The 510,310-nt window shown below is 38.2% G+C and overlaps 1 protein-coding gene across 5 annotated transcripts; it reads left to right on the forward strand.

Annotated features, from left to right (window-relative positions):
- The first annotated feature begins 110,374 nt into the window (after positions 1–110,374).
- KCNIP1 (potassium voltage-gated channel interacting protein 1) lies at positions 110,375–475,774 on the forward strand. Of its 5 annotated transcripts, none has more exons than XM_081950445.1 (9): positions 110,375–110,608; positions 429,876–429,908; positions 444,153–444,277; positions 452,436–452,505; positions 452,811–452,881; positions 453,600–453,707; positions 457,464–457,568; positions 457,743–457,805; positions 469,357–475,774. In XM_081950445.1, the coding sequence occupies exons 1-9, from the start codon at positions 110,548–110,550 to the stop codon at positions 469,402–469,404; spliced, it is 684 nt and encodes a 227-aa protein (XP_081806571.1). In that variant the 5' UTR covers positions 110,375–110,547; the 3' UTR covers positions 469,405–475,774. The 5 variants fall into 5 exon arrangements, with proteins under 5 accessions (XP_081806571.1, XP_081806572.1, XP_081806573.1 ...); XM_081950447.1 differs by lacking the exon at positions 429,876–429,908 and adding an exon at positions 407,520–407,637 and having other exon boundaries at positions 110,513–110,608; XM_081950448.1 differs by lacking the exon at positions 110,375–110,608 and adding an exon at positions 383,262–383,543.
- Positions 475,775–510,310: the final 34,536 nt, after the last annotated feature.

Below are 510,310 nucleotides of genomic sequence, written 5' to 3' on the forward strand. Positions count from 1 at the left end.
TTGTATACCATTCCACCTACCCTTTTCCTTATAAATGTTTTAAAAAACCAATAAAATTTTCTGGAAAAAAAAAACTTGTAGTATGATATATATTTATAATGCTGTTAGTGGCTTTTTCATTCTTTTTCTGTGATGCCGAAATGGTTTTCATTTTCTTCATTTTCATTTTACATGTGTACTTTGGCTGCAAGATGGAGATCTCAGTGGGTAAAAGATTGCAAAGAATGCAATGCTAGTGCAAGTGATGGGCACTTGTTGACCAGCTCTTAAAAGATACACAATAGTAGACAAAGCATTTTTGTTTACATGATTGCATTTTTAGCTATGTGGTCTTTGTAATAACACCTTTAGCTGGAAATATAACACTTTATAGAAATTCACCTTTGAGAATGGAGGATTCCAGGAGCCTGAAAAATAAAGTAAAATAATTTAGTTTGCCTTGCCAGGGTAGCAGAGCCCATATAGTTTGATATGGTGTGATGGGCAAATGGATCACTTTAGATTTCTCCAGATTGAGATGAGAAATTAAAAGAGATTTGTTTGATTTTAGTAGGGCTTTCTGGATGGCTTGTAGTTGTTCATCCACTGCCCGTGCTTTTAAATGTATTAGGGAAAGGAGATAGACAGGACTTACCCTTTATTTTACATCAGGAGAGTGCAACATTTTCAGGAAGGGCTGATGCTGAGGAATGCATTTGCTCTTTTGAATGGCAGCTGCTCTTTCAAAAACAGATAAACATTGAATCCGATTTAAAAATCATTTTTTTCCAATAAATTATTTTGGACATTTTAGTTGCTAAGTTGTGTCTGACTCCTTGCAACCCCTTGAACATATTAGCAATTACAAATAAGCATATAAGGACATGCAGAACCAACAGAATCCTCCATACACCTTCAGTGAAAATGGAGCAACGGCAAATCTGGACATTATTTGCCAAGTCCTTTGCTTTCAGTGTGTTAGGAAAGGACCCCTATTGAGTAGGTGGGGAGGCAACCATCGAAATCAGATTGTCTCTAATGTCAAATTTCCTTGCATTGGATAATGCTATGTTGCCAATTTCATTTTTTGTCAGTTTTTAGCAGGTGGTATGGAGAGCAAGTGCATACCATGCAGTCTTCCTGAGAACTTTAAACCCAGCCTGCCATCTTTCATTGTGGTGGAAAATGCTTTTCCATCACCAAAGTTCAAATAAGAGTCATGGCAAGATAAGCATTCACTTGGTTTTGTTTTCAAGCAGCATGGCAATATCTCCCATTTTGTATATGATGCAGCAATTTTTCCTAGTATGATATTGTCAAGATCGCCCTGACAGCATGGCCAAGCTCCTGTGTGATAAAATGTAATAGGCTGGGATTCCCAGAAGGAGGGGGGTACATACCAGAGCAATAAGATACAATTCAATCCAGTTATTTTGTATGAAAGAAAGAGCATGAAGGCAGCCCATTCCTAATAGTTATCAGACTATATGGTAGATACAGATAGTAGAGTACTTAATCTGGTAAGATTCTGTCTATAGGTCTAGAAACAATAAATACTCAGCTTGGAAGAATCACCATGTATCATTCATGATTTTGGGTATGATATCCTTGGAGGTGAAATATAGAGTCCACAATACCCAGATAATCAGTCAACACATTATAAAGTTACCATAGGTATGATCTTTTCATGTATAGCTAGGTAGACCTTATCATAAATCTCCTTTTACCTTCCCAGTAGAGATATTTCCTCCTCTTATTTTGAATATTTAGCATTTTAACCTTCCACTTCACATTCTTTGAAGAGCCAGTTGCTGTTATAATTTTACCAGTGAGTAAAAGGCAAATTTATGTGCAATAAGCCACAGGAGGCAGATTAGAAAGGAATCATTGTGCATTTCAACTTTTTTTTTTTGAATGATATACAGTTATGAGAATGAAATCTTTTCCTCCTATGGTGAAACATCTTCAAGTACAACAAGTGATTAAATACATTGCTTGCTGGGCTAAAAAGAACTCTATCCAGAAAATAAATAGTCTGGTGTGTGTGTATAATTTCCAACTGTGATTGGAATATATTGATAACATAATATTTATACAATACATATACATATGGTATCAAAATGTATGGCCTGTGCAAAACATTACTAGCATTAGCTGCAATGGAATAAACATAATCACTAATATAATGCTCTTTCTGGAGAAAATTATGCACATTTAAATTTTTAAGTCATGGATAGTAATTGGCAGTTCACTTCCCCAAAAATTGCTAGAACAGTAATTAAGCTACAATAATTAATCTACAAGTGCATTTTGTTTTTTTCTTTCAAATGTAGAACCTTGCCTCTTTCACCATTGAATTTCATTTTGTTAGATAAGGCCCAATGTACAAGTCTATCACATATCAACATATTTGACCTATATCAATACACGGGAAACCAATGCAGTTCTTAAATACATGGATTGAATTAAGCTTAATGAAAATTGAGACGGGGAACTGATAAAATAATTGGACTATGACTGTGCTCATAGCAACATTAATAAAAAGTTAAGGTTCCTGAGTTTGTATCACTGACAGAAGAAAAAGGTCCCAGCATTTCAAGTGAAACCAGCTCTGAATGTAGTTTTCTCTCTTAATTTCAGGCATCAATACATTTCTTTAGTAGTTATCTAGAGTTTTCCATGCATTTTTTTTTCAATAGAATCTTCTGCTTCCATTATCCTACATCAAGCTGTGGAAAAACAAGAGCATTATTATTACTTTGGAGAATACTATAGAATGGATGTTTCCACTGAGCCACCAGGATATGATAGGACCATATTATTATTTGCACTTTCCAAACATGGTCTGGAAAGACATTTTCTGAAGCTAATCAACAAGAATAAAAAATACTATATATAGGTAGATGTTCCAAGAGCTATTGGCTTTCAAGCAGTGGGGTACACTGTCAGAGTTGCTTTGCATAGACAATTTGACTTTCCCATTCCCCAAGTCATGCAATATAAATACAAATGCAGTAGTTGGGCTAATTCAGAGTAGTGCAAATGCCTGATATTCAAATGTAGCAGGTCTTAACTTTATCTTAGAGCAAGCTGTTGCATTAGAGGTTTGGAAGGGAAGAACAGCAATAAAGAGGAAAAATACTTCATTGAGAGATGATGGAACTATAGAGGCTTCAGATCAGATCAGATCAGATCAGATCAGATCAAATCAAATCAAAACTTAATGCTTAAATCCAGGCTTCAGTTGCCCCAAGCCAGAATGGAATTCAATTGCATTTAGGAAGTTGTGTTTATTGCCAGGGAACAAAAGAGGACATTTTCCCTAAAATGCTAAGAATTATTTTATTTGTTTATAGTGCTTAGTGCACAAGACCATCTGCCATAATGTCCTCCTGTTAATGACAACTTCAATAGATACAAACTAAATGTAATCCACTCTTACCTTTTCCCGCAAAAACGATTTCAGCAATAGAGCAGTAAATGTCTGGAACATTACCTCATCCTGTTGTTAGTTCCTCTAACCCCCCATATGTTTTACCTTAAACTGTATACCATGGACCTTACGTGTTTCTTAAGAGGTCCCTAAGGGGGCATGCATAAGCGCACCAGCGTGCCTACCGTCCACGTCCTACTGTCTTCATTTATATACTGTACACATTATATGTGTGGATGCCTATATTTTGCTTATTTATGTCAATTTATTTGTGCCATTTTTCATGTGTCCATGCCTGTCTATACTGATACTTGTTTCCTTGTACTTGTTGACAAAAATAAATAAAACAAATAATTGTTTAATTAAGTAGTCTGATCTTCATTTTTGGTTGTGGGGTTCTATAGTTTATTTGTCCATTGAGTAAACACTTGAATTTCTATTAATATGGGAGGAAAACATTTCTTCTTTTAAGTGCTTCAAATAATAAATTCCAGACAGAATTTAAACCTGAGCAGATCTTTTAAAATATGTCCTTTTAGAGATGATACTGGCTTTGATTGGCTTTTTAATTTATTTTCGCTCTGCTAAAAGTTTATTTGCTTATTCATATGTAAATGCGGTTGATTCCATTCGATTCATCACAGCATTTTTGTGTTTCTTTTAAGTCCAAAAAGATTCATATTAGGTACATAAGAACTAGTTACTGGAACTCAGCAGAACTCTATAAATATTTATCAGTGTAAGATGGGAGTCATCAGAAATGATCACATTTTGGATTCCTCCCTCCCCCACTTGGCCCAGCTAATATTTATGATTTATGATGGTGTAATCTGGTTCTGAAAATTCCACAATAATGTTTGGAAAAAAGGGAGCATAGGCATTCACAACGGAGCAATATGGAACAAATGATGAAATGTGCATTGCATGGAGTCTCCCTAATGACATTATGAGGCCTGTTGGTCATTTTGACAAAATGTCGAAATGATTTGTCCAATAAATTGCTTTAGGTCATGGAATATTTAAAGTAGGTGACAAGATAGTTGGACACGTTGATGGTCAAAGTGAAGTAGGAACTTATTAATGGGTGACTTTTTGATAATAAGGACCACTATTATTATTCTTATGCTTCTTCTAGGTTGAAAGCTCCACTGTCCAGAGTGATAACGTGGAATTTGCAGTGTTGCATCATGTCTGTGGATTTATCTGTGTTTTCCTTGTGCTTTTTCCCCAACTTGTCCCCAGTTTAGCGGTTCTTTTTTAAAACTTAAATTTTGTTGTAACATACATTGCCGATTAGTAAGAAAATTCAAAGGATGTTCATAAGCCAATTTTTCCAATTTGCTCTTTACAACAAAATTGTACATTTATTGGACAATGAGGGGGATTTTTAAACAAGAGAAGTGAATATATAATAGAGAAAAAGAAGCTTTTTGCACCAATCAATCAACCAATCAACTAGCTAATAACATTTTTTTAAAAAAAATAGTGTTATGAAATTACCCAGGACAAGAAATTGGTAATGAAACAGTCATCTGAAATACTCCCTTTTTCTCCCTTTAACATAACATGGTGGTGTATTTAATGAATCAAATAGCCTACATACAAAGATTATACTTGTTTGAGAATTAACCTGTTCTTAAAATACTACATTCTTTTCCTTTCCTTATATGTAATGATATTTTATATATGTAAGTATCAAAAAACTGAGAGCTTCCTTGTGCACTGATTAAAGGAATCGAATTAGAGGTTGTAAGGCTGTGGATTCTAATCCTGATTTAGTTATGAAATTTGGGTGACTTTGGTCCAGTTACTCTATCAGACCTAGGAAGAAAAGTATAGTAACATCCTGAAAAATGTTCCCTTGGAAACTCTAAAGTCCTATGAGTCAAAGTTAAAGGACCATAGCAACGATAATTAAATTGGATTGAGCAGGTTTAAACCTATCTATTCTGCTCTAGGGAAGTGCAAATCCAGTCCAAATTATGTCACCCTACTTTGTCACCCAACATCAAGATAGCTTGCATTTAATACTAGTTCATTAACATGCTCTTGATTAAAAATTTTAAAACTCCATTAGAATTCTATTGTTCCTGATTTTGCATTAATAGGATTTTATAATAAAATAATACAAATGGCAATATAGACTCTAGAAAGAGTGCAGAGAAGAGCAACAAAGATGATTAGGGGACTGGAGACTAAAACATATGAAGAACGGTCGCAGGAACTGGTTATGTCTAGTTTAATAGAAAGAAGGACTAGGGGAGACATGACAGCAGTGTTCCAATATCTCAGGGGTTGCCACAAAGAAGAGGAATCAAACTATTTTCCAAGGCACCTGAGGCAAGAACAAGAAGCAATGGGTGGAAACTAATCAAGGAGAGAAGCAACTTAGAACGTCTCGCCTGGACTACTGTAATGCTCTCTACATGGGGCTTCCCTTGGGACGCGCACGAAGACTGCAGCTAGTCCAGAACGCAGCCGCGCGGGCAGTCATGGGGAGTACTAGGTACTCCCACGTAACACCGCTCCTGCGCGAGCTGCACTGGCTACCTGTGGTCTTTCGGGTGCGTTTCAAGGTTTTGACCACCATCTTTAAAGCGCTCCATGGCATAGGGCCTAGTTACCTGCGGGATCGCATCCTCCCACATACATCCCTGCGGCCAATTCGCTCTCACAGGGAGGGGCTTCTCCTGGTGCCGTCCACTAGGCAATGCCAACGGGCGACACCAAGGAGTAGGGCCTTCTCTGTGATGGGCCCAACCCTCTGGAATGACCTCCCCCCCGACATTAGAACCACCACTGACTTCCGCTCCTTCCGGCAGAAACTGAAGACACACCTGTTCCGACTGGCTGGTCTGGCATAATTCTTAACGTCTACCTCCTGGCATATATATTTCCTACTGGTTTTTTAGGGGACTTAATTTTATAGGACACTGGGGTTTTAAATTTTGTATATTTTAAATTATTTATTTAGCAATTACAGTTCTGTCTATTTTATCCTCCTCTTATTTATGTATTTATCCATTTAATAATTTTTAATTGTTATTATGTATGATGTTTTTGATATGGACTGTACACCGCCCCGAGTCCCTTTTGGGAGAGGGGGCGGTCTAGAAGTGCTAAATAAAACAAAAAAAACAACAAAAAAAAAACCGAGGAGAAACTTCCTGACAGTTAGAACAATTAATCAGTGGAACAGCTTGCCTCCAGAAGTTGTGAATGCCCCAACACTGGAAGTCTTTAAGAAGAGGTTGGATAGCCATTTGTCTGAAACAGTATAGGGTTTCCTGCCTAGGCAGAGGACTAAAAGACCTCCAAGGTCCCTTCCAACTCTGCTATTGTATTGTATTGTATTGTATTGTAATATGAGGAAAATTGATGCATCTAGATTCTGCTTTTCTTTCATCACTTCACAATGAGCAAACCCTTACCTGAAGGTTTCTAATGCTTGATGACCTTTAGCATTACTAGGCTTCATTGCTTCTTACACAGATCAGAATTTACGAACATGATCAGAAGTAACAATGAAAAGTGGGAGGCAAGGAGATGTTTCATCAGAAAGACAGTTAGGATGAACACATTGCTTTCAAACATAACACATTACTTGATGCCCTCTGTTTTGTTTTGTTTTTATTGTACCAATTAATAGAGGATCTTCATTCCTGTGTTTTATTGTGTAACACCTAGATTGCAAACAAGGACATAAAAATCAGAAGACAGTCTCATTATGTGAGCAGGAACTCCATTGCCAGCTATTAGATTCCTTGCTTTGAACTTGGAAACAAATTGCAAACTCCCAGAAGGACAGAGTTCTCTGCTTGCATTCTGTGCAACCTATGTGAAAGACCAGCAGGGAAAAAATAATCCTATAATTTTGGGCAGTTGTTAAATCTCTGAGAAAAAGTATACAGAGAACTGCGAAATGCTTACTACAACTATAACTTCTATCCATTAACATCTCAAATGCCAGCATCACCTACACCTTTCCGGTTGGATCTGCAATTCCTTTAGTCTTAGTTTTTCAGCTATAAAATGGAACAGATAATGACCAATGTAGCAAGAGTGCTTTGAGCATGAATTGCAATAGACTTCTTATTAATAAACTTTAATAAACATTTCTACTTTTTATTTTGATCCCATATACCAGTCTCTTTTCTATTTTATTACGTGTGTGCATTTAAAGCGTTATTATTTAGACCAGGGGTAGTCAAGCTTTTTATACCTACCACCCACTTTTGTATCTCTGTTAGTAGTAAAATTGACTAACCGCCCACCGGTTCCACAGTAAAGGTGATTTATAAAGTAGGGAAGCAACTTTACTTTATAAGATTTATAAAGCAGAGTTACAGCAAACCCCTACCGCCCACCATGAAAGCTGGAACGCCCACTAGTGGGCGGTAGGGACCAGGTTGACTACCACTGATTTAAACATAGGTAATCCTTGAAATTGGATGCCATATTTAGCTGGAAACAAACAGTGGTGTTTGGATTCAGAACTATTTTGTTACAGAAAAGCAATAAATGAGTACATAATTTTTTTAATCAGGTCTTCTGCCTTAATTATGTTTAGTCAATAGCATGAATAAACCCTATTCTTTTAAAAAAAATTGTTTAGAATTATCTGTGAATTGAATCACTTTTAACATTCTTCTTCCATGTGTACAAGGATGCACTGCTTATGCCCGTGATTGTCCATCCCTCATTATGTCTAACAAGGACTCGCTGTTTGCACTAGGGCTCTGCATCTCATTGGAGTGAACCTTCAGAGTAGGGTGCTCCTAAACAATTCTGAAGTGCTTTTTATCAACTGGGCAGTTATAAATTTTCAATTTCAGGAAGTTTCATGTTATGATTTGGCGTCCTATAGAAAAGTAGACAGCATATTTGCAAAGGAAAACAAATCAAGATAAAAAGAGGAACAGAGTCACTGATAACATCAGAATAAAGCAATGTATACTGTACAGTTTATAAATCAGACCCAAAACAACTGTACATTGTACAGTTGCTGGAATACAATAACCCCCTCTATGTTGTCTGCCTGCCTGCCTGCCTGCCTGCCTGCCTGCCTGCCTGCCTGCCTGCCTGCCTGCCTGCCTGCCTGCCTGCCTGCCTGCCTGCCTGCCTGCCTGCCTGCCTGCCTATCTATCTATCTATCTATCTATCTATCTATCTATCTATCTATCTATCTATCTATCTATCATCTATCATCTATTAAAGCTCTCCACATTTTCAACTCTAAAGCAATATTTTCAGTATTACTATATTCACTATATGTGCCTTCTAAGTCCATTCCAGATTGTTAAAAGAACTGTCAAAGGCATGAATCAGATTTCTGGAATCTTGTTTGGAGTCAAACCTGTTAGCCCCAAACTCAATCTTACTTGATTTGCATTTTTTCCCATTTTTTCCAGATCTGTTCTTCCTGTTGATGTATATTTAAGTATGAATCCAACTTGAAGCTTACCAGATAATGTTCTGATATTTTCCTAACATACAATTAGCCAATACACTATAAAACTAGAATGGCAACAAACCTGTTCAAAAGTCAACACAACAACCTTATTATACAGTTTTTAAAAATGTTTGATTACTCAGCATTTCTTCCAGAATCAGACTGCAAAGAAGACCTGAGCTGGGTTTTTTCCCCTCCCTGCTTGCCAGATGAAACCTCCAGGTAGTTTTTTTGCTTAACTAAAGCAGAAGGTTGGTGTTGGAGCCCTAAAAAACTTTTTGTCCTATAGACCTCTAGTTTTTGCTGACAACCTCAAAAATGTTTGCATTATCAGCTACCTGAAAGTTTGGTTTGGTCCTCTGAGCTAGATCACCAATTGATCTAGATTAGCATAACCTCCATGAGCTGAGATGTAGTCAAATTGAGAGTTGTGCCTATCGTTTTCTGAAGTCAGCAATAAACAGTTCAGTTTTCTCTTTGTTCTCTGCAAAGAAAATATGAGGTGGGAGGTAGACAGAAACAAAATAAAAAAATAAAAAACCCACCCAAGAATTGCTGTTCTCTCTTTGCTGATCACAGTTCTCATTAAATAATGTCAGAACAGGAACAATGCTGAATCAGCAAGAAAAAGTGAATGGTTTTGTTCTTGTATCCTAAAATGAAAAGGCCAGATTTGGATTGTAGGATTTAATAAAAGGAAAAGGAAGTATGCCTATTGTCATGATGATGAAATTTCAAGGAATGAGGGGGAAGGGTACAAGGAAACAGACTCAAACCTGACCATTATTGTTGTTAGTTGTGAAGTCATGTCCAACCCATCGTGGCCACATGGACAGGCCTTCTTGTCCTCTACCATCCTCTGGAGTCCATTTAAGCTCACAACGACTGCTTCAATGACTCCATCCAGCCACCTCATTTTCTATCGCCCCCTTCTTCTTTTGCCCTCAATCTTTTCCAGCAATAGGCTCTTCTCCAGTGAGCCCTTTCTTCTCATTAGGTGGCCAAAGTATTTGAGTTTCATCTTCAGGATCTGGCCTTCTAAAGAGTAGTCTGGATATTATGTGCCCATTATAGAATGCAAGAATTCCTGTCAAGGTAGGCAGTTTGAGGAATGCCCAAAGAAAGAAGACAGTCATTACAGGAATCAAATGTCAAACTCAGTTCTTCTCCCTCTATGTGAGGCCACATGCCAAACAGGTTTAGCAGTGAAGCATCTCCTGGTTTTTGAGGCCAGGATATGTGCTCAGATGTGGGTCTCCTTATCCTAGGGTTACATGTTGTTCCTGTGCCATGCTTTCAGTCAGTCACCCACACAATACAAATACAGAACCAAGACAAGTTATGGTCAATTTGCAATAATGTATGTAAATCCCGCTACTTAATTGTGATGATCTAAATAACTTATATGGAGAAGGGATAAAATCCTCCTTAATCTCTTGTCTTAAAAAAGAATCAAAAGGCAGCATGGGACTGGTTGAAAAGTAACTTCTCGGAATGACTGATCAGCTAGCCGGACAGAATGCAACAGAACAGGATGAGACAACAAAAGACAACAGAACAGGATGAGACAAGATGAGATGAGATAAATCCCCTCTTGGCAATATGATTAGCATTTATCCATATGCGAGTGGGGGGATGCCTTGCCATCTGGAGAAAGGACCCAAGAAACTTACAAGATGTCTGCTCCTTTTTCTCCAGAGGCTGACGTGTGTGCCAGTTGTTAAAGTGGCTTTTATAGGGCAAATGAAATTTCCAATAAATTTCTTGTTTCTGGGTTTCCATTCCAAAGTAAGATGCAGGCAAAAATTCTGTTCTCTGAGGAATGGGTGTTCTTTTATTTTAGTCTTGGATTGACTGCTGCAAACATTTCTGGATTTGTTGCTAAAACTGGTATTCTCAGTAGGGGGCAGGATTGTCTCAACAGAGAAATAATTTCTTTTTCTGGTAAATATTTTTAGCTGTGTTTTGAGTTTAGGCTTTCAGTGGAATTCCCTTGATATCTGAATTGATACTGATGGAAGTATATGCTCATCTAAATATCTCCTTTTTTTAAAAAAAGTTTCTGGGTAGGAAAGTGAGCAATGTGGTGGCCTAGTAGTGAAGAAGCTCACCTCCCACTTGGAAGATTGAGAGTTTAATCCTAAATTGTGGAAGATGCTTCTCTCTAGAGCACAAATAAAAAAAGCGTGAGGAAGGATATCTGGTCAGAAAACTCTCAGCTTCATCCCAACTCTACCTGAATTAAGGAATTACAGGGTCATTAAAAAAAATAATGGATAGGAGGATATTGTACATACTAGATAGGTAAAGATTTCTCCACTGTCCAGTTGTGTCTAACTCTAGGGCTTGGTGCTCATCTGTTTCTTAGCCAAGGGAGTCAGCATTGTCTGAAGACATTTCCATGATCATGTCGCCAGCATGACTATACGCTGAGGTGCACAAAATGCTGTTACTTCCCACTGAAGTACTGTTTATGTACACACATTTGCATGCTTTCAAACTGCTAGGTAAACAGGAGCTGGGGCAAGGATGGGAGCTCACCTGGTCATGAAGAGCTTGGGTCTTAAGCCTGGCTTTCCAGTTGACAAGCTCAACATATTTAACTGCTGACCATCGGGGCCCTTTTATATGCATTAGATAGCTATTCCTTAATAAAAAATAATCTGGTGTTCCATTTATCTACATTCACAGAGTGATGAAAATATAATCCGAGTGATAGACCTGACCTGTTCATTTAATATCTAATAAATAAAAATGGAACAAAGCTAGTGTTGCTGTATTTGCTGTTTTCTATCAGAGCCCTTTTTATGAACATAGCACAGTCTTCCAGAGTTGGAAATTTGGGTTTCCCTCAATTGCAGAGGACTCATTCATGGAAATTAGTCAAGCAACAAAGGTAAGGCAAGGACTTAGACAATATGTAGGAGTATTTTTGCATTGACTCATTGGCCTCAGTTGTATCCTATATAAGCCATCTAGAGCTGCAGTTGACAAGTTAGGCAGCCTTACAAATAGTTTAAATAAATCTAACCAGCACTTGGCACACGGCTTGTGCAAACAGATACATTCCCATGTTAGTCATACATGACTCCTGAAGGATATTTGTTATTTAAACGGCTCTCTCTTGCTATTAAAATCATCAGCCCATCCTGATAATGAGCTAGAGATACCATGGTATTTCTGGTGATATTTCATGGTTTTAAAAAGCTCAGGAGAGTGCATATTTTCCTCCTGATGTCTTCTGTAGGGAAATCAGGCAGTCTGCAAAAGAAATGATTGTACAATGAAAAACTAGCCTTGACTTCTGCGCCACTTATTCATCTTCTTCCACATTCCACCTGTGAGGATTTCAGCCAGATACTTAGCCTTTCCTTCCCATTAAAATTCTTCACATTTGTCCCACTTTTTTCCTATTTGAGTTACTGGCATTGGGTACACATGTGTTAAAACATATGTCAAGGTGGCTTTCAGGCCTGACAACATGCATTTAACCTTGCCTTATATGTTTGAGAAAATTAAGATATTTTTGGAGGTATGGAACCCCTAGGAACTGATAAAAAACAGACCAAATGTATCTTGAGATATGAAAATAGGCATTGCTGCATCATTGTTTCAGTTGGATGGCTGGTCCTATACCAAAGTGTGAGCAGATGTGAACCAGAAACAAATCCTAATATTCAACAAAAGCAATCGGACGTTAAAATCAGTGGCGAAAAATATTAAAATCACCATGTAACTTCTCATTACCTCCTTCTCCCTGACAAAGCGAGAAAATTGTAATTCATCCAGAAATAGTTAATTTGCATTTCTGTGTTATAATATCATTCCATGCAGGTCCAATACTCCGGGGTTCCCCAACCCTTGGTCCACGGCCTAGTAACCAGGCCACAGTCCGTTTGGAACTGGGTCACAGAAGTGGTGGCTAACTGCGTGCACAAAACTACATATGTAAAACCATCCCCTAACCCTGTCCCTCCTGCCACTGTTGCCAGTCCACTGAGCCAGAAAAGTTAGAGAATGCTGCAATACGAGAGGTGGGTTTTTATCGGTTCGCACCGGTTCGAGTGAACCGGTAGTGGAAATTGTGACTGGATCGCCAAACTGGTAGGGACGGCATCTCACCACATCCCTGAACCGGTTCTCCAGTCTCCCATGCCATTGCTGACATGTTTTTTAGTCATTTTATAATGTTCTGTGCATGCACAGAACAATTTATAGGCAACTGCACATGTTCAAGCAACGCATGGCGGAACTGGCAGTAATGCCGGCAGCAACCCATCCCTGTTCAATACCCGTAACTCACTCATCTCCAGTTTTCAATTTTTTTTTTTTTTTGCTAAAGGAGACTTCTATTTTTCTATTTTACTATTGCTTTTCTAAAAATAAAATCAGTAGTATTTAGTGCCAGTATTATTTTGTAAGGCATTTTAGAGGATGATACATATTATTGAGACTTGGTTTAGGTTGTGACAACCTTGTTTTATTCTTCTGTTATGTATCATTCTGAACATTCCAGGGCTGCTGCTATTTCATGCTTCGAAAAAACCCAGGAGGGTGCAAATTTTCCTCCTGGAGTCTCCTGTAGGGAAATCAGGCAGTCTGCAAAAGAAATGATTATACAATGTAGAACTGGTCTCGGCTTCTACACTACTTAATCATCTTCATCTATGTTCCACCTGTGAGGATTTCAGCCAGATTTTCATCATCTTTTTTCTAAAATAAGAGCAAAGCTTTTTCTTCCAGATTGTATAAGAAATGGTTGAACACAATGGAGAAAGTCTTTTCAGCATAACATTAATTGCAACGCACAGCATTTTGTGCACCTGCTTTCTTTGAGAGAACAAATACTACAGTATCCTATGACAAACATGGTTTTGAAAGAGAAGCAAGGACGTTGACCACAGATAGTTGACTACTAGAACAGTGCTTGTCAATCTCAGCAAGTTTATAATGTATGAACTATAACTTCCAGAATTCTGGGAGTCATAGATTATGCATTATAAACTTGTTGAGATTGATAAACACTGTAGGTAGGATAGAAGGTACATGAGAAAAACATGTTTGCTTAAGAGAAAGTATGTTGATCAGTGTTTTTAAGGCAACTATATTTATTGGTGATATAAATGTCAATTTATATTTTACTATTACAGTTTGTCAGCAAATATTTAGGCTGAATTTGAGTCCTTTAAAGTCCTTCCAAAGATTTTGAATAGGCAATTGTTGTTTGATTGTGTTAAAGGTATCTCACAGGATGTCAGCTATTCAAAGTAAAGCTGGCAGCTGAAAGTAGTAAGTGCAAAAACTGTATTGTTCATTCTTTAAGCTTTTATGCAATTGTTATGTCACATGTTTCTAGATTTTGTGGCTTTAAGAATTTTCCCCTTTCTCTGCTTAAATTGGTTGTATCAGGTATTTCACCATGGTGCATGCATAAGTGTGCCTTTGAGGACAAAAATCCGAGTTCCATTTCTTGTAATTAATTTAAGTTGGAACAATCAGTCAGTGGAACGACTTGCCTCCAGAAGTTGTGAGTGCTCCAACACTAGAAGTTTTAAAGAAGAGATTGAACAACCATTTGTCTGAAATGGTATAGGGTTTCCTGCCTAAGCAGGGGGGTAGGCTAGAAGGCCTCTAAAGTCCCTTCCAATCCTTCCAATAATATTCTATTATCATGTTGATGAGCTTTACTCTCTGAAAAAAAAATCTACATCTTCAGCTATCAACACTTTTCCAAAGCAAGAGAAAACTATTAAGAATTATGAACTTGTAGTTGGAATTGTAGGCCGCCATTTGAGTAAATTGTTCATGCTGCCAACATGATGCTTTTGAAGTAGAACATGGATAATAAAAGAATTTATGGCATCTTAGGTTATCAAGACAAAATGTTTCCTTCCAAACATAACTGCTATTCTTTTCAATAAACTGGTGAAGAGAATTCATTCAGAGTGGATTGAAAATGTGGGGTTTTTTTACATTATGTTTTTGTACATTTAAAAGAAGTCAGCTTGATTATTTTTTTTTACAATAAATGTTGCATATTTTATGCCTGCTGTACTTTGGTTTGCCGTGGCCCTGGACAAATTATGGGTAATGAGCATTACATCAGTAGCCTGATACCCAATCCCCGATATTTTAGTGGGACATTATTTTGATCAATGCTGGTTGATCCAGAAATCATTTGTTTCAATTTCAAGATAATATTGCTGAGCAAAATTAAATTTGTGGTGATAACTGGGACATGTGCTTATAAAGCCAAGCTGAAATTAGGTTTCATTTAATTATGAATTAGGCATAATGTGTGTTCAATACCACCTATGATCAACATACTGCTCAAAGGTTTTTTAAGGCAATATGTAAAAGGATAGGATTGCATATCGTTACTTTCCATGAGAAATAGATCTAAAACTTAATGAATACTTAAATTAAGTAAAAATTTCGCTTTACCTGTACTGATGGGGGGAAAAAATACACAAAAGGACCACAGAAGCTAAGGCAAGACTGCAAGGGGATGTGAACAGGCAAAAACAACCACCTGACTAATGTGTCACTCTTTGTTTTGGCTGGAAAGTGTAGCAGCACAGGAGCAACCAACACAAACAAGTTCCAGCTTTTGCATTGAATGCCAAACAAATGACAACAACTGAGACAAAATTTTCTAGTCAAAATGCATTGAGTATCAAGGTTCATGAATACAAAGCAGTTGAATACTGAGGTATCACTTTATTTCTGTAGGGCTCATGAAAAACATTCTTCAAAATTTATCGATTTCTTTAGAAGCTGCTTGCTGGTTAAAACTAAAACACTCCTGAAAGATTAATGGCAGTTTACAACTGTTACAATCATTCCATCCTTATGATTTATGATTCATTATGATTTCCACAGGTCAGTGCAAGATTCAAATTAGTTGGGATTTCTTGTCATTTTTGCTACTTTTTCAGAGAATGGGCACAACATCTAGATATATTTTGATGCTATCTTTATTTATTTGATTTTTATTCTGCCTTTATTACTTTATGAGTAACTCAACATACCTAATAGTCCTCATATTTTCCCCACAGCAACAACTCTGTGAGGTGAATTGGGCTGAGAGACAATGACTGGCCTAAAGTCACCCAGCTGGCTTTGATGTTTAAGGCAAGACTAGAAGTCACAATCTGCTGGTTTGTAGCCTTAACCATTACATGAAATGTAGCAGTGACTTGAGTTAATCAAGATACCAAATACATTCTAATGGAGACATTGTTCTTAACATACTGTTGCTTATTTTCTCCAGCTATGGACTATTCAGTATATGCTGTTATTTTTGTCTCAAATATTGCAGGCTGTATTGTAGTTATGAATTTCAAAAAGAGAAAGTGATTGTAAGATAACAAGATTCAGTAACATAATTTATGATTCTTGTTATAAAATCCTTTGTAACAAGAATATAGGATATTTATCTTGTATATGTAAAGAAAAATAAGTATGCCACACCTATATTTCTTCCATACTTGTACAATAGATTTCTGAATGTAAACCTAAATTATTTTGATGTTATTACACCTCCTCATGTCAACTGATTGGTTAAAATCAAATGTGCCTAATTAATCTAATTCATGATATTTCTCTGAATTTAAATTATTTGCATAATTACATCTTATAAACTTTGGCACGCTTTTGAAACAACATTTGGAATTAAAGTCCAGACTACAATTTTGTCTATTCTTCTGAAGCCGACTCAATGGAAATCACTAACATTAAGGTTATACTTTACATCATAGTTATACAAAGTAAATAAGGTAGTAAATAAATAATTACATCTCCCACAGAACAACAGTAGAACAGCATGTGTGCCTTATGCTTTTTCCTACTTCACATAAGCATTCCCTTTAAACTGTTAGAAGTGTTACCCTATTTTTATCCCGAAAGCTTGTAGGATGTTAAGTCAAGAGAAGGAAGAAAAAATTCTTCGGCAAAATAAATTGATGATTTTATGCAGATAAAAGGCTAGTGAAAATTCTTTCTTGTGAAGCTCCCAACTGAGAAGGAAGGGGCTGACTATATCAAGTTTTCATTTTCTAAAATCAGCTTTAGTCCTTTTGACATTAAGAGTTATCAGAATTTGGCTAAATAATTTGTATTATCTTAGATCATCACTTTTATTTGCTTCCCTCAAAATGAAACCCACCTCTTCTGCAAAGACCAACATAGCCAGGGACCCAGCAGTGAAAATTAGCTTTAGCCGTTAATTGAAGCAGCAGATTCACACATAGGCTTTGTAGGGATTTGAAACACCAAGGACCATGGAATATAGCAGTTAAGCAGTTTTGTTCCCAGTCTTGTATATTTTTTTAAACACAGACTTGGAATCCATTTACCTGGTATAATTTTATCTTCATATAAACAAACAAATAAAAAACAAAAGCAATGCACTCAATCCATGTCATCTGAGAGGAATCATTTTTGTTTTTTGGGGAAAAACCTCAAGGTATTTGAAAAACCTGATCTCATTTAAACTATTATATATATATGTAATTGTGTTACAACCCCTGGTATGCCTAAATATGGGAGGAAGGTCACTACTCCCTCATTTCTGTCCTTCGGCTTATCACAAAGACCATGCAGGCAGAAAACCATATTTTTATTTTTAATGTTGCATTTTTTATATTTTTGTTGTATTTGTACTGATAAATAAATAAAGGGAGATTAGTATAGATCTATTTCGAGCTAATTAGCTCTCATCAGCTAGCCATACCCTTACTGGGATTCGAACCTGGGCTGTATTATATCTTAGGCAGAAGTCTTAGCCACTAAACCACAGGCTCGCCTCCATATCAGTTGAGCCAGGGAAATAGGTATGTAATTGTGTTACAACCCCTGGTATGCCTAAATATGGGAGGAAGGTCACTACTCCCTCATTTCTGTCCTTCGGCTTATCACAAAGACCATGCAGGCAGAAAACCGTATTTTTGTTTTTAATGTTGCCTTTTTTATATTTGTGTTGTATTTGTACTGATAAATAAATAAAGGGAGACTAGTATAGATCTATTTTGAGCTAATTAGCTCTCATCAGCTAGCCATACCCTTACTGGGATTCGAACCTGGGCTGTATTATATCTTAGACAGAAGTCTTAGCCACTAAGCCACAGGCTCGCCTCCTTATACAGCTTTATGTACTAAGATATAATACAGCCCAGGTTCGAATCCCAGTAAGGGTATGGCTAGCTGATGAGAGCTAATTAGCTCAAAATAGATCTATACTAGTCTCCCTTTATTTATTTATCAGTACAAATACAACACACACAAACACACACACACACACACACACACACACACACACACACACACATATATATATATATATGTGTGTGTGTGTGTGTGTGTGTGTGTGTGTGTGTGTGTGTGTGTGTGTGTGTTACAACCCCTGGTATGCCCAAATATGGGAGGGAGCTCACTACTCCCCTTTTCTGTCCTTCAGCTCATTACAGAAGACCATCCAGGCCAGTAATCCCAGTAAGGGTATGGCTAGCTGATGAGAGCTAAATAGCTTGAAATAGATCTATACTAGTCTCCCTTTATTTATTTATCAGCACAAATACAACACACACACACACACACACACATACATACATACATACATGTGCATACACACAAACTACACTATAGTCAATGTTGGAATCATGGAGTCAACAAGAGAAGGACAGCAAGAGCTCTTCCTTTTATATCTTTCTGGATACATATGTTGGCTGATAAAGTACATTGGCTGCCACAACCAAGCTACCTTGGGATGTTGCTATGTGGCATTTTAATTAATAATAGCTTTTTGACTGATGGGAGGTTGTTCCAATTTCCTTCACAGTCTATCTCTGATGACTGGATAAAATGCTGATTTTTAAGTGCATGTACAAATGTAACACGATTCACAGGGAGTACAATACTTTTCTTTCTTAAATTGTGAAGAATAATACAAACATACGTTTTAACTGTGGTGACTTCACTAATGTGTTTATGCTATTTTATTGGCACCAGTAAAGAAGTGGTTTGACACTGCTTTATTCCAAGATGGCTTTTGGGGGATCAAGATGGGACGGTGTGGGGAACTTTCTAATGTAAAGGTTCAGCCATGGGATTCTCTGAAAAACTCTAAGCCTAAATACTGACCGCTCCTGACCTTGTAGAGTTTTCAAATCCAGAAAATGTTGCCATCCATTGAGATTAGGCAGAATATTCTAATTACAGGAGTGTCAAACTGGCAGACCATGGACCGGATGCGTCATGCGCAGGCCACATCCACTCCAACTAGGTGAAGGGGGGAAATGTCATGAAATGTCATGTGATGGCAATGTGATGTGGTGAGTTTGAAACCTTTGTTCTAATGTAATGCAGACCTTTCTTCTCTAAACTCAGTTTACTTCCCCTATTTTTTCCAATTCAGTGGTTTATAATAAAGATGTTGAACAGAGAGGTTTTTTTTTAATCACTTGGCAAATTGACCGAATAAGAACTAGCCAACTCAGTCCTGACCCTTTTCTTATGAATAGGAAATAATTTTCATTCCGTGAAATCTGCCGCACATAATTTAATGAAGAAAGAAGGTCAACAATCAATTGAGAAACTGAGAAGGACAGATTCATGTCAGATAAAAAATTTTTTTTTGAAAGAATATATTTTGAAAGAAAATTAGTATAATTAGGAAATTCTACTATAGCTTAGCCAAGACAACCATGGTTATTATCAGCTTTCAGATAATAGCAAGAAACATTTTTCTTGCTTTTTGTGCACAATGCATCTTAGAATTTATGTTTAGATTCCTTCATGATGAGGAAGGAGTTGTTTTCAACTGAATGAGCTGGTAGAATATATTTGTGCTGATCTTCCAGCAGTCGGCTAATCATTTTAGTCAGTGATTTATGTGCCTAGATTCAGCACTAATCTATAATTACTCTGCCTTTATTTGCTTAGGGAGATGCAATGGCTCAGTGGTTAAAGATACTAAGCTTTACCTGGGTTTGTGACCTGAGCACCCCTCAATGGTGCCCCAGCTCCTCCTAGCAGTTCAAAACCATGCAAATGTGAGTAGATTAATAGGTTCCACTTCAGAGGGAAGGCTATATGCACCTTTGGCATTTAGCCATGCTGACCACATGGCCACAGTAAATATCTTTGGACAACACTGGCTCCTTCTGACAAGACATGAAAATGAACCCTGCTCCCTAGATTCGGACAGGGCAGTACATGGAAACCTTTACTTTTTCTATCTACTTAACTATAATATGTTCTTTTCAACTAGGTTAGTAAATCTAATGCTTGGTGGTTTTTACATATTACTTGTTGTTCTTCAGGCTTTGAAGATATGACAGTTAGTTGGGTTGATTTAATGTTACGACAAAATTGTATTCTATGACTGATATAGAGCAACTTAAATTTAAAGAGCTGTGTTGAATAATCTAGATAACACTGCTCTCTGCTGTTCATGTATTGCACTGAAATATGCTATAAACATCCATAGCACAACTAAGAAGGAATCACCACAGGGCAAATAGAACATTACCAATTCCTCAGTTGTTGTATAAGCTAATTAATATTTAATTCTGAAAACTTCCTACACGTTCTTAAAATATCACTAGGATTAACTTCAGGGTTTGTAATGAGTGGTTGATTTGCCATCACTGCTACTACAATTAAAAACAAATTCATTTGCTGTCTTTAAAAATTTAATACTTTTGGAAAAAGTGAGCTAGTCTTTTGATTTTAGACTTTATGAGTTTCTCGTTTTACTGCCTGCAAATTCTGCTTGACTCTTGTCCACGTGAATTTGATAGGAGAACTTTTTTTCAATGTTTTCTTAATTTTAATATTACTTGTTCTAGTTAGACCTAGCCCAAAATAATCTTAAATGCTTTTTAGTATAATTTTCCTAATGTGCACACTTTGCATACAATTTGTATAACATTATGCATAATACAATATGTATTGTTTCATGCTGTATTATCAATCTTTTGATGTACATTATGTTATATTATAGTTATATTAACAAATTATTGAAAGCCTGACAAAGTTTCTCTTTGTCTTTTACACCAGAGAGAGTGAACAATGGGGCAGTCTTGGGAATCTTTCTCACATTTTCCTATTTTCCTGGTTAGGACCATGTTTTATTATTAATGTGTTCATAGAAACTGGTACTCTGACAATGCTTAAATAAATTTCAGCAAATTTAAACAGATCAAATTATGTTATGGAACTTTTCCAGAAACTTTGATTAAATGTAGTAATATTAAATACCTTGCCTATTTTTTCCCCTTTCTTTCTGCTTTTAGTTCAGTTTTAGACTTTTGACGACTTCCTGTATTATATGTCCTGCAGTTTTCATGGCAAGGTTTTTCATAACGGGTCACTGTCTCCTTAGGGGTGAGTGTGAAGGACTGTCGCAAGGGCACCCAGCTGGCTAAGGCAGGACTAGAACTCACAGTCTCCAGGTTTTTAGCATGGTACCTTAATCATTACACCAAACAAATGTACAGCTTGAGATAGTAATTCTTTCATGACAGTTACTCCAGTCTCCAAAGTAATATTGTTTGCTCTTTCTCTTACCCCTTATTCATTTTTACAATCTTGTTTCAAATTCCCTTTGCTAATCAGGGCTGAATATGGCATGCTAGGTAGAACAGTACCAGATAATAAAATATATTATTTATGTGAATTATTTCCAATATGGATACATGCCCAACTATAGGATGTCCTGGCCTTGTTACTGCCAAGCTTGTTTGATAACTTTTATTTTTTTCCCCAAGTTACTGCAGAATAATAAAGGGGAATTATGAATTTTAAAAGACAATATTAATCAGATCTGAAGACAAATGAGATGAGAGTAGCTTCTTAGAAGTTTTAATGTTAGCACTGAGAGTTCATTGAAAGAAATTCTGAAAAATTAATAGAGTATTTTGTAACAAGAAAACTCCCTGTCGTTTATTGTTGAATTTGAATTTTATGTTTATCAAGTTATATCTACTTTTAAATAAATAGTTTCATTTTGGAATTCAAAGTAACTAGAAGACTCCATAAAAGAAGCACATTTTTTCCCCCAGAAAAGCTCAGCTTTCATTTTTGTTATCAAAATAATATTCCTTAATGAATTTGTTTAATGTACTGTATCTGTGCTGACCAGTTCCAGAAGCATGCAGTAGAGTGCAGCATGGTCCCTTGTTTATATCATGATGGAGGATCAATTGTTCCTCTTATTTATTTATTTATTTTATTTATTTAATTTGACTTCTTAGTCGCCCCCTCTCCCCCCAGGGACTCGGGGCGACGTACAATAGCAACAATTGATTTGCAACATGCGATTGAATCATTTATAGTCCTTAGAGCCTGAAAAGGCTGCATGAAAATTGCTGCAGTGTGTCTGGGTAAATATTCATTTGACCAGAATGATAGATGTTTCTCTCTTTTGCTTAACCATGTACATTATTACAGCAGAATCCAGAATTGGTTTGCATTTATACAGTATTGAAACTGAAGCCTCCTCCACTGCAGAAAAATCATGAATTCATGTACTGGTGAAAGAAGGTGCTATTCAGTCCAGATCCTGCTTAAATTCTAAAATGAAAAAAATAAAGGCTGTTGAAAGCAGTATCCTTTGTCTAGCAACACTTCCTCTCTCTTCAGTTGGTCAGGCATGACTTGGGAGGGGGCTTTATACAGTAATATTTTGCATATGTAAGATCCTCCATCCAGCTCCTAATCTTCAAGTAGATTAGGGCCACCCCCCCACAAACCTTTACCTGAACACTTAGGAAATGTCTGACAAACAATCCTGAGGTATTAGTTCAGTTTCTCTAGTTGGAAGAAATGTCCATCTGGGTTCAGTTCCAAGTGGCGAAAAAGACACTGGAAACTTGGAGGCTGTTTGGAAAGATGGTTTCATGGTGGACAGGATCAAATGGCTTGAGTTCCTGAACAGAAAAGGGGTATCGCATGCTTCAAGATGTTGGGTGAAGAAGAAAAAGGGCTGAGATGCTGAAAGTCCCTAGTTTTATGCCCTCTCTGAGCTTTGAACTTGAGCTTGTATTCTGATTGGTTATCAGACTCCCATGGGGACATGCAGTGGCAACTCTGTAGGCAGTGTTTTGAGTCCAAGTTTGGTTGAGCATTGCTTCTTCCCAGGTGCCATGTGGAGAGATCGGTAGAAGGTTAATCCTTTGTTATGTAGAAAAGATTGGCTCAGGCCTTAATGGCTCATTCATAAAGGTGGGGGCAGCTGAGTTTCTGCCTCTCTTGAGTTTCTACTTCTCTCTTTAGGGGAAATCTTCTGCCTTTTTAATATTTCCTAAAATATTTCATTTCTCTAGGAGAGGGGTGGGTTTTAACTTCCAACACTCTAATTTGATGATTTATAGATATGGGGGGGGGGATTACAAGTCCAAGGTCCATTTAATTGAGAATTATGGGAATTACAACCCCATATATCCGGAGGCCACCTATTCTTGCCTGAATTTGGTACCCGTTACCCTATCTACTTATAAAGTAAAGATAAGGAACCTGTGGCCCACCAGAGGATGCAGAAATACAGTGGTGGAAGCTGTGATGCAGCAATAGCTTGAGCCCTCCCTCCACCTTCTATAAAGAATGCGCATACTGTACACTTATTTGAACATTGCAGTATTTGTCCTAATTAAAGTTATGATTCTAAACATATGTTTTTTCCTTAATCTCTGACATCTGCTTCATTTTTCTCCTTCCATCGTGAAGGCTATTAGCTATTAGAAGCTATTAGAATCCTGGCTCTGCGATGAGACTTTATCTGTGACGTTTCATGCACCAGTTGCCTACCTGGCCTTATCTCTTTTGACATTTGGAAGATGAATCATCAGCATTTCTCTAGTTTAGAATGCTAGCTGAGCATTCAACTCTCTCCTATAATTAACATGGGGCTGATCATGTCAAAGTTTATGGGAGGTAAATCACATCCAACCCTTTCTGTATGGTTCTAAAATGTATATTAGATAGGGCAGAAGAACCAACCAGCCTCATGACCCCAAATGATAAGGAATAGGTGACAAAACCAGATTATTGCCCTTTCCGGAGAGAGTGGGGGTGAAAGAAGAGACAATAAGAGTATAATAAAAGACATATTAGAACATGCTACTATTAGTAGAAGGGCCAGGGCTTGGAGCCCTTGTAGAAATGTACAATTTAGAGGCACTGAGTTTAATTCATCCTATATTGTTGGCAGTTGCTATATTTCAGCTTCAAAGATCACAATATGATTTTATGTAACACATTTAGCAGTACATACCATATATACTGTATGTTGGAAACACTGCTGAATTTGGAGTTCTTTTGCATTCTTGTGGCACACAGCCCAGGGATTACTATCATACTCTGCATGCCAATAAAGGGTACATATTGCATCTAACTCCTATTAATTTGGTCTTTAATTTAAGTGAGCATTTTTTTCTAAAATTGAAGGTGAAGGGTAGAGCAACACACTGGGAAAAAGATTATAGTGATCTAGGGGATCTCCCCGTGATTTAGAAGCCTAGTTATGAAGGAAAATGGGATCAGTATACGTGTGTAGGTATGAGGAGGAGTGGAGAGAATGCAGCTGACCCAGAAGTCCTATTTCCATTCATGCATATATAATCACACATGGGGGTTCTAGATAAAGGAGTAGGACTTTGGGCGTAGCTCTTTAAATGACTGCCTCTTTTAAAAGATCTTGTTGGATAGTATTTTGACATTACACTATTAGTTTTTAATACTGCGCTCAATTTTTTTAATATAGGTTTGAGAGATCAGTTGAACTGAGAATACAAGATGCAAGTATAAACATTACATACTGTGGAAATAAGAGCTTTCTTAAAAGCATTAAATGACTATTAGTCTATGTAGAAACATGTGCCTCTTAAAGAAAGGTATAGAAGATTTCATAATAAGCATACGTATATAGCAGTCTCTGTTGCTATTTAGAATCCAGTAAGATCTGATTTAGGATTTTCCTATATCTTTCATTCATTTTTTTTAAAAGAGAACTTTTCTGGACAAAAAAAGGTATCTAACAATTAGAGGTGGGGCTTTATGAGATGCAGAGGTTCTAGCTCATAACACTTATGCGTTCAAAGTCTCATCAGTATATCTACAAATGTTTATTTGCTTTTTTGATCCTTTTCCTGTGGAACTTTCAATTTCCTCTTGGGAAGACTTTTTTTTTTGAAATGGAAAGACTGTGCTAGAGACAACTACAGGAGGAAGAACATCACATTTCAGATTGATTTCCCAAAAGACCAGAAACTGGAGATCCAAAAAGCCTTTCACATGATGGGAATAAATAGCACAACCTCCCTAAATTGAACACTCTTCTCCTACCGTGCATTGAAAGCAGGTTGGAGCCTGTCAACAATGTCCAGAGCTTGCCTTTGGTTACTTTATTTCAAAAAGAGTTTTCAAAAGTATAGTGGAAGCAGTAGAAATCAGGAAACAATGGCATCTAGCTTGCATTATAAGCCTGACTTCCAAGAGATGCAATCCAGCGCCTTCTCCAAGAAAAGTGCAGATGTATATGGTGTTGAGTCTTTGTATACTTAAATGTCATTCAGAAATCACTGGGTCATTATTTCAGGGCACATGTCTCTTTGCATATCACACAGAACAGAACATTAAAATCTTTAGTGCATCTGCAAAAGACTTAAGGGTTGCACTTATTCTTCCATTAATAATGCTTTTTATTTTCTCCATTACTTGGGTTCCTTATTAACACTCTCCTGAACTACTCTCTCATGTTAGATTAAACAGCACCAGGATCAGTGGTGGTATTTAGCTGGTTCAGACTGGCTCGGGCGAACCGGTAGTGGCGACCTGGGGATGAAGGCGGGCCTTCTCGCCCACTTACTTACCCTGGCTCCATGGCGTCCTATTTAGTTACATTTTCTAAGCCGCATGCATGCATGCAAGCAAGCTGTGCAGGCAAGCAAAGCACATGCATGGAAGGTGTGCCTGCTCACAAAGCAAGCATGCGCACATGCATGCACACAGTTTTGGTGTACGGTGAACTGGTGGTAAATTTATGTGAAACCCACCTCTGACCCCCATGATTTGTACATGTGTTCAAAAGAAAATGGTCAAATCTAAGAATGGTGACTAAGAACAAAAAGGAAACCCCTTTGGAAGAATAAACAAAATTATTTTAGCATATTTAGAATTAAGCTGCATAAATTAAAACAATGGATTGTTGGCAGATTTGACTTATGTTGTATCTTTGTCATTGGGAAGACATGCTGGTTGGTGTAGCTTTCTTTCCTTTTTGTGGGCATGCTTTGACTATCCTTCTACTTTTCCATGCTCAGAGCCATATTGCTTCTTTAAAAAGTTTCATTCCAATGAAACTGGTTGCACTGCATATGTACTGGGATTGCCATTTTCAGAATTCTCATCCAGCTGGCTAATTTGGTGAGTTGATTTGCCCAGTCACAGTATTAAAGTGTTGGACTAGAAGCATGTCAAAATCTCTGAGCTCAAAAAAGTAGAATCACTTTTTGGAAACTTATTTATTGCTAGTAGGGTTTTACAGCAAAATCTTGAAAGTCTACTATAGTACATAAATTCTCCTCTACTACTGATAATATAATTAATGATACAATTATATGAGTCTCTTTTTCTCACTTCCCTTCTCCCCAGGCCTCAAGCATCTCTTATGTACTGAATCTGCCCCCACCCCCCACACCTAACTGCCTTGCTGCTTCCTCTGTGTTCTCCAGATCCATCCCAGAATGCTCGGTATGCTACTCAAAACTCATGAATGAGTTAACAAAGAAATAAATGGCAATATTTTATTACCAATATTAGTATTGTTGTCAACCGGATTATTATTTGCTCCTATTATCATGAAATCAAGGGATTTGTAATCTTACCCTTACCAGCAGCTACAGTAGGTGTAATTTTCCTCCTAATAAGTAATGAAATTATTTAGCTCTATCTTTGATAATGTTTTCTCACTGTTTTGTGAAATTCTAGCCAGTGAGGTTAGTCTATTGTTCAGCATGCCATGCCAATAGAACAAAACAATTAGGTAAATCTAAATTAAATTATCTGTTGCAGCCAAGTATGCCCTTCCAGAAAAGAAAACCCTGAAATAAATATTCTGAATCTATTTGTACCAACTTAATCCTTTAATCTTTTATATATGAGCCAGTGTGCTGTATCTGCCAAAAAATAAAATAAAAATCAGCCTTGGGCTGCATTAATTCAGGGATAGAATCTACATCACATGAAGTGTTAGTAACCCTTCATAATGCCTTGCTAAGGCCATACTTGAAAGAAAAGAAACACAAGCATGCTTTTCATGTCATTTAACTGGAAGTTACAAAATGACACCAATTGTCATAACATTGGAAATATTAAAGGAATTCTTTGAAAAATGGAATCAAAATGCTCAGTCCTACACATTGGCAATAAAAATCAGAACATCAAATACAAGCTGGGCGGAAACGATCTAAAAGATCAGCCACACTCTGTCAAAGACCTAGGAGTACTCATTTTGAAAGACCTAAGCCCCAGAGCTCACTGTAACAACATTGCCAAAAAGGCATTCAGTGTTGTCAATCTTTTTTCACGTAGTTTTCTCTCTGATAACACTATGCTGCTTACTAGGGCATACAAAACCTTTGCCAGTTCTATACTTGAATACTGCTGGAACCCACACTGCATTTCAGGCATTGAAACATTAGAAAGGGTTCAGAGGTATTTTACAAGACGAGTACTCAACTCTTCTGCTTGTAATAAAATTCCTCATACCACCAGGCTTCAAATTTTAGGTCTGAATAATCTTGAACTATGCCATCTACGTTCCGACCTGACCTTAGTGCACAAGATAATCTGCCATAACACCCTACCTGTTAATGACTACTTTTACTTCAGCTACAATATCACAAGGGCTATCAATAGATACAAACTAAATGTAATCCGTTCTAATCTTGATTGCAGGAAAAACGATTTCAGCAATTTAGAAGTAAACGTCTGGAATACTCTATCTGATCCTGTTGTTAGTTCCTCTAACCCCCATACCTTTTACCTTAAACTGTCTACCATGAACCTAACACATTTCTTAAGAAGTACCTAAGGGGCATGCATAAGTGCACCAGCGTGCCTACCGTCCCTGTTCTATTGTCCCCATTTATATGTACTCTTTTTATGTGTTCATTCTATGTTTTGCTTATTTATATCTATTTAATGGTGCCATTTTTTCATGTGTTTCATACTTGTTTCCTTGTTCTTGTTGACAAATAAATAAAATAAATAAAAAATAAATAAAATAAAATAAAAATTAGCTACAATATTAACAGTGTCAATAAATCATTTCTGATTCTATGACCAGATCATATTCAAAAGATGTTAATGGGAGAATGGCAGATGTGGAGCAAGACAGAACATATAAAAATGGAATTACAAATTGTAAGTCAAATATATACAAATTATACATACAAATTGTATACAATGATTGTATGTATGTATGTATGTATGTATGTATGTATGTATGTATGTATGTACGTACGTATGTATCCCTGACTTAAAACGTAAAGGGTGAAAAATGGCAAACCAAAAGAATGTCTTAGAAAAAAAAAAAATTTTATTGGATCTACAAGAGAGGCTTGTTAAATACTTGAAGAAGCCTATGTGATGGAATAATGAAGAGTGATTAAATCCTACAACAATATTTGAATGAACTAAAGAATAAGACTATTCGAAGGAAAAGGAAAAATACCAGGATTGAAAAGTTGATGGCTTATGGATTTGCTGATAGATAAGGAGTAGAATATGGGATAAAGATATTTCTATTTGTAACTTTCTAGTGAGTGAAGTTACCTCATGTTGTAATGAAGGTTGGAAGTCACTTCTTTATATATGTTCTTTCTTTAGCATAATCTTTGTTTTCTCTTTTTTTCTTGCAGTTTTTATTCTTCCTTACTATTTTAAAGTTTAAATTAGTTTTTTAACTATTGCAATTCTTTCTATCTATCTATCATCTATCTATCTATCTATCTATCTATCTATCTATCTATCTATCTATCTATCTGTGACGTGCGGTGAGGTTTATGACTGGTGAGGCACTGACACAGTGCTGGGTTTCAAATATTTTTAGACTTGTGGACTTCAACTCCCAGAATTCCACAGCCAGGCATGCTCAGTTCCAATTTAAAGCGACATAATTTGTTTTTCTCCTTTGCTCCTTCTTTCTTTTTCACACACACACACACACACACAGAAGTTGGATTGGACTATCTCTCCTACCCCTTCCCTCTCTCACTCACTCTCAAACAAACCCCCCCACACACAAAAGTTGGATTGGATATCTTTTCCAGTGGCTTGAAAGCAGCTCCTCTGCCACACACACCCCCATTCCCCTGCTGCCTTTCCCAAACACCTCCACCATTGCAAATGCAGCCTGCTGTCTGAGTGGGAAATGCCTGGAACACAATAAAGCCCACCCACCACCTCCTGCTGGCAGGCTGGGGTGAGAGGAGAGGCAGAGAAGCCGGAGGGGAGCCGATCTGAGCCTTCCAAAAGAAAGAGGCTGGGGGGAAGTGTGTGTACTACAGCATGGCTCTTTGCCTGGCTTTCTGCCTCCTCCTGTGGTCTCCTCAGTGCTCGCTTGTGCTCTCCCTCCCCAAGTGTAGTTTGATTGCAGGCGGAGCCACATTGCCTTTTCAAACTTGTAATCAGTGAAGCTGGGCTAGATTTTTATATAGTTTTATCCAGCTGTGTGTGTGTGAGAGAGAAATGAACGGGGGCCTGGGGAGGAAGTCACTACACTTGGGGAGGGAGAGCACCAGTGAGGAGACCACAGGAGGAGGCAGGAAGCCAGGCAAAGAGCCATGCTGTAGCACACACACTGGCCCCACAACGTGGCTCTGCCTGCAATCAAACTACTCTTGGGGAGGGAAAGCACAAGCGAGCCAGGGTCCTTCCCTCCAGCCTTTGCCCAAAGCCCTGCACAGCACCAGGAGGATGAAGTTTGAATTCCTCCCCCTCCCTCCAACCCACACGTACCTTTTCCAGCTTTTTTTAATAGTTAAGCAGAGTCATCCACGGTGAGGCAGTAACTAGCTCAGCTTTTTCCTTTTACTTTTTTTTTCATGATGAGAGTGATGAGGCTGTGCCTCACTTACCTCACCTGACTGCACGTCACTGCTATCTATCTATCTATCTATCTATCTATCTATCTATCTATCTATCTATCTATCTATCTATCTATCTATCATCTATCTATCTATCTATCTATCTATCTATCTATCTATCTATCTATCATCTATCTATCATCTGTCTGTCTGTCTGTCTGTCTGTCTGCCTGCCTGCCTGCCTGCCTGCCTGCCTGCCTGCCTGCCTGCCTGCCTGCCTGCCTGCCTACCTACCTACCTACCTACCTACCTGATAACACCCCCTACCAGTGTACAAGAGGACACATGGTTAGATAAATAGATTTCTACAGTCAAATGTCCTGCTATCCTTAAGCTACCCTTAAGTTTCTTGCTCTATTCCAAACACCACTTTCCATTTAGAACATAAATGTTTCTCTGTAGGAGGTCATGGAACTGGTCCCTGGTGCCCAAAAGGTTGGGAGCCACTGCTGCAAGAAAAATAGTAGCTTGTCTGGCTTGAGGTTCACTCTCAGGACCCTACAAAAACAAAGGTGACATTGGCAGGTATCTTGGCTTCTGCTTTCTATTTAGTTGCCAGGCAACTGGGTTGAAATCCCCCTTTCCTTATTTTTCTTTTGTGTGAGGTGAGGGATGGGTAATCTTTAGTTAGTGTTGCTGCTACTATAGGATCCACTTTCTTTTCAGCATTTCCTTTATGATCACCTTTTGTCCTGGCAGGAATAGCCAACACTCCAGAAGATAGGCTTAAGATACAGAAGGATCTTGACAAACTTGAACATTGGGCACTATCTAATAAAATGAAATTCAATGGTGAAAAGAGTAAGGTTCTACATTTAGGCAACAAAAACGGAATGCACAGGTACAGTATAGGTGGTACCGTGCTCAATAGTAGTAACTGTGAGAGGGATCTTGGAGTTCTAGTGGACAACCATTTAAATATGAGCCAGCAGTGTGCAGCAGCTGCCAAAAAAGCCAACACAGTTCTAGGCTGCATCAACAGAGGGATAGAATCAAGATCACGTGAAGTGTTAATACCACTTTATAATGCTTTGGTAAGGCCACACTTGGAATACTGCATTCAGTTCTGGTCGCCATGATGTAAAAAAGATGTGGAGACTCTAGAAAGAGTGCAGAGAAGAGCAACAAAGATGATTAGGGGACTGGAGACTAAAACATATGAAGAACGGTTGCAGGAACTAGGTATGTCTAGCTTAAGTGAAAGAAGGACTAGGGGAGACATGATAGCAGTGTTCCAATATCTTAGGGGTTGCCACAAAGAAGAGGGAGTCAAGCTATTCTCCAAGGCACCTGTGGACAGAACAAGAAGCAATGGGTGGAAACTAATCAAGGAGAGAAGCAACTTAGAACTGAGGAGAAACTTCCTGACAGTGAGAACAATTAATCAGTGGAACAGCTTGCCTCCAGAAGTTGTGAATGCCCCAACACTGGAAGTCTTTAAGAAGATGTTGGATAGGAACGGTATAGGGTTTCCTGCCTAGGCAGGGGGTTGGACTAGAAGACCTCCAAGGTCCCTTCCAACTCTACTATTGTATTGTATTATTATTGTCCCAGGTGGGTATCCTTGACAATATCTTATTATGATTCCTTCCTACCAGCAAGTAATTGGGGCAGGAGCTTGTAGTCAAATGTTGCACTCTTTCTTTTGAAAGGACCTTCCCCTTGAAAACAGACTACCATCCATCATGATGGCCTCCAGAGATTCATGAAAATTGACTTATGCTGAAGGGCTTTTAGGAATTGATGCCATCCACTTTTGGTCCATTTATTATTGTTTTTTAATTTTAATTTTCTTTCTGTTACTTTTGTTGTAATCTGTGGGAGGATGGGGAACTTTTAAAGGGGGACTTTCCACTCACTCTTGGAAAGTTTTCATTATTTAAATTGCAGTCCTTTAGCTCTTTTTTTTTCCTCTGAAGAAAAAAAAAGATTTGGGTAATATTTGGTGTAGATGTAGTTATAGCACCTGTTTATATTACTAGTGCAACCAATATCTAATGAATTTGCAATAGCTTGATTCTTTATTTATGTAGGGTCAATATCAGACTGCTAAAATTCTTCAATAGCATATTTGGAATTAAGGAATATATCTCCAAAGTCTTCAAAGGGCATTTTTTTTACTCTTGTCACCTGAGTCAATCTATCTTGCATTTTTTTCAGTTTCCTGGTAGTCTAGTTTCCTGTTAAAATAGAAATAAAATTAAAGAATCATGGAATGAATATCAATAGTTTTTCTGAGTGAAAAAGCTTGTCTTTTTTTTCTTAAAAAAGTAAGACATTAAAATTTTACAAAAGAAAAGGTCAGGAAAGCTTTTGTGCTCAAATGATTTCTTCCTGGTTTTATCATGCTATACCATATAATTATGCAAGACAAATTTAGCATGGAATTATTTAACAACTTTATTGTCCAGTACATGTGGGCAAGAACTGGTATCATTGTATACCAGGACTAGTCCTCATATCTTGGCAGCCCTAACCATTGGCCATAACCAGTGATGAAAAATGTGGGAAACTGAATTCTACAAGAATTGGGAACTATACATTCTCTATCCTTGTCTTAAAGGTAAGGCCTCTTCCAAGTTGACTGTAATATCATCACACATTCCTTATATCCAGGTAGTTTTATACATACACAAACACACAGTCTGGCAGTCAATCTTGTTGGCACCTTTCTGAATCTAGATATAACATACCATGAAAGATAAATATGCTAAGAGAAGAAAAATAATACTAAAAAAAAATCTAAATAAACAGCTTTTCAGTATAAAATATATATTAAATATTTGAATCTATCTGTAGGATTAGAAATTATTTTGAATGCCTAAGATGACTGAATAAGGCTAATTGAAACTGGAAGACGGAGCTTCTACTGTTGATAGAAGTTGTGAGGGTTTGCGCAAAGTATGGTTAAGACACACTGACCTTAAAATTCTACAGGTTGTTCAATGTATTGTGGGCTTAAAAGACATGTAGCTACATAGATTCTACCAGGATCTAAATATCAGCTCACATGACAAATATGGTGAGAAAGGTCTAAATAGGCTTACTTGAAGACAGTTCTTCCCCCCAGGGAAATAATTTCTAAAAAATTATGCTCAGAAATTTAAAAAGTATATATATTTTTTACTTGAAGATAATGTAACTTTCGTATTTTCCATTTTAGAATAAACATTTTCAAAGTTAGACCTCTATTTTCAGACAGGTTTTGTCTCCTGTTTAGATTTCTTCCCTTTCTAGTTCCTATTTATGAAAGTGTTGGTCTGCTGCTAGATATTAAAATCCAGTGGATATTTGAAGAATGTGAGCTCTTAATTGTTACAGTAGCCCACACTTGTGAAGTTGTAAGCTTAGAGAGCTCTGAAACTCTGCAAAAGCAAGCATCCTGGTGGGTTAAACAAAAATTATCCAATATATTTTCCATGCATAATACAATACAATACAATACAATGCAATACAATACAATAATACAGTACAATAGTAGAGTTGGAAGGGACCTTGGAGGTCTTCTAGTCCAACCCCCTGCCTAGGCAGGAAACCCTATACCAGTGATGGTAAAACTTTTTTGGCTCATGTGCCACAGGTGGGGGGAGCGCAGGGGGGTCGAGTGTGGGTGTGCCGCACCCATAATGCAACGCGCGACCCCCCAGTGCGCATGCATGCAAAACGCGCGACCCCCCCATTTTTGCATGGTTTTTTTGCCCTTCCCATGCTCCAGGGGCTTTATAGGAGACTGGGGAGGGCGAAAAGAGCCTCCCCCGACCCCCCGGAGGCCCTCCGGAGGCTTCAGGGACTGTCCAGAGGCTTCCCTGAAGCCTTCGGAGTGCTTAAAACCACACTCCGAGCAAACCGGAAGTGACTTCCGGGTTGCTCGGAGGGTGGTTTTAAGCGCTCCGAAGGCATCAGGGAAGCCTCGGACGGTCCCTGAAGCCTTCGGAGCGCTTAAAACCACCCTCCGAGCAAACCGGAAGTGACTTCCGGGTTGCTCGGAGGGTGGTTTTAAGCACTCCGAAGGCATCAGGGAAGCCTCGGACGGTCCCTGAAGCCTTCAGAATGCTTAAAACGACCCTCCGAGCAAACCGGAAGTGACTTCCGGGTTGCTCGGAGGGTGGTTTTAAGCGCTCCGAAGGCATCAGGGAAGCCTCGGACGGTCCCTGAAGCCTTCGGAGTGCTTAAAACCACACTCCGAGCAAACCGGAAGTGACTTCCGGGTTGCTCGGCGGGTGGTTTTAAGCGCTCCGAAGGCATCAGGGAAGCCTCGGACGGTCCCTGAAGCCTTCGGAACGCTTAAAACGACCCTCCGAGCAAACTGGAAGTGACTTCCGGGTTGCTCGCAGGGTGGTTTTAAGCGCTCCGAAGGCATCAGGGAAGCCTCGGACGGTCCCTGAAGCCTTCGGAACGCTTTAAACGACCCTCCGAGCAAACCGGAAGTGACTTCCGGTTTGCTCGGAGGGTGGTTTTAAGCATTCCGAAGGCTTCAGGGACGGTCCCTGAAGCCTCCGGTGGGGCGGGGGAGGCTCTTTTCGCCCTCCCCAGGCTCCTATAAAGCCTCTGGAGCCTGGGGAAGGCGAAAAATAGCTTTTAAAAAGGTGAACTCAGCTGGCCAGTGCGCGCATGCGCGCTGGCCAGCTGACAGGGCAGCGCCTTGTGTGCCCTGACAAATGGCTCTGCGTGCCACTTGTGGCACGCGTGCCATAGGTTCGCCATCACGGCCCTATACTGTTTCAGACAATAAGGCTTAGATCTTTTGAAAAGAGTACTCCTAGGTCCTTGACAGGTGAGGTCATATCCACCCAGCTTGTATTTGGTGTTCTGATTTTTGTTGCCAAGGTCTGATCCAACTATGCTTTTTGACAATGCATATTAGACTTCCTTTATTTATTTACAACCCATTTTTATTATTTTTATCCATAGCTCAAGATGATGAACATACCTAACACTCCTTCTTCATCCTGCTTTTACCACAACAACTCTCTGAGGTGGATTGGGCTGAGAAAGTGTGACTGGCCCACCTGGCTTTCATGTCTAAAACTAGTCAGGACTAGAACTCATGGTCTCCTGATTTCTAGCCTGGTGCTTTAACCTATTAGACCAGTGGTTCCCAACCTTTTTTGGCCTAAGCATCCTATAATCCTGACGTTCCTCCTGTGACATATAATTCTTACTTTACTCGGAAAGTGAACTCTACTCACATGGAGGAAGCTTAAAAGGCCATTAATTTGGTTTAAACAAAGATCAAATTGTTCCCATTAAAAAATCAAATTGCCCCCCTATGGGGCGTGGGCTCCACGTAGGGAACCCCTGCTTTAGACCAAATTAACTCTTCAAAAACCAACTAGAGACTGATGTGAAGATGAGAGTATGCAAATTCTTGTTTGCAGAAACATCACAGTGCATGACTGGTATCATATAATAACATCAGATACACTTTTCATTTTTTCATGACCATCCCATCAATTGAAATAACTTATATTTATGTCAATATTATTTTTTACAGATCTTACACTATTTTTTAAAAAGATTGTTGATTTTTGTTCTAAATTTATTTATTATTTATTTATTTATTTTACCGTGCTTCTAGACCGCCCCCTCTCCCGAAAGGGACTCGGGTTGGTGTACAGTCCATGTAAAGAATATATCAAAATACAATAAATAGAAGAATTAAATATGTACAGTTAAATATGGAGGAGGTTAAAAATAGAATTAAAAAGAACTGTACAGAGCCAGTATATATAAATATAATTTTAAAACCCTTAAGACACACACAAATTAAATTAAAAACAATACCCCTAAAATAACCAGTTAATAGTACGTTTACCAGGAGGAACAGTTGTAATTATGCCAGGCCTGCTAATCGGAACAGGTGAGTCTTCAATTTTTGCCGGAAGGAGCGGAGGTCAGTGGTAGTCCTGATGTCGGGGGGGGGAGTCATTCCAGAGGGGGGGGGAAGTCATTCCAGAGGGTTGGGCCCATCACAGAGAAGGCCCTACTCCTTGGTGTCGTCCGTTGGCATTGCCTAGTGGACGGCACCAGGAGAAGCCCCTCCCTGTGTGAGCGAATTGGCCGCAGGGATGTATGTGGGAGGATGCGATCCCGCAAGTAACTAGGTCCTGTGCCATGGAGCGCTTTAAAGATGGTAATCAGGACCTTGAAACGCACCCGAAAAACCACAGGTAGCCAGTGCAGCTCGCGCAGGAGAGGTGTTACGTGGGAGTACCTGGTGGAACGCCCCCCTTGCCACGGCTGCCACATGGTCATCCATTGACAGCCAGGCATCAAGGAGGACGCCCAAATTGCGCGCCCGTTCCACAGGGGGCAATTGTTCGCCCCCTATGGCCAGCGATGGAATCAGCTGGCTGAACCGAGGTGCCGGTAGCCACAGCCACTCAGTCTTGGAGGGGTTGAGTTTGAGTCTGTTGTCCCCTATCCAGACCCCGACGGCTTCCAAACACCGGGACATCACTTCGACAGCCTCATTGGGGTGGTTTGGGGTTGAAATGTACAGCTGAGTATCATCAGCGTACAGGTGGTACTCAACCCCAAAACCACGGATGATCTCACCCAGCGGCTTCACATATGTGTTGAACAGGAGAGGCGAGAGGACCGACCCCTGTGGCACCCCACAAGTGAGTGGCCTCAGGGTCAACCTCTGCCCCCCTGTCAACACACATTGCTTCCGGTCGGAGAGGTAGGAGCCGAACCACCACAAAACGGTGCCTCCAACTCCTATCCCCTCCAACCGGCGCAATAGGATACCATGGTCGATGGTATCAAAAGCCGCCGAGAGGTCTAATAGGACTAGGATAGAGGAACAGCCTCTATCTCTGGCCCTCCAGAGATCATCGACCAATGCGACCAAGGCTGTCTCCGTGCTGTGCCCGGGTCGGAAGCATTGTCGCACCAATGCTTTGTATATATGTTTATCAAACCAATTTATTGTTCTTTCCTTTCTTAATTTTTATATTTAGGCTCACTGAATAACAAACTAATGGATTCAGTTTATTTAGTTAACATATATCTTTAACATGGGACTGGAGAAGGAAAAATAGAACAGTTCCAGACATCAGACAAATATGAAATTGCCTTTTAAATTTTCATAGAATTTGAACTTAAAGGACCACTTTAACAGGCAGAGAAAGCTAATTAATTGCAACCATAATGTCTTTTGAAATTTGCATATCTTCTGAAGTGTTTGAAAGCAAGAATTATTTACATATCTTCAGCCTCTATTATCTTCCCTTCCTCTGTGTAGATATTTTACCCAATAATTGCACAGTACAAAGATGAGGTTGTACATTTTACTATATGATTCTTATTCCTCCAAAGCAGTTCTATTGACCTTAGGATATGGTTTTGATCTTAAGTGCTAAGCAGTATTTTTCCCTTTCTCTGTTTTTGATTTGCAATTTACATAAAGCCTTACTTCGGGTTCCTTGAAACATGAAACAGTCACCATAACCATGTCCTTGGAGATTACAGCAAAGTGAATGAATGTGACTAAGCTTTAAATATAAAAAAGAAAATTCAAAACAGCCTGCAGGTAGAGGCAGTGTAGAAACCTACAGAAATGAATAACCTTGCTATGTCAACTCTTGGTATATGTTAATAAGGGTATGCTGTTCTCAGTAGCTGTTTGCATAAAACAACCCTATTTTTCTCTGAGAAAGGATTTTGGTTTGATGCATTGGTAAATATTTCAAGTTAACTACTTCTAATAGTTCAAAATTCTGCAGTATTTATATTCTGGGGGCTGTAAAGAACTTTCCTTAAAGTTGGCTTGTGCTTTATAGCTTGGCATATTTATGAGAGCTAGAACAGTTTGTTAGGTATATATATGAAAAATTGCAGATCTTATAATCAGATGCTGAGAACACATAAAATTAGAGGTAATGACTGATGCCTGACTGAATAGATAATAGGCCACTTGGAATGGATGAACAAATATATTTCTATTTGTAAGTGAAATGTTTTAGGGAATATACAGTATATTTGTTTGAGATAAGAGACTAGAGTCTGCTTGATTGCAAATTAAAATAAACAGGGTTTAGACAAACAAGCACATCATCTAATGTTAAGGAGATATGAGGAAAGAGTATAATATTGGGGAAATATTTTGTTTAGGACAAGGACAGTGGTCGGCAAGCCGCGGCTCGCGAGCCAAATGCGGCTCTTTACACATTTTAATGCGGCTCTTCAGTGTGCCGGGCGCCCGCTCCGCTCCCTCCTCTCGGGCTTTGGAGGGAAGCTTCTGCAAAAGCCGAGTGACAAGTCTCCCAGGCTGTAATTTGCCGAGCTGTACGCGCGCGCCTGTTTTCCGCGGCGTGGAGCAGCGGTGAGATTCTGCGCGGCGAGCGATGATTCCGGGGGGCATCAGTGGGGGGGCAGGGTCTTCCCTCGCGTTCCTCATCTTCCCAGATGGCCCCTGGAATCATCGCTCGCCACGCAGAATCTCGCCGCTGCTCCACGCCGTGGAAAACAGGCGCGTGCGCACAGCTCGGAAAATTACAGCCTGGGAGACTTGTCACTCGGCTTTTGCAGAAGCTTCCCTCCGAAGCCCGAGAGGAGGGAGCGGAGCCGCGCTTCGGAGGGAAGCTTCTGCAAAAGCCAAGTGAGAAATCTCCCAGGCTGTAATTTTCTGAGCTGTGCGCACGCGCTTGTTTTCCACGGCGTGGAGCAGCGGCGAGATTCTGCGTGGCGAGCGATGATTCCAGGGGCCATCCGGGAAAATGAGGAACGCGAGGGGAGACCCTGCCCCCCCACTGATGGCCCCCGGAATCATCGCTCGCCGCGCAGAATCTCGCCGCTGCTCCACGCTGTGGAAAACAGGCGCGCGCGTACAGCTCTGTCAGTCTCTCTCTGATTCCCTCTCTCACTCCCTCTCTCTGTTCCTCTCTCTGTCTGTCTGTCTCACTCACACACACACACACACACACACTGTGGTCACCTCGTTGAGTGTTCCAATCACATTTGAAACACTCAACAATTGGCCTGCATTTATGGTATTTTGCAGCATAAATGCAGGCCAGTTGTTGAGTGTTTCAAATGTGATTGGAACACTCAACAAGGTGACCACAGTGTGTGTGTGTGTGAATGAGACAGACAGACAGAGAGAGGAACAGAGAGAGGGAGTGAGGGAGGGAATCAGAGAGAGACTGACACACACACACACACACACACACAAACACAGAGACAGAGAGGGGGAGGGAGGGAGAGAAAGATAGACAGACAGAGAGACACACACAGAGTGAGTGATTAAGTGAATGAGTGAGAGACAGACACATCCACATACACAGAGTGACAGAGAGAGAGGAAGGGAGGGGAGAGAGACAGAGGGAGAGACAGACACACACACACACACACACACAGAGTGAGTGAGAGACAGACAGACCCACACACACACAGACACACAGAGTGACAGAGATGGGGGAAGGAGGAGAGAGAGACAGAGATACAGAGACAGACAGACAAATAGACACCCAGAGAAAATGACAGAGGGAGACAGACAGGGAGGGAGGGAGGGAGGGAGAGAGAGTCAAAGAGCCAGAGAGAGAGAGAGAAAGAAAAAGAAAAAAAGAAAGAAAGTGGGAGAGAGAGATGAAATGAAAAACAACAACATACAAACCTGACTTACTCAAACTATCCAAGGAAATGCAAGGTCAATGTTCACATTAGTGGTTGTGACTTTGTCAGTCATTGTCAGGATGTAATTTTCTCTACATTGTAAGGCAAATTTTACGGAATTTAACGTTATCGATAAATAATATCATTCTAAAGTTTTTGTTTTATTAGTTGTGTTATTTGTATCCTCCCGACCTATGTGGATACTTGCATGCAGAATATTCTCAATAAAAACTTATTTAAACTAAAAACAGTGTACCATCCTATGTATTTTCGGTTTTAAAAATGCGGCTCTCAAAATAAATTTCAATCGTGGTTTTGGCGAGATTTGGCTCAGTCGAAAAAAAAGGTTGCCCATCACTGGACAAGGACATTAGGAAGCTATCATAGCACTTTAGAAAACTATACATAAAGTAGGTAGAAGAGGATGGAAACAGCTCTTTCCTCTATCATAATAATGAAACTGGAAGTCATCCAATAAAATCATTATTCTGGACAGGTAAAAGAAAATATTTCTTCTGATGAAGGATAGCAGTGCTATAAAGTCATATTAAAAGAAGGAACTGGTAATGAAATATGATACGTAAATTAATGGAGAATAAGGTTATCGATGTCCCAAGAGCTAAGTGTCAGGCCTGTAATTATATTCTTTTTAGGATCTTTGGCCTGCCACACTTTTTAATAATTTTCTATGCTGTTTCAATAGTGTAGTAGTTGGGAGGGGGGAATAGAAAGGAGTAGGATTGTAGAATGGATTGTTGACATTCTTTTGTAGAAGCCAAGGTCATCTTTTGTCTCCGCACATCGACACCTGGCCGGAAGAAGATGAGTGTACATGCCAGCGTGGAAGATGATGATTGGAACATGTGATGGATTTGTGGGTGTGGGGAGAGATCATGAACTTTAAACTGGGTGAACGTACAGGATGTAATTCAGAGTTGAAATTTCCATAGCTGTACTAACATGCCTGTGGAATAAATTGCACCATTAAGGATGTTTTGCCTTGGACAATGATTTATTTCTGCATGGTATTTAGAACCCTAACATTATTTCAACTCTCTACTTTAAAAATATTTCACTAGCTCCCTCCCCCTATCAAGGGGGGAAGGGCTGGTGATGGAAGATCTGGTGATGTGGGTCTCGGCATTCCCAATGCTGACCGGGACAGCGTAAATATCAGCGAAGAATAAATGAGAAGCTTTTGGTGATAAGAAGAGGAGTACGGAACTTCAAAGGCAATGGAATGCTGTTTCCAGTTTAATTGCATCTGGAGGAATGCAGGAGGAGACGTGACAAGACGAAGGAAATCTCAGAAAACTTCTTCAGCAAACTGTGAGTGCATGCTCCCCCTCCTTCCCCCCCCCCCCAGCTTAGAAGCAAGATTGGAAAAAAAAAACACCCTTAGAACGGAGGTTTGGGCTTCTTCCAGACAGCAATAAATAAAATGGCTTATCACCATGCAACTAGCTGGAAGAAAGATTCCCTTTCAAAATGGGAATTTCAAAGGAGGCAGGAAGAAGGAATTTTTCCAGCATCTGTCACTTGCAAGCCACCACAAATGGGGCTGCAACCAGTAAATGAAGCAAATTGGGCAGTAAATTGGGCTTTCCTCCCAGGACTTGGATGGAAGAGATGCTACTTACAAACTCCTTTGCCATCAGCATGGGGAAATGCTCCAAGCCAGCAGAGGGCACCTACTTGGCCCATAACTCGTCCAAGCCAGCAGGAGGGTACTTGTCACGTAAAACCCCTTAGCCAGCCATCATTGGTTGAGCTGCAACCTGTGAAGCAGGCAACCCCGGGATGGGTCTTAACCCCAGGTCATGGATGGGAGGGATGCCAGTGGGCACATGCCCTCCCTCAGCAGATGGCACCATGGCAGAAAGCTGGGCAGTGGTCAACCGAGGGATTGACCTCCCCACCGGTTCCAGTCTCCCCTGCAAGGCCCAAAAAGGTTCTTACCAGACCTTCCTACAGAGAAGAAATCTCCATGGAAGATGGGATTACCAAACAGAGGCCTGCATTGTGGATGGCGGGAAAATGTGCGCCTGCAAGGCCCCAAGTGGTTCTTACCCCACCTTCCTACAGAGTAGCAATCACCAACATGGAAGAAGGGATTACCAAAGCCAGGCCTGCAAGATGGGAAGTGGGACAAGGTGCATCTGCAATGCCCCAAAAGGTTCTTACTCCACCTTCCTACAGAGAAGCAATCTCCACCATGGAAGAAGGGTTTACCAAGGGGGCAGCTGCAAGTTGGAGAGCAAGGCAGTGTGATGAAACGGTTCCTGAGTTTAGAGATGTAACTAGGTTCCATTCCTCGTGGGGCCCAATTAAATGCCACCATTGTTGTCAACTTGGCCACAGAGCGTCAGAGTGCTTGGCTCCAGCCCCAATGCCACAAACGTGCGCACCAACCACCACGGCGGTAAAGAGAGGGTCCCAGATGCCACCACAGAAGAGTCATCTGGGCCAACAACCTCTGGAAGAGGATCCCCAACTTAAGGTGAGGAAGTGTCCTACCAAGGGGGAGGCCTCGGAAGAGGAAAAGGGCAGACATTCTCCGGAGGAGGATCCCCAACTTAAGGTGACAAAGAGTCCAACTAAGGGGGAGGCCTCGGAGGGGGAAAAGCCTAAACGACCTCTGGAAGAGGATCCCCAGCTTAAGGTGACAAAGAGTCCTACCAAGGGGGAGGCCTCGGAGGAGGGAATTGCCGAAGAACAAACGTGTGTACCAATTGCCACGGTGGTTAAGAGAGGGCCCCAGATGCCTGCACAGAAAAGTCATCTGGGCCAACAGCCTCTGGAAGAGGATCCCCAATTTAAAGTGACGAAGTGTCCTACCAAGGGGGAGGCCTCGGAAGAGGAAAAGGGCAAACAATCTCCGGAGGAGGATCCCCAACTTAAGGTGACAAAGAGTCCAACTAAGGGGGAGGCCTCGGAGGGGGAAATGCCCAATCGACCTCGGGAAGAGGATCCTCAACTTCAGGTGACGAAGAGTCCTACCAAGGGGGAGGCCTCGGAGGAGGAACAAGGCCAACCGTGGATGATTGGATCCAAGAGCCCAGAACCTACAGCACCTGCAGCAGAGAGCCCGAAACGGCCATGGGAAGAGGTCGCAATGGACTTCATCATGGAACTCCCAGACAGCAGTGGACATAAAGTAATTTGGACTGTTATTGATTTGTTTTCTAAGCAGGCACACTTCATTGCTTGCTCAGGATTGCCATCCGCAAACGAAATAGCGAAAATGTTTGTGAAACACATTTATCGCCTGCATGGAGTACCCAAGAAGATCATTTCAGACCGTGGAGTCCAGTTCACAGCCAAGTTCTGGAGAGAGGTCCTGAGATCCATTGGGTCCACACAAGAACTGAGCTCAGAGGTTCAGCCCAGCATGAACGGCGCAGCAGAGGGAGCCAATGCGGTGGTGGAACAATACATCCGGTGTTTTGTGGACTATCAGCGAGACAACTGGTCGGACTTGCTACCCTTCGCCGAAGTGGCGTACAACGATGCGGTCCACAGCAGCAGAGGATTAGCGGGTTTCCAGATTACCAGTGGCATGGAAGTTGTTGCCATGCCTGAGTTGCCTAGAGAACCTCCTTCTTTCATGTCTTTGAGTGAATGGATGGACATGCTAAAGAAAGGATGGGAGAATACGAAGAAGGCTCTAGCAGTTGCGGCAGAAGCCTACCAGAAGCAAAATGATCAACGTCGCTCACTCCTAAACCCCTACCGTGTGGGGGACAATGTTTTTGTATCTACCAAATACATAAGATTAGAAATGCTTAGCAAGGAATTGGGTCCAAAATTTCTAGGTCCATTCCCAATAGTGAAGATAGTTAACTCAGTTACAGTTCAACTCAGCCTACCCAGAAGTCTAGGGGAAATTGACCCAGAATTTCATTGTAGCTTGTTGAAACCAGTAATTGGGTCTAACAGAAGAGCATCCACCCAAGCTCAATCTCCTCCTTTAGTGATGGAAGGGGAAACACAATCTGAGGTGGAAAAAATTGTAGATTTCAGGCTGAATAGGGGTTGCTTACAGTACTTAGTGCATTGGAAGGGTTACCCTTGGTCTGAAGCTAATTGGGTAAACAGTGGGAACCTAAAAGTGGAGAAGTTAGTAAAGCAATTCAATGGGAAGTTTCCCGAGAAGTCAAGGGGTTCCCCTGGGTGGAGAAGAGGTGGTTAATTTTGTTATGTTAACTTTTATGTTATTCTCTTTGCAGGAAACGTTTTTCTTTTGAGGAGAGGCCGCCTGTCAGGCCTGTAATTATATTCTTTTTAGGATCTTTGGCCTGCCACACTATTTAATAATTTTCTATGCTGTTTCAATAGTGTAGTAGTTGGGAGGGGGGAATAGAAAGGAGTAGGATTGTAGAATGGATTGTTGACATTCTTTTGTAGAAGCCAAGGTCATCTTTTGTCTCCGCACATCGACACCTGGCCGGAAGAAGATGGATGTACATGCCAGCATGGAAGATGATGATTGGAACATGTGATGGATTTGTGGGTGTGGGGAGAGATCATGAACTTTAAACTGGGTGAACTTACAGGATGTAATTCAGAGTTGAAATTTCCATAGCTGTACTAACATGCCTGTGGAATAAATTGCACCATTAAGGATGTTTTGCCTTGGACAATGATTTATTTCTGCATGGTATTTAGAACCCTAACACTAAGTGCTGTCTCCAGTATATTTGGAGATATTGAAGCTGTTGGAGAATATCAGTGAGAAGGAACTTTTCTTTTTTTTTTCAAAAAAATTTATTGGTTTTTTAAAAACATTTATAAGGAAAAGGGTAGGTGGAATGGCGTACAAATTTTGGCAGTTGCAAGTGTGGCAGACGCCCCCTCCCTCCAATCTCATAAGATACATCTAAGTATAAAACATTAATACATGATCATATAAAATCAGCATATTAATTCTAAAAAAAAAAATCAATCAGTTTATATATTATGATATATAGTCTAGATATAATTTCATTGTTACTTTCGGTCTGTTTATAACAATGTGGTTTTCTTATTCATTTTTGTGATCTGAGCTTTCTTGGTGTTGCCCCTTCTCCCCCCGCTGGCACAGCTCCGGCCCCTCCCGTGTCCTGTGTGACCGTTGTAGAGTCTTCTGTTTTTTCTAGGTTCGCTTAATTTTTTTCCATAAAGGCCTGTGCCTCTATGGGTGTATTGATTCTGATTCTTGTCTCCTCCCAGAATATCAGCATACCTTCAGGCATCAACCATCTAAACCACACCCCTTTCTGGTATAATTTATTCGCCAATTGCGAATAATTTTTCCTTTTCTCCCTAATTTTTTTTGGTATCTGCTTCAAGATGGTTATCTCCCTGTCATGATATGTCAATGCTTGCCCCCTTTGTACACCCAGAATTACGTCTCTTGTGCTTTTCCTAAGGAATTTAATATGGACCTCCCTGGGTACATTGTGTGTTCTGGCATATGCTGAATTCACTCTATAGACCAGATCTATCTCCCATTCCATCTGTTGTTTATCTTTGTGTATGTATTCAGCTAAAATATTAGTCATAATGTCCCTTATATTTTCCCCATCTGCTTCTATAACATTTTGAAATCTAAGATAAAAGGACATTCTCTCAAACTCTGTTTTCATTTGTTGGATATCAAGTTCTTTGTTTCCCTTCTGCAGAGCCTCTACCCCCCCTCGCCTTCGCCCCCCCACCCTCCACAAGGTCCAGTCTCTGTGAGTTCTTATAAATTTGGACTTGATTCTCTTTAATTTCTTCCTTCATTTCCTTTAATTGTTTCTTAATTTCTTCCTGGCCCTGTATGAGTTGCTGAAGCATTTGTTGCAAATCCATTTCTGTACTCTTAGGTTGCATCAGTTCTGTAATCTTTGACTGTGTGGCAGGGCTGGATGTTGCAGATGTCGGTGCAGAAGTAGCAAAGCCAGGTTTTCCAGGTGGTGGTCTTTTTGGAGACATAGTTTATAAAACAGAGAGATCAGTCAGTGTGGAGACTGGACAGCTGGAGAAGTAGAGCAGGCAGACGAGTCCAGGAGGCAGAAGATTCAAGCAGGTGGGAGTTTCTTTAGTCAGTCTAGCAATAGAGAAGGATTTTCTCTCCAGAGGGTTCAGGAAATAACAATCCACAAGAGATTCTTCTGGGTGACACGGAGACAAAGACCGGAAGCCTGAGTTTTAAAGGTGGAGTCAGGTTTCACAGTTCATGAAGATGGAAGTGTGCCATCTTGCCCTGCCAGCTTTGGGCTCAGAGGCATAGCAAAGTTTTAAAAGTTCACAAAGTTCTCAGGTCATCCATAAATTCTGGAGCTAAATCCCATGAAAATCACTTTTACAGGGGTGAGGCATCATTAGTTGGCTCTCCCCCCTCCTCCTTCCCCTGGGGGCGAAAGCAAAATTTTCTCAAGCCACTTGTCCAAGGGGGGGGGAAATCCCCCTCCCTCCAGCCGCACCTCCAAAAAAAAAATCCAAAAGTTTAACTTTTAAAATTGCTGAAAAGTCCATCAATTCAAAAGAAGGGGATTGAAGAGAGGAAGCACCTCACCATACCGCCGCTGCTTCCTTCAGTTTTGCATTGTCCGATCGGCATGGAGCGAGACGCAGGCGCGCCCTCTGAGACTGCTCCCCGGTGCCTGGAGCAAAGCGGAGAAGCCCCCACCAGCCGCCGCCGATGCCAGGGTCCTCCGCGAGCCGCTCCCTCGGCAGGACGCCTCTCCGGGGCGTCCTGTGCCCCCCCAGAAGCGGGGAAGCCCACCGGGAGAGCGGGAGCGGGCAAAGAACTTGCCCGTCGCCGTAGCCGCCGGAACCGGAAGTCCAGGAACTTTTCTTTTGAAAACACACACACACACACACACACACACACACACACAGAGTTTTTCCCTGGACATTTGTTTGAGCACTATGCAAAATATGTTGTAGTTTTTCATTGCAAATAAAAGAATTTAGTCTGAGATGTGGTTTTGATACAACAGTTACAATTAGAGCCTGATTACAGTAGGACCAAAAAGTGGGATATACCAGTAAATCTTCTTAGCTACATGTTTTTCTGCATGAAATATGCATGTTAAAAGCTAAATATTCTTTCAGTAGTTTTTTACATTCTGCAACATTTCCCTCGGATCTAAATAAATTTTCATTTAGCCTCCAAGACCTCCTAGATCCCTCTCCATATTCCAGTTCCTTCCACACCGGGTTATGATCTGTTAGAGTTCTCGGACATATCTTCGTCTTCTTCACCCTGGAAGAAAGATCATTCGTTGTTTGTATAAAGTCAATTCTAGAACAGGATTGGTGCCTAACAGAAAAAAATGTAAAGTCTTGTTCTTTAACATTCTGTTCTCGCCAAATATCCCTCAGTTCCATATCCTCCATCATGTCGAAGAAGGCTTTAGGCACTCTTGCTCGTGTTTGAATATTTTGCAAAAGTCCTGTCTTATCTTTTATAGTATCCAATACTCCATTCCAGTCACCCAGTAATATACATGATCTATAGTTCCATTGTATTAATTTAGTATGGAGCAACTTGTAAAAAATTTCTTGTTGTTGATTGGGGGTATATATTCCCGTTAAAAGTATTTTCTTTCCTTCTATTAATAATACAATTGCAATATATCTTCCTTGAGGATCTGCTTCAATTAATTCAGCCTTTAAATCTTGCCTTAAGTATATAACTATACCATTTTTCTTCTCCGGTGCAGATGCCACAAAGTGCATTCCCAATCTTGCATTCATCAGGTATTTCTGGTCATTTGTTCAAATATGTGTTTCCTGCAAACAAATTACATCATTTTTAAATTGTTTCAAATGGTGAAATATTTTTTCCCTTTTTTGTGGTGAGTTTAAGCCATTAACATTCCAGGTTAGAAATTTAATTGTCATCTTCAGCCCCCTGAAGCTTTTTAAGAGCCATCTGGAAATCCTGCTGGAATTTCTTGGGTCTGGGCTCCCGCCCAGCTTCTGTATTTATATTTGTAGCTTCTTGGATTGTTATCTGAGCTTGTTGTATCTATAATTATTGTTCTTTACGTTTGGTTGCCCTCGGGTTTGTCTTTGTTCCATAACTCCTTCTATCTCCTCGAGTAATTCCAAGGCTTGAGCAGCACCTGCTTGTACCTGGATATCTTTCTGTCTAACTTCCCTGCTTCTTTTCTTCTTCTGAGTCCTGGAGATGGTTGGTATCCAGCCTTTAGTATATTACTGTAAAAATCTCTTGCCTTGCAAACTGAATTAAGACGATATCTTTCACCTAAATAATTCACCACCAGTCCAGCCGGAACCTCCTATCTATACTGTATCTGACAATTTCTAAGTTCATCCACTAGAAATGCATAGTCCTTTCTGGATCTCAACATTTTGGGGGGAATTTCCTTCAATATTGCCACATCCTGACCTGCCACTTGTAGCTTGTTTTTATGATAGGTAAATTAATAGAGAATAAGGTTATCGATGTCCCAAGAGCTAAGTGCTGTCTCCAGTATATTTGGAGATATTGAAGCTGTTGGAGAATATCAGTGAGAAGGAACTTTTCTTTTGAAAACACACACACACACACACACACACATGGTTTTTCCCTGGACATTTGTTTGAGCACTATGCAAAATATGTTGTAGTTTTTCATTGCAAATAAAAGAATTTAGTCTGAGATGTGGTTTTGATACAACAGTTACAATTAGAGCCTGATTACAGTAGGACCAAAAAGTGGGATATACCAGTAAATCTTCTTAGCTACATGTTTTTCTGCAATGAAATATAGTTTATCTATTTCAATCTAGTTTTAGCTCCAGTTTGAAAATTGAAGTAGACGCAGTCAACTTAGAAACTAACAAGCTGGAACTGCACCAGGAACTTGAAGTGAATTGTGGGGCATATTCTGCTTTTTCTGCTGGGCTTTAGAACATTTTTAAAATGTTGAGTTGTTTGTAACAAAATTTTAGAAACAGAATTCTTAGACACACTGCTAAGAATTCTCAACCAACATAATTGGGAACTCTGGGATTGCATCTAAGCACACAAGGAAGATTCTAGTCTGAGTAAGGCAGCCTTAGGATGTACAGTTCCATCTTACACAAGTGCATTTATGAAAAATAGGCACTATGAGGAAAGGTACCTGATTTATATCAAAAGACATAAAGGCATTCATGAAAAAGATGACGTTTTCAACTAAAAACATAATACAATTACTGATTAAAGCTGAACATCGTTAAAAGCAATGCACCATCATTATTGAAGATGGTTTCCATAGTGAACATCGTTACTCATATATGTTCTGTTTTTCTCAGCTTTTATCTAGAGCTGAATATTTTATCTCAGCCCTCCTTGAAAGTTGAAACAAAAGTGAAAGGTTTGATCAGTGTTCTTCAACCCGTGTCTGCTTTCCCTTCCTTAAAGCATCATCATAGTTGACTTAAGGAGGTATGGTAAATAGCTCCGTTGAGTCACAGAGGTCCATGAAAATAGGCTATGAGTGTGCAATCTGAGGATGTAAGGTGAAGACATACAGATTCTTGCTTCTGTCGCTTTGTCAAAGAAGGCAAGAATTTTTCCTGGGCAAGAGCATCCATGACATAATTTAGCTGTATATAGTCCAGTAGATATGTCAGATCAATCAAGGTTTGGAACAGGGTAGTCACTCATTGGCTGACACAGTTCTTCAGGTAGTCCTCAACTCACTGCTACAATTGGGGTTGGAATTTAGTTGTTAAAGGATGTGCTTGTTAAGTGACTCATCCTGTGACCAGACCCCATGTTATGGCCATTTTTTTGCAGTTGTTAAGCAGATTACATGGTCATTAAGTGAAACCAGCTTTCCCAATGATTTTGTTGGGACTTGTTGGAAGCCAGTTGGGGAGGTCACAAATCATGATACATAATCACAAGACGCTGCAGCTATAGTAATGTAAACTAGTTGCCAAGTGCTTTGATTGTGATCACATAATCATGTAGGTGGTGTTACGGTCATAACTTCAAGGACAGGTCATAAATCATTTTTCCGAGTCCATCATAGTTCATTAAATGAATGGTTATAAGTCAAGAACTACCTGTATATTAACTAGAGGGTACGTGGAACAGCTTTAGGATACAGTTTCTATTTATTTTATTGATTTTTATTGATTATTTTATTGATTAAAATTATATGCCAAACATGTCAATATCTAAAGTGACTCTGGGGTTATATAAATATTTATAGACTATATTGAAAAAAAATAATGGAATAATATTTCATCCTACAGATACTATAACATCTATTGAGTTAGTACAGGAGCAAATTAGATATTTCTAACACCGTAATACAAACCTGGTGCAGTTAGAATAATGCTGTTTCTTAGTTAAAGTTTTTTTAATGAAATGAACAAATACCCAGGATATTCTTGCTATAAGGCATCAGGCTAGAAACCAGGAGACTGTGAGTTCTAGACCTTAGACAGAAAACCACCTAAGTAACTTTGTGCCAGTTATTCTCTCTCAGTTCTAGAAAGCAAGCAATGCCAAACCACTTCTGTAACCTTACCACAAAATCTGCATGGTTTTCTTCAGACAGGTGACATGAGTCAACCCTGATTGAAGGCGTCCAAAAAGAAAGAAAGAAAGAAAGAAAGAAAGAAAGAGAGAGAGGTGAGAGAGAGAGAGAGAGAGAGAGAGAGAGAGAGAAGGGGGAAGGAAGGAAGCAAGAAAGGAAGGAAAGGAAAGGAAAGGAAAGGAAAGGAAGGAAGGAAAGAAAGAAAGAAAGAAAGAAAGAAAGAAAGAAAGAAAGAAAGAAAGAAAGAAAGAAAGAAAGAAAGAAGGGGAAAGGTAGAAAACTCAAATTTGGTTTTCCTTTGTTTTTCCCATAAATTCCTTCCCTTTTCCTTCAGTTTAAGGCAAATAGACCCTCCATTTTTAACATTCTAGAAACAAAGGTGAAAAGATAATGTAAGTTAGATATGTAGAGTGGTGCATGTAAGTACCATAAAAAGAATGAATGTCATTCTTAAAATGTCAGTTCCCAAAGCCAAAGGTAGCCAAATGCATTGATATTACTTGATCATGAAAAATGTTGATGTATCTGGATGTCAATATGTTGCAAACAAGACTGAATGCATCTGGCTTAGGTATTAGATACAGAATAACAAATAGTTTGTGTACTTCTTTGTATGCAAAGTGTTTAATTCATTTCATTGTGTTTATTATGTGCTGTACTCAGATACAACAACAACAAAACCCTCTGCTCCTCGTCCTCTGTCTGATCTCGTGAACATGATTATGTTACTAAAATCTTCATGAAGAAAATTAATTGAAATAGCTTTCTGTGTTGAATTTACTACAAATAATTTTACCTCAGCACCTGACCTACAATGCTCTCTCTCTCTCTTTTATCGCTAACTAATGGGAGTTATTTTTCTCAGCTTTGCCCTTGAGACATTGTTATATTTCACAGGGGGGAAAAATCACACTTCTGGAATCAATAGTATTGCCATGGGGACTTCTGGAAAAAAACAACAACTTAACAACTGTGAGAGAGGCTGTCTCAGTATTTTCTATGCTAGCGTCCTTGGATATCTGGTTTAATGAAGTGGAGATTGGGGTATTGAATGAGTGGAAGGAAGTCACTTGGAAACTATTCTGTAGGTAACCAGCTAGCAGCTTTAAGGAAGTGCCTGAAAGCAATCAGTTAAATTATGAGATGACTCTTCAGGTCACAGATACTGCAAATGATAAAAGAGAAGAGAGGGGGGAGGGGGTTAAACTGCAGTAATTCAGGGAAGTCTTCCAATGAGTCAGGCTGTACCTTTGGATCAATAAAATATTTGCCTTTTTATAGTATTAGGGTTATTTCTAATTACAAAAAACAATAACAACCCACACAAACATTTCTTCCAGCTTATCATTAGGTAAAGGTTCCCCTCGCACATATGTGCTACTCGTTCCCGACTCTATGGGATGGTGCTTGTCTCCGTCACAAAGCCGAAGAGCCAGTGCTTTCCGAAGATGTCTCTGTGGTCATGTGGCCAGTATGAACGCTGTTACCTTCCCACCAAAGGTGGTTCCTATTTTTCTACTTGCATTTTTAATGTGCTTTCGAACTGCTAGGTTGGCAGAAGTTGGGACAAGTAATGGGAGCTCACTCCATTATGCGGCACTAGGGATTTGAACCACCGAACTGCTGATCTTTCTGATAGACAAGCTCAGCATCTTAGCCACTGAGCCCCCACATGCCTAGCTCATCAGTACATTGGGCGATTATCAGTTTATTTATGAGACCAGAAAATGATTTAAGTATGGAGAAAAGTTTTCATTGCAAAAGGAAATGAATAAACCAAGAAACCCAAGATGCCGGAACAGGTGAGGGGCAAAAGTGTGTGTAAGGCTTTAGAAACAATAACAAAATGTTTGTAACCATAGAATAAGAGATTGTTTAATATTTATATTTATAACTGCTATAAGAATAGCAGAAATCACATATTTATAATACTTTTTTTCTTTTGATTTGGGTACCTTTGCCTTTGTTTTTTTCTTCTTTCTTCTTTTTTATTCTAAATATTAATGCTTGTTACTTTTTATTCTCTGCTAAAAAGTGTAATTAAGATATGTGTATATATATAAAAGAAATAGGAACAAAATGCCTACTGCTAATTCCAGCTGCTGTAGAATTAAATCTATTTTCAACATGCTTTCATTTTATAACTCATGTCTCTCTTTCAAAAAATGTATTATATCAAAATGCGGGTATCTTCTCTGAGAGCTTTGGGGGTGAATGGGAAAGGGAAAACTCTTTTACAAAGAACATTCAATCTCCTTCTACCTTTTAGAAATAATTACTAGAGAAGGATTTGAACTAAAAGCAATAATACAAAGACTGTGTTTATACTGAAAATAATTGATGCTGTTCCTTTTACCTAGGGAAGAATAGACTTTGGACCATCTCCAAGCTCCCAAGATTATTCTGTGGAATAGGATTTGAACTCAGAATAATCCATCCAGAGTGGCAATATATGTGGCATCATTACTGTTGGTTCAGTTCACATCAAATCTATCTCATCTTTTCAAGTCAATTCAGACATCTGTTTTCTGTAGCAAGAATTTGTCATCCGAAAGGTAGAGGAGGGAACCAGACAGTCAGCTATACTAGATATAATAGTTACTAATAATGATGAAATGATAGTGGGGGTTGAAGTTGCGGGAACTTTGGGGAAAACTGACTAGGCCATATTGGAATTCAACATAATGCAGGAACAAATACTACAACCAAGTCAAATGAGACTCTTAGAAAAAACTTAGAGCTTAAGAAGAACTTCATGAATGGAAATCTTAAGAGGAAATAAAATTAAAGAAGCTTGGGAAACTCAGAAAAATGAGATTATAAAAGCCCAGTCTAGAACAATACCATTGAGAAAGAAAAATAAGAGACTCCAGATAAAATCAGCATGGCTGCCTAAATAATTCATTGATCTATTGAGAGACAAAAAGCACAAGTACAGTATGAAAAATGAAAAGAGGAACAAATGACTTAGGCTGAATACCAGCAAATAGCCTGAATATGGTAAAATGAAGCCAGGAAAGGTAAGACTCATAATGAACTAAGACTTGCAGCAAATGTTAAAAAAAAGTTTCTTTCAAAATGTAAAAATAAGAGGGGGTGGTAAGTAGAAGAAAACAACAGAATTTCAAGGAGGTAGGACCTGATTTATTTGTTTGTGAATGTTCTTCTGTAAAGATTATTAAATTGGTTAATCAGATACAACATGAATTACTATTTTGAAAGGAGGTTGATTTGGATCTGCTTAGTTGTCAGCCTGTTTTCTAAATTGCTCGAACAGTTGATAATTCAGTGAAGATACTGACCCAGCATTCTAACTTTTTGAATGTGTGCATCAAAGGCTTGATATACATATTTAATATTTCATCTATTGGGACTTAATTATCCATTGGAGTTCACCTTTGCATAGATCTTTATTTGCATAGATCTTTCTCTCCTATCTATATGAGAGCTGAGCACACTTTGGAAATGATTGGGAAGAAGTGTTTTAGATATGAATGCAGGGTCTGTCTACTGTTTATTAAAGCATACATGTCTTCACAGGGAAGGGCTTTCTATGAGCCATAAAAAACAATACTTCTTATTTAATGAGCTTAATAATTAAATAGCAGATCTATATATTACTAAAACTCTTGTCATGACCTTTAATTGGGGGAAAATGCATTAAAGGGCAACATTTTTTGAATCAAGTTACTTCAGTTGAGCTGATTTATAAAATTTATCCAAAACCCAGGACTCATGACTACTCATGCAGGAGTGAAATTTGGAGATGTTGTGGCTCCTTAGTGCTACTGGTTGCTGTTGTTGCTGCTATGGTCCTATGATCTTCATTTACAACATTATGTGACAGTTTCCCAACTAGTCTTGCAATTCCTTGCTCCCTCCACTGCTCAGGATCAGCCACTTACTTGCTTGCTGCAGTACCTCTTGGGTTTCCTTCCCCAACTCCCACAATATCTTTCATACATACCATATACCATTTCTGACCCATAACCCCATGTTCTCTCTTGCTACCTGCTGTCCTTGGACTTGAAACTTCCTGCTGGCTCTACACTGACGTTCTCCTTGCCCCCTTCCTACAAGCAAAGTAAATGTGGAAGCCAGCAGGAATTCAAAGGAAGGAAGACAAAAAGGTAAGAAGGCAATCAAGTAGGAAGATAGTGACAGAATGAAAGGAGAAGATAAGGAAAGAAAGGGGATGGGGAGAGAAGGAAGGAAAGAAGGAAGGAAGGAAGGAAGGAAGGAAGGAAGGAAGGAAGGAAGGAAGGAAGGAAGGGTTTTTTATGCTTCCTGCCAGTTTCCCATAAGGAAACTCAGTGGGGAATCTGGCAGAAAGTTTAAGTTGCTTCTGCTCTCACTACTTCTTTGCCCACCTGTGATCATTCTCTTTCTCTGGTTAGGTAAGAAAATATATCTGAAATGAGGCCCCAATAGATCAAACATTGTCTAGTCTGAAATTTTAACATCTATTTTTCAGACTTCGGATGAATGCATCTCTGATCTCAAACACTAAGGAGGTCTAGTGCTTGGCTTAAGGCTATTTGGGTTTCTAGGAGTAGAAGGTCAATTGGGAGCAACGGGAAACCCCTTCTAAAAATCAGAGATAAAGTTTTCCACACTAGTGAGAAATGTATGCGATAATGATGCATGTTGGAATTCATAGAAATCGGTATGAAGATTTTTTTAAAGCTTTATTTCTTTTCATTCTGGTTTTTTTTTAAATGATCCTGTAACTTTGTTATCTAGGGACAGACTGTGATGAATAGCCATGCCAAATTTTAGGCATAGAGATGAAACTTATTTGTGCATAGAGAATGGTTGTTCACAAGGAATGATAAATGTGACAGACCTGATTTCCATGGGGGCTTTGGCAGAAGTATATGGAATGAATGTGCTAGTCTTACTTTTTCATTATTAGTTTCTCCTGCTGTGTAGTGCTGTAAAAAAACAATGCCGGTGTCCCCTTCAATTGTAAATTGTAGATCTCCCTCAAAAAAATACATAATTTCTTAGGCCTTTTTTATTCGGCTTAGGAATCACCAGAAAGATTGAAAGTTTACTAGGTGACAACACAAAGGAGGAACACTTTAAGTCCAGATTGAAGGAAAATATTTTCAAATGGGAGATAATTTAAAAAAAAACTGTTCTTCTCCATCATGTGCCATATAAAACCAAGAGTTTTGTATAGCATTGCAATTGCCAGCTTGTCTTGCATCATGAGTTCCCGGTTTAAATAATCAGAGCAAATTCCAAGTTCCATACAATTCAAGCTATTCTTGTTATATACAGAGTTCTTGAAACTCAGATAGTATGGCAAGCTATACTCCAGGGCAGGGACTGCACACCATAGGCTTCATGAACCATATGTGACCCACAAAGCTGTCTTATGTAGCCCATTGCCATATTTTTCTTTAAAAAGCAATTACTTTAATGACAGACTACACCTCCATCTGAAAAACACAACTCCAAGTCTCTCCACTGCTACCAACTTCAGTGCTGTTATCACTCCTATAGTCACCTAATAACTGGTTGGCATACTGGATATTTCTTGTGGCCTGCAGTGATTTTCATTTATCAACATGGCCCTCTCTGCTCTCTATAAGTTATGCAAGCCTGATATGGGGGATAAAACTGTAGATGCTAAAAGTGGGGTTGCTAATATTTAGGGTGATTAATTTTTTGGGATATTTTGTGTTGAATATTGGTTTCAAAAGAATGTTGATACAGAGACATACAAATGCTTATGGCATTTTGCTTGCACCGACAGCAGTGGTGAGTTGTAGGTGGTATGCTCCAGTAGAGGTGTACCTGTGCCTGCCCGGAACACCAGCTACTGTTCCAGTATGATGCTCCAGTGGGCCCACCCATCCAAGCTCCTTACCTGTATTTGAGCGCTTCGGCACTTCCGTGGACACGCATGGAACGCACGGCGCCTGTGCGATGCTCTGCTGAGCAGGTGGAGCATCGTCGAGGCTCATGGAGGCGTTGCAAGAAGTAAGGACACATGTGTGTGTGTCCGCGTGCTGCACATGTTCATGTGGTGGATGCCGGGCCCCATTGCAACCATACCGGTTGCAATGGGATCCAGAACCCACCACTGACCTACAGAGGTATGAGAAGATTGTTGTGGCTTTGGATACTTCCTGGATTATATAAATCCAAATCATTATCAGTCTTTTGTGTGAAGAACATTCTGTTTCAAGAATATTGTGTAAAGAAAATGTACTAATTCATGTCAAATGTAACCAAAGCCTTGATGGGTACTGAGTACTATATTAAATGGGCATCATCCCTCTGGAGATTTCAACTGTTCTTCATTGTTATTGTTTTGTTGCAGTCAGACAAATGTTTAGACTGGATTTCACATTTTGTCCACCCATTGAGTCCTTCCCAAGGACCTAGGATAGGCATATGCTGTTGTTTGATGGTGTTAAAGGTATTGCCGCAGGGTATAAGCTCTTCCAAATGATTCACTGATGGTGATTTTGTCAATCTGATGGTATTAAAGTGGGGTCCAGATGTTTGAGGATTGCACCCAAGGCTTCTATCACTGTTGGTACTACCTTTGCTTTCTTTTGCCATGGTTGCTCCACTTCTATTTGCAGGTCTTGATATTTTGTGGTTTTTCTCCTGTTCTTTCGCTTATATTGTCTCCAGGTACTACGACATCCACTTCTTTGTCAAATGTTAATGAGACAGATATCTTTAATTATTATATGAGCTTTGGTGGTGTAGTGGTTAAAGTGAAGTATTGCAGGCCACTTCTGCTGATTACCGGCTGCCTGCAATTTGGCAGTTCAAATCCCACCAAAGGTTGATTCAGCCTTCCACCCTTCTGAGGTGAATAAAATGAGGACCCAGATTGTTGGTGGCAATATGCTGACTCTGTAAAACTGCCTAGAGAGGGCTGTAAAACACTATAAAACAGTATATAAGTCTAAGTACTATTGCTGTATCTCATTTAATAATTAGCTAAATGTTTTCTGTTTCGATCCCCATTTCCCAATTTTAGTGATGGAGATAAGTAGGTGTTCATTTTTTTCCAGAAAAAAAGAAAAAAGAAAGTTATACAAAGGCCTCCTCTGTTCTCCTAAACTGCTTTGTAGTATTGGAAACAGATACATAATTTATAAGAAAGACTGCATTGTCTCCCATGCCTTCTGAGCTTTCCATTTATCTTACTCAAGGAGTTGAGGAACTTGAGATACTGTCCTCCACAATTTTTCTATGGAACAAATAAGTTCATCATCTGCAAGTGGACATCTATAAATCTATTCACATGTAGTCAAGAAGGTAGGCTATTTTTGAAGAGTGTAACAAGGAGATACATAAGGTAAAACAAGATTGAAATTTACCTCTACCAGTTATTTACATTTGAAAAGCTCTCTCAACATTCTATTCTTGATATATTCTTGAAAATTATTATACTTTTTATATGTTTACATGCCTAAATCTGTGTTTTGTCTTTTTATTCATTTGCAAGAACAATGAAGGATCAGTGAGAGTTTTGCAAATGAAGAAAAGAAATAAAAATCATGTGGTAGACAACCACTGGGTGGTTGTTTAAAAAGATTATAGTCACAAGCAGTAGGACTGAAATCTCATCCTTTTTGTACGTTCATTGATATCACACACATTTATAAATAGGCAAGGCTTGGATAACTTCCCTGTTGTGAGATGTTGTTGGTTGTGGAGTATGGCATATGTATCCAATGTAGATTATATAAAGAAACATAAAGGGAAATGAAAAAAAAGAAATAATGAAACAAGCAAAAAGAGAGAGAGAGAGAGAGAGAGAGAGAGAGAGAGAGAGAGAGAGAGAGAGAGAGGAGCAAATGATATAGATAGCATAGATATAAGAAAATATATCCTATACCTATGAACAAAGTAAAACAAAAATATTAAAATATGCTTGCATACCAGTGGGGTATGCAGGTGGTACGCCCCGGTATGGGTGTACCGGAACCTGCCCGGAACACTGGCAGGGCGTACCGGAACCTGCCCGGAGCGTTCCGGTACAGTGCTCCGAAGGGCCCACCCACCTGCCCGTGCTCCTTACCTGTCTTTAAACTTTTTGGCGCTTCCGTGCACAAGCACGGTGCGTACAGCGCCTGCATGATGCTCTGCCAAGCAGCTGGAGCATCACGGACGCTCACAGAGGCATCGCTGGATGGTAAGAAGCATGTACGCGCTGTGCACGTTCATGTGGAGGATGCCTGGGCCCGTTGCAACCGTACCGGTTGCAATGGGATCCAGAACCCATCACTGTTGCATACAGGAAGAGATTATTCACATTTTTAGTCTAATTTTCAAACAGAACTACACCCTAATTGTCCTGTCGTTCATGTCTAAATGATCTATTTCCAAAATTTGAGGGATTTTACTTAAATTTTAATTACTAAATGGTTTCCATATGCTTTTCATTATGTAGAGAATGTTTTCATGGTTCACTTTCTATCTTACTGTTTGAGTAAATTGATTGTTGTACAGAACATCAATATTTTTAGAGCATCATTCAGTGATTTTTTTTCAAGGTTAGGTGTGCTTCTGGGCAATTATGAGTTAATGCATATTGATCTGAGAACTTTATTAATATCAGCTAAACTTAATCTATAGTGATTTCATTTTTTCCTGTTGGGAAAAAGTTAATGCAATATATTTGTGTGGTATCAGAGGCAATTGAACAGCTAAGGACTTTAGTTGACTATTGGGAATTGACACTCTAATCAAAAGGAATGTAAGCTGGATGAGCACTATGAGTACATATTTCATAGTCATTTACAGAGAAAAATCTGTGTATTGTTTATTTGACTATGTTGGCTCTAAGAAGTAAACAGAGACATCAGAATTGTTTGCAGAGTCACTTGCCTATTTGTAATGAAGTGAGAAAGATCCTACAAGACAAATCTCTTGCTTAGCAACAGAAATTTTGGGCTCAATTGTGGTCGTAAGTCGAGGACTACCTGTAATCATATATTGTCAGATGTCACCTTTGACTTTTGAGACAAAAGCCTACCAAGATAATTTTAAGATGTAATACTCGTTGGATTGATACAGTTGAAGCTCCATTTTTAACAGCATTCACTCCTTTACTATTTTAATGCTTTCTATTTTCATTTGTTTGTTTGTTTATTTTGTGCCTTTGTTACTCTTACAAAGAACTCGAGGCAGCTAAAAAATTCAACATCCCTTCCTCCTCCTATTTTCCCCACAACAATAACCCCATGAGGTGGCTTGGGCTGAGACAGCAGGATTAACCTAAAGTCACCCAATTGGCTTTCATAGCTAAGGCAAGAGTTGAATTGATAGTGTTCCACTTTTTAGTCTGATGTCTTAACCACTAGACCAAACTGGCTCTCCTTACCACAAGAAGGCATCTACAATATAGCACAGTGATGGCGAACCTATGGCACGCATGCCACAAGTGGCATGCGGAGCCATTTGTCAGGGCACACGAAGTGCTGCCCTGTCAGCTGGCCAGCGTGCATGCGCGCGCTGGCAAGCTGAGTTCACCTTTTTAAAATCTATTTTCGCCTTCCCCAGGCTCCAGAGGCTTTATAGGAGCCTGGGGAGGGCGAAAAGAGCCTCCCCCCCCGGAGGCTTCAGGGACCGTCCAGAGACTTCCCTGAAGCCTTCGGAATGCTTAAAACCGCCCTCCGAGCAAACCGGAAGTCACTTCCGGGTTACTCGGAGGGTCGTTTTAAGCATTCCGAAGGCTTCAGGGATCGTCCGGAGGCTTACCTGACGCCTTCGGAGCACTTAAAACCACCCTCCGAGCAAACCGGAAGTGACCGAGCAAACCGGAAGTGACCCTCCGGACGGTCCCTGAAGCCTCCGGAGGGCCTCAGGGGGGTGGGGAAGGCTCTTTTCGCCCTCCCCAGGCTCCTATAAAAGCCTCTGGAGCCTGGGGAGGGCGAAAAAAGCATGTAAAAATGGGGGCGTCGCGCGTTGCATTATGGGTGTGGCACGCCCACACATGACCCCCCTGCGCTCCCCCCACTTGTGGCACGCGAGCCAAAAAAGGTTCGCCATCGCTGATATAGCATGTATAACTTCACTCAAGGGCATGAGGTTTCCTCAAACTCATTTATTGTATTTTCATAGTACAAGAGAAATGATTGATAGGAAAAAGCTGGCCACAAAATAAGCAACCGTAGAAGTGTTTTGAATGAGAGGAATGCAATAGCACGAATACTTTAAGTGGCCCATGCTTAAGTGGCCCAATTTTCATTGGAGATACTGGCTGCCCATCTCACTTGTGTCAAATTAGTTAACAGTGCTGCAAGCCCTGGGATGGAAAGTCACTATGAGAGTCCTTCAATATCCTGGCAAAGATAGAAACATTGCTCATCTTTGCACAGTTTGAGTGTTTTATCTCTGGGGAAATGCTTACAAATGATACCACTGCTTGTCCTTCACACTTTTGACTGCCTGAGGTTAATGCTAAATTACACCTAAAGCCATATAGGAACACTTCAATTTAGATTATAAGAAATCATTAATTCATCAACCTGTGTGTGTGTGTGTGTGTGTGTGTGTGTAATGCGGCATGCCCTAGATTATAGTTCTAGGTCAGAATGCATAACTATCTTTTGAACAATGTTATCTTCTTCTTTTAATGTTGGAAGTGTTGGAATATTAATTTGCTTCAAATCAAAATGCAATGAACTAAAAATGGAACATTACAGATCGTGTATGTGTTTGTGTGATCAAAGAAACTCATCAAATGCTGGATATGAAGATCTGAGATTAGGAGCCAAGAAATCCAAGCAGTCACACATCTTCCCAAGATCCTTCAGGATCGCATAGAATGACATCACTAACCAACCTATGAATACCATGGTGATATCCTGTCCCAACGGTGCTTTTTTTCAAAAGGCAACTGGACTTTCTGTTTTTTCTTTGAAGACATTTTACTTTTCATCAAAGAAGCTTCTTCAGCTCTGACTGGATGGTGGAAATGGAAGGATTTATACTCCTTGTAGACAGCTAGTCATTTGCATTCTTTTAGTGGGTCATTAAGTGACAAGAAGGTTTATTTGTGTCATCAGAGTGTGGTACAAATTGGTGTGGAGCCTTCTTGGAACTGTTGAAAGGATTGTGTTGTAGATTGGAGAGAGATGGTGTTGTATCCCTCCCCCTCTGTTGAGAGGGCTGTTCAGTTTTGACATACATATGGCCTCTTTAATCTCTCTTTCATACCAGCAGTCAGTCCTCTCTGTCCAAAATGTGGATTTTGCTGTCTTCAAAAGAGTGGCCTGTGTCTTTTAAATGCAGATGGACTGCTGAATCTAGTCCTGATGTGTTTGTTCTCCTGTGTTGTCCCCTCTCTTCTGACTAGCAACAAAGAACAAAAAAAGGATCATTTCTTACCTATAACTTTAAGACTTAGACTATACAGTCACAAAGTCAAAAGTGCTAAGGAAGGCAACATTTAATTATGTAGTTGACTTTATTCAGTACAGTCTGTACTGGAGATGTGTCAGGCTCTTCCGTGGCCTGCTATTATAGCAAAGTTGTGAATGCTTCATAAAGCAGTGAAGCTGTTAATGGCTAGGTATTGCATATTGCAAAAGAACACTGAGCAAAGAAAAAAAAAGATTGCCAGCCTTTCAGCGTCACTTTATCTTTTTCTATAACCTATGGAGCAAAAGGGCATCCTAGAATTTATGAGTTTTCACAAGTGGAGAGATACTTAATTTTCCGAGAAAAAAAATCTGAATTTGGAATGAATTCAGTGAATCATTGAACTTGATAAAGCACTCTGTACAATGTTTATATACTTTGCATAATTTATATTAATTTTATGGGATTTGTGTAAATGATGACTTTATATAAATCAGATTACACAGTTTGGTGGACTTTTATATCATTCTTGACTCCTGGACACTAGGACACTCCTGCAGTTTTGTAGGCAAAACCATTGGTAACATCCTAGGGCTTAGAAAGAATGACTGAGCCAAAGTCACCTGACGTAGGACCTAGAACTTACATTTTCCTGGTTGCTAGCCTGGTGCTTTTAATTACTACACCAAACTTTTTCTCCTAAGAAGTATGTACATTACATAAATTTAGATTTGATAGCTATTCATCATTAATATATCTTCCTCCTAGTTGGTCCATGTAATGTATGTTTTATTTATCTAAGTTATATTGAATGATCATTGTGATCTATGGTAGCTCCTAATTTAGGAGAGGCAGGTACATATTATGTTTATAGTTTTACTCCTCATATTGGTTTAGTACTGTTTTATTAATAATAATAATAATATCCTTGAAATTCTTTAGACATTTTAACAGAATAGCAGAGTTGGAAGGACCTTTCTAATCTAACCTGTTGCTCAAAGATGAGATTCTATACCATTCAGACAAGTGGTTGTCCAATCTCTTCTTAAAAACTTCCAAAGTTGGAGCGCACACACAACTTCTGAAGGCAAGCCATTTCATTCATTGATTGTTAGAAAATGTCGCCTTAGTTCGCGGTTTGATCGCCTCTTTGATTACTGTAATTTCCAGCCATTATTTCTTGTTCTTCCTTCAGGTGCTTTGGAGAATAGGTTGACCCCTGTCTCTTTTCTTCTCTTTTTTTCTTTTCCTTTCCTTTTTTAATGTTTACAATTTTGATTCTTATATGCTTATTTTTTCCTCAGTATTTAGTGTGCCTGTGCAGGCATCATGACAAAAACTACTTAAAGCTTCCATTGTACATATAAGTACTCTGTCATCTTGTTATGTAACCTGCCAAACATGAAAACTGTACTTACGGTGATAATCTGTAGCTACAAAATAGAAAATATTTTTTTGTCCTTTTTTCTGAAGATTGCACTCTTTCTTTACTTTAGTTGTTGACAACCTCTCACACTTTGTTTTTAATTCATACATCTTTTATATCTTCTAGCTTTTCATAGTGTTTTTAGATTTTTATTTTTGCTCTGATGTATCTATGATTTTAAAGTCTGTACCCTACCTTCTTTATGCTGCTCTGTGACTGTAATAAAAGTTGTATTTGGTTTTATAGTCCCTCGTGGGGGAAAGACAGTTGAATGGGGTTAAGGAGCACATATGGATTTAGGCAGTCTCAGACTGCTGAAGTTACAAGGAATGATTCAAGGTCACTGAAATGAAGGAGATTGTAGTAAGGAATCTGTCTTTCCAGTTCAGATGCCCAGAGGGAGAAGAGAATCTGAAAAGGAAAGAAGATCAAGGTTGATTGAAGGGTTAGAGGTTGCTGGTAAGTTGAACTGAAGTCCTTGAGATGAGTAACTCTCTGAGGAGTTAGTAGGAACTACATACTGAATTACAGCTTAGACACACTGTCATTTCAGCAGTGCAGTTGCTGGCAGAAAGATGATTTCCAAACTTCAGAGCAGTTAGGTCAGAAAGGGGGTTATTCTATGCTACTTTCTTTGTAAGAGTGATTTCCTTCTTTGATATTAGGTTATTGGAAAGAAAAAATGTTTTTAAAGACTTATTTTCATTTCTACACTGAAAGCGGTAACAAATGTATATGGTGTTGATATATTGGAAGCACTCTCCTGTTTTGCTATTTAACAGTTGCCGTATTTCCAGTTATATGTGACAAATTGTGATATATTTTATTCTTATGGTCAACCTCATTCCTGCAGAAAATAAGGGCCCTTTTGTTTCCTAAAATGAAGTGGGTGGCTGCAAGCAATGTTCTCTCCTGACTGATATACTTGCGATTTCAGAGCTGGGCTCTTTGCTGATGTAACATTTGTTGAAAGGCAGAACAGAAATGTTTAAAATAAAACAAATAAACAATGGGAGGAGGGAAGAGCAAGACAGATGGGGGGAAATTCAGATTCTCTGAAATAGATTTCTATAGCTAAACTCCTGGTGGATGTTAAAAGATGAAGCTTTGGCATGTCACAGTGAGTAGCAGGAATGTACCTAAATGGAGGAGGACCAACATTTCATATCTGAACTTTCCATCCACATACTCATTTCCCATTTTCTATCCCTAGCTGCAAGGAAGGATGTGTCAGAAAAATGGCCTGCTGTTAATTTTAATTATGTTCATGATTATTAAATCAGTTTGACCCAGTCAAAAATGATTTAATATCTCATTAAATAATCTTGTTTTTCCTTGAGTCCAGAAAAGGACTTAGCCATATAGCAAGCATATGTCAGGTAGTATATGGAAGGTGGAACCAAAATCTCACAATGTGAAATTGTTAGTGTAAAGTACATGCAAACTGCTCGTGAACAGCTTAGAAAAATAATGTATTGGCAAAAAAATAAATAAAAAAAAATGGAAGGTTAAAAGTGTTTTTATTTTGCTTTAGTTTTGCTTAAGTCTTGACTTAGACATTTTAGGTATTCTAATGCTACTGTTGGGATCCCCCCATGCTTTATAGCAGTGGTGCAATTCAGGCGGTTTTATCTGGTTTGGGCGAACCGGTAGCAGTGGCAGTGGGAGGCTCCACCCAGCTGCCCAAATGTCATCATGTCCTGTTTTGATACCCTGCACGGAAGGTCCTGTGCATTCACAAAGTTGGTGCATGTGCTCACATTTGTGAACCAGTAGTGAAGGTAAGTTGCTTTCACCCCTGCTTTATAGCATGTTTTTATCATTGCGAGCAAGAATCGTAAGATTGTGAAAATTTTGTTTTAAGCATTTCATAACCCCAGCATTTTCAGTTCAATTGCATTGGCATGTTTAAACTTTGGGGAGAGCTTAGAACAAAACCAAGGGCTTTTCAATCACAATCCTGGGAATTAACCTACCGAAATGCTTTTGCTAAGCAATTGCTCAAATTGGAGAAAAGTGTGCCAGAACAGGAAAATGCTTAAAAGTTATTTGTCTAATTAAAAAATGTCTTAGGTATTGTGCTACTATATTTACTACTGCTGCATTTCAAGACACTTTCTTTTATCATAATTTCCACTGGTGCTACCTCATCTCAACCAACTAAGAAACATGAAACCTGATCAGAATAGATACTTCAACTGTGAACTAGGCGTGAAGGCATCTATCTGTGGAAACATCTGGGAAAGTAAAGAAAAGACTGAGGATGGAACATTCCCTAAGAGAAAAAGACAAGCAATCGTAGACCTCTCCATCCAGGAACCAGTCAGTGAGACATCTCTTCCTTCCATGGGTGGAAAGAAACAGAGGAATGAATATGTCTTGCAGTGACTAAACAGCAGGCAGCTCTATTCTCAATCCATTGCAAGTAGGCTGTAATTTCTGACCTTGGATTAGGGAACACCATGGGAGACCAGAAGCTTAGGCTGTGGTGTGGAATTCCCCTAAGAATTCCTCTAAGATAACAGTACATCGTACCTTTCTGGGTGACTGAGCTGTATTTAACTGCTTTCCATGAACACAATTTAGATTGTGTCCACTGCCAGGAAAAGTCCTCTTATTCAAATCTCCATTTCCCTCTTTAACAACAAAAATGAAACAAAATATTGGCTTCTGAGATAACACAGAGGAGTAAGTATTGCACCTCAAATATTTAGCATTCCTTTCCCATCCCCTGCCCAGCAGTTTTAAAATCAACATTAATGTTTAAATGTCTGTTTGTTTCTCTATTGGTTTTAGTATATTTTGTACATTGAACATATAAAATGGGTTGCATATATTTTAAGAAGAGATGAATAAAACTACACCACAAAAATTTGATGAGCCAAAACCCCACTATATTAATGTATTAAGTTAATTCAGATATATAGATCTGTGGATGTGTGTGTGCGTGGTGTGTGTGTGTGCGTGTATGCGTGCGTGCGTGTATTGTATGTATTGTGTATATAATATGTGTATTTCTGTTGACAGTTCCAATGTTTGGTTGTGTCATGTCTTAGTTACAGAATCGACACCAGATTGATTACATAAATGTTTTTGTTCAGAATACTGCTGAATGGGAAATGTATTTGATTAAACTGGTAGGTGTCCATTTTGCAGCTTAGCTAAATGAATCCTTGTTTAACTGTTAGTACTGTTGGGCAGTACTGTTTCATAAATAATTATAATGAACAGCAAGCAGGCAAAGGGGTGTACAAGGCTGTATCCACAATTAACAATGTTATGGATGAAAAGCTCTTACATGAATTAGATTGTTGTTCTAAAAAGATAAAGTGGTTATGAATGGAAATATTTAATAGGATTCTACATTTTGTTTGTTAATCGGCCATTCTTTTCTCTTTCTCTTTCTCTCTCTCTTGATAGATGATAAATAGATAGACAGGCAGGCAGGCAGGCAGGCAGGCAGGCAGGCAGGCAGGCAGGCAGGCAGGCAGGCAGGCAGGCAGACAGACATAGCAGAGGTGGGTTGCTCCTGGTTCGGTCCAGATTGGGCAAATCAGTAGTAGTGGTGGCGGGAGGCTCTGCCCACCCGCCCGGATGCTTCTGTGCATGCCCAGAAGCGGTGTGCGAGTGTGCCTGAACCGATAGTAAAAAATTGGCAACCCATCACTGCTAGATAGGTAGGTAGGTAGGTAGGTAGGTAGGTAGGTAGATCCACTTCTTTTACACAGCACACTAATTCCTTTTTATTTGCTAGGATCATTCTAGTTTTACTCTCTGTTCTCTTCCCCTAAAATGGCCTAAGGATATTTAAGCAGTATATCACGATGTTATGACATCTAATTAAACTGAGGAAGTCTATTTTATTGCCTTGAGTCTTGTTGGAAGAGTATGGGCTCCATCATCCTTTCTAACAGGGAAAAACAATGTGTATGTAGCTGGGAACAATACAATTTCTAACTTGGAATTGTTCCCTTCCTTTCCCTCCCCTCTCCGCGAAAGCATTAGAAGGCACCCTACTCTCCTTATTCCTAAATCAGCTAGGATCCAGATACCTATGTAAAGTCTCCTCTGAGCCAAACATAATTCTTTGCAACTTCATGGACATACCTGAGTTCTTGGCAACAAACCAGAAATGATTTGCCATTTTTTAAAAAATTCCAGTTTAGCCACGAGTGTTGGTACTACTCAATGATTACTCATCCAGCTTTTAAGCAGGTCCAACTCTGCTAACCTCTGAGCACAGACAGGTCAGCCAGATGTTGCTCCCACTGAGAGAGATGCTCAAGTACATCTCATTTATTACTCTGCCATTCAAGACAAATGTTGAAAAGCAGTTCTGGCTTAAATCAAGCTAGGCAATATGCCAGTTGGTCATTAAAAATAAATTAAGGGAGGAAGTCATTGTTTAAATCAAACACCTTTCACTGTCAAGTAAAAGAGGGGGAAATTGCCTTTGTATCCTGAGTATTGGCAACATGTCCTTGTTGCACACAAGGCTGCAGAATCTTGCTCTTTGCAAAGCTTTACTCTGCACTGTTTTATTCCTTTAGTGGATCTCCCCTCCAATAATTCAGCTCTTGAATATTAATGTCTCTTCATTTACTTTGCTTGGCGATAAAAGTGAAATTTTCTTACCACTTAACAAAGAAGTGAAGGATATTTTGCTTCATCTCTTTTATCTTCAGTAATAGAATTAGCCTACTTAATCTTGGCTGGTAATTCTAGTTCATCTCTTTCCCTAAGAAAGAGGGGTGGGGGAAAACACAAGGATACTGTATAATTCAATCCAATGCAGCTTGCTGATGATTGTGCTTATGTACATCAGTAAATGAATGTATGTAAGAATTTTTTTAAAAAAGATTGATTCTGAGAGCTGACTATTCATTTATGTCAGATAGTGAGATAGAAGAATCCACATTGATATTTTTGCTCATTGCCAAAGACAGTTATTTTGTTAATATCACATTACAAGCAAATGGAAATGCCAGGAGTATTTGCAGGGGTATTGCAAGTAACTGTAAACCAGTGTTTTTCCTAACTTGGCAACTTTAAGATATATGGACATTAACTCCAGAATTTCCCGGCTAGCCTGAATTCTGAGAGTTGAAATATACATATCTTACATTTGCAAGTTTGAAAAGCAGTTCTGTAAACTATGGAACTGTGAGTGGTTGCTAATTGTAGGTCAGATTGATTATTTGGGAGTTGGGTTTGAATGTATTTGATTGAAAAAAAAAACCTATGAAATGGTGCACATCTTGATCTAGCATACTTAGAACTAACTAGCATAGAAAAAGAAAAACAGTAATTTAAAATATATATATTTATACTATGTTTTGACCCAGTAATCATCTCTATAATACACAATAAAACTCTATAATACACAAAGGACATATCCACTGTCCTAGTTCATCAGTGGATTAAGAAGAAGTTTCCAAAGTCATTAAAGATCGACTATTGACACAATTGAAGAAGCAGGTCTTCTGCAGAATAGCTAGTGATCTGTTGGAATTAGCTTATTAGAATGCTCCAAACTAAAAAAGGACCATATTAGAAAATATAAAGGAAAACAATACTTTTAAACCATAATAGGAAAAGACACCTTTAAGGTTGCTTTCACAGTGAATAGAAGGTGAAAACAGGCACTGTCCATGTCTGCACTGAGCAATGCCTCTGCTTGTGCAACCATTCAGTCATACTTGAGCAGCTGGTCCTCATGGACTTGAACTTGGCTCTCTATCTCTGCCTCAATAACCTCATTATTGCAGTGGACAGAATTATAACTTTCACAATCCAGACAGAGCAAAATACAAGAGCAATTATGTATTACAAAGCACAGTAACACTGCATGTGCTTGTTACCATTGTTTATCTGTTGCTGGAAAGGTAAGAATAGCACATACTGTTAATACGTCATAAATTCTGGGTCTATGAATACTTGAACTGAAAAGGACGGTTCTGTATCTCTTTGTCCTATTCCTTTGTTTCAGAGTTCTTTGAAAGTGGCAGCTCTTCACAACCATGTGTGAAATGAGTTTGAGTGGGAAGTTCTAGGCCTGATGAACATTCATTTTGTTTAAAATTTTCACAAACTGTTTTCCCCAGGTTCCCAATCTCATTAAGATTTACATAACCTATTTGGAATGCTTGAGGGAATAAGATAAATATTCAGAGGAATTTCCCAATGATGGGAAATGTTTTAATGTGGAAGAAATTATGGCAGTCATGGGGAGTACCAGGTACTCCCACGTAACACCGCTCCTGCGCGAGCTGCACTGGCTACCTGTGGTCTTTCGGGTGCGTTTCAAGGTTCTGACCACCATCTTTAAAGCGCTCCATGGCATAGGGCCTAGCTACCTGCGGGATCGCATCCTCCCACACACATCCCTGCGGCCAATTCACTCTCACAGGGAGGGGTTTCTCCTGGTGCCGTCCACTAGGCAATGCCAACGTGCGACACCAAGGAGTAGGGCCTTCTCTGTGATGGGCCCAACCCTCTGGAATGACCTCCCCCCCGACATTAGAACCACTACTGACTTCCGCTCCTTCCGACAGAAATTGAAGACACACCTGTTCCGACTGGCTGGCCTGGCATAATTTTAACGTCTACCTCCTGGCATACATATTTCTTACTGGTTTTTTAAGGGGAATGCTCTTTTAAAGTTAATTTTATAGGATTTTGGGGTTTTAAATGCTGTACATTTTAAATTATTTACTTAGCAGTACAGTTCTGTATATCTTTTTATCCTCCTCTTATTTATGTATTTATCCACTTAATATTTTAATTGTTTATTATGATGTATTTTGATATGGACTGTACACCGCCCTGAGTCCCTTTCGGGAGACGGGGCGGTCTATAAGCGCTAATAAATAAATAAATAAATAAATATTGCTGGAATTGATAAGCTATAGGAGTGAGGTGTGTGTGTGTGTGGGGGGGTGTAATTTAAAGTGCCACAAATAAGTGTCTTGTTCTTATCAACGCTTTTCTTTAAAATAAATGTATATCCACAACAATGAATAACTGTAATAGATCACTGCCTCAATTTACTGTTACATGCATATCTTTAAATATCCATTTTGTGTACTTTTATGTTTTTGTTATATATTTTATTTTTGTTGGGGTTTTTGGGATTCAGTTAATAAAATTAATTAAAAATTAAATACACATGCACACTTCTAAGGGTAAAATCACTTGCATATGGCTTGAGCAATTAAAAAGATCAAAATTGGATTTGTCTTAGTTTTGCTTGCAATCAGCAGTTGTATCATTATCAAGCAAAACACAATTAGATTTGGAAAAGTCAGAGAAGTCAGAAGAAGTGCTGATTAGCAGGCTTATAAAATATCTGCACTATTCATAAGAAAAACTCATAGTGCTTCTCAGTTCAAATTTGGAACGGGATAATAGGAATGGCAGAAAGATTTTGTCCACAAATTAACACAGAATATTTTTCAGACCAAAGAGAAATAAAATAGACTGATGGAGAATACTTAGTTTATTGCCATCCTAATACTAGAAAGCTCTTAAGTAACAGACTGCCAAGAATTTCTTAAAACCACATTTACCTAATTGTTTAGGAAAGATATGATGGATTCTACAGTATGAAGATTACTGTCTCTTAAAATGGTGAGAAATAGATATCTTTGCATAACTATTCTTGCATATATAATACTGAGAATTACTTTAAATCTTGTTTTTTCACTCTGCATATTCCAAGTACAGAGTACTTGGTTTACTTGCAATGGTGAAAAGGATAATGTCTAGAAGCTGATTGATTTGGCAAGGAAAAAAATCCAAAACAATGTAGCTTACGAGGAACATATTCAGAGATCTACATATTCTTAAGACTGATTTCAGCTATGCACCTTAAAAAAAAAGAAACAAACCTTTCTACTGTATGTATGGCTAAACAGCTCATTTTACAAGTAAAAGAATTGCAGAAGTATCTTATTGAAATGTTGGGACAAATAGCCTTTAGGAAAGGGAAATAATGGCTTGTTTGATCTAGTTTTGTTACTTAAGAGAAAAATAGGAAAAAATACAGAGTGAGGAATACCTGTGTTTGGTTCCCATATCCAATGAATTGGTTTCATTATGTGCTTGTGTATATACATGTAAAATTATGTGTTGTGTGTACATATGTTTATATCTAACTTCATCTAGTGCTTCTGATGCAGTTTTATTGTAGTGTGCTGTGCTAACAAAGAGTCATTGCAGATTCTCAGTGTTGAAATGTTTTATTTTTGTTCTTGTCGTTAATATATTTCAAGTAGCAATAATTGCATCCAGGATTAACCTTATTAACTATAATGCTACACTGCACCAAGCTTTTGTTGATTCACATATGTAAATGTGCAATACTTATGGCATGTAAATAGAAGAGAGACAGAAAGAATGTACGCGATGTATATTAAAGTATGTGTATATAAATAATATAAGAGCTATATATACACGTTATATAGATATACAAGTTTTATAATGTGCTTTTTTTCTTCTTTCTATCTCAAGAAAATGTTTTATAGTCACTCCCCAGTTTATATAACCATGCAATTAAAACAATTTAAAAAAAAAATCAAACAGAGCAGCTGCCCCCAAACCAAATTTACAACCATCTTGAGAAATAATTAGGTAAAAGATGGTATAGTGGGCAGAAGGAATGACCTTAAAGACAGGGGATTGCAATATTTTGTTGTTATAACTTTGTAATAAAAATAATGTTGTGTCTGCCTGACTTTCATTTTCTAGTCTGATCGACCTTGAAGGTATGAGATCAGCAGAGGAAAGTCTCTAAATAACTTTGGGTTTGTTTTTGGATACTCTATCTAATTTCCATTTTAACTTTTGTAATGTGTTTTTTTTAAAAAATGTTGTACACCACCCTGAGTCCTTTGGGAGAAGGGCGGCATATAAATCCAATAAATAAACAAACAAACAAACAACAAACACACGTAAAGATGTTGCCCAACCTAATATTTCATTCTGTAATATTCATTCATACATCTTATGCCCCTTCCACATTCTAGATCAGGCAAGTGGGACACATTTGTTTGATTTATGGTTTCTTGGGAAATAAACAATTTTGTTTTGTCAGGTTTATGCAAATCAGGTCTTATGGAATCCAGGAAGCATCTGTACATCTGATTTTTATTAATTAAGCTCAACTCTTGCTGCTTTTATGAACATTCCCATATTATGTTTGGTAACAATATAGAACTACTTTTGCTACCTCCAGAAAGCTTTAAAACAAAATCCCAGTCTAGCATAAAGCCCTGACGCTCCTGATCTTGCTTAGCTTTTCTGATAAGTCCAAAGATGCTGCATCCAATCATCAAAAGTGATAGAGGATGCAGGTGCAGTTGAGGAGATTACTGCAGGTTACAATTCGTTGCAGAGATGAACTTTAAGACTTGTAGATTGATTCTGAAAAATAGGTGGTCTGGTTCAATCTAAGCTTAAGACTTTGTGAATAATCACTGGAAATTTCCACAGCATAGGGAAATAAATTTCAAAATTGAAATGCCAAATTTCTTCCTAGGATTCTTACCCCTGAAGCATTTCATGGACTTCCCCTGCCTAGGCAGGGGGTTGGACTATAGGGTTTCCTGCCTAGGCAGGGGGTTGGACTAGAAGACCTCCAAGGTCCTCTTCCAACTCTACTATTGGATAGAATTGTATGTATAGAATTGTATAAATTCGGTCTTAATTTTTTTTTCTTTCAAAATATAGAATGGAGTATCTATGCATATGACAGAACCCCCCCCCCCAATTTCTCTTTCTCGTGAAACTACATATTTTATGCCTGCATCTGTCTGGCAGTCAGTTGGCAAGCGATAAAGCTTGACATTTTCAGCAGAAACTCATTGTCAGATAATTTTGGCCTGGTATTTTGCTGCTCAATTAAAATTGAATTTCTGCCCGCTCAAGTCCCCATAGCAATATTGACTTGGAGACCAATCCAAATTGTGGGTGCAGGGATTGTGACTTGCAAATTAATAACAACCTTTTAATTGCTGTGGTATATGAAATGAAGTATTATTTTTCCATGATCTGGTTTTTTTACATATGTTGTATTTGTGCTGATAAATAAATAAAGGGAGACTAGTATAGATCTATTTCAAGCTATTTAGCTCTCATCAGCTAGCCATACCCTTACTGGTATTCTGGGCTGTATTTGGGCATACCAGGGGTTGTAACACGATATATACATACATACATACATACATACATACATACATACTTACATACATATGCATATGCATATGCATATGCATATGCATATGCATATGCATATACATATACATATACATATACATATACATATACATATACATATACATATATATATATATATATATATATATATAAACTGTGTATAAAGATGTGTAAACATAGAAGCGAAATGATATATACATGTATAGGTATGATGTCATAATAATGTTGATATAATGACTGTAAGGTGTTGTAGAAGGGAAAAAATAATTTAAAAATCTGCTAAAAAATAATTAATCCAAAGGACCTGTAGCTTTGGACAACCATTGGTCTGAAATCATTTAGGGTGTCCTGCTTGAGCAGGGGATTAGGCCAGAAGACTTTCAAAGCCCTTTCCAATTCTGTTATTCTCTTAATTAAATGTGGTTAGACTCCTATGGTTCTTCACTGATTCTTCTTCCAAGAAACAGGAGAAGGACAAAGTAAAATCTAGATGAAGTACTATTGAGTTAACCAGGCAGTAGCACAGGAGGAAAGCAAGAGTCATTAAAATTAAATTAAAATTAAAATTCCAGACTTTGTAGTCATGGATTTTGACTCCACTTCATCTATAGTACCAAAGCATTAAAATGCTAGGTTGCTTGCAGAACCCTTTGCACTTACTGATTATTGAAAGGAATGGTCTATTTGGTCATATTTTCTGAATAGCTCACTTTTTCCAACTAATTGTGATCAGTACTAGCTATACTTGAATAATAATAATAATAATAATAATATATTTATTTCTTAGCCGCGCCCTCTCCCGAAGGACTCGGGGCGGCGTACAACAAAACATTCGAAATAAATATGCAAACAAAACAAACATATAACAAGGTACACTAAAACATACATACATATATATAAGGAGGAGATCGATTAATAAAAACAATTAAAATACTGTATTTAAAACCCCTAGAAATTAAATGTAATTAAAAAACCCAGTTAAAAACCCGTCAGGAGCGATATGGTTAAATCAAAGTTGAGCCAGGCCAGCTGCTTGGAATAGGTGGGTCTTAAGCTTAATACGGAAGGAGCGGAGGTCAGAGGTATTCCTAATATCCGGAGGGAGGTCATTCCACAGGGCTGGGCCCGCCACAGAGAAGGCTCTACTCCTAGGCGCCGCCCCACGACATTGTCTAGCGGACGGCACCTGGAGGAGCCCCTCTCTGTGCGAGCGAATTGGTCGCAGGGATGTATGGGGCAGAATACGATCCCGCAAGTAACTAGGTCCTAAGCCATGGAGCGCTTTAAACATAGTTATCAAAACCTTGAAACGCACCCGATAGGCCACAGGAAGCCAGTGCAGCTCACGCAGGAGCGGTGTCACGTGGGAGTACCTAGTACTCCCCATAATTACCCGCGCGGCTGCGTTCTGGACCAACTGCAGCCTCCGGGTGCATTTCAAGGGAAGCCCCATGTAGAGAGCGTTACAGTAGTCCAAGCGAGACGTCACCAGCGCATGAGTGACTGTGCGCAAGGCATCCCGGTCCAGTAGGGGGCGCAATTGGCGCACCAGGCGAACCTGGTGGAACGCCCCCCTTGCCACGGCTGTCACATGGTCATCCATGGACAGCCGGGCATCTAGGAGGACGCCCAAATTGCGCGCCCGCTCCACGGGGGCAAGATGGATGCCCCCAATGGCCAATGATGGAATTAATTGGCTGAACCGGGGGGCTGGTACCCACAGCCACTCCGTCTTGGAAGGGTTGAGCTTGAGTCGGTTGTCATCCATCCAGATCCGTACGGCTTCCACACACCGGGACATCACTTCGATGGCCTCGTTGGGGTGGTTCGGGGTGGAAAAGTACAGCTGAGTATCATCAGCGTACAGATGGTATCCCACCCCGAAACCACGGATGATCTCACCCAGCGGCTTCATATATGTGTTGAACAGGAGTGGCGAGAGGACCGACCCCTGTGGCACCCCACAGGTAAGGGGGCGTAGGGTCGACCTCTCTTCTCCTGTCAACACACGCTGCGTCCGGTCAGAAAGGTAGGAGCCGAACCACCGCAAAACGGTGCCCCGGACCCCCAGCCCCTCCAGCCGGCGCAGCAGGATACCATGGTCGATGGTATCAAAAGCCGCCGAGAGGTCTAATAGGACCAGGATAGAGGAACAACCTCTATCTCTGGCCCTCCAGAGATCATCCACCAACGCGACCAAGGCCGTCTCCGTGCTGTGACCGGGGCGGAAGCCGGACTGGCGCGGGTCTAGATAATCATTTTCCTCCAGATGTCGTGGGAACTGGTAGGCCACCACACTCTCTACAACCTTCGCCAAAAAGGGAAGGTTGGAGACAGGACGATAATTAGCCAGCTCCAAAGGGTCCAGGGAAGGCTTCTTGAGCAAGGGTCTCACCACCGCCTCTTTCAAGGCGGCCGGGAGAGACCCCTCTCCCAACGAAGCATTCACTAGGCCCAGGAGCCAGTCTCGTGTAACCTCCCAGGATGCCAGTACAAGCCAGGAGGGACACGGGTCCAATAAACATGTGGTGGGTCGCAGTCGTCCACGCAATCTGTCCAAATCCTCGATGGCAACCGAGTCAAACTCCTCCCAGATGGAAACCTCAAGACTCGCCATGGGCGTCTCCACTGGATCACTGACAGGAACCCAGTCTCTCCGGATTTGAGCGATTTTATCCTGCAGATATTTACCAAATTCCTCTGCCCTGCCCTGTAGAGGGGCCTCCCGCGGCCTCTGAAACAAGAGGGAGCGGGACACCCGAAACAGGGCGGCAGGGCGGTTCTCCGCGGATGCAATGAGAGTGGCACAGTATTGACGTTTGGCCATTCTCAATGCCACAAGGTACGTCCTTAAATGGGCTCGTACCTGTGTTCGATCAAATTCGGAGCGAGAGGATCTCCAACGACTCTCTAGACGTCTCTTGCGGCATTTCATCACCCTCAGCTCCTCGGTAAACCAAGGGGCCAGGGTGGATCGTTGCCGCCGGAGAGGCCGCAAAGGCGCCATCCGGTTCAAGGCCCCGGTAGTTGCATTATTCCACGCAACCACCAGGTCCCCTACCCGGGGGCGGGTCAAGGTTACAGGAGGTGGCCCAAGCTCCCTCTGGAACCTATCAGGTTCCATCAGGCGCCTGGGGCGGAACCATCTGGAACTTTCTTGTTCCGCCTCCCCGCGGCGGGAGGTAGCACCAGGGAAGTCAAGACGAAGGAGTGAGTGGTCTGACCATGACAGGGGAGTGATGGTTAAGTCACCTCCTCCCAGATCACTCAGCCACTGGCCAGAGACAAAAACAAGGTCCAGAGTGTGACCTCCCTCGTGTGTTGGGCCCTGAATCATTTGAGTCAGGTCCATGGCTGTCATGGAAGCCATGAACTCCCGAGCCCCCTCTGATGCTTCTCCCACCGACGGCAGGTTAAAATCCCCCATCACTAAAAGTTTGGGGGTCTCAACCGCCACCGATGCGATCAGCTCAAGGAGTTCAGGCAGGGCCGCTGATGTATAGCGAGGAGCCAGGTATACTATCAGCAGGCCCAACTGTCTCCCAGGCCCCCATTTCACAACAAGGGCTTCACATCCGGACGTCTGTGGCACAGTAGACTCCCTCGGCTCTAGATCCTCCCGAATAATTGCTGCCACCCCACCGCCCCTTCCCTGGGCCCGGGAATGTGGTACTGATCATAATTTCCAATATTTCAAATCCTTTCTGAATGTCTGAGAGCAGGCATATGTTTAAATAACTTGTGGATGTCTCCTTGTGTAGTAGGCTTTTAAACACTTTGAATTCAAGGCTTCAGAAGGGGGTGCACATATAGCACATGTCTACAACCTCTTAGTGCCTCTTTTTCCAGGAATTATTATGCTGTTGTGGAAGGCAGACTTATGATCTCCACAATGCAGCTTATATAAAGAGGTGCAGACAGGTGCTATATGTCTGCTCCTCTGTATCCCAAAATAACTTTTTGTCTTTGCATCCGAAGTTTTGCTGAATTCTTGTAGGTATTAACTACCTATGAAATAATGTCTTACTGCTCTTCACTTAGGATCTTGCCTGATAATACAGAGATTATTATGAGAGAAGAAGCATTATCAGTGCTGTTGAAAGTTGAATGAATTTAATGAATTCCATAATTTTCATCATGAATCAAATGCAGAAATCTACCAAGAAGAAGCATGAAGCGGGAGAGTGAAATGTGAAGGAATGTGGATAGAAAAATCTGACAGCTTTTATAACAGTTTTATAACTCTGACCAAGTTAACCGGTGATCTGTATTAGCAAAAGTAGCATGGCCAGGAAGAGTCGTAAAATATATGGTGTCAGAGTTGCTCATCTTATACAATTAGATAACATATCTAAAAAGAAAAAGAAAAGTTGTTAAAGGAGGCATCACACAAATATTCCAAATATTGAGAGACTGATTTTATTTATGAATATCTACAAGAGAAATACATTGATAAAGATGCTTGATGCAAGACAATTTGATGATGTGAGAGAAAATACATTCTCTCAGGGTGTCTGTTCATAAATATCTGTCAAATGGGGGGCAGGAACTATTAAGTCTGTATTATATTAGGAAGAACGTACTGTAAAACACCAGCTCAGTTCCTTCATGCTTATGTCTAGTTTGGCCAGATCTATCAATAATTTACAAGCTGAGGTGTAGAAATGCATTAATGATTTGATTAAGTGAATGCTCTGCCATGCCTGAAGTAACTTTGAAATGTTTTGATATTGTTTTGCATTTAAGAACCCGTAGAGGCATAGATCTCCAGGGAAGTTTGACAGTGTACTTTGGAAACATTAAGCATGCCTGCTAACTGCTAAGCTAGAAAATGTATAGGGGAAAGGGGGAAAGAAAAAGAAAAGTTTTTCTTTTTTTTCTTTTCCACTTTACCTTACACAATATTTTATTACCTTGCACAATATATTTGAATATATTTGACCCTTTGCCTACAGTTGTATTTTGTGCACCTCCTGTAAACGTTTTGTTAACTCCTTGAGTCAGTATATGAAGTCTCTCTCTTTCTTTCTCTCTTCTCTCTCTGCTCTCATCCAGATTTCTATATATTTAAAAATTTATCCTGTAAATGCACATATTGAACAAGCTGCTCCAAGCTTCAGATTATTCTTGTCTAATTTAAATACATTGCCTAATTTAGATTTTGCTTCTTCCTATCCATTATATCGACCGATGTTAGACTTGTTATCTTTCTTCTTGACTCTCAGCATTTTGTCCACAGGTTTTAATCAGCCTCATTTACACTTTACCATTCACCTCCTCTTATCCTGCCACCTTTATCTGCAAATGGCTGACATCTGTTTCATAACATACACCTAGAATGTTGTTATTTTGACAGCTATTTTTCCCTCAATAGTAAAATAGACAATATCATTGCCCTTTCAATGAGCAGAAGAGTGGTAATTAGTCCATCACCAGGACAAAAACTATTCAGCCTCTGCTCAGTTTCTTTTTAGTGAAAGTTCTGCATGGACAATGTAGTTGGAGTTTGATTCTGTATCGGTACTCTGATCTTCTAAAAATACTGAATTCTTGATTCTGAAGAAAAATATAGACCTATTCTTTATTTATTTATTTTCATCAAGAACGAATTAGATGACAGATACAAGTATAGACATGGTTATGAATACATGAAATGAATATGAATACAAGGGAATATTAGGTCAGGGATGGTAGGCAAGCTGGTTCACTTATGCATGCCCCTTAAAGACTTCTTAGGAATGGGGTGAGGTCGACAGTAGACAGTCTAAGGTTAAAGTTTTGGGGGTTTGGGGAAGAAACCACAGGTAGTGCATCCCAGGCATTGACAACTCTGTTACTGAAGTTGTATTTTCTGCAATCAAGTTTGGAGCGGTTTACCATAAGTTTGTATCTATTGTGAGCTCATGTGTTGTTGTGGTTGAAGCTGAAGTATTCATTGAGAGGTAGGACATTGTAGCAGATAATTTCATGTACTATGCTTAGGTTGGATTAAAGACAGTGAAGTTCTAAGTTGTCTAAACCCAACATTTCAAGTCTGGTGGCATAAGGTATTCTCTTGCAAGCAGAGGAGTGGAGGACTCTTCTCGTGAAATATCTCTGAAGTTTTAGAAGTAGTTTGTCGTGTACTACTGAATCAAAGGCTTTACAGAAGTCTATGTAAATTGTGTCTATTGCATCATCCGGGTCTCTTAGCTTATTTTTAATAAATATTTTTTATCTATCTTTACCTTATTCTTGTAGCTTCTCTAATCGAACTAAGTCAACTATAGTAAGATCATAATACAAACTGCTGCTGTGCAACAGACAAAAAGCCTATTTAACTCAGCAACCCATTTTTATTAGATTATAATCCCCGACTCTTTAACATCTACTTCTGACAAAGAAGGTGATCCAGACGGACATTGATTCTCCTATTTGAGAATCTACTGCAATTATTTTCCTAGTTTTCAATCACAGAAACAAAAGATGAAAACTCTAAATTTCATTTACAACCCATCAACCACACTGCAACCAACATTTAAATCTAAAGATATGGTCCTATGGTCATTTTTACTGTATATCCCTGAAAATAAGACAGAGTCTTATTTTCTTTTGACCCCCAAAATAAGCACTTGACCTTATTTTCAGGGAGGTCTTATTATTTTTGAGGTGCAGGAGGCGGCAAGTGTGGTCACCTCATGGCTGGTGCTGTGTTGCAATATTTTCGTGGAGAACTTATTTTCAGGAGAGGGCTTATTATAACGCATGCACTCAAAAGTCCAACTGGGCTTATTATTTGGGGAGGTCTTATTTTGGGGGAAACAGGGTAATTGAGTATGGATGTATTGCCATTTGTACTATTAAGAACTCAGTTGATTGTGAATCATTGCTGAAGCAACTTCATAGAAGAGGTTTATACATTTTGTTTAATTTCCAATCTGTACCTCCTCCATTTTGTTTTGTTCCAAACTCTGCTTCCAATTTTGCATACTATAGGCCTTACTTAATGACTATCCTGTTGGTGATTATTCAAAGTGATGAAAAAGTATCTTTATGACCAGTCCTCATATTTATGGCCATCACAGTATCCCCTGGTCACATGATTGCCATTGTGCACTTCACTACTGGCTTCCCACAAGTAGAGTCAACGGAGCTATAAAGCTGCAAGTCATAGTTGTGGGATGTCTTACTGTATCAGGGGATAGCTAGGTACCTATGAGAAGACCACATTAGAGAGGGAGAAAGCATTCATTTGATCTGAATTCTTTTATAAGAATTAGTTTCACACTTCCAAACTGTTACTCAGACTGAAAATGTGTGTATGCTATGCTAATAGTAGAATCAAAATGTGGATGCTTGGCAACAGGCAAGTATTTACAATTTCAGTGTCTCAAGGTCAGGTGATCACCATTTACACTCTTCCCACGTATTTCCAACAAACAAAGTTAATGGGGAATCTGGATTTGCCTAATAACCATGTGACTTACTTAACAACCATAGCAAAAAAGGCAAAGTTGGGCATGGCTCACTTAATGACCATTAATGAGTACCAGAAGTTCTTGTCCCAATTGTGGTTGAAGACTATAATGTAGGTCCATTTTTATGTAGCTATTGCACCCTAATGCAGGTAGAACTTATGACAGAGAAAACACAAATTTTGGTAAAAGAACATTTGATATATCCACTCTTTTCTGCCCACAAGCTAGGCATGAAGAAAATGGTCCATTCTTAAATGGCAGCTTTTGTTACATAGGGCCAATGTTAAAGTTTGCCAAGATCCTTCCCTAACTTAAGCCTATCTTCTGGAGTGTTAGCTATTCCTGCCAGCTTGGTGTTGTCTGTAAATTTGATGAACTCTCCATCTATCCCCTCACACAAATCATTTATGAAGATATTGAAGAGTACTGGGCCTAAGACAGAACCTTGGGGTACCCCACTGCATATTTCTCTCCATATAGATACGGTTCCATTTAGGACTACATGTTGAGTGTGGTTGGTCAGCCTGTTGTGAATCCATCTGGTGGTGATTCTGTCTAACTCATATTTTTCTATCTAATCAAGACCCCAAGTTGGGGTCTACTTTATGAAATGCTTTACTGAAATCCCGGTAAAGTATATCCCCAGCATTTCTCTGGTCCACTAATTTAGTCACTTTATCAAAGAATGCAATAAGATTTGTCTGGCAATATGTCTTGAAATGACATTAGTGGTTTATGGATAATGGAGTGAGGTGACACAGATGAACTGCACCAATGAATTATAGTACTCAATATGCTATTTTACTATTACCTATTAAAAGGTAACGGTAAAGGTTCCCCTCGCACATATGTGCTAGTCGTTCCCGGCTCTAGGGCGCAGTCTCATCTCTGTTTCAAAGCCAAAGAGCCTACGCTGTCCGAAGACATCTCTATGGTCATGTGGCCGGCATGATTAAATGCCGAAGGTGCACAGAACGCTGTTACCTTCCCACCAAAAGTAGTCCCTATTTTTTCTACCTGCATTTTTACATGCTAGGTTGGCAGAAGCTGGGACAAGTAATGGAAGCTCACTCCGTTATGTAACACTAGGGATTCAAGCCGTCGATCTGCTGACCTTTTTGATCGACAAGCTCAGCGTCTTAGCCACTGAGCCATTATGTCCCTGCTACCTATTACTCTATTACAATTAGCTATAGACTATGAGCTTTTTATTACCAATATACAACAAAGTTTCTCTTCATATATTTATTCTGTCTTAATCTTCCACTCTCTGAACTTTCTCTCTGAGATTTGTTTTTCTGTTAATGGTCAGCATGTATCTTTTTTATGTTGTGCTTTGTCTTCTGGCCTTCTTTTCCTCCCTTTTGTGACCCACCCACTCTTTCTGAAGGAAAAATGGCTTCTTTCATTTGGCTGCTGTACTCAGTTTGCTGGTGGCTAATAGCCCCCAAATACATATCTCCTGGCACATTTGCCTCCAGGTAATTGCTTTATTGGCAGCTCCGTGATGCTGAGGTTGGAACAGCCTCTAGTGGAAGGGAAAGAAGAAAATATGGGGGCCTGCATTTTTTTCCCAAGCAATTTGCTCTACCAATATTATCCTCCTGCACAACTGAGACCTAACATAATTAATAATATTACATTATAAGCTGAGTCTCTTTCTCTATCTTTCCCTCTCCAGTCATCATTATTTTCCTTCCAAATGTATAGACTAAAAGGCATGAAGCAAATGAGAAGGATATACATAAGAGAAGGACTTTCCTATTGGACATCTTCATCTTTTTTTGTTTTCTTATAGCCGGTAATAAAAGATTAAATCAATTCTGAACTCATTTCTTCATAACTATTCTACAGTTTTTAATTGCAAAAGAGGGCTTTAAAAGCCTATCGACCGATACAAAACTATTCTATTCAAATTATCTTTTGAAGGACTCCTTCAGAAGAAAAATGAGATAAAAATAAAATAGAAAAAAAATGACATGTATTGCTTTCAAAATTGTCTAGAATGAACGACTGGCCTCTAATACTTTAAAAACAGCAGTACAAAACAGAGCAATTTAGGCTACAATTGAATATGACTCATAAACTATGAGGTAAGTCCTCCAGAATAGGGAGTACATTTTATAAATGTATATTAGAAGCAGCAGGCTTAAAAGAACAAATAATGTTGTATAATTTTAATAGTACTTTTAATAATTAAATATTAAGATGCATGCTATTTTACAGTATGTGAATGAGAGCTTGATAATTATTAGGAAAAGACACTAGCTACCTAGAGTCTAGTGGGAAGGCGGCATGTAAATTGCTGTAATCAATCAATCAAACAAAGAAACAAACAATTAATGCCAGGTTGTCATTTTTATTGATAAAAAGAGAGGTAGTGTAAAGAATAAAGAAGATGACTTTGACAAATATAGGTGACATCTATTGCCAAATAATAAGAAAACTACAGTATGTCCTAAGCCCCCAAAATGCAGAAAGAATTTGAAAGCAGCTTCCTCAACCACCATTCTCATCAGAATAGAGGAGTAGAAGGTACAGGTAGTTCTTGACTTACAACCACAATTGAGCCCAACATTTATGTTGCTAAGTGAAACATTTGCTAAATGAGTTTTGCCTAATTTTATTATCTTTCTTGCCACAGTTGTTAAGTGAATCACTGCAGTTGTTAAGTTAGCAACACGGTTGTTAAGTGAATCTGGCTTCCCCATTGAACTTGCTTGTCAGAAAGTCACAAAGTCACTTGACCCCGGAAAAAAGTCACTTGACCCCGGAACACTGCAACCGTCATAAATATGAATCATTGCCAAGCATCAGAATTTTGATCATATGATCATGGGGATGCTGCGGCAGTCATAAGTGTGAAAAAGGGGCGTAAGTCACTTTTTTTCAATGCCGTTGTAACTTTGAACAGTCACTAAATGAACTATAGTAAGTCAAGGACTACCTGTATGAAATTTGCAAGATTCTGTTATTTTAGCCAATCTTTATAAAAGTAGTTTTAGTTTTCCTGTGGAGTTGATTTCCTGGTCTGATTTATAGTGGAACTGATGAGGGATATTTTCTATCCAAATTAGACACATTTAGTGATTGTGCTTTGTGTATGTTAGAGACTGCTTCCTTGATTTCTCAGTAACTTATAAATTTTAGCAAATAGCCAATCTACCTCTGACGAAGGCTACAATGATTTAAATGAGAACCAATTTGTCAATGAAATGTTCAGTTCTTTGGTCATACTAAGGATATGTTCTGTCACTTTTCCCCTTCCAGCAAACTCTTCTAAATAAAACTTTAATTAGTAAGCCTGATGCCCATCAGTATGATGCATGGTGTTTGTCAATGTCAAAAGAATTACACTTTTCTCCAAGGTGTACTTACTCTTCTTGGAATGACAAACCATTTGTCCAGAAACAATTCCAAGCCTATCCAGGTTCACAATCTACCATTTAGATATTCAGAAGTTTAGATAAAGTTTAGATTAATTAGATAATTAGATAAATTCTAAGTAGATAAATTAGAAGTGCAGATAAACAGAAGTTTCTCACTTCTGTGCTAGAGAAACCTCTGTAAATATAATGATATAACATACAACATTTGCAAGTAGTTCTTATATCAATCATAAGCCATTATAACATGGTACCATTCTTTTGAATATTCTGTTTGGTTATTCTTTGTAATGCTCATTACTTCGTAATCAAGCAAATTAAGTGAATGAATGGAGTTCAATTCCTGGTCACCAAATGGGCTAATGTTCACCCTCAATTGCGTCAAAGCAATAATCTGTATTATTGACTCTTGTTTAGATAATCACTCCTGTTACAGTAATTTCTATTCTCTAAATAGAACCTTTTCTATCCTGGCAAATGGGGATTGAAAACTGATACAATGTGAAGATAATAGTTATACTTGTCATATATGCCTGTACTTAGCATGGGGTCTAGGCCTTTGGAAATTTAAGTACTGGGTATCATGTTTGTAATAACATAATGGTAATCTTTTAAAAAGCTGTTCAAGTCTACTAATACAAATGTGAAATGATGACATCTGTTTAACAACTGATAGCTTTTCTGTTAAGTAAAATTGTTAAAAGAATTTTAGAAGAATGCAAATTTTGAGTGGACTGGTGATTTGTAATCGACATGTGAGTGAATATTGAGTAGATGACTTTTTTTGATGAGATAATAATGCAGATATGAAGTATATGAGACTCCATATTTTACAAAATATCTGACAGGTGATAACCATCATAGATGAGTAAATGAAGTCTTGATGTTGTTATAGATGACACACTCTCAGAAAGTCTAAACGTCCTGGATTATTGATTGATTGATTACATTTCTACATTGGCCATCTCACCTAAATGACTCTGGATGGTTGAAAAACGGCATAGTAATAATATAAACACATGACTAAAAGCACAGTTAAAATACTGAATTAAAAACAAGTTAAAAACAAAAAACAAAGATAAAAAAATTCAGAAGCATTGATGCGCACATATACACAAACATGCATATATACATATATGTATGGATTCTAGCCTCTGCACTCATCCACTGTGAATCTTGCATGGTAAAAAGAACTTTTGCTTTGACTGTATGTAAGAAAGTCTACATAATGATCATGAATCAGTCAGTGGTTTGTGCCACCGTGATTTGTAAATTAGCACTCTTCAGGCTAAAGCATTCAGTATGCTGGGCAAAAGGAATGTTAAATATCATATTGTCACAATGACATGAAGAACCTTATTTTGTATGGTAGTTTTGGTGAGTACAAGTCTTCTTACTACATACATGTACCACATGGAAGGAACAATAGAATCATATCTATCAATTCAATTCAGTTGCCTTTTTGAAGTACCTCTTAGTCCCTTCAATGATATGCTTGTGTTTCACATAATATCTTTAAAAAGTTCATTTGCAGATACTTTAAGCTATCGAGAATCTGGCAAGGCAATGCTCTGTTGGATAAAAAATGGATATGGATGAAATGAGTATCTATGGCTGTAGATATTCCATTCAAATAGTATCATATAAATCATAACCCTTGGAAGGGGAACAATAGAAGAATGACATAAAGCCATGCCAATTAGATATTAAAAAAATATTTTTGAAAGTGCCTTCTAGTTCTTGTGCCTTGTCAAGTCCATAAAGGTAAAGGAGCCTGAAATAATTTAGTCCTGAATATGTCACTCAGAGATATTTTGCAAGATATCAGGATCATGCTATTCTGATGTTGAAAGACCTGCACTGGTTTTACTGATTCAAGAATTAGTAAATTCAACATGATAGCAGTATTTGAGGGGCTGCCACAAAGAAGAGGGGGTTAAATTATTCTACAAGCACCAGAGGGAAGGACAAGAAACAATGATTGGAAACTAACCAAAGAGAGTACTTGGAATTAAGAAGAAACTTCTTAACAGTGAGGACAATTAACCAGTGGAATAGCTTGCCTTCAGAAATTATGGATGCTCCATCACTGAAGGTTTTTAAGAAGAAACTAGGGAGTCACTTATCTGAAATAGTATATGTTCTCTTGCTTGAACATGGGTCTGGGCTAGAACACCTCCAAGGTCCCTTCAATCTCTATTCTATTCTATTTACAATTTAAGGACTGCATCTATTATAAAAAGTCAGTTTGATTTAGGCACCCATATATGATGGATTATACAATGTTGGTAAGAATGTGTGCAGAAATTAAATAAATGTGTAATTGTAATGGCATCCTTTTTCTTCTAGAACTCCCACCGGCATGACAATTTAAAAAAATGCAGAAGAATTTGCTCCTTCATATATATATTAACTGTCACTTGTGCATCACATACATAGAGTTACTCTTCGTGTCTAGATTTACTGGTAAAATACAGTATCTGAATCCATAACTTTATGTAATAAATTCCTTATCCTCAATCTTCAAAAACAAACATAGACAAATGGGGTTAAACACTTGAGAGAAGCAAGCATGGAAAGAAACAAATCATTGAAGGATTTATCAGAATCTTTTCCACTATGTTAAATGTAATCTGGGAATTATTTCTGACAGATTCGGTGGTTTGCATCAAGATGGATTCATTCTCACTCTCAAAGGAAAATCCTCTGGTTTCTTGGTCAGGATATCTTGGATCATTGACAATGATCTCATTATAGATTACCCCGAGTCAGATTATTTTTCTTGCATACCTTTCCATAATCAAACAGCATCAAAAATCACATTTTACTATGGACTATCCAAGCAATGTAAAACATTCATAAAATACTGGTATTTAGATTCATATTTGTTCCATTGATACATTGGAGTTAAGTGATTCTTTAATCATTGGTACAATTTGCCTTTATATTTTTTCTTTTTTTGATATTACTGTCTTCTTTTGTCCAAAGGTTTATATGTTCAAAGGTTTGCTAGTTTTCTTCTAAATATTGCTGTTCCTTGTGGAGACCTTTCTTCTACACACTGTATATAGGAGATCTGGAAAAGGCACAGTATTTCCCACTTTGGATCCTCAGCTCCTCATGGCTCTCAGCCGCATATGTACAGCTGACTGTATTCGATTCTCCATTGAAGCTTCTGTCTAATGTATAGCAATGAGAAATGTATAGTTATGAGCTGGGGATAGTCTCTGAGTTCCTTGAAGAAATTTTTTCAAAACATATTTTATGTCTTTAGCTGTACATATTTATTTCATTCACAAATATTTCATTTGAGAAATAAGTTTTTTGTGAAAGGCTTTGAAACTATTTCAGGCAGCAAATGATCATTCTTCTCTCAAACAACATTCTTGTCTATAGAAAAACCATCCGGACATTATGTTAGGATTTTCTGAGCAAGATCAATATATTTTAACAAAAGATACAGGCGAAGTCTTCTTTGAGTTGACTTTGAATATGTCAATCTCATGGAAGGTCCTTGATGTTGTTTTGTTATAAGATGTCTTTCAGCTTCCCTATTGCCCAGTGATCTCCCATTCCAGTACTAAACTGGGCACATCCATAATTAGCTTCTGAACCTAGACAGAGGGGGTTGATTAAAGGACCTCAAAGGTCTTTTCCAACCCTATTATTCTCTGTTCTCTGTTCTAAATAGCTAAATATCAGAGGCAGCCTCCCAAAATTAAGAATAACTTTCTGCTGTGAGTTGAGAGAATCATGAGCAATGTGTTTGCATTAATCAAACTAAGCATATATTATACATAACAATAGCACAGCATCTTCCTTTTATTTTCTCCTTTGAGTTATTAAGTCTCCATGGTTATGAGAAAAGGAAGCAATATATCCTGTGTTGATATCTCTACAAAAATAAGGGAGATTAGCTTTGCAAGTCTTTAAGCTTCTCTTCAATATGGGCTCATCAGTTTATGCAAATTGGGTTTTTATTGTTCTTCCCCCCACCCTTTTTGGTAACTCAGCCAATACTGCAGCCATTGCTCACTTTTTTCCTACAGTGCTGCTAAGATAACTTAAGAATGTAAAATGTCCATTGTTAAGAGCTTCAGTGAAATTAAAATAATTCATTTTAATTACCGCTAAAAATATTCTCTCTAGCCAGCTGACAAATATGAAAACTAGAACAGAAGAAGATTGTGGGGGGAGGACAGTTCTTTGCTGCAGTCTTTACAATCTGCACATTGTGAGCTAAGATAAGCAAGCGATAGAATGGTAGCATGAGAAAAAAAGAAGCAAGGTAAGTATTAAAAATAATATTGAAAAGTATCAATTTAGTTTTAAGTGAGAAGGAGTTATAGTCAGGTGGAATATGTCCTCAGGTGTATGCCTTGAGAAGTGTTAGCTAATCTGATTTTAACATCTTAAAATCATGTTTGTTATACAATCCTGATTCTCAGTGAAAAGTATAATATTTAGATAGACAAGGGTCTGTTTTTTAAAAATGAAAATTAGTTTTAGCTTTCAAAAAAAATCACATCCCCTTTCACAATGTTGTCTTTGAACAGCAATATGTCCTTAAGAAAACTGAATTGGTTATTTATTCTTACCATATGCATTTTTGTCCATATATCCATTATGCAAGGGAAAAAATGGCTATAAAATTGGATTGTCCACAATTAAATCAATGCAAAAGGATTTCCTCTTCCATGCAAAACTTTTTAGGCCACTTATTGTGTGCTGTTTGGCCTTTATTCCCAGGCCCTAAATCAATCATATTGTATATTATGAAAATAATATAGAAGTGTGCCACCCACATTCACAGTGGTGCACAAGTCACTCCCTGTTCCTACAAATTTTTGTTCTCAGTGTCTAGCTTTTGCAAAACATCATTCCAAAAGGTGAAGATCAACATCGTGTCACTTTGCTAATGATTTTGCTGCATGGATAAACTACAAGTAATCACATGTCACTTTCAAATTTGTTGAATATGAGAATAATGCTCATATCAAGTTCCAGTTCCATTAATTCTTATGAATCACCTTGTTTCTAATAAACTTTAAATGATTTTTCTTTACGTTCCTCTTGCCATTTTTAGGTAAATAAAAACATATACTAGTAATATGGAAGTAAAGATTGCAAACATGCACACAAAACCTCATTTGCCTCAGTATAACACACATGCAGCAGCAGATATTCCACACAAATTCAGGTTGTGGATTGCATAATTTTATCTCTCTATGAAATGTTAATCTTCTCTTTGTTAGAGTTGCGGCAACTCTACTCAGTCCAATATTTTATCTTTTGAAGTACAATATTAATACAGTATTAAATTTCCCCCCCAGAAACTATCCTGATATTTGCATTCTTCCAAATAATCAAGTTCAGTTTCAAATTCATTACCACACTTACTGCTGATCAATAGTTGGCACACGAATCAGTACAATTGATTTACTAACTAGAACTTTTTCCATTTCCTGAATGTCCATTAATTTTTTCTTCATATTTCTTGTCATAGAAAAGTAGCAATATCAAAATTTTGAGATGGACTGATACTAGCAAAAGCTGATCTCAGATTAACACAGTTTTCTTTCCAGGATGCAGGATCAATGGGACATTAGGCCAACTAGAAAAGTAGCCATCTCATTTTAGCATGAGAGTTACTGTAAATAGAATTTGTTTTCAGAATAACTGGCCTATTTTTATTTGATCCCTCTATGGCAGAATATGTTTCTGCCTCTTCACAAAAATTGCTATCCTCACCCCAACTGCATCATTAATGGTGATGTCCATTGGGGTTTTATGTACCTTGTCCATGAACTTCAAAGGAGATGCCTTAGATCACTTTCAGTGCTCTCTTCTTCTTTTCTCATTTCTTCATCTTACGTTATACGTTGTAACTTTTGTCTGTCTTTCTTCAGTGCTTTTTTTTGCATTAAATAATGTTAATTTAAATTATTAATAAGAATATTAAATTGTTATGCCCAGTTTAAGTATTTCTGTTTTAAGCAGAAAAGAAAAGAAAATTATAATCAGCCTCAAATAAGCTGTTAATACCCAAATATTGCCAAATATTTGGCAATATTTGGGTATCAGAATGATAAACTGTGAGGAATAAATTCTCTGTTACTTACTTTAGTATCCTTACTAAACATTATCCAATTTCATTTATCTGATGTAACATCAATTATCCATTCTAAAGATGATGACACATACTAGTGACCAACGAAGCATAATATTCTTTGATACATTACATTATTATAATATCATATATAATTTTGCTTTGTGATTGAGGTCATTTTGCTCATTCATACAGTGCAACAATGCAAAAAAAGGCATGGAGCAGAAGTGCCATTGTTACAAACATCTTAATAAACCATTTCCCAAAAGATTCCTATCCAACCATTCTTTATTGTGTTTAGCTTCAAAACCCAGACACAAATAACAATATTTTTAAAGGTAGAAATCTCCTGTTTATTTAACAGCAACTTATTTGAATGGTCATTTGCAATATATTGAAGTTCTTTTGAATGATTAAAGAACTGCCCTGAAATATTTTTCAAGAATCTATTTCCATCAGACTTCTGGTGAGTGTCAGGGCGAACAGATGTCCTATTGATTTGCAAGATTGTGTATGTGAGGAAAATCATGGTTGGATGCTAGGCAAGTGAAGGATCCAGACCAGTGAAATCTCTCTATAGGAAGGAAAGATCATTGATATTATCCACATGATTTTGGACTAAGAGTCGAAATTAAATTAAGTTGACCCGTACAATACAGTCCTCTACAGACATTAAGCTTATTTGTTAATCATTTTTTGTATTTTTTTAAATGTTATGCTGGGGAGCTTAATACCCTTTGGATTGGCAAGCCTTTTCTGTATTTATTGGGTAAATCGTCACTATACATTACAATATACATTAGAGGAAAACAAATTTGATTTTTTTAAAAAAATGAAATACATGATTTTTTGGATTACACCACAAAAGGATGGTTAGAATATGAATTTCAGAAAACTAATAATAGTTTAAGGATTCATGTTTATTTAAAATTGTAGCTTTGATTTATGGTAATTAGAAAAAAAATTCCTGAGAAAATGCCTATTTTAAGGATTATATGACAAGGGGACCTTGAAGGTTAAACACTAGAGGGAGCAAGAGAATGAAGAAAAGAATGAAGCAAAACAATAACAGAAGCAATTGAACTGTGGTTAATCATTTTTGAAAATGTAAACTTCTTGATAAAATGAACAGAGTATATTGCAGTTAAATTACAGAACAAGAACAAGCTAAAATCGATAAATATATTTGAAATTATTTTGAGGGGAGACTTAACTCTGATAAACAATGATAATGGAGAAAAATATGGATATACAAATGAATTGATTGATTTTTCTTTTTTTATAAAGGAGATGTATAATTATTGAGCCAGGAAATGGATTTGGATTTTTTTCCCCTCATCGAATATACTAAAGAGTTAAAGTCTTGAACGGTTTAACTGGAGAAGGACAAAAGAAAAAGACAAGTGGTACAAAAAGACAAATGGCATGACATATTTGCCTTGAATTATGGGACAGGGGGAAAAATGCTATTTAGTTCCATTCCTCGTGTTTTTGTAAGCCAAAATGTGACCTATGTAGGTTTGGCCTTTCATATTGTCTTAAGTCAACCTTTGTGGTGTTGCTTTATCATTATTTCCAGTGTCACTGAATTGATGGAATCTAGCAAAAAATTAAATTTGGTCTCTTCAGTGAGTGATAACTATGTTCTATGTTCTATCGCTCAGTGCAACATGAGAATCTAATCAATATCCTGTTGTGTATCAAAATTACAGCGAGGATCCATTGAGTTGGATTATTGATCCGAAAAGACTCCTTTTGGTTTTTAATTATACTTTCTTCTCTGTAGCAACATCAATACACTTGAATTCTGACGAAGAGAGACTGTATAATCTTTGTGATGAGTCTAGCATTGGCGGCTCTTTAAAATTATACAACAGTCTTCTGAAGCATATTCACAGTTATGGTTATTTTTGGTTTCCCTTTTCTGATACTACAGTTATAGCTTCTGTCTCAATTTGCTTTGGCAGGAAGGATTTGCTGTGATCAGTCCAGATATTTCTATAATCTTCTCTTCTCAGCGACATTTTCTTGCCTTTTGAAATAGATGCCTAGTTAAAGCTGGGCACACTCCTCTCCCTAACATTGCACGCAGATTACATCAGTGGGAATGGATAGAAGAAATGCCTGACCTTTTTTCAGATTATGTAATCACTGCGATGCATCCCGGTGTAATACTTGCTACCCAGGGGAAGATAAAATCTGTCATTTGCAGAACCAAATTGCTCTTGGAGCTTAATGCCAGTCAGGTAGCCATCCCTTCAAAATTCAGGCTGCATTTTAGGGGCCCTCCTTCTGTGCAGGATATAGCAACACTTGTGCCAAGGAATCTCAAATATTTGCTTCATAAAGCAATTAGGTTAGTGGTGGCAGCAGCAGCAGCATGGGCTTTCCTGTTTTATCTAAATACCCACTGCTAGGATGCCCTCTAGTATGAAGATAACAGGAACAAAGACAAATGCTCTTTTTCCTGTTTTGTTTGTGGATTGTGTATCAGAAAGGCTTACAAAGGAGGAACCCCTGGTGACCGGTTATCTGCACCAGTCGGAATATTCTTTCCAGTTTCATCTAGCTTGTACTACAGTTTGGCTAATAGTGTATTTTTAGCCAGAAAGCCAAGTTGTAAAGGTTTTCCTACGTAGAGATAGTCTTCAACATATGACCACACTTGGGACCAGTATTTCCATTGCTGAGCAATAGCAATAGCACTTAGACTTATACACCATTCCACAGTGCTGTACTGCCCTCTCTAAGCAGTTCACAGAGTCAGCATGTTTTCCCCAACAACAATCCTCATTTTACCTACCTCAGAAGGATGGAAAGCTGAGCCAACCTTGAGCCTGGTGAGATTCAGTCTGCCAAACTGCTGGCAGCCGGTGATCAGGAGAAGTAGCCTGCAGTACTGCACTCTATCCATTGGGCCACCGCGGCTCTTAAGGCGTTAAACGATATATGCATGATTTTACAACTTTATTTTCCATGGTTGTTAAGCGAATCACTGCAGTTGTTTTGTGAATCACACAGTTGTGTAGTGTATACATCTTTCCCCATGGACTTTCTTTGTCGGAAGTCAGGGGAGGTCACAAATGGCAATCGCATAGGATGCTTGCCAGCATGGTAAATACATGTTGGTTGGCAAGCACCCAAATTTTGATCACATGACTGTGGGATGTCATAAATGCAGGGACCAGTTATTTTTTTCAGTGTTGTTATAACTTTGAATGGCTGCTAAACAAATGATTGTATTTCAAGGGCTACCTGTAATTGTAATTTCTGTAGGAGTTTACAGTCACTTAAAGCTATATAGCAGTGATGGTGAACATTTTTTCTGCTCGGGTGCCAAAAGGGCATGCACGCAACAGCTGCACATGTGTGCCCACACTCATAATACAAATGCCCTCCCCTCCGGCACGTGCACGCACATACACACCGTGCTCCACCCCTCCGTGCATGCACGCAGGCCTTATTGAACCTCCGATATTGAACCCTCTGGTAGGCCCGTTGGGCTGTTTTTCGCCATCCACAGGTTCCAGAGGGTTTCCTGAAACCTGTGGAGGGCCAAAATGGCCTCCTCCCTGCCCTCAAGAAGGCTGAAAATCAGCTGGCCAGAGCATGCAAACACGCTGGAGCTGACATAGGGCAACGCCTCACATGCCCTCAGATATGGCTCTGCGTGCCACCTGTGGTACACATGCCATAGGTTCGCCATCACGGCTATGTAGCAATAACATTTAGACTTATATACTACCCCATAATGCTTTGCAGCACTCTGAGCAGTTTACAGTGTCATCATGTTGTTCCCAACAATTTGGGTTCTCATTTTATCAACCTCGCAAGGATGAAAGGAGACACACACACACAGAGTATATGGTGTCTTGGGTCCTGATCTGTGCACTGTGTTTTTAAGAAGAACCAGAAATGTAGGAGAAAATGGCTTTTTGCTGCAGCAGGTCTGGAAACTTTGTATTTGTTATTCTTGGCTTGGAGTGGGGGTGGGGGAACATATTTTGATAGATTAGAAAGTTGTCTCATGCTGAAGACATCACAGAGCAATTCTCTTTGTTCCTAGATGTAGAACCAGAAACACGGTGTGGAAATGAACCTATCTCCTAGAAAGAAGTGATTGACGATCAGATAAATCTCTTAGGAGGCCCTCCAGAAGTTGGAAGGCTTAATCATAAGCTAGAAAGCAATCTGTCAAGAAAGTTGGTTTTGCCTTGGGCATTGCAGGATCATCATTTATTGAGGCCCCATTTGGATTATCTCCATAGTCCTTTTTTTAATTCTCTGGTACTAATATAGATTTAAATAACCCAATATACAAAAGAAACCCTGTGCTTTTGTAACTGCTTGCTGGTAACCAATGACATTGTCACCTCTTCACATTTTTTAAAAAGCTCTTAAAATAGTTCGTAAGTAGCATGATGTCCAGGTTTGCTTCTTTTCTCAATGCACTTTTCTTTTTTAAAACTTTGTAAGAGGAGAGGATTTATGTTTCAGGCCACAAATCTATGCTAAACAGTGGAAGGCTCTTTGGAAGCAAATGTAGTCTGCAGAATGCCCATCGTGCTTACAAAGAGGTGCAGAGCTGTTCAGTGACCTGATTTACCAGCTGCACTTCTGATCCCAGGACTTAAGATGCTAGGAGATGCAGGCAAACAATCTGGGAAACACAACTCGTGTGTGTGTGTGTGTGTGTGTGTGTGTGTGTGTGCCATCAGTCATACCTGAGCTGCAAATTGTCTCTCCGGCTAGCATCACTGGTTCTGAACTGAAGCAGGAGATGAAATTAGCTCTTAACTAGCTTGGCATTTGTGTGTTTTCTTTACCTCCTCTTTGTGTTCTGCATGCAGTTTTAATTGGACATTCTATTTATTCATCAGCATTTAGATTCTTGGATTGATGGCTGAAAGAAGACCAAAATATTTTCATCTGCCAGTCACTTGCAGAATTTTATGGAAGGGCAAATAATGTTGAGATGAAGCTTGTTTGGTGTGATCTCCAATTTATTTAATAAGTCACATTCATTGTTGCTTTCCACAGCTCATGTTATCTTGAACAAGTACTTTAAGCACTAATCTTTAAGCATTTCCTTTACATAATGGAAGTAGCATGCCACACCATATAGCAAAGGAAAGAGAATATTCAGAAATAAATGAGTAGATGTACCAATGCTCTAGCAGCTTGCTCCAGGGTTACAACTGAGTGAAAATGGCACTTTTACTGGTTGATGTAGTCTTTTATTGCCTGCTTGCCATTAGAACTTGAAAATGATGTCTCTGCAAAGTGATTTTTAATCTTTCAGTTATCATGTGATCAGAGCCAGGTGGAGTGAAAACCTGTGAGAGACAGTCTTCTATTTGGGGTACAACTTTTTATGGTCACTAGGCTTCATGCTAAATCTACTCTACAGTCCCGGATGCCAGCAGCCTTCTGTAGCTAAAAATTACATTTGCCAACTGCATATATTAAAACATGACACTTGACTGAGCGAATAGAAATCCTCACTCATGTGTGACTCTAGGGCATGGTACTCATCTCTGTTTCTTAGCCGAGGGATCAATTACTTTTTGCAATTACAATTACAAATTTTGCAATTACAATTACAAATTTTACAATTACAATTACAAATCCTAGTATCAATTACTTTTTTTTAAGAGCTTCTTCAGTATAATTTCAGGAAATACATTTTAGTTATGTTGTCTTTTATTCACAGTGTTGGTTGGAACATGAAAATGGACAACAGAGCAAGGTACCCCAAAATACCAATAACAGCTCTAATCAGTTATTAAATGCAAACAGGGTCTTGGCCTTCCATTCATTCTGGCCTTCCATTCATAAAAAAAGGTGAAAAGAAAGCATTGGAGGTTCTCTTTAGCTATCGGTTCTAGTCATCCTTTCATATTATGCTCTGGATTGACCTCAAAGCTTCTGGGCTTTTTAATTCACTTTGCCTTTTTATTTCTTCCTCTGAATGTCAAGGAAAAGCCTGGCAGCTTTATTTTGCATATTTTATGGGATGGCTTTCAAGATCTGGGGAGAACTTTTGCTTTGGGCTCATGTAGTTGTACTAATAAATTGTTTAATGACTTTTTCATGGTGAGAACACTCTTTACCCAAATTATTATGCCTATTATTGGTACTTTCTATATTGTTGTACCTGTTGTCAGTAAGTAGATTTTGAAAGGTTTGTAATTATAAATTAAACCTTTTCAAATGCTGTCAGTTTTCAAACTCGGCTTTATTTGGGACATATTATTTAATTTAATGGTGGCCCAGATTAGATTTTGTAATATTTGAACCTTTCTTGAAAACTCTATAGACCTCACCGACCTTGTGGCCCTGCAGATCTAGAAAGCTCTGTAAAATTTATTTTCCAGTTCTTAACAGAAGATCAATTTTCTTGGATTAATTAGTATTAGATAATAGAGAGGACAAACACACACCCAATTTCATATTTCCTAGATAAGCAAGAACCAAATCGGGTTCTGAATTTCTGATTTAATATATGATAGTGATGATCTTGCTAATGCCCTTCCATTGGAGAATCATTTGGAGCATTATTCCTTCTATTTAGAAAATAGAATAATTGTTACACCCATTGTCAAGATACCTGCTAATCACACAATGGATATAGTATTAGCAGCAGAAATGAATGAAGATCATTATAAATCACCCATGGAAGCAGTGTAAAATTTAAATGCATCCAAGTCTAAGCTATGTGCCTTTTTGCCTAGTGTGTGTAAGGATAAAGTCATATTATTCAGCAAGATCTTGTCTAAATCTGAATTAAAGTCAGTAATTAATATTTTTTATGAAAAAAGGTAACTGAATTGTGGAGATCGTTCCATGGATACAATGGATTGTTAAATTTGGGACCACACATGGAAAATGAGAAATCTTGAGAAAAGTTAAGGGAAAAAGGTATTGATTTAATAACTAGACCAGGAGTCCGAAATCCTGCTGTGCAAGATGCTGCAAGAGCAGCAGGCAGGCCATGGAGGGGTTGAGAGCAGCAGCAGCAGCCACAGCCGGGCTGGGTCAGTGTCTTGGGGCAAAGAGCAAGTTGCAAGTTGAGAGCACTGGCCCAGCCCAGCTGCAGCTGACGCTACTACTCTCACCTCCTCCTTGGCCAGCTTCCTGCTCTTGCAGCACCTTGCACAGCACACTTAAATTTAGCACGCTTCACAATGGGGGATATGGTGTCCCCTCCTCCTGGAGCCCATTACGATGTGGAACATTGGTTGAAGCCGAGCCGTTCTAGTGTCTCGGAACAGAGAGAAAGTTGTGCATCTCCCTGAGCAACTGAGGTGCGCACAGCACCAACAAGGGTTGGACGAAGAGGCAAGTACAGGGGCGCTTCTCTCCTGCTCTGGAATTTGGAGTGAATCTTACCCTTACCTCAGGCTAGGACTGACTGGGAGGAGACGGCGAGGGTCAGGGTCAGCCAGTGGTGGGATCACTCAACAGGGAGCCACAGCAGAGGGCCCAAAGAGCTGTATGCGGCTCCGGAGCCATGGGTTCCCAACACCCGAACTAGTCAAATCATTGCTTTAAGCCAACTAGAGTCCACTGAAGCAAACAACATACAAATATCTATATTAAATACAAAGTAAATACATTCACAAAGAAAAGGAAGAGCATCGTATTTATAAGGCTATGGTAGCTTCCTTCCTTCCTCCCTCCCTCCGTCCTTCCCTCCCTCCCTCTTTGGGGCACAGCTTTGGTGCAGAGCTGTGTTGACAGCTAAAGAAATAGAAAGGTCTGTTCAATATATGGAGCTTATCACTGCATTATGGGCAAGGAGTACCACTTGAGTTAATTTTTAAATTGGGTTTGCTGCTGTGATAACTAATGCAAAGCGAGAATGGGGAAATATGTTTTGCAACTGTCCTGTGATATGTTCCTATAGCTTTCAGCAACTTTCAGTCAATTGTTACTCATAATGGCCATCAACAACATCAAAAGGGTGCTTATTTCAAGATATTCAATCTATCTGCTCTGTGTGTGTGTGTGTGTGTGTGTGTGTGTGTGTGTGTGTGTATTCCAATCAGGTTCCTTGTAGCAATGTTCTACCAAAAACATTCCTACCAAAAGAGTAAGGAGCAATAATTGCTTAACATCACTCCAAGAAGGCCTAGATCAATTTATGTGTTTTCATGTTTCCAAATATAGTCAAAGTTGGGAAACACTTGTATAGATTATGAATCTTTTCATAACTAAGGTTATTATTATATAGATAAATATTCCATTTAACCACCTATGAAAACACCATTAAGATTTGCCTAGATAGGTATCAAAAGAATGGTTGAAGAAATGCTGAGATATTTATATATCCACACCAGGCACAATAAGTCCCATTTTGTACTTTAGAATGAGAACTGTGACAGAGAACCGGCAGTCCAGTTGCTGAAACTTTGGAAGTGTTTCAGCAGCTGGACTGATATATCCAAAACAGAGAAGAAAAGATGCTATGATGTTCCATTAGAAAATATAACTGTGCAGTATGAAGAAATAGGTAATCAGCAGGATGTCCTACAGTGCACAGTATGTCTCCACACTGCTATAATGATATATGTCTTGGGCAGCTTTAGCTGCCATTAACTGAGTTCACAGTCTTAAATATATTTCACTATGATTAAATCCCACTAAGTGGGGTTACCTGGATTTCTAAATAAACATACATTGAACTATACATTATATGTCACTAATATAAATTTAGCTTGGTGTAATGATTAAGGCATCAGGCTAGAAACCAGGATGTTGTGAGTTCTAGTTTCACCTTGGGCATGAAGCCAGCTGGGTGACCTTGGGCCAGTCCCTCTCTCAACCTAGGAAGAAGACAATAGCAAACTACTTCTGAAAATTTTTGTCAAGAATACTACAAAGACTTCTCCAGGTAGCCTCTGTACCAGTGTGTGTTTGCATATGTATATTTTCATAGATTTTCATGGGTGTAGGTATGCTGGTCTTGTTGTATTCAGGTCTTTTCCCATGTAAGATTGAGACTGTCTTGGCAATGTTTCGACGAGGTCTCACTCGCCATCTTCAGGCTGGTGTTTTCGGCTTAAAGCGTGTTCGGAGCTGCCATCTTTATGTAAATCTTGGTGGGGTGTGTGGAGTGCTGGCTTTGTTTCAGTAAGTGGATTGATTGGCTGTGTGGTTGTATCATGATTGGTAGATTGGTGCTGATTCTGTGTCCATTGTTGTTTTGTGTTGTAACGGCTTGGGTAGTGGGTGGGGCTCGTTTGTTGACTAGGGCTGGTTTCCAGATGTCTGGTAGGTGGGAGGTATCATCACATTTATTCACGAAGTGGGGGTGTTTCTCTATTTCGATAGCTTCCATAATTATTCTCTTGTTGAAGTGTTCCGTTTTGGAGATTGATTTGGTTCCTTCAAAATTAATTTCATGTCCTGTAGCTTTAAGGTGCTGGAAAAGGGAGGAAGTTTTTTCTCTTTTTCTTACTGCATTCTTGTGTTCTGCGATACGTGCATTTATTCTCTTATTAGTCTGTCCTATGTATGTTGCAGGGCAGATTTTGCATGGGCAGAAATACCACGAAATGTTTTAGCGAGGTCTCACTCACCATCTTAAAGCTTTAAGCCGAAAACACCAGCCTGAAGATGGCGAGTGAGACCTCGCCGAAATGTTGCCAAGACGATCTCAACCTTACATGGGAAAAGACCCGAATACAACAAAACCAATATATATATGTTTTCGTAGATTTTCACGGGTGTAGGTATGCTGGTTTTGTTGTATTCGGGTCTTTTCCCGTGTAAGGTTGAGATTGTCTTTGCAACGTTTCGGCAGGATCTCACCTGCTATCTTCAAGCCCACAGCTTGAAAATGGCAGGTGAGATCCTGCCGAAACGTTGCAAAGACAATCTCAACCTTACACGGGAAAAGACCCGAATACAACAAAACCAGCATATATATTACCAATATATACATACATACATACATAGATACATACATACATACATACGTTTTATTATATGTTTTGAAATAATGAGGATGACTGGACCCTACTGCAATACTTCTCTAGGTCTTATGGTGTGGTTCGGTACATATATAATAAGGAAGAGAACCCGTGGCTTAGTGGTTAAGACTCCTGCCTAAGATATATACAGCCTGGGTTCTAATCCCAGTAAGGGTATGGCTAGCTGATGAGAGCTAATTAGCTCGAAATAGATCTATCCTAGTCTCCCTTTATTTATTTATCAGTACAAATATAACATATATATATATATATATATATATATATATATATATATATATATATATATATATATATATATATATATATATATATATATATATATATACACACACACACACACACACACACACACACACACACACACACATACTGTACATACATACACACACACACACACACACACACACACACACACACTCAACCACACCATAAGACCTAGAGAAGTATTGCAATAGGGTCCAGTCATCCTCATTATTTTCAAAGATATAATAATGCATCTTATAGCTCTCAGCAGATATAAAGTATCTGAATAAACAAAGTGTGATCTCAATTAGATCAAGTCCGAAAGCCTTTGCGAAAATTGAATGGTGATAAATACAGGTTTATAGCTTAATAAAAATGCCTTTTTTTTTAAAAAAAGGTAGAGCAGCTTCCTATTAGATGAAACTTTAAGAGTTATAGAATATACAAAGCAAATGTAATTGATTGCTAGGGAACACTGGCCATAGCCATTTAATTTGTTGTTGTCCAGTCGTTCAGATGCTAGTGACATTTTGTGACCCACTGGACAACAGTTCATAAGAATTGTCTTCTCAATAGCTGTGTCTTTCTGTTAAAAAAATGCATGCATATTAGATAAACACCTCAGCAATTTAATAGATATAAAGTATTTTATACTGCAGATGGATATTTCAGGATAAGAAAACTTTCAAGAGATTTGTGAATGCTCCATATACAGTCTGTCCAGAACATCACAATCAGCTTCTTCAAGATTTATTTCAAGAAGATAGTCATATCACATTCACAACAACCAGATTAATGGAATCTCAAAACACCCAATTTTTTTTCGTCTCCTCAAAATATCGCATGGTAGAAAAGCAGGTGTGTGCAACTAACAGAGCTTTTGTCAAAATAATGAATTGGGTGTTAGGATGTAACTATGCAGGCTTTATCCCCTATATACTTCTCTGCAAATGTCATAATGCAAGTTCAAAATTGGTGGACTTTGTATTGAGTTTGCTGCAACTCACATGCCATCATTTCTCCTTCCCCCTGCCTCATAAAAGACCCATGGCCATAATGCTACGTTTTGCACATTTTTGCAATTAAACCTTTGCTTGCCAGCTCAGTGTGTTCTACTGCCATTCCTAATAATTATTTTGATGTTCTAAGTATTAAGTCATTCTGTTAATGTACTAAATTAACTTTCATTTGTGTTGGTTTAGCAAAAGCAATAAAAATCTTTACTTGTTTTAATTTTTTGTTAGTTTATAATTACACACACACATATATATACAGATGAATGTGCTTTACTTTGTGATCTCCATAAACAATTCTAGATTTGTATAGGGATTTCAGTGTTAAATTAGGACTGATGCTTGGCAACATCTGTCTTCTGTTGTTGTTTTAATTAAGAGATTTGTTGGCTGGGCATTTTTTTTTCTCTCCTGCATTTAATACTTCACAGCTGAAGTAACACTTGTTGTCATCAGAAGAGACCTTTCATGAGACTATCAAGTCTAGGCCCTAAAGTTATCTAATTGCACTGTTCTTCTTCAGTTACAATTACTTTCTTGAGCTGAGGAGCAGTGGAGATTTGGATGAAACATTAATACAAAATTTGGCAAGGCTGTGAACTGAGCTTTTACAATATCACATGTTGGTGCAGTACAACTCTATTTTGGGTACTGGGAAATACAAAAGGGTCTTTGGGCAGATAGATCCTAAGCTACCAGAGACAGATGGCAACTAATGCGCTCCCTGCTGATGTTCCATCTTTCACACTAAAAGAAATTTAGAATAAAATAATAAATGGTAAGAAAATTAAAAATTAAAACCTCTATTTCAACTAGAAAATTGTCTGCTATGAGAATATAGATTGCTGTTACTAAGTGTTAGCCATGAATGAAACTATAGAAATAATTGGCAGCTTGATAGCTATGTTCCAGCTCTGCTCGTTTGCTTCATGATTTTTACCCCAAAGATGAAAGATACATTTCTTCTTCCTCTTTTAGGTATTCTTTGGCCTTTGCCAATTTAGTCATCCCCATAACCAGATTTCTTGCCTTTTTTTAAAGATGACATCTATATAATTTTTTTAAATAAAGTTTTTTATTTTTATTTTATTTTCATACAAATAACCACATGTATACCATTACATAACCAACGCTATCTTATATGATTCAATATTATGTCAATTTGTCAACCCTCAAAAACTATCATTGGCTCTTCTGCTCTCCATACACCATATTTATACCCTATCCATCACTTTCTTCTCCCTCTCTCCTCCTCCCTACCTCCTTTCTTTCCTCTGGAGGATGACATTGTTATGTCCTCGACATACACCCTGGCAGCCGGCAACAGCCAAGCTGCACCTGATTGGCTAAGATGCGGCTTGGCTAAACGCGGGCTGCTTACATCATTCCTATTGACTGCCCTGCTTGGCAGCTCCGTATAAATAGCTGTCAAGCAGGGAAGGTGCTGAATCTCTCCTGTATATAGTTTCTATCGTTGTTACCAATAAAGCTGTTCAAACTGCCTCAGCGGCTTCTCGCCTCATCTCTTTGTCTAATTCACTAAACTGGTGATGAAGGTGGGATCCTGATGGCCCAGCTGAACAGCCACCTAGAAGAGGATGCGAGCAAAGTTATTTTCTCTCTCTCTCTTTCCTCGCTCTTCTCTTCACACAACGCAACCATGGCGTCGATGCCTCCCTTCGCTCCCTTCGTAACCGCCAGCGAATCCTGGGCCGGGTTCCTGGAGCATTTCAAATGTTTCCTGATCGCCAACGGAAACCATGATTTGCCTTCGGACCGCAAGTGCAGCTTTTTTTGAGCTGCTGCGGTCCCGCTATGTTCAACTCTGCCAGGGCTCTTGCTGCACCCTTGCCTGTTCACGCCCTCATCTGGGACACCCTGATCGCGAAGTTAAAAAACCACTATGCACCTACACCTTCTCGTATCGTCCGCCGCTACGCATTCAGGCAATGCGTCCAAAAGGAGGCAGAATCTGTCAGCCAGTTCCTCCAGTCCCTCAGAACAGTGGCGATCCAGTGCGAATTCATCGATCTCGATGACTCGCTGGTGGAACAGTTTGTGTGCTGCGTCTGAGACCTCTGGCTGAAGCGGCGGTGGCTGGCCCGGACCAAAATCACCTTCCAGCAGGCGGTGGAAGAGGCCAGAGCCACTGAACTGTCTGAGCAGTCCATGGCTGAAATGTACAGATACCAGCTGCCTCCTCCACCCAATTGTGCCTGCCTCATTGATGAACTCGTGCCTCTCGATGAATTAGATGACGACCAGGTGGACCACCTGAGAGCTTGCCGTGGCACCAACCCCCTCAGCCAGCCAGCCCTCTCACCTCCTCCACCTGTCTGGGTTGTGGTGGCAACTATGCCCACTCCGCATGCTCCTTCAAAGCCACCGTCTGCCACAGGTGTGCTAAAAAGAGACATCTGGCACAGGTTTGCCGCGCGACCCTGCTAGCTACACAGCAGCCAGGCACCCAGCAGCAAGCCTTCGGCCAGCAAGCGCAGCCGCGCACCCAACCAACCTGCCTCCAGCAGTGTCGGAGGGATGACTGTTTCATGTCGTGGGCTACCTTCTTGCAGTTATGTCCTGCCATCAGATGCGACCAGTTGTCCCTGCCTGACACCAACCTTAAAGACTATCTGGGGACTCAGATTCCCACCCTGGGATGCCATTCAGTGTGGGTGGACTTTGGGGCTTTCCACGGTTCCCTTCCCATCCTGGTTGTGGAAAAGCCCCTGCCTGCCTTGCTGGGGCTGGACTGGTTTGCCTCCCAGGGCCTGTCAGTCACAGGGGTGCACCAAACGTCCTCTGCCTCCTCTTCCATTGAAGACGTCATCGCGGAGTTTGTACAAAGGGACCCATATCTCTTTAAATTTAGACCCCCAGGTTGCACCAATTAGGCTGAATGCTGGCAGGGTGCCCTTTGCCTTGCGGCCGAAAGTGGATGCCGAATTGGACAAACTGTTGGTGCATGGCGTCCTGGAACCCGTCGACCACTCTAAATGGGAAGCCCCCATAGTGGTTCCTGTCAAGGCCGATGGGTCCATCAGGATCTGTGCCGACTACAAGTCCACCATCAACCTCGGCCTCCAGGCAAACCCCTACCCAGTCCCTGTGGTGCAGCACCTGCACCATTCCTTGGGGCAGGGCTGCATATTTGTGAAACTGGATATGGTGCAGCCCTACCAGTAGCTCCTGGTGGATGATGAGGCCGCGGCGGCTCAGACCATCATCACCCACCTTGGGGCTTTCCATTGTCACCGCCTCCAATTCGGTGACTCCGTTGCCCCAGGGATCTTCCAGAGCCTCATGGAGCATTTGCTCCATGGGCACCCAGGCGTGGTTCCCTACATCGATGATGTCCTGATCGCTGCTAGCAGCTGCTCAGGTCTCATTGAAGTACTAAGGAAGATCCTCGAGCATTTCAGGAGTGCAGCAAAACCCAGCAAATGTTCCTTTGCTGTTCTGTGGGTAGAGTTACTGGGGTTCTTAATTGATGCCCAGGGCATCCACCCCACTCCCTCCAAAGTCGCTGCCATCAAGGACGCCCCTATGCCCGCCTCTAAGGCAGAACTACAGGCATTCCTGGGCCTTTTGAACTTTTATGCGCCATTTTTGCCGCATAAGACATCACTAGTCGAGCCACTGCATCGGTTGCTCGACCGATCCACAGCCTGGCACTGGGGCAGCCACAAAGCGCATGCATTCGCGGCTGTCAAAGCCATGTTTATGTCAGTGGCCGTCTTAGTCCAATATAGCGACAAGCTGCCACTGACATTGGCCTGTGATGCCTCCCCTGTTGGTCTGGGGGCCATTCTGAGCCATGTCCTCCCAAATGGTTCAGAAGCCCCCATGGCTTTTTATTCCTGGACACTCTCCTTGGCTGAGAGGAACTACAGCCAGATCGACAAGGAGACTCTGGCTGCTGTGTCCGGGATTTAAAAAATCCACGACTACCTCTACGGTCGGCATTTCATGCTTTACACTGACCCCAAGCCTCTCCTTGGACTTCTGGCCAGTGACCAACTGACCCCTCCCATCCTTTCTCCTAGGATGACCCGCTGAACAGAGTTCCTGGCAGCATATACGCTGCTGTACTGTCCTGGCAAGCAGCTGGGGCATGCTGATGCCCTCAGCTGCTGCCCCCTTCCTGGCGCTGACCCGTCTCTGATGCCAGCCCTGTCAATTCTGTCCATCACCTCCCTTGACCTCCCTTTAATGGCCTCAGAAGTGGCAGCCCACACCAAGGCTGACCCTGTCCTCGCCCAGGTTTTCTCTTGGGTCCTAAGGGGCTGGCCATTGGGCAGGGTCTCTGAGGAGTTCTGCCCCTTTAAATTCCGCCATCAGGAACTGTCTATCCATACCGGGTGCTTGCTTTGGTGGGACAGAGTCATCATCCTCCCACCTCTCCGCTGCCAGGTGCTCGACCGTCTCCATAGGGAACACCCAGGCATAGCATGTATGAAGGCTTTAGCGTGCAGCTATGTCTGGTGGCCCCACTTGGACGACGAGATTGCAGCCTGGGTGGCACTGTGCTCCCCATGCCAGATGTCCCATCCTGCTCTGCCTGCAGTGCCATCCAGAGAGTGGGAGGTTCCTAGGGGGGCCTGGTCAAGGATCCACGTAGACAATGCGGGGCCCTTTTATGGCCAGGTGTTCCTGGTGGTAGTGGACGCTTACTCTCGCTAGGTGGAACTCGTTCTCATTTGTTCCACCACAGCAGAGAGCACTATTCGGGCCTTATGGCATCTCTTTGCAACACATGGATTGCCTGACATTGTCGTGTCCAACAATGGTCCTCAGTTTTTGTCCACTGCCTTCCAGGAGTTCCTGGCCATGCAGGGCATCTGTCACGCACCTACTGCCCCCTACCGTCCGCTTGGCCAAAGAGGCACTAGGCAGGATGGAGGGTGGTGACTGGCTGGCAAGGGTGGCCGCTTACCTTCTAGGTCAGCACTCCACCCCTTGCCCTATCAACAACAAAAGCCCCGCTGAGCTGCTGATGGGCCGGCGCCTGCGAACCTCCCTGGATAGACTGCACCCACTCTATTCAGGGAATCAGCCATGCAACCTGGGGACTCCTCCCCATAATTTCGGGGTGGGGACTTTAGTCTGGGCAAGGAGCTTCACAGGGGACCCAAAGTGGGTGCCTGCCACCGTCACGTCAGTAACTGGTCCCTGCTCTACAGGGTCGCCCTCACTGATAGCACTGAATGGAAGCGCCATGTGGATCAGTTGAGGCGTCGACTACCACCAGAGGCTGCACTCCAACCGACCCATAGAGCCAGGCCACCATCACTCCGCAGCCGGCTCCTGCACCCCCATGGCCCATTTGGCTGCCAACAAATATGTTTCTGTCTGAGGCCTTCGCCCAGCCAGGCCTCTCCTACCCTGCTGCCGCCTGCTGGCAACCTTACCCAAGACATCTATATAGTTAACCACATCATAGTGTTAAGTTGTGCGCTTGAATCATAATAGGCTAAAGTTATATCTGACCTGTGCTTCATAAGAATAATTAAACACTGACTTTTAAGGGCCAAGATTATTATTCAGAGCTGTGCTTTTTACACCCCAGCCCACTCTCAGAAGAGACAGTTCTCTCTTAACATTATCTGCTTAAGCAGGAGAAAAGACAGGCTATTGATTTCTTGTGAGGTAAATTTTGAGATGTATATGACCTATCCAGAAACAGCTCACTCATTCACTCACTCAATTCCTTTGATGGTTGTGGTCTCTGGTTACTCCCTTCTACTTCCTTTTAGTGCTATACTAACATTTATTTTACCCTATTCCTTTTTGGTTATTTTGGGTAGCTTAACAGGGAATAATCTGTGGTTTACTTATTTCTTTTTTTTTCTTAGAAGAAAAACTTGACAAAATTATATTTGGTGGGATATGGAATGGGTGCACATCATGAACTTTTACGAAGTATCTAGGATCCTCTTTAGTAGTGTACAGCTCTGAATTTCTCAAGCTTCAATTAATTTGCTGGAAAAGATATGGAAAAGGAATTCCTTCAATGGGAGTTGAAGGAGCTTTATTGAATTAAATACTACCTTGACCCAAAGGAGGCTGAAATACAATCCCTCTGAGCATGTGGCAGAAAATTGGAATAATTTTTGGGAATAATCCTTTTTTTCCCTTAGGAAAGGCAACTCATTAGAAATAGGAGAGAGAAATCCATTGAAGTTCAGCTGCTGGCGTTTTTGGAAACATTTGCTTGGCTTTCTTTACTAATCACAGATTAAACTTTCATCCTATTTTAGATAGTGAAATCCATGTTGTCTGTACTACAATTAGCATTGCCAGTTGCCTCTGAAGTTTGAAAACAATAGATATTTGAGAGAAATATGTACTGTTCCACGTAGGTGAAACTATTCTAGCAATTTTAGAGAACATTAAGATTCTACAAGTGAATAATATCTAGGACAAATATTGCTGTTGTTTATTGGGCTTTGTCCACATGTACGTATTTGTTACTACATTGCTTCTGACAAAATATGTGAAACAGCTACAGACATTTCATAGAACCATAGAAGAGAATATATGTAGCTGAGGGCCAAATTACGGAGTCCTTTGTACTCTCTGAGCTTGGCTTGCTTGTAGATGTTTTATTACAATGATTAAATCACATCATCATTGCTAGTTAGTGTTGGGTTTTCTTCCTGTAGTTTGCCCTGTCAGTGTTGGTGGTAGTGTGGCTTTCTCCTTGGTACTGCCTTTATTAGGGTATTGTTTTCTGATTGTTTGTCTGGTGTTTAATCCCTGTTTATCTTTCAGATGATATTCCCTCCTCTGTAGTTGAAATAAATCTTAGTTTGGTTTCTGTCATCATCCCATTCAAAGGCATTTTATCCTTAATGTTTCTATAACACTCTAATATCATAAGAAACTTACTGATCATGCCTTTACCATCTACATTTATATAAGTCTTTCCCAAATTAGGTGTCCTCCAAATGGACAGATTTTCAACTCCCAGAATTCTAAACAAGAACCCCACTTTACAGATTATAATCCTCACCAGTGGTTTGCCAGCCTAACATTTGGCACCTAGAGAAATACCATGTTAGATTCTGGAGCACAAATTTATAGCTTGCATGTGCACAATATTGTAGTAGTAGAATTACTTTACTAGCAGATTGATTAACCTTTTACCTTTTAAAAAATATACTTCTTTTGATTCATCTAATTCAGGGGTATCAAACTTACATCATCATGTGACGTAACAGGAGTTCCCCCCCTTTCTAAACCAGATGTGGGTGTGGCGAGCATGTGACATGTCTGGCCTATGACCTGTGAGTTTGAAAGCCCTGATCTATTTGAATAAAATCAACATTCATGGACCAACATCTCCACCACAATTCAATCATGGACTTCCCTCACACCTTATGGATTTATGGATTTTTCAAATTGATTTCCATTTGCTTTACCTTCACATGTTTTGTATACTGTTGTGCGTTTTCAATTCTATTGAACATTAGGTATATTAAATGATAATTTTAGGCATAACTCATTATTTTAGACTCATTATGCAAACCTAAAATAAAGAGCACCAGGAAATCCTAAAACCATGTAAAACCCAAATATAATAAGAGGGTGGGTAGACATATCTTAGTCATAAATTCTGCATTTAAGCATTAATTTGGCCTATTGTTTAGTAGTAGGAAGAGTCACCCTGTGGAAGAGTGGAATATTAACTATGCTGAACTCTTTTTTTTAAATAAAAGTATAGCCATTTTGGGCCACGAGGAGAAAAAAAGTACCATTATTAGTACCATTATTAGAGCCAATCAAGATGACATAAAAGAGTGGGCCACTTTTTGAATTTCCCACACCTCATTATCAAGCCAAGTGTTATAAAAAGCAGCAGATGCAGAATAATGAGAAATTAAGCCAGGTGCTTTAGCCAAAAACCATTTTTCCTTGTGTGAACTCTTTATCTCTCTCTCCTTGGGCATCAGAATTCAAATCTAGAATCTGCTTTCTTAAATACTTGTAATTAAGAGAATTTTTGTACCCAAACATGGGCCTTTTCTTCAAGATAAAATGCAATAATTATGTGCAGTTCAAATCAAAGGGTGAGCAATTTTTCTAACTTCACTACCTGGACCCTGAATTTTCCCTGGCATGTCTCCATTTTTTTTATTCTTATTGACCAAATGATCAACACATGCAATATTAGGCAGCAGTTGACTCTGCCAGTGTAATCTATTTTCCTTTTAAACTCATGGATATACTCCAAACGAAGAATGGTGGTGAATGACTGACAGGAAAGATGGAGGTTGCATTTCAGATGTGAATAATGAACAGAATGGATATCAAAATAAGGATAATCTTTCATGGAATCCGTCCATTTTATACTACTGAATTTCCATTCTATACCATTTGCGTTCACTTTTGCACACCTTGAATTAACTGCCAAATGCACTTGTGGTGGAGATATCCCTGGTACACAAAAGGAGTGAATTGGATGGACTACAGCCATGATAAGGTTTATTAATTTTTGCATTCTGATTGAAATAAGTTGTTGCCTTATGTCTTGGTCTTAGAAGACATAATTATTACTTGCTCATATCATACTCCACCCCTGCCCTGTGTGAGACTGTTTAATTACCAGGAAGGAGCTTTATGCAGAACCACAACTTTGACATCTGGTTCTCTCTTATTTTTCATTCAATAAATTGCAGTTCATTCATTCACTCACTGATTATTGCTCTCCAGCCCGTTTCTCCAGGCATCCCTGGAGACCTTCGCCTGGCCATCCCAAGAGATAGCTTAATCTAGAATGCAAAAAGAATGTATCGATGCTTTCTCTATAGAGCTAAAAGCTTCTGGTTGCAGCCATAAAGGAATGAGAGGAAGAATTAGCCTGTGTGTTTGTGTGGCTCTGCTCCAGTAAATATTTTGATGCATCTGCTGCCAGCACTGGTCTGAGGGAATCTACCTAGCATTTAAATTTTGATGGCGAGCTGTTTTGAATAATAAGAGTGCAGCCGGCTGTGAGTCAGTGCATGTGTGTTGACTGAAAGGGGGGGGGGATCTGAAAGCTTAATGCCTGCTGAACGCTGAGCTGCAGTGCTTTGCTTTTGCCACCAACACCACTCCTCCTCCTCCTCCTCCTCTTTCTAGTAGATATTCCAAACTGATCTCTTTTTTTTGTCTTGCTCACTGAAGGGGAGGAACAAAAAAATATAGCCCCTCACCCAAGTAGCAGTTGCAATGGGTGCTGTAATGGGCACGTTCTCTTCTCTGCAAACCAAACAAAGAAGACCCTCGAGAGGTAAGGACCATTCCCCCTCCTTCTTTCCCCAGGTGTTATTAGTGAGGATTCAATGTTACCCCTTTTCCTTTAGAAACCGAGGGGATTTTTTTTTAAAAAAAGACCGAAGCATGTGCCACTTGCAACTAACACAATGAATCCCGATCGTTTGGAGGAAATTTGCAGCAAACGATGAAAGCTAGCATGTGTCTCTCTCTGTGTGTGTATATATATATATATGCTTGTTTGTGTATTAGGAGCTGCAGAAGGAAGAAAGGGATAGTTTCATTGGGTCATCGTTGTGGTTGTTTGGATGAGGGAAGGTGTGCCTAAAATGTTGTAAGCCAGCGTACAAACATGTGTAAGGTGGAGAACTAGAGAAGTAGCCAGCTGTGCAGAGCAGTTGCAGGAGAAACCTGTTTACTCTGGGTCCCATGCTGTGTGGTCCTGTTGGGTAGCATCAATAGAGGAAAAGGGGAAAAAAGCATTTACCATCTGCCTTTGAGGATCACTTAAAAAATGGAATGAGACATTATTTCTGAAAAAGATGTGTAAGAAATGCTGCCGGTGGATGTCAAATGTTTGCCTTTTTGGAGAGGGAGGGAGAGAAGGAGTGATAAATTTGCGGAGGAGCGGAAGTGAGAGAGCAGTAGAGCAATCAGCATTTTAAGCTCTCTCTCTCTCACCCCAATCCTTTTTCAAATCCTGAAATTGGCGAGATTTGTATACAGCATGCTAATATTCTGTTAAGTGTGCACTGTTTAGGAGAGGGTGGCTTTTTTTGCCCTGTTTCCTTAGTGGTATTAACCCCAGAATTGAAGAGAATTGGGGAGTCCAAAGTTGGAGGCTCACTAAGGAGTAAGATGAAGCAAAACAAGTTGTACAAGATGGCAGAGGATTTAATTTTGTTTTGTTTTCTAAATCAACTTTATGTATTCAGTTCTCTCAAACTGGCTCTAGAAACAGCATAAAAATGCAAATGCTCCATGGACAGGACCATAGAACTGTGGGTAGCTTTTTAAAGTAAGGTTTCTTTTTATAGGAGAAAATCAGTTCCATAATGGCAGTGATGGGAGAACCAGTTTGTAGACCCAAAGTCATTGTGGATTGATGGAATAAAGAAGTGTAGTGTGATGGAAGTATGATAACTAAAAAGGTCAACTTTCCCCAGTCAGAAATCCTTCTTTTAGATTTTGGCTGCCATCCTTCCCACAACTTCCTATATCCCACTGAAGTCACCAGGATTTAAGTGATATATAGATATCCATGATTGCTGCCCATATCTTTTTTTTTTAATAGATACTACTGTGAAGGTTATTGCTAAGAAATACTTACACAGTATCCCAATCCACATGTTAAACCTGTTGAGATGAGTGGAGTACTTTAGAATTTAGCTGAGCTTTACTGAAATAAATTTACTTAGTATATACGTACATCATATTTTGCATAAATGTTCTAACCTTTGATACTAAATAGTTAAAAATAAGTGTTGTTTATTTTTCTGCATGTAGACTACCATTCTTATTTAACTTGAAATAGTGGAGAATTTATTCAGTCACTTTGAGTTTGCAGTTTCCTCCCTCCACCATTTTACAACAGGTGGTCCTGTAGGGAAGGAGAAAACAGCCTGAAATGGCTGTGACTAGATTACTTTATTAATATTTATTCAGTATGAATATTTCACATGGCAGTAGTGGTGGTGGTGATTCTCTTTCAGCTGCTAGTATCATCAATAATTTTCCCTAAAGTCTTTATATAGCAGTGTTCTTGGAGATGCAGTTTTAAGGCTGAAAATAATGCTGGGATTTCCCGAAGTCTGGGTAATTATTGTTTATTGTTTTTAAGTTCCTAAATAGATAGTTTGCTCTGGTCTCCAAAAGGGGTAAGTCGGGCTCTGTGGATTTTTATCCTTTCCTTATGATTTTCTAAGGTGGCCAAGTTACCTTTCCTTGCTCCATGACTTTAAAGAAGTCAAAATGTTATGCAAGCAAGGCAGGCCTGCCTCTTGTCCTTATCCAAATAGGAGCCAGGATGCTTGCCTGGGAAATAAACTGCAACAGCCTAGCTATGCTCCCATGTGGCATGATCCTTCTTTCCATAGGAATAGTCATGTAGCTGCCCTTACATGAAGTTGTTGGTTACAGTAAAAGTAGGGGAAGGAGAGCCCTTGCCTGCTTTCAAACACTTTATTGCAAGAACTCAATGGAGACGATAAGATATCACTCTTAGACGTGTAAGTGGAAGGACTGATGGAATGAAATGCGGGCTTTTCTTTCAACAGTCAACAAAATTGAGGCCAATTAGCAGATTCTACAAATCATCAATGAGAACAGTTTGCATGAACTAAGCAAGGAAGTAGTATCACTCTCTACTTTCAGACTGCTGCTTCACACTGTGGAGAACAACTAATGATGATATGTTAAATCTTAGCTGCAGTTTCTCAGGAAGCCCATGTTGAGAAAATATTTCATTTTATTTCCTGATGCAAAAAATATAAAAATACCAGCGAGCTATGGCATTCCATAAATCCCAGTATATTCATTTGTCTATGTCAATGATAATGTTCTGGAGGACTTAGCAGCTGATTGACTGTAATGAATGTCAGGTTTCCCTTTTACATGAATAGTGAATGCAGGGAGAGAAATCAAATATATTCGTCTTAATCCCCTGCACAATCTACATGTGGTAGCAGGTGTCATAACACTGTTGTGTAGAAAGAACTTTATATTTAAAAAGTCCCCAATCAACATCCCATTATAGATGATGACTAGATGCATGGCAGCTTTGAAGATTTTAAGTGGGAGCATCCAAAAATTGTTTTGTTGCAAAGGCAAGGCATTGTTCATGGTAAAAATTTACTCCTATCTCTTTAGTTTTCAGTGTGCAAGAAAAACCACATAACTCCTTAAACTTTTCTTGTTGAGCCTGCTACCTCTACTAGAAGCTTTTGCTAAGATTTGCTTTCAGAAGTTTGTGGTGTGTGTAGGTGTACACAGAAACAAGTTCTGAAAGCAAATATAGTCCTCCATGTACCACCACAATCAAGCCCAAAATTTTATGTTGTTAAGTGAAAAATTTGTAAAATGGAGTTTTGCTCCATTTTATGACTTTTCTTGATCCATTTAAATGAACCACTTCAGTTGTGAAATTAGTAACCTGGTTGTTAAATGAATCTGGTTTCCCCATTGACTTTTCTTGTAAAAAAGTTGCAAAAATGGATCACATGACCCTGGGACATTGCAACTGTCATAAATGTGAGTTAGTTGTCAACCATCTGAATGTAAATCACATGACCTTGGGGATGCTGCAACAGTCATAAGTGTGAAAAATGGCCATAACTTTTTTCAGTGCCGTTGTAACTTTGAATGGTCAATAAACTGTTATAAGTAGAACTACCTGTATCTATACAAACACCTATATATTTATGAATGCATGCAGACATACAATCAGATAAGATACTTTTTAAGTAAGTGATGAATTGAGTATAGTAAATGATAGTAAATGATGAATTGAGCCTCTTTGCTACATCTCTGAACAAATACATTAGTCCAAAGCACACAGACACAATTATTCATGCATTATTTCCAATTTTTCCTGCAATTTATCAGAAAATTGTAAATTCTATACTTTTGTAAGTTTTGATAAGAGGTTATGAGTTGAAAGGTTGGATCAGATTAAGCAATGCACTTATCTTCCTCTAAATATTATCTGCTGTATAATGTAACAGCATGTAGCTATCCTATCATTGTACATATCGACTTATTTACATTATAGTCAATAGTTTAGGGTATAAAAATGTGACTACAGACATGACAATGTGAAATACAGATGTATAAATTATCTTTCATCTGAGGTGTAAATGTAGTTCAGAAATCTTAGGAAATATGGATTTAGTAACTTTATGACATTAAAACCATTTTCTCCTATTCAGAAAGTTGATCTTACTCTTATCATTTGATGATCATGATTTTTTTTTGAGAATTTTAACTGTTTTGTAGTTAAAATAACAAGGAGAATCTGGGTACTTTAAAGCCTAGGGAAACACTGTTATGATTTCTCGTACACCTGAAAGAATGTTGGGCCCTTGTAGAAATTTACTACTTAATGGCCTTGGTCAAACATACCCTTCTCAAAGAGTAATAATTTTCTTTCCTCAAATCCCCTCTATTCTGCATAGTTCTCCTAATCTTTATTAGTGGGCTGAAATCACTTGGCTGCAATCACTTAGCATTTCTGTATTAGAAAAAAATTATTTAGAATCCAAAGGTGCTTGGGAAATAAAGATGATGCTTTATATCATATCAGTTTAACATGTATTTAATTAACACTATCAAAAATAGAAGTTAGTATACATTTATACTGAACCAAAGCCAATACATTATTAACACTGTAGGTGCACCAACCCAATAATGAAGACAGGTCTAGGCCAGTCTAAATAATGCCACATCTGAAGTCACCTCTGTGAAAATGTTCCACAAATGATCAGAACCCAGAAAAGGGACATTTATAATGAGATAGATTTTATAATGACTTCATGTACTTTGGCTTCCTTCCAAGCCAAATCCTAGCCTAGTTGTCTAATGGAAGCCAAAATACATATTTATGCAGAGAGGACCAATATCTTTATGTTTTGGTGGATACACACATTTTATTGTACATGTGAGATTTAAAACACATCCAATTTCCATTTCTTGGCAGGATTCACATATTGTGTAAAATTATTAAATTGTTGCTTTGGGGCTTAGTATGACACAAGAATCTATCCATTATAGTTTACTAATAATTTTGTGTATGAACTATGTCATTATGGCTTATTCAATAAAAAAGTGTTTAAAAACCTATATCTCTGCTTAGTGTTATATGTAACTGAAGCTTCGGTACCTGATAACAACAGCAGTATCACATTGTTAAACACTTTAGAGAGACATTATTTGATATTTATGTATTATATGTTCACATTCAGATAGTAATCTGAACTCTTTAAGATCAGTCCCTAACTGATAATTCCTCCATAGCAGTAAAATCCCAAATTTCATTCTTATGAAAACAATAAGTATGAATGATACATATGAATGATATATTTATTATTCATAGTTATTGTTCTGTTGAGTGGCTCTCTTCAATCAAAATTGTTCTGTCATCTAGATAAAATTATGCAGAAATCATTGAACTATAAAACTATATCTTGGGTATTGTATACTAGTGGGCTGATTTTAAATGATGCTCCATTTAAATTAATTCATGGTTCTGCATAACAAGAAATGTTGTCAGATTGCACTTGTCACCATTGCTGTTACAGTGTGAGACTTGTAAAATGGTGCAGTATTTACAACTAGAATTTGTAAATCAAATAATACTTGACTTTTATGTGACAAATAAGGGAAACAAAAGAACGATACTGGCAAGCAATTGCTGAGTTTGAAGAAATGGGATGTTTGTGAAATTTTGACTGAAGGGGGTCAATGGAACCAGTCATTATGATTATCAGTCTCACCTGTTACTTAGGAAGAAGCTAGAAATAATATTGCTTTTAACTGATAACTAAGTTTCAGTTGCCTCCATATCTTGTTTCAATATAAAGTATAACCAGAGAGTTATGGTTTCATTTCTTATCACTCATGAGGGACTAACACAAGCAAATAACTTGTCCTGGCCCATCAAGCTCCAAGGCTGATAAACATAGGACATTTTCATAAAAAATGCACCATAGGATCCAAGAGATGCCTTTTATTTATTTTATTTGAGGTCTACAGTCACCCATCTCACATATGCGACTCTCATTGGCTTACCATAAAATAGATAAAACAGACAAACTAGGCAATATAAAAATGAAAAATACATAGCAGCCAAACATTACAAAATGACTCTCCAACAAAGTCAAGCGATGGGCTCACTGTACAACCAGGGCCAGGCATAAAATTAATTTCAGGGTCTTGCAAAAGGTAAGCAGTCGGGGCTAATCTCAGGAGGAATTATTTTGGGAATTTGTTGTGATATGAATTTAATAAATTATTATTTTCCAAGGAACAGGTGGCATGACACAAAAGGCTCTCCTCCTGGCCCCTGCCAGCTGACACTCCTTAGTCAGTGGCATCTGGGACCTCCTGCCAGAGTGGGTGGGACTGGTAGAAGAACTGCCGATATATATGTACATGGTTTTTTTTTTTTTAGTTCTTTGGTTCCTCTTGTTGCTGATAGATGCAGCAAACTTCCCACAGAGGGGGAAGTCTTAGAAATAATCTGCTGATTCCTTTCCTTTCTCCAATATTATATTGCAGCTCTTTTTCACATCATGTCTGAGAACAACAAATAAGTATTAGGTGCTCTCAACACTTCCAATGCATAAGCGCCTGAATTCAGAGCAGGTGAGATAGAAATGTTTATAGATCTGAATATCCAGTGAACCTCTCTGAGCAATAATTCATATTTTTTTCATATTTTTGCCATAAGAAAGAGGGAAACTGCAATACCAGTTGCACCAGTGGTGGGTTCCTACCAGTTCAGCCCTGTTCGAACCGGTAGTGGTTTGATGGCCTGGGTCACTAGAATTGGCAATGACCCATGCCTGGCATGCCTCGAACCAGTTCTCCTGGCAGCGCCTATGGTACCGCCATCTTGTTTTTTGCTTCTGCACATGCGCACAAGCATTTTTATTTTATTGCTCATGTATGCTCACCATGCACCAAGCATGTGCACAGGTGAAGTGTGCACAAGCGAATCAGCAGTAGAGCCTGCTGGAACCCATCCCTGAGTTGCACACTCATATAACAGCAGTGTTTCTGGAACAGCAGGCTACTATTGCTGTTATATCAATTCCTTTGATATAGCAGGCTTTCTTGGACACCTTTCCCAATTGCAACTAAATAGATATTTAAGGACCTAATTTTGATCTTATTGTTCTTTATTCAAAATTTTATAATTGGCATTCAAAAAATCAGATCTTTGTGATCTCCACAAAACATTTTAGACTAAAGAATATATACATATCCAGACTGAATGAATAAGAGGAGTTGAAAGAATCAAATGGATGGATTCTAATAAATTTGGAAGTGATTTTCTAATCAAAGATGTCAAGCGTTACTTCTGACTATCACAGCTTTTTCAAAAAGTGTACAATACACAAGCATCCCGAAATCAGGAACTGAATCCTTCAAAGGGTGTCGAACTATCCAGATTAGCACAGTTTCTTTATCCAATTATTATAGTCTAGTCTATATTAAGCGTCAGCTTTTCAACCTCATCCATCTTGAAGCACGCAAGTGTCCAATAGAATCATCTAGCTAAAGGCTTCACTTGACCAAAAAAAGAAAAATTAATGTGAAAAGTGTTCCTTATAGTTATAAAGTTGGTAAGGCACAATGTAATGTATTGCTTTGTATCAGCTATCAAATATTAAATCCTGTTGCAAAATGTCCAATTTAATAGGTTTCAAGTTATCAAATACTGAAATAAAGTGTTATAAAGCATCAAGTAGAGATAACAAACCAACATTTTGCAACTATTTTGCAACTATTTAAGCACTCCAAATTTCTGGCAAGTTTAATATCAATTTCAAAATTCATAATAATTGCTATTTTTATCATTCATTTCACTACACTGGAAAGCTTTAAAAATGCAGCAGTTGCATCCTTCAAGTCTAATCTTTGTGGCAGAGAAGTTAACATGCATTACAAGAAGCTGTTTCTCCAATATTAGCATCTGTTCTTGAATCAATGATCTGGGGACTGGGAAACAGAGTCAAGAAAATTGTATCATGTAGATCAATTCTGTGAGACCATCCAGTTGACATACTTAACAAATATAATAAAATTTGCTCTGAGTACCAGATACTGTTATGAAGGGCAGAGAATAATACTAAAGTGTGGAATAGGTCTTGCTTTGTGTATCTTTTATATTAAAAATATATTTTTTCTGTTGGGGGCAACGTTTAGTCATAGTTTTGTTAAAAGTTGATAGGGTCTTCCAGGAGTAAATTACTTTGGGCTCAGTCTAATCTGGAGATGGACAAGTAATCATTGCAGTTCATAGTTTATTTAATAGGAAAAGAAAGCCTGCCACTAGATTGTATAAAATAAACCCAGGACCCTACCATGTTTCCCTGAAAATAAGAGCTCCCTGGATAATAAGCCCAATCGGGCTTTTGAGCACATGCACTAAAATACACCCTTCCCTAAAAATAAATCCTCCCTGAAAATATTGCAACACAGCAGCAGCCATGAGGTGGCCATGCTTGCCACCTCCTGCACCTCAAAAATAGTAAGAGCTCCCCGAAAATAAGGCCAAGTGCTTATTTCAGGGGTCAAAAGAAAATAAGACCCTGTCTTATTTTCGGTAAAATATGGTATATAGGGAAAGAAGGCAGCTTTTAAGTCAAAAGTGTATAAAGTATAGTTTTATAGTTAGAATTCTGTTAAATCCAGAGGGAAAGAATGAGACCATCTGAGGAACAGACCTTTGACTATGCTTCCCTTTTTAAGTAGACTTTCTGTTTGTTTAGAAGCACAATTTGTACTTGTGGGTGGGAATTCTTCTACCCACGGATTAAAAATGTATGAAAAGCAATTACTGGTGGCGTGTTCCTAAAGAGGAAGAACTGGGGCAGGAAAGAGAGCACTAAGGAATAGATGGGAAAAATAATCAGTCCAGAAATGAGATTTGTAGTACTACTAGAAGTGGATTACAAAAATGTACTCTGGGTAATAGCAGAAGGAGACAGAAATCTGAACTCCCATCTAGTTGTCTAGACTTTACAGGCCTGGTCTGGTAGCTTGAGAGAGATGAAATTCAATTTTGAACTACCCTTGTTTTTTTCTTATAGAGTTTAGATATAAGATATATAGTGTTTGTAGCTCAGTATTGGTATCAAATTTAATTCAAAATCATGTTCTCAATATGAAGTGAAATTGTAACAAAGGGACTGCTCACATCTGTCCCTATACAACTTGGATTAGGGACAAGAAAACAGAGATTTTCTGCTATGATTTCCACCAAACTAGATTCTTAAAAATCAGTATAGAGAGGTGGCATAAATTCCATATACAGCAATTATTCCCCACTTTTAATTTTTATATAACAAATTTCATTACAAAACAATTTTTATAATGTTATAAAGTGTTTATAACTGATTGATAGTTTATCTTCCCAAAATTTCTGATTGTCTTTTCAAATATTTACCTCTTATATATAATCTATAGTCACATCTATTCACCACGTATCCAAGTAATTGATATATTGACAGATTTATTAATCAAGTGGATGTCTTTATCATTCTAATAGTTTTTGATAATTGCATTCTTTTTTTAAAAAAATCTTGTTGGCAACCCAGAGTTCCATTTTGTAGATGAGCAGCCATTTATATTTGTTTAATAAATAAAAATAAATTAATTCTTCAATGATGTCTTGCCTCAAGGAAAATGAGCTAGAGATACTTTTCTATATACACTCAAATTATGTATAACAGTAAAAAAAAAGGCATGATGTATTGGCACCCAAATTCACATCTAGCCACCTGTGGAAAAAAAATATTTAGTCACAGAACATCCTGCCTATTTTTGGTATTGAAGCTGATGGTGAAATCTCACTGGACAGTTCTTAGATAGAGAAACCTTTCCAACTTGTACAGCCATGCAAGCCCGAAGCTTACTCCTTCTACTTAGAGAAGGAGTAAGAGGATTCTAGCATTCAGATTCTAGACTAGAATTGGATTCTAGCAATCCAATTCTAGGGCTCTAGAAATCTAGCATTCAGGACCTTGGACTGAGGCTGAGGGATAGAAGAAAAGGTTGGATCTAAATTTCTGATTCTCCTCTTATAATCCTCTGCTGCCCATCATATCTCTTTTTGCTATCACTGCTATGATCCCCCCCCCATTGCTTTTCATCCACCACAGGGCCTCTCCCATTCTCCCTGGTGGTACCTAGTGTCTCTCTGCTATCTTGTGAAAGTTACTTCAGCAGCATGGACTGCAGGGATTGACTTCAGAGATTGCCCATCTCACCACTCCAACTCCTGGCCTTCCTTTCTCTCTATTCTCATCCTCCATGCCAAGAGAGAGATGCTTACCTTAGCTATCAGGTTCCTTCTTCCCACCAGTGAAAAGAAATGCCCAGGCAGCTGTCCTCTTCCCAAATCTTTCCCTGCTTAGTACAGTTGCTGCTCTGCTCTGAGAGCTGGTCTGGGCCTAATTGAGTTGTAGTAAATAAAGATGAGATAACAATAATAATCATCCAAACTGACTTGCAGAGATCTCTGCGGTCCAATGAAAAGAATGTTCAGCTAGATTGTACTCTTCTTATCCAAGTCTAAAAGCAACAGAAGCAGCTGGTGATGGTGAAGGTGGAGTAACTTGACATTTGATGTCCAGTGATACTAATTGCTCTCAAGCTGGGATACAAGAAATTATTTAGCCTTTCTTTCTAAACATTTAAAAATGCCTTTTTATTGAATAGTAGACAATAGAAACCTAAGAAAATTACAAACTATAAAAATATTCACACTCCATCATTTAACAGCAAAAGTTCAAATGTTTTCAAATTGGTTCAAGCAAAACTCTGCATTAACAATGATGCTGTTAACTGACTTATGAAGATCAAAAACTTGATTTCAGAAAGCTTGCAAAATATAAAATTGACTATTCAAAACTCAATATATGACCAAAGAAGCTAAATTCCAGAAATTCCAAGTATTGAACTTTTTTTAGAAGTCTGGTCCACTGATATTTTTTAAAAAGTTCATTCCTGAATATTTGATAGTTCTTAATAATAATTAACCTTATTAGGACTTGGGCTACAATATTCTATCAGTGTATGTGTAGGTAACATTGGGATAGGTTAGGTTAGGAGCAGCTTGTCCCTATTTTTCTGAAAAACTATCTATGTGGTCACTATGAGTCAACATCAACTTGATGGCACATAATCACCCCTGGATGAAAAATTATATTTGACTAATTATAGAACAATATTGCAAGCTTATGTGCCAATTCCATGTTCTAATTATGTTTCCTTATTAACCATATTTGTTACTGCAAACTTTCAAAAAATCTAAATAGTTAATTAAAAAAACCATTTGCATACATCATCAAATATTTTGTACTGCTAAATGTTGAATGATGAATGACATATTGTTGATATTTCATTAATATTTCAATGGTAACTTGTGAGAAGCAGCCATCATTTGGGAAATATAGTGTACAAGATATCTATAAAATGAAATGTTTTTATATTTGATATATGTGGAAAGACTTGAGCAACAAACAAGTGCAGAAATTATAGATGGAAAAAAATGGATTATTAATGACATGATGGATGTTTTTACCCCACCTTGAATCAAACATACTTGAGCAATATTTAATTGACTGAAACAGATAATTGCATAAGAAGCTTCATGATGCATTTACTTCCTTAAATGAAACCTTACTTTTTTCGAGATCAAGTGTAGAAAAAGGTTAAAAGATGCTACAACAGTAAATATAATGAAACACAAGGCTTCTACCATTTTAAAACAAAATAATTTAAGAGCTAATTCAAAATGGTACCTATGATTTCAATAAAATATATTGGAGGATGTGGCTTTTAAAAAGTGGATCTTAAATATATTGTCTGGAATTGTAACAAGATAAATATTTTTGGTGGGTGGTGTGTATATAATTAGATTTCATTGGTATCCTGAAATGCTTTTAGATCCTTTGGAAGGTCTTTTAAATAATGTATTTTGATTCATTTTTTTTAAAAAAATGCACAGGCAAATATAGACTTTCAAAAAATGGTGATTGCAAGTCATGTGGAGTTTTATAGATCCTGCTGTTTTAACTGTGTCTAATTGGACAAAAAAAAAAAAACCCAGTTAACTTGCTATATTGCAATTTACAAAGCAGTCAGATGCTCTACAGAACCAGCCAAGTCTACAGATCTGTCCAATTGTCAGTATTCTCAATCAGTAGAAACTTTCAAATATTTTTTCAAAGTCAGCCGCACATATACAAAATTTCTCAAGGACAATTTTGCTTCTGGAGCATTCGAAATGGAATGAACTACATTTATCATGCTTCTTGTTGGCATAAGGAATTGGCCCACTAACCTTAGCAGTGCAGGTATACTGTAGACCTGATCATTGCTGAAGGTGGGAGTCTAGACTGAGGTTAAAATTCAAGAGTTCATCCAGATTCATGAGAATTCTACCAAGGCAGATTAAACCGCTAATCCCCAATCTTAATTTCAAATGGCCAGAAGCATGCCTGTATTTTCTGAGAACTTTTTCAACAAGAAGAATTTATACCTTTTTGAAAGTAGCTTTGCTTCAGTGTTCCCAAGACATCAGCAGCATTTGAGAACAGAGCTTGTTTGTTTCCAACTCAGCTGTAGGGTATTGCAACTGTGTAAAGTTGAGGGGATTTGTTTTGTAGAGATGTTATGATTTCATTTGGGAAGAATTTTCTCACTTATGAATTTCAGATCCTGTAAAGGAAATTTTAGCTTAATGGCTTTGCAGGTCTTTTTCAGTAGTTTAGACCAAGTAGCACAAAACCAACACTTTTTAAAAGATTAGGCTACTTTGTTGCTCCTCCTCCTCTTCCTCCTCCTCTCTTTTTATTTTATTTAGAATGTAGGTGAGGGCATTCTATTGCTATTGAATCTGCAACAGTTTGGGAGATAAGCTAATAATTTTTCATTCCTTGTCTCAGCTTCCAAAACTGAGGACAATCAGGGGTTACCTTCAAACTGCCTCTGGAGAAACAATGATGTATGAAAGTGCCCTGCTTTAAGATTCAGATTTTTTTGGTGTGTTCTTGTTGTGTTATTATTAATACCAAACATGGATTTAAAAAATGAATAACTTATATACTTTTAGGTGGAATAGATATAGAGTGATAAGACATTATTATTAACAGTATAAATAAATGAGCCAATAATATGTACCTTTACAGAACAAGGTAGAATTCTGATTTCATGGAAAGCTAAACTATTTTTTTCAGTTCCTTGGCAGCAATAAGAAAAACATTTCCCAAGATGAGCAGCTCCAAGAGGGCAAGTTGCCAGTTTCTGAAAAATTTGTAGCTGCTTCAACTTTATGGAAGAGATCCATCTCTTTCCCCATGTTATTCAAATTTCTACTGTAAGAGTTTCAAAATCTTCAGCCACCTTGCAACCAACAGTTGAGTCTGGGACTAGTAAAACACTGGTAAATTGTGGCTTTTAAAAACCAGTTTAGAAGTTACTTTTCCATATCAGCACAGATTTGCAATGTAGCACCATAGTCTTGCCCTAGTAAAACTATCTTCTTCTGATAATGAACAAGCTTTTTATTTCTAGCCTGTTTATAGAAGGTTTCCTCCCTGCTTCACGTTTCAATGCCACTGACACCAGCTATTGACTCTAAGTTTACAAAATTATCTGCTATAATGCTAGATGGACTGAAGAGGTAATAATACTCCATTTAAGTTGCATTTCCTGAAACACACTAAATCTTATTCGATGCAAACACTGACAGATATAATCATAATAAAACAGTAACCTATTAAAATATTGGTTAATAGCAGATGGAACTAAATCGCAGATGAAAACTAAATCACAGATGGAAACACCGCACTGAAGCAAAAGTTCAGGAAATAAAAGTGTTTGGTAATAAGTGTGAGGCAGAATTTTTGGTGGGTTGTTTTAGAAAATGCCTACTCACAAGTAGGCCATAACCACTTCAAGACCTTCAGAATGGTTTTAGAATTGAGTTAGAAAAATAAAGGAAGTGGTTTTACTATTTTGTTTTGAGATAAAAGAAAATGAAAAGATTACACTGTCATACAATTTATGCCTCTTCATAAATTATTTGTGAACTGTAGAACTGTGTGACCTCTAAAGATGTAGTTTTTACATGTGGCATCATAGAAAGAAAGGAACCGGCAATTTATTCAACATTTATATTTCTTGCACTTCCACAGGAAATGTTACATTAGTTATTATCAAGCAGGCTTTAATCCTGTTTAAATAATCATTTATTTTCTTTGAATATGTGTAAAATTTATATCTTGGAGGGCAGCACTATCAAACATTTTGTACACTTTCTAAGAAAGCAACTATTCAGCTATATAATTAGTGAGGGAACATACAGTATGCTGAAAACAGGGCAGAATTTTTCCAACATTTCCATGAATCTCCTAGTAATCCTTTTTGACAATCTTTAATAGCAATAGCACTTAGACTTATGTATAACCCACCATAGCACTTTACAGCACTCTCTGAGTGGTTTACAATGTCAGCATACTGCCTCCAACAATCTGGGTCCTGATTTTACTGACCTCGGAAGGATGGAATGCTGGGTCAACCTTGATCCAGTCAGGATTGAACTCCTGGTTGTAGACAGAATTTGCCTGCAATACTGCATTGTAACAACTGTGCCACCTGTTGTCAAAAGTAGATGAGGAGAAGGTAGCAGGGATGGGTTTCAACTGGTACGGCCGAACCGGATGGTGAAATTTAACGTGCCTTCCCGTACCTGTTGGTCAGGAGGCCCTGTACCGGAACGCTCCCTCCCCTCATTTCCTCTTTCACTCGCCCCGCCCATCTGCACCATGCTGCCGAAAAGTTCTCAGAAGAAGAACCAGAAGAAGAAAGAACTGGTGAGTGGCTGAGGTGGGGGGGGGAGGATGTTGGGGAAGAGGGAAGAGGCAGAAAGGCTGCTGGAAGAATGTGTGCATGTGCACAGGCTGTGGGTTTTAAAAACGTCTGAGTTTTTAGAAGATACTATAGGAACACATGCTTCCAGCACCTCTGCCTCTTCTCTCTTCCTGGATTCACTCAGTTTTTAAAACTCACAGCCTGTGCACACGCACACACTCTTCCACTCTTTTAAAAATGTCTGAGTGAATCCAGGAAGAGGCAAGAGGCAAGAGGCAGAGGTGCTGGAAATGTGTGTGTAAGTGTGTGTGTAAAGTGGTCAGTAATGTTGAAGATCAGCAAGGACAGCCATATTTCCTCTGTAAGTAGCTGTTTTATTGTTTTGTGTACTTATTCTTATTTAAGTAGTAAGTGCACAAAATAATAAATTCCCTTTCTTTATATCTTCTTTTTGTAGGTCATTCTTTGGGGCAAAGAATTCAGTGACATCGACTTGGCCACTCCCACCCAGTCACATGACTGCCAAACTACTCCCACCTGGTCACATGATCACTAAGCCACTCCCACCCGGTCACATGACCACCAAGCCATTCCTGCAAAACAGGCCACACCTACAGAATAGGGTCTAAAAGTTTTGAAACCCACTACTGGAAGGTAGATGCTTCATCATCCAAGTTAAAAAGAGATGCACATGTCAGTTAGATCTTTCTGAATAAGTCTTTATTTAATTTTAATTAGAGGACTAATAAAAAAAACATTCAATTTGAGTATCTAAGGCAAAATTTAAAAAACAAGCCAGGTTTGTTAAAGCTCCTTTGAGATTTGGTTCCGCAAAAAGTCTGTATGTCAGCTGTAACAGGGATGCATCAAAATATCTACTTTTTTTCTTTGGGCAAAATGGGATGAAAATAGCAGGGGTGATAGATATTTTAGAGTACATTCACTCATCCAGGTTTCAGCAGATCTCTTCAAATGGTTCACTATAGTAATTTTTTTAATGATTCTCCCAGTATTCTTTTAAAATATAGATAGCAGGGATGAGGGAAGAACACCACAGCAGCCTTCAAACTATCCAAAAAATTGTGCTGATCTGATGCACAAAATGTCCTGTTGCAACCTAAAAATAACAATAGTAAAAAAAAAACCTTTCAAGCCCTGTTTAGAAAGCAAGCATTTTTCCAGTTGCCTTTCTAAAGTGCCAAGCTTGGCTTAATGTTGAAGAAGAAGTCCATTAACTTGTTCCTGAAGAAGAAGACCATTAACTTGTTCCTTTCTGTGAGGGATTTTGCTGCCTATCATCAGTAGGTTTTCTAGAGTACTAAGAAAGTTGGCACAGCTGATTAGCAAACTCGGCCACTTCTGGAAAAAAACTACCTTATTGCTAGCTTTAGTTGAGTACCAAGCTAGGCAGGACATATTGTCAATACATCTGGAGAGCATTGGATTTACCAAATGCTCATTCATGGACCATTTTCATTTGCCCTTGTGGTTTAGTACAGCTTTGCTTTGCCAGATCACTGGGTTTTATAGGGTGTAAGGAGGATTGGCCAGGACCTGTCATTACTGGCAGGACTAGGGTATGTTAAGTTTATAGGCAGTAATCTGTATTCATTAGTAGTCTCAGTCATTTTATTTTAATCATTGACCAGCAAATATTCATTAGCATGCATTTTAGAATCAGGGTAGCAAATGAGATACAGTGACAAAGAACTAGACTGGCATAGCAAAAGAAAAAGAGCATTTATAGTGCTACCTAACCCAGTCTTAAAAGCAGTTAAACTTCTAGGCCAACATCTAAGTCTCCTTTCATTGTTGAAAAACCTACACATATTCTAGTTACATAGAATTTGAAAGTGAGCTTTGAGCCAAGATGGTATACCAGTGTATTCTAGACTGATCAGCATGCTTACAGATGAATTACAAGTAAATACAATTTGGTGTAGCAATGAAGGTGCTGGCTTAAAAACCAGGAGACTGGGAGTTCTAGTCCTGCCTTAGGTATGAAAGCTACTGGAGGACTTTGGGCCAGTTACTCTCTCTCAAACCAATTTACCTCACAGGGTTGTTGTGAGAAAAAAGGAAGAAAGTAGTACTGTGTTCTTTATTCACCACTTTGAATTACTTTATTATTTATACAAATAAAAAGTCAGGATTAAAAAAAAAACCCTACCCCTTCCCGTTATGTGTATAAGAGTCAACATGGTGCAGTGGTTTAAACTAGAAATGGGGAGATGCAGCTTCTAGTCCTGTCTTACCCCAGGAAACTCACTGGGTGACTTTGGACTGACTTAGCCTTACTTATCTTACAAGGTTGTTGTGGGAGGAAAATGGCTCTTGAGCAAAAACTTAGATATAAGGGATTAGCAAACGTTGATGCTACTACACTACAATAGTTCTGCTCACAAGATTGGCAGAATAGCTTAAGCAGATGACAAGCAAAGTTATTACATGTATGAGAATGAAGTTTAACATTACATAACATTATTATCAAGCAACTTTGCAAAGAGCAAAGAAGCCACAGAATCTGTAAACACTATAAAAAAATCTTTGGAAGCACCTTGAAATCATCTGATGCAACAATCTGCTCCAGTCCCTGCTTTGAATCCCAAATCTGGTTCACTGGGATTAATTCCATAGAAATGTTGTTGAATCAAAGCATCTTTGATGTTTTGCAGTCCGACTGTGCCCTGGTCCAGATTTGAAGATGGAAAGTGATTTGGAGTATGTCTAGAGATTCTCAATCATTCAGGTCATGGTTGTCCCAAAAGTGCTTGTTTTTCAAAGACAACTGGACTTTGTTTTTCCTTGAAGACATTTTGCTTTTCATCCAAGAAGCTTCTTCAATCCTGACTGGCGTTAGAACTGAAGAAGCTTCTTGGATGAGAAGTGAAATGTCTTCAAGGGAAAACAAAGTTCAGTTGTCCTCTGGGGGGAAAAAAACACCTTTAGAATGATTCAGAGTATGTAAATGTGGCTAGCTACTGTCACATGATCTTAAGGTAAGACTTATTTAAGCAGATTGTTTCTATTTTGTAGAAATAATTTAATATTTTGTGAATGACTGCGTATTGGAATTTATTTTCTGTTTGTAAAAAAAAACGAAAAAACAACAACAACAATACTGGATTAATAGATTCAAGGAGATGCCAGCATGTTCTAATTTGAACAGGCAACTGTGCCTTGGATCACATTTTTCTTCAATTCTGAATCACAGAATCACAGTCCTTATGCAACTTTGCCCAGTTTTGCTATTAGTTTATTTACATTTGGTGGGTAAAATGGGCAGGTTTTCTATGCTTTTTAAAATGTTAATAATTCTACAGTTCATTTCTTTCATGCTACTATTGCTATTCATCATTGCTTACAAAATAGTGGAAGAATCAAGAGCTGAAAACAGTGGCCTTATTGCATTCTTTTGTATTGTAATTTGTATACTGAAAGTTATGATATTTCAGCAAGAATGAATGTATGGAAGTGATGCCATCGAGCTGAAACCTCATGAGTTCTTTTTAAAAAGCTTTTTCTTGCTCCCCCCCCCCGCTTTTGTATCCTTAGTTTTAAAGCTTCTCAACTATAAATCTAAAAAAAAACTCTGATTCTGTTATAAAACTCTGAAGCCATGCTGATGAGAACCAAACACTAGCTCCAAAAATACCTAAGATATTTTGCAACGGCAACATAGAGAAAAGTTGTTTTTATCTTACTAACCGAAAAGGAAGGCATTCAAAAGGATGCTCCTTCACTGATCCTCAGGAGGGCGTCTTTCTTTCCCATCCCATTTAGCTTCCAGTAGCCCACATCTCCAACTTTGCACTTCTATTTCTTTCTCTTTGAAACTCTAAGGAAAACATCAGTAAATCAGGTGAAGACCTCTGATTGAAACCATTTGCTCAAAAATGGGGGGGGGGGAACCTGTAGGCATGGAAACTTGGCTCCAAAACCTGTTCTGAAAGAGTTTCAGTAATGCTGGAAACATTCACAAAATGTTGCTGACATTCTTTCCTACTGGGATAACAATACAGCAAGTCTTTGGCAGTAGCATCTGGACATTAGTTCAATTCCCACTCCGGTAATAGCACTGGAAAGAGAGTTTTGGTGCCTTGCACCAAGGACGAAGAGATTAGTGTGAACATACCATAATTGAGATTGCACACTCAGTGTGCGGAAATCACATTTTTATATGGTGTGATAGATTTGAGTTTCTTGTAGCTATTCACAGGAAATAATATTCAACCGTGGGATATTAAATATTGTGATAGCATTAGTGTAATTATTGCTGTGCTATTTCCAGATACAGATATGATAAAATTTGAAAGATTTGGAAGGCAGATGTTAATGTATTTGATAGTTAACAGTTTTCGTCAAAAAGATGAATACGCTTCTTTTCATTTGTTTAATTGTGTGATTCAACTCCTCAGTGATGACATTTGAAAGGGGTCTTCGTAAGCGCAGCTTGTTTTATTTTTAAGAAAAATAATAGCTGTAATATTTAAAAATATACTGGGTATAATGTGCACAAAATTAGTGTCATCAACATGTCAGAAACAGGAAATACATGGCCATATGGTAATTGGTAGGAAAATGGCCAAGACAGAAAGCTTAATCTGCTGTAAATTCAGTAGCAGAAGGTAGCGAGCGAGCAGCAGTTCAAGAATTCCAAAGCTAAATGTAGTTTTTGTAATAAAAATACTTGACGCCCAACCGTTTGCCCTTTCGTTTATGCAGAAATCAGCGACATTGTAGACAATCAGTGCCCCACCTCAAGCTGCAATCCTGTTCGTGTGGCCAACCTCAAGCTGCTGCTGACTAGAGAAGATCAGTTTTTGTTTACTTACGATTTGTTGCTCTCGTGGAGCTGTTTTTAGCAACTCTGCAAGTTGGAAAGCTAGATAATATTTTTCTGGACAAAGCCCACACAAGATAAAAACTAACATGTTTCCCAAGGGACCTTTCTGCCTAATGCAAAGGGTAAGATAGCACTCTCTCCCCTGCCGGTAGAGAAGCTAGCTGAAATGACAGCTGAAACTGGCACTATGTTAGGGCTTTTTACTCACTGGAGAATAGCACATTAGTTTAGGAGGCTCCGAAGGGACTATCTTCTAATAGAGAGGAATGGTTGGCAGGCTCAAAAGAATGGCTGGGGAGCTCTTGGTGCTGCTTTCAGCATCTGCTACCTGAAGCTCATCTCTCCGTTACTGCCTTAAGGTCTACAAAACCAGTTTTCAAGAAATAGCAGTTACAGAGGATTTACTGAGCCTTATGTTCTCTTGTATTTGTTTTCAAAATGTGCTGGACTTTTCTTTGAATCTATGTGCCACCAAGTGATTACTGTTTTTTTTATTTATTTATATATATATGTATGTATGTATGTATGTATGTATGTATGTATGTATGTATGTATGTATGTATGTATGTATAAAATGTTGTAATTGTACTGATAAATAAATAAAGGGAGACTAGTATAGATCTATTTCGAGCTAATTAGCTCTCATCAGCTAGCCATGCCCTTACTGGGGTTTGAATAGTAATATATATATTACTTGTAGTTTGTTATCTGTCTGCCTACCTGCCTACCCTCCACCTTATATTTGTGTGAAGGTATGAACAAACAGGAATGTAGGAATATTTCAGTCTGTGGTATATGGGGGGAAATACCAGGATGAGGACTTCTGACATGGCACAGCAAAAGATTTGGGGAAATATGGTCTTCAGAATCATCACAAAGGGTTCCAGTTTAGTATTCCTAGAATTGAAACTAGCCTGGTAGAATTGAAAACATTCACATCACATCCCAAGTTCATGGAACAGTATGTAACTGCTTGTATCTCCAATATAATGGCACATAGGTTGGCTTCTTAGGTCATCTTTAGGGATCCTAGCTTGCATAGACTAGTGTCAGCATCACTGATAAAATTGGACTGATATGCTGGCCAGGCTATGCTACAACTCACTGATACTGTCCCGGGATGAAATCCAGCAGGTTCTGACAGGCTCTGGAGAACCGGTAGCAGAAATTTTGAGTAGTTCAAAGGACCGGCAAATGCCACCTTTGGCTGGCACCAGAGTGGAGTGGGAATGGAGATATTTCAGTATCCTTTTCCTGCCATGCCCACCAAGCCATACCACACCCACCAAGCCACGCCCACAGAACTTGTAGTAAAAAAAAAGAATTTCACCACTGTACTGTCCTTACAATTAGCAAGGAATGTAATATGTGACACAGCATGATCAAGATTAGTAACCTAGTTTACACATTATGCGTTTTACTAAAAAATAATATGTGCAAATCTTAACCTACCAAAGCCATGAGTGGCAGCATTCAATTTCTATAGGCTCATCTGGTGACAGCATATAGAACATGGGGATTTGGAGTATAAGATAAATACATAGAAAAAATAAATTTTTGAATTAAATGAAATAAAATAAATAGATGTCATAGATTTTTTTTTAAAAAAAGAATAAAAATAATATTTGAAGCAGTGTGTGATAGAAAAAAGGTATAGTGAATATTGTTACATTACTACAGTTTTATTTTCTCTAATTTCCTGTGTTTATTTTGTTCATGACCTCTTACTGTTTTTCTGCACTTTTCACAACACTACTTACCCCAAAGGGGAATAGCATGATGAGCAGTGACGTGCAGTCAGGTGAGGCAAGTGAGGCACAGCCTCACCACTCTCATCATGAAAAAAAAAAGGAAAAAGCTGAGCTAGTTGCTGCCTCACCGTGGATGACTCTGCTTAACCTCACTGGTGCTCTCCCTCCCCAAGTGTAGTGACTTCCTCCCCAGGCCCCCATTCATTTCTCTCTCTCACACACACAGCTGGATAAAACTATATAAAAATCTAGCCCAGCTTCACTGATTACAAGTTTGAAAAGGCAACGTGGCTCCACCTGCAATCAAACTACACTTGGGGAGGGAGAGCACAAGCGAGCACTGAGGAGACCACAGGAGGAGGCAGGAAGTCAGGCAAAGAGCCATGCTGTAGTACACACACTTCCCCCCAGCCTCTTTCTTTTGGAAGGCTCGGCTCGGCTCCCCTCCGGCTTCTCTGCCTCTCCTCTCACCCCAGCCTGCCAGCAGGAGGTGGTAGGTGGGCTTTATTGTGTTCCAGGCATTCCCACCCAGACAGCAGGCTGCATTTGCAATGGTGGAGGTGTTTGGGAAAGGCAGCAGGGGAATGGGGGGCAGGATGGCAGAGGAGCTGCTTTCAAGCCACTGGAAAAGATATCCAATCCAACTTTTGTGGGGGGGGGGTTGTTTGAGAGTGAGTGAGAGAGGGAAGGAGTAGGAGAGATAGTCCAATCCAACTTCTGTGTGTGTGTGTGTGTGTGTGTGTGTGTGTGTGTTTGAGAGAGGGGGAGGAAGGGAGAGAGGGAGGAAGGAGGGGAAGGAGAAGAAAAAGAAAGAAGGAGCAAAGGAGAAAAACAAATGCTGTCGCTTTAAATTGGAACTGAGCATGCCTGGCTGTGGAATTATGGGAGTTGAAGTCCACAAGTCTAAAAATATTTGAAACCCAGCACTGTGTCAGTGCCTCACCAGTCATAAACCTCACTGCACGTCACTGATGATGAGTATATAGGTGGCAGTGGTGGGTTGCAGGCGGTACACCCCGGTACACGCGTACCGGTGCCTGCCAGAAACAGCAGCCACCATACCCGAATGGTGCTTTGGGGGGTCTGCCCACTCGCCTTCCTTTCTTACCTGTATTTGAAGGAAATGGGCCATCTGCGCAAGCGTGCACAGCGTACGGCACCTGCGTGACACTCCACCGAGCAGCTGTAGCGTAGCAGGTGGTGGGTATGCATGCGTGCGCAGCGCGCGTGCCCGTGGTGCATGCCCAACGTCCGTTGTAGTGTACCGGTTGCAATGGGAACCGAAACCCACTATTGGTAGGTGGGCATTCAGGATTTGTGGTAATTGAAGCTTTTAGTTTAGAAAGTAAACAAAAAGCATTATTCATCTGCATTTATCTTTGGCTGGCCATTGCCTCTGTATAGAAAAGTAGCATAACGAACTAGAATACATAAAGTTTGTCTTTGCAACTCTGTGTATGATCGTGGAAGAGAAAAATACTGGCGGCATCTGAATAGATGCTTGAAAGAAAGGAGAAGCGGAGCCATTGGCATCAAAGAATTACAGCATGCCCTGCCTATGCTTTGAGCTGCCCCAGTAATCCTGCTCTTGATTGATAGCCATTTGAATGAGATAATGTACATTATGTAACAGCTTTTGCTCTTCTTTGAACCCAGATGAAGACATACATGCCTTTAGTAAGTTTTGCTGGCATTTTGGCTGGGACACTGGTTTGTTTGAAGTTGATGTGAAACTTCAAGGGCAGCCCCACTCCCTTTTTTTTGAGCTCCCCTTATCCTAGGGAGCTCAGTTGGTACTCCTGCCTTTCTGCAGGACGTAACTCAGAGGCTCGTAATATGGACATTGTATGTGATGCTGTCACTCGCTTACAGATTTACCTACTCAAAAATATGACCCGGGTTTTCATTTTCAGGACCATTGGCTGCTTTTGTTAGTCTGAAAGGCTAACACCTTGCCGCCTGGTTCCCTTTCCCCTATGCCTTCTCAAGACAATCTTCTCATTATTTTTCAAACCTGGCAAATATTTGAATAATTAAAAGCCCATCTACTTCTTTGTGACACAAAAATAACTCAAGTGATATTTTTCTCCCTGTGAAGATTGCAAGGGCAGGGAAGAGTCATGCTGTTGGCCTGAAGAGAATTCAGTAGGATAGGAAAGTGGAAAGTGTAGCTATGAGACAGGAAGAAGTGCTCCAAGAAGTTAAGATTTTTCTCCTCTCAATGATATTCATTCACAACTGTTTACCAGCCCGGGAGATGGTACAATGGACTGATCTACGTAAGGCAGATTGAAGTATTCATGATTAGTCATTAATCGATGCTGATGGGAAAAGTTGCAGGTGTTTTTGATAGGGATCCTGACAGATCCTTCAAAGAGTGGTTTCCTTGTCCATTTGCAGTTTCCTAAATAGATTGTTCCTTCATATCATCTCCCTCCCTTTCTCTCATTATTACTATTTGTTCCCTTGTTTTATCCTTTAGCTTCAATCAAAATGAGTTGACTACTTGATAATCTGAAAACAAAACAAAAGAAGGCATCTTATGGCCTTTACTAAGTCAAGAGTGTTTCTAAAATTTTGCTGAATTCATGACTTTCTTTACTATTCACTACTAAATATGTATCCCCTTAGTATTTGGGAATCTAAGGTCTCCTAAATTAGCATTATGTCTGTGGCATTTTGCAAAAAATCCATTCCTTTCTTCCCTACATTTGTCTTCACATGTAAAGGATTGGAAATGCAGGTATACAATGTTGAAAAGAAAGAGTTGTTTATGTTCTTTTTGTAAGCAATGCACATATGAATTATTACTGTAGTTTTGGTATTGATTTGCTTATTTGCATTTCAATATCCATATGCTTTTTAGTGGAGTAAATGACAATGGCAATACAATTATCTTTTCTAGCTGCATTGGTTATATCCACAATAGAAAATACATTCCCACTTTCTAGAGCAAATGCACCATCTGCATTTGTTACTTTCTTAAAATACACAAAATGATGGATTGTCACAGCAACTGTTTGTAGTTAGCTTTTATGCTATTCCTTTATCCTTCTGAAAAATAATTTCCTTATTCCATTTGTCTGATGTGTCACCAACTTCTAGAATTCACACAGAGCTAAAACATGAATAATTAATACAACAAATAAACTGTTTAGTGTGGCATTAACAGATGCCCACTTTCACATAGTGTTTAAACCCAAACATTTGAACAGAGCATATCTAATGCCTCAATGTTTGATTTAGAACATTTGCTGCTAATGGTAAAAAATTACCATTTTTGCATAAGTACTTTCATTCAGTTCAACTGCCTGTTGCTTCATTTCTTTTTAATCCCATATCTTCCTTTACTAATTCCTTTTCAAGTGCTACTTTTTAAAAGTATACCTACCTGTTCTAGTTAGAATCTCAGGATTTACCTGCTTCATCTTTAGAGGAATGATCTAAACGAACATTTTAGTTGTTTGTTCTTCAGCTGCTTTCAGAAGTCAACCAAGACGGATGAGGCGAATACTTACCTGAGGATGGTTTCAATAGCTGACAACTTGTGCATAATCAAAAATGGGGTGGGGGAAAAAGTTTATGATTGGAAAGGATAAATGGGTTAGAAGTCTGAAGAACCAGAAAATTGGAAAACAGGTAAAGAAAACAGAAAAGCAAACACAGTAACAAGCATGTAGACTCAAGTTACATTTCAAATTGATCAACTTGTTCAAAACTACTATTTTTCCTTTGACATATACTGTTGGATATCTGAAATTGCAAAACACTAGATAATAGAATATTCCATCAAGGAACCACCAATTCAAATAAGCAAGCTAATAGTAAACCACAGTCTAATCAAGGAACCATGAAGACCTCTTCCGCCAACACTGACAGGACAAGCCACTAGTATATAAAATGAGACCAAACCCCACACCCATCTTGCACTGATGATGTTACCTAGTTTGGTAATAAAACAAGAACTCAACCAAGCTCAGAAAACACTCCAAAGCCACAACAATTCTTTTGTATTAACACTAGAAAAGCTCAACCAGTCTCAAGTGAACTTCCGTGGTAAGGCTGAACACAGGTACTGTGAAGGTGCTGTACCTGACATCACCAGGATGTTTCGATGGTATAAAATATTTAGATGCTTTGCTTCAGACATCAGGAGTAATCTACCGCAGGACAGTAATAGTTCATAAGCTTTATACTTTGAAGCTCCAGATCTTCTGGTAAGGCTGAGAAATAATCAGCCTGAAATCTGAAGAAAGATGTTATTTCATTGCAACAACTTTTAGGGTGTTTCTGTAGCTAAAGCAGCATTTGGAAAGCAAAGCAATTTGTGAATATAGCATGTCTCTGAATTGTCCACATGGTTTGTGCCTTTTGTATCCATTTCAATCATTCTGGGTACCCTAGCACTTTGTATACACTCATTCTCTTCAGTGTAGGTTTTCAGTACTGGTAACCTTATCCTAATATATATGTTGTTCCAAGTTTCAATTTAATCTTTCTTTTTTTTCTGTTTGGCTTATGACTACCCAACCCAATTCACACTGTACCTCAGTCACTTAAGTGGCTCTGGTTGTTAATATGGAGAGTTGAAGCAGGGCTCTTGTGAAAAGTTTTCACTACTGTCAGATATTTTAGGTATGGTGTCTAAGTTACTGAGATTCCTCCTGTAATTATTTTATCTGAGCTGCTTGGAGACATGCTACACAGAGGCCACGTACTGACACTTTAAATGTTATCCCTGGGCTTTTATTTGGCTAAATCAGTATCTAGACTGTGTGCATAACACATGGGCTTTAGTTCCTAGGATCTGAGCAGCACAAAGAATTAGTGGACTTCCTATTGCTCTCCGCTCTTTCACTGCAATCTTTTTTCTTCTTTCTTCATCTCTAACATCTTTCATTTTCTGCCTTCTTTTTGAAACATCCCATCATCACAATATTCTCTTTAAACAGAATTGTTAAAGGGAATGGGGATGCAGGGAAGGAGTACTTTAGCCACCATGCATTCTTCCATGTTTCTTTCTTCCAAAACATAAGCTGAGACAGACTTTCATCTCCTGTTTCCAATAGACTTTGTGCAGCTGAGTTCTGCTAGCGTCAGCCTAAACGCTTCTTTTGCACAGCCTGACTGTAAAGGAAAAAAGAGATACTTCTCTGACCTGAAAAACTCATTATGAAATGTACAGCCTTGAATATTTCATTGCATTTGCTTACGCATATTGGTAACCCTCCTTTTGAAGTCCCAAAAGAGGGCAATGTATAAATAAAATGGAACAAAAAATATAAGTGCTTATATTCCAAAATATTAAACCCCTCATAACTAGAAAAAAGTATTTATCTATGTAGCTATCTCTCTGCTAAAGAAAGCCAATGCAAAACAAATACTGTGAACATTAAGGGTTGAAAGGAATGGGCAACTGTTTCGGAAAAAGAGACATTAAGGGAAGATAAGATCTCACTGTGATCTTCAAATACTGAAAGAATTATCGAAAATACTTATTTTTATTGCTTCAGAGCTGCCTTCCTCCAATCTACTACCTTTTGGATCTGTAAGATTTCAATGCCTATTTTTCTATAAAGCAGGCCATATTGGCTGACAATCATAGGAGTCAAACTCAAACAACACTAGAGGGCCCTATGTAAGTCAAAAGCTGTTAGTGGAAGGAAGGGAAGAGATAGATGCAAATTTAATGGAAAGAGAACCTTCTTAATTGATGGTTATTTGACAATAGTACTAAATTGCCTTGGGCATCTTTCAATTCATTTTTGCTGCAATATTTAATTAAAGGTTAGATGGCATTTCTATATTTCAAGATTTCTATGCCGAGTAGACATTGCTTTGAATGTCTTTCCAATTTTTGAGTTTCTCATCACTTATTTGGCAGCCTTCAGGGCACCCTTTCAGAAGCTGTTTTCAAAGCTTTTCCAAGTTTGCCTGGCACACCAGCTCTGTCAAGTTCTGTGAAACATTTAGAAAACATACAGATGCAATATCTGTCCCCATCTCGCCCCATCTCCCTTCTTCCAAACAGCTGGAGATCTTCATTTCCCAGACTTCTGGGAAACTTAAGGGCCACAGTCCCAACACATCTGGGAGTAATTGGGTGGGGAAAGCTGCTTTATCATAGGCTCACACAATTATTGTATTCCCTCATATGTCTCAGTAGAAAAATAGGTGATGGAGCTATGATTGATACAGCACACAACTTCCCTGGAAACATTGTAATTTATATGCTTGAGAAAATATATGGAATATCAGAAGATTGACTTCTATTAAATAGAAGTCAGATCAAGCGGAGAATGAAAGCAAATGATAACCAAGATTTGGCTGTAAAATATAGTGCATGGTAGAATATTTCAATGGAACTGAAGAATTTATTCTCATTGTAGTAATTTTATGAAATATATGTGTTTACATTCCATTAGCATACTAATCTGATAGTTGAGCCCATAATAAAAGCAGGATAAAATTAAAAATTTATTATTTATTTGCAATCCCATATATAGTCTAATCTTGACTTATTAAAAAAAATTATCTTTGGGGGAACTGATATTATTGTTTAGTCCCCAAATCAATTTCCCTGGTCTACACTTTTTCAGTTGTATCAAAATAATTTGATTCTAATTTAGCTGCACAGAGAAAAATGGAAAATTTCTTTAAACACTGATTCACATCAAGCCATATTTTTCTCCATCTGGATTCAGTGCTGCATACTGCCAGATTTCCCATGTGGACTTCAGCTTCTAGAATTATTCAGCCAGTGTGGCTATTGACATTTTTTCTTGTATTTGAAGTTCCCTGATCTGAAAAATGCCCAACCTGGGAAAATTGCCCGATACTCATTTCTCATCTAATCCAGCCATATTTGAAGCTGCTCAACTACTACAGATTTGGGCCATTCTCTTTTTCATTTAGCATTTATTTTCTGGAATGAGACAGAATGAATTCTCAAGGTCATACCTGGTCTACCATTTATGCTCTCTATCTGTTGCAATAAACAGAAGGATCCATCGGGTTTTTTTGAAATGTGATTTTTGAAGAGAGCAAATTTCAAGCTATTTATATAGCGGCAATGTTCAAATTTCATTCTGCATAGTATTAACAACACACTTTTTGAAATTGTTCTCTGGTTAGCTTGAACAGAACATTTGGCATGGAGAGGATTTATCTTTTCATTTCCTATTCATCCATTTCAGCTCTTGTCAGCCTGTCTGCCTGAGTTATCTGTCTGAGGAAGAGAGATTGATTAAAGCAATTGTTTCACAGCTCTACGCAAGCTCATTTAAGCAATAATCTAAAAGCCACACAAATGAAAACAGAAAAGTCATCTAAGAATAAACAACACAGACATGATTTATTTTTCTTCTTCTGAATCAAATCTTCTTCCCTGTAGGTGTCATGACAGTTGTTCCACGCACTTTTTGTCTTCGTGTGTGTGAGTTTCTCTGGTTCAACACGTCTCTGTTCACTGCTGAGAAAAAGCAATGGAGGAATCTGAATTCTGTGAAACTGATTCCTGAATGAATAATTGAGAGTTATTTTCCCCCTTCCTGGTTTAATGAGAAGCATGTTTCCCTTTTCCAAAATCCCATTGGAGAAAGTAAAGCTATCATTCAAATGTATAATTTGCATATGTAAAAGCATGAAAACACAATCCTAAAGATTTGTCTTATACATTACCACATTCAGTATCTTTCTACATGAAATCCAGGTTGTTCAGAACTGACTTGTCTTCCCAACTTGCAGATTTCTACCTCCAACATTATACAAGTACACTTATGTAAAGATATGTCTGAAAATGTGTAATAAAGTTAACTTTTAATTTAATTTAATGCATTTCTTCCCAACCAGATGGAAGCAAAATGTGAGTCTTAAATTATAGAGATTAAAGTTACATTTTATATTTATGTTGTTGATTGAGAAGGCATTATATGTATTTATTTGGAAAAACGTTACCGTAAGCTTTCCCCACAAAACCATGTTTATAACTTGGTAGGTAAACAGTATGGTCAAAGCTTCTTAAGGAGCAAACCTCCCACTCGACCCCCCCCCAAAAAAAAACACCACAATTCTTATAATTTGACTGAATCAAATGTTTCATAATTATTTCCAAAATTAAATGTTCGTAATTTGAATGGTCATTTGGCAACTTCAGATTTTGATCAATAAATGCTTTGTCTTACATATTGGTAAATGAAATCAGAATGTCAAGTATAAGCTAGGTGGCATTGAATTAGCTGATGACCCTCACTTTGTCAAAGACTTAGGTGTACTTATCTCTGACAATCTGTGCTCCAAAGTTCACTGTAACAGTGTTGCTAAAAAAGTGTTAAGAGGTGTAAATTTAATTTTGTGCAGGTTTTTTTCCGGGAAACATTGTATTGCTAATTAGAGCTTATAAAACTGATGCCAGACCAATCTTAGAGTATTCGTCAACTGTTTGGTATATCTGACATCAGTATCTGATATCTGACATCAGTACCATTGAGTGGGTTCAGTTTTTCACAAGAAAAGTCTTGCACTCTTCTGTACACAATACAATTCCCTATGCTACTAGGCTCAAAATTCTCAGTTTGGGTAACTTAGAACTGCATCACTTACGGTCAGATCTAGGTATTGCATACAAAATTATACGTAGTAATGTTTTACCTGTAATTAATTTTTTCCTTTTTAATCATAATAATATGTGTGCTTTCAACCGCTTGAAACTTGATGTTAATCATTCTAAACTTGACTTTAAAAATATGATTTCTGTAATGGAGTTGTCAAAGTCTGGAATGCTCTACCTGATTCAATTGTTTTTAGCTACAAATTTTCACAGTTTCAGTCACAAATTGACATCCCTGGACTTAAGTGGTCCATCATACTTAAGTGGTTAGTAGAAGGGGCTTTCTTAAGTGCACTAACGCACTAATGCAGTGTTCCTCTCACTGTATTTTTATTCTTTTATTCTTGTTCTTGTTTTTGTTTGACAAATTCTAATTAATTAATTAATTTCAGCATGGGCAGAAATGGCAGAAAATAGATGAGCTAGTTGCCTTTAAATAACACTTAAGATGTATATGCTGTGAGAACTGTATTTGTTTGGGAAGATGTAAAATAGCTTTGCGGTGAGAGCTCATAGTGAGAAAAATAGTAGGTAAGCAGGATTTACTTCTTACTACACTGTAAGCAGAATATAATCTGTAGCCAAAATTCTAAAGAAAAAGAAAGAAAGAAAAAAGAAGCTACTTTTAAGAGCATTCACTTCTTTATAAACAGTGGATATGTAAATGTCAGACACAAAAACTAGAAGCCAAGGTAGAGTTCATCAAAAGCACTACGAGTTGATTACATGCAGCTTGTACAAGAATCTGCTCTACTAATAGTCAAGGCAATTGGTGACAGGTAAGAGTCAATGGACTTCAAGGGAGGCTGGTCTTAGGTACATGCTTTCAAGCATGTATCAACGCCAAACTTCTGATGCATTTGATCCCATCCTCAGGCTCAGCCTGGTTATCTTCTACAGTAATTTGGTCATATGATGCTCAGGAGCATTACTGTTTGTCTTCAAATTTTCTGAAGATGTAGTTTTATGCCCATTGATTTCATTTTCTTGTTTAGGAGTAAGTGCCTGCAGTTTGGTGAATCCTATTTATTATGTTCATAGCTACCATTCTGTGCCTTGGCGATATGCTTCACTGAACACAGTTGTACTTGTTTCTGAATAAGTATGCAGAAGCTGGCACTTGGAAAGATTTTGTATTCGTTTTCTGCACTAGGAACCAGCAGAGGATCCTATTAACCTTAATAGAACATAGTAAATTGAATGATACCTTAGAAATCCTCCAATTCATCTGAGCAACAAGAGGGCATTTGTGCCAGCTGAGAGAACAAGTAGGCATCTGCCTTAATTTCTATCCTCTGTGGAAATATTCATGTGTTATACTTTACCAGAGGTATGCCCTGCATTTGAAAGGCTGCTCTCTGTGAAAGTCATTCAGTCCAAATCTGGTTTTTAATGTAGTCATAATGAGGAGAAATATCTGATTTTGGTCAAGAAACTAACTTATAGTTAATCCTTTGGGTTGGAAGAAGACACATTGTTACGCAGTTTGCCTATAGAGGCAATCTCAGACTAGAGAATTGAAAAGAGGAGAATTAAAAGTGGGGCAATTGTCATTACATGGCAGGTATATCCTCGGTGATCTCCTTAAGAAGAAAGTGCTCCCTTCAACAATACAGGCACCTGTGCTGATAGTGACAATGACCTGGAATCAGACCCTCATCGTCTCCTCATTTACCTTATAAGCCAGAAGGAGGGATAGGGATCTAACCCACATAGTTCCTTTATCAAGGACTTTCTATACTTTCTCAGAATCAACTGCTTCAATCCTAATCGGTAAGGACTGTAAAATGTCATCCTTGGCATCTCTGTTCACTAGCTTTCACTCTGAGTGAACACGAATGATTTTATCTGCACATGCTCAGTGGCCCATTCTTCCGGCCTATTCTTCCCTAACAATAGTCTGCCTCACCTTAAGAATCAAGCGGCTAGCAACATTTTCCAAATAATTGCATTTTTTTTGTTAGATTCTCACTGCTATGGTAGCACTACCAGAATATGAATATTAAGTCATCGATTTGGGATCATTTGGAGGGCAAAGAAAAGTCTCACAATGTGCAATTTCCAGTTATCATTATATATGTTTCCTGTTTCCTGTTGCTTTATCATGATTTTAACATAATAGAAGTTTAAGCTAGGTTTTTACCTCAGGTTTCAAAGCGATTGTAGTTAATATTAATATTCCCTAAGGCAGGGGTGTCAAACCCATGGCCCGTGGGTTTTTATATTAAATGTAAACATTTCCTGCACTTTCTGATTGTATCAGTAAATAATAGAGTTCATTTGGCCTTCCATTTTCAATACAATTATATATTTAATACCAAATACAAACACTCCCCTTCATTCTGAATGTTAATTTGTTTTAATATCTGCTAGCTTTATACAATTGTTTTCCTACAATTGGGTTCTGTTATATTGAATTAGTAAAAGCTTGTTGATTAATTTTGCTGTCATTGTTAGTATTAATGAATTAAGGCTGAATGCTTATTTTGGAGGCTCATAGAATTGCTCACCAAATATGATGCACTGACATTTTTGCCTCTACCAGTCCTAATAACAACTTGGGTTCTTTATATGTTCTATTGATCTGAGTTCTTGCAACCCTTGATTATTACAATTGTTTTCGGCCGTAAGATTTTTCTTATTGCATTGCTTACAAAACATGTTATATGTTTTAAAGATCCAAGGAATTGTCTTGGATCAGAAACTAATCTATTGCCCATTTCAGCAGAAAGCTCTGTGATTAGTATATCTTATTGTGATCCCAACTTCCTTGTTGTTTTTAATTTCATTCTATTTTTTTTTTCAATTTAATGTGCTGAAGTGGCTTTGATGTCATACTGGAGAAAGAATTGTTTAATAAATTACCCTGTCAGAATTGGTTTCCCCCAGATTTTTTGAATCAATGGAGACTCAGGTAATTCAAATGTCCATGGAGGTTCTAGTCATCTAGGTCATGGATGTCCCAAAGGTGCTTAAGGTCACTGGACTTTCTTGATTTTTCTTGAAGACATTGCTAACTAATTGGTGGAGAATGGAAATGATTTTTATTCTTTGCAGCCAGCCAGTCATTAACAGTCAAAGACCCTGAGAGTACTAACTACTGGCTTGACTATAAAGAATATACATCCTTTCCATTCTCCATTAGTTAGTTAGAACTGAAGAAACTTCTTGGGTGACAAGTGAAATGTCTTCAGGAAAAATCAAGAAATTCATTACTTTTCAAAATACTTTTGGGATAGGTAATTCAAGGTTCTACTGTAAATAATACTCATCATCATCATCATCATCATCATCATCATCATCATCATCATCATCATCGAGCATTTCCATCAACAAGACAACTCAAAGAAAGAAAAACTCCTCTTGATATAAATACACCCTGATGCTTTGTTTTTCCTGGACTATATAATGCAGAACTTTCATAGTTGAACATATCAAAATTGCTGAAGTAGTACTACCGTTGATTCTTAAAATGGATATGTTTTTAATTAGCAACCACAATGTAAACTTATTCTAAAAACATAAAGCAAAATGAAGCAAACACTGACAATTCTATGAGCCTCTAAAATAAGCATTAAGCCTTAATTCATTACTACTAGCAATGACAGCTAAATTAACCCACAAACTTTTCTGAGAGACCGACTGTAAGAACAAAAGCTGTCTCGATATAACGCTAGCAGGATTTTCACTAAAATGAATTAACTTCCAGAATGAGGGGCAGTATTTGGATCTGAGAGTAAATGCATAATTGTATTGAAAATGCAAGGGCAAATGAATCATTTTATAGTTTGAAATAATCACTATTCCCTTGTGAGTACAGTACTTACAAAAGTCAGTGATTACAAGCCTTTGAAACTGGACAATATAAATGAATGCCATCATAATTCCTATGCATTGTATATTCTCAGGAACATCGAGTTGAAAATAGTTCTTCTATTTCAGATTATTTTATTTATGCTGGAGCTCAGATAGCCCGTCAGATCTCAAATGCTATGCAAAGCTGGTCCAGCACAGAGTGGTATTAATGCAAACGGTAGACTGGAATGTAATGTAGTGGAATAATATTGACATTAAACTAAACCGGAAACACTATACCAGAAACACTATATCAGATATTAACCAGCAATGTTACAGGTATCAATTTTGAGAGAATAAAATTATGCATGCCTCAAAAATAATTCAGAAATATTAGGACTGTACGCGAGCACAGCTTGCTTATGCTAGTCATTAAAGTGATCTGTTTTCCTCCCTAAGTACTAGGAAGAAAATGGGCATTCATTCAAGTTAGTGTGACTCTTAAAGCAGTAATGTTTTTTTCCCAAGCTACCAAACCAGCATGCTGCACTGTTAGTGTGCTTAGGTCAGGAATGGCTGTGGTTCTTTAAGAGCATTCATATAGATCATATAGAACTGTGGTGGCACAGTGGTTAGAATGCAGTATTACAGGCTGACTCTGCCCACTGCAAGGAGTTTGATTCTCACTGACTCAAGGTTCATTTAGCCTTTTACCCTTCCAAGGTGGGTAAAATGAGGACCGAGATTGTTGGGGGCAATATGCTGACCTTGTAAAACACTTACAGAGGTCTATAAAGCACCATGAAGCAGTATATAAGTCTAAATGCTATTGTTATTACCATTCATATATGCTACATGCAGCCTTATACCCCCTTTTAAGTTTAGCCTCTATTGAAAACAGAAGATAGAACTACCCAAATTTAAAAAGTGACCAGGAATAGTTGCCATACAGTTATTCAACTGTCCACTGTTACCATTCTCAAGTTGTCAAAGAATAACTTAACTGAGAGTATACAAAATAAATTTCACTTAATAGCAATGTGCTGTTTGGATTTGATGCAATTGCTGTTGCAATATGGGAATTCCATTTGTCCAATAAAGGGTAAGGTTGAAGCACAGAGAGGCAATTTGTTATTTTTCACATACTTATTTTTCTGATATTTCTTGATGTCTAGGTATAGATTTTGCAAATTAAACCAAGTGCCAGTAAATATTGAAGGCAGCAGTACCTGCTATTTTACTATGTCAGTAGGACCTTTAAATAGGAAGATTGATCAGACTTTATACAGCTTTAGATATGTTGGAACTACAAATCTCAGAATCCTTAGCGAGTGTACATTGGGCTGGGAATGGTTAGAGCACTTGTCACAATGAATTTGAAAGCTGCCAAAGTAATGTCAACATGCTTAGAATGCAGAGTAACAAGACATACGGCTGGCAAATAGTCTGCTACGTGATTTATAGCATGCCTATAAAGAAATGGCAGGTACGACTGATGAAGATGCCAGCAGAGTGGAATAGGATGTCAACAGAAGATAGACTTCATTGGTACCGGCTAGTTAAGAAGACTGTTAAATCTATGCTTCAGACTGAGAAGCGCAACAGGAGGAAATATCCTGGTGTTTTAGACTGAATGTCTGAAGCTTCTGATTGAAAGGGGCTTGTTTGCTTAAGCAGATTATCATTTCTCCACAAATGTATATTTTTATTTCTACATTTGTAATTCTTATTTATTGCACCATTGTGCAAGATGGACACCAGGACAGGCCTTTTTCAAGTTCACCTGCTCATATTATTTTACATTCAAAGAAAAAGGGATTCCCATATACATTTGGGTAGCTTTTCTAAATGTAATTCTGGTTTTTGTAATTCCACCACTACAAAGGGACACCTTTACACCAAAAATTCAACTAAGAGGGATTGATTTAAGCAGTATATTTGTGGCTCCCTTAAATTACAATTTGAGAATCAGGGAACTTGAGGTAAGGTTGGGCAAATTTCAAACAGCATCCCCCCTTTTTTTATTCCAGAGTTCTGATCTGAAAAGTTGGCAACTCCTTGAAATTGATTCATTAAAGTTAGTAACACTATTAAAGCAGCGGCACCTTTTAAAAAGTGGGGCTGCTTTAATAGATAACTACCAGATGTTGTACTTTCTGCCATGGAAGATCCAAAGTATTCCTTCCAAGTTAAGAATGAAGTCCTATTCTGAAGTCCTCTAAGCATCTTTGTAGCCATGCAAACTGGACAATAGTTTCAAAATGTGAATACGAGCTACAAAGAGAATAGTTTTAAGCATTTAATAAAATCCTATAAACATATGCTATAAAGCAGGGGTCTGTGTACTGGCACCGGGCCGCAGCATGCCAGAAACAGGGCTGCACAAACAAGCGAAGTCCTATCCATGGGATGAAGGCAGCACACGAAACCATGCCTCCTCCAGTCCGCGGAAAAATATCGCTCCACGGAACCAGTTCCTGGTGCCCAAAAGTTTGGGGGCCTCTGTTATAAAGGGAACTGTTAGATTCTCATGTGATGTGATGTACTTTAGAGATGTTTGCCTTCTGATATAGCCATGTTCTATTGTGTGATTTTATTTCAGCGTTTTTGTAGTTGAGAATTTTAGTGTATCTCTGTTGTGTGGGTGCTCATTTCCATGCCTGTGAATCAGGGTTGATTCCTGGCAACTGCATTGGAACAGTCCCTGAAGTTGTCTTGGCAAGGTTTTATAAGCGGTTTGCAATTGCCTGCTTCTTAGGAAGGCCAGACTTGATTGTGATGTGCTCTACATCACAGACAAAAAGTGAATAGAGTGTGATGTAGAGCACATCACAATTTTATTATGCTCTACACAACACTAGTTTAAGGTCAAGGTAATGGTGAGGTTATAAAGAACCCACCCAAAAGCACTGCAGCAAACAACAGAAGCTTTCTATCATCCCGAATGTAGCAGAGCTTGCACTCGATGGAAGAGCAGTAGTTAGAGATGTAGAAAGGCACTGGCTGAGCAGATATACCTTCTATGCAGAAGATCATACTTGGTCTTCTAACCTTTCTAGGCAATGATAGGAAAGGTGCCTTAATTGGAAATGAAGACTGTGGACAAATCAATGGCCTGTCTGTCCATCATCCAGTTCAATGCATGCATATAAAGCCGTGATGGCGAACCTATGGCACGCATGCCACAGGTGGCACGAGGAGCCATATTTGCTGGCATGGCAGCCATCAGCTGATTTTTGGCCTTCTGGAGGGCCAGGAGAGGCCCTCCCCAGGTTTCATGAAAGCCTCTGGAGCCTGGGGAGGGTGGAAAAAGTCCCAATGGACCAACAGGAAGTTCTGCTTGCCCTTAGGGCCTGTTTTTCATCCTCTTCAAGCTCCTTAGGTTTTCCTGAAGCCTTGGGAGGGCGAAACCTCTCCCCCATGTGGGGGAGATGTGCACATGCATTGGGGAGAGTCATGCACACATGTGAAAGTGGGTGGTACACATGTAATATCATGCACACACAATTTTGACACACCTTTAGAAAAAAGTTAGCCATCACAGATATAGAGAAGGCTCAAATACTTTCTTTTTTCCTGTCCTTAGGAAATTAACACATGGCTGTGATCAACTGTTTTTCATCTTTCTTGAAGACCTTTCTCTGTGCTCTGGAACAGTTCCCTAGTGGATGAGAAGGACAAAATACCATAGAATATATAAGTTGATGGTAAAGTAAAAGTGCACACAAGCCAGTAGTTAAGTCCTTTCTTAGGATGAAGCCTGAAGCCAGACTGTAAATCAGCCCTGAAGGCAAAAATCAGAGAGAGGGGGGAGGGGAAGCAAGAAAACAAATCGTTAGGTGATTATTGACTTGAGATACCATAAAACATCAAAAGTGCTACTATCTGGCCAGAGCTAAAATAATTCACAGTGGATTCTTTGTGATCCTCTATTGAAGCAAGCATTGAATGCAATAAGCAGCATTGCCTACTCTACCACGTAGCTAAAACTGCTACTTCTTTTTGTCATACTCCCAACCATAAGGGTAGAAGTGTACAATTAGTCCTTATTTTGATACTCCAATTGGGACTGACAATTGGTTGTTAAGCAAAGAGATCACAAAGTCTAACTACAACTGTGCCTATGATCTTACTTCTTTATTTGGCTTTACAAACCTGTAAAGCTTATAAATGCAATGACTGGTTGCAAGTTACTTTTTCATTGCAGTCATAACTGCAAATGGTCATTAAACAAATAGTTCACTAAACAAGAACTGTATGTGCACCGTATTATTTGCAGACATTAAATGTAAATGTATGATTGTTGTAGAGTACAAGTAATCATGCATTGTTCCTATGGATATACAAAATAACATTATCATAATCTTCTTCCAGAAATATGAATCTTTTTTTTAATCTTCAACTCTTATGCTACCTTTTAGGTGGCATAAACAATTTATAGTAACTCAGGCAGAAACTTTAGCTGCTTATAAAGAAGAAAATTAGTAGAGAATCTAGGGATTATGAATGCTTAGGAACACGACATGCATAATTTAAACAGCACTTTAATATGCCCAATAGCAAAGTAACTAATATAACCTTGTGAAACTATCTTATATAATATTGGTAGTAACAGTAAGTTATTGAGATTTGGAGTGTAGAAAGGAAATATAATGGGCATAACTTCTTCCAGAAATAATAAGGAATTTAAGTCTTGGTATAGGCTGCATTTGAATCAGTCATCATGTAAAGATATAAAGAAATGCCGAGATAACCTTGAAGAAGGATTGTGTGGGTGGCTATGTAAATATCAATTTTGGCCCTGACAAAGAGGAAGGATTGGAAAGAAAATCAAGATTATGCCACCTTACTTTTCTGTGACATAAGAGGGAAAAAGACAAACTCTCTCAGGCTTTCAAGAGGCTGTTAGTATAATCTACAGCAATAAACTAGACTTTCAATAGTCCTTATAGTAACTGTTTCCTGACATTGATTTAAAACCTCTTGATTTAAAGCCCTCATATTTTAATTGCAAAATTATAATCCTAAAGTAATATTTTAATTATACAATTATAATCCTAAAGTAACTTGAGAATGATCTCTGGTAATTTTTTTTAATGAAATCAGAGTATTAACATAATTTTGGATTTGTTCAAGGATAGGTATATTTATTAGGTGAGTAAGATAAAGTTAGCTACCTAAAACTAGTAGTAAAATAGAAATATTTTCAATCAGTTAGCATCTTACTGTCTTTCATTAAAAAAAGAGATACTTAAATTCAAGAAGTGTGTAGATTGTATGTTATCTTTTTGCATGCTACTTCATATGGAAAGTTTTCCTCAATGCTGGCTGCATTGTTGTGATGCTGTCCCTTGCCTCAGGTTCAGCTTGTTTTACTTCTTCCATATCATTTCTCATAGAATCAAAATGATCTACCCGTTAGAACTGTCATGGTTTCATTACAGATTTTGGAAAATTACAAAGCTGTACCAACTTTTAACAAGCTGCTGTACATCACCTTTAAGAAAATTTAGTCAGTGGCTTATTTCTAACTTCTTGTACATCTTCAGCTTTGCAACCAGTTAGTGCCATCTCATGAAATGTAGTATTAAGAGCACAAGTAGATTATCCTGAAGGATAGTTAATGGAAATTGAGGATCCTAAAATCCACACCTGTGTCTTTTGAAGTATATGCTGGATAGATTCATGTTTTCTGTTAATTAATGTAATTCTGTTAATTAATGTAATATTTATTTTCCATCCAAAATTCATTTTTTTTTCATTTTATGTTTTATATTATATTTTATATTACCTATAGGAAGCAAATACATCTAATTAGGAATATAAGGATCATTTTAAATACATGTCGGCATAGCAATCACTCAAGCTTTTGTCCTCCAAATTAACTTTTCTGCTCATTATTGAAACACATGCACACAATACATTTGTTGTTGAACTTGGATCCCCAAATGAATGCTTTCCCCCCCTGTAAAACACAGTATGCATTTTTTTAAATTGAAAACCACTTTGAGATGAACATTATAGATATTGTGAATGATGTATTTCTCTGTGCCATAACATAATAATTTTGGCAAGTAATAGGACAACATTTGAAAAGAAATTCATAATTTATTTTCTATCCCAGCTGGTCATCTTTAGCCACAGCTATTTAGAATGTCACGAGAGCACATCTGGATACGTAGATATTCCTTAAAATTGTTTTAAGTATCAGTTGTGCAGATATGATTATTAAATTTTGAATATAGCAAAATACCGAAGTAAATTATGTTATGAGATAATTCCTGGACTGACCACATGAATTATTTTAACCATCACCAGAGCAAACACAGATTGTATAGTTTTTTCTCTCTATTGCAGTAATTCCTGAGAAAATTGTGCATTGGCGCTTTCTGAACCTCGGAGTGATCAAAGTATGAAGGTCATCTTAAATGTTCTAGTACTAAGTTGGGTGTTTGGAGACACTGAAGCAGACTCAGAGATTATGTTTCTTCCATATCTCTAATTCCCTCCAAGATTCAGCTAAATAGAAATGTTCTTCCAATTCTAATGCCTGATGATGGAGAATACAGTGATCATCCCTGAATATGTCTACCTTCTCTGGGGATTTTATCTCCAAAATCTATATGTCATTTATTCTTCCTTGCTTTAATAAAACACAGCCATTCTGCTATATCTAGACTCTGATGATGACAAAGATTGTGTATCAAAGAGTAATATCTGCATTGTAGTTCTTGTTTGATTAGGCATAGCTGAGGACCATCGCTCTGGCTTATATGTTGGAACATGGAAAAATAATGTAGGCCAAATGTATATGTGGTACTAGAGCAGTGGTCCCAAACTTTTGGGCACCAGGAACCAGTTATGTGGAGAAAGATTTTGTGTGGTGCCTACATCACACATGGTTTTGTATGCTGCCGATATCATGTAGATGGGGGTTTGCTTGTTTGCACAGGCTAGTTGCTGGCATGGTGCAGACTGGTAACAGTCCATGGACTAGGGGTTGGGGACCCCGGTCCTACAGAAACAGATGATTGATTGATTGATTGATTGATTGATTGACTAAACCAAATGGGTTGGGCAATATTCTATTCCACCACCACCACCCCGAAGTAGATATACGATTGTGAGGAAAATCTATATCTATATCTATATCTATATCTATATCTATATCTATATCTGTCTGTCTGTCTGTCTGTCTGTCTGTCTGTCTATATCTATCTATCTATCTATCTATCTATCTATCTATCTATCTATCTATCTATCTATCATCTATCTATATTCCCAAATATAATAGTTTAACAAGTTGGCATTATGACATAGCTCTAGCTTAAAAACATTTTCACAAGAAAGAGAGAAATAACAACCGAGCAGTTTATGTATTTTTTATAAAGTTAGGCACTGATAATGTATGTAAGGATTTTCTTTAGGATTGCTGATTGCAAAGGTGTCCAGAGAGTTATGCGATGTTGATCGATTCATGACAATGTTAAGTGAAAGTATTGGGATGCATATGACAGTTGAAACAAATTGTTTGGTTGAGAATTAATTAGGTGAAAATGCAGTAGTAGTGATGGATTGCTACTAATGTGAAAGCTCTCTTTGTTTGTGTGTGAGAGACAGGGAGGAGGGGAAGAGAGAGGGAGGAAGGGAAGAGACCAGCATAAGAAGTCATTGGATTTCAGCTTCGATTTGAGGCTGATCAATATTTTTGTACTGTTCAATGTTTGTTTATTTTTTTACTTAAATGTAATTTGCATGTATATTTTATAAGCAGGGCTTTTAACTTTTAATAGGGCTCACTAAATTAATTGTCTAAATTAATTAAACAATGAGAAAGCTTTTGTGGGAAGTTTCTTGGCTATAGGCAGTCAACACAGAGTGTTTTTATCTCCTTCCTAACAGGTCCTCTGTGAATTGCAGAGATCCTTTCATCTGTTGCTCTGCTGTTCCCTTGGCAAATCATTTCCCCAAAATTACAGACTAAACCCGTCTCTTGACCTTTATGCTTATGGCAGCCTGAGGGAACCTGACAAATAAACATCAGGAGTATTAAAAAAAGATAATGGCCTATGAAGGCCATTTCATTTTGCTTTGCTTTGATTTTATCCTTCCTGCCCAAATTCAGCTGGCAGCTACAGCCCAGGTAGAAGTAGGAAGACCTGGGAACTAGGCCAGAGATGAAGCCCCAGGTGGGTAGAGAAACAAATGACGAAAGAAGCTCTATTTATTTTCTCTTAGCTTTTTCCTCATTCTTTTGCTTTCTGTTAAAATTTATCTCTCAGCTACAGTCCAGGTAAAGGCTTTAAGGCTGTTTTTAACAGTCTATTTTAGATTCCATTTAAAATATCCATAATTGGAGTTGAAGCCCTCTAAAAGCATCATGGATGGCAGGAGCAGAGAGAGAAAAACTAATGAAAATGGGGAATGTCAATAGTCATTTTAGATTTTGCACATTTTGTCAACATTTCAAAACAGTTCTGAACTATTTTCAGTGGGAAAGGGTTACATGAATATGTTAAATTTCATCATGATCCACAAAGAAATAGCTGCCACTGTGATCAAATGGAGTTGATTCGGAGCTTTGCAGTAGCCCCTTTTAAGGGAGAAACAGCAAAGACTTTATTACTTTTTTAAAAAAATAATGTTTATGAGCTGCTGCAGAGTTAAATCTTGAGCCACTCAGGGCAAGGTAGTTTTTTTTAAATACATTCATAATGATCTGGAATTGGGAGGAAACCAATATTTTGAATGATGTGGAGACTTGATCTCAATTAGAAAACTAACCTCATTTCCATCCTTATGTTTTACAATCAAAATAAGCAGACATTGCCTAGTCTGAATGGCTCAAAATTGAATCAAAATGAGAGGGGGGGGGAGCTAATTATTGTGTGGCATAGTTCTGTTCCTCGAGTATCTGATTTTCTTGAACTGCAGTGGCTTCACTATATGAGAGTCAAAACCAATTTCTCTCAACCTTGCTACCATGATCACTCTTCCCAACTCTGTGTGTGTGTGTGTGTGTGTGTGTGTGTGTGTGTGTGTGTGTGTGTATTTTCTAAAGCACCTGAAGCCCAGACAAGGAATAATGGATGGAAACTGATCAAGGAGAGATTCAACCTAGAAATAAGGACAAATTTTCTGACAGTGAGGGCAATCAACCAATGGAACAGCTTGCCTTCAGAAGTTATGAGAGCTTCATCACTAGAAGCTTTCAAAAAGAGACTGGTTTGTCATCTGTCAGAAATGGTATAGAGTCTCCTGCTTCACTTGGGGGGTTGGACTAGATGACCTACAAGGACCCTTCCAACTCTGTTAATCTGTATATCGCTCTGTGTGACAGAGAGTATACATACATGCCATATTTTTGGAGTATAAGACACACCTTTTTCCCTCAAAAAAAGAGGGTGAAAATCTGGGTGCATCTTATACACCGAATACAGCATTTTTGGCCTATCAAAACCCCGCCCCCTTTGCAAAAATGGACATTCAGAGGCTTTGGGAGGCTTGCACAGTGTTCCTGGGGGCTAGGGAGGGCAGAAACGAGCCGTTTTTGCACCCCCAGCACCCAGGAGCATTCTTCAAGCCTCCTAAAGTCTCTGCATGCCCTCTTTTTTTTTTTTTCAAAAATGGCCCATTCCCCCCCCCCCGCGCCATCGCCCCAGGAGCACTCTACAAGCTTCCCAAAGCTCCGCATGGCTTTTTTTCTCTCCAAAAAATGAGGTGTGCAGAGGGTTTGGGAGGCCTGCAGATTGCAAAAACTTTTTTTTAAAAAAATTACCTCTTCAAAATCATGGTGCATCTTATTCTCCAGTGCGTCTTATAGTCTGTAAAATATGTTACTTACCGGGCTGGGTTCTGGCCAACACTACTACCAGTTCACTCATATGTATGATTCATGCACATGCACAGTGCAATTAAAATTGTTCTGCGCATACACAGAACTGAAAAAAAAAGATGGTGGTGCCAACGGCGCCAATAGCGCCGACTGTGAACCAGTTCAGGGGCATGGAAGTCCTGGGTCTCTGCCGGTTCTAGCGACCCAGGCCACCAAAACACTACTGGTTCATAGGTAGGACTAGGTAGGAACCCACCACTGATACATACATACATACATACATACATACATACATATATACATACATACATACATACATACAGGTACACACTTAATTAAATACTAGTAATAAAAATATTTTTCTTTTTACTTCTGAATATTTTCCATTCCAGATAGGCAAATAAGAAAGTATACTGTTGCTTTCTTTTTAAAAATAGAGTTTTTTGACCTCATAGTTCCATTTTTGTACCTGAAATATGGAAAGTCTGAGGGTATTCCTAAGTAAATGGAAAATGATGTCAACTGGAAAGACATGGATTAGTGTCTGTATGTACATATTTTAATTTGTGGATGTAATGCAAGAATTTATCATTATTCATTAAAAGTCACGGCAGAAACCTTTCCCTGCAGCCAATCAAAATGTTTATATTAAAATGTCAGAACAAAATCAAACATTAGTAAAAACAATAAATGGAACAACTGATCCCCCTTTGCTCAGACTGACTATTGGTGCAAAACAAAACAACACAAAATGAAAATAGGATAGCATCTTGTGACATCTTAAATGTCTATCAAGTTTTTGTGAGTACCACTTTACTGCAACAGATGTATAGGGCAGAGTACTCTCAGAAAAAGGACTCTGATGACTTGCTGATTGGTAAATAGATGTAGATAGTAGATGGGACTATATAAACTATATAATTTGTGTTTTTCAGGATGCTTTTATTTTATATTATATTTTATTTCCTTTGCCTTTAAAAATATTTGTTTTTTAAAATATTAAAGCCACTAAGCACAGTGAAGACAATCAAAAGTCTGTTTTGACCCAATAAATGACATTTAGATTTTAATGGAATTGTTTTGGGATATCAATAGATTCTTCAGTGAGACTAAGTAATAAAACTAGAATTGACACAATCACTGAAGCTACAAGAGATAAACTAATTTATTTAGCTTGAATTATTATATATTTTATTTTAGTCCATGGGGGCCTTTTAAAAATGCATTTCCTATCCTCCCCCTGAAAATTTATTGAATTTATTGACTTTGACTTAATTTCAACTAGGTTATTATATAAGCAGCTCTCTACCAGGTAATACTGCAAAGATGTGTATTCAGCATTAATACATGCTAGAAAAGAAATTATCTGTCATATTTGATTACATATTTCTTGGACAGAAAAATAAACTCCCTAGTGTGATTAAGATCTTTATGGTAACAAATGGGATGCATGCAAATTTTCAACAAAGATTTCATTGAGGAAATGAGCATATTTATCATAGCTCATTATTAGATGCTTCACAATAGAATTAATAAATCTAAATAATTATCACAGAAATAGAGACAAAAAGTATCCCAACTATTGTATAAAATTTGCTACAGGCTTAATGAGCAGCAATTGCCTAGCCTTTTGTAATTGATATTATTTTGGAATGAATATCCCAACTTGAATAAAGCAAGTTTGCAATATTTGTAACATTGTACATTAATATTCATTATAGAGCAGAATGTTTGTCTTTAATTCAAAAAGCCATATTAGTTTTGCAGAAAGACTGATAACTGAGCTTGACAGTCAATAATCTTTTTTAAAAAGTTGACAAAATGAAATATTGGGGCATTAAAATATAAATACTTATTTACCACACAAGAATGCCAACTTAATATTATATTGATTGTGGATTTCTTTCTGGCTTTGATTTAAAAAAACCCAAAAACAAAATCTGAATGCTTCTATTCATTTCTTAAGCCTTGAACAGATCATGCTGACAAATGGCTTCTCATTCCACCTCCACTGTAATTCAGCCCCTTGAATTACAGTAGTAATTCAAGGTGTTGACAGCTACCTATACAGCCCTTCATAGCAGAGGGCCCAGTTACTTGAGAGACTTCCTGTCTCCTACAATATCCACCTGACCACTTTGATCTTATAGAGTTGCTATGCTCCAGGTTTCTTTGATTAAGCAATGTCATCTATGAAGAAGTGCGTCTTCTCTGTACTTCATGTCTGGAATGAAGTTTTCCCCCAAGGGCTGAACGCCTTCTGGCCTATTGGTATTTCAAGGGACTCCAGAGATGTGGCTTTTGGCTCAGGCCTTAGGCAAGGATGATCCTTTCTTCTTTTTCTTTGTTTCCATCTACGTTTGTTGTGCCTGCCATCTTTTTTTTTCTTTTTGTTTTTGTGTTATTTCCTTATTTCTAGTGGTTTTTATTAATCCAAAATCAACCAAAGCCACTGGGAGTCCAGTATATATCTAAGAAATTATTATTGTTGTTTCAATAATTATGCAACTTTGCAAGATGCGATGGATTTCAATGCTCTCTTGGCACAACAAATGTTTTAAGAAATGTTTGGTCTGAAACATGTAAATTAAGCATGCACAAATCGTGCTATAACATATCCATGAATCACATCAGCAAGTATTAAGTCACAGTGATACGTATATACAATACAATACAATACAATAGTAGAGTTGGAAGGGACCTTGGAAGTCTTCTAGTCCAACCCCCTGCCTAGGCAGGAAACCCTTCCAGTGTTGGGGCATTCACAACTTCTGGAGGCAAGCTGTTCCACTGATTAATTGTTCTAACTGTCAGGAAATTTCTCCTCAGTTCTAAGTTGCTTCTCTCCTTGATTAGTTTCCACCCATTGCTTCTTGTTCTACCCTCAGGTGCCTTGGAAAATAGTTTGACTCCCTCTTCTTTGTGGCAACCTCTGAGATATTGGAACACTGCTATCATGTCTCCCCTAGTCCTTCTTTTCATTAAACTAGACATAGCCAGTTCCTGCAACCGTTCTTCATATGTTTTAGTCTCCAGTCCCCTAATCATCTTTGTTGCTCTTCTCTGCACTCTTTCTAGAGTCTCCACATCTTTTTTACATCGTGGCGATATAATCTGTTGTGGTGGTGGTATCTTCCCAAGAGGCAAAGGAAATGTCTTCCACATGCTTACCAAAACTTAAACATTGGGAAGCAGCAGAAGAGTGGCAAGATTGTTTCTAGATTGTAGCAAATAGTTACACATATTGAGATTAGGCTGTAGTTACCATTGGTGAAAGCTATACATATTCATTATTTACAGTAGGCATAAAAAGCATTTGCAAGTTTTATATAGTTTATTTTGTAACAAGTACAAGACTTTTTTTTTAACTTGGGGACATTAAATTGACAATTGATCTAAATCCTGCCTTGATTCATGCCATGCTGATTCAAAATGTATTTTATTTTACCATTTTTATAAGCAAACTACAGAAAGAGAACAGATGTGCTTTCAGGGGTATCTTAATGCTTTCTGTAATGAAAACTTAGCTGTCATTAATTAATACATAAAATCACATCCCAGAAATCTTATTCAAATTGCTCTAACCCTAACTTCAAGACTCAAAAAAATAAAATAAACAAGAACAAGAACCTATTCTGTTGTATCTTCAACAGTGTGAGACTTTGAGTACCTATGTAATCTTCTGTCAGCATCATCTCTGAACTGTTGAGGTACAGTAAATCTTGTATTGTTACATTAAGTAGAATTATGACTTTTTCCTATAATTTATTTCCATGTTTTTGTTTAGGACAATTTTTGTTAAAGTTTGGTTAGTTGGTACCTGCGGGTCTCATGGTCCACAAAATCAACTTATGCGCCAGATATTGAATATATTTGCAAAAATATAAAACAACCTCTCTCCTATCATTATTCTTATTTGTTAAAATTGTTCTTGATATTACTGTTTTTACAGGATTCTGTAAAAATATTGTTTTACATGATTCTCTAAATATTGCACAAATCCATCAATTGTAATTTTATTACGAGGAATATTGATAGTTATAATACATTTTAAACAAAAATATAATACAAATACAAACCATATTTTTTCTAAAAAATGGGAAGCAGTCCTAAGAGCAAAAAATTTAAGAAACACTTATTTAGGAGAATATCAGTTTGTGGCAATTTCTTTCAAAGTTACAATTTGTCATTTTGCCCATATCATGTAAGAAGTCCAAGAACAAAGTAGAATATAGGTAAACAACAATGATGTATTTTAGACACTAACAATGTAATGCAATACAATAAAATTATTTTAGTATTTTTCTTTACTTCTAATTTTTATCTCTTGAAACATCCTATTCAGAATGTTAATGTAGCTTTCATAAAAAGCCTTGATTTTCCCTTTTGTTTGTTGCAATGCAATGGAGAGAGTGACATAAATGAAATTCCTTTGGAACAAATATACTTCAGGGTTCTCCCCCTTATGGTCTATTTAAAAGCATTGTTCTACTTTTAGGTTTTTTTCCATCTGTTTCTGTATGAATGTATGAAGTTGTTTTTTAAAGAAACCCCATTCAAACTGTATTTATGCTTGCTCTTCTTTAATATGTATATTTTATGAGCAGCTTTGAATTTTCAATTCATGACAAAATTAGGAAAAGGGTTGATTTTAGTGCATAATACTTTTCAGTGTTTTTAAAGTAAAACCCATATAAATGGCCGAGGAACAATAGTACAGATTTTTAATATGAACATTGGATATATGATACTATTCAAAAAAATATGTCTTTAAACTGCCTTCTACCTCTGAATGGATATGTGGAGCCAGCTTACAAAAAGAGTAGGGCATTTAGGATTATGGCAATTAATCTGAGGCCATAAATAGAGTATAGACATGAGGGAGGGATATTATTTGATTGAGCCCATTGTCATAATAGTATAGAATTGAAATGAACTGAGATCAATTTGAATTAAAGATCAGCTAGACAATTGCTGTGTCCTCCCTTGTCACATTAAAACATAAATTTGTAGGAACAAAATATAATGTTTTGGTTCTGCAATTGATAATTTCAGCCCCAAACAAGCATTGCTCATACATTCACATATATTCGATTTTAAATTAATATCCAAGATATAAAGAAAGATCATGAAAATATGTAGTTTTAGCTGGACAAATATATTGTAGATCATATTTAGGAAGTAGACTCTTGCTTTTTATAGTGAAATACAGGATGTGTTTATATAGAAATAAGTATTATTGAGTTCAATGGGACTTGATTTTTACCAAGATAAATGAATATAGAATTATAGTAATTAATTTCTTAACCATTAGCTACCTATGTTAATATGTTACTTGTATGTACTTGGATTATTGATAGCAAACTTTGATTTTTAGTTTTTCAAGTATTGTGAATTATTTAATAGGCATTTTTTTTGTAAAAACAACAACTAAGTTGCACAATAAACTTTGTGCAGCACCCAGTTATTTTCTACATTTTTCCTCTGACAAACCCAATATTTTGCTAAGTAAATTACACACAAGCTGTTTTCTACCCTGCAATCAGCTCAGAATAAATAATTTGTAATGTTAAAAGATTTTAAGCAGCTTCTCTAGACAGATTTAACACACTATGCTTTAAAAGTTCTTTTAAAATAAATAACAAATAGGAGATTGTCATATTAGTGCATTGTATTGACATTGTGTTTGGAGTATATGAGCAGTTGTAAAAGGCACACAGAAATGTACCTATTCCTTTGGTTAAGAAGCTAAATGGCATTTGCAATATATATTCATTTATGAGACAAGTATTAGAATGGTCAAACAGGACAGGATTTTACATTATGTAGAGTGAATTGGCTGCCTGAGCAGCAAACACGAGAAGACAGCAATGAAATCATGGAGGACGAAGTATTGGATCCTTCCTGAATCTTCTCAGCAATCTTGTTGATTTCACATGTGGTCTTGGTCTCAGTATTGCATAAGCAAATGTAACTTCTCTGTATGTGAAACATATGTATGTATGTAAATTTTCATTTTGATCTTCACTTCAGGCCGGAAAATATCTTGTGTTGGTCTTGATTCCAAGGATGGTAAGCTCTCTCCCTCTCCCATGTACAAAATTTCATGACTGTAGGTAAAACAGATGTGTGTGTTTTCAAGCATGAATAAATATAAAAACCTTTAAATACTTTGGCATGTCAAAATGTGCTTCAGATAAATTCAAATTGCTAAAACGGAGGACAGCCACAAAGATAGTTGTGATGGAATAGATGTAGTATGGAGAATTCAAAGAACAAAATATTTTAAAAATATATCCTGGTGAGCTGGAAACTCAAATAGATCTTCATATTCCCTTTCACTAAACAGTCCTATAGCACCTGCAATGGCTTCACAATGGACACATAGAATATTAAAAGGCTTCCTCTGAAAAGAAGAGGGAGAACTCAGCTCTGGAAAAGAGACCTCAATATGATGTTCTTTTCTGCCTTATCACCACAGTCTACTAAGGCAAATATTCTTGAAATCAGGAAAATGTATAGTTGAACAGATCTCAAGGGATTGAGCAAACCAAGAATGAAGATTCTATGTCTTCTGAGTGCTTCCGCCATGCTTCTAAAAGTATAGCCACTACTTTTAATTCAAATTCATCATCTGATATTACATGGATGGACCTATGACATCTTCAACAGATTGAATATCATTTGCCATTCTTTGTTTTTGGAACATTTGCTCTGACTTCTCTCTCGAATCTACAGCCTATAGATTTATTAGTACAGTTTCACCCATACAGATTTTTTAAGATCTCACCCAAAGCTGGCTAGATGCTGACTTATATATTAACTATATTAATTATAGTTAACATAGTTAAGTATTCATCAACAGGTGGCATGCTGTTTTCTCTTTCTTAGTTTTAGACTGCTCAAAATGTCAGAGCAGACCCATGCACATTCAGCATTGCTTTGCTTGATTATTCTATTATTCTAAAGTGAACATCTTTTAGATTATCTCCTCAGGTTGTTTAATTGTGTTATAAACCTCTGCTGAAAGTCTATGCTTGTCATTTTTGAAATCTCTTCAAAAAGAGTCTAATAAGGAGGGTAAGCAGTTTCTCCCCCATGCTGAATCTTAATTTTGTAAGCTCTGTTTCATTCAATTTATTTAATTGTATTCATCCAGATAAGAGTATACTTTCTAAAGAATTGATTAATTTAAATATAAAAGAAACTCTGATTCTTAAGAGAATCTATTAATTACTGTAAGTAAATTGAGTTGAAGAAATTATCCCTTACTTGGTATAAAATATATTACATATTGTTTCTGGATAATTTTGTGCAGGAATTTAGTAGATGATTTTTTTAAAAAATGGCATTGCTTTTTTGAAGAATCAATAAACCAGTTTCATACAGATAATACATATACATATCGATTACATAATTCCCTTCCTAAGTAGATAAAATGCAAATCTCAGAAAAGGAATATGAAGAAATACTGAAGAAGTTTAAATATAATGAAATCACAAAAAGAATAGGATATATTGCTATCTAGTTTACATTGATACCATTAATCAATTCACATTAATTACAAAATACAAATCAGTATTTTTTTTTATTATTCACTGCAAATTATTTGAGTTCTTGGCCAATGACACAGTAGCACCTACATGCAAAAGTATACACATATTCACATTCTGAAGCAACACTAATTTCTAATGCATTTATTCATGAATACATAGAAAAGCAAAGGAGACATCACATATCCTTTTCTTACAAAGAACCAAGTTGGCGTAGTGGTTAGAATGCAATACTACAGGCTACTTCTGCTGACTGCCAGCTGCCTGCAATTTGGCAATTCGAATCTCATCAGGCTCAAGGTTGACTCAGCCTTCTATCTTTCCAAGATCAGTAAAATGAGGACCCAGATTCTTGGGGGCAATATGCTGATTCTATAAACCACGTAGAGAGACCTGTGAAGCACTATATAAGTCTAAGTATCATTGCTATTGCTACACCCTATTCAATATGGGACTATTAATTAAGCATTGTCCCTATTCTAACCCAAGTTTTATTTGCATCATATATCATTCTTACTGCATTCAACATCTAACTTTCAACTCCATATTCATGCAAACATCCCCATAATTCAAGCCCATTCACTTTATCACACAGACTAGCTGAAGAGCCAAAAATAGCATCGGGTTCTAAGTAGATACAGATAAACAGTTAGCATATATAGCTTTATAAACGTGTAGCGTGAGCATGAGTGGCTTTGTGTAATTGACTAGTTGTATGCATATGAGCTTAATTTAGGTGAAGAGAGGATGTTGTGTGTGCCATGGCCTGTCATTAAAGATCTTTCCTTGTTTTTACTTTTGCTTCCTATTTTCATTGGGTTTTTTTTAACTTTTGCTTTTTTGTCATAGTTGGGTAGGTAAGTTTTTGAGAATCAACACCTTGCTAATTTTTACTGACACCACTAAATGGTCTCAATTCATTACACAGAAAATTATACGAAAAAGGAGAAAGAAAGAAAGAAAGAAAGAAAGAAAGAAAGAAAGAAAGAAAGAAAGAAAGAAAGAAAGAAAGGAAGGAAGGAAGGAAGAAAGGAAGGGAGAGAGAGAGAGAGAGAGAGAAAGAAAGAAAGAAAGAAAGAAAGAAAGAAAGAAAGAAAGAAAGAGCAACTAAAACAGAATTCCTTATTCATGAACAAGGCGTTAGTAGACGTTTTTCAACCAAGTCAGTCTCTGGTGGTTGTATCATAGCTGCTGCACAGCCTATTCTTCAATTTACCACAGTTAAAAAACAAGTTTATCATTTATAATGGGTATGAATGGAACTTTCTTAGTTCCATAGAATAGATACAGGTGAATAATTTAATGCAAATGTTGAACAACAATAAAAAAAGGTTTTACTTATCTATTTGCTTTATTAGAGAAAAGCAAAGGGAAAAGAATGAGGAAAATCTTTAAAATATCACTTTCATACAGAAAAATAGCTATAGCAGAACTAGTATCGTGTGTATATGAATTATTAAGGTTTTTCAACATACTTAATAGTGGGGGAGGAAAGGAAATTAATTGTATAAACTAACATATAAAGTCCACATTTCTAGCTTTAGTTCCTCTTAAGGATTGCAACAAGATCATGAGTGATTTTTTTTCAGTGCATGTTAAGTAATCAATGGATAAGAGAGAAATCACATAAGCATGCTAACTACACATAAATGAGCAGCCCAATCTTTTTTCAAAGATTTTTTTCAATAGAGTTTTATTCCGTTTAGAGCCATGACTGGCTAAGCTTTATGTGCCCTTGACATCTCATTTAAAATGGCATTTACACAGGGCTTGATAGCTTAGTTTAGATCTATATTGATGGTTTCTAATTGAAGCTGGAGCTTGTGAATCAGTTGTCTAAACAGTCCACGATACTTGAGAACTAGATATTGCCTCCTCTTCTTACCCACAAAGGATTTAAAAGGCTTATGCAAGTGCGTGCAATTCTACAGAAATACCTGAAGTCAACAGTAGATAAAGCAAATACAGACATTCTCCAGGCTCCTTCAATGTTTATATGTAACCCTTCTGGGACATACTGTAGAAATGCTTCCACAAGATGCTTTTCGGCCTTTGTAACTTTATTTGTAAACAATAAGCAACTCCCCAAATAACTCCAATTAGATTAATTGCTCTTAAATAGTACTTACTATTTAATATCATGGAATTATAGCTTGAAAACTAGAATCTCAAAAAAGTCTTCCTAACAGGAGACAAAATTGTAAATAAGCCTTCCCCAACATGGTATCTTATGCAAGGTGTTAGACTAAAAGTCCCTGAATTCCTAGGTAGTGTGATAAATTGATATTATTTCTGGTCCAGAAACAAATCTGATTTTATAGTGTATAGACACTTTCTCAAAAGTTACACAGTCCTAGAGCAATCAAGGAAGAACTGAAGTAGTGAGTTTCTTGATGAAGGAAGACCAAGCTCTTCAAGACCTTAGGTTATAATAATGCTATTGACCTCAACAATAATGTTTTTGACCTTCTGAACTCTATTATAAATGGTCTGTATAACTCTTCATAGATACAGTTCAATTCCTTAGATTTATGCTGAGTTTCATCCTCTTTTGGAGATCAAGGGAACGTCAGAGCACCTTCTAATTCTCTTATTTGCCCTTGGATCTGTTTGTAGATTTCCCTATAAGAGCTTACAAATTTAGTAACACTTATTCTGCAGGAGGCTTAATTTCCAACCACTTTAAAGATGGTGAATTCCTTATTTAAGATGCAACCCTGTGAGTGACACAGTAGCTAAGTTGAGGTTGAAGATCAGGATTTTCTGTGTTTCTCTTTCATTCTAGAATTGACAGAAAATAATTGATTTATTTCCTTCTTTCATGTGAAGCTCTCCAATTCAAGATTATTCTGAGTGATATACAATTCCACTCAGATTGATTTAAAAATCAGATTAATATTAATTCAGTTAAATTCTTAATGACATTAATTCAGTTACATTCTTCACCAAAGACAATAGTAACATCCATAGTACTTGTTATTCTACATTTACCATGGATGTGATGCACTGATGTTCATACAGTTTTAACAGGTAGGTTTGTGATTGGTTGACATTTTAGACTTTTCCTCATCCAGTCCATGAAAAGCCTCTTCTAGATGGCATGCAGAAAGCTGAGCACACTCCATGCATTGCATTTCCCCCTTTTATTTATCACTGACCAACTAACATTTGTTTGTTATTTCTTAAAACGTTATCCAAAAGTGCTTTTTCAAAAGGCAACTGGACTGTTTTTTCCCCTTGAAGTCATTTCGCTTCTCATCCAGGAAGCTTCTTCAGCTGAAGAAGCTTCTTAGATGAGAAGCGAAGCATGGGGCCTGGGGCAACCATGACCTGGATGACTGAGAATCTGACTGGATGACTGAGAATCTCCATGGGAATCTCCGAAGGCACTCTTAAAACATGAGTTTTCTTGAAACTGTGTAACATTTCAACCCCTAGATGGGAGTAAAGAGTAGGAAGGGAAGCATCTATTGCAGTGATGGCAAACCGTTTTGGCACCGAGTGCCTCTGCACCAAAAACCTGAAGACCAGCTGGCTGCTGTGTGCATGCCTGCTTTCTGGGTGTTTGGGGCCCATTTTCAGGCTGTTTCTCTGCTGTTTGCAGGGCAAAAACAGCCCCAAAAATGGCCCAAAAAACAGCCTGAAAACGACCTGAAAAACAGCCTGAAAAATGGCCTGTTTGGGGTTTTTTTTCAGGCCATCTTCCAGCAATGCAGCACCTGCAAAGACCATCTGGCCAGTGTGCATATGAATGCCAGAAACCAGAAGAGTAGCTGGTAATGATGCATGTGCCCACAGAGAGGGCTCTACATGCCATAGGTTTGCCATCACGAATCTATTGGTTGTCATCCAGAGGTTATTCAGATATGTGTAGCCAAGATCCAGCCAGAGTGCTACTGAAGACCTAGAATTTAAGAAGAGTTTAACTGTCGGTACTACATGGAAACTGTAAGTTATTCTAATAACATACCTTGAGAAAAAGATAGAAAGGAGACAGGGTGTCCCTGGGAGCAGCAGCCATTGGGAAAAGAATTTCCAACTGCCCACTTTGAAGCTGAATGTTTTCAATTGTGCTTCCCACTTAAAGGTGTTGATTCAAGTTTAACACTTGGTCAAATCTAGTGAACTTCAGACTTTCGTGTTTGGTAAGTTGGAAGTCAACTGATCCATTTAAAAAAAATGGGGGGAAATGGCTGCAGAATTCCATTTTCCTTTGCAGCCAAAACAGGACTGGGAGACAGTCAAATACTAAAGGGATGGCCCACAAAAACTGGCAGAACCAAATGGAGCCACTGGTTTGCTGACAAAATGGATATAGTTGCCAGCTTCCAACATGACTTATACATCCTATCCCACATGACATGGAATAATAGGGAAAATATATCCCATCTAAAATGTAACACCTTAACACCTTAGGTTGTCTCAGCTGAGGAATGAGATATGTGTGAAGGATTGTGGACCTAGACTTAGGAAATCAGAAAATATTGAGCTGCTATGGTGCTGTAGAGGGCAAGGAGCCTATAAGGTTTAGAGCAAACAAATGTTCTAGATCCTTTTAGCCTGACTTTCTGCAATAGCTTTGGTGTTGCAGCACAAGCAAATGTCTGTATATCACTTCAGAGATTGTAAAGCTTTCCATAGTAAGCTGACAGTCCACTAACACTTAAAAAACACTTTTACAAAGTGACTCATAACTACATATTATTGCTGGATATTGTCTGGAGACTAGATTGGCTTAACATTTGGAACATTTGGGATGTATACATCTCTCATTTATATTCTGTAGAATATTTTTATTCAGTTATAACTATAGAAAGTTAGATTGTCATATTAAACACAAAGTGGTTTTAATTTCCACTCATCATTCAACCGGATCATTTCATTTGATTTTGTGTTGGTAAGAATAGTGAGGACTGTGTACCAGTAGGCTTTGTGGGTTTCTCTAAAGGTGTGCAACTGAGTGTCATTTAACTGACAATATTATTGTTAATTAGATCTTCCACTCAGTTCTTCCTGCTCTCTAGATATTGTTGAACTTTTTTTATTTGCAACATACCTAGTTAACATGGTTTATGTGAAGGTTTATGATTCAATAAAATCTTTATTGTTGAAATAGATTTCTCAAGGTTCAACTAGGGATAATCATATGTGGTTTTGCCCTTGGTTGTTTTTTTAATTCATTTTTTTCTTAAAGTTTTTGTTTAGTTTTGATCTGTCTCTTCAATATTTTTCTTTTGGGGTTTGGATTTTAATGTTTTGAATAAAATAAAATAAAATGTTTTTAAAAAGTAAATCTGGACTTCTCAGGTCTCCTGTTCCTCTAATGAACTCCAGCCTCCTTACTGTAAATATGAATATTCAAATCACTGCCATTTATTTCAAGCTCTAAACCAAGATACTTTAAGAAGATAATCCCATCACTTCCTGTCTGCTGCATTATTCACTATTCAATGAATATGAAAAATGAAAACAGAAGGATTTTAAATGAGTTTATGGCTGCATTTACATAATTTGAAATCTTGTTCCTCATTAAAACACTTGTCATCTTCCAAATTTATTGGATATATATATATATCCCAAGTTCAGAAAGTTCAGAAAGTTGAATGACAAACAACTATAGGATTTCATTACATACTGTTGTCCTTTGATCTGGACAGGTAGTGTATAAATGAGGCAGAATGTTCTTCTGAAGGTAGAATTTGTTTGAGAATTAAAAAGAAGCTAGAAATTAGATTTCTTTCAGCTGTCGATAACTTGCCATTGTCACATTTGCCATAGGTTTATCAACTGAAAATATTTTAAGCTGGATCTCATATCAAATGGCACTTATAACTACCATAGCATACTTGCTGCCAATTCTACCATCTTTGCCAACAATAATAAAATCATTTTGTTGCCTTTCCTTAATGCAAGTGAGATTTTATACTGGGATCATTTGCTGCTGGGAAATGTATATAAGGATTGTAACAATGATCTCTGGTTCTACCAACAGCAATAATGTGAAATAAATATATATGTATATTTCTTTAAGCTGTACTATATTTTCTGACTTCTCAAAGAGCAACTTAAATTGGCTCGTAATTTCTTCTTGATTTGACAAATCTATGAAATCGAGCTCAAAATATATCTGGAGGAGTATCTCTTGTTTCTGTATTGGACATTTTCTTGCTTTGTTTTCGCTCTGCTATAATAATTACTATGATACAGTGGTTTCTATATTTATACGTACCCAGCTGATCAAAGATTAGTACAATTAGCCTATTTTATATACAATTCAACTTGCCTGAATTGAAACATCTACTTCCTTTCTCATAGTTTCTGGTGGTGTACCCATTCCTATAAGTGGCAAATATATAGACATCACCTTCTTCTGCTTGAATTCCATTTGACCAAAAGGCAATGCAAAGGATGCCCCCTTGCTTGTTCTGCCCCTATCATTTTCTATGCTTTTTCTCAACTTTGCAGTTCAGCTTATAGCTCTGAGAATCTCCAGTCTAAGAGCTAAGCAGTCCTGTTCCTGCTTAGCATCTAAATGCAACAAGGTTGTCCCAGTGTTCTTTCCCACAAAAGTGACCAGTACATGCAGTATCCTAAATTAAAGGCAGAGAGAATATGCATAAAAAATGAGAGACCCATTTTGAAGTGCCTACACTCCAGTGATGGGTTTCAAACTTTTTTAGAACCTCTTCTGTAAGTGTGCCTGCTTTGTGGGAGTGGCTTGCTGGCCATGTGACCGGATGGGAGTGGCTTGCTGGCCATGTGACTGGGTGGGAGTGGCTTGCCAGCCATGTGACTGGGTGGGCGTGGCCATCTTGAAAAATGTGGTGAAACTCACTTAACAATGCTCTTGCTTAGCAACCAAAATGTTGGCTCAGTAACTGGCATTTGAAGCACACAAATCTTCAAGCTGTCAAGTTACAAGACTAAACCTTTAGAAAAAAAAACCAGGGGTGTTCAAACTTGACATCTTTAAGACTTGTGGACTTCAACTCCCAGAATTCCTCCTCTCACTCTTCATCTTGATGATGTGGGGTAGGGCGGGGGGGAGGGAGCTGGAATCGGTTCTAAATGGCACTGTAGATTTGTGGAACCTCTTCTATAGAAGAGGTTAGAACTGGCAGGAACCCACTCCTGCTACACTCCCTAGTTAAAAAGATACAAAATTGGTATACAAATCCATACAGATTTATGAAAATATATATTTGGAGAAAGCAAATTATTCCCAGTGCCCCTTAATTTCAGTAATTGGGTAGCCCAGGACAGAACTATTACAGAATTATAATTCCCAGAATTTTTCACCACTAATAACACTGATAATTCTGGGCATTTTAGGATAGCCGAATTTTCCCCACTTCCACTTAGCTGGAAGTCATCTACAAATTAATTACTGAATATAGTAGATGAGCAGATATCAGGAATCAGAAGTACTTTCCCAGGGGAAATCTTTGGTGGGTTTGTCTAATCCTGTTTCAATATTTTTCATATCCCTTTCCCCTTGGGAATAATTCTAAATCTACTTTGCCATGATTGAAGGAGTAATACCAGGTCCTTGAAAACTGGAAATAAATGCCTATGGGAGAAAAAGAGATAATTGATTTCAGAATTAAGTTCAAAGAGATTGCACCGATTTAGACACTGCAGAGATTTATTACCTCTGTAGTCAGACATATCAGTCACTTATAGTTTGACCTGAGACAAATAAGAAGTGTAATTTTGATAAGGGTCTAGTTGCAAAGGGAAATGTTGATATAGAGAGCTATATCCTAAAATCAGATGGCAGTCGTTAGGAAGAGCTTTTTTGAATCTGCATCAAAAAAGACATTTACTATATCCAATGTTGCTCTAATTGTTTTCGAATGCAATCTGAAAAATGCTGCCAGAAAGTCAGTATGAGTCACTTTTCAGACAGAATAACATTCATAGCAGATTTTGGCAGAGAACGTTGCACCAGTGGGTGGCTGAAGATTATTAACTGTATTGTTATGCCTCTTACAGTGCCATCTCGGTACTTGGCGTACACAAGCACTTGCAGGGGCAATCATAATTTCAATAAAATAAAATATAATTAGAGACTTAAGAAATACGTGTCAACATTTTCCAACCCTTCTGCCACCACACTGGCTAAATCCAAGTATGTTAGCATTGCCAGTTTCTTGTGAGTGTAAGGTTTGGCTGTAAGCAGGGGTAATATTGGTTTCCTGCACACATATTTTGAAGACCCCCCCTCTCTCTTCTTTCCTCCCTCACCCACTCACCCCCTCACCCCCTCTCACATTATTCATAATCAGATGGGGAAGGAGATTAACATGACATTTTAATTATCTAACTAACAATGACCAGTGTAGCCAAAAGAAAGTGAGTATTGATAAAGGTAGTTAAACCTGAATACCATGGTGCCTGAGTGTGAAATCTAATCTACATGTTATTCATAACTCAAGTCACCATGAAATCAGACTATGGCAGCCTTCTGAATAAGCCAATATAATTTACCCCAGGTCTGGTCTTCACCGGGTGTCTCTTAAATACATAGTATTTCCAGTAGCAGAGCAGTCAAAATAAGCTGATTGTACATTGAAAGTCTGTAGTGTGTATTGAAAGGGGGGCAACAGAAGATCTGACTCTACTCCACTCTGCCTGACTGACTACATAGACTATGGAAGTAAAAGCATTTTCAATCAAATGGATCTTCATAGACATTTGATAAGCATTACTTGACAGATGGGCCATCTTCATTGATCTTGAAAATTTAAGTGCAACTGAACTTTATTAGTACTTGGATGGGAGTCCACTAGGAAAATCTCAAAGCTACAGATTAGATTGAGAAGATAAGATCACATTCTGGAAGTGGTCAATGCAAATCACTTCCATAGTGTGCAGAACAAGACATTTTGATTTGAGGGGCATTGTTATTTTACTGGGATCAGCATACCATACATTCGAATCAAATTAGAAATCTAGAGAAACAGAGCAGCAGTCTTGTTGTTGTTGTTGTTGTTGTTCCTATCATTTAACGGATCACTTCAATAGCCTTTCCCAACTTGGTACCATTCACATAGATTGGGCTTGTCTTCCTAACCCATGTCATGCTGATTCACATATATGATGCCACAAAAATATGCCCAGGCACTCAAAATTTAGAGATTTACACACCTGGAGACCAGGAGGGGAGGCATCATAGGACATGCAGTCAATTAATATTTATATTAGATTACTCATTTATTATTGATATTAAGTACTTCTGTGCATTGATAACATCAAATGTTCATTTTGGTCCCCTCAGGTTGCAGAATGAAAAAAAAGGGAGTCTGACAAGCTCAATCGACCAGCTTCTCATTTCTGAAACCTGTCAGTTTTGTAAAACAGTCACACCTTACATGCTGCATTTCTAGAATGTAAATCCTAAAAATCAATGTGGAAGCTAAATGCACAGACTAGTTGAATACTGAATCCTTGCTGAGGAGAGACTATAATATACCATGGAAGGAATACTCTGAATGGCATGAAATTACTTTTAAATGGTCAAGGCATTATGTGGCACAAAACATGCACTTAAGATACTAATGTGGCATAGTTTGGATCAAAGCAGAAGAATGAGTATTTAAATTGTCCTATATTCAAAGAAGTGAATAGAAACATGCCCTGGTCTCAACCATTGGGACCAAGATTGTAAAGAAGCTACATTCCCTGCATATTATAGCAAGAGGGATACCCACTATTCTCCCAAACCAGAATCTATCTATTCCATAATAGGTTTTTTTTTCCTGATTGCGAAGCACTGCGATCTGCGAGTGGAGCACCAGAAAGCTGAAGGGCAAGATGTTAAAGCTTCATTCATTGACTGTAATAACTCTGGCCTCAGCATTATTGACCGGTAGAGGAAAAAAACACAAATTATATTTTGGCAAGAGATGTGTATAAAATGTAGCACATTTTTCCTTTCTCTTTCTGGATTTGATGAACTGGTCTCTATTCTCTTTTCTTTGTTGCACTTGCATTTGTGAATCTTATTCTTATAGAAAGTGAGCATCAATCCCCCCTTCATTTAGCCCCTTTGGGAGACCATAAGATGAGGAGATAGAGATTATTCAGACCTATTACAGTTTGTTTCAGGAACAGATATGGAACCAAGACAATATTGATCTCATTGGTAGGTAGGTGACCTCAGGAAAACAGATTAGGAGTAATGTATCTTATCCAGTGATGTGCAGTCAGGGGAGGCAGGGGAGGCAGAGCCTCACTGCTCTCATGAAAAGAAAAAAAATTAAAAGGGAAAAGGCGAGTGCTGAGGTGAGGCTTAAAAAAGGACTGTGACAACTTTGATCTTTGCAAGCATGTAAGTAAAATATCCCAGGATCACGTTGGCGGGGACAGCAACTCCTTCCACTGCACTGCGGAGAAGAGCCACGCTGTGCAGAAGGCTCCTCAGCGATAGCCTCATATCAGCGTGAGCTGCGGTCCCCTTCATGTTGGCTCAGGAAGGAGGGGAATGGGACCGCATGTGCAGGAGGCTCCTCTGCGCTAGCCTCAGATCAGTGCAAGCCGCTGTCCCCTTCATGTTGGCTCAGGAAGGAGGGGAATGGGACCGCGTGTGCAGGAGGCTCCTCAGCGCTAGCCTTAGATCAGTGCGAGCCACGGTCCCATTCCCCTCCTTCCTGAGCCAACATGAAGGGAACCGTGGCTCACGCTGATCTGAGGCTAGCGCAGAGGAGCCTCCTGCATAGCATAGCTCTTCTCCGCAGCGCAGAGGAAGGAGTTGCTCTCCCTGCCACTGTGATCCTGGGGTATTTTGCTTGCACGCTTGCAAAGATCAAAGTTGTCACAGTCCTCCCTTCATGATGATCATTTGATGATGTCAGTGCCTACCAGCCATAAACCGCATCGCACATCACTGATCTTACCTGATGATGCTTGATCACTCAATTACTATTGAAACTGTCCATCATGGGATCCTTTGTATTACCTCTAAGGTTTGAGAGGTCACTGTTTTGCAGTGCTTTTTCACAAAAGGATGGTTCCATTTGGTTTTGGTAGGCATGAGAGATTGAGCCATAGGAGTCTCACTTAGGGTTCTTTGCATGACTGATACTCTCCCCATTACTGTTTAACAACTATACAAAGAAAGATTATCTGTTGACAATGGGGTAAGGTATCACCAGTAGGTTGATGATACTCAGGTTTGGATCTTGATCAAAATGCAGTGTATGGATCCTGTTAAGCTCTGGATGGAAATGAACAGATTTAGGATTAATCCTAAAGCGAAGGATTCAAAAGCCATCTTTAATTTTGTATTCAGCCACTTAATGAGAAGGAAGGACTCACTGGAGAAAAGCCTAATGCTGGGAACTATTGAAGACACAAGAAGAAGGGGATGACAGAGAATGAGGTAGCTGGATGGAATCATTGAAGCAGTCGGTGTGAGCTTAAATGGTCTCCGGGGGATGGCAGAGGCCAGGAAGGCCTGGGAGCATGTTGTCTATGGGGTTGCGATGGGTCAGACATGACTTCGCAACTAACAACAACAATTTTGTTTTTGAAATTTATTTTTATGCTTCATCACCTGACTTTAATCCTCAGATCATGCAATAGTACTTTCTAAAATTGTTCCTCTTCATTTTTTCTTCTTCTAAGCAACCATAATGTCATCTGTGTTTTGGCATCAATATTTCTTATTTTCAGTCTAAATTTAGCAACCATTAAAATCACACCATGAAATGTATCTGGAACAGTGCACAATTCAGTCTGAATTAAGTTTCTTGTCCCAGCTAAAAAAGGATCTCAGATTGCTCATTATTGTTCCTTTGGTGAGAGCAAGTAATTGGCTTTATGTAGGATCTGAATTTCTCAGCTGGAAAATGGAAAGCAATTTAACTTGGTGCTTAAGGTTAAGAAAACCACTGAAAAGCAGGAAATTTAGGATCTCTCTTCAAAAGTAACTGCTTGAACTGAAAAAAAACTTTACTGCCTCAGGAAGAATTTAGCCATCACAAATTAAAACAGTATTGATTTGAAGTGCAATGGATGCCTTGACATTTCCATTGATTGAACAGAAAACCAATTTAAAGCAGAAGAGCAATTCACATTTTTCCAGGGTAGTTCATGAATTATAAATCAAGTATGTCAAAAGCAGCTTTCTCTCCCTCACACACTCACTTAAATATCAAATCAAGATTCAGGGTGGAGTAAGTTGTTCGCTTAGTAATTTGGAACATGAATCAACACTGATACATAAGTTAAGAGAATGGAACTACATTTCCTACTTTAGTGGTGTACCAGTTGACAGAGAGATAATTCTAACTCACAGTAAAATTATCCTGCTTCTTTCACGCAATACCTTCCATGACTCATTGAAAAAAGCCAGTGAGTTGCACTGAAGGATGTTACATTGTTTCTATGATTGTGAACCCCTGTCGGCAAAAATCATGGCATTTTGGGAGGAAAATATGAATCTAGAATATTTCATTATATAGTCTACCATAGTAGATCTGATGTTTATTATTTTTTTCTTTGTGAATTTATAAGACCAATTATTGAAAGTATAATATTGTACCTCTGCTACTCATATTGAATTTGAAACCATTTGTTAGAAGTCATGACTTACTACTTTTTTGTAACACAATATATGATTTTCAAGATTTATTAGGTGCATCCATATTGCATATTCTTATTTTTTAATTTCATGATAGAATTACCATGGTATTACAGAAACGAGCTGAAGACTGTCAATATTGAGTCTCATCAGTCTCACTGCAGGTTAATATAAAGACAGGGTGTTGGTAGTTTTCCCAGAAGAGGCTTAGCTGTTCACTGTTGAAAGCAATCAAACAAACCGATTGGAGTGAATACTATTCAAACTGCCGGTAAAACAATTGGCTGCTTTGAAAATGAAGAGCTAGGACAGTGATGGCTAAACTTTTTCTCCTTGTGTGCTGAAATCATGCACTTGTGCGCTATTGAGCACATGTACCTGTCCACACCTACAATGCAATGAGCCCGCCCCCCTGCGCTTGTGTGCATGATCCACCCTGTGCATGCGAGCATGACTCCCCATGGCCTACTTGACCTCCTGTACCACGGGGGATGGACTTTTCACCCTCCCCTGGCTCTGGAGGCTTTCCTTGAGCCTCCGGGAAGGCGAAAACGACCTCCCCCAGGCTCCAGAGGCCCTCCCTGAATCCTCCTGGCATCAAAACCAGACCATGGCACCCATGCTTCCCCACCCCATGCATGCACATGTGACGCTGTGCATACGTGTGCGACCCTGCACATGTGCACACGTCTCCCGCATGCATGACAGAGACCCCCAAATCAGCTGGCCGGCAGGAGGCACACACGCACGTGTGGTGGAGCTGAGCTGGGTGATGGCTGGGTGATGGCTCATGTGCCTGCAGAGCTTGCTCTATGTGCCACCTGTGGTACACGTGCCATAGGTTCGCCATCATGGGACTAGGAATACTCGGTATAACCCTACATAATAACTTAATTTTATTTTTAAAGCAGGGATGGTAAACTATTGTTCTTTTCCTGTTTGCTGATCTTTGGAAACTCCCTGTGACCAGGATTGCAGGAAATTAATGGCATTTGAATCAAGAAACATGACATTGTATGGAAGATTAAAATATGCATGGCATGGTTAGCTATCAATAACTATCACTACCAGGGGAATATACCAAAGCTCAGTATTGCCCATAGGGGTTCTCCCGCTTTGCCCTCAACCTTCTCTCCAAGATGTCTAGTGTGACCCTTGGTTTGCAACCTTCCAGACGGTTTCTGACAAGCAAAGTCAATTGGGCAAGTTGGATTTGCTTAATGACTGCAGTAAAAATTCCTATTTCAATTATGGTCATATGTCAAGGACTACTTGTTCATTTCATTCTGCTAGTAACCAACCTATCAACATAGAGTGGGACACAGGTAACTGGCATTGTCAAGAAATGTGATCTCATATTCTTTTGTGCAATATGCAGTTTATGCCATGCAGCATCATGGCACGGCCTCTTATGTGAGAATAAATTTACTATCTGGATAATTGATTTTAAGAAAAGAAATACTACTGTTAGTGTTAATTTCTAGAGTTATTGTTTGCTCATTGGCATGTGGACTGACTTGTGCTGGAACAAAGGCTATATTTCAAAGCAACTGAAGAACCAAGAGCTGACTTCAGAACTCAGAAGTTTCTAAAAGTTAATGCCATGCTAACTAGAAACCCTTATTCTGTGGTTGTCTGAAAAGATTAGAATTCAAATGCCAGTGAGATTTATAGAGCTGCGGTAGAGTAGGTATTGCATTTAATTGCTCTTTAGTTTAAGATTTTCAAGATTTGATGGCAAATTAGTTACTTACCTGTCATTATTTGTTTAATTTAGTCTGTAATAAATTGCATTTCTGAAAGTCTTGACTTCTAAAGATGCTTAACTATTAGCTGATTCAAATAGAAATGTTCTCCAGTGAGAACATTTCTTTTCTTTTCTTTTCTCTTTTCTTTTCTTTTCTATTTTTTTCTTTTTTTTCTTCTGTTCTCTTTTCTTTTCTATGGTGTCTTCCCCTTTAGAATTTGGCAAAGGGCATCAAATAGTAATTTAGTGATTTAGAGAACAGTCATTATTTATGGGAGAGGACATTCCATCCCAAGAGGACATTTTTTATCAAAAATTAACTCCTTGCCGGCCTCCCCCTGTTTTGGAATTAATAGAACAATACAATGAATAGCATCAAATATAGCTTCCAAAGGAAAATGTACAGTTTTGTAAAATCCTTTAGGTACCCAGAGAATTAATTTGGAAATATTTGGGGATTCTACTATGAGTTAAATCCATAGAAATAATCACTGTCATTCAACTGAACTCAAATTTCCTCTACTGGCTTTGAAATATTTTAGCAAACAATTTTTCTACCATACTTCTTGTATAATCTCTTTGCTTTGGATAAGTTAATACTAAAATCACTCACTATACTTCTTTGTGACAAGCTAAGAATATTTTTACATACAGTAATGTTATCTTTCCAGCCAAGGAATTACTTTCCCAAGACTGTTCTCCTTAAGTAATCTGCAAGTTCATATGACTTCGCTATCTAAATTATTTTTAATCTTCTGAAAATGTTTTCTTAAACTGTGGATTATTTAAAAGATTTGGCATTGCAGGAAAAAAAATACTATATTAGTCTCCGATAGCAAAAATCAACAGACGTCTGGTAGCATCTTTCTCTGATAAATTTTATTAAAAGGCATAATTTTAAAAAAATATTATGTAGTGAGCTGCTGCTCACAAAAGCTTATGGCTTTTAAAAATATTCTGTAAGTTGGAAAAGGTGCTACCAGAGCTATTCTGATTAAAGAATCTGGAAGATTTTTTAAAATGGTATAAATTAGTTTTTCAGTCTCTTCATGACAATATCCTTCCTTTTCTGTCCTAAATTTTAAAATAACCATGGAATGTAAAAATTTAGAATGCCCTTCCAAAATCTAGCTCTTAAAACGATAGGCAGAGATTAAGTATATAGGTCTAAGTTTGAATCACTTGGTTGAGTTGAATATCATGTCCTTCAGTAATGTCCACATTGGAGGCCAGTGGGAGCTGTTTGGCAGCATTAACAGGTTTACAGTCATATAAATTGTCAGCAGTTTGTCATTGTGTTGACTAACAATTGATTAGATTTATTTTTAGATTCAACTTGAGCAACCAACTTTTTAAAAGCCCAGCATTTTAGCTTACTGAGACTTGAGACCTGGGGATAACTTTCCTTCAGACTTAATTAAAGCTTCTCTTCTGAGATGTGTTTTAGATCTCTTAAGAAGCATTTGGACAGGTTTGATTCCAGGTCATCTCTATATTATTGCAATAATTTTGTAGTGACTGAGTCAGTGGATTAGTAATGAGAACAGGTCAAAATAACTACTTTATAAGCAAGATTACATTTTTGGTACTATCCATAATTTCAATTTCAATTTATTTGTGCTTCTAGACCGCCCCCTCTCCCAGAAGGGACTCGGGGCGGTGTACAGTCCATAGAGAATATCACAAAAATACAATAAAAAATTAAATATGTACAGTTTGGAGGAGGTTAAAATGCAATTAAAAGAACTGTACAAATGACTGTACTATTTTTTTAAAAATCATCTGGGTATGAACTGTTCCATTAATTTAGTGTAGAAGAGCTATGACTGCATTTATTTTTTGAATTGAACTACTATGAATGAATAAAGTTCAGATCCAGCTTTGATAGAAGAGAATATTTGTAGCTCAGGTTTGAACTCTGTGATTCTTGCTGCTCTCTGAGCTTGGTCATTTTCTGGGAGATGTTTCATTATCAAACTAGCACTGATGATGTTACCTAGTTTGGTAATGAACTGTCTGCAAGAAAACCACCAAGCTCAGGGAACACCAAGGATCTAACTTTACCGTTAGCTGATATACAGTAGTAGCTTCAGGTAGCTATATTGTTAAAAGTCGATAGATACATTGTTTGTTTAAAATATTTTATTGTCAGGGAAAGAGAAAGATGTTTATTGGATGTTCTGATTCAGTTGTCAAAATAAGTTGAATAGCCTTGGATACTTTGATCTACTTAGAATTGTGTTGCTGGTTCTGGAAAAATAACAAAGTTATTACCATCGCAAAACAATGGTTTCAATAGTAATGATTAATTTAAAAAGGACCAATAAAATCTAATCTTGAATTCCATATGCCATACAATTTTCAGTAGCTTAATTCAAGTGCTTATCATCTTTTTGTAATCATCTTTGTTGTAGGCTTTAAAGGAAAAAAATGTGACCAGGTATATCTCTTACAAATGGTGGTTAGAAACACCAGGTTCATTTTTTTTCCTGTAAAGTTCATCAACTAAATTAATTTCTCCTGCAAGGCTGAGAAGGTTCAATTTCAAGGACAACTACCATCTGCAGAACCTACCATGCTTTCAATCACAGCTAGCTGTCAAACAGAGAAAGTATCCAAAAGATACAGAGAAGGAATTGGAGCAAGCTCTGCAAAACAAATGCTAGGTTTTATATCTTGTATTCCTATAGGTCAGAAGCATTATTACACAAGTAACTAATTCACATCATTTGATGTCATGAGTGTACCGAACATCATTTTGATAAAATCGAGACATCATGAAAACTGTTTGAAGGGAAAAATATCTGATGGAAGTTTTTCAAAAACTTAATATTTGTAAAATGCCAACTTCAATAACTAAGTTACATATGTGAAATATTCATTCTGAGTGTAATAGTTGTAATCTAAATTGATAAGATACAACAGTGATTCTCAAACATTTTCATCTTAAAAACCTTTCATTTTCATTAAAATAAGGAAGAATCCCAAAATGCTTTGCTTTATGTGGGTTGCATCCATCAATATATTCTGTGTTTAAACCAAGAAATGTTAAAATGTTTATTTAATTGACTTTGCAGATTCCCTGAAAAAGTTTCAGGGACACCAGTGTTCCTAGACCTATTTTGAGAACCATTTGCATTAGACTTGGTTCTGCTGAAAGCTCCAGCTATTTCAGAATGTACGTGAAGTCTACATTGCTGGAAAGTTAGAACATCATGCACTAATCCTTCCAGGCTTAACTCAGTTCATGTTTACTTCTAGCTATCTTAAATCTGGAGTAGACAAATGTATTCACAAAAAGGCTACCAGGGGAACTTCTCCATCTGTATTTTCTTTGTCAGCCAACCAACGAAGTGTCTTCTCTACAATAAAAGCACACATTATCCGGTAGACAGGCATGAGGTTCGTTCCTTTACCTTCCAGGATGCTGCCAATCCATTGTAATATTTTTTCTGAACAAATCAGTAAAAGCAGCAGACTTAATGTAAGAATATTTCTCAATATATATAGTTTACAGGGCTTAGGAGAAATTCAAAAACTTTCTTACATTAAGTCTGCTACTTTTCTTTGAATTTGCTGATTTGTTTATTTGTTGCTTGGTTTGTGTTAAGCAAACATCTAACAAGTGGACCAAGGAACCTGATAAACATCTAAATAATCAGAAAGGAGGATGTCTCAAAAACTAAAACAAGTAAATTGTTTTAGATATTCTTATATATTCTTATAACATTATTCTGATTATTTAGAAAGGAGGCGAAATCATCATTTAAGCAGAAAACAACTCTTGAGCCATCCATGAGACTATATCTTCCCAAATAATTTTGTGTGTGTGTATACTATTTTTTGTATATGACACTATATTATTGTATATATTTATTGTACATCAATAAAATCAATTGACTCATGGTAGTCATAGCAGAAATGAAAAACCAAAATCTTCTAGTGTTAATAGTAATGAAATTAGGACATATCTTCATCAAATCAAGAGCAGCCCAATACCCTATGGATGTTGTAGATTACAATTTTTCATATTACTGATCCCAGAATGTTAGGAGAACACCAAATGTTCAGACTTTGTTCTAAATGATTGTCAGTGATGCCACTTTCTTTAAAATGATTTGAATGAGGATAGTTCAATGGCAGTATGGAAAAATACAAAACAATACCCTTTGGTAAGTTTCATCCAATGAAGCCTCAATTTGGAAGAACTTTTTTCTGTCTGTTTTACAGGCAAAAATGCTATAATATCTTTGAAGTCTAAAATAGGATAATCCAAATAGTTCCTGCTTGAAGCTAATGCTCTCTGACAAGAAATTTACTGTGACTGCTTCTTATATACCAGAAGTACACAAGTGGCCACTTTTAACCTGCAAATTGAAACTACCTGGGCCTTTGATGCACCTGTTTTGTGAAATGTAGTTTCATGTTAGGTCATTGCATTACGATGGAAGATGTAAATTGCTGCTTAGATGTAAACTAGACGAAGTCTGATCATTATTGTTAAAAATAAAATCTGATCTCTTGAGTATTAGAGGACTAGTTTCTAAAACCCTTTGTAATCTTTGGTTTATAAATTTGTCTATTAAAGAGGAGCACATTTTACAATTAAGAGCTTAAGCCCAGTATGATATTTTCTGCAGAGATTCTGTATTCTTACTTTGCTCCAGTGAGACTGTGGTATTCGCTTAATTTATGAATCTGAACAATGCAAGCCAAACTCTCTTCTTCTTTTATAATAATTATATTAAAGTTTATGAGTGCAAATATAAAGATTAATACAAATTAAGAAAAATATATAAAGTAGAAAGAAAAGAAAGAAAAGTGCAAAGAGAGAAAAGTAAAAAAAGAGGACATCTAAAGCACCAGAGAAATTTAAACAGCTTCAGTAACTTAATACCTTTTCTAATATTTAAATTAAAATTTCCCCCGTATCTCATTCTTATCAATAAGCATGCTGTAAAAACTCATCATCCAGTCCTAATTAGTCAATTAAGAGTTTCCAGAAATATATACTGTATGTTTTAATCTTAATCTAATAAATCCATTTTATATTTCAATTTAACACTTTCTCTAAGAAATAAAACAAACAAACAAAAAAATCCCAACAAACCAATATTCAAAGTCTTATCATTCAATCCTGGACCAAAAAATGTGCCCTTACTGGCTACCAGAAACCACAACAGATCTATTTTAAATATGGTTGAATAAATCTACATTGCTTTTAAAAACCTTTGTGAAGTTTCCAAAAGATGACCTAATTAATTTACAAGCCACGAGACAAAGTTCAAAAGAAATCCATTCATTTATTAGGATCAACATTTTGGCATGTTCTTCTGTGGAGCCAAAACTGATTTACACTTAATTGCGTTTGAACTTTACCCCTGTATCCCTTCCCTTCTGTCTGTGTCATAAATCATATCCACCAACAAGGTGCTGTGGCAGGCTATGTTCATGCGCATTTCACACGCCAGCTGTAGGAATATGAGACCCGACTCTGGCCAAAGGTATGCATGGAATTCTCCTCCCTTTCCTCCATTTTTCTATGTCAACTTGATAGTAGGCATGGAACCACTTTACAAGTTGACAAATTTGGTCTTTAATCAAGTTAAAAAAAATGTCCAAAAGCTGATTTTTTACCATTTTCTTTGTCTTTTCTCAAAAACAGCTGTTGCAGTTTAACATCCTTTTGTTAAAGCCAAGATAAGAAAACTTCTATTATTCTTCTGATTTATTTTTTGCCTCCTTATTAACTCATTTAGTTATTAAAACATCAGTGTCATTTGTAAATTCACTGTGGCATATTTATCCATATAACTTTTGAAGTCTAGTATTCTTAAATCCATTTTCAAATCCACCACATTTTTTTTTCTATATCAGAAATGAAGTCTGGCAATTTTTTTAAAAAAAATTCAAATCCACATTCAAGTTAACCTCAGCCTCAATTTTATCCAGTAAAATCTGTCCTTCTGTAGCTTCTGTTAAATCCATTTTATAGTGTCAGAGAATGTTGAAAGTAATTTCTGAGTACATTGTTACCTAGCAGGCTAAATCTATACTATAACCCAATCATATTGCACCATTGTGTTACCGTTCATAGTAATTGTCAGTTCTTTCTGGTTCTCCCTTTAAAATCCCCTCATATATCATATTTATTTCCCAATCAATGAAACTTTCTCATTGGACAATTTCTTACAATTAATTTATATATGTTGTATTTGTGCTGATATATAATTATATATATATATGTTACTGTGAAAGTCCGAAATCTGGTGAATGTCGACATATCCATATATATATGTTTAAATAACTGTCAACAAATGTTCTTTTAAGTCCACCTGGCTCCTTAACTTACCAAATCAACCTTCTAGTCCCCCTTTTTCTGTTTTCCATAGATTTAAAACAAATCCTTTTGATTAAAATTGCATGAAACTTTTTTTACTCGGAGGACTCGTGGCCTAGTAGTTAAGTTGCTAGGCTTATCAACCAGAAGGTTGGCATTTCAAGACCCAAGTATCACATGATGGGGTGAGCTCTTATTCCTGACCCAGCTCTTGCCAACCTAGCAATTTCAAAGCATGCAAATGTAAGTAGATAAATAGGTAACACTTTGGTGGGAAGGTAACAGTGTTCCCTGTTGGCCACATGACTACAGAAGTATATTGGAAAAATGCTGGCTCCCTCAGCTAGGAAACAGAGATGAGCACTGCCCTTAGAATCAGACATGACAGGACAAGGGGAAATCATACTTTTTTTTTCCATCCAGGGTAGAAGGAATTATTTCAGTAACATGAAATTGTACTCTTACTACACTTGTCCTTCAGGAGATTCTTAACATTCAAAAATCAATAACAAGAAATTTCCTAAAGTAGTTAAGAGAGTAAATCCAATGTCCAAATGATGGCACAAAACCAGCATTAGGCAGGATGAATTTCCTCCAGTTTTCAAACCTACTGGAGATAGCTATTTTATGATATGTTCATGATAAGTCTCTATATGGAACAAACTTATAGATGAACTTAATCCTCTCCTTTATCTGGAGAGTTGTTTTAAGAAGCCTTCCCCAGAAGTTTCAAGCCAACCTCTATTTAATAACATAGTATAGACAGCCTCACACACTAATAGTTTTACCAATAGGCTTGCTTAGCACTTATATCTCAAATCTCTCACTTGAGCTATGTAAACAAATTGAAATTGTATAATGTGGTTAAAATTATTTTCCTGAAGATAGATTAAAGGAGTCTCTCTGAGAAACTGATTGAAACTACCAAATTTTACGAAATTTCACTGAAGACATACTTAAATATACATATTTAGGCAGATGTGGTGAGTTGACCACCTCAAGATGGAACCCCTAAGGCTTTCCCACAGAATTTTAATTTTGCACCCACTTATAGTCTTGAAGAGTGGAATCTAGTTGCTGCACCACCAACTCTTTCCTGCCATATTTCTTTTCTGAGTCTTTCTCTGTAGAGAAGGAAATTCTTTTCTCTTGACTTCCTGGCTTCTGTGACCAATAGAGGAGCTGATTTTGAGGTAGGCTATGTTCCCTGTTAAACTGAGAGTGCCACTTCAGAGGATGATATAAGGTACAAGATTATGGATTTCAGGTTCAGTTGTTAATTGAGAACTAAAAGCAAGGGCAAACTGGAATTTGAATACTGGAAGCTTCAGTTCACGAATATTCTTCCAGGCAACATTCATACACATATACAATCTGGTAGAACAGAACAAGACTGAGAAAACACACACACACACACACACACACACACACACACACACACACATGTTTCAAGGTCAATCCATAATAGGAATAATGAAAAAAAATCTGAAATCATCACACACGCGTGCACACACACAAACACACACACACACACATTTTTCAAGGTCAATCCATAATAGGAATAATGAAAAAAATATTAAATCATATTTAGTACTATTTTTCCTTCAATGGTTATTCTCTTCTAGTAAGCAAGAACAAAGCTCCCTTGAGACAGGGCGAAATCTCCCTAGTCCTAACTTGTTCTCAAAGTTTGAATTTATTAGCCTTAAGCGATCTCTGAAATGGGATCTTCTCAAAGAAGGAAAAGGAGCAGAAAGAAAATCGTTTTTCCCCAAAATGATTCTTATCCCAAAGTATTAATTCAAAATGTTTGATGGGAACGATCCTTTTTCTTTGCCTGTCCTCCAACAGATAAAAGGCAGTATTTGGGACTTTTGTCTGGTGAACTGCACATATCTATTTACTCATGGATCCATGTGTTTACATGGATTCCAAATTAAATGGCTGTATTCAAGATTATAGTCTTTCAGTGGTTATTTGTATCAAAACTACTCATAAATCTGTATGTCTTGCAGCAGATAATTCTCATATCTCTGGCAGTACATCCATAGCAAAAATTTCCAGCTCTAATATTTAAACAGATGTCAAATAACTATTATTTACATTTGAAATATTAAAATTGAACGTTGTGAAATATATTTATTTACAGTACCAAGATTGCTGCTAAATTCATGACTTGATTTTTTTAAAAAATGGATGAAATCAGAAAGCATTCATACTTAAGCAATTGTGCTTTTGGAATTAGTAATTACTTATAAAACCGTATAAAATTACTTACAAAATTAGTAATATTTATAAAACCTTAGTAAGACCAAACCTGGAATACTGAACTCAGTTTTGTTTGCCATTTTACACAAAAATAGTTGAGACTTGGAAAAAGTGCAGAGAAGAACAACTTACTTGATTGAAAGCCTGGAGACTAAAACAGATGAAAAATGGTTGCTGGAATCGAGTATGGCTAATCTAGAGAAAAGAAGGATTAAGGGGGACATGATAAGAGTATTCCAGTATTTGAGGCCTTGCCACAAGGAAGATGGGGGTCAGCTTATTTTCCAAAGCACCAGAAGGCAAGACAAGAAATAATGGATGGAAACTAAACAAGGAGACAAGCAATCTGGAATTAAGGACAAACTTCCTAACAGTGAGAACAGTTAACTAGTGGAACAGCTTGCCTTCAGAAGTTATGGCTGCTTCATCACTGGAGGTTTTTAAGAAGAGACTGGACAACCACTTGTCTGAAATAGCATAGGGTCTGCTTGACCAGGGAATTGGAATAGAAGACCTCCAAAGTCTCTTACAGCTCTATTCTAGTTAACCTACACTTGTGAATCAGAAGATTTTTTTTTGAAAATGATAAACATTTTGTGTTGTTATAAGGGCAGTGTGAGTTGCTTTCCTTCAAAACATCCCTTGTTAATTTATGTTTAATGATAAACTTGAAAGTAGAATACTACCCTAAGATCTAATGAATGTGCAAAATTTTATGATTCAAAAGGCACATTAAATACTAAAAATACATACTTTCAGGAAATTCAACAAATAAATCTAAAAAAGAAGTATCTATCAATATAGTCCATTAGCATATATCATTGTCTAATCAAAATGCTTGCAAAATATATTCATGAAGATATGTTTTAGAAATATGGATGTAAGACATTAGGAATGACTATAATTTGTGTGAATATAAATGCAATACCTACTGAAATATATTAAGTACAAAACTTTAGATATTAAGAGAATTATGTGAATGACAATGGATGAAGATAACAAAAATGTGCCCTCTAAACAGCAGGAACAAAACAATACAATTATTTTTCAACACTAGTATTGACTTGATATAGGTCTATACAAAACAGCTAACAAATGCTGGTTGTCTCGTGTTGGTGATTAACAATATTTATCATAATAAAAATGCTTTGTATTGCATCAGCTGCATTTTTTCATTCCCAATGGGTAAAAGAGGGTGGTGTCCTAGCCTCAGTCTTGTGCAATCTGTTATTCATTTGCATCTTGTCATTTGCTGTCCAAGGTCTAAAGGAAAGAGTGTACATCAGGCACTGATTGGACAGCTAACTCTTTGACCTTCTCTGCTTGATGAATATGTCTGTATATGTCATTCAAGAAATCCTCTTTGTTGAAGACATGGTGCTCCTGGCATACAAAGATAATTATCTACACTTGATGGTGAACAAATTCTCAGATTCATGGGAGAATTGCTTTTCAGTGTAACAATAAGCCAGAACAAGAATAAAATACTTCATTAGTCTATGCCAAAAACCAAATTAGTAGAACCAAAACTAATTATTGACAACATCCAAACAACAAATGTAAACAGCTTGCAATACTTGGGAAGCATCATTTCAAGAGATGGGCCTTTAAACATAGAAATTGCCTCTAAGATAAGCAAGGCGATTCAGGCACTGAGACAGATGTGTACCAGAGTGCTCAGTCAACACAATTTCTATATCTCCACAAAACTGAAAGTCTACACAGTTGTTGTTATCCCTCAACTTCTATATGGATATAAGCCTGGACATTGTACTGAACATCAGAAAACTGGGTGGGGCGGGGGGAATCACATACTTTCTCTTTGTTCCATCCTCTGTATTTGCTGGGGAGACAGTTTCCGTTGTCTGGAGGTCACATGGATTCAATGCTCCACCAGCATTGAATCCCTGATAATAGCCCAGAGAAATGAATTGGACACATCAACAAAATAGATGACCACCATATGTCTTGCCAGTTTCTCTACAGCAGGGGTGTCAAACTCAAGGCCCAGGGGCCGGATGCATGCCTGGGGGTACTTATATCTGGCTTGTGGGGCCAGCCTGGAAACAGTGAAAGACTGGCCTGTGATGCTTCTGCCAGCAAAAACAGCCTGCACATGGCCCTCCCGAGTTCTGTTTTCACTGGCAGAAGGTTGCAGGAGGCCATGGCAGCTGAAATTGGAGCTTGGAAACCTGTTTTTGATAGCAGAGCTCTCAGGCCACCACAGGCACTCTCCCCCCCCCCAACATGAGTGATGTGGAGCTGGCCATGCCCATCCTGGTCACACCCATCCCGGTCCCCAGAGGTCAAACACAAGTTTGATGCAGCCCTTGATGAAATCAAGTTTGACACCACTGCTCTATAGTATACCGGATTTTGAGAAAAGACCACACAGATGCTACAGAGACACTGTAAAATAAACCTATTATGTTACTAATATTTTTCTATCATAATAGATGGTGCATTAGAAAGATTTTTTTCTTCTATAGCTAAGTGAGGAAAAATAAACATACAGTGTGGGGAAAGAGTGAGAAAGTAGTAATCTCCTGGAAAAACAAAATATATTCATTTTGTCTTGTAAAAAGTATTGCTTTCAATGCCCTGAAGTGGTCTTTATAATTTATCACTTATTTTGAAGCTTTTCCTCTGTGTATGTGTTATTATTTTCTTTGTGCAATCAATCTGTAATTGATCTCACAGTAATATTCTGTTTTCTTCCTCAGTGATATGCAAGTGGAGAAGAAAAACTTTAATGTGTCAAAGCAGTCTGCGTACAACTCTATATAGTTTATAGAATGTATTCATTACCTTAAAAAGAAAACAAAAGCATTTTATTCATCATATTTTTGTTATTACACAACCTAGTAAATAGTCACTAGTATGCCCACATTGAATATTTTAATGAACATTCTTTATTAGCAACCTGACATCATCCTATATTTTATGATAAATTATTGTTAATTGTGTTTTTTAAATGCTATTCATTACAGTTTACAAGACATTTTTATTTTTAAAAAATAGCAAGAGGCAATACATGCCACTATGAATCAATTACATGAAGAATAAATATTGAGCAAGCTAAATTAGACAGGTATCAAGAGTGCACATTTCTTTTGTATCTCACCCTTACTTAAATTGTGCAAATCTGCCTTGTGTGGTCTCTACTCTCTGATTTTCAATTCCCAAGGGAAGAGATCATGAAGGGGCTGTTCCATAGTTCCAAAATGCCCCACAAATTTAGGTGAAGAACATAATATGTGAGATAGATAGCAGAACAAGGAAGAGATGTGGAATAGAAATGTATAGTGACTGCCATCTCTCACAATTAAGCAGTTACCGTGGTGTGTGCTAGTATATACAAAGTCAACGTGAACAACCCTAGTGAAGACTGAATTCCTTCAAAAATTACTGCTGTTTACTTCTAAGTTTGATACCTAATGACTGAGTGGTTGATTGATGCTTGAACATGAATTTTAATTTAAAGTTAAATGAATATACACACATGAATATATGTGTTATTCACCAATTTTTTAAATCATTCAGTGTTCTGCTTGGAGCCTAGCTCAAGTACATATGTATAGTGATATGCTTCAATTTTATACAAGCTCAGATGAGTGTTCCACCTTTAGAGATATGTAAAATTCAAACATGTCATTCAAGGCCAAGGGGAACCAATAGCAGTTCTGTTTAATGTAGACTTTCCAGTCTGACTTCCAGGAAACGAAGATGAGTATAATGATCATTCTCTGTTATTTTGACAAGTACTCCAGTTTATCTTAAATATAAGATCATATGCTGTACAGGAATTGGTAAACACAGAACAGATTTTTCAATGCTAAATTAACCTAAACATACCAAGCTCAGCAGAATGCCAAGTAAGTCAATGAATATTTTGGTAATGAATTATTTTGCTAATAAAAGAACAACAGTCTCCCCATTACAAAATAATAACATAAAGCCATACTCAATGGAATGTTGTTTTAGCTTTTGAGTTAGGATTTGGTTTGAGCATCTATCATTGAACTCAAAAGCTTGTGTTGCCTGGATACATTGAGTCAAACTTTTGATTGGATGAGAGAAATCCATTTATTTGAACGCTGACAGCAAATGTCAGAGCTCTTCTTAGCTTGTTTGTCTTCATTCTAGCTTTGTCCTTTAAGTAGAGAATCTCAACATGCTCAAGATGACATATTATTTCAGATGTCTTAGTTTGAGGGGATAGCTTAAATCAAAGAATATCTATCTGAGAAAATATTCCAATTATAACCTTAGAATTGTGTGTACTTTAAAAGTCCTTTTCAATAATCTGCCCCCTTTTTTACTTTTGGTACAGATTTTCATGCTGGAATATCTGATGAATATTTCCAACATTTACCAGTTGTTAGATATTGATCAAGATAAATTTGAGTTAAAAAATAAAATAATGGCTGCAGCTAATAAAAAAAAAAGGTAAGCTGCATCAATTATCTTCACACAGATTTGGCAAATGCATTTTCTGTACATAGAAGTAATATTTTGGGGGCCCAAAGGACTGCACTTTAAGATGGTTGTGCTCTCAGCCATTCAGAGTAAACTTAGACTTATTCCTAAATGCTGCCCAGGACTTGATAGGAAATACAGTCTAGATAAGAGATGCAAATCAAAATCTAATAAATGTAATTGTCTCTGTAAATAAATCATTGTCAAAGAAATCCATCGTGGTTGACTCTGGCTTCCAGCAAAGAGACTTATCTAAAATTAAGGATGTTCTGAAAAGGACAGTGATGGTGAAGTCGAGAAAGTTGGGTTCTGGTTGTTTTTTTTAACACAAGAAAAATAACGATTCAACTTGAATGTATACTATTTGTCAGGAATGTTGTGGCTTTCCCCAAGAAAAAGGCAGTGACAACCCCGAGATGGTGACAACTCCGAGACGGTGCTTTCAGACATTGCCATTTCAGAGGCTGACAGGAGATTGCATCCTGACCAGGGATGTGCGGTCAGGGGAGGCAGGGGAGGCAGAGCCTCACTGCTCTCATTATGAAAAGAAAAAAAAAGGAAAAGGGAAAAGGCACACGTGGTCCGATTCCCTGCCTTCCTGAGTCAACATGAAGGGGACCGTGGAAGGCGCTCTGCCGGCTCGCGCTCTGCGGTCCCCTTCATGTTGACTCAGGAAGGCGGGGAATGGGACCATGTGTGCAGGAGGCTGAGGCAGCCTCAGCCTCCTGCACACGTGGTCCCATTCCCTGCCTTCCTGATGACGTCACCAGCCTCACCAGCCATAAACCTCACCGCACATCACTGGTCCTGACGTTTCTGACCCAGAGCTCAAAACCCTGAGAGGCAGTTATATAAACATTGAAGAATTAGTCAATTTCAAGGCCATCAAACACTGCAGAAAGTAACTCTTAATTTGTGAGACAGAGAAAGGAACAGTGGATTTGAAACCCTGCAGGCACTTGGATATTGACATTGGCAAAAAGAAAAATTATATCTTGACTGATATAATATGTTCTGAATTTATAAATTACAAAATTAAACTGAAATGCTGTTACAATATATAGAAAAGATTGCCATTCATTAATAGAATCTCTCACAACCGAGATGGGGATGAATTAATTGTCCTCAGTAATTTATTTTTAAGAAAAGAGCAACTCTTCATCCTTAGGGTTGTTTTAAAAATGGAATTGTATACTGACTCCTTATTTAATATAGAAGGTTTTTCAACTTTTATCAGTTTCTGTACTTGCACTCATTACACTCTAGTCACCTATTCTGTGCCAAGTCCATATTATATCATAACTGAATTCACTGCTTTTTTTTTTTAGTGTAAAGAAAGCTCCTACTGAGATCAAAGGGGAGAGGGAAGCTATTTTGTAGTAGAAAAACCTGTCTTGGAATTGTTGCCATAAAACTTGTTAACTTGGATGTATTTTCTCATCCTTCTCCATGTCTCAGCCTTTATGTGTAAAACAAGAGTTTGTATGCAGTGGTCAATTCCTTGGGATATCTTTGTGGGGAAGAAAGCTTCTGTTGCAAAGCAAAAGCTGATATTATTTTTAATCTGAAATGTCAGTGTCAGTGTGAGGTCATCTAGATAAAACACTCTGACTTGGAAATAGCTTATGAATGCATAACAGTTGAGTCTCCTACACTAGTGTATTTATGCTTGCAGATTGCTTCTGATGCTTTTATAGATGATACATGATGCTTTTAGTTGCTATATGATGCTTTTACAGAAACATAGGAATTGATGGTCTCAGTCCCTTCCAAGCTAAGAACTATCTCCTCTTCTTTAAAAATGTTGTTGTCAGGGTTCCGACCGATGCCCTAATTAAATAATGAGCCTCATGCCAAGCTTCAAAAGAAATCCAGTTATTTTATTAGAAACTTCATGTCGGCACATTTCAAGTGAAGCTGACCCTGACTTCACTTAATTCATGTCCTAGCTCTGACCATGTTTGCCTCTCCCCCCAAGGTGTGCCATCAGTCACATTCTCCAATGAAGCAATTTCATGGGCTGTAGAAGTCTCTCCAGCCACTGTGGGTATCCATGGAGATGGCCTTGACATAGAGATGGCTGGAATGTGCTTTTGTTTTGACTGAAGTGCAATTCCCTCACTGCAGCTGTAAAGCTAATCCCCCTGCCTATGGCAACTCTAGAGCAGGTCAGGAATGCTTCGTGAGTTGACAGTCTCTTTCAATTACTGCATTGGTTGCCTCTTGGTTGATTCTTCACACATCTGAAAATGAGATAAAAGAAAAAAACACATTTCCCTTTTTTCTCATGAGTACAGCAACTTCTACAGTGAGTAGAAAAAAGACAACTCCTAACCAACCCAGAAGAATTACCTGAAACCTTTTTCAGTCAATTGAGCCATGTGTGCTGAATATATCAGATTGTTGAGCTTTGTCAGAACACAGATGCTGTGTGCAGTGTAGACCACTGCAATACACTCTGTATCGGGAGACCTCTGAAGGTCACTCTGAGCTGCTTCAATACAGAAGGTGGCAGCCTGACTGGAGATTGGCATCATTCACCAGGAATATATTATATCATTGCCTACAGCCTTGCGCTAATTGCCAATAAACTTCTGAATGCAGTTTAAGCTACTTGTTTTTTGCTAAATAGGCAGTTAAATTTGCCTATACCCTGATAAATTATATCTACTGAATCACATAAAACAGATATTAAGAGCAAAATAAATGGTCTGTTAAATTATTGGCTTCTGATTGAAACAGCTACCTCTAAACAATATTATTCATACAATCAAGGATATTTAGGGTAAAATGTACCGTATTTTCACTTCTATACTCAGCTTTCTCACTATATGTTAAGGCTGCAGAGGAAAATTTAACCAGTCTTAATATCTTTCCAGAAATTGCACCGTATCACATTGGTTGGTTGGTTACACCTATATCTCTTTAGGAAACAGTATGAGAACTGGAAAAGATCCAGGCCCCAATGGCAGTATAGCTCTGTAATTGGAATAAATGCTTTTTCACTGGTTTGACTCAGACATTGTCCAGATTAACAAGGTCCTTTTCAGATGTTGAGGAACTAAGACAATCTGGCAACAAGCCATTCATGGATGAGGCAAAATAACTTGGGATTGAAGAATTCTATTACAATATTAGACCTAATGAGAGGGGATATATGAAGCATATGAGAGAACTATGGATGGACAGAAGATCTATATCCATACTAATTTAGGAAAATTTGTTACCTAACGTTTCAACTTAATGAAAAGGAAGCTGTTGTCTCAACATGAGATAGAACATACACATTACATCCCAGATTCAGAAGACTGAAAACCCAGGAAAATAACTAGGTGTGCAGCCAACATCTGATCTAGTACATCACTGCCAATCCCTCTACTACAAAGCACAATAGCTATAAATATATAGATATAAAATCATGGATAAACTAGCAACCCTGAAGGTTCCGTACCAAGGTTAATTGGAGAACTACTAAAAGATAGTAAGCTAGAAGATGCCAATAGAACACTCACAACAATTTTCACTGTTATCATAATTCAAAGCAATCAATTGGCATACACCACAGACGCTATAATCCAGGAGACTCTACAGTGGAATAAACTTCGTACAGATGTAACTTTAAGTGTAAATTACAGATGCAATTTCCCCTCATGATGATCAGATACATATCTACACACACACACACACACACACACTACACACACACACACACACACACACACACACACGAGGTTCTCCTTGCATATATGTGCTAGTTGTTCTTGACTCTAGGGGGAAATGCTTATCTCCATTTCAAAACCAAAGAGCCACCACTGTCCGAAGACATTTCTGTGGTCATGTGGCAGAAGCTGGGACTTCATATATATATATGAATAGGCTATTAAAGCAACATATATCAACATATCTAACACTAAAATAGATTCATCCAAAGATCATTTTTGAGACTGTTGGATTCCCCAAAGAATATATTTGAAAGAAATGCCAGATATTCTTTGTTGACGATGTGAAAAAAATGATCAATCACTGATCCATGTGATTTCATCTTGTGAAGTGTTGGTATCATTTTGGATTTGGATATCAGGGTCCATAAGTAGGTTCATAGGGAAATCATTAATGTTAAAGACATTAATGTCATGTGGAATTGTATCAAATTTTTGGAATCTATTACCGTGAAATTATAGTTGTACCAGGCATTGGACAGGAGGGGAAGAAGGAATAATTCTGAGTGAAATAAGTGGGAAAGTAATATTATTCCAGATATTAAAGTTTGGCATTTCAAAAAGATATTATTTAACCAATCAAAATGGTATGCTCTTTTTTTGATATGGATTTCAAAATGTTTTACAATTTTAGTGTAGTAAATTTATGTGCTTAAAAATTCTTTTTCATAATCATTTGGTAGTAGTAAAAAATTTATTTACTTATTTCATCAGCAGCAGTAAACTACCTATGATGTGAAATTTCCGATATGAAAACCATTTACCAGCAAATGGTACAAATGGCTCTTATTCATGCTGCTTTAAGCTGCTGTGTAGATGAGACATAAAGCCTTGTTTAGCATTCAACTCTATTGCTGGCAAGGCCACTGAATTTTGCACTACAGAAGGAGCTATGTATATATGGATTTTCTTTTAACACTTTTTTAAAAATCTGTCATAAATTTTGAATCTTATGTATGATACCAAGTCTTTTTAGGATTCAACCAGCAAAATTACAAGGCAGATTCTTCTATCATTTTTTAATGAATAATAACATTCTTAAGCCAACTGACATTTTTTCATTGGCTAGAATGTAAGCCAGGGATTGGCAAAATATATAACTTTTAATATGTTAAAAAACATTTAAGCTCTCATATAATAATATATAGAAACTTAATAGGAATTAAGATTTTTACTTTGAAAAAATATTTATTTAGCTCAAAGGGAGCTGTCAATATTTTTCAAATATTCTGACACCTATGATGACCTGGAGCAAGTACAAAGGTCACACAGCCAGCTGAGAGTTCAAACTACCCTTTAATGTTCCACATTTCCCCCAAACGCTCCCACGTACTTGGCAAGTCCCAGAGCAAATGCATGAACACAAACACATGGCAGCCTCTGGCTGTACCCAGTCCAGCAAAACAAAGGAACAGGGAAATGAGTCTACAAACCAAGAAACAAACCATGAGTCCACAAAGTAAGGAGGAAGCAAGCAGTCCTGCAAACTCCAAATGTCTGTACTGCCACACCAAATTCTACCAATTCAGCATTTGTTCCTAACAAATGCCCCTCCCTACAGTGTCTCCTTAAATCTCATCCATATGTGTGTCCCCAGGAGAGGAGGGGTCATCAGGTCACCCTGTGCTGTTCCCGGCTTCTCTCCACTCTCCATCTTGGGGATCAGGATGGGGAGGTCCTTGCTCATTGTCTGAGCTCCACCGCTCCTCGTGTCCACTTCTTGCCCTCTCTCAGTCATCCTTCCCCCATTCCTCTCTGATAACAAGCTGTCCCAATCCTGAGGGGCCCTGGGCTGCTTCGGCCTGCTCCCCTCCACATTCCTCTGAAGCCAATGAAGCCGTTCCCTTGATCTCCATTGGCTCCAGCTCTGTCCCAATCCTGAGGGGCCCTGGGCTGCCTTGGCCTGTTCCTCTCCACATTCCTCCAAAGCCAACAAAGCCATTCCCTTGATCTCCATTGGCTCCAGCTCCAGGTTGTCCTTCTCTGCAGATTCAGGCTCCAACAGGGGCATGACAGAAACCTAGGTGCATTTCGTTGCCAATTCCTGCAGCAATCTTTTATTCTGTTGTCTTCCTCATATTCCAAATGGGAGAAAAAGCCACCTGACTTGCTCTAGGTCATAAAATTTGCCTTTCTGTAATGGAGTATAAATAATAAAACAAACTAATTTGGAGTGCCTACACCTGAGCGATGATTATCATAATTATTTATTGTTTGGCAAGACTAGAGGGAATGTCACATGGGGTGCTTAACAAGTAGAAGGCTGAGACTTCAGCACCGCAGGTGTGATCATTATGAATCTTCTGTTTGCATTTATGTGACAGTGCAGTTGCAAAGACTTTATCATTTAGGTGGGTTCATTTTATGTCTGCAGCACAAACTACTATTTTGCTATTGAGATGCTTTTACGGATGATATCATGTCTTTCTTTACCTGACTGCCCGAACCAGAATTGGTATTCTGGCATGATGTAGAAGAAATATCTTCCTGTTAGATTTATGAAAGCAGAGTAAGGACTGTCGAGACTTAATTGTATTTTGCACTCAACTGCACGCATACAAATGCTACCCAGAATCTCATGAGGAAGCAGATCTATTCCCACTTCCCACCAAAACTCACAGTCATATGGATAAAGTAAATTTCCTTTAAAAAATAATTGCCCATTCTCTTCCTTCAGAAGGCTGCAGAATATGATAAATATTATAGCACATAAAAACTCTAGATGAATTAGAGTTGTTGATGCCTTCAGTATTGTTGTATTTCATGCTAATAAACAAAAAGAACAGCAAGCATTTTTCTTCAGGCTGTTCTTTTGGGAAATTATCTGGAAAGAGAAAATTTAATGCTGGCACTCTGTTTCAACTCTCAAAACAGATCTATGACATATTGGGATCCTCGAGGAATAGGCAAGAAGGCTTTTCTTTATTTTACTTTAAAAGTAGGAATCGCACTTGTTTGGCAAGACTCCGGCAAGCTGGCTTTTTAAAGCTGGGATGAATGTGTCATAAACGTGAATGGAGATGTGATAGTAATAGCAATAGCACTTAGATTTATATACCGCTTCACAGTGCTTTACAGCCCTCTCTAATCGGTTTACAGAGTCAGCATATTTTCCCCAACAATCTGGGTCCTCATTTTACCCACCTCGGAAGATGGAAGTCTGAGTCAACCTTGAGCCGGTGAGAGTCGAACTGCCAAACTGCTGGAAGCCGGCAGTCAGCAGAAATAGCCTGCGGTACTGCATTCTAACCACTGCACCACCACGGGGATACTTTTCTTCTCCTGGATCACTGTTACTGGGAATATTGGCAGATGAGCATACACAATAACCTGTGACCTGTCTTTTCCCAACTTTCATAGACTTCTCTATTAGATTTTTTTTCCCAAGGTTCAACTTGACTATAATAATAAGTAAGTTGCACGATAAGAAAAGAGAAAGGAGGGATGTATTGCTTTGGAGCCATAGTGTAAATGGAGCCAAACAAGCTTAAACAGTATTTGGTCTTTAATAGAAGCGTTCATTTACCTTCCTTGTTTTTCGTTGTTTTTTTTTAACTTAGGGAAAAGTCAGCATGAATGCCTGAATTGGCCTTAATTGCCAGGTCTAGATCACCATCTCCCAATCTATTATTTGCATCATAAAAAACAAACAAACATTGACATGCAAATTGCCAGTGCAGGGCCATGAATATAGATCAGAGCAGCAGCAGGGGAGCCCTCCCTACTCAGATTTCAGCTCAAACTGCAATCCCTAGATTTCAAATAAGAAAAATAATATCTGTAGCTGTGTGCTAAGGATGGGAGACCTAAAACAAAGGGTGCCGTTTTTGTTCAAATGAACTGCTGAAACCAAACAAGATCTGCTGCTTTAAATAAGAAATAAGCTAAAGCGCTCACAGCAGAATCTTATGGGAAGGAAGATTTTCATGAATCTTCATGTTCCCAAAAATCATTTTCACAGTTCAAATTTTAATAATGAAACAAATTTTTTAAAAAAAAAACATAAATCCACATTAAAAACTAAAAGGCAAAGTAAGAAAGGTGTTCCATGTCAAAAAGTATATTTTTTTCTCTCCTTTACACACTTGCTGTTCTGTTGTATCAGAATGACACTCGGATTCCAAGCGCTTTCCAGTTTGAAAAGATAAAACAATTATTGAACCCAGAAAAAAAGATAAAAATGGATGTAGACCAGACCAAACAAAACAAATACAATATGTAAACATTCTGTAACACTCCGATGGCAGCATTTCATACCAAATACTTTTGAAAGCCAGGCTCCCATCAAACACTTTACAGTAATTTCAACTGACCTGAATATCTATAGCAAGCACTGATTTCATCCAGCCCAAAACTATCTCTCTCCCTCTCCCTCTCTCTCTCCCTTTCCGTCCGTCCGTCCGTCCGTCCATCCATCCATCCATCCATCCATCCATCCATCCATCCATCCATCTATCTATCTATCTATCTATCTATCTATCTATCTTGTACTTCCTAAGCAATAGTGATCTATATTCTGGTTATTTTCTTTTACAGCTTAGTTGATTTAGGAATGGAATAAAATCAGAAGCTTGTGAATTATTTACCAATTAAAAATGCAATTTTTTTTTTGTAAATTGCACAAACACAAACACAATGTAACCTGATATAAACATAAAGAAACAAATCTTGCTTGACTTGTGACTTTAAATACAACATCCCCTAATTTCTCAGCTTTGTTAATTCCTAAATACTCCATGAATGATTATTTTCATCAATAACCAATAATGCAGGATTAACCTATAACTTATGTTAGATGTTGCAAGATCTGAGCCTATTATTAATCTTGAACCTACAGACAAGGAGTGGAAGAAAGAGAAAAAAAATCATTCATTCTGACCTTGCCATACTGAGGACTATACATCACTGGAATCAAATCACTTTAAAAAGTTTCATTATATAGCATATGAGAGAAGGTAGGCTCTCAAAATGAAATAGATTGCTCATAAGTTTCCTCCTCTGGAATTGTTTTAATATTAGCAACTATTTTCCCTCAACGCTGCTTCTTTATATTCCTCATTTTAAAACTGATCCTAATGGCATACCGATCTTCAAGACAAAATATAGATTGGCTCAGCTTTATTTGTATCATTGAATTATTCTTTCACGGTACGTAGTCAATGGCTTGGGGGCTGAAAATAGTCTGACACAATCTGTGTTCTCAGTGTCAGAAAGAAACACTAAATTATTAGCATTATCTTCATGCAGGCTAGCCCACAGAATCCCTACTGTGTAACATATAACAGATAATTGTAAGGTCCAGATAAATGCAGTTACTATCTGCATGTAACAAGCAAGGAGAATTAACGTCATACTTTCACACCTGCAAATCTTGTTATCACCATCTAAGGATTTTTAGGTATGAATTAGGCCATAATAGAGTGTGTTTTTTAAAATAATTTTACATATTGAAATATTCTGTGCTGAATCTCTTGGAAACTGTTAAGCTCCTGTCTTTCTTAGTTCCCTCTTTGATATCTTGATCTTCATTATAATGGCAGCATAAATAATGTTTTAAGAACCTTATCCAGAGGTTCAGGTGAACCGGCAGTGGTACGGAGGCCTGGGTCACTTGAACCAGCCGCGATGCAGGCCTACCATGCCCCCGAACTGGTTCCCCGCTCGGCGCCGTCGGTGCTGGCATCTTGTTTTTAGGTTCTGCACATGCACAGAACAATTTTAATTAAACTGCGCATCTACGCACATCCAGTGCACGTGCAAAGCGCACACACAAGCGAGCCAGCAGTAAAGCCATTCGGAACCCACCCCTGACCTTATCCTATCCATTAGAATTATTCAAATTACAATAGTGATTGTTAGTGGTCTATAAACTTATTTGAAGGATACTGCTGAAAGGGTGGAAGCTCTGTGTCAATCAAAAACTTGTTTGGGCCACTCTGGGACTCAGAGCATGATCTAATCCTCCATATGTATGGACAGACAACATTTCCACTAGATTTATGGCATTGTAAGCCATTCAGAATTGCTTGATAGTGAGAAGAGCACAGCATACAAATTTAAGTTGCTTGTGAGCAGGAGGCATCTGAAAACTCTCATTTATATGTGCTTAAACTAAGGGCACAGTCATGTGGAGTCACTAATCCTCAAAAAATAAACAGAGATGGGGTGCATAAAGATATTATATTTCCAACAAAATGGAGAAAGTATTTTAGGAACAGAAGGATCATTTTTATTCACAAATGATGTTATCTTCCTATCCACTCTGATTGGCCTTTGGTGCCAATCAATATTTTCCTGGCCTAGGGTAATGATCTATATTAATGATGCCTCCTTCTCATAAGCAGCTTAAATTTGTATGCTGCTTCTCATCCCACTATAAAGCAACTCTGCCTGGCTTACAGGGCCATAAATAACAGAATAAAACAATCACCGGATTAAAACATTGATCATTAAAAGTTAAAACATTAAAATCAATATAAAAACAGACAAAAAGAAACAATGTGTAGATGGAGAGGAGGTATGATCTTCTATTAATCTACTAGTTGTCTGAGCAGATCAGCCAAGATATTTACACAAAATATGCAAAATCAACTACCTAGCTGGAAATGTGTTCTGGGTAGGGGTAGATGAGGTGCCACGGATCCTGGGCAAAGTCCAGATGAATCATGGAGCTGGGTAATAGCAAGGGCATAATGAGAGAATGAATTCCTGAAGGATTCAAGAGATACAAACAAATATTGTGGCTCATTCTTTCAGATTTCTGATTCCAGGACAAAGGCTGACTGACTGCTAAATCCATTCTTCTGACACAGGGATTATATAAATGTATTTGGAATCAAACAATATCCTGTGTTGATATAGTATGAATAATTCAGGAGTGTAGAGTTTCCACCAAAACTGATTTATCTAAAGCTGCCATTGTAATTCATTGCAAGGTGGCTGATCACCATTGTTTATATTAGAATGATGACATCTCTCTCCTCCTTTTAAGACCTGTGGTGGTGCAGTGGTTACATTGCAATATTGCAGGCTAACTTTGCTGACTGCCAGCAGTTCAATTCTGACCAACTGAAGGTTGACTCACCTTCCATCTTTCCATAGACCCAAAGTGTTGGGGACAATATGTTGACTCTGTAAACTGCTTAGAGATGGCTGTAAAGCAGTGTGAAGCGGTATATGAGTCTAAGTCTATTGCTATTTAATATTTTTCAGTCTTATTGCAAAGAAATTATTGAATGGTTATGGTTAGATTAAAAAAAAACATTATTTGCTAATTATTATCATATTTTCTTCCATGTTTTTTTTGTATGCCTCCGTACAAACTGTTCCTTCCTCCATTTTTTTTTCTCACAAGGGCTTTGTGAGAGACAATAGGCTGAGAAAATGTGATTGGTCCAAAGTTCACCCAGTGTACCTCAGGGTTGACTCAAAGCTGTATCTTCAAAATCCTAGTTCAACATCTTAACCTTTACACTAGGATGGAATTCTTAAATAAGTCAGTATTTATTACTGAAATTTGAATATTAAAAAGTAAATACCACTAAAAGAATTTATTGCCATGTTTGCAGAATTATGCAGGCTTGTATCCTCTAATTGTTTCCTTTCTTGGAAGAATTCATAAGAATCTAGTGGATTTTCCCCCTAGTCTTTTTAAATTAAATTTAACAAACCTTTGAAATGAGACATGTTAACTTAATAAACAATATTTATTGATGCCATTCCAGCCTGCTTAAGAGACAGAATCTTTAATATAATTTGTCTCTTAGTCCATAAAATAACTGATGTTATTCATTAAACTTTGTGCAGCAATAAATATTGGCAGTGTTTGAAAGAACTAGAGGCTACTTTTCAATAAGAAGTAAGAAAATATTTTTCTAGGGAGTTTTCAGTGATAATTCCCCATATCTTAAAGCTATTTATTATGGGGTCCCATGTCAAAACTTGCACTCTGAACGTGCTTGGAAATCAGTTAGCACTCAATGCAGTACTTGCATAGCTGCATTGGACAGTAAAATATTTTGATTGTTCTCACCCACCAAAAAGTTTTGTATCAATCGTATGCTCATCTGTCTATCTATAATATATATGATGCTGGACAGCTAGCAACACATGCTAAAACTGATGCTGATAAATAGAATAAAAGTAACAAGTTATCAATATAATACAATAGCATTGAGCTGTAATTAAAAAGAACATGCAAAATCATACAAACCAAACTCATCTAACATCCAGACCTGAGGTATGAAGCAGCATCCAGATGTGTAGGACCATACAGGATACCAACAGATTTGGAGCTTCATAGATCCTCGTGGGGAATGGTATTCTTCTAGAGCAGGTGCTGTGGAAGAAAGGGTCCACTTAGATGATACTGTCTCATAGAGGGACCTGGAGATTGTTGTTGTGGCCCACAGTGGCCAGCAGAGCTGGCAGTAGAGTTGGACGGTGAGGAGGCTGGTTAGGAACATGGGCCAGTCCTGGAGGCTGGGGAAGCTCGGACGAGGACTCTGCATCAGAGGCAGAGATGGGGCCAAGGCCGTCTGGCAGTTTTCAGCCGCTTCAGAGCTAGACAGCAGCGAGGCAGAGGAACAGCTGGAGCCTGTTCCCAGTGTGCACATGGGCAGATATGCCAGAAGAAAAGAACAGCTAAGAAATCAGGGTCGACTTGGCAGTAAGGGCACAGGTAGATGGTGAATAGCTCTTCTCATAGGAAATAAAAGAGGAGCAAAAGGAGAGTGGGCTTTTGCAGAAAACAATTTGTTTGTTCATTCGTTCATTCATTTCAGGAGTGTGAACATCTGCCTATTTAATCTCAAAGACTCTGTGTCAAGTATTTCCTTGTACAACACTGCATTTGGAAAATATTTACATGGTAACCTTCCAAGCTAGATAAGGTCTGTGATCATAAATTCACCTTCGAAAGAATGTTTACCAGGCCTTTGCTGAATGTGAATGAGAAGAATTCACATTTGTCTAATAAAAGGGATTTTTGTCTGGACCAGGATCTGCTTCATGCTTTTTGGGGAAGCCTAGGTCAGAACAGATCTGGTGGGACAGGCAAAAACAATGGGAGACAGATAGTCCAGCAAATAACTCAGTTCCATTAAGCTTTTGCAAATGATAACCAGCACCTTGAATTTTACTGCAAAGCCTACTGGAAACAATGCAATTTGCAAAGCAGTGGCACAGATGGGCATAGCATGATGCTCCTTAAAACTGTGTATGTTGCTGCATTCTGAAACAGTCTTTAAGGCAACTACACATAGAACATATTGCAGTGGTACAAACAAGAAGTGACTAAGGCAACGAGGACCATCAACATGGCTTCCTGCTCCAGATAGTACTATAATTGAAGCACGGCCAAAACTGGGTAAAAACGTCTTTGTCAAGGCTTTTTTGCTTCTCTAGCAGCAGCCATGAATCTAGATGGAGCCCTAAGAAACAACAAGATGTAGACTTGATATTTTATGATAAATACTGTCTGATGCAAAATTATATCTAGAGCAGATAAGGAGCCTGATGGTTTCTAGACAATGTTTCCATCTTAAAGGGATTTAAATTCTGTTTGTTCCTTCCCATTCCGTCTATCTCAGCCTGCAGGTGTCAATCTATAGTTTCCTAGTCCGGGGTAGTGATGTATATTAAGGATTTCTTTCTCTCTCAATCAATAGATTACTTTCCCCAGATCTTTATGTAAATGTTGAAGGACTAAAAAGAAATGCATTAAGTTGCAATTTAAAAGAAAGGAGAGATCAAGTTCTGCTTCCCTCTGGCACTTTCAGAAGACTGGTTTAGGAAGGAGCAGCACTATTATAAAATAGTGTTTCCTCCTACCAACTATCATAGGTAGTTCAAAAGAATTCCAGGTTCAGTTACACTGAAGGTTCTAAAAGATCTGGATGAGACAAACTCTTCCCATCCAAGTCCAATGAGGGTCATCAATCAAGACCTAAATCTTTTTTTAAAGAATTTTATTGGTTTTTAAACATTTATAGGGAAAGGTAAAAAAGGTACATAGAACATTTTGGCAGCTCCTGTGCTAGTGGTAGAAATCCCCCCAAATCTTACAATTTTTACAATGTTAAAAATAACGTATAAAAGATAAGCATAAACAGAATCTTGTTTTACATTATATCAACCATATGTTCAATCATCTCTTTCTTTGTCACTTTCTATTATATCAACAATTACCATAGTATTTCAAATACATTTATTTTTGTGACCTGAGCCTTTTCAATATTGCTTCCTCCTCCCTCTCCCCAGATGAAGCCACACCTCCCCTCCTTCATATCTTGCACATTACTACCTTTTTCACCACCTCCCCTATTTTCTTCCTCTAGGAGAGAACTATGTTTTTTATTGAAGGATTCTGCCTCCTCCACTGTATTAATTCTAATTCTATTTCCCTCCCCAAAAAATCAACATTCCCTTTGGCAATAACCGTCTAAACCAAACTCCTTTATTGTATAATTTCTTTGATAAGGAGGAATACTTCCTCCCTTTTTCCCTTATTTTTTTTGGGGAATTTGCTTAAGAATGGTAATTTCTTTATCTTTATATTTTAATGGTCCCTCCCTTTGGGTCACCAGCACCTCATCCCTCGTGGTCCTCCTAAGAAACTTAACATGTACCTCCCTTGGAACATTATGTGTTCTAGCATATGCTGAATTAATCCTGTAAACCAGATCCATATCCCACCACAACTGTTCTTTATTTCTCTTAATATATTCTGCTAAAATTGTACTCATAATATCCTTAAGATCTTCATTTTCTGTCTCTGGTAGGTTCTGGAATCTGAGAAAAAAGACATTCTTTCAAGTTCTATTTTTGCCATAAATTTTTCCAGTTCTAAATTTCCCTTCAGGACTGCTTTAACCTCCTCCCCCAATCCAGCTGCCCCCTCCTCCAACACCCCAATTCTTTGTTTGTTTTCTGTTATATGATGTTGTACACCTCTGAGTTCATCTTTGAGATCTGTCACCTCTTTTTTCAACTCATTTTGACCCCTCATAATTTCCTGAAACATTTGGTTAACAGATAGTTCTTTTGAGCTCTCTCCAGTCCCTTCTTGTTGTAACAATGAAGTAATTTTCATCTGCTGCATGCTTAGACTGGAGGTGGCAGAAGCAGGAGCCGAGAATGACTTGCCCATTGGTGGTTTTTTGGGCCCCATTTATCTGCGTTCAGGGATGATAAGTCTTTTACAAAAAAAATGGCGTAAGAGGAGCGTGCAGCTGTGCCAATCCAAGGTGGCAGGCAAATCCAAAAGTGAAAAGTTAGTTCTCCTTCACAGTTCCAAGGCACGGAGGTACAACAGAAAGAGGAAACGTCAAATTGTCAAAATAAATCAGAAAGCCCATGTAACAGGAGAGGTCCAGAGCACCTTCAGAGGGGGTATTAAGACAATTGCCAGAGTTTTTTTTCCAAAGGTAGTTTCAAAAGGTAGGCTTTATTTATAAGTACAAAGACAAAGATGGAGGGACGCCATCTTGGCTCCTCCTTTCGCAGGGAGAAGAACAAGGAGTTCCATAAGGTTTTTTCCTTTTAAGAAAACAGCTCAGCAATTACCTCTTGCAACTGTGATATCAATCTTTCTCACATAGTTAGTACAAGTGGCAGGTCAGCCTTTATTCTCTCTCCATTCCATTAGAGAGAGATAGTTCAAATGCCGCTTTGTCCAATGGGGGGGGGGGGTAAAGAGAAAGAAACACCCCCCTCTAATCTTCCAGTTTCAAATGGATTGAACAAAAACTTACAATAGTCTGCTGCTTATCTGTTAATGATGATTAAGGAGGTTAGGGCGAATCTCTCCCCACCGGCACTTCAGCCACTCTTCTTTCGCTTAACTCTTTCCTCCCGGAGCCCATTCAGCGAAAGGGCAGACAGCCAGCAGCTGTTTCATGCCCCCCTCTGCTTCCCGGCTCCTGGGGCGAGGCTGGAAACACCCCCGCTGGCTGCTGCCAAGTCTGGGGGATTCCAGCAAGCCACCCTGTGGCATGAGACCCCTCCAGGGTCCCCTGTGCTCCTGAAAGGAGCCCACCGGGGAGACGAGCAGCGGACAACACGTCCGTCACCTACAGGAACTGGAAGTGATCTCTCAAGACCAAATCTTTTCTACTTGGACTAGACACCTAGACATAATACTTATATTGTTACTGAAAACTTAATGGATTTTCAGAAACTTTTCAATACTATCACTAGCAATGTTTGGAGTAAGGAAAATGGGCAACCACCTAGCAGATCTTGCCCAATAATTGCAATTATAAATAAGGGGTTCAGCAAAGTGGGATAGATATGACAATCAGAAACATACTGTTGTTCATATCAACAGGATCATTGAAGCATGGTTGAGTTTTCTTTAGTTTTCCTAAAAAGACAGGTTGTTTGCTTGAGGTATAATTGAACACTATGTGCTGCATTGCAATTTCTTATCGGTTATTTGAAAACTTGTATCAGAATATTGCATCTGTATTCTGCAGTATCTTTCTTGCAGTTACTTGGAAGGAGGGAATATTATTAAAATATTGAAAGATATACAAAAACAGGTGTTGTATCCTTGCAGCTGATCTAGTTCCATTTTTAATTAATTATATAATGTTTAACATTGATATTTGCAGTTTCCAAGCCAACTGCAGATAATTATCAAATTTCTTAAAGACAAAGTGTTTTGGAAGAAAATTAATAATGCACTTCTAAGGAAGCCTTTATTACAGTCAGTCTGCTGTTCATAAAGTATGCTCATGAGCATGAGTATTCTCAGAATTTTTAGTTGGGCATGCAAAATGGTTCATATACATGATTAGATTTATGTAGCTGTAACTGTGTAATGGCATTTAATTACATTTACACATGTTCATGTATGTCCAATAGGTACGTGGTAATAAGCCTACTTCAATTTTAGATGAAATCATTGGGAGGATGGTGATAAAGGAGAACATGTGTAGCTCAGCATTAAACTGTGGAGGGTGAAGAGGAGAAGGAAGATAATATCTAGTTGGGCAATGAAAATGACTGCAAGCAAACAATCAAGCTCAAAGAGCACCAAGAACTTCACAATTTAAAAGTGCTTATGACTATTTTGTGGTATATGGCACAAAAGAGTACAATCAAAAGTCTCAGGTCAAAGTTGGGAAAAAGTTACAAGGGAAAAAATTATTTCCTATAAAACAAATCATAGCTAAATATGCACCATAAGAATAATTTAATACAGATAGCAACATTCATGTAATTTTCAAGTCTCCTTGCTTTCTGAGAACGAGCCTGCTCTGAAATCATTTAAACTGTTGTCTCAAAATAAAGTTTCTCCACAAAAGCTTCTTCTTTTTTGTACCTTGGGTAAAATAAACAGGAAAGGCATTCTCTTGTCAGAATTTTGGAGGAAATATCCCTATCAAAAATTATAAAATTTCCTGAACTGGAATTTTTTTAAAAAAAGAACAGAATGTTTCTGAAGGAATGCTATGTCTTCTTTCTTATTTGAAAAATAGTTTGCATGCTGCAGTACAAATTTAAGAAGGAAAACATGAAGACCATCAAGCATCCATTTTATTTTAAAAGCAAGATCAGAAGATCTGAATGCATCAATCCAGGGAGAATGTCAAATGAGAATTTTTTAAAGCACCATTACTAAATAAAAAAGTGAAAACATGACAAAGGAGTAGTAACAACTGTGTGACAATATCCATTGCTTTCAAAATATATGGTAATGAGCTTCGTCACAGTAAAATTATTCCAAGATGAAGCAAAAGTGCCAGTAGTTTAAGTCAATGATGTAGAAAAGATGTTACGTGCTTGCTTATAATAATGTAAATCCTGTTTGACAGCCTTCAATCACAAATGCAGACGTTCAGAACTCTATCAAAATAACAAACCTTTTTCTAGATACATGATCATTTATATTTTCTCAGATATAAAACATAGTTGCTATAATGGTGAAAACATGCTCTACATTTCAGCAGAGATGAGCAATCTTTTTCTAGTATGCTTTTCTAATTGTTGAATTCTCACCTGTAGAGAATTTATCCAATAGAATAGAATAAATAGAATAAATTTAATTTGTTAGCCGCTCCCTCTCCAAAAGGACTCAGGGCGGCGTACAATAAAAACCCATACATATATACATATACATACAAATACGTATACACATACATACAAACACATACACGTACACGGAGGAGGTAACAATCGTTAAATGCATACAATAGTAGTAATAGAATTAAAATTAACAATTAAAATACCCTCAGTTAAAATTACAAATTTAAAAAGACTGTCAGGAGGAATGGGATAAAACTATGGTTGAGCCAGGCCAGCTAATTGAAAAAGGTGGGTCTTGAGCTTTACACGGAAGGAGCGGAGATCGGAGGTAATCCTGATGTCAAGGGGGAGGTCATTCCACAGGGCTGGGCCCATCACAGAGAAGGCTCTGCTCCTAGGCGTTGCCCCCCGACACTGTTTAGTGGACGGCACCTGGGGAAGTCCCTCTCTGTGCGAGCGGATTGGTTGCAGGGATGTATGGGGCAGGATGCGATCCCGCAGGTAACTAGGTCCTGTGCCATGGAGTGCTTTAAAGATCGTAATCAGAACCTTGAAACGCACCCGATAGACCACAGGAAGCCAGTGCAGCTCGCGCAGGAGAGGTGTTACATGGGAGTATCTGGTACTCCCCATAATCACCCGCGCGGCCGCATTCTGGACCAACTGCAGTCTCCGAGTGCATCTCAAGGGAAGCCCCATGTAGAGAGCATTGCAGTAGTCTAGGCGAGACGTCACCAGCGCATGAGTGACTGTGCGTAAGGCATCCTGGTCCAATAGGGGGCGCAATTGGCGCACCAGGCGGACCTGGTGGAACGCCCCCCTTGCCACGGCTGTTACATGGTCGTCCATGGACAGCCGGGCATCCAGGAGGATGCCCAAATTGCGCGCCCGCTCCATGGGGGCCAGTTGCACGCCCCCGATGGCCAGAGATGGAAGCAACTGGTTGAACCGGGGGGCCGGAAGCCACAGCCACTCCGTCTTGGAGGGGTTGAGTTTGAGTCGGTTGTCATCCATCCAGAAGACCAATGATAAAATTTAAAGGTAGGTGCAGTTACCACAATTTCTTTTATGGAGAAGGAATGAAAGTGATACATTCAGAAAAATATTATGTGCATTGTAATGCATGTAGCATTGGCCTCGGGGAAGATCCCTAAGGAACCCTCTAATGAAAAAGACAAGCGAAACCTATGATTACATATACTTTTCTATGGGCCTAATTCAGAAGTCTGTTTGTTTCTACCTTCTTGTCATTTAAACATTAAGATGCTTGACATTTAGATAATAAGCCAAGTGTGGAAAATATCTTTGGAGTTAAGGGTAGATGAAGAAGAATATGTCTTTATGAACATAACATTTAAAACTAATTAGTGGACCAAGAGATTAGATGTGCTATCAGCTGCCAGCTGTCCCCAGACATTTACTTGCTCATGATAAAATGAGATGGTCTGATTGAATAGGAAAATGTAGCCATAATAGAAAAACATGACTAGAATATTCATAAACATAAATTTAATCTAGTTTTAGATTGATGCAGAGTATTCAGTTCATTTATACTTGCAAATGCCCATTAGGACAATTTGCAAACTCATGTTAAATTTGTGTTCATAAGGTGTTGTCTATTTTAAAAAAAATAAAAAGCCACTACTGTGTATGAGAGTAGGGGGAAAATAAGTTCAATAATCCTATTGAAAGCTAAGAGGAAAAAATATGCACCCGTATATTACAATCTATGAGCACCTATTTATTTCAAATAGATATAGGTATATCGGTATGGTTTGTGGCAAGTTTCTAGGATCCAACAGATACTAATATCCAAACCTCTTCAGATCTTCAGTTCACCAGGATCAGACAAGGTTAACCAGTGTCAGAAATATCAGATTTGGTAGTGGGGCTTTGGGAACATCAAAGAAAACTTTAAAACGACAATGTATTATCCAAAATAATGATTATGCCATCCAATCTTGATTTTTTTCTATTCAATCACAAATAAAGTAGTGAGGGAAAGTAGCAAGGGAAGTGTCATGGCACAGAATTTTGTATGAACCCAAAATAAAAATAAAAATATGTAAAGTGATCTTTGGGAATAAATATTGGCTAATTATATTTTTGCTTAATTAATTAACCCTGAAGTAAATATTTCATTTTCCAAGCAAGAACGTCTAAATTGACCGCTGACTGATAATTTAGCAGAAATTATCTCTGATCTCTGAAATATGAAAACTGGTAATTGTTACTTGTAATAATTTGCGCTATGATTTACATAAGTGTATTATTTTCCCCATTTGAATAACACTATAGTTTTATGTAAAACTGTTATTGAATTCATTTTTATTTAATTAAAATATATTGTCCAGATAAATCATTTTTATTATTTATAGAGCCCAGACTATTGTTTATTTTTATTGATATTCTGCGTTTATTATGTTGTTATAAAAAACACAAGGTGGCAAATGTATCTAATATTCCTTCTTCCTCCTATTTCTCTCACAATAGCCCTGTGAGGTGAATTGGGCTGATCTCCGCTGCCCTTTCTCTTGTGCGTTTGTGCATAGGTGCTTTGAGATACTGTTGACTCCTTGTGACTGCCTGAATTTCCTGCAGTTTCTCTGGCAAGATTTTTCAGAAGTGGTTCTACATTACCACCTTCCTATGACTGAGAGAGAGTGACTGGCCCCAAACTCCCAGCTGGATCAATCCCTCAAAAGGGACTAGATTTCATAACATCCTGTTTTCTAGCCTCATCCCTTAACTACTATACCAAACTGGTTCTCCTTTCAATTCAATTGTTTTATATAAATATCTAAATTCATTTTGTTTACTCATTGCATAGTAAATATGCATTGGTTATCTTGCTTCAGATTGCAAATAAGAGCTCAGTAGCTTTCTGTACATTTGATTGCACTGATTTTCTGCTACTCTGGGCTAATAAGGATCCCCCTTCATCTTTTCCAATGAAATATTCTCTATTTTATTCTGTATGGTGGTGGAGTATTCCCTTAAATTGTAATCATACAATAAGAAGCACTTTTTAAAAGATTCAAAGAAATTGAATATTGAATGTGAAATTGTCATATTATTGGGTTGTTGTTTTTTAAGCAGAGCAGTAAGACAGATGTTTCTCTACACTGACATTCAACATGGGGAAATAAGATTTTCATTAATATGTTACTTGGGAAATTAGAAAATTACACTATGAATTCCTATATTTTATTCCCAAAGTTAGCATTTCTGCATAGGGCAGGCTTTCTAGATACACATAATGATAACGATAACAATCAGAAGCCAATAAAAACTCCCAAACTGTTAATAACCAGAATAAAACCTAAGCGTATTGATAAGCTGTCTCCATCTGATCAGAATGCAGCCACACGCTTCAACATCTGATGAAGTCATTTTAACTTTCTTTAATGAAACTTTATATTGCTGCAGAAAAACAGGCTAGCTAGATGACCAGCCCAACTACCCTGCTGCGTTCTCTCTGAAACTTCTTAGCTGAACTGGCTTGGAGCGTATTTAATTACTATGGTAGACTGAACTTTTGTATCTGGCCTGAATGCTGGAGCATTTTTTTTTTTAATATTGTTAAAAATAATTTACCCTTTTTCAACAGCAGCACCTTCTTGTATGTATTAAGAGATTGAGAAACGGGATTTGATACAATTCTACATGTGTATACAAAAGATTAATGTGGAGCTGCAGGCAAAAGCTTTGTGCTGGTTTTACTGAAAAATGTCCTTAAAGGTGAATCTATGACCTATAACTGAGCAATAAAGCGCAAAAAGAAAAAAACATTTAATTATTGAGAGCAGATACTGTGAATACCATATACAAATGCATGGAAACCTGGACAAAAAATATATGAATATCAGTATGTTAATGAATAGAGGAAAATCACTTTTTATTCATTATTTATTAATTTATGTATTCATTACGTTAGCAAAATATAAAGCTCAAATATAGCTCCAGAAATACTTTTTCAAGAGGCAACTGGACTTTCTGGTTTTTCTTTGAAGACGTTTCGCTTCTCATCCAGGAGCTTCTCCAGCTCTAACTGGATGCTGGGGAATGGAAGGATTTATACTCCTTGCAGACAACTGTTCGTCTGCATTCTTTTAAACATTCCAATACAGTTGCATTCCAAACAAATCCAAGTATTTGCCTTTCATAAGGTAGTTCATATTGAGAAATGGGAGAATAAACTTCTTGTAAGTTAGTCCAGATAAGAAACACACCAGAAGTGCTATCTCTAACTTTATTGTAAAGTTACCTTACCAGAAGCTTGCAAGTCAAAGTACATCTGTCGCTCACCTCATCTTTAGCCCAAGAAACTAATGAGTGTCCCCTCTGAGACATTTACCATACCCACTTTCCTTTTGCGGGTTCAGCTGCTACTTCATCTGATTGTTGCCTAATCTGCCTAATCTGTGGTGCTTTCTCTGGTCTCCAAAAGTTACCCCCCCCCACACACACACACTCACATATTTCATTAGAGTCTCCCTTGCTAAAAGAATAGTGTTATTTTATTCATACATTGATAACATAATTTTGTTGTTGTTAGTTGCAAAGTTGTGTCTGACCCATCGTGACCCTATGGACAACATTCCTCCAGGCCTTCCTGTCCTCTACCATTCTCTGGAGTCTATTTAAGTCAGGGGTGTCCAAACTTGGGAACTTTAGACTTGTGGACTTCAACTCCCAGAATTCCCCAGCCAGCTGGCTGGGGAATTCTGGGAGTTGAAGTCCACAAGTCTTAAAGTTCCCAAGTTTGGACACTCCTGATTTAAGTTTAGGCATACTGCTTCAGTGACTTCACCCAGCTACCTCATTCTCAGTCATCTCCTTCTTTTGCCCTCAATCTTTCCCAGCATTAGGGTTCTCCAGTGAGTCCTTCCTTCTCGTTAGGTGGCCAAAGTATTTAAAATAATTTTAACATAACATAATTTAGGATGAAGCAATTCAAATGTAATAATAAAAATGAATTAAAATAGTATTTAAAAAAACCAAAGTCATTAAAAGGTTGTGATTGGGGGAAATAGAATCCATCCAATATTGCCAGGCTGAAGCAACAGGCAGGTAACAGCATCTCAAAGATGTAATGATACTTATTTCATGAATTTCGGGAAGGAGACCATTGCAGAGTGCAGATACCACTATAGTGAAGCCTTGCAAGCTACTGCAAAATGGGATTTTGCCTATTTCATACATTTTTCCTAAAAGTCTTAGTGGTTGCCTTAGGAAAAAAAGATCCCCCCCCCCCTAAAAATCTTAGTAGTTGCCTTGTCAGGTCTCTTGTTCAGAACTTTATATGTCATAAGCAAAACCTTGAAGCTGGCTCAGCATCTAATTGGCAACTAACACACTTTTTTCAACAGTAGAGTTTGCATCAAGGCCAGATGCCTTATTCAGCAACCTGCATTTTGTAACAGCTGGAGCTTCTGGATCAGGCTCAAGAATATCCCAATAGGAGCATATTTCACAATTTAAAATTAAGGGTACCAGAGTACAAACCGTCGCTAGCCTATCTCTGTTAAAAAAAAAGGAATAACTGTTATAACAGCTAATAGACACTTGCAGCTACAGAAATTCTTTGGGCCTTTTAACCATCCTTTGCCGGTCATATCTACCTGACCCGTCAGAGCAGGGAGACAGGGAATGCTGTGGGTCCCATCATCTAGAGAGATACACCTGGTGGGACCTAGAAGAAGGGCCTTCTCCGTGGTGGCTCCGTCTTTCTGAAACATCATTCCCCCCAGAGATTAGAATGCCCCCCCCCCACTCTAACACTCTTCCAGAAGGCGCTGAAGACCTGGTTCTGCCAGTGGGCCTGGGGAACTCAGAGTGGGATGGAGCCCATTAAATGGCTCCTGTGATCTGCTGTCACCAGAGTGGAGATGGGGGGTGAGTGATTTTATTATATTATATTAATTTATTTGATTCTTTTGTATTAGTTTTATTGTTTTAAATAAGGTTTTATATTCTGTAATCTGCCTTGAGTCACCATGTGCGAATAGGCAGCGATATAAATTCAGTAAATAAATAAACAGAAATAATGTTTATTTATTTACTGCCCAAATTACAAACCCATTCTTTCTAGGAAAGTGCAACACTGTTAGGAATGAAAAAACTTTCCCATTTGTTTACCTGGGAACACAAAAAGTCTCTGTTTTGGCAGAATTCCATCTCAATTTATTGCTCTGCCTCACGCTATCACTAAGTCTAAACATTATTGCAAAATGTTCATAACGTCTTTGCTTCAGATCTTATGGAGAGTAGAGATAACTGTATAAATAAATGTATCCCCCTCAATATCTGCTCTAAGAAACTTTATATAAAGGCTAAATAGTGCAGTGAAGACTCCTTTAAACAATATAACTGCCAGAGTTAAGCTATATAATACTATCTATTGAGATACCTTTGTATTCTGAGTGTGTGAAACTGTATGAACATACCTGCAGTAAAAATGAATTTAAGAAGTGCGTGTGGCATACTGACCAAAGTGTGTGCAACTGTAGTCCCTGCAGTTTCTTGGCAAGGTGTTTTGGAAGTGGTTTGCCATTGACTTTCCTAGGGCTGAGAGAAAGAGTGACTGCCCCAAGGTCACCCAATTGACTATGTGCCTAAGGCAGAGCTAAAATGCACAGTTTCTAGCCTGGTGCTTTAGGCACCACATCAAAGTAGCTTTGTGATGTTACTGCTTTTTCTGTCCCTTTAAGAACTTGCTATTCTTGCTTTCAGAGCTTGATCAATTTCGGTACATTAACTTCACATAAGGAAAATTAAATCAATGTCTAAAATCACTATCAGTTGAGCAGTTTACCTCATATTTATCTGACTGGCATAAAATGATTGACTCTGCATCATGCAACATTTTTACAAGGATCTACAAAATTGTATGAGGCTTGAAGTAGTCATAAAGTTAGCCTGTTTACAAACATCCTTGGCAGAACCTAAGGCTTAGAAATTCTACATTTAGCTAGATCATGTAAGACAATTTTCTACCAAGCAAATCACCATGCACCTGTTCACATCCATCATATAATGAACATAATTCAAACAATCCTTTCTGTGATTGCAAATCAAAGATCCTGGGGTTCTTCAGCAGAATTCATAATTGCAAATGAATCTTGGCTACTAGCTCATGGAGTAATGTGTTAACTCTTTCTCGAATATGCAATTAGTATGCCCTGAGAGCATAATAGATCTCCAGCTGTTTCTCTACTTGTGCCGCTAAGCTTTCAACTTCAGATAATAAATGACCACTGTTATCAGGGAAATAGACAGATAGCACACAGTGGCAATCTAAATCTGATTTGAGACAGCTGCTGTGGAAAGTCTTGCAAAATGATGTGTGTACATTGACGTAAGTGTGTTTCACACACCCAGCATTCCAAAACTGAATGGACTCAGGGTTCAGAGTAGTCCCTTAAAGATCAGGATAAACAATTAGAATACCTTGGAGCTGATCACTTATGTGGAAAAAAGAAACATATGTTATTCTTACTCATTATAATGGATTACTGCATCAAAATAGTAATAAAATATGGGTATACATATCACCCTACATGTTGCATTTTTCCCCAAAATCAAACAAAAACCTGACTGGCTGAAGTGGAAAATTAAAATGCTTCTTAATCCTAAAACATTTCACCGTTAACATAAAGTTTTAGAGATATGATTGTTCTAAAAATATAAAATTATTATCCATGGATATTGAGATATTTAGCTGGGCTATAAGCTGAAATGAGGGCAACTATAAATTTAAGATTACCTTGATATTTTTAAAAGTATATTCTTCACCTTATTATGGCAACAAGAAGGGCATCCGTCCAGTAACCACTCCGTTCCATCCAGTTATGCCGATTCCACCCCGATGTAAAGGACTATGACAGGGGTGTCCAAACTTGAGAACTTTAAGACTTGTGGACTTCAATTCCCAGAATTCCCCAGCCAGCAATTCTGGGAGTTGAAGTCCACAAGTCTTAAAGTTCCCAAGTTTGGACACCCCTGGACTATGAGGTCATTTAAAAGACAAAAAAATCTTCATTTTATTAAAGCTGCTAAAGCTGCTGATTTGTAAGCAATTGCTCTTTAAGAATTGACATATCTTAAAAAGTCAGTTAATATTTACAAGCATGCCAATTTGTTTCAAAATGTACAGTTTATGTAACCATATATGTAATGTATAAATGTACTGTCATTTTATTCTAGATATAATTATATATTTCTTAGACCTAATTTGAATTACTCTCAGGCATGAATATGTAGGATTGCAAGGTCATTAAAAAACCTGAACAATTATTTTTGGGAAGATAATATGCGTAGAGATAATGAATAATAATTAGTATTCAAAAGACAAACATGCAACTTTCGTTGGAGTATTTTCACAGCTCTTTCATTAGGATCATTTTTAGATAAATATTTTTCTTCCACTATAAAGACAAATTCCTGGAAACTAGGAATGATTCATTTTACATATGTCCTCTGGGTTTTTATTACCATTATTCTGGTCAGCATGCTGACTTTCAATAATTATGGTTCAGTGACCTTGAAGCTACAATTATCTTCAGCTAATACACATTGTCAAAAACATTTTGTTCATCATTTTAGTGTTCTGTTTTCTTGAAACTTTTTATTTCTCCTGTATCTTGAGGTCATTCTTTTTCAGTTTGTAAACACGGACATTTCAGCCATAATAATTTAGAAGTGTTCTATTTGATTTGGTAAACCTTTTAGGTCAAAGGAAAGTGTCACAAGTAAATAAATATTTGTTCTTGCTTATAAAAATATGGGAAAGAAGCAGTAGCAATAGCACTTAGACTTATATACCGCTTCATAATGCTTTTACAGCCCTCTCTAAGCAGTTTTCAGAGTCAGCATCTTGCCCCCAACAATTTGGGTCCTCATTTTCTAGGAAGGATAGAAGGCTGAGTCAACCTTGAATCTGATGAGATTTGAACTGCCAAATTGCAGTCAGCCAACAGTCAGCTGAAGTAGCCAGCAATATTGCACTCTAACCGCTGTGCTACTGTGGTTCATTGTTTAACAAGATAAATGTGTGGATATAACTAACAAGGAAAGTTAGATATATTTTGAATCTCAGAGCCATCAAAAGCTGGGTCCATCACATTGTTTACTTACATATGCAAAACCGGTATATGGATCCAGTCTGTTGCAATGCTTACCATTTCTGCATTTATCTATTAGAAAGAAGCAGGCAGAGTCCATTAGAATGGGAACATGATTAAAACAAACATTGCTTCCTCTATTAATGTGAAGGCTCATTGGCTAAAGCAACTTTAATATTTCGCTGCGCTTATTGAAAAATGGGAATATTTTCTTTTGAATGATTTCAGCCTCTCATTATATTTTACCCATTTGCGTATAATGAAGGTATAATGAAATTCTAAACATTTTTTTAAAAAAAACAACACCTATAAAAAAAGCGTGAAAGTTTTTCCAGATGGGTCGTATGTGGGTTGCTACTTCACCACACCGAATCCAGAATTCCTCTTGAAATTATTCAGTAAACGTATTTAGGTCTGAGACAGTGGTGCAGAAATGACTACCTCCCGTATTAATGAGGACTACTAAAAAGAAATGCTTTCCTTTAGGCTACACATTCCTGCTGCAATTCCAGAGCACATGGCAAATTCTTTTATTTGTTCTTCTTTTTTTTAATTAGCAATAGCACTTAAATGTATATACCACTTCACAGTGCTTTCCAGCCTTCTCTAAATGATTTACATACACATTTCAGCATATTGCCCCCAACAATTTTGGGTCCTCATTTTATCCACCTCCGAAGGATGGAAGGCTGAGTCAACCTCGAGCCTGGTGAAATTCAATCTACCGAATTGCAGGCAGCCGGCTGTCAGCAGACGTAGCCTGCAATATTGCACTTTAACCATTGCACTACCACGCCTCTTATTATTATTATTAATACATAGATTATTACTTATCTCTTTCTACAGATATATAATATTATAAGCTGCCCAGAGTCACTTAAGTGAGATGGGTGTTGTGGAAATTGAATAAATAAAAAAATAAGATATACATGCTGCTGCTATAAAAGTTTCTGGAAATTTTATGAAGGCACTGTACCAGAATATTTCCAAACTTATTTTGCTTGGTTCTGCTTTGGAAAACCATCCTCATCTATGCTTCTTGGGAGTGTATTAATAAATGAAGGGATGAAATGAAGGCTAGTTATGGACCTTCCTTAATCTTTTCTATTAGAGCATTAGTCTTTGATTTGGGAGATTACATTTCTGATTCTGCAAGAAGTGTAGCATCACCCTGTCTTTTCTTCTTTTCTTAGCTCACCCACTCTGTTCCCACTCTGCAGAAGGGACCACAGAATTCCAGTGACATTCACTCTTAACAGCAATCTTTTAAGGCAGCATATGCTATATTCCTAACACTTATGTTGCTGAAACTTCAAAATTGTAACCATCTATATAAATAAAAATGTAATGTTTGTTTGTTCAAAATCTCAAATCTCCGAAAGTTCTTCACCAATTGCTTTGCAATTTTGACACAACGTTGCATTTGACTACGCGCATGCTTTTATATATGTATATTATAAAGATGCTATGGGTGTGACAGGTAAAAACATGATTCTTTGTAAAAACATGATTTTTTGAAAACCAGTGCCATCTGCTGGACATAAAAGCAACACACGCTATACCAGTGATGGCGAACCTATGGCACATGTGCCACAGGTGGCACGTGGAGCCATTTGTCAGGGCACGCGAGATGCTGCCCTGTCAGCTGGCCAGCATGTATGTGCGCGCTGGCCAGCTGAGTTCACCCTTTTTAAAAGTCATTTTTCACCATCCCCAGGCTCCAGAGGCTTTATAGGAGCTTGGGCAGGGCAAAAACAGCCTCCCCTGCCCCTCCGGACACCCTCCGGAGGCATCAGGGAAGCCTCTGGACAGTCCCTGAGGGCTTTGGAGGGCTCAAAATAATCCTCTAAGCAAACCAGAAGTGACTTCCGGTTTGCTCGGAGGATCGTTTTGAGCCCTCCAAAGGCTTCAGGGAAGCCTCCGGACAGTCCCTGAAGCCTTCGGAATGCTTAAAATGACCTTCCGAGCAAACAGGAAGTGACAGGAGGACATCCGGGAGGGCGGGGGGAGGCTGTTTTCGCCCTCCCCAGGCTCCTATAAAGCCTCTGAACCCTGAGGAGGGCGAAAAAAGCATGTAAAAATGGGGGGAGTGCCTGTAGTGCGCACATGCGCACTGGGTGGTCACGCATTGCATTATGGGTGTGGCACATCCACACACAACCCCCCTGCACTACCCCCACTTATGGCATGCGAGCCAAAAAAGGTTCGCCATCGCTGCCCTATACCATAGAGTTCATTTCTTCAGTATAGTATATTTGGAACAGTTCGGCCTCTCTCCAGCTTTGTCCTGATGGTCCCTTTATATGTGTGGCTGGGCTGTGGCTGCACCCTTCCCCTTTCCGCCCCTCCTCCAATGAGCTTCGCCATTTCCACCAAGGCGAGCCGAAGCCTTTCGGCCTCCCCCTCCCCTCTCTCTACTCTGCTCCCGCCAGGCCTTTGCTGTCTGGGGTAGGGTGGCGCCTGTCCCATTCCTCAGCCGCCTCCTACCATCCTTAAGCTGGCCTCACCCCACCCAGCCCCGTGTAGCTCCAGAGGAGTTGGAGGCAGAGCGTCTCTTTAGCCTGGCAGGCTGTGCGCGCTCTCCACAACCCTCACAGGGAGCCAGGTGGTCTCCTACGGGGCAGCCACGGTGTCAGCCTGAGATGCAGCGGGGCTGGGGCGGGCTCTGGGTTTCCCTGTGAGTCGGCGACTACAGCAGCGACAGCATCTCTGGATGGGGCCGCGCCCAGCCGGGGCTGCCTCACGTCCGCGTCACCAGGGGTGGCTCCTTCCTCCTCCTCCTCCTGCTCCTTAGGGGATGCCGGCTGCCTCCTTTCGCCGCCACCACTGAGGGAAGCCGGGTCAAGGGCAGTGGCCACCTCCTCCTCCTCCTCTCCTCCTCAGCTCGGCCAGGCCGGGGCCTGTGGGAGCATCTTCCGTGGCGGCTCTTGCAGGGGCCACCATGGTTCACTTCCATGTGGGGGCCGCCTCTGCCAGGGGACTTGCACTTTCTCTTTTCTTTCTTTTCCATTTAACCAGACTGGGCCACAGCAACACAGAGATCCCAATGGTGATTTATTTTCTGAAAATCCTGGTATAGGATAACATCCATTACAATAACATCTTGATCTAACATACCCCTTTGTCTGCTAAAGTCTTCAAAGCTATTTCTTTCAACATTACTTCCTTGTGTAGCATTGCCAATGTGGGCACTTCAACCTTCTAACTCCTTTCTCAGATGAGATTTTTGAGTTACTACCAAATGCTGCATTTCTATAGCTTTCAAACAACTGTCAACTCTGTGCCATCTGTTAGGCTCCATGATAGGATGTTTTAGGCGACAAGAAATAGTGAAATTCTGTAACTACTTCAGGTGTCTGAGTGCTGAAGTTTTTTTTTTTTTTTTACAAAGGGTTAGAAGCCATAATTCAGAATTTGGTGTATTCTTCTTAGATAAACTTAAATGTTAAGATGAAATTGGAATCTAATCAAAAGTGGGCAATATTGGCAATATAAAGGTTATTGATAAGTGGATTAAACTATAATTAGAATTATCTTTGCTGGAAATTGACAGGATAATGCAATAAGAAGCAGTTCATTTTAAATTGAATAGCCTTACAATAATTAGTCTCCATATTTTTATCACTTCCTTTTTTGCCAGCCTGGAATTAGAATTTGGAGGATATATTTAAGGGGTTGCAGATTATGGACTCCAGCCTCTAAATAAATATAAATAAATATATCATCTGCTGTAAATATAAATACAGTATAAATATTTATTACAACTTCTGCAATGAGGTGGCTAATGTTCAGACTACAGTTACTTTTGTACATTTTAATAGCCACACCAGGGCTCTTCAATGCTTTGAATGTAGAGTTGTTTGAAGCACCCCTTCAAAGTTGCTTTGGATTTATTTATTTTTTAGTAATTTTATTAAAGTTTACAACTTACAAGAATACAAATTAAAAGGAAAAAGAAAAAGGGAAACGGTACACCAAAAAAAAGGGGGGGGAGTAGCTCCTGCTGCCACTGCTTTTTTGCCCACCCATGGTCATTCAGTTTCTCTGTTTAGGTGAAGAATTATTTCTGAAATGATGAGCCAGTAGGTTACATGTACAAAATAAATCTGATGCAAAATGTAATCATAATCATTATTGGATTATAATGGTATATATTGTTTTGTATACTATCCAAAATGTGATTGTAACAAAGATGATTAGGGGACTGGAGGCTAATGAAGCCTCCAGCATATGAAGAACGGTTGCAGGAACTGGGTATGTCTAGTATAATGAAAAGAAGGACTAGGGGAGACGTGATAGCAGTGTTCCAATATCTCAGGGGTTGCCACAAAGAAGAGGGAGTCAAACTATTCTCCAAGGCACCTGAGGGTAGAACAAGAAGCAATGGGTAGAAACTGATCAAGGAGGGAAGCAACTTAGAACTGAGGAGAAATTTTCTGACAGTTAGAACAATTAATCAGTGGAACAGCTTGCCTCCAGAAGTTCTGTTTGCCCTAACACTGGAAGTCTTTAAGAAGATGTTGGATAGCCATTTGTCTGAAATGGTATAGAGTTTCCTGCTTAGGCAGGGGGTTGGACTAGAAGACCTCCAGGGTCCCTTCCAATTCTGCTATTGTATTATTGTATTGTATTGTTGTTCCTTTATCCACAGAATTAAATTTTATTCTGGTTTTTAATAGTGATTTAACATTGCTGAATATTAGAGTTTTGTCAGTGATTAGTTCTGTAAACTAAGTATAGTCAAGTCCATATTCCAAAGAGATAACTATATCCTAATTTCTTTTTAACAAGCCCTATATTATTTTTCTTACTTACGTTCTTTTCTTTTTTATTCTGTCAAAATATTAAATTGTACCATAAGTGGGAGGAGCAGAAGTAAATTAAAACTGCCACAAACGGTCAAACAATGCTTTGGTGTCCTGGAACTGCTGGATAAAAGCACCTCATTGAAGAAAATTGAATTGATTCCATGATGCATGCCCTCTACTCAAGAAAAAACACTGCTACACTCAAGAGTCATCAAGTGATACTAATGCTTATTTCAGATCATTTTTCTGTAGTGGCTGTAAACAGATTACACTGAATGTAGGAAAGATAAGGTAGAGTGGTGGATATAGTGATGGATACAATGGAAAGAGTTATGCTTAAATTTTCTGGAGGAAAATTATTTCCATCTTTTTTTTTTTCAATGACAGATCCAGTCACAGTTTCTAAAATAAATCTGGCTGAGTTGTACAAAATGACATTGATTAAAACCTTGTTAAATAAATAAATAGCAGTTGGTAAACCTAAAGCTTTTATAAAATATAGTGAAACATTTAAAAAATTAAATCATGTTTAACCAGTGAACAAAGCTTTATTACAGTCAAGCTGTCAAAATTGAACAAGGTTTTTGGTATTTTTAGGACAAGCACAGATACATATTTTGGCTGTCAGAATCTGTCCATTTTTCCATGAAGAGAAAGATTTATATGCTTTGTGCACATTTGAATGGCAGGGAGATCTAGGCTTTATAAAGTATAAACAATAACAACAGATTTCAGGCAAGCCTAACCATTGAAGAACACATGTCAAATTAAATCAGAAGGTTTAGAGCGAAGTTTAGCCCACTGAATGCATAATGAAATAATCCTTCAAAAATAACACACAGCATGAAACTACACATGCTAGGAAGTAAAAGCCAAGTCCATAGGGCTGCCATATTTAGAACCTTGATGTCAAGACTGAACAAATAAGAAAGGAGGTTGAAGTATCATTTACCATAAAGAAATGGATTTGATTAGCTTGAAAAAGAGGAAACTGAAGAGATCTTATCCACTTTGAGGACCGAAGGAATGTTCTATTAAAAAAAGGGGGGGGAGAGACACCATCTGTCTCTCTGTTGTTTCAAAATGCAAAACAATAATGGGAGAATAATGAAGTTAATATTATAGAATGAAAATTCTAGAAGCTCCTGAATGAAGGTTAACAGAAATATTCCCAACAGCATCAACAGTTCAGCATTAGGACTCATTATGTCATGAGGATAGCGAGTTATCCATCTTGGATATGTGTTCAAGCCAGATAGATCTTTATAGCAGATGCTACAATAGAGGAGCAAATTGGATGTAATGGTCTAAATGGTTCATTAAACTCAAAGATTCAAGTATTCCATTACTTAGTTCTTTGACTATAAAACTTTGTCTAGCATTGTACTTACCCTTTCCAAATTATGTTCGTTTTGCCTGAACCATAGTTAAAACACTCATAAGCACAGCACAGTGCTCCAATGAAATTTAACTAATGCAGTATAGCCACCATCTACTAGCCAAACTAAATTATCAGCCATGTTTCTTCATAGCTGTTAAAATAGGAGGATATGAAAAGAATTCTGTGAAAAAAATGCTGTTTCCCACATTATAAATACTATAAATAACAACATATTATTTATTTAAACATACACAGATTAGTTATTGTTCATGCAGTGTGGTTAGAAATTATCAAAGCAAAAAGCTAATTAGTGCACCAAAAAATAGAATCCAAAGAGCTATCTCTGTCCTTGGTGTTCTTGACTTCTCACTTTCAATGCCATCAATCATGGTACTCTCCTGAAGTGGCTCTGAATGTTGGGGGTAGCTGGCACCATATTGTGCTTCCACTTGATCCTTCTTCTGGGGTTGATTCCAATTAGTGTTGATAAGGAAGGAGAAGTGCAGTCCGTGCCTCTATTATTTGAGGTGCCCCAGGCTTGGTTCTTTCTCCTTTCCTGTTTAACATCAATATGAAGCCGCTAGGAGAGGTTATCTGTTAGTTTGAGATAAGAAATTCATGAGAAACAAATGGGGATTTTTTTAATACTGTATTTTTTCCTCAAATGGTTTCTTATTTATCCCTAGCAGACCAAATGAATTAGATTCACTTGAAATATAATCCATATTGCAGTAGTGAAGTGGCAGTGACCATAGAAGGGATCTCTATTTTCGTTCATTTAACAGAATAAATTATGAAATTGAACAATTTTGGCATGCCAGGTATCATAACTTCTCAGTATTTCCTCTTTCCTTCTTTAAACATATGCAACTGCTCCAACTTTTCATCATAAGTCTTTTCTTACAGGCCCCTAATCCTTCCATAGTGAAGAAGAAATGCCTGGACTCTACTATGGTATGACATTTGTTATTAAAATAAGGCTGGGGGAATCCAGATTCAAATCCACTCTCACCAACAGAAGCATCTAGAAAATACGCATGTACTTTCTGTAAAGTTAAGACTTAAAACCCCTTATCTAAATATGCTTCTTTTCTGGTTCTATGTGAAAATTTAAATGTACTTCTACATTTGTTTATCCTAATGTATACATTTTTGCATACATTTCCTTAGCATACATAACCTTTGATATTTCATGCGCCCTAACATGTTCCTGTTTAGATCAGAAAACCGCTTGACAAATATTAGGTTGGAAGTTTGGTTTGTTTCTATTACTGTAAAATGCAAATAAGACACATTTTATGGGGCCATTGTCAGGTGAGCCATCACTTAGTCCCAGGCATTTTTCATGAATAAAACAATTTCAGGTAGGAAACTGAACAGCTGCTCACCAAATTAAATTATAATCCCCAAACTCATTCTTAAGCAGTCTGGATGATTCACTCATTACCATCAAACAGATAATATAAAAGTTAATAGATTTATGTGAAACACCAGTTTATCACAGAAAGTTCTTTCACCCAGCTCCTTAAAGCAACAACACACTAAGATGAACATTTTATGTTAAGCGGTTTTTAAATAAATGCTATGCCAGGCATAACAAGACAGTCTGACATTAGAGAAATAATGGAAAAATCAATCACTGCAATGAACATGGTAGAACAAATGCTATGTTTTCAAACATCTACCGCTGTGACCTTTCAAGGTCTTTCACAATTATGTTTCTTTTATTTGCAAACTACATTAAAGATCCTACCGTGGGACTAGGAATTATTTAATATTTTTTTCTAGCTGTTTCATACAGGGATATTGAATTTATTTCAGTGACTATGACTAGTCAATATATTCTGCCTTGTATATGCATTCATACCAACCTGATATTCCTGAGCCAATGTCTTTGCAAAAGACATTTCTGAATGCAAATAACTGTGACCATAGACTTAATTATCTCAAGTCTAGTGGTAGAAGATGCTAATAAATAATATGTTTATTTATGTGAATTAATCCTCTTTAACATGAACTCAAATGGAGTTCTGGGTATTATTAGTTAGCAATAACTTAAAATAGATAATTATTAATTCATGTAAATAAATCTAATACCTTATTTGTTTATTACACATTGCTGCTTTTATCAGTTTTCACTCTAAATCACATTAATACTACTAATTAAAATAATAATAAGCTTCAGACTTGCCCATCTAGATCTCAATAACTGTAGGAAATGACCAGGATGAGCCTGAGGTAAAAGTCATCTTCAGTCATGAGTCTCTGCATGCCCATAAGAGATCTAAATCCAGCCTACCTTTCATTACTTTCTTAACTTTCCCTCATTTTCCTTGTCCTCTAGTAGTTCAGATTATTGTAGAAAGCTTAAGCTTGCAATAATTTTTTATATTCGTTGGAACTGCCTAAATCTCCAGATGTCCCCTGCACTTGACAGAAACATATACATGATCTAGATTCTCATCTACAACCAAATCATGTATGACACTATTCTTCTTCCAAATACTTTTGTATTCAATAACATCAGCCAGAGGTACTTAACAGTCCAGATATCTGGTTTCCAAGGTGAGATCAAAAGGTCAGGTAATTGTAGGAAAAGAGCAGAGTTGCAGGGCAAAGTTAAATTTGTCATCAGCTTAAAATCTTTATGTCACTACAAATGGTCCAAGTCCAGCCCCCACCCTTTGAATTATGTTGATCCTTATCTAGTGTTCACAACTATGTCAGTTTAGTGCTGACCATTAAATTATTAGATTCTTGTGTATAGGACTGAATAAATATTCTGTGCTTCAATTTAACGTACATATCTGATTCTTTGCAACTGGCAAAAACAGAACTCACCTCAAGGTATCATACTAGTATAAATTAAATATATTTTGTATTATAGGATAATCCAAATTAAAAATATATATTTATGCTGACTCAGCCTCTTAAGAAATGTTAATAAAGTGTTGTCTTTTAACTTTATTATGTTGAGGTAAATGATAAGAGGACATTTATTCATATAATATAGGCATGTCCTATTCTTGCCCCCATTTGATTTTATAGCAATTATAATCTATTAATATAATTTTTACAGACATGAGGGTGGTTTAAGGATATAATGTACCTATGAATTACAAAAAAAACCTGAAACGTATTACAATAAGAATAATTATAGATTTATTGATTGGGGTGGTGTAGCAAAAAAAAAAGAGAGATCACTTTTAATTGTTGTAAAGGGTAATCCCAATTTGCAATCTTGGATTGCCAAATCTTTCTGTTTATGAGCTAGCTGTAAAGTAATATAGTGAAATGACTGATCAATATTACTCCAAATGATAACATTTTAATCCAGTCATTTAAAAATCAGGGTGATCACCCATATATAAGACAATATGTTTTAGCTTTTTTCTTTTTTTTCTTATTTTGCCTCTATTTCTTTTTGTGTTTTTTCTTTCTTTCCTTTTCTTTCTTTTTTCATCTCTTTTTTGTATAGTACAAAAATAAGAGAATAAGAATATTATTTAAAAAAACAAGCAAACCACATCACAATATTAGATGCACAGATGCACACCCTGAAATTGTGTGAAATGCAAGCTCTTCACTTTTTGGTTGCCACCCAAGTAACTCCTTCTACTAATTATTTCTTGACTGTTTACTTGATTATTTCTATCTCATTGTCTCTTTATTAAAAATATGAAATGTGCAAGTTTCTTCAGAAACTGGAGACAAATTGCTTGTCATTAAAAAAAAATCCTGGAGAAATTGATTAGGGTTTGATGCTTAAGGTCTTAAAAATCCTTTTCAATTTTACTGCCTACCAGTGGTGGGCTGCAGGCAGTATGCCCTGGTACAGGCATACCGGTGCCTGCCAGGAGCACAGGGTACCGTTCTGGTATGGTGGTCTGGAGGACCCACCCACACGAGCTCCTTACCTGTATTTGAACTCTTTGGCGCTTCCACACACACACATGGAGCATACGGTGCCTGTGTGATGCGTCACCAAGCAGCTGGAGTATCGCGGAGGCATTGCAGAGGCATCATGGAGGTAAGGACACATGCACGTGCTGTGTGTGTGAGCACACATACTGCGCACGTGCATGTGGGGAACGCTGGGCCCCATTGCACCGTACCGGTTGCACCGGGATCCTGAAACCCATCACTGCTGCCTTCAATCATGTTTGTGATGTCATCAACTTCTTTATTGTCCTGGCAATTAGAAAGGACATATTTAAGACTGAGGAGAAAAGGGGAAGAAGAAGTGAGAGAAAGTAGAACAGATTGTATCAACTAACATTTGAAGCAACAACATTTGAAGCCACATATCAAACTAGAGCAGGAGTGTCAAACTCAAAGGCCCACAGGCCAGATCCAGCCCACGGGGTGCTTAAATCCAGCCCATGGGGTTGGCCTGGAAATATCAAAGGATCGGCCTCTGCTGGCCAAAATGGACTGCATGCAGCCTCCTCCCATGACCCATTTTTGGACTCCCCGGCCTCCTGCAGCACTCTGCCAGCCAAAAACAGGCTATGCAGAGACCTCCCTAGGCTCTTGCATGGCCCACTTTTAGCCGGCAGAGTGCTGCTAGAGGGCGGGGAGACCAAAAACGGGTCATGGGAGGCCTCGACAGAACTAAATAAATCCATTTTTACATCCCTGAACTAGAGAATATGATTATATAGTGATACAAATGGTCAGAGACTGCATGTATCATGTGCTACCACAGAGGTGGGTTGCTCCCGGTTCAGTCGAATGGTAGTGGAATTCAGGTCTGGGTTGCACAAATGGCAGCAACCCAAGCCTGCCACGCCCCTGAACCGGTTCCCTCACCACTACTGGGCTGCCGCCATTTCGGTTTTTAGTGACTGCATATATGTAGCTCACTGTAAATTGTTCTGCATGTGTGCAAAGAACAATTTACATTGAACAGCGCATGCACATTGTATGTGGCTTGTGCGTGGGTTGCAAAGCAGTAGTAAAACTGGCAGCAATCCACCCCTGTGCTACTAGTATATGCTGAGGAGGAATTGAAAGGATAGTAACTTTTATTTCCTTCTGAAGCTTCTGTGGGATCACTGTAGAAAGTAAGATCCTGAAGTGGTTTAATCTGGTTTACCAGAATTGTTCATATGCTGTATTCCCAATATGCAGTCTGGATTTTCTTTTTTCTTTTAACCAAATATAAGTTATGCTGTGTTTTTCTCTCTTCTCTTATTCATCTGAATGATTTAGGAAAGTTGGCTGTCATTTCAATTGAGTAGTCACAATGCCTGTTGATCTAATAACTGTAGAGTTTGGGGGGAATATTTTGTTTCACTTCATTACCTGAACCTATTGATCTTTTCAGTGGGATCTTCAGGCAATTTCACTGTTATTGTAGGAAATATGTGTCTACAATAAGTGCTTGGCAAGTTTCATGAAAAAACAGGTTAGAATCTTGGGCTAAATAGCTCTTTACCAGAGGACTATTGAGTAGATAATTTAGTCTAGGGATCCTTTATGGATTTTATTCTGCTAATCATTGCTGACTATAGGGAGTGTCCTCATTTCTATTTCAAGGCCATTGAGCCAGTGCTGTCTGAAGATATTTTTGTGGACATGTGGCTGCATGACATCACAGAGTGCTATTATCTTCGCATTGAAGTTGTAATTATTTATCTACTCTCATTTGTATGCTTTTGAACTCCTTGGTGGGCAGCAGCTGGGGCAGGGACAGGAACTCATTCCATCATGTGGCATTCAGGTCTTGAATCTGGGTTGCCAACTTTTCAGTCCTAATTGTTGAACCACTGCAGTCCCCAATATATTGACATAAATTTGGTCTAGATAAGACATTAAATCTTACATACCAGTAGGCATCACCATTGTCTTTGTAGCTTTGCAGGAAAAGTTTCCAAGCAGTATTTGAAGAAGAGAAAGAAGGAACTAAGCAAAATGCTGGATTAATTTTCCTTTTCTATAAAATATATTTGATTTAGGGAAGTGTCAAATTAAATTGGGGCAGTGTTTCTTTCAGATGCCGCATCAGACTGTAGAATGATCTAGCCTCCAAGTGTTTAAAATATTACACTTTTCTCTCCACTTAGACAGTGGATCAGGTACTCAGACATCATTAGCTAGAAGCAAGCTTTAGTTTGGTTACTTTCTGAAACACATTTCATCATTTCTGTCATGAGATCCAGCTGATAAAGTTCTCACTGCTCCTCTCTCACTTTCCTATTTTCACAATCTCTCTTGTTGTCAGAAAACCACTTTTCACAATTTATAAATCAAACATTTATATTTCAAAGGAGAACTCTCTCTCTCTTTGCGCAGGTTTTTCCATGCAAGTATGTTTGGAAAAAAATACAATTAGCTAATGCTTTCAATGAGTTACTAGTAAACAAGCTCTGGAGCTTGAACATAACAACAACTGAACTTATTCCAAAAAGCAAAAGAATTTTTAGAAAAGTTCAAAGGAAACTGGAAAAATTGCAAATGAAACTGACAAAAAGACCTAGCATTCTGGATGCTCAACAGCTACAATAAGAACCTCAAGGAAATACCATGTTAGGCATTACAAGTAATGACTTTTGAGATGTATTCTTGGCATAAATGAGGATTATAAATGCCTAATGTGGAATATAAATGGAGCAAATGTTTCTCAGAAAAAGAAGAAAAGTGTTTCACCATTTTAAAAGGCTGAAATGAGATATAAACCATTTGCAAGAAACATATACTAGAAAAAAAAATCATACAAGTAGTCCTTGACTTATGACCAGTCAAGTTACAAGAAAGTTTTGAAGTGGATAATAGGACATTTGGAACTGAGTAGCAGAACACAGAATTTAAGTTGAACTATGAAAAAAAAGGGTGAACATGTACTTGCTAAAATGCATAAATTTTTATTGAAAGTTGAAATGGGAAAAAAAAAACAAGTGAAAGATTATTTAAAAAATGGGCTAAGAACTTTAGGCATAGCGCATTGGGGAAACAATGGGGATATATGTGGTTAAAATAATTGAAATTTACATTATGTTATCACTTAAAATAAATTTAATAAATACTGCACTGTTGGTATATGGCTCCAGAAAAAAATGTCTAGAATTATTAATATGCTTTTGATTTATGTTGGAAAGATGCACAATGTAAAGGGTCATTTTATCACGCTTGGTGATCTTGTAAAAAAGCCAGAAATTTGAGTTCAAATACATGTAATGATACAAAGAATTTTAAAGGTCAACATTCAACGGAAACCAGAATTTTCTTGCTAGAATTAATGCACAAAGAACCATGAAATATTATTTTTGTATGTGGTTATGATGTGAGACTATTATATACACAAAAAAATGGAAAGACTCTGAAATATCCACATTACAGAATGGATTGGTTAAGATTACAGAACAAGCAAGATGCTAAAATTAATTTGTTTGGTTAGGGAAAGATCAATGATAACATTGATTGGTGACTAGAAACTCCTTAAGGCTTTTTTTTTACTGAAAAAAAGAGAAAATGAGCTTTTGATTTATGAGTTTGGAGACCAGAAAGCATAGCTTATGAAAGAAAAAAAAATATAATATTAGAGATATATTTAAATATATCTGAAATTGCTGCCAAGGAAATCTAAAGCTGTTTCTTTAGAATCTTTCCTTCCCTTTTTCTCTTTACACCATGGGTCAAATTGGGGCAGTGTTTCCTGTAAGCAATCATTGAGAAAGTATAAGAACTCACTCTAACTCACAGTTTGGGCGAGTGTCTCCATTTTTTTCACAAATTTTCATTCTGCCTGGTGAATATACAAATTTCATCTCTCTCTCTCTCTCTCTCTCTCTCTCTCTCTCTCTCTCTCTCTCTCTCTCTCTCTCTCTCTCTCTCTCTCTCTCTCTCTCTCCCTTCCTCCCTCCCTCCCTCCCTCCCTCCCTCCCCCCCTCTCTCTCCTATGTGCTATCATCTGTTTTTGTACTTGTCTGTCTCTATCTGTCTCTGTCTATCTTTCTGTCATCTATCTGCTCTATCTATCATAACAACCATTGTCATCTCTCCTTGGGCTGATAAAGAAAGAACTTAATTTCATTGAAATTTAATATATCACTCCATCTGACCATAATTGCCCTTAAAGCAATGAGTTTTCCTGCTTCCTCGTTTGTCAAACTCCCAGCATTAAATTCTTATGTTATAATTAAAGTGAACAAGGAAATTGTTCTGCCTACAAGAGTCTCATGATTCCAAGCTGATTAATGCTACTTCAGACTCCACATTGAGGTCGGAAGCTGTAGAATTTGAGAGGCAGCAGTGGCTTTTTGCTGAAATTTTCTGCAATCTTTTCTGTTCAATAAGAGAATATAGTTTAGTATTCAATCACTAAGGAAGGCTTAATGCATCTGATTTAGATAAATAGTGTGCCATATAATTCTCTAGATTTGAGATGGGGAAAAAGTTTTAAACCCCCCCCCCCATTTGTGAAGAAACTAATTACTCTTGGTAGTTGTGAGTTGCCGTTACTTTCAATGAGGATTCATCTGGCTTTGAACAGAAAAGGCTGTAGGATTTATGGGCAAGTGGGTGGTATGTTTTTTTAATCAGCATACATTCATATAAATCCATATTATCCTATAAATTGGGAAAAGAGATTGGCTATTAAAAAATGTTCAGGGCTCTTGAAAAGCCAATAATGCCAAAGTTTTTTCAGAGAAATTTGAAGTTGAACTTTTTAAAGCACTTCATATTTTCTTAAGACAAGAAAAAGTGTTAATGGCTAACTTGGCACAAAAGGTAAAACTTCTGAAATGGAAAAAAATTAAAGGGATTAGATTAGATTTCTTGAACACATATATAACTCTCTTTAGACCAATTGTTTATTCTTTTATAGGCCAATGTTATAGCTAATGCAGCTTTCCAAAAACTTTGCTAAAGATATTTCATACATACCTGCTACCTTTAGGTAAACTTCTGCATATGAGGTAAACTTCTGCATAGGCCTTCTGCATATGAATATATGTATTCATTCACTGGGCTACCACATCCAGATTCTGTTTTTATATTAGAAAAAATATATGATATTCAGTAGAAATAAAATAGATCACGATCCTACATATTACAGAGGACCTGGAAATCAGTGAGTCTCACAGGTCACTCTGAGTGGAGAGTGATCATTTTTCCTCCACCGAAACTTCCATTTCAAATGCATGGTTTAATTTCATCCACCTTTTTTGCATAGACCACATATCAATTACGCAGAATGGATGCTGTAAACCAGTAATGGTTTTCTCTTACCTTCTCTACTGGTTTGGAACTAGAAACACGCACATGCGTGTGCTTTGCTCATGTTCAGTGCTTCTGCACATGCACAGAACTTTCTGTGCATGCACAGCGTGTCCGTGATGATGTTTGGGTGAGTAGGTGGAGCTTCTCGACACCGCAAATACTGGTTCGCCCGAACCGGGGAGAACTGGCAGAATACCACCTGTGGCGTAAACTATTTCCATCCTTGACTGCAGTACTTCTATTTGCTTAATTCTTTCATTATCAATGACCTTAGTTATGCCTATGAAGCCGTTAATGATTAATTAATCCACAAATAGTAATGATGGAGCCTATCATGAATAATACAAATAAGGATGTTTTTCCTTCTCGAAAATCTTTTTTGCATTTTGTAGCAACTCTCTTTTCTTTATTTTTTTTTAAATTTAACCATTGTTAATATGCAAATTTACAGTAGATAATAACCCCCAAAAGGGAAGGACAGAGTCACCCTTGGGTTCTGTTTAGAAAATTGGAAATGAAGGGTGATTAATGCATTGATATTAAAAGCATTCCCTACTTACAGTCTGACAATTATCTTCTTTTGGCCTGCTGTTCCTATATTCTTGTTTATTAGTATTGGAGCATCTTCAGAGAATTTCAAGGACAAACAATATTACATGCTATCTTCAGCACCATCAAACTGTGGTATTTCTATTTTTCTTTCACTGTTTGCACAAAATTAGGCATACCTCCTAATGCAGTTGCAAACTTTACCCAGCAGATTTAATACAGGAAGGAAAAAATAAATGTTCATCCATGAAACACTTTTCCCCAAACATCTTTTTGTCCATTAGATATGGTACCACTGTCTTTGGTAAAAATAGAGAACCCATTAGTTGCCTACAGCCTTCTACTTACTAACTTCTGAGGCAGAAATTGTTCTGCTTTTTCACCTGGAAACATTTCTCCAGTGCAAAGCATCCAGTAACTCCTCTGCTGAAGTCCAGTATCAAAATGGCGCCATATACCTGTAAATTGAAACAAAAACAAATTATATTCCAACAAGATCCATCCCTTTGTAAGAAGTTGAAGTACAAATATTCATGGTCTGGAGCCATCTTTGCCATGCAGTTACAGTGCCTGATTCAAATTCAGCTTAACTCCTACTGATGGATATGTGTTATTTTATGTATTTTTATGTACTGTATGTACTATGTTTAATATAGCCCATTTACTGGCAACAGTAACAAATAGTTACTCCTGCCTATTTCTGGGATTTTGTTTCTCATCTAGCATGAGCTCTTCGGATTTCTTGATGTTCTCTTGATGTTCTCCCATTCCAGGTCTGACCAGATCTAACCCTCTTAGCCTTCTCAGGATCACCCACTTGCCCTCCTATCAAAGGATCAAAGGCAATTGAAGGATCCAAGCTGCAGGTCAAGGTGCTTCCAGGAGAAATAGCTAGTTGCCAGCTCAAAGAGTTCATAGGAGTCCTCTATACTTGCAGAATAAATTCAACAAGGAGCTGGAAATGTGGAGGATTTTCTGTGTAGATGATTGTGAAGGAGTCCTTGAGAAAAGTGAAAGATTTATGTTTGTGTGTGTGTGTGCTCACACTCATGCGCACACATGTGCACACACGCAGGCACACACACTCATCTATCCATTGAAGGAAGTCATGTTCCCTCATGGCAGCCTAGAAAATGCTGCATACACACTTAGTTAGGTGTTGAGTGAGATGTACGTATCCATTTCTTTCAACCATGTTGCCCGCTTACTGTCCTTAGACAAAGATGCATCACTATGTCCTACTACTTTGTCCTAACATCCAATTGTCTGTCTGTTTTATTGCCCAAACACAGACATTTAATGCAGTCTGGATTTCATTTTTATATTTTACTTGTTTATCGAATATAAAATGCAAAAATACAAATAAAAATGAAAATAACTGGAAAATAGGGGAGAAAAGGGAAAAAAAGAAAAAGTGTACGGTAAATGGGAAAAGAAAAAGCAAAGCATTGACTTCTGACTCCTTTTAGTGCAGTAAAATAAGGTAATAACATACTTTTTTTTAACTTTTACGTAGTAATATATACTAGTATTTCTATAAAAATAAACCTATCTAATCAGCAAAACCCAAAATCAAAGTTTCAATTTTTCACCTCAATCACAAATTCCAACAGCAGTTCCAAGTAGAAACAAAATTAATTGTAATATTTTCTTTAATCACAGCAGTCATTTTTTCCATCTTTGCTAACACCATCAATGTTTGCAACCATTTTGTCCACTGAATCAAAGTGTCCTTCCATAATGCAGTCCGGATTCCCAGGGGAGATGGAATGTATTCCAGAGTAGTAAGTGGCAACTCAGATAGTTTGTGTGAGAGAAAGCGAGTGAAGATAGCCCCTCCCTAATGGTTCGTAACTAGCTGACCAACCGCACTCAACGTGTAGTCCTCAATGGAACTGAATCTACATGGAGGGAGATATGCAGTGGAGTACCCCAAGGCTCTGTTTTGGGCCAGGTACTCTTCAAAATCTTCATCAATGATTTGGATGAGGGAATAAATCGGGAACTAATCAAATTTGCAGATGACACCGAGCTGGCAGGAATAGCCAACACTCCAGAAGATAGGCTAAAGATACAGAAGGATCTTGACAAACTTGAACATTGGGCACTCTCTAATAAAATGAAAGTCAATGGTGAAAAGAATAAGGTTCTACATTTAGGCAACAAAAACGAAATGCACAGGTACAGTATAGGTGGTACCTTGCTCAACAGAAGTAACTGTGAAAGGGATCTTGGATTCCTAGTGGACAACCATTTAAATATGAGCCAGTAGTGTGCAACAGCTGCCAAAAAAGCCAACACAGTTCTAGGCTGCATCAACAGAGGGATAGAATCAAGATCACGTGAAGTGTTAATACCACTTTATAATGCCTTGGTAAGGCCACACTTGGAATACTGCATTCAGTTCTGGTCACCACGATGTAAAAATGATATAGAGACTCTAGAAAGAGTGCAGAGAAGAGCCACAAAGATGATTAGGGGACTGGATACTAAAACATATGAAGAATGGTTGCAGGAACTGGGTATGTCTAGCTTAAGAGAAAGAAGGACTAGGGGAGACATGATAGCATTGTTCCAATATCTCAGGGGTTGCCACAAAGAAGAGGGAATCAAACTATTCTCTAAGGCACCTGAGGGTAGAACAAGAAGCAATGGGTGGAAACTAATCAAGGAGGGAAGCAACTTAGAATCGAGGAGAAACTTCCTGACAGTTAGAACAATTAATCAGTGGAACAGCTTGCCTCCAGAAGTTGTGAATGCCCCAACACTGGAAGTCTTTAAGAAGATGTTGGATAGCTATTTGTCTGAAACGGTATAAGGTTTCCTGCCTAGGCAGGGGGTTGGACTAGAAGATCTCCAAGGTCTCTTCCAACTCTGCTATTGTATTGTACTGTATTGTATTGTATTGTATTGTATTGTATTGTAAGAAGAAGACTATTTAATGTAACAATTTTTAATAACACAGCTTTAGTTTCTGTAGTAGACATTGTTGAAGTAGAATGCTGTGGCCAAAATTCAGAAGGAGGTTTAGTCACATCATATTTTTTATATAACAAATTTAAAAGACATAAGCTTTCATGAGTTACAAATTATTTTACCAGGGCTGGGAGGGTGGGGTTTAGGAGGAGCCATTTTTAATCAAATCTGTTAGTCTGAAAAAGTGCTACCAAACTCCTACTGATTTTTAATTTGTTCAGTCAGGGCACTGGCTATTTATATGTTTATTTTGGTCACAGTTTAGCAGATATAGTATGCTTCATATTATTTGTATAGTATAAAAGGGGAGTTGAAAAACTTGTCTTCCCTTGAATAAGATGAACAATCAATATCCCAATGTTACACCACCTGCCATGAACACCAGTTGTGTTATTAACAAGTGAATGCTACAACAGAGAATCCACATTGATGGATGTCTTTAGACTTTCACATGCTGTGGCCTTCTAAAGGGCTGAAATGTTCTCCTCAAATCTCCTACTGTTTTGATTTAAAATGGGAAAAAGGGGGTTTCAGGCAGACCGCTGCTTTGCTCTATCCAAATACACTGGCAACAGGATTTGGAAAGACAATTTTGAAGAATTCACTGTGCTGTGGTGAAACTTTACAACATGACAACTATGTTACATTAGTCTTCAGTTTTCCCTACAGGGGTGAACACTAAATTATCATATAAAAGCAATGGAGAGGTTTTGCCCCAAATTATCACACAAACAAATATTCATTTATAGTGCATTTCAGTCAAATAAACTAAGATTGGGAATGGACATGTGCCAACATGTAAAACTTTGCACAAATAACAGCACACAATTGATTTACACTCTTCCTGACACTTAGGTTTGTGGGCCACTCTCTTATTTTTTCCATTGAATTCATATTGCTACACAGCCCTAGTGGTTATAAAGAATAAAAATCCCCATTTTTAAAACTTTAAAATAATAATTGTTCTATTAACTGTAATAGAAATGAAAGACTTCAGAAACTATGAATCCTAACATAACATGGTTTATGGTTTTTGGAAGGTCAAATGTCCATCGGACCATTTTTTTTCTCCTCAGAACATTTTTACTTGAATTCTCGAATTGCTTTTCTCAAGATGGTTTTACAGACAACTGTGCCACTCCACCCACTTTTCCTAGAGGACAGAAGGAAATGAATCAACTCCACTGTCAGGCCTCTGATTAAGTTATTCAAAAGCTGAAACAGTTTTGTTTAATGGATGCTTCTCATCACTACGTATAGACAACTGGATAATTTCTAATTATAAAGTTATGTTATTATTTGGTATTCAGCGAAAAAGATTAGAATACAGCAACTTGACATCTGTGGCTCTTTCAGCAATATTTCTTCAGAAACTAAGCCAATTTGTTTCCTTTTACTTTAGATTTTTTTTGTTCTGGCACCTGCCTTCTGGCAGAGCATCTCCCAATGATCCTACAAAGGATGTCGTAAGTCCTTGAAGTCCGCTTTGTTGTCAGGCATGGGGTAGGTTGTTTGTTGATCAAGGGGTGGGTTCCTGCCAGTTCTAACCTCTTCTATAGAAGAGGTTCCACAAATCTACAGTGTCGTTTAGAACCGGTTCCAGCTCCTTCCCCCCGCCCGTCCACACATCATCAAGATGAAGAGTGAGAGGAGAAATTCTGGGAGTTGAAGTCCACAAGTCTTAAAGCTGTCAAGTTTGAACACCCCTGGGGTTTTTTTCTAAAGGGTTAGGGGTGCAAGGGTCTTGTAACCTGACAGCTTTAAGACTTGCATGCTTCAAATACTAGAATTTCTGAGCCAACATTTTGGTTGCTAAGCAAGAGCATTGTTAAGTGAGTTTCACCACATTTTACAATTTGGCCACGCCCACCCAATCACATGGCTGGCAAGCCACTCCCACCCAATCACATGGCTGGCAGGCCACTCCTACCCGGTCACATGGCTGGCAAGCCACCTCCACAAAGCAGGCCACACCTACAGAAGAGGTTATAAAAATGTTTGAAACCCACCACTGGTTGAGTCCCTGGTGACGTATTTGTATATGGAGAGTGCAGGAGACAATAACAGCTGGACAATATTCAGGGTAACATAGAGGAGATAATAGTTTGGAGGCCTGCTTAAATGTTTCCCTCTGATTAGGGAAAAAAATAGGCCCAAATGATATTCCTTGCCCAACTCTCAGATGAAGAAAGCATCAATGGCAGTGGAACTTTTCCCACCTTCCATCATTTATTTCTTCATAGTTGCCCAGACAGACACATCATCTTAACAGATAGGGCCCTCTTTATTCCAAATTTAGTTGTGATTAACATGGCACAATATTTTGAGGTCACCTCCGGTATATTAAAAATTTTTTAAAATAAATAAATAAATAAATAAGAAAGAAAGAAAGAAAGAAAGAAAGAAAGAAAGAAAGAAAGAAAGAAAGAAAGAAAGAAAGAAAGAAAGAAAAATAAGGAAAAATCTGAAGGATTACTTGATTTAAAAGATGAACCAAATGTAGGGTCATCTTTGAACTTTTTCTATTCTAAACCTTGCAGGAAAATTGAACATATGATTACATATGTGTCTGGTTGATTTTAATAAAGAGCTAAAGCATGTTTTGTCAAATAAGACACAATAGGCTGGATTTATACATAATGCCAAGTGATCAACTGTAATAATCCATAATTGAGCTCTAGATTTTTTTTTTTAAGGAATGGCAATTACCTTGGCCCGTACACATGGAAAGATCTGCAATTGAAGTACAGTTTGGCATTTGAATTGTTCAGATTAATCAATATTTTCCCTTCAATCAAAAAAAAAAAAAAAAACCAAAAAAACAAGCCCTAATGTAATGACAAGAATTACTCCAGTTATTCAGGTTTACTCACATGCTCACCATTCTACATTATTGATTTCAGTGGAGAATAAACAATAATGAAGAAAAAAATTACGTTGATGTAGAATGGAGTGTGAAGAAAGGGTGTAGGTAGTGTGTGAGAGCTACTCCAATTAACCTTGTATTTTATTGATTCCCTCAACACACTGAGCCAAAGCCAAATAAACCATACTATAACTTATAAATAAAGCTGTACTATAGCATGCTTTGAAAAGCATGCATCCCCTACTAACTGAGGGCTGTGCAATGAAATACAGACTTACTTCCACTGTTTCAGTGCTTCCCCCCTCTCTCTCTAGAAATAAAATGCATTGCTTTTGTTTCAGAGTGGAATAGATTGTGTGGCGTATAACTGGCTGACTTTCAGTGTGTTGAATGAGATATACTTTAGGACAGCTCTGCCTTTACCCCTGAGGGTGGAAATAGAGCCAGAACGCATGCTGCTTGAAGCTGTGACTAATCTTATCTATTCAAAAGCTAACTTCCAATGCCAGAATATATTAGGGAACACCAGAGAGATTCACCTCATGATATTCTATTCTATTCCATACTGTTAAATGATAAATTTACAATTGGATATAATTCAGAGGTGGGTTCCTACCAGTTCAGATTGATTCGGCCAAACCGGTAGCGGTTTGATGGCTTGGGCCTCTGGAACCAGCAGCAACCCAAGCCTGCCACACCCCTGAACTGGTTCTCCAGGCAGCACCAAAGGCACCGCCATCTTGTTTTTGCTTCTGTGCAATTTTTATTGCACTGCGCATGCGCGAAGTGCACACCCAGCACAGCCATAAGCAAACCAGCAGTAGTGACTGACAGAACCCACACCTGGTATAATTTTTATGAAGTTAGGGCAATGATAAATATTTCAGGTTTGGTTGAAACGTACATTGATTTTCATGTATCAACAATTTCATGCAGTGTATCTACCAAATTTAGAAAATAAAGGCATTTTTTTAAAAAAGTGACTAGCACAGAAAAGTAGAAAAAATTACTAGCAGTTTCACTTTTTTTGTATATGTGAGTGCAGTTTCTCTGGATCCTGATGAATGATGTAAAATATATGGCTTTGTTTTTTATTTCAGCATCAATGTAATTTTTCCTCCAGATTCCATACTAACTAATGAATATATGCATTTAAACTCAAATAGGGCAATATTGGAATGTTCCATCTACGGCTTTGTAGACCTGATACATCTCTATTTAGAAAACTATCTTTTGCACATTCAGATAAAACAAAAATGGGGACTGTGTAGGCATAGCAATGACAGGCATTAACATAATTTCTCTTTAGAAGGCAAACAAATGAATTCTAGTAAGGTTTCTATAATTTCGCAGATATTCTCTAGAAACAGGATAGAACAATCTGTTCTCAAATGTAGTCTAGTGCTAAACGGCACTATGTGCTACATTTCGTTTTCATATTTCTCTTCATTGGCTTTGAAAAATATTTGGAAAAAATATAAACTTTTAGTCTATTGCAGGGATGTCAAACGTGCAGCCCACGAGCCAAATGTATCATGTGCTGGCCACACGCAGGCCCCGTTTAGCAAAGGGGAAAAAGTCACGATACGTCATGTGACAATGTTGTGATGACACAAGTTTGACACCCCTAGTCTATTGCATAGTTTATATGTCTGAAGAAGCATTAATACTTTACTTTTACTTTACTTTATTTTGGACTTTTGTACCGCCCCCTCTCCCAAAAGGGACTCGGGGCGGTGTACAGTCAGATTAAAACACATAAATACATAAAAATACAAACATAGTTAAATACTAAGTGCCTAAAAGAGGAGGCTATAAAAGACTGTACCCAAAGTAAAGTAGTTAAAAACAATGTTTAAAAGTAACCCCTAAAAAATACCCAATTAAAAATATCTGCCAGGAGGTGAAATAGGACTATGAATGGGCCAAGCCGGCTAAACGGAACAGGTGAGTCTTCAGTTTTTGTCGGAAGGAGCGGAAGTCGGTGGTGGTTCTGAATATTCATTTATTGTGATATTTATAAAGTCACTGTTTCAATACAGTGCTAGGTAGTTTACAGTGCATATAAAAATATACTAATACAATAATATAAACGTAACAATATATACTGCAAATGTAATCGAGCTTAAATGTGTATTGACGTTGCCAGAGTCAATCTCAAAAGGCACTCTGGAAAATCCAGGCGTTTATAGCTTTCCAGAATAATGTAAGAGTAAGAGCCATCTTAGTTATCATTCACTATCCAGGATTTTGGATTGAAAACTGAATCATACTTGTGTTTATTCAGTAGGAAATACAAATATGTATGAAATTCCAGATTAGCTCATCCTTTTCCTATTAGTTTTTATTACAGTCAAGAATGGAAAACTATCTGAACTGGATCAGAAAAAAAATATGGAAAACATGTTTATCAGCTTCTTCCTCAATGTTATGGTTGTTTTAAAATAATGCTTCAGTCCCACTTACTCTAGCTTCAACTTCTCCCTTCTTGAAGAAAAAAAAACTATAGTGAGGGCTAATAGCAGGAGTTCAGCAAATTGCTAGACAGCAAAAAAAGAAAAAACTCATCCAAAATGAAGCACTTGGGGTTCTCTGAAATCCAGTGCTAGTCTTTCTTTCTTCTTATATTTGGAGCTAAGAGGTTATTCAAATGGAGATAGATAGGTAAATACAGCTATGCTTTATTTTACATTAACCTTTCCTACAAAACAACAACAAAAAATTTAAGTTAGCTATATGCTTCATGATGGAAATAAAAGACTAAGTATCATAAAATTGTTGAATGCTACCCTAAGTCAATTTTGATGAGATGAGAGGCTATATGAATGAATGAATGAATGAATAAAAGTTGATTGTTGTTGATCACATTAAAGGTTCTTTCCATCAATGTTGCCTTTTAAATCTCTCAGTGATGCATTTGTTGCTCTATATAGCTTTCCAAAGGGGTTCTCCATCAAATCATTAAATATATTCTATACACATAGTGCTATTGTACCCTTAAGTGTTAAGCCAGTGATGGTAAACCTTTTGGGCTCAGCATGTCAAAAATTCAGAAACTGCTGAACTTGACTCTGTTGATATATCATGTACACAGCTTCCTTCCTGAACAAAAGAGAAACAAGTTGTTTCTATGTATTTATATTTTTAAAAATACAATACATTCATGTCTATGTGATGTGCAAATCACTTAGCTTGAGGTGGTATTCTTTTTCTGTTGACAGGCCCCTGTGGCCTACTTGAGGCAGGTCTGAGTAATATGAGATCTTCATTCTTGAAGTGGCTTTGGACAATGCTCTTCCATAGCCTTTACAGACTTCAAAAACCATGTTGAAATCATTCTCCATTCGTAAATGATTTTCAGAGACATTGCAAGCCACAGAGCTTCTTCACATGACTTCTGGAAGATCCAGAGGCTGTGTGAGAGCATACCCTATTTTCACAAGGCCTCTGCAGCCTCTGAAAATCATGCAAGAATGGGTCTTGCTTTTGAAAATAATTGGTGCCGGATCTTGGTAAATGCTGGCATTTCACCCAAAACATTGTGGTATGTCTCTTTGGACATGCATGTCATAGGTTCACCATCACTATGTAAAGCTATCAACACTTGACACAATTCTGGTGTGCTAGATGAAGTTACTCAATGGATCAGAATGGAGAGTGTCATTATACACCCTGTGTCCTTTTTCTAACTTCGAAAGCATTTTTGAAGGCATATGTAAGTAGTCTTCTTCAATAGTGGTGATGTTCTCATTATAATTCTCGCTAACAAATAGCCCATGGGTTGGGGATGTGAAGCTTGGATGGTAATTATTTTTGTTGTTAGAGGGGCCTTTTTGTTTTTAACAATTTTATTGCTTTATAATATAACATAACAAAAAAAAAGAATACAAAAGCAAATAGTAGGAAAAATAGGAAAGGGAAAAGTGTGGAAAAGAGTGGGGGGAGGGGTGAAAGAAAGAAAAGGCATTGATTTCTGACTCCCTTTGGTACAGAAAAATAGGGCAGTAACATCAAATCACAACTGTTTACTTTTACTTAGTAGTTTAAACTATCCATTTCTATAAAGACAAATCTAATCAGTTAAACCCAGGGGTGGTATACACTTATCTTCCCTACCGATTCGCAAAAAGCCTGCGCACATACGCTTTTGACAAAAAAAAGAGTCTAAATTGGATGCCATAGAGCCGGACATGGGTGGGCAGAGCCACCCACAATTTCCACTACCAGTTCGGGTGATTTGGTCTGAACTGGTAAAATACCACCTCTGGTTAAACCCAAAATCAAAGTTTCACTTTTTCTACCTCAAGCACAAAATCCAGAAGCAGCTTCCAGGTAGAAACAAGGGCCTTCTGTCCAGACTCATGGAATTGTCTTTTGTTGTTTTCTTCTTATTGTTCTTATTTTTCTTTCACTTTGTGAGCACAGTAGAAGGATAGGTAGGTCAGGAAGAAACTTACTGAGCTGTTGCTGAATTTAGCTTCAGTGTGATTTTTGATTCAAACTGTCATCAATTAACAGTACAGGAACATCTGACATTAACATTTTGATATTCCTTTAAGATATTATTCCAGCTATATTTTAACTGTACATATGTCAGTACTAATCTCAATTCCTAGCTTTGATTGGGAGATGAGTAATAACTTGGAAAGCTTTTGGTGTATGCAGAAGGTTGGCAAACATGATGCTTCAATCTATTTACTAGTTGAAATGCTTGAGTCAGCTTCCAAGTAACTTTGTTATGGTACATTAGTAGTCAGAACACAAACATCCCTAGACTCCTGTAATTTTTCATGTAATTGGAAAAAAAGTTTTAGAATTGTTCTATGTGTTGCATGAATAAGGGAACAGAGCAGCCCTGTTGCCATTCTAAAGTTGCACTGATATAGCTCTGCTTGAAAGGACAGTAATTTCTCCAATATGACATTTGTTTAAATTGTTCTATGGACCACAAAGTATTGCATAGTGGCTTATTGAAACCTGAACCTTGACTAATTTATTCACATGTTTTTCCAAAATGGCTTGTGCTTTGAGAAAACACTTGATTAGTAAGTACCCCGAGTGCAGAAAAAAAATGGTAATGAAGTTAGACTACAGAAAATGTTGATTCAAGGGAGTAATTTCTTTCAATCAAAGCACATATTTTTATAGCATCAGAATTGCTCTACATGCAGATGAAATATGCACATGGCCTTAAAATATGTACTCTCCATATCAAATTCTCTTTTTTGTTTCAACGAAATTGGAGAAAAAATAGACGATATCCCCAATGGGAAAATATAAGATTAGCATAGTAGACATTTCTAGATAACTCTATCCCCTGTAATATGCTGCAATTTCAGGTACCAAGTTGCTATTAGATTGTTTCAAATGTTTCCCTGGAAAATGATTATTTAATCTATAATGTGAGAATGTAAGTGAGATGTGCAATCCTGTTACTCATCTCAGTTACAGTCTCACATTATAGATTCCTACAATTCCTACGGTCCTACGCTTCCTACGATCACTATAAATCTGATTGAATTAAGTAATATTTGCACTCCAATAACTCTGTTGAAAATTATAGTTTAATATGTTAGGAATATAAATATAAATTATAACATAAATGAGAATATGTTGAGAAAAAATAACCTGCATTGCATTTATTGCATTTATGGCTACTTTCAAAATCTACCACAACACTGCACAATTTACTGCCTTTAATAATTGTATTCAAACATCCTTAGAAAACAATAGGAACAGCCTTATCTTTCACACATGCTGTTGATGTGCAATATATCCAGCATGGAGAGCTGTCAGTATGCTTCCCAATGCAACAATTTAGATCAATAGCTTGAGTAAGAGTCAATTACAAGGACAATAATTCAGAAACTGCAGGCCACTTAGATGTTAACTGAATTATGATTTCCTGTGCATTAGAAAAATGTCAGCAATTAAACCCGATATAGCCAATGCACTGTGAATACCGAACTCCTGAACTTAATCACGCATTTGTTCCCTTAACAAATTATTGCAAGCACTACAAATATATCTTTCAACTTTTGTGAAATTAAGCACAGAGTTAGTTCACGCAATAATATGCCTGCGACTATCCTTGGACATGAACATGCTTGCAAGTATCTTGGTGAATTACCTTGCAGCAGTTCTATCATCACAGGAACTTCTCCAATCTTTCAAAATGATAATAATTTATTTTTGTTAGATTTTTAGCCTACTTTTATTACTTTATAAGAAATGCAATGAACATGTATAATATTTCTTCCTCTTCCTATTTTCCCCACAAGAGCCCTGTGAGAATAACTGCTCCAAAGCCCACCAGGTTTCATGCCTAAAATAGGACTAGAACTCACAGTCCCCTGGTGTCTAATCTGGTGCCATAGCCACTAAATCCAATTCCGCCAATAATAATTAAAAGGATGCTAAGTATATTGGAGACACAGTGGCTCAGTGGCTAAGACACTGAGCTTGTCGATCAGAAAGGTCAGCAGTTTGGTGGTTCAAATCCCTACCACCACATAATGGAGTGAGTTATTGTTACTTGCCCCAGGTTTTGCCAACCTAGCAGTTCAAAAGCATGTAAAAATGCAAGTAGAAAAATAGGAATCACCTTTGGTGGAAAGTAACAGCATTCCATGCACCTTCGGCATTTCGTCATGCCGGCCACATGACCACGGAGTTGTCATCAGACAGTGCTGGCTCTTCAGCTTAGAAATGGAGATGAGCATCACCCCCTAGAATTGGGAACGACTCGCACAGTGGAGAGGAACCATTACCTTTATCTTAAGTATATTTTATGTTCTGCTGTATCATGGTCTATTTCTCATGTATTCATATGACTAAGCAGGATTCATGCCGAGGGAGTGGAAAAGACCCAATACCAGATCCTCTAAACTCTGAAGAGTTAAAAATCTTGTCTTGTAGGACACTGCTTTTCATGCTAAAGACTATGAGTTTTCAAACTTTTTCATCCTTGAAACCTATTACATAAAAAACAAAATTCCTGGTTTCCCTGATCACAAAACAAAACCCTAATCTAATCAAAGCAAATTAGCTGCCTTTAAATTATTACTTCTTTTCCCTTAATTGCTCATGAAATCCCATCAAGCACACCTCTTGAAGAATCCTGAAGTCATCTGCCCAGTGGATAACCTATTTAGGACATTTAGTTTAAAAGAATTGTTATGCAATTTTGTAAGAATAAGATTTCATTACCATGTTCTTTTTTCGAATTTAAAACAGATTATAAAGAGAAATAGTCCTTTTTATGAGCTTAGTACTATGGTGATAGCGTGAGATCACTGTGGAATGATGTATTTTTTAAGATCCAGAATAATTATTTATCAGACCAATCTAAGGTGCTTCTTCAAAGAACATAAATTCCAATTTCACATAAACTATTTTTGAGAACATTGCTATTATATCTATCTCTGTACTAATGAGCAATACTTTTTCAACCAAGGTACGTCAAATGAGTTAACTTACAGAATGCATCTAACTTCCAGGATCTGTGCCTCCAGTGAAATTGATATTTTGCAAATTTATAAAATATTTAATGACACAAAGTTTGTCATAAATTATTTTGGGACACAATACAGAATATCATATGACAGGCCTGTCAAACTGGCCTGCACATAACATATCCAGGCCACGGGGCAGATATGTCACAGGAAGGCCATGCCCATCCTGGCTCCGCAAAGGCAAAATAAACCCAAAACATCGCAATCTGGTCTATGACGTGATTGGGTTTGACACCTGTGTCATATAACATTTCCCATAATCAACTGCTGGTGTTTGTGCTATACAGTTTAATGTGGACTATTTTCAAAGCAGCTATGTCTCTGAATAACTCCCTGAATTTTAAAAAACTTTCAGTGAAGGCAGAAGCTCCATCACTGTTGAAGGCATTAAGGAATCTGATAAGAAAGTATCTCTGAAACAATGACCCAATGGATCATAGGCTGTGTAGTATATCACTAAAGCTCTCCTGCCTGCCTGTCGTCTTCAATTAGTGAAAAAGGCAGTCGTAGGGCAGAGCTTTTTGAATGAAAGTACTAGTGTACACTAATTTAAAGCATATGTACAAAATCTGGGACCCATTTTTCCCGTGGAATTAAAATTTCAAGGATCTTCAGAATAGTTGTGTTAGATCGGGCAATGAGAAGGCAGACACAGGCTTAACGTAACAACAGCTCTTTATTAACAGTAGAATAGTATGTACAATCCAGCAGCTGCTTGGTCTGACAGCAGCCCTTTTATAGGGAGCTGTCAGACCTCTTAGTCAATAGGGTTAAACCTCTGCTCCCACCAGAACAGAGGACCAGAGTGGGAACTCTGGTAGCTAGTGTGAACAGCTAACAAGTTGTATTTGCAAAGTTGAGGTTACTGTAGGGCTTGCCATAATCAACTGTGGTCTTGTGATTGTAATTTCTGATGCCCACTGCCAGCTTCTTACAAACAAAGTCAATTGGAAAGCTTGCAAGAATTCAGAAGACCCTCCTACTCCCACTGGTTATTTTTGCCCATTCATGGTCATTCTGTTTCTCTCTCTAGGTAAGTAAATATTGACAAAGGATGACCCCATGTGTCATAAGTAGTATGTCTAGTAGTATAATGTAGTAGTAAAAAATAATGTTGCAATCCATAATAAGATATGTGTTACATTTATAAAATATGCAAAACTATTAGTTAAAATATTAAATAATATTAAAACCATTTATATCAGTGCTGTCAAACTCGCATCATCATGGTAGAATCACGTGATGCATTGGGACTTTTTTCCCCTTTGCTAAACTGGGTGTGGGTGTGGCTAGGACCCAGCCTGCGGGCCATGAATTAGACAGCTTTGATGTATATGAATTTGTGTATTCATCTATTCTCAAGACATAACAAATTTAGAAGAACATTTTCACTTTTCAGATGCTTTTTTTTTGCTTTTTTGTGCTAGGCATACTTACAAAGCATCAAGTTGACTGCTTTTTTGAAAAAAAATGATCAGAACTGTTGAATATCCAAGCTTCACTTATAAAATGTACAATTTTTATTTTTTTTTAAACACAAGTAATACAAACAGTATAAATACAACTTAATAAAAAAAAGAAAGACAAAACAAAAAGGGAAAAAAGCACATATTACAGTGCACCCCCACCCCCTGGAGACCTCTCCCCCTCCTTATATTTCTTAGATATACGATATATATCAATTGTGTCCTTATACCCTCCAAAACAACATATATTCTTGAGTAGGTTTATTCCCTTTGCCTTACACCAACACCAATTTTATAAAATCTCCCCATATTTCATTATAATTATTTACTTTAATCGCCCCTTTTTAAAATTTAATTTCTGTTGTTAATTTAACATTTGTTGCCATACTCCAAATTTCATTATACCGCTCATTTTTTTGAATACCCCAATTTTGTCACCAATATTTAGCCATCACTAATCTAGCTGCCATTATCAAATTTACAATTAATTCCTATATATATATATATATATATATATATATATATATATATATATATCTATCTATCTATCTATCTATCTATCTATCTATCTATCTATCTATCTATCTATCTATCTATCTATCTATCTATCTATCTATCTATCTATATATATATATATATATATATATATATATATATATATATATATATATATACTGATTTTCCCCCAGCAACAATAATGCAATCCTCAGTGACATTTCTAGATTTACATTCAACAGTGCTCTAATTTCTCTAAACACCATGTCCCATATTTTTGTGCACTATCACAATCCCACCACATATGTTTATATGTTACAATCTCTTTCTTGCAGATCCAACAAATATTTGTATATTTATCATCTATTTGATTTAATTTATATGGTGTTAGGTACCACCTCCATATCACTTTATATCCATTTTCCTTAACTCTAACTGATATAGTCTTATATACTCTTCTTATCCAAATATTCTTCCAATCATTATCATTTATTTCTCCCAAATCTGATTTCCAAATTAATTTTAAACCTTTTGCCTGTTCTTCTAATTCAGTTAATATTCAATATATTTTCCCTATTTTTCCTTCCCCTATATATTCTTCATTCATTTCACATTCTTTTATAATCATTTCAAATTTTGTTAACTATCTTTCTCCTTAAATCTTTCTTCCACTTTTATCCATTTCTCTAATTGTATTAAGTTCAACCAATTTAATTTAATATCTGCTAAAATGTTTTTTGGTTGTGTTTATCTGTATTCTTTATCTTGTTCTTCCAGTCTACATATATATATAAATATATATATATATAAATTTCATTATACCGCTCATATATATATATGATTTTCTTTGTAAAATGAAACAATATGCCCACTTCCCAGTTTTTCCCCCTTTGCCACTGTTTAAATTCCTGGATATCGAGAAAGAGGCAATGCAATATTACATTCTATATGAAAGACAGTTGGGAAGAAGACTTGAGATTAAAAGGATATAGCTGAAATATTACTGTATTCTCTCCTTAAGAAATAAAATATCAAAAGATAATATTGCATATTTAGCCCATCAGGATTATGTTATTTAAAAGGATTTTTGAATTCAGAATGAAAGAAAATCTGGCAGTTGGTAATAATGTACACTCTGGGAAAAATATTTAAAAAGCAGAAGTGATATTAGAACTGATGTTTACAATAAAAAATCTAATTAAGTGCAGCATCTATGAAAATAAAACCTTCTTGGTGAAAATGTATTTTTTTAAAAAATACTGCTGGATTGTGCTCAAGTATGAAATTGCTAGATGAACAATAGGTTTATATTATGATTCAAAAATTTCTGGCCCACAATTTATGTAGAACACAGTTTCTTTTACTAAAATAAGCTTGCCAAAGATAATAAAATACAGAACATCAAATACCTCCCTCCAGTTACAAAAATACTGAAAATAACTGCAGACCAGACTGATACCACAAAATAAAGAACTTCAAACTCAGCTTGACTCCTGATTAATATCTGGTTCTAATTTTCTTGGTATTTCTATGGAAATATGAAAATGGTGTCTTCATGTATAGATATAGTTTACTTGGACATCAGTAAGGCGTTTGATGACCATAACCTACTACTAGATAAAGTAGAAGAATGTGGGTTGGACAGCATCACCACCAGATGGATTCGTAACTGGCTGACCAACCGCACTCAACGTGTACTCAATGAGACTGCATCTACATGGCGGGAAGTATGCAGTGGAGCATCTGAAGGCTCTGTTTTAGGCCCAGTACTCTTCAACATCTTCATCCATGATTTGGATGAGGGAATGAATGGGGAACTCATCAAATTTGCAGATGACACCAAGCTGGCAGGAATAGCAAACACTCCAGTAGGTAGGTTTAAGAAACAGAAGGATCTTGACAAACTTGAACATTGGGCGCTATCTAATAAAATGAAATTCAATGGTGAAAAGAGTAAGGTTCTACATTTAGGCAACAAAAACAAAATGCACAGGTACAGTATAGGTGGTACCTTGCTCAACAGTAGGAACTGTGAGCGGGATCTTGTCCCAGTGGACAACCATTTAAATATGAGCCAGCAGTGTGCAGCAGCTACCAAAAAAGCCAACACAGTTCTAGGCTGCATCAACAGAGGGATAGAATCAAGATCACGTGAAGTGTTAATACCACTTTATAATGCCTTGGTAAGGCCACACTTGAAATACTGCATTCAGGTTTGGTCGCCACAATGTAGAAAAGATGTGGAGACTCTAGAAAGAGTGCAGAGAAGAGCAACAAAGATGATTAGGGGACTGGAGTCTAAAACATATGAAGAACGGTTGCAGGAACTGGGTATGTCTAGTTTAATAGAAAGAAGGACTAGGGGAGACATGATAGCAGTGTTCCAATATCTCAGGGGTTGCCACAAAGAAGAGGGAGTCAAATTATTCTCAAAGGTACCTGAGGGTAGGACAAGAAGCAATGGATGGAAACTAATCAAGGAGAGAAGCAATTTAGAACTGGGGAGAAATTTCCTGACAATTAGAACAATTAATCAGTGGAACAGCTTGCCTCCAGAAGTTGTGAATGCCCCAACACTGGAAGTCTTTAGGAAGATGTTGGATAGCCATTTGTGTGAAACAGTATAGGGTTTCCTGCCTAGACAGGGGGTTGGACTAGAAGACCTCCAAGGTCCCTTCCAACTCTGATATTGTATTGTATTGCATTGCATTGCATTGCATTGCATTGCATTGCATTGCATTGCATTGCATTGTATTGCATTGTATGTTTTTTTTAATTCCAGCTTGTTTTTCTTGAGGCAATCTCTCAAGTAACTACAGGTAGTTTTCAACTTTTGACATTTTGGACCCAAAATTTCTATTGCTAAGCAAGACAGTGGTTAAGTGAGTTTTACTCCATTGTATATTGTACCTCTCTGACCACAGTTGTTAAGTTAATCACAAGGTTATTAAGTAAATCTGACTTCCACAATGACTTTGCTTGTCAGAGGCTGATCATGCAAAAGGTGATCACATAATCCCAGGACACTACAACCGTCATGAATGCATGTGGGTTGCCAACCTTCCAATTTTGATCACGTGATCATGGGGATGTTGCAATGGTTATGATAAGCCACTTTTTTCAATGCTTTTGTAACTTTTACTAGTCATTAAACAAATGGTTGTAATTCAAGGACTACCTCCAGGTCTTATGCTATATAGGACTTTATAGATACCAAACAACACTTTGAATTACACCCAGAGGCAAAATAGCAACCAATGAAGTTTGTGAAGCCCACATCATTACAGCCACATGAAGAGTGCATTGCTTTAATCATGCCACAAGGTTACCAGGTCACTGAAGGGCTTCCCAGTCAAGGAAATAACAAGAGAAAATGTGCAAAGGCCTTTCTGGCCACAGGTGTCATTTGCTCAGTGAGTAGGAGTGAATCCATGAACAACCCCTGATTGCACACCCTTCTTGAATGAGGAAGTGTAACTCCACCCATTCAGAGACAGAATGTCCCTAGGACTGGATGAACCAAATACTCACAGCTACGTGAGGGTTCTCCCTTATCCAGATCTGCATGGCCACTAAGCACTAGAACATAACCTTATCAGCCATACTTTGCCATCTTAAGGATCAAAAAATGTAATTAGTATCATCAGCATATCTATAAAGCAAATAACAGGCCAGTGGTTGACCTCACCCACCACTTTCATGTAGATGTTGAAAATAAGGGGGGGGGATAGAAACTGTTGCACCCTGTACAGAAACTGACTAGGAATGATCTTTCCCCCAAATCAACATCAACTGGAACTGGTCCTGGAGAAAGGAAGAGAGCCACTATAGAACAGGGCCACCAATTCCCAACTCATGAAGCCAGCAGAGAAGGACACTGTGGTCAAAAGTATCAAAAGATATCAAGAGATCAAGGAGCCTGAATCCTAACTCTTTTTATCTACTTTTGGATCAATCAAGGTCAACATCATGATTATTAAAATTATTATATGAGAAATGATTGAGTAGTACTAAGAGTCAACTATATATATTTACTATAATAATTGCCCTAGTTATTCTATAGAAGCTATTTTGCACATACATCAATTAATGTACCATGCAGGAGTTTAAATGGATCTTAATCTATAGTTCCATTAACATTAAAGACCTATCTACACCACTGCTTATATGCTATTTATTGAAATAGTGAATGTCACTTTTAAAACTACAGCACATCAAAGGTTAGGAGCCTTATTTTAATTTTTTTTTCTTGTGTAGTCTGCTTCAGATATTTTGACAACAACGTGTTTATGGTTTATAGTTCTGGTTAAACACTGAATTGAGAATAACTTCCTTTGATAGGGTAAAAGTGATTTTACAAACTTAACACTTTTTTGCATAATTCATAATATTAATGGATCTAGGAAAAGTTACCTAGGTGCTTATTATAACATAGAGAGAGAAAAAATAGCTTCCCTTGTCAACTGCTTCTAGCACTTATCACTCAGAGATCTATGAACTGTGGCTACTCAAGGCTATTGAAATATATATTAGTACCTATTGTAGATTATGACTCTTTCACCTCTCCTGGAATTTTCTCACCTTGCCCAATCTTAATTTCAACAAACCTGAAGTTAGAACTTTTCCAGTTACAACTATTAAGGAGTCCTTGGTGTTCTCTGACCTTGTTGTTTGTTTACAAGCTTTTTGTTACTGAACTAGTTAATAACTTCAGAGGTAGAAAGGAGTGAGATTTCTTCTCTGCTTATATACAATAGCTTGCCCTGTCATTGTTGTGGAGTTCTCTTTGATGTGGTTACTGCTTGTTTGTCTTAATACAAAAAAAAAAAAACATTTGATGGGGTTCTGAATTTAAGTAATACACAATGTCCATCAAATTTGGCTTGCTTTCTATAATGTCAGTGTTGACCTAAACAAAACTCAACAAATTGTACAATTTTATTTGACTATTGTTCTGAATATAAACAGGGTCTACCTTATTCAACATGTCCATCACTTTCCCCACTTACCAAATAAGTGTAATTAGTCTCATATAAATGTATCTTCATTCATATCAAAAGCCAGTTACATTGATGCATCTCCATTCTTCAGTGCTGTCCAAATCCTGAAATTTCATTTTACCTACCGTTTGAAAATGTTATTTCAGTGAATTTAGTTTAATATATATTTCCTTTCAACTTTCATCTCTTTCTCATAAAAAAAATCTCACCTGGATAATACCCAGGATTTTAAAATTATCTTCACTCACACTCACAAACAAAAATGAAAAATTAGTAAATGAGAATGTCTATGGAGATTCAGAAGATGGGGATACAGTTATAAGTTAAAAGCAACAACATAGATTTAAAAAACAGAATGCATATAAAAACATTCAGACTATTAATCTACCAGAACAGAGTCTGGTGCTAAGATGCTCCACACAGAAATGACAGAGTACAGGATCTGGTACTGTATCTTCCACTGCAAGTACAGTGGAACAATTTACATTGATTCCAGTGCAAGAGCAGAAATCATTTGCTGTTACTGATTCAAAATTTTAGCTAGAATTTTGAAGACAGAATAGAACTGATAAGCATATGGGGTCCTTGACAGCCATTGCAATCAGAGGTGGGATGCTGCTGGTTCGGCCCGGATCAGGTGAACTGGTAGTAGCGGTGGCGGGAGGCTCCGCCCACCCACCTAGATACTTCTTTGCATGCGGATACAGAGGGGGAGGCATACAGAACTGGAGAAGCTTCTTGGATGAGAAGCAAAATGTCTTCAAAGAAAAACTGAACGTCCAGTTGCCTCCTGAAAAGAAAAGCATCTTTGGGATAGTAAGTGAGAAGCTTTGGGCTTTGGAATTTCACTTTAGACTTGTGTTCAAGTTGAGTTAAGTAGCCTCCAAATAAGTTGAAGTTTTTTTTTCCCACTGTGAAATAAAAATCCAACTTAAATTATGTGGTTGATACATAAAAGCTGTGTAAAATTTGTCGGAATCAAGAATGGAGTACCTGTGCCTAATACATATTTGATGCAGAGGCATCTATTTCCATTCTGTAAACTTTAGCAGGATTTTAGGTTTGATCTTATAACTTACTTGTTATACATACATATAACATGAGCCTAGGAGGGAGAATTTCAATTTCCTTTGAACTGATCATTGAAAGAGTATCTTCCTATCAGTTCCTACATCTTGAAATGAAATTTTCCAGATGTTTATAGGAAGTTAGTAACACTGGATCGCCATCTAGTGTTCAAGACAGGATACAGAAATAAAGATAGAAACGTGTTTTTCATCGGTGAATTTCCTGTTAAAAAAAAGGAAATACTAACAGCATGCATCTAAACATTAATATTTAAGGACAAAGGATAGGAAACGTTAGCTGATGAAATAAGGAATATAAGGGGTCTTTGTTGATAGTGAATTGGAAGAGAAGCTCTATAAAACTAAATGCCTGACAACATGGATAGCTGTCCTTAGATCCATTTAGAAAATTACAGACATGTAGGATATTTTTAAAAAAATTAATTGGGTTGTGGATTCTAGAAAGAACAATTATAGTTTATTTAATGGGAGTGCAACATAGAGAGTTGAGATTAATTTCTCCATGTCCATACCAAATTTAAACTAAATAATTGTATATATTGTGTTATTTCGCTTCTTTAAAAAAAGACACAGTGATTTCTAGCTGACGATAGATAAAGCCTGGTATCTCATCGTACAATTTTTAAAGTGTTAGCCTTTGCATTTCAGAAGTATTCAATCTGTAAAGCGTACAATATATCAAAAAGTCATGCTTTGTTTATATTTTGCAAAGGCAGCACCAGTATATTCCAACCTGCATCTTCTACTTATGGAGAAATAATGCACTCCTGAAAAATTGATTTTATTTCTGATTTTATACCCTGAGTGCACATTGTTTTGCACTCTAGTATTGTAACAGACTTTGTTATGGGGACAGACTGGACTATAGATAATCAGTCAATTAGAAATTCTCTCTGATCTTTATACAGATTATATGACAGCCTCCTGAAACTTACATATTTGGGAGAGGGAGAGAGTTGTCAAAAAGGCAGCAAATAATATTGCTTGAGTGACAATGTAACCATGCCGTCAATGAGTTACTAGCATCAGATAACTGATGCAAGTTCATCTTGATGGCATTTGTGTAACTACATCATCACACATTTGTTGTTGTGTTAGCATCCCTCTGGTTTGTTGTAGATGCTACTATGTACTGGGACAGTGCAGTTCCTAACTAATAACTAGCTATATATGAATTTTGCAAATTTTAATTCCAATGTTTCTCAACGATACAAGTAGAATGCTTCCCTGAAGCTTGTAACAGATATACAGATAGAATATCTCTCACTGGCTATTTGGAATCACCCATTTAGAAAAAAAGGAGGGGAACAGTATGACCTCAGCACATACAGCATAAAAGTAATTTTACAGAAAATCAGATATACAAACTTTTGCTTCTTTAAGTTTCAGAGAGCCATATTTGATGTATTCCTTTTATTAGGTACCATTTGGCAACTTTTGGAAGCTTAATAAGAGTTGTGCCATGATCATAAATAAATCTACAAGAAATACAGTGCATTTTTAGAATATTTAGAATTTTTTGTAAACAATTGTCATTGTGACTGTAATATATTTTCTATCCCTATCCACCACTGAATAATATACAAAGCTCTGTAGAAGCTCTAGATCATAAATTCCTGTTTGGAATTCCAGATGTTCTGAATTATATCTCCCAGCTTTCCTCACTATCATCCAAAACAGTCTGTGTCTGAAATTACTGTCAAATTCATGGCTGTGATAAGGTTTGAATAATGACCTGATCACATTCTTATAATGGGGGTTGGGGAGGGGGGGTAACTTAAAGTTACTCAGAAGGGACCATGCTTAACTAAGAAGTTTCTCTTGAATCTTCTCTATGCTGAAAGAACTTATAAAAAATCATGGGATTACTCATTACATGCACTGGTCACTTTAAAGATTGTGAAGGAGCCATCATACATGTATATACAGTGCACGTACAATGTACACAGAACAATTTCATGTGAGAAAGAAATCTGACTTTGAAAAAATCTTTCATGATGGAAAAGCTCTTGATTGGCATGCCAAAAGATGTATAGAAGTCTCTTCATTCAAGGGTGGAGTTATGAAGTCTTAATATTTGGTCCCTGGCCAGTTCTTCTAAGGCAGAGGTGTCAAACTCAAGGCCCACAGGCCGCATCTGGCCCATGATGTGGTTGGATCCAGCCCGTGGGGCTGTCCTGGTCTGTCCAATGCGAAGAGAAAAGATCAGGCCAGCATAGCTTTGGCCTGGTCTACCCAATTCAAAGAGGAAACATGCCAGTAGTTTGGGGAGTGGCGTCAAGCTGTCCACGGCCATCTGGTTGGCCATACCCACCCAATCAGCCACGCCTGCCCAGCCCCCCGAGGTCAACCATAGCACTGATGTGGCCCACAATGAAATTGAGTTTGACAACCCTGTCCTAAGGTATGAGTTGATGCAAGTATATTCCACAGGTAATTAGAAAAAGATTTCAGCATCAACTATTAAGCCATATTTGCTTATGCCTGTTTTCATTTTTCAGCTAATATTTTATTAGAGATGATCACTTCACTCTTATTTGTTACTCTGCTCTTGTTTATGTGATAGCATTTCCCATTACTTAGTAGCAGTCATATAGTTACTAAAAAGAATAATTTACTATTTTCATGTCTCTTGAATTACTCAGGGAATATAATGTTTAATGGCCTTTGGGATTATAGAGATCATAAGTGTAAATTACTTTGGATAAAGAAGAATTAGCCACTTACAAACTTTATATATCCCTTCCTCTTCCCCCTCCCATCCAAGTCTTTAGTCCTTAATAAGTGCTGTGCCAATACCTTGTAATTAAAAGAGGGGGAATACTCTGCACTTGAGTAACTTGTTCTTGAACAAAATAGGGCATTAAGGAACATTTCGCTACTATACTTAGTATAAAATATCTTGGCTTCTCTGTGGAGTATCTAACATTTTTTTTTTGAATGAGATTCTTCTCCATAGATCATTTAATGAAAATGTTTGCCAGGTATCCTTTAAGAATAATAAACAGGCCTAAGATAAAGATAAAGTGAGGTTCTGTCAGTGGTTTATTGTATAAATACATGCCAAATTTATATCTTGCTACTCCTGCAAAGATACCAGGAGGGTCATTTTACTCTCAAAATTGATGAGTTAGATTAGACTAAATAGCTAGCTAAATCATCCAATAAAATTCAGGGATGGTTGTAATTGCTGGAGTTAGTCTCTTATTTCCTCTTAATGCCTCTAGAAGTTAAACACTTGAGACCTTTCCTCTGCATAGCCATGCACATGGGAAGGAAACATAGTTCAATCATGAAATTTGAAATTTTCTGTCCTAGGGTCAGGTTTATCCTCTGATACATCCAAATATAAGTAATTTCAAATAGTAAGACTGCATTTCTGGAGAGGCATGGCCTGTCAGAGTATTTGACGTCCTTCAAATTATACTAAAGTCCCATCCTCTATCACTATTGGGCATAAATAAGAATTCTGAATAAGGGCTGATAGAAATTAAAGCACAAAAGCATTGGGAAGGCACAGATTTTTCCTCCATGAAGTAGACACTATTGCTGGATAGCTGAAACACAATATGAAACATTCTGTATTTATAAAATCAAAGGGCCCATATATTGCACAGGCTGTCATGGGATGTATCAGAGCATTTATTTTAAATTGCTGACAATATATACCACCTTACCCTAATGGTAAGGTGGTATATATTGCTCCACTCATTTAGGCAGAGGGGACATGCTGCAAACCTTGTCAGTCAAGGAGCCCCACCATTTTGGCCTTCCAAGAGGTCCGAAAACCTGGTTCTGCCAACTGGCTTTGGACCTCAATGAGAACATCTCATGCTGGAGATAATAGACTAACATCCCATCTCTGCCCCATTTGGTGTATTGCTTCCTAACGTACCCAGTTTTAATGTTCAGTGGTTTAACAATGCAACCTTTTAATGTTTTGTATTTCTGCTTTTATGAAATTGTAACACACACACACACACACACACACACACACACACACACACCAAATTCCTAGGTATTGCTATGGGCAAGCATTTTTTTAAAAACATTGTTACATAATTATATTTCTCAAAATAATTTCAACCAAAACCACAATCCACCTTACAGTTTGGGAAGTAGTAACAACGTAAAGCTACTGCAGAGTAACTCTGCCAATTGTATAAAAAACATGTTGCCTTCAGCAATGTGTAGGAGTAGTGAATCAGCACTAACGTACACCGTGAAGAGAGAACTGTTGCAACATTACTGTTGAAATTTGTGAAATAACAGAGGATGAGATAATCATGATTCTTTCCCCTACACTATTAGAAGGGGGAAAAGAGTTGTAAGCAACCAACTGTAGAATGATGGTGAGAAAAATATGTTTTAAGTTTACAAAATGTAGCATCGAACAAAAAATTGTCTCATACCTAGTTACATTTTATGGATACAATATGCGTATATTACTTCATTTGCCTAAGAAAATTAGGTATTTTTGTTTCTGTTGTGGACATGGGAGTGGGAGACATCTTACATCAACTGATAAGAATAAGCAAGTAGAAAAATAAATAAAAAATAAAAAACGAGCAAGAGTTGAAGTGGCTTGTAAATATTACTGCTGAAAAAGTATGGGTGGGTTTGTTTGTCTGATGAATTTAGCCCATCTTTTGATCCCTAAGCAGGCTTTTTCCTGTTCTTTCTTTCTTTCTAGTTTTCTCTTGTCTTTGTCTCCTTTCAAGGTAGCTTTTTCCTACTTCATAGAGCCAGTTTGGTTTAGTGATTAAAACATCAGGCTAGAAAGCAGAAGACTGTGAGTTCAAATCCCGCCTTAGCCATGAAACTCCAACTAAGTTCACAGGGTTCTTATTGTGAGGAAAATAGGAGGAGGAATGTGTGTTGGGTATGTTCACCACTTTGGATTATTTTTAAAAATAATAAAGGCAGGAAACTAACTAAATAAATAAATTTTCTTTCTTGCCTCTTCCTACTGCCCCTACATCTTCCTCTCATCCTATCTCCATAATGTGAGTGTTATTTGATTTCCTTTTTAGCTATTTTTGAAAGAGGGAAAGGAAATGCATATGTATTCTCTAATTCTGTTCCTGATAATGGTTTGAATATAACAGGAAATGATTTCTGTGTGTAGATGAAAATCAATTCATTTCATAGTACAAGCCTTTATAGGCAGCATAATTTAGATTAGAGGATTAAACCTGGCTAAACGGTGGTTGGAGCATTGCAATAAAATCCCTAACACTTTTTTATTGTGCAGATCACAATATGGATTATGAAAATGGGTGGGACTTGCATTTTAAGATGCTCTAGCCGCCATCTTGTTGATTTTGGCTCCTGCCTAAAAAGACCAGTGGTGGCAGGCAAATCATTTTATTAGCAGTTAAAAAATTCTTTTTTTCTAGAGTTTGGCTTCTGGCACATTTATTTATTTATTTATTTATTTATTATTCATATTTATAGACCGCCCCCTCTCCCGGAAGGGACTCGGGGCGGTGTACAGTCACTAAAATACGTTATAAAATACATACAAAACAGTTAAATAATTAAATACGTAGGTGGAGGAGGTTGCAAGACTGTACATAGAATAATAAATATTAAATATAGTATATAGTATATTAAAAACTTTTTAAAACCCCAAACCCAATTAAAATAAATAAATCCCCGGGAGGTAAAACTAAGAAAGTGCCAGGCCAGCTGATTGAAATAGGTGAGTCTTTTACTTTTGCCGGAAGGAACGGAGGTCGGTGGTAGTTCGAATGTCAGGGGGGAGGTCATTCCAGAGGGTTGGGCCCATCACAGAGAAGGATCTACTCCTAGGTGTCGCCCGCTGGCATTGACTAGCAGACGGCACCAGGAGGAGCCCCTCTCTGTGTGAGCGGATAGGTCGCAGGGACGTGTGTGGTAGGATGCGATCCTGCAGGTAACTAGGTCCACTGCCATGGAGCGCTTTAAAGATGGTGATCAATACCTTGAAACGCACCCGAAAGGCCACAGGTAGCCAGTGCAGCTCGCGCAGGAGAGGTGTTACGTGGGAGTAACGTGTACTTCCCATAATAACCCGCGCGGCTGCGTTCTGAACTAGCTGCAGTCTCCGGATGCGTCCCAAGGGAAGCCCCATGTAGAGAGCATTGCAGTAGTCCAGGCGAGACGTCACCAGCGCATGAGTGACCGTGCGCAGGGCACTCCGGTCCAGTAGGGGGCGCAATTGGCGCACCAGGCGAACCTGGTGGAACGCCCCCCTTGCCACGGCTGCCACATGGTCCTCCATTGACAGCCGGGCATCAAGGAGGACGCCCAAATTGCGCGCCCGCTCCACAGGGGACAATTGTTCGCCCCCTATGGCCAGCGATGGAGTCAGCTGGCTGAACCGAGGCGCCGGTAACCACAGCCACTCGGTCTTGGAGGGGTTGAGTTTAAGTCTGTTGTCCCCCATCCAGACCCCGACGGCTTCCAAACACCGGGACATCATTTCGACAGCCTCGTTGGGGTGGTTTGGGGTTGAAATATACAGCTGAGTATCATCAGCGTAAAGATGGTACTCAACCCCAAAACCACGGATGATCTCACCCAGCGGCTTCACATATGCGTTGAACAGGAGAGGCGAGAGGACCGACCCCTGTGGCACCCCACAAGTGAGTGGCCTCAGGGACGATCTCTGCCCCCCTGTCAACACACATTGCTTCCGGTCGGAGAGGTAGGAGCCGAACCACCGCAAAACGGTGCCTCCGACTCCCATCCCCTCCAACCGGTGCAATAGGATACCATGGTCGATGGTATCAAAAGCCGCCGAGAGGTCTAATAGGACCAGGATAGAGGAGCAACCCCTATCTCTGGCCCTCCAGAGATCATCGACCAACGCGACCAAGGCTGTCTCAGTGCTGTGCCCGGGTCGGAAGCCGGACTGGCGTGGGTCTAGATAGTCGGATTCGTCTAGGTGTCGCGGGAGCTGCTGCGCCACCACATTCTCGACATATTTAAAGACAGGTTATCAGAGCCAGGTTAATATAATGGGTAAGGTATCAGGAGACTATGACCTTGGGGGGCTTGGGCCAGTCATTGGGCCAGTCATTCTGTCTCAGCCCCGGTGAGGAGGGCTATTGAAATCTTGCCAAGAAAAACTGTAGGGACATACTTGTCCAGGAGTCAAGACTGACTCAAAGGCAAAAAGAAAAAGAAAATGAAATAAAAAATAGTGCCTTTACATCTATGCTACAAATAGCCACACAATCAGAAGACAGCTGCAAAAACATACCGAATATTCTTTGCTGCCATATAGTGTTCATCCCAAGTTTTATAATCTAGTAGCCCTAATATATACAGGAGTGTCAATAAGAAAAAGTTATGGAGGAGAGGAAAAAAATGTCCAGATGTTTCATCTAGAACAGGGGTGTCAAGGCCCAGGCACTGGATCTGACCTGCAGAATTCTTAGATTTGGCCCACAGGCCACCTGGAAACAGTGAAGGAGTGGCCCATGGTATCTCTGCAAGTGAAAACAGTGATTGTGAGGGCCCTCCCAAGATCTGTTTTCTCTAGCAGAGGGTTGCAGGAGGCCGTCCCAGCCTAAAACAGAGCTGAGGAGCCCATTTTTGCTGGGAGAGCACTTAGGCTGTCACAGGCACCCTCCCAAGAAGAGTGATGTCATGATAGCCACACCCACACTGGCCACACCCACTCCAGCCCCCTGAGGTCAAACACAACCCTGATGCGGCCCTCAATGAATTTGAGTTTGACACCCCTAATCTAGAGCTTAAATTGATGAAATATAGAAAATGGATATTCCTCTGTGCTCAATTCTGGGTTGTTTTCCAGTAGACTCGAGGGAGGGGCGACTCCTGGATTGGTCCAGATTGGTCCAGAAGACTGAGGGAAATCTTTTAACCTCCTTCTTTCCCTGTGGTACCCAATTCCTTTCAGTCTTTGGTCCAAGCACTGTATGAGTTCTCAGAGTGAGTAAAATTGTAAATTAATTAGATATATATTGACTATTCCAAATTCCAAATTGTCTGAGCTGCCACTTTCAGGCACAGGGTCCTCCGTCTCGCAGGAAGCCGGGGAGAGAGCAAATTGGCTCCACTCTCCTGCTGTGGTCTTCGGGCGCTCTGACCAATCCCTGGAACTGCGGTGGTGTCAGGCTCTCCTTTTTGCAGCTCCACGGGAAGGGCTGTTGGCCAGAGGCTACGATAAGGCTGCGGGCTATTAATTGAGCTGTGCAAGCCGCGCCTGGTCGCAACAAGCCGCGGCAAGCCTTTTCAAGCTGCGGCTGAAGAAAAAAAGCCGTTTGCAGTGCGCGGAGTCCTCCGATGGCCATTTTGGCTGCGCGCACGTGGGGGTGGCCATTTTGGAGACACGCACATGGAAGAGACCATTTGTAAGCCCCGAAAATTACAACTTGCATTGCGGCCAGTGCAGGCCAGCAAGTTAACCTCAGCAGCCCAATCCTTCATTCTGCAAGGCCCTGGTGACTTTGGGTAGCAGCTCCCTCAGGACACGTGAGTGGCTCCAATGGCGGAGAGTAGGCAGACCACTTTGATGGCCCAGGGGGGTGCCCAGAACATGCCCGAGGAGAGGGAAGAGCCCAGAACCAGGGCAGCAGCGGTCAAAACTACAGCGGCCCAGCAGCCCTCCAGAGCAACCCAGAGGGATGAGACCAGACGTCAAAAGGCTCTGGTAAAGTAATTGATAGGGCAGAACCCCAGGCGCAAGCCAACAAGCCCTCTTCTCCTTCCAGATCTAGGTCTCCATTAAGACTGGTATCTGCTCATTCAGCTTCTTCCCCCAGGGGATTCAGTCCTTCTTCCTCTTCTATCTCTCCTGCTGGGGCATGCAGGCAATCAAGCCTCCCCTCCTGTCTCACCTCATGACTCGAGAGAGGTGGTTGAGGCCGCCCCTTCTGCAGAGGGAAATTACTCCAATTCAAGCATTCCCATAGGAGGCTGCCTGGAACTGTTTGTGGATCTGTGGGATTGTGTGACTTTAGATGCCTGGGTTCAGTCCACTATCCAGAACGGACACCGCCTGGAGTTCCTTTCCATGTCAAATTTTTCCTCCACCCTGGATCCGGAATTCGTCATCAGATGTCCCTAGCAATTCAACATCTGCTGGACATCTGGGCAGTGGAACCGGTCCCAGAAGGGTAACACGGGCGGGGTCACTATTGCAACCTTTTACTTGTTCCAAAGAACTTGGGGGCTGGAGAGTGATATTGGACCTCAAGCGTCTCAACCATTTTCTGGTGTATAGGCACTTCAAGATTTCCTCCCTCAGGTCCATTCTGCAGGTCATCAGGCAGGGGGACTTCCTAGCATCAGTGGACCTGACAGAAGCCTATCTCCACATTCTTATCTTTCCCGTTCATCGCAGGTTCCTTCGCTTTTCCCACAACGGGCTCCATTTCCAATACAGGGCACTCCCCTTTGGATTGTCCTCAGCCCCGCACATGTTCACGAAGGTCCTGGCGGCATTGGTGGCTCACCAGCACTTGGTTCCGGTGAGACTACAATGTTACCTTGATGACGTGCTCGTGCAAGCCCCCTCTTATGTTCGGGCTGTTCTAGACCTAAAGCTAACCTTCTGAACCCTGCAGACCCTGGAGTTTTCCGTCAACTTTCTCCACCTCTCCCCCACAATGAGAATCTTACATCTGGGGGCGGTGATAGATTCTGTAGAAGGCACGTTTTGTCTATCCTCAGACTGGCTGGTCAACTTCCAGGCCCTGACAAGACAGGTTTGCACAAGGTGGTCAGTTTCCATCCTGACCTTGTCCCGCCTTTTGGGCAAGATGGTATTGTGCATAGGGATTGTGCCCTGAGCACGGATTCATTCACTGACTCTGCAGTGGGCCCTCATCCCGTTCCAGTGAAAATGCCTGAGCAACTCCCCGCAACTCAGCCACCTACCAGTTGATGTGCAGCTATCTCTGCGGTGGTGACTGTCCCTGGGCCTTCAACGTGGATCGGAGTTCTGGGAGCCAGATTGAGTGACCTTCACTACAGATGCAAGCCTGTTCGATTGGGGAGCGCTCATGGACTCCAAGATGGCGCAAGGCCATTGGACCTGGTCGGACCTTTGCCACAATATAAACTGGCTGGAGCTGAAGGCCGCCAGACTGGCTCTCCACAGTCCAGAGACACAATAGAGGGCCATCACATTCTTCTGTTGACAGACAATGTGGCCACAAAGGCCCACATAAACCGCCAAGGTGGGGCTCACTCCAGAGTCCTTTGGCTGGAGGCACTGAAACTAGGCTCTTGGGCAGAGAGACATCTTGTATCAGTGGTGTCGGAGCACGTTTTGGGCATGGCCAACCACCAGGCCGATTGGTTGAGCTGCGTGACTGTCAACCATGGGGAGTGGCAGCTTCTACCAGACTTCTTCCAGAAGATTTGCCAGAGGTTCGGTGATCCATTGGTGAACTTGTTCGTGACCCCATTGAACACCCAGCTCCCGAGATTCTTCACCCATTTTCCAACCTGGGCTGCAGAAGGGACGGACGCTCTCTGGAGCAGATGGCCTCCAGGCCTGTTGTATGCCTTCCCCCCTCTCCCTCTGATCCCAGGGTCCGTGAGGAAGGTAGTGGTAGAGAGGGCAGATATCATTCTGATTGCCCTTACTGGCCCAGACAGCCTTGGTTTGCGGACCTCATCCAGCTCTCCAGCTCTCCACCATGGAGGATTCCCCAGGAGGAGCTTTCCCTATGCCAGGGGGTCTTAATCCATCCGGAGCCCCAATGGCTCCACTTGACTGCCTGGCGCTTGAGCGGGACCTCCTGAGAAGTGCCAACTTGTCCTCCCCAGTTATAGCAACTATCGAGGTGCCAAGAGGCCCCTCCACCACTTGGATATACAACTCCACGTGGGCTGTGTTTGTTAAGTGGTGCGGCCCATTCAGCATTTGTCCGACGGAGGCCTCAGTCGTTCAAATTCTGGATTTCCTACAAAAAGACCTGAATGGGGGGCTCTCCCATAACAGCCTATGGGTTAACAGCCTTGGCCTCGATTCTGTCAGGGGAAGGTCGATCGTCATTGCCTCAACACCCATTTGTCAAGAGGTTTCTATGGGGGCCCACTAATTTATGGCCTCCAGGATTGTAGCCTCTCTCTTCATCTTCATTTTTAATAGAGACTGCCTTTGATTAATTTGGCCATTACAAATTCCAAACATAGCTGGAATTTTATGCAAATCTAAATGCAGCTATCCATTGCAGTTTGCACTTCTCTAAATTTTGCAATGCCGATTTTAGCTAAAATCTCATATAAGGTCCATTAGGGAAATACATTTATATGAAAATTTAAAAATGCCTCTTTAAAATACTATTTAAATGTAAATGTTAATATATCCATTTAAAATGCAGTGGAGGCATAAGATGAATAGGAAAGGATACAAACACACACAGAGAGAGAGGGAGGGAGAGGGAGGGAGAGGGAGAGGGAGGGAGGGAGGGAGGGAGGGAGGGAGGGAGGGAGAGAGAGAGAGAGAGAGAGAGAGAGAGAGAGAGAGAGAGAGAGTGAGTGTCCTGTACAGATTACTGATAGAGACAGAATCATAATTTATCCAAGTAGAGCAGAAAAGAAATATACACATGCAGGACTTTGGGGATTTGCTTATTAAGTTGTGGGGGAAGACCATGAGTCTGATATGTGGTAGGAAAGTTCTAGAGGAAGGCAAACATGATTTATTGGCATCTTAAGCTTTAATAAGCAGCAGAGGGCAGCATTAGACCTGATATTTTATAGGGAGTGATAGTGTCATGAAAGGACTGCACAGTTTACATCTGCTGTACCTGCTTGAGCTATTAAATTAGTGAAGCTTGTAAATAAGTTTAGCTATTAATAAAATATTGATGCTGTAATAAATTTCTCTAGCAGAATTTTATTACCTTTGGTCCAGTAGCAGTCTTCCTATTTAGTCCAGTGCTTAAGCAGAGGCATCTCTCTTTTAAAAGTTACCAAGCAGCTTTGGTGGCAAGCTGTTCTTTGCAACAATGCAGAACTTCATTTAGCCATTCAGATTAAGGGACCTTAATGTCAAAGGGCAGTGAAGGTTTGGCACAGAACACACACATAATGCCTGTGACACACACACACCCTGTGTGCCCCTCACCCTGTGCATGCATGCACAACCCCCTGCATGCACCCTGTCTCCCACACATGCATGTGCGACCCCACCGACACACGCCCTCCCGCACATGCATCCATGACCCCCCATGTGTGCCCCCCTGTATGCACACACGTTTCCCGCAGGTGCCCCGCCCCCAGCTCATGTAGGGCAGAGACCTGAAAGCCATTTGGACGGCAGGATGCACGCACACATGCATGACAGAAGTGAGCTGGGGTGACGGCTTATATGCCTGCAGAGAGGGCTCTGCATGCCATCTGTGGCACACGTGCCATAGGTTCACCATCACGGTCATGGGGGGATTATAATTCCTATATAAGGGACAGGAATTCCTTACACAAGGGATTCTGAAACATTCTGATCTGATGCATCTTCAATTATAAATGATTTTTCCCCACCACCAACCTCCCAGACACTGAACAAAATTAAATTACCAACTGGCAAGAAACAATTTACCAACCATCAATCATTTATTAAGTGTTGCCCTGACTGACAGGTAGTTTTGACAGATGGTTAGATTAATGAGTTTAGCTCCCATCCAAACATCCTCTGGGCTTTCATTCTCACTTTGCTTGTACCAACTGGCAGTGAGCTTGTGAGATGGTTTAGCTTTGGTTCCCAGCTACTCATGTGCTCATCATTACATGCTTGATCAGGCAAAAGGGTTGGACAAGGTTCCTATTTTGACTTTTGCTAGTTTTATCATCTTGTAAAGAAACAATGAATCCTTCCCACTGCCAGTGACTGACAGTTTGATCATTCTTTCCTTACACTCTCAATAATAATAATAATAATAATAATAATAATAATAATAATAATAATAATAACAACAACAACAACAACAACAACAACAGAAGGAGCAAGAACCCACCCACAGATATCATAATGTCCCAACAAAAAATTTAATGGGGTCTTAGTTCCAGAACCAGTCCTCACAGTATGTCATTTCTGAACAATCGCTGGACAGTACTTGAAGATTGCTGAATGTCTTTCCAAGGTGCAGAAGAAGGTGAGGGTACAACCTCTCCTTATTGCAGAAATGATAGTGGGGTGAAAAAGTAAGCGATGTTTGAAAAGCATCAGGATTTCCTAAATCAAGGAACCTTTCCTATTTGTAGCCTTGGTTATAAGTCTGTGAAAAAGGGGAAATTGTTAGCACAGGCTTTCCAGACTCTGATTGTAAATGGGGTCAGAGCCATCTATATGTAGATGGTTCTGACTCCATGTATTTGTTTCCTTGAAGGACGTGGTGGCTCAATGGCTAAGATGCTGAGCTTGTCGATCAGCAAGGTCGGCAGTTCGGCGGTTCAAATCTCTAGCGCTGTGTAATGGAGTGAGCTCCCGTTACTTGTCCCAGCTTCTGCCAACCTAGCAGTTCAAAAGCATGTAAAAATGCAAGGAGAAAAATAGGGACCACTTTGGTGGGAAGGTAACAGTGCTCCATGCGCCTTTGGCATTTAGTCATGCCGACCACATGACCACGGAGACGTCTTTGGACAGCACTGGCTCTTCGGCTTTGAAACGGAGATGAGCACTGCCCCCTAGAGTCGGGAACAACTAACATATATGTGCAAGGAGAACCTTTACCTTTATTTGTTTCCTTATCGCTGACCATTACTGTTTGCAAATTGATAAACTAGATGCTGTTGATTTATGATCAAAGAAATGTACTTGAAGTCTTTTCTAATCATAATTTGACCATTTTTGGCCATAAATTAAAGATTTGTTTGAAAGGGAAGAATATCTGTAAATACCTTCAGAGTTGAAGAAGCTTCTTCTTTTTTTCTTTTTTCTTTGAAGAAGTGAAACATCTTCCAAGAAGAACCAGAAAATCCACTTGCCTCTTGGGGTGGGGGAAACACCTTTGAGACATATCTGTAAAAAAATTCTCATATAAACTATATTTCTTATGAATATGAATGTTTGCCAACATTCAAGGATGTAAGCCTGCCCATTCTACACTTACCATAGTGTACATTTTGCCTTAAAAAGCAAATCATTTCTGACAGAAGAACTGAATTTTGGTCAGCTGTATAGTATATTAATATTAACTCTGAATAACTGTAGAATTTACCTATAGAAGTAAGTGTATTTGTGGCATCAACTTTTTGTCTTCCTCCAATATGGATTTTCTGGCAAGATTACCTTGTAGGCCAACACACTGTTCCCATCATTGTGTCAACTAGGAGGGACATGCAGCATATTGACAAACACTTAGATTGTTGTAAAAATGTTTAAATGGTTTACTAAAGTTAATGTGTGGTGCAGAGAACAAAGAAATGAAAATCACTGGCTTATGATGCCACACAGTCCTATCAAATTAACCCTATTCATTTATAACATTGTAGCTCCTTACCTGATAAGCTAACCCTCAAATTTTAGCTCACAGATACAATAGAAAAGGAGAAATGCAATGGGGTTGTATATGTATTTGCTTTATTAATGTATATTTACCCTGCAACAAGCCCCAATACCAGTTGGCTAGAGGATAGTCCCTGGAACCCCAATCAACAATTCCCATTGCATATACTGTATAATTTGTAATGTGACAGAAAGAATGATTTGACAGCTGTCTGGATGAATGTGACTCTCAATTGAAAAATGCTTTTGCCTCATGGCAGTATGAACTATACAATATGGAGATTGAGGCAGTATGCCAAAAGAAAGTTCAGGTTGTGAAGTGTGTGTGAAATTTTACTACTAGCAGGTGTTGAGATTAAGCGTTATAACAGTTTCAGCTGCATTAAAACAGAGTGACTACCGACTGATGTCTCCAAATATCTGGTAGGTTTAGTTGCAAGTGGCATCATGACAATAATAATCTTGTAATATAAGATGGCTTTATTCAAAAATATTATGGTTACTGAAATCATTTATTTCAAGTACATAAGGCACATTGGTTAAATATTTTCTCCTGTCTTCTTTCTTCTGCTTTATACTGAAATGTTTAATTGCTTTGAGACTGATGATATACAGATGCAATATTGAAGGACAACTGAGTCATCTTGTTATGGATGCAATGAAAAATTTGTTTCCTGTGCAAGAATATCAATTTTGTGGTAGCAGATAGAATGATCTTTTCCCTGGCTTTTTCAAAAAAATTAAAATGGAATAGAAAGGCTAGTATAGCTGCATCTACCAATGAATATTATGGAAACAATATTTACTCAGTAAAACTAATAGAGGAAAAAATAAGAATAGAGAGTTATCTCCAACTACAGTAGCTTAATAGTACATTTTGGCACAGGAGATGCATAAAGTTTCAGGGAAGTTGGATTTTTTAGTACATGTCCTTTTCAAATTAAATTACAAGAAAGAAAAGACAATTTCAATGACTTTCAACATAATATCTTTCCATAAATAAACAATAAGAAATTATCAGGGTTCATTGTACAATGATTTGGAGCTCTTTTCCATAATGTGAGTTTTCCCTTTCTTGCCAACCCCCATTTGTGCAGAAGTTCAAGCACTAAGCAAAGCAATGACTATGTTTCTCTTTTTTTCTTTGCAGGTAAGTCAGGATTGGGCTATTTGGTGAAATGTGCAATTTGGGGATATAAGGAACCAAAGTAAGCCTTCATCAAGCTGTCGCAGCCTGTTAACAAGGTTAGACTGTCATCTTAAAGTTTGCTCTGCCCCAGCTATTTAAGCAACTAAAATGCAGAATATGCCACCCATCAAATTAACAATAATCAGTACTGTAGCGAAAGATTAGCACTGCTGCATTTAGTGGTGGATTGCATTCAATGGAGTTTGTTTTCCAGATTGTTAAGAGATCTACTTGGAAAGCCTGAATCAAAGCCTCACAGCATTACATCCAAATGCCTTGCCTTTAATGTGCATATATGTACATGTATGTGCCCTATAAGGCTGATGATTCTATTTCTGATGTTCTTCCATTATGTATTAGCTCTTTCTAAAAAAAAATGGCTCCTTCTAGCTTGCCATACCCTAAGTTAACAGGCCATATGCTGAAAAGCTTACTTTGAGGGCCAGCTAAGAGTGGCTAGCTTCCTCAACTCATCAAGCCAAGAACATTGCTTCTCCTCTTAACCATTATTTGACTGCTGTGGAACAGGCATGCCTTGCTTCCTATTTGGCCATTCTGCTCTAAACAACTACTGCTGCCATGAGCAAGTTCTCTCATGCATCTTGGCATCAAAATCAACTCCTTTGATTCATTGAACCAGTTGTCATATTTCCTTTTGCCATCGTGCTAAATCTAATTTTATTCCAGGGTCCACATCTCTTGCTTTTCTCTCCAGCCAACCAGATACTCTGAAATAATTCCCAACTAATAAAGTATACAGAATTGGACCTCACCTACAAGAGGGCAGAAGGAACTGACAGGAGTTTGTAAAGGAAGTGGCATCTTTATCCCAATGAAAACTTAACCATTTCTTATATTCTGCTTAATTTTCTTTACACTTTACTCTTTCCAACAAATGAAACTGTCTTCTGATATTAATGGGTGACTTGATTTGACTTACATTGTATGTTTCTTTGGTCCAAATGTGGACAGTTCTATAAGAAGGAGTTTCTGGAAGTTCCCTAAAGATGCATCAAGTATTTCCTTAATTAAAAGATTATATACTCTTTAACACAATGGCAGGGCAACTCTGTGCATGTGTAGAATGTAAACAAGTAGATAAATCTGCATAGATCTGAATTTTGTAGAAGTTTATTCTGTGTATTTCAAATGACCACCACTACTAATGCATCATCTTTGTCAATGGGTTAGTCACTTATGTGAAGACAAAACTCTAATTTCACCAATGAATGAAAACGTCATCCAATTTTGCTAGATAAACTGTCTTTCTTTATAATACAATGCTAACAGGATTTTCACCCATGTATTGCAGGTACAGGACTACTTGTAAACAAAGGGGTAGAGAATATTTGCCACTTCTCTGCCCTCAGTTACCATTTTCACTTATTTTTGCTAACCAAGAATAGTAAGAGCCTTTTTGCAGACATCATACCCTGTTGTACTATGTCCTCTATGTCCTATGTCCAGAAAACACACATATATTCATGAGAGATTCCATGAGTCTAATTTTTCCAAGAATTTAATAATCATCAGAAAATAAAAATAATACAACAAAAGTATGTATCACTTGTTTGAACTCAAAAGCAGAACCAACTGTAAGACCCTTAGAATTACAGCATTAATTAGCGTCATTCAACATCCATATCTGAGGATCAGTTTTAGAAACAATGACGCTGACATAAAAATAGCATATACTATTTTAGTTTTTTTTTAAAAAAACAAGCATAGGGGTTTTTTATGCAATGGTTTTACATAATCATCTTGTATGAATCAGCCTTAATTGTGTTGGTGGTGTAACATTGCATTAGAAGAATTGCATTAAATTACTTAATTGTTGAGCAAGTGAATGAAACCCAAACAGTATTAGTTGTCTATGCTGAAAAGAGTTCTCATGGGCAAAAATGTCTTCTATTTCTTGCAAGAGAGGACAATGTCTTTCCATGAATGGGAATGAAGGAGGTAACAGGTGGCAAAGATTAGACTAATTTGCTGATTGTTACATATGGATCAAGAAGTAGGAATAATCACTGCAGTCAGACTTGTGTACTTGGAGATATAAGAAATAGAGATGAACCCAATGATTCAAAATAGAAGTGAATTTGTTTCCTAATTTAAATTACACTCTTGTTGTGGTGATCCAATTTATTGGCCAACTCTTCCTGTCAGTGTCATAAATCTGACCATATCTTTTGATCTCTTCAGCATTTCCATATATGGAAATGAAACTGAAATACTCTATATTGCCTGTATCACTGCCAGACCCAGCAGGAAAGCCATTCATGCATGCAAAGTGCTGAAAGGCAGCAAGGCTCTTCAGAGTCATGTGATTTGATTTGCTACTGCACAGGAAGCTTCCCCTTTGATCTGTGAGTTTGTTTCCATGAGGTAATTTTGTTAAAGCTTTGCTGAGGCAGACTCCTTCTTTGAAACCTTGAACAAACCTTTGGGTTGAATCAGAGCTCAAATCAGATTCAAAGGCAGATGCAGTAACTGATACCTGGCAGTTCACAGAGATTACCTAATAACAGTCTTTGGCAAACAAGAGCACTGTTATAACTTTGGTATTAAATTGGCCGTGCGGCATCACAAGTCTTCTCTAGCTTCTCATGATACGACAGGCAAAGCTTCTAATGGAACCTGAGAGCCAAGGGTCACCAATGTCAGCTGCACAATGCTTGATGCTGACAAAATCAAAGTGCTGAAAATAAATGCAGGATCCATTTGAAAATATGGCCTTGGAGAAAACAGTCTAGATGATCTATCCAAAATAGGCGGGGGTGGGGGGGAGGAATTCTGAAACTGAAGGTCAGAATCAGAAGAAACCTGGAATTAAGAGTGAAGAGAAAATGGATGGGAACCACCCCTTCCTCTCCCAAAGGTGCTTTTTTCAGGAGGCAACTGGACTTTCTTCTCTTTGTATTTTTTTCTTTTGAAGACTTTTCGCTTTTCATCCAAGAAGCTTCTTCAGCTCTGACAGGATAGTGGGAAAAGGAAGGATTTATATTCCTTGCATTCCTTTTTTAGAGGATCCTTGAAGCACTTGGAGGCTTATCTGTCCCTCAGTGTCACCTGAGAAGTGCTCCTGGTTCCTGTAATCTGCAATTTTTCCTCTGGAAATTCATTCCTACTCCACACTATTCAAAGGGTGTTCATCCCAAATTGTACAGCTAAAAGTCTGTAGAGATTCTCAGTCATCCAGGTCATGGTTGTTCCAAAGGTGCCATGATCTGGATGACTGAGAATCTCCACACACTCCTTTCTCTATTACTAAAGTCTTATGAAATTGGTGAAGTCAGAAAGGAGAGTCTTAAGTCTCCCCAAGAGTTCACAAGATACTAAATCTCTTTCGATCAATCATCATTTTGGTTTCGGTCATTAGTAGCTGAAAAGACATGTAGAATAGACTCCTCCACCCTGGTGTCTTTTTACCTGACCAGCAGTCCTAGAAGCATATCTGAAGAGTACCAGTAGACAAAACCTGTGCAGAATGAGGCTATGAATAGCAAATATCATTTCCTCTTGGCAGGAACAAAAAAGTCATTTTGGTGTGAATTAATATTCACTAGTTTCTAATACAGCTGTCAGGTAAGCATTTTGAATGTTAAAATTGTGCCAGCGCTGTTTATCTTAATGAGGAGTTATTAATTCCTCACACAACTGTGGCTGCTACATTTATCCCTTCACCCAGAAAATTGGATGGGATTATCAGCGACATGGGAACAGGGAGAGAATGAGAGTGGAGAAATTATCATTCAGGGTGACAAGTTGTTTTTGTCTACCCAACACTTCTGTGCCAACATAATAGCAAAAGTATCACAAAACAGCAGATACGTATCAGCACTGTGGGGAAAATGACTTGGTAGATCACCCATCTGCTTTGCGTTCAGTTTTAAAGTTGTTGGTGTGAAGAAGAAAATATTGGGGAGGGGAAAATCATGCATATTAATCTAGCAGCTAAGAAGAAATATCTCATCAGCTAGTTTCTTTTGAGAAAGATAAAATCTCTTATTGGAAAGCTTAATAAGCAGTTGCTATTGGAAGGAGAGAGATGATCTTAAAGGATTTATGGTATACATATCAAATGGAACAGCTATCATTTCTAAGAGCCAAATATGATCTTGAATTATTATGAAATTAACGATAAATCTGCAAAAGAAAATGGGCCTATATTATATATTGGTATAAATAAGTAATAAATGATACAATTTTGCCTTTCCTGTGCAACCAAGTTCTCTAGTAAAGTTCGCTCTAATTATTTCCAAAGCAGGAGCTTGTTTTATAGCTCATGGAAAAAAAAATATCACTAAAACAATCCAAACAAAGACTCTGATCTACTTATACACAACCTATTTTTTGCTTCTTGATTTTTTTTTTCATAGTTATTCTTCACTTAGTTATCTATTTCCACCTCTTTCATGTTACTCTGAGAATACCCCGATCTGATTATAATATAGTTTTGCCTTCCTTGGCATCTACATCTGTCTTGTTGAAATTTCCTATGGCAAGAACAAGGAAAAGTAGCCCTCAACTTAAGATAGTAAATGAGGAATTGTAGACATGAGTGGTTGTCATCTTAAGTCAAGGCATCACATGTATAAATTTGATATTTGGGTTTTTTTTAAAGTGGTTGTTATGCATACACCATGGTTATATTTTTCCCAATGGATGTTGTTTGCCAGAAACCAGCCGAAAAAGTTGACAATTTTGGTCATACATAGCTGACTTTACCTTTTAAGCATAATCCTGTGACACTGGGGCTGTCATATGGCTTCAGTTTCTAAATGTTCTAAGTTGTTTGTGGCATGTTTTTCCCCCCCTGTAATAAGAAAATTGGTTTTCCAGAAAGAAATATTTGTCTCTCTGGGCTTTGATTTGCTTGTTTGTTTTAAATTCCAGAGCAAAAGCTGCCAAAAGAACATTTTCATTTGATAACCTCAAAAGACTTTGCCTGTGATTCATTTCAGAGAAAGCTGCTCCTAAGAAAAAAGAGAGAGTGAACAAGTAGGCCAGGGAGATGGATTTAGGCTCATCAGACAGACTATTAAACTCTTGTCAAATCTGGCTTGTCAAAAGACTCTACTGCATCTTCATTCATTTGTTCCATGCTACTTAATGTGAACATGATTCTCAAGATACTGAAGCATATTTTCTGGTTTCTCTTTTTGAAATTAATTTCTTTGCTAGAAAGGTCTACACTGACTTATTAGATGAAAACAGGAGCAGGTTAATAATAGCTGTCTGGTATGCAATTAATGTTTCCTATTAAGAAACATGAAATTTCCAATAGACTGAAAGAACATGGCTACTTGTTGCAGAATATATTCAACAAAGTGTTGTGTTATGTTGTAAAACACATAGCTAAACTTCCAATATTATAGAAATAGTTTCCTTTTTTTCTAGCTCTACTCTAAATTAAGCTTCATGGGTCTTATATGCAGCTAAATATATTAGGATTATTGTGGGAGTATGCAATTTACACATGCAGTTTACACATGGGAAAACACATTAAAATCAGTGAAACTGAAGACATTGCATTATAACTTAAATTATTGATCTCATACAATCCAGTACAGTTAACACTAATTACATACCATAGAATCATAGGGCTGGAATGGATCTCTGAGATCTTGTAGTCAATGTTCCCTCTAATTTTTTTTCAATGTGAGCAGAAAAGTATAGTGTTTGAGCGGCACATTTTCATGCCTGAGCACCTGAAATTTTTTCACAGATGTCACCTAAGACAACAACGAGATCAGTATTATTTGAAACTCAAAGTTATGTTTCTTCAAGGTACTCGCTTAATTAAAAGTGTTATATAATGTCAGTATCACTTAACAACGCTCCTGCTTAGCAACCAAAATATTGGCTCAGGAACTCTGGCATTTGAAGCACGCAAGTCTTAAAGCTGTCAAGTTACAAGACCCTTGCACCCCTAACCCTTTAGGCAAAAAAATCCCCAGGGGTCTTCAAACCTGACAGCTTTAAGACTTGTGGACTTCAACTCCCAGAATTCCTCCTCCACTCATGTTGCAGCGAGTCATCTGCATGGATCTGCTCCATCTTTGGTTTCTTCATCATGGGCAGGGCTGCCACTGAAGATGCCGACGAGCCCCCGCCGCCACCAGAATAACTGCTGCCACCACCTCCTCCTCCTCCAACAGCACCACCACATTTGCTGCCCGGCGCTGCGGCTGAGGTGAAGCTGGCAAAGCTCCAGCCCGCATCCTCGTGCATGGCAGCGGCGCCTCCCCCTCCGCTCGGAGCACCTGAACTCAGCCCCGCGTTACAAAGTCAAACTAGAGTCTTGGACTTTAAGAGAGCTAATTTCAATAAACTTAGAGAGAGCTTTGGAAGAATTCCATGGATGAGAATCCTCAAGGGGAAAACAACTCAAGAAGCTTGAGAAATTTTGAAAAATGAGATTACAAAATCCCAGTCTAGTACAATACCAATGAAGAAGAAAAAAAACAGCTCCCAAAAGAAACCAGCATGGCTGCATAAAGAACTCTCTGACAAATCGAAAGAGAAAAAAGATAACTATAAAAAGTGGAAAGAGGGGGATATAACTAAGGCAGAATATCAGCAAATAGTCTGAGCCTGTAAAGATGAAGTGAGGATAGCTAAGGCTCACAATGAAGAAAGGCTTGCCACAAAAGTAAAAAATAACAAAAAAAAGCTTCTTCCAACATGTTAAAAACAAGAAAAAAGTTAAGGAAGCAATTGATCCATTGCTGGGAGAAAGTGGCAAGGAGGTGACAAGCAACAGGGAGAAAGCAGAACTACTTAACTCATATTTTGCATCTGTCTTTACACAAGGGGATAAAACAGTCCAACCTATCAAAAGCAGCACCACAAAAATCAGATTAGGAACACAAGTTGAAATAGGGAAGAAAATGGTAAGTGAGCACCTGTCTACCCTAGATGAGTTCGATGGATTATACCCCAGGGTTCTGAAGGAACTGGCAGATGAGATCTCAGAGCCACTGAACTATATCTTTCAGAGATCCTGGAGACCAGGGAACTGCCAGAGGACTGGAAAAGAGCTGATATGGTTCCCATCTTCAAAAAAGGCAAAAAAAAATAGATCCAAGAAACCACAGACCTATCAGCCTGGCCTCAATACCAGGAAAGATTCTGGAAAAGATAATCAAGAAAAAATTAGCGAACACCTAGAAGTAAACAAAGTAATAGCCAAAAGCCAATATGGGTTTGTCAAAAACAGATCATGCCAGACTAATCTTATTGCAGTCTTTGGCAAAGTGACACAATTAGTGGACTAGAGGAATGCCGTCAATATAGTTTACTTGGACTTCAGTAAGGCATTTGATAAGGTAGACCATAACCTACTACTAGATAAAGTAGAAGAATGTGGGTTAGACAGCATCAACACCAGATGGATTCGTAACTGGCTGACCAACCACATTCAACATTTGTCCTCAATGGAACTGCATCTACATGGAGGGAAGTATGTAGTGGAGTATCCCAAAGCTCTGTTTTAGAACTCTTCAACTTCTTAATCAATGATTTGGATGAGGGAGTAAATGGGGAACTCATCAAATTGAGATGTTGCAGATGACACCAAGCTGGCAGGAATAGCCAACACTCCAGAAGATAGGCTTAACATACAGAAGGATCTTGACAAACTTGAACATTGGGCACTATCTAATAAAATGAAATTCAATGGTGAAAAGAGTAAGGTTCTGCATTTAGGCAAGAAAAACAAAATGCACAGGTACAGAATAGATGATACCTTGCTCAATAGTAGTAACTGTGAGAGGGATCTTGGAGTCCTAATGAACAACCATTTAAATATGAGCCAGCAGTGTGCAGCAGCTGCCCAAAAAGCCAACACAATTCTAGGCTACATAAACAGAGGGATAGAATCAAGATCACGTGAAGTGTTAATACCACTTTATAATTCCTTGGTAAGGCCACACTTGGAATACTGCATTCAGTTTTGGTTGCCACGATGCAGAAAAGATGTGGAGTCTCTAGAAAGAGTGCAGAGAAGAGCAACAAAAATGATTAGGGGACTGGAGAATAAAACATATGAACAATGGTTGCAGGAACTGGGTATGTCTAGTTTAATGAAAAGAAGGACTAAGGGAGACATAATAGCAGTATTCCAATATCTCAGGGGTTGCCACAAAGAAGAGGGAGTCAAACTATTTTCCAAGCCACCTGAGTGTAGAACAAGAAGCAATGAGTGGAACCTAATCAAGGAGAGAAGCAACTTAGAACTGAGGAAAAATTTCCTGACAGTTAGAACAATTAAGCAGTGGAACAGCTTGCCTCCAGAAGTTGTGAATGCCCCAACACTGGAAGTCTTTAAGAAGATGTTGGATAGCCATTTGTCTGGAACGGTATAAGTTTTCCTGCCTAGGCAGAGGGTTGGACTAGAAGACTTCCAAGGTCCCTTCCAACTCTGCTATTGTATTGTATTATTATAGGTTGGTTTGTTCAGAAACTAACTAAAAATGAAACAATAGCAGTATATTAAATTTGTGATAAGCCACGATTTTCTAAGCTAATTTGAAGGTGCTAATATCTTTCTTTACTTTTTAGCAAAAGGAATCTAGTTACATAAATAGGAATGAAGAAAAAAGTATTAAAAATGGGAAAGGCATGGTATTACAGTACAATTACATTTTGTGTTTGTATATAGCCTACTATTTTATTTCTTTGATTATGAATTATTTTGAAAATAGATACCAAACATTGCTGATCTCACCTCTATTACTGTGTAGTAATAAGAAGTAAATGGGGTTTTGAAGTCTACAGGAGAATATAATATTGCTTTCTCCTATGTATTATAACGTACAGAAATCCAATAATGGCCCTGGACTGTTAACCATTATTCTTTTGAACTTTCAGTTAGCACTGCATTAAAATTGGAAAATGCATCACTTCTTGCATTCTAGGGCTTAATTTGCATTTGCATTAAAGTCAGTATATTGGATTAAACCACTGTAAGTAATAAAAAAGATAATCATTGAGTGTCACTTTTGAGCACAAAATAAATTGCTCTTGAATATAATACTTTTTTAGCATTTCAAGAAATATGAATGATATTATAGGATTGTGGAAATATTGAAGTGGCACGTTCTGCCTGAGTGAACTTTCACAGTTTTTGTTAACATAAATTATTTCTTTTTAAAATAGAGCCATAGGCAGAAGAAAATTAAATCATTACTCAGACAATAATACAGTCAACGTTGCACTTATTTGGGAGATGACTTTTTTTAAAGGAAGGATATGAAGAAACTCATATATAGAACTGTAATCAAACTATTATTTTCAAAGAGTCTTATTATGAGCCAAGATGCTCTTTTCCTAAATGTAGAATTGCAGTCTGCTCTTTCTCCCTACAACCTTGAAGGAATGGTTTCCTTTTTAGGCGTCTGCTGATAAAGCTTGATCTAACAAATGATATGAATCACTTTGATAAATGCAACATCACTTTAAAACATAACTCAAGATTAAGATATCAGGATACCTACAGATGGAAATTCTAATAAAACTGAGTAGCAGAATAACAGAGATGGAAGGGACCTTGGACCTTGGTCTTCTAATTCAACTCCCTGCTCAAGCAGAAAATCCTATACCATTCCAAATAGATGCTGTCCAATCTCTTCTTAAAAACCTCCAGCATTGGTTCATTCCCAACTTCTGGAGGCAAATCATTCCACTGATCAATTGTTCTATCAGGAAATTTCTCTTTAGTTCTAAGTTGCTTCATTAGTTTCCATCCATTGCTTCTTGTCCTGCCTTCAGGTGTTTTGGAGAATAGGCTGACCTCATCTTATTTGTGGCAGCCTCTTATATATTAGAACACTGTTATCATGTCATCTGTAGTCCAAAAGAACTGAGAGTGTATTTTGGTCTTCAGCTGCATATAGCCAATTAATGCTAAATCATATGAAAAGCAATTGTTGAAAGCCTTGCTTAAGGTGTTCTGCCACCAATGGCTTTAATAAGGGCATGGAGCCTTGGGCACATCTTCTCCAAATCCATTTCTTCTCTCCTTTCATAAAGAGCAGCTTTTCCCAATGTACTTTCTTGCCAGGAAGAAGTCTAGGTTTGAGACTATGATGGTCTAGCACTTTGAACGGCCATCAGGCTGATGAAGCAGCTCTTTCAGAAACGGTTAAAGCCTTGATCCAAAATTTTAAAAGTTTCCTGGAATTTATTGACATTAAACACCAGAAAGACTCAGTTAGCTTGCAATTAAAGGTCCAGCATACTGTAATGAATTCAATTCTAATCATTGCAGGGGAACAATACAATTCTTATCTAAAGGTAAGCTGGAACTTTTACATCTATAGATTTTTTTTCCCACTCTTCAACAGCTTGCAGCAAAATGAATGTGTCCATGCCAAGGTAAAATACAGCAGCTATTAACACTTACTTTTCAGTGTTAGAAAACCTTCCATCAAATTATGTGTAGCAAGCTCTTTTTTTTTACTATTAACTTCTTTCTTACCCAGATCCATATACTTTTAATAGCTGATGTTTGTTTTAAAAGATTAGACACACATTTTATGGGTACTATGAAGTTGGAAAGGTACTTGGAACTTAAAACAGTTCTCTCCCCCACCTCTCTCTCTCTCCCTCCCTTCCTCTTCCGCCCTCCCCCTCCCCTCCCCCTCTCTATTCATGTGTGAGAGGGGGGGAGAGAGAGAGAGACTTGAAATTCTATGTAGTTTATGGATGAGGAAGAACAGAGCATCAATAAGTAATAGGAAGGTAAAATGTAGCTTTGGGGAAATACATGAAAGTAATTATGTAGGCTGAATGCAATGTGATGTTTAAAATAAAACTGGAGGGGTCTCTTTCTCTTATTTTAAAATGCAGTTAAAAACATTAATTTTGGAGAAATCCTTCAGGGAGCATGTGCGATTGAAGAGGTAGTAATTAGTGAATCAGTGGAATGAGGAATCAGGAAAGCTATTGGATTTTGTCTGGATTGATATTTATGGGTTTTTTGTGTATTATGTTGTGAACCACTTGGAATGATTAAATAAAGTGGCATGCAAATATATACATCTATATATTGGTAGAGAATATTCAGGGATGATTGTATTAATACATTTTTAAAGTACAATTTGAAGACATTTTAGTGCATTTTCCCCCTTGGTTCTTTCTCAGTTTTCAAAAGAATATTTCATAATGTTTTGATACTACTTGTTAAATTACATTTTAAATATGGACCATTTGAATACTTTTTTGGTAAACTTGAACTGCTGTTCTATGGATAGGCTTTTATATAAGTATTGCTAGGTGAGCATTATTTCGTGTAAATATATCTCAACCTTATATAAAATTTGCCATATAAATGCTAGCTTTCATGAGATTTTTGTATACCTGTGTTTGAAAGGTAAATAAATATTTTAGTCTCAGATCCATCTACTGTAATTATCTTTCAATATTACTTTTGAACATGTACACTACATTCAGAAGACCATTGTTTGAATGTGTATTTCTTAGAAGTATTACAGTTTGAGTTGATATGGAGACACCCATTTGTTTCTAACAATTTGAGAATTTCTGTGAAGTATTTACTATTTTGTTCTGAGTTTAAAATAAAACAGTTTATTTGAGTTTATTTTAGAAGTTTTATTAGATCTCTTCATCTTTGTAAATATAACAATTGTTAGTTTCATTCTCTAGTGACAAGATTTGAAAGTTGAGCGAGAATGAATTCTTCCAAGAACTGTGAGTATACCTGTATGAGAGTTGTAATTTGCCAGTAAAGTTGGAAGGGGCCTTGGAAGTCTTCTAGTCCAACCTCCTGCTCAAGCAGGAGACCCTATACAATTTCAGATAAATGATTGTCCAGTCTCTTTTTGAAAGCCTCCAGTGATGGACTACACACAACTTCTGAAGGCAAGTTGTTTCATTGGTTGATTGCTCTCACCATTAGGAAATTTCTCCTTAGTTGCTTCTTTCTTTGGTTAGTTTCTATCCAATAGTTTGTCACCCTTGTCTTTGTAGGAGACCTTCAAATATTAGAACACTGCTATCATGTCTCCTCTATTCCTTCTTTTCATTAAGCTAGACATACTCAATTCCTGCAACATTTTTCATATGTCCAACCCCGTAATCATTTTTGTTGTTCTTCTCTGCATTCTTTCCAATATGGTCACCAGAACTGGATGCAGTATTCCAAGTGTGGATTTACTAAGGCTTTGTAAAGTGGTACTAGAAGTTCATGGGATCTTGATTCTATCCCTCTATTAATGCAGCCTAGGAGTACATTGGCCTTTTTGGCTCCTGTTGGTTCACATTTAAATTATTATCCAGTAGTGTTTTAAGATCCCGCTCACAGTTATTGAAATTAGTCCATACCTATATAGTTGGTTTTCTTGCCTAAGTGTAGAAACTTAATTTTATCTACTTTGTATTTCATTTTGTTAAGTAGGGGCCAGTATTCAAGTCTGTCAAGATCTTTTTGGGTCTTGAGTTTGTATTCTAATGTGTTGGCTATTCCTGCCAGCTTAGTGTCATCTGCAAATTTGATGAATTATTCTTCTATTCCCTCATCTAGATTGTTTTTGAAGATATTGAAGAATATTCAGCCCAAAATGGAACCTTGGGGTACCCCACTGCTTACATCTACCCATGTAGATATAGTTCCATTGAGGACTGCATGTTGAATACAATTTGTTAGCCAGTTCTGTATTGCATATTGCATATTCCATGTTGTGGTGGTGATGTCAACTAATTTAGTGCATGATGCCAGCAGGAATGTACTGCACAACCTATGGAACTAGTTCCTCCTGCCCCAGTTTTTGTTTTCTCAGAGAAGGATGAAGGAAGGGTCTTCATACTATTTGTAGACATTTGTATGAATGAAGGTGTATTTGTATGCATGTGTAGATGTACACATGGTCATACACACATACATGTACACATACACACACATATGCATGCATGCATGCATGGACACATACACACAGTTTCATAGTCCAAAAGAAAAACAGTTTTGTTTGTTAAATGAAGAAAAAGAATAGGCTTGCTAGTTTGCTAGTTTACTTGATGTAACGTGGTCTAAAGATTTCACAAAACTTACTTGAATGAGTCCATTATGCAAAGAAGCTTCCTATCCCCTACATCCCACTGTTTCCAGGACTGTCTGTTTTGCTAGAAATTCTCTGGGGATGGGAAGGGGATGTTGATTGTCTCAACAATTTCTGTGTTCAGTTATTTTCTAACAAGAGGAAGACCAATGACATGCAACTCTATCTGAAGGACATACAACTCTATCTCTATATGTGATTATAATATAATTATAATTGTAGGCAAGGCGGGCAATGGTGTAGCACAGATCTGCATCTTGCATCTCATCCTTTCTTCAACCAATGATATTTTATATTCTTATATCTCATAAAGGTCCCATTATGGAAGTGGTTATTTCTCCCAACTGGCAAAGGAATAAATATTTTTGTTCGGTATCATTGTTAGATGTTCTTTGATTTTTTGTGATTTCTCTATTGATTTGGGAAAGGGGAGTAGTTTATGGAGGAAGGACCTATGTTTCCCATTCTAAGATAAAATGTAATGCTATACTTTAAGCCCTATCAATAGCTGTCAATGATTTCCGTCCTTAGTGGTTATTTGGAGAAGCTCTTCTAAAGCTCACTGTCCATTTAAGCTATATAAAGATTCAGAGAGGAAAAGATGATGTAGAATGTGTCTGGATGTTCACATCACACCTATTAGAATTCTTTAAAGAAACCGTGTCTCTTATTTTATAGCAACAATCATGTAATCTGAAGAAAAGTACGCATTTGGCTTAAAAAGTCTCCAGCAGATAATCTCCCCCTTTTTTTTAACACAGATCTCTGCATTGCCTAACTCTCTCTCTTTTTTTTTTTTCATTCATTCCAAGTGGTCTGGGGAAAAAATAGCATATTTAAATGAATGAAGTTAGGGGAAAAAAAGATTCCAAGAGCTGAAAGAATTTATGTTGGGTTAGTGCTTTTTTTATCTCTATTCATGACTTCATTAATAGAGTGCAGTATAGTATATCAAGGCGAGGTTAAATTAGATTGGGAGGATCTGAAAATTGTTGAGAGAATAGGATAAAAAATGATTTCATAAAGCAAAGGGCAACAAGATAGCCAAAAATATACTCAGCAAAATCAAATATCAAAAGGTTGAAAATATTCCCAGAGGTGTCCTTATATTTAACCTTCTAACTTGAATTTCTTCTTGTTGTTGTTTGGAAATCTCTTTTTCAACTTCTGCACATTTTCTTTGAATCTTCCTGCTACTTGGGGCTTATCCTTAACGTCCCTTTCACTGCAGTAAGAACATGCTTCAGTAATAATTTTTATATGATGTAATAAAGATGGCATATTCTTGCTACAGTTAGAGGCATGCCCTAATAACATTGCCTTCATCTCATCGCCAGCCCACAGCCGAGGCTGCTTAAAGCTGACTTTAGATATCCCTGTTTTAAAATAGTGGTTTTTTTCCTCTTTTTTTGCAAGAGTCAGTTCTCAGTGTGATAAAGACTCAAGCAACTATCAAGCTACAGCTTCAGGGTCTCCCTTTAGCAAGAAAAAAACTCCTTTGTCTCCAGTCCACCAGAGACTGAGAAAAAGACTCTGTCTTAAGATACACAGGAATGTATTAGTTCTGAACTGAAAAAAGCTTCACTTGAGCATTGTTTCATTTTTACTGTCATGATAATTGTGCTAAAGAGAAACCTGCAACGTTTATCATTGGAGGGGAAAAGCACTTTTAGTTTAGGTGGCCTGATGATCTCCACATACAATTTTTGCCAAGGACATGATCTAGTTCAGCGACGGCAAAACATTTTTGGCCCGCGTGCCATAAATGGGGGCAGAGCAGGGGGGTCATGTGCGAGCGTGCCACACCCATAATGCAATGTGCAACACCCCCCCAGTGCACATGCGCACACTACAGGCGTGACCCCCCATTTTTTGCATGCTTTTTTTCACCCTCCCCAGGCTCCAGAGGCTTTATAGGAGCCTGGGGAGGACGAAAACAGCCTCCCCCCACCGGAAGCCCTCTGGAGGCTTCAGGTACCTTCAGGAGGCTTCCCTGAAGCCTCCGGAGCAGTCAAAATGAATCTCCGAACAAACCAGAAGTCAGTTCCCGAACTTCCAGTTTGCCAGTACGGCTGGTTTTTTGTGCTCCGGAGGCTTCAGGGAATCTCATGAAGCCTCCGGAAGGCCTCCAGAGGGGAAGAGGCTCTTTTCGCCCTCCCCAGGCTCCTACAAAAGCCTCTGGAGCCTGGGGAGTGCAAAAAAATGGCTTTGAAAAAGGGTGAACCTTGCCCTGACAAATGGCTCCTCATGCCACCTGTGGCACACGTGCCATAGGTTTGCCATCACTGATCTAGTTGGTGATTCAGTTATGGCTGGGATCTGTCCACTCCTTTTGGCCACATTAATCTTCTGTGGGCTTTTCTCCTTTGATTTCTGCCCATTATAAAAAAAAATAACTAGACTTTGACTGCAAGAGACAGCAGACCCTTAACTCCTGCAGGGATATTTAGATGTGTAATACCTGATCGATACTTTTGAAAGTGTTTGTCTAGTTTTACCTGACTTCCTTATATACCCCAGCTTAAGTACACTAGACCTGTTTTTGTAAAACAAAAACCTGTTTTTGTTTTTTGTCTTTAGCAGGCTTTTTAATAATAATAATAATAATAATAATAATAATAATAATAATAATAATAATAATAATAATAATAATAATAATAATAATAATAATAATAGTTCTGTGTTTAAAAAGCAGATCCAATGCTCTCTTGAGACTGCCCTGATTCTGTGCTGTACAGGATGATGATTTAAACCAGGAAAGAGAACTGAGTGCCTGTAAGGACTTGCCTCAGCTACCTTCTCAGGAAAGCCTGAACTCTTGAAACAATTTGCATTTTAAAAGGAACTTTTTACTGAGCGACAATGATTGCAGAGAAGTCAGGCTGAAAATTCCTATGCAAAGCACTAAGCTAATTTTCCCAGTTCAACCTTCATCCAGTACACCATGTCCACAATTAGTTAATATGATGCCGCAAAGCTGTTATGAGAACTCTGAGGCAGGATGATGATAACAGGTCACCCTTGGGGTGCCACGGCCTTGGGTATCAGGCTGGAACCAGCTGGTAGAGGAGGCATCCTGATGGCCCACTTCTCCCCCTTAATTCCCCAAGGAGTTACAGCAAAAGCGAAAGCATTCAAAGCATTCACCCCCCTCCCCTTCAGAATGTCCCAGTAGGAACCTGACATGCTGCCCCCCTCCAGAAGAAACAGATCTCCACCTGGAGGAAAGAAAATAATAAATGAGGAAAAAATGGTTATGGTCATTTTGGCTTATTGGGGTATTGATTGTAGAACTATTTAAGCAACCTAGGGACCTTAACATGCCACTTATCTACCCATTCATTCTGGGGCCCAGGAACTTGGTTGATCTTTACTTTTTTGGCTAGCAAGCATCAGTCATGGAGATGAGCTGGGGCCCCGCTCGCGATACAAGTGGTGTACAGGTTGTCATTTGGCCCATCTTTGAAGCAGCTCACTAGGATGTCTTCTGGCTAGTCAAGACGACAAGCTAGATCTTGAAATTTCTCAGTGTACTCAGCCACCAGCCAGCGCCCATGCTGCATGATTTTTATGTGGTCTTGGGCACTGCAATCTGCCAGGGGGTCTTCAAATCGCTGTCTTAGAGCCATCATGAATATGTTGAAGTTTCTTAACTCAGGAGCATTCTCATTGTGGAGGGTCACCATCCACCTGGCCACAGTCCCCTCCAATGCCTTCAATAGGGATCTCATGGCCCTACTTCTGCATGTAGGTGAGAATGTGGGCCAAGAAAAATGCTAGTTGTTGAGGGTCTTCATTAAACTTTACACTGGGGGTCTTCTGTCTTCAAGGAGCTGCCCTATCACCTGGTCTCTGGACATTCAATCCCCTTGCTCTCCCCATGTTGGGTTCCTTGCAGCTACCCCCATCTCCCATCTCCATCCTCTGGTCTGATGTGATGGCCGTCATCTCCAAACACACAGGCTAAAGCCTCTTGTGCCTTCAGACTCTGGAATTCATCCATTTCATGGCTTGTTTTATGAGAAAGTTGGCATGGTCATGTTTGTCCCCTTCCTCCCCTTCATCTTCCAGTGCCTCCAGCTCGTCTTTCCCTCTGCCTCAATGACTGCCTCAGGTGAGGGTAACTCTCTTTGTTCTCCCATCCCAGTCACCTTCTTTCAAATGCATATGGACCACCTAGGCTTAGATGAGTCCCCCAGGCTTACAACTTTCTCCTTTAGCAGAGTTTGCTCCTCGATAGGTCTTGGCAGAGGCTTCCCCCCAACATTCAGCTTCTTCTTGATCACTGCCTTGAGCAGACATCATTTGCATGATCCCACGGTAGGAAGATGCCTCTCTGGGTTGACTACTTTTGCAGACTCCGCCTAATGTAAGCTATCTTCTCAGAAAAGTATGACTCTTAAAACAATTTGCATTTCAAAAGGAACTTTTACTGAGAGACATTGATTGCAGAGAAGTCAGGTGGAGTCTGAAAATTCCCGCATGAAGCGTTAAGCTAATTTCCCCTGTTCAACACACACCAAGTATCCCATGTCCATAATTAGCCAATATGATGCCACAAAGGGGTTATGAGAACTCCAAGGCAGGATGATGATAACAGGTCATCCTTGGGATTCCACGGCCATGAGTAAAGGCTGGAACGGCTGGGAGAGAAGGCTCACTACTCCCCTCTATTCCCCAATTAATTACAGCAAAAGCGAAAACATTCAAAACATTCATCTTCCAAGAACCTTCCTCCTTCCCCTTCAGAATGTCAGCATTATGATAGGAACCTGACAGTGACTTATTGATTCTTCCACCAATTAATGCATTACAGGTTTTATGCAGATTTTTCCTAACAAGGGATTTCAGGTGGAAATATCTCTCATTGGTTTTATGGCTGGACTGATGGAGAATACCATTTTGCTGATATCACAGGCTGTGTTGCCTAGAATCTTCTTCAATTCCGAATTGAATTGAAAAAAACTTTGTGGGTGAGAAGTGAAACATGTTCAAGAAAAAGAAAAGAAAGTCCAATTGCCTTTTTTCAATAAAAAAGCACCTTTGGGATAACCTGGATAACCTCCATGGAAACAAACAAACAAAGCAACCCCTAACAAATCCCACATGTGGCTCAGATATTTATTGGTCAGGTAGATGGTTCCAACAAGAACTATGAACTCCCAAGCAGCTTCAGAGAAAACAATATCAATTTAAGAGATTGCCAGTATCAATACCCAGAGTCAATGGGAGTTGGGCAACACATGCATTTAACAAATTATTATAGTTGGCCACACAGTCAGCCATGGCATTTTTGTTTACCTGTCAAGTTCTTTCATTTTTGTTTACCTGTCAAGTTCTTTCTAAGGCCCCGGGATAAGGAAATGTTGTTTGATGGTGATAAAGGTATCATCACAGGATATAAGCTGTTTCAAGTAAACCTGCCTTTTGTGAATGACTGATGAGTATCTTGTCAATGCTGATGGGGTACAGGTGATTCCCCAGATGTTTTGAGATTGTACCCAAGGCACCTATTACTACTGGTACTACATTTTATTTCTTTTTCTACAGTCATTTATTTTTTTCCAGTCTTTATATTTTGTGATTTCCCCCCCAGTTTTCTTTTCTATTCTTCTGTATCCAGGTATGGCAATGACAGAAGACTGTAAAGCACTGTGAAGTAGTATATAAGACTAAGTACTATTGCTATCCCAACATTTTTTGTCTTTCTTATCAACAGTTGTCATGCCAGGGATGTTATGGGGCAGATATTAGTCTGTTTAAAATCCAGACCACTTTAGCTTCTGTTACTTTCTCTATTTTGTGGTCCCATCAATGCTTGCTTGCAGACAAGTGATACTTCTTGCAATCTTCCGATGCGCTATTGTTGCTGCTTTGTGATGCCATTGTTTGTAGTCAGTCTGTGCATCATCTTGCAGCAGCCAACTAGGTTGTCCACAATTCCTTCAGCTTCTTTCTATTGATAGTTTTAATTAGTTATTTCATTATTTGTTATTATTTGGGGAACTCCACTGTCATTTCAGTCACAGTATTGAACAGTTAGTCAAGGAGGTCAGGAGAGGAACAGCCATTCCACTTCTTCTGTAGAGGCCAAGCTCAGACATGTGAAATGATCCGAGGAACAGTATGGAAGAATCTCCCTGAAGATACAGTAAGAGCCAATCTCCCAGCCCTGCCTTGGGATCCCAACTGGTGCTATACTTGAAACCAAACTCAAGTGGACACATTCCAAGAGGAACCCCCATTCCTCCATTCCCATTTAAAACAGTACCTACGAGGTCTGCTCCTTTATAGATGAGGACAACTTTATTGCAGGCTGACCTATCTGGCTGTGCACTGAATTTCTTTTTTGAGTTTTTTGTATATTTTTTTGCTCCCCAGTTTCCTTTGCATTTCTTGTGAATGTTAGACTCTATCACCATGTGGGAGGTTTATATTTTACTGTATAAGAGAGAACTATTTGTCAAATGTCATATTGAAGGTGAATTTCACTTGTAATTGAAAGTTGCTGTTGAAAATATATGTCCCAAGTGTAGAGGCGCTTGCAAGTATGATAAACGAATCTTTCTAGATTGGTAATCTGCCAGACCAAAGCCCTGAGATGTAGTATTAGCAATGGTACTTTTTCCTTCCTAACTAGGAATAACCATAAGAGAAGAACAACACACTTTTATCCACCTATGAGTCCCTCCATTTTTGAATTAGAAAAAAAAAGTTGAATAATTTGTTCAGTTAAAACATGCATAGGTAAATGTAATTTCCCCTATATTCTGAATGTCCATTTCCAGAGATAGTTCATGCAAGTCTAATAACTTACATACCTTGATGTTGGCTCATAAGGATACAGTACATATCTTCTTCATATAGGCTCCCCATCCCTTCCATCCAAAATGTTTGAGATGGAAAAATCCTAGATTAATTGTCACAAGTGGTGTCAATATCTGTTGATGGTCAGGATTTAATAGTGCCTCTGACTAACATGGTGCTTCCCAAAATGTAGGTTGAACACATGTTTTGGGGCATACTTCCATCTGGTTTTAAGTATAGGATGGATTGGAAGTGAAATCATTGTTGAGAGGCTTAGAGTCTCCCCATATCATAGTCAGATAATTTGCTGAAAAGAACTAGTATGTCAGAACTTTTTTGGAATACAATTAGTTCTCAACTTAGAACAGTTCAGTTTAATGACCATTCAAAGTTACAACGGTCCTGAAAAATAGGTCTTATGCTCATTTTTGACAGTTATGACTTTTGCAGCATCAAAGGCTTTTGACCTTCGCAGCAGGTCATGTGCTCAACATTCAGATGTTTGGTAACTGGTTCCTATTTGTGACCTTTGCTGTGTCCCAGGGTCTTGTGATCACTTTTTGGCTCTCCTGAGAAGCAAAGTCAATGGGGAAGCTGGATACACTTAACAGCTGGGTTACTAACTTATCAACTGCAGTGATTCACTTAACCATTGGGGCAAGAAAGGTCATAAAATGGGGCAAAGCTTACTTAACAAATGTCTCACTGAACAATAGAAACTTTTGGCCCAATTGTGGTCGTAAGTCAAGGATTACTTGTAGATGGATCATTCATCAACCTTGCAACTTGGACGGTGATTTTTATCAAAGCCACTGTCCCATTATTTCACTATGGCTCTTGAATGTTCTCTTCAGCTTTTGGTTTCCTGTGAGAATCTGTTCGTTTGAAAGAACTGGAAGATAGCTACACTGCAAATAGGGCAAATATTGTGGCGCATTCAGTGACATCCAGGTGACAATGTATAGTCACACCTATAATGGAGCAACAGTGTTGTTAAAGAGGGCTCTACTTTTATTTCATCTTTTATGAAAGAGATAGCCTTCTCAGCTGGTTTACAGGTTACACTAAGCAGTCTAGAGGCAAACTCAGTTGACTATTTCATAGCCTACTTATGAAGGCAAAGTTTGAAATTAGATGCCAAAATTTCTGCTGAAACTTTGTGTTATGTAGTAATATCACCTGGACCAATATTTTTTGGGAATGATTTGCAATGACTGTGGCTTGAGGAAGCAAACCAGTTGTGGGTTCCAGGCAGTATGCCTGGTATGGTCATATTGGTGGCAGCTGGGAGCAGCAGCCACCGTACTGGAATGGTGTTTTGTTGGGCCCACCCACCCACCCGTTTTCCTTACCTCTTTTTGAGGGAAACAGGCCAGTTGTGCACGCGTGCACAGCATACGGCGCATGCACAACCTCCCTGAGATGCTGGGGCATCGCAGGGCAGTCGCGTGCACACACATGCACAGTGTACATGTCCCGAGGTGGACATCCTGCCCCGTCACAGTGTACTGGTTGCGACGGGATCTGGAACCCACCACTGAAGCAAACATGATCCTTATGCGCATGAAGTGAGCTACCATTTTATTGGTGATGATGATGATGATTATGATGTTATGCATTCAGTCATATCTGACTCTTGGTTATTCTATGGGCCAGGCCTCTCCATGTTTTCCGATCTTGTATTATTTACCACTTCATTAGACTGACTCATCATGTATGGAGGTTTATGCATATATGTATGTATTTGTTTATGTAGGTGTGCATGCATGCATTGAAATTGCAGCACATGCAGGACATTGCTTCCTGAGTGTTAAGGAGAAGAACGAAATGTATTATATTGGTTGCCCAAAAGCTACCTGCTCCATGTCACAGAGTCCTAAATCATTAGCAGTATCCACCAGCCTTCATGTTAAGATGATCTGGGGAGAGCCTTTTTCAGGGCTCTTGAGTATGGCTATAAGAAATTAGAACTGAAGGAATCCTTTTCACTTGTAAATTTGTCGGGACCAGACTGTCTTTCTGAATAAAACTGTTTAATCGTATTAAAACTAAAACACTGCATTTTGTTTTGTTTTATAACAAATTGCTTTGCTGGACAGTGATTCATGCTTCTTCAGAAGGAAAAATAGCTTATAAATGAAAGGAATAAATCTTTATCACTGAACATTTTTCAAACTTCGCAAAATTAAATTACCTGGAAAATGTACATATTTGAATGAGAACCTCTGTAATCAGTCACTTATTTTATTTTAGACCTCTGCCCATAATGTTGCAAAGCAATTGTAGTAGCTGCAGCAAAATAATTTAATGCTATTGCTTCAAGTGCCCTTATTTTAGAATGAAACCGGTCATGTTGTTGTTCTTGCACACAGTAATGGAGCTTCGTTTATAACGAACATTCTGAAAAATGCTGTCAGTTCTAGCTAAGCCACTATTTTGTAAACTTTGGCATAAATCGTGTGTGTGTGTGTGTGTTAAACAAAGTAGTTCCTGTATATTTCTGTTGCCTTAGAGACTGAAACATCTGTATCCTATCCGTGCAGGCAAGTGATGCAGACATGGTAAGATATGACTTCCTTGCATTCCTCTCTTCATCTTGCTGTCAATAGTACTGTTTTTGGGGGGCAATGTGTAGGGCTTCCTTTGTATTGTAGAGTAACCTCATTGTCTAGCATAACATAATCCGGGACAGCTTTTCATGAAGGTCTTCTAACTCCAAAGTCAGCATGCTGCCCTACGAAAAGATGCTCTCACATAAATAATTTTTCAAGATGAACTTGGAGGGACTTGAAATGATTGTTGTTCTGGTGATAATTGTGGCATTTGTGAAAGCCCTGGAACATATGGGACTGCTGGAAGACCCAGATGCAGGTAGGATGCTAAAGAAAAATTATTGGTGTATGTGGTTTTTTTTGGGGGGGGGTTTGCTGGAAAAGCTTTTTTCCGAAGGATAATCACTTTGGGGGGGGGGGTTGTTTGGTTTTTTTTTTTACCTGCAATAAACCTGAAAGGAAGAAAATTACAAGTGAGTTTCATGGTTGTTAAAAAGCCATCTAAGAGATCCCTAGATATAAATGTGTATGTATTTGAGTGTATGTTTATTACTGCCTATCTGTACAGTATGTAGCTTTGTTTTCAACAAGTGAAATTCTTTTTAAAAACATTATCGCACAACAGTATGTTATGCATAAATGGTAAAAACAATGTTTTGTTACCCCTAATCTCTCAGTTCATAACTTTGATACCACAGTGTATTTCAAAGGCAACTACTGCAGGAAACCTTGTTTACCAACTATGTTTTCCTACCACAACAATATTCTAAGCTTTTGGCATAGATTTTTCTTTTTCTATATCGTTATACCTTTTAGCAAGTTGATATGTATGCAAAATCTTTCCTGAGGCTTGGCAGCATGTAACAACAACCACAACAAAAAACTTCACAAAAAATGTCAACATCCAGTTTACAAAAATATCAATGTGAAGTTATGAAATTATACTTAGATCCTGTGTCTTAGGGAAACTCTTGACTATTGTTGCTTTTGATACTATTGTAGAGGAAAGTATACTTTACACTGACATAAAAACAGAAATAGATGACATAAAATGAATGAACATTTTAAAAATTAAACAGAACGGCACTTTTAGAAGAGAAGTCAGTGTTGCTGTTATAAAAATAATGATTTATGTGAAATGTGCTTTTGTATATACAATAATACATGGATATAAAGAAATGTGTGTGTGTGTGTGTGTGTGTGTGTGTGTGTTTGCTTAAAATATAAACATGCATTTAACTTATGTTTCAAAGTCCATAGCATGTATTAGCTCCACACACACTAAAAAAAAGTATATGGAGCAGTTAATGATGGTTCTTATCAGTATGTATAATCTTAGATTCTTTGAAAACAAAACTACATTAAAGTTTATATGCTTTAATTAATATATAACTTGCCTGTTAATATGCATTATTCTTATAACAGTTTCATTGTATCATGTGAATTTAAGGTTTAAAAAAGAAAGTACATAATATTGATGCCATATATTGGACACATATTAGAAAACTACCAGATTTATTGTTACGGTTAGTATCATTTCTGCTAGTTAAGATTGCAAGGTAGGAAATGCATATAGAAAAATATTTTTGTTATCCTTGTACTGCTTTCAAGAGGCTGTAAACACATATCAGAAAAGGTTATAAATGCACTGTGAGGACAGTAAAATCCATCTGCAGCTACTCTAAGGTGTCATTTTGTTTTGTTTTTATTTTAAGGAAAATATATTTTGTGTGCATACATTTACAGAAGTCATTTGATATTCTGTCAAGTACTGAAATGGAAAAAAACGAGTTACAAAAACAGAACTAATACTGAGAATTTTTAGGAAGGCTGCATAATTATACCTATTGCATGCTTACTTTGTTTACATGTGATAGTTCTATAACACACATACATATAAGAAATTGCCGTTGCATTATACCTGTTTAAAATTTGTTTGAAACAGAATATTATTATTATTATTATTATTATTATTATTATTATTATTATTATTATTATTATTATTATCATCATCATCATCATCATCATCATCATCATCATCATCATCATCATCATCTCATCATCATCATCTACCTGGAATTATCTGAAAACATCTTCATTTCTTTGGTAATGCATGCTCTGTTTTCTCAGGATATGCAAGCTTTAGTTTTTGTCATAGTAAGGGTCCACCCCTTTCATGCAATCATAAAAAATGTAGCAATCATGCTATATAACTGGTCCAAATTTAAAGACACCCATCTTTTCACTACATAACCAACTTGTATATTCTCTGCCTACTTTTATATGGGGGAAGACTACACTTGATATGAGATTTCCACATATAGAGATGCTATTATATAGATGTTCAGTTTTCAGTGTTAAAAACCAACTGGAGAAGGCAATTCTGTGGAGTTGTGGAGGCAAAAATACTGTCATAATCCTGAAGAATGGGATTCTTTAGATAACATAATGCACCCCAAATATTTAGCACAGGGGTATCTTGCACCTGAGTTCGTTCATCAGCTACTGTATGCTAGGCATGGCACAAATAGCAATTTAAGAGGATTGTGAAGGAAAGGTTATGCTTTCAAAGGAGGAAAAGGTTACTAAACAATGTAATATAAAAGAAAACAATCTTGCAACAAAGGCTGTCCTACAGGTACAAGAGAAACAGCATAAGAAAGTTACTGTAATTGAGCATACAACACCAAGAATACACACAGCCAGGTTATTGAATGTTATTTCTTTACTTGCGGCTGCAAAAATATTTAGAGGAATATTGTCTAAGTGTACCATGAAATATGTGGCTTTCAAGTTACTCCTTGCTCTGAATAGATTTTTACATTCTTAATTCTCTTTAATTCTTGTACTGTTCACATTTCAGGAATTAAACGAGCCACAAGTTCCTCTTGTAACTAATCTTTGCACAATCTCCTTGTAAAAATGTACAGATTTCAATCTTATTTTCCCCTTTTTAGTAGAAAAATGTATATACCAGGATTAATGAAGTAATTTGATCTATTAAATGTAATTTTCTACTGATTCTTTTAGAAAGTCCTAATAAAACTTTAGACTCACTTTTTTTTGTTTTGGAGACCTATAAAAAGATGGCTGGAAACTTGTTTTCAAAATGTAAAATTATAAACAAAACAGACATACTGAATTATCTGTTCACTGATATCACTATGATTAAAACAAGGAACACATGATAGCTAGACATTCTGTGAGGCACAAAGATTGGGGTGGTTGCATTAAGATTTTTTTTCGAAGTTCAGTTGCTGGATTGTCCAAGGTTGTACAGTGCTAATGGAACAATAATTATTCCAGAACAAAGAATATTTGTAGTTGCTGTCATATAACTCTTGCACCCTTTCCCAAAGTTCATTGTGTTTTCAGGAATGGATTGTGCGTTGTGATATAAACAGAGTTGTATTCACAGTTAGTCCCTACTGTAAAAGTAGCTATCATTACCACATCACATTAATAATATGCAATGAGAAGCTTTCAGTTTTGTTGCTTCTTTTTAAGAAGTTACTAGACAACCTGTGGTCCGTTGGGTCATTCTTCTTTCTGTATACATTATAGGCTTCTGCTGTTTACCCTCCACTCGTGATCCTAAGGAGAGCCTTAATGAAGGGGACTTTTTCTTTTACTACACCCCTTCTTAGCTGACACATGGAACTGTTTGTCAGTTTCCTTCTAGGTGGGCTCTATTCTTGCTATTCTTCACACAAATTGGTAATGAGGCTTTAGAAGTATTGTGAGAATGGGATGCTTGACTGGAGAATGGCACAAGGCACCCTGGTTAGAAGGTCTGGCAGTGACAATTGAGGTTTTGTGGCATATGCTTGCCTGACAAAGTGTGGTATAGAGTTTTGAGTGGCATTTTTTCAGTGTAGCAGCAGCCCTGTGGTGGAAGTAGAGTCTGGGGGTAGTAGCCACTGGCTGAGACTACTGAAGGCTTAGGCTTCAACTTCAGTCTTACCCCTGACACTGTCACCACTGAGTACCACTGTGTAGCCAAAAAGACATAGATCAAAGGGAGATAGGTGCTGGGAGAGAGTTGCAACATCTCTGTAGTCATAATTGCTTCTGGGCCAGGTGGGTGACTGAGGCTTCCCAGAGTGCCACAGCTTTCCTTCCAGGACAATCAACTCCTCTCTGAGGTAACCCATGTTCCTTACCTGGGATTCAGTCTGCTTAATGACTTGCAATTCTTGCTTAATGACTGCCACTAGGAGCGAAGACATTGAGATTCCATTCTCGAATGATGATTGTAAGTCAAGGACAATCTGTCAATAGATCAGCTGATACTGTCTATTTTAAATTATTAATCATTTTGTGAGACAATTTATTCACTTATCAAGGCAGATTGTAGCCAACATATTTCAAATCCCAATTTTTACAATTAATTTATAAAGCATCTTTTTGCAATGTAGAATTTTGTCTTGATTCATTATTCAGCATTGCATATGCTGGGAATGGTATTTTACTTTACATGGGCCTTCTATAGGTCAGTGACTTTGCAGATGCTAGCACAAATATCTGATAAGTCAGATATAGTAGAGAATAACAGTTGGAAGGGACCTTGGAGGTCTTCTAGTCCAACCCCCTGTTTAGGCAGGAAACCCTACACCACTTCAGACAAATGGTTATCCAACATCTTTTTAAAAACTTCCAGTGTCAATAACTTTTTATCCACAAACTTCAGTCCCGTGCTCTCTATCAATTAACCTATTTTCTTAATAATCTGAAAGCAAAGTGAAAGGAGAAAAATGCAGGTGATCCTAAATTAGATTCTATAATTCATAAAATGCCATCTTCCTAACCCCTACTCTATGCAGGAATCTTTTTTAAGAAAAATCTTCCTTAGTTATCTAGCCTTTACTTGAACACTTTCATGAAAGGAAGCCCATCCATTCTCTAGATAATTAATTCTACTGTCAAACTGCTCTTATTGTTAAGAAGGCCTTCTACTATTAAATCATAATCTTGCTGTCTATAAAATAAACCCATTCTTTTTTGTACTTTTCTCTGAATCTATAAAGAATAGGTCCTGATATTTTTTTGGTCTAATACCTTTTCAAATCTTTGAAGAGGGCTACTATGTCTCTACCATGTCCGCTTACAGTTTTCTTTTGTTAAAGGTAAACTTTATCATTTCCCTTAATCTCTCCTTAGGTACTATTCTCCTGCTTATCCTTCTTTTACCTTGTTCATCCAAATCATTAATAAAAATGTTGAAGAGTATAGCCCCCAAAAGTAGCACCTCATTAATTAAAAATTGAAATAAGGTTGAGTTAGCAGAGCTTCTCACTCATAATCAGTGCCATATCCACTTCTCCATCCATTGGATTGGATGAGAATTTGTCCTTCGGTCCTCGTTGACTGTCCTGAAAGGCTGGTGTGGAAATGAGAAAATAGTCTATAATGAAGGGATGGTGACAGCAAGGGCACATAATTTTTACTGCTCATCCCTCAAATTACACAAATTACCTCAGAATCTAAATACCTAAAGGGAAGAACAGGTCTGACCATAGTGGCCTTAATACAGACAGTTTAATACAAAATTCTGTCCCATAATCTGTGTTTGTTAACAGCACAGATTGTCACTCTTATCACCCAATGGGCTGGTACGAATGTTTGTGAAAGCAACCATTCATTGAGCTGAACTCCTGAAGCAAATAATTAAAAAAACAACAACAGACCATTTATTTCATTTGCCTCTTATTCCAAAAATGAAAGCAGAAGTGATGCGAAGCAAGACCGTGAAAAACTTCAGTTTGGTCATTTGATTTGGAAAAGAAATCTATTAAACTTCAGAATTAGAAGTTCCTTCAGAAGTCAGGTCAACAATTAGAATTGATTTGACTTTCCAAATCAAATTGCTCCAACTGAAGTGTTTAATTCAAAACATCAAATCAATTGACTCTTCAAGTTGAATCAATATCGCAGAATGAGTCAACTTGATTCAATCAAATCAGCCATTCAAATCAAATTGCAACCAATTGTACCCCCAGTATGCAGCTGTCTTTTTTTAAGGTCTGGAGAAAACTACATAACTTGATTCTAGATTTCTGAATCTACTTAGTTTCGGATTTTGTGAATTGCCTCTTATTTAAAAAAAGAAAGAAAGAAAGATTAACAGTGAAAGTCATACATTATGTGGACTTTCCACTTTTTGGGGTACTTTTTGTACTTTGAGATAACACATATTTTCTAATACTAAGGATAACTATGACTTTTAAAAATGGTCAGCAGTGTACGTCTGTTGTTCCTTCAGTATTTAGCATGTGATGGGCACTGAAAGAATCTGTTGCATTTTTATTAATGCAACACCAGACTAACCACCAGCAAACTATTGAGCTAAATTCATCTATCTTGGATAAGTGCCAGTTACTTAATTTTAATAAAAGTTAGATTTAATCTGTAATCTGCTGAAAGAATGAATAAGATGGAATCTGCTGAAAGAATGAATAAGATGGAAATAGATTTTAAGAAGCATTTACTATCTTAGATGTCTGATCTCTGATTTGCATCTGCCAGGCAGATAGTGGGTGGTGGAGGGAAATGACTAAATGAGCATTGCCACACTGCAGCATAGATGCTGTCTCTCTTCTATGTGCCTTATGATATTGCATGTCTGTATGTAAGGAATATAGTTTAAGTTGTGACATCATGATACTCACTTTATCATCCTTCTGAAACTGTTGAATGCTAAGTAGGTTTGAGTATAGTGAGCATAGCATTGTTCATTCCTATCAGCCTTCCTAGCTAAGCCAGAGAGCTCTCGATGAATTAATTCAACAGAATTTGGCAAGTCTGAAAGTACAAAACTCCCACTGCCACTTTTATCTGCTTGACCCATTAAAGTGGATGTTTCCTAAGTTTCTCTGACCATTAAGGATTCTTCCCTCTCTTGCCCGTTTTAGGTAATGCCCATCGTTCCTCAAGGTCATCCACACATGTCATTACAATTTCCATTTGCTTACTGAAGTATAGTAGCACTGAAAATTGCATTTCAATTATAATATGGCATAGAGAAGTTCTGGTGTCTTATCTATCACTTTAACCTTCATAACTGTTGTTTTATTAAAAAAAAATACAGAAAGCTATATTTAATTAATTTCGGGGACGACGACATGTTGGGTGTCATATTTGGTGATTGCAAAAGCCCCACTTCTCTATCTAGTTATCAAGCATAACTCAGGCACGTCATTTTCTCTCAGGTTAACATATTTTACATGTGGAATGGAAGACCTATAAAGACTTATAAAATGAAAGGTTTTTGGTGCTTGCTGAGCTTGCTTGATTTTGCATACCTAGAAAAATACAGAAGAAATTACAGCCGCCCAGTTTAGGGTGACCTGCTCCTTACTTAATCAAGGAACTGGGAAAGACCCCTTGCAGGGTAGGGCTGAAGAATTTGTTCAGTATCTGTAGGATAAAATCAGATCTGGACAGGCTTGGACTCTGACTGGGTAGATTCGGGCGAGTTGACGGGGATAAATCTTGTGGAGACTATCTGGGATGAGTTTGACCCTGTGACCCCCGAGAGCATAGACAGGATTATGGGGAGACTCAGTGCTGCCACTTGTGTGCTGGACCTGTGTCCCTCTTGGTTAGTTTCCGCTTCCCGGGAGGTGACACGAGGCTGGCTCCAGGCGATTACCAATGTTTCATTGAGAGAGGGGTTCTTTCCCAATGCCTTAAAGGAGGCGGTGCTGAGGCCCCTCCTTAAGAAGCCTTTCCTGGACCCAGCCTCTTTAGCCAACTATCGTCCGGTCTCCAACCTTCTCTTTGTAGCGAAGGTTGTCGAGAGCGTGGTAGCACATCAGCTTCCAGAGTACCTGGATGAAGCTGCCTACCTGGATCTGTTTCAGTTGGGTTTCAGACCCGGGTACAGCATGGACACGGCATTGGTCGTGTTGGTTGATGATCTCTGGCAGGCCCGGGACACGGGCTGCTCCTCTGTCCTGGTCCTATTAGACCTCTCGGCAGCTTTCGATATCATCAACCATGGTATCCAACTGTGATGACTCGGGGGGGTTGGGAGTGGGGACACTGTTTTACAGTGGTTCTTCTCCTACCTGTTGGATCGGTCGCAATTCATGTTGACTGGACGACAGGGATCAACCCTGAGGCGTGTCACATGTGGGGTGCCCCAAGGGTCAATTCTCTAACCCCTCCTGTTCAACATATATATGAAACTGCTGGGTGAGATTATCCGTGGTTTTGGGGTATGGTATCATCAATATTCTGATGATACCCAACTTTTCATCTCTACCCCAAACCACCCAAATGATGTCCTCGATGTGATGTCCCGATGCCTGGAGGCTGTGTGGATCTGGATGGGGAAGAACAGGCTCAAGCTCAATCCCTCCAAGACTGAGTGGCTCTGGTTTCTGTCATTCCGATTTGTGCATCTTGTTCCATCTTTGATGATAGGGGGAGAAATTTTAGCCTCCTCAGAGAAGGCCCACAATCTGGGAGTCCTCCTGGATACGCGGCTTAGGTTAGAAGGACACCTGATGGCTGTGACCATGGGGGTCTTTTACCAGGTTCGCCTGATACATCAGTTGCGCCCCTTCCTGGATCGGGATGCTCTGTGCACAGTCACTCATTCCCTCGTCCTTTCTCATCTGGACTACTGCAACACTTTCTACATGGGGCTGCCCTTGAAGAGCACCCGGAGGCTTCAGCTGGTCCATAATGCGGCCGTGCGGTTTATCATCGGGGTACCTAGGTGCTCCCATGTTATACCCCTTTTAGGTGGCCTGCACTGGTTGCCGGTTGTTTTCCGAGTGCGATTCAAGGTATTAATTATGACCTTTAAAGCGCTCCATGGCTTAGGCCCAGGGTACCTGCGAGACCACCTACTGCCACCAGTAGTCTCCCACCATCCAGTGCAATCCCACAGAGTTGGCCTCCTCAGGGTTCCATCGGCCAGACAGTGTCGGCTAGCGACCCCCAGGGGGACAGCCTTCTCTGTGGGAGCGCCTTCCCTCTGGAATGAGTTGCCCCCGGAACTTCGCCTAATCCCTGACTCCAGTCTTTCTGAAGTGCCCTAAAAAGTTGGCTTTTCCAGCAAGCTGGCCTGGCCTGAACAGAATAAAATAAATGATTAATTTAATTGTTAATTTTAATCTAATTTTTAAATTTTTATTGTTAATATTAATTGGGTTTGTTTTTGGATACTTTATTTAAATTTCTTTTTAACTTTTGTAATATGTGTTTTTTTATGTTGTACGCCACCCTGAGTCCTATGGGAGAAGGGCGGCATACAAATCCAATAAACAAACAAACAAGAATTATCAAATGCAAAGGTTTCTATTGATGATTTTTTTTAAAAAAATGTGGGTATACTTTTCTACCTGGAATCATGTTTTGTGTGCAGTGATTTTAGAAGGAGACACTGCTGAAAAATATGTTTCTTTGTAGCATGAATCAACCATAGCATTTCCCCCATTAATTCCAGAAGGAACATGCTTCATCACATAGACACTTTCTTTGAGGAAGGTCATTAGACACAAGGCCTTGTGGACAAAAAATGATTGATTCAAAGTGAAAAGGATTGCAGCCAAAAGTTTTTGGTTCCATTTTCACAATGTCAAACACAAAATTTACATAAATGATCATGCAAATCTGAATTCATTCAGATTCAAAGCCCGGGTACCTATTAGTAATTACTGCTGTGTAAAAATATGGATATTTGCACACAACACATTTGATTTTAATTATGTTTTTTTTTAAAAAATACATTGCATTAAATGTTTTTAAACATTGCATTAAAGCAGGTACAGATATATAATAATGTATCTGTAAATATGATAGCTCCTCCCCCTTTTCCATACTGGTTCTGCATTAAAAATAAAAAGTAACCTCCTCATCACCATACTTAGCATCAGGCAAAGAAGACTGAAATCATCCACAGTTCCTACTTATAATCAAGTTGGCCTGATAAACAGAGTTTTTGGATTGTGGATTAAAAGTTTTAGAGTGGTAGAGTATAACATTTGAACTGTAAGATATTTGAATATATTGGCATAAAAATATTTGAAAGTAGTCTGAATTTTTTTTGAAGCTATTCTTTTGGGATGGAAAAACCAAATGATATCTTCCATTGGAATATAAACAAAACAGAAGCATTGCAACATCATTTCATTGCTTTATTTTTTTGTTGTATCTTCAGGAAATGGTTTGACTTAGTGTAAGTGCCATTTTCCAATGCCAAAAGGGGACCAAAGGAAGAATTTATGTTGTCTTAGTCAAATCAAATTTCATTCAAACACTTTAGATTTGAGGCCCATCTTTTGTCTGGCCTTATATTAAAGATATTAATCTTATGATGAATTATGTTCTAAAAATGTGGAACTTGGCTCTTTTTAAGGAACTTACCTTATATCAGATGTGGGGAATTGTTAAGAGAATTGAGAATTTGAAAGAGGCCAATTTTATCTAGCAGTTAAGACACCTGACCAGTGGTGGGAATTGAATAACTTAACAACCAGGTCCCTGGCTGGGTAAGCGTGGCTGGTTGATCATGTGACTGGGTGGGTGACATCACTAATCCCAATAGTGGCTGGCCCCGCCCCTGCCCATTTCTCCGCTTGTTTTTGGGCTGTTAGTTTGGCCACTTTCAGGGCAAAAGTGGCTGTTTTCAGGACATTTTCTGGGTTGTTTTGGGATGTTTTTTGGGATGTTTTCAGACTATTTTGGGGGGCATTTTCAGGTTATTTTTTGGGTCATTTTTTGGGTCATTTTTCAGGCCATTTTAAGGCCATTTTCAGGCCAGTTTTGGGGCTGTTTATGACCCAATAAATGGCCCAAAATGGTCCTGAAAACTCCTGGAAAATGGCCTAGAAAACAGGCCAAAAAATGAGTGGGGACGAGGTCAGCCAGAGGTGGGATTTTCTGGTTCACCAAACTGTGCAGAATCTTAACTGCTGGTTCAACTGAACTGGTGCAAACCAGCAGCAAGCCCATCTCTGTACCCGACCAGAATGTGTGGGAAAGGAGCTCTGGTCCTGACCATTCCTTGAAAGCCAGCTGACTGACCTTGAGCCAGTCACTCTAAACCCAATCCACTTCACAGGGTGGCTGTTATAGGGAAGATAGGAGAAGGAAGTTGTGTTGGCTATTTTCAGCGCCTTGAGTTATTTATATAAACAAGAAAGGTGTGATACAAATCAATAAAATAATGTGCAATTGATCCATTTTGAACAAGCAACTCAAACCAAACCAAACCAAATGTTATTATTGTAGTAAAATCTCAGAATGTCAAAATAAAACAGAGTAAGATGAGTAAAACCTAGAAAATAAAATTAATAAAGTAGAATTTGGGATCTAGCTTCATACTGGCGGACTTTTCACATTTGCACCAGTTGCTGCCATGTGTTCACTGGGACCACACAAAATTTGGCTTTTGTGTGGTTAGTAGCATGTACAGGATCTGAATGAAGAAGATGGAAGTAATTTATTTCTGTCTTTGTTGGAAGATGCTGCAGAATGGTAAAATAGACTCCTTAGATAGATCCCTGTAAAATTACCTTGAAACAATGCGTGCTGTTTCTATTTCCCAAAAGTCACATGGGCAGAGTACCTTAATGAATCTACCTTATATGCATGCTGATGGAACCTCGTTGTGCCTAACTCTCACAAACTCCTTCCTTAAAAAGACATTTTGTCTGCTAATTGAAAAATGATGCAAAATATTTCTCTCTGGACAGATTTCATCATACCTTACAAAAATTAGGGATTTTGTTCTAATTTGAATTTTTCATTTATTGTTTACTACTTGGTACACTGAAATGGCTCATATTTTTTTCATTGTTTGATATTATTTAGCATTAGTTGCATTGTTTCATTAATTTTTATAGTTTCTTCTGGGTTTTAGTTACTGTATTTAGTTCTGGTTTTATTTTCATGTTTTATTTATAGTTTGTCCTTGGTTGTGAACTGGGTTGGTATTGAGAGCTACCTGCAAATAAATGAATAAAGATTTTGCTTATTTTTAGATACACCACTATCTAAGATGAGTACTAAGTCCTGGTTTCATAACAAAAAGGAGGGAGAGAAATGTGAATGTAGACCATATAAGCTAGTACAGTGACCATGCGTGGAGGGGGAAAAGGTTTTATAATGAAACTGTATTTGTCATTTAATAGTATATCGAGATACATATATTTATCCAAACTAGGATAAATAGGACCTGTTAAATAACTGGAATCTGATCCTCTGCTCAATAAAAGGTCCAAATTAAAATAACTACCTGATGTCTATACAGCCTAGGATAGACTGCATTTCCTACAGCTTTGGTTTTGTTGTCAATAAGCTCTTAACTTCAGGAAGGTTTTTCTAACATGCCACTAGAGTTTACGTTCACATAACTTAAATTCATTATTCAGTATTCTGTATCAAGATATGTTAGAGAAGATCTCCCTGCTATTTTCTGGGTAGTTTGCATTCAGAAACTGGAAACAACTCTATCGTTTCATGTTTTAGTCAGGTGCTTTCAAGAATGAACATATCTGCTTCCTTTTGTTTCTCTTCATATATGTCACTGCTGGCAATGTTATTTATTTATTTATTTATTTATTTATTTATTTATTTATTTATTTATTTATTTATTTATTTATTTATTTATTTATTTATTTATTTATTTATTTATTTATTTATTTATTTATTTATTTATTTATTTATTTATTTATTATTTAATTAGATTTCTAGACCGCCCCCTCTCCCCGGAGGGACTCGGGGCGGTGTACAGGTATAAATTTAAAAAACCCATCCAAACAATAATATACATCGTTAAAATTAGATTAAATAACCCCTGTACAATTTATAAAAATTAAAACTAACCCATAAAACCAATCGTAAAATTTAAAAACCAAAACTGAGGTGGGAAGGCTGGAATTAGGCCAGGCCGGCTAGCTGGAACAGGTGGGTTTTGAGTTTCTGATGGAAGGAGCGGAGATCTGTAGTCATTCTAATGTCAGGGGGAAGGTCATTCCAGAGGGTCGGGCCCATCACAGAGAAGGCTCTTCCCCTAGGCGTCGCCCGCTGGCACAGCCTAGTGGACGGCACCCAGAGGAGTGCCTCTCTGTGTGAGCGGATAGGCCAAAGGGATGTATGGGACAGGATACGATCCCGCAAATAACTAGGTCCTGTGCCATGGAGCGCCTTGAAAATGACGATCAACACCTTGAAACACACCCGAAAAGCCACAGGCAGCCAGTGTAGCCCGCGCAGGAAAGGTGTTACGTGGGAGTAGCTAAAGACTCCCAAAATTGCCCGCGCGGCCGCATTCTGAACCAGCTGTAGCCTTCGGGTGCATCTCAAGGGGAGCCCCATGTAGAGAGTTATATTGTGGTACCAGTCCATAATGAGATTGGGACCTTTCTGCTCTCAATTTGTCATCTCCACTCATTATTACAAGCGTTTCTGTTTCAGTGTGGCGCGCAGAAATTTGCAAATGTTCAAACATAAAATGCAATAATGAAGTTCTACATAGCTTGTGACTTATCTTTCCCCCACTGTTAGGAACTCTTGTGATCAACTACACTTCATGCATTGTGGAGGTGGCCTTCATCATGCTTGTTGATGATCTATGGCAGAGCCAGTATAGAGGTGGTTTATGGTTCCTGATCTCTCAGTGGCTTTTTGTACCATTTGATCTCTTTCTGACACAACTCCAAGAATTAAAAATTGGAGCCACCATATAATAGGAGTTCTCTTCCTTCCTTCATGGACAGTTCCAATCAGTATTGGGTATATGTTGATGTATCATGGGGAACAGCCATCCAGAACATGTGGCCAATCTCCCAATCTTTCTGTATCCAGATAGGTTTGAATGAACTGGCCTAGTCACCCATTCCTTGGTTCTTTGTTGTAATCATTGGTTCAACTTTCACAGTTTACCATAACTCCCCTGGAAGCCCAGCTAGCTTCTAGCCCAGTTAGCTTGAACATTTAAATAAATAAATAAATATATAATTCTTTAATTCTTCATATAAAATGTTAAGTACAGAAAATAGTAGTATTATTATGGTTCATCTCACAGTAAGCCAGATGCTCAGACTAGAGTTGGCATTTTCATTCAGCTATTGAATGCTTTCCAAGGACTAGGATAGGCAGAAGTGGATGTTAGATAGTCTTAAAGATACAGGATGTAATCTGTTCCCAGCAAAGCTGTCTTTTGCAATTGACTGGTGGTGATTTTGTTAATGTCAATGGTGTTCAAATGGTGCTCTAGTTGTTTTGGGATTGCACCCAAGGCGCCTATTACTATTGGTACTACTTTTGCTTTCTTTTGCCACAGTCATTCCATTTCTATTTACAGTCTTTGGAACTTGTTCTCTTCTCCGGTTTTTTTTCCATTCTGTTGTCTCCAGGTATTGCCATGTCCACGACCCAGACTTTTATGCCTTTCTTATTGACTACTAAGACTGAGGTGTTATATGGCAAGAACCTGTCTGTTTGAATTCTAAAGTCCTGGACCATTCTCCATTTTCTACATTTTTTTCTATTTTATAACCCCAGAAATTCTTGTTTGCAAGCAAATAGCATTTTTTGCACATCCTCCAAGGTGCCCTTGTTGCTATTTTGTCATGCTGTTGTTTGTAGAGACTCTGTAATCTTCTTGCAACAGTTAACCAGGTGATCCATCAGCTTCTTTGCAGAGACAGCATTTGCTATCTGCTGCTATCTTCTCAGTTCTGGCTTTGTATGCATTAATTCTGGCTGTTATGGTTTGTTGCATAATACTCCATTCAGACTAGATTTGGCATTTTTATCCACCTGTTGAATACTTCCCAAGGAATATAGGCACATATTCTTGATTGATGGTATTAAACATATTGTTGCAGTATATTCCAAGTAAAGATGCCCTTTGCAATTTGACCAATGGTTATTTTGTTAGTATTGCTGGTATTCAAATAGTGTTCCATTTTGTTTTGGGATTCCACCCATGGCATCTATTACTGTTGGTATTATTCTTGCTTTCTTTTACCACCATCATTCTACTTCTATTTCATTATCATTATATCATCATTACTGTTCCTGCTATTGTTGTTATTAACATTTAAATGGGGAGAAAATGAGAGTTGGAATCAGAATATTGTTTTCCTCTTGTGTTTGCAAAATCTAATGTAAAAGGAAAAAAAAAACTCTTGCATGATTAAGACTTTGAAGGAACTGGTTGTTTTCCCCTCCTATACACAATAGCTATTTTGTTTACTTTATATCCTGAAAATAGGCATTTTGCCTTAGGGATAGTTTCTTGTTCCAACTACAGTGTATAAAAGGGTAATTACCTTATTCTTTTTTTTTTTTTATAATTGGAGAAGAACACTCTATTTCCAGCCTTGAAATAGAGTGAAATGACATGATGCTACCATCCATCATATAACTTGCTGGATGCTAGCAAGCCCAAAGGCACCACGAAAGCTGATGGATACTTTTGATCCCCAGAGTTGATAGAAGAGCAATTGGTTTATATGGCATACGATCCCTGTTTAGAACAGACTGACTTTTGGCTAGGAAAATCATAATCTATATAAATCCATATATAAAAGCAGGCTACAAATCCAGGTAGCTTTTTCAACGGCAGAGTTTCTCTTCGTTGATGACAGTATAAAGATGTATTGTACTGTCTTTGAATACAGCTAGTCCTCAACTTATGATTACAATTGAGCCCAAAATTGTTATTGTTAAGTAAGAGAATTATTAAGTGATTATTATTAATTATTAACATTTCTTGGCTCATTTTTAAGTGAATCACTGCAGTTGATAAGTTACTAATTTGTTAAATGAATCTGGCTTCCCCATTGATTTTGTTTGTCAGAAGGTGGCAAAGGGGGATCCATTGACGTTGGGACAGAACAACGATCATAAAGATGAACCAGTTGCCAGTTGCATCCAGTCGTGGGATTCAGCCTGTTCGCACCACTTTAGGAAAAACGGGTGTTAAACTTCTGAGCAGTTTGGTGAACTGGTTGTTGGAAGAAATAATTAGGGCAGAGAACCGGTTGTTAAATTATTTGAATCCCACCACTGCTAGCATCACATGATCACATGATCATGGGGATGCTGGAAATGTTGTAACTGTGAAAAACGGTTACAACAGGTCATTTTTTTCAGTGCCGCTGTAACTTTGAACGGTCACCAAAGGAACTGTTGTAAGTGAAGGACTACCTGCACTCAATTCATGGATATCAACACATATTAATTGACCAAGTATCTTATCAGTTATATAATTATTTCAGTCTTTTCAAAACCGAGGTTACATCTGAATCTGGGGCTTGTCACTGTTCTTGCAGAAGTTAACATGTGAGGCATTTCATAAGCTTACAAGATTTCAGCCATCAAATACTCAACCACAGACACACACACACACACACACACACACACACACACATTTTAAATTTAAATTTGGAATAGGAATTATGGTTGTATGGCATGCATTCAGGACATAATAATTATTAAAGTAATATTCTAAATTGGGGTTTGATTCAGACCTGGAATTGTTCAGTAGCTTAGATTCCTTTGTTTTAGTCACTTTTTTCCATCAGCTCAGCTAGCAAAATACAATTTTACATGCTTTAATTCTTTTGAATTGCACAACTATTTTGTTGGAATTGGATATTAGGGGGTGTGGGAATCATCTGCTGGTGCCACTCCACCATACAGTAAATGTTTCTTAACTTTTAATCATTCATGGACCACTCACAAGTCAAAGACTACAGGTTCTTACTTGAAGCTTGCCACAAATGCTGCTGGTGTTATTGTTAAATTTATATTTGTCTATGGCGACTGAATACTATACTTGTTATGCTATTGTCCAATGTATCCATGTGCTCTCTTCTCTTCCCAGAAATGCAATTCTTGCCCTGTTTCCTGCTTCATTTGATAGATTATAGATAGGGCTATAGGTTAAAAATATTGCTTCTGGCATCTAGCCAACCATTGGAAGGAAAACCCTGGGTATCCAAATTACCTCCTTTGTTCCATAAGATTATAGGCAGGTAAATAAGATGCTTGTTCTTTTGTTTAGTGAGTGTGAAAATTTTACATATACATGGATATGGAGAAGAGGTTAAAGATTCCTATTCCAAGAAAATATTAAATTAGGAGGCACTTTCATTTGGGGTTGCATTTTTTTCTTTTCCTTGCCTTTCCCTTTTTCTTCAAAAAATACTGAGGAAAAAAAATCTTAGACTGAGATAACCTCATCTACTGGTTGAAAAACATCAAACATTAATTTGATACTGAATTGCAGTAAAATATAATGATTGCTAGAATAAATCAATTTAGTCTAATTTTCTATTCTTCTATAGTCTTAATATTTTCTCACTTCTGGTGCAAATGTTCCACAGACAACAAGACTCATCATAGTCAAAGGATAGGAAAATCATTTTATGTATGTATGATTTTTTTTGGGAAAAAGATGCAGCTGCTAGTTTAATGTTTAATGCTAGAAAGCCTCAAAGGTCCCATCCAACTCTGTGATTCTGTGATTCTGTTAAATATTTTCTCCCTCCCTCCTCTCCCATTTTTTTTGTCTAGCTATAGAATTCCATTCCCCCCCCTTCAAATGATAATAAGATTACATTGATACAACTAGCAAATTGGCAAGTTCTGCTTCTTAAAGCAAATGTATTAATATGCTTCCTGCCATTGCCTTGGGATAGATTAGTAATATTCTCTCTTTTTCTTCTCCCTCCTCATCTTACTTCTCAATTTTTCAAAACAACATTTTAAAATAATATTATAAGTAGTCCTCAGTTTAGGACGTTGACTTCGTGACTGTTCAAAGTTACAACAACACTGAAAGAAGTGAAGTATGACCAGTTTTCACACTTATGACCATTATAGCATCCTCATAGTCATATGCTGAAAATTCAGATGCTTGGCGACTGGCTCATATTTATGACTATTGCAGTGTACCAGGATCATGTGAACCCATTTTGCAACCTTCTGAGCAAAGTCAATGAAGAAACTACTTAACAATCCTGGCTAAAAAGTCATAAAATGAGGCAAAACTCACAACAAATTTCTCACATAGCAATATAAATTTTGGGCTCAATTATGGTCGTAAGTTGAGGAGAACCTGTACAACAACTGGTTTTTGCTATATGGGGTTGTTGTTGGGTTTTATTGAAACTTTTTAACCAGTTGTAAGTAATAGAAAATACAAATAGCCTATTCTGACTTAGAGAGTAGCTAGCTTTCAACTATGCACACGGTCTGGGTCTAGACAATAGCACAAAATTATCTGTCTACCTTGCTTCCATTATGAACTACATTGGAATTGGTGGGAGAGTCAGTTCCTTCTTCCTGGAGACCTTCTGCCAAAGTAAACAACAGATGTTAAGAACACCTATGTATGTTTGTGCTGCTGAGAATTAAGATCCTGCCCTCAATTTCTTAGCATATTATTTACACCTGTTTTTGCTGCTAATGTTATTTTCATAATCAGTAACGGTTTGTCCAAATGCTTTACAATCCTTTATGGGCATTCAGCAACATGAGTAAGGAGGAGAAGAAAATGAACTTGTGGGTTATTTGAAAATCCCAAAGACGACACACAGGAGATATAGTAGGCATAACTAATTCCTGCATGTGAAACAGATTTTGGCTAGGAAAAATCACTGCACTATAAGCAGTGACTGCTGAGCGCACACACACACAGACAGACAGACACACAGACAGACACACAGACACACACCAATAACTTTCAAGTAGCAATACAACCCCAGCATGTTTATTTCAGCTTGACTGCTTTTTGTGAACATAAAAAGGACACTCTTTTATATACCTTGCTGATTACGGTTATGGAGAATATCTTAGAACCAATAAGTCTCATGTGCTACAAGTATTAATATAGTAACCTAACTAAAAATATTACTCTTTTTGGCCTTACCTTCTGTGTAGAAACACAGAGGCGTGATGACAATTATCTATAATGGTGTTTCCTGTCCTAGTCATAGTGCATATAAATGATTTCAAAGCCACCAAATTAGGGGGGGGGGGGTTAGTTTCAAGTACTTTCTTCAGGATTCATTTTTGTAAACATGTTTTTTATTTGTTTGTTACTGCCGAGATTCCCAGATATGGCTAATTCAAGTAGGCTAAAATCTTGACAATTTTGGACACTATGAATAAAGTGATATTAATACTTCATATTTAGTTATACTATATACAATACAGTTATTGATGAGCATTTTGGTACACAATGAGATTAATTTAATTAGCAGATATTTATTTATGACGCAATACAGGTAAAATGTATTTCTCATATTGCAAACACAGTAAGGAGACTGTCACTGGAGGAATCAGCCATTCTAATGAGACTTCTTTTCTTTCCATTGCTGTTTGTGACTCTTTCGGTGCCTTGTAAATCATCTATATGTGAGCTGAGCAAGTACAGCTCCCTGGATTTAGTTCAACAAAATATTAAAAATAAAACAAACCAAAATGTGTTGCAATGTGCTGTCAAATGGTATACTGGATACTTAAAACAAGTTTTATAGACCAATCACCAGAGGGAGGTAAAGATCCACTGTGTAAGCATCTGCGAATAAAGGAAAGGATTCTGGCTGATACAGGTGGGACCCTCATTGTTGATAGGTCAATTGTGCAATATCAATTGCATTTAAAAGTGACTATTCTTAAACTGTGGAATGTGTGTATATGTCTAGACTGCTTTAATGCTGGTAAAACTGATTTGGACCATTTAAGATTTATTTAAAAATATTCATCCAATGCAGCTTTAGATCGTGGCAACTTTTCCTCGTGTTCCTTTCTTTAGAATTTTAGATTTTCAGGTTCACATAAATTTAACATAATTTTCCCGATAGACAAATGAAACTATGAACCCAGATAGGAGGCAAGTCAGAAAAATCAGGCTCTTGTCTTTCATGGCATGAAAGGACACAGCATATTAGCACAATAAATTGCTTTATGGAACCTGCTGTTAATATCTAAGGCAGAAATAGGTTAGAAGAATGTAAGGGGACCTCAGAAAAGTAATCCCCATAGTATTGTCCAAGACATTCCAGTTATAGAGGTCACAGTATGATTTACATTTTTACATCATTGCTGTATAACAAATGATGTAGTCCAGCGATAGCGGACCTTTTTTGGCTCACGTGCCACAAGTGGGGGGAGTGCAGGGGGGTCGTGTGCAGGCATGCTGCACCCATAATGCAATGTGTGACCCCCCCAGTGTGCATGCGTGCACAACAGGCGTGACCCCCCCATTTTTACATGCTTTTTTCACCCTCCCCAGGATCCAGAGGCTTTATAGGAGCCTGGGGAGGATGAAAAGAGCCTTCCCCGCCCCCCCGGAGGCCCTCCAGAGGCTTCAGGGACCATCCGGAGGCTTCCCTGAAGCCTTTGGAACACTTAAAACGACCCTCTGAGCAAACCGGAAGTGATTTCCGGTTTGCTCGGAGGGTCATTTGAAGAATTCCAAAGGCTTCAGGGACAGTCCGGAGGCTTCCCTGACGCCTTCGGAGCATTTAAAACGACCCTCCCAGGAAACCGGAAGTGGTTTTCGGTTTGCTCGGGGGGTCGTTTTAAGCGTTCTGAAGGCTTCAGGGACCATCCGGAGGCTTCCCTGACGCCTTCGGAGCATTTAAAACGACCCTCCCAGGAAACCGGAAGTGGTTTTCGGTTTGCTCGGGGGGTCGTTTTAAGCGTTCTGAAGGCTTCAGGGACCGTCCCAAGGCTTCCCTGACGCCTTTGGAGTGCTCAAAACTACCCTCCGAGCAAACCGGAAGTCATTTCCGGTTTGCTCGGAGGGTCATTTTAAGCATTCCGAAGGGTTCATCCCTGAAGCCTCTGGAGGGCCTCCGGGGGGGGGGGGGGCGGGGAAGGCTCTTTTCATCCTCCCCAGGCTCCTATAAAGCCTCTGGAGCCTGGGGAGGGCGAAAAATGGCTTTTAAAAACGGTGAACTCAGCTGGCCAGCGCGCACATGCTGACAGGGCAGTGCCTCGCGTGCCCTGACAAATGGCTCCGTGTGCCCCCTGTGGCATGCGTGCCATAGGTTCGCCATCACTGATATAGCCTATGGTTGTATATAGCTTGTAACATTACTTTGCTCAGGGCGCTTTTATTTTTCTATTTTATATTTCTTTGGCAGGGAGCCCAGCAATCTCTGTACCAATAAAGGATACTTGATTCCGACTGTCTCCCATCACCTTGATTCCTTATTAAAGTTGGCATTTTCTTACAGTGGAACTAAAGCAGAACGTTGTTATGCAGAATGCTTTGGTTTAGTCACTCCACTTCATTAACTTTTTCCAGCAAGAAAATAATGCACATACATATATATATATATATATATATATCATAAAGGAAACCGTCTACACAAATAATATAAATGCTTGTACGATGCGCATTAAATAAGAGAGATCTCGTTGCTCGAAAGGCAGTAGTTGTCCTTTAATTATAGACATTTGGAATGGGATTCTAGGAAAATAATTATGAGATCAATTAAACATAATAGAAGAAATGACTTAAAGAGAATACTAGCAATAAGGTCCGATGTTCATCGATGTTCATCGTTCATCTGTGTAAAGTTAAAATATTTCATTTCTGATTAGCAGTTAAGCAAATGGAAAAGAAAGGGGAGGAATGCACCACTCCTGCTTTATACATTTTTCCCTTTGTTTTTTTAATCTTTATTATTCTGTAACTTTCTTTAAAAATTGTTAAGAATGTAAGCCTAAAATATTTTTTTAAAAAGACAATACCCCCACCCTTAATTTTAGCATTTTTAAAAAGAGCAGCAGTCTAAGTCAAGTGACTCCATGTCACTTGTATGCCATCTATTTTATAATTTTCAAACCTTGCACAGGTTAATAATCAGAAGGTATAAAATGCATTCTCAAAATAAATAAATAAAATTATTTCACAAAATGCTCGATGAAACCGTTGGGTTCTTGGTGCTCTCTTGGTTGTTTTCTTGCTGTAATATGATCAGTGCTAGGAAGAGTGGTGTTAGCTGCCTGCCAGTTTTGCTATAGATATGGCTTCCTCCTTGATGGTTCCTTGATTATTGGTATTGATCAGATTCAGTGGTGGGATTCAAAAAAAAATTACTACCAGTTTTGTGGGTGTGACTTGGTGGTCGTGATGTGGCTTGATGGACGTGGCAGGGGAAGGATAATGCAAAATCCCCATTCCCTCCCCACTCCTGGGGGAAGGATACTGCAAAAAAACCCATTTTCACTGCACTCCAGGATAAGGATACTGCAAAATCCCCAATCAGCTGGGACTCAGATGGCAATGAATAGATTGGGGGTGGGACAAGCCAGAGGTGGTATTTGCTGGTTCTCCAAACTGTTCAAAATTTCCGCTACCGGTTCTCTAGAAGCTGTCAGAACTGGCTGAATACCACCTCTGATCAGGTTATTGTTTCTTAATTGATGGTTTATCTGGTTCTGGGCGATGGCTGTAAGGATCTGTTCAAAACTGTTTATTTCATTCCTGGGCTTTTCATTGCATTGTTTAAATGGTATGTAAACATGATTTATCTCTTTGTATCTATACGGCAGTGAGTACATCATTGGCAGACTTGAAAGAACAGGTTAGGGGAATTTCTATGGCATTGATAGGAGTTGAAAACAACTTCAGGCCCATAATCAATCAGTCAGTCAATCAATCAATGTATCTATTGATGACTGACTGCTAATTGCACAATAGTACTAGAACACTTATCCAATAGTACATGCTCTTATTCTTTGGCTGATACCGGTATAATTCTTAAATAATTAATGCACTTACTTTATTCCTTCAATTTGATTTTTCCCTATGCAACTTGAGTTATGGCAGAAGGAGGAAGGTCAAGGGAAGAGGTTTTGAGATGTCACAATTCTGCAGCCAAACCCACTCCATTCTGCAGCATTATTACGGGCAGATGGTTTCCTCGCCAATTGATGTTGTTCAGAAAAAGGAGGCCACCAAAGCCAAAAAAAAAAAATTCCAACCAATTATTTTACTTATCATGCATTGCACAGGCCAAATCAGGACAGTAGCATCTGGCAGTGAAACAGAACAGATGCAATAGGGGCAGGATAAGGATTGCCAATTCAATGTGAAATAGATCGTACTTCAAAAGTGAAAAAAGGCCAATTGACTAAAAGCAAGTTATTAGACACGAAGACCTTTGTATTAATCTGTCTTTTACAAGCATTGAAATATTTTTAAAGAGCAGGGTCTTGTAAAAAATCATTTGCACTCAAGAAATGTCCCCAGGTCACATTGGGTAGGGATCTCAAAGTGCTTTTGCCAGCAACATAGCCTGATTCATGAGACTCTGGCATTCCTGGTGCTATTAGCACATTTTAGGGGGGGGGGGGGTTAATCTGATTTGTTCATCCAAGTAGATTTGATTGAGAATTTCAATTACTCTCTTCTTTGTTTTCATTCAGATTTCTAATTCCATAAACTTTATAAATACACAATTAAGGGAAAAAGTGAAGACATTGCACATAAAAGTATAGAAGTCTGAAGTGATGGATCAAAGCCATAATTCTGATTATTTTTCATGCATTTTACCTACAAAACTAATCTTGTACAAAAAGTAATATAAAATTAAGAAGGGTTTTTTTTTTTGGTTTAAAAATTTATATGTCCAGCTAACTTGCAAGATGTGACTCCATACAACAATAAATACAAAGTCACAAAATCCAGACAACAACAGCAAAACACAAAACATATACTTGGGGCACACCAACATATACTCCATAACAAACCCACTTAACATCCTGACCCCAACATTTGGGAAAATAGCCAGGACTTCCAAACCTTCCTGAAAGCTAACAGTTGGGGCAGTTACATTTTAGTGGGAAATTCTTTTATAGGTGAGAAACCACAGCTAAAAAGGTTTTCAAGTCCCACACATTATCACATACCTGGTACAGTTTTGAATATTTCTGCTCTCAAAATCACTTTTATGTTGTTCCATATCACCCTGTCACAAGTAAGAACACTGAAATGTCATGGAAACTCATGTGGGACTGTCGAATGTTGAGATTGGCAGCTCTTGTTACTATTTTAGAATTATTTTCATTTTGATTTAGTTTTATGGGATTATGAATGTTTTTTGGACAACTTCATGGCCTGTTACTGATGCCTTTGTTAACTAACATAAAGTAATTATTTATTTATTTATTTATTTATTAGATTTTTAAACCGCCCCCTCTCCCAAAAAGGGACTCGGGGCGGTGTACAGTCAGTGCATAAAATACAGACATAACAATAAAATACATTTAAAATACATTAGAGGGGGAGATAGACTGTACGAGAAATAAATACCTAAAAACATCCCAATTAAAACCCCAAACCCAATTAAAATAAATCCCCAGGAGGTAAAACTAAGAAAGTGCCAAGCCAGCTGATTGAAATAGGTGAGTCTTTAACTTTTGACGGAAGGAACGGAGGTCAGTGGTAGTTCGAATATCAGGGGGGAGGTCATTCCAGAGGGTTGGGCCCATCACAGAGAAGGACCTACTCCTAGGTGTCGCCCGCTGGCATTGCCTAGTGGACGGCACCAGGAGGAGCCCCTCCCTGTGTGAGCGGATAGGTCGCAGGGACGAGTGTGGTAGGATGCGATCCTGCAGATAACTAGGTCCTGTGCCATGGAGCGCTTTAAAGATGGTGATCAATACCTTGAAACGCACCCGGAAGGCCACAGGCAGCCAGTGCAGCTCGCGCAGGAGAGGTGTTACGTGGGAGTAACGTGTACTCCCCATAATAACCCGCGCGGCTGCGTTCTGAACTAGCTGCAGTCTCCGGATGCATCCCAAGGGAAGCCCCATGTAGAGAGCATTGCAGTAGTCCAGGCGAGACGTCACCAGCGCATGAGTGACCGTGCGCAGGGCACTCCGGTCCAGTAGGGGGCGCAATTGGCGCACCAGGCGAACCTGGCGGAACGCCCCCCTTGCCACGGCTGTCACATGATCCTCCATTGACAGCCGGGCATCAAGGAGGACGCCCAAATTGCGCGCCCGCTCCACAGGGGACAGTTGTTCGCCCCCTATGGCCAGCGATGGAGTCAGCTGGCTGAACCGAGGTGCCGGTACCCACAGCCACTCTGTCTTGGAGGGGTTGAGTTTGAGTCTGTTGTCCCCCATCCAGACCCCGACGGCTTCCAAACACCGGGACATCACTTCGACAGCCTCGTTGGGGTGGTTTGGGGTTGAAATGTACAGCTGAGTATCATCAGCGTACAGGTGGTACTCAACCCCAAAACCACGGATGATCTCACCCAGCGGCTTCACATATGCGTTGAACAGGAGGGGCGAGAGGACCGACCCCTGCGGCACCCCACAAGTGAGTGGCCTCAGGGACGAACTCTGCCCCCCTGTCAACACACATTGCTTCCGGTCGGAGAGGTAGGAGCCGAACCACCGCAAAACGGTGCCTCCGACTCCCATCCCCTCCAACCGGCGCAATAGGATACCATGGTCGATGGTATCAAAAGCTGCCGAGAGGTCTAATAGGACCAGGATAGAGGAACAACCCCTATCTCTGGCCCTCCAGAGATCATCGACCAACGCGACCAAGGCCGTCTCAGTGCTGTGCCCGGGTCGGAAGCCGGACTGGCATGGGTCTAGATAGTCGGATTCGTCCAGGTGTCGTGGAAATTGCTGCGCCACCACATTCTCAACAACGTTCGCCAAGAAAGGAGGTTGGAGCCTGGACGATAATTAGCTAGCTCCATTGGGTCGAGCGAAGGCCTCTTGAGCAAGGGTCTCACCACCGCCTCTTTCAAGGTGGTTGGTAAGTATCCCTCACCCAGTGAGGCGTTCACCAGGCCCAGGAGCCAGCCTCGTGTCACCTCCCAGGCTGCCAGCACCAGCCAGGAGGGGCACGGGTCCATTAAACATGTGGAGGGTCGCAGCCGTCCACGCAACCTGTCCAAATCCTCGGGGGCAACAGAGTCAAACTCCTCCCAGAATGGTCTCTCAAGACTCGCTGTTGGCGGCTCGTATGGTCCACTGACGGAGGTCCACCCGCTCCGGATCTGATCGATTTTGTCCTGAAGATATTCCCCAAACTCCTCTGCTCTACCCTGTAAGGGTGTCTCCCGCGCCCCCTGTGACAAAAGGGAGCGGGTCACCCGAAACAGGGCGGCAGGGCGGTTATCCGCGGACGCAATAAGGGCAGCACAATATCTACGTTTGGCCGCTCTTATTGCCACAAGGTAAGTCCGCAAATAGGCTCTTACCTGTGTTCGGTCAGATTCGGAGCGTGAGGACCTCCACCTGCTCTCTAGACGTCTCCTGTGGCGCTTCATCACCCTAAGCTCCTCAGTGAACCAAGGAGCCCGGGTGGGTCGATGCCGCAGGAGAGGTCGCAAAGGCGCAACCCGGTCCAAGGCCCCAGTCATCGCCCTATTCCAGGCAGTCACTAGGTCCTCGGAGCGGGAGCGGGACAAGGCTACAGGTATTGGCCCAAGCTCCGTCTGGAATCTATCCGATTCCATCAGGTGCCTGGGGCGGTACCAGTTTATAGAATCTGGTTCCGCCTCCTCGCGGTGGGGGATAGCGCCAGGGAAGTCCAGCCGGAGGGATGAGTGGTCTGACCATGACAGGGGCGTGATGACTAAATCCCCTATTCCCAGATCACTCGTCCACTGCTCAGATACAAAAATGAGGTCCAGTGTGTGGCCCCCTTCGTGAGTGGGGCCCTGCACTAATTGGGTCAGGTCCATGGCCGTCATGGAAGCCATGAACTCCCGAGCCACCTCAGAAGCCGCTCCCGCCGACGGCAAATTGAAGTCCCCCATGACCAGAAGTCTGGGAGTCTCAATTGCTGTCGATGAGATTAGCTCGAGGAGCTCGGGCAGGGCTGCTGATGCATAGCGAGGAGCCAAGTATACAATCAGCAAGCCCCACTGCCTCCCTGGGCCCCAGTTCACACCAAGGGACTCACACCCGGGTATCTGAGGGACAGTGAACTCCCTCGGCTCTAAACATTCCCGAATAACCACCACCACCCCACCACCCTTACCCAGGGCCCGGGGCTGATGGAATGCCGGGAAACCTGGTGGGCACATTTCCACGAGGGGTAAACCACCCTCGTGGCCCAACCAGGTCTCTGTTATCCCCGCAAGGTCTAGCTCCCCCTCTGAGATCAACTCATTAATGAGGGGGGCCTTGTTGGTAACAGACCTTGCGTTGCAAAGCATCAGCCGCAGGCCCTGGCTCTGTAGCACCTGTCCACCTAGACTGCAGGGGTTGGTACAAGCGACCGGGCATAACCAGCAGCCACGGTCTCCCAACCGACCTTGAGATCTTATCCTGTCCTTGCATCCCTTCCTCCCCATGACCGTTGTAATAGGACAACCCTCTGCTCGAATGATCTTTACTTTTCCCCCCCCACCGCATCCCCGTCCTTCCTAGACTCACCCATTTGTCCGGCACTGGCTCTCCTCCCGGTCTGAATAGCCCTCCCCCCCACCCTGGAACCCCCTAAAAAAGATAAAAAACATTTTACTAAAAATCCCCTTAGCTTCCGGTTCCTGCACCTCTCGGGGTCCACGAACCCGTCCTCGAGGCGGGCCCTTGAAAGAGCCAAGGGCCAAACCTGCGAGAGAGGGGCCTCCCGCAGGCGGAGCAAATCTAGCCTCGAATAAATTATTATCAAAGTTCCAATAGGGGTTAAGGTGCTGTAGGTGGTAAGAATAAGTCGGTAAGGGGGGAAGGTTGAAGGCATTAGTCCCATAAACCAATGTGGGAGGTGAGAGGCATTGTCCTAGATAATTCTTCAGTAAAGAGTGGGGGGGAGCAGATGTCCAAATGATGGGATTAGACGGATGCGGCGAGAATGGTAAGAGTGGTAGAAAAATGGGTGATAGCCCTAACTGTAAAGTTGGTGAAAACCGTCCGTAGTCTTAGATGGTCCTAGGTGGGGATAAGCTCAGGAACAGAGATTCAGGGTCCTTGGTGGGTGGGTGGGGGCAGTCTTGGCCCAGGTATCCAGATAGTCAAACTCCCAGGCAGCGTTCCAGCCTCTCCATGGTCACAGGCCCGGTCCATGGGCCTTGGCCAGATCTCCCAGAGGCCTCAGATGATCCAAGCCCCACAACCACCATAACCACCATCTTCTCCCATTCTGTCCTGGCTCCCACCTGAAGGGTCCAGTAGTCCAGGCTCTCACCCAGTGCTCACCCAGCGTTCCTAAATTCCAGGCATAGGTCTTCCTGCGTCTTCCCATCAGTGCCGGCCTCCAGGAGTCACCAGGAGCCGACAGAGGATGATACGAAGCCTCGGTGAAAAGCCCCTGCAAGGCCCTTGGCAGAGGCATTTTACAAGTAAAAATACAAGCAGGTCTTCTTTCAGCCTTTCCAAATCGGCTGTCTCGCCTCTCTGCCGGCCGCTCTGTCGTCTCCACTTGTCTCCTCTGCCTCCTCTGTCTCATCTGCCAGCACGCACGCCAAACACCGAACGCTGCTGCGCCTCCGCCATTCCTTCCTACTCGCACTCCCCAACCTCTTCCTGCCTCTTCCTGCCTTACGCCGATCTTCCGTGGCCTCCCCTCGACCACCGCGACCACCCTGGCGGCCCAAAATACATCCAAAACCAGCCTGGGTGGTCTACAAGTCCGACTCTCGGCCCTCCGATGGAACGAGGGCCGGAAACAGCACCCATTGCCCCCGCTGGAGCTCCACGGCGTCTCCCGGAGCTCAGGCTGAGAGGCAATGACCGAAAACTCGGTCATTGCCTCTCAATGCAAAATCTCATGAGTATGAGTAAAACCCACTCATGAATATATTAGACATTTGACTGGACCTAACATGTATAGGATTAAATGTACATGTCGGAATGATGCTTGGAAAGATGGATCCGTTCCCAGACTATTTTAAAGCTACAACCATACTTGACAGATTCTTTTTCCTTTTCTGACAAAGGGAGCCATGTTTAAGATCAAAGGTATAGAAACTTAAGGTAATACAGTTAGACACCAAAGCACACAACTGCTTGTAATAAATAGCTTCTATTTCCTTGTTTAATTGTAAGAAACTAATATCCTCATTATACATTAATATGAATATGGTATGCAAAGAAGAGGATAGTTTTAGGCAAACAGTAGGCATATTTATAATTCAGAGAACACAGATGCTTAGTTATTGGCTCTACACTGCAGAAACTAATTGGTAAATGAGTTTTCTGAGTATTCATAATACAGCAAATTACTTGGGTTGGACACCTCAAGGGAATGGTATTGTCATGCTGAGCATGGTATCCAGTACGTTAATGTTTTAGATTTCACAAGGGGGGAGGAGATATACATAACAGTATACAGAGAGAGAAAATTAAGAATTCTTAATAGCTTCCACTCTACCTTTCTGGAATATGCTGCTGCTGAAGAGAGCTAGTATCTTTTTTGCTAAATTGTAGACAACTAGATAGTAGCTAGCCTTCTCTAGCATAGAAAATTAAAACTGGTTGGCCCATGGATAGAAGACCACAAGCAAATCCTAGAGATCGTATTTTTTAAAAAAAAGATTCTAGAAGAATGGAATGACAGGGTTTCGTCTGACAGACAAACCCCAGGATCAATTTACGAGCTCACAAAAATCCCAGAATTCCTGGCAAGTAGTTTTTATAAAATATAACAAAAAAAATTATACAGCTGCAATCTTGCAAAGCAAACATATTTATAATTTAAACCCTTTTGCGTCTTGGGGTTGGCTTTGGGCAAGGGGAAGTTCTGAGTTGCATCTGTCCCTTGCTTAGCCGATAGCCTGAACTTTATTATGTTGTTGTTCTCTGACTATCTGAAAAGCAGCTCATAAACAATGGCAAACAATTCCAGTATTGTTGCTGTAACAATGACATGGATGTGTCGATGCAATTGCCAGAAGTCAAACTCACTGGGAAAGAAATTGAACGACCAAAAAAAAAAAAAAAAACCCACAGGTACAAAAATGATCTCAAGCTAGAGCATCAGATTAGAATTGGAAAGATCCAGGTTCATAATGGAGTTATCGGTCATTGCCTCTCAGCTAGCCTACTTTGCAAGCTTGATTATGTTACAACTGGAGGCAAAGAGGCTACAGTCAGCTCTTCATAGAGAAAACCGGGTTATAAATGAAATATTATATTGCACACAAACCTTGGCCATATCTTCGAGGCGCAGCTGCTTCATTACAGCATGCCTATTCTTTTATTTAGATTCAAGTTACATATCTCGGCATTTTCCTTATTATTCTGTTGTTTTTCCATTTTCCTTCATGTGTCTTTGGGGGAATTTAAATTGATGCTTAGAATGTTATGGATTCATACTGAAAGCCACATTTGTCTACAAAGAAACTAATTCGGTAAATTTGGATTGAAAAATGAAGCTTATATAATAATAATATTATGTAGTAAAAGGCAGTGCAAGATGTACAAGTCGCTTTCTGTGACAAAGATATTCATTTTATTACATTCACAGTTCAAGACTAAAGGGAATCACAAATACGTTATGTACCAATAGACAAAGTGAGAAGTCAGCACATTAGGGAGATGGAATTAGTAGCTGACATTAAAAAGTGATTAGCCTTTGATCTCTAACATAGCTCACCTGATCATCATGTGGAAACAGCACTTTCTAAAAACAATTATAATGGACAAGAATTTAGCACCTTGGGTAGAAATTTCAATAGATCAGTGGAAGTGCACAACTCTATTTCAGGCCAATTCCTGCATTTAATGAGGAGTAGAATACTGATATTTTCTTCCACAAAAGATTGTGGGTAAACACTTTAAGAGTTATTTTCTGTTTTGTTTCATTTTTAAAATGTACAGGCAGGAAAGAAGGCTACTGAATTGATATTGTTATTTCAGGTAGCCTTTGATTTATGATTGCAATTGAGCACAACATTTCCATTACTAAGCAAAACACTTGTTGAGTGAGTTGCACCCCATTTTACAAACTTTCTCTTGCCACTTGTTGTTAAGCAAATTGCTGTGGTTGTTAAGTGAATCATGTAGTTGTGAAGACAATCTGGCTTCTTCCATTGACTTTGCTTGTCGGAATCCAATTGGGGAGATTTTAAATGGTGACGGCATGACTCCCAGACCATTAATGATATCCTATTATCTTCTACTGGTTCAGTAGGGGGAGAGTGTCTGGGCATGTGCAGAAGATTTGTGACGGGTGGGTTTCTGCCAGTTCTAACCTCTTCTATAGAAGAGGTTCCACAAATCTACTGCGCCATTTAGAACCGGTTCCATTTCCCTCCCCCCGCCCATCCACACGAAACTGGCCCCGCCCACTGCTCACTGATTGGCTGGCTCACCAATTGCCCCGCCCACCTCTAAGAGTCCTATCTAAACCTTAAAGTCGTAAAGCTGTCAAGTCTGAACAACCCTGTTTTTTTTTTCTAAAGGGTTAGGGGTGCAATGGTCTTGTAACTTGACAGCTTTAAGACTTGCATGCTTCAAATGCCAGAGTTTCTGAGCCAACGTTTTGGTTGCTAAGCAAGAGCGTTGTTAAGTGAGTTTCACCACATTTTACAAGTTGGCCACACCCACCCAGTCACATGGCCAGCAAGCCGCTCCCACTCAGTCACATGGCCAGCAAGCCACTCCCACGAAGCAGGCCACATCTACAGAAGAGGTTCTAAAAAATTTTGAAAACCACCACTGGTTTGTGATGACGTCTGGGTGGGTGGGCGGAGCCTCGTGCTGCCGCCACTACCAGTTTGCCCGAACCGATGCGAACTGACAGAATACAAACTCTGCCCCAGACAGTGCAACTGTCATAAATACATGCCAATTGACAAACACCCAAATTCTGACCATGCGATTAAGGGGATGTTGCAACAGTTGTAAGTGTGAAAAGACAAGTCACTCTTTTCAGTGTAGCTGTAACTTTGAACAGTTACTAAATGAAGAGTTACTAAATAAGTTGAAGGCTACCCATACTTGCATTCTTCGTAGGGTCTGCTAATCCAGTAATTCTGTTTTCTGAACTTCATTTTTTATGGGGGGAAAAAAACCCAACAGTACTCAAACGCCGCTCATAATTATTCTTTTATAATTATTTTGATCATATGATCCAAATTTGAGTGCTTAGCAATTGGCATGTATTTATAACAGTTGCCGATTTTAATGAGCCTAGAGTGTATGCATCTAAATCCAGGTGATGTGGCATTAATCCAGAATTTGATCCGGGAACTGAAAAAGTAAATCTTGTGTAAATCTTAAGCATTGACGTACATATTCCAGCTTTAGGACAACACTATTGTTCATCCTTCAGCACATAATGGAAGAGGCCTTGATCTATAGTGAAACTTGACTCTATGGTTTTCAGTCCTGCTTTCTGCTTCTTGAAAACAGCCTAGCATCAATCCATTAGAAACGAGTGCTACGTATATTTTTATTTTTCTAAAAATGAAAACACTTGGTGTTGCATCAAAATATTGGAATTTGATCAAGTTAAGAGGTTTCAAGGATCTATTCAATTATTTGTTGTAAGATTCCGACCTTTTACAAATGCATTTAAATCAAAGCTCAGAAAATTCAACCAGGCAGAATTCCACCTAACATATGTTAAGAATGACCCAAGTCCCTGCATCCGAGTTTCTTCAACACTTTTTATTTATTTTCAGTTACTTCACGGCAGCTCAGGAACTATTGAATTGATTTTTTTAAAAGAATCCATTTCTGACCTCTAATTACCTCTTTTTATAATTAATTGCTAAGAAAGGCAGAAAAAACACTCGTCTGTAAGAGAAGGTGGGCTGTCAAAGCAGCTTCTAATTTATGTTCTGTGACTACAGCCTTTATTTTTACTTGATTTGTTTTGTTTTCTCATATTTTATTCTAATGTGTTGTTTTATGTTATCACAGTAATTCTTGTTAAGTGAAAATCCCTGCAAATTATACAAACACTTGTATTGTTGAAATTATGGTTCTTCCTGTTTGTAGGTCTTATTGTGAACTGTTTAGTTTTCATTATGTGTATAGCCAGATTTGCAAACATGCAAAACACTAGATTAAAGAAAAAAAGCAGCTTTAAACACCTGGCAGCATTAACACACTATTAAAAGGCTGGAGATAATAAAGATGTCTTCACCAAGAATCAAAAGTACAATAATATATATATTTTAAAAAAACCATTATGTTAAATGTAATACTATGCTATCTTGTTCTTTTTTATTTTATTTTTATTTTATTTTCATTGAGCCCAATTTTATATTATTTTTTTAGAATACTTTAATGCAAAATTCTAAAAGTAGATTAAAAAAAGTTACATGCGAAATTAAAACCTACCAATCAGCAACTTTGCTAGATTTCTTATACTTTTAGATTTTTTTTATACTTTTAAATTTGACTGTTGTTGATCAGTGTAAACAATCCATATGATTGCATCTTGTGGCTTTGAAATTAGCTTGTTGTGGTATCTTGTATGTTGTTGGTGGTGGTATCCATTGGAATACCAATAACAGGAGTTCTGATGAATCTGCAAAGTAAGGATTAAATTGCACTTGAAATAATTGTATTACCATTTAGCCAATTGCTAGCTATATTTGCTTTGCTGTAAACAATTTTAATTGTTTTAATTTTGTTCTTTGACATGGACTGTACACCGCCCCGAGTCCCTTTCGGGAGAGGGGGCGGTCTATAAGCGCTAATAAATTGAAATTGAATTGAAAGAACCTGAATTGGTGAAAGTAAGTCCTTTCAGTCTCCATGCAGTTGTAACTAAGCTTATGACAAACTGAATGGTGGAAAAACTGAGGGAATAAGAGGGTATAGTAAAATGTTTTGCCCCTCTCAGAAAAAATATCCCATAGGAAATTTGATCTTACTTCTTATACATTATGTGTGCAAATCTTAGAAAGTAACTAAAGAGAGCTATGAATCCCACTCAGTCTTTTTTCTTTCCCCCGTACTAGAATCTCTGAAAAGGATAAGAGGCATGGGGCAGTTATCTACATATCATTATCAACACCTCTATATCTGTATACCCAGAGGTACACATTCACACATTGTATTTATGTATACTTTCTGAATCTGAGGTACTTGACTAAAGGAGTCTAAACTTGATTTTGCCTGTCCAGTCCCAATCAAACTCCCATTCTGGCCCTTTGTGTATGTGCTCCCAAAGGGCTTGCTTACAAGTTTGTTACCTACAACCTTAAAAAATCATAGAGTACTTACCTAATTAATTCACCATTTCCCCATTACAAATAGTTTATTCTGCATAAAGGGTTCTTAATTATATGCAGCTAGAACTGGTACCTGTTCATTGCTGACAACCTAAGTAATATTTATTGCCTTTATACATGTAGGAGACCATTAATGTGATAATACTTTAGAAAATCCAAGAAGGCGTATCTAAAATTTGAGAGGTAGGAGGACATAAACAACAGAATAGGGGCAATAACATGGAAGAACAGGTAATCACAGATGAATGCACATGATAAATTTGTTTCATTTACAATAACTGTTATCTTTAAAGCCAGCTCCTCAAAAACAGGTATTTAAACACTGGTTTTAATGTGCGTTAAATTTATTGTGAAAATGTATTGCTTGTTGGGCAAATTTATATTTCAATTTTTCAGTGTAAGTATTGAATTCCATTAGTAATAATAAACAAGATTGGATAGTTAATTCCCTTGAAGCCTGTTTTACTATATTTCTGTGAAAATAAGCACTTTCTCTACAGTCTTGTAGTTCTATACATATTGTAGTTGAATACGTTTGTTGTTTATATCTAGTATAACATGACGTTTGCTAAGTTTGTATATATGAATATGTATAAATTAAAATGTGGCAGATGCCAAGTTTGTACAGAATGCAAATATCAAATGTGGCAGATGGATCTGAAATTAAAATTATGTGATGGCAGCTGACCACAGCAATGCTGCAGAGGCCACAATCTTACAAACACAACTGGTATGAAGATCCTTGAAATTTCAACTCTAGGGAAGTAATGGGTCTCATACTTTGGAAGTCCTCTTGAAGTAACTTATTTCAAAACCTGTTGCCCTGTGATGCACCGTTTCACCCAATTGACTGTTACAAACAGGAGAGTTTTAGTAGTATATGTCATAGTTCCGAGTAATGTTCCCAATCAATTCAAAAATCTAAGGCTGTGATTTTTCTCAAAGAGCCTATATATTGGTTATATCATATGGCACATTTAAATATGATCATTCATCTTCCATTAGACATTATACTAAACATACTCAGGCCCATCTGGGCCTAATATTTCATCCACCCAAGATCTTCTAGAATAATCAAAAGCTTTTGTAAGGCTGTAGAAAAGAGCTTCACGCTGGTCCTAAGGATGGGAGCTCCCACAGACCATTTTCAATCCTTCTTCTGCAGAGGTATTCAGCCAGTTAGGACCAGTTCGCCCAAACAGGTAGTGGAAATCGCGGGTGGGCCTGTCCACCAACCCGGGCATGTTTTCAAGCTGCGTGCATGCGTGCAAGCCACATGTATGATCAAAGCACATGTGTGGAAGGCTGAACACATGTGTAGATGTGCACGCTCACATTTGCAAACCTGTAGGGAAAGTAAGTGAATACCACCCCTGCTCTCTTGCCATACTTTTGAGGGCCTTCAGCAGGTTCTCTCTGCTCACTTGGATGGGACAAACAGAATCTGTGCAAGATACATGGTCTCATAGATAGCCAATCCATTTATAAAGCTTTATAAGTAATAACAAACATTCAATTATATTTAAAGGAAGTGAAGGCATTATAGTTTGGGCCCAGCACCATTTTCTTGGATTGTCCTTAATATGTGTCTTTGGCAAATCTCTTGTCTCTTTAGTTTTTGTAAAATGGTTGCTATTTTCCAAGACCAAAAAAGAATTGTGAGAATAGGCTATGTTTTCTTGAGTGGGTTGAATGAAAGTTGAACCAAATACCCAGTTTGCATTTAAGATTCCAATCTTTTATCTGCATTGGACAATCTTCTGTCTTACATTTCAGTGAGCAGCCAGTCACTGGAACTGTAACAAAGAGCAATCAGGGCAGCAATTTTTCCTTTTCCTTTGAACACCTTGCCAATATGCAGCACTCCACCGCTTTGAGACCAATGCAGGTTATGAACTCCTGACTCTGACTTTCAGCCTGTAATTTGGCTTTAAGAAATGTGTTCAGTGGTATTTTAAATGCATTTTTGGAGTGTGAATTATTGTTCTCAAACAGTTTAAGATTTCCAGACAAATTGCCACTTCTCTGAAAAAACTGTATTTAAGGTCAAAAACAAATTTTGTAACTTTCTTGGAATAATTTCAATTTTTATACTTCTTGTCATTGACCAGATGCACACAATGAGAGAAAACTGGTAGACATACTTTAACCTATTAATGCTGAATATTATTATAATATAAGCACCTGTCTCTACAGCAGTGACGTGCGGTGAGGGTCATGGCTGGGGAGGCTGGTGACGTCATCAGGAAGGCGGGGAATGGGACCACGTGTGCAGACCACGTGGTCTCATTCTCCGCCTTCCTGAGTGAACATTAAGGGGACCATGGCGTAGCATTGCTTCCTCCACCGGCACCAGTCCCTTTCACCCCACTCAAGCCTTGCCGCCTGCAGCCACCGCCCGCCCTCGCTGCTCCTTTCATTGCTTGCCCGCCCGCCTCTAAGGCACGCCAAAGCCTCCTTCGTCCCCCCCAGCGCGCACCCTTTTTATTTCCCGTGACACCCCCCCATTTCGGGAAAGCTTTCCCCATTGCCTGGGGGGTGAGGGGGGCGGCTCCTCTCCCCCCACTCCCTCCGTCCCTGCCTCTCTCCTCAGCCCCAAAGCTCTATCCGCACGACTCACTTCCAAGGCGGTGGCTGCTCCATCCCGCTCCGGCTCTGGAAGCGACCGAAGATCAGGCTGCGTCGCTCGCTCGCTCGCTGGACTGCTTCGGTGCCATTCTGGCTACCTTCGTCCATCCGCGCCCGGGAGATGCGGAGGCAGAAATGTTGTCGGCGCCTCCAGATGACGAACCGGTCGCTTGCTTTCGTCATCGGGAGGCCGATAACATTTCTGCCTCCGCATCTCCCGGGCGCGGATGGACGAAGGTAGCCAGAATGGCGCCGAGGCAGTCCGGTGGACGAGTGACCGAAGATCTTGCTGCCTCGCTCGCTCGCTCGCCGGACTGCTTCGGCGCCATTCTGGCTACCTTCGTCCATCCGCACCTGGGAGATGCGGAGGCAGAAATGTGTTCGGCGCCTCCAGATGACAAACCAGTCGCTTGCTTTCGTCATCGGGAAGCCGATAACATTTCTGCCTCCGCATCTCCCGGGCGCGGATGGACGAAGGTAGCCAGAATGGCGCCGAGGCAGTCCGGTGGACGAGTGACCGAAGATCTCGCTGCCTCGCTCGCTTGCTCGCCGGACTGCTTCGGCGCCATTCTGGCTACCTTCGTCCATCCGCGCCCGGGAGATGCGGAGGCAGAAATGTTGTCGGCCTCCCGATGACGAAAGCAAGCGACTGGTTCGTCATCCGGAGGCGCCGACAACATTTCTGCCTCCGCAGTTCCCAGGAGCGGCCGGACGGATGTATATAATATTATATATATATAGTATATAATATTATATACTATTATTCCATGAAGAGAGGTGAGGCCCTGCCTCCCTTGCCTCTACTGACTGCACGTCACTGCTCTACAGTGATTCTGGGTAGCTTTCAATTAAAAAATAATAATGAAAATGACATATGCAAAGAAAAGACAGAAACATGAACCACCATCACTTTAACCCAAAGGCTTGGGAAGTAGAGATGGCCCTCAGCCTACAACTATAATTGAGCTTGACAATAATAGTGATAAGTTATGACAGTCATAAAATAGATAATCAGGTGACCAATCTGTTTTTATGACACTTTTTGCAGCAGCCATTAAGTAAATGCTGTGATCATTAAGAAAACCCATTGTTTGATATGGACAGTTTTTGCTGGAAAATGGTAATAAACATGGGTTTCCAGCAAAATTATTATAAATCATGATAACATGATCATAAGCTGTAAATGTGATCACATGCCCATGGTAGGAGTGGCCATTGCAATCTTAAAATGGGTCATCAATAGCTTTGGGGGGAATTTACAATAACATTGTTAAATAAAACTCAAAATAACTAGAAAAGGAAAAAAATGAAAATAAATTGTGTTGTTTATGGTATGTGTGAAATGAAAAGAAGCTTTAATATTCCATTGGTCATTTTGCTGCACACAAATTCTTGCAAAACATCAGTTTCTTTCAAGAACTCATTGATAATAAGCTGATCTAACACATTCATATCCTTGTTGTCCCTTTTATTAAAAAACAAACCAAATCAAGATTTTTCCTGTTATTATGAAATTAGAATTTATTTATTTGTTTTGTTTGTTTGTTGAATTTATATACATTGCTCTGTTTGGGTGACTTTAGGTGGCTTACAATAAAATGGACTATCTTGAAGTAATCACTTTTGTTTTAAATAAGATTCATAGTTCAATCAATTAATTCAATTCAATTTGATCAAGTATTGGAAACAAGGACAAAATGATAATTAAATACCAATAATGCAAACATTGCCTGTAGATATTCATATGGGCTTTTACTGTGTCATGTGTTTTTAGTTATGGGAAGATGCTATGCCAAAATTTGCAACCAACATTTTTTTTGTCTAATGAAAGACAATTAACATAAAATTTATCAGGCTGGCTTGGACTTGGGGAATAAGAAAGAGACATTTACAGTTTTACAAAGATGCACTGCATGATGAATGGATTTAATAGCATTAATGCTGAAGAGGCAGGTACACCAAGTTATAGAGGTTTTATTAATTTTCCCACTAAAGAACTTTCTTAAGATGCTAAATCTAATTCCAAACAAGTTGTGGGCATGGCAAAGTTACTGTCATGCTATAACTACTCGGTTTCCCTCTCAAATATTTTGTTCATTCTCTGATAAGTTCTGAAAACAAACAATGCTCATTTTACTACCTTAGTATAAAAACCTTTTTCTGATCATTTTCTTAGCATGTGTACATTGTTAAATTTCCAAACCAAAATTTTCAATGTATAAGTGGCAGCTTTTAATTCTGGAAAAAAGATTGAATCTTTTATATATGACACAATATTATTGTATAACATGATTAGTGTATTTAATAATTTAAAAATCAAGAATGATCCTCCCCTCACCATACTCCTTTATTTTTATCTAATATCATTTATTTCAAGTTGCTCAGGGTAGCATATAAGATTAATCAAACCAATTGTAATAAACGGGTAAAAAATCAATCCATTTTAAAAGCAAGCCAAAATGTGGGTGGTTTGTTGATTGTGTCTGCTTACCATAATAGATCAGAATTCCACAAAATTCTGAATCACCTTGAATTATCTATTTGGCTTCTTCCACCATTGACTGAAAAAACTTCAGAAGCTCAGTTATGCAATCCAGGATTCCTGACTTGTTCCTCATATTTTGTAAATGAAACAGGAAGAAGACATTTTATGGAGCAATCCACGGAGCCCAAGGCTTCAACTCTTAACTCAAATTCATCATGCTTTTAAAAAGAGATTAACATGTGGATCATTTCATATGTTTTATATTTGTTATGAAAGTATGATCCAAACTGGATGTCAGGTTTTATTTTATATAGATCTATTTAGCTGTAGATGTTAGTTTGACATATTATGATTCTTGATGAATGTATCTTGTCTTTTTATGTACACTGAGAAACTATGCACCAAAGACAAATTCTTTGTGTGTCCAATCACACTTGGCTAATAAAGAATTCTATTCTATTCTATTTTTTTTCCTCTATGGCACAAAATATCAGATGTTGGAGAGATTCATTTACCATCTGTTCACAAGCTATAGAAGGTTCATTCACCATTGGCTTCAATTCATCACACATAAAGTATCAAACTACTACATTCAACAGTGCTATTGTATAATATAGATAGACACTTTGGTGGCACTGTTTTTATTTACAATTCTCTCCAAAGAGTTATTTGTATGAATAAGATGGTTCTTCTTATACTTGAAAACATTACTTTAAAATGTTGTTATTTGGTTTAGTTAGAGTGCTTTAATTACACTAATTAACTCAAACATTGGTGAGATCAGAACAAATGACAATACTGGCTGTATAGCAATTAATTTACCACTTATGCAAGTAGCATTTTCAAAATATTTGGACATTGCTGAGATTATGTTATGACTTTGGTATAAAATAAATGTTTAAACTTCTTCAATAGGTTCTTCATTTGAGAAGTATAACAGAAGAAATATTTAGCTTCTCAAATGAAGGAACCAATTTACAAGAATTTGAAATCTTGTTCGCATCTGGTTTTGTTTTGTTTTTTTATGAAACGCCAGTGTTCTTCACTCTGATTTAAAGAAATTAGAAGAATATTAGAATAGTTGTAAGAAAAATAATTTAAATAGTTTCTATGTGGGTGTTTCCAGAAAAGCATGATGGAAAATGCTTTTCTACTACTCACTACTACTTTCATTTAGAGCCATAGTTTGTAAACATTTTGGTCTCAGTACCTCTTTACTTTCGTAAAAGTTAATGATGAACTCAAACAGCTTTGATTTATGTGGGTTGTATCTATCAATATTTGCTGTTTGTTTGTTTGTTGATCTTAAATGCCACCCATATCACCAAAAAAATTTAAACATATTTATTTGAGATTACATCCCTTCTGAAAGGATGTCAGGGAAGCCCAGGCCAATTTGAGAAGCACTGATCTAAGACATTAATCTTACATTCATAATTCAACCAGTTTGGCTACTATGAGCAATTGCTAGCCTTTCCTCAGAATATGGGAACATTCTGAGGGAAAACTTTAGCTATTTAGCATATTTTAGTATGCTCAAGGAAATTCCACACAGGAATTCCCCTCTGTATCATATTCAACAACAATACAATATAGCAAACAGAACTTATATCAGGCTAAACTCATAGGTTATTCTACTGTTCTAGACTACTAGTGTAATCAAGGCTGAGAAACCCTTCAGGTATAAATAAATTCACAATTCTGAGTCCTCAGTTTCTAATTTATCTCCCATTCCATCTTCCGCATTGTGCTATATTTTCCTTTTTCTTTTTACTGCCCATATTTTTTCTCATCATGTTATGAAGAATAGGATGACACCTTGAAACCTTTCTCCAAAGGGTCTCTAGAAAATAGAATTATACCAGTTTGAATTTTAAATTTAAGACAGAAATATAATCAAAGGAATTGCTTGAAAGAGGTGAAAAACAAAGAAGGAGTTGAAAAATGGAAGGGAAATAGAAAAAGCATAGAAACATGGTGATAGAAGGGAATATCTGGATATTGATTTACTGTGGGTCATCAAGTCATTTTACTAGTAAGCTACAGTTTGTATATTCATATAGTTATTTTCTTTAATCACTCATTTCTCCTTAACATCCTAGTTACAACTGCGCTATTTGTTTTCCATAAAATTCTAAACTCTAAACTCTAATCTATAATCAGGAAATTCATTTTAGAAAAGGTAATATATTTTGCCTTGCTTTCCTATATTTTATAAATTTCAGTTCATTTATAAATGCATTTTTTTTCTTTTGCACAGTTTTTTTTCCCACTCAAAATTATCTTCATCAACCTATGAAATAGTATCTGTCCATGACTCAGATCTATTTTTCTGTGCCGAGGGCGTGTTATCCTTGTCTTAGCCTCAGTGTTTATATCTAGCAGTGCTTGTGATATCCAGATTTTTTAAAATATGCTGTAAAAACATTTTCAAGGCCTGCAATCCATCTGTTTCATCATTTCTAATAATATTGTTGAATAGCAGTATTTCTTTCTCCAGGAAAATTTAGCCTGCTTTGAAGGGTTTTTCTGTTTGGTCACCTCATATGTTTGCCATTCAATATTTCCCCATCCCTGGTATCATTGTGATGTTAGACATTATTTTCAGTTCTTTTCTTAATGATTACCAACAGTAAACTTGCCTCCCCCCCCCCACACACAGAGACACTGAGTTGAAATTCACATACCTGGTGAATACTTTACATCAAATTACTCATTGCAGCCTCTCAGTCGACTAATTGCTTGCATCTGCATCAACGTATATATTTATTCACAAGAAATTACAGTTTCTGTTTCTTACTCTTGATAGATTGTCCAATGATATATCTAGAATAATTCTGTTATTATCCTGTAATTAATAATCCTTTTTAAGAGCAATTGAAAGCTTCTACCCAAGTGCTCTGTACTACTCTAAGGCTGGCTTTGGATATGAGTGAGATCATGTCTCACTTTAGCAGCTAAGATAATTATTTATTACTTCTTTCTGATTGTTGGAAATTGCAGCAACTTTTATGCTTTCTTTTGAATTGCTGAGGTCAGTGGTGGGCAACCTTTTTTTTCAACTGAGCCAAATCTCGCCAAAACCATGATTGAAATTTATTTTGAGAGCCACATTTTTAAAACCGAAAATACATAGGATGGTACACTGTTTTTAGTTTCAATAAACTCTGGCATTTGAAGCACGCAAGTCTTAAAGCTGTCAAGTTACAAGATCCTTGCATCCCTAACCCTTTAGGGAAAAAAAACCCAGGGGTCTTCAAACCTGACAGCTTTAAGACTTGTGGACTTCAACTCCCAGAATTCCTCCTCCAGTCATGTTGGCTCAGAAACTCTGGCATTGAAGCATGCAAGTCTTAAAGCCGTCAAGTTGCAAGACCCTTGCACCCCTAACCCTTTAGAAAAAAACCCCAAGGGGTCTTCAAACCTGACAGCTTGAAGACTTGTGGACTTCAACTCCCAGAATTCCTCCTCCAGTCATGTTGGCTCAGGAACTCTGGCATTGAAGCATGCAAGTCTTAAAGCTGTCAAGTTGCAAGACCCTTGCACTCCTAATCCTTTAGAAAAAAACCCAGGGGTCTTCAAACCTGACAGCTTGAAGACTTGTGGACTTCAACTCCCAGAATTCCTTCTCCAGTCATGTTGGCTCAGGAACTCTGGCATTGAAGCATGCAAGTCTTAAAGCTGTCAAGTTGCAAGACCCTTGCACCCCTAACCCTTTAGAAAAAAACCCCAGGGGTCTTCAAACCTGACAGCTTTAAGACTTGTGGACTTCAACTCCCAGAATTCCTCCTCCAGTCATGTTGGCTCAGGAACTCTGGCATTGAAGCACGCAAGTCTTAAAGCTGTCAAGTTACAAGATCCTTGCATCCCTAACCCTTTAGGAAAAAAACCCCAAGGGGTCTTCAAACCTGACAGCTTGAAGACTTGTGGACTTCAACTCCCAGAATTCCTCCTCCAGTCATGTTGGCTCAGAAACTCTGGCATTGAAGCATGCAAGTCTTAAAGCTGTCAAGTTACAAGACCCTTGCACTCCTCACCCTTTAGAAAAAAAAAAAAACCAGGGTCTTCAAACCTGACAGCTTGAAGACTTGTGGACTTCAATTCCCAGAATTCTGAGAGTTGAAGTCCACCAAGGGCATCAATCATATTAGCCCAGGCAGGGATCTGCAAAATTGGCTCTTAAGACTGGTGGACTTCAACTCCCAGAATTCTGAGAATTGAAGTCCACCAGTCTTAAAACAGCCAATTTTGCAGACCTCTGTGTTAGTCCAAAGCCTGGCGCTGGGCGGGCCTTGCTCCCCCATTGGTGGAGCCCCAGGAAGCGAGGAGGGAGAAAAAGAGACGGAGGCCAAGGAGCTTCTGCCCCCCCCGCAAAAATCTTATCAGGGAGCCGGCAGGCAGTAGCAAATTAGCTGATCACGCGGCGTGATCGTCTAATTTGCTACTGCCCGCCCGGCTCCCTGGTTAGATTTTTGCTGGGAGGAGGCAGGGGGGGAAGCTCCTTAGCCTCCGTTTCTTTTTCTCCCTCCTCGCTTCAGGATCCTCCCTAATCATTGTGGGTCGAAAAGAAAAAAGGGAAAGGGGCGCTTGAAAAGAAAAAAGGGAAAGGAGGCAGACAAAGAAACGGAGGCCAAGGAGCTTCTCACCCCCCCCCCCCGCAAAAATCTTATCAGGGAGCCGGCGGGCAGTAGCAAATTAGCTGATCACGCGGCGTGATCGGCTAATTTGCTACTGCCCGCCCGGCTCCCTGGTTAGATTTTTGCTGGGAGGAGGCAGGGGGGAAGCTCCTTAGCCTCCATTTCTTTTTCTGCCTCCTTTCCCTTTTTTCTTTTCAAGCGCCCCGTTCCCTTTGTTCTTTTCGACCCACAATGATTAGGGAGGATCCTGAAGCGAGGAGGGAGAAAAAGAAACGGAGGCTAAGGAGCTTCCGCCCCCCCCCCCGCAAAAATCTTATCAGGGAGCTGGCGGGCAGTAGCAAATTAGCCGATCACGCCGCGTGATCAGCTAATTTGCTACTGCTCGCCAGCTCCCTGATAAGATTTTTGCGGGGGGGGGGGGAGAAGCTCCTTGGCCTCTGTCTCTTTTTCTCCCTCCTCGCTTCAGGATCCTCCCTAATCATTGTGGGTCGAAAAGAAAAAAGGGAAAGGGGCGCTTGTTTTGAAGTGCCCGAGAGGAGGGAGCGGAGCGGGCGCCCGGCACACAGAAGAGCCACATTAAAGTGTGTAAAGAGCCGCATGTGGCTCGCGAGCCGCGGCTTGCCGACCACTGGCTGAGGTAAGTGATAAATTTTTCCATTGGTGAGAATTCTTGCTTTTCTTCTCCCCTTCCTCAAATCTCTGGGGTTCAAACCAGACATGAATCTCTTTCACTCTTCACATAGAGATCCAGTGATATGTTCCCTGGAGCTTGCCTTTTTCAGTATCTGTTGTTGTGTCCTCCCATCCCCATGCATGAAGACTTTTCAATACAGCTGAAAAATGGTATAAAGGCATCTAGGAAGCATTTGAGAGATTTCTTTTTATTCATTGCAATTCATCTTTACTCAAATATTTTTGGCAAAAGAGAGCCAGTTTGTATAGTATGGTGCATTAGAACACACACAGACACAGACACACACACACAGACACAGACACTGTATATATATTGTATATATACAGTATAAGGCATCCAACTAGGAAGTAGGATACCATGAGTTCTAGTCCTTACTTAAGCACTGATCCAGGATGAGTTTGGACTAGTCACACTCAGCACTAGAAAGCAGGCAATGACAAGCTACTTCCAAAATCTTGCCAAGAAAACTGCAGGGACTTATCCAGGCAGCTGGCAGGAGTCCACCACTCAAAAGCAACCCCCATCCTTCCAAAAACATGAATAGGGAAATTATACTTTATTCTGTTTCTTTTTTGTTAGAGGTAACTGCAAGGCTGATGGCATTTTTATTACACTATGGTACAGATTGAATTATATTCTAGGTAAGCAAGAAAAGAGGATGAGTGCAGGTGGACTTAAGGCATTTTCCCTGCATTCTCTGCATTTGAGGAACAAACGTCCAGTTCAAACTATTTTGACGAGTTTCAGTAGAAATGTTGATCATACAGAAATTCCTGTCATCTGTGGCTTGCATAAATCTTATCTGTTAAATCATGAACCCTCCATGTGTAAACCTTTGAAGAATTATAAAATATTAATGAAGTACTTTTGCCAAGCCAAGTTGAGTTTCTTTCATTGAGGTTTGATCTTCTATGTGCTTGAGGATTTTGGTTTTAATAATGCTTCCCACTAATTTGCCAAGTGGGATAAAGTTATACAAAAATTGTTGATAAATATGTTACATCCTACTTCCCTTTTTAAAAATTGTTCTTGCATTGGCCATTTTCCAGTTCTCTGAAGGACATGTGATATATTTCTGTTATAAAACTTAGTACTTTCACACTTAATAGATTTGCATCCTTTTTGAGTGCTCCTTGTCTACTAATGGACCACAATTTCTCCATGTTTTAGTTTTATTGCATTTACCAATATCTTCATTTGATTTATTTCTCTATCATTTGTTTATTTCCCTTGGCTCGGTGCTAAACTACTCATGATGTTATTCATATTTTTGTAGTTTCTCTTACATTTTTAATGAATGGCTGCAAAGGAAGGGCTGAATGTAGCAGGGATGTTTTTAATCTTTTGCCTAACAGAATGTAGTGGAAGCTTTGTTCCCAATGCAGTTAACCAACAAAAGAGACTAACTGCAGGATGAGCCTTCGGGAGAAGCTCATGATTAAAGAACCTTCTCCCATGCCACAATTTTAATTTAGTTTCCTCTCCCTCTGCTCCTGTTTTCTTGGTTATTTATTTATCTATTTTAAATCGGACTCTCCTAGGCTTCAGATGAGAACCTGTCTAGTCTGAATCTTACTTTTCATTTTCCAATTTTATTTGCATCACAAATAGTAAGCCTTTGCTATACCCTCCTGCCAGCTGTTCCCTAGCCATGCTTACCTGGAAGAAATTACACAGTTTTCCAGATGTGTGTGGGTTTTTTTTTTGGTTACAGAACCATCTCAGAGAAAGATGCTAAAGTCTCTAAATGACCTTGAGTTATAAGTCTTCTTTCCCTGGAACCCATCTTCTGTTGGGACCTATGAACAATGTGAATGATAAAACCCAGCCAAAGATCAGTATTCCCACAACAAAGTGAAGTGACACCAGGACTGAGGTTTTTCATCTCTAGACAATTTGATGAGAGCATTTGACATTCATAATAAGCAATGACAGATCAGTAATATTTTTGTTTAAAAAAACTGTTTCATCAAACATCATCACATGACTTGCTTGGAGAGATGATTTACCAAAGATGTACAAGGTTTTTCGGGGGTTTTTTTAACACTAAAAGGTTTGTGATTTTGTTTATTGACCTAATAAGCACAGCAAGACAGCATGTCCCTTATACTTTCCACTTGCCCGGATTGTAGTTTTGAAAACTCCATTTAAGGAATGCAAAATTCATCAAGTAAGTTTATTAAAATTTAGCACATTGTTTATAACTAGGTTTTACTGAATATTTGTTTTAAGATGGTTATTCACCTTGAGGGGTTGAAATGGCCTTTTACTTGTTCTAATAAACATTGCCTTTGGAACAGACCATCAGAATAAAGCATTTTAAAAGTGTTCTCTTTCTCTAAGGCCTGATAAAAGTGGATGAAATGTTGAATCATCCTTGAAGCTTCCATAAGTGAAATGGTGATTTAATTGAAAATAACTTCCCCCATCTTCCCCAAAGGGCAAGATAAAAGCAAAGTAGAGCAAAGAAAGAGGGAAACTGGGAAAAAAAGGGGAGGGAATCCTAGTGAATTCAATTAAAAAATACAAAGGCAAGCGCTACAGAATTCAGTGGAAAGGAAAGGAAGTGAGCTTTATCAAAAGTATGCAAAAGTTACCTATTATTTGATTGAATACTTTTACCTTTATGTTCATGAACTTTCTTCATAGTATTTTTAGGACTCTTTATTTCAATTGATTAGTATCCATGTCAATCTTGCCATGTAAAATGAAATGGAACACGGCAAACTCAGGCTTCTGTTTTCGTCTCCCTCCTTCCTCCTAATCCTTAACCTAACCCTTCCTCCTCCTGTGACACAATTAGGAGAAGAGTCTGCTTTAAATTAGAATAAATAACTGTTTAATGTTAAATCAAATCCATCAAGCTGTGGTTCATAGCCATGGAGCATAAAAGGCAGCTTCATAAATAATTTCAGGAATTCTTTATTTTCTGAGTCAAAAGAGTATTATTCTACCTTTACTTCTAGTACCAATAGTGACTTAAAAAACATATTTTCAGTGAATGCATAACAAGATCAATAAATAAACCTGTCCTTCATATGAGCTGGATCCCAGATTCAGCTTAGGTTCTCATTCCCAATCCGTCTAAGTGATAACAAAACAACAAAACCCACAAGTGTTGATAAATTGATCTGGAACCAGCTTCATTTTTTTTCATACTAGGGGTCAGAAATATCTTGTCCCTGGCAGCAAAAAAATATTTTTTAAAACTTTCAAATCAGGAGAAAGGCTTGCTTTTCTGTATGAAAGATGACAGCATAAGGCAAGACAACTGATGGGAAAATAAATAAATAACAAGACATGTCTCATTTTCTTAATAGGTGAGTCTCTATGCTTACTGGAACCATTAACAGCTTATTGTTCTCAATACATGCAGCAAAAACATTTACTTTTGGAATTTTCATCATCTGTTGGTAATAAAAAAAAGTCTTATTCAATGAATATAAATTCCATAACATGATAATGCTGACTATTAGTTAAACCTCCACCCTAATATTTTGGCAACTAAGAAGTCATTAAATGAAGCTTGCTTGAGAAATGCCATACAGACAAAATGGCTAATATTCAAGTTATATTTATTGTGTTTTCTAACAATGGGAGAAAACATTGCTGTGAAAACATAACTCTTCTGTGGTAATTGTTCTTAACTTTAATTAAATGGGTTGATGAATTGACAATAGCTAAATGTGCTAGAAAGTTCTATATGGTGGATTCATCATTCCATTCATGAGAAGTTTACAACCAAAAATGAAGACATTTTTCATCAATTTCAATTTGCCTCCTGCAGTTCTCAAAAATTTTGCTCTGGGAAGATTTGGGAAACCAAAGGAAGAAAGGTAATGTTAGAAACTGTAGAAGGAAGGGAAAAAAATAATCAAAATGCGTTTCTTCATTCTGAAAAGGCCTTTCTCCAGCTGAAAGGAACCAGTTATAAATCTGAAACCAACCCTTATTTATTTCTAGTAATTTTTAACTACGTGCGAACAATAATATGTTATCAGTGATTGCTTATGTAAATTTAAATGTCACTTCAGGTGTTAGTATATTATTAAAGATCTATTGTTCTTAGGCAGAATTTAGGGAAAACAATAAAAGAAGAAACTGCTGTCATGCACCATAATCCAAACATCACAACTGCCCTTCTTTTACTGTACAGGCATAATAACAACATGATAGCTGAAGGTCTGTCAGGTGTAGGAGTAAAAGAATCCATTCTGTCAGGTGGTGTATACAGAAAAGGAGCAGCAAGGTACTGAATTGCTTTATGCCATTCAAATTATCTTATTTATATATATTTTTAAAATTTATATGCCACTTATCTCACTGTAAAGTGACTATGGGCAGCTTAGCCGTCTAAGAAAGAATTCAATCTTTAACAGAAAGTTGAGGAAAACTGTCTCAGCTTTTATGTATGGCAGGGACAAGGGCTTTTTGTTTGTCACCTCAGGCAATCAAATATCTTAGATTAGTTTTAAGTTTATCAAAGGACATAACATCAAGGAGTTGAGCTACACAAAGCAATTTCCTTTGAATGTGCATTTCCTATTCAGTATTTAGAAGTACTTAAGGATAATATTTATAATATATCCTTGCATATACAGTCATATATATATATATATGTATGTATGTATGTATGTATGTATGTATATATGTATATATATATATATATATATATATATATATATATATATATATATATATATATATATATATATATATATATATATATATATATATATATATATATATATATATATATATATATATATATATATATATAATCTCCAAAGCACAAATCTATGTAGATCATGTGGGCAAACCTGAAGACCCCATTAGACTAGAGATTATTGTTTTGTTTTTGTGTACAAATAAAAATATATCATTTTCCTATTTTGGTTGGTGTCTCACCAATTATGGTGGCATCCAAGAAAAATCTCATTATGTATCTCTTATGTATCAACTACTTGCATTTCTTGCTTGTGCATGAATCAGAATTCAATCACTTGCCAACAATGTGATCCAAGATGTAGCATTCATGCTACAGATATAGATTATCACCATTATTATTGTTGGATTATTTCTTGCTAAATTGAACATTCCCACTGGATTTAGACATGGCATTGTTTAAATTTTTGCCTTGGTGGTTTTCATTTCTATCAATTGCACAATTTTGAAAGGGAATCCGCTCATTGATTTGGCCTGTCTATAAATTTGTATCAAACAAAACATTATTCATAAGGAACTGTCCAGCAGAGTACAATCCCTCCACAATAAAAAGTAACAAATAAGAATCAAATAGCAGTTTAAATTATATGAAAAGAATAAAATCAGTATATGCTTTATTTACAATTGCAATGAAAATAATACTATTCAAATATATTAGCCAAAACCTATGTCCTATTTAAATTTTCTAATACAGTGTGCAGTCAAACAGCCCTAATTCCAGTCTCAGCATCTCAGATGTAATATTTAGCAGTGTTGTTGCCATGTAGTGCATTGGAGAAATGCAGATAAAGTTTCTTTTAGGAAATTTTCCCATTGTATTGTAAATTACAGAGAAACTATAAATCCCGATGAGAGATATTTGGTGATACAATAGTTGCTTTTGGTTAGAAATAGTGAGCTCAGCTTAGACATCATACAATAATACAATCATGCCATGCCATGCCATGCCATGCCGTGCCGTGCCGTGCCGTGCCGTGCAATGCAATGCAATGCAATGCAATACAATACAATACAATACAATACAATACAATACAATACAATAACAGAGTTGGAAGGGACCTTGGAGGTCTTCTAGTCCAACCCCCTGCCAACACTCCAGAAGATAGGCTTAAGATACAGAAGGATCTTGACAAACTTGAAAATTGGGCACTATCTAATAAAATGAAATTCAATGGTGAAAAGAGTAACCCTAACCCTAACCCTGCCAGCTTGGTGTCATCTGCAAATTTGATGAGTTCCCCATTTATTCCCTCATTAATGAAGATGTTGAAGAGTACTGGGCCTAAAACAGAGCTTTGGGGTACTCCACTGCATACTTCCCTCCATGTAGATGCAGTTCCACTGAGGACTACGTGTTGAGTGTGGTTGGTCAGCCAGTTACGAATCCATCTGGTGGTGATGCTGTCTAACCACATTCTTCTACTTTATCTAGTAGTAGGTTATGGTCAACCTTATCAAATGCCTTACTGAAGTCCAAGTAAACTATATCGATGGCCAGTGGTGGGTTTCAAATCTCGTTCCAACCGGTACATACGTCTTAGCGCCTCCGCAATGCTCCGCGATGCTCCAGCTGCTCCACAGAGCGTTGCATAGGCAGTGTATGTGCCATGTTCCTGTGCGGAAGCCCAGAAGCTTTTAAACACCGGTAAGGAGCTCGGGCGGGTGGGTGGTCCCTCCGGAGCACAAAGTGCTCTGGGCTGGCTCCAGTAAGCCCGTACCAGGGCGTACCGCCTGCAACCCACCACTGTTGACAGCATTCCTCTGGTCCACTAATTTTGTCACTTTGTCAATCTTATCATCAAGTTTTCCTCTAATGCTGTGAGGACTAGTCTTATTAAAGCAAACAAGGCAGACATTTTATGCAGTAGATGCTAGCAAGCAATAAAGGAAACAAACATGTTCTTTCTTTTAGATCTCAGGCATGGAACAGAAAAATGAATGTCAACTTCTTTGCATGAACATGCATTAAGACAAATGTATAGTCGATTTAAAACCCATGTCTTATAAATACCCATTGTTTTTCCAGTTTCGTATTACTTATAATTTGCTAGAAGAATTTTCTAAGATCCAATAGCAACAGACTCTAGGACAGAAACTTTACCTATCTATGCATCCATTTGAATTCATTTTGTCCAAACAATTTAGAAGCTCCATTATTCATTACTTTCAGGGAACTCCAGGCCAATTTTGCTCACAAAATAAAACAAGGACATTTGCATTAAGCAATCCCTTAACAAATAACACAAGACATTAATTTTAGATGACCAAATTACAGAATTTGGGATGAAAAGGGAGGATAAAATGCCAATATATATATTTAGCACCAGCAGCAATTGGCAATTTCATGAACATTAAATGCAAAGCTATATTTCACATTTTCTTTAACTGGCCCCCAGTTTGGGTACTTTTGGTTTATATAAAAAGCATCAGAATTCCCATTATGAGATAATAGTGAATTGGCAACGCACCAGTAATATAGAAAGAGCAATTATTTCCTTATTGTAGATTTCTGTACATGTTTTTTTACACAAATTTAGAGTGATATTGGGTATGTCTGAGTTTCTCATTTAAACTGCTTATATCCTACATTAATGCCAGGTTGACCCTAAACTCATTTTATTGAGCTACGTATGTTCATGACATCTTGACCCTAAGCTGCCTGTATTAAGCTTTTTTGGCAATAGTTTGCAAGATATTCAGTCTGGATACTACCTCCAGTTAGACAGTTCCCCTGCTGATGCACCCTCCACCAATCATATTCTTTCCTGCAGGTGGGTCTTCCCAGACATACATATACTATATGCATAATTGCAATACAGTACATTAGAGTTACAGTAAACATATGTTTATAAGGTTGAAGCATTTAATGCTATTAGAGCTAACATTAAGCACAAGGCTCATTTGAAGTGGCAGTAGCCTTTGAGATTAAGCTGCAGTGCTCTAACTCAGGCAGACAGGAGCACTTGAGATGAAAGGAAGAAGAAGCTAAGACTTAGAATGAACTAAGAAAATACCAAAAGTACGGTAATAAAAAAGTTTGTTTCAATATGTAAGAAACAAGACAAAAATATCAAAGAAAGGATGGGTCTGCTTATGGGAGAAGATGGCAAGAAGGGGATGATTAGCAGGGGGGAAGCAGAACTGCTTAATTCATTTTTTGCATCTGTTTTGGTGCAAAAGGAAAAAATAATAATCCAATGTATCAAAAGCAGTATCTCAAAAGAGGGAAAAGAAATGCAAGTCAAAATAGGCAAAAAAATTGTAAGAGAACACCTATTGTAGATGAGCAATCAGCAGGACCAGATTGTTTAATTTCAGGATTCTGAAGAATCTAGCAGATGGTTTTGGAACCATTGAACAAAATCTTTCAAAACTTATGTGGCAGTGGGGGACTACCAAGAACAGGTCATACCAGACAAACCTTAGTGCCTTCTTTGACACTTGGACTGAATTACTGGTTCAGGGAACTGCTGTGGACACTCAAACTTCAGAAAGGCATTTGATAAAGTAGACCACAGCCTGTTTCTTGGTAAGATAGAACAATTTGGGATAGACAGCATCACGACCAGATGGATTTGCAACTGGAAGATCAACTGCAATGTATGATCCTCAGTGGAACTACATCTAAGTGGAGGGAAGCATGCAGTGGTTCAAGATTCTGTCTCAGACCAGTACACTTCAATATCATCACAAATTATTTAGCTGAGGGGCTAGAAGGAGAACTTATCAAATTTTCAGATAACACCAAGTTGTGGTGACTAGCCAACATTTTAGAAGATAAATTCAAGATACAGAAGCATCTTGACTGAGTTGAACCAATCCAACAAAATGCAATTGGCAAAAGTAAAATCAGAGCCTTAGGCAAGAAAATTGGAGCTTTAGGCAAGAAAAACCAGATGTACGGCTATAGAATATATGATAACTGGTTCAATAGTAGTGGCTGCGAGAGAGATCTAGGTGTCCTAGTGGGCAACCACATGTATGAGACAGCAGTGTGTTACAGCTGCTGAAAAAGCCAATGCAGTCCTAGGCTGCAATAACAGAGGAACAGCATTAAAAACACATGAAAATACTGCTTTATACTGCATTGGTAAGACCATACTTGGAATATTACATCCAGTTCTGGTCACGATGCAAAGCAATGTTGAGACTCTAGATAGAGTGCAGAGAAGAGCAACAAAGATGATAAAAGGTCTGGAGGCTAAACCATATGGTGTATGGCTGTGGGAACTAGATACATCTAGTATAACAAAGAAAAGGACTGAGGTCGACATGATAATGTCCAATAGTTGATCCTTTGTTTTTTTCTACCTAGTGGAGCTGACATCTAAATCTGATAACAAAATTAGAATTAATCTGGACATGTTTTAAAATGACCAATATAGCAGATTTAATAACTTACAATGGAGCATTTTTGTATTAAGATTATCGTCAACATTTTACCATCATTTTTCTTTTTAAAAGTTGCCTCTGCATTAGGACGTGAAGGAAGGAGGAAAAAGTAAACCTCCTTAATAGACAGAACACTTTTTCCTCAATAATTATACCTGATTGTAAAAATGCCCTTTCAACAAATAGAAATCTGAATCATTACTAGTCATATGAGATGTCTATGTTTCCTAATTAGAAAAAAAGTTGCACATTTCTTTGAATGTTTTTGTCACATTTTTCCTCTTTCTGGCAGTATTCTCTTTAAATTGCCTACCCTTGGAACAGAGAGAAAAGGGCAAGATTATCATTATTTTACCCTTGTATTCATGCATTGAGCATCATAGCTTCGTCACCCATTCATTCCTATAAGCTATCTAATTATTGTAGTAAAAGACCAAGCCAACATATTTGTTACTGTACTTTGTTCATTTTCATTTTTTAAAATCAAGTGGTAAAAATAGTAACCCTCTCCCTATAGCACCTCTCTAGTATACATTAGAAGGGCCCCATCGTGTCCAGGTTTATGCAGGAATGTAAAGAAGTAGAGAGGATGTTTTTAATCTACATAAGTGGAGTTCTTAAAGTAACAGCAGCAGCTTTTTCTCCTCTCTTGCAAAATCTGGAAAAAAAAACCTCAAGCTTCTTGAAAAGAATCTGAAACTATTTGTGGTTATTTTCCCAAAAGATACTTAATTTGCTTGACGGTCAGGGCCGTTCATCACTTCCTATTAGAAGTCCAAGGTGCTATTTCTGTGTCCATTAGTACATCACCACATGTGCTTCTTTTAAACCTACAGGGTGTTATTCTGAGCTATATTCCAGCAGTGTAAGTATAATTTTATTACACTTCCTAACAGCAGATTTCTGGACTGCTCACTTGTACGAGAGAAACAGAGCTGTCACATCACAGGGGAGATGCAACCCCTAATGTTTCTGATCTAAATTTTAACAAGAAAGATTAAGAGATGTTAAACTATAGGTCCTGGATGAACCAAAATTTGATATTTTACATGGCTTTCAAATTAAAACTCTGCAAGCCATGAAAAAACCATTCTTTTAGGGCATTGAAAATCCCAGGATGAACCAGTTAATGAAAGATTAAGAAGTGCTTTCAAGATTTATCTCATTTCCCTTTGAATCATTTCCCAATTCCCAGTGGCTAATTGTTTCTACCTTTTCTCCAGCTCAGTCACTAACAATATGCAGCTGATATGAAGCCAAGATGGAGAGACTAGGAAACAGTAGCTTCTATGCAGGTTTCTTGGGGTTCACTTTTTTTGTCTGGCAATCCCACTCCTCAACCCCCCCCCCCAAAAAAAAACCTCAAAAACTTCTCAAGAAGTAAAAATAAGGATCTGATTTACCGCTATGCTTTTCAAGAAATGCTCATTATAATCTGTACTGTGACTCTTGATCTGAGGGGTCCTTTGTGCTCTCTGAGCAGGGTTGTTTTCATTACCCAAACAAGGTAACACAATCATTGCTGACTAGCACTAGTGATGTTACCTAGTTCGTGTAATGAAACATCTGTAAGAAAACAACCAGCTCAGAAAGCATCAAGGACCCCTCATGTCAGCCCTGAGCAGTGGTGGGTTCCTACCAATTCGGACTGGTTCGGCCAAACCGGTAGTGGATTGCTAGAACCAGCAGCAACCCAGGCTTGCCAAGCGCCCCAACCGGTTCCCTGGTCTCTTCTGCCACTGCTGGCATGTTTCTGCACATGAGCAGAACAGTTTTCAGTCAACTGCGCATGTGCAGCAACGCATGGTTGGTGCGCATGCAAGCAAAGCAAGTAAAATGCCCTCTCAGCAAACCCGTAGTAAACCGGTTAGGAACAGACCAGTGACCCTGAGCTACAAATATTCTCCATTAGTAGATTTGATTCTCTACTAATGGAGAATATTTGTAATGATGGGATTATGTCATCATTACACAGCAGTTCTGAAGAGTGAAAGTCATATTTTAAAGATTTTTGAGCAAAAGTATTGTCACCTGGCCCAGTGGTTAAAGTCGCTGAGTTTGTCAACTGGAAAGCTGACAGCCGGGGTTCAAGACCCGAGCACAATGATGTGAGCTCCCATCCTTGTCCCAGCTTTTGCCCACCTAGCATGCAACAGTGAGTAGATACTACTTGGTAGGAAAGTAACAGCATTCCATGATCCTTGGTGTATAGTCATGCTGGCCACATAACCAAGGAAATATCTTCAGATAAGGTGTGTGTGTGTGTGTGTGTGTGTGTGTGTGTGTGTGTGTGTTCATTCATTGACTTAGAATATTGTATATTCAAGTTCAAGGATAGCATTGATTCTATGGGAACTTAGCTAAAATATTGAGATCTTGTAAAACATAACTAGAATGATTTATTTAGTACTTTAATAACAGTATGGAATCTGTCTCATAGTTATTAGGTATGTGAATTGAGTTTTTGAAATGCACAATTTTAAAAAGTGATCAGTAACATCAAGTACTGATCTGTAACATAAAATGCACCATGAATTGATAGCTCATGCAGTAAAATTTGATTTATGTAACATGGTACTTCTCTAGAGAGTTCCCTCCTGACCTACACCTTCTGGATCTGGTAGAGAGGAATGAAAACGAATGTGAATTCTAATGCAATGTGACTTTCCAGATGGTTCGGTCTTTCAGGATTCATTTGGCACCAAATTGTCTTCACAACTCTGTGTATCCAGGAATCATGTTTTTCTTACTATTTAAGCAGCAGTAACTATTAAAATGTCAGGAAAACTGCTTGCTACTCATAGTGCCAACATCATTCAACTACTTGTATTGTTTTCATAGCTTATTTTTTTTAACATGTTCACGATTAAACAAAATGAGTTGTAGTCTTAAAACTCAACAGACTGACTCTCTTTTATCAAAGTTTTATACTGATTAGTATACTTTTGGATCACTTTTCCTCCTGCAATAGCCTATTTTCTATCCACAATTTCCATTTTCGGGGCTTTTGTAAATGGGCATCACCATTGTTTGGTGTGGACCAGTGGAAAAACAGTTTATAGTGTCCTAATAATTAACTGACTCTTAATGTCAAATTTGTTAAACATTTTTAAAAGATGGGTCATTTTGCTGTTCTTGAAATTGCATATTTTTCAGCAATAAATGTATTTAAATGATAAATAACTACCAGTACATATTAATTTTTCTTAAAAAAAAAATTTGCCATGTGTATCTGTTCTATGTCACTTTACCCAATTCCCCCCTTTTTAAAGTATTTATATATCTGATATTTAAATAGAAGAAAGCCTATGCTTTTGCTTTTGTTTTTGTAGTTTGCCCAGATCTACACTATTTTAGTGTACTTTTCTAGGGGAGAACAGCAGTCACACAAGAGAGATTCCATTTATGCAATGCCAATGTTCATTTTGGTAGCTTCATGACAAAATAAATCCTTGCCAGTTTTCATTATCTTGTTTAGCCTTTACTTGTACCACAAGAACTGAAACACTTCAGCAGAAGTTTATGGATGGAAAATTAAGGTCATTTATCTGGACCAGTCTAGGTTTTAATTAGTTCCTAGCTTTAAATCAAAGAAGAACCCAGAGCCAAGAAGGAAAGTTTGTTCAACAGAATTAAAAAATGGGATTAAGATTTATGCTGGTAGTATTAATTGACTAGAGTTGAAAGCAGATTTAAGTGTCAATATAAATGTCTGTTATCACTGTTGAATTAGCACTTTCAGATGAATCACTTATTCTGGATTAAAACTAGGATAAATGAGATCAGAATTTGGTTTTCTGACGATAAGAGGTTTTTTTAAAGCTGCTTTTGATAATACTGCTTTCTTTGAATTGCTGCCTGAAGAAAGGACAAGTTGCCCATTTAAAATTTATATTAAACTACATTTAATACAGTTCTAAAACAGAAATAACATTTTTTTAAAAAAAATAGCTCAGGTGAAAGATTTGTTTATTAAGCAATTATGAAAATAGGATTTAGAAGGGCAAGGTTATCGCTAATACAGTTTTGGGGTTTATCAAAGACTGGTACGTGGGTGAAGAGGATGAACTGATTAGGAAGACACAAAACTTGTTCACAGTGTATTGAAGCATGACTCTTTAATTGTATACATATGTACTACAATTAAGAGGTGTTGTTTATCTGTTAGGGCCCTGGTTCTACAAAACTGTCTTTCCCAAGAAATTGGAGCTATTGGTGACCAATTTTTGTTAAGAACAAAACTCTTCCAGATAACTTTTAATTATTTTATTTGATTGATTAAATTTGTATCCTACCGATCTCTCTATAATAGCAACTTTAGGTGGCATCTTTTGATTGTGGTTTAGATGAAGCTGCCTATTGGCTGTGTCTCAATTGTCTTAGTGATCTAGGTTGCTTATGGATTATTATTTCCATGAATGTCTTAATATAGTTTAAATTGACTTAATTCTTCATTGAATCCCCCAGGGTTATGACATTGTCTTTGTTGTATTGCAGGCACGTGACATTCTTGGTGAAATATGCTGGCAAATAAGACTTGTGAATTAAAACATTGTAAGACATTGTATTGATAACTGTATGAAGGGTGGTGTTTTGATACTCTTAAGGATGGATCTGTGAAAAACTAAACAATGGTAAAATTCCACCAAAGATTTGGACAAATATAATTCAGAGATAAACCTTTAATGTAATTCTTGACAGCCTTAAGATATAGTAAGCAGTTTAGAGTCCTTGGTGCTCTCTGAGCTTGTTTGTTTTCTTACAGTCATTTCACTGCATCTGCAAGAAAACAATCAATCTCGGAGAGCACAAAAGATTGCACAGTTCAATGCTAAACTACAAATATTCTCCTCTAATAGAAGCTATTTCGTCTATTGATAGCTCTGAGCTATTGCATACCTTAAAAAAATCAAAAATAAAACAAGAGTCTATCAGCTCAAGATATATATACATAATTTTCTACTTTCTGTAATGATTATAATTATAGCAATTACAAATATCAAATATTTGTAATAAAAATATTGATTAATCCCATAGTCATTGTAGCCTAAATAATAAAATAAAAAAATATTTGTCTTAAACTATATTTATATATTATCACTTTATCAGTGATTTACATATATAATACTTTTTTCTGTTATTTTTTTATTTGGCTAAAAGCAATTATACTACGAGACTGCATCTGATGTAATAAAAGAAAACCTAACATTTAGTTTGCAATTCAATAAACTTAAGAAATAAGCTTTTGATTTTGAAAAAAAAATGTAATTATAGAATGTGTTTTGAATGCCTTCATTGAATGTTTTCTTGCTTAATAAAACAGTGAAATCTGAATCTCACTATGATTGATTCACAGGCTGATTCACTACAGCAAAAAAAAAAAAAACACATTTGAAAATCAAAAGAACAAACAGGAGGTCTCAGGAGCTCATTCTTATCAGCATCTAGGATTTTCAAAAGTTTCCAGTTAATTAATTTCAAGATTCTGAATCAGTGCAATGCATATTCTCCACTGAACAGGCCATTATTATGTATGGAAGTCGGGGTTTTTTGAAATTAATGTAATGAAAAAGTAATGAAAAGGTGGTTTTATTAGCCTCTGCTTCTTTTTTTTTAAATCTAAAGATAGCAGTCTTGCTCATGCAACATATTTTATTTATTTATCAGTAAAATCACCTTAAGATGTCACTGATCTCCTAGGAATCCAGGCCTGATAACATAGACAGGTGTTGAGGAATACGAGCAGGAAGGTATGCAGGATATGTTCAACGACTTAAGTTTTTGTAAAAATATTAAAGGATGATGCAAAGTAACTTTAATAGGGATGGAACTAACCTCATTCTGGGAGGGGGAAAGTTTCGTAAGGTAAGCAATTCATTGGTACAAATGCATGGATACAAGGCATAAAAATGCAGGAGCATCCATTACCAAAATATTACAAAATATTACAACCGTGCAAATATACTACAATAGCGTTTTGTAAATCATTTGAAATAGGTATTTTGGTAGAGTAAGGTTCTACATTTAGGCAACAAAAACGGAATGCACAGGTACAGTATAGATGATACCTTGCTCAGTAGTAGTTAACTGTGAAAGGGATCTTGGAGTCTTAACCATTTAAATATGAGCCAGCAGTGTGCAGCAGCTGCCAAAAAAGCCAATCCAGTTCTAGGCTGCATCAACAGAGGGATAGAATCAAGATCACGTGAAGTGTTAATACCACTTTATAATGCCTTGGTAAGGCCACACTTGGAATACTGCATTCAGTTCTGGTCACCACGATATAAAAAAGATGTGGAGACTCTAGAAAGAGTGCAGAGAAGAGCAACAAAGATGATTAGGGGACTGGAGACTAAAACATATGAAGAACGGTTGCAGGAACCGGGTATGTTTAGCTTAAGAGAAAGAAGGACTAGGGGAGACATGATAGCAGTGTTCCAATATCTCGGGGGTTGCCACAAAGAAGAGGGAGTCAAACTATTCTCCAAGGCACCTGAGGATAGAACAAGAAGCAATGGGTGGAAACTAATCAGGGAAAGAAGCAACTTAGAACTGAGGAGAAACTTCCTGACAGTTAGAACAATTAATCAGTGGAACAGCTTGCCTCCAGAAGTTGTGAATGCCCCAACACTGGAAGTCTTTAAGAAGATGTTGGATAGCCATTTGTCTGGAACGGTATAGGGTTTCCTGCCTAGGCAGGGGGTTGGACTAGAAGACCTCCAAGGTCCCTTCCAACTCTACTATTGTATTGTATTGTATTGTATTGTATTGTATTGTATTGTATGCATGGAAAGGATACAAAAACACTGTCAAGCTGTTAAAACAGCCACATGCTTTCCCAGGATGTTTTGGAAATCATTCTCAGCAGATTTGACATGCATGTCCATCCACGACCACTTTATTTCACTTGGATAAAAACCCTTGCTTGTTTCAGTATCTTCAAAAACTCTGTTTCAAGGGAGTTGTATAACCCTAATGTGTAGCTTGTAACCATGATATTGAGAACTAGTAACAAAAAATGCAATTTCATCTGCATATTAAAATTTATTGATAGAGCTAAGTTTTATCTTAAAAACTTCCTCAGGCTGCCTTTTTAGACACAGTGTTTTTCTTGATCACTGTGGTTAACCTTATAAACTAGTAATGATATAATAAAGCTTTCTGGCCAGGAGGTTAATGTACTTAATATCTCTCCTGCTATAAACATTGGAATTATGCCTAAATATTGCCTTGATTGCTTCAGTTATTGGCATTGCATTATTTTGTAAACTTCCTAGTTTTATACCCTAAGAACTCTGAAAGTTTTGTCTGGAAATAATTGATTGATTTTCATAATTTATAACATCTCTACATATATGTTTTTTATCTAATGGAAAACATATTGAGCAATATACAAGGCAAAAGTTAGTTTTCTAATAAGCAGAGAAAACAACTGCAAAACAACTCCAATAAGCACAAAAAGAATGGAAAACAACTGCAAATAATTTATTCACTGCTTACCAGGGGTGGGTTCCTGCCAGTGCTAACGTCTTTTATAGAAGAGGTTCCACAAATCTACAGTGTCGTTTAGAACCATTTCCAGCTTCCTCCCCCCGCCCGTCCGCACATCATCAAGATGAAGGGCGAGAGGAGGAATTCTGGGAGTTGAAATCCACAAGTCTTAAAGCTGTCAAGTTTGAACACCCCTGGGTTTTTTTTTCTAAAGGGTTAGGGATGCAAGGGTCTTGTAACTTGACAGCTTTAAGACTTGCGTGCTTCAAATGCCAGAGTTCCTGAGCCAACATTTTGATTGCTAAGCAAGAGGGTTGTTAAGTGAGTTTCACCACATTTTACAAGTTGGCCATGCCCACCCAGTCGCATGGCTGGCAAGCCACTTCCACCTGGTCACATGGCCGGCAAGCCACTCCCACAAAGCAGGCCACACCTACAGAAGAGGTTCTAAAAAAATTTGAAACCCACCACTGCTGCTTACCATATCCTCAACTTAGGTTCAATAAGAGATAGGAAATTAAATGTTTATTCCTAATATCTACAAACAACAGGAACAAAACTGGGGTCATCTGAATTTCAGATCTAGAATGAGCCTTAAGGTGTATGTAGAAGGGACTTCCTACATAAAGCTAGTTTAGAGGGAAGAATAGCTTTCTGTGAAAAGACCAAGATCTATATCGGCATACAAAAGCTGTCATTCATTTATAGATTTCATTTTATATTTTATGAACATATACCTATGGGGGAAGTGTATTTATATGTGGCTTTGGCCTGGAAAAAGCACCTTTGCACTAAATTGGGTAAAGACAATTAACCAATAAAATTTAGATAAGGTGCAGTTTCTCTGTTTAACATATGTGTATAAGACACACAAAGAAACAACTGAAAGCAGCCGTCATTGTGGAAAGCAAGTATTCTACTACCATTACTTTGTTTTGCACATTCTTGCAAGGACTTTTCTCCAGTCTTTTTGCTGGCTGGATGTTAAGTATAACATGTGGTGGAGGAAGTGGAGACTTAGGGGGTTTTTAGTTAAATGTTTTTTAAATTCTTTTAGGGGTTTAGGGGTTGGGGGGTGGGTGGGTCAGATCAGGAGCGATGACAGAGCCAGGTCACCAGGTGGGGTCTTGAGCAGAAGGAGCAGAGAGGAGGAGGGGGGAGAGGATATCATTCCTATACAGGGCTCCTTGATTCCAACAGTCGTAGGGAGGGGCAGATACGAGGACAGATTAACAACTCGCAGTCGGTTGGGAGACCGTGGGTGCTGGTTACACCAGGTCGCTTGTACCAACCCCCGCGTTCTAGGTGGTCAGGATCTGCAGGCCCAGGGCCTGAGGCTGTTGTTATGCAATGCGAGGTCCGTTGTCAATAAGGCCCCCCTCATTCATGATCTAATTTTGGAGGGGGAGCCGGACCTCGCGGGAATAACGGAAACCTGGTTGGGCCACGAGGGAGAGTTACCCCTCGTGGAAATGTGCCCACCAGGTTACCAAGCATTTCACCAGCCCCGGGCCCGGAGAAGGGGCGGTGGGGTAGCAGTGATTATCCGGGAGGACTTAGAGCCGAGGGAGTCCACTGTGCCACAGACGTCCGGATGTGAATCCCTTGTTGTGAAATGGGGCCCTGGGAGGCAGTTGGGCCTGCTGATAGTATACCTGGCTCCCCGCCATACATCAGCAACCCTGCCTGAGCTCCTCGAGCTGATCTCATCGGTGGCGGTTGAGACCCCCAAACTTTTAGTGATGGGGGATTTTAACCTGCCGTCAGTGGGAGAAGCATCAGAGGGGGTTCGGGAGTTCATGGCTTCCATGATAGCCATGGACCTGACTCAAATGATTCAGGGCCCGACACACGAGGGAGGTCACACCTTGGACCTTGTTTTTGTCTCTCGCTAGTGGTTGAGTGATCTGGGAGGAGTGAATTTAACCATCACTCCTCTGTCATGGTCAGATCACTCACTCCTCCGACTTGACTTCCCTGGTGCTACCCCTCGCTGCGGGGAGGCGGAACCGGAAAACACTAGATGGTTCCGCCCCAGGCGCTTGATGGAACCAGACAGGTTCCAGACGGAGCTTGGGCCATCTCCTGCAGCCCTGACCCGCCCTCGGGTAGAGGACCTGGTGGCCGCGTGGAATAATGCGACTACTGGGGCCTTGAACCGGGTGGCGCCTTTGCGGCCTCTCCGGCGGCAACGATCCACCCTGGCTCTTTGGTTCACCGAGGAGCTAAGGGTGATTAAGCGCCGCAAGAGATGCCTAGAGAGTCGTTGGAGATCCTCCCGATCCGAATTTGACCGAGCACAGGTACGAGCCCATTTAAGGACTTACCTAGTGGCATTGAGAACGGCCAAACGTCAATATTGTGCCGCTCTCATTGCATCCGCAGAGAACCGCCCTGCTGCCCTGTTTCGGGTGTCCCGCTCCCTTCTGTTTCAGAGGCCGCGGGAGGCCCCTTTACAGGGTAGGGCAGAGGAGTTTCGGAAATATCTGCAGGATAAAGTCGCTCAAATCCGGAAGGATTGGGTCCCCTTCAGTGGCCCAGTCGAGACGCCAGTGGCGAGTCTTGAGAAACCTTTTTGGGAGGAGTTTGACTTGGTTGTCATCGAGGATTTGGACAGATTGCGTGGACGACTGCGACCTACCACATGTTTGCTGGACCCGTGTCCCTCCTGGCTTGTACTGGCATCCTGGGAGGTTACAAGCGCCTGGCTCCTGGGCCTAGTGAATGCTTCGTTGGGTGAGGAGTCTCTCCCGGCCGCCTTGAAAGAGGCGGTGGTGAGACCCTTGCTCAAGAAGCCTTCCCTGGACCCTACGGAGCTGGCCAATTATCGTCCTGTCTCCAACCTTCCCTTTTTGGCGAAGGTTGTAGAGAGTGTGGTGGCTTCTCAGTTTCCACGACATCTGGAGGAGAATGATTATCTAGACCCGCGCCAGTCCGGCTTTTGCCCTGGGCACAGCACAGAGACGGCCTTGGTCGCGTTGGTAGATGATCTCTGGAGGGCCAGAGATAGGGGTTGTTCCTCTATCCTGGTCCTATTAGACCTCTCGGTGGCTTTCGATACCATCGACCATGGTATCCTGTTGCACCGACTGGAGGGGTTGGGGGTCCGGGGCACCGTTTTGTGGTGGTTCGGCTCCTACCTCTCCGGCCAGACGCAACGTGTGTTGGCAGGGGAGCAGAGGTCGACCCTAAGCCCCCTTACTTGTGGGGTGCCACAGGGGTCGGTCCTCTCGCCACTCCTGTTCAACACATACATGAAGCCGCTGGATGAGATCATCCGTGGTTTCGGGGTGGGATATCATCTGTACGCTGATGATACTCAGCTGTACATTTCCACCCCGAACCACCCCAACGAGGCCGTCGAAGTGATGTCCCGGTGTGTGGAAGCCGTACAGGTCTGGATGGATGACAACCGACTCAGGCTCAACCCTTCCAAGACGGAGTGGCTGTGGGTTCCGGCCCCCCGGTTCAACCAGATAATTCCATCTCTGGCCATCGGGGGCATTCAACTCGCCCCCGTGGAGCGGGCGCGCAATTTGGGCGTCCTCCTGGATGCCAGGCTGTCCATGGATGAACATGTGACAGCCGTGGCCAGGGGGGCGTTCCACCAGGTTCGCCTGGTGCGCCAATTGCGCCCCCTATAGGACCGGGATGCCCTACGCACAGTCACCCATGCGCTGGTGACGTCTCGCCTGGACTACTGTAACGCTCTCTACATGGGGCTTCCCTTGAAATGCACTCGGAGACTGCAGTTGGTCCAGAATGCGGCCGCGCGGGTGATTATGGGGAGTACTAAGTACTCCCATGTGACACCTCTCCTGCGCGAGCTGCACTGGCTTCCTGTGGTCTATCGAGTGCGTTTCAAGGTCTTGATTACGATCTTTAAAGCGCTCCATGGCTCAGGACCTAGTTACCTGCGGGATCGTATTCTGCCCCATACATCCCTACGACCCATCCGCTCGCACAGAGAGGGACTTCTCCAGGTGCCGTCCACCAGACAGTGCCATGGGGCGGCGCCTAGGAGCAGAGCCTTCTCTGTGGCGGGCCCAGCCCTGTGGAATGACCTCCCCCCAGATATTAGGACCACTACTGACCTCCGCTCCTTCCGTGTCAAGCTCAAGACCCACCTTTTCCAAATAGCTGGCCTGGCTCAACCATAACTTCGTAACGCTCCTGATGGGTTTTTTAATTTAGTAATTTTATTTAAGGGGATTTTAAATTGTGTTTTTAATTGTCTTTCACTTATAAGTCAACTCTCCTCCATGCACATATGTATATGTCTCTGTTCTTTTTGTATATATGTTTGTCTTATGTGTATTTTTATCCGTTTGATTGTACGCCGCCCCGAGTCCTTCGGGAGAGGGTTGCGGCTAATCAAATAAAATAATAATAATAATAATAATAATAATAATTATTATTATTATTATTATTATTATTATTATTATTATTATTATTATTATTATTATTATTATTATTATTATTATTATTATTATTATTATTATTATTATTATTATTATTATTATTATTATTATTATTATTATGTCCAGTTTCTCTGTTTTGGTCTTATGTGCTGAAAGTGAGTTAGATATGAGATGGATGGATGGATGGATGGATGGATGGATGGATGGATGGATGGATGGATGGATGGACGGACGGACAGACGGACAGACAGACAGACCATTTACTATGGAAAAAGAGTAATTATGTATGCAGAGCATTGTACTATTATGGAAAGACATAGACATGATTTCCTCCTTGGATTTATGACCATATTCTTTTTATTTCTTATGATCTGCTGTATCTGCTGAGAAGCTATAGTGGTGAGGAGGAAGATGGTATAATTCAAGATACATTGCAGTAGCCTAAATTCTACTGGCTTATCTTCGCTATTAACTTGCTCTTCTAATCATCTGTATCCAGATTACTTCAGTTGCCTCAATTTCCTTGGTAATAGAGCATGAATATTTTAGTGCAAATATAATTCTGCCCTTTCGTGTGTCACTTTGCCTGAGATTTGATTGATGGGAATGAATTGACAAGGCCTTTTGTTGGGGCACCCAACACAACTCTGCAACACTTTGAAAATATTTAATAAAAAGCATTTCAGAGTGTGCAGGAGCCCAAAGATAGTCTAACTCTAAAAAGCAATTCTTTTCATCCTATTTCTGCATTGTGGCCTTCTGCAAGATCCTAGCAAAACGACATAGCTGGCTTAATGAGATGCCTCTGTAAGTTCATTTTCATCCCCACATGCTCAGAAGTGCCATTTTGGAATCCAAAGCATCACACTGCTCTAATACTTCATATGTTATATTTCTTGACAAGAAGTTCATCATACTACGCTCAGTCTGTCATGCTGTTCTTGATGAAAGAAAGGTAAGATGAAAGAGACAAATTCATCATGTATTATAATAATAAATAAATTTGAATTTATTAGCCGCTCCCTTTCCGGGCAGGACTCGGGGCGGCGTACAATGGGCATATAGAACATAGAAACATGTGTACAAACACATAAACATACAAAAATACAGAGACACACATGCACGGAGGAGGTAACCAATTACAACATTTAGACAGTTAAAATCCCCATTAAAATACCCCAATTGTAAAAGACCCAATGTACAATTAAAATTTAAAATTTAAAAAGACAGTCAGGAGGAGTGAGAAAAATTACGGTTGAGCCAGGCCAGATAATTGAAAGAGGTGGGTCTTCAGCTGTACACGGAAGGAGCGGAGGTCGGAAGTAATCCTAATGTCACGGGGGAGGTCATTCCACAGGGCTGGGCCCATCACAGAGAAGGATATCAAGCAATACCTGAAAGAATACATCCTTTTGATTCATATTGAACATTGCATGATGTTTTGCTAAGAGGGGCAGAAGAAAATATGATTTGCCATTTGATAGAAGAGGTTGCAAACATCTTTGCTTTGTTCAGCTTCATCCAGATATTTATACCCTGTTCACTTACATCTCTGACCTCACCTCGTTGGGGGTTTAATTCCCAGTAACTGCCAGCTTGGTGTAGTAGTTAAGACAGCAGGCCAGAAACTGGGAGACCATGAGTTCTAGTCCAATTTCATAAAGCCAACTGAGTGACCCTTAGGCCACTAGGTATTTCTCAGTTCTAGGAAGTAGGCATCCTAAAATGTACTGAGCGTCTGAGGTAAGAAGCAGACTCAGAGTTAATGCAACTGATTTATTATCAACTAAGCAACAAGAACAAGACAATGTTTTGCTATCTGACAGCTCTTTTATACTCCCAGCTGTCAGCGTGTTAACCAATGACAACCCTCCAATTTCCCGCCTGAATGCAAAACACGCCTAGTCCAATCATCTTATGACATGCTTGATTGACAGGCTAGGGTCAGACACGTAGGGATGTAACACTCCTTCCGCCCAGTTAGTGCAGACATAGTCTTTCAAGTAGGTGGGTCTATGATGGCTTCTTCCAGAATGCCTTGGTTCTGCTGCAGCGGCCAGAGACGGTTGTTGCTCAGGTCCCTTCCCAGTGGATGGAGTGGACAAGTCGAGGCCTCTGGAAGATTACACCCTCTCCATGCATCTGGAATTTGCAGGTGAGCTAACCGGCGAGAACGAGGCCTTTGTAGACGGAAGAATAGTTAGGCATGGGTGCATTCCAGTTGGTATGTAGCAGGAATAGCAGGACAGCTAACAGATGTATTTGATGGACTCCTTAACATGACGGGAGGATACAGGTTCGTTTCGCGTCACCGCAGCTGGTCTACATGGTACCGCGACTGATGCCCGTCCTCCAACCGGACCCTATAAGAACATGGTCCGGTTACCTGTACAATCTGGCCTGGAACCCATTTAGGATCCCCAGTACAGCTCCTTGCAAATACCCCTTCCCCCAGTTTAAAGGTTCGTGTACCACTAAGTTGTGGTGGTGTGTCAGATTGCTAGATGGGATGCAAATGGTCAAGTATGGTACACAGACACTGGCCCATAAGAAGTTCAGCTGGACTTTTCCCCGAAATAGGGCAAGGTGTAGTATGTTGCGAGAACAAGTATGTATTCAATTTCTGTTCCCATGGTCACACTCCCATGAGGCCTAATGCCTCTTTGGCAGATCGTACAGCTCGTTCAGGCTGGCCATTGCTAGCTGGATGATAGGGGGCCACTAGTGCATGCCTAATACCTAAACTAGCTAGAAAGGATTGGAAAGTAGCAGGGGTCAGCTGCGGGCCATTATCGGACACTAAAGTATGCCGTGTGTTGTGAATAAATGTTGCAATGCTCGGATTGTGGACTCTTTTGTGGTGGATTGCATAGAACAGAGTTCAACCCAATGAGAAAAGGCATCAACCACTACTAGAAAAGAGTGGCCCTGGACTGGGCCCGCAAAATCTAAATGGATATGGGTCCAAGGTCCTCTTGGCATGTCCCAGTCCTTTGGAGGAGCTGTCGGTGGAGCTTGCCTAGAGGTTTGGCAAGGAAGGCAAGCCATAACCCAGGTTGTTATGTCGGTATCTAATTTGGGCCACCACACATACCCCCGAGCTAAAGCCTTCATTCTGGCGATGCCGGGGTGACTTAAGTGTAGATGGCACAATATCGAAGTGCATAATGGGGGTGGTACCACTACTCTAGTACCCCATAATAAATCGTCTTTAAGTTCAGATAATTCCATCCGTCTTCCAAAGTAAGGTAGGAACTCTTCGGGCAGTTGGTCAGTGGGCCAACCTCAACGAACCCATTCTAATACTTTGGATAGAATGGGGTCTTTTTTTGAATGTGCTGCAATGTCGGTTGCAGACAGAGGCAGCTCCAGGCCATCAATTGATAGTACGGTACTTGCAGAAGTGGGATCTTGGCCACGGCCGCCAAAGCCTCCTTGTCCAATTGGCTATAATTTCTTTTTGCTTTGGACAAGGAGCGGGAAAAGTAAGCAATAGGAGCCTTGCTGCCATTTGGGCATCTGTGGCTCAAAAGTACCCCTATACCATAAGGAGAAGCATCGGAGGCTAAGATGAATGGCAGGGATTCATTATATTGCATTAGAATGGCAGAAGATGTCAAAAGGGATTTGACAGTCACGAACGCATGCAATTCACGGCTGTCCCACCTCCATGATGTAGAGCTGTCAAGCAGTCTATGTAAAGGTTCCATGACAGAAGCCTTATGGGGTAAAAGAATAGCGTAAAAATTGAGCAAGCCCAGGAAGGCTTGTAGTTCAGCACTATTAGTGGGAGCTGGGGCATTCTTTATGGCTTCTAATTTGGACTGGGATGGATGAATGCTGTGAGCATCAATGTGGAAGCCCAGGAATTCTACAAAGGTTACTCCGAAATGACATTTTGATTTTTTTAACTTTAAACCCTTCTTCAAACGCTGAAGAACAGCTCTTAACTTTTGAAGCAGTTCTTTCTTATTATTAGCGGCTATAAGTACGTTGTCAAAGTAAGGTAAGACCCCAGGAATTCCATGAAGTGTTCTTTCCATAATCCTTTGAAAAATTCCGGGCGCGTCACAGACTCCAAATTGGAGTCTGCGGCACCGGAACACTCCACAATGGGTGACGATCGTCTGAGCGTCACCCATCGCATCCTCCACCGTCAATTGCTGATAAGCTTGAGCTAAGTCAAGCTTAGCAAAAAAAATTTCCTCGGCCCAGCCAGTGCAGCAGATGCTGCACCACAGGAACCGGATAAGGGTGTGCTTCCAAGGCTTTGTTTATCATCGCCTTATAGTCGGCACAGATCCTAATGGATCTGTCCGACTTGATTGGTATTACTATAGGGCAGTGATGGTGAACCTTTTTCGCCTCGGGTGCCAAAAGCACATACGTGCGCGCTATCACACGAACTCGAGTGCCGACCCACATAACGTAATGTCCCCGCTCACCTGTGTGGACCGTGCATTTTTGCACAAGGCTTCCTCGCCACTCCCTGCTCTGGCTGCTTCCCCTTGGCTAACACCCAGTGAGGGGAGAAGTTGCTCTGCCACTAACGGGCAGAGATTGGGGTGGGGGTGGGGGGATGCTCAAGTGTGCTCCTGTGTCAAAAAACCTTCCCTTATCATTCTCCTGTGTAAAGATTGGGCCCTTTTTACAATGGCAGGTGTGAGTCCAGTTGCTAAATTCTCCCCTTCTATTAAAGAGGATCCTGGGCACTACAGTCAATAGACAAATGAGGAAGGGAGCTGCTGGCACAGGGAAAAGAAAAGCAGCAAGAAAAGAAGAAAAAGCAGCTTTTTCCCCTCAAGGTGGCTGCTCTGTTCCCCCCCCCCTCCCCCGTGCTAGCACAGAGGATCCTGCCTGGTCCCTGCAATCCAAAGGGAAATGAGGAAGAGACCAATCTGCATGAGGGAAAGACAAGTAGCAAGGAAATAAGGAAAAGCAGCTTTTTCCCTTTCAAGGTGGCTCCTCTGTTGCCCTTTTCTCCATTTCAGCACCACTCCATGGAGCCTGCCCCACCCCCCATCGCCCAGGTCCTCGCTTCTCCCAAGCATTTCTTTGCCTATTTAATTTCCCCTCCGTAGCATTTTTCCATCGTGTTTCTTGCCGTTTTGGACAGGAAAACAAAGTTTGTGGGACTAAAAAAAACTCCTTTCAATCAATCAATTCCAACTTTGCGAGATCTCTTCCCCCTCCCCAAGTTGTAATTGATTGAAGTTTTTTTTAATCCCACAAACTTTGTTTCTCTGCACACGATGGCAAGAAACGCGATGGAGCTGGAAATCAGGTAGGCAAAGAAATGTTTGGGAGAAGCGAGGACCTGGGCGATGGTGGGTGGGGCAACCTCGATGCCCTAGCACTGAAATGGAGAAAAGGGCAACAGCAGCCACGTTGAATGAAAGAAGCCTCTTTTCTTCTTTCCTTACTAGCAGGGGGGAGGGGGGAACACATCAGGCAGCACGGGGGAAAGACAAGCGGCAAGAAAAGAGGCTTCTTTCACTCGTGCTGGCAGCTCTCTCAGCGATCGGGCAGGATCCTTTTTAGTAGCAGGGGGAGGGGGGAACACAGCAGGCAGCACGGGGGAAAGAAGCCTCTTTCCTTGCCGCTTGTCTCCCCTGTGCTGGCAGCTCTCTCAGCGATTGGGCAGGATCCTTTTTAGTAGCAGGGGGGAGGGGGGAACACAGCAGGCAGCAGGAGTGAAAGAAGCCTCTTTCCTTGCCGCTTGTCTCCCCCGTGCTGGCAGCTCTCTCAGCGATCGGGCAGGATCCTTTTTAGTAGCAGGGGGGAGGGGGGAACACAGCAGGCAGCACGGGGGGAAGAAGCCTCTTCCCTTGCCGCTTGTCTCCCCCGTGCTGGCAGCTCTCTCAGCGATCGGGCAGGATCCTTTTTAGTAGCAGGGGGGAGGGGGGAACACAGCAGGCAGCACGGGGGAAAGACAAGCGGCAAGAAAAGAGGCGTCTTTCACTCGTGCTGGCAGCTCTCTCCCTGTGGATTCAAGTGATCGGGCAGGATCCTTTTTAGTAGCAGGGGGAGGGGGGAACACAGCAGGCAGCACGGGGGAAAGACAAGAGGCAAGAAAAGAGGCTTCTTTCACTCGTGCTGGCAGCTCTCTCAGCGATCGGGCAGGATCCTTTTTAGTAGCAGGGGGGAGGGGGGAACACAGCAGGCAGCACGGGGGAAAGACAAGCGGCAAGAAAAGAGGCTTCTTTCACTCGTGCTGGCAGCTCTCTCAGCGATCGGACAGGATCCTTTTTAGTAGCAGGGGGGAGGGGGAAACAGAACAGCCAGCAGGAGTGAAAGAAGCCTCTTTCCTTGCCGCTTGTCTTTCCCCGTTCCGGCAGCTCTCTTTGCATTGGGCTGTTTTTCGCCCTTTGGAGGCTTCAGGGAATCCTCCGGAGATTAAAAAAAACTATCGAAAATCAGCTGGCCAGCGGGTGCATGTGCACTGGAGCTGACAGGGCAATGCCTCGCGTGCCCTCAGAAATGGCTCTGCGTGCCGCCTGTAGCACGCGTGCCATAGGTTCGCCATCACGGCTATAGGGGTTTCCTACCTAGAATAATCTACTGGCTCTAATACCCCTTGTTTTAACAATTTATCAAGCTCTGCATCTACCTTAGCTTGCAAGGCAAAAGGAACCCTTCTCGCTTTAAGGTGGATTGGCGTGATGCTAGGATCTAAGTCAAAAGAAATAGAGACCCATTATATTTACCTAAGGAATCATTAAATACCTGACAGAATTCTTTGGTGAGGTCATCAAATTCTCCTGTATCCAGCGTAGTGTGAACTCCCGTTATTGCTAACCCCAAAGCTTCGACCCAATCTAGACCTAATAGAGTGGCTAAGGGGCTTGCCACCCTCACCATAGGCAAATTTCCTTTAAATTGGCCATGCTCTACAAAAAAATTACCACTTCCTTTAAGAAGAATTGGGTTATTTTGATAATCTTTTAAAATGCAATGGCATTTCTCCAGGCGCTTTTCCGGGAATGTTGGTACCAGCCGCTTGACGGTGTCCCATGCGATAATGGATTTCGTGGACCTGGTGTCAATCGCCATCTTGCAAGGCCCCGCCCCCTCAATTCGGACGGTGATGTACTTCTTCCTGCTGCCCATAGCAGCGGATGTGGTGTTGATAGCTTCATCTTCCTCCACATCTGCATAGCAGTCATCTGCAGAGACTTTTCCAGGCAGTCACCAAAAATCAACACTGACTTGAAGACACCATAAAATAAAAAGAGAGAAAGAAACAATCCAACCCATTTCCTTGAGGGCTACTGCTATACGAATGAAGGCAAATATACATGTTCCATGATTGCAGGATCTAATCTGGGTCAGTCATCAGGACCAGAGGTTTAGTTTTTAGTCTGCTACTGCTATAATTTACTTAAAGATGTTAAACGTTTAAACATTTTTTTCAACCTGACACTCTATAACAATACTGTCAAACTCCCAGCCCATGGGCTGAATGCATCACGAGCTGGCCACACCCAGTTTAGTGAAGGGGAGGAAAGTCCTGATACATCATGTGAAGTCACCATGACAACATGAGTTTGACAGCCCTGCTCTATAACCCCAAACAGCCAAAGAAAACCCTATTATAATGGCTTATATTTAGAACACTACCTCAATTACCCAATCAGAATGAAAAGCCCAGCTGCTCTGCTGTGTAGTGGTAGTTACCCAACTGCCGGGCTGCTAGAATTGGGATGCAAGTTGAGTTGGATACTTTTCAGCAAAATCTTGTAATGCTGGAAACAAAGCAGACCCCCAAATTAGTTTAAAAAGAGAAAAAGCACTTGAACAGCAATTGGGTTCAATAGAATTAGCTAAATTTATCTTTTAATCAGTCCAAGGAGAAACAATAGCAGCTGTCTCAATAAGGGGTAAATGGAGTCCACTTTCATTTAAAAGCTGGGCTTGCCTAGCCAGTTAAATCGGGTCAGCTGAATCTGGCAAATGTATTTGCAGAAAGAGATAAATTTGATTAGTTTTAATCTGAATAATTGAGGAGGGTGTAAATTTGTGCAAGTTGATTCTATAACCAAACTAACTGCTCTGCAAACTTAAAAAGGTAAAAGAAAAATTTCTGTTGCATACACAAATGAGCTGTGCTTCTCCAGTTGATAAATCCTATGTGTGGCTGTATTCTGGTGTTGAGATATTTATTCCTAGTAGCAACAGCATGGAGATTATTCAGTTGTCTCAAGAATGGGAAGCCAATGATCTTTTTCAAGTGTTGCTAAATGTTGCAGTCTCTTCAACTGTTCTCACTGGATTCAGGAGAATATTTCCTCCTTGGCAGTAATTTAGCCAAACCCTTCCACTGACTTTTCACTTCCAATCCAAGGAGCCATCCATACCACAATGCAAACCCAACAGAGCAACCATAACCCACCCTTCAGATCTTCCTGTGGTGCTACTTTTTCAATGAGACACTAATGTCAGTGTAAATCTCTTAATCTACTGTAGGGTAATTAGAGTCCCTCACATACCATCATGATTCAACTAGTCAAGTTTTCCATGGGGAATTTCACTTGACTTCTACCATCACTGCCCCATGTCATCATACTAGAGTGATCATTTAGCTGTCCTTGTGCAGAATATCTATGGCTGACCCAATTTAAAAGGAATCTGGAGGTATCTCCCCTCTTTCCATCAGACTTCCAGTTTACATCACTGATGCTGCCCATGACCTCTTCTGCTCAGGAAGAATCTCAGCAACCTGAGCAATAAGAAGTCTAGAAAATAAAACAATAGTCCCTCACCAAAACCAAATCTTCTGTTCTTAAGCAAATAACTCCTCCAAGCCACTCTGTTCTTCCAAAAAGTGCTACCTCAGTTTGTATCCTGGCGCCAACACTGATTTTAATATCCTCCCCCAGCTACTGGTTTCCAGACAGTGGTGGCACCATTCCATTGGCTCCTCTGATGCTATGGTTGCTCTGAATGATACTCAATCTTTAGTCATAGATTCTGCAGAATTGATTTCCAATATTCTACCAGCCTAATATTTTCCTCCGATAGGCTATTTGTCAGTTCCCAGCTATTCCCTTCTTCCAGATATTCACTCCACTCCATAGTTTTCCATCCAGCTCTTCAATCAACTCTCACTTAACACTAAAATTTCAATTTAATAGCTCCTATTCTTTCGGGTATCCTCTGCACACAAACTTATATTATATAATATAAAACTATTTTGAAAGAACTATATCAAGCATGTCATATCATGCATATAGAGAAGAATTATATCAACTATGCAGGATCTTTTGGTGAGTTTTAGAAATCATTTGATAGGATATTTTCAGGAGATAGAGTGACTCAATTGAATTTCACTCATTAAAATATTCCAGGCAGTGTTATAGTTTATAATAGGATTTATGTAAAAATCCTTCAAGCAGTTTAGATTCAAGCCTGAATTGCCTTAAATATTGATAGAGTTCGCCAGTGCTTGGATAAATATCTGATCATATCATATCTCTTGAAATACCTCCTATCTTTTATTCATGGGAAAGTATTGGGAGAGGAGCATAGCTTTGATCTTTGGCCAGTGAGCATGGGTAGTTAGAAAGTAGTATTTTATTACCTGAGGCTATTTAATTTGTATGTGTGTACTGATGCACACTTCTGACAAATCTGTGGCACATTTGGGTTATAGTAGCAGAAGTGTTCTTTATAACATGAGTTTTTCACACATTTAAACACACCATTTTCAGTCCTTTCAAGGCACTCCTCAAATCTACTCTGAATAGAGCTACTCCAGCCTATTACAACATGTCGGTACCTAAGACACTGTTGTATTATATTAGAATCCCAACAGGTTCTCTTGAAAGCACAAAAGTGCACAAAACTAATACTTTTGTCATTCTTTGTGTGAGTAATTCTTTATTTCCATCATCAGGCACACAATTCCAACTTTTCCATAATTCTTAACTGTTGTTGGCTAAATTTCCATGAATTTTGATTTTGCTTAAAAGGCTAGGAGTGGCCATCACCATTTCTTAAGAAATGACTACCTTATTACACATTCTTAGAAGAAGTATGGAATGACATTTCTCTTTGTTCTGCAATTAGCGACTCTGTTTCCCATAATTCATTTCAACTATAATAGCAATTGGCAGCTATATGTGACTCTCTTCCTAGTAGGTAGGCTTTGTGCAAAGCATTTGAAAGAAGTGCTTTGGAAAACATGAACATTTGTCTGAAGTACTCCTCTTTGAAGTATTACTGCAGCCCTGCTTCATAAAATGCCTTGCACACTCTGCTAATGTATGCTCTTTTTTCTACACTTTGATTGAAAGAATGGTTAAGATTTATAGGCATTAGTGGACCCTCAAATCAGACCTAGACTTTTGCTTCAAAGTGACTATGTGAATGTAAAATGTTAATCTGAAGACTTTTGTTACAGCTAGGAAAATATCCAGTAAAAAGAGCTTTATTCACAAACTCTGAGAAATCAGATTGAGACAGGACGATCAATTAACCGAAATCATAATATCCTTTGCCTTTAGTGCAGGCCTGTCAAACTGGTGGCCCATGGGCCGGATACATCACACACAGGCCACGCCCATCCCAGCTCCGCAAAGGCAAAAATTGTCACAATACATCATGTGACATGATCGAGTCTGACACCCATGCTTTAGCATGCTGGTGATCTTGTTGTCTCAAATATACTTATATCAGAAAAAATATTTTTTGCAACATTGTGGAAAACAACTGGCTGACAATTTTCTAAGAAAAACTCTACAGTCATGGAACAACTTTTTTTCATAACATAGTCCTGTTCACACTATAATATTGTGACACTAAACACACAGTATTATAGTGTCAACAAAGGGTAATTAACTGATAATGATAGGCTTCTGCATAAAAATTAAAAAAAAAGACTTTTCATGCACTGGAGATTGCCATTGGATTTTTTAAAAAAGTAATGAAAGTTTTTTTTTTTTTGATTCGGTCAACTTAGTTTGCATACTAAGACAAAGGGCAGTTACTGAATGAAACAGGTGGATTTTTGCTTTTCGGTGAGGAGCGCATGTATTGTAATAAACTTCTAAATTTAGAAATAGAACTTCTCATCTATATCCTGGTGGCTTCAGAATCAGAGAGAGGGAGGTAAGCTAACATTAAGTGAAGCCAGAGCACATGATCCATTTTCTTGATCTTTCTTATGGACACAACATAACATACTTTATTTTTAAGTAAAAAAGTTAAAGAAAAGTCATGCCCTTAATTGGAAATATAAAAATTAATTTCAGTTCAATAATGTTTGAAAATGGCTTAAAACGAATAGGTTGATAGTAATGATAATTTTAAAAAATCAAAATCAAACTGAATATCTAGAGTTGATGCCATAATGTTAATTCTTGGAAATTGTATATCTGCAAAGAAATAAATATATGTAGTAGCCATTGGCTATAGTGATGAATAACTTAAGGAATGTTTTTTGCTCTTGTGTTTCTGGAGAGAATAAATAGGGAATATTCTCTTTGGTATGAATTATAAGAAGTCTATTCTGCAACAGATTACCTCTCTGGAGATATTAATATTCATATGAACTCTATAGTATGCTAGCCTAAACTCAAGATAAATTTGTCAGTCATAGCAAATACTTCATTATTGGCTAATGATGGTGTAGTGAAAAAAAAAGTTAGATGTTCAAAGCCTAAAGAAACCCCCTGAAAAAACTGTTTATAGATCTGCTGAATATTTTATATGTAATAAGGCAGGGGGTACAGCCATATTTTGTTACTCAAGGAATATTTGTGGGCACAATTTCACTGCACAAATATTGTGGTTTCATCTTTGTCTAAATCATCTCCAATTTCTTTCCCATCCTTGAAGAACTCACAATGCCACAATCCAAGCATTGTCCCTAAAGAGAGATTTGTCTTTAGAACAGAAAAACTTTATGTGCTTCCTCCAAACTTGTGGAAATATTTCACTGCAATCTTTTTCAGAAAGCATATGCTACTTTCATAACTCCCTTTTGATCTGGTTAGAAGAAAACAAAATATTACTGAATTTGGTTATAACTAGTACATATCCCACATTCTTTGACTTCTTTAAATATAGTTTTAGTCAGCACATGAATAATCTACTATTTATCTTGTCATTGTCAAAAAAAATAATTAACTGTGGTGTATTAGAAGAGTTTGGCATATGCAAAATGTTACATAGTCACACAGTGTACTTCAGGAATATATGTTCTTTGATCCAAACAATATTGTATAAAAATAATTTTCCATCAATGTAACTGCACATCACACTATGATGTGTTGTAATCATCTGTAACCATGTAGTATGAAAAAGGTGACCTTAACTTAGTCTGCTGAAAAATGCAAGGAGAAGGTACAGATTAAAAAGACAGTTTTTGTCTCCAATTCCCTGCACTTTTGTTTCTGAGAAAATATATTGCATTCTTTAGAATAACCGATAGCACTTTAGCATCCAAAGTAGGGAAAAAAGTATATCCAATAGATGGTCCTCTTGTGTTCCTTATGAGTAGTGTAGTAAAGTATGAGTTGAGAAAAAGTAATTGCTTTTCTGAATTTAGATGGGAAAAGTAGAATTCAGTTGGAAAAGAACTCCCAAAATTTTGAACATCTGTTAAAATAATTGAGTGTGTGTCTGTGTGTGAAGAGTTTAAATCTCGTTGTGTTCATTTAAGACATCTTTGCATTGCAGCCACAAGCAAAGTTTAATTTGACTAGGCAGAAGATAATCTCATTTTGTATGATGTCATGAACTGATTGTGGGTTCTCTTCAAAACAGAAATGACTGCTTAAATAGCCTCAATAATTAAACTTTATGAGTTGAAAATATCAGAACTTATGAAATATGGTTCCAGGTAAATAGAGTCCCAGATGAAACCATCTGTTCATTATCTTCTCACTCTCTCATTCATGTACAAGGTAATGCATTCTAATTAAAATTGATACAAGTTTGTCAATTTAAATAAGCATCTCTAAAATGTATATTATATAATTGCATCTTATTTGATGCAAGTTTGTCAATTTAAATAAGCATCTCTAAAATGTATATTATATAATTGCATCTTATTTGCAAGAAATTGCAAGCAAGGTAATAAATATACACTTGCCTGTGAGCTTATGTACCTTCGTTTCTAACTTGTATGGTAGTTGTCAGACTTATTTTGCTTTTCGTTGGCCCCATTCATTCTATTTCACTTCAGTCAATGCTTTGGATTAAAAACAATTAGAACATAATATAAAACTTTAAGTCTTTTGGAATAATGTTAGCATAAAAGGTACTTGTCTGATATTAGCCTTCAAAAATAAGGGGGTATTTTTTTTTCCAGTATGTGAATATTTATAAAATTTAAAGTATACAGTATGTAAGATGGAAACCACTTGTTTTTGCTTTGAATAGAATCCAATAAGCATGCAATCTTATTTACAAAGACTTTCTTCCTTCATGGATATGCATGGATAATTGAGTTTTAATGAAAGTGCATCCATCTTATTTTTCAATGGCCAATACATATTTATAATACAGTGGTGGTTTTTAGCAATTTATTATCATAGTGGAATGTGGAGGGGCGGTTGTCTTTCACCCTCCTGGTCACCCAGTAACACAAGGGAAAGTTGCTGGCAAGTTGATTGGTTACCTTCCAATGCTCTCCAGAAATGAGTTTTCAGCACACATATATGGAATTCTGCAAACATTGCTTTATATTAATATGCTAGCAAAGTAAGTTCTCAGAACTCTATTCCTGCTTGTTGATTTCCACTATATATTTACAATGAGCCAAGCTAATTCATGAATGCATTTTATCAACTCATTCTCGACATGACAGAAATTGGTTTCAAATAGTTACGGCTACAAGGAGAAAATGAGGATGCTAAAGCCACTTGATAAATTAACAGCTACTGAAATTCAAGTGCTGACAAATGCAAGATAAAGTGCTTGAGATGGAATAATTGAAATGATTCATGCATACCGGCACATTGCATGTAAACTAGTATTATCATAGAATAGGCAGAAGAAGGAGGGGGGAGAAAGAATACAAATAAAGAAGATAATTGAGCAGAAATAATTGTATAGCATATGGACTGGATGTAGGTACGCTAGATACACAGAACTATCGTTTCTTGGGCATTCTTTTCTTAGATTTATTTCTGCTTTAAATGAAGATTGCATTCTTCTGTAAGAGTTAGGTCTGCAGTTAAGACTCCTGGATTTGACATTGCTTCTAGATACCCAAATGGTAACCAAGAACCCTTTCCACTGCCTTTAGCTGGGAAAGTTGATTTATTTTCCTGGAGAAAACATACAGAGCTATCACCATGCATGCTTAGTAACATCCCAGTTACATCATTCTAATGCATTTTGCAGGGCACTGCTTTTGATCTGAAGACTGCCGTTAGTTAAAAATGCAGTGTTCCAATTGCTAACAGCTGGACTTCTGAGGGTCAATGTAATTCTAATGTGTTTCTAGCTTCTACACTTTCTTATTTGTTATGGGGAATGTTCAACTATTGATGCTATAAGATTTGTAACCATGAGCCTACTGTGACAGGAAACCAAAAAGGTTGCCTTTCACATGAGATAGCCCATTTATTTATTTATTGTCCCTAAGACTCTGGATGTACAACTCTAAAACGTAATAAAACAGTTAAAGACACCAACCATATAGATTCTTAAAAGGCAATTCTTCAAACAGATAAATCTTATAGGGAATCAACATCTATCTTACCCAAGGCCTGAGGTAACAGCTGGGTTTTCAGGGATTTCCTGAACATCAGCAAGGTGTGAACCATATCTCAGGGGCTGGGGGCAGTTCAGATCTAGATGGTAGATGCCATGACAGAAAAGCATATTTCCTGGGTCCCAACAGGTAGCATGGTTTAATCAAAGAGATCCAGAGTGCTCTCATTCTGACTGATCATGAAAGGATGGATAGATGAATACTATCAGAGATAGGCAGACCCTTAAATAAGCAGGGCCTATGTACTTGAATTGCACCCAGAAACTAATTGGCAACCAATACATCTTGTACAGTTGTGATATCTCATGCACAAATCAAGGGAGGATGGATCAGCTTTAACTTTTATGTGATGTTCAAGGACAGATTCATAGAGATCATATTGCAATAATCTACTCATAGGGCAATTCGGGTGTGAGGGGCTGCCTGGAGGGCCTCCATATTCAGCAACTGGCACATAAGATGAATCTGTACAAAGATCTTCTTTGTCGTAGCTGCCACTTTCTCATTAAGCATAAGCTGCAAGTCCAAGAAAACCCTCAGATAGCGTACCAGTCCCAAATTCAACTTTATCCACCCAGGATTAAATATGGAAGGTGTTAAGTCATCGAGGCTATGACGCCATTGACTATCATTACCAGCCCCTGATTGGTTGAGACGCAAGCAGCCAGCTGGCGGGAGAATGCAGCCATTCTATTGGTTCAGCATCTGACAGCTCTAGTATAAAATGGCTGTCAGCTGTCAAATGTTGCTGTTTGCCAGTTTGAGGTTTGCCTTACTTTTTGCCATGTTAAACTATTAATAAAGGTTGTGTTAGCTTCAACCTGCCTTGCCTCAGTTCCTGCCTGCCTCGTTCTCCCTACAGAACAGAAGATTTCTAGGTTGAAGGGCCCAAATGCCCACAAACACATAGTCTTGCTGGAGTTCAGCTTCAGTTTTTTTCCTCTCCATCTAGTTCTTTGCAGTCTCCAGACACTGGGACAAGACTTTAACAGCATTACGTGATCAGTCTGGGCTCAAGATATACAGCTGGCTATCATCAGCATACTAATGCCACGACCCCAAACTGATGAATGGCATTACCCAGTGGATTTGGGCAGATGGCAATCAGAAGATGCATATCCAAAACCATTCTTATCTTATTACTATTTAAGGCAGGAGAAGATTGATTAAAGGATTGCAGTTGTAGTGCATTGTAGAACCTGCTTGCAAGATACATTTTATAAGGAAAGTGTTTATTTTGCAGTACTGTGCACAGCATATCAGGCAGGTAGTATTGGTTGGCAATGTTTGAAAGTTCCTATGGCTTTACTAACATCACGCTGCATCTGAGAAGGCAGCTGCACAATCCCATTAAAAGATAACTGCTGCTGGAAGGAGTATCCAACTGTCTTTTTGTGAATGTCCCTACAAGATACGGAGCTCTTTTTCTCTTGATCTGAGCCCCTGTATAGTCATCATATCTAATATCTGCTATGGATTCATTCTCATATCACTGTTTTATCATTTACTTCAGATTCACAGAAGGTCTTTGATTCAAACGATGGAGTAGAACTGGACTCTAGCTAAAGACACGCTTTGCATTCAAAAAGCATCAGGATGATGCCCGAAAAAGACTCATATGAAATACTACACAGACTCATTACTAAACCACTTTATGTACAACTAGAGGCATAAGCACCACCATTCTTATCTAACAGGAACAAGGCAGAAGGAAATAAATACAGTTTCTGCTATATGACTGCATGCCAATTATGGAACTCTTTAGTTTTAGGACTCTGGGCTCTGTAGTGGTGTAACTTTCAACTTTTTTCTCCACTGAGAACATTCGCTTTTATATTGTTCTGTGTATTTGTTACATTACCTTGGGGCCAGAAGGAGTCTAATAAATAATTTTAATGTTGCTCCGTATTTTCCTATTGGAAGGCCCTTCATCTCCAAAAGGGCAATCCATTTCCAAAAACAATAATGGTTTGATAAGGCAGAATGTGGAGGATAAGGAGCCTTCAAAAGGAATAGACATGAAACTGAGAATGTTGCAGCAATCCCGTTAGAGCGAGCAGCATTCGAAATGATTTTCAATAGCGCTGCTCATTGCAGATATACTTGCTACTATGAATTCCATCATTTCCTTTTACAATCCTTTACAGGTTTATGTAAATAATTCAGGCACATGATACTAAAGTCAAATATAGATGGCAGTTGGAATGCATTAAAAATCCTGACAGAACGAAAAGTAACAGATCACTCTTTCCTCCTAGAAATCTTGATAGAAAGAATATGAGTGCCATTAGTCAAAATTATTTTACAGAGGTAGAATTGGAAGCGCTGTTCTTTTCAAAGATAGTATCCTTTGTATTTGGTGCCAGGGAACGCAGAACAGCAAAGAAAGGTACAATGTGTTTTCCACAAATCATTAACATGATCAAAGAATAAGGGACTTTCTGAATTGCAAGGAGTTAAATTTCAAAATAACAAGATTTACTATAATGTTCAGAGAATTTAAATTTATTTTATACTAATATAGGGTCATATTAAAAATCTTTTATGGGATTGGTAGCCCTAGTATTACATGACTTCTTTTTGTAATGATTAAACTTTTTTCTGACTTTACTAGTAACAAATTAATAGTCCTGGTGGCTCATGAAATGGAGCTCTACACATTTTGGAAGCCATCTAACAATGGGTGAGTGGCTCGAATAGAGATCTGTTTACCTCAGCCTTACAATGTTTTTAATCTTACAATGCTTTTAATACTTGAATACTATTTTTCTATTATAGCATAGTTCCCAATAGTATTAAAACAATCATGCTATCCAAAAACAGTTTCATAGAAACATAGAATTGCAGCGTTTGGAAGAGCCATTCAGATAATTGCCTCCAACTCCTTCCTCTGTGCAATAATCCAACTTAAAATAGTCTTGACAAATAAATTCTTAGCTACTTACTACTTCATGTGCTTACCGTCGGGGGAGGAGAGATTTCAGGAATGCGGATCAGTAAAGTGCAGTGATTCCTCACTGCTGTCATTTTCTCACATGACATACAAGGTCTAATGAAATAGCTTAGTGATATTCTAATGGGATTCTGGTATGGAAATGAAATAAATACAGTCATAGTTATTTGGGCTAAGAATAAGAATGTAGGATGTGCTTTATGATAAGCCATATTACTTCGTCCTCTATTTTAAAAATATTCCTGGGAGCCATTTCAAGCTATCCTCAAGTTCCTATGGTCATCCAGAATTGTCACTTTGAAGTCAATTAGGTTTGTATTATATTTTTTTCCTACTTGGAAACTACTTCTGGATTTTGTGCTTGAGATAGAACAAAAATGAAACTTTGACTTTGGGATTTAGACAAGTTTGTTGTTATAGAAGTGGCTAATACATATTAAATATGCAGAAGTGAAAGTTGAGGTTGTAATGTTATTTTTATTCAACTGCACTGAAGAGTGTGAAGTTAATATTTTTCTTCCCCCCCCCTTTATTCTTCACTTCTCTCTCTCCTTTTCCTCCTTTACCTTTCCTTGTTTTCTCACTGTTTTCTTTTTTCATTTGTAGTTTACACTTTGATATGTTTAATAAAGTATATTTTTTAAAAAAACGTTTGTATTATATATGCTGTGCATGTATGTATATATGTGAATATATTTTCCTGGAAGTACATAAACTTGATCTGAATACTTCACAATTAAGTAGAATTGAAAAAGTCTGACTGTGCTTCTCTTCAAAAGATACCAAAGACAAGTTCATATTTTTTTTGTTTCTTATGTATCTGGGAAACTTTTCAAGCAAAATCTGAATGTATTTCATACTTTAAATCTGTGCATTGTTCTCTGGGACATAGGTTTTATCTAACAAGATGCAATTTAGATCATGGGTGGTATCAGTATAAAACCTTATGTTTCTAAGCTTCGGTAGCACTTATTCTATTGAAACTTTATGAGACATCTATAGTAATAGCAGGCAAGATTATGTTTCTGGATGGAAGTTATTATCAAGAGCCTGAACAGGTGTTTTAGTCCTCCATTAGTTAGGACTGGATGCTCTGTACCAGTAGCTGGGTTTCATTCATTTCCATTGTATTAAATGGTCAAATGAGATTTCAGTTTATCACTGCCTGTCTGAATTTCAATCTATATTCAAGACAATTGATGAATCATAAAGGCAGAGAGGTTGTCTTATCTTGCTCCACTTCTGATAGAGACTTTTAAAACAAAGGCATAAAATGGTTACTAGAGCTAGATAAAGAGAAAATTAATGTTGTCCTTGATTAAAGTCTGAATTTGATAAGAAATTGGAAAAGCCCAGAGAGGCAAGGAGAAATCCTTTGCTTCCTACTTAGATGACTGAGTTATAATTTTAATCTTTGTTTTCTGGATATTTTTTTTCCCATATCAACCCGGTGAGCATGCAATTTATATAAGGTGGAACTTCTTTACAGAAAAGTTGTCTCTAAATCAGGAGCAATCAGTATTTTGTGGTTTGCCCAGAGCTTTATATTTTTCTTTATGCCTGTGTATGGGGAATCCTTTTAAGTCATTATCTGTTGTTTTGAACAACTCTATATTTTATCTCCTTTACTACTGAAAGGTTTTGCATGTGCCTACTTAAAGATAAAAGGCATTTTTACATTTATGTCTTCTCTTTTTTTAAAATAAAAATCAAGTTTGTCTATTGTCCAAAATGAAAAAGGTAAGAGGATGCTGATCCCCCCCCCACTTAGACGTACACTTAAATGTTACATAATGGCAGAATTTATTTTCTTCTCATTTTTCTCTTTTTGATTTGTCAGGAAAACAAACAGGTTGTGGGAGCCCCCTGCTTATCTCCCTTAGTATATTGTAATTAGGAAGAGATTGCTAAGCAAGATGCCTCACTGATGATAAATACTGGCAGCAAGAACTACAAGAGGCTATTCAAGAGGCAGAAAGCAGGGCCAATGACTAAAGGTTAGGAAATGGCTCAGAAAGGAGTCCTCTGTCTTTTATGTTCATTTGTTCATTCAGGTCACTATTTAGTAGCAAGGTGAAATGCTAAGAACACTAGAGGTCAGCTCACAATTGTTGTTGTTCCTCCCCTCCAATAAAAATAGGTGTGTGTGTTTGTGTTTGTGTAAAAGAACGTGGGACACATGATTTTCATTAAGTAGTCCAAAAGTTGTTTTCATGAATATTTTACAGTTTCAAACCAGAGGTGGTTGCTGCCGGTTCGGCCTGGATTGGCCAAACCAGTAGTAGCAGTGGCAGGAGGCTCCGTCTGGATACTTCTGTGCATGCAATGCAAAAGCATTGTGCACAGGCATAGGAGCGTGCCAGAACCAGTAGTAAAATAATTGGTGACCCATCTCTGTTTCAGACACATCGATGAATTAGTGCTATAGGATAGAGCTTAGTTGTATGCTATTAAGGAAAAGCAATCTAACTGAATTCAAGGCCTATCAAAAAGATCAGAGCTTGGCCAAGATCCACAGGGAGATGTGACCTAACCTATAACCTGTCACCAAAAGTTATAATTTTATATTTTATGTAGCATTTTACTATTATTATTATTATATTGTATCACAGCGGCCAGTTGTTTCGCCGGATTTGGCATTGATTACTAGTCGGGCCCCACCCAGGGGCCTAGGACGTCGTAACGTATTTTCGTAATATGTGTGCGGATCCAAGCAGTGCGGCCTTTTGCATTTGACTGATGGTGATTTTGTCAAGTTTTAACTGTTTTAAATGTAATTCCAGTGCTTTTGGAATAGCACCCAGTGTGCCGATTACCACTGGAATTACCACTGCTGGTTTGTGCCATAATCGTTGGATTTCGATTTTTAAGTCCTGGTATTTCGCGATTTTTTCATATTCCTTCTCAGCGACCCTGCTATCACCTGGTATTGCAATGTCTATGATTGTAACCTTATTTTTCTCAACCAGTGTGATGTCTGGTGTATTATGCGCCAGTATTTTATCCGTTTGTATGCGAAAATCCCACAAGATCTTGACCATCTGACCCTCGACGACTTTTTCAGGCTTATGTTCCCACCAGTTTGTTGCTGTTTTAATATTATAATTTTTGCACAAATTCCAGTGGATCATTTGTGCCACTGAATTGTGCCGCATTTTATAGTCAGTCTGCGCGATTTTTTTACAGCAGCTGAGTATGTGGTCAACAGTTTCATCAACTTCTTTGCAGAGTCTGCATTTGGCATCATCAGAGAATTTTTTGATTTTGGCCTTAAAGGCATTTGTTCGGATAGCTTGTTCTTGCGCAGCCAGGATTAGTGACTCTGTTTCTTTCTTTAATGTACCTGTTGTTAACCATAACCAAGTTTTTTTACTGTCCACTTTATCTTTTATTTTTTGCAGAAATTGACCATGTAATGCTTTGTTCTGCCAACTCTCCATTCTTGATTTTATCACATCTTTTCTGTATACTTGTTTCGTCTGTTGGGCCTTCAATAGATTTTTGTTCTTTACTTCGATTAATAGATGTTCTTGACTTTCTTTTAAATAATCAGCCAGTGCATGTTTTTCTTCTTCAACTATTTGCTTCACTTGTAATAATCCTCTGCCACCTGATTTTCGGGGCAGGTATAGTCTATCAGTTTCACTGCGTGGATGTAAACTGTAGTGCATTGTCATTAGTTTCCTGGTTTTTCGGTCCAAAATGTCCAAATCAGCTTGTGTCCAGTTAACTATACCAGCTGTATATCTTATAACTGGTATTGCCCAGGTATTTATGGCCTTGATTGTATTTCCACCATTTAATTTAGATTTCAAAATTTTCCTAACTCTGTTGGTGTACTCTCTCCTGACAATAGTTTTTACTTCTCCATGTTTGATGTTATCCAATTGCAGAATGCCTAAGTATTTGTAGGCTTCATTTTCATTGCATTTAATTAGTTGGCCATTGGGCATTTCAATTCCCTCACACACAGTGATTTTGTCCCTTTTTACGGATACAGTGGCACATTTTTCCATGCCAAACTGCATTGAAATATCAGTGCTGAATACTCAGACTGTGTTTGTCAGTGATTGGATTTCTATTTCTAACTTATCATAGAGTTTCAAATCATCCATATATAATAAATGTGAATTTTTTTCAGCTTCTTTGGCTGTTTGGTAGCCTAATTTCATTTTTTTAAAGATTACCGATAGTGGTATTATTATTATTATTATTATTATTATTATTATTATTATTATTATTATTATTATTATTATTATTTTCTTATATAGAAACTTCTGGCCACTTTTAACTTTTATAGACCATCGTAAGGCACTTAAGAGTATGATTGATCTATGTTTTGTGAGATATTTTTCAAATGATTTGGGGGTGGGGGGAATGGGAAAGCTAAGTAAAGAAGAAGAAGATACAAATGTATGGTAATGCAAACCAATGCCTGTTCCTAATGGTGACATTATAAAGATTGTTTTTGATCCTGATAATAGTCCCAGAATAAATTATTTGAGTAATTTTGTGACACTTCCCCCCCCCCAAAAAAAAAAAAACCTTGAGCCATGGCATGTTAGATGGGCATGACCTCAGGGCCAAATCAGTATGCAAAGCTGTACACCATTGGACTTCTTTCTCTCATTAATTGACTATGCAAGGGTAAATTGTTTAACAAAAGTTTACCTTCTGTTTTGGCTGCTGTGAATTAGCGTCAGGAGAATGCTTAGATCTCAAAGTAAAGATTGGAAGGAAGACAATAAAGCATCATTTTCACTTGTTTATATTAAATAATTCAGTGCTTTTAATCTCTCTTGTATTACTCTTCTCCAAAGGAAAGTATCCCCCTGCCCCACAAGACTTTCTTCCATTTTTTTTCCTTTCATTTCCTGAATCTTGTGTATGAATTGTCATTTTGGAGGATTTGGAGGATAAAGAAGACTGAGGAGAAACACCAATGAAACTTTGTGAAACCAATTCTTGTACAGAAAGAATAACTTTGAATGTGTTGTTCATATCCAAGTCCACCTTATCCATAAGTATTATTCCCATCCAAATACAAACAATAACATTATATGCATGTGGCATGCATGTGTGAGTATATTTCAAATATAAAGGTGGAAGGGTGTGTGTGGAAGCAATCAAAAGTTACATAGAGACTTGCACTAGTTTTTTTCTGTTCCCAGTCTCTAAATTCTAAAGAAAAGGGAAGCCTAGACGTATGCTAGTAATCAACTTACCATTCTATCTTTGAGAGTAATTTAACATGAAAATGTGGACAATTGCAGGAATTCTACCCATAACTGATTGCTCTTCCTTAGAGCTACTGACTCAAACTAGATGCAAGTTCTTAAGTATCAATTTCCATTCCTGTAGTATTGTATCAGCAGGGAAGATGATTGATCACAAATGATGAAATATCAGAAAGAAACATTAAGTTCTGTAAACTACACTAGTTATTTATATTGGGAGGAACTTAAATAATAATAATTCTAATTCTATAACTAAGCAGGGTTATTATTCCTTTTTCTAAAATGGTACCAGATCCTTCAAAGGAAATATAATCTGAAGATACAAAATTTTTTGTGAGAAATGGGAAGGTACTTGATAGTGATAGAGATGATAGCTAGATAGAGATAGATAGAGATATGGTCTTTTATCTTGCAATGGTATTGATAAGGTTTGAAATATTAAAAACCAGAAACCACAGTGGCATAAAAATGAGTAGACAGCACTTCAGAAATAGGAACTCTATCATATCGCCTTACTGTTTCCCATGTCTGTTGTTAACTAGGAAGGATCTGGCTTCATAATTGCATACAGTTCCTGGGTGGGAGTATCAAGAGTAGAAAACAGAATGTAAAATCCATGACACAGCTGACAAATCTGATTCATTTCTTGCGCTCTTCCTCTGCCTGGAAGGAACCAAGCTTTTGAAAAATTGCATGCTCTCAAGTGCCAGATGAATTGATATGCCAATACACTTAAAATGGCAATGCCTATTTATTTCTTGCTTGAAGACCATAAGTAACTCAAGTTGGGCTCCACAACAAGCATCCTTGAAAAGCTTATTAGACTCAAGCTATCTCATTTATGACTTCTCTCAACTGAGCAGTACATATGGATTCATGGGTTTAAAGAATGTGATCTCATAAAAAAAGGGAATGACAATCTGACAAATAATGTAAGAAATTGGATGTATTATTATATCAGATGGCACTTCAGAAAATGCTTTCAGTATTTCTTCTGTCGTCTAAGATAACACTTTCAATTTTTTTTCCTTCTCTGGATGAATATCTCAGTATTTTTCAACTTTTGCAAAAGAAAAAAAAATGTAATCTCTTAGTAAGTATTGGTCACCTTCAGTAGACATTTTACTTTTCAAGGGATTTTAACACATTTTAAATAAATTTAAGCTATCCAGTTATACCTACCTAGGAACGACATTTATGGCATCACCAAATAGATTTTGAAAAGCATAGCTGACCATGCTAAGAATGAAATAATACTGTTCATGTCACCACACACAAAACCCATCCTCTCATTTTTAGATTTTGCAGCATTGAATAACAATTTCTGAATAGTGTTCAATGGAACACAAGTAGAAATTTCATATTGTTTCTGCCTATCCATTGGATGGAAATGTTGAGAATTAAAATAACCAGGAAACAGCAAAAAGGCTTAAATCCACATGTGTGTTTAAATTGGATTGACAAGATTGACCTTTAAGTGGTGTGTTTGCTGTGTAAAGTAGCACACAAAAGCGCAGACACATTTCATCATTATTCTTTAATAGTATCATTTCCATTCTGCATTTGCTATTTATATCTAATTTAACACTGCAAAAATGTACTGGTTTTTTTTTTCAATAAAAATATAATTTGATTAAAGAAATCAAATTTCTTTAAGAAAGAAAGGACATACATGAACGTATATATGATAACTCCCTAATGTATGAACTTATGTAATTAGAGAATTACATTTTCCTCTCCAAGATCTTTATAGTCATTTTAGTATTATCCAAGGGACATATTTTTTAGGATTTTTAAAAGAAGGAATTTAAACCAACAAAATTTTGAAATAATTACATGTATAACTAAGACCAGACTTGTACTATATTAAAAAATATTCTAGTATATGTTAAGAATTATGTGAAATGATGTGCAACCCAAAAATTATAATCTGAAAGAATATAATAGCATAAAGTAAGCACAAATGTAACTTAACAGAATAACATAGTTGGAAGGGACCTTGGAGGTCTTCTAGTCCAATCTGGAACGGTATAGGGTTTCCTGCCTAGGCAGGGGGTTGGACTAGAAGACCTCCAAGGTCCCTTCCAACTCTACTATTGTATTATATAATCCCCTGCTCATGCAGGAAACCATATACTATTTCAGACATATGCTTGTCCAGTCTTTTCTTAAAAGCCTCCAGTGTTAGATCACTCACAACTTATGTAGGCAAGCCATTCCACAGATTAATGTTATGTCAATTTCTCCTTTCACTAAGGAAATAGAAACTGTATTTGGTGTACATAATAAAAGTTGTACATAAGGTGTACTTAATAAAAAAAACTGCATAGAAAAATATGTTAGTGGAATTGAAATTGGATAGCTGTGTCCCGTTGTCTTAACATTTAAAATTAAATAAGACATGCTTACATGGAACATAAATTTACATGAAGAAAGACAATTATCAAGTCAGCTTCCAGTTCTGCAGGCTTTAGTGCTCATCTAAAAACATAAGCTGGATGGAAGGCTAGATTTAACCATCTGGGGGGAAAAAAGACAGCCCAAGCACAAATATCTAATATGAACAGGGCGGAGTCAGCAGCTTTTTCAGATACTGGATACCCATTTTTAATAAAAAATAAAAATAATTTTAATGAAGCTGAAATTATCCTACACAATTATGGGATGCTTGCTGGATATCTGTGGAGATTTCAAGACACAAACTCTAAAATCTTGGATTTCAGCATTTTAAAATGGAAGATCTATTCTATCCACAGTCCTAAAAGGCTTGTTAATAAGGCTTGACTTGACTGATGAGGGCCTCGCTATTAATCCAGGACAAAATACAAATGCTTTGGCCCACTGGGAACATATTAAAAATAAGTTAGTAAGTTACTATCTCCCTGTTTTTATATCCATTGACCAATAGTGGGAATGAGTAACTGGATGGCTAGTAGTGGTCTCAGCAGCAAGTGAGACAGAGGTTTTGCTTAGTTTGGTCTTGCAACTTCTTCAACTGACCCCTGTGCATATTTGAAGCCCTCAATTGGATATTTCTGAATGGAATGGAAGTCTTGAGACTCAGATACTTTACTTGGAGCATCAAGAAGAGTACAATAAGGGAAAGGGAACTGGGGAGAGATTTCCTACCACATCTTCCGTCATACAAAGCAACGAAAGCTAGAAGAAAAAGAGTTAAACAAATAATCCCTAGTGGAAAATAACAGCTTCATCACAGACACTGCTGTATGACTAGCAATGTAGAGTTTTGTTATAAATGAACGATACAAACTGCTCTGGAGAGGCAGAGAGAGAGACTAAATCATCAGTTAAAATATAGAAATGATAAGCCTTAAGAGTGAGTATTAGGGGAGGAGGAGAGGCGAAGGAAGAGGGAAACAGGGAAAGGGTGATATTCACACTCTGCACACACGGAGAGAAGCAGAGGGATGAATGAAGGAAAATGAGGCTTGCACTAACAGAGCAGCAGGAAGAAAGGCATCAAACGGCTGATTTCTCCCCTGCTTTCAATTTCTGCCTGCCGTTTTCTTAGCATACCATAAAGGATGTGGAGCAAAGGCGAGTCGGAAGGGCTCCAGACTTTAGGGATTGTGGTGGTGATTTGTTCCTCTTTGAAACTTTTGCACTACCTTGGACTAATAGACTTGTCAGACGGTAAGAGACTCTGCAACTTTTATCCACTCCTCAAAACTTGATGCAGTTGTTTGTGTATGTGTGTGCATGCGTATATGATATAATTAATATTGTCTAATGTAATGTAATAAGGTGCTGAGATGTAAGCCTTATGCCCGTTCACTGGAAGTTAAGTTCATTGAACGACTGAGTTTAGATTCATAGTACTGTGGCATGAATTTGTTTGTTTTAGGAAAAAAATAATCAGTTTCATTTTTATGTATCCTTCCAATTGAAATCTGCAGTGCTGAATTTTGCTGTGTGCTTTTTGCAGGCTTCTGGGATTCTCACTGAGGAGAAATTTAACTTAAAAAAACCCATGTATATAAAAGTGTCATCCTCCATACATTACAATTCACTTTACTATCCTGAGTTCTTGTTTAGTGGAATATGCCTCCCTTGGGATGTCTGTACATCACTGAACTTTAAGAGTACAGTGTTTGACAGAGAGAAGTATTAGTGATGTCTTAACTGCCTGGATCTAAGCATGTTTTCTTCCCAAGTAAGTCTCAGTCAGTTCTGGAGAGCATGCCTGTTGAAAAAGTACAAAAGGTAATGAGAAAGAGATGAGATGATAAGGAGGAGTCTGTATTTGGTACAAAGAACACTTTAACAAATTAGTGATAGAAATAACACAGAAACTTTTATATTAAATAAATTTCCCTACTTTTGTTAAGAATGTTGGATGCTAGTTGGTTGTTTGATATTTATAGTTTACATGGCATGTAGCAGCCAAATTCCATACTCACATTAAATGTGCTCCCACTGATACACATTCCCATGAAGCATATAAAACAACAATAGATATCTGCTGACATGCTAGTGCTTAAAATTAAAATAAATTTATCTAGGGAAATCTTTGAACCTTTGTTCTTGAATTTATAAGGTATCAAGCAAGAATTAAATATAAAACAGAGATATAGATGATTTCTTGGTATTCAGTCACCGAGAAATGTGTTCTATCATCTATCATGCGAAAGAGCATATCTCTCTTATCTAAACTGTGATTGTGTCTCTATATAGAGTTTTTAAAAATTGTCTTGGGCACCAAAGCAATAGCAAGGCTACCCTACACTTTTTCTATTTTTTAAATCTAGATATTATGTAGATTGTCTTTGACCATTAGCATTATAAACATCAATGTAGATCATTTTACCTTGATACGAAATTAAATCTAATAGGGAACCTACCAAATGGAAAAGCTAAAAGTAACAGATGTTATGAGAAAAGGACTTATCTGGGTGGACTCTGAAGGAAAACAAAACTGTGTGGGATTCCATAGCAGCTTATGTTTTGGAGTACCATCCATATTAGTGCAAGACTCCCCCCCACTTCTTTATGGTAAATTTATGGTAAATATATCTGTGCACTCCTTACCTGGAAGATAAATCAGTTGTCAATAACCTGTTACAATATAAATCAAAGTACTGCAATAACTTCATAGAGGAAGCTATAATATAATACAATGCCAAAGTATACTGAGGGCATGATTGCATTTTAAAACCATTGAATTGCTGCTGTTATAAAATCCTGTATTAGATAAATATTTGAAACTATTCAGCTTTGGAGTAGCACCATTCAACTTCATTCAAATCCTGCAGTTTAATTTACATGTAATATTTGCAGTAACCAGCATGCACTAATCCAACATCTCTCTGTGCTAATAAACTGCATCTCTTCTACTACTCTAGTTGTTAATTGCAGATACCTCTTGGTTGTAAAAATGCCCTCCTAGGAATTGACAGTATGTTTTGCAACATGCTGTTAAATAGCTTCAATGTTCTGGTTTTATTTTTCTCTCCAGCCTTCTAAAATGTCTAACTGGAGTCCAAAGCCATGCCAAAGAGCAACTACATGAAAATAATCTCCTAGAATGAATGACTTATATTTGCAATGATGTCGCAGATTTAAGCAGATAAAAGTTCCAGACTAGCCTTTCTTTTCTTAGGTTCCTTCAAACATGTTGGGATGCAAGAATTATAATTCCAAAACTTTTGAAGGTAGATGTTTTTAGAAAGTTTTGCAGAGTATTGGAGCAGTGGGTGTGATTATAAATTTGTCTCCAATCCAATGTTTGGGTGAAAGTAAACTGGTCAAAAATATTAGTAAGACCACAGCCTTACTATATTGGAATAAACATAAGGAATAATATACATGGTTTATGTAAAGAAAGGCATTGTTTAATTAATGTTCTACAACATCCAATTTAAAAAAAAAGAATTATGGCATTTCTAGACTCTAAGTCAGGCCTGTGAAACTCACAGCCCATGGGCCGGATGCATCATGCACTTCTGACGCCCATGCCTGGTTAGCGAAGGGAGAAAAAGTCCTGATACATCATGTGATGCCCCCAAGACAACGTGAGTTTGACACCCCTGCTCTGGGTGGCAAATTATTGGCTGAACAAACAGTTAATAGTCATTATTTATATTAATTTAGTTACTGACATTCTAAGCAGTTGCTTTCAGTCATAACTCTATGGCAGAGTCACCTGACCCTTTAAGACTTTCTACAACACCCAGCAGGGAGGACAAAAATGACCAGGCAAGTCCTGCCTCACCATGTTCTTATGATCTTCCTTGAGTCCAGACTAAAGTTCTAAAATGGCACTATATACTCTGCAAAATTAGGAATTCAGGATCAAAGAGGCTCTACAGAGATGCACTTTGCACACGAGGAGGGTGAAAATAGGACAACAAAATGGCAAAGTTAATTTGCAGGCTGTGGAGAATAATTTCCTCAATTCTTGAAGTCTCTCATGCCAAACGTCTAGTTTGTATTCTCCCTAGTACTTTTCCTGTAGGCTGAACTCTTATTCATACTCTGTAAATTCACTAGTTCTTATTAAATAATCAAGTTTTTTTTTATTTTTTTTAAAAAAGTATGTTTAGGCATCGTTCATCTGTTGATATATGTATTTCAGGGTGAAGAAATTATTTTGTTTTGAGGTGGGCCTCATTTGTTTTCTTATGTAAGAACTCAGCCATATGAACTTTGTAGTAAAGTATATGCAACTTTTTTTAAAAAAATAGCAAAGAATATATATGAATTTAGAATATGAACAGCCTGCTAAGTGAGTCACAGTCATAATTTGGGAAAAGAGCTATTAGTTTCATCTAGTCCTCCCTGGTGTCTTTTGAACTTTTGTGTTAGCAGAATACTAGTACAGCTACATTGTAATAGTGACTCTTTTCTAGTATGAGTTTGGTTGAATATTGCCGCCAATCATCTTTGGACATCTTCTGTGTTTCCTTGTCTTGATAATCCCATTTTATTCTGTGCTTTTTCATTTTATTCCCTTGGACCAGGGGACCTCAAACTTTTTAAACAGGGGGCCAATTCACGGTCCCTCAGACTGGCTGGGTGGCATGGCTAGGTGGTCATGTGACTGGGTGGGCATGGCTAGGTGGTTTTGTGACTGGGTGGAGTGTGGCAAGGTGGTCCTGTGGCCAATTTAGCAGTTTATTAAAAATACACACAAATTAAACTTTAATTTGTTATGATCCTGGGGGTAGAAAGCAGGTTAATGAAAGAATGTGGCTGCCTTGGTGTGTGTGTGGGGGGGGGGGCTTGTTTGTTTCTTTGTGTGTGTGTGTGTGTGTGTGTGTGCCTTTCTCTCTCTCTCTCTCTCTCTCTCTCTCCCTCCCTCCCTCCCTCCCTCCATCCCTCCTTCCCTCCCTCCCTCCTTCCATCTCTCTTTCTCAAAACCAGGGAGGCCAAAAGCAGGCTCAATTTTGGCCTCCCGAGGTCTCTGCACATCCTGTTTTTGGCCTTGGCCTCCAGAAGGCAGGTGAGGACTGGTGAGTAGGTGAGCAAAGCTATGTGCCTCCTTGGCAGGTGAATAGAAGATCAGAAGAGAAAGTTACGAAGGAATGTGAAAGTGCATGCACAGTAAATCATTGTCAGATAAGAACTGTGACCTGTGCAGTAAATCTTCAGCACAGCTAAGAAACAGTTCACTCTACACAGAAATATAGGCACAGCTGGCAAATCAAAATAAATGCAGTGACAGGGATGATGTGGGCTGGGCAGCCTCGTGGTCCCATACGACGAGCCGTATCTGGCCTCATAGTTTGAGGACCTCTGCCTTAGAGGATTGTTTGGGAAAAACTTAATCCCATAGGGTTGAAAGGTTCAAAGAACAGGGATACAGGGATACAATACTGGGTTAAAACTGATCTTTCATCTTTTTCACTACCTCTTATAGTTTCATCCTCTAGGAGGGAACTGTGTTTTTTCATGAAGACCACAGCTGAATTAATTCTAATTCTATTGTGTAAATTGCAAAATTTTACATTTTAATTTTAATTTAAAAAATAACAGAAAAAGCCCTATGTAATGATAAAAGATGCATGTACACACACACACACACACACACACACACACACACACACACACACACACAAATCCTAATCCGACTAATTGTATGTGCTGTACTTTATCAAAGAATTAGCTCCAAATTCTGATTTTTTTTCCTTATTCAAATGTAATATAGATATACTTGAAATAAATTAATAACGTAGATTGAAAAGCTACTTGTTTGATACTATAGCTGTTCTCATTGCCTCACAGGAATATGATAGATGTGCCAGAGTTTTTTCATATATTCAAGAATTGTAGGAAAATTTATATTCCGTACTAGATAATTGCAAACTGTGATGAAAATCACTAGTTTAAAATGAGGTTCCAAACTCCGTAAAATGCCTTATCATGAATATAAAAACAGAAAGGGGAAAAATCAGTAATAAGAGCACTGAATATGGTTTCCCCTTGTTGTTTTAATGATTTCCTGTGAAATCTGTTGAATCATGTGTGTTTTTATGATCATGATAATATAATAGACTAGGCTGCAGCCCTGAATGCACTCATCTGGGAATGAGCCTCACTGAATTTAATAAGGCTTATTTCTGACAAGATGCAGATTTTTTTTTAATCTAACGGATCATTGCCTGAGGTTTTTAAAAATATTAAGCAAAAGTACTTTATCCAAATATGCTTCCCAATATTTACATAAATGTATATATTGCTAAGTACATTTGAATATTTATGTAGCGAAGACATGTGGAATGTTTCAACCTTAAATTGATCCATCTCAAAATGGCCCAATTTGAACATTCCAGCTTCAAAACAAAACCCAGCCTTTTGAGTGGCATTGCTTTGCATGTTGTCATTTCTAAAACTGTCACTGGAGGTTTAAAACTCTGCCATGCAAATAATTGCTTTCTTATAAAGACATTGAACACGAGCGCAAATGATCTTGGTGAGAACAAAACATCAAGAGGCGTCTAGTAGCATCGTTTCTGACTAACATATTTCATTGCTAAGAGCCACAGCTCATGAAAGTGTGTCTTTTAATATAAGGCTTTGCCCGACTTCCCTAATTTTTGGCTACCCTAGATTAACATGGCTCTCTTTCTGCAATGTCTTCAGTAAGAACAAGGGAGATTTTGCTATGGCCTTTCAACATAACTAATATTCGCTTATATACTGAGATAATTTTAGCAGGCAAAACAGCAAGAAAGTTTTTATTTACTTCCCTGGTGCACTACCAATTTGCGTACCTCTGCTGGATCAGTTTAATGAGTTTGGTTCTTATTCTCTTTCCTTGCCAGAGCCATTGTCAAACAACTGGGTGATTTTTTATTTCTCTTAAATATTATATATACTCTTGAGAGGTGTTAATATTGATAAAATGGCACAATAATACATAGAGTCTTCACTGAGAAACTGTGTTTACTTTTCTGGAAAGTGCAGGCAGAAGATAGTTAGCTTTTGATGTGGCAGATTCTTAGATCTCCCATTATGGTGTTTTGTTTCTATCAAAATTCTATTCTCCAGAAGAAGGAAGTATAATAAAGAGGTCCCAAGGGATTTGTCAGGTATTGAAGATGATATATGTCACTTGTAAAGATATGAAGTTTCTAATCAGATGCCTGGAATTTAGGAACATGAAACAGCTCCAATGTTTTTAGGATTTGGATCAGAACATATTTTATATTTTAGGCAAGAACAATTGGAACCACAATTTGAGTCAGAACATATTTTATATTGTAGGCCAGAACATTAGTCCATATAAGTTAGTACTGACTAGCAATCATTTCCAAGGAGATAATGGCACTGAACCTGGGACCTTCTGAATGGAATTCAATTATTGATTTGTGATCTTATTTGTGATCTTTGCTGATCTAAATTAATTTGTGTTGGTTGATTCATTTGAATAATACTTTTTTGGTATGTATAGTTTTATAAGAGGAACTATCCTGTGTTTTATGTACCAAAATGTTTTCAGTGCAGGTCTAAGTGTTTTGTATTGAAATGTACAAAAATATAAATGATGCAACTGGTTAGAATCATGAGAAATGGGGTGATGGCATTAAATAGATTTTTGTCCATTAAAAGAAATATTTCTTTAACAACAGTGAAAATGTAAATCAGAAATAACCTGCAGAATAACTTAGAAGTAATCTAGGTTTAAATGGTGGGTTATTGATTCTTTAAATAAAATTCTTCCACAAAATATTGTTTGTTCAAGCAATATTGTTTAGCATCTTTTAATTTTCAAATTGTTTTATATTCTGCTTTTATGATATTTTAAACCACCCAGAGGTGCTTGAAGGTGGGATGGGCAGGATATATATTTAATAAATAAAAACATAAATCAGTAAAAATAAATCCTATTCCACTGCTTTTTTTAAAATCCTTTAAGGAAAGTTAATTTTCAGTAATCTTTTATCAATTAAGCAGGGTATTACATTTACTGAAATTGCTAGCATTTTCATACCATGCTTAGCATAATTCCTGAAATGAGCAGAAAGATAATAGTCTAATGATGCATGACAAAACGCTGTTTTTGATCAATCTAGATAGATTTCATCTTGTCCTTTGTCCCAATGGGCAGTTGATTAGAAAGTGCTGTGAGCTTTTTATAGGGGGGAAATATAAAGTCCAATTAGTTGCAGGGAAAAATGGATGTGTTTCTATCAACACATGGACATTCACTACTTGTCAATCAGCTTTATGCTTACATTTTACATGCTTTATTTTCCCTGGTGCACTACCAATTACTATCAGACTCTCCTTCCTATATTAGCTACAGAGGATATTGTTGCAATTTATCTGTAAAATATCAAGCTGTTCTTCAGATGCAAACCCATTATTCTTAACATTTTTAAATATTTTTAATTAATTTAAAAATCACATGTTTCTATTCACTGGCTCAGGGTTTATGCACATCTTTCTATATAGCACAAAGAATGTGCTTATGTCTGAAATATTGTGTTTCTGAAATATTGTGTTCTTATATGAGGTTATGAATAGGCTAGCTGCTGGTTTTAGACATTAGCTTTTAACAAGCTCAAAGCTACATTGCAGTTCAACTGCCTTTTGAGACAAAATATGTAAGTGCAGATAAAATATAAGAGGTTTAATTTTGCAATTATCTTCTGCTTGGTTACTCTTCTCGTAACTTTATGAACCGAGGCAATCTCATGCACCCTTTTCCATTCTCGTATTTAATTAGCTGTATTCATTGTAACACAATAGTTGCATGGGTATTATATACAGGCATTGCAATTTTCAGTAATCACACCATGAACAGCATTTCCCAACTTGGTGTCCTCCAAAAATGCTGGAAGTCAGCATCCATAATCTCAGCGAACTAGCATACTTTTCTAATACACCATTGATCCATAGTTTTCACTAATTTCATTTTCTAAGAAAGCCTATAGTAAGTGAAGTTGAAAGGAAGATGAGGCCTGGAACATTATTTGACTGCATTGTTTTTGTTTTCTAATGAAGAGAAACACAAAAAGTTGGTCAGATGGGGAATGTGATGTGCATGAAAGGTGTTCCTAAAAAGGTAAAGGTTCCCCTCACACATATGTGCTAGTTGTTCCCAACTCTAGGGAGCAGTGCTCATCTCTGTTTCAAAGCCGAAGAGCCAGCACTGCCGAAGACATCTCCATGGTCATATAGCCGGCATGACTAAACACCAAAGGTGCACAGAATGCTGTTAAAGGTGGTTCCTATTTTTCTCCTTGAATTTTTGCATGCTTTCGAACTGATAGGTTGGCAGAAGCTGGGACAAGTAACAGGAGCTCACTCTGTTTTTTTGTTTTGTTTTTTTTATTAAAAGAGTTTTGTACAAACAAATTTTCCCCGTTTTCACCCCCCCCCTCCACACAATATAAATCTCATACAAATGCTATACCCCCCCAACCCCCCCGCAAAAATTCACATTCAAATATTATACCAAACACTTTACCCCCTCCCTTCCCCCCATCTTAAAATAGATTACTCATAACCCCTCTCCTCCCAACAAACACTATATAAATTTCTCTTAAATTAATAATAACACATTGATCATTTTCTAAGCTAATTTAACATCTATAACTCTTAATATAAATTTCTCCTAGCCTAACAATGTTTCATTAATCCCATCTTCTAATTTATTCATATATATATATATTGCCCCACCCTCCACCCTAACCCTCCCCCACCTCCCACACAAACCCACCCCCCTGACTTCCGCTGTATACCACTCTAACAATTCCAAACATCCCATATACTATTTACTCTGATCATCTATCGGTCTAAACATTCTTACCTAAAGACTAGATAATAACTCCTAGTCTGATATTTATTCTGTATATAATCAATGGATTGATTATATACAGGAGCTCACTCTGTTATGCGGCACTAGGGATTTGAACCACCAAACTACCGACCTTTTGGATTGACAAGCTCAGCGTCTTAACCACTAGCCAATGTGTCCAAAAAGTGTTCATAGACACCAGGTTACCTTTCCCAGAATAGAGTCCTAAAAGTTCAGTACTAGTTCTAACTTTTACCAAAGGTTCTACTGTAGCACACAATTAGTCATCATTTAAAGAAGAGGACTGGAAGTTATTTCTCCCAGATCTACATAGGAACTTGACAAGGCATGAAAACTTTCCTAATCCAAATGAAACCTATAACTTCAATAAGACAGATTCCCCAAGAGTTTCATAAATCACCTGCTTTTCTGCTTGTCTACCACCTGACAATTGTAACATTTATCAGTTTGGCTCTATCTGTTGAAAAATTATTCAGTCCTTGTGCTGATAGAAATTTTATCACCTTATGTTAGTATCCATGAGTTGTTATTCCTTATTTATAGATAGGAGAGAGAGAAAGAGAGAGACATCATGATAGTGTTAGGTAGAAATCTGCATTATACATTATATTTTTATAGATTTCTTATATTCCCAGTAGTTATTTAATGTAGTTTCAGTAAGCTAATTAGCTGATGTGACTTAATCTGGTTTTCCATGCAATAAAAAGTCCTGCTTTTTGGAAATAGGAGTAGCTTTATTTTCATATTCTTTCTTCTGTCTGCACAACACTAGAATTCTATAACTCTCTTAAGATTGAATTCCCATTATAATAAATAGTTGGGCTAGACTGCCTGTTGGATAACTTGGGCCTCTTGAAAATATGACAAGAGTCTTTGCCAGCACTCCCCCTAGGTTCTGCCTCATTACATTTTCCTCTTGCTGAAGAAAATGTAAATCAGCACTCTTATTAGGAGAAAGTTCATCTGGGGGTGGTATAACCTTTGAGAGAAACATTTTAGTGATCCTCTTGAGGCCCATATCCTAGCTGGATGTTGGTTTGGCTAAAAAGGCTGTATTCCTCACAGATGAGACAAGATACAGCTAATCAGCCATATTCATTCTCTCTCTCTCTCTCTCTCTCTCTCTCTCTCTCTCTCTCTCTCTCTCTCTCTCTCTCTCTCTCTCTCTCTTTAAGCTTATTTTCTTTGGTTTTTTTCCCAGTTTTTTTTACTGAAGTTGACTTAAAGACTGTGCTGCCAGCAACAGAAATCTCCTTCCATTAGTTTCACTTTCATAGCTCATTGGAAGAGAGAGAAACAGAGACAGAGAGACAGACACAGAGAGAGAGCTGTTGCCTGAAACTCCACCAAACAAAATGAAATTCTTCCTAAACAATCTGGATTCTGCGTGATATCTATGCAATTTCTCCTCCTGCTGTAGGTGATTTCATTTTAGTTTTTTTTTTGTAAATCACATAGAGAACCTCTTGCCTCCATAAAATGGGACACAGTATCCTAAATGATCTCTCTCCTCCCTCCACTGCATTCTGACCTGCCCAACTTCATTTATTTCATAGAGCCCCATTAAGTTTACTAGAAATAAGTGACTAGAGAACTCCGACTCTACTATACAATATTATGTTTCCAAACTCTATAAACTAACCACATAGAGGTGGATAAGCTGGGGTCTCATGCTGTTTTAGCCTTTCAAGGCTGGCTTTATTTCACATTTCAATAGGTATGGGTTTTAAATGGGCTATTGATTTCTGCCACTTATGTATGTGAAGGCCATATTCTTGATCTCTTAATCCCTAAGGGATTAGTACATTCTTACCATTATACTGAAGGTACTAATGATTTAAATTACTTACTGCATTACTACACAATGCAACTATTAAACTTTTCTGCCTGCATTTTACTTTAAAATTCTTCATGCAGTATGTGCAGACCCAAGTACTCTTTTTAAGTTGGTGATTATTATTTACATTTATAACCCCTCTAACTGAAGATTCACTGGAGAAGAGCCTAATACTGGGAACTATTGAGGGCAAAAGAAGAAGGGGACGATAGAGAATGAGGTGGCTGGATGGAGTCACTGAAGCAGTCAGCGTGAGCTTAAATGGACTCCAGAGGATGGTAGAGGATAGGAAGGCTTGGAGGAAAGTTGTCCATGGGGTCGAAATGGGTCAGACATGACTTCTCTACTAATAACAACTGAAGATCTGTTCTAATGCCAAGGTTTGTTGTTGTTTTGCCTCCATAAGATGCAATTCTAGTGTCACATAACAACGATCCCTGCTTTGAAATGAGCTGGCAAATCTAAAATAGTATATATCAACCTATAATGCCAACAAAACAAGACTGATTTAGATTCCTTTCACAAATGGAAGTATGATTTAGATAGATGTTATGTTCAGGTAGACAGGCAGAAGAGAACAATTCAGGGGGACTAAAGCTTGATATAAGGAGACCTGGCTAAGAAGAACATCCAATACCATTTTGAAAGGATCGTCAATCTTATTATTGAGGGAATGATTAATACTGCTTATCTACTTCTGTGGTGTCCATTTCCACTGTTATTGGATTCTGCACATCATAATGTTTTTGAAAGATACACTACTGGAAATAGGGAAATCAACAGCTGCTTATTCTGAATCTGAAGTTCTATTTCAGATTTTGTTTTTTGTCTTTTCTGAGTAACATGAATTGAGCAGGAACCTTCCGCAGGAAAAGTCAATGCTTTAGAAAAGTGATGGCAAACCTATGGCATGCGTGCTACAGGTGGCACACGGAGCCATTTGTCAGGGCATGCGAGGCGCTGCCCTGTCAGGTGGCCAGCGCTCATGCGTGCACTGGCCAGTTGAGTTCACCCTTTTTAAAGTCATTTTTTGCCATCCCCAGGCTCCAGAGGCTTTATAGGAGCCTGGGGAGGGCAGAAACAGGCTCCCCTGCCCCCCCAGATGCCCTCTGGAGGCGTCAGTGAAGCCTCCGGACAGTCCCTGAAGCCTTCGGAGCCTGGGGAGGGCAGAAACAGGCTCCCCTGCCCCCCCAGATGCCCTCTGGAGGCGTCAGTGAAGCCTCCGGACAGTCCCTGAAGCCTTCGGAATGCTTAAAACGACCCTCCGAGCAAACCGGAAGTGCCTTCTGGTTTGTTCGGGTGGTCATTTTGAGCGCTCCGAAGGCATCAGGGAAGCCTCCGGACAGTCCCTGAAGCTTTCAGAGCGCTCAAAATGACCCTCCGAGCAAACTGGAAGTCACTTCCGGTTTGCTCGGAGGATCGTTTTGAGCGCTCCGAAGACTTCAGGGACTGTCCGGAGGCTTCGCTGACGCCTCTGGAGGGCGTCCGGGGGGGCAGGGGAGACAGTTTTCACCCTCCCCAGGCTCTCTGGAGCCTGGGGAGGATGAAAAAACAATGTAAAAATGGGAGGGGGAGCACCTATAGTGCGCGCATGCACATTGGGGGTCACGCATTGCATTATGGGTGCGGCACGCCCGCACACACACACCCTGCACTCCCCCCACTTATGGCCCGTGAGCCAAAAAAGGTTCGCCATCGCTGCCTTAGAATCTTCTAAGGTTCAAAGCTGAAGCTACAGCAGAAACCTAGAAACAGCTTATGTCAAAGATCTTCTAGTAAAGCTTTCTTTTCTCTAGGAAGTCTGTTTCCCTTCCTTGTTTAGTACTCAGTACTTGCCTGAAGTATTTTAATCATCAGCTTTTCTTTTCATATAAATAAGCACAGGTTTGTCAGATGGTTTTTGTGTGTGTTGAGCTGTAATTTGGATGTGTAGAAAATTGATAATATACAGGTAGACCCTGACTTACAACAGTTAACTTAATGATTGTTCAAAGTTACAATGGCACTGAAAAAAGGACTTATGACCATTTTTCACAATTATGATCTTTGAAGCATCCCTGTGATCATGTGATCAAAATTCAGATGTTTGGCAACTGCTTCATATGTATAACCACTGCTGTGTCCCAAGGTCATGTGATCACCTTTTGCAACCTTTTGGCAAACAAAGTCAACGGGGAAGCCAGATTCACTTAACAACTGGGTTACTAACTTATCAACTGCAGTTATTGACTTAACAACTGTGGGAAGGAAGATCGTAAAATGGGCTAAAGCTCACCAACAAATGTCTCACATAACAACATAAAATTTGTGCTTAATTATGGTTATAAGTCGAGGGATACCTGTACCTAGTTTTCCTCATTGTTTCGGGTTTTGTTTTGTTTTTAGAAAATGAAGGCTTGTATGACCTTAGATACCATGAGAATAGATAAGCACAATAGATAGATAAGCATGTACGCCTCAGGCATTTAGCTGAAGAATGCTTTCATATTCGTTCCAAGAATCTCAGGATTCTCTTCACATCCAACATAAGCTGAACAATCCTCCCAAATGCATAAGATGTTGGACTTGGATCTGAGAGATTCATCCTCAGTTGTGAAAATGTGCAGGATTTGATCCAATTATTATCTCTTATCCCAGGCTACCCTGAAGGATTAATACTATTGGGAAAATTGGGAGAGGAAGGAATTCAAGATGAATGGCAGGATATATATCTAATAAGATTAAAATATATCCAGTCCCTCTGCTAAATTAATACTATTTATAAAAAACTATACAAAGTACATACCTTTCAGATAGATATGCAGGTTGAATCTTAATTCCTCTCTGGGTGTTCTGACATACTCTTTTGGGAGGAAAAATGTAAAGCACAGGAAAACAGGAGTCCAAGCAGTTCAAATCAATATACTGCATTTTTCTGAGTAAAAGACGCACCTTCTCCCCCTTAAAAAAGAGTGAAAATTATCTTATACACCGAATGTAGTCCCACCCACCCACCCACCTGCCACACCCTTTGGCCTCTGCCTTCCAGCAACTTACCTCCTTGCAGCAAACGAAGAAAATGGGTCTTGCAGAGGCCGCAATAGGCTATGGCAATCCCTGGAGCCTGAAACAACTGATCATCGGGAGGCACCTTAAACTGAAATTGAAAGTGAAACTTGCTGTTTGCTGCAATGAGGCAAATTGCTGGGAGGCAGAGGCAGATTTTTTCCCCTTGTTTTCCTCCCCAAAATCTAGGTGCATCTTATACTTTGAAGCGTTTTATACTCTGAAAAATATGGTAAGTTTATTGTATGCTAATGCTCTCTACAAGATTCTGAACCACTAACAGTCAAAGCAAATTGACGGTAGATGAGGGTCACAGAATTCAAAGTGGGCTGGATCTGTATCTCTTGTTGGCACAAAGGGACTCGAGACTCATGACGTGCTTGACCCCTCCATCAGGATATGCTAATCTAAATACCTAAAATTAATTGAAATGGGCTGTATATGTGAAATGGGCTGTATATGTGCAGATTCCCAGATTAATGAGAAATCAAAAGAAATTGATACCTTGAGTATCAACATTAAGCTAATGTGAGATGGGTAACAGGACACCCTAATCACTATTTCAGAGTGATGAAGGAAAATTACATGCCTGAATGAAATAATTCTAGTTAACCAAAGGAAGTTGACTCTGATATTATAAATGTCCCTTCATGCCGCCAAAGGAATAAATGTGCAAAAGCTGTGCAATGTAATTAATTTGTGGATGTGACATACTTGCTTAAATGTGAACGGGTTTGTGTATGTGGGTGTCAGTATATGTATCTACTTCCAAGAAGCTGCCTGACCAGAAAAGGCCAGTTTTTAAAAGAATATTCATTTAACTAATAAATGCGGGTTAAAATGAGGTGTCTGCCAAATAGGATGTCCTCTTCATAAAAGAAACTGATTTCCCAACTGCTTCTTCTGAGCATAGACATAGAATTGCGGCAAAAATACTAAAACTGAGGAAGAAAAAGAGAGGATAACTGATTAACAGATTAACAGAGTTGGAAGGGAATTTATAGGTCATGCAGTCCAGGGGGTTGCTCAAGCAGGAGACCCTACACCATTTTATATATATATATATATATATATAATTATTATTTTTACATTTAAAACAATGCAGTAACACAGAGTCGAAGTCACCATACAGTCACATTATACACAATTAGTCTCAACCATTAACTATTAGCCTACTTAGTGCATTATCTATCCTTCTGTCCAATCACAATATATACAGTTTGTTCCAGTCTTGTCACCTTGTCTTATACCAATCATAAAATCTGTTCCAGACTTCAAAATATTCTGATTCCCTTTTATTTTTAAGTTCAAGAGTGAGCCTATCTGCTTCCGCACAGGCCAACACTTTTCTGATTATATCTAGCTCTGATGGTGTATTTTCTTTTTTCCAATACTGTGCAAAAGTTATGCTTGCCACAGTTAGTACATGTATAATTATCTAGAGTACATTTTTCTCACACCCTTCCAGTATTATGCCTAGGAGAAAAATTTCTGGTTTAAACAAAATTTGGTCTCCCACCATTTGTTCCAACCATGATTGAATCATTTTCCAATATCTTTTGGCCTCATGGCATGTCCACCTCATATAATAAAAAGTGTTGGTGTTTTTTTACACTTCCAACAATTTGGGGCCAGATTTTTAGACATTTTGGAGAGCCGTGCTGGGGGGAGATGCCATCTGTAGAACATCTTATAAAGATTTTCTTTATACGCCATACCAATTTTAGTTTCCAATTAAGTATCCAAAGTTTTTCCCACTTAGCCAATTCCACATTATAACCAAAACTTTTCACCCAGGCGACCATAGTTTCTTTGACATGTTCTTCCTCAAGTTTATATTCCCAAAAAAATCTATATAGCACTTTGATCAACTTGTTTTCTGTCTCTATCAAAAGTTTATATAACACTGTGTAATCTTTAGCAATACCTTCCTTCTTCCTGTCCTGTGCAAATCTTGATTGTATCTGTAAATAAGACCATTTACAGATATTCTAGTTGTACCCCTTCTGATGCCAATTCTAGTCTAGTTTTTTTAAAAAGCAATTTTTATTTGTTTTTGAACAAAGACAAACAAACATAAAAATAAAATAAAAAAACATCTTCCATTACAAATTGTAGAAAGTGTGTCAGTTGGTTACAGTATTTCCATGCATCTCTTCCATGCATTTCTGTCGCTGGAAAAAAAAGGGCTATTCCTGGATCTTTCAGGGGCTTTGCGGTGTCCCTGAGATCAGCAGGAGATGCCCTTCTCAATCATCATCTCTGCGGGACGGTTTAGGTCTGAATGGACCGTCCAGTGGCAGAAATTTGCCTGCAATCTCAGAGCACCAAGATCACGACGTCAATGATCCTACCCAATTCTAATCTAGTTTTAATCTCCCCCTGTCTGTTCAATAACTCTTTATATGTAACAATATTTTCTATATTAATTAAATTTGGGTGTATATATGCTCCCATCGTAGATAGCCAAATGGGTATAGTGGTCATGTTTAATTTTGTTTCCTATTAATGACAGGGACTGTCTGATATAGTGTCTAATGAAATATTTATGTGTAGATCCTTTTTCATACCACAGGAAGGCATGCCATCCTGCTTGGAGGTCATGACCTTCCAATTTGAGTAATCTTTTATTTCTCAACATTATCCATTCTTTTACCCATGTTAGGATGGCCACAATATAATAAAGTTCCCAATCTGGTACGCCAAATCCTCCTTTTTCCTTAGTATCTTGCATGGCTTTGAGTTTTATTCTTGGTTTTCTTCTCTGCCAAATAAAATTCGAAATCAATTTATTCAAATCCTTAAAAAACTCTTTTTCTAATTTAATTAGAATATTCTGAAATAGGAAAAGAAATTTTTTGGTAGTATATTCATTTTTATGACTGCGATCCTACCCATCAGGGACAATTGTAGGTTTTTCCACCTTTCTAGGCCTTTCTTAGTTTTGTTGATCAGATTAGTATAGTTGTCTTCTTTGATGGATGCACACCTCGCAGATAAGTGTATACCTAGATATTTCACTTTTTTAACAATTTGGATACCCAATTTCTTCATTACTCTACTTTCAATTTGGATGTCATATTTTTAACCAGCATTTTAGTCTTTGTCATATTTATTTTAAAACCCACTACTTTCCCATATTCTATCAATTCCTCGATAAGTTTCATACCAGATTTTATAGGATCCTCTAACACAAATGTTAAGTAAGTAAGCTCCCTATTAGGAGAGCGAGTGTGCAGAGAAGCATAATGAGAGTGGTATGGAAGAACATGCACAAATCAGCATACAAGGACACCGAATAGTATAAAATATAGTAGTTTACTATGTGGAAATATAGAGGTATTGAGAGTCCAATTTACAGTCCAAGTCATACATGGTTCAGTCAGTTATCAATATTCTCAGTTTAACACACAAAGTTGCTAACAGTAGCAAGACTCAGTAACTCAGATACAGTATCCAATCAGCGTCTAACAAACAAAGAGCTAATAGTCATTCTGGCTCCCTTTTATGGCTGCTTGAGGTAACAGCAACCAATTACATCTCATTAGCATTTAAAGTAACAGACACATTTGTTACAATCATGGCTTATATACATTGCCAAGCCAAGACTAGGGTTACATCCCTAACAACAAAACTAGATTGCCCGCAAAAGCCTGTAACTTAAATTGTTCCTTTTTAATTTCTAATCCCTTTATCTGTTCCTCTTTACATACATTCCTGGCTAAAACTTCTAAGGTTAATATAAACCACAGCGGGGATAGGGGGCAACCTTGTCTTATACCTTTCTGGATTGCTATACTTTGAGTTAATTCACCATTAACTTTGGCTTTTTATTTGTATATATTGTTCTAATTGTGTTTATAAATTTATCCCCAAATTCCATGTGTTCCAATTGTTGATGCAATAATTCCCAGTTCACATTGTCAAATGCCTTTTGGGCATCGAGGAAAAATAGTGCAACCTGTTTTTCATTATGTACTTCATAATATTCAAGAATGTCCAGCATAATTCTCATATTGTTTTTAATTTGTCTTCTGGGAGGAATCCATTTTGATCTGTCTGGATAAACGATATGAGGAATTTTTTTCAACCATTCTGCTATTATCAGAGCAAAAATCTTGTAATCTGCATTTAGCAGGGAGATTGGTCTGTAATTTTGTATGAATATCTGATCTGAGTCCCCCTTAGGTATTAATACAATGTTAGCCTCCATCCATGATAGTGGTGTCTTCGGCTCTTTCAACACACTGTTGTAAACTTCCAACAGCATTGGAACAAGCATATCCTGGAATTCTTTATATATTTCCGCTGGCAGTCCATCCGGCCCTGAAGCTTTATTAGTCTTTTGTTTTTGTATGGCCTCAATTATATCTGATGTTTTAATTTCTTCATTGAGCATATTTTTTTATTTCCTCTGGACTCTTTGCAGAACTGACTTTTCCAGAAATTGTAGTATTCCTTCCTTTGTATAGTCTTGGTTTTCTCTATATAAATGTTCATAAAACTCTTGGGTAATCATTTTCTTTTCCTCTAGTTGATAGCACAACTGCTAACCCCCACAACTTCCAAAGGCAAGCTGTTCCATTGTTTGATTGTTCTCACTTTCAGAAAGTTCCTCCTGATTTCTAGGTTGAATCTGTCCTTGGTCAATTTCCATCCCTTATTCCTTGCCTGGCCTTCAGGTGCTTTGGAAAATAGCTTAACCCCCTCCTCTCTGTGGCAGCCCCTCAAATATTGGAACACTGCTATCATGTCCTTCTCTTCACTAGACTAGCTGTGCCCAGTTCCTGTAAACATTCTTCATATGTTTCAGTCTCCAGTCCCCTAATCATCCTGGTTGCTCTTCTCTGCACTTTTTCTAGAGTCTCAACATCTTTTTATAGTGTGGTGACCAAAACTGGATGCAATACTCTAGGTGTAGTCTTACTAGGGCTTTATAGAGTGGTACTTAGTACTTCACTTAATCTTGATTGTATCCCTCTGTTAATGCAGTTTAGGATTGCATTGGCTTTTTTGGCTACTGCTGCACACTGCTGGCTTATATTTAGCTGGTTGTCCACCAAGACTCCAAGATCCCTCTCACAGTCACTGCTATTAAGCTTGGTTTCACCCAGTTTATATGTGTACTTTTGTTTTTTTGTTTTTTTACCTAAGTGTAGGACTTTACTTTTCTCTACAATAAATTTCATTTTGTTAGATCGGGCCCAGTGTTCAAGTCTGTCAAGATCCATCTGGATCTTGAGCCTATCTTCTAGGGTATTAGCTATTCCTGCCAGCATAGTATCATAGACGTTCCCCTTCTATTTCCTCATCTAAGTCATTTATGAGGGAATAGAAGGGGAATTTACCACATGAAGGAGTAGTTTGACTGGGAAGGAAGGAAAGTGAAATGAAATGCAGAACTGGAAGAAATGAGAAGAGGGGCATATAGGACTGGAGAAAGAAAGAAAGAAGGATCCAGAATTTGGATTTTACAAAAAGAGTTGCAATTCCTCAGATTTCAAAGATAACTTCAGAAATGCTGTACGCTGGCATTTGTGTCTCCAACCAGCTGATTTGTTTTTCAGAAAATCCTGAAGGTAAGATGTCTCACATGCAATTCTCCTTCCACAAGTCATTCACAAGGAGATCCACATAGGAACCAACCTGGCAGCCTCCAGGTGCTGAATGAGCAGTTTTGTCTGCCCGACCATTTTATCACCGCAGTCAGTGACCGTATTAATTGGGACTTTCTATCTACTCTACTGTATGCCTGCATCATAAGAACATAAGAAATTAAATGAGGCTGAAGAACCATTCTCTTGCTGAGGGATGTAAGAAAGCACGAAAGTATATTTTACTTTCCTCAGTTAAGACCGAACTGTAGTCACAGAACCGAAAAGCTGGCCCCTTCCTTCTTTGAACAATTAGCGTGATCACCCACAGGCAAAGGCATTTCACAAAACTATGGCCACAGCATGCCAATTAGGGCTCCCTGCATGTTGCTACATTCCGGACCTCTTGAACAATGGGAAATGACTCCCAAGTTTCTATCAAGAATGCATTGGTATTTTGTAAGTGCTGCAGGATCATATGATTTGAAAAAAATCCATAGAATTGAGAGGATAGAAGAAGAGTCTAGTTCCCCTCCTAAAGGCATTTTCATGTCTCTAGACACAACATACCTAACTTGACTCTTCAAAAGAGAAATGTTGCCTTACAGCAGGGGTAGTCAACCTTTTTATACCTACTGCCCACTTTTGTATCTCTGTTAGCAGTAAAATTTTCTAACCGCCCACCGGTTCCACAGTAATGGTGATTTATAAAGTAGGGAAGTAACTTTACTTTATAAAATTTATAAAGCAGAGTTACAGCAAACCCCTACTGCCCACCATGAAAGCTGGAACGCCCACTAGTGGGTGGTAGGGACCAGGTTGACTACCACTGCCTTACAGCATCTGACTTTGGTCCATTCCCCAGGGCAGAGTGTAGTATTTCAGTACCCAGATCATACTTTGCCCAAACATCATGCAGTTCATAATAACATCTTCTGGCAATCTCTAGCTCTAATGCTGAACTCGTGAACTTTGAATAAGAACTGTCTAACATGATTGCTCTAAAATCATCTTCCACCCTTTTAAGAGCTTTGCTGCAGTTACATCGCAGCAAAACAGATAGAGTCCTTGAAATGTGGCCACAAAATTACCATTTTTATTGCTGCTAGGAGAAATTATTAAATAAGCGATATTCCTATTTACTGTATTTATTTTTATTACGTTTAAAATATAAATTAACGTTTATCAAAGTTTTGCCTTACTGGATTCTTTGCTCTCACTTTGCTTATTTTCTAGAGTATAGCCTGCAGCATATTACTCAAAAACTCAGATCTAGTCATTTGCATTAAAAAAAAGCCAAAGCAAAATCCTGCACCCCCAGTTTAGGGGAAACTAATCAAAATCCTGCCAACCTTACTATTTAACCATATAATCTGCAAAATTGTATTCACAGGCAGGCAGGATGCTATTGGTGAAACCTATTATAGTAATTGTATATACAGAAATGCCTAGGAGTGAGTCACACATTTATGTCCCTCAAATTCAGTATGAATTTGAATGTATGAATTTCACTCTCTCAGTCTACCTTATCACACAAGGTGGTTGTTCTGGGGAAAATAGCAACAGCTATTACTGACTTTGGAAGGATTGAAGTCTGAGTCAACCTTGAGCCGGTCAGGATCAAAATCCTGGCAGTCAGCAGAATTAGGCTGCAATATTGCATTCTAACTACTGTGCCACCATCATGGCTCATAGGAGAAGGAAGGAGTATTGGGATATTCACCACCTTGAATTGGACATGAAAAAGGCAGGCTAAAAATGTAAAAACAAAAAGTAGATTAGCATTTATGAATGAGACTCACAGGCAGAATTGTATATCATGATTGATTGTTTATAAATCTGAATGATACTTCATAATAGTAATTTGAAGGTAAGAAGGCATATACATAAACTCCAATTCCCAGCATCCTATATATTGATGTGTTTCACATTTATACACAAAGATCTACATTGGAGTCTATCTTCATAAAATGCTTGGTGGTCAATGCATGAATATTCAAGGCGTGCAGAGGCAGGTTCATTTATGCACTGTGTTCCTCAAGCTATTTAGATTTATTTGTATGCAGATATATAAGCTAAGATAGAAATTTGTGTATAGATGTATAAACTGCCAAAACTAATTAGTTTATGATGGAGAAACATTTCCCCCAAATCTAAATGTTTACCCTGTATTTGCTTGAGCCCTGGTTATCACTTTTTAATTTTGAACCCAGTTCAAAGGAAATGAATGAAATGGTTGTTCTTACTAATGATGTTTAATTTAAAACAGTGTTTTTCAAACTTGGCAACTTTAAAATGCATGGATGCTGGATGGGGAATTCCAGGAGTTGAAGTTCGCTTAACATTGCAAGTTTGGAAAATACTGATTTAAAGGATTTGAAGCCGAGGCCCTGAGAATACATAATTGATAAGGAAAGAACAGGACAGGGCTGGATGGTTACAATGCTTTTCCTCCCTTCAGGTACTTCTAGTAAAGTTTGCTAGGTTTCCAGAACTGCTTGCCAAATGAACAGCAGTTCTTGCTCTGTGTATAACAATTGTACAATTAGATGACAATGCTGAACAGTTGTTTTGCCTATGCAGCTGCTGCTTAATTGCTGTAAATCTTTGAATTCTGTATATCCTTGGAGGACCTTTTCTGGTATTTGAGATTGGGAATCAGATGCTTTTGAAGATTTTAGCTAGATTTTGATAATTTCATCAAAGAGTTTTCTTGCTCATTTTTATGCAGAAACCAAGGAAGTAATTTTAGATCTTAATTTTTGACCAGGGGTGAAATCCAGCAGGTTCTGACAGGTTCTGGAAAAACGGCAGTAGAAATTTTGAGTAGTTCGGAGAACTGACAAATGCCACCTCTGGCTGGCCTCAGAATGGGGTGAAAATGGAGATTTTGCAGTATCGTTCTCCTGGAGTGGGGTGGGAATTGAGATTTTTCCAGTATCCTCCACCTGCCGCGCCCACAGAACTGGTAGTAAAAAAAAATTGAAGTTCACCACTGACATTGACTTATATATTTCACAGTGCTTTACAGCCTTCTCTAAGTGATTTAGAGATTCAGCCTATTGCCCCCAACAATCTGGTTCCTCATTTTACCTACCTCGGAAAGATAGAAGGCTGTGTCAATCTTGAGCCTGGTGAGATTCGATCTGTCAAACTGCTGGTAGCTGGTGATCAGCAGAAGTAGCATGCAGTACTGCATTCTAACCATTGCACCACCACGGCTCTTTTATGTTTGAGTTGAATTCACGATTTAGTGGTCTTGTGTTTTTTTGGACGTATAGTTCATGTTAGATGAAGTTACAAGAAGTACTGTGAAGATGCTACTCACTCAAAACTCCCATCAATAAAATATTCCATCACTTTCCCTCCAGCAACAGAAAAACCATCCTCTATCCCATAGCCTTCATTGGAATGTATGATAGGTTATATTTATATAGGATATTCACAGGCTTCAGGGAAAGGATGGGTTTTTTTTTCAGTTTGGCATTTGAGATTCCCTTGCTACAAAGGTTCTTAAAACAATTTTCTCTCAGGGTTCCCCCCACTTTTCAAAATTACGGAGACTCCCCGAAGAGCTTTTGTTTGCATAATTACATCTTTCAATATTTACCATAGTAAAAATTAAAATTGATGCATTTGCTGCAACTACCACTTCTCTCAATTGTTTACTGGAATGCTAATATTATATTATTATTTAGTTCAGCCTAGTAAATAAGGTTGATTTGTGGACCTCTCAGAGGGCCTTTAGGAGGGTTCCTAAAACCACCCTCTAAAAAACACAGGCCCTACTAAGCGTTGGGCTTGCAGTGGTTAGAATGCAGCATTGCAGGCTATTTCTGCTGATTGCCAGGAGTTCAGTCTTGACCAACTCAAGGTGGACTCAGCCTTCCATCCTTCCAAGGTCGGTAAAATGAGGATCCAGATTGTTGGGGACTATATGCTGACTCTGTAAACCACTTTAGAGAGGGCTGTAAAACAGTATGATGTGGTATATAAGTCTAAATGCTATTGCTATTAGAAAGAAATGCAGTCATCATTGGAACTGCTAAGAGAGCACTGTTCTATCTTATGATGAGCAGTTAGACCCCAGATGGGCTATGTCAGCCCTAGTAGTCCAGGGCTATGATTCTGTAGGAATATGTTGGGAAAGTATTTGGAATAGGTGAAGTACTTTGAATTCACTAACAGAAAACTATTTTTGATTGAAAGTATATTTTTAATGTTAAGTTACAGCTATCTTATTATAAGTGGCTTTTGTATTGGTTTGTTTTTTGTTTGTTTTTCTTAAGGAACAAACATTCATTCAAATCTGATATCTGAAAAGTGATATTGGTGAAAGATGTAGCCTATTTTAATATTTTCTCAGCTTGTATTTTCTTTCCTGGTATTATTTGTCCTTTGGAAGTTGCTACTTTTCCTGTAGTTGTATGCAAGAGTTTACTATTATCATTGGAATGGAGCCAAATATTTTTTTTAAAAAATCTTTCCCAAATTCTGGACCATTAGCACCATAGCTATATTTATCATTTGAAATAAATAAATACAATATTGAATTTTCTCAGTGTCTTCTCAATCTGGGTTTTTGAGAGTGTGTATGGGTTAGGTCATGTGTGTATAGAGAATTACATCAATTCTTTTTAAGTAGAGAAAAACTAGTTGATAATAGGACTGTTAGAAATTAACAGTTATAAACCCCTTAATTTTTACCACTTTATTCCCTAAAACTTATATTGCTTCATTACAGATTTTTCTAAGCATGTAACATAATTGTTATTCCAGTGTGTGAGATAGAGTGACATTTATTGCACAATAACTAACAGTAGAGCTGACAGTATCTTTTATTTTTTTAAAATAAAACTTCATTTCAGAGAAGAAGACACGACTTCAAGCATCAGCAAGCTTTACTAACTGATTTAATGACTCTTCAAGGCTTCAACTTTCCAGGATCTGCCAAAAATAAACAACAATTACTGTCATTTCTGTAAGGTATGGTTTGTACACAGAATGAGGGGACAAATTTCGAATTTCATGAATTGGGATGAAAAATGCCCCAAAGCACAGCTGTTTTAGATCACATAGCTACAATTCATTGAATAAATCATACTGCTAGACTTTATAATGCACTTTGATTGTGTTGCGCTTGATTTTGCCAAAAATCACAGACTTAGATGTTAAAAGTTCGGGAGTTTTAGAAGCTGCAAGCAGGAATTTGGGGAACATCAAAACTTTTATCAGCAAGCATTTTATAGGCACTCTGGCAGCAGCATTAAAGCAAATATATTGTTTACAAGCAGTAAGGACTTTTTTTCTTGGCAAAGAGCATGTTGCAAGAATTAACCCCCCACCCACCCCCAAAAAAGGAGACTGATTTGAGTCCATAGGCAAACCTGCCTTAGCTTCAGACCCATTCCAGGCTCCAAGAAAAGAATACTTCAGCCTTCAATTGGATGGATGGATGGATGGATGGATGGATGGATTGATTGATGGATGGATGGATAATCTGGGCTCAAAATAGCTTACAAGTGATTGAACAATATGCTGGTTCATGCCCCTTATTTATTAATCATGGAAAATAACATGCTTTTCTCTTCAGAATGTCATAGGTTTAAGATCTGGCATCTCCATCTGAGGCTAGAAGTCTCACTTAAAATTCTGAAAAGCTAGCCACTGTTGACAATTGGAAGGTCTTATAAGTGCAGATTTTTAAAAAAAAAACACCAAAGGTTTACTTGTAGTTTAATTATAGCACTGTAACCTATTCCCAATTTTTGCAATTCAAAAAACAACAACTAATGCCATCATCCAGGTTTATTAGTTGTACTGATAGAAGACAATATTTGTAGCTCAGGGTTAACTTTGGGGTCCTTGGTGCTTCCTGAACTTGGTTGTTGTCTGAAGACATTTAATTACCAAACTAGGTAATATCATCAATGCATAATCAGCTGTGCTCGGTGGTACAGCAAAAAGCTCTTCCATAAGCAGTTTAATCAACAGTTAGCTATTAAGATTAAAATTCTGAAAAATTCTGGCTTACATTCTGTATAAATGAGACCAGTTTAAAAAGTGCAGAATTTTTAAAACAAATTATATATTTGGTCTGTTTTGAACGTTATTATTACTATTGAGGAATAGATGCATTATAGGTAAGGATATACTTCCTTGTCTGCCTGCTTCTTCAACTATACCAGTGGTGGGTTGCAGGCGATACGCCCCGGTATGCACGTACCGGTGCCTGCCGGAAGCAGCAGCCACCATACCAGAAAGGTGCTCATTCCTTACCTTTATTTGAAGCAAATGGGCCATCTGTGCACGCACGCACCATATACAGCGCCTGTGTGACGCTCCGCCGAGCAGCTGGTGCATCGCGGGTGGTGGGTACGCATGCGTGCACAGTACGTGTGCCCGTGGGGCATGCCCAGCTCCCGTTGCTGCGTACCGGTTGCAACGGGAGCCAAAACCCACCACTGAACAATACATTTGTTTCAATTGTGAACACTAAATGATGCATATCTCAATGGAAACAAATTGTCAGTAGCATTTTGAGAAAACTCCATTCTTGCATGGGAACTTTTCAGGATCTGTATCCAGAGCTAAAGTAACCTTCCTGATTCTGATATCTACAGGAGATATTGGGATTGCCCAATAGTAGAATTTCCAACCAAATGGTGGTTAGTTAGTTATGGATCTAGCGAAGATCAATTGGTAAATGTTTGCTAAGTGATTGGACGGGGGGAAATTATAAGATTGCACAAAGAATTCCAACTCCCAAATGGGTAAATTTTTGCTTCTGTTTTATCTACCATGCCCTATCTGCAGTGAAATCACTTATTCAGTCAGCTAGGAGTAAGTGCAATCTCTATACACCATGACATGTGAACTATTGATCTCAATTGTATGTCACATTGTGCATACGAAATCTTATAAGAAAACTTGGGGAAAGGATTGGAAATGAGAAATAAAAGCCCACATGACCCGAGATGATTAGAAATAAATGCTTCAAATAAATCAAGGCATTCTTCACATAGCAATTTATGCTATTTCCCTGCAATTTATATTAGGCAAAATGCTGCATTTTTTCCTCAAGCTTTTACCTTTTAATCCCATGGGATATTAAATATTCGATGCAGCTCTCCTTGACTGATACATTTAATCAAAATTTATACAAAACAAAATGAAAAGCAAGAACAAAATAAAATCTAAATGCAAGGGAAGCTAACAGACTCTTCTCAGATACAGTGAAAAGCTTAGCTATGTCAAGCATACACTATACAAATATGAGACAGAACAGCTTAAATTCTAGCCTGGTTATTTTTTTGCTGCTGCAAGTTAATTGTAAAATCCTAGACTAAATCTTTTCTTTTAATTCCCATAATTCAGTGCAACTATATTTCTTAAGATATGTGGAAATATATAAAAATGTTTTGAAACATGGAGCACTACAGTGGTGGGATTCAAATTTTTTTACTACCAGTTCTCTAGGTGTGGCTTGGTGGGTGTGGCAGGGGAAGGATACTGTAAAATCTCCATTCCCTCCCCACTCCAGGGAAAGGTTACTGCAGAATTTCTTCCTGATCAGCTGGGGTCGGGAGGTAGAGAATAGATGGGGGTGGGGCCAGTCAGAGGTGGTATTTACTGGTTCTCCAAACTATAAAAATATTCAGCTACCGGTTCTCCAGAATACCACCTCTGATGCACTATATATATACTGTACTTGCTCTCCTACAAACAAACATGAATTTTAGATTTACTGCAGTGGGATAAATAATATCTTGTTAACAATTAAGGTTTGTATGGAAAAAATAGTCCCTGGACTTCTTGCTCCTTCATATCTGTGCAATATGGGTGAAATATCTTAGAAATCCTTGTTTTAGAAAGGTTGGCTAAGTTGGATGAGTTTGCAAGTTACAATACCTTTTCTTTCAACAAGATATTACTCTTGGGGATCTATGCCAATGACTTCAGCCATTTCATCTTTATTATTTAGAAAGTCTCTATTTACACTCCATGACTAAATTGGATCAGTTTCTATGGCAAACCATTTGTGTAATATAAATATAAAGAAGATGCATGTCAGAGATAAACACTTGAAAGCTAATCAACATGGGGATTCTTGTTCTGGGTTTTACATAGTAGAGCAATTCAAGATCAAAATCAACATAAGAGAGTAGAATCAACAAAAGCATAAAGATGGATCCAAAGCCATAATGTGTGTGGCTGCAAGGAAAGCAAAATAAAGGCACAACTTAAATTAAATATTTAAGTTGTATATTAAATTAAATAAATCTGGGGTCACAAAAGCAAGCTATTAATGATTATGGAAGGGATTGAGTAATATAAGTAGTAGTCAGTGTTAAAGGATGACTACGCTACACAGAACATGCAGAAAAGGCTGCTGCAGAACTTGTTTGATGAGATCAGGATAAACTTTTTAGCCCAATTATTGTTCAGGAATAAATTGTGCTTCTAAATTTAATAATGGTTGGCTTTCTTGGAAACAACAATATATTTTGAGAACTAGCCAACTCCTGCTGTTCCTTAAGTTTCTCCAGGCAGTCATATGCATCTTGATCTTTGTTGTTTGTTCTAAGATGTCCTTGTGGATTTCATGGCAATCAGCTATATTTCATTGTATGGTTTATTTGTATGTGAAAATACCATGATCACAGCCAGTCATATGCAAAAACAGTAGCCAAAATTCAATGGCTTATGTAGTGTTCTTAAAAAAAAACAATCAGAAAAAAAAATCTGAGAATTGATAGATCCTCTAAAGTTGCTTTTGATTTGGCCATGGAAAAAGAATATTGGTGCAGCTGAATCAATTTTTAGGTCAAGCTATTGCAGTATGATTGAATGACAAGCCACCGTTACCCCAACTTTGTCTAAGGTTGTGAAGTGTAATTGTTGTATTACATGCTCCAATAAATAACAAGCAACTTCTCAGATTTCCCAAATAAATCCCGTAGTGCGGTGGCCCCCAACTTTTCAGCCGCCAGAGACCAGTTCCGTGGAGAGAGGTTTTTCCATCAACTGGTGGTGTAGTTTCACATGCTGCCTGCATCCCACATGTGCGTGGATGGGGCTTCACTCGTTTGGGCTGCCTGGTTTCTGACACACTGAGGACCTGGGGTTGAGGGCCCTTGATGTAGTGCAGTCAGAAACTCTGATAAGAGATTATCATGAACTAGTCAACACTTTGTTCATTATCCATCTCATCTATGTAGGAAAGTCAGGAAGTTTATATGAGAATGAATACAAAAAGTATTTTCTCCTGCCATAGTTCTGCTTTTTGTAACGTGATCACTTTGCACATGAATTTAAAATATGTGGCTCAATACAAATTCAGTACAAACTATTTCTTTCTTGCTTAATTTCTCACCAATAGCTAAAAATCTGCAATCACAGTCATGTGGATTCTGTATGTATTTTTCTACACATTATAAGTTTTTGATGCAAATTCTGCATTCCTAAATATATGCACCTTTGTAACTCTAATACGTATTTTCTCCTAACTGTCTTCCCTTACATGTGTGTCATTTAATCATAGGCCAGGTTCAATTTCTTAAAATATAAGGTAAATTTCATGTGACTGTCAGGAAGATATACAGATTTTATGCATGCATTGCCTAGCTGACAATGTTGGGGAGCAGCAAATAGTTCCCTGTTGTTTTTCAAATTTTTGAGACAAAATAAGCCAATAGATTGATTTTTCATCCTTGATATGAATATGCTTCTATCAGATAGTTTGCAATAGAGCCAATAGCCTTTCAATGGATCATGTTAAAAATGAAAATGAGACTTTTATTTCCCCAAATGCTGCACTAAGATTCACTATTTTTTTTCAACAATATTATTGGGGAAGGTGCATTGGCTTGATCCAGCATCTATTTTGGCCTATAATCTCTCATTCTGTAGGAAAAAAAGTGCTTGAAAATAAATGTACACATCAAAATATAACTTTGGAAATATTTAGCCCTATTTTATCAATTTATTTACAGTCAGATTAACAGCATTTTAAGGAATGACTACCTAGGGCAGTGAGGTGAACCTTTTTGGCACCGTATGCCGAAAAGGAGCACTTTATGTGCATGTATGTACTCTTCTGGGCCGTGACCAGGAAGAGGAGCTGCCCAGGGTAAATGTGCATGCTGGAAAATGTACTTCCGGTTTTTGGCGTGCGCATGTGTGCCGGCCAACAAGTCTTTCAGTTACTGCTGTGCATGCACATGTGTCAATCATCTGGCCAGCTCTTCAGGTTTCCGGCAATGCCACACACACAAAGGCCAGCTGATTGTCACGGGTGCATGCATGCCGGAAATCCAGAAGAGGAAAAGGGGACACCATGTTCTCAGGTGACATGGCTCTACTTGCCACTTCAGGCACGTGTGCCATAGGTTCACCATCACAGACCTAGGTGGTAGCAAGGAGGCACAAATAAAAAAATGAATCATGAAATCATAACTCCCATTTCATTATTTTGATGAAATAATGTCTTGCTGTGATTGTACTTGATTTTAGATATATTCTCTGTGTCAATGATTTTTGAATTAAACTCATTCAAGGGAACTGTTTCTAATCCAGAAGCTCAATGTTATTAGTTCTTGAAGCTCTAACCATTTTGGAAGAAATGTTTGACATAATCTAGTCACAAATGGAAGTGATTAAGAGAAGAGGCTGTTTATCTCTGAGCTGTGTTGACTTTACAATTCTTATTACACTTGAATACTATTTTTCAACTTACATTTGTCTTAAAATAAGCACCAAGTTATGCTAAAACAATTATGCTCTAAAACAATTGCACAGAAACATAGAATTATACAGTTTGGAAAGGTCATTCAAGGTACTGCTTTCAACTATATTTCAAGAACATTGTATTCCTGCTCACTGTAGGAATACAAATTAAGGCATCTATGACAGGTGGTATATAGCTTTAGTTTGAGCGTATCCAATGAAAAAAGCCCATCAGGTCTCTGGGTAATTGGTTCCACTGTTGAGCTCTTCAAAATATTACAAAGTTTTTCTTAACATTCAAGGGGGATTGGGAGATCCCGCAATTCAAAGCCATTATTACACACCTTGCATTCTCGACCTTCTGTGCGACATCGACTCAGGTATTAAGAATGCTATTATATTCCCCATCTCGGTGTTTTGTTCTCAAAGCTAAATCATCTCATAGTCTCTATTCACCTGCTTTGCCATTCTCTGCATCTGTTCACATTTAAGAAGGATTCAGACAAACTAGTCTACCCAGAAGAGAATACAATTTTTCAAACAGGTCTGCCCAGTGCATAATGTGGCAGAGCTTCCAATGCCCAGATAAAGGAATTATGCTTTTATGAATGCAGCTTAAAATTGCTTTCCCCCCTTTTTTCCCCCTGCCACATCACACAGGTGACTCACACATTTACTTTGTAATTAAATACTATTCCTATATCTTTTTCATAAGTAGTTTTCCCAAACCAATTGCTCGTTATACATTTAGAATTTCCTTGTATTAAATTCCATGTTATTATTCTAGTCTATTTCTCCTATGAAATAGGAGTTGAATTTCATTTTTCTCTCTTAGTATATTAAGTATCCCAATTTTCTATAAATCTGTATATTTTATAAATTTCTGTTTTTGCCTTTGTTCTATTCATTTATATAAAAGTTAAAAAACACAAAACTCAAGGCTAAATACAAAATCCAAGACTGAACCTTGTTATCCATCTGATACGTTTGTGAGGCACAGCTGAAATGCATTCTTTGAAATAACCTTTTTTTTAATCAGCTGGATATCCAGTTTATTATTAGTGGCATCCATTTCAGTTCCTCATTTGTCTAGAGTGGTTAATTAGGACATCATGATTAAGTGATCCTAATCTAACACAGATTTCCATACATTTATTGAAGATACCTTACGCACCATTCCCGTAATCTACTAGAGAAGTTACCCAATCAGAAAAGGATGTAACATCAGATTAGCTAAACAAGGTTTCAAATATCTGTGCTGTCTTTGAGAAATGACATCATTATTTGAGGCACTTACAGATTGCTTCCTTTTTTCTAGGTACTAATATTTATCTCCTTTTTTATGATTAGAACATTTGTCAATTTCATTGTATCATAGGATTTATATTATTTATATCATTCTCAAATATTAGAAACAGAAAACTCCTTTAATACCATAGTATGCCATTATCATTATCCTTAAGATATAAATTAATTCAAAATAATGAGTGATCCCTGACCATCTTTCTATTAATTTCAAACTTCAGTTCTACCGCTATCTGGCTCTTAAGGGATATGATAGAATACCTACTTTTTTGTTTGAGAAAACTAATCCAAAACCTGACCCAAATAATTCAATTTTTAGTAACATTTTGTCATATTTATTTGGGGGGGAGGTTTTCAACCCTTACCATGTAGTCGGTTGCCATCCATTCCTGACTCCTTCTGTTAATTCATTCTTAATTTCATTAGGGCCTTTCACCACAGGAAAGATTTGATTCAGGTATACCTTCAAAGCAAAGTCACAAAGCCAAGCAATACCCAATTTCTCTTCCCTGAGTTGGAACAGCTACTATTAGCTGATGATAGTGAAATGGATACCAGTTTAGTCAGACTGTCATACTTCTCTGTGATGTGAAAACACCTTTTTGCATGTATATAGAAGGCCCTTTTTCCATATGAAAATTAATTGTTGCAAAGCCAAATTTCTAATCTATATATTTTTTCTAAATATGTTATAATTACTTCATCTCAACTTTGTGCAGTTGATAACCATAGCACAAAGTAACCCCAGAATTCTTGAAAAATACAACAATCCAATTTGATAATTGATGCTTACCCACACATACTGAATGAAAATGCCTAATTGGGAACTTTAGTCTCCCAGGGAGTTGTAATTTCATTCATATTTGTTCTTGCACATAGGAAAAAAAACATAATTTGCTTCTTAGTTATAAAACTACTACATCCCAATTGTAAAAGTTTCATATAGTTTGAATACTAAGCACTCAACTATTTCGAAGCTCACCTGTCCTTTGTGTGCAGTCACTTCAAATGCCTCTGTTCAAGTTCATGCTATATTTATGATTTATCATCAGCTGGATGCCTCATTCATTTTTCTATCCAAATGCTTAAAATATGCTGACACCTAGAAAACCAAGGTATTAATAAATCAAGAAACTCTACTCTTTTCAGTGAGGTCAAATCCTTATTAAATGCAAGAGTTCTGCAGGGAATAAGATGTTCATTTGCAATGCATTATTTGAGCTCATCATAGGAAGTTCACTATAACCTTTTCAAGAAAGAAAAGAAAACAATTAAAACGGAATAACTTCATTTATAATTCAGAATGCTTTAGCAAGAACTTGCTTAATAAGGACATTGACTCGCAAACCTTCTTTTGAAAAGGGATCAAAGTTTAGTAATTGACTGGTGTTTGACTAACTTGGGGAGCATATTTTTTTCTGAATGGGATCTTCTACTGCTATAAAACTGCTGTTATGTTAGTTCCTACAGAACGAGACACTAAAAGACAGTCCCCCTTTAAAAGTACATTTCTCCCAATTCATAATTGCAGATCCCCAAAATTTACTCTATATCCTTTAAAGGTACTGTCCCACCATTTTTATCAGAGCCAAGATCTAATAACTAGTGTAGTGATGGCTAATCTTTTTCCCATCGTTTGCCAAAAGTGGGGGAGTGAATGAAAGTGCCCACACCCATAATTCTATGCACATGCAACTCCCACCCTCCCCCTGCTTTTGGCGCATGATGCACCCATTTTTCGCACTCCCCAGGCTCCAGAGGCTTTCTAGTATCCTAGGGAGGGTGAAAACGGTCCCCCGCACCTCCCCCAGAGCCTTCAGGCAACCTGGAAGTTTGGGAATGGACTTCCGGGTTGCCCATAGGGCCGTTTCTTCCCTTTAGGAGGCTTCCCTGAATTGTAATTTTCACCTTCAGGAGGCTTCCCTGAATAAATGGCACACCGTGCAAACAGGAAGTCTGTTCCCGAACTTCTGGGTTGCCTGTAAGGCCGTTTTTCGCCCTCCGGAGGCTTCAGGAAAGGGCAATGACTTGCATGCCCTAACAAATGGGCCTGCATGCCACAGGTGGCATGCATGCCATAGGTTCACCACCACAGACCTAGTGTATGAAAAAAATTTACTGAAATGATTAGGAAGTAGATAAGCTATCCAACCACCCCCCCCCCCCAAAAAAAAAAACCCACCTGAGATTTTCTCATGATTTTGTGTTTGGACTGAAAGAAAATATGGGAATACATGACATTGGTATATAAAAATATAAATGGAATAGATAAGGTGATTACAGACTACAATGTCAGAACCTGGGATTACCCATTAAAATTAATGATTAGGAATTAATTAAAGTAATGGGGGAATTGGAATCAATTAAAGGAATTTGTTTTTACTTTATAGCAGAATCTCTCCCCTCAATTTGATGCTGACTCTGAATTTTCTTGGTTTTAATAGACTTATGAAAAGAAAAACCATGAATGATTGGATATTTATTATTCTTTAGGGCTATTTGCTCTCTCTGAAATTATGGAATCACATATCTGGAATACCGGACACTACAAAAGAACAATTGAAGGAATTTATCCTGTTTTTGTGCATATCTCTGAGCTTCTTAAATATACTGTACTTGGCCATTAAGCCAGATATAATGTTGGACTAGTATCTTAACCATCAGTAAAGTTTTCTAAGTTCTTGTGCTCTTAATCTGAACAAAGAACTTCTTTGGAATTTAGGTTAATTAGAAAGCTGATAAGATAAGATTATATCAAGAAGAATAACAGCTTTATGGTGTATGGCTGCAGGCCTGTAACTTTGTATGAAATGGTGATGAGTGACAATGAGAGTTTTCTTTAGGAGTTCTGTGATGGAGATATGCAAGCATCTTATTTTTTTTCAAATCACCAAGCATTGCAGAATTACAGCAAAGTTTACACTATTGCTATCCTAAGCCATGACAAAACCTACTGGCTTTTATACAAGCTGCGTGGGCTTATAAAAGCCAAAAATAGACAAAACATAGTCTTTATAGTCTCCAAAGTGGAAATAAAGGTTTCTCCTAGCTAGGTATCAGTCATTCAGAGTCAATAGGATAAAAATAATAGGGAAAGCCCAGCCAATATTACAAAATTATAGGAAATCCTATTAGACAACCATTTGTCAGAAGTGGTGTAGGGTTTCCTGCCTGAGCAGGGGGTTGGACTAGAAGACCTCCAAGGTCCCTTCCAACTCTGTAATTCTGTAATATTGGCTGGGCTTACCCTAATATTTCTATCCTATTGGCTCTGAATGACTGATACCTAGCTAGGAGAAAACCTTTATTTCCAGTTTGAGGATGCACGGCAGGAAGCTTTAATCTATCTATATAAAAGGGAAATACCACTCATGCATCATCACAAAATCTCCAGAACTCTAAAGCCTACAAACTTGAAATTTGGCACGTATGTTCCTTTTTGGCTTCTAGGTATTTGCTAAGAAAGGATTTTTTGAAATGACCATCAGATTATTAGTATTTCTTATATTATCATTAACACACTCTGATACTAAGGAGTTAGATGTTCTACTCCCCTTCCCAACCTGAAAAGAACTCTGTTCCAACTGCTGTGTGACTCATTCAGCATGAAGACTGGGAGTTTGGAGAGGATCAATGGGGCCAGCCTGAGGAAGAGAAGGAAGCAGGAGAGGAGAGGCCTCTGTGGGGCAAGCCTGAGGGAAAGAAGGGGATAGGAGAGGATCAATGGGGCCACCCTGAGGGAGAAAAGGGGGATAGGAAGGATAGGCTTCTGTGGGACAAGCCTGAGGGAAAGAAGGGGATAGGAGAGGATCAATGGGGCCAGCCTGTGGGAGAGAAGGGGGATAGGAGAGGAGAGGCTTCTGTGGGGCAAACCTGAGGGAGAGGAGGGGAGAGAAAAGGCCAATCGTAACTACTCATTAATTTTATTTATTTATTTATTCATTTTGTCAAGTATGAATTAGATAACAGATATAAGTATAGACATGATTATGAATACATGAAATGAATACAAATACAGGGATGGTAGGCATGCTGGTGCTCTTATGCACGCCCCTTAAAGATCTCTTAGGAATGCGGTGAGAATTATCAAGGCCGATCATATAGTCTCATAGCGGAGCACAGGTATTCAGCTAGTTCAGGAATATTTGAAGATCCAGAGTTCCTCACTCCATAATAAAAGAAATATCAATTATTCAAACATATATTCCTTGTTGGACAATATGTAAATAACTATCCCAGTTGCAAGAGAAATTATTCCTTGACAGAAAATTGTGACTAATAAAGAAAGAAGACCAGAAAGATGTTACATCTGAGCACATTCTTAATTTCTTTATCATCTTGTGAGCAAATTTTAATGATCAAATGTACTATCTTCTTTATTAATGAAAACTCAACCTTGGGACGTTTGGGATATTGAGGCTAACAGAAAATTGTGGAGAATCAAAGCTTTCTTGCTATTTCTGACATTTTAATGGCCTAATAAAGGTAATGGTTCACTTCAAATTCTGGATGTTATTTTTACAGGCTGCCACACAGCCACATTTGCTTTTTCATTTTCATAGGTACTTTTGAAGGATGAACATTTTTCTAATTTGAATTTTACTTTGCAGCTATTTTTCAGATCAGCACTGGAAAAAAAACTGCATACACTAGCGCAATATACTGCTTCACACTGCTTCAAGGCCCTCTCTAAGCAGTTTGCAGAGTCAGCATATTGCCACCAACAATCTAAGTCCAAAATACAACAAATTTTGAATTTTGGGTTGTTCATTCTCATGGGACTGAACAATGGGTTTATATCAGAAACTATTTTGTGTCATGAAGCTAATCACAAGAAATAGGGATTTCCCACAGAAAGGGAAGTTATCAGATAGGCATACCCTCTCTCCCCTGATCTGAATTTTATTGTCTCTTAACTAAAAAATATTTTCAATAATTTACTAAATCTTTCTTACACCATTTATACCTGCTCATTTGTCTTTGCGCTTGTCATTGAAGGCAATGTTATATTTCTGTCTCTAGAAAGAGATATTATAACCCAACTGAGTCATAAAAGAAAATATTAGCTAGCATAGCTTCTGAATTGCTAGATTTATAGGATCTTTTTGTTTGGCTGCCTGAATAATAAGAGACAATAAAACAGCTTTGCTGTGCACTTGAGACTTCAATCCATTTTCTTTCATGAGTCAGTGACAATGTAGCACTATACGCTGTCTGATTCTGATCTTATTTACCGCAATATAAACAGAGGGATATAATGTCTGTTTTTAAACAAGACAGAATAGGGCAAAGTGTTTTTTTCAAAATGTCTTTTTTTCATTTTTTCCAAGCTGTGGACCAGATGAGATGACATGATGTTTAGAAATCTCTTGATGTTTCTGCATTTCAGTTTAAGATTTGATCAGAGTTACAGTATATATCAAAAATTACAGTAATAAAAAGGAGCTTCATACATTGTAAAACTGATTTGACTCTTTTCTATCGCTTCCTGTGATTGTTATTGTTGAAAAAGGCTTGATGCTGATACTGCTTTTTAGTGTAGCATAGAAAATAGAATGTTGGATAAGTGACACACGAGTTCAAATCTTGATTTTATCATGAAACCTGCCGGGTTAAGTTGAGTTAAATACTCCAATTTGCCCACACATTTTTATCAAGATGAAACTAGAGTATTTTTTTTTAAAGAAAAGAATGCAATGTTAGAGAACATTGTGTATACCAGTTCAGATCCTGGAGACAAAATGGAATAAATGCAATAAATAAAGATATGTAAGAGCTATTACAGTAATAGTGAGTCACTTGTAAAAAAAAATCAGCACATCCTGTATTGATTTCAAGCAAATTAAAAATATAGCCCTCTTTACCTATTGCTCCTCTATTGTCAGTGCTGCTTTTCAATGAATAAACAGCATAATCATCCAAACTATTTTAGGTTTTGACCATTTTGATTATAAATACCAAACAGAAACTAGAAAACCTGTGTCCTACCAGAACACAAAATGCTGGCACTTAGACCTATAAAATAAACTTCATGTATTGGTGATGATTTATAAAAAACCTTTAGAGTTATTTAAGTTCAATGTTAATCATCTTCAACTTTTAGGCAAAGGGAAAAAAAGATTAAAAGTCCCCATCATTGAATGAATGAATAGATCAAAGCTTCTTTATATTTTTATTTATTTTCTTTGTATATTTATTTATTTTTACATGATAGCTGAATTCACTTAACGTGCCTTAACGGGAATTGGTTAATTACAGTATGAATCTAGCTTCTGTCCATGTTACTATATAATAACATCAGAATGTTAACTAATATTTAGCCCTGTTTGATGTTTTTTTCCCCATTTTGCTCAAAATCAACTTATCTATAGCTGATTTTTCACCTAGCAGTTGCAGTGATCCTTGGTTAATTTTAACTCTGATTCATATGTGTTTGTTAGTACATTATATGAACCCTGCCTGCTTGGTTATTTTATGGTCAGTGCACTGTGTGAACCCAGAAAATTGGTTAATTCCAGGCTGAAAGTTGTGCAAATTTAGGCAGTCTCTTTTAAATGTTTACTTGCAATTCAGAATCAGCCACTTCAACATATCAGTAAAACTCTACATTAAACTACAAAATGCTCAAGAGAATCATAAACTTTAATTAGGAGGTCAATCAGCTAAATGTTTATAATTAATCAGTGAAATTCAGTTTTAATTGGAGAGGTGAGGATTTATAGGCACATTTGTTTATTGTTTAAGGCTATTTACATTCTTTATTACTACTATTCTACTGTTTAAAGGGATTTAGAAAAGTATCCAAAGGAATACATGGAATCTTCTTGTATTCTTTATTCTTGACAAATGTTATCTTGCCTGAGAATAAGAGTGTGATGCAAAGATCTGGGCTGGAAAGGAAAAATGGATTAAGAGCAGACATGGCCATGCATATGATCCCCTGATAAAAAACACGTTAAAGTAGCTCTGCCTTTTCTTTGGCCCATGTAGCAACCCTGCATAGCTGCTGTGCATTTCCAAGAATTTTTATTTAAGGTGTCTCCAACACCAGAGGTGAGTTCTTACCGGTTCACACCAGTTTGGGTGAATCGGTAGTGATAATTTGGCCTGGGGTGCAGAACCGGCAGCGACGCAGGCTGGCCACCCCACCCTCCAACCAGTTCCTTGGTCTCGGCTGCCATTGCCGGCATTTTTTATTAGTATTTCATGGTCTTTATGCATGCACAAAACAATTGCAGTGAACTTTAGACACTGGCGCAGCACGCATCTGGCATCCGCATGTGAAGTGAACCGGAACCAACACAGGTAGGAATCCACCCCTGTCCAACACACATACGTTTTCCCTTTTAAGTGCTTCACAACACTGGTATAGAATAGCTTTGGTTATTAAAGAATGTAATGCTTCATTCTCTCTACCCAAAAGATATTTATACTGAGTTTTATAACTGATTATTTGAAATCAACTAAAAATTATTTCCTGCACAGACAGTCCTCACTTAACAAGCCCAATTGGAATGGCAAAGCCATCGCAATCTCTAGCACAATCTCTAAGTGAGTTATCATGTGCCTATGATAGACTTATGACTTCACTTCCATTACAGTTTTAAGTGAGACATTATGCGACCACAACTTGCTATTTTACTGCTGGATTCTCCATTGACTCTCCTAGTTGGAAGCTTGGTGTAAAACAAGCCTATGGTGATCACATCATTGTGAAACACCAATGATCATAAACATACACACACCTAGGGTGACGCACTGAAATTAATCACATGACCCAGGGATGCTGCAATGGTTTAAAGTGTGAGGACCAGTCACAAATCTACTCTTTCAGCATTGTCATAACTTTGAACACTTGCTAAAAGAAAGCAGTTTTAAGAAGGGCAGCTGTATTGAGAATTAACGTTACTATTCAACATTCATACCATCATTCAGACAGAATGTCATAACAAATTAAGTATAAAAGAGAAATACAATGCAATTAGCCCACCTGTAATAGACATTCACCCCTAGATTGTAAAATAGAATATGCTAATTCAAACTACATGCCGATGAACATATTTGGTTGTATGACTACTTAAATGCTTCTTTCATTTTTACTTTTGTTATTGGCTAACAAATGCCTTACCAGCTAGAATTCATTATCTTCTTTCATTACATAAAATGTAAGAAGTTAGCATTGGAAGTCCCAAATACTGCTAATTATACTGTTGTGACTTCACTAAGAAAACCCAGACACTTTTAAATAAGAAATATGGATCTTTTCATTCATCCAAGAAGGATCCAAACTAAAGAGAAAGAAAGCGAATGAAGTTTTGTTTTTCATACAGTAATTTTCCTGTAGTAAATAGTTTCAGAGTGATAATCTTTTTGTGCAGCATGAAATATAATAATTTATCTAACAAAAATGGTGCTTTTGGGGGAAAACCAAATGAAAATAACCATACTTTTTTATAGGGAAATCATAAGTAATAGGCAAGGAAAGATGTTTTATAATCCATATGTTTTAAGTAACTGGTAATCCTTTAAAGCATGGTGAAAAACACACATTTCCCCCCAGCCTTCATCATCTCGAAGATTATAGTATTAAAATCCAGCAGCAAAATGTCAAAATGAAACAGCTATTTCCTTCTGACCGCAATGAAAAGTGAATGGAAAATAAGCTTAAGATCCATATAACATCATTCCCCAGCCCCTCCCCTTCAATATTTTTTCGGGTGTCTTCATGGCATCATCATCAACCCAACATCTGCATATCCCTAATACTGATAAACAAAATTGCTTGCCTTATTCTAAAGCAAACAGAATCATTTCTATAAAGATCAATTAAACAACCTGAAAATAACGAGGCATATACGCTATTTCAGATAAAGATTGGTCAAATCCCATGTCCACTCCATCCCTTTACTTAAAAGGTGAAATTATGCATAAACCATCTCCCTCTACTTAATCTTGTAAATGTCTGCAAAAGTTGGTGTAGGTTTGATGAGATTATTGAGGAAATGAGGACTTTTAACAATAGAATTATGTATAATTCAACAAGGTGGCCAAATGCTGATCATGTTTCTTATTCTATTTCTATTTTTAAAAGAAAAGCCAAATCATGTAGCTGGTTTGGCAGAGTTTGGTAGTTCTCTTGCCATTCATTTTGAAAACCTGCTCAGAATTCCTCTGGGCAATGTTTTGTCTGCTTGGAGCAGTGACTTAGCTTTCTTTTTTGAAAATGAAATTGGTAAGGGATTGAGTATATGTTTCCAGGTAACAAGTCATTGGATGACTTGCAACATTTTCTAAAACTCTATCCAAAGGATAATCATTCTATTTCTAGGGTTTGGGTAAAATTTTCACAACCCCAGGAAACATATGGTCTTCACCATGTCAATAACTCATGTGGTAGCCAAGATGCCAGCAAAATACAGAAAAAAGTAACCATACAATTAAATTTAGAATAGCAGTCCCTGCTTTAATATAGAATGCCAAATATAGAATGCTGATAATTCATTGAGGAAAGTTTATTGGAGTTAATCTACTCTACATCACAGAACAGTTGAGATGGCCATCACAGGAAGGAAGGAAGGAAGGAAGGAAGGAAGGAAGGAAGGAATGAAGGAAGGAAGGAAGGAAGGAAGGAAGGAAGGAAGGAAGGAAGGAATCTAATTCAGGACTAGATTTACTGAATTACCAGAGTAGATGATGGGGCTATCTATCATCTGTCTGTCTGTCTGTCTGTCTGTCTGTCTGTCTGTCTGTCTGTCTTTCTGTCTGTCTGTCTGTCTGTCTGTCTGTCTGTCAATCTATCTATCTATCTAAATGGCTGTATGTGTGTATAACTCTGGAACGCCTCGAGCAATTTCAATCAAACCTGGTATACAGATGACTTACTCTTTGCAAATAAATACTGTAGGGATAAGATACTCCTAACACCTCTTGGGGTGTGTATGTTATGTTTAGATACAGCTATTATGCCTTAAAATGGCTTCTACTGTGCAGTGCAGTGGAGTTGCCATGGTAACAGCTTCACAGTACTCCACAAGGGGACTCCCTCTGATAAGGGTGAAAATCCAACATTAGAAATTATGTTTGGTCCGGACATTTTACCCCTATAAATAAATACCTGGGCAACGTCAAGTTATCAACTAGTCTCCTAACTTGGCTTCTCTGTTTCATTATACAGATCTTTTAATTTCATAGCAACAAATCAGAGATACCTAGCTACCCTAAGACAATGAGGATGAAAAGTTCAACCCTATAAAATATGAAAATCATGTCATTCCTTTTCTTTTTCTATAGCTTTCTAGGAATCTATCATTTCATATCATAAATAACAATAAGTAGCTTTTCTGAGCTACTTAAGTACTGTTTGACTTTGAAGAATAATGGTGGGATGCTTGCATTTGTATTATAGGTAACTGACAACTTTGAAGTCCAGTAGATCTCTTCAATAAATAATATCCTCAATAAATAAACAAAAGGGAAAAAAACTTGAACTAAGAAATTATGTCACCTCCTTGCCTTTACAAGGAAAATTGTCTTAGTTTTGTAGTTTGTCATGAAGCAGCTCTTTGAGGCAAAACTTAGCTACCTCACAAATGGCTGACAAGTAGTGTTTATTTGTAAACTTACTTTTGTGCTTTTAGGGAAAACATATTATAAGAGTAATTTGCAGCCAATGACTACTTTTTACTTCATATGGCTTATCTTCTATTTAGTTCTACACTGCTTATAGTTCTTGCCAGCCTTCTGCTGATGTTGCTGATTACTATAAATGTCATTGTTTTTGCTGGCTAATCACCTAATGCTGTAGAAATCGCAACATAATCCTCACTTTCATTTCTTTCCCACTTGTGTGTTATTTCTTTACTAATGTCAATCTTCATCCAATTGTTCATGTATTATTATTATTATTATTATTATTATTATTATTATTATTATTATTATTATTATTATTATTATTATTATTATTATTATTATTATTATTATTGCATCAACAGAATTGTATCACAGCGGCCAGTTGTTTCGCCGGATTTGGCATTGATTACTAGTCGGGCCCCACCCAGGGGCCTAGGACGTCATAATGTATTTTCGTAATATACGTGCAGATCCAAGCAGTGCAGCTTTTTGCATTTGACTGATGGTGATTTTGTCAAGTTTTAACTGTTTTAAATGTAATTCCAGTGCTTTTGGAATAGCACCCAGTGTGCCAATTACCACTGGGACTACCACTGCTGGTTTGTGCCATAATCGTTGAATTTCAATTTTTAAGTCCTGGTATTTCGCGACTTTTTCATGTTCCTTCTCCTCGACCCTGCTATCACCTGGTATTGCGATGTCTATGATTGTAACCTTATTTTTCTCAACCAGTGTGATGTCTGGTGTATTATGCGCCAGTATTTTGTCTGTTTGTATACGAAAATGCCACAGGATCTTGACCATCTGATTTTCGGTGACTTTTTCAAGCTTATGTTCCCACCAGTTTGTTGTTGTAATCTTAATTTTTGCACAAATTCCAATGGATCATTTGTGCTACTGAATTGTGCCGCAATTTTTAATCAGTCTGCATGATTTTTTTACATCAGCTGAGTATGTGGTCAACAGTTTCATCAACTTCTTTGCAGAGTCTGCATTTGGCATCATCAGAGGATTTTTCGATTTTGGCCTTAATGGCATTTGTTCGGATAGCTTGTTCTTGCGCAGCCAGGATTAGTGACTCTGTTTCTTTCTTTAATATACCTGTTGTTAACCATAACCAAGTTTTTTCACTGTCCACTTTATCTTTTATTTTTTCCATAAATTTACCATGTAATGCTTTGTTCTGCCAACTCTCCATTCTTGATTTTATCACATCTTTTCTGTATTCTTGTTTCGTCTGTTGGGACTTCAGTAGATTTTTGTTCTTTACTTTGATTAATAGATGTTCTTGACTTTCTTTTAAATAATCAGCCAGTGCATGTTTGTCTTCTTCAACTATTTGCTTCACTTGTAATAATCCTCTGCCACCTGATTTTCGGGGCAGGTATAGTCTATCAGTGTCACCGCGTGGATGTAAACTGTAGTGCATTGTCATTAGTTTCCTGGTTTTTTGGTCCAAAATGTCCAAATCAGCTTGTGTCCAGTTAACTATACCAGCTGTGTATCTTATAACTGGTGTTGCCCAGGTATTTATGGCCTTGATTGTATTTCCACCATTTAATTTAGATTTCAAAATTTTCCTAACTCTGTTGGTGTACTCTCTCCTGACAATAGTTTTTACTTATCCATGTTTGGTGTTATCCAACTGCAAAATGCCTAAGTATTTATAGGCTTCATTTTCATTGCATTTAATTAGTTGGCCATTGGGCATTTCAATTCCCTCACATGTAGTGATTTTGCCCCTTTTTATGGATACGTGGCACATTTTTCCATGCCAAACTGCATTGAAATATCGGTGCTTAATACTCGGACTGTGTTTGTCAGTGATTGGATTTCTATTTCTATTATTATTATTGTTATTATTATTATTATTATTATTATTATTATTATTATTATCATCATCATCATCATCATCATCATCATCATCATTATTATTATTATTATTATTATTATTATTGCATCAACAGAATTGTATCACAGCGGCCAGTTGTTTCGCCGGATTTGGCATTAATTACTAGTCAGGCCTCACCCAGGGGCCTAGGACATCATAACTTATTTTTGTAATATGTGTGCGGATCCAAGCAGTGCGGCCTTTTGCATTTGACTGATGGTGATTTTGTCAATTTTTAACTGTTTTAAATGTAATTCCAGTGCTTTTGGAATAGCACCCAGTGTGCCGATTACCACTAGAATTACCACTGCTGGTTTGTGCCATAATTGTTGGATTTCGATTTTTAAGTCCTGGTATTTTGCGATTTTTTCATATTCCTTCTCGGTGACCCTGCTATCACCTGGTATTGCGATGTCTATGATTGTAACCTTATTTTTCTCAACCAGTGTGATGTCTGGTGTATTATGCGCCAGTATTTTATCCGTTTGTATGCGAAAATCCCACAAGATCTTGACCATCTGACCCTCGAAGACTTTTTCAGGCTTATGTTCCCACCAGTTTGTTGCTGTTTTAATATTATAATTTTTGCACAAATTCCAGTGGATCATTTGTGCCACTGAATTGTGCCGCATTTTATAGTCAGTCTGTGTGATTTTTTTACAGCAGCTGAGTATGTGGTCAACAGTTTCATCAATTTCTTTGCAGAGTCTGCATTTGGCATCATCAGAGGATTTTTCGATTTTGGCCTTAATGGCATTTGTGCGGATAGCATGTTCTTGCGCAGCCAGGATTAGTGACTCTTTTTCTTTCTTTAATTTATTATTATTATTATTATTATTATTATTATTATTATTATTATTATTATTATTATTATTATTATTATTATTATTGTTGTTGTTGTTGTTGTTATTGTTGTTGTTATTATTATTATTAGAAAAAAGATTTTTTTTCTCCAGTGTTTGTCTTAGTAATTTCATTGATTTTGTTTAGGGGCAAAGTGATGCTTTTGAGACAGAAAAACCAATAGTAGTTACAATTTCCCCATCTTCCTACAATTAAGAATATGAGGCTCTTTTACTTGCTCACTGTAATTGTTTCATTATTTTGTTGTTGCTTTAGCACTGGAGAAAGTTAGTGTTGGCTAACTTGAATATGTTGTCCTTTCTGTAAGTTGAGAAATATATCCACGTGTGGGCTATCATGATTAATTTTAATAGCACATGTGCAATTTAACAAATGAGGTAACCCTTCTTACACCTAAGGAAAACTGTCATTTCCAAAATACAGTGGATCGGTCCACATACTACAAAAATATGATGGCTTAGGTTTATGTCTAAGTAAGGGAAATATCTGGCAAGAGTTCTGTATGGTTTGAGTAGTATTAATTTTAACAATACATGTGCATCTTTAGCAAGTTGCAGTTTGTAATATGAATGCAAAGTGACCAATTAAAGCCTTTAAGAATAACAGAGAAGTCAGGCACATGACAAGCAATTAACAATACAAACTTTTTTTCCTGCATTTGCCATCCTTTGTGTATACCCGGTGTTCCTTTTTTTCATAAGAATGACAGGATCTGTTCTTTGTGGTTGATTAAATTGCTAATGCCCCTACTGAGAGTGTTAATAGAATTTTTGTGCAATTCCAAAGTGGCTGTAAATTGCAACACATTCATGCAACGCCACAGGTTGCACTTGGATAAATGAAGCCTATAAACAAGACACAGGAGATCCATATTATAGCTTTTAGAGAATTGGAAAAAGCTGGCTGTTATGGTCTAGAGAGAGAGAGAGAAAAATGGAGTGAAATTTCATATTCATAGCATAGACCAAAAAGCCGTACTAAAGCAGTACTAAACAACTGTATTTTCATAGCAGCAGATTTCTGTATTATAAATTCAAGACTGGGAAAAATGTGGCTTGTTATTCTGAGCAATTCTAACTAGTTCTACTTTTCTTTCCAGGGCTTACCATTATTTAATTTGCAGGATCTTGAACTGAAACATGGGCAGTAGATGCTGTTTGTCTTTTTTTTTCCCCTGCTTTATTGCTAAACATTTTATTTCTTATTAGGACAAGATGGATTGTTTTTAGTTATTGACATAACATTTGATCACTTTGGTTTAAAAAAAAATCAGAATTTATCCGATAGGCTTTCTTTGCAGGGGTCGTTCTTCCTTTCTACTACTGACAAGAAACAGAAAATTCAACTCTTCCATATTGGAAAAGAGAACCCTAAACCTTTCCAATTCCCTTAATAAGCTCTTAAAGTTGCATGAAAGGTGTCCTTTCATATCTTTAAAAGTTCCTCATGATTTCAGCAATCACTACTTCTCCAACTGTTTCGTGAACCTTTTCTTCAATTGCATGTTTGCATGAGCAGACGGCCTGTTGCTTTCCTGTTTTGTCTTGTCATTCATTGTCCTGTGGTTTCATGTAAGGGAAAAGATTCACATTTGTTATCTCTAGCTGGGAAAGACAGCAAGGGGCCATTCAAATGAAAAAGTCCATATCCAGTTAACCAAAATCAAACATACCATGTCGAAGATAGGGATCTTTTCATAGCAAGAATAGGATCCCATCAACTTTTACATTGACATTTTTTGCGGGGGGAAAAAGATTAAAGTGTCTATGGCACTTTTTTGTTAAATTGTTTTCTTACTTTTTCCTAGAATTCGCCCGATGGTATTACCTGTCTCAGAGAGGTAAAATTTAAATCAATTTGACTAACTTTCAAAATAATTTCCCCCCCTTTTATTCTAATATGATATAAATGGTTGTTGCAATTTCCCACCACCAAAGGTTCTGTTTAAACTGGAAAAGTAGGCTGGAAGTTACAGGTACAAACCATACTCCTGATGTATTGCAGAGTGCATATGCAGATAGTTGACATGGGATAACAAATAATGAGCTCTTGCAAATATTCCTAACAAAGAAAACCAATTAACACTTCAGCATTAATCGACTGAGTTCTTCTATCATCTTCCTCAGTCTTATTATTAAGACCAAGACACCTTTCATGGATTTCTAGTAAGTTTACAGATGTAGCATTGGAGCATGATCCTCATACAAAGCAGATATAAAATCATGAAGTGTTCCAGTTGTAGACATATATAATTCATGCAAGTATTTGAGGTAAAGCTATGCATGGTTACAGCAAGCAAGCAAGGTCTTCCTTAAGTGTTTCTACAAGCAGGGAAGACCCTGTAGTGGTCCAAGAGGTACCCTCATTGCTTTCTCACCACTACCTACAATCTGGTGGTGGCTTGTTGCAATTAGCCCAAAGTTATGGCTGTACTGCAATCAACAGAAGCAATGTTTTTTATCCCTTTGTATTGGAAGAAAACCCTGGGCAATCATGTGTCTCCAACCTTTGATTTGCAACTGAAGATCTTTGTTCCCTATCGTGTCCCCAGTCTCCCAGCTTTTCAATATGGAGGAACATGGATTGCAGCCATAGAGGGTAAGGTGGTATGGGTCTATACATGTATACTGTATTGGCCTTCAAAGTGCATTTCTGAAAGCTGGTAGAGCAACCTGATCTTTGTGTGGTATGCCTTGCTATTACAATCCAAATTAATGTATCCCAATGAAGTTACTATTATGAAGACTGTTAACTATGCTTATACATGCATAAGTATTCAGGGGCACTAAAAAGTTACTTGGAATCACGTTATTTAACCAGTGAACTAGAAATCATTGAAGTAAATGCAGATGATTTAAAAAAAAGTTTTCTGGAAACATGATACTGGGGTCATGACCCAGAAATGAAAAAAAAAAGGTCTTTGAAATGCAAGAATGATAAGCGTGATGTGGAGTAATATGTTGTTTCAGTGAATTTTCTTCTGTAGCTATTTAATCTGCCAAAGAGGGAATCTATAGCTTTGAAATGAAAGTAACTTTTCTCTTCAGATAGTTGCAATTAAAATTTTAAACAAGCTTTAAGTAGCTATAGATGTTAGGAGATTTTAAGTCAGGAGAACCTTAAAACCAATCATTTTAAGTCACTGCCAAATGGGAAATAATTCCAATTTTATTTTTAACATGTATCTAATAATAAATATTTTTATATAAACTTCACATATAATATCAAATATTTTTGCTATAATATTAAATTCATCCCATTTCTACAATTCATTTTATAAGTAAAGATAGTCATTTCAGATATATGTTTGTGCATGTAATCATTTTCTTTCCTTGCCTGTGGAAATTTCATTTATATGCCCCCTTAAAAGTTGAGAAATAAATAATATTTCCTTTAAATTAAAAAAAATGATGTGAAAAGCTTCTGGCTAATTTGATAGGAAATCTAAACATTCTCATCAGATATTATATATATGTTACGGTGAAAGACCGAAATTGGTGAATGTCAACATTCACCGGTGAATGTCGACATTCACCAGATACGCTTGGTGAATGTCCGAAAATACCCTTATCCTCTCGACACCCTTCTATTCGCGGAGTTTTTTTTTTAAAACCTGCGATCCTGCGATCGACATAAAAAAAAAAAAACTCCGCGAATAGAAGACGCTTAAAAGGAAGCGAGGAGCCGAGGTATTAGGGTAAGGGGATTAGGGTAAGGGTGTATGTCCGAAAATACCCTTATCCTCTCGACACCCTTACCCTAATCCCTTTACCCTAATACCTCGGCTCCTCGCTTCCTTTTAAAGGTCTTCTATTCACGGAGTTTTTTTAAAAAAACCTGCGATCCTGCGATCGACATAAAAAAAAAAACTCCGCGAATAGAAGACGCTTAAAAGGAAGCGAGGAGCCGAGGTATTACGGTAAGGGGATTAGGGTAAGGGTGTATGTCCGAAAATACCCTTATCCTCTCGACACCCTTACCCTAATCCCCTTACCCTAATACCTCGGCTCCTCGCTTCCCTTTATTCGCGGAGTTTTTTTTAAAAAAACTGCGATCCTGCGATCGACATAAAAAAAAAACTCCGCGAATAGAAGACGCTTAAAAGGAAGCATATCTGCCGAGGTATTAGGGTAAGGGGATTAGGGTAAGGGTGTCGAGAGGATAAGGGTATTTTCGGACATTCACCAAGCGTATCTGGTGAATAACATTCACCAGATTTCGGTCTTTCACCGTAACATACATACATACATACATACATACATACATACATACATACATATATACATATACATACATACATACATACATACATACATACATACATACATACATACATACATACATATATATATATATATATATATATATATATATATATATAATCTTCCACAGCTACATTGCACACTAAAACTACTTTTTTTAAAATTTTGTAAATTAAATGTATACAGTCTATATTGAAGAAACTACCAAAATCAGATACATTAACATAACATAATCAGCTTTAAAATAAAATTTCCTTTCTTAATGTCATGTTGACCTTTATTGTCTCCAAAAGCAGGGATTTTCAAAGTTATCCAAATTAGAGAACCTGTTACTTAAATTAAAAAAACCAATCAAAAACTGTACCTTAGCAAAATTGCTATAGTTTTCCTTGGATGCACTTAAGTGCAATCTATTCTAGAACTAGAAATCCTAAAACAGCATAATAGTTATAGCACTTTTGTTGAAAATTGAAGTTTGCTGAATTGAAACCAGAATATTTTAATTACTATTTTTCTTCCCCTGAACTAGTTACTTTTCTCTGGCCTCTTGTCTTCACATATAATGTAAGCCCTGCATTGCACCATTTCATCATCTTTCCAGGCACTTGAAAAAGAAGGGTTTTACACTCTAAACTCCCAAATAGCCCAAATACAATATGGGTTAAATGATGCATAATTTGATTTATTTTCCAAAACCTAAGAAAAAAAGATAACACCTGGAACGGGAGCCAATAATAAAAATAGAAAACCCTGTCAGGTTTACCTACTAGGCAGGTGTTACAGTTATGGTGCCATTGTAGCACTATTCAAAGTCTAGTTCTGGAAGACATTCGTGAACTTAGTAAACATTGATTCAATGGAGAGGCATTCTTCTCTCTGCAAAATAGTAATTGAAGTACTGGGGTTATCTGTAACAAAATGAAGCACACCAACTGAAACTGATAAGAACATTCAAAGTGACATAACAGGAAAAGAATAAAGAATATTTAAAATGACAAGAGGAAAGCATGACTGGAGCTTGCATTTACAATCAATACAGAGCAATGTCACCTATTCTTGCCGTCCAGAAATGACTGTTTGCCTCTTCTTGTGATGGGGCTGTCATGTAGGATGAATAAAGTGTGAATTCTCCCAAAAAGGAAAATATCCAATCCATAACTGGTTTGAAGAAAATGGTTCCAAAAGAGTTTCTTAGACTAGAATAATTTATTGGCTAGGTGATTGGACACACAATGAATTTGGCGCCGATGGATAAGCTCTCAGGGTACATACGAACAACAAAGTAATATTATCACGTTATATAATATAATATAGTAATCAGTAGTTATAGTATAATCATGTAATATAATAATATTAAACTATGACATATAAAGGTATATCAGAGCAAAATGTAGGATCGTGTTTTAATGTATATTGGTAGATTATTAATCAGTGACTGGGAGATTTACAAGTATAAAAACAAAACAAAACTCCATACGAAATAAACAAAGTTAAAAAGATGTGAAGAATGTTCTCAAGCACCAACCACCATAAGATCGCCTCCCATTCTAGGATCTCCATGCTAGTTGGCAGAGCCAGATCTTAACACACTTCTGGAAAGCCAACAGAGTGGGTGCCAACTTCACCTCAGGGGAAAGATATTCAGTAGGGCAATGACAGAGAAGTCTCTTTTTTGACCCTGCCTGTCAAAATTCTTTAACCAATGGAGTCCACAACATGCTAATTTTGTCTGACCAGGAAAGACAGGTTGATGTAACTGGGATAAATGATTACTAGATTCAGATATTGTTATCAAGCAATGCCCCAGCAGCAATTTCAATCCATTTCCTAAAAGCTTTTTCACTACTATGGAGGCATATAGCTTGGGCATAAAAGCTTGTCAGCAGGATAAACTGTTATGGTTGCTTCATTCAGAGTGGCCATTGTGTTTAGCACCATACCTTTAGACTCCTGCTAATGGATCTTCAGACCATTCTGGGTGCATTAAGTTTAAACAACTTACGGATAGCCAGAATGGGAACAGAGTGTTGTTTTCAGCGACAGAATATTTATAAGAATAAAGTTTAGCAGTAAGTGTTGCATACCAATCAAGTGTCTTTAACTTCTGTCAAATGAAGTCAAATGCCATCTAACTAATAACAGTTCATTAAAAAAAAATCTTTTACAAAATGCTTCTTTCCTGAATGCTTATTAAAACAATCCCAAAGTGGTGCCAATTTAATAAAAAATAATTCACAATAAATTAAAAACAATTAATGGTTCTGTCAAATGCAGTTTAAATTCATTATTTATTTGTAACTTCCAACAAGGTTTAATCCAGTACCTGACTTTAGAAACAAACCTCTCTTGTCTGAAGTTTGTGAAAAAGGAATATGAACTTTGTGATCATTATTTATGTCCCATTTATGAAGTATTTGAATAATTGTGCTCGGTTCCATGTCTTTGAAATTTGTTCTTGTTGCACTTTATTCACAGTCCATGATTGTTATTATACTGGAATATTTTTTTTCATTTCTCATTTAAAAAATGGGAGACAAGTTCATGTTAGTTTTTTATGTTGTGATGTATTGTTCATGTAAGTGCAATAATTTTAATAAAGTTACAATTTTTAATATAAATAATTTTTGTCATTCTTAATATTTTCACCGGATAGTTTGTCTGAATTGCTTTAATTTGGTATTTTTCTCTCTAAAAACTATATGCATAGATATGTGCATGGGCAATTTTACTACTTCAAATGTAATACATGATATTTAAAGGAAAATATAACAAATATCTATTTAGATTCCATCTTTCTTCCAAGTACTCATGATGCTGTACATAATACTCATCTTACAATTTTTTTTCCACAAGAAGAATTCCTTGACAAAGATTGGGCTGAAAGCAAAAGACCAGTCCTAAGATTACAGCATTCATCGGTAGGGGTACACTTGATCTTGGAACTCCCCCAGCCTAACACCTTAACCACTACACGACACTGGCTTTTGTTTCAAACTCTACACAAAAACATAAATCAAGCAGTATCCTTCACAGGCAGCCCCAAGACAACATGCAGCTAGAATATGAGGCACAGCATCTGGCTATTACTGAGAGTCCTAGAACTTCCCAAACCTTTAAGTCCATTTCATTGGAAAAACAGGTCTCCATCAATTCTTAGATCAATTCATTTGTCACTTATTGAAAATATAGGTATAGTTTCATTATTGACACAGAGAATCCATGAATCACCAAGATTCCAGTAAATGGAAATAAATAAATAAAGGTTATTATCCATAAATGATGATGCAGAGTGCCAAGTTCTCACAGAAAATTTCCCAGTGATTTCATATAGATGCTAAATAGCATAGAAAATAAGGTTTAATCAGACTGTCACATGGAAATAATCAGGTAGAGAGTTCGATCTGACAGAACCCAGAAAGAGTCTTTTTGGCCATGGCACCTGCTTTCTGAAATATCTGTCTTGAAATGAGACTTGCCTTGATTTTCCTAGTGTTTTCCAAGTTATTTTTAAAAACCCTTGCTATTAAACCTAGGGCCTTGACAGTCTGGGTGAGCTCATCTTATGACACATTTGAATATGGGTCCTTGTGAATATTCTTGGCAGTTATTCTTTGCTATGCCAAAAAGGTTAACCTTTTTGTTATCACGAACCAAGAACGTGTGTGCATGAAAGAGTGAGGGCACGCCCGCACCCATAATGCAATGTATGTGTGCCCCCCTATGTGCCCCACCCCTGTGCATGCACATATGATCCTGCTGTGTGCGCCCTGCCCCCATGCATACATACTTGACTCCCTGTGCATGCATGTGCGACCATTCCCTGCCGCGTGTGCAGGCCCCCTGCCTCCTCTTGCCCATTTTTGGCTTCCAGATTGGTGCAGGAGGCTTTCCAAGCCCAAAATGGGGCACGGGGGCCCTCAAATGGTCCTCCTGCACCCCCTTTAGGACCTGGAAGGCCTCCTGCACCAACCTGGAAGCCAACATGGGGTGCTGCGCGAGGCCCCAAAATGCAATGCAGATGTTCTGCATATGTTCCCTGCTTCCCCACGCATGCACATGCACGTCCCCTGCATGCGTCCCCTGCATGTATGGCAGAGAAGTGAAGACCAGCTGGCTGGTGGGAGGCGCATGCGCATACGTGGTGGAGCTGGGCTGGGGCGATGGATGGCATGCCTGCAGAGAGGGCTCAGTGTGCCACCTGTGGCATGTGTGCCAGAGGTTTGCCATCATGGCTATAGATGTTGTTTTCTTAAAATTGTGGTTCTTTTATCCTGTTTTTTATTTTACTTTTAATGGTTAACCTTCCAAAGTCATGTATTTAGATGGGTGGCCATATAAATTTATTAAATAAATAGATGATGAATATTGACAGTTATAGGAATCTTACTTATATCATCAGGCTATGCTAAATGAAAGGAATCTGAGTCCCAATAATAGCAAGAGGCTATAGTAAGCCCACTGGAAATATCTCCAGATTATATACAATCTGTAGTTGTTGGCTTTTTCTACAGCATTGAAAACAGCAGGTGTCAAACATTTTAATGTGCTGGTTCTAGTTATTGCTTTGGGTAGCAACTTGGAAATGTGAACTGCCATCACTTATTTCCAGAGGCTGCCTCATCTGTTCTCTACCCCATAATAGCAGGATGTGAGAGAGAAAGGGCTCTCACCACCTGTGCTGCCTTGACATGTGTTGCCAAGTGTGGTGTCAGATCTGCCTGAAATATCAGGATGCAGTCATTGGCTCATACACCAGAACCTGGACATTGTTCACAAAAAAAATAAAAATAAAAAACGGCCATAAAAAAACTACGTTTTCTTAGGTAGCTGCTCATTTCTCATTTAGAACACAATTTAACTCAGATGCATTTTATACTAGCCACGCATTCATTCACAGCAAGTGTGAAAATTTAGTGCAAAATGTAATACCTCTTCTCCTCCATTTCAATCTGAATAAAATGGCATGCTTTGACTGCTTGATTCTAATCATGGGAGTTATCCCGACACGTCTCAAATATGCTTATTAAGTAATACATGCCTTCTTAATTACTTATCGTCTCAGCATTAATGTTTAAATAACAAAAGGCATGGATGTTGAACCCATATTCTCTCTTATTTTTCTTATTTATAGTTCCTATTACAGCAATGCTCCCATTTCTTTCTAAAATATATGCATTCACCTTAAGTCCTTATTTCAATGTTTTTGGTCTCCCCAGGATTCAGTTCTTCTCAAGCTTGCCCTGCTTTGACCAAACAGCTTAGTTATTGTCATGGGAGCTGCGTCAGTTAAGAAATTCTAAACATTATCAAAACTAATGACAGTTTGGAATTTGAAACACTGATTCTTCTAATATTGAGGAATAAAAGACATTCAGTAATTTGTTCTGGAATTTGCATACAAGGAAAGAGGACAGAACATAAGAAAACACATGTGCCTAGAATCTACCAACATGTATGGTTGATGGGAAATAAAAATTGTTCGATTTGCATCTCCTTTTTGGGGGGGGGGGCTGGAAAACTACGTGGAGTCCTGGCAAGTCACTGCCATTTTCTTGGCAAGATTTTAGAAGGGATTGACCCATCCCTTCTTCCTGAGTAAGAATTACTGGACCAAGGTTATGCAGTTAGATCGATGCCTAAGCCTCTCCTATCTAAGGTCTCCTAATTTCTAATTTGATGATAACATGACTGTTATCTAGTCCAGGGGTATCAAACTCAATTTTATTGAGGGCCGCATCAGGGTTGTGTTTGAACTTAAGGGGCCAGTGTGGGCGTGGCCAGTGTGGGCGTGGCCAGTCACTTGTGTTGGGGACACCTGTGGCGGCTAAGCCACTGTGTCAGTGATTTTTGGCTTTCACGGCCTCCTGCAACTCTCTGCCAGTGAAAATGGAGCTCGGTAGGGCTGCACGCAACCAGCTCCCAGGATTTGAATTTGACACCCCTGATCTAGTCTGATGATATCGTGGTATCTGATGATTGCATGATACCAAACCACTCCATTTTGCAATTCAGTTTGCAAGTGAGAACAGATCTCTAACTAAGGCAGTCATATATGGACTGCAAACTCTGCATAATCCTTTAGATGGCAGCAAAGAGTTAGAATATTATGTATTTCCTAGCAGTACTGCCATTTAATGGCCATCTGGATATTTTTCCACCCAGATATGTGAGTGGAAATTCCCAGATATGTGAGTTCTAAAATTGGCAAAATGAGTTTCAAAATGAGATTTGAAACTTAAAAGTTGCATAGAAAAGAAAGATTTAAAATGTCTTCCAAAAAGTATCCTTAAATACATGCATTGCATACAAAAATCTACTCAGTTTTTATGCTGTGTTAGTTAATTTGAAAAAGTCAGAAACTGGTACAGAAAGTGATCAAACCAAATTTCATACTGAACAATGGAAAACCGAGCAAAATCAGAATGGGTAGTTCCATCCATTCTTAATAGCAGGTAAATTTAATAAATGTGAAAATGAATAAAGAAGACAGACTAGATAATCAAGTAACTTCACTCCCAAATTGCCTTCCATCAGCTGCAGACCATCGCTGTCCCTAAAGGAGGAGTGGATACCCACAAATGAAGCTGAACTGCAAATTCGGAAAGTTCAAAGGAAAAAAAAAGTTACTTAGAGTCAATTAAAGTTTGACAGAGAAAAAAGGGATAAAAGGGAAAACAAGAACACAGCATTAGTATAGATTAAAGCAACTGAATGGAACAAGAAAGGCTTTTCCAATAATCACTGGAGAGAAGTTTCACCAGCTTTAAATGAGACCTGTGAAATAAAGACATAAGTGTGATTAAGAAAGAACAAAAACCTTGATGATTTAGATGATAGTAATATATGAGGGGCAGCCATGTTTTAAAAGAAATCCATTAGCCAATGGTATTGATCTTTCGTGTTGAAAAATGGTTAGAGAAAATGTTTTTTTATAATAACCATATGATGCCATGTGCTCCTTAGATAGGTAGGTGTGTGTGTGTGTGTGTGTGTGTGTGTGTGTGTGTGCGTATGTATTTATGTATGTATGTATGTATGTATGTATATATATATATATATATATATATATATATATATATATATATATATATATATATATATTCGTAGATTTTCACGGGTGTATGCTGGTCTTATTGTATTCGGGTCTTTTCCCGTGTAAGATTGAGATTGTCTTGGCAATGTTGCGGCGAGGTTTCACTCGCGATCTTCAGGCTGGGTTTTGGGCTTAAAGCATGGTCGGAGCTGTTGTCTTTTTATAAATCTTGGTGGGGGTGTGTGGAGTGCTGGCGTTGTTTCAGTAAGTGGAATGATTGCTTGTGTGCTTGTATCATGATTGGTAGATTGGTGCTGATAGGTGCTGGCTGTGTGTCCATTGTTGTTTCGTGTTGTAATGGCCTGAGTGGTGGGTGGGGCTCATTTGTTGATTAGGGCTGGTTTCCAGATGCCGGTAGGCGGGAGGTATCGTCACGTTTATTCATGTTGTGGGGGTGTTTCTCTATTTCGATAGCTTCCATAATTATTCTCTTGTTGAAGTGTCCAGTTTTGGAGATTAACCTGGTTCGTTCAAAATTAATTTCATGTCCTGTAGCTTTAAGGTGCTGGAAAACGGAGGAAGTTTTTTTCTTTTTTTCTTACTGCGTTCTTGTGTTCTGCGATGTGTGCATTTATTGTCCTGATTTTATTGGCTTCATCTGGGTTGATTTTGGTGAGTGTAGCTTCAAGTCCGCATATGATGTCTTCAGTGGGGATGCGTTTAGGGGCGACTGCAAAGTTGAATCTTCTGAAAAGGACATTGGTTTCAGCTGTGACAAGGATTCTGTCTGATATGTTGTGTACTGTTTGTTTCATGAGTTGCTGTGGAGGGGGGTTGGGCTTCTGTTGTTTTTCCAGTCTGTGGAGTTTGTTGGTGTGTTTGTCTGTCTTGTAGGAGGTTTCTGTTTCAGCTCTCCAGAGGGCTAGTTGTTTGGATTTGAACATAACTGCAAACATTTACTGTCTTGGAGGGAGGGTGGTGTCTCTCTGTGTGTGTGTGTGTGTGTGTGTATATACATACATACATACATACATACACACACAGACACACACATAGATATACATAGATATCTACAGGCATATACACATATACACATACATACATGTATACATATACATATGGATATAATCACCCTTAAGTCACAATTGGTATATAAGTTACTAAATGCCACCAAACAGATGCTAGATGTCATGCATACCTAAAACTAACTTCAATGATTGGAATCTATGAAGAAAAATATACCTCATAAAAACCAATTGAATATGACAACAAATTTGGTGAGTGTCCATATGACTAACACTTCTCTGTCTAGAAAGTATATAGATATCTTGTCCTGCATCAAGTTCTTAACTCACTTCAAGAGCTGAGGATGCCAGGTGCTTGGTCATCACACAGGTAAGGAAGGGAGTTTCCAAATATAATCTCTATTGATCTTGGCATCCATTGCTGTATCTGAATACAATCTTCCTATATTACTAACATTGATTAGCATTACTACAACCATTTTTCCGCCACTCCCCACAGTCAGCAATGGTGTCTCCCTTACATAGGGAAAACATTAATCCTTTCTTCCAGTTAAGTTCTCTCTTGCATTCCATGCCAATGACTGCTATTGCTGGCCAAAGTCCATTGTGCACCTTTTGCTTTGCAGATGCTTAGATTGAATGCAGCAATGCAAAGGCTGATTTCTAACAGTCTCCGATTGAAAGGCGGCTTTTCAGGTAGCTGCTGCTGGTTGCTCATGTGTCTTTCCCTCTCTCCTTTTTCCCCTCACCCCTTACTCTTCTTAGGCTGCTGTCCCAGAAGTACAAGATCCATCCAGCTGCTCCTTTCATGAAACCTGGATGGAAGTCCACCCCATAACCACCAGCAGCAATATATAGAATTCATTCTTGCTGCTTTCTCCATGGAACTATGCTCTAGACAGGTTCTGTACCTGCACCTTTGCAGATTCCATGAAACATAGCTAGGCAACAAGTGAAGGCATTCCAAACAAGGAATTGAGGCCATTGAGAACAAAGAAACTGGTATCTTATGGTTTGACAAGTCACAGAAGTTCTTCTGGAGAGACTAATTGGCAATTTTGCAACGTGCCTATCCATTTCAGGTTATCCATCCCAATAAAAGCTTTCATTTTACCACATGTATTGTTTTTTTGTTGCTAGGTTGGAATAAATAGGGATCAGTGTGATACATCCCAGCAGGGCCTGGAGGAAGCTGGCCCCCAAATGAAATTGTGAGGCAGGAGAATTCCCTCAACCATCTGCCTGGCCTGTGGATGAAGATGTACAAAGAGGACAAGTTTTAGTGTCATGAGACAGGAGGCAATCTTGTGGAAGGGATGCTGAGATAATTAGCACATAGATAACATGAATTTATGGAGAGGCTTTTCCGTGTTTTTTTGACTTTAAATGTGTTACTTCCTATATGAAGACATGGAGCAATTCCACTGAGCTAAGGTTATTTCTGCTGGTATTTCATGCTCATAGCATCAGTGACTTGGCTCAGCATGAAATAAACATGTATCCTGGTTTCAAAAATCCATTTTCAGAGTTTTATGGAAGAGCCTGAGACAATGCCCAGATATAATATGTTCACAGATATTGTCTGTACTACAAATGACACTTTTTTCTGAGATACAATTTATTAGCATTGGCAAGAGATCAATTCTTGCGCCTTGCATTTATCTCCATCTATGAAAACCACAAAAACAATGTCTTCCTCGAATTTCAAATTCCCATCAAAATATGAACAAAAGTGGAAAACATGAGTCTGTAAAGTATATTGGGTAGTTGAAAATAAACAGCTAACTACTAATAATGCCTAACAAGAGCCAGTTTGGTGGAATGGCTAGAAACCAGGGGACTTTTAGTTCTAGTCCTGCCTTTGGCATGAGGCTGGGTGATCTTGCCCAATCACTCTCACTCAGCCCTAGGAAAGAGTCAGTGGTAAACTATTTATGAAAAACCTTACCAAGACTATTGCAGGGACTTGTCCAGGCAGTTTGAGATTTGGACACAAATGAATGAAATGGGGAAAAATACCCCAGCCATCTATTTGCCTTTTCATTACAAAGATCCCCACTGAATACCTGGACACTTGGAAAAACTGGATAATTGAAGAAGCATTCCAGAAGAGGACATATTATTCCAACATTATTAAAAAAAAAAATACATGGAAACTTAAATTATCAGGAGTCAATCTTGACATGATGATTTCAATTTTCTTTCTTAAAGTTGGATTTAAAATGTAATTGGTCGCCCTGAAGAATGCATTTGGGAAATGTATGTAACTAAGTTCATAATTAGGGTAATTTATTTATTTTAAAAAAAATTCCAGAATGTGTGTTAACAACAATATAAGTTGCCTACAGAAATTATGGATGTTAAGGAATGTTGTAACTGCAGCTTTTTTTGCCATATTTAAAGGTTATGTATGTGAAAAAAATCTGTAGATTAAATTGATATTGATCTACATATTCATAAAATGAAGTCAACTTCATAGGTTCTAAAATGCTTTCATTTCATTCTTTCTGATTTCCAGGTGATGGATTATATGTAGCCATAGAATGCAATGAGGCACTTTGCTATAAGTCCCCAAGCTAAATGCAAGCTTCTAATTATAATTAGAAACATATACAATCAAAAATAAAAGACAATATCTAATTGCATTGAAATTGCTCTCTACTCATTATCTTAGGAAGTTACTATTCCATCTATGGACAAGATATTTGTGAATTGTAGCAGTGCTCAATTATTATACAGAAAAGCAAGACACGGGGAAAAGAAATGTTCTCCATGGTGTTACTGCCTCTCACTTTAAATAAATATTTATATATTTAGTTTTCTAAACCACTGTAATGTGACTCTCCTCAATATATAAAAGAAATGAACAATATATAATTATCAAATATCAATGATATAACCACAAATATAAAATTTAAGAACAACTAACATGCTTCAATATAAACATATATCCTCAGAATAAGCACTGACTTAACTTCTAGAATAGTAATTCAGCAATAATAACATCAAGGCTAATGTAGCTTCTTTTGGGAAGGCTATTCTATAACATAGGCAAGATATACTTATTTCATAACCTATACATTTCAGGAACTTATTACCTTTTTGCTGTTTCTTCACTTAGCTGAAGAAAAGCCATATATTGTGGAAAATAATTCCAGGGAATTGACACTTGATTGTCTTTAATAACACTGTATTAGTCAGAATGTCTTCTCCAACTCTTTTGTTGCATAACAAAAGAAAAATGGATCTCCATGCCTGCTGAATGTAATAATTGTTCGTTCTGATCTTAAATATATTATGTGGAAGTAATTTATATCTGTCAAGCAATACACATTGCCATATTAGTGTGTTAGATGGGGATTTCACAACTTTTTGTCTACTCTGTTTTAGCACGTTGGGTCCTTGTTCTACCTACAACTTGTGATATTGTTCTAAAAAAAATGCTGCATGTTGGAAATATTTTCAAATCACTGATCAGGAACTTGAGACTCTTATCTTCTGGTTGAATTTGAAACAGGTTTCAAATGTTATTAAGGAATAGAGCATTACAACAGGAATGCAATAATAATAGTTTGTGTGATAATAATTCTTACAAAAATGTGCAATATGCCTCTGTTTTTTCCTTTGATTTTATGTTAAGTGGAACTGGATGGGTATGCAGCTTAATATGTAATTATGTCTAAATTAATTGGTTTCCATTTAATCCCTTCCACTACTTCTCAAAACAGTATGGTGTTCCAAATCAAACTCTGTCCTTGTTTTAGATAAAATTGAAGATGAATTGGAAATGACAACAGTATGTTATCGACCAGAAGGATTAGAACAACTTGAGGCACAAACCAATTTCACAAAGAAGGAACTTCAAGTGCTTTACAGAGGATTCAAAAATGTAAGATGGTAAAATATACTTACTATAAACTGACCAGTAAATCAGAACATAAGAGGGAATTAAGTCCTTCTTTAGGTCTAAAATCTGACAGATAAAGTGCTATTGTGCCTATTTTTATTGTCATAAAGATAGATTTAAATGGAGGCCAGGCTGAAAACATGCAGCTCACATGTTAAATGTAGCCTGTGTTGTAATTTTCTCATGTACTTAATGGATGACTTAATAGCTCTGTAACCCGGCAATTTCAGCCAAGCTCTTTATTGTTTCTTCATTGTGTCAAATTAGATTTAGGACAGTCCATTGTTACTTTGGGATATCTTGTAAACTTTTTGTATTTCACAATTGTGGTCATAACCCCTTCAGATCATATCTTTAAAAAAAAAATTCCAAGCATTTAAAATTAATTATTGAACAGATAAACGTATCTGTACCAATTGTTTGGTACAATCATTAAGTTGTTAAGAATGAATGACTTAACAAAATAAGTATTTGTAAGTTCCAATTTCCACTGAAGTTCTCTTTTCCTTCCATAGTATTATGAAGCTAGTTTTTATTCTTTGGGGTGGGAAGCAGATGGGATAATATGAATACTTCAAATATAAAATGTTAAATTTCTCCTTCCCCCTCTCCCTTCCTTCGTCAAATCCAACTTTCCATTATTAATTAATTGAGTCTTTAAGACCCAGCTTGAACAGTGAACTATTGCTCTCCATAGTGATAGCTCACTGTTCAAGCTGAATATTAAAAAGACTCACACTAATTAATAATTTTATTCTGCCACAATTTTTTGAAATTTATTCAAAAGGTATAATTGTATTGTTTTCACTATGTATATTATTAAATGTAGTGGATTCAGATGGTGAGAGCCCAATTTAGGAAGAAAAAATGGATATATATGTTGCAATTTATCTTAGTCGAAAAGCCTACAGTTTGGGGAGCTATAAGTATACACAATGTGCTGGACTGTTGAGATTGCGAAGAAACATATGACTATCAGATCAAATGTCTACTTCAGCAATGAACCATAAGTATCATTAACTGAAATATATTAATTCCATAAAAAGCAAAACGTTTCATAACAGTAATGTTTATTGATAAGGTGCTTAGTAACAAAGTCTTTGCTTCATTACTCATCCTTATTTCAATATTTCTAAGGGGGATGTATTTTGCTATGTCTCATCTCAATCATTTTCCCAAAGCTTTTCAGGGTTAGAATAGATCCAAATCTTGATGCATGGCAAACCAATAACATACTTATACACTTCAACACTTTCAAACAAAAATTGGCTAGGAAATTGCTTTTATTTGCTGGAGCAGAATTTGAAAACTTGAATGAATATCTGCATTTATTATTGAACCTACTATTGTCTTTAAGAAATCAGCAATGTTCATGAAACAAAAAAATGTAAAACCTAGAGTACCCTTGGTCAGCTGGATTAAGGCCAACTGATGCCCTAAGCACAGCACAAAGTGCTATCTCCAATCCTTCCATTGCTTAAATGACAACACATTAAGACTCATTAAGCGCTGAAAAGTAAAATTGAGTCTGTCAGTGAAAGAGTTAAGGACATGAAGCTGGGAGAAGTAATGGGAACTCACCCCGTTACATGGTGCTAAGGATTCGAACCACTGAATTGCCGACTTTCTGATCGACAAACTCAGCATCTTAGCCCCTCAGCCACCACATCCCCATGATGTCATGATATTTACATGCCATCAATTCATTGCCGACTCCCAATAACTCCATGAATAGATTTTTTTCCATGATTAACTTTCTCTAACCTGGTCTTACAGATCTTCCAATGGTGTACTCATTGCCACTTTAACAGAATTCACCCACCTTACTGTTAGACATCCTCTTCTCTTTCCTTCCACCTTTTCTAGCAATTGCAGCATTCCTCAGAGAGCTAGGTCTTTGCATAATGGGTGAGAAATAAGAGTAAGATTGCCCTAAGTGTAAATGTATAGTTGTGAGGAAAACTCTAAAAGCAACCAAGGTATTTGAGAAATAGAAACAACAAAATACACTTTGTTGTAAATAAAGTGAATCACTGGCTTCCCTACTGGCAGACTGCAAGAGAAAACCCTGAACAAGCCCACTTCTCATGTTATATATTTTGGCAATAATATTTAAACAGATAGGTAACGGAAAGATAAACGGGGTGGTGGTTGTGATAATGTAGTCAGTCAGTGCCATTTCCTCTGCAGTGCTTTGACAAGCTGTGTGATTGACCTTTCTGTTACCTTTTCACACCTTTCTCATAGTATCAAGGTGTACCATAATCATTGGTGTCTACTTGCTTTTTGCTGACCATTTCCACCCTAGGATCACAGCACCAGGTGTTAGGTGCTGCGTTTCCTTCTACCAAAAGCATGATACATTTTTTATACACTTACTATAATGTGGAATGCTCCATACTGCTGCATTATTTTGGTTAATCCAAGACTGTCCTTGGCACCTCAAGCTGGAGGCAGATATTTAGTAAGCATAAGAGGGAAACATTTAGGTATAGATACAATCTATAGAGAGAGACACAGTGGCTCAGTGGCTAAGACACTGAGCTTGTCAATCAGAAAGGTTGGCAGTTCAGCAGTTCAAATTCCTAGCACCATGTAACAGAGTGAGCTCCCGGTACTTGTTCAAACTTCTGCCAACCTAGCAGTTCAAAAGCACGTAAAAAATGCAAGTAGAAGAATAGAGACCACCTTTGGTGGGAAGGTAATAGCATTCCCTGCACCTTAGTCATGCCGGCCACATGACCACAGAGACATCTTCGGATAGTGCTGGTCCTTTGGCTTTGAAATGGAGATGAGCACCACCCCCTAGAGTCGGGAATGACTAGCACATATGTGCGAGGGGAACTCTTACCTTTACAATCTATACCTAAATGTATGCATATCTATACCTAAATGTGCCTCCTGTTAGCTAGAGGAAGACAGTGTTCATCTTCCAAGAACAGTTCATTGCAAGGACTACATTTCAAGCATTGGGTGGAGCACAGTTGAAAATTAAGTCTCAAATATGCAAACCTGGGCTGTCCTGGAATGTTGGCAGCTGTGTTGGGTGTGTTCCTGTAAGTGTTACAGAAAGTGGGAATCCCATCTGGCAAAAATTGATGAAGCAAGTTTTATTCCTGTTGGCAACCGTAAGGAGACTTATTCAGGGGAATACCTGATAGTGTCAGGGAAAACCTGATCCTATCTAACTACATTTTATTAGTAAGATAGTAAGCAGCATGGATTCTGTGTATGTGCAGCTAGGATGAAAGGCAGATACAAGTGAACTCAGACTAGCACTGTCTCAAACAAAGAGTAGGCGGAATGATATACAAAGAGGTGACATATAATGAGTATAACATTAAATCTTGATTTCTAATGTAATAAAGGCAAGATAAAAATCTAACAAATAAATAAATCTACTGTCTCCTTGCGGTCAGTATGTGATGAGGTACTAATAAGACAATACATTGGTGGAATAGAACTTTCAAAAGTTTTAATGCTAGTTTGTTCTTATAGAAAACTTATATTTCGTAACCTCTGGCCTTTCTGATTCAAGTATCAGGGTGATATGAATTACCCTGGCTATGCCCAATTTTTCTCTATACAATGGGCATTTTCTATGTCTCCACATGGATTAGGAAGGCTCTAATTCAAGGTCTGATTTGCAAGGGCCAAGAACACTGAGGACCTATGTCAACACATAACATAGTTGTTAGTGTTGAGAATGCTTGACTGATTAATCCTGGTTGACGGCTCACTCTTTCTTGCACTGAAATGCAGAAGATCTTGATATGTATGCTATTTATCAAAATGTTTATAGAAAAAGTGTATGATGGTATAATATTGCATAGTATAAGAATACACTGATTTAAAATATATATACTTTTGTGGAGAAAACTAAAGCTAGCTTTTGGATATGTAAGAAAAAAGGGTTAAAAAGTAACTTGTCATTTTCCCATAAAGTTTCATACCCTAGCTGTGAAAATTCTCAATTTATAGAATTGCACAACAGCATCGGAATACCCCAATTATCCCTGATAAGCACAAATTTCTAGTTATATAGTTTAAAGGATTGTGCATAATTAACCAGACAGAATATTCATCAAAATTCTTAATGAACTAGTTTTGTCATAGTTATGTTGCTCCAAATTACATTAAGGGGCATACCTGCTTGATTTCCCAAGAAATAAGTCTGAAGGTTTAGCTGTATTAAGTTACTCTCTTTTTTGCTAATGAGATCTCTTGAGCATTCTTGACTCTTGTGAAACAAAACTGTGACCATTTAAGTATAAATGAATTGGAACTAGTAGGCGCATTTGAAAGCAGTCCAAAGACTGAAAATTAAAAGTACATGTTCACTTTGACACTCAAAAGGGTTTATTCAAAGTTTGCCAAAAAATTATCCAAACTTACACACACACACACACACACACACACACACACCAGGGGTGGGTTCCTGCCAGTTCTAACCTCTTCTATAGAAGAGGTTCCACAAATCTACCATGCCGTTTAGTACCGGTTCCAGCTCCCTCCCCCTGCCCATCCGCACCACACTTGCCCCGCTCGCTGCTTACTGATTGGCTGGCTCGCCAATCACCCCGCCCGCCTCTAAGAGTCCTATCTAAACCTTAAAGTCTTAAAGCTGTCAAGTTTGAACACCCCTGGGTTTTTTTTCTAAAGGGTTAGGGGTGCAAGGGTCTTGTAACTTGACAGCTTTAAGACTTGCATGCTTCAAATGCCAGAGTTTCTGAGCCAACATTTTGGTTGCTAAGCAAGAGGGTTGTTAAGTGAGTTTCACCACATTTTACAAGTTGGCCACGCCCACCCAGTCACATGACTGCCAAGCCACTCCCACAAAGCAGGCCACACCTACAGAAGAGGTTCTAAAAAAATTTGAAACCCACCACTGACACACACAGAGGGTTACATCAAAAATTTCAGCTGTGCAGGAAACCATTGTTACCCTTCAGGCCAAGAATGATAACACCCTGAAAAGTCATACCTTAAGGATATCATTTTGCAGTTACAGCTATTTTCTCTTCCCTAAAGAATGAAAACTACGCATTGCCAAAAAGGCACATTTAGTTTTTCATAATATTTATTAGAATATGTTATTGTATTTTAAATAGAAATACCAAACAACTTGGTAGGTACTGTAGGGCTTATCAAATCAAATCAACTTTCAATTTCAAAATATTAGGTGTGCTCCAAAGTTCTGACATGCCTTGGGGATTGCAAAGATATTTGAGTTACTTAATATATTTTAGATGTGTTTGGTAAGTAACTACATAAACATCATAACTTTTTAGCATTTTGTTTGTTTCATGTGACACCAGGTCATCTACATGTATGTTTAGTCTGGTTTTTTTGGGCTGCTGACTTTTGAATTTGAATTTTATTGAATTTTAGATGTTTATGGACTGCGTCAATGTCCTCAGTTTCCTTTTTAAAATAGTTCTTTACCTGTAAACCAGAATTAAATGGGGCAGTCCTTGAAAGTGATAATAGTTCTGCATAAAGTAAAATGTAACATTTAATAAGTTAAAATGCATAGCTATAGCAATAGTACTTAGATTTATATACCACTTCATAGTGCTTTGCAAATCTCCCTAAGAAGTTTACAGCGTCAGCATATTTCCCCCAACACTCTGACTCCTCATTTTACTGACCACGGAAGGATGGAAGGCTTCAACATGCTTCAAGCATAGAATGTTGCAAGACTTCGAGACTTATAACCATTTTCCATGTGTACTCCTCCATGATCTCTCATCACTTTTTCCATTTTTTTTCATTTTCACAAAAATATGGCAACATTGGTATCACAAATACCTATCAATTGTGCCAACAGTGTTTGTCTGTACATATTCATAATATATTTCTGATCTACAAATACAAAAAATAAATCTCTATTTTATGTTGCTTCTTAATGTCCCAATTCCTTTTCTATAGATGGTAGCCAGCTGTGTTGTTTTTAATAGCAATTTTATTAAGCATTACAATTAAAAAGATGAAGATTAATATGCTAAACAAAATAAAAGAAATAAATATATATAGAGAGTGCAGAAAAAATGAAATGAAAACAGAGAAGAAAAAATATTATGGTAAAGGAAAAATATATGCTATATATAAACAAACAACTTCCTTCTTCATCACAACAAATATAAACACACTTAGAATTTATCATCTTCTCTTAAAATACAACAAATGAACTCTATTTCTCTTATCTACATATGTATTTTTAAAATGTCATTCATTCTCAGTCAGAAAAAAAACCATTAAAGGTTACTACAATAACAACATTTATTTTGATCTTGATCAAATAAAACAACTTTATATTCTTCCCTTTTACTTAACCATGTTAATCTTTGATCCCTTCTAATAATGTTCTAGACCTTTATTTCTTTTAATTTCTTCTGTGTATCTTTTCAGAAAATTCAATAAGATTATTAATGACTCTACTTCCAATATGAGAAAATTATTCTAGCCACTCTTTTGATATTTGTTATTTATATATTTCTTTTAATTTTTAAGACAAAAGCTGGTTTCATTTGTATAACTAGCATAGCTTCTTTTGCCATGTCATTTTTGTTGCTTATAATTTTTAAATCAGATCAGACTCAAACTTGTTCAGGAAAACGTTTATTATGTTCATTTTACCATTTATTCTCTAGAAGTCTTTGACAGTTGGGTCCTTCTAACAGAGAAAAGTCAAAAGTGCTAGGAAACCTTTTCAGTGCAATTTTTTTCTCCTTTTATTACTGCTCTAAAGAGCATTTGCTAATTTATCCTGCTTAGAAGTACCGTATTTTTCGGAGTATGTCTTTTTCCCTCAAAAAAGAGGCTGAAAATCTGGGTGCATCTTATACACTGAATAGAGCATTTATTGCCTCCTGAAACCCTGCCCCCTTCACCAAAATGGCCATGCATAGCCTTTAGGAGGCTTCCAGAGTGCTCCTGGGGGCTGGGGAGGGCAGAAATGAGTGACAAACGGGCCATTTTTTGCTCAATATTGCCCCAAGTTCTCAGGATCACTCTATAAGCCTCCTAAAGGTTATGCATGCCATTTTTTGGCAAAAATGGGGCCGTTTTCATGAAAAACAGGCCATTTTTAGGAGGTCTGCAGAGTGCAAAAACTTTTTTTTAATTTGCCTCTTCAAAATCTGGGTGCATTTTATACTCTGGAATGTCTTATACTCCTAAAAATACGGTATTTTAAAGGTTTCCAATAAAATCAATAGGACTTAATTTTGCTTACCTCCATGGGATCAAACTCATTTGCTACTTCAAAAGCTATGACTCCATTTAAATATCTAAAAGCAAACCCATCTTTTCCTGGAAAATTTGCATTTCCAGATATTTCACTAAGTACAAATGGGAAGCTTTGGGGTTTGCCTTAAACCTGATCTGTCTTGAGACTGTGGCAGTGGCACTAGGATTATGCAGAGAGGAACAACAAGAAGCAAGTGCCAAAAGTATTCTAGTTTAATGATCAATTATTTCCAATCTCTCAATAAGCAAGCAAGGTAGCAGAGGTGAACGTAACTGCTCTAGCACTAGAGCCAGAAGGCATAGGCAGAGCCTAAATTTGGTTAACAGCATGGTATAGTGTTTTTCTTTATCTCTGTAGTTCCATTTTGGGTTCCAACAGCCAGCAGTGCTAATACAAGCAACAGTTGCCCTCCCCACTGTAGATGAGATCAGAATCTTGTTGTGCTGTACATTTATAGACAGTTTTATCTACAGGTAAATTGCAAAACAACAGTGTCTCTTCAGACAATCAATTTTTCTCTAATTAGCTTTGATTCTGCGGTTTCTTTTTTTCTGGGGATCAAATGAAATTAATTGCCTGAAGGGATTCAGCTCAGAATGGTCTCTGCGGGTGTTTGTTCCAGGCAGCAAAATGGATTTTAGCCCTCCTCCCCCACTCTCCGACAGAACAAGGGTTTTGACTTAAACTTGATTTTCACTGCATGGTAATGGCAAAAGAAATTGCTTATTGAGCAAAGAGGGGAAAGTATTGATTAAAACTGCCGTAAGAGAGTTTCTTTGGTTCTAAGCATATACCACTCAGTGGTCAGAAATATGATGGTAAGTGTAGTGGGGACCAGATGATGCTATAAATTAAAAAAAAACAGCTTTATTCCTTGTTTCCCCATAGGAATGCCCTACTGGAGCTGTTAATGAAGAAACATTCAAACAGATCTATGCACAGTTTTTCCCTCATGGTGGTGAGTGACAGCATTTCTTTTATTGAGAAGAGCTAGCTTAAAGTATAGAAGTCATGAGTCAGACAGAACTGAAGATACACTTTCTCAATCTATAGTTCCTGAAAGAGAAGTATGGGAACTGGGAAAAAAGGAAAGCGTGCATAAATTTCCTATGCCCGGTGGGAAATGGCAATCTGTCAGCTATGCTGTTCCATATCAGGCCTCGCAGAATCAAAAATGAACCCAGAGGATATTGAGTTCAGCTTTGCCTAGGTTTACTTTTGTTATTTTAATAATATAATCTTCTATTGATTTGTGTTTTTCAGACGCTAGTATGTATGCCCATTATCTTTTTAATGCATTTGATACAGCGCAGAATGGATCTGTGAAGTTTGAGGTAAAGAAATCATAATAATCTCCAGGTGATTGTATCAAATACCATGTTTTCAATTGCTGATGGAATGGCTATTTGTCCTTCATATGAGCAACAAGCATTCGTTTGTGCATGTATGTATGTCTGTGCAAAGCTCTTGGGCGTATACCTACATAAGGTCATTAGGATGTCTTTAATAAGTTATTTCCCTTACATGATGAATGGAGATGATGCATAAGAAGGGGCTTTGGGACTTTTTACCTGTTGCATCAATATTTTCAATGGAAATGTTTGATATAGTTCATTTAATCAGTAAAGTTCTGAATTATAAAATGGATAACTCATATCTGAATATTTATTCATATCTGATTCAATGCCTATCTTAGGCTTCTTAAGCATGCCTAAAATATGGCAATTTTTCTCCCACTTTCTACCATTTGAGAATTTAATAATGTAATCACCTGACTTTTCATTGTTTTACTGTTTTGGAAAAGTTGCCATCTAGGTAGAGCCTGAACCATACAGGTATGACCTTACAAAAGGCATTGTTAAGTATAACTGAACATTTTTATATGAGATATTGATTCTAACAAAGAATCAATGATGCTTTGTTAGAATCAATATCTCTAACAAAGCATCATTTGCCAATGTTGTTGTATCGAAAAGCTCAGGGAAAGCATTTTCATTTGGTTAAAGCGAATCAGTATTCAGTTAAATCAGATTTGTATTCCTGAATTCACAGGATTTTGTGATGGCGCTCTCCATTCTTTTGAGAGGAACTGTTCACGAAAAGCTACGATGGACATTTAATCTCTATGACATAAATAAGGATGGCTATATAAACAAGGAGGTAAGGTGGTTTATAGTCCTCTCCAGGCTTTTAGCTGCTGATTAAACCTATAAAATGCAATTGAGTCTTGGCATCAACCTACCTACTAAAAAGTTATCAGTATCTGCAATTCTAACCATCTTGTCAAACATTTCAAACATCTGTTGTACAAAATATAGAATGAATGTCAGATCCATATAGACAAAGGGCATTAAGATTTTTTCCCACTCCCTGTTGGAGCTAAAATCTGCCTTGCTACAAAGAGGAAATCTGTTTTGCCCAGAGACTGATCTTGCTTTCCATGTTGCTTTAGTTTAGGGCTAGCTGAGAAAACCACTCAATGCTTAAAACAAGTATTGAAGGAAGTTACAAGCAACTATCTATTTTTCTGGAATTCATTAATAAAACAATTAGTTTAAAAAATGCCATAGCTTTCATTATTTTATTCAATGGGATTTTAAATTGTGTTTTTTAATTGTTTTCACTCATTAGTCTACCTCCTCCATGCACATGTATATGTCCTTGTTTTATGTATGTATGTTTGTCATTATCTGTATTTTATTTGTTTTGATTGTACGCCGCCCCGAGTCCTTCGGGAGAGGGTTGCGGCTAACAAATAAAATTATTGTTGTTGTTGTTGTTGTTGTTGTTGTTGTTGTTATTATTATTATTATTATTATTATTATTATTATTATTATTATTATTATTATTATACAATATGTTTTATTGGTTTTATAAGGATTAAGACAACTGGAAGGCGCCAATATGAGATAGACAGTGAAAGAGAAAGAAGGAGAGAAACCACACTGTAACACAAGATACAACAGCCTTGCTTATGGTTTTTAGTCCATACTTACAAATTGTGTCTGTATTATTACCAGTCTTCCCATGTTGAGAAGAGGTTTTCTGAGGGGCTTTTACTTCTATCCATGCAATTCAAAAAGAGTTGAGTTGAGTTGAGATGATGAAATGAGATGAGATGAATTATCAGAGTTCCAGTTATGTGTTGTTGGTCACATAATTGTGGTCTCTCTCCTTTTTTTCTTTCACTGTGTAACTTATATTGGCAGCTTCAAGTTGTCTTAATTCTTACAAAAACAATCAACTCTATCAGCAAATGTCATAAGTGGAAGATCCATATTGGCCTTCCCATTCAACATAGAATTTAGGGATGTGAACATAGTGGAGACAAACCTGGAGCAAGGCTTCACATTTCTCTTACTGATGCTTATGTACCCTAACATCAGAATGGGCAATACGCTTTAAATCTTACTTCATTCTCTTTAACTGCAATTCATTGAACAGTGGCATTTTAACTTTGTCCAGATCGCACCATACATAGGAAACAAATCTGTATAGATATTAACAAAATTAAGATGAATTGAACCATCACATGGAATTGAGTCATGTATGTTGCAAAAAACAGTAACAACATAGCAAAGTAGAAAGCAAGCTGATTGCTGGATGTCTTGTCCCATACAAAGCTTTTTGGAAGAACAGAATTTCTGACCTGCATCTCAGCAAATTATTTCTTTGGAAAAACAGGAATACAAAGAGAGAAGTACATAGCACATTTGTGGCTCCAGTAATAATCTCACAGACAAATTTGCAATGCACAAGCCACCATATGTCAACTTGGCCATTTTAGCCCTTTACAGATTTACATGGCAACAACTTCCCTCAATATGTTCAATGAATTACACAAGCTCATTATCTCTTCTGAACTACACACTATGCCAGGAAATGTTTGCAAGGAATTTATGTGCTGTTCTTTGAAGTGGAACAGGCAAACATCAGATTCATCCAATAACTGTGTTGAATTTTGTGACAGCAGAGTTTCTACATATATTAGTCAAGTTGTAATCTAAGTGAGACTTATTCCCAATGTAATTAAATTAGAACTGAGAAACTAAGAGAAATTGAGAAACTAAGGAGAATTTTTCTAATGGTGGGAGCAATCAACCAATGGAAGAGCTTGCCTTTAGAAGTTGTGGGTAGTCCATCACTGGTGGCTTTCAAAAAGACACTGGACAAGCATTTGTCTGAAATGGTATAGGGTTTCCTGCTCAAGCAGGAGGTTGACTAGAAGACCTACAATACCTTCCAACTCTATTTTTCTATGTTCTGTTGAAATTCTGAAGGGTATACTGTGTTTTCCAAGGGAGAATAAACAAAAGCCGAACTTCTTACTTAAAATCTAGCATGGATCAAATAGTAGGTATCATACTGTTTTCATTTTTGCAGGGAAATTAAAATATTTTAACAATTAAAATATTTTAATTTCCTTGCAAAAATTATTTTTTAAAGGACGTATAGTAGCACCTAGAAGCAAGAATCAGCATCAGACAAACAACTGGGGAAAAAATCTATAATCAGATCTAAACAAGGAGCAAATTGCACCCTCATCATTACCTCATGAGCGACTATGTATAACCAGGCAGCAAACCCCACCCTCATTCACACTGATGATATTACCTATTTGGAAAGTGAAATATGCAAGTGCAAGCAAACAGCTATGCTCAGAGAGCACCAAGATCTTCACAATGACCTGTTGGCTCATTGATTCAGTATCACCTTTTTGGATTAACACATTTATTAAAGTATGCATACATTTGATAGATAGGATCAAATGAACTATGTGACAGAGTGAACAGCAAGTTCTTGAAGTTTATGTCATAAAAGATGTGTTAACTTTTACTGTGCTGCAGGATTTTTACTTTTGGTGGAGTACTGCTTACTTAGGTGAGACAAACAAAGGGTTGCATTCAGCACAACTGACATTTTCTTATGTACATGTGATTGTTGATTGTACTGTATTGATGAGACAGAATGGCAATATCCAGTGATGGCTTTTGCATTAACAAATAATTACATTATTAACTACAGCCTTAACTGGTCTTCAGAACTGAAGTAACACTCCGTAACTGTAAGGATCTAGTATAAGGAGCAAAAGGAATAGGAAAACTGAAAAGACTAAATGACCCATCTTGGATAAAGAGAAATGGACTTTGCTAATGTAAAACTGTCATTGGATTACAGCTGCTGACAAAAATATCTGAATCTAACTTAGAAATAACAATTCAGAGTACGGATCTGTAAACATACAGTAGTTATTAGAAATCCAGCCCATGGTCTTGCAAATGCAAGTAATGTTCAACCTGATGCCTTACAAGATCTCTGACAAGGCCAAATATAGCATCAGGTCTGGGCACGCTGAACAAATTTTGTTTTGAGAATAAAGGTTTATTGAATTCAAAATTACTAAGTAGACATTTTCTAATGAAAGGATCAAAGCACAGGTATGCATAACATAATACATATATATTACTCTGCATTTATGTTTTAAACTTTCATTTGAAAATGTATGTATCCAGGCATGAAATCTTCTTACCTTTGCTACACATTCGGAGCCGGGAGCATGCACTCCCTAGCGCTCGCTTCGCTTGCACATGGTACTTCTTCACATGTGTCCGTGATGATGTCTGGGTGACTGGGCAGAGTCTCTCACCCTGGCCGCTACCGGTTCCCCCGAACCGGAGTGAACCAGCAGAATACCATCTCTGTCTGTATCACAGCTATGAACTCAATAAACCTTAAAGTGGTTATGTACAGAGTCCTCCCAATGGAACATTGTCATGTTAGTATTGTTTTGTTGTGGAAAATCAGCACTCAAAGGGGGAAAAATAGATTTCTAGGGTGTCATTGCCACTGCTGTATAGGATTTGAAAATTGATCTTATTTCAGATCTCTCTTGTCTTTTAATTCTCATAATTTCAGGAAATGATGGACATAGTAAAGGCAATTTATGACATGATGGGCAAGTATACTTACCCAGTGCTGAAGCAAGACGCTCCAAGACAACATGTAGAAGTATTTTTCCAGGTAATATTCATGTGTTTCTACGTTGAAATTTTATATTTGTAATCATTTCATATTTGGAAAATACAGTCTGTAGACATCTGCAGAACGTAGAGCTGTGCTTCTGTGGCATTTCAGTATTGTGCTTCAAAGCTAATGCAGATTTTTTTCCATTTTGTTTCTTTTTTTCTTTTACAGAAAATGGACAAAAACAAAGACGGCATTGTAACTTTGGATGAGTTTATTGAGTCATGTCAGGAGGTAAGGCCCATATAGGCAAAGCAGGAGCATTTTCAAATTTTCTTTTGGGGAACTGTACCTGCCAAATCCTCAGTAGGCAATGGAGGTATTGCAAAGTTTGGAAAACCCTGGTATATATAAATGAAAATGAAATTAGTAAGAGTAAATGGTCAATACTTCCTTTTTTGCCTGCCACTAGGGTTAAAATCTCATGCCCAAAGGTTTTTTTTTCCCCACAACAGATTTAATTAATTGGCACAATATTCTTGTTGTGGTTATGCTGTAGTATATCTACATTCACAAAGGTAACTGTCAATCATTGTGATAACACTAACTCTAACTCTGATCATGTGGTGTGGAGAAATTTATTGAAATAGCTGAAACAAATGGAGATAATTAACTGGTGCATGAAATTCAATGGAAAGAACACAAGCCAAGTGGTCTATTTATTTCTTGCCCAAATCTAATCTCAAAGAACTCACTTTTTTATTTATTGGAGAGGGAAGGGATCATCATTGCTATACAGTGAACAAAATACATACACTAACTTCTTCAAAAGAAAATAATGAAGGCTCAAAGAAATATTTAGTTTCTAATCTCCCCCAGTGTTTAAAAATCCTTTATTTTAGTAGTTTTTTTAAAAACTAAACATGGAGGGATTTTTTCTAAAAATTGCTTCTACTGCTCTGCTTTCTTGATTTTAACACTTCTAGTACAGGTCATTCTGGCTTACCAACAGCAATAGAGACTGGAACAAATCACTATGAATCATAAGATTGATGTCATGTGACTGTGACTTGCGACTTCCTGCTGGCTTCCCCATTGACTTTGCCTGTTGGAATTTAGTTGGGAAGGTTGCAAATGGCAAACAGGTGACCACAGGACACTTCAACCATTATAAATTTGCAGTAGTTGCAAAACTCCTAAATCACTGTTTTGAAACTGTGGGGATGCTGCAATGGCTGTAAGCTCAAGGGATGGTCATAAACCTATTTTTTCAGCACCATGTTAAGTTTGAACAAGTGCTGAACAAAGTAGTTAGTTGGTAAGCAAAGAGTACTGTATATTTCAGAAAGCCATTGTCTCCCTGCTTTTATGTGTAGAAAAGACTACAGCTTATTTCTGCCTTTACAGCACGGATGTCAAACTCGCCACCTCACATTGCTGTCACATGACGCTTCATTCAGGGGTGCGTTCCAGCAGGCACTACTGCCGGTTCACTCATGTGCGTGCTGTGTGCAGAACTGAAAAACAAGATTATGGTGGCGCCTGGAAAACCAATTCAGGGGCATGGTAGGCCTGAGTCGCTGCCAGTTCCAGTGACCCAGGCCGCTAAACCACTACCAGTTCAGCCAAACCAGTCTAAACTGGTAGGATCCCACCACTGGTTTCATGACATTTTTCTCACTCACGAAGTTGTGGTGGGTGCAGCCTGCCCATGACGCATCTGGCCCAAGGGCCGCCAGTTTGACACCCCTGCTTTACTGTGATGAAGACCTTCATATTTGTATTAGAAGCATTTGCTTGTATGTCTCAATTAGGTTTCCAGTGGACAATTTGATCTTAGTTTTAATTTCGGTAGTTATTATTAGCTTGTAAAATCGAATTTCCTTATTTTATTGAATGAGAGCATTCAGGTCACCTTATTCAATATTATGATGGCAATAAATTTATATCATTTTAGTTTCCCCATTTAGCACAACAGACAAGACAATAGGAAAACATCTGGTCCCCTTTGATTTTCTCAGTTCAGAAAGAGTGGGAACAAAATAAAAATCCTCCATTTCCTACTTTTCTTCAGAAGAAGAAATTATCTTTATATGGCTCCTTTTAAAGAGAATCATCCAGGTTCACTGTCTTGATCATAGCATCCAGATTCTCCCCTGTACCTACGTACTTACAAAGAATGATCAACTGTCATACAGTAGCCTGTTGACTACACAATATTGTACTCAAGTTATCATTCCTGATTATGTGCCATCAAGTCATGTTCAACTCCTATGTAGCAGCCACACAGATAGATTTTTCTCCTTGATGAGCTGTCTCCAACCTGGCCTTTCAAGTATTCCAATGGTGCAACCATCACTATTATAATTGAATGGGTTACCTTTCTGCTAATCATCCTCTTCTTCTCTTTAAGTAGTACAAAGTTATCTTTTCTGTACTCCAAAATACAGGAGAGTAAAATTACCCCATGTTGCTGCAACTACTTGTGAATGAACTTTTTTTTCAAAAAAGTAAATAAGTGTGACCAGCTCTTCTTACAAGACTGATTGCATTTCCCTTTACTTAGACATTGTCTGTGACAACTTCCTATTTTTCAGGTTCGGTTTCAGTCTCTGCAACTGGTTCTTTAAAGTTAGTTTTTAACGTCCCTTGTCTCATTAGAATACCAAGCAGACATGGGCAGGTTTTTTTCTTCTTCTTCTTTCCTTTTCAGATTTCTTGTATTACCGTCTGAGCAAAGCAATTCCAATTATACCCAATATGAGAAGCAATTTTGTCAGAAAGAGAAATGTAACATTTATAATAAATCTACTAGCTCCTATCACAATAAATTCAAATTTGAGTCTCTATTTTATTTAAGCCCAAATCCCAAACAAGAGCAAAGTAGTTGTACAGAATCAGAGGATCAAACTTGCATAACCATTCAGATTTACAATTGCATTTCCTTATCTCCAGGAAACAGGCCTTGGGGTAAGCAAAATAAAGAAACATCTGAACATATGCTGTAGTTCTCCTAAATTCATGTTTGTCTATGTCACTTGCCTTCTATTCTGTTAGCGAAACACCAGCAGTATCAAAGATGTTCTCCTTGAGCATCTATCTTCAATGAGCATTGTTTGATCTGTCATGCTAACCCTTTCCCATATTATTATGCCCCCTAAATGAATATATCACCTTTTTCCAGGCTTGTTGTTATCCTGGCAACAACAACTTCTACGATTCAGTTGAAGATCATAAAATCGTAGAGCTGGTAGGGACCTTGGAGTTCTTGTAGTCCAAACCATTGGCCAAAGCAGGAGTTCTTATACCCGTGATGGCTAACCTATGGCATGCGTGCCCGAAGTGGCACACAAAGCCATATCGCCTGACACAAGCAGCGTCACCCATTCCTCTTCCGGGTTTCTGATGTGCATGCAAATGTGACAATCAGCTGGCATTTGTGTGTGCAGCAGTGCTGGTAACCATAAAACTTGCTGGCTGGCATGCCTGTGTGCACCAGAAATCAAAAGTTCCATTTCCTGCTGTTGAAAAGGTTCGCCATCACTGTCTTGTACCATCCCAGGCATATGGTTTAACCTTTTATTGAAAATCTCCAGCAATAGAGCAGTGGAACAATTGTTGAAGGCAAGAAGTTCCACTAATTAAGCATTGTTGTTGTCAGGAAAATTCTTTTTTTTTTTTAATGAATAATTTTTTATTGTTTGTGTCTTTTTATCACATATTACACTCTTTATATCAACAGTTTGTACAATGTTACATCGTCGTATCTATGTATGGTTTCCTCTCTTTACCATATATTACAATCCTTATGTCATTTTATCTATACATTTTTATGATATTTAACATATTTACCTATTTTTAAATACAGTTCTATGTTTATTTATGTATATTGTTTTCGGCTTAAATGTTTTTCTTATTATCCAACCATTCATACCACTTATTCCAAATTTCGTAGTATTCCGATTCTTCTTTGTCCTGTAATTTTTGAGTTAGTTTGTCCATCTCTGCGCACTCCAAAGTTTTTTTTATCACTAATTCGTCTGGCGGTGTATTGTTTTGCTTCCAGCATTGGGCAAAGGCAATTCTAGCTATAGTTAATATATGTGTTAGTAAATATTTAATTTTTTTTGTATAGTTCCCTTTAATTATTCCTAATAAAAGGGTTTTGGGTTTATACTTTACTTGTTCCCCCGTAATTTCTTGTGCCCACTTCCAGATTCTTTTCCAGTATTTTTGCGATTCCGGGCATGTCCACCACATGTGGTAGTAGGTCCCTTCTTCTTTTTTACATTTCCAGCATATCGATTTCAGTGTTGGGTACATTTTTGCTAATCTTGTTGGTGGTAGGTGCCAACGATAAAACATTTTATATATATTATCTTTCAGTGTCGCTGATCTTGTTAATTTATAATTTATATTCCAAATTTTTTCCCAATCCGCTAGATCTATGTTATAACCAAAATTTTTGGCCCATGCTATCATACATCCTTTAACTATTTCTTCTTCTAAGTTTATTTCTAACAAATATTTATACATTTTCATTATAAATTTGTTTTCTGGGCCAGTTAAGATTTTGTCTATTTGTTGCAATTCCGTATATATTCCATATTCTTTTATATCTTTTTTATATCTTGATTGTAATTGGAGGTATGGCCCCCAATCTATATTGATATTATTCTCTTTTAGTTCTTGGTTCGTTTTCAAATTCCCCTGGTTATCTAATATTTCACTATATCTAACCATTTTTGATAAATCTAGCGTGTTGGGGTGTATCATGGCTTCCATGGTGGAAAGCCATGCCGGTATTTTCATATAGTGTTTTGCTTTAATTTTATTCCAGACTTGAATTAATGCTTCTCTAATGTAATGTCTATGGAAATATTTTTGCTTCTTTTTACTCTCTTCCCATAAGAAAAAGTGCCATCCTGTTTGTAGGTCGTGGCCTTCTATTGCTAATATTCTTTTGTTTTTTAGATTTATCCAATCTTTAATCCAAATTAGTGCTGCTGCATTGTAGTAGAGTTCCCAGTCAGGTAGTCCCATACCACCTCTGCTTCTATCGTCCTGTAATGCTTTCAGTTTTATCCTAGCTTTTTTCCCTTGCCAGATAAATTTTAGTATTATTTTATTCAATTCAGTAAAAAAAGTTTTCTCTAGTTTTATGGGGATCGTTTGAAATAGATATAGGACTCTTGGTAGTATGTTCATTTTTATAGTTGCTATTTTCCCTAATAGCGATAGTTGTAGTTTCCCCCATAATTCTAGGTCTTTTTTTATTTGTTGCACTAATTTTGTGTAATTATTTTCTTTTATGGTTGAGCACTTTGCAGTTAGCCATATTCCTAAATATTTGACTTTCTTTACTACCTGGAGTCCTATTGTTTTTTCTAATTCTTTGTTCTGTTTTTCCTTCAGATTTTTGGTTATTATTTTAGTCTTTTTTCTATTAATTTTTAGTCCTGCCACATCTCCATATTTTTCTAGTTCTTGCATTAACCTGTTCCCTGTTTCTAATGGATCTTCTATGATAAGTACTAAGTCATCTGCAAAGGACTGTATTTTGTATTCTTCCTTTTTAGTTTTGGTTCCTCTTATTTCCTGGTTTTTTCTAATTCGTATCAGAAGGCTTTCTAGTGTCAGAATAAAAAGCAGAGGTGATAGTGGGCAGCCTTGTCTCACTCCTTTCGTTATTTCAAAAGACCTCGTATTCTCCCCATTCAATAGTATGCTTGCCTTTTGGGTGGAGTATATTGTTTCTATTAATTTTTCAAATTTATTTCCTAGATTCATATTTTTAATTTGTTGTTTCATGTATTGCCAATTTAAATTATCGAATGCCTTCTGTGCATCCAGGAATACAAGTGCCACTTGTTTCTCTGTATGCACCTCATAGTACTCCAAGATATTAGCAATTATTCTGGTATTATTTCTAATTTGTCTTGTTGGGAGAAATCCATTTTGATCTGGGTGTATGTAATCATTTAGTAATCTTTTTAGTCTCTCCGCTATTATTGTTGCAAATATTTTGTAGTCCACATTCAGCAACGAGATTGGCCTGTAATTTTGAATTTGGTTGTGGTCTGTACCTTCTTTATATATTAACGTAATGTATGCTTTCCTCCATGTGTTTGGTATTTTTGCTTTCGTCAATGTTTCGTTGTACATCTCCAACATTAGGGGTTCTATTGATTCATTCAGATCGTTTATCGTTTTGTACCATTCTGCTGGGAATCCATCTGGACCTGGTGTTTTATTATTTTTCTGTTTTTGAATTGCCTGTTTCAGTTCAATATTTGTTATTTGTTTCGTTAGCATTTCTTTCATCTCTTCCAGTATTACTGGGGGTTCTTCTTTGTTCAAATATTCTTGTATTTGTTTGTCATCTACTTGTTCCCCCTTGTATAACTTCTCAAAATATTTATGTACAATCTTTTTTTCCCCTTCCATTGTGTGTTGTAATTCACCCGTTTCCTCTTGGAGTTGATATATTAGTCTTTTTTCTCTTTCTTTTCTCAATCTATAAGATAACCACCTTCCTGGTTTATTTGCTTGTTCAAAAAAAAATTGTTTCGTTAGTTTTAAGTGTTTTACTATTTCTTCCTGGACTAGTATATTTAATTTGTGTTTCGCTAGCATCCAATCTTTTCTAATTTTGTCACTTTGTGGTTTGTTTTGGAGTTCTTTTTCTAGGTTCTCAATTTCCTTCTCTAATGCTTTCTGTTGTGCCCATTTTTCTTTATTTCTTTTTGCTGAATAAGCTATAATGATTCCTCGTATGTAGGCTTTCATGGTATCCCATAGGTTTTGTATTGATGTCTGTTCTTTTGTGTTTTCTTTGAGAAATAGTCCCAACTCATTCTTACACTTTTGGATAAATTCTTTTTCTTTTAATATTTGCAGGTTTAATGTCCATCTTCGTCTAGTTTTTTTTCCCCTTTCCAGATTATTTTAATGGGGTTATGGTCTGCCCAGGTGTTTGGTAGTATTTCAATTTTATATACTTCTGCCCCGATTTCCTTATTCATCCATGCCATGTCGATCCGTGACCAAGATTGGTGTGGATTTGAGTAAAAGGTAAATTGTTTTTTATTTGGTTCCATTTTTCTCCAGATGTCTATTAGATTTAGCTCTTCCATCATCTCCATACACGTTGTTGGTAATACTTTTTTTTGTTTTTGGTTTTTTTGTCACTTACATAGTCTATTTTGCTATCTACTATGGCATTATAGTCTCCTATTACACAGATGTTTTCCCCTCCAATTTCTCTGATTTTTTCATGTAATTTTTTATAGAAATTTTTCTGGTCTTCGTTTGGGGCATAGATTGCTACCAGCAATATTGGTTTTTGGTTTATCCATATCTCTAAAATTAATATTCTTCCCCTTGGATCTGCATAGATTAAGCTTGTCTTTATTCTCTCTTTAACATAAATTGCTAATCCTTTTCTTTTTTCTTCTGCCGATGCTGTATATAATTTCCCCAATTTCGGACATTCTAAGTATTTTATGTCTTGTTGTTTGATATGTGTTTCCTGTAGACATATTATGTCTGCTTTTTGTTTTATTAATTTTGCCCAGATGTGTTTTCTTTTTGTTAGTGAATTTAAACCATTGACATTTACAGATAGTAGTTGGATTTCTTCCTCCATTTTCCTAGATCTCTACTTGTCCTTATTTTTATTTGTCTCTAGTTTCTTTTTGACTTCTTGTTTTTGGTCTTACTTCTTCTTCTTTCTGTTGTTCTTCCTCTTCCCTGCTCCCTGTCTTCCCTCCCTTGCCTTTTGTTGTCTTTCTTCCCTTCTTCTATATTCTATTTCCTCTTCTGTGTTTTGTTTCTCTTCTGGATACATTAATTGCTCGTATAATTCCTGTGCTTTTTCAAGGTTGTCAATTTTAATTCTCTTCTCCTGCCATGTTACTAACATCCCTTCTGGTATTAACCATCTAAATAGTATCTCCCTCTTAATTAATTGCGTGGCCAAGAATTGGTAGTCTCTTCTCTGTTCCCTCACTCTTCGTGGGATTTGTTTTAATATTAGTATCTCCTTCCCCTCGTACATCATCGGTTCTTCTCTTGTTATTTTATATAGTATGTCTCTTACTTTTTTCCTCGCGAACCTGATGTGCACTTCTCTGGGTAGTCGATGTTTCCTCGCATAATTGGTGGTAACTCTATAAATGTCTTCGAGTTCATTTATGATCTCTTGCTTATCTGTGTTTAAAGTTTCTGCAATTAAGCCAGACATTATCGTAGTTAGGTCTTCACCTTTTACCTCTGTCACATTCTGAAAGCGGAGGTAGAAAGCTGAACGGTCCATCTCCATGTGAATAAGCGATTCCTCTAGATTTTTATTTGATGCTTTCATTTGTTGTTCAACCTGGTTTATTTTTGTTTCTGTCTGTTCTGTTCTTTTTTCTACTTCTTTTATTAATTGTTCATTCTTTCCCAGAGCTTGTTGTATAGTTTCCATTTTATCATCCAATTTCTGTATATCTTTCTTGACTTCATTTTTCATTTCACACATCTCTGCTTTCATTTCATTCATATCTATTTCATTTCATTCATATCTTTTTTCATTTCATCATGGTTTTTTGTTGCTGTTTCTTGGAATTTTAGCATAGTTTCTTGAATGGTTTGCAGCACTGTCTGTATATTTTCAGTATTCGACCCCACATTTGTTTTTTCTGTTTCATTCATTTCTTCTGTTGGCCCTTTGGATGTTGGGGGGGGCCGGCGAACCCCTTGTTGTTGGGTTTATTGCAGGGTTGATGTTCATCTTTTTTCCACTTCTAAGTGCTGTTGATGTTATATTTGCCATTTCTCTTATAGTTTTATCTTGTTCTGAAAGTATCTTGTATATATTGTCCCAAACTGGCATTCAATCTTTCCCCCCACCTTCTTCTTCTTTTTTTTTTTTGTCTTAGTATATCCGCATTAATCTTAGTATACTATATAAATTTTAAGTAATACAGTATAATAATAATAATAATAATTATACAATAAAATCTAGAGGTGTTGGGAGAAGGGGTTATATAGGCAGGGAGGGAGGACTGGGGAGAGTCTCAATATTTGTTCATTTTAACATTTACAGTGCTATATTTAAGTACTTAAATGCTTAGATTGTTTCTTAATAATGTTAAATTTAAACTTATTTAAATGGTTGTGGCATATATAGCTAGTAATTGCCACCAGGATTCACACTTACTTATTTATGGTTATAGCAATGTAGCAATAAATATATATATATAAATAACGCTATTTGTCTTAAATATTGATTAATTTAAATATTTGATTATAAAGATTATAACAATTGTATAAAGTTAATATAGACAGTTCATTCACCACTTTTTCCTCTGTGTTTCTTTAAGTTTAGAGCTTCTTTAAATTCTTTTAAGTTCTTTTCAAGTCCTTTCTTTCAACTTTGCTCAGATACTCTGGCTCTTCTAAGTTGTTACAATGTTGCGATTTCGTCAGCTTTCTCTTCCGCCTTGATACTTTGTTGCTCTATAATTAATGGCTGTCTGCTGCTGTTCCCCGGTCTAGCACGATCTTTCAAAGTCTCCTTCTGTCTCCTTTCTCCTGCTACCCGAGTCCACAGTAGCCTCAGCCAGATCGTATTTCTTTCCCCTCGTTTCTGTTCGGGCTCCTTTTAAACTTTAAAGTGTCGCTCTCACCTCTTTCAGTGGCCTTTTTGATGGGGTTTTCACGCCAGATCTCTGGAGTCTCCCTGTTTGCCCGTTCTCCTCTATAGTTTAGGTACGTCTTTTCCCAGCCTGTAGCTCTCCGCTGTTTTCACTTGTATCAGGCGTTGCAACAATGTAGCAAAAGTTGATTCAATTTTCTTCCTTCCTTCTTCTATTTGGTGGTTTGCCGAGGCTTCAGGTCCACCATTCAGTGCAGCAAGCGGCGAACGTTTACACCCTGGGTTAAAAAGGGTATCCCCAGTCGTAACGGGCGATCGCCTTCCGCCTCGTTCGTTCTGGGGTATCCCTACTTCTCCGCTTCACCCTACAAGCTCAGCGTATCCCCCTGGGGGATCCTCCAGGCGTGTATATCAGGGTTCGAAGAGCAGAGCCCTGCTTTCTTCCCCCCACTCGCCTCCACGTCACCACCGGAATCAGGAAAATTCTTCTTATTTCCAGTTTGGTTCTCCATATGACCAGCTTCCAGCCATTGCTTCCTGGAAGAGTTAGGGCATAAAGAAAAACACTTGAATGGCACATTATTAATTAATGCCCACAAAAGCTAACGGGGCATCTTGAACTGTGATGGTCATATTTGCCCATATTCTACAGTATATGTGGCTATCACTAACCATATTCCCAAGTCTAAAGTATAAGGCTCTGAATAACAGAGTAAATTGTAGTAATTAAATGGCAATTTGCTATGGAATTGAAGAAAATGATTCAGGAAAAAGAGCTGGAAACAGGTTCACCACTTTTTTATAGAAACCAGGACTCAGTTTCCTAGAAATGCAGAAACTTGAATCTGCAGAAGGTAGAATCACGTGTGTGTGTGTGTGTGTGTGTGTGCGTGTGCGTGTGTGTGTGTGTGTGTGTGTGTGTGAGTGTGTGTGTTTTCATAGATTTTCACGGATGTAGGTATGCTGGTCTTGTATTTGGGTCTTTTCCCATGAAAGATTGAGATTGTCTTGGCAACGTTTCTGCGAGGTCTCACTCACCATCTTCAGGCTGGAGTTTTCGGCTTAAAGTGTGGTCGGAGCTGTCATCTTTCTATAAATCTTGGTGGAGGCATGTGGGGTGTTGCCTTTGTTTCAGTAAGTGGATTGATTGGCTGTGTGGCTGTATCATGATTGGTAGATTGGTGCTGATTGGTGCTGGCTGTGTGTCCGTTGTTGTTTTGTTTTGTAATGGCCTGGGTGGTGGGTGGGGCTCATTTGTTTACCAGGGCTGGTTTCCAGATGTCTGGTAGGTGGGAGGTATCATCACATTTATTCATGTTGTGGGGGTGTTTCTCTATTTCGATAGCTTCCATAATTATTCTCTTGTTGAAGTGTTCAGTTTTGGAGATTAATTTGGTTCTTTCAAAATTAATTTCATGTCCTGTAGCTTTAAGGTGCTGGAAAAGGGAGGAAGTTTTTTTTTCTTTTTTTCTGATCCAAATACAACAAGACCAGCATACCTACACCCGTGATACACACACACACACACACACACACAGGGCATATTCATGTCTTTTCTCATGTAAGATTGATAGTACCTTGGTGATGTTTCGACAAGGTCCCACTCACCAACTTTCTCATTGAAATATCGCCAAGTTACTGTCAATCTTACGTGGGAAAAGACCCGAATACGCCAAGACCTGTACCCGTGAAAATCTAAGATATATATAAAGATAATCTGTAAAGAAAATATTATTAACATTTTAGTAGTAATGTTGATCACATGTGATTGAATTTTCTTTTATTGCAGAATTTTCCAAAGCTCTTAGTGTTAATTTTTCAGGCTGGGCAACTTCCCACATTGAAATACCCCTGAAATACTTTATCTGAGATGCACTTCAGATTTCCATTGTTTCGCAATAACAAATCTAGTAGCTAACAGTGAAACTGAAACAAATTAATTAAGAGTCTATATCTGGGTGTATCTGGGTTCAAATGTGATAAATAAAATTCCCATGCTGATATGCATTAAATATCTAGACAATAAATTAACTGAACGATGTATGTGCACATGCACAGAAGGCGGTGCACACTCACCTTTGCAAACCGGTAGGAAAGTTAAGTGAATCCCACTGCTGCCCATAACTATCACAGACTGGACAAAACTGTGTCAGCAATTAAAATAGGTTAAAATATGTTTATGTATTTTCTTGTTGTTTCCAGGATGACAATATCATGAGATCCTTACAGCTTTTTGAAAATGTCATGTAACAGCAGCTGAAGAGCAGTCTAGAAATCTGAGACTTTATATGTACTGAGATCCTGAAGAAAATAAGTGAAGATTTTTCTCCCCACCATCTTTTTTGATGAAAGCTTTTTACTACTTGGACAGACTCAGTGTATAAGGATTTTGTATGTTATTGCAAACTGAGCTGTGTCTCTGAATGCAACAAACTCAATCTTGCCTCCCTCAAGAGACACTGACTAGAATTTATTTCATTTAGAAGCATGCTAATAAAATCTGACCAGAGAGACCTGCTGCTTAAAGTTTAATAAATTATTGAAGTTTAAATTATTGAAACAATATTCAACATTCTATTAGCTAATCACAAAAAAAAAAATCTGCTGCTTTGACTCTAGCAAGCTGGATTGCATATGGTAACACAGCATCAGTTGCTTCTTTAATCATCCATCGTGTTGTTGTTTTTTTGGTATCATCACATTGTACTAACATTTTCATTTGATGGTACTGGAAAAAGTTTGTGCTACTTTTACAAGCTGACACAAATATAACATGGTAAATGTGGGGTTTAATTCATTTGGAATCTATCTGGACAATTATTTATTTATATTTATTGCACAATATTGCACAATATTTGTTGGGCAATAAATGTAGAGCAGTGACTAATTTATTGTACCAGATTCAGGCATTTGTTTACTCAAGAAAAGACTTTCCATTCAGCAAAACTGCATTTTTTTAGCATTAAAACTGTTGCTAGAAATATACATTTCTTTTCACCACTAACAAAATAGTTGCAATCTGGAATCTACCTGCAAAAGGGTATTTCCATGCATGCTAAAATTCTCACTTTTCAATAGAAAAATTTGACAAGCTGGTCCATTTTAAAACTGCCACTATAGTCTCTTCCTCTCACCCAGAACAAATGTTCAAGCATGTTCAAGTGAAATTAATGACTTGGGGCTGGACATATGCAAAAGAAGGGTTACCAAAGGTGAAACTGAAAAGCATGTGTAGGTGTGTTTTTGACACATTTTGTTATCTGATTACTAAATGCCAGCTGTTGTGGGAGTTTCGTCTGTGGGCTGAGTAAAATAGAGTATATCTGATGCAATGGAAAGAGGAAACAATCAAGGAGAGGCAATACCATACTCTACTGTATAGGTAAGCCTAGTGTTTTATGCTTTTGACTTGAAAAAGTATTACTATAAAAGAAGACAGTGTGGTGTGCTTTGAAATAATATTTAGAGGACTTGAAGGCGATTGTTTACCTGTCCCATTGTTTACCAAACCTGTGCATGCAGTTGCCTTAAGAGTTGACTTTTTTAAAAAACGGTTCTCTAAAGACTGCTTTAACATGTAGCAGAGAAGTGATACTCTCACAGGAATTCCAAAATATTTCCCTCGTATCTTTTCAAAGTATTTAATCACTCCCTTTTTTGTTTTCAAAAAGTCCAGTTTAGGTTTTTCCTCTATGCCTTCTGTTGATTATTCATATGAAACTGAGACTCACATAAAAACAGAATACAGTACACTTTTTTGCAGAAAATGTCAGGAAAATATTTAGCTAAATACGACAATGATTTTGCCTTAATGTTCCAATTGACCTAAAGGAATAGAACTTAGCTTTAAGATTTTGAAATGCTTCAGGAGAATGAAATATCCAGCTCTTCTAAATCATTGCTCAGTACAACATATAAGATATTATTTTATTTAACAAAACATTCACCAGTTTTTATGCCTTGCATTTAAGCTGAATTGTGCAGGCTCTTCTTTGTATGTTGTGTACCTACAGTTTTCAAGCACAAAACCAGTCATACTGGTCTCTGTATGCTGAAGCAAAGTCACTGCATAGTTCATAGTTTCATGGGTAAAGCAACTTAGATTGTGTTGCAGAATATAAAAATGTTAAAATTCCAGGCGATCTTGATTTCACTGGAGCTGTTTTTAATACAAGGGCATTAAGAGTCAGGATTAACAACTGCTTTTTTGGGGAGGGGGACATGTGTGCATTGTTTCTTTAAAAAATTCTCACATCTTATTGATGCTTTTGCCCTTTTGGGATGCAAATATTTAAAAATAAAAATTCAACCTATTATTTTGAGCTACTTTGTTAGCAGTTAATATGGCTGATGCTGAAAGGCATGATGAACGATAGAATGATGTTTTTAAAATGAAATTTGATGTTTCAAAGTACAAGACTACATTTAAAATTTTATGCAGTATACATCATTCACATTATGACAATTTCAGTCAACTAAACTTAACCATGATGTGCTGAACACTACTATGCCCTTTTTATCTCTAATGGGAGTCTCATAAAATGCAAACAGAGCAGCGCTTTAAAGAAAGAATCCTAATTAAGTAACTTTGAAGTAAATTCTACTGAAATTATTAATGGAATTGAATTCTGAATAATCTTGGTTAAGGTTGAATTTACTGATTGAAATACAATTGCTTTCAGCAGCAGCCACAGATTTAGCATTTAAAATTAGTACATCCAGTACATGCAGAAACCTCTAACTGAACTTATTGCAGGTTGTTTATTTGCCTAATACAGTCTTGCAATGAGACACATGGAGAAAGGAACCCAGAAATAAGTCATTCTTGGAAATATATGAATGCGAAGGAATGCTTATATGACCCCAACACCTTCATTCTACATATGGATGTCTCCATTTCCTTACTCACCTTTAAGATATTGTTAGCTCTAGCAAAATGTTATTTTTTTAACATTTTTTTTTATTTTTTAATCGTGTTTTATTTTAGATAAGTGAAATAATGGGCCTGATCTATGGTTAATCTAGACAAGAGGTCAAGAGACAGGGAGACCTTCCAGCTGAATTCTGTCCTGAAGCTTCAGGTCTGTTCTCCACCAGTGGCATATAAACACACAACTAGCTTTTAGCCTGTAATTTCCAGAGGCTCCCAAGCCAATTTGGCAGGGAAAACATTATACACCATTAGGAAACTGTCGAATACGGGGTTCACATCCTATGCTGCACCATATTAGCCATCACCAATAAAAACCATGGCCACTATTTTCCCAGTCGTTCTCCTGAATCAGCTCTGGAACATATGTAGCAATTTTTAGCTGAGTTTAAGAACCAACTGTGAGGGATTATAGTTGGATTGTCACGTATACAAAATAAAATATTGATAAGCTAAATAAGAATTAAATCTAAATTTGATTTCCTGGTTTAAGAAAAAATGTTCAGATGATACATTTTTAAATAAAACAGAAATGAAGTTATTTGAAAAGTAGTGCCAAGGCCCCCTTTTTTCCTGGGGAAAAAATAACCAAGGGCTGCAACAAGTAGCTTTCCTTATATTGTTCTAACTGGTGACCATCATATTTTCAATAAGGTTTTAGCTATATTTTTACAACAGATTATGTATCGTTGGCAAGCAAAATATATTTTAAAAATATCATTCATAGTTCTATATTTTATAAAGCACATTAACTGTAAAGTCTTTATACAGAAAGTTGTAAACTTGATACTACTGTAACTGGGTTTGTAATGTAATGGGCATGTTCTCAGAAAACTTTTAGATGCCCTTTAGATATCTTGCAGAATATATTTGGAGGTTTTTATCCCCAGTGATTCTCCAGTTCCTAAGTGTCCCTCCTGTGTCTGGCTCAACTGCTTTTTAGTTCCAATATCCAGTGACAAACCTTGGAAGCAGGGTCACCATCAAAGTACTGTAGGTATAGAGATATGGAACTTTTCAGATAGACTTATGTGGTTCTCCTCCATTGCAGCCACCATGGTCTTTTTGCAAACTGAAACCCCAGAAAGGGATTTCCCTCTGCACCTCTCTCTCTTCTTTGTCAATTAGATGGCAGGATTTTCTTCTTTTTTCTAACAGTTTATCATATGAAACTGACTGCTTAGTCTACGCTTTCACCTGTTGTACTATAACGCAGGAAAGAGATTTCAGATTGGAAAGATGGAATGGGGAGGAGAATTAAATTGAGTTTATAAGTCTTTGTAAAGATGGAGTAGACCAGCAAATAATTACAGATATAGGAGGAAGAGGTAAGGATATTAAGAATATTTCCCCAACTTCAACCATTTAAGGGTTTGATGAAGATGAGTTAAACTATTAAAATGACACTACGGTAATATTGATTCATCATGAAGGAGTTAAGTAGATAATTTTCCATGAAATTCAAACAGGTATAACTTTTTGGAAGCAAAGTTTATATGAGCCTTTCCTCAATATATGGGCTGAGGATGACAGAATTTGTAGTCAAAGATCAAAATTTATATACTAGACACACAACTGACAAATGTTAGATAAGTTTAGATGCTGCAATAAATTAAATATATATCTTGCGGAACTCATCTTTTGAAAATTACTCCTCTGAATTCCTGTAGGAGAGTTCTTTGTCTAAAATTAAGAAAAGAAAGAGAAAAAAAGATCATATAACTTCTTAGTACAATACATTTCTCACAAATTCTGAGGCACAATGCAAACAATTGTTTAAAGAGAGCTGTTGAGAACTCCCCTGGGGTTACTAGGGAGAGACAAGTTTCAAATTTCTCCTATTGCACTCCCACTTTTTATAAAGCTTTACATTTATATAAATCAGCATATTTAATAAGAATGTGTATCAATTTCAGGTAAATTCTGAGGTGGATCTGATATCTTCGTGTTCTGAAGTTCCATGAATATCTCTTTGGTATGACCCAAACTAATTTGATATTAAATTGTTTTCTATAGAGAGAACAAGTCTACATATTAGTGTTATCAAACCCTATCAAATCAAGGATCGATCAATACAATGAAAGGAAATTATTTTTAATAAATAAAAGATGAAGATTAGTTCCATAAGTACCATATATTTATTCCCTTGACATTGGTAGGTTTCGTTCTTTTGAAAAGCCTAATGCACTTGCTTGCTATATCTAGTTTCATCACAAACTAAATTCTAGAACTGATCCTGAGGTTTTTGGTCAGTGAGAAGTTTGCTTCATACTAAAGCTCTGAGTCATATCAGCAGCTGACATTCAGATGACTTGTCCACCTTCATAATAGCTGCCTTATAAATTAAATTAGAGTATTCTGAATTTAAAAAATAATAATAATGAAAACTAAAGGCTATCCATTAATGTAGTAAGATTAACAGATCTGTCCTATAAAAGTCCAGACAGCTACTAAATGGGAGCAGAAAGAGTTATTCTTGTTGCTATCTAAAAGTCCTCCAAATCTAGTAGCCATGATGTAGCACATCCTTTGCATTATTTTGCCTGCCAACTTTTCAATCAACCTAGTATCTTTTGATAAGTAGGTTGAGACCTACTGTATCTACTGTGTGTGTTATAAGTTCATCTGAGTATTGACCTATTTTTACATTTCTTTTTAGTCAGACGAAAAGCAAAGATATTGTTTCCTTTGACTTTCTCAGTAAAAGTTTCCATAGTTGCATATATTTTGTGTCTCTTAATTTTCCATGGATTGCAGCTGTGCTACAAGTACACATTAATGTGGGCTGAGCTATTCGGTTTGAATCAGAAGACATGAGAATGAGAACTGCAGATTGGGAAGATGGAGTGGGGAAGAGAATTAAATTGAGGTTATAAGCCTTTGTAAAATTTACTTGAGAATAAATTTGAACTATGGGGAAAAATTTAAAAGCCACTCTGTAAAACAGTTCCTCTTTCCCCCCACAATGACACGGTCTTCCTATTATTCATCTCTTGAATATCAAAAAGCTCTACAGTTCCTTCCAATACTACTATGCTAACAAAAAGAAAAACATTAAATGAAAATCCACCCTCTAAAAGTCTGGTAGCTAAGTTCCTTTGTTCAGTGTTGCTCAAGGTCTTCTGCTGTAAGGAGGTCTAAATTTTATAAAACAAGACATCTTGCAAGAGGAGAAGGTTAACATGGCATGGTAAGATTTTTTCCTAGCCCAGTTGTTTGGCAAAACCGGTGACCACAACAAGCCCTTATAGAATACTTTGTCTCTCTGCAGTGATGCTTACAACAGCTGTTAGCCAAAAATAACTAATGTTACTTGTTGAGGTCTTTATTAATGCATGTCATAAAAGGAGACTGAAGCCATTATCACTTTCTAACAATATTACATTATAAACTCTGTGATGATGCCAGAGTCCTTAATACATTCATTTCTTCTCTTTGTTGTCAATGGAGGTCTTATCCATGAACAAATCCATGACTATAGCATGTAGCCTAGTTAATGAAGAAAGAGAAATGCATCATTCATGATAGTATCATTTAGCATTAAAAATGAGCTCATGTATCACGAAACATGTTCTAACCCAGGTTATGTGCTACCTGAAAATTGATGAGATCAACCACCTGTAGAAAAGAATTAAGCATCCAGTTTACAACCTGGATTTAAAAAGTGTGTACTTTAATCTGAATCATACCCAGTATCATACCCGAGTCCCTTCGGGGAGAGGGGGCGGTCTAGAAATCAAATAAAATTCAAAATTCAAGTATGAAGATTTTGGAGCTCAGAAGCATGTTCATTTTTCATATTTGCAGTATGTATTACAAAGTCTTGATGACAATAACTGAAATTCTAAGATCAACAAATTTTGCTTCATCCTGAATTTTACTTGCAATATATAGAAACTAACCTTGGACAAGAGATTTAAGTTTTAAATTATAAATGTTCTCCATTGTGCAAAACTGCTCACAACTGTAATTGTTTCGATGGTGTCTAAAATATTTGTCAGATCATTAGCTATGAGTTATTACAATTAAATCAGGAAATCCATTTTTCCAGATGATTATATACATTATGGGCAACAGATTGATAAAAATATACATGATAAAAATGATAAGAATAGTGATGCAAGAAATGGATGTGATTGCTGCTGTGGATGTTAGTTTTCCTGTTACTCATTTCATTTGCATGAGTAATCATGAATTATACTGATTGTAATGGATTGATAGAAGATATTTGCATTGTTCAGTTGGAATGGCAGATTAAAAGCATCTTGGAGATTTTCTTCATATTATCAAAAAACTTCACCAGTGTGTTGACATTAGAAATGTGCAGTAGTGTTACAACATCCCTTATTTGTGTGTAACTACCACCATTGCTTTTGAGTTCATCAGAAAAATTAACAAACATTCATCATAATAAAGCCATTCTATTGAAGCAGCAACATATAGTTCCACTTCCACAAATATTATGATCAAACAGCAATTTGTATAATATTTTGTTGAACATTTTCAAAGATTTTGGTTTTAATAATAAAAAGTATAATATGTACAGAAGGTGATGTGACTGTCTTCTTTATGAGTACTCAATCTCAACCCTGCTTGAGGCATAGAGACAAGATTATAGCAAATCATTCTAGGCAACGGGGAGTTAGTCACACAATGGGTCAGAAAAGAAATGAGCCATTGGTAATGTCTAGTGACCTCATGCAGTTGAAAATTTACAAAGGCTAGGTAAGATGACAACTGGATTCATCGGTCAATGATTGGTGAGGAACAGTCTTGAATATGGGACAGATGTAAAAGGTGCATTACTCATAGCTACCTTCATAAGGGGAACTCATCAAATTTGCAGATGACACCAAGCTAGCAGGAATAGCCAACACTCTGGAAAATAGGCTTAAGATACAGAAGGATCTTGACAGACTTGAACATTGGGCACTATCTAATAAAATGAAATTCAATGGTGAAAAAAGGAAGGTTCTACATTTAGGCAAGAAAAACAAAATGCACAGGTACAGTATATGTGGTACTTCGCTCAATAGTAGTAATTGTCAAAGGGAGCTTGGAGCCCTAGTGGACAACGATTTAAATATGAGCCAGCAGTGTGCTGCAGCTACCAAAAAATCCAACACAATTCTAGGCTACATAAGCAGAGGGATAGAATCAAGATCACGTGAAGTGTTAATACCACTTTATAACGCCGTGGTAAGGCCACACTTGGAATATTGAATCCAGTTTGGTCACCACAATGTAAAAAATATGTGGAGACTCTAGAAAGAGTGCACAGAAGAGCAACAAAGATAATTAGAGGACTGGAGGTTAAAACATATCAAGAATGGTTGCAGGAACTGGGTATGTCTAGTTCAGCGATGGCAAACTGTTTTTGGCTTGCGTGCCAAAAGTGGGGGTAGCACAGGGAGGGGTCATGCATGGTGTGCCACACCCATAGTGCAATGTGCAACCCCAGCGCACATGCACGCATAACAGGTGCGATCCCCCATTTTTCGCATGCTTTCTTCACCCACCCCAGGCTCCAGAAGATTCATAGGAGCCCGGAGAGGGCAAAAACAGCCTCCCCTTCCCCCCGGAGGACATCCAGAGGCTTCAGGAGCTTCCCTGAAGCCTCCAAAGCATTAAAAAATGGCCCTACGGGCAAACCAGAAGTTTGGGCATGAGCTTTCAGTTTCCCCTTAGAGCCAGTTTTTTGTGCTCCAGAGGCTTCAGGGAAGTTCCTGAAGCCTCCAGAGGGCCTCCGGGGGGGAGGCTGTTTTCGCCCTCCCCAGGCTCTTATAAAGCCTCAAAAAAAGGCTAAAGTCAGCTGACAGGGCAACGACTCGCGTGCCCTGACAAATGGCTCTGCATGCCATCTGTGGCACGCATGCCATAGGTTCGCCATCCTTGATCTAGTTTAATGAAAAGAAGGACTAGGGGAGACATGATAGCATTGTTCCAATATCTCAGGGATTGCCACAAAGAAGAAGGAGTCAAACTATTCTTCAAGGCACCTGAGATTAGAACATAAAGCAATGGGTAGAAGCTAATCAAGGAGAGAAGCAACCTAGAACTAAGGAGAAATTTGCTGACAGTTAGAACAAATAATCATTGGAACAACTTGCCTCCAGAAGTTGTAAATTCTCCAACACTGGAAGTTTTAAAGAAGATGTTGGATAACTATCTGTCTGAAGTGGTGTAGTGTTCCTACAGGGGATTGAACTAGAAGACTTCCAAGGTCCCTTCCATTTCTGTTATTTTGTTAATGTACATGAAGCTTCTCTTTCACTGTAATCCTCTATGTTCTTTCTTAGAAGCAAGGCTCATTAAATTCAAAAGTCTTCATGGTATTGGTCTTAATATTGTCACTTTCATATGGATGTGGCAGAGATCTTTAGAAGGAATAAGTGGGGAGCTGGCTACTGAGTAACTGAAAGCAATCTCTGGACTGTCCATATGTGTAAAGAACCTGGGAAAATTTATTTTCTGAGCATTCAAAGTCGTGATCTGAAAATAAAAATAGTTCTTTGAAGCTTCACCAGTCCAAACTAAGAACTCAAAGTAACAGTCAAAATAAATGCCTAACGAAGGGCATCATCTCTTCTGGATGAGCAGTTTGCTGTCCTGCTCTCTTCCAATCTCAGCTGTGGGGATATAAGCGGCTCCTTATAAATCTTACTCCTTTCCTTCCAGATGAGGAAGGCTTTCTAGTTTCAAAAACTACCTTTCTTTTCTATCTGGACAATATGTTGCAATAGGTGAATTCACTTACATAGGCCTGATAAGAATGATCTACCAGAAGGTTCCTCTTCAGGTTTCTGTTTGTAATCTTCAAACCGGCCATCTCCAGGAACTTTTTTCTCCAGCCCCTGCTACCTTCTTCAACAGAACAGTTGTTAGGCAGGCACTGAATTTCCAGACACTCATACTTCTGCTGCTATGGCTTACAAGGAGCCGGGTGTTTTCCCTTCACCACAATCGAAATTATTGTCCTTAAATAGATCATATTGTGTGCAACTAAGCCATCACCCCAGGTGACACTTCTCTTTCAGAGTAATCCTGTGCTTGTTTACTTATAAACAATGTCCATTATATTTAGAGGACCTGCTTAATGGTAAGTGTTCTAAGACTGCCGCTTTCATATCAAAGGTATCATTCTCAGGTGGTCCATATTGTGCAACTAAATATAACCCATCTCCTTCTGATTTAGAACATTCACCGAATTAAGTCTGTTGTTTGATTGGAATAGATTTGAAAAATCTTTATTCCTGACAACAGGGGAAAAGGGTACCATGCAAGAAACTTTATATGTAGAAGACTCAATTTGCCCACAGATGGAATCTCAGTGTTTGATACAAAGAGAAAGAAAGAAAGAAAGAGGAAGAAGGAAGGAAGGAAGGAAGGAAGGAAGGAAGGAAGGAAGGAAGGAAGAATAAATATTAAAACATTTCAACCAAAATATTGTATTGTAAAATTAAAGTGGGGAAATTATTTTGGGTAGTTTCTGGAACATATGTAGCATTGGTTGTAAATAAACAAAACAAAACAATGGTAATTAATACATTTGGATTTAATGAGCAACAAATTTTTATTGCATTCCATTCTAATATATACCCATGCAATATTATCTAACCTTGAGAACAGGTAACAGTTCATCTTTTTTTTTACTTCTTCTATCTAGCTGAGATTCCTAAATTAAGTTGAAATCACCAGCACATTATATGTTTGATAGTTTGCAAAGTATATCTCAGGAATCAGTATATCTTAGCCATAAAAGTGAATGATTTATTTTACAAAAGAGTATCCTTCACAGTCACAGTTTTTTATATTCCACTTCAATTTTAGAAATGCCATCAAATGTAGTAACTGTCCTTCATGCTTTATTTGACCAATCACTAATAGAGTTGTCCAATCCAGCACCGGGGCCTCAAAAAATATCTGGTTGTAACATTTTCAGGTTATTACACATTTGTCCTTTTGGGAAAAAGAAATCCACTTAGTTACCTGCTGATTCGTGATGCTATGCCATTTATATTGACAAAATATTTCTCAAGGTCAGTTTCACAATATTGCAGGTGTACTGCACTCTAAGAGCAGATAAACAAATGGAAAGCATTTAAATAACACGGAACTAAATTAAAAGAAATGAAACATGAAACAAACAAAAAAGCATGGTAAAGGAGAAAATATCCAATGTAACTATGTTATTTTTTAAAAAGAATAAAAGAAAAAAAATCAATTTTAAACCTTCAATTTTGCAGATTACTGCCTTTCTCTTTTTTGACTCTGAAAATAAAGAAATAAAAAGTAAGTATTTATGCTTACATACAATAGTAGCAGCAACTGCTACACAAAAGAAGAGGAAGAAAAACAAGATTTGGTATCAGATCAATACTCAGAGCTTGTAAAAAATTCACAACAGATGCGTTTGTAAATATATACTTTTCTATTCTCCAAAAGAAAAACAAAATTTCTGGATAAATGGTATGTAAAAAGATATAAAACTTTCTTTTTTGCAAACATACCTGCAACCTCAAAGTCTTTTATTACTGTAAATGTTGCACTTGTAAAGAAAAATCTGGGTAACCCAATATTTTACTTAAATGATATTTCAAGTTGGTAGCTTATCTTGAAAGTTATAGAAGGCAGTTTTCGATGTCAGACTTTAAAAACTTCTTTCAGATTGTGTAAAATCTTTTGCCTTATACTAGTATGAAATGCACTGAACATATAACTAGAGGTGTATCTTATATTGAGCAATACAAGCTGCTAGATCAAAAAGATTCACTGTAAAATTCAAAATAAATATTTAAACCATTTCTTGTTTTTTCATCCATCGGCTTTCAGCTTTTTTTATGATAGTTCAAGAAATCTAGAGCGTTGCCAACTCAAAGTACTAGTTATTATCTTTTAAAACCTACATAATACAAGGCCACATTATTTATGGAACTGCCTTCTCTAAGAGTATCTGGCTACTACATTAGGCTACATTACAGTGGGCCTAGACTCCAGGTCCCATCCTTCAATGTTGTCACATCATTTCCTTAGAATAACGATTAATTACACTTAACACCAGAGAAATATGTACTGAATTATAGAGACTGAAAACATACTTCTAACAGCTCATAGCTGATCCAATCCAGAAACCTAATTTTGGATAGGAGCATATTCGGGCTGGATGGGTGGCAAAAAAAAAAAGGGGGGTGGGGAATGTGTACATTGTTGACATACTTGTACAAAAGGGGCAGGGCTTCAATTATACTGGCATCCTGATTTTTTTAATGCCTCCTTTGGATTTTCCTGGTGTCTCCTCACCAACTTCTGTGGAAATGCTGCAGTGGTTATATCAACAAGGCTGACGTTTATAATATTGAAAATAGGAAAGAAGGCCCCTAAGGTATGCTAGAAAATGAGAGAGAAAAATGATGCAGAGAATGAGCAAGCAAGCCCAGGGAGATTAGGAGAGGGAAAAGGAGGGAAAGTGATGGATTTGTTGTGCATATGGGCGGGTGATTGGGGGAACTAATGTGTTAACGTGGCTTGCTATTAAAGTGGCTTTATATGCCACTTGTTCAGTCATGTACATAGCTGACACGCGAGTCCTGACAAGCTCAATCATGGTACTGCAAATCTTCACAGACAAAAGACTCCTCAATCCTGCAATGCATCTTCTGTACAGTAGCTGACATACAAATTAGATGCCCAACAACTCAGCTTTGGAGCGGGCCTTGATTTATTTTAATTATTATTTTTTAAATAATGTGTGAAAACACAAAGTGATGCAACGTTGGTCAGGGTGCTGCTCTATATAACATAGGAGGATCCATGGGATTTCATGAGTTTGAGTTTAGAGAAAACACTTTTATAGCATTCCTTAGATTTGCTTTCCTTTGGTGCCACAGTGTGGTTACTGATTACTTTCATTTAAAATAAAGGATTATTCCAATATTATGATGCAGAAACTATGCTAGATTTTCAGTTTAATGATGCATATGTATATTCTAGTATGCATTTCTCTAGTCTTGATAGAATGTCTTAGGTGGCAACATCTAAAACAACTCTGCATTCACTTTAGTGCTGCTTAGTCTTGGGGAATCATCTCAAAAGGATGGCTTTTGCCAGCATCAGGATAGTTTCTACTACATGGCTCAAAATGAACTGATTAAAACAAGTGTGCCTAAATAGGAGAAGGTTAATCTATATCAGATGATGAAGAGCTAAAGATGCAAAAAAAATAAAAAATAAAAAAGATAGTTAAAAAGGTAAAGGTTCCCCTTGCACATATGTGCTAATCATTCCCGACTCTAGGGGGCATCTCTGTTTCAAATATAAAGAACCAGTGCTGTCTGAAGACATCTCCATGGTCATGTGGCCAGCATGACTAAATGCTGAAGGTTCACAGAATGCTGTTACCTTCCCACCAAAGGTGGTTCCTACTTGCATTTTTACATGCTTTTGAACTACTAGGTTGGCAGAAGCTGGGACAAGTAATGGGAGCTCACACAGCACTAGAGATTCAAACTGCTCAACTGCCAACTTTCTGATCGACAAGCTCAGTGTCTTAGCCACTGCATCCCCATGATGTTTACATGCCATCAATTCATGGCCGACTGCCAATAACTCCATGAATAGATTTTTTCCATGATTAACTTTCCCTAACATGGTCTTACAGGTCTTCCAATGGTATACTCATTGCCACTTTAATAGAATTCATCCACCTTACTGTTGGACATCCTCTTCTCTTTCCTTCCACCTTTTCTAGCAATTACAGCCTGCCCAGAAACTACCATATTTTTCGGAGTATAAGACACACCTTTTTTTCCTCCAAAAAGAGGATGAAAATCTGGGTGCGTCTTATCGAATACAGCATTTTTTTTGCCTCACAAAGCCTCGTCCCCTTCACCAAAATGGCCATGCATACCCTTAGGGAGGCTTTCAGAGAGCTCCTGGGGCTGGGGATGGCAGAAATGAGCAAAAAATGGGCTATTATTGGTCCCCCAGCCCCCAGCAGCACTCTATAAGTCTCCATAAGGCTATGCATGAAAGCTTTTTGACAAAAAAATGAGCCTGTTTTCCTGAAAAACTGGCCATTTTTTGCCCATTTTTTGCCCATTTTTTGCACACACACACACACCGATCACTCTGCAAGCCCCCCCAAGGCTATTCATGCCTTTTTTATTTTTGAAAATTGGGCCGTTTTGGGGAGGTTTGCAGAGTACAAAAACTTTTTTTCCCTTTGGAAAGCTCTTTAACTGATTGATGAGAATTAGATTGATCAAGTGCTGTGCCAGCAGAAACAGTCTTAGGTGCTGCAGATTGTCAATGATTTCCTTCTCCAGCACATGGATAAATACACCTGGAAACATCTACCTACCTACCTACTCTCTCTCTCTCCCTACTTACCTACTGTATTCTCTCTCTCTCTCTCTCTCTCTCTCTCTCCCTCTCCCTCTCCCTCTCTCTCCCTCTCTCTCCCTATCTACCTATTCTCTCTCCCCCTACCTATCTACTGTATTTCTCTCTCCCCCCCTCTATCTACCTACGTACCTATCTACTCTTTCTCTCTCCCTACCTATCTACTGTATTTTCTCCCTCTCTCTCTGTCTTTCTATTTCTCTCTCTCTATCCCTCTACCTACCTACCCACTCTCTCTCCCTACCTACCTACTGTATTTCTCTATTTCTATTTCTCTCTATCTCTCTATCTCTTTATCTACATGCCTACCTAACTAACTAACTACTCTCTCTCTCCCTACCTACCTACTGTATTTCTCTCTCTTTCTCTCCCTCTCTATCCCTCTACTTTTTTAAAAAAATGCCTCTTCAAAACATTGGTGCATCTTATACTCTGGTGCATCTTATACTCTGAAAAATACGGTAGATATTTACATAATGTATGAGAAATAAGATAGTTTGATCCTCGAGTAAGAATGCCCTAAGTATACATTTATTGTTGTGCGGAAAACCCTAACTAAAAGCAACCAAGGTATTTGAGAAATAGAAACAACAAAATATATCTTAGTGTAACTACTTACAGTGAGTCACGGGATTCCCTACTGGCAGACTGCAAGAGACAATCCTGCGTAAATGTTTTGAACTGCTTTTGAACTGCTAGGTTGGCAGAAGCTGGGACCAGTAACAGGAGCTCACTCCATTACACGGCACTGGCGATTCAAACCACTGAATCGCTGACCTTCTGATCAACAAGTTCAGCATCTTAGCCACTGAGCCAAAAGGGTTAGCATCATCAAAAGTGTTTCCATAACATATGCATCTACCAATTTCTTTGATATGCTATTTCTTACATAAAATAGTTAATGCTATAATAATTTATAATTGTTATCAATTATTTAGGAAGAGAAGAATTTAAATTCCACCGGCAAATAGATTTCTCTCTTTTTACATATAACTATTGAAAGTTTAAAAACAAAAATAATGCAAACTATAATAGAATAAGAAGGAAAAGAGCAAAGAAAAAAAGAATCAGGAGAGCTAAATGCAGAAAGGAAGGAAGGAAGGAAGGAAGGAAGGAAGGAAGGAAGGAAGGAAGGAAGGAAGGAAGGAAGGTAAACCAGCTACAAAAAAAGAATCAGCAGGAGTCAATAAAGGATTCCTAACCAGATACTTAAGTTAGATACAGTGCCATACCCAGAACCAGCATTATGGAAGGAAATGCAGAACTTGTTTGCACATGAAAAGCAAATGTGGACTAAAGATGCAGATGTGATGACAACGTCACTTCCAAGACTCCAATTTGAAGAACTCAGAAGAAGGATGGGATTTAAGAGAGAAGTATTTGTTGAATGAGGGTGTTAGACTACTATTATACACTATCACATAAGCAACAAATAACACAAATATACCATTTTATAATATGTTATTTGGTTTTGTCAGTAAGTGGCAGTATTTAAGGTCTGTGTGAAATGATGTCACATCTATTTCTTCTTCATTTTGTGTAAACAAGAAAGTGTCAGCCATGTTTGAAATATCATCTTGACAGGAAAATGTCTGAGTGAAGCAACATCTCCTGATGTCAAAATATTCTACTAACAGGTTGTTTAAACTTAATTGATAATCTTCTCTTATGCTATGGGCCATAGTGTTACTTCACTGATAGCAAGTAAATTAGGCGGGGTTGTCTTCTAAACAAAAACGCAATAAAATATACACTGTTTCCCAACATTCTGGAATACATTATTTCTCTAGATTGTTACACTCTCTTGCCTGTGCTTGTAAGATTAGGAAAAAAATGGTTTAGTAGTGGGGTCAGTTATGTGCAACTATTCCTATTGTTCAGCTCATTCAGTCTTCCACTGTTTCATGCATGATGCGATTTTGGTAAATAATGGTGATAGAGTCTCTGACATCAAAAGGCACTTCTAGACAAGTTCTATTGAGGGAGATAATGGAGGAAGACAAATTTTGTTTACAAGTCTCTAGGTGGTTTGTATGAATGCCACCACCCTTTAAGACTGTTTTGGGTATATCTTGCCCAATTGAATCTAAGCATCATACATCTCCTGCTCCTTGATTTCATCATTAGATACAAATTCTGCCATACTCTTATGAGCAATGCCTCAATGAACAGTGTATACAGATTTGAAACTTCAAGGGAATCCAATGAATTTAGTCATCCACCAATAAAATTTTCCATTGTTCAGAGCCCAAAGAGTTTTGGGTTCTTTGAGCTTGTCTTTAGTTGCCTTTTTTAATTCCACATACTAGGTAGTAAAACTTTAAAAAATGAACAGCTCTTGCCAGATAAAAAAAAACAGTTTACCTGTGTTAAAAGAGAAATGTGGTTATAGTTTAAGAGGCAGGAGAAAGAAGACATTTTTAAATATAGAGATCCATTTGTGAGCTGATTGTATTATTTTAGTATTTTGGTGGGGTTTTTACAAAATTATTAAAAGGTAAGTGCTTTCCATACTGCAGTATCTATCAGAAGCAATAATGAATAATATTTATTAAAGAGAATAAAGAAAATAAAGAAAGAGAAACAGGAAAAAGAGAGAGAAGAGACGAAATCTGCTAATGTACATACTATTACCATGTTAAAGAGATTATACAGTACACATATGGGACAAAATTTTCATGCTCATAACCATAATAAAAAGGGCCAATTAGAGAACCCCTACAGAACCATCAATAATATTTTTTAAAGGAATCCAATTTACTAGAGAAGAAAAAAAAATAACTCACTACCCTTCCTGGACATCCTGATCAGCAGACCACAATGACAAACAAAAATGCAAGTCTACAGAAACACCACCCATAGTAACCAGATGCTCCACTACCAAAGCAACAATCTAACCTCCCACAAGAGAAGCTGTGTAAGGACTTTATTTAAATGAGACCAAACACACTGCAGTAATCCAAAACAGCATAAAAAGGAAATGGAGCATCTATGAAACACATTCCAACAAAATGGATACCCACACAATTTTATCAAAAAGCCCCTGACCACTCAACATAATACAGCACAACCAACACAAAAGAATTACACTGCCATACATCAAGAATATCTCAGAAACCACCAACAGACTACTATAACCACATGTAGCACCCAAGCCAACTAAAGCCCTTCAAAACATCTTAAGCAAACCAAAACCCCAGAAGAAAAATAGGAATCGTCTACAATATACAACGTAAGTACTGCAACAACTATTACTGTGTTTCCCCGCAAATGAGACATTTTCTTTTGACCCCCAAAATAAGAAGTTGGCTTTATTTTCAGGCAGGTCTTATTATTTTTGAGGTGCAGGAGGCAGAGAGTATGGTCACCTCATGGCTGCTGCTGTGTTGCAATATTTTCAGGAGGGCTTATTTTCAGGGGAGAGCTTACTTTAGCGCATGCGTTCAAAAGTCTGATTGGGTTTATTATCCGGGGAGGTCTTATTTTCGGGGAAATGGTACATAGGACAAACAGGCAAAAGACTGGCAGAACGCATCCATAAACACCAACTGGCAATCAGAAGACATGACAAAAAATTATTTAATTTCATAACACATAGACCAGGGGTGTCCAAACTTGGGAACTTTAAGACTTGTGGACTTCAATTCCCAGAATTCCCCAGCCAGCCATGCTGGCTGGGGAATTCTGGGAGTTGAAGTCCACAAGTCTTAAAGTTCTCAAGTTTGGACACCCCTGACATAGACAGATTTAACCATAGTTTCAATTGGAAAAATGTGACAATCTTATACCAGGCCAAGTCCAAAAATGCCAGGGAATTTCTAAAATTCTGGCACTCTGACAAATCAGCCACCAATAGATGCATCGACATTAACAACATCTATACAAAACACTATACAAAAGAAACAATCAACCAGCCTCAAAGAGAAAATGACTCCATCACCTCTCCAGTGCTGAGTAATCAGCACTCAGATCAGCATCGATGAAGGTTAACTTCAGACCAATAATCAATACTCCAATCAAGATCGGCCAAAGAGCTATCAGTAAACAGCCCAACCAAAGAATTTCTAAGACTGTCCCCACCCACACAGACAGGCAAGACACCAGAATAAAATCCACTCTTTACTAGCACCTTTGATGTTACCTAGTTAGGGTAATGAAATATCTGCAAGAAAACAAGCGAGCACAGAGTTCACCAAGGATCCCACATTTCATGCCCCTGCTAGACAAAATGTTTTAATCTTTAAAACTGTCATAAACATTATGATTATTGTGAAAAGGCAGTTCAGAAGACTTCCACTTTATGTGCTTGGGAAGAAAACCATCAATGTTTAGAGGTTACCTAAAAAATTATATATAAAAAATGTAGGATACATATAAGCATTACACAAACCACCAGAGGGGGATCTAAACAAAAAAGATTAAAAATACCAATGCTACAATAGTTCAAAATGATGCCTACTTAAATAGATTTCATCCTTTTCACTGTTGTATTTTAGCAGTATTAAATAAATCTGGAAAAAAAAAAACATTGATTCCAATCCTGGGCGTATTTATTCCAAAATTTCAAATACTATACTTCTGACTTAGGTAAGAAAATGAAAATAATAATAATAATAACTAAACTAGTTTAAAACAATTCAATTTGATACACTTTTCAATACACATTTGTCCTTATAAACCACACTTCATATATTGCATTTATTTCTTAACCTTTTAACTTCTTTGTTAAAAGAAGTTAAAATCCTAAACTTTCCTTAGGATTTTAATAACTCCATCTAACCACAACTTTCTCATTCCTTCCTTTCTCCCCAACCCATTCATCCTTCTGTCACATATTTTTATGATTCAATTCTCACTACTCCTCTCTACACGATAAAAATAGATCAACATACTTTCATTGTGCTTTTGCATACAATTGATATTCATTTTTGGATTGGAGGGGGAGGGAAATTCTTCAAGTCAGAGTGCTGCCTGGACTAGTCCCTATGGTTTTCTTGGAAAGATTTCAGAAATGGTTTGTCATTTCCTGCTTCTGAAGTCTTAGAGAGAGTGCCTGTTTCAAGGTCACCCAATTGGTTTTGTGTCTAAGGTGGGGCTAGAACTTATAGTTTCCATGCCTCATGCCTTAACCACTATATAAAAGTGGCTCTCATTCTTGAACCCCCTCTGGTTTTGTTTTAGTACATATTTCTTACATCACTGCATTCATCCTACTTTTATGTTTCTCTGACATACTTAGTCCTCACCACCATATAGCAAAGTTAACACTTATATATGCATGCATTCCTTACAGCTGAGCTATCACCTATTGTCTGCCAACATTTTCACAGTCAAAAATTATCCATTCATTTTCTTATTGCTAAAAAAAAGGAACATTAATTCATCTATTTGTTCTACTCCTTATCATTTAGGAATAGTCTTGCTATTGTTCACTCTATTTTCCTGTGAGATCGATACATTAATTTTCATATCCTCATTTCTCATTGTATGATGCAATCTATGGATTTTGCAATATGGATTTTATGGTTTTATATGGTTTTTAAAATTGTTCTTACATTTCTGTATTATTTTGGAATGTTTATATTGTTTTTAAATGTGAATCACACAGTATCATATCTTGAGATGGATAGCTACATTTAAAAAATGGAAATAAACCAAAAAAATACTAAGTAAATGAATGTCACACGTGATTTTTTATAAAATGCACATTATAGTATATTATGAGTAGAAGGTTTTAATATCTAAAATAATCATATTGTACTTGGTTGTAAGTTAAATTTAGTTTTACAGCAAAATTTAGCAATGTAGAATGTGATGTCCGGAACTCAATGTTCAGAAAATGTACAAAAGAATTCATCAGAGTCTCCAAGAATATTCAAATCCAGAAGCAATATTGTGCTATTACATGTATCAAGTCACTGGGAGTATTTGCATAACACTAGAGGATTCTGGGAGTACCAAAAAAAACCTCACTGTAAACTTAAGAGAACTTAGACTTCATGCTGTGTTCACTTAAAAATCTAAGGAGGAAGTCTACAAGATAACATCTGTTTGAAGCTGCACAAATCCTGAAGAATAACAAAGCCATGGAGAAAGAGGCTAATACCATAATTTGTAATGTGTATACTGTCTTTGCACTCCTGCTTATGGAGAACTCAAATAATGTCTGCACCAAGTGCAAATTGATCAGACTGCTAGAGAGCAAAATGGAACATCTGAAGACACATCAAGCCACTTTGAGTCTCATCCATGAAAATAAGGAATACCTCATAAAGGCAGAAGATTATATTCAAACTAAATGAATCAAGGACAAAATAGCTACAAGGACAAAAAAGAGCCCTAGAGGAAGATCAATGACAATGTATCATTTAGAGGACAAAAACAAATAAAACCCCAAGAAGATTGTTCCTGCCAGTGGAGTTGAACAATCAATTTCATAGCCTCCCCACGGAAGGAAACACGTAGGCATCTGGAGTAGGGTCTTTATCAAGTGTTTCAGTGACAGGAAGACAAGTAGCTCAGACTGTCACAAAGAGGAATCCACTGAGTTCTCCAAAGAGAAGATGATTGGTGACTCACTTTTCAGAGGAAGAGAATCAGCAATTTGTAGACCAGACAATCTATGGGGGGAGGTTTGTTGTCTCCCAGGTACAAAGATCAAAGATGCAACAGAGAGGCTTACCCAAATAATTAAGCTCAGTGATTATTATCCCTTTGTTTTCTTTCATGTTGAGATGAACAATAAAACAATAAAGAGCCTTAAAAAGCATATCAAGGTACTATGAGCAGCTCTGTATATGAAGGCAAAAGAGCTAGTAGCACAGGTGGTGTTTTCATTTGTACTTCCAATGGAAGGTTTTCACCCAATATGGGAACAAAAGAATTGAAAGGTAAAGGTGCTGTCGAGAGAACTTTGGGTTTCTGGACCATGGCTTATGTTAGCTACAGGGAGGGCTTCTGGAAAGGAATGGGCTGCATCTCACAAAAACCAGGATGAATGTTGATTTGGCACATCCATAGATCTTCAAACTAAATCTGGAGGGGGAGAGATCAATTTTTAGGAGCAAAGCATATATCTCAAGTCAACAAGTCAAGCAATGAGGAAGGGGCACTCAGGAGATACAGGAAGCAAATGCAGAGTTAATCATTAAGGGTTCAGATGTCTATACCCTAATGTGCAAAATATGGCAATCAAAGAGGGAGAAATATATATATACATGTGTGTGTGTGTGTGTGTGTGTGTATATATATATATATATATATATATATGTATGTATGTATGTATGTATGTATGTATGTATGTATGTATGTATGTATGCATGCATGCATGCATGCATGCATACATACATACATACATACATACATACATACATACATACATACATACATACATACATACATATATATATATATATATATATATATATATATATATATATATATGTTTTCGTAGATTTTCACGGGTGTAGGTATGCTGGTTTTGTTGTATTCGGGTCTTTTCCCGTGTAAGGTTGAGATTGTCTTTGCAACGTTTCGGCAGGATCACACCTGCCATCTTCAAGCTGTGGGCTTAAAATGTGATCGGAGCTGCCGTCTTTCTGTAAGTCTTGGTGGGAGGGGATGGGGTGCTGGCTTTGTTTCAGTAAGTGGAATGATTGGTTGTGTGGTTGTATCATGATTGGTAGATTGGTGCTGATTGGTGCAGGTTGTGTGTGCATTGTTGTTTTGTATTTTAACGGCTTGGGTGGTGGGTGGTGTTCGTTTGTTGGCTAGGGCTGGTTTCCAGATGTTTGGTAGGCGGGAGGTATCATCACGTTTGTTCATGCTGTGGGGGTGTTTCTCTATTTCGATGGCTTCCATGATTATTCTCTTGTGGAGGTGTTCTGTTTTGGAGATTAACCTGGCTCCTTCAAAGTTGATTTCGTGTCCTGTAGCTTTAAGGTGCTGGAAAAGGGAAGAAGTTTTTTCTTTTTTTCTTACTGCATTTTTGTGTTCTGTGATGCGTGCATTTATTCTCCTGTTTGTTTGTCCTATGTATATTGCTGGGCAGATTTTGCATGGTATTTCGTAGACTCCTTGGTTTTCTAGCTGGATTTTGTCTTTGGGGTTTCTTAAGATGTTGGCTATTTTTTGGTCAGTGGTGAAGGCTGTCCTGATATTGTGCTTGTGGAGAATTTTGCTGATTTTATCTGTGGTGCCTTTGATGTAAGGGAGGAGGGCGATGCCATTTTCCTGTTCTGTATCTTGGTTTTTTGGGGGAGTCTCCTTTTGGATTAGGTTGGTGATTGTTTTTCTTTGGAATCCATTGGAGATTAATACATTTGTGAGTTTGTGTAATTCAGTTTTCAGGTGGTCTTTGTCGGCTAGGCGTTTGGTTCTGGAGATGAGGGTCTTGGCTACAGAGTTGATCTGTGTAGGGTGGTGATGGGATTGTGCATTTAAGTAGCGGTTGGTGTGTGTTTTTTTCTGGTAGATGGTGTGTCCTAGGGAGCCATTGGGTTTTTTGTAGATTAGGACATCCAGAAAGGGAAGTTGGTTGTTTGCTTCTATTTCCATGGTGAATTGTATTTTGGGGTGTAGGTTGTTGAGATGTGTGAGGAAGTTGTCCAGTTTTTCTTTTCCATGTGGCCAAATCACGAAAGTGTCATCAACATATCTAAGCCAGAGTTTGGGTTTGTGTTCAGATTTGTCTAAGGCATTGGTTTCAAAATGTTCCATGTATAAGTTTGCAATGACAGGAGAGAGGGGTGATCCCATGGGTGCTCCTTCTATCTGTTTGTATCTTTGTCCATTATGGATGAAGTATGTGTTGGTTAGGCAGTGGTTGGTCAGGTCTAGGATGTGTTTAGGGGGGTTGTGTTTTTTCTGGATGGCTGTCAAGGCTTCTTTTATGGGCACTTGGGTGAAGAGGGATATGACGTCGAAACTCACAAGTAGGTCACTGGGTTGTAAGTTTTGTTTCTTTATTGTTTCTATTATTATAGAATGTCCTGTAGCTTAAAGGTGCTGGAAAAGGGAAGAAGTTTTTTCTTTTTTTCTTACTGCGTTTTTGTGTTCTGTGATGCGTGCATTTATTCTCCTGTTTGTTTGTCCTATGTATATTGCTGGGCAGATTTTGCATGGTATTTCGTAGACTCCTTGGTTTTCTAGCTGGATTTTGTCTTTGAGGTTTTTTGATGAACAACATCTTAAGAAACCCCAAAGACAAAATCCAGCTAGAAAACCAAGGAGTCTACGAAATATCATGCAAAATCTGCCCGGCAACATATATAGGACAAACAAACAGGAGAATAAATGCATGTTACAATACAAAACAACAATGCACATACAGCCTGCACCAATCAGCACCAATCTACCAATCATGATACAACCACACAACCAATCATTCCACTTACTGAAACAAAGCCAGCACCCCATCCCCTCCCACCAAGACTTACAGAAAGACGGCAGCTCCGTTCCCATTTTAAGCCCACATTTTGAGCCCACGCTTGAAGATGGCAGGTGAGATCCTGCCGAAACGTTGCAAAGACAATCTCAACCTTACACGGGAAAAGACCCGAATACAACAAAACCAGCATACACACACACACACACATATGTAACACACATTTGTGTTACAATACTGGGTTCTAATCCCAGTAAGGGTATGGCTAGCTGATGAGAGCTAATTAGCTCGAAATAGATCTATCCTAGTCTCCCTTTATTTATTTATCAGTACAAATACAACATATATATATATATATATATATATATATATATATATATATATATATATATATATATATATATATATATATATATATATATATATATATAATATTATAATATAATATAATATAATATAATATAATATAATATAATATAATAGCAGGTATTATATTGTACAAAGAAAGCAGAACTGCTTGGTTTCTTCTTTGCATATGTACTTACATAAAAAGGAAAAAATAGCCCAAGATATTAAAAGTACCATGGAAAACAGAACAGAAATGCACATCAAAACAGGCAAGAAATTGACAAGAGAACACCTACCTGCTTTGGACAAGTTCAAATCTTTGGGACCAGATAGTTTACATCCTAAGGTATCAAATATGTTGGCAGATGTGATGTCAAAACCACTGAATGAAATCTTTCAGAGTTTCTGAAACATGGGTGAATGTCAGAGGACTGGAAAGAGCTGATGTGATTCTAATATTCAAATGGGGTGGGGGGGGGATGGATCGAGGAAACTAAAGATCAATCACCTTGACATCAATACCTGGGAAAATTCTGGAAAAGTAATCAAATAGTGGATTTGTAACCAACTAGAAATGAACAAGCTGATTATTGAAACACAGCATAGGTTCTTGTTCCCTTCTTTGTTAAAATGATTAAATTAGTAGATCAGGGAAATGCTGTGGCTATAGTATACTTGGACTTCAATAAGGCATTTGACAAAGTAGACCCCTTCTTGGTAAGATATAACAATACAGATTAGACATTAACACCACCAGATGGATTCACAGTTGACTGACCAATTGCACTCAGCATAAAATCCTAAATGGATCTATATTTACATGTTAGAAAGTATGCAATAGGTATCCAGTGTTAGTTGACAGATTTGAGCATTGGATCCTATCCAACCAAATGAAGTTCTGTTGTGAGAAAAGTAATGTCCTGTTCTTAAGCAGGAAAAACCAAATAGAATAGGAGGTACCTGGCTCAACAGTACTAATTGCAAGAAGGATCTAGATATCCTGGTGAATCACTGCCTAAATATGAGCCAATAAATATGCCAAAAAAGCCAACACAATTCTAGATTGCATCAACAGAGGGGTAGTATCAAAATCATGGGAAGTGATAGTACCATTTTACGCATTTGTGAGATCACACTTGGAATATTTTTCTGGTCACCATGATTCAAAAAAAAAAAAAGACCCTACCATAGAGGGACAGCAGAGAAGAGCAACAATGATCATATATCATCTGATGAATGGCTAAGGGAACTAAGTATGTTTAGCCTAATAATAGGAAGGCTCGGGGGAAACACGATAGCAATCTTCCAATATTGGAACAGCTATCACAAGGAAGAGGCACTGATTGATTCTCCATAGCACTTGATGGCAGGATAGGAAGCCATAAGGATAAATTTCCTGACAGTAAAAGGGATTAATCAATTGCTTCCCGGAGTTGTGAGTGCTCTATCGCTGGAGGTTTTCAAGAAAAGATTAGGCAACCATTTCTGCAGAGGATGCCATAAGAATTCCTGCCTTAGACTTGAAGACCTCCAAGGTCCCTTCCAGTCGTATGATTCTATGACTCGTATATAAAGTATATCATTTCTATGTCATGTGTATGCAGGGGCCATAATAATTTTATATTATCTCAAGAAAGGGTGTCTGTCCATGTTTTTCATATAGGAGAGTGTTTACAGAGAGAATGTTTACAGGTAGGATCCAATATTGTAAGGTTTGAATTGTTTTTTTTTTCCCCACTTCTTAGGAACTGTTTTGCGGGACCGATACAAGTCATTACAACTGTCCATCATTAATGCCAGTAAGTACAGTTGTTATTTTGCTGTTACTCAAAGTGTGTACGTCATCAACTGTTTTGCATGGAATTCATGATGTTTACCATCAGCTACTTTGCATGGAAACATTTTTAAATACTTGGACAACATCCTAGAAATGTTGATAAATGTTTAATTATCATACTCTATATGATAATTAAAAAAGATTAGCAACATGCTTAAGTATTTTTCATTTTTTTCTAGAAATATTTTTTTTCTTTTTCATTTAATCAAAAAAAATTGAACAATTGATGTGGTTGGCACTATTGATCATTTGGCGTGTTGGCAGTGGCATGGATACAGAACAGAATAGAACAGAATGGCAGTTGGAAGGGACCTTGGAGGTCATCCAGTCCATCTCCCTGCTCAAGCAGAAAACCTTATACTATTCAAGTAAATGGGTTCAATCTCTTAAAAATCTCCAGTGTTGGAGCACCCACAACTTCTGGAGGCAAGTCTTTCCACTGATTAATTGTTCTAACTGTTAGGAAATTTCTCCTTAATTCTAGGTAGGTTGGAAACTTCATTAGTTTCCATCCATTGTTTCTTGTCCTGCCTTCAGGTGGACAATAGGACAACCTCCTTTTCTTTGTGGCAGCCCCTTAGATATTGGAACACTACTATCATGTTACCCATAGTCCTTCTTTTCATTAAACTAGACACAAACACAATTCTGCATCCATTCTTCATATGATATAGACATCAATCTGCTGATTATCTTTGTGGCCCTTCTCTGCACTCTTTCCAACATCTTTTTTATATTGTGGTAACCAAAATTGGTTGCAATATACGGGCTCGTGAAAACAGGCCCATTTTTTTTCAAATAAAAGGCATGAATAGCCTTTTGGGGCTTGCAGAGTGCTTCTGGAGGGGGAGGCAGAAAAGAGCAATAAACAGCCCGTGTTTGGTGAAAACGGGCCCATTTTTGTCAAAACAATTGCATGCATAGCCTTATGGAGGCTTATAGGGTGCTGCTGGGGGCTGAGGGGGGAAATCAGCCCATTTTTTTTGCTCATTTCTGCCCTCCCCAGCCCCCAGGAACTGTCTGAAAGCCTCCGTAAGGGTATGCACAGCCGTTTCGGTGAAGGGGCGGGGGTTCGGGAGGCAAAAAAATGCTGTATTTGATGTATAAGACGCACCCAGATTTTCATCCTCTTTTTGAGGAAAAAAGGTGCATCTTATACTCTGAAAAAAATGTTAGTTTCCTAGAGGCATTTAAAAATGGTCAAACAAAAGGAAAATATATTTAGCCGTGGAACGGCTTTTTGAAGAATTTAGAAACAGCTAGAGATGGTATTCATCTCTATAATTTATCTATCTACAGTATCTATCATCTATTTATCTATCTATCATCTATCTATCATCTATCTATCTATCTATCTATCTATCTATCTATCTACCTACCTACCTACCTACCTACCTACCTACCTATCATCTACCTATTTATTCATTTACATAGCAACCAAACTGATATAATCACAACTACAAGTATTCAGGTCTTTAGCACTTTCTTAAAGGCTAGCAGAGTTGGGGCCAATCTGATCTAAGAGAGTCAGGTCGTCCAGAGGGAAACAGGATGACCCAAATGGCAAACTTCTGCCCTCAAAAATTCCAGATGACATTTGTTTGGCCATTTCTGGATATCTAGCACATTATCGATGCTACATAGTAATTCAGCTTTTCTGTTGTCACCAGATGTTCATTTACAAGAAAGCCTAAGAGATAAATTCACCATGTTTATTACAAATCAGCTTGGATTCAGATTCAATCTGGAACTAAAAGGAATGCAACACATTTCAAGAAGCATATCCCTAACTTAGCATAATAACGAGGAGGTTCAACTTGTGATAAATGCCATCTGCCTTACAAGAGTGAACAAGGCAGCTCTGATTATTCTCTGGTATTATTGTTTGATCTTATCCTGAGCAAATGATAAGTAGCCATATTGTTGGATCTGCAATGAAATTAATGTTTCACTTAAACATGTTTATACGGTGTTCTACATGATTTCATAATATAGAAGAGATTAGTACACGTATTAATACAATTTTGAGACAATATGGCCAGAGCTTTATCTCTCCTATTTTGTAAAAGATAATGTCATGGGTACTCAGTATATTACAGACATGTCCAATGTAATCTGAAGAATTAAGAGCAGAGCTAAAAACAAAACCTCTCTCATCTGCTACCTATAGCTTTCTTCACATAGGCAACTCTTAGCCTGTCATCCAACATTTTTAGACATAAATGAAATGGCTCATCCACACCCTTTTCCATCTGGTTTTAAGGTAACCTTAGAAAATTTAGGATAACTGGTTAAAGGATTTCCAGTGCAATTTATCTATGTATGTATTCAGAGAGACCCAGGAAAAATATGCAAAAAGCATCATATTAGAGACAATGCAAAGAATTTTATTTCAATGTAAACTTTAACAAATAGCTGTCAAGTCTAATGAATCAAATTCACAAAAATAAGAACTGGGGGGCAGGGTGAACTTGGAAATTTTGCCATTCACGGTAGTACACATGCTTTATTTCCACTGCCTGTTCCACGAGACACCAGTTTAAAGACTCCACTTCTTATTGCTGCATTATTATTATCTATAAGAGCTATGAATAGAAGTGTTATTCATAGTTTGATTTGCTTTAACAGTGACACTATGCAGCCAGTGAAATTTGTCTGATATTGGCAGTAAGATAAAATGGGGAACAATGTTTCTTCACCTCAGTCTGGTATCTTACCTGTATAGTTAAGGAAACTGAAGGAAAAGTAATAAAACTATCATTGGAAAAACTTTCAACAGCTCCTTCCCAAATAACAAAAGGCACCATGCTTTATACCATTGGGGTGGAAGAAAGCTGGGAAGCTCTTCAGTTCAGACCTGATCTTTCATGCTCGCATCCCCTAATGTGCCATATCATCAAAGGAGAGAGGATCTAGTTTGAACACAACAAACAAGCTGCTAGTATAATACCTCCTAAGATAAAGGCTTTAAGCACTTTCTCTTTTAGTCTTATGACTAAATACATTTGGATGAATTTTGGGATCTCAGTAATTGCCTTATGGAGGAGATAGTAATCATCATATGGTATTTCCTTGTTCTATCCCAAACTAAGTCATAAGTAATTTCAGATGTTTCCACAGGCGACAGATGTTCTTTAGAAAGCTGATCTCATTATCACCCCTGAACCACACTGAGAACATTTATGAATATTATATAGCAGTTATGCAATAGTAATAATTGCTTGGTTTCATGTTCTGATCAAGAAAGCCTTTTGGGACTTTTCTGTAAGAATTACCACAATGTCACTGAAGTATACAATAATACTAGAATTATATCTATATCATCTATATCTATATCTATATCTATGTCTATCATCTCTATCTCTATCTCTATCTCTATCTCTATCTTTATCTCTATCTCTATATCTATATCTATATCTATATCTATATCTATATCCAGGGACGTGCGGTGAGGGGAGGCAGGGGAGGCAGAGCCTCACCTCTCTTCATGAAATAATAGTATATAATATTATATACTATGCTGGTTTTGTTGTATTCGGGTCTTTTCCCATGTAAGATTGAGATTGTCTTTGCAACGTTTCGGCAAAATCTCACCTGCCATCTTCAAGCTTGGGCTTAAAATGGGAACGGAGCTGCCGTCTTGCTGTAAATCTTGGTGGGAGGGGATGGGGTGCTGGCTTTGTTTCAGCAAGTGGAATGATTGGCTGTGTGGCTGTATCATGATTGGTAGATTGGTGCTGATTGATGCTGGCTGTGTGTGCATTGTTGTTTTGTATTGTAACGGCTTGGGTGGTGGGTGGTGTTCATTTGTTGGCTAGGGCTGGCCAAACATCTGGAAACCAGCCCTAGCCAGTCGCTTTCGTGGCTTCTTCATCCGGGAGCGCCGACAACATTTCTGCCTCCGCAGCTCCCGGGCGCGGCCGGACGGATGTAGCCACAGTGACGCCGAGGCAGTCCGGGTGGATGAAAGAGCGAGCGAGGCAGCCTGATCCTCAGTCGCTCGCCCACCGGACTGCCGCGGCGCCATTTTGGCTACCTCCGGCCGGCCGCGCCCGGAAGCTGCGAAGGCAGAAATGTTGTCGGCACTCCCGGTTGATGAAACCACGAAAGCGACTGGGAAACGACAAGAACCTTCCTGCCTCTGCTGGATTTTGCGCGCTCCTCGCGACTGCAATATGCAGTCACGAGGAGCGCGCAAAGTCCAGCAGAGGCAGGAAGGTTCTCGTCGTTCCCCAGTCGCTTTCGAGGACTGCAGAGCGCGAGCTGGCGGAGCACGCTCAGGAAGGCGGGGAATGGGATCACGTGTGCTGGAGGCTGAGGCAGCCTGAGCCTCCAGCACATGTGGTCCCATTCCCCGCCTTCCTGATGACGTCACCAGCCTCAACAGCCATAAACCTCACCGCATGTCACTGTCTATATCTATATCATCTATATCTATATCATCTATATCTATATCATATCTATATCTATATCATCTATATCTATAAATATCTATACCTATATCTATCTATCTATCTATCCATCTATCATCTATCTATCAATCTATCAATCTATCTATCTATCTATCTATCTATCTATCTATCTATCTATCTATCTATCTATCTATCTATCTATCTATCTATCATCTATATATCTATCTATCTAAACATGGGGGGGGGGACTAGATTTGTGGTTTTATCCATAGATGAAGAGAATGGGATGGAAATTGCTTTCTCAACAAACAAAACATTTCATTTGCAGCAAAAAGAATCTGCATTGCTTGAATACATCAAGTGTCAGCCTCTGCTACGCTTACTTGCTATCGGCATCCTTAGAAACAGGGAGGGTGGGGGCATGGTATTTGGGATGGGAATAAAAGGTACAGGAGGTGATATGGAAACGGGAGTTTTCTTCTCACCATCATCTGCGCATGCTGGTGGCCGGTGTTTGGTCCTGGTCAAGTCCAACCGTCCTGCATACCAACGTGATGATGCCTTTTGGAGATGAAATCCACATGACACCTAAAGGAGTTGCAGATGGGACACTATCTGTAAATTGACATTTCGCATGTCTGTTTCAACTTGCATAACACACCCACTGGGTGGGTGCTGGGTGCTACTAATAAATCCATCAGTAAAATCTATTTAAATAGCATCTTAGTATTGCGAAATCAAGAATGCTTTTTAAAATTATTTTATTTTATGCATTTATTAAATTTATATGCGCTCATCCCACTAAGAGGTGAGTCAGTGGAATATCTCTTTATAAACTACTCTGTCTCCTTGAAGATCAGTATAGAAGTGATTATACTAATAAATAATCAATTATAAAGGTTTCCTTGCACATACATGCCAGTCTCCTTTCAAAACCAATCTCCGTTTCAAAGCCAAAGAGCGTTGTCTGAAGACGTCTTCGTGGTCATGTGGCCGGCATGACTAAATGCCGAAGGCACACAAAACACTGTTACCTTCCCCCCAAGGTGATCCCTATTTTTCTACTTGCATTTTTACATGCTTTCGAACTGCTAGGTGGGCAGAAGCTGGGACAAGTAATGGGAGCTCACTCCATTACATGGCGCTAGGGATTTGAACCACCGAACTGCTGACCTTTCTGATCGACAAGCTCAGCGTCTTAGCCACTGAGCCACCTGGTATAAAGTTTACATAACTATTTTCTTAAAAAGCTTAATAACTAAAAATCAGGTAAGCTGAAATACCTTGGTGAAAAAAATGCCTTTCCTTATGCCAGAAAACCTGCATTATAGATGCCCAATGGGTAGCTATAATGTATACAAATACCAAAAGAAAAGCAGGCAGATGGGCATCATGAACTAGATAAGGAAGCAAAGTTAACTTTCAAGTAACTGGAACCATGGATTTGTCAGCTGATTGGGACATAATAGCCTCAATAGTTCTATGTCTTCATGTAATTTGCAACAAATAGCAAAATGGTCATTTTTGTAAGCACATTCACCAGTGAACCAATGAAGATCACACAATTGCACAGTTATGGAGATAAGAAATAAAATACCTTAATGACAGCAATATCAAACTAAATGCTACTTTTAAATGTAGAACTAATATGTATATAAATTAATCACAGGAAACCTTCAACTTCTCCCCTTTTCAGCTCTGAAAGGAAGTTTCTCATTTGACCCATATGCACTATCTATGCAAATATTCCCAATGCAATAAGGAAAGGAAAACTTCCCAAATGTTATTTATTTCTAAAGTATATAGCAATGCTCTACAAAGCCTGTAGGATCTTGTGTAAGAAAATTATCTCAGAAGTGAGAAATTAATATAGCACATGATTTTGATTAATATCTATTGTAATGCCTGTTCATTATGATGTATTATATTATTATGTACTATGATGCAAGTAACAGTTAAATGGAAAATTTATGATTAAAGAAGAAAAAACCCTAAATTAGGCAATCAAACATTTTAAATTCAGTGTTCAATGATGTAACATATTGTAGTGTTTGAGAAGTGATTGGGAGACTTATTACTAAATACATTGCACATTTTACTTACTTCAGTGCGGCTATTTAAAGTAGCTGCATTTTTTCTCCATAATTCTGAAAAAGCACTTGTTTGCTTTAAGGAGTTAATACATGAATTTATTTATTTATTTATTTATTATTCGTATTTATAGACCGCCCCCTCTCCCGAATGCCACTTTGTCTTCAATGCCACTCACTAAAGTAGCCAAGTCCATTTTTAAGCTCACAGGAAAGCCTTCAATGGGACATATCTGTTTTAAAGATATCCTGTGTTCATGTTTCCACCAATTCCCAAGCACAGTTTCTAAATCATGTTTGAACCATTCACTGCTCTAACAAGAAGATTAGGCAAAAAGATAAAAAATGTAGATATAGACAGGAGATACATGTTTTATTTTACTATATTTACTGTAATGCTGTAACTTGCTCTACTTTCTGAAAATAAGCTAGGTAAAAACTTACATAAGTAAAAGTTGAAGAGCTAGATAAGAATTTAAATAACTAAAAGTTGTGTCAAATATTCAAATAATTTAACAATCAGTTCACCCAGGGTCAGGTTGGCTGTTATGGGAGGCATGGCCCATCCATGTCATACAGCTCTGCTGCACATGTGGAACGAGCGTCCCGCGACGGCCAACCTGACCCTGGGCGAACCAGTTGTTAAATTTCCACCCTTTGCCAAAAGTTTCAGAAGGTGCATGTCTGCACTGGCCTTGGGGCTGTTTCAGCCTTCTGGATGGCTCCTTTAAGAGGCAAGGTTTCTGAGGAACAAGGAGGGCGTACCATAGAGACAAGGAGTTGATGCTCCCGAGATTTTGTGCAGGAAAGTGAAGAATTGCGGAGAAGTGGAGGGAGAGTTCCCTCTCCCCATGAAACTGGGTGCAGGGGGTGTTGGTCAGTCTGTGGGAAAAAGTGAGAGGGGCGAAGAATTAAATTGGCAGCACGATCAAAGCTGGGCCCAATGTCAGGGAGACTGCAGGGTTAGTTTGGCCAGGCAAATTATTACACTCACACACAGCTATCAGAGGATCCTGAGCGCTGCGCTCCAATGAAAAAATGGACAATGGAGCAGTCAGCATGAAGGAAGGAGGAGAAGAAGGAAGGAAAGCAGCCTTTTTCTTCCCTCATGCTTGCTGCTCCGTTGCTTGTTTCTCCATCGCAGCGCTGAATCCAGATCCATTTTGATAACAGGGGAGGGGGTAATTTAACAACCGATTCTCCTGTACCAGTGCGAACTAGCTGAATGCCATCACTGGTGAAATTACCTGCCGGTTGTTTTCCGGGTGCGATTCAAGGTACTAATTATAACCTTTAAAGCGCTCCATGGCTTAGGCTCAGGGTACCTGTGAGATCACCTACTGCCACCAGTAGCCTCCCACCGTCCAGTGCGATCCCACAGAGTTGGCCTCCTCAGGGTGCCGTCGGCCAGGCAGTGTTGGCTGGTGACCCCCAGGAGGAAAGCCTTCTCTGTGGGAACGCCTTCCCTCTGGAATGAGCTGGCCCCAGAGCTTCGCATAATCCCCGACCTCCGGTCCTTCCTACGCACCCTAAAAAGTTAGCTTTTCAGCAAGCCATCCTGGCCTGTTAATTTTATCTAATTTTTAAAATGTTAGTGTTATATTAATTTGGTTTGTTTCTTGGATTGTTTCTAATTTTCTTTTAAGTTTGATAATATGTGTTTTTTAATGCTGTACGCCGCCCTGAGTCCTTTTGGGAGAAGGGCGGCATATAAATCCAATAAAACAAACAAACAAACCTAAGGCAGGGGTCCCCAACTGCCGGTTCACTGACCTAAGGGAATGAATACTTCTACAAATGATCCGCCAATCCCTAAAATCCATTCATTTTATTGATATATTTTCTGTATGGTAAATTGGCTGTAGTGGGGTCTTTACTTTAGAAAGTACTGTGTTATGTAAACTAATTTGAGGGGATCACATTTGACACCTGACGACAAGCATCTCTTTTCATATTTTAAAAGGACAGCTCTACTGAGGACTGTCTTCTCTTTACTAGCAAACTCAGAGTGATGTGTGAAAAGATACTGATAATGAATTTCCAAACCGTCTCACTGCCTATTTCTTTATATCAGCACCAGGTTTCTATGCCTGAAACAAAACATTAGATTATCTAACAGAATTCCTAGTAGTATATATCTGGGAGTTTTTTTAAAAAAAAATCTTTGGTTGTTAAATTTACATAAGTAGAAGGGGAAAATGATATAGCAAAGATAGAAACTCTCTTTATTACAGAACGGGAACCTACTAAAACTAGACATATACTTCCTCTGATAGCACTTGTAAATTTCTACACTGTGACCACAGAAATAAGAAACATTCACGTGTCTGGTCAAAATTGCATAAAGCTAAATGTCCTGAAAGTTATATGGCTATTTTAACTGCACGCAATGAATTTACAAAACTCATGAATGAGCATTATGATATTGCTGTCATGTATTTTATTCTTTTATGTTATAACCAGCATGGTTTATTGAGTAATGAAAGGATATCACTGGTAGAGCTTTCCCTTTGCAGCATCTCAAGTAAAGTCTACAAGGGATTAGACTCTAAAGGCAACAGAGAAGCTTCAGCTTGTCCACAAAATGGGCAGTTATGCATGTATATCTGTGGCGCAAGCTGTATTAGTTATCAGTATTGTTTAATGACCTGGTTGTTGCCTATAAGGTCCTTCCTGGCATAGAGTCTCATCATTGAAGGGAGTGACTATCTCCTATGGTTTCTGGCTGTCCAATAAGCCCTCACAGGCTGGCATGCCCCAAGTCCCATGTTTAAAGTAGTATTATCTGATGGGACCCAGGAGGTGTGTATATATGCTGCCTAGAGTTTTCATAAGTTGAGCAGTTTTATAAATATCATACATAAATGAAAAACAAATAATCCTCTCCCAATCTACCAAATTGTGAGAATCTCCAAACTAAACACCAGGTGGTATATAGAAGGGAGGCAGAAGATAGATTTGAGAGGTTTGTGTAAATACCATCTGAAATCCATTCACATGGCATGAATGTAGCCATTTATCCTAATGATATAATACATTGAGAATGGCATTGCTTCCCTCCTTCCCAAGATCTATGAAAATATATCTGCTGATTTTTAATTAAAAATGGAACATAAAATCAGTAATAGGAAGCACAAGAAAATCTGAATCTAATTTACTGAGTCAGTCCTGTCCTTGCCCAGAGATGTAGATCCTCACTCAGCAGTTCTAGAGATTCTGCTTTATTTTGTATCAAAACTTTATATTTTATACTTGGGAGTTTCATTTTATTTAGACATTGGGAAACTCAGAAAAATATCAGACCCAAAAATCTAGGTCTGTGTTACATTTTTCTCATTGCTCAAAGCTACAATCTTAGGAAAAGGTGCAGGCTGCTTTGAAAAAATGTGGGTAATTGTGTGTTTTGTTTCTTTGTAAAATACAAAGCAATTTTTGGAACTAAACCTGAATTATTACTATAAACTGGTTAGATCTAGCATGTACTGGGTGAACTGAGAAAGTCATCAGAAATAAATAGTGGCTAGTAGAAGACGTATCAATTATATATAGGTCACAGCAACACTAAGTGTCCCTATCACCAATGTCTGCACTCTTGATTATAGAGCAACATGAGTCATAAAAGAAGAAAGGGGAACTTGTAACTCATGAGCTGTTTATGCCATGCATAATATGCAAATAAATTGAAAGGTCCTAAACATATAATGAAAACAAAACTTTGCTTCCTAGGAAAAGACACCAAAAAGTCTGTTGAAAAAGCAGAAGTGAATTGCATCAAAAACCTAGACTAAAAATGAAACAATGGTTACCCACATATATCATCATCATCATTAAAAAAAACTGAAAAAGCAAGGATCTTAAAACCAAGCTTCTTTTTAATTGTTACTATATTTTGGGATTATTGGTTTTATACTTAATAGATTTCTTTAAGATTGTTCTCAGGTCTTTTGTAAAGCACTTCTAGGAAGATGGAAACAAACATAAAAATAAAAAAATAAAGTTATTTGGGGAGCTAATATATGTTTCAGCCGATGAGAGTCACAGAATGAAAAGATACCATCCTTGGACAGTACTGTAAGCCTCACCATTTCTAGATGCAGGAATCCAGCCCTGGGAGGTTGACAAGTTCAGAAAACAAGAATTACTTAGATATGTATTGCTAGTAGAATAATGTAGTAGAATCTGAAAAGCCTACCAAGGTAATTTTCCTGCGTGATTTGGGATAATTAAGACACACTACTCCAGAGTTTCTTTCTCATGCTTGCCCCTCTTCTAGGCTCAATATTATCTTCTTTGATGATCCTGTTTCCTCCCTTAACTGTCATGCTACCCCTTCTGTGCCCTATATCTGTTAGGTGTTCCAGCATAACAGTTGGGGTGTTGTAAAGATTCTCACTATGGAAAAAAAAAGAGGGATTGCTAGAAAAATCAGTTTTGGATTAAGTATGCTAAACGTGGACAATCAAGTTATGCCCAAAGACATGTCGTTTCAAATGTCTTTGAAACTTTTTTTTTATAACAAAGTTTTATTGGTTTTTATACATATATAGGAAAAGGTAAATGGATATACAGAAAAATTTGGCAGCTTCCACACTGGTGGTAGAAATCCATCCAAGAAAACTCACAGGTTTAACAATCTTAAAAGCAAAACATAAAAGAAAGCAGTAGGCAAGGTCTCATTCTATATTGTCAACCATGTGTTCATTCATTTTTCTTTGTCACTTTCTATGATATCACCAATTACTATTATTTTGAATACTTTCTAGTGTTTCTTGGGCTAGTCATTGTCAGACAAATCTTTCTCACAACACTGTTACAAGCATAATAAAAAGTGTGTTCCTCTAAGACAGATTTTGATTTTAAAGAAAAGTAAATGGAATATAGATAACGTAGCACTGAGGCAGAATGAAAGTTTCTTTGAAGGTTAGAAGTATGTTGCTAAATGTATGAAAGGTGTCATCTGAACAGATACAAGATTCTTGGATTTGTCAGAACACCTATGAACAACTGCATCTGCTTTCTAGGCCAAGACCCCTAAAGGATAGAGTCTTGTTTGCTCTGTGGTTTATATATTTGGGTGAACTGGGGCAGTAATATGTGCCTCAAACAGAAGGCATTAAGCCACCAGAGGACAATAGGTAATGGAGTTTAGGAGAGGATCACTGAAGGAATGAGCAATGTATTTGAGGACCCCAAGCAAAATCGGAAGAACATCTGGGCATCAGAGTGGTTGATAAAGGATTGGAGAACAAAAAACAGGAGCCACTGTATCTGGAAAAGAAAAGAGTAACTGATATGGGGGGGGGATGACTAAGAAGTCCAGAGCCATTTAGAGTTGGGTGGCATACAAGTTTAATATAGTTTAATACTCCATGACCCTAAGACCAGAAACTCTATTGCTGAATGAAACAATCATTAAGTGAGTACCATGTTGACATGATGGTGTTTTTAGCATTTTTTTGAGGTTATTAAGCTAAGACCACACAGGTCATTAAGGGTGACCATCAATGTTCCATCTAAGCTGCGTGACTGCACGGCCACGCACATGACAAGAAAACACTGTGCAGCAGTTTCCAACTGCCACGCAGTGATTTTTAATGTCACACAGTATCGGAGGGTCTGGATTGGGAGGAGGAGGAGTTTTCCTCAAACTTCGGCATTGGGAGTGTCAGAAGGTGCAAAAAGACCAATGGGAATGCTCCCTTCTACAGTGTCATCAGTCTCTGGGAAGAGCCTCCCTTGACTTCACCCAATGGAGGACAGAGTTCTGCGCAGAGAGAGAAGCGGAGAAATGGGGAGAGGGAATAATTTCATTCTTGGGGGGCTGCATTCTAGGGGGCTGTTTTGTGCCAGCTCCAGAGGAGAGAGTTTTGTGAGCCCCTCCCCCATGATTCTCACGCAGTCTCCCTTTCATTGTGAACCTGGAGGGTCGACTAGATGCCCTTTTAGTTCCCACAGTGCAGAGGGATCCCAGGCTGGAGCTGCCAAAACTCCAGAAGATCAAAGTGGATCCAGAGATTGAGACTCCTTGGTTTTCAAGATGGATTTTGTCTTTGGGGTTTCTTAAGATGTTGGCTATTTTTTGGTCAGTGGTGAAGGCTGTCTTGATATTGTGTTTGTGGAGAATTTTGCTGATTTTATCTGTGGTGCCTTTGATGTAAGGGAGGAGGGCAATGCCATTGTCCTGTTCTGTGTCTCGGTTATTGGGGGGAGTCTCCCTTTGGATTGGGTTGGTAATTGTTTTTCTTTGGAATGCGTAAGAGATTAATACATTTGTGAGAGTGTGTAATTCAGTTTTCAGGTAGTCTTTGTCAGCTAGGTGTTTGGTTCTGGAGATGAGGGTCTTGGTTACAGAGTTGATCTATGCAGAGTGGTGATGGTATTGTGCGTTTAAGTAGCTATTGGTGTGTGTTTTATTCCGGTAGATGGTGTGTCCTACGGAGGCATTGGGTGTTTTGTAGATTAGGACATCCAGAAAGGGAAGTTGGTTGTTTGCTTCTATTTTCATAGTGAATTGTATTTTGGGGTGTAGGCTGAAAAGAAAAGAAAGAAAAACAATCACCAACCTAATCCAAAGGGAGGCTCCCCGCAAGAACTGAGACACAGAACAGGACAATGGCATCGCCCTCCTCCCTTACATCAAAGGCACCACAGATAAAATCAGCAAAATTCTCCGTAAACAGAATATCAAGACAGCCGTCAACACTGACCAAAAAATAGCCGACATCTTAAGAAACCCCAAAGACAAAATCCATCTTGAAAACCAAGGAGTCTACAAAATACCATGCAAAATCTGCCCTGCAACATATATAGGACAAACAAACAGGAGAATAAATGCACGCATCGCAGAACACAAGAACACAGTAAGAAAAAAAGAAAAAATTCCTCCCTTTTCCAGCACCTTAAAGCTACAGGACATGAAATTAATTTTGAAGGAACCAAGTTAATCTCCAAAACTGAACACTTCAACAAGAAAATAATTATGGAAGCTATCGAAATAGAGAAACACCCCCACAACATGAATAAACGTGATGATACCTCCCACCTACCAGACATCTGGAAACCAGCCCTAGTCAACAAATGAGTCCACCCACCACCCAGGCTGTTACAACACAAAACAATAATGAACACACAGCCAGCACCAATCAGCACCAATCTACCAATCATGATACAACCACACAGCCAATCATTCCACTTACTGAAACAAAGCCAGCACTCCACACACACCCCACCAAGATTTATAGAAAGACGGCATCTCTGACCATGCTTTAAGTCAAAAACACCAGCCTGAAGATGGCGAGTGAGACCTCGCTGAAATGCTGCCAAGACAATTTCAATCTTAACATGGGAAAAGACCTGAATATATATATATATATGGAAGCTGGTAGGGCAGGTCACAAATGGTGATCAAGTGACTGGGAGATGCTGCAGCAGTCAGAAAAATGGGCTGGTCACCAAGCACCTGAATCTTGATTATGTGAACCCAGGGATGCTGTAACAATGGCAAGTGTAAGGCTGGACATAAGTACCATTTGTTCAGCACAGTTGTAACTTTGAATAATCAAACAAATGAGTGATAAGTAAGGAATACCTATTTGTTATAATGATGATGGTGGTGGTGGAGGTGATGATGATATTCCAAGATGCTCAGAAGAAAAGATTTATTTTCTCTCTTCCTTCTCTCTTTCTGGTTTAGAAAATGCTAAACATATAAGTAAAGTTGGAGAGAAGAAGGAATAAATATAACATAATCAGGTGATTAACTTTAGTGCCTATGTAGATAAAGCAAGGAGCTATTGAAACAGTTAAAAAAATTCAGGGAGGTCTGAAAATAAATGTACGTTACATTGTCGAGTTCATTGTATATTGGAAAATAAAACATAACTTTAGCTTCTTTACGATAATAAAAGGTAAAGGTTCCCCTCTCACATATGTGCTAGTTGTTCCCGATTCTTGGGAGCAGTGCTCATCTCAATTTCAAAGCTGAAGAACCAGTGCTGTCCGAAGATGTCTCTGTGGTAATGTGGCCAGCATGATTAAAGGGCGAAGACGCACGGAGCGCTGTTACCTTCCCACCAAAGGTGGTTCCCATTTTTCTACTTGCATTTTTTCATGCTTTCAAACTGCTAGCTTGGCAGAAGCTGGGACAAGTAACTGGAGCTCACTCCATTACATGGCACTAGGGATTCGAGCCACAGAACTGCCAACCTTTCTGATCAACAAGCTCAGCGTCTTAGCCACTGAGCCACTGCGCCCCTTTTACAGTAATAAAAAACTTTAATTTGGTCTGCTTATCACTTTAATTTGGTCTGCTTATATGAATTATGTTTTGGCTCTTCCCCACAGTCTGATATTTGAATACATTTCATGAACTCCTAAAAAGTGGGCTTCAATGAACACAAAGGGATTTCATGACAGGAGAAGCTAATGGGAAGAATAGTTCAAGATATGTGGCAATTCCTAAAAAGGAGGATGCTGAAAGAACAATTGCAACATTTCCAACAACAGGGGAAGAAGAAAGCAACAGCATGGAAAGCTAGCTGAAGATTTAAAAACTAAAAAGTTCGCATACAGAGGGTAGAAAGGTTGAACATGTTTAGCTCCTAAAAGCTAAAGCACTGTTTACAGTTATTTGAAGTACAAAGGTCCATTACTTTAATTCCCAATAGAGGGTTTAAACCTCATAGAATAACTTCTGGTTACCCATGTCTGCTGAATCTCAAAAGAATGGAATCGGTCATATGGTGTCTCTTGGAG

The sequence above is a fragment of the Natrix helvetica genome, assembly GCF_964273705.1.
Source record: "Natrix helvetica genome assembly, chromosome: 1".
Classification (NCBI taxonomy): domain Eukaryota; kingdom Metazoa; phylum Chordata; class Lepidosauria; order Squamata; family Natricidae; genus Natrix; species Natrix helvetica.

Coding starts and splice junctions, on each gene's coding strand:
- KCNIP1 (XM_081950448.1), top strand. CDS start 383,435: ATGTGGAGCAAAGGCGAGTCGGAAGGGCTCCAGACTTTAGGGATTGTG. Junction 429,909..444,152: donor GTATTACCTGTCTCAGAGAG/GTAAAATTTAAA, acceptor TCCTTGTTTTAG/ATAAAATTGAAGATGAATTG. Junction 452,882..453,599: donor ATGGATCTGTGAAGTTTGAG/GTAAAGAAATCA, acceptor CTGAATTCACAG/GATTTTGTGATGGCGCTCTC.